At 48.1% G+C, this 485817-nt stretch overlaps 4 protein-coding genes across 7 annotated transcripts; 2 read left to right on the forward strand and 2 right to left on the reverse strand.

Annotated features, from left to right (window-relative positions):
* Positions 1–66440: 66440 nt before the first annotated feature.
* On the reverse strand, positions 66441–96157 carry CYP26B1 (cytochrome P450 family 26 subfamily B member 1). Of its 3 annotated transcripts, XM_034064680.1 has the most exons (8): positions 96076–96157; positions 90501–90688; positions 89098–89208; positions 86806–87030; positions 73488–73763; positions 72284–72439; positions 71068–71349; positions 66441–70169 (listed from the first exon to the last, which is right to left on the reverse strand). In XM_034064680.1, exons 3-8 carry the CDS (start codon positions 89140–89142, stop codon positions 69777–69779), a joined length of 1377 nt encoding a protein of 458 aa, XP_033920571.1. In that variant the 5' UTR covers positions 89143–89208; positions 90501–90688; positions 96076–96157; the 3' UTR covers positions 66441–69776. The 3 variants fall into 3 exon arrangements, with proteins under 3 accessions (XP_033920571.1, XP_033920572.1, XP_033920570.1); XM_034064681.1 differs by lacking the exon at positions 96076–96157 and having other exon boundaries at positions 90501–90694; XM_034064679.1 differs by lacking the exons at positions 90501–90688; positions 96076–96157 and having other exon boundaries at positions 89098–89743.
* Positions 96158–118658: 22501 nt separating this feature from the next.
* Positions 118659–410434, reverse strand: EXOC6B (exocyst complex component 6B). Of its 2 annotated transcripts, none has more exons than XM_034064717.1 (22): positions 410234–410434; positions 365899–366064; positions 360845–360892; positions 358801–358891; positions 358661–358706; positions 355508–355712; positions 286162–286263; positions 279330–279398; positions 251015–251098; positions 250804–250850; positions 249467–249587; positions 246135–246206; positions 245632–245729; positions 244532–244637; positions 243301–243410; positions 237045–237156; positions 233484–233618; positions 232258–232437; positions 208872–209013; positions 196449–196522; positions 129065–129177; positions 118659–124224 (listed from the first exon to the last, which is right to left on the reverse strand). In XM_034064717.1, exons 1-22 carry the CDS (start codon positions 410344–410346, stop codon positions 124098–124100), a joined length of 2361 nt encoding a protein of 786 aa, XP_033920608.1. In that variant the 5' UTR covers positions 410347–410434; the 3' UTR covers positions 118659–124097. The 2 variants fall into 2 exon arrangements, with proteins under 2 accessions (XP_033920608.1, XP_033920607.1); XM_034064716.1 differs by having other exon boundaries at positions 286087–286263.
* Positions 410435–423626: 13192 nt separating this feature from the next.
* SPR (sepiapterin reductase) lies at positions 423627–425321 on the forward strand. The gene is made up of 3 exons (XM_034064777.1): positions 423627–423975; positions 424562–424852; positions 424993–425321. Exons 1-3 carry the CDS (start codon positions 423627–423629, stop codon positions 425181–425183), a joined length of 831 nt encoding a protein of 276 aa, XP_033920668.1. The 3' UTR covers positions 425184–425321.
* A 15561-nt stretch (positions 425322–440882) lies between these two features.
* EMX1 (empty spiracles homeobox 1) lies at positions 440883–450085 on the forward strand. The gene is made up of 3 exons (XM_034064936.1): positions 440883–441249; positions 442722–442906; positions 449713–450085. Exons 1-3 carry the CDS (start codon positions 440883–440885, stop codon positions 449878–449880), a joined length of 720 nt encoding a protein of 239 aa, XP_033920827.1. The 3' UTR covers positions 449881–450085.
* The last annotated feature ends 35732 nt before the right edge of the window (positions 450086–485817 follow it).

Below are 485817 nucleotides of genomic sequence, written 5' to 3' on the forward strand. Positions count from 1 at the left end.
TGAGGATGTTCAGGGGACTGGAGCATCTCCCATATGAAGACAGGCTGAGAAAGTTGGGGCTGTTCAGCCTGGAGAAGAGAAGCTGCATGGAGACCTCAGAGCAGCTTCCAGTGTCTGAAGGGGGCTACAAGGATGCTGGAGAGGGACTGTTCATTAGGGACTGTAGGGATAGGACAAGGGGTAACGGGTTGAAACTGAAACAGGGAAAGTTCAGGTTAGATCTAAGGCAGAAGCTGTTCCCTGGGAGGGTGCTGAGGTGCTGGCACAGGGTGCCCAGAGAAGCTGTGGCTGCCCCATCCCTGGCAGTGCTCAAGGCCAGGTTGGACACAGGGGCTTGGAGCAGCTGCTCCAGTGGAAGGGGTCTCTGCCCATGGCAGGGGTTGGAGCTGGATTGTCTTAAATTCATTTCCAATACAAACCATTCCCTTATTCTATGATTCTAAATACTAGGACAGAGCAATTCAAGTCTTCCAGACTTGTAGGGAGGGAACTGAAGTCTGACAAAAAAAGCCCAAATGTTCTAACTAATGGAGTTCACAAAATGCTGCAGTGATGCCAAATGTGCATCTCCTCCTCTGCCACTGCACACCACAGATAATGGGTGATACTGTTCAGCACAGGATGAGTGTGGTCTCTCAGTCTCTTTTATTAGCAGCCTGCTTCCCAGATCCTAGACAGCTTTCCCTACCAGGTCTTGATTAAACTTTTGGTGAGCATCTCCCTCTCACACGCACCCGCTACCAAACAAAGCCAATTGCTCACAACTTCCAGCAGCGCCGCTGCTTCAGAACATCCCTTGGCCTCATTTCTGGGATGTTTTCCTTTCAGCTGTGTGGTTTGCCAACCACCCCTCCCTCCCTTTGCTAATTGATTTCTCAGGAGCCACAGATGTAGCTTGGCACGTTGGATCCCCTTGGTCTGTCAGCCACAAAATCACCTCCCCTCTCCCTCCCCCCCTTTCCTGAGCCATGCTAGGGGAGGGGAAATGCTTTCCTGCTTATAAAGCTCCTGCCCCAGCTGTACTCCATGTGGGGAAATAAAACACACATGAGATAAGAGATGCAAGAGGCAAGGGCCATGCCCAGAGAGAAGAGGGACAGTTGCCAAAACAGGGAACAGCCCTGCCTGCTCCTCACCCTGCTCCAGCACAAGCAATGTTGACAGCAGAAACTGAGGGTGATCAGGCTCCTACATCCCTCGGCTTCCTTTGGAAATAGCTCTTCTTGCACAAGTCCCTCAAGGGGGGATCTGCTGCACACTGAGACACTAAAGGCAGGTTCAGAAGAGGCACCCAAAGGAAGAGGAAGGAGGCTGATTCATCCAGCTTCTCCACCTGCACATGTTGCTTCAGCTGGGCTGGTTGGGATGTCCACCTCTGCCAGCTGAGCACTATCTCAGGATGCAGTCTTGGACAGCCCCTTGAGGTCCCTGCCAGCTCTAGATATACACTAGGAGCATCCAAACCATTGGCTTAGCAAACCAGTTTGTGCCTGGGCATGGTCTTCTGGTCATTTCTACCACATACATTAGCTTATTCCTTCCTTTTTGTGGGATGAACCCGTGTCTTCTGAGGTGAAACCCAGGCACAGCTGTAAGGGTGTTTTGCTCCTTGTGAACTGTACAGATTAGTCTATCTCAGATTTGGCACTCTCCATCCTCTGCAGCCATCCAGCCCTTGCAAACACCTCACAATATGCTGCCAAAGCAACTCTCCAGTGGGCTGCAACACAGTCCTCATGTATTTCAGGCACTTTGCATTTAAAACAGAGTTTAAACAAGGGAAAAAATGTTAATTATAACAGGGAAACACAAGGGGCCCAGAAGAAGCCTGAGCCAAGTGCTACATGGGGTGCACTTTGCAGCATTGGCAAGGGCTGCTTGGTGGCAAGGCAAAGTTACCAAGGAGCATTCCTGCAAATCTTATCTGTAGCAGCTCCTAGGGGAGGTCCTGGTTCTGGGGAGGAATAAATAACTGTGTGTATATTAGTCAGAGATGGGCAGGTTTCCAATCCTCCGTTTGGGGCACAGCAGCTCCTGCTGCTTCCCACTGTTACAGACACTTCACCTATTCCTTTTCATTGCTCATGTTCGCTGAACCATCCTTCTGCCAGCACAGGAAAGGCATCTTTGAGCCTTTGTTATCTGCATTGCTGAATGAAGCAATAAAAGCAGCCCTCTATTTTAGAGTGGGGGGAGAATATTAATGATTAGTGCTTCTCATCACTTAATTTGTGGCAAGTTTTCTATACAAAACTCATCTGAGGCACTGGAATGGGCTGCCCAGGGAAACTGTGAGTGCTCCATCCCTGGCAGTGTTCAAGGCTGGGTTGAAAAGAGCCCTGTGTGACATGGTTTAGAGTGAAGTGTCCCTGCCCATGGCAGAGCATTGGAACCAGATGATCTTAAGGTCCTTTCCAACTCACACTATTATATGATTCTATCTTGAAATACAAATCTAAATTCCCTTTTCTGAAAGGCTGCATCACTCAGCAAACTTGCTTCAGTGTCAGGATGCTATTCCATCAGTGGACAGGGATGTACCTGCCATTGAGCTACCTGCCAAAACCCACTGTTTCCTGCTGGCATGAAATGAAGCTTTGAGAAAGGTAAGGTGGATCACACAGGCTTCACATCCACTGTGCACATTGGTATCAGATCTCTGTGCCAAGAGCAGTGTGTGAAACCGCATGGACCTTGCCTGGTTTATCCATCACTCTATCAGACTAGGAGCAAACTCTCATGAAGATAGTGACCAACAAAACCAGAAGGGAAGATCTATTGATTAAGCAGAGCCAGGTCCATCCCTATAACTAACAAAATCAGTTTTATATCTCAGAAGCTACATGGGAAAGAAAGATAAAATGAAACTTGTTTCAATGACACAGCATTGCACTGAGTAGGAAAAGCCACAGCTATTTGATTGAGTCTGTTTGGCTGCCTGGTTAACCAGCTGGTAGACACCACAGATAGACACTCTGATCTTTTAACCAGAAAACCCAGCGTCTCCAAACCTTCAGAGCCTCCCACCAGCCATATTAGCTCCAGCTTCTCAGAACAGAGAGAAACCCAGCTCCAAAAAAGACATATGGGCCTTAAATTCCTGCTGATTGCTATGGCACTTTAGTACCTAGAAGCCTTATTGAACCAAGGCCAAAGGCAACAGTTCTTGCTGTGAGAACAGGACCAAGGAAGCTGTGTCTGCTTGGTGCATATGAGTCAGACCAGGTTCATGAAGGAGAAATGGGAAATCATCTCATAAGCCATTTCTGATAGCCAACGCTTTGAGGTGGGAGCCAGAGGCTAGGGTCTGTTCTCAGCTCTGCTGTATGACCTCGAACAAGTCATTTCCCCAAATGAAAGGGGTTGTATTTACATGGAGGCCCAATATGGCCATGCTGGGCTACAAGTCAAAATGTCAATGTTATTTCTGAGTTCAATGCAGAGATCCACCAAAGCACATACTTATCACTGCCTATCTCTGAGTAGAGCAGATCATCACCTGGGGTGACTGGTACAAAACACTGGTTCCATCACAGCCCTCCATCACTAGATGTTCTCTCTCCAAAGCTTGTTGCATGCCTGAGACAATGACACCCTTGAGGGAAGGGTGTCATGGTTACAAAGCACAGGTCCCAGAGCCTGAATTTACCATTTCCATCCTGGCATAGCTCCATAGAGAAAAGGGAAATTCTCCTGCTTTGGGAATGTAGGTCTGGAAAGGATCTCCTGCCACTGGCAAGCAGCACTTTTCCTCCATCATAAATGTAATTGAAACAGGGTCCCAGTTTTCACCCCCATTAGCCATTTAACCAGCAGTAAATTGCCCTAGACCATGAAAGCCTGCCAATGGCCTTGTACTCTCCTGCCTTGGTATGAAACCAAAGCAACTCCATCTCATTCCCAGGTCACTTTGGATTCACGTTAATGTAACACCTTTAAGTCAAGCACACTTACTTACACCAATGTGTCAGTGATGGCAGAAGAGATTCAGAGTAGAGTCCTTTTGAAACTGCTGTGTTAACATGGGCGAGCAAAACCCTGCAGACGCTATAACAGCTTAATATCTATGCTTCTATTGAGGAAAAAGTAGTTGCGAGTGTTGTGCCTGTTATGGTACTGCATACCTGAAACCTGAGTATTTGTAATGGTATGAAAATTACATACAGAATAGGAAAGTTAGAGCTTAATTATTGTGATTCTAAATACCAATGTTCTTTCCTTAATCTTAACTATCAGAGACAAAGGAAAATATCCTTGGTCTGCATGTCTCATCTGCAGAAGAAATTAAGAGTTGTATACCTTTTTTTGTGAAAATATGTGAAATCTTGATGAAAATAGATTAGAGGTTTCATGGCCCACAACTACAGCTCAGAATTAGAGGTCTCAACTGGAGGAATGTTGAAAATAGAAGTCCTGTTATGGTTTTGTTTGTGCCCTAGGACACAGATCCGACACTAGGACTGAATGATCATCTCAGATGAGCATCCAGTCAGAATACATCCCACTGAAGCTCCTCAGGACAAACCTGTTGGTTCTGATGCGAGTGAGACCTTGATTGCCTTCAGTGCAGTCATAGCTCCAACTTCAACAGCACTTCAGAAAAGTCTTTGTTTTTCTGAGTATTTCTACATATCCAAAAATAGTAAGAGCAGTAATGACAGCTAATGGGTCTGGCATTTAATGAGTTCCTAGATCAAGAGCCCTTAAGCTCTCACATCTTCTAGTAGGTCATTAACTGTCAGAAATTATCTAGTCATCCATTTTAGGGCTTTCTTTTGGACTCATTCCTGTGACATTCACACACTTCAAGGGCCTGAGCCTGTTGCCTGCACTTCTCACTGATTTCAGTTGTGCAGAATCAGGTACCAGCACCCTAAAGAAACGTTAGTAAATCACAGTGCTTTCAACACAAGTGATGTCCCTACGAGCCCTGCAGATCCATGTGCTTCCTCAGTAACAATGATGGCTCCAGGATTGTTCTCTGGGGAGAAACAAAACCCTGATGCACCAAAAAGGTGGAGCTGCAGGAACCCCATTTCCCTTTAGAGGTTCCCACCCCAGCACACATGGCTATCTTAAAGGAGAGGAGATGACTGTTCTGCTGAGACAGAGAGGACAGGCTGGCAGCAGCTCATGGCACAGTACCGGACATGTCCTCACTAGGATATGAGGCAAGTTTGTGTTCAGAGCTCCTACTAGGTATGGGCTATCAGGCTTAAACACAGCTATAGACAGTGGAGAGAAGCTGCAAGTTCTATGATAGTCACCAGTACTACATCCTTTTTCTGAGTATCATAGGAACATGGAATAGTTTGGATTGGAAAGGACCTTAAAGCTCATCCAGTTCCAATCCCTGCCACGGACAGGTACACCTCCCACTAGATCAGGATGCTCCAAGTCCCTGTGTCCAACCTGGCCTTGAGCACTGCCAGGGATGGGGCAGCCACAGCTTCTCTGGGCACCCTGTGCCAGCGCCTCAGCACCCTCACAGGATGTTGTTTCTTCCTTATTGCTTCTTCCCTATAGCTAATGTAAATCTCCCCTTTGTCAGTTTAAACCCATCACCCTTTGACCTATCCCTACTTGCTCTTATAAAGACATATAGAAATATCTAAACTGCAAGATTACTTTTTCCTTACTGTCTTTATATGAAATCAGAGTCTGGAGGTTCCAGAGAGAAGACACTGTGAGTCAGTATTTGATTCTTTATTTTGTAACACCTATAGCAATTGCAATACATCCTCAATGCTGCTCCTTACCATCACTCCACAGCACAAGCAAACTGGTGCAACTGCACATCCTTGGCCAGAACCCCAATTGGTAGAAACTAACATAGTTTCCTGGCATTGGCAACACTTCTGATTCAGAGCAGCCAAGGGCCTGACCCAAGAGACAAAGAAAACCCACAAAAGTGGTAGTTTTTTTCCTCAAGAAGAGATGCATGCTTATATTGCCTCTGCCAGTTCATGACTAAGAAATACATCTGTGTCAATACTGAGAATAGACAGTGGTTGCTTTTCCCCCACCCTGTTGTAACTCCAGTGCCTGAATGAATCTATCAGGAAACAGAATACAGGTCCTGTTGCTCACCATGGCACAATCCTCTGCATCCTTTGACTTTGCTTCACCTCAATCACTATTTATCACAGCAGTTGTGTCCCACCAGAGAGCATTAGGTCCTGATAATACACAAAGGCTACATCTGCATTACTAAATCAGACAGTGTTAGGAGCATTTCCAGGCACAGAAACACCACTATGTACACTGTTATGTTCATATGGTGGTCTCTGGCACAGTTTTAGGCCAGGTCAAGTGATGCTTCTGCAAACAACATCTGAACAGAAACCAGCCTGAGCAAGGGACCATCCCCAATATGTAGCTGGGATGCAGCCACCCTGTTACAAAGGATGAGACCAATAGCGCAGACACAGATTTCACCACCAGAAAACAATGCCAGGCATATCTAACTTACTCCTATAAACATAGCTCAAAAAGTTTATTATCTTTGGGAAAGGAAGAGAAAGCAAAGCGTATTTCAGCATTCAAAGGATGTAGTGGGGGAAAAAAGAATACCTGAGTATTTTGAGCATCTAAAAAAGTTCCTTAAAAAATAAAGATACCATAGAAAACTCAATTTTCCAATGCGAGTGTTAATCCTATGGTATTCCCAACATCTTTGACAAATTTTACTGTAACACTTCAGTTGGCTAAACCGGTTTTCAGGCAATGACACCCACAAACACCCCTTATTTCCACAGGGACAAGAAGAGACATCCAAGCCAGGAAGTTCTCAGAAGGCAAAGCCAGCCGGCTCCAAGCCCAGAGGATCCAGGAATGCTCAGCTGACCGCTTGCTTGCCCCTTTTTCCCTGCAAGATATCCCAATCCGTCAGGATGGAGATTCCCCATCTCACCCGCAGTCTGTCCTGGGACTTAACTGTCCTCCCAGTTCAAAAGCTCTTCCTCCAGTTCACCTCAGGCATCCTTTGCCACATTCTTTGTCATCATCAGTTGTCCAGCCACCACAGGCATAGCGGTTGTTGACTGATTTCCTGCTCTTTACAGTAACTTGTATACATGCAGTTTGTTATCTGCTGTTAATCCCAAGCTTTCCCAAGGCTGTTGCCTTCCAAGACATCATCTCCTTTCGTAAGCTCTTTCAAAGTGTAAACTTGCCCTTGGCTGCCTTAACACAATCAAGAGAAGATGTTTCTACCAAGTCATCACAATCACCTCGTATAACTGTCCTATCCATACTTGACCTCTCTGCTAGGATTGCACCATCTGAAAGACTTTACCAGGAACTTTGTATTTTCCTCTAGATAATCATAGGATCACGGACAGACCCCAGTGGACTGAAGAATGTTTGTCTGATTAATGGGTTATGCAGCCTCCACATGAATAACACCCACGAAGGAAACACGCATTTCCACACCACCTCTTACACAGAATCCTCTCCCCACTTCTCACATGTATTGGCCAAGCTTCTTTGAATTAGGTCTGAACTTTCATAATGCTTCTTGTTAGGGTCAGGTCATACATTTCAGCTCAACTTTTGGCTAAAAGCAGCTGATTCAAGTTTATTGAAATAGTTTGTCAGATTCAAATCATTTAAGAACATTGCTGTGATTATATTTGTTTAGTCTCCCATTTAACAAAAAATATGAAAAATACTATATTTCTTAAACAAAACAGTTTAGCTCAAACAGAAATAGTTCTAATGATGTTTTTTAGCTAAAAATGTATTGAATAATAGATTTTTTTAACATTACAGACCTTAAATGACTTGCCAAAATACCCTGTATCATTCACGTTTGTGATGTTTGGTTGAACCACAACTTTTCTCTTCCATTTGCTAACTTCTCCAGCATGAACTTCTCCAATTCAGATTTGCTTTTGTGCTAACAGGACATCATCCCCACACTGACACTAAGGAAAGAACAAGCACCAGCAAAGCAGAAATGTCAGCAAAAACAGGTATTTCCCACAAGATTTGCAAAACACATCTCAGCAGTAAGGGCCAGAGCAATAACAGCATTTGTTCTGATTTACCCCTTGGGTAGGACTCATCTCCTCTAACCTCAGTGTAGCTGTGGTGTCACAACTGCTCTGATCTTAATTAGGTGCTCTTCAGCAGTTATTGGAGCCTGGGAAGTGTTGTGTCATGTCCTGAAGATGCACATACTGGTTTTCACAGGCAGCAGCACTGGTTTAACCCCACTGCCTACCTCTCCTGCTCCCTGTATGCACTGCTCAGCACACAGCAGCACCAAAGACTCAAGTGATAAAGGCAGGGCCCCAGACTCCATGGTTTGAATCTTAACACTATCTAAGCATTTAATCCCTCTCTGGGTTTGTTGCAGGCCCTGGTGTAGGTATTTGATATATACAGTCTCTCATCACTGATACCATTATCTGAGACACTTCTTACAGGATGTGGTCCATAAGATGGAGAGGAAAAACTGTTGCATATCTCCATTGGAAGATACTGTCCCAACTGGTCTTCAGCCCCTTCGTTTCTGTTCATTTACACCTCAAAAGCATCAGTCTTTTAATCCTTCTCAGTCCCAACAGTACTGGGCAAGAACAATGCTGATCCTACAGAATTTGAAGCCATCCCCAGTGGCTCCATCTTTCACATGAGCTAGGAAGATGCCTGATTTCTTTCAACCCTGCCATTCAAACTTGGAGTGGGAGAGCAGCATAAACATGCTCTTAGATTTCATCTGCAGCCTGTCACAGTTTGCTACCTGCAGCAACCCATGAGGTAAATGACCTTTCTAGCTTTAAACGAGATGGGTCTGATGAGCCCCTCACCATTCTGCTTCCCATCCCACCTTTAATCTCATGCGCCGTCTGGCCAGAAACATGATGTTCATGTCATGATAAGGGCAGAAAAGGCTCTGAGAAAGTCTTTACAAATCTGCTTGAAGTTTCAGGATTGCCTTGAGCAGGCAGTGATCCTAAACACACAGCAGTGGGTGGGGGGATTTCCAAAGCTGCAACCATGTCACTGACAGTGCAGTGGCTGGTACCGGAAAGCATCAGTGCCCATCACTATTATAACAAATTACTACAAATGCCCATATTTTAGGGGAAGAGATGAAATCATGCAAATGAACCATGTTCCCTGGCTAAACTTTACTTGCAAGCTCAGCTACAGGCAGGTGTCTTTGAAATGGATATGAGGTGAAGTCCCTAAGTGCTTCAGAGGCTGGTTCGCCTCTTCATTCACCCCATTTCACAACAACAAACAATGAGAGGGCTTTGTTCATTTAAACACAGAAGAAAGGCAAAAAGAAGTTATCTCTTGTAGCCTTTGTCTTCAGGACATTGTGTTTATAGACTCTGTTTGCTCTTTGTAGGCATTAAAAAGTCAAAATGTTGCTCTTATTTCATTACCATTAATTTGCTTTATGCTCAGAGATTATAGCCCATCTCGCAAACGCAGATGTACTTTGAGATCAAGGCACAGGTGCTAGAAACAAAAGGTATATCTGATATTGTGCAACATAAAAAAATGAAGAAATAAGAAAATAAGTTTTTCTGGAAATTTCCTGTGTTCCATCCTTTGGAAAAACACAGAAATACATTGTAGGACAAAACATGTATCTTGGATAGATCCATCTTTCACAGCCAAACCCATCCTGCCTCCCAGGGCTCAGCTGCAAGCATGAATCCAGGCTACATAAGGTTGATGTGGTTGTAAATCAAGAAGAAGCAGGTGGATATTTTGGTGAAGGGCATCAAACTTGGCCTCTTCAATCCCCTGGAGTCCACTTTGCTCCATAAGACCAATAGCTCCATGGGTTACTCTATTAGACTTCAACTTGCTTTTAAAAACCCTATGCCTATTTGTTTTCTCTCCTTAGTTAGAAAAGGGATTTTGGGGAAAGGAGGTCTTCTAAAGTCTTCTAATGGAAGATGTCCCTGCCTCTGGCAGAGGGCTGGAATTGGATGAGCTTTAAGGTCTTTTCCAACGCAAACCATTCTAGGATTCTATGATTCTAATTAGAGGTGCTTTGTATTTGGTTAAAGACTGAAGCTGTTGTCAAGATGCAAAACTTATACTCCCAAGAGTCTTTAAAAGAGATATCTTTCTCCTTTCCAATAGTGCCACTCCATATAGAGTAAATAAACAAGAAATAAACTTCCCAGCTCATACACCCACTAGCACAGGTGACTGATTAGTCTGGGGAAGAGAATTCAGCCTTATCCCAACCAACTAACGCCACTGGCATGATTTCAGGAGGAACCATTGTAAGCCCTTGTTAAACCCTGTGCTTCATCCACTGCTAAATTAATACTCTGTGACTATTTCAGGCACCACTTAGGAGGCCAGGCTTGAAGGGTTCGGCTTGTGGTTCATCTTGGGGGAGCAGGAAGAGGAGAGAAAAGAATGACAAATTCAAAATGAAATCAAACAAGAAGAACAAAAATAAAAGGACTCAACAGCCAACCCTTCACAATGGCCTGCTGGGAGCTCGTTCCTTTTACTCCTGATTTACAAGTTACATATGGCGGGTTGTTTACATTCTGTTACTGGTTTATGTTCTTCCAGAAAGGAGAAATTCCTCCAGTGGATTTTGATTGCTTTCCTGTATGCCTCTCTCCCCCAGCACCCCCACCCTCAAGTATCTGGTTTCGCTTAATATGCCCAGAGGTTTCCGGAACAAAAGAGGTTGTTGGATTTATATTTCTTTTTTTATGGCTAAACAAAAAAATTGACTATTTTTCCAGGAAGATTCAGGCTAATTCACAATATGTGATTGTGAATCCATGCTTTCGGGCTCTGTTAGGGCAGCCATGTCTTCATGTGTCACACTAATGTACCACATGCAGCAGCCAGAGGCATCCCAGTGGAAATCATTTTACCCATGTCTTCGGTTACGTTTGCATTGTGGATTCCCCAGGTTGAAGTAGCACTTCGTGTCTTACAGTCCAGCTCTACACACTCAAAATCTCCATAGACAAGCAAAAAGAGCATTACTGTTCACACAGTGAGGAAAAAGGGGAGAGGCTTCTTGATTTTCCAAAGAATCCGAAGCAGAGTTAAAGCTGCCTCAAGAATCACTGAATCTCACGTTATGTTCATGTTACAGCAGGGATTATTGATGAGAAAACTGCCTATCCAAACAGTTTGCTCCTTAAATTCTTGTAAACAGAACATTTGTTTGTTGAAGCGAAATCCATTTTGTGTGAATTCCAGTGGGATTTGCGTCCTGGGCTGGATTAGTGAGACTGAAGCAGCAGGTCCAAGGACATAACCCTTCCCTTTCATCTGACACTCATGAGACCATGAGTGGAGAACCATGTCCAGGGTAAGAAAGACATAGACATCATGGAGAGAAGCCAGTGGAAACCCCAGAATGGTTGGAGTTCAGGAGCACTTGCTCTGTGAGAAGAGGCTGTGGGAACCAGCTCTGGTTCTGGGATACCTTAGTGCAGCCTTCCAATACTTAAACAAGACTTAGAAGAAAGATGGAGCAAGACTTTTTACCAGAGCCTGTTGTGATAGGACAGGGGGTAATGGTTTTAAGCTTAAATAGGGTAGATTTAGAGAGTGGATATAAGGAAGAAATTCTTTACTCTGTGATTCTATGGACAGCTTTAAGAAAGGAAGGGACAGGCAAGACCTTACCGCTCCTAACAGCTACCTTATCATAGGATACATAAAGCAGACTCTTCTTGGAGGTTCACAGTGACAGGACAAAAGGCTATGGGCACATGTTAAAACATTGGAAGCCCTGATTACATTTAATGACTTCTTTCATTTTACCATGATAGGTCAAATGTTGGAATACTTTCATAGAAGTGGGGCCAACTCCACCTTTGAAAGTGCTCAAGACTCAATTGGAAAAGCCCCTGAGCAACCTGATCTATTAGGCCTGGTTTGGGCAAGGGTTTGGGCTAGATGACCTCCAGATGTGCTTTCCAACCTGAACTGTTCTATGAGTCTATGAATCCTAATTTCTAATGTCTTTAATGACCAGGCCAAGTGCCAGTTTGGCATTCCTTTGCAGGCTGAAAAGAGAAGTTAACTTGTGGCTGAGGAGCTGGCTGTGCACATCAAGCAACCTCCTTTCAAGCCCTACTGTTTTCCAGTCTGACTGGGAAACAGAACAAAGAAACAGAGCAGATATCATGGTATTCAAAGCTGAACTTCTCTATACACTGTCACTTGACTCAGCTCTAACAGCCCCTTTCTTCATCACCCAGCAGTGCAAACATCCACTTCTTGAAAGAAGGTTATAGACCTTCTTCAGTCTTGTTCAACAGGACTGGTCTGGAAGCTGAACACTGTTCTAAGCAGAGATTGCCATGGCCAATAAAATCAGTACATTTAGAGCTAAGCCTAATTATCTGAGGGTGATTTTTCACACCCCAGACAGAGCATAAAGCCACTCACTGCCAGCTTTGCCCACCTTTTCAAAGAAGGAACTCAAAACTGAGGTACTGTTGGGAAACCAAAAACATAGACAAACTTTAGGAAACACCAGTAGCCATTTCTTTTGTTCAATGAGAACTGGGTTTGGCTGCCTTAGCTCTGGAAAAAGACAAGGATCTTCACATATTGCCCCAAAGACAGTAATAAAAAGCTAAAAGAAATATCAAAGGAACAATGTTGCAGTGTGTGTGTTTAAATGTACATACTTAATCATACAAAAGAAGGCTGGTTTAAATAAATTGTCCTGTTTGTAAATTTAATGGAACAAACTTTTTGACGACCACATTTGTGATGTACAATTCCAGAATACTAAAAAGAGAAAACCCAACTCGAGTCCACCAAGGGACTCTTTCCCCCTGTACCCTGTCTCTGACCCTACTCAAGAGCTAAGGAATTAGGGAGGAAAACCTTTAAAAACAGGGTCAGTCTTGAGGGAATATTCTCTAGAATACTTTCCCAGTATCTTATAAGATAATCCTGAGGATGTCTTTAAGTTACCTGGTCCAACCCCTGCTCAAAGCATGTCTAATTAAATCAGGTCACTCAGGACTTGCATGTTTGACTCCAAGGATGGAAGCATCCTTTGTGAACGTGCCTGCCTTGCATTTGTCCAGCTGATTTATGAACCCAAGTAAACTTAAAGCATCTACAGCATCCCAACAAAAGGCATTCCCCAGTCTAACTACAGGCAGCACAAGGAACTATCTCCTTTTCCTTATTGCTATTAGCTGCAGTAAATTAAAACCAAAACCAAATGGTACATCAGGTAGGAAGAGAGATGAAGCTGACCATATTGCCACTGTGTTTGCTAGTGATGCCATTGCTGTAGTCACTCAGTTTTGACAGAGCATGAGAGATGAGTGACAGGAGTTACTGGGCTGCTGGACCTTCAAACAAAAAGAAATTGAGTGAGCCTGCTAACCACCAAGAAGTATAACACATCTTTATAAAATCATCCGTTTTCCATATATTGTAAACTAGAAGTACAAAATACGTTTCCTTTCCAGCACGTCAGGAAAACACTGACAGATTATGTTGTTAAGATTAAAGTACAAGAGCAACAGCAACTTATAACCTATGGCATTCATTTGCCCAGGTCATTGACAGCAGAACTAGATATTTACATGCAGGATCCATATCATGCATTATAAAGGAAGTCCAACAAAGGATGTTGAAATTCTGCAGTCCTGAGACATTTGCCTTTGAACAGATTTAAGAAGCATCCAGTGAGTTTCTGAACAATGCCTTACCCTCTAAGTAGGAAGCCCACAGTAGGGACCCTGCTTTGTTATGAGACCTCATATTCATGGTGGGCTTGAGGCTCAGAGAACACAACAGGAGTGTGACATAAGTCTGTGAGACCAGATATTTCGGCATACCCAAGATCTTAAAGAGCACTGGAATGCAGGGCAGGTAAGGCTGTACAGAAGCCCCAGCTATGTGGAAACACAGAGGATGGCTAACAAAGGGATAAGAAACCATTGAAACTAAGGGGAAGATGGGCTCCTTTGAGGAGAGGGGTGGCCCAGGAATTTAGTATTCATTTTAATAAGAAACAACATAGATGGAGTTGCATCTACTTTGCTTGTCTGGTTTTTATTTACCCTTCCTCCCCTCTTTGGAAAAGCATCACAGAGCAAAACAGCCCAGAAGGGAAACCAGCCTGATAAATAGACCATCAAGAGAAATAATTAGTCCAGATAGGAAAATTAAATAGGGGGAGCCACTAATCAGCTGCTCCCTCTGCAAGGAGGAGGCTGGGAAAGTAATTTAAAAAGCCTTTTGGAGGAGACTTTGAGGCAGAGCGTAAAGTAAAAATACAGATGGCCAGAAATTAGAGCAAGTCTGTGTGCACAGGAACAGGTGGAATTGGTTAGAGACAGAGCTCCCTCCCACCCTGCTTACCCCCTCCCATCCTTCTCATGACTTTACCTTCTGCTTGGCAGTGCTGTGAGCTGGGAACTAAAAAATCTCTCCCTCCAAGCTGGTGGAGCTGGCTCCAGCTGGGAGACTGCAGTGCTAGCAGCCCTGCTGCATTCCCAAAGGATGCGCACAAACCCCAGCACCAGAAGACTGTCTTAAATACAACTCCTTCAGTGTTACCCCTCACAAGTAGAGGGGTAAATCAGCACCCATAGAGACCCCACCAGTATGAATTGGAGGGAAGTTTTACCTGGGCAAAATGATGCTAATTAAAACCATCAGACAACCCCCTGCTTATAAGCCTCCCAGAAGATGAAGCTTTGTTGGGATCAGATTGAGTCAGCCCACCACCAAGGCAGGAGGGAATAGACCACAGCTCTGTGTTGCCCACATCAGACTCCTTTTTGCTCCAGGACCTCACCAGTTCCTCTCATTCCTGCTGTGAGAAGCTATGGGTTCTCTAGTTGAGATCATCCTGTTGACCATCATCATGGTCACCTGCAAAGGTCAATGTCCTACCAAGAAGGGCTACAGGACAACAGGTCCATAATGGTGCTACAAACCCAGAGGCTGTGTGAGTGTCAGAAACAGTGGAATCCTGAAGGGAAATTGGGATAGACAAGGCTTTGGAACCAAATAAAATTCTTCACCCCAAGGAAGTTTGGATCTTCAGCTTCCATTCAATTTGGGAAACTCTAGCTGACTGAAGCCCAGGGCTAAGCAAACTCATGTCTCCCAGAATGGAATCCATTACCAAGCTGGAATGCCTCTAATTATCCTAACACTAATAACGTTAGCTACTAAAATAGCTCAGAAAAGGATAAGTTACAAACATGGGTTTCAGCCTGTGGGTTTTGAATGCACGGAGGTTGCCAGGAGGGGTTGAGAGCAGGGACACAACCTACTTTCTTTCATTTCACTTCCATCTAGCAAACTCACCCACCGTTCTCAGATCCAGTCACATAAAGAACAGATGTTTTAGTTGCTATGTGGGCACCCAAAGAAGCAGCCTGGCTTTCAGAAGGAAAGAGCTGAAAAGATTTTTCTCTCTTTTAGATAGTGAGGAGAAAGTTGTTTACCCTGAGTAGGAACGATCAGGTTTCCTTCCTTTTCTATATGCGAAATCATGTACCTTATGACTATGAAAGCTTAAAAAGGAGCCTTTTCTTAAAAAAAAAGAAGAAAAAAACACACCAGAAACCAGACTTCTGTCTACCTCATATAGCAAAGGGGAAGTTCATACCAGGTTACATCTGTCAGTGCTCAACAACCAGGAATTTGTACCATGCCTCTACCCCTCGCTAAGCAATGCATTATGGAAGATGACCTGGCGAAATGCCTCGCCCCAAGGAGAAAATAGGAGCCTGAAGAAAACCAGTGCCATATTTTATAGAGGATTTTCTTTGGCTAACATTATAGTTTTTCCATAGAAAATTAAATTCCCACCCAAAATAGAGTTTATTCTCCAACTAAATCCTCTCTGATTTATGGATTGGGATGATGGTTGGGATATTTTTTTGCTCCTAATATCGGAGGCAAGAGTAACTGCCTCCAAATGTAGGTTTCAAAGGGAAGGTCACAATTTTCTTTTCATCCTGCTTTGGCAGATTTTAAGAATCTTTAGGGTTTAAGAAAATTAAGTTTTTTGGAACTGTTTATGTTCATTAGGGTGTCACTGGCAGATTTCAGACTCATTTGAAAACTAAGCCACAAGGGACTGGAGGGGGTATGAACAACATTATGCAGAGGATGCTTTACATTGAGAGACAGGGACCTAATAAAAGGCAGTGAGTAGGTGACCAAATTCAAGAGAAGAGACACATCAAAATAAAGAATTTCGATCAAAGAATTTGTCCCTTTTTTAGGCAGGACTATTTCTGAAGAAAATAAACTAGATCACTTCTGTCATGAGACTGGTAGTTCTTCATGCAACTATCACAGGGAGAGATAAAGAAGAAACACACACACACATGTGATGGGTTTCAGTAACATGGAGTTCACAGCTAAAAATTCAAGCCCTTACTAGAAGTTAGGGGAAATTACCTTCCTAAAGACATGCCAACGACCTTCAACTCCTAATACAGTCTAAAGGGATTTGGAGTCCAGCTGTTCATACACACTCAGAACACCCAAATTGCAGATGATTAGTATGACTCAGTTTGTTACCTTCCCTAAATTTGTCCCCACTGGAAATAAATGCCCATTGTCCGAACATGAGGGGGTAGAGGGAACACAGTCATCCTGTTACAAAGCCTAAGGACAGTTACATGTTTTGTCACAGGTTTACCTGCCTGTCAGCATTGCTTCTGGGGAGCAGATCCTTCCTCGAGCATTGCAACAACAGGCACTGTGAGAAAGTCCTGTTGCAAGTACACAGAAGGAAAGGAAGAGGGTCCCTAGCCACTGTTTGGACTAAAATGTACTAATAAGAGATGCTGGAGCTGTGGATGGGTCAAGTCTTTCAGGTGCAATTGCAAAGCAGGTTTTGCCCATGAGTGTCCTTAGAGAGGTTGGAGCTATGCACCGTCTCCTACAGACTCCACATGTCCCAAATGGTGCAAGATGCAGAACAGTGGTAGCTAATGCTTTTTGAAAGCCATTATTCCCCCAATCCAAATGCTCCCACTGAACAACAGTTTTATCCTGACACTACATTTTTATTTCATGCATTTTGTTCTGTGAGACTAAAAAGGGAAAAAAGGGCAGTTTGGTCACCTCTTCCTCATCTCATTTTAACTTTGGAAATAAAAGAAACTACACAGAGAGGGAAACAGAGGAATAAAAACCGAAAGGTGAAAAAGACAGTAAAAGAAACCCAAAATTCTTCAAAATTAAACAGATCATTCAAAGCTCTCCACGGATCTCCTTTTAATGGGGCCAATTCCTTCTGAAGCCTGTGGAATAATTACCCTGAAGCTTGACAGAATTAGCTTCACCTCAAGCAAGTTAAGGAGTGATGAGCCATGGCCAAGTTTGAATAAATGGATGTAAATTGAGATCCCCTGGCCCCCTTCCAAGCTGGCCAGACACAAGGAAGCTCTGGTCTTGAAGTCACATACCTCATGTATCTACACTCAGAGCAGATCGTGACTCTGTCTGAGTTCATCGTGTGCTTGCTGACAAAGCTTCATCACTATTCCTTACAGAACTATATCCCTGTAACAGCAAGGTGCTTACGGCAACAGGTTAAGGTGGTGTGAACACATCACTAACAGGCTTCAAACTGCTTGTCTGACCTCTTTAACAAACAAAATTGCTTCTCACTTTCCTTGGAATTCCTTTTCTATGGGACTCCACATAAAAGGAAAAAGCTCCAGGCTTGCATGGTCTGGAATCAGAAGGCACTTACATGCAGAGGAGGAGGGAAGGCAGCCCCAGTTCTCTCCCTTCCCTGTCCCACTTGAAACGTTTTCTCTCCTTCCGCCCTGAAGCCCTGCCAGGATGACTCCGGATCCTACAGATGGCAGAGCACACATGGTGAGTCAGCTCCCAAACCTTCCTCAGGTTGGATTTGAGACCAGCAAAATGCCTCCACCTCAACACAGGGTTTTAAGGACCAGATACAAGATGGGTACATGAAGGAGATGGGCAGCGGGTACCATCTAAGGACTAGCTACTGCTTCCAGACCACTTTCAACTGCACGCCCAGTTGAATTGGGGTTTGCAATGCTAGATCAAATAGCAGGCAATTGCATTTCTATCAGGCTTGCAGCCCCACTCAGGGTCACCAGCCCCAACTGCATTGTGTTTTGGAAGTGACCTAAGGAAGGTGCTGCTCAAAGGGAAGGGATGATCACAGGGTGAAGGGAGTTTATTCTGGGATGGGGCTGATAGTCTTTAAAAGAAACGTGGCTTGGCATGTTTGGAGATGGTGTTTTGCCAAAGGAGGGTCCAGTGCCAAGCACAGAGGGGCTGTGAACCATCCAGAGAACATTCTGCTCCAGCCTCCAAAATACCACCTCTTTCCAAAGCGACCATGAGGTACTTTCCAAGGCAAACAGACAAATGTCGCCACATGGAAGTTAAAGTTATCAAAACCCGAAGACACCTCACTGATGAACAAAACACAACCCAGAAAATGGGATTTAAAGATCAGATACACCCCATCCCCATCATGCACACCCCATGAACACGGATATGCCCTGAGTTTTAAGAATGACTCTTAACTAGAACAGGCCAGAATAGCTGAGGTGTGTGACTTCATCCATAAAAACCATGGCCCAGACGTATGTAACAAACCCAGAAGTCATCTGGAGGCCAAACAAAGAGCGGATGAATTAAGACAAGGCCAAATGATCAGAAAAAGGAAATAAAGGTTTATAATCTGTCTAACCTGCCTCGAAAGCACAGGTCTTTCCTACATCAACATTCCTTAGCAGTTAGTAAGAGATAATAACATGATTATTCTGGGGTTTCTAGAGACAGCCCAGGCAAAAGTGAAGGAAATTCATTCTGCCACAGAAGAAAACCACAATAGAGGGCTCTGCATTTAAAGGTTGTCTGCTCTGGACATTTCAGCTATTCATTGAGCAAGTATTAGTAGCTGAAGTATTCAGGCTGGCAAGGGATTGGGTTCAAATGTGACCGAGAAGAATGATTAAACCAAGCATTTCCACAGCTTTCCCGGGATAGACTGTGTCTGCACAGGCGGAGGAGCTGGGCAGACACCCCTCACTTGGGTTTGACCCATGGACAACACCAGGCAGCGGATTCTGCAGGGACTGACGCAGCACAGGAGATTTTTGGATGAATATTTAATTCACTGAAAAAAAACTTGGGTTTTGGGCCTACCAAAACTATTTGCAAACTCAGTGAATAGTTTCCACCAAAAGCCTGAAAACAGTTCAAGGAAGCAGCGTTTTGTTTAGCCTTTTCTTTTACTTCTGTTTTTCTTCCCCCTCCAGAAATGCCTCTGCTTGAAACTGTAACTTTGAGGCCAGATTACTTGACTTTAAGCAGACTAAGCTTGAACAGAGATGCTTCCATTTTACCCTGAACATTGTCAGCACTAGGATTCATGGGCCAACTCAAAGGAACGAGTGATTTGCAGAGCTCTAGTAGGAACAGCTGGAGTGAACCTACTGGTTCCTTATAGGGAAAAGCTGGATCCAGTGCCAATAGACCCAGTTCAGGAAAAAACACAGTGTGACCTGAAGAAAGTAAAAGAAAGAACTTCTCAACTAAGGAAATGTTTGGTATGGGCTACTCAGAAACCATACTGGAAAACCTGGGACCAGGAAGAAAAGCCTGTGGTACATATAGCTGGGAAGCAACATGAAGGAGCCCAGCTTGGCACTCCCCGGACCACTGGGAAGTAGATAACCCAAGAAACAGAAATCCACTGAAAGCAAAGGAGCCAACTGAGCTGATTCTCAAGGAACTGAAGCAGCAGGAATTGGCTCACAACAGTCCTTCAGGTTCCTTGAAGACCATTGGACCATTGCTTAGTAGCACTATCAAGCAAGAAGATGATGAGATCCCAAGGAGATGTCTCTGTGCATCAGCAGGTGCAACATCTCTCACATATGTAGGCATGTTGGTGATGAGTGAAGGGTATTCCCACACAACCCTAAGCTTCCAAATAAGTGCCAAGTCTCCCCAAGCTTCTAGAGCAAGCCTATCCTTTGACCTTCATTTCTCTATCAACCATAGGGAATCTAGTCTCCCAAATTCGGTATCTAAATTAAAGGCTTCAGTGAAGACTGTGGGATAACCCCATATTCACTTATCTTTACTAGTTTCCAGCAACAGGTAAAGCATAAAGTAGTAAGATACACACAGATATGCAAAGATCCCATCCCAAAACACCTCTCCAGATTCCAGTTATCTGCTGCTCAGGTATTTCCTAAGCCAGAGGTGCTGTCCTTATATCTGGCAGCACTTGATGGAGTTTTATTGCTTTTGCTTATATGGCTCCACGCTGGAGGGAAAGGGAGGAGAAAATCCAGCAGGTTAGGAGCCAGGAATTGTGTCCTCAGACGATGGTGTTCCCGCACACAGCGTATCTTTGCACCGATGGGGGCTTGTTGAAGGCAACTTGATCTCATTTTGGATGTTCAGGAATTTTGGCCATCACCACACAGACATTCTGGACACATGCAACTCCCACCCGTTCACACTAACCCCTATTCATTCTCCTGCCCGATCTTGGAGGGCAGTAACAGACCCTCAACCCATAAATCAGGTCATGGTGTGTTTGTCCCTGTGCCATGAAGAATTCTCTGAGAATCCTGCAGCTGAAGGCAGGAAATTCACAGCTGAGACCCGTTCCAGGGCTGGAGCCTGGGCAACTGGCAAGCAACTGCAGCGAGAGATTCTGGAGTTATTGAGCTGAGATTTATGCTGCTGGAATTCATCACTAAATATTTCACTCTCAGCAAGAGGTGGGAAAGAGGGAAAAGATCGCCTTGCGTGAGACAGCTTATTTATGCAGGGCTGTCTCTCATCTAGCTTTGGAGGCACCATGAGGCAGAGAGCTGTAGTTCGCAGAGCCTTTTGGGAGGCAGAGGATGGCTCTGCAGCTCCATCCAAGCCTATCTCCTGGAATCCAACCTCTTCTCTGTTGATTCTCCTATAGAAGCAATCTTAACTATTTGCTTTTGCTGCTATCAGGCTTGGAACAGCCTGGTCTAGTGGAAAGTGTCACTACCCATGGCAGGGGGTTGGAACTGGATGAGTTTTAAGGTCCCTTCCAACCCGGCCAGTCTGTGATTCTATGATCAAAGGCTGCACTGGCTGCTCATCAGTTAGTGTCCTAAATACACCTCTTCTGGGGTCTCCCATGCTAAATAACCAACAGCGAGGGAGGAAAGGACCATAATAAGGTGAAAATTGGTCTTGGCCTGTTTGCACTGTGATGGGGCACTTCAAATCTTACCATATTCAGAATGGCAGGGAACTCTGCTGACAGCCAGTGAAAGAACCACAACAGTTGCTTGTGTGCTTTGTAAGCATTCAAGGTGAAAGGGGTTGCTTTATGGAGCTGAGAGAGATGCCACTGCACCATATTGCTATGCCATGAATTACAGAGATAGGTTTTGAAGAGTTTAGTCAAGCCCTGGGGGTGAAAGAAAGGCTTGGGGTTGCTCTTAGGTATGCAGGACAAAGCATGTCTTCATAGGGTGTTAAAGCTCAGCACCTGGACTGCTAGGCTGTCTGGTCTGGGAGGTCTTATTAAGAGGGTTCTGGAGGGGTCTTTGATCATATCCATCCCAGTCAGACATGAGGCCTCTCTACATAAACCCATACCATGCAGACGAAGCAATTTTGAATTACAAGTATTGCCAATTCACATGTTTGCCCCAACCATATCTGGCTCATGGTGAGGCAGATACATATTAATTCAGATACCAATGTCTGGTATATGAATTAATTCATCTCTAATTTGGTGTTTACCTTGAACACACATGGCTGGAAAGCAGTGTCAGAGAAGGCCATAGCAAATGCATGCCCTGAGCAGTTCCCTGGGTGAGCACAGCATATGCAGCTACCCATTGCTGCTGGTGCCAATCCTGAAGAGCTCATGGACCAGGTAAGGGAAAACCTTCAAGCAAGAGGCAGAATTTATTTGTGGTGGGAAAGGTTTAGGTTGGTGACAAAGGGACAGTTTGTCCTGGTGCTGTGCAAACTGTGGGCACCCAATTCCCACACTATTCCCAGTGCGTTTGCAGGAACTGCAGAAGCCTGCACCACTGCAGCCTAAATCCAATGAGGAGAATGAGTCAGAAACCTGGCAGCTCACTTGAGTGACTTTTGCAAAAGCAGGTTTCATTCTGTGATCCTTTCTTCCTTATCCTCCTCCCCCCATTCCCCACCTTTTATGAGTAACCATATCTAAATACCTAAATCTGGCTACTCTTGCACAGCATTTGATTTGGAAGGAGATTGCTCAGATGAGGCAATACTTGAACTTTGAACTTTTCACATCTTTACAGACCTTTCCTTCTGGAATACTAAATATGAACACAAGAAACAGCCTCAGTACATCTCTTGTGCAGAGAGAAGAGCAGGATCTGTTTCTCAGTACCTCAAGGTAACGGCGACATAAAGGACAACAGGAAACCCATTTTATCTACCGAAAGTGTCTTGGGTTGTGCAACTTGTTTACGATGGCAAATCTTGGCAGCCAGCACGAGGAGCCCGGGATGGGATTCCAGTTCAGCCCGAACTGCCTCTCAACAAGTCCCAACAGAAATGAGCACCATTCAGATTTTGCCATGCCAAATTCATACTCCAACTTGGCTGCAGCAGCAGGCATGTGGGGGACGTTCTCACCCCTGCCTATCCCATAGCATTACTCCCAGAAGATCTGACCAGATGAGATTCCCCATCTGAATCATTGAGATATGCTTTGATGGTGAGTTGGTAAGTACAAGGTTCAGAAAGCCTTTCCCCTGCAAGACCCACTGATAGGTGACCAAGGTCAAGCTCTCATCCAAGTCTAGCAAGATGAGCACTGGTAAAGAAGACAAGCAATAGTTGCCCATAAGTCAACTGGTTAGAGAATAGGTGTGTATGGGTCTAGTTCCCCATATCCCTTAGAAATGGATCTATTTGATTTGACCATTAATAGAATCATAGAATCAACTTGGTTGGAAAAGACCTCTAAGATTATCAAATCCAGCTGTTACCCCTGGACTGCCAAGGCCACCACTAACTCATGTCCCCAAGCATGACCTCTACATGTCTTTTAAACACCTCCATGGATGGCAACTCCAGCACTGCCCTGGGCAGCCTGTTCCAAGGCCTGACCACCCTTTGGGGAACGAATTGTTCTTCATCTCCATCTAAACCTCCCCTGGTGCAGCTTGAAGCCATTTCCTCTTGCCTTATCAGAAGAGACTGACTCCCACCTCACTACAACCTACTGACTCCTCCTTCTGTTACTGTGCTAGTGACAGAAAAGTGGGATCTGCCTTCCAGTGTGCTGAATTTTTCCACAAGCAGTTTATTATTTAGGAAGATCATTCAAAACTGTTAGGCCAGATACATATTTGGGGGAAAAACTAACAAAATTAGAAGCTTCCATATTGCCTATAGCCTAATTTGTTAGGATGTGGGGAAAAACACTTTTCTCCCACAAACAGAATAGTTCCTTACTTATAACGCCATGGAAGTGGAAACAGCTACTCTTTATTGTTTATCTATGTGGCAGCTGGGGTGGAGAGTCCGCATTGCATTTGCTCAGGGAATCTGAAATGGAACTTTCAAGCTTTGTTTCAGATTGGAACCATGTAGATCACAAGTTTGGGTGAACTTAAACAAGTTTTCCCTTTTATTTCCTGGCCCAGTCAAACTAAAGAATTTCAGCTGTCTACCAGTTGCCAAGTAGGTATCTCCCCACACATTTTGGGTCCAATCACAGCAATAATAGCTTCCTTGAAGAATACAAAGCAAAGCTGTGATCCATGAGCTCCAAGCAAAAACCCCTAAATAGTGGAAAAGAGCAGATTCCAAGTGTGAAAGTGAAGTTTTTTACTCTCAAAGTACATGAATTGAGGATACTGGATGCTGATAAAATCCTCAGGTCATATTGCTGCCATTAATTCATAGAACCATAGAACAGAGGGGATCTCAGCCTAGCTCACTATTTTGGTTTCATTGACAAAGTTCACACATTTCTCCAGGAAAGTACTCTGCAACACAGAAGCACACAATAGGGTTGGAAAGGGCCTTAAGATCATCCAGTTCCAACCCCATTGCTCAGGAAAAGACTCTCCCAGCATCACCAATGGACTTCTTAGCATCTAAACAGCCAGGAAACAAAGAGCAGAGAGGCCAAGTGGACAATTGCTTTGCCCAAGGTTGGAATGAAGGTCAACACCAGATCAGTGCTCCGCAGCATCCCATGAGTGCTCTGCTGTCTCCACAGTAAAGACCAGATTGACAGATGATAACAAGTGAGGTTATTACAGAAGTATTTGCAGAACAAAAAAGTTAGCCCTTTATATGACGCCTAAAATCCACCTGTGAAGTAGATGACTTCATGTAGACATAATACCCCAACTCTTGAAAAGGAAATATGCCAGGAATGTGAAGGGATGCGTTTGGTTTCACTGAAACCCTCTCAAAGATCTCCAGTTTTTCCCAAATGAAGGAAAAAAAAGGGAATAAAGTTGACAGGAAGAAGTTTTCACAAACATGAAGTCATTTCACTTTCTGGTTCATCAGCAGAGAAGTGGCTAAAAGGAATGTGAAGCATTTACTAGCAGGGCAGGAATCATTCAAAACCGGAGTGAGCCCATTAATTACAGGAGTAAATACAATTAACACAGCCTCGAAAGAGTTTACATAAGCTTCTTTGAAAAAATACCCCCTTCTACCAAGCAAGAGTGTCTAATTTAGAAGTGAAATTAGGAAGCTGGCTAGAGATAAAACAACCAAGGAGACGCTTGCAAAATGCAGTTCCTTAGTTGTGCTAGAAAAGATAAATGCGATGAAGCCACCAAGGCCGTTAGCACAATTACCAAACCACGGAGTACTTGGGAGATGCGGCAAGGTAATAGAAGATGAAAGAAAAAAGCCAAGGTGGGGGGAAAGGCAGTATTTTCCCTAAGATAAAGGTGCAGAAAGGTAAAAGGAAACACAAAAGGCGCTGAACTGGTAACTCCTGATGAAAAACACTGTCCATGCCTACTTTGGGGTTGTCCACATCTGAGTTTGAAGTGGCCCCCCTCATCTAATACAGCTCTGAAGTTTTACTTTAATCAGCTAAAATGCTTAAGGTCAAAAACCAACCTTAAACACACCTGCCTTCCATTTCCTACAGGAGAAATTGAGATTCCTTCACCTGGGAGCTACATCCCAGTAGTTTGCACTGCACAGACAGCGTCAGGAAATGATGGAAACGTAGGTGGTGCTGACACTCCACATTTTTAGCATGATTTTGGGAGTCTGGAAAGGGTAAAGAGAAGCTTTGGTCAGGCTGTGAAGTGTCTTTTCAGGGGATTCACAGCATCTTCATTAAAACCTCCAAGTGCCTCCAGAGAAAACAGTGGCCACTAAAAATCACACCTCCCTCTAGCAGAGGAAGGTTGAGCTGCTTGAAGTTATGGCCAGGATTGGGACGTGATAAAACAGAGTCAGAATGAGGAGAAACACTCCTTAGTCTGGGTAATCCCTACCCAGAGGAAGAGTCCACAGCCCTGCACATGTCTCATTAGGTGACAACAGCCGGACAGGAGGGTGGAGGCTCCAGCTCAGAGCGTGCCGTTACAGGAGCACAGGTTGAGACCAGCCTGTGCTTGTGGGTATCCTTGTCCACAGAAGGGTGCAGCTGATGTTTCTGCCAGTGGAAGGACAGGGCAGAATAACAGCAAACCCTGCCTCTGGTCTTGCTTGAGGACACACAGTGCTTTTGATGCCTAGGAAAGCACTGAAGAGCAACCCAGTGCTGCTCAACTTTATGGAGCTGGTGTGCCTTCTGCAAAGCTACTTGCTTTCTGCATCAGATGTCCAAGCCTTTTGCTCCTTCCTATTGCAGAAATAACAGCCTAATAAGGCCCCACACAGCTAAGCAACCTGATCTATTTGAAGATGTCCCTGTCTAGTTGAAGATGTCTCATTGCGAGGCGGTTGGACTAGATGACCTTCGAAGGTCCCTTCCAACTCAAACTATTCTATAATTCTAAGTCCATTTGATGCTGGACTTAGGCCATGTGGACTCACCCAAAATGGGTTAAGCTTTTAGCCAGATTTTGCTAACCTCAGGTAAAGCATCTCAGGGATTCAGCAGAGATTGTAAAGCACAAAGCCAGGTTAACATGGCCAGGCCACATCCAGACTCAGCACTGCACACCCCATACTCGTAACTCAAAGCTCACAGAAGAGAAGAGGCAGTTCAGATCTGCCTACACCAGCAGGATAGACATGCCCTTTGGCTATCAGTTTTGTAGGTGTGGGGCTGCACCCTCCAAAAGGAACCTCTGCACTCAGTTTGCCTACAACCATGACAAGAGGCAAAAATATCCGGCTCTTCTAAAGGATGAAAGGCAGGCGCTCGAAGGATTAAGTCACCAGCTTCTTCCCTTCCTTTCAGAGCTGGTGAACCATGCAGCAATGCATGTCAGCTGTGTTGGTTTTGAGTCGGGAGCCAGAACAATGCAGCCTGTCTTTCCTGGTGTGCACCTCCAGGGAGGATTCCCACACGCTCTCCTCCGAACAGGGCGATGTAGGTGGCAAACAAAAGAGAAAAGCTCTTCAACTTTTGACCCTCCTGGAGTTTACAAATTGAGAAGAGTTCATGTCATTGTGAATGAGACGAGAAGCAGCTCACAGAGCCCTTTGGTCCACATTGCACGTGCCTCTGCACTTTGTCACCTCCTGAAAGGGTTTGTCCTGTTCCCACCATGGAGCAGGAGAATGGGGCCAATGGTTTGCCTATGGATGTGCCTTTCTGCAGCAGGAGCAAATACAATATAGCCCTGAGGTTCAAAGAACAGCCACATCTGTGATTGATAGATGCTAGTCCTGGACCCACAGGAGATGACAACAGCTTTAATAAACCTAGAGAGATGTATTCCTTATGTCTTCTCCAAGTGACCTCAGACACCTTTCACACCTAGTACTGGGACGGCCTGAATGAATTCATGCTCAGAGCATCTACTGGAAGTAGGAAGGAACACCAGACCTCTTGTTTTTGTAAGTGGGGAAAACTAAACACAAGGACAGAGAAGAACTGAACATAACTATCTCAGAGTCCCAGTGCAACACCTTTGCTACAAGGCAATGCCTGTCCTGTTAACAAGAACCAAAACTAAAGGAAAACAACCCAGAAACACTTCCACATACAGTCAAAACTCTACTCTGCAGCACATTGTAGGTTTTCACTGCATTGGAGTTGTCTTGGGTTTATTTAAAGCAGTTTTTCCATCACATGCTTTGCTGGGTTTGGTCAGATACATGTAAAGACAACAACAAGGATGACAACTAGAGCTCATGTAACTGGTACAAACTGCATCCCCTTCCTTCCTCAAATAGAGCATCTTCCAAACTTACAGTAGCTACATAGCACCCCCATGAATTCCTGGCAAGTTCATTACAAAGCATAAAATGCTCTGGAAAGACCAAGTCCATGTTTTCATACATGGAGAAAAGTCAGCCAGCCTTCTCAGGATGATAGGACTGCCAGTACTTGCCAGCTGGTGTAGGCTGGGTAGAGATAAATATATATAAATAGGTAGATATATATGGCATCGACTTAGACAACAACAGCAAGCGAGCCAGCATTCACATCCTGGTGCAAACACTGATACCATCCTTTCCCAGAGTCAGTTGGGTCTAAAGGCGGATAGTCACACTCACCCAAAGGCAGGATGCAGATCCACATGGCACTGAGCTTGAACTACAGGTTATAGGCTGGCACGCAGCTGGCTAAGGGTAGGAACATGCATCTTGCATCTGACTGCATTTTAGTGAGCTGCAGAGGAAAATTAGGGCTTCCTAATTCTCAGCCTAAGAAACAAGGCTGAGAATCAAGAGCCCTCTGCTCTGCTGATGCACCATCCTGCCACCACAAGCATTTCCCAGGCTTACTTTGCAGGACCTTTTGTACCTTCACCTGCTGCCATCACACTTCCTTACAAGCAAGCACAAGCCAGGAGGGAAAGTATAAAATATAAACCTTCATTAAAGATTTTGTAAGAAGTCAATGAGGCCAAAATAACAGAGGATGTAATAGAGCCATAAATATCTCCCACAGCCATAAACACTTCTACCTGCTGCAGCCGGGCATTTATAAGTGCTTCAGGCATTCAGCGTCATGTTCACACTTATTCCAGCATTTACCATCCAAGAAGCCAGAGGTAGGAAGATGTGGTGCCATGCACAGACTCAGACAGCAGCCTGGTTTTATTATACTGGCTTGGATACCTTTCCTGGACTGCTTTTTTCTGTGGATTAGGGCTTCTGCTTCACCCAAGTTCTGGCTGAGCTCAGGGCCCATTATATTCATATAATAAAGCATCTCAAAAGAGACTTTCTCTAAGCAGATAAAGGGGAGAAAAACATCTTTGCTGAACTTCAGGCTTACAAGGAAACAAAACAGGATTTCTTCTATCCAAGACTGATATTACAAAAGCCACTTTTTCAGTAGGTCTTCTCTTGAATGTCCCAACAGTGCCAAAAGTCCCCTAGAAAGTGGAGAACACTTCTCAGGTGCCTAAAGACAAGTGGATTCTTGGGAACACCAATCCACTGCATCATCTCCCACATTAACCTGGGAAAGTTAAAAGTCTTTGGCTATCCCAAGGAAATTCCTTTTTCTGTCTTTAAAGCACCAGTTGTAGTAGGATAAATCCTTATGGCCAGCCAGCTTTTTGACACAAATCTTTAGGCACCCATCCTAATTCCTAGGCCTGGGGTTTCCAGGTACTGAACAATGTAATTGCCTGCACATCCCACCACTTCCAAGAGGCACAGGACAAAAACTGAAGTGTTTTGGCAGTAGATAGATGGGTTGACAAGAATCTAGGTGGCTAAGGGATCCCCAAACTAGAGTATTCATGGCCATTAGACTCAGGTGTGTTTTTTCCATTACCCAAAATACATCCTCCCCTCAACCCTCAGCACATCTACAGGCATTCATCTACTTCTTCAGAACCCTCCTCAGATATTCCACAACCTTCCCCATCTCACACCATCACATTTCCAGCTTTCCCAAGCCTCACTGGAGATCTCCAGCTAGCTTAATTCTGTGTTTCACACTGTCAAGTGTCTACAGCAACAATTACACATTGTGTAATTGTTGTATGCATAGTGTGTATTGTAGTGTACACTTAATACCCCAGTCATGGCAAGAGGTGAAGAAGTCACTTATGTTTGATTGATGAAGCCTCTCTTCAGTATTGACAGAGGTCCACAACAGACACAGAAACAAGCCTAAACTTTTCCTAATGGATTCTGGAGGCTGTTTTACTTTGCTGTAGAGCTACAGCTTGTCCTGAAATCATAACCCACCTTGAGGATCAAGGATGGATCAGCAGCGGGATATCAGCCAAGTGCCATGGAGTCACCTCACTACAGATGCTTTTGCTGAAGCTGTGCATGTTGTTATGGGAAACCAAAGGTGATTGCTACTTGCTCCTTAGCAAAAGCTGTCTTTGGAGCAGGGTTATAGACAAGAGGTCATGATTCACCTCCAGAGGGACCTCAAGATAAGTGACATTTGCAAGGCTAAATCATGACCTTGTGAACAATGGGTGAATCAGAGAGCTGAACTTTACATCACTCATCCAGATTAATGTGGCCTTGGAGATCCCAGGCCAAACATTAGTTAGTTCCTCCCCTAGATGATTCAGAACTAAGATTAACCAGAGAGAAAGCATGAAGCCAAGCAGAATTATTTACAAAGCTTAGTTAAGCAGGAAATGTTTTCCTTGTCCATGACTTGAAGATCACATTATCCCACTATTATATGTCCTTTAGAAGCTTTTCATAAGTATGGGGACAGGAAGGAAGATGGACAAATAAGTCAGTTATTAGGGAGCTCACATGAGATATGAGAGCAATTGTAACCTCCTGCACTACATGAATCACACATGGAAGATGAAGCTTAATGACTAGTATGCCAAATGCTGGCTAATCTGACCATAACAGCCAGCTTCATCCTGGACCAAATACCTCCCTCCAGGTGGTACTAATTCACCAGCAGGATGCCCACAAAGAAGTCCTTCTTTCAACAAATCAATATTTTCCAAGAAAACACTCAAAAAGGTCATCAGGACTATTTCAAGTTTCTTATACAAGAAACAAAAGGGACCAGGTCCAGATCCCAAAGCCACCGAGAACCCAAGTTTTCCAGGGCTCATATTTGTAGCTTACACCATAACAAAGCAAATAGTGCAATTTATGGCAAGCATTTCAACTTTCTCAAGAGAAAAGGCAAGAACAAGTTACTCATCTTCCTAATACTTCACACTGTGGGGTAAAAAACAAGCACAAAACCTCAACTCCTACCTTCAGCTGCTGCCATCACAACATCTCTGCCTCCCATCTCCCAGGCTCAGAAAGCCTTACACAGCTGCTATCTTCTTAAATTTCTTGTAAAGAAAGCTGATTATTTGCCACATAAAGTAATTAATTGTACCTGAGCTCTTCCCAGCTCCCAGCTAAAGCTGATGAGCAATTCTCACCTCTTCTGGTTTTGACCTATACCTTCTAGGAAGGGAGATCTGAAAGCAGAAAGCTCAGCAAAAGCCAGCTAGGACCTGCCCATCCAGTTCTACACCACCCAATGCAGAGGAATTTGCCTTGTAGAATTCAGGCTTGCAAGGAGCAGAAGTAAAGGTTGTTATTGCCTTGGTAACTGCTTGCACTGGAAGAGGGTGGGCCAAGGTTCATGGGGCTGGGCCACAGCCAACAGGCAATCACAGCTTGAGATAACTTGATGGCACTGCCTAAGGTGCATAATCTGTCTTTCTCTCCTCTAACAACCATCTTCTGTTTAAGGATCCACTTGTTGGGCCACTCTTTTCCTTCTGTGCATCCAGGCTCTTTAAAATGACAGTTTCCCTGTGCAGAACAGCTGAACTGACTACACTCAAGCTAAATTGAGGGCTCAGAAATGCCTTGAGCTCCAAGTTGCTCTGGCCAGGTTGCTGTTATGACCCCAGTGAGATGATTAACCACATCTCTGCAATGTAAAGAGGCACAGGTAACTTCTGTTGCATCCTCCTTTGCTTAGAATCAGAACAATTCACAGCAACAATAACCAATGATACCAAATAGTGCTGCAGGTTGGCCAGAAGGAAAGGTGCCACTGACTTCAATTGCAGTCTCTATAAAACACTTTCTCTATATAAAATGCCCAGAGCTTCCTGGATAGCAGCATCCATAACATAGAATCATTGAATCATAGAATAGTTAGGGTTGGAAAGGACCTTAAGATCATCCAGTTCCAACCCCCCTGCCATGGGCAGGGACACCTCACACTAAACCATATAATGTTCGCAAATAAAGGAGATGGATTGAATGATCTATCTGATGTCAGCTCCAGCCTTGACCTTTCTTTTAGCTATACTGGTCTCTGCTATCAGCACTACAAGTATCATCCAGATGTCCTGTGAGGAACCAGGTCTCATAATATATAGAGAAAGAGAGAGATCATCCAAAGCACACAGAACCACAACACCCTGATACTCCCATAGTATTCACTTCAGACCATGGCCCTTTTTAGGCATCACCTAAGTCTCTGCTCTGAAATGAAAAGGAATGGGGACAGAAAAACCTTAAGAGTCACTGACCCTTGGCTCATGGTGAGTTGAATCCACACTCACAGAGGATCAAGCAAGCCCATGCAAGCCTTGCAGAACCTTGCAGGAGCGCAGCATTTTTCTGCTCTGGATTTATGCAGCTCATGTAAGAATCAGTGCCAAAACCCATTACTGCCTGCTTTCTTGCTGCCTTCGATTCCGTAGCCTAATCTCCACTTTAGCCTACACTGAACCACAGAAGAACAAACAGTGGCCACCCTCCTCCCTCCCCGGGAGCACTAGCTTCTATTTATGGGTCCCCTGGGGAGAAAACAGTCGTGGCCATTGTATTTGTTTAAGGGTTTTCTGTAATTTCCTTGGGTTTGACTGCAGCCTCTGAGGTTAACCACAGCCAGCTATTGTGGCTGTGTCTTCATCATTCCCTATTGTTCCGCGCTAGGTGGCTCTGCCTTGTTTTCTTGGAAGGTCGGGAGATTGTTTGTCATTTCTGGCTTGGTGCTCAATGGGGAGAGGGTGATGGAAGGGAGGAAAGAGGAAAAGCGGCTCCTTCTTTTTTAGGACTGTGGGTTTCTGAGAAAGAAAGTGTCACTGACCAACAAAGGTCAGCCCGAGGCTGCTGAGATGGTATTTGTAACAGCAGGAGGCTCTAACCAGCTCTCTGCTTTGATAGGATTCCCTTGAGGAGTTTTGAGATAATGCCAAGAATCTCCCACTTCTGGCTCCTTCCACTGGGGTGTTCTGAATGTCTTTTCTCCCGAGGAAAGGAGAGGGACATCCCATATAAAGCCTTTCCCCTGCTGTGGCAGGATCAGCCACTTTTGCACTGCATCCTGACCTTTTGCTACTGTAATGCTGAACTTCCACGCCGCTGCCAAGAGGCAATCCTTTTTCTGGCTTCCAGTTTTGCTCCCTTATGGGAGGACAGAGTCATTCTCCAGCCACATAGAGACAAATTCTTCCCAGCTCGTCTCTGTCAGTGCCTAAGACTGGAAACTTACCTCATCGTCACGGGTGCATCCTGGAGCCAAGGGCTTGGGCTCTGATTCATGCCTAGAGGGAAAGGAAGGAGCAGGAGAGGACGGCTCCATTGACTTCACCAAGTTATACCAAGGAGTCAACAAGGGGAGCAGTGTAATCTGGTGCATAGGACACTGAACCCTTGGAATAAGGGAACTTGGCTTCTAGCTCTAATATGGCAACCTGCTTTTTGATTCAGGCAATGACACTGTCTCATAGAGCTTTTCTTCTCCTCATCCATTCTTTTTCCAGTGATGTCTGCCCCAACTTACAAGTCAAAACATTGGATTGAGTTAGTCATCTATCTAACTCAGGGACTGGAGGGAAAAAGACACCTCAGTGCAAAGCTGTTGTCTAACATGGCTTAGAGGAGGTGATGCAGATGTCCTCCTCGTGCTCTTCCCCACCCTTCTGCTCTTTCTTAAGAGCAAATAGGGACAGGCCAAGGGGAATGGCTTGAACCTGCCCAAGAGAGGGGAGACTGAGCTGAGCTCTTAGGCAGAAGCTGTTCCCTGGGAGGGTGCTGAGGCGCTGGCACAGGGTGCCCAGAGAAGCTGTGGCTGCCCCATCCCTGGCAGTGCTCAAGGCCAGGTTGGACACAGGGGCTTGGAGCAGCTGCTCCAGTGGAAGGGGTCCCTGCCTGTGGCAGGGGTTGGAGCTGGAGGAGCTTTAAGGTCCCTTCCACCCATTCTGTGATTCTAAGTGGGTCCCTCCTGTCAGGCAGGTCAGTGTCCTGGGTCCTCTTTGGGCAGAAGCTACAACTTTCATCAGAAGTCTTGGGATCAGAGCTCTCTATTAGGGGTTTCTACTTGTTATGTGGTATCTGGGCATCCTCCTTCGGCTGAGCCAGAAATTATGACACCCACCTCTGACACCCTCAATAACCTGACAGGGACCAAGGGGCTCATCTTTAAATGCTGAAAATTCCCACACATCTCACCCTTTAGTGGGAGGGTAGGAGTACTTAACATCCTACAGCTGACATATCATACCCTGTATGATCACCCTTCAGTAAAGCAGGTTTATTTTCATCTCCTTCCCTTCAGTGGGGCATTTTAGGGATGTAAAAGACAACAGTTAATGGAGAATCAGCATCTGAAGCATGGAGAGTCTTCCACAAAGGGATGAGGGGAAATCAGCAACATTTAGGCCAAGAAAAGAATAAAAGTAATCCCAGCTATGGATAAGGCCTAAAACACATCAGTCACCCCCAGCAGATAATATACATCATCAAACACAGGTCCTGGATCTGCTTTGAACCCCCCAGAATGGAAATATAGTTAGAAAGTAATTTTAATGATTTTAATTTATCCAAATGCCTTCATCCATCTTCTTTCTCTTTCCCCCAAAACACAAGATTTCCTGAGGATCTCACCATGTACTTAGCTGATAGAACAAGGGGCTAGTATTCCCCAAAGCTGCCCAGCTCTGCAGCAACAGGGTAGAAACCCAGGTACCTTCATCTGTTGTGAAGTTTTGCCTGAACACATGGATGTCAGCCCTGGCATTTGCAGGCCAGGGCTAGTTCCATTCATAGGAGCATCAACAGGGCAGTGCAATGAGCATCAGAGGAGAGTGTGTTAAGAAAAGCCTGAGACCTCAGCTAGTAAAAAAGGAGCATTTTGACAAGCCAGAATCCACCCAGCAGGATGAGCAGAAACCCCAAAGAACAGCCAAAAGTGAAGGTTGTCCCTCCCATAGGACACCACTGGCCAAATCTCATTTTAAGAGGCTTTTCTATTTTCCTCTTCAGCCCATTGCTGATGTGTTCCACTCCTGGGAAGAGATTTATGCCAATTAGTCAAGCCACTGCACCACGATACTATATAAAAATGGATATTAAAGCAAATGCAATGAGTCACCCATCCCAATCTTTAACAGCCGTCAGCCCGGCTGTGTAACAAGCTGTTGACATACCACTGGGAAATGAATGTTAGCAAGAACAGCCACTCGTCTCTGCCTCAAGCACCCTTGACCTTGCTTTGAGATCTCAGAAGTGGCCTGTGAGACATATGAAGCCAATTACCTTTGCCTAAAATTGCCCTTCAAGGGCCTCATTCCACCTTAGCCCCCCCTGCCCCAGCTTCTGCTGAGCTTCCGAGTGTCATTCAAAACTGGGGTGCAACCGAAGCCTGTTTGAGACAATCTGTGTAAGACATCACCCAGCAGCAGCAATGCAGCTTATTGATTGCTGTTGTTAGTTATTAACCCTTAGGTTGCTCTTTGGGGAGCCAGCAAAGCTGGTTGGGAGGATATAACATGGAAGGGGACTTTGGCTGAGCACCATATCAGCCAGCATGGGACATAGTGGGTAGAGATGGCACTAGGGTAAAACAAACCTCATGGATTGCTCCTGCAAGAAGATGAATGGAAGAAAGGAGGGGAGAGAGGAGATAGAGCTTGGGAGAACCACTAAATGTCACTACTGCAGGGAAGAAGAGGAAAGGAAACAGAGGAGAGCACCTCTTGGTTCAACCCAGCAGCCACCCTAACTTCACCACAGAGTGGGAAAAAAGGAATGCCCTATTTCATTGGCTTCCCCTAAAAAGCATTTCCTCTCCCTGCTCCCAGAACAGCCCTGTCTGTACCAGCTTTCTCCTCCAGAAACCAGCACTGGGCATTTCAAGTGCTGCCTCAAGCCAGACTATCATTATGTTTGGGCAAGGAACCAGAGCTTGAGCACCCTCAGCCAGGCTGTGGAGGAAGCTGGCTGGATATCAAGAGTTTTGTCCAACGAGGTCAATGCAATGCTTTACTTCAGCATGCTGCATTGGGCCTTCAGAAGAGCAGGGTGTCTGAAGCTTCATGTGCAGCTCAGCACAGTGGCTGTGTCTCTGTCAGAGAGGGCTGAGCAGAAGCATCAGGACCTGAGCATCAGCAATGGACCTGAAGGTGCAGGTCCATTAGCAGGAAGGAAGTTCCATCAGTATGAGGAAGCCTCCAGCTTTTCGTCAGCTATTCTGAGGTCTGTACATTCATAGAATCCCAGATTGTTTTGGGTTGGAAGGGACCTTAAATCCCATCCAGCTCCAACCCCTGCCACGGGCAGGGACCCCTTCCACTGGAGCAGCTGCTCCAAGCCCCTGTGTCCAACCTGGCCTTGAGCACTGCCAGGGATGGGGCAGCCACAGCTTCTCTGGGCACCCTGTGCCAGCGCCTCAGCACCCTCCCAGGGAACAGCTTCTGCCTAAGAGCTCAGCTCAGTCTCCCCTCTCTTGGGCAGGTTCAAGCCATTCCCCTTGGCCTGTCCCTCCAGGCCCTTGTCTAAAGCCCCTCTCCAGCTTTCCTGTAGGCTCCCCTTTAGGAAGGCTGCTACAATCCCACTACTCCCTTCCTCACATCTTTGCTATTATTTGCAATTTCATGAGGAGAACAGATTTAGCTCTGAGCTGTCCAGGAACATCCAAGATCTTTCTATGGTTTGCCCCTGGGCAATCCCCCTGTCCCCCAACACATGAAGAGAGCAATTTCCAGTTGTACCAGGTCTGGCATTGGAGCTCAGAGGCCAGGCAGGGATCAAACCCAGCTCCAAATCCCTCAGCTCTCTCTATGTGCCAAACCTCTGCCATGGCCAAGCAAGGGACATCTGCTTGTCACCCATGAGCAACAAGTGGCATCAGCAGGACATCATTAACCCCAAGTGTCCTGCGTGCTGCTACCCACAGCAATGTTCCTGTCACCCTCTGAGCTAGGGTATTGCAGGCACCACTTCTGTCCTAAGGAAGAGAAAAGAGAGCAAGAAAGAAAGATGGAAAGGAAGAAAGGCACAAAGCTCTCTAGTGTGAACTGACAGTGACCTGTCAGAAATATGTTGCCTTCAAACTTTCCCATAGAGCACTGAAAATTTGTTCCTTATTAAAGAGGGGGGTTGGCGTATCCAGTTCAAAGGAGAAGCTGGAGCAGAGAAGAATTCTGTGGCTACTACTGTGGTGTATTTCTTTCCATTTGCCTTCCCCCTGCTCTCCCCCCTTCCCCGCTCCCTTCCTTTCCAACCCAATTCCTGCTCGGTCTCCCTGAATCTCACAATTCCTATCCAGTGCAAAAAAACAAAGGGAAAATCTGGGGAGGAGGGAGGGAAATCTCCAATTTGTGGGAACTGTTGGTGTTTCAGTGGGAGTGCAGGGAAGGTTTTGGACTTTCCCATGCTTTTAGCTTGAAACACTATTTTTACAGTGCCATTTAACATAGGAGAGAAGGGGGTGAGAGAATAAAGCTGTGTAAAGCAGGGAGCAAACTTTACATGTCAGTGGCTCACATGTTTCAGGAGTGTAGCTGTTGTTAGGTACTGTTTAAACCCTACTTACATCTCAGAGTATCCACAGTAGCCTGGACACAAACCCAGGACACAAACCTCTGACCCTTAGAAGGCTTTGGCACTGCTTATGTTTACTTGTGCCATTTGCCCCAACAAGGTGTAAAGCATAGTGGAAGTATGAAGAACCATTGACATCACCCTGCAATTTACCATAGCAAGTGTCTTGAGCACGGGTTATCTGAGGTGGGCATTGGGGCATCTGGAGCCCTGGAAATTTCCTGGAGTGTTCAGAAAGCACCTGGTATGTAACAAGACTTGCCATAAATGCTAAGAGGAATGGGGACATTAATAGTCCTACTATGAAGCATGTAGGATTTTGGCACCCGTAGAGTGTATCACATTCTCATGCAGAACCCAAAGACAAACACAGACTAGTTAGGCTTTGAAGGGACCCTGAAGATCATTTAGTTCCAATCCCCTGCTATGGGCAGGGACACCTTCCACTAGGCCAGGATGCTCAACACGTTGCTTAAATCCTACTCTAGGAGAACAGGATGAGCAGGGCTCCCCTGCACAACTGAAGCAGAGTCCCTCTACAAATCCATGCTCAGGGTTAGACCAAATGTCCAGGTAACCACATACCTTCTCTGCAAGTGGCCAACAGCACATGTGTCTGTGCAAGAAAGAGGCTAAGTTTCTTTGCATGAACTAAAGAAAAAATCACCCATTTTTTACTCATTAGCACTCCTTGCTGTGTCAAAATTAGCAAGGGGTCCCACAGGAGCTCAAATACTGCTCTGCTTCAGTGGATGGGAGGTGAACAGCACAGGCTTGGATACAGCACATGAATATGTGCTCACCCATCTGGATGAGCACCAAGGTGTTCTTTTGGCAGCGTCATGTGCCACAGGGATCTAATGTGATCTCACTGCCTTCTGCTTGTCAGCTATGTATTCAGTAGCAAGGGGATGTCGAGTTGTGCTGGTTTTGACTGGGATAGAGTTCATTTCCATCACAGTAGCTGGTATGGGTCTGTATTTTGGGTTGGTAGTGAAAACAGTGTTGATAGCACCGGGATGTTTTCATTACTGCTAAGCAGTAATGGTTAGGGTTAGGGTGCAGTGCTTATACAGATATAAGGACTTATATATATATAAGCAGTGCTTATACAGAGCCAAGACCTTTTCTGCTCTGCACCCCACCAGAGAAGAGGCTGAGGGTGCACAAGGAGTTCACAGGAGACAGCCATGACCCAAGGGAGATTCAGGACCATATAGCATGCTGGTCAGTATATAAGCTAGAGGACAAAAAGAAGAAGGGATTGACAGTGAAAGAGATGGGGTCACTGTTACTCATGATAGAGCCTTGATGTCCTGGAGATGGCTGAACATCTGCCTGAGATGGGAAGTGCTGAATACATTCCTTGATTTGCTTTCCTTGTGTGCACAGCTTTTGCTTTACCTGTTAAACTGTCTTTATCCCAACCCATGAGTTCTCTCACTTCTACCTTTCCCATTCTCTCCTCCATCGCACTGGAGGTGTGTGAGCAAGTGGCTGCGTGGGGCTCAGTTTCTGGCTGGGGTTAAACCACAACACAGGTTTTTCCCACTGTCATTTAGCTAATTTTCATCCAAGCTTCCCTTCCTTAATCCCGCACACTCAGCATTTCACAAGGACCACGTTTGCACTAACTGGTCTTTACCCAGGAGCAACTCCTTGGAGGCATGAGAGGATCAAAATAGAGATGGGATGTGCCACACAAGGCATAAGATATGCACAAAGAAGAAATGCCTTGCTGAGTCAGGGCCTACAAAATAAAATGGGAAAAAAGGCAAAAAAGCAAGCTGATGTTTTTAGTAAAGTGTTTGCTTTCCTATTTTTAAAAGAGGCTGTTGTTTTCCTATTTTTAAAATAGGCTGGAGGAGCAAAATTAGAGGTTGTGTTCTAAATCTGAAGAGGAATTTTCTGATGGGTTGACCTACAGTAGTCTGCAGTTTGGGTACAAAGTGCTTCAAGCTACAGTAAGCTCACCATGATTTAAAGCCATTCACTACTCAGTATTTGTATGAAAATAAGCACAAGATTGATGCAGAAAAACACAGTTTAGCCATTAAGCTACATCAGGATGGTCAATGCTTCAAGCCTCTGTCTACTCACAGTGGTGTGCGGGAAGGATGATTGTGTGTTAAAGGATGATTGTGTGCTATTCCAAGCAATTTGGCTTCAGGCACAGCCTTGTGTCCGGCCAAGATCTGAAGCATTCTGCAACTTGTGGCATTATAGAAGTGCTTCAGCTGGGACTGAGCTCCTGAGAAAACCTGACCCAGCAGAGTAAGCCAAGAATACTTTATTCTCCAGCCTAACAGTTCTGTTCCTTATCATTAAAATGAGAAAAAATACACTCTTCCTCCTCCTGACCTGTCTAATTTTGATGGCACAGACATTTTTCCTCCCAATGTCATTAAATCTTCCATCATCTGGAGCACTCTCTTGTCTATGACGGCAGACGATGCTCTACTGCAAATAACAGACGCTGACACTACAATGAATTTTAATCATGGCAGAGCATCTTGGCTGTGAATAAGCAGTGTGGGGCATAGTTTTATGCCACAGGCAAAGGCAATAGCTTCATCACCACAACATCTCATAACCTGATGGCACCTTGGGCTCTAATTAAGACTGAGACATTACTGCTGTCTTGGGAGGAATCCAGAGCTTCAAACGAGCCCTGACCCCTGTTTCAGTGAGAACTGGTTAAATCACCACTTTTCTTTCCATTGGAGAGAGCATGAAGAGTGTGAGGGGCTCTAGGAAGGAGCAAGTCAGGCTCTTCAATCATAATCACCCATAACCCCTTGATATTTAATTTGCCCTACATGGAGACAAAAGATTTGCAGTAACCCAGGACCATTTACATGTGCTACCAGCCTGTTCTTCCTAAGCTATTTCTTCCTACTTCTTAAAGAGAGATTGGAGAATGGGTTTTTTTCTGGTCTGCATTATCAAGCACATATAAATACCAAAATAAACCCAAGGTGAGCATCAGCCTTGGCTTAGGACAGATGGCAAACAGAAAGCAACTTCCTTTTCTTGATTCTTAGAATAAAGGGCCTAAGGGAAATGGAAGAGGTACTCTGGGCTTTTTCTCTGGCATGACATGACTTTGGCATGGATAGGCTGTGGCACTTGATAGGAAGGTCTTTTGGTGCATTTATCTCTGTTTCCTTAGTCCAACCCTTTCTCCTTGTGTCCTTCCAACACCAACACAGTAGATTACAATGAAATGAATGAAAATAATGCAGCAGGACATCACTCCTTGGCTGTTCCCAGTGTCTGGACTCAATGGAATATTTGAATGGATTTGGCAGCTTTCTCCAGCCAGGTCTCAGGGGTAGCACCAAAACCCTGTTTCCATCCCATGACAAAGATGTTGCTGTAGGGATTTTCTCATAAACAAGGTTCTCTATGTCAACCTCCTCCTTGGGCTGAGGACACTGGGGACTTGATTTGCTCCTGGGTACCTCCGCAGTACTGGAATGCTTCAAGCTGGAGAGAAGTCAAAGTGGGACAACATGGATGATTAAGTGGCTGGAAGGATTGACTTATGAGGAAAAAACTGAAGGAGCTAAATATGTATAGTTTGGCTGGAGGACAGCAAAGGAGGACAGCTGTCTGCTGACTAGTGACAGGCATAAATGTCGGGGAGGGGGAGGAATTGTTTAGGTTAGCCCAACAGGGGAATAACCAGGAATCAGGAGATGGGATTAAGAAATGGAAAATGAATTCTGAATATCAGGGGAAACATTCTTAACAGTGAGATCTAACCTACTGGATTGTGGAACATCCTCCCCAGGGGCTGTGGTGGAAGCCCTGCTCTTAAAGACATTTAAAAATGGACTAAAACACAGTCTGTTGGGGATAATCCTTTGACTAGAGACAGACTAGATCTAGGCAGGGCGTTCCCTGAAAGAAGTACATCATGTTATGCCAAGCACGAGTGTGCCATGGGAAGGTGCTCAGCACAAAACAGCCTTTTTGACCAAATCCAAGAAAATCCAGGCATAGACTAAGCATTAAGTTTAGCTCTTCATGGCTGGGAGTAGCTCCACTGTGGGGGTCTCCAAGAAGGGTTGCTCACATTCTTCCTTTTCACCCAGACACCTGAAAATGGGGGAATAGCATAGAATCCCAGCCTGGTTTGGGTTGGAAGGGACCTTAAAGCTCCTCCAGCTCCAACCCCTGCCGCAGGCAGGGACCCCTTCCACTGGAGCAGCTGCTCCAAGCCCCTATGTCCAACCTGGCCTTGAGCACTGCCAGGGATGGGGCAGCCACAACTTCTCTGGGCACCCTGTGCCAGCGCCTCAGCACCCTCCCAGGGAACAGCTTATTCCTAATCTATAATCTAAATGTGTCCTCTTCCAGTTTAGTCAAGAATAAATCAAGATATAAGGGCGAGGAACTTGCCCAGAGAACAGTGTCAGGAGTTTATGCTAACAGAAATTTCATGTGCTCTGCTCAGTTTGGACACAAACCTCTTCCAGATTCCTGACAAACTGTGGAAATAGAACCACAGATCTTTATTATCACCGAGGCTGTTAAACCTGTGATACACAGTGGATTATCACACTTGTTGGACTGGCCTGAGCTTCAAACTGGCCATAAAAGTTATTTATGACCTAAAAATGAGTGCCAAGGGCCTGCTACATCTCTGATGTCATAAAAGCAAAACAAAACCAGCCAAAGAAGCCAACATCAAAACTCCAAAAATAACGCAAACCAAAACAGAACCCCCCGCCAAAAAGAAGAGAACTCCATTGAGAAGGAGCTGGATCAAAAGTGAAACATGCCAACATGATGCTTAACAACAGCAACAACCATAATCTTTCCTTACTAACTTGGAATAAGGTAAGCTTAAGCAGTCCAGAACATGGAGGACAGCACAGAGACAGGGAAACATAGTGTTAATGCAGACTGATGCACTCAGAATGGAGTATGGAGTACCTTGATAAGGTAATAAGTAGCATCCAAGACGTCAATAGCCATGTTACAGCAGTACAGTGCCCGAGTTCATAAATCTTACCATTTGCACTACCTGATCTAAGCCCAAGCACAGTTCAGTCCATTTTTACTTGAGGATCTTTGTATGATCCCTCCTGGTGAGGGTAATCCACATTGGCGCTCATGGCTGTTTTCTTTCTGCCAGCAAAGGGAGGAAAAGGTTGAGAGCACACGAGGTGAGGAGCAGTGGTTTCATAGAGCCATCTGAGGACATTCAGACATGTTCTTCATCTGCATAAAAATGAATATGAAATAGTGGGGATAATTAAGGTAGAAGTACTGGCACCAAGAATGCAGCGCGATGCTTTTGTTGCCTCTTGGCAGCAGACACTTAGCCTCATTGGTTTCAGTAGTAGCACTGGCTTTTGACATATACAGACAGTGAATTTTGTTCCTGCAATAATCTAGGTTGGAAGGGACCTCTCCAGAGGCCTCTGGTCCATCCTCTTGCTCAAAGCAGCATCAGATACAAGACTAGACCAGGTTGCTCAGGGCTTTATCCAGTCTGATCCTGAAAACCTCCAAGGATGAACAAACCCCATTGTGTTATCCTCTCCCTATGGAGCCAGTGCTCCAGCCCCCAGCCATCCTGATGGCCTTCAGTGAACTCAGTCCAGTTTATTATTACCTTTCCTTTACTGGGAGGGCCCTGAAAATGGGCATATTCTCTAGGTAAAGTCTAACAAATGCTGAGTACAGGAGGATTTTAGGGATTAGATTCAGAAACATTCCCAAACACCATCTTCCTGCAATGTATCCACCCAAAACAATGAAGAATAATGATAACAAGCATGGAGAGAAGGACTTTTCACTCACCAGAGGACTGTATTATCTCATACACTCTTCTATTTTACATACACAGGTGTATCTGTGAGTGTACCTTACAGCCATGTAGACTCCCAGCAAGAAGAACAAACATCTATCTTTGTTCTTCCTGTTTTGCACAGGATAGCATCTGCCCTGCATTGGATTCCTTCACCTGACCATTTCTGATCATCTTTTGGGGGTTTTCAAACAAGAAGCATGTTCACAAAGAATCATAGAATAGATACAGTTGGAAAGGACCTTAAGATCATTTAGTTCCAACCCCCCCTGCCATGGGCAGGGACACCTCACACTAAACCATGGCACCCAAGGCTCTGTCCAACCTGGCCTTGAACACCACCAGGGATGGAGCATTCACAACTTCGTTGGACAACCCATTCCAGTGCCTCAGCACCCTCACAGTAAAGAACTTCCTCCTTATATCCAATCTAAACTTCCCCTGTTTAAGTTTTAACCCATTGCCCCTTGTCCTATCACTACAGGCCCTAATGAAGAGCCCATCCCCAGTATCCTTATAAGCCCCCTTCAGATACTGGAAGCTGCTATGAGGTCTCCACGCAGCTTCTCTTCTCCAGGTTGAACAGCCCCAACTTTCTCAGCCTGTCTCCATACAGGAGCTGCTCCAGCCCCTGAGCATCCTCGTGGCCTCCTCTGGACTTGTTCCAACAGTTCCATGTCCTTTTTATGTTGAGGACACCAGAACTGCACACAATGCTCCAGGTGAGGTCTCACAAGAGCAGAGCAGAGGGGCAGGATCACCTCCTTTGACCTGCTGGTCACACTCCTTTGGATGCAGCCCAGGATACGGTTGGTTTCTGGGCTGTGAGCACACACTGCAGCTGGCTCATGTTCATTTTCTCATTGACCAACACCCCCAAGTCCTTCTCCTTGGGCTGCTCTGAATCTCTTCTCTGCCCAACCTGTAGCTGTGCCTGAGATTGCTCTGATCCAGGTGTAGAACCTTGCACTTGTCATGGTTAAACTTCATGAGGTTGGCATCAGCCCACCTCACAAGTGTGTCAAGGTCCCTCTGGATGGCATTCCTTCCCTCCAGTGTATCAACAGAACCACACAGCTTGGTGTCATCGGCAAACTTGCTGAGGGTGCACTCAATCCCATTGTCCATGTCAGCGACAAAGATGTTGAACAAGACTGGTCCCAGCACCGATCCCTGAGGGACACCACTCGTTACTGGTCTCCAGTCGGACATTGAACCATTTACCACAACTCTTTGTGTGCAGCCATCCATCCAGTTCTTTACCCACCCAGTGGTCCACCTATCAAATTGATGTCTCCCCAATTTAGAGACAAGGATGTCATGTGGGACAGTGTCAAAGGCTTTGCACAAGTCCAGGTAGATGATGTCAACTGCTCTACTCCTGTCCATCAGTTCTGTAGCCCCATCATAGGAGGATCATCACACCTATGAGGGCACACACCAAAGCAGCAAAATCAGGATCAGAATCCAAACAACTTCCAGTAGCTACAAAAATACAGAACTAAGAGAGATCTTTCCACATCTTATCCTTTCTTCTTCACAGTTTTAGTTCTACAAAAACTTGTTTGCTTAACATATCTAACCTCACCCTTGCAAACCCTCTCCTGTCCAGCCCACATCATGCTCCCAATGAAGATGACAACATGTTGCCTGTTCTTCTGCAGTGGACTCAAGGAGCAGGTTCTTCTCTTCCTTTCCACACTACCCTTTCACATACAGTCTCACAGCAAATCTCTCTGCAGTCTTATCTCCCCTAGACAAAACAACCCCAACTCTTTCAGTTCTTCCTTAAAGGTCATGTTTTCTGGACCTTTGGTCTTTCTTGCTGCTGTCCCCTGGACCTTATCCAGTTGGCCTTCATCTGTCATGAAATGCCTTGTACTGGACACATGGGCTCCAGCTGAAGTCTTTTGGGATGCCTGAGATCAGAGATCTCAGTTCAGCCCATTAGAGAGGAAGACTTATGTTACTAAGTCTGGGTATGGTTCCGAATCCTCACTTCCTACTTAGGATGATTCTGCTGGTCCCACAAGGGACAGTGTCTGGGATGTAAACATCTGAAATGCTAAAACACTTGATAACCAGTCCTAGACTATGAAGAAAGATGGCATAGAAACTCTTTATAGGTCCTCAAAGCACAGAACATTTAGTGACATTCCAGCTCCATGTTGTGGTGCAGGACTTGTTGGACGGGGTGTGGGAAGAAGAGAATACTGATGTATATTCAAATCTCCCTCTCTTATTCACAAGTGTCTTAGAATGAGTCCCTTTTGCTGCCTATCACTGCAGCTGCAGGAGCTGATCCGCATGCTAGATGGGGAAAGAAGTCGAAATAAAATCAATACAACTAAAAAGATGTTTCCACTTCCCTAAATCAATAGCAGGAATTGTTCTCCTTAGAAGAGAAACTGACTCTTAAAAAGGAACCCGTCTATTAAAGGCAACAAAATAGCACCAATGGTTAGCCACATTACAGCAAACTGTCCTCCACAGAATCAATGAAATGCAGAAATGAACAAAGAGCTTAAAGGATGAAACATGAGATATCTGTAATCCTTTCAGCTTCACTCATTTAAAGTGCTTAGCAGGAGAAGAATTACCCTCACATGCAGACACACACATTTTTCCCTTGGCAGGGCATTGCCACTTCTTCTTAGTCGTATTTATTATTAGAGCAAAGTAAACAATTTCCTGCAAACAACAATTTGATTTATTTTGCTTTTCTTTCTCCATTTACAAATTAGCAGGTCATGAGATGCCCTCATTTGTTTTATTTGTAATTAATAGCTTCTAAATCCTTGGCTGGTTTCAGCACTTGGTTGCTGCAGCTGTTGTGCTTCCAGCACTGTTCTGGTCTCCTTGGAGTGATGCACACTGACAATGGAGGAACCCAGGGATAACCAAGGAATTCTAGATGCATATGTTTTCACTGACAACCCACACACTTACAATTCCTTGTGAATGTAAATGCTGAAGTAACTGGTACACCATGTGAAACCACTGTCACCCCACACCAGCAGGTCCTGGCAGCTCACGCTGTAATCCTGGTCCTCAATGGGGCAAAAAATGTACTATCAAGGGTGATATGGATCTCACTAAGAGCTGGCTTAAGGATGCTGCAAAGATAATACTGCTTCTTTTCTGTCTGGGGGGAAATAAACCTTGCTACTTCCTTCCCCTCCCCTTTGGCCACCTTTTGTTCGTATCTTCTGCTCCTATTTCTAGGGACTCATTGGGTGCATGAAGCAATAGGTTCCTCTTTATCCCAACAGGGGCGTTCAAAGAGTGCTATGACCCTACAAAACAGTGCATAGACGCCTGGCATGAGCTGCTAATGAGCCATCCTATTTACCCAAACATAAAATCATAGAATAGATACAGTTGGAAAGGACCTTAAGATCATTTAGTTCCAACCCCCTGCCATGGGCAGGGACACCTCACACTAAACAATGGCACCCAAGGCTTCATCCAAACTGGCCTTAAACACTGCCAGGGATGGAGCATGAACCTCCCTGGGCAACCCATTCCAGTGCCTCACCACCCTCACAGTAAAGAATTTCTTCCTTATACCCAATCTAAACCTCTGCTGTTTCAGTTTGAACCCATCACCCCTTGTCCTGTCACTGCAGTCCCTAATGAACAGTCCCTCACCAGCATCCCTGTAGCCCCCTTCAGACACTGGAAGCTGCTCTGAGGTCTCCACGCAGCTTCTCTTCTCCAGGCTGAACAGCCCCAACTTTCTCAGCCTGTCTCCATACAGGAGCTGCTCCAGCCCCTGAGCATCCTCGTGGCCTCCTCTGGACTTGTTCCAACAGTTCCATGTCCTTTTTATGTTGAGGGCATCAGAACTGCACACAATACTCTAATTCCTGCACACCTCCAATGAGACCTCAGTGCCCAGAGACCACATCTAGTCCATCTTTAAGAGCCTGCAGGAGGTCAATGTTTCCTGGCCCAGCTTTGCTGACAAAAAAGCCCTCCAACCATCAGTGGCTCTTCTATGCTGGTACAACTCACAGGAGTGCTTACACCAGCTCTGATCATCCAGCCCAGTCTGGCCATGCCTTCTTCCCCCAAGGCAGGGTCAAGGCATGCCACGTGCACTTCCATCCATACCCCATGTAACTTTCTCTCACATTTACAACTTGTTTCCAACACATTTGCTGGGGGAAAACACAAGACTTTCATTTACAACTGGGATGATGCACAGACCTCAAGGCTGTTGGCAAATGGGAGCAGTTTAGCAAATGCTGCACCATAAACATCTTCGCCAAAGCCTAACCATCTTTCTGGATAAAGAGAAGGGGCAGGGAGGGGATCTGGGATTTGTGTCTTGAGGATTCATCCTATGAGTTACCTAAAACTCCCTAGACTATGAGTCATGAGAGTCCTGAAGGGGGAAAGTGCATTTCCCAACATCTGGAGAAAGGCATGGTAAAGCTGTGCCAGTATTTTAACAGCAGAAGTGATTTCACTCAGGTAGCTATACACAGGCTAGCTCAAAATTAATCCTTGCTCCCTTTCTCCAGTCAATGGAGACAGGCAGGCACTTCCAAACAGCAATCATCCTGCTGTAAGACAGATGTCTAACATAGATTAGATGATTCAGCTGCTGGAGGGCTGATCTCCCTCTGTTGACTGCAGAACGAACCTTGGCAGGTAGTTTGGATCAGACAGCAAAGTGCTATTTGGTTAAAATTAGGCCAGGTGACACCACTCCACCTTACAAAATAATTACATTTACAACGAGTGTCAGTCAACATTTTTCATGGGAAATTAGCCTGATCTCATTTTCTGACAAAATTATGAGTTTTGCTCATCAAAGAGTCTCTCACACAGGCAACACAAACTTTCATGTGGTGCATGACTTCACATTGCACAACCTTCTGCTTGAAAAGCTTTTGCTACACTATAGAAATAAAGCATACATTCAATAGATGGGGACTGGTTAGCTTGTAGAAGCTGGGAGGTGTTATTCAGTGAGAAAGCAGCAGATGGTTGTCAGGACATACTGCCTTGCCCAGAGGTAGTCAACATTGTCATCAGCTTGCATGAAAGCCTATTACTTGCAGCTGATGTAAGCTGTTTAGGTTACAGAGGCTGGCCAAGTGGTAAGCAATGAAGGCAGGGCACTCGGCTCCTTCAAGACTATCAAGCTTCTGGAATGCTTCAGCTCAAATATATATTTTAGGTAGCAAAATGCAATGGTACATGTAGATGACAAGGAGCACCCACCATACCCATAGAGCAAAGAACTGTGACCTGAAGGACAGAGACTTTTTGAAACAAACTTGGATGTTAGAATGGGCAAGAAAGTCAATTTGATTTCCCTAAAAGGTGATGGTGAATAGAAAAAGGAAGAGTTTCTATGTCTGCAGAAACCTCAGACAAGACAGATGCTGAAGTACTGTGTGTACATTTTGCAACACATACTGTAGAAGGGATGCTTAAAATCTGAATGGAGCCAAGGAAAAAGCCACCAGAATTATCTGAGAGCAAGAGAAAATGATGAGGTGGAAAACCTTGAGAGCTCAATTTAATTAAAAAGGATTAAGGTATTAAGAGTGAGATTCATCGCACTTACATTTAGGAGTTCAAAAGGATGGAAATAGCCCAGGCTGGATGGACCTTTGGCTTTAAGAATCAATGGAGAGTGAATGGCATTTCCAAAAAGCAGGTCATTTTCATAGGAGATTAATTCCTTTGCGGAAGACCCAGTTCTCTGAGGGGATCAGGGACCATTTCTGACCTTAACACCATAGAATTTATGACAGAACACAGCAGTTTCAAGACTATCCTAGCAAATCCAAATCCTTTGTAACAAACAATTATCCCAGTTCAACCTACCCTGTCTGCCTTCTCCAGCTGGAGGAGCACCAGACATCCCACAAGAGCCCCTGAGAAGTTCAGTCACCAGCACTTTGCAATACAGATTGCAGAAAAGGATGTGCCTGCATGGAGAAAAGGGGACATAGATAGATAAACATGTATATATATTAAATTAAGAAGCCCACATCTATCTTGTACCATCCTTACAGTATCTTTGACCCTTATCCATCTGATTGCCCTCCCAGCCATCAGTGAGAAGTTCTCCTTCCTCATCCCAAGATGCTGCTGTTGCACTAGCTCAACCACTCACCCACAATCTTGCTCACCATGGGGTCAATGAGCAGTGGCAGCCCAAAGATCACTGGTTTCCAGTCCCCACGCAGATGTCTACTGGATCTTCTTTGAAGGGAGCTCAGCCCAGCATCTTGGTTTCATTGACAAATATAGCACATTTCACCAGTAAAGTCCTCTGCAACATCTTCCAGCAGACCTTTTACTTGTATCTCATAGACAAGACTTCATCTTCTAGAGCAGATCTCGGCATTGGCATCACTTCTTACAACAGAGTCTTTAATGGAGAAAAAGGCATTGTGTAAACCTACTTAATACATGATTAAATGGTCTTCCTCATAAAAACCTTTCCCAAGTGCCATGGGCTCCCACAAACGTGACTTCTCATAACTTACAGTGACTCCCCAAGAGAAATAAGGACTTCTGAGTAGGCAATCTGTGTCAGCAAAACTCCCCATCACAGTGCAGACCATTCTCACCACTGGAGGAATAAGGGACTATTTTCTTTTCCATCCTCCATCCTACAGGCACTTCTGCATTACCTACACTGACCAGGAAGACCCTTCTCCCAGAAAGCTCCAAATTAATCCAACTTTGGGAAAAGCTGTCAGATAATGAAAGGCTCTGGTCTGCCTTGGCAAGGCTGGCTTTTAAACAGTGATCTCCAATAATGCAGACCACATGGTCCATCTCCAAGTCCAAACCACCACGCTTCAGAGTATCGTGGTTGACCTGAGAGAGAACCCAGCAAAATAAATAGAGTGCTGTGAAAGCTTTGCCATGGGAACACTTTATAGCAAGCACGTATGCACACGTACCCTTGTTGGAACAAGGGACCCACATTTTAGGAGAAACTGGAGCTGAACTGATATCTTGGCTTCCTTTTTCTTCATTATTTTCTGCCAAGCTGAGACAACCCAGTGCTTTTCAGACTGGAGCAAAAAGGGGAGGGAGAACAGGAGGTACTCTTACCCACCATGTGGTATCAATAGGTTGGTGGTAAAAAGCCTCTTGCTGCCAAGGAACACCAGAAATAACAGTGTCAAACGTGTCTTTGTGAGCAATTACGGTAAATATAAATACACACACACTTACTAAAGATGAGAAACATTAAAATATATATATATATATTGGCCTCCTGCTTCTCATCCACTCTTCCCTAGGCCAGGATTAGAAACAGATTGAAGTAGCCTGAGAAAAAACATTCATGTGTCCTAATTCTCTCATTAAACAGTAGGTGGTTCATCTTGCCATGTGTTTGATATCACAGGGTTTGCTTCTCCCCATCTCTTTTGATGTGTCATCACTCCCCACCCCATTGCAAGAGGGTTTCCCAGTGAACTTCACGCCTGCATGGTCCTTTCCCCCCCATTTAGCCTTGCTAGAATATCACAGGGCCTCCTTATGTGAAGTTTGCTATGTGCACACACACAACTGCAGGAAAAGACCTGTGTCAGGTCCTGCTCATAAAATATGTGCAGATTATGGGACCACTTAAATGAGGTGAGGCAGCTCCATCTGAAAAGGCAGGAAAACTTGCCCAGCCTGTTGCAGAAAGGGGTGTTGGGAATCAAAACCATTTTGCTCATCTATACGAGGTAACACCAGGACTTTATTAGTATAACTTGGAATTAGGGATAATTTTTAATGGAGGAAAGAGCTGAAAACAGACTTTCTCCACTACCTTTTCCCCAAGAATGTGGTTAGTCAAAGAAATCTATTTCTGCTCTCAGGTTTTCACCAAGATTCAATGAAAACTCTGGAGTGCAAAAGGAGAATGAAGGAGCATCAGCACAAGTTTAACAATTACAAACCATGACAACAAACACGAAACACCACGTTGTTAATACTCATTTTCTTGCACATCTCTGTCCATGCTTTCAAGAAAACCAAACAGATTATTTCTGGTGCACAGAGAGAAAATGGCCTAATTCCTGCATGTAAAACCTTGTTCTTCTGACCAGCTCAAACCCCACTATTTTACAGGCATCTCACAGAGTTTTACATAGCACATAGAGTGCCCTGTGCTAACTTCACCCCTCCCAGTGGCATATCCCACTGTAAAGACTTCCATGTGTGCATTCAGAGGAGCAAAGTCATGTCTTGTGGGGAGCAGTATGAGGGAAACCAGTAGCCTCTAAGCACCCAGTGCTCCTCCTCTTCCTCCTGCTCTGGTGGGCAGGAATCTTCAGGGGCCATGCCTCTGCTCCCTACAAAGCACCAACTGGGCTGGCACAGGCAGGAAAATCACATACATCAAGGAATCATACAGATAATGTCTCCCCTGGACCTAGACCATGGTCAAGTCTCTGATTTAAGGCCATCGATAGCTGTCTGCTTTGCTCTCAGATAGCTCAGAGATGCCTGGGGCAGAAACCAACCTTCTCACCCTTGTTGGTTACCACACTTGTGACCACTGAGCCAGTGAGATTTGTCCAGATCACATACAGAGGGGCAAGCAGCAAATAGAGAGAGAGCTTTGCACCCTACATGCCCTCAATGAAATCCAAAAGCCATGCCAGCCTCCCTCCACCAAAACACATCCTTCTGCAAACATGAAACATGGCAGTCAAAACCCACTAGCTGTTTAGGAAAGTCTCTTCTGCTTTCAAGTCCCTCTCCCAGGCTAACCACAATGGAACGCTTAGGAGGAGCTGGGTATTTCCAGAAGGGGATTAGCCCACTGATGAGGCTATCCTCTTCCCAGCCATTCCTTGATTACGTGTTTGCCCCAATGTCCTGCCCTCCCATCACATTCCTTGACGACACTGGCTAGCCCTGCAAGCTCTGCAGATCTAACCTGGCACACGAAGGGAAGCAGAATCCCCATGGAGCTCATTTAAGAATGACAGAGACCATTCCTTGTGATACAGTTTGGGAAATTAAGCTTAAATGAATGGCTCCTCTTCTAGTCCTGGCCAAGACTGTGGTTTTCCAGTGAGCAGGGAGGAGGAGACACATACCTTCAGAATTGTCTCTGTGGATGGGAATTCATCATGGTTTATTTTCTCAAGGCTCATGGCTTGTCACAAATCCCTTAAAAGTCAGGAGGCCTGGGGGGGGGGGGAAGAAAAGAGGATGATTTGGTGTTATTTTTGTTCAGAAAGGAACAGTTAGTAAGTAATTCCAATCCCATTAAGTGAGTGGTTATAAAGCCATAGCCCCTTGGGCTACTTCACTTGATGAGGTTTGGAAGAAGCAGGGGTAGTAAAGGGTGTCCCCTGGCCCAGGTATCCCCCCAAGCCCACCATTCTGACTCCTGCACACCTAGCACATGCAGCCTGAAGCATCTGGGAAAACCTGGGTGAATCTGCTCCTTCTTTAGCCTGAGTGAACCCTTTTCTTTGCCTTAGACACTGGGCAAGCTGCTGCAGCATCCCAAGCCTTTCATATTGACTCTTGCATGCAATAGAGGCACCAAAGACAGGAATCCCCCATTGCAGTAGCATTTTGCTCTCATTCTCACTGTGCTGGCCTCACTGTCCAAACAGCAAAGCAGAGGAAACTCAGAGCTCTGAGCTATCATATGGGACCTCCAGCTCCAAGCAAGCAATGAAAGGTTGCAATACTCCTGCATAAGGGGAAGGAAAGATGCTATGAGAAGAATTAAAGCTCTACTTCCCAGGAGGACGAATGCAATAAGCAGTGTAAGGTATCCCCTTGCCTCCCTCCATCTGTCTTGGAGCAAGGTGTTAGTCCAACCTGCTTGGCCAGTGAAAGGGGAATGTCACATCCAGAGGTTGCAACACACTCCAGGAGTATGTTAAAGCTGAGGGGTGGAAAGAGTCTGATCTGGCTTTAACCATTCACCTTGCAGCCACTAGCCACAGTGTCAAATCTCACATAACTTCCTTATGTCAAGCATCAGGGACACTTACTATGAGAAAGGGCTTTCTTATGTGAGAATGCTTACAATTGACTGATCCAAGCTCCGGCTGCTCCGTTAGCTGGTGTCCTATGATGTGCAATATACCACCTATGATGTGTAATACACCACTTCATGTAATACTGCTCAGCACTATGGTTCCTGAGAGAATAGCTTCCATAACCACACTAATAAATTGTGACTCAACTGAAGACCATCTCCCCCTGGGTGTATGCTGTATCTTATTGAGCTCGGTAAAGCAGCATCCATTGACCCTGTAGACCCTGAAACAGCCTTATAGAGGCTTAGCATAGCAGCTCTCAGACATCAGCAAGCAGGGGCTGGGACATCTTTCTTCTGATCCACAGCACTATCTGTCTACTGGCAAGTGCTCAGCAGCTGGAGCTGGTGACTCTCCAAATAGCCACTTGCATAAATGCTTCTTCATGGCCAACATGGGATGATTTTGAACCTCAGAGGTCCTCCTGCTGTAAATCAAGGGTGTGAAAAATTTAAGTTATGGCACAGGGATGCAGTATATACAGACAGAAAAGAAGACACCTATTTGACCATTAAGCTAGCAAAAGGAGTCTAGCTTAAGATGTCTGCTGGGATTTGGGGGGCTTTGGAGAGAGCAGAAATAGGGGAAAGGGAATACAGGAAAAATGAGGAAAAAAAGGAAAAAAGGGGGGGGGGAAAGAAAGCACAAGCCAAAATTTCAGCCTCAGAACTGTTTTTTTTCTTTACATTTCATGTATGAGAGTAAATAGGAGAGTCTTCTCACATCTTTACAGGCTTTCCATACCATCAGACCCCCTCCATACTGAGTAAAGAAGCAGATTTAAACTGAAGGACTGTGAGACAACAAAGGGGAAAACAGGGTGCATTACCACAACCATAGGAACATAAAGAACTACGTATATTCAGTCTGACCTCCTATAAAAGCTAAACAAGAAAATCTCACCCAGATATTCCTGTTTCAACCATAAACTGCAGATTTGCAACATATGCCCAACAGGGTCTCCCAAACCTGTTTTAAGGACCTGAAGCACCTATGGACCCATCATGACCTCAGGCTTATCACCTCGACAATCCACCAGACAATAGGTCCCCATGCGAAGACAGGACTCATAGAAGCTCTAATGGATGTATCAGCAGGAAAGCTGGATGAGAGGGAGAGGTCCTGGCCCCTCTTTTCCTTTCCTTTTTATTGTTTCTTTCAAAGCTGTGGCTCTCAGCCTGAGGCAAAGCCCTCTGAACTCAACAGGAGTCTTTCCACGGTCAACGGTAGGTCCATTCATCCCACCTCCCATCGCCTACCATCCAGAGCTCACTCTAATTCTCGGTGCCAGCACTTCCCATCGCGCTGGGAAATGCTCCTTGCAGCCCCACTTAGCTCCTGAAGGTTGATTCCCGTTTTTAACAGGCCAAAACCGCAGGGATGCCAACTAATTGCTTCGTGAATGACCCCAGTGTTAGGGGCTCCGCCGCCATGGCTGGGAGGCCCTTCCACACGTTTGTGGTGCCTCGCACTTCCTGACATCTGGTTCCAATTGGCGCTCCCTTTAGCTGCTGCCAGAGCTCAAATGACCTCTTACCTGTGCTAAGGTACCAGTAAGCCATGGGGCAGGATTCTCACCACATCTGATCCCTCCTTTGCTGCTCACGCCAAGCCCATACTTCATCCCCAATCCTCTGTTTCAGATCCAGCTGCCAAGAGATAAGTTCTTGTGCTGTCTCTCCTTTCTGCAGCCTTTATCCTATCTTTTATAGGTGGAGGTTTTATTCATTTTGGGGGGTCATTATTTTACTCCCCATCTCACTATGGTGCTCAGTGTCACAGGACCTTCATTAGTAAGAGCAGGGCTCTATAATACCCTTCACACAAACACAGCCATTCACAGCACCAGTCTCGGGCATCAGCCTGAATACTGCAAAGCCTTAATTGTAACTACAAGACAATACAGGGAACGAGGGACTTTAAACATGAACATCAACTGAAAAGAGGCACTTGCAGACCTGAGAAGAGGGGAGGTGCAGGCTTCCTCAGCAACCAGCTTGGAGCCTCAAATAAAGCCTCATGTGCCCAAATATAGTCCACCCCTTGCCCTAAACCAAGGGAAGCACACACACACACACAAGACAGGGAGCCAAACCACATCTCCTAACCCTCTGCCCATAAGGATGCCTGCTGCCCTGCTTATTTGTCACCTTGACACAATGTGAAACAGAGCCCAACTCCTTCCCTCATCCCATTAACTCAATTTAAACCATGGTCTAAAACCCAGATACTCTCTGTTGTTCTTGGCCTGTGGAAGAACAGCAAACCAATTCACCATCCTGCTTCTCCTTATTGTAACCCATCTGCTCCTCCTGTTTAGCCTCTTTGCCATGAAGCCAAGGCAGGCTGCAATCCTGCCACCTCCCACATTGCCAGTGTAAACTACTACAGAGCAGGCTCCACATCCTGCTGAGCAGAGCTTTGGTACTCAGCCACAAAAAAGCACCATCCATATGAATGTCTGGTGCATGCAAGCTGGACCCCAGGTACGGAAAGGTGGAAGATCCCCAACTTACAAGGTGGGACCTTCTCATCCTGCTGGAGACCAAAAGTGCTTTCAGCTCCCAGGTACTGTGCAAGGTTATGTTCCCATTACAAAGGGCTGTGGGGTCTGGTGGTCAGAGTAAGGTACCATCGATCAAGGCTCCCAAGCATTGTTTGCAACCACAAATTAACTCACTATCGTGTTACTCAGCTGCTGTATGGTTTCACAACACTCAGTGTCAGGCTGAATACAGGCCTTGGGAAACATGGATGGAGCGGAGCTTGCTCCTGGAAAGCCCAGCAGTGATTCTGCCTTGCCCTTTAACTTGGCTTTTCTATGAACAGCAAAGTGCCTTTCCCACCTCATTCACACCTCTGCCATCAATTGTCTGGGTAAGCTTGGCAAAACCACATAGCCTAACTCAGTTTTTCCATCTGGATACTTGGGATAATTGCAAAGCCCCTTTTTCCTAACAAGGTGCTTCAAAGTTCCCAGGTAAAAGGCACAAGACCACATGATTTTTGTGTTTTGAGATTAATTAGATGCCAAATCTAAATCCTGCCCAGAAACTGAAAAATGAAGTGTTGCAGAACTGGGCTGGTTTCAAGTTCTTCCTCCTTTTCTTATGTTTTGATTTCCTCAGTGCATGCAGAACCCGGTCTGCCCAAGGAGTTTAGTTTGGGGCTCCTCTGGATCCCATCAGATCACAGCTTCTGGAGCTCACACTAGTAAGTATCTGGAGCTACAGGTCCAGGCTCCCGACACGTTGCTGTTCCAGGTCAGAGACAGGCTTACAGATATCCTCATCCCAGCCTGGGTTGGGATCGCATTGAAGGGTAGGTATTCTGGACCAGCCCAATTTCCAGCTCTGGATCCTGGTGCAGAAGAGACTGTGAAGAAGGGTAGGGGTGGATCATGCAGGCCTGCAGCATAGGAGCAGGAGGCAGCTCCTGCAAAGATGCTGCATCCTTGATTTACCCAGCAGAGGAAGAGCAGAGGGGAAGGAAAGAGAAAGCTTCAGGTCCAGCCATAGAATGGATATCCAGTCTGTGCACTGCAAATGCAGCTTCCAAAAGCAACCCTCTGAACTGCCTGCAACTACAGAAAGAAAACATTGACAATTACAGTGACAACTGTGTTTCTCCATGAGCTCTCCCCATTGGAGGGCATCTTTGTACCTGGGTTGATATACCCAAGTACCAGCATCCTTCCACAGTCACCCACTATAGCCCAGCACTCAGAGCATCTGCCAAGCACCCTTATGTGACTGCTGGCTTACAAGACTCCTGGGGCTGACTTCCATTTCTTCATCCTATGTGCTCCTTCAGCAGTGGCTACAGCCAAAGCCATTGGTGAGGCCCCTGGCCAGTCTTTTGGGTACCACAACCAGCTCCAGCCACCATTGGAGCTCAGCTGCATTTGCAACACAACATGGTTGTTTTGGGATCCTAGGACATGGGAAAAGCCAGGCCAAGGCTGTTTCTCTACAGCTGCAGGATGGGCTGAGCTGCTCGGTGGAGCCATGGATGAGGGGCTGTTGCCTGCAGAGGGCAGCAAGGGAGCACAGCCAAGTGCTGTAAGTCCAACATCCAGTGACAGCCTGATGTCCAGCATCAGCATCCAGCTCCAATAGCTTGTAGATAGGTGTAATCAGGATTAGGGTGCACATACCCTATGTCCCATTCAGCAACCCCCCAAAGATCTATGCACGCTCAACAGACACATGAATGTACCATGCAGCGTGAGCTCAATCATTCTCAGCTTTAGGTGCTCCTTAATACGTGCACATGTGTGTTCTCAATAGCACCCTCAGATACTAACACACACCCTCAGCCACATGTGCAATCATACTGGGAGGCCCCTGGTCCCTTGCACTCGGGTTTGCACCCACACCAAAAAGCAGCACATAAAAGCATCACAAAAATGCCACCCCTCCATCACATCACTACCTAGGGAAAGCCTCACCCCAAAACACTAGGCATGGCAGGGACAAAAGTGCCTTTATACCCATCAAACCCAGCATGGGTACATGCAAGGTGTGCCAGGACACAGCTCCCACAGAGCCCAGCACAGCTACACTAATGCCCACACCAAAGCACCGAGCAGATCCATGTGCAAATGTACAAACAGCAAAGGGAAGCTCATGCAAGCACAAGCTGCACTGGTGGAGCATGAAGCAAGCTCATAGGTCTCAGCAGCAGCATCATGGTCTGTCCTCTCTCACCCATCTGGGCTACAGAGAGGTGAAGTGGCTACATCTTGAGCCAGAATCAGGCTCCTCTCCCTGCACACCCCCATTGCCACATCACCCCAAAGCTCCAGTCACTGTGACACAAGTCCAGGACAAGTGTGCCCAAAGTGAATGTTAACAATGGAATGCCCTTTTGGTCACTGCCTCAGGGTATATCAGCACATGATGCCTGCTGCTGGGTGCAGTTCTCCCCTCCAGACCCCAGGTAGTTGCTGCTCAACCCTTGCCAAACAGCTTTTAAGGAAGAAAAGGGAAGAGACAGCCCATTATGGGAGGCTGACACACTGAGCACAGCACTGCAACCTCTGTCTCAAGGGGGAAGAAAAGGCAGGGAGGGATTGCCCAGAGAAGTGGAGAATGCACCATCCCTGGAGACATTCAAGGCCAGGCTGGATGTGGTTCTGAGCAAGCGGATGTAGTTGAAGATGTTCCTGTTCATTGCAGGGGTTTGGGCTAAATAAGCCTTGAAGGTCCCTTCTAACCCAAACTGTTCTATGATTAACCCTGGCAGAGAACCCAGTTTAAGGGCCTACAAGGACAGCAGTGCTCCCTGCCAGCCCCAGCCCCTCTGCCTGGGACTTCAGCTCCTATAAACTCCTAAAGCAAGGCTGTAAGGCAGAAGGGGGTGGTTTTGGCACAGCCTTCCCTGAGCCTAAAGCCCTGCAGCAGGATGGCTGTGCAATGAGGAAGCAGGTACACAGGGATAGGAGAAGCTGCAGAGGGCAAGGTCCCTTCACAGTGGGGATGGAGGAGAGAGGAGGATGTAGACTGGGTAAAGGGACTGAAGGTAAAGCCTTCAATTCAATTCTGAATCATAGAATATCAGGCTGGATGAGACCCTAAGGATCATCTGGTCCAACCTTTCCAGTCAAAGCATGACCTAGGCAAGACAACCCAACACCCTGTCCAGCCAAACCTTTAATGTCTTCCCTGGTCCTTAGCAAATCCCAACCTAAGGGGTGCCCCAGGGACACCAACCCATTGCAATCATCTCCCTTTCAACCTGGCCACAGGACCAGTGAGGAATCACCAGCATCTCCTGCATCCAAGACAACCACAGGCAGGGAAAGTACCTAGGAAGGAGCTATGTGGGGTATCAGCTTGTCAGGGCTTGTGTGCTCAGCTGTGAGCAGATAAACCCCATACACTTGACCAAAGCCCCAGGTAGGGAATCAGGTGGTGGGAGAGGAGGAGAGAGCCTCAACAGGGCTGCTGTGCTGCACAAGAGCACGAACACTGAGCTAACAAACAGCTTCCCAAGGATGCCAGCAGCTCCCAAGCATCTCTGTAGCACTGCAGCATGGTGAGGTTTGGTTCCCAGCATTGCACATGGGTGAGCAGCCCCACACCTATCCAGGTCTGCTGTGAAAGGTTTCCATGCACAGCTTCTTGACTAGGTAACATGCAAGTGCTGCTCTAGGGAGACCTTCAGGCATCCTGCTTCTGACAGCAAAATGGGTGCTGGGACATGTGGATGGAGAAGGAACAGCTCTGGGAGCTGTGCTGCTTACCCATGGTTGACTTCTCCAGTGCAGCTCCCTCCTGGGTGCTGGAGCATCCCTGAAAGTCACTGCACAAAACTTCAGGGGGTACAAAGAGGGTTTGGCAACCTCTGCATGGCATGTTCCCTAATGCCTCATGCTCATCCCTGTATGTCCAGTGGGACTGGGCTGCCCACAGGAGCAGCAGGTCATGCAGATGCCCTGAGCTTGGGGTCACATCCACCATCACCCACAGCAGCACATGCTGGTTTGCCAACTGCACCTCAGTTTCCCCTCTGCAAAATGCTGCTGGCTCCAGTGCTGAGAAGCTCATGCAAGTTTGGGCAATCTCTATGGATCAGGGTCACTTGTGGAGCATCAGGTGGACAGAGATGGGACCAAACATCGACCTAAAAGCAGCAACCCACAGCAGCTCTTGGTCCACAAGAAGAAAACCAGTTATTAAAGACCTGCCCAGGAAGTGAACACCATCCCTTTGATCCACAAAGCATAGCAATACTCCTGTGCCTGTGACCATGCCATTTAAGACAGGAGCATCATTTACACACCAAAAGGAACAAGCTCAAAGCCACACAACCACAGTTCAGTTTGGGGTTTCCCAACCTCTGCAGCCAGGACTTTGTGGCCACACTAATACCTTATTTTAACATGCCCTTGAGAGGTTTGTTTTCCTAAAAAACAAACAACTTGGGGAATGTTGGGTCACCATAATATTCCCCAGGTTCATGGGCAGGACTCGGGGCCATTGCTTGGCTCATGGACTTGTTCTGAGCTGTGAGAGGCAGGGCACAATTAGGAGACCCACACCAAAAGGGCACGAGATGCATTGCCAGATGGGTTCATAGCCATGGGATGCTCTAGCAGCTGAGCTCATACAAGTAACAGGTCTTTTTACCCAGCTCCCACATCTCCTGTCACAACGCAGGGACATTGAGCACATCTCCCCAAAACAGCCACTCACCAAAGACTTGAGGTCCAAATGGGTCAAGTTACCTGGTGATGGGTCCCACCACAGAGCTGTGAAAGAAAGGGGGAAATGGAGTGTGATGTAGGAATGCAGATATTTGAGCTCTTCTTGGTGATTTCTCCACCAAGATGGACAGGGAAAACCCATGCAGTTTGTGTCCCATAGTTTAGAAGGATCATGCAGTGGTGAATGATTGTCAGGAAAACACATAGAGAAATGATTCAGAGGCTGAAGCAGCAAGAAGCTTCATCAGCTCAATAATTCTCTTAGCTTATCAAGACTGAGAGCTGGTTTGATTCCATCACATAAGCCTCTTCACAAGGAGCAAACTTTGGGTCCTAGAGGACTCTTTAGCCCAGTGGTGAAAGGCAGAGCAAGAACTAATAGCTGAGAGCCAGACAAATTACAAGTGGAAATAAACAGTGAGGGTGACTAACCAGACGAAGCGCTGAGGGAAGCGGTGGATTCCTGATTTCTTCAAGATGGGATGTGCTCCTGCAAGGCGTGCTTGTGCTGAGTTCACATGGCAGGGCACAGCACACAGGTAAAAGGATGCCATTTAAGGACTATGTGCAGGAGATGAGGCAGGATGATCTAATGTCCCTTCTTGGTCATCAGTGTGATGGATCTAGAAGTCTGTGAGAGCTGGCAGAGACGCATTTCCCCAGTGTGCCCCTGTACATGTAATGCTTGCTCGATTTAATAAAGCCTCGTATTAAAACCATATCACTGATTTTCTGTGGCAGCAGTTCTTTCAAGAGCAGACATTGCCCAAATGGTAACAAAACCCTTCTTCATAACCCAATCACCCCGTAAAACCCAGTTTATCTCTCCAGTGAAACTGGCCCAGGGGACACACTTAGGATTCCAAATGACTTCTTCCTCTTCCCACAAGGGGAAATGAAACAGGATACAGAGCAAAGCAAAAACAAGTTAAAGGGGAAACCCCTCACTACTGGACATTTGCAGTTTAGCCAAAACACAGATCTCTGCTATTTGAGGTGAATCAGTGGGTGTTTCAGGAGCTGGCACCACTGAGGATGAAGCTGACAGCTTCATGAACACCAGGAGAGAGCAGATAACCTATGAAAGTCTACAGGCTGACAGCACTGGGCTGGCCTGGAGAGGAGAAGGCTCCTTAAGGGGAGACCTTAGAGCAGCTCCAGTGCTTAAGGAGGCTGCAGGAAAGCTGGAGAGGGGCTTTGGACAAGGGATGATGTTAAGGTTCTTTCCAACCCAAACCACTCTGGAATTCTATGATTCTATGAACTTGGGTAGGGAGGAAGACTCATAGGATTCACTGATCAATTACTCCTTGGGGCCTCCTAGCTGCCTTATCAGCAGCAGCAGATAACAAGACACTTGCTGAAACTCTGCTGAGTGACTCAAAGTCCAGCATTTCAAGTCCTGTAAACCTTAATGAATTGATCTCAAGGGGCTTTTCCTATAAACTGACCTTACTCCGCTCTAACAGCAGGATGGTTCTGTGGTCTCCCTGGGTCCATTTTTTGCAGCTTTCTATGGACAAACGCTAGTTAATTTTCTAATAGTATCCAACACATTCATTTATCCAGTCCAGATTTGTCCATGAGGCCCCTTCACTGCCTCGTTGAGTGTATCCACCCAGTGATTAATATCCAGCAGAGGAAATGTTCTGCTTTATTAATAGCTGCAATAATGTCTGCCTTAATGAGACTCCTGCAAAAGCAATTGTAGTACTTGCAGGCTTCTGTATTTAAGTCGACTTCTGCAGATGAAGTTGGTGACTCAGAGCAGCCAGAGACTGAGCTTTGGGATGGTTGCTTCTAGGATGGGAAATGCTACTGTGATGTCCAGCTCCATGGTGTGATGGATGCTTTACAAGCCACACCACAGAGAGAAAGATTTACTGTCAGAGCTCCAGAATAGGACAATCAAGCTGATGTAGAGCATCTGAGAGAGCTGGGCTGGTTCAGCTTGAAGAGAAGGCTCCTGAATGGGAGACCCCAGAGCAGCTCCAGTGCCTAAAGGGGCTGCAGGAAAGCTGGAGAGGGGCTTGGGACAAGGGCCTGTAGGGACAGGCCAAGGGGGATGGCTTGAACCTGCCCAAGAGAGGGGAGACTGAGCTGAGCTCTTAGGCAGATCATAAATCCTGGTGCTCCAGCAGGCCAGGACCTCCCTCACCAGCCCATACACATAACCTGAAGTTTAGCCAGAAACAAAGGTTCAGTCTACACCTACCTCATTTCTTTCAATCTCTCCCTTAATGTATGTTACTGGCCATGGTCAGAAGGAGGGACATGATGCAGTGGGGCACAACAGCTGCTCTTACATTTGACAAGCACTCGAAGCTCACATCTGTGGGGTTTTGGGGTTGCTCAATGCAATATACCACCATCACACCTTCACTATCTACCACCATCACACACAAGCATGTCCAAAAATCAACCTTTGCCTACTGAGCAAAGTGAAACTTGGTAATCATAATTAGACAAATATTGTTAAAGGAAAAGCTTTATGTGAATGTAGACTAAACAGAGCTGATATGCCAGATAAAACTGTGTTCATTACACTGAAAGAAGAACTGTTCATGCCATAACAAATGGTCAAACATGATACTTCAGAACAAATATACATATATACTCCATCTATATTTATAAAGTTAAAATAAAAAGCATATAAAAGTCTGACCCAGCTTCCAACAGTCAAAAGAAAGACAACCATTGACTTTACTGAGTGCTGGAGGAGAACATGAAGTAATAGCATGAACTGGAGGACACAGGTAAGGTCATCTGGCTGCTGGTCTTGGACCATTAAAAAGAAATTATCTGAGTGTGAGCGAATTGGTTGTTGAAGCTGCTGCATGAAATACTTCAACATTTGGGTTTGGAATCCTTAGCATTATTATGATATTCAAGGTTGTGTTCAACGTTACCTTAATTTCCTATCACCTAATGATGACTTTGGGAAGCTGTCTGAGAAAAGCCAACCCTGAGAGACCTTCCCCAAGGTCTCCATCATGGAACTCTCACCCTGAGTGCTGCAGGTTGCCCTTTCTGATCCTCACCATCCCTGGGAAGCAAAAGCCAATGTGGAAGGACCACCTCTTGATTCTGATAAAGTCATAATCAAGGCAATAGCATCAGTAGGAACACGTGTGAAGTCTTGCAGGGATGCATTAGTTAAAGCCACTCTTCAGCCCCCAGTTTTTGGGTCTCTATGCTGCAGACTACTTGTGTACAAGAAAACACACACAGGTCCACAGGAGGCTTAAGGCACAGCCTCAAAGCTTCTTGATCCTCTCTTTGGCACATTTATTCATGCAAACTTTCATCATTTGTATTTTACCACATCAAAATCACACATCAGCAGTTAAATCAATCATTGGAAGATGCTGTAAATTAGGATTTGGGCATAATCACCTGTTGTAAAAGAAACTCCAGCTGAGAAAAACTGGAAATCTCTGGTGCAAGTGAGGAGAGAGACCTTCAGAAAGGAATATTTTCCATAAAGCTCTTTGTCTTTTTGCCTCTTTACATCCTTCTTGCTGTCACAATTGATCATTTTTAAATGCATAAATTGGACATTTATAAAATATAAAGGCTATCCAGGCACTATAATCTATTACCATAATATTTGGGAAGATGCAATAGGATTTATTTTGTCGGTTTTTAGCTTTTTTCTATCAAGAGACCAAGAGGGGGACTGAATCCACACAGAATACAAGCTTCACTATTCCACTGCAAGAGCCCAAAACTGCTGTGTGAAGCCTCCAGCACAGGAGGAACACAGTAGAAGCCATGAGCAACCCCCAAACTTCTGCTGTAGCTGCATCCCCCAGCAGGCATGATGATCACTGTAGTTCCCCTTCAACTAAAATACACTATTCTATTCATGAAACAGCAGATGACACTTATGGTGTTTAAATGCCAGCTAAGACCAGAGCTGGGTTCCTAAAATTATCTGAGGGGAAATGATGCCAAGAAGCCACCCTTACCAACTGGAATTCCATCACTTTCACCCATCTCTTTCTTTTTTTAACAGTTCCTGTAAATGTTCCTCTTCATTAGGAACTGTAGTAATAGGACAAGGGGGAAATGGGTTCTAACTTAAACGGGAGATTTAGGTTGGAGATAAGGCAGAAGCTCTTTACTGTGAGGGTGCTGAGGCGCTGGCACAGGGTGCCCAGAGAAGCTGTGGCTGCCCCATCCCTGGCAGTGCTCAAGGCCAGGTTGGACACAGGGGCTTGGAGCAGCTGCTCCAGTGGAAGGGGTCCCTGCCTGTGGCAGGGGTTGGAACTGGATGACCCTTAAAGTCCCTTCAAACCTAAACCACTCCATGATCCTATGATTACTTTAGTGACAATTCAACATTTTGCACTCTTCCTTCTAGCTCACCACTGCTTCACCATCCCCTTAGAACAGCCTGAACCTTGAGCTTTGCGGATTAAAGCCAGCCCAAGGGGACATCAACCCACTCCAGCAGCCCATTTCATTCTGCAAGAGTCACTTGGCTGTGCTCAAATGGGGTAAAAAGAAGAAGAAAAGGGAAAAGCAAAGCCCACGTACATACACATACACCTTTTCTATGCGCTTGCACGCAACCTTTAAAAGGAAACTTTCCAAGAGTTCAGCTGAAGTTAAAACAAAGTGAGTAACGTGAGACTTGGTGCTGGAGCCGAATGGAAAGTACACGGAGTCCGACTGACCCGTCCAGCGGCTCCCGCGAGACCACCCCGAATACGGCTCCCTGCTTCTGTTGGAGCCACATCGCCTCCCACCAGGGGTGGTGCGGCTCTTGCTAAAGAGCCATAAACTGAAAAGGAATAAATTAATGGAAGCAAAGGGAGGGGAGAAAAAAGAAAGAAATCCCAAAGAGAAAAGGCCAAAAGGAAATGACCTCCCCAGCTATTAAATAGGTGACAGATGGGTATTATAAAGGCATCACGGGTTGGAAGGGAAAGGAAGGGCGAGGAGGTGACACATCAGCTCAAGGAGAGGCCGGGAAGGGGACAGGACCATGGGTGAGTGCAACCACACAGTAGTTTCTTGGTGACAGCCAGGATAGACACGGCAGGATTGCTGTTGGCAGGACACATCCAGAGCAGCAACTAGGAAAAGAGAGTGACCACAAAGCACTAAAGGGAGGGAAAGGAGCCTCACAGCCTCTGGTTACACCAAAGGGACACAGGCTTGGTTTGCACGGTCATATTTTCCAACCAACTGCAAAAAGCTACATTAATTCCTCCAGCTTTCACTTGCCTTTGAATGTGATCATAGGAAGAGGATCACAAAACAGCAACATCCTGTTCTCCACACTCCCACCACAGCCAAGGGGCTATCAGAGCTCTCCTTTATAAGGCAAAGAGCAAGGAGACTGAAGTTGATTACTTCAGTAATTACCTAATTACTCTAAGCACTCCCAGCCCACCCCATCTCCACCCTGGGATGGGTGCAGCTGAAACTCCCACCAGCAGCTTGTCCTGTCACATCTCATGCAGAGCACTTCATCCCACCACCCACTGCCAGGAATTCCTAAGACCTTCTGGGTTTAAAAAGCTCAAAGCTCATGGAAAACTCTGGGACTGAGGTTTGCTGAGGAGGTCAGGACTGGAGCATCAATGTCTCAATAGCACAAATGGGAGATGATGGGAGGACTGGGGACACCTCTCTGCTCCCACCAGACCTGCAGCACTGGTGTTGTCCACAGGGTCATTCCCACCTGAGCTACCCTGGGGAAGTGTGTCCTGCCTTGGCTGCTCCATCACCTGCATCCTGCCCATTGTGCAGCCTTTCAATGCTATCAGTAGTTTGGTGTCTGTTCTTCAAGCCATGGTGGTCTTCCATGCTGCATCTATATGGTGTAAGGTCTAAAAGAGCCTGCAGGGCACACATGCAATGGGAGATAAGCACCTTTCCCTTTCTTCCTGCTTGTTCTGACTCTTGATGGGGAAAGGTAAAAGGTTTGGGAGGAAACTGGGTATTCTGGAGCTCACCAGATCCTCAAAGTGGGATGAACATCAAGAGAAGGGGCACCTTGGTCTGCTTGCTCAGGACCACATCCAGCCAGAGTCCAGTATCTCCAGGGATGGAGACTCCACATCATCTCTGGGCAACTTTGTTCAATCTTTGGCTATCCTCCCTATAAAAAAAGACTTCTTCTTATATCTAGGTGGAATATCCTATATTTCAATCTGTGCCAGCCAGTAAGGCCTCACCCTGGCCATGGAGACCAATAGGTCTCCATGAGTGTAGAAACCTCATGGGATGTATGTATACATCTATACATGGGATGTATAGAAACTACATGGGATGTAGAAACCCCATATGAGTGTAGAAACCCCACGGGATGCCCAGGATGTCATGCTGAGACCCCAAACCAAGAGGCCACAAGCCCTTTGAGAGGAGATGCAGATGGATATGAAACAAAAAAGGTTGGAGATTCAACTCATTTTATTATGGAAGTCTATAAAATAGCCACATGGATTATTTTATTTATTTTTTTTAAGATCACAAAATACACAACATCCATTTTAATATGCGACACAGAATATTATATACATATTAAAAACCACATGACTGAAACACATGTTCACACGGCACCAATCTCATAACGAAAAACCCCACAAGTGCTTTTTTCTTCTTTTTTAATATTAAAAAACAACTGTGATAAAACATATTAATATTTTTTCCAGACACTGTTTACAATAAAGAGGAAAAAAACAAATCATATTTTACTAAAGAACAAATATTTAACAGCAAAACTTTATACTAAATATCTATTTTGAATTATAACAAAAATAGTACTTAGAATAGTTTATAAAGACAGACCAAAAAAAAAAACCCAAAATTTTGTGTATAAAATAATATTATAGCAAATTGGACTGTGCTAAGAAAAAAAAATCAAACAATTCTGAGATTCAAAGTGCTTCATTCTGCAAACCCACTGCAGCAACTTTTTTAGTCAAGTTATATTAGTTAGGAACGGGAAAAAAACAACAAAAGCATGACTTACTTATGCCTAGATTAAATACACACACAAACATTATATATACACATGATGTAAGCATATATATATAATGGATGTATGCATCTGACATTACCGCTCTCCAATCAACCACTCACTCAAAAGCATGTTTGGTTTTCACTTTGTTTTTCACATTGGAAGTTAAAATCATTCCAGTGAAACCCTTCACTGATTTCCCACAAGCACACATGGGACTGAGCTATTACGGAGAACTCTGCCAAAGAGATTTTGCTCACCACAAGGCAGCACAAAGCCACCCATGAGCTTTAACCAGACCTTTTATCCTTGTCATCCATTCCCTTCTCCTGCATCCTTTCCCCTGAGCACAGTTTTATCACCCCTCTGACAGGTCTCAGATGGAAATGGGGCTCCCAGAGAGCAGCCGGTGGTGGGTCACTGATGGGTTTTCACCCTCCAGACCATCCACCTTCTGCCCTTGTCCCCATGTCCTACAAGTGCTTGTCATCCACAAAGACCATGGGCAACCTCATTTGCCACTTTCCCTTCCCAAATGTCTGCCCCTGGGAGACTTACCCCTTCCCACAGTATCCAGGTTTATGCTCTCCTTTGCTTCTCTGCCTTTTGGGATTTTGATTGTGATTAAGCTCCTTTTATCCTCAGGAAAGCTTTCTCTCCATCAGGGACAAGGAAAACACCTGAAATCTCAACAGTGCCTGAGCTAGTGGTGTTTCACTCCACATTTCCAGGCTGGCAAAGTAACTAAGCCTCTGCTTCAGGGACACCGTGCACAGGGAAAGAGGCTCCTGAGACCCTGCTATAGGGTTTGGCACGTTGTTTATCAACCAGAAGGCAAGGTCTGGGTCTGAATGGCATCTTCTAATAGACTGGGAGTTTAATTTCAGGCTAAATCAACCTGAAAATCAAGCTGTGCACCCTGGTGTGATTAGAGACTATCCACTGGGATGCTCCTGGAGGGTCTGTGGCAGCTTGGCTAACAGCAATCCAACCTCAAGTGCTTCCCCTGGCTAAAACACTGCCTCCCTCCTCCTTGCCCCCACCAGACGATGGGCTGGCAAAGGCAGCTATCACCATCACTCACTTCACACTTCCTTTGACCTTCCAAAGAGGCACCCATTCATCAAAAGCACAACCTGCAAAGCAGCCTGGTAAGCCACATCTGCCCCTTCGCCCTTTCTTATTTCAACCCCTTTGACTTATCTGGACACCTTTAAAGCTGAAAGCCAAGCTGCCCACCTGAGCACAAGATCTTTTCCTATCACAGCTACGAGAGGTCTCAACCATGGTCCTTGTGTTGGTCTTTCCACCACGGAGGGCAGCAGATGGGAGAGGAGTGGGGCAGGATGGGCAGGGATGCTCCAGGTCAGAGAGGATCTCCCAACCTGATGCTTGGCTCTGGTCTGGACCAAACGCCTACTGGGGTGCTTGGGGAGCTTTTGTTCTGCACCCACCTGCAAGGCCATGTCTGTTTTCAACACAAGCCACCCATCTCACACTCAACCCATAAGCCTCTTGCATGCATAATGTAAAGATAATTAAAGAAACCCACCCAGCAAACCCAATGCAAGATACCTTGGTGACCGCTTGCTTGTGCTGAAGAAGCTTTGGGCAAGGTCCATGTCCTGGATTAGTGGTGGAATGGGGCCAACAGCTTGCAAGGAGCCCACTGTTCGCTCTCCTTCCTGCTGAGCTCTTCCCATCGCCAAACAAAACCCAAACACAAGACAAGCAATGCAGATGTTGGCTTATTTATAGAGATCACCTTTAATGCAAATGCCTCCTGTGGAAGAGGACACACTGAAATGAGCAGCTCCGAGTGGGGTGGCTTTGCTCAGTGCCGTGGTGCTTGCAGAGCCACTGTGGGTCGGCAGGGCCATGCAATTTGGTGCCTGCACCTTGAAGGAGAGCAAAGGCACCACAAAATGCCCCCAAAACGGATGCCTTTGCATGGGAAAGGGGCTGGTGAGGGGCTGTGGTGGGGGAATGGGTGCACACAGGCCGTGTAGCAGCAGCAGGAAACTCAACGAGAACAAAGAAGGACACCCCTTTCCTTACCCAGTGCCCCAAATGCAGATATGCCCTTGTCCAAGGCTTCAGAGGGATGGCTCCCCAGCCATTCAGGCCCAGACAAGACACCACCACAGGGTTTTTAGGTCCCATAGCAGAGGCAAAACGGCAGCTCCACCTTCCCTGCTTGCCCTGGACAGGGGATGGGCATGGGCATCACTTGTCTCCCCCTCACCAAGGAAAGCCTCCAATGCCCCGAAACAAAAAACACAGCCAAACAAATGGGAGAACCCAACAAAGCCACAAATAAAAAACCCCAAAACACTGTTATCACCACCTAATTTAACACTGTTAAAAGGAAAAGATCAGAGGCCACTCAAGAGCCACCCAGGCACACCAGACCTCTGATTGTGGGCTGATTTCCAAAGCCTTTCCTGCAGCCGGGCCTTTGCAGTGCTCCTCCTGGCAGCAGAGTGTTTTATAGATATTTATATATATATATTTATAACATTTAGATACTGTGTATGGTCAGACATCCCAGCTCGCCTCGGGTATTGCGACTCTTTACTCCTTTCCAACCAAAGGAGATGCGCGGCGACACCTTCTCTGCTCCACGTGGGAAGAGCAAAACGGTTTTGGCAGCTTCACCGGTGGAGAAAGCAGTCCCGACCTGGAGGCTCTGCGAAGTGAGCATCGTGGAGAAGCTCCTCATCCCTCTCTCCTCCCCTCCTGTTCGTCCCCTTGTCCCCATCCCAACCCTCCGTCCCCCGCTGCCCGTCCCTCGTGCCACCAGCGTGGGATTTACACCGTTGCCCCCAGCATGGCATCTGTCCCCGTCAGGATCTCATTCTGGTTGGAATCCAGTCCGAAGAATTTGACCTTGAGTCCATCAACCGGGTGGACCACGGGCACCAGGGTGATTTTGGGGAAAGTCCTGGTGGCGAGCTCAAAGCGGCTGGTGCTGGCCAACTCAATGGCCAATGCCTTGAGGAAGAGCTTGGCCAGGTGCTTGCCCAGACAGGTCCGTACGCCTCCTCCGAAGGGGAGGTAGTGGAACCTGCCGTCCTTGTCTTCACTTCGACCCTGACCAAAGCGGTCAGGGTCGAAGACATCCACGTCCTTGAAGACGGGGGCAGTGTCGTGGGTGTCCCGGATGCTGTACATCACGCTCCAGCCTTTGGGGATTTGGAAACCCTGCAGAGAAGAGGGAAGGGGTGGAGAGAAAACCAGAGTCAGCTCTCCTGTAAAGAGAGAGGGAGCAGGATGACAAGATAAAACCATTTTGCTTTGTCTGCTTTTTCCCTTTTTCTTTAGGTTTATTACTCAAGCATGATGCAGACTTAAAAACAGAAAGCGCAGAGCAAAGAGCTGGGAGATGGGAATCCTGAGTTTATTCCTATCTCTATCCCAGTGACCCTTCGGATGATCTATTGTTATTTATTTGCTTTGTGGTCACTGGTAGGAGCTGCCTATCAGGAGCCCTGTGGTGCTTGACTGCCACTGAGCAGAGAGGGAAGCAGCTCTCCATAGCATCCCATGGCTTTGCTCACACCCTGCCTCCTGTCAGCCCAACGCCCAACGCACATGTCAGGGCCTGGGTGATGAGAAATGGGGCGGATTTATCATCCCCTGAGCATTTTAAAAGGTTTCCGACTCAAATCATTACATTATTAGGATTTACAGCAACAAGCCAGGTCTCAAGACTTTGTTTTGCTAGTAGGAAATTCCAGCCATCGTGGTGAGTAATCTGCCTGTCATCCAGCAGCCTGGAGATGCCCTTTGCAGTAAACCTTTCCCTTGCCACACCCCAGCTCGGATTTTGGCGTCAAACACTGTCACGAGTTGCTCTTTGAAGCATCACGCCTGTCTCCTCTTTGACAGTTCAAGCGCATCCCTTCCCTGCCATGGGCCTGATCCCATCATTCTACTCTGAATCCACACCAATTCCACCTCCCATCACCAGGACCTCATTCATCCTCCCTGAGGTCTCATCTAAGCCAGGCTCAAGCAAGATTTGCAATAACATGCAACAACAAGGCTGTTTTGGGGAGCTCATGATGTAGCTGCACCCTGCAGACATGGCAATACTCACATCCAGCTCGAAGGTTTGCAGCACCGTCCGGTACCCCCCAGAGATGGGGGTGAAGAGGCGAAGCACCTCTTTGATGACACAGTCCAGGTATTGGAGGCTGTTGATGTTGTCAAGCCGGAGGGAGCCCTCGCAGATGCAGCCGTTGTGGAGGATGCCTTTGCTGCGTAACTCCTCACGCAGCTTCTCCAGGACACGGGGGTGTTTGAGGAGCTGCATGATCAGAGAGGTGCTGGCGCTGGCAGTGGTGGCATAGGCAGCAAAGATGAGCTCCAAGGTACCATCCTGAAAGATAAGAGCAAAGCCAGGATAAGACATGGGATAGGCAGATAGACAGACCAACGGCTATGGCACATCAAGGAACAGGCACACAGGCTCCCATAGGGCAGTTCTTTTCCCAGCAGCTCTCCAGCCTGGTCAAGTCTAACTGCAAAGTATCTCCATGTCCAAGCACAGGTCTTGGACACACACCATGGACAGCTTTCTCCAGAACTTTGATGGATGCTGAGGACCAGACAGGCAGGAAAGAAAACCCTGGGACTGGCACATGAAGGACAAGTTGTGCCATAACCCTGATGCAGATTACAACTTGCCAAGAGCTCACATGCCCTGCAAAGGAAACATCAGAAAACTGGATGGGTCAAGGGATGAAGCTAGTCAAGCCTGAAAGCTCCAGAAAACTTGCATGGTCTTTTGGTGTTATCTGGAAATGCTTTTCTGGTAAGGGCTAAGTGTGATCTGCAGATAAAAATGCCCCATAGGAAAGCAACTGGCTTGTAGGCACCATAATCCACCAGACCAGGATCTATCTGCAGCTGCAACAACACATTATGGTCCCCCAGCTCTTCCTGATCATCTCAAGTTGGCCCCAAAAAGTCCTCCTTACAGAAGCTCATGCTTTCCTCTTCAGGGTAAGGGGTTGAAACTTAAACAGCAGAGGTTTAGACTGGATATAAGGAAGAAATTCTTTCCTGTTAGGGTGGTGAGGCACTGGAATAGGTTGCCCAGGGAGGTTGTGAATGCTCCATCCCTGGCAGTGTTCAAGACCAAGTTGGATGAAGCCTTGGGTGATGTGGTTTAGTGTGAGGTGTCCCTGCCCACGGTAGGGGGATTGGAACTAGATGATCTTGAGGTCCTTTCCAATCCTAACTATCCTATGACTCTATGATCCCCAGCCCTGAGGAAAGCAAGCAAATGTGTCCATAAGGAAGCTCTTTACCTTCAGCTCCTGCATGGTTAGCTCCTTGCCGTGCTCTTTGCCACTCTCTATCAGGATGTCCAGTGCATCAGCATAGTCCTTGCCCTGCGTGTTCTGCAGCTTCTCCTGGATGGCTTTCTCCAGCCCTTTCTGCAGTGTCTCACGTGCCCGGATGCCCTGTGGAGCAGGAAGCCATCAGACCACACAGGACACAACGTTAGCACCAGCATCTGCAGCCCAGCATCCCCAGGAGCTAGAGACGTGCTCAGGACAACATATCCAAGTAATACAACTGCAATTGCAGATGCTCAAAGAGAAGTATAACGATGCTGAAGTTGTTCCCCTGGGCAGGAGGAGTAAACTCAAAGTAGGTGAAATTACAGGCAGGAGTAATCAGCACCTATGTGCAAATGATAGGTCTGATGTGGGAGCCCCAGTACTGCATCAGTTCACAGGCCTCCGGCTCACCCTGGGATGTATGGCAGTGCCTGGGAAAGTTGTCTCTCAAAGGAAAGTCAATTCATCCAAAAGGATCCTCTTCCCAGGAGCATAATGGGCTTCCCAAACAATTTTATCACCTGGACTCAGTAAAGCAATTCCTATCTGAGTGCAGCTGCATGGGGTTAACCTGCTGCTGCAGATGCTTTGGGCTGGCAAATGGGCTCATTCCAGTGGTCAAATAACAGGGACAAAATTTGCAGTGATAATTGCAAGAAATAGATTTTAAACCCCAGATTTCTGTTACCAAAATTCTCCATGAAATATATATATATATATATTTTGTCAGTGTCTTTTGTTACATTTTCATTCTGCATCGTTCATGAAAAAACTGGAATAGTTCTTGGAATCTAAAGGTCCACTGACCTATTTTGCCCTGGGGACAGGAGGGAATTAACAGGAGAAAGGTCCCACAAACAAATAAGTGCAGCAAGTGCAAGCCAGCTGCAAGTGAGGAGAAATTGCTCATTAAACCTGGGCAAGTCCTGACTGCCTTCTCCCTTGCATTGAACTGCCATCCCTAGCACTATGAAAGCCTATGAATGGATCTTCCTCTGCACTCTATCCAAATTGAACTTTATAGCCCAAAATGGGACTTGCTTCTAGAGGTCAGAGGGTGAGAAGACATCCCACCAGGAGCCTATGGAGTTGGAGATTCTATAGCAACACCCCATTAATCTCAGGTGGGTGTTATTGGAGAGCGGAGGACTTGACCCAAATCTCTTACCCTCCTGTAGCCGCTGAAGGGCAAATCCACAGGCAAGGAGAAGACATTCTCCACAAACTGCTGATAGACCTCGAAGAGGCGGTTGAGTTCCTCATCGGGAATGCGGAATCCCAGCAGGACACGGATGGCCATGCGGAAGGTGAGCTTCTGAGCCTCGTGGTAGACATTGATGGACTCAGGGTTGCTGCTCCAGGCTCGAAGAGTGTCTTTGATCACCAGCTGGATCTTGGGGAGATAGCTTTCCAGTGCCTCATGGCTGAAGATTTTGGAGAAAACCTGCAAAAGAGAGCAAGAAGAGGTCTCTATGCAGTCCCAGCACCCTGTTCTTTGCCTTATGCCCACCAAAACAAATGCCACAGATCTCCTATGTGGATCAGGTGTCATCATCCAGAATCACCAACTCCAAAAACAGCTGCCAAAAAGGTTGATGGAGAAATATCAGCTGATCCCCACTACAGCCATCACAAATCATAGAATCAGGTTGTTCAGAACCACATCCACCCTGGCCTTGAATGTCTCCAAGGACGGTGCATCTGCCACAAATGATGGGTAATAATACAGTGATAAGAAGAGATGGGAGGAAACACTTCACCCTGCACACAGAGGGATGGACAGAACCTGCTTTCCCACAGCTCCAGGTCTCAAGGCTCCCAGTCACATTCACCCCATGACATGGGTACTACTAATACATCTTTTCTATGGGGATTCTCTACTGGCTAACGTGGTTGTGCACTCAGGCAAACACACACAAGCATTTCTCTCAAAGGGAAGCGGTGGTGGCTTCTCCCACCTACCAACCGCCTTTAGTTACTATGTGTAAAAATGAAGTAAAGCAAGTATTTTGAGGCATTTAGGATCCCTGTGCAATCTAGCTGAGCACAGACAAGGGTTCAAGTGAGGAAGAGAAGCACACACGTATGCAGAGGCTGAGCTCGCACCAGGCTCATTTGCTTGGGAAACCAGGGAAAAAACCCTGATGTCAGCAGATACTATTAATTTAAGCTCTGCGAGTAAACACTGTGCAGGAGTGGACCTCCCCAGGTCCCCAATGCTAACGGCTCCTTACTCCAATTTGGGCCAGGGCCCACGTTGCATGAGGAGCTCAGCAATGCCAGGAATGTCCCTTCAGCCCTCCCTGGTGCAGCCCACAGCACACGCTTTCATTCGGCATCCCCGGCCGCATCCCTCCCAGACTGCACCGGAGGAAAAAGTGCTGTTTGTTTATACTTTATTAACCTACACACACATACAGACACACAGACACATGAGGAGCCGCATGCAGCACGCACGCACGCACCGCCACATGCCAGGCCTCCGGGCAAATCAAATCAAAACAGGCTCCCAAGGAGGGAGCTGCAAGACGGTGTAGCCTCCACCGGTGGCCAGTTCCCCAAGGGGGGTTAATGCATGGTGGGGGGGCTGCAATGTTATCAAAAGAGGAGAGAAATCAAAGCCACCCCCTCTTTCCATGAGCGCCGGGCTCACTGGAGCTGTAAATGTGAGAATTTCCTCCGCAGTCAGCACTCAAAGGGAAAGGTAATATTTTCCTGGCTGCGACCCCTCATTGCTAATGCACATCGTTCACTGGGAGTTTGTTTGGTGAAATAACACCTCTGTCCCCTCGCAGCCCCTGGGCAGGAGGCTCGACAAGAGCCGCTTCATAATGCGCTGGGCTGAGCCCTGAGTAAAACTCATCACACAATACACGGTGGGGCCAAGCTCGGAGGCTCCCGATGGGAATCCCAGCGTGCAAACGGCATGGGAAAGAAAATGCAGCCGGACCAACAGACAGATCTGCCTGCAGACAGACAGCAATCCCCGGATGGCAATGCAGAGCAGAGGCATGAATGAAGGGAAGGGAGGAATGAATGAAGGAGTGAATGAATGAACAGCGGGGCGGCGAGATCATGGCCAGGGCATGAGACGGTGCGGCTGCTGCTTCCTGCCGCCTCCCTGCACTCCACAAGCTATTTTTAAGCCTGGAAAGGGCAGCGATGCTTGGGCAGAGCTGCCTGTGTGAGGGGGTGAGAAAGGAGCCACTTGGCAAAGAGAAGCTGGAGGTGGTAAAGCTGAGTTCCTCAGCTGCCTGGGGAAGGTAGGGAGCTGGGAAAAGGATGGCTTGTGGGGGACAGGAGCAGGACACCAGGTGCTGATGCAGTGGTAGCTGGAGAAGCCATAAAGTATTGGACAGGACCTGCTGAGTGGGGCCAGTGAAGGGACACCAGTGTTTCCCATCCAGGTGGGATAAGTAAAGAAACCCCCAGTGAACCACCCTGCCTCCTACAAACACTTCCCGTGACTCAGTTTCCCAGTCAAAAGCAGAGCCAATGAGGGAATAGCTTCTGCCTAAAGAACACTGTGGCTGCAGCCCTCCTTGGAGACACTGTCCCAATGGAGATGGCCTCCAGCAGAAACCCTGTCCTCCCCAGCTCTGCCCAAGTGTCTCCCACAGGCCAAGTGCTCAGGAATCCCCTGCATCCTGCAGAAACTACAGCAGCCCAACAAAAGCCTCTGGTCCCACAGTGCAAAACCTCAGCAGTGTGCAGAGAATGAGCCAGGGCCCAGACCTGCACCCTGCAGACCAAGTCAGACTGAAGAGAAGAATCCCTGTCACAGGGAATGATGTGCAACGATGTGTGCAGAAGAGGACCCTCAGGAAGAGAAGACTGAGGCCCTATGGATGTAAAGGCAGCACCTGCCCAGCCTGAGAAAGGGTGAGCATTGAGCACTGGGATGTTGGGGGGGGGGGGGCGGATTTTGGGGAGGTTTGCCCTTTTTTGAGCTGTCCTTTTCCCTCTCAGGCTCCTCCAGCCCCAGCCGGATGCCCCCCACGTCTGCTGGAGCCTGCAGCTCCTGACCATGCGGCCACCCGACATTGCACGTCCCGGCCGCACTGCCCCGTCCCGTCCGCTCGCCGCCGCTGCGCTCCACGCCGCCTAATCCCAGATGTCAGCAGATCCTTCCCCAGCCAGACACAAGTCTGGATCCCCTTCCAGTCACCTCCAGTTCAACCCTGCATCTTTCCAGTTGATTAAAAAGGAGGAAAACGCAGCCAACTTTCCCCGACAAACCTCATCCCGTCTCTAGCCTAAAATTCCTGCGCCCTCTAGTGAAGCCGAGACGAACGTTTCGGCCGCTCGACGGAGCAAGGCAAGGCAGAGCCAACGAGCATCGCTGCATAAGTTACTCCAGAGCTTCCAAGAGACAAAATCAACCGTAAGAGAATGCTCGGCTTTGCTAAGACCGAGCTGCCATAGCCCAGCAACAGTGGGGGTCCAGCCAGATGTCCTCGGTGACAAGGCCAATGAAGTGGCTGGGAATCTGGGGATGCTGGAAGGAATCCCCATCTTTTCCACATTTTGATGTGTCCCATAAGAGCCAAGTCTTGGGGTTTGCTCTGTCCAAGGACATCCATTTACACCCGTACACACACACTCACCCCGCACCCAGCGGGACACCACCACCCAGGGAGCCTGGCTGGAAACCCCTGAGCCCACCGTGCAGTGGAAACAGGATATTTAAAGGTTTATGGTTTTCCTAAGGCAGAAAATTCCTTCTCAGTGTCTCAGGTCCAGGATCTCCTGGAGAGATCCAGCTCTATGTGACAGCGAACTGCCACCCAGTACTGGCTGGAGAGTACTGCAGCCCAATCCTTACACTACACCAAAGAGGAGAGTACATTCAGGTGATGAGGCCTGAGCTTCAACCCAGTGTTTTCATGCATAGCAAAGGCTTTAGTTAGTGACTGGGGTGGTTAGGAGCTAGCAGGAACAATGCTTCTCACTATGTTACCCCTCCTCGGTTCTGGGCAAGCCTCTAAAAGCATCAGCTTCAGCCCCTGCCTTTTGCCATCCATGATCTGCAGGCCTCCTGCTCCCAACCATCACACCAGCATGGTGAAGAAGGAACAGAGCTTTTCTTTCCTCCCTTCCGTAAGGAAAACTTATGCTTTGGGATCAGACACCTGCATCTCATCCAGCCCATGTCAGCCAGAGCTGCTAGCCCTACCAAATGAAGGCACGATGAGTTTGGAGATGTTTTCACCAACCAGTTTGGCACCCACCAGCGGTTTGCCCATCCAAAGCAGCATCCAAAGTAGAAATAGTACCTGGAGACTGTTTCTTCCTCCATTTCAAAAGACCAGGCAGTGTTTGTCCCAACCCTGTCCTGTCGTCACGTTATAATGGATGTCTGCCTCTCTCTGCCATCAGACACAGGGCTGCCAGACATGGAGCCCACTGCCACGCTCCAGCAGGCTTGTAAACTGTGATGTTTTTGGAATGGGATGAGAAGGCTCATGGGCAAGACTCTGTCTTGGTACTGGAAGTGTGAGCAAAGGGAAAACACAGCAAACCCAGTTGTGAACATTATACGAGGCGCCATAGAGGAGAGGACCTCCACAAAACCCCACTGCTGCCCTCACATCCCACTGTCTGTTTATAAAGGGCTTTGCTTTTCACAGGCACACAGCAAAGAGCTGATGCCTTTTTTCCCCATGCTGTAATCGGAAAATGGAGCACATGGACCACTCCATGGTCTCCTGCCATGCTCCATCACAATCCAGGCCCATTGAGAGGGAAAAGAGTTCCAGCTCCCAACCACACAAAATGAACAACTCTGTGTTTGCCCATCTAGCACTGCCTGCAGGTGAGGAGTGTGAAGATGAAGGCAGCAATCTCTCTCAAGCAGAAGTGCAAGAGCCCCATGAACATGCGACCAAAGGGAATCTGGATCCAGTAGCTGGAGTCCCCAAACTCAATCCAGCTGAAGGAAAGGAATGGAGTGCCTTTGCAAAAGGCAGTAACACTGAAATGGGAATGATCTGCCAAAAAATGTGCTGGAAAATGTGAAATTTCAGCATCCTCAGGCCATGTTATGGTGATCAAACACAATCCAGGGTTGCTCATATGCAAAAGTTTTGGGGTTATTTTACATCTAGGGTTTTGAGAAACTAAAATTTCATATTTCCACTTGAATTCAGAACAAAAACGAGCCCAAGCACCATATTTCCCTATAGCATGAATATTTCCATATCCAAGCATCTCTCCTGTAAACCCTCCACGTGGCATTTGAGATGTCACTTTTCAGCTGAAACCCTCTAACAAACAGGCTGTCAGGTTAGAATAATGATGCACAGGCTGGAGGGGCAGTGCAAGGAACAAGGAAAACACCCTATATCTGTCTCAGCATCCCCATGTGCATAACTGCCTTGAGTCTCAAAAACCAACGTCATCAGCAGCAAAAGGCAAGCAGTTCCATTTCAGCAATTTGGGCTTCTTAGCCCATTTTACAGGGATCATAGAATCCCAGGCTGGTTTGGGTTGGAAGGGACCTTAAAGCTCATCCAGTTCCAGCCCTCTGCCATGGGCAGGGACACCTTCCACTAGAGCAGGTTGCTCCAAGTCTGTTCAAATACCTAAACACAGTTCTTCAGCATCTCTGTGTCTATACCCCCCTTTGAAGCACTGCTCCAAGTGTTCACTTTCCATTTATTTATAAGGAACCAGTACACCTGAGGAGAGTAAAATCGACCTTACATGTTGTCACCACTCTTCAAGGAGGAAATCAAACACAGGGATAAAGAAGGTATCACATCAGTGAATAGCATGGCAAAGAAACAGGAGCTGTGTCCAGCCAGAAGGGGTTAGAAAGGTGGGATCAGCTGGGTAAGAAGAGGTCCAACAGGACACATGCCTGCTGCCTGTGGCTGGCCTCTTTGGCCAGAGCCATGGAGAAGGAGCATGCCACAAACCTACCAGGCATACAGCCACATGGTCAGAGCTGTCATTCGTCAGCATCACAGGGCCAGGTCCAGCTGGGATGGGCTATCCCATTTGGTTTGGACCACATACTAAATCCTATGTCTGTGGTATGGAGAGAAGAGCTTACACAGAGCTAAAAAGGAAGGAAGCAGCTTGCCCCAGCAGCAGGGATAGTGCCCTATCCACCACTGTGGAACCAATGGAGGAGAACTATTAGGAGAAAAGGTCCCTTTTTGCTGTGTTGTTTCCCCCCCATCTTCCTGAAGCACAAAGAGCAGACAAAAAGGAAGGGATCCCATGTGTTTAACCCAGAGCATGGACACTACTAGAGACAAAACCAGACATGACAAAGAAACCTGAAGCGCTCTTCCATGGGAACACTTAGTCCCAGGTTCCGCCATGTGTTCCACAAGCTGCGAGAGGAGGAGGGCACAAAGGTGGCCGTGCTCAGAGAGGATGAGAGGGAAACAACCACGTCATAGTGCAGCCCACTCGATCCCTAAAGTGAAATAAATACACATAGCTGAGCATGTATGGTGTGCTGGAAAACAATGCGGAAAGATGCTCAAAAAGCATTTGCTCCAGCACCTCTGTTGCTGAAATCCTGAGTAAGGTGCTGAGAGAGCTCCATGCATCGTATGGGGATGAACACACATCTGAGGGTGCAGAGGTGTCCCTGCTTTTCAACACTTGAGCTCCTGCAGACTAGCAATGAGGTGTCTTCTGAGCTTTAAACTAAGCCCAGGAAGGAGATGCCAAGGGCTGAGATGACCCAAGGCCACTCCACAGAATTTAAGGAGAGGAAGCTGAAGAGCAAGCTGGCTGACAGGGAGATATATTTAGTGGTAGAAGTGACAACTGAGAAGGAATGGAGAGCATCATTAATCCAAAACAAAGCACTCAGTTCCCAGAGGGATGAGAGGGATATTACAAACCACAGCTTAGCAGGTTATTTGAGCTGCTTGGAAGGATGGAGTATGATGCAGTGGAAAACTAAAGCTACACAAAGACAGTGTAGGATGGATCTTGGGACCAAAAGGCTCTTCCATATCTCTGGGATTAGCTCCTGGCTTCCCCCATTCCTACTCAGAAGCGGAGCCTGGAGCCATGCAGAGCTCCAGTTCTACCCAGTACAAAGCATTGCAGCCCAAGGAGGGGTTTATAGAATCACAGAATGGTTTGGGATGGAAGGGACCTTAAATCCCACCCAGCTCCAACCCCTGCCATGGGTAGGGACCCCTTCCACTGGAGCAGCTGCTCCAAGCCCTTGTGTCCAACCTGGCCTTGAGCACTGCCAGGGATGGGGCAGCCACAGCTTCTCTGGGCACCCTGTGCCAGCGCCTCAGCACCCTCCCAGGGAACAGCTTCTACCTTATATCTAACCTAAATCTCCCCTGTTTAATCTTGAACCCATCACCCTTTGTCCTATTACTCCCTGATGAAGAGTCCCTCTCTGTGAAGAGTCCCTTTCATCAGTTCTGTACCTTATGGGACACCCAACAACTTCCATCCCATATTACATGGGAAGGTAGAAAACCCTATGTTACAGAGGTTCAGCTCACAGGCTGTCCATCATACAGTTCCTGGGCTGTAACCACGCTCCCACACAACCCAGCTTCCCAAACCAGGGTCTGACCTTGCAGGGCATTTTGGGGTGGAAGGTGCTATGAAAAGTGCATAAAATCTGTGCTTTGCGTGGCTTTTTCTTTTAATCCATTGGAATTACCCTGGATTTACACCAGTGTGGACGACAGCGCTCCTTGGTCTAAAGTCAATGAGCCAACCTAGCTGACAAATTCCTCCCCAAGACTGCGAGCAGGAACCCTTCTCCATCAATGAAAGCTTTTTCTCCTGCTCCACTGGCTTTTGCCCATGGATTAAAGCTCACAGGGGCAGCAGCCTGACACGGACACACTGGGAAGTGCCTGGAGCCAGGCCAGCTCTGATGGCAGCTGGAATCCAGCCCGCTTGAGGCAACTGATATGATTTGGGGAGGTGGATGGAAGGGAATGGTTTCTTTTCCACCATGGGATTTACACAGAGGAGGGTGGTTGGGTTGTGTTTAAATGCAAAAAAAGAACAAGCAGAAAAGGAAAGAAAAAGCCACTAAAAGCCCTTTTAACAACTTGATTTGGGGTTTTTTGTAGCCTGAAAGGTACATTCCCACCTCCTCCCATCCCTCCCTCCTCCTCCCACCCCTCTCCCCCATCCCTGTCCTTCCCTCCCTTCCTCCCCCCCCCAGTCCAGCCCACAGCAGCTGGTTTATATTTGGCTGTAAATTTATGGCCCCTTTTGTGTTCTTAATCCTCTTGCAAACTATATTAAAGCCTCAGACCTTTCTACTTGGTGCTAATAAGCTCAACACTTGTATGCCTCCGAGGCAGAACATTAATTGTGGTGTGTTAATGAATGATGTAGTTTTGGACAGTGAGACAAAACAGGCCGTTTCTCTGCACCACTGTCTGCTTCCTCCTCGAGTCTCCGGGTCTAGGATGTCTACCCAGCCCACGGACTGCTTTTACTTTATTCCTTCTTTTCCTTTTTTAAGCCAGCTGTGCCTATTTTGGGATTACTATGCTGGAACAGAGCACGAGCCCGGCTAGTCCAGCAGTCTGCTGCCAAGGCTGGATGCTTCCGAGGAAAGTCTGAGTCCCACCTTCCCCATGCACCGTAGCGTGTATCCTGCACAGGGAAACTCCTTCCTGGCCCCAGGCACTGCTCAGTCTCAACCTAAAACCTAAGGGCTGTGTATCCTGGCCGTTTCCAATTCCCATTTCCTTCTCCACTGAGATGCTGGGGTCCCTCACAGGACTGCCTCCCTCTCTGCTTGCTATAGTTCAGCTTCCCGCTGGCCTCACATCCCATAAAAGCAGAGCACATGCTATCACCATGCCTAAGAGCAGAATTCCTTTCCCTTCATTATAGGTCATATTGACACTTCCAGAAGACACATGTGGTTAATCTGGAGCAAATGCACTGATTTCGCTGGGGTTTCATAGGTAGAAATGGGAGCTCACAGGTAGAAATGGGAACTGAAGTTGTCTATAAGGACAGATCTAAGATGAGGTGTAAAAAGGATTGAGGGAACAGCCAGGCTGGGACAGGGTATGGCAGAGGTGGCACCAAATCCAGAGCAGGAGCATCAGAGCATGGAGCAAGAAGCCAGGCACCATCCTCAGTCACCCCTTCCCAATGGGATACCACAGGAGAGCAGGCACCCCCTTTCCCTGAGACATGTCATATCTGACCCCAAGAGAATGATGTGCACCCTACATATGATGGAGAGAGATAGGAATCTGCCAGCAAACAGAGCAAAGACCTGTCCATGCTCAGCTGGATGTGAGAGCAACCTGGCTGCTCCTGCCAGTAACCTGCAAGGTGATTCTGAGACCAAAATGCCACTGTGAGGAGCAAGCTGCAGCACGGGTGGCCCAGATCCTTCCCTGCCATCAACATAAACTCCATAACCCAAGAGCTGTAACAGCCTCTCAGTAGATATTTATCTCAGGAGGGCGGTTGAGGAGTTTTGGGTTCCTTTTGTTTACTCCTTGTAAACTGTTCTTATCGACCAGCTTCATCTCAGGCCAAGGACAGAGCCGATGCTGATGACATCTGCAATAAAGCGATGTCCTGACGCAGGCAAGCCCTGCTCTCACCCTCCATCCTGCCCCACAAGCGGTCACATCCCTGCATAAAACTGACTTTAGGTACTGTCTAATAATTGGAGAGTTCATTTACCAAAAGGGGGAAGTTTTCTCCAATTTATATTACCTTTGATAGCTTCCTGCAGGGGAGCTTTAATAAATAGGGGATGGGGAAACAGAGCTACCATGGCTTGTTAATATGGCTTTGTTCCTCCTGAGCATCCCAGAGTCCTTTAACCTACAAGCTTAAAGCTTCTGGTAGGCCAGGGATGGAGAAGAGGATATTCATCCACTTGATGGAATGGGATATTGAATCCATACAAGATCCTGAAGAAAAGCTGAGATAGGGAAACAGCAAACCCAAGCGCTCCAGGGACTGATTTGTCTAACCTGTCTCTGATCCCATCACTATCACGGGCAGTGTCCTATAGCAGATGCAGTGGTGATAGCTACAATTCACTGGTCTTGAACTTACACTTGAAGTGCTAAAACTCTTTGGAAAGCTTTACAACACATGGCCAGTAAAAGAGCTGATTTCAATGGCAAGCTACCAGAAACATTGCGCAAGAACATGTTAGTTCAAAAGCTCTTTGACAAAGCTTATCTTCATATCTCAGTGGCAATCTGTCCCATCAAGAGGGGACCACGGGTTCATTGCCTAGGAATGATGTAAAACTATTTGCCTGTGCTGTTGCAAATGCAACTCCACTGGCTTTAGGGAAGATCAGGAGTTGCTGCAGGTGATGACCAAGGACCTGTTGTGGAATAAGAGCTATAGATGACCCCAATGGTTGGAGTTGCAGCAGAGGGTGAGCCCATGAGGTTTCACACTCCACCTTTCCTTGTGCTGGTTACCATCCTATGCCACAAGCAGCTTCACGAGACATTATACCTTATGTACAATTTATGGCAAGGACAGAGAAGGAGAAACCACTTTCTCAAGCAAGCAAAGGTTTAAGCTCAGAGATGAAGTAGAAAACAGACTTTGAGAGGTGCTCCAGAAAGCCCCACAATGCTTGAAACTGAATTATCAACAACCTAAAAGGTTTCCCAGGAAATATTCCTGTTCTTCTACATGGGACTGTCTGAAAGTTCATTTATTATTTCTATTACATCCTCACTATAAAAGTGGGTGAATTCTATGAAAAACGTTGCCTTCTGCCAACAAATCCTTTGCCCAGTTCCCCAGCAGGTCAAGAGGAAGTGCAGACCTGGTGTCCAAGAGGAAAAACTCCCTAGAAGGAGCAAGCTTCAATCTTAAACCTTGTGCTTCCTCCTTGGAGCTTTCCGGCAGGGTGGAGGAACCTAAAAGTCAACATCATTTAACACAACAAAAGCTCAGGTCTAATGAACTCCAAAGACACCGGCTGGTAGAAGGGACCTAGCCTGGGAAAAGCTTTAATCTGATCATTGTAATCTCAGCAAGAACAGAATGATCTATTTGCTTCCCATTAGAAGCAGGTTCTCCTTATCTCTGCATGTGCAACTCAGTGCAAGGCAAGGGGTGGTTTGCACAGACAGAATCATAGAATCATTCAGGTTGGAAAAGGTGTTTAAGATCATTGAGTCCAACTGTAACACTGCCAAGTCCATCACTAAGGATGCTAAGGCTTAATACACTTAGGCATGATCCTAATACACTTAATACACTAAGGCATGACCCTAAGTGCCATCTTAGTGTACTTTGAAGAAGAAAACAGGATAAGAACAAAATAGTCTCAAAAAAATCTGTATATTTGAGTAAAAAAAGCTATATTTTTATTAAAAAGGTACCAAAAAAAGCATTCATAGGAAGATCTTCCCCAAGTTCCTTAACTGCTTCTTAAACAAGGGCTCCCAGGCTCAGGGAGCACCCAAAGGTGTGTGATGCACAAGATGCTCAACTCCATGAAAACAGGGATTAAGAGATCAGGTGAAGGAATTGGATAACTTTCTGCCTTCAAATGGAAGGGAATCAGCTGCACCCAACCTCACACCAATGAAAGAGAAAGCTTAAAAGATAATGAGCTACTTTTGCATCCTGCACAGCTTATCCAGGGAAAGAGCTTGCTCACAGGTAAACTGGCTCAAGGCAGTGGGAAGGTGTGTGAACAGGAGCAAGGCTCATCCTGGCATGGTGTTTTGACTGAGTACCTGTTCTCAGGAGGCTTTTAGCCATCCCTTAGGCAGGAATTAGAATCCTTGCCAGCTTAGGATGATGTATGATGCCAAAAATTGGGAAGGTAAAAAGGTTTTGAGGTGGAGAATGGAAATCCAGACCAGCCTTTGGAGTTAGAAAAATGCAAAAACACTGGGATTCACAGGTTAGGGTGGGACATATATTTCCCACTTGGAAAAAACCCTAAAGTGGGAACTATAAATATCAAGGAAAAGAAGCTCTTCCCTTTCTGCACTGCTGGTGTTGCTCCTTTGCTAGTGCTGGCACTCCCCATCTGAGCTGTGGTACAAATTACAAGTCCATCAGGATACCACAGAGGTCAGGCCTCCCTTTTCCATGACCCCATTCCCATCACCCACGCTCTCCTCGCCTCCCCCGGTGCCTGTTCCTGAGGTCGGAATTCCGTGGTTTTATTAAGGCGATGGCAACCAAAGGCCTTCAGCTGCCTGCTTTGCAGTAGCAAAATATTATCTGCCTGTGCAGAAGATAAAAGGAGAAGCAAAGGAGCTTTGAGGCTTCAAATCACTGCTTGCTGCTGCTTAACCCTCACTTACTAGGGAGTAAATAGGAGCCCAAGCTGCTGCCTTCCTCCCACTGCAAGAAAGCAGATTGTTCCCTGTTTCCCTACCCCACTCCTGCCTCAGATTATGCTCCATGATGGGGGAAACCCCATGAGCTACTGGCCTCTTTGATAACAAAGTTGGGAAAAATATCTCATTTCTTAAGGATAACACACATTTCCCAAGCAAATGGCAGTGTAATTGCAAAGACAGGGAGCACCTTTTGGTGCTGGGTGCCATGCTCTGTGTCAGCTATGCCATTTCCACCCCACAGTAATGGGGGGAAACATTGTCTTTACCCCACATCCACTGCCTGACCCCACACAGCTTGGGAAGAGCCTGTCCCGTGGAGGATGGGATGGGAAAGCCATTGTCAATGCTACCACACCAGCCTGGTCACCTCTGTCACTACTGTTGCTGATGGGGTGACATGAGGATGGACCCCCACATCTGCTTGGGCTCAATAACCCCCTGGGGGCTTCTCTGGGGGCTGTAAGGAGAGTCTGACCCCAGGACCACCGAGTGACAAGGCAAAGGCTCAGGAGGATCTCAGATCCCCACAACCAGCTCAGTCCCATCACCAGCCCCCCAGTATCCCTAAAATCCAATACAATGCTCAGCACCATGAGACTCTCCTCACAACAAGCACAGACCCCTCAGGGTCTCCCTGCAACACCCCCATCGGCGGAGCCTGGAAATGGGGGGGGGGGGGGGTGTCGAACTTTGTTACCTCTCCCTTCATCCCAGTCCCTCCGCCCCCGCCCCTTACCGGTTTCATCGCCCTTTTAAGAGACCTGCGGGACCGCACTCGCTTCTCAGCCCCCAAAACGCGTGTAACCGGCTGCAGGGGGCATCATGGAGGGGTTAATGGGGGCGGGAGGGGAAGGGCAGCACCTCCATCCTCAGCTCCACTCTGCGGTACTTCCCCATGTGTGACTCCCCCACTCTATCATCGCCCTTTTAAATTCCTCAAAGGCATCGAGCGCGGACACAGAAGGGGGGGGGGGGGGGGGGGGGGAACGGACCCACGCGGGACCTCTCACGCACGTGGAGGGGGGTCTGGGGTGGGAAAAGGGGAGGATGGGATGGAGAGGATAAAGGGAAAGGGTTCCCCCACTTCAAGCGCGACCCCGTGTCCTGTGTGTGTCCCCCATCCCCATCCCTCGTTCGCAGTCACTCGTGGGCGCCCCTCACCTTCCTCTTGTGGCGGTGGATGTCGCCGATGGAGTTGGCCACGGTGTTGGGCCCCAGCAGCATGCGGGTGCTGCGCGGCCACTCGGTGCTCACCAGGTGGTGCTCCCCCATCAAGATCTTCCGCACGTTTTCCGCTCCCGTCACCCGCACCAGCGGCCGCCCCAGTAAGTGCGTCTTGAACACGTTCCCGTACTTCTCCCGACGGGAAGATTGGAAGCAGGAGCCCTGCGGGGATGGGAGAGGGAAGAAACACGCGTGGACGGGGTGTTACAGCACGGAAAACACGCGTGGGGATCCCCACGGGTAGAGCTTGGAGGGGTGATGGTGGGGGGGTTATAGGGATCCCCACTGAGAAGCTATGGGGATAATGGGGGAGTTGTGGGGATCCCTTCGGGTGAAGCTTGGAGAGGTGATGGAGGGGTTAGGGGGATCCCTATGGGTGAGGCTTAGGGATCGCAGATGGAGGTTTGGGGGTATCCCCGCTGAGGAAACGGTGGGGGGGACGAGATAACCCGGACATCCCACCCGCAGACCGCCCGGCTCCTTCCGACGGGGCGCCCAACGCTGCCCGCGCCTCCCGGAGCGGGTCGGTGCCCTCCGTCACCTTCCTCCTCCTCCCTTTTACTTCTACCTTCACCTCCCTTGGCACTTTTAAACCTTCCCCCCCCCCCCTTTTTCCCCTTCTTTTTAACCTTCCCCTCCCCTTTTTCCCCCTTTTCCCCCCCTTTTCCTTGCCCCCCCCCCCCCCTTATTTTCCCTTTTATTCCAATTCTCCCAGCCTGAATTTACTCGAAAGGCTGCAATTTGCCTAAGTAAATCTCCAGATTTAAAGAGCCTTTAATAACTTTCCCACATGCTCCGGGAGGTTTTTATCGGCGAGGAGGTGGATGGAGCCGCAGGGTTAAGGAAGGCGGAGGGGGGGGGGGGGGGTCCCCCAAATCCCTCCCCCTCTATCCCAAGCTGGGAGAATAGCTGCGAGCGCTGGAGCCCCGGTGCCGGGCGGGGAACGCGTGTGTTTATTTTGCAACAAAAGCGCGGTTGTGAATTTTAGATGTTCAGGTGACCCCGTTTCTTGATCTGCGTAAATATAATTAAAGTCCTTTTTGTGGCATTAATAAAGAGTTATTTGTACACCATTTCCAGGGCAGCACAAAGAGGACCTTTATGCGGGCGAAGTTTCGAATGGAGTCCAATTTATACAAAAAAATTCTGTATTTTTAGCGCTGGATTCTGTTTGGACGGAGCGTGTGGAAAAGCGAGAACCCTTTTCTGGTCCCCCTGTAAAAATCTGATAAATTTCTTTAAAAAATAAAGCCCTATTGAAAGCGGGTTGTTAACCCCTTCAGCGCCACTGGTAGCGAAAAGGGCGGTGGGGAGAGGGGCCGACGCTCCGGGCATCCCCGTTGGATGGGGGACCGGAGGACCGGGACACCGCAGCCCTCGCAGCCGAGCTGCCCTTCGCGGCCTCGGGTTCCACCCGTCCCCTTCGGCGGTGCCGTCAATGAAACGCGACCTTTGCCGACGGGAGCATCCTCGCCAGGCTCCTGTTTGCTTTGCTCTTTATTTTTATCCTGCCCTGGGAGGAGGAGGTGGGAAACCCTCGGGGGTTCCCTGCCGGGATGCTGCGAGCCCCCGGGGTGCCCCCAGCCCTGCCCTCAAGCCCTCCCTAACCCGGGGCACCCCTCACCGCCTCGTTTCTTGTTATTCCTTTCTATTTTTGACTCTTTTTCCCTTGGCAATCGCCCTCTCAGCGCGATCCGAGGGGGATCCCGCTCCGCTCGCCACTGTTCAGCATTTAGCGAGGTTAATCCCGGGTTAATCTACCGATTACCTCCCCGGGCTTCCCCCAGCACCGGACCCGAGCCGGGCGGGTGCGAACCCGAAGGGAGAAGCCCCGGGGATGGGGACGGGACGCGGGGACCCCCGGGGGTCCCTCCTACCCCCGGCGTTATTAGGATTCATTACTTTCTGCAAGGATTTAAGCTGGGAAGGGAGGGGGAAAGGAGGTTTTGGGCAGCACGGGGGAGACCCCTCCGCTTCCCTCGCTGCTCCCCGGCTTCTCCCCAACCCCAGTGGGGAGCGCAGCGCGGCGGCCGCTCCGGGACAGGCTCCTCCGGGGTGTCCCCCCACAATGACCCCCCCAACCCCTGCTACCTCCCCGGCTCGCCGCATGATGCAATCGAGAGGGGAAGAAGGAAAAAAGCCTTCTAAAATAAAACCTAAAGCCGGTCCCAGCCCACCTTCCAAGGGGAAAGGGGAGAAAGGGAAGGCAGGGAAGGGAATCGTCCTTACCTGCAGGAGCCAGTGGAAGGTTTCTCCGATTAAAGGGAATCCCATGGAGCCTTTAGGGATTGGTAGCTTGCAGGTTTTGTCGCGGGTGGCAGCCCAGCGGAGCTGCCACAGCTGTTGGGACACGGCCAGCAGCAAAGTCAGCGACACCAGGCACGCCGCGAGGGTAGCCAGTGCCGAGACGAGATCAAAACTTGCAAAAAGCATATTTGGAAGAAGGAGGAGGAGGAGGGTGGGGAGAGAAACAGCCCCTTGACAGGCACCGCACTCGCACCCACACACCCGCACGCACGGGAACAGGGAGATCGCGGAGCGCACGGTGAGGGCTGCCTGGGGGGTCCCGGGCCGGGGGGGGGGGCCTGCTGCCCCCCTCGCCGCTGGCAGGGCAGGAAACAGCAGGGGAAAGGGGGGAGAAAAGGGGGGGAAATAGACGGGGTGGTGGCAAAAAGTAGTTTCTCCTCGGTCCCTCTCTGAAAAGTTTGTTCTTGGCTGGGATAAACTTGATGGAGTGACACAGGCGCAAAAAGCACACCCCACAATAAGGAATGGGGAAGGGGGAGGGTAAAGGGAAAGGGGGAAAGGGGAAGCAAAGGGGGAAGAAAAAGGAAAATAGAGGAGGAAAGGGGGAAAAGAGGGAAAAGGAAAAAGGGGGAAAGGAAAAGAAAGGAAAAAAGGAAAAGGGAAGAAGAAAAAGGGGAAAGGAAAAAGAAAAGGGGAAAAGGAAAGGGGAAAACAAAAAGAAAAAGGGGGAAGGAGAAAAGAGGAGGTAAGAAAAGGTAGAAAGTAAAAAGGAAAGAAGAAAAAGGAAAAAGGGGAAAAGAAAAAGAAAAAAGAAAAAAGGATAAAAAAGAAAGGGAAGGGGGAAGAGATGAGAAAAAGAGACCCCGAAGAAGGGGTGAGGGCAACAAATAGAAATAAAAAAACCCTGAAGACAAAAAAATAAGAAAAAGGGGGAAAAAAAGACCCCCAAAAAATCCAAGCGCAGATGCTCTGGCTCCTGCTCTCTTCCAAGGCAAAGCCACACACACCAGAAGGGGGGAAAAATGAGGAAAAAAAGAACAAAAATCTCAAAGAAAATAAGCGAGGTTTGGAAAAATAGCTTAAAAACCGATAAAACAATTCAGCCACGACCTGGAGAGCTGCAAGAACTGAGTAGCTGTACACATGTATCTACACACAGGGAGCGAGACAGGCCGGTGGGGGTCCCTGTCTGCACACACGGGAGCGCAGGGCTCCGCACGCCGCGGTGTCAGCCCCAGACTTTCCCCGGCCGTGCGGGAGGCGGGCGGCGGGCATGGCCCCTCGCACTGAGGAGCGGCGGAGAAAGTCCCCGGGTGTTTATATAGAGGCGGGGAAGCCGGGGCTGGGCTGGCCGCCAGCTCGGCTGCTCCCCCCCGCACACCCACCGCACGCCGAGGGCTCCGGGGGAGGCGGGTCGAGCCGAGCCGAGCTGAGCCGGGCTTAGCGGAGCCGAACCGAGCCGAGCCTAGCAGAGGGGAAGCCCTGGCTCGCAGCCCGCAGCCCGGTCACGCCGTGCTCCGAGGCTTCATCCTCCTCCTCCTCCTTCTCCACCTCCGCCGTCCGCACCTTCGGCCTGCGGAGAGACAAGCGCGGCTTAGCGCCGGCGATCACCCCCTTTTCCTTCTCCAATATCTCCCCCTTCCCAAACTAACCCACTCGCTCTCCAAATCAATCCCCCTGTCCCAAATCAAGCCTCCCTTTCCCAAATCAACCCCACTTCTCCAGTATCTCCCCCTTCCCAAACTGGGGAGGAATTCCTTCCAGTTCCCTCTCCAAATCAATCCCCCTGCCCCAAATCAAACCTCCCATCCCAAATCAACCCCACTTCTCCAAATCAACCTCCCATTCCTCAATCAAACCCCTTCCCAAATCAACCTCCCCCTTCCCCAAATCAGTCCCATACCCAAATCACCCTCCCCCCAACCTCCCAATATTTAACCCTTAACAATGAGAAGTGACCCTCCCATCAATCCCCCCTCCTCCCCCCCAATGACTCCCACTCCTCTTTGGTGATCCCCACTCTTGCTATGGACCCCCAATATTTAACCCTTAATGATTCCCCCCACCGCGACAATCCCCAATATTTAACTCTTCATATCCCCCCCTTGTGATGCTTCCTCCAATATTTAACTCTTCATTATTTCTCCCTTGAGACGATCCCCCCAATATTTAACATTCAATGAACCCCCCTTTGCTATGATCCTTACATTTAACCCTTAATGACTCTCCCTTACAATAACCCCCCCAGCATTTAACCCCAAATTACTTCCTCCCTTGCAATGATTCCCGCACCCAAGATCTACCCCAAATTGATTTCCCCCTTACAATGACCCCCCTCCAGTATTTAACCCTTGGCGATTCCCCTTTTATTCCCAAAAATGACCCTCAGTGTGCCACCCCCTTCAATGACCACATTTATCCCCTTTCAGTGATCTATCCCCCACAATAATTCCCCCCAGGCAATTACTTACCCTCACACCCCCCCCAATTTGCCTGAGACAATGACTCCCCCCAATAATTTACTCTTCCTATTGATCCCCCCTTCATTACTTGCTCCTTACAACACTTCACCCTCCCCATGATGACTCTGACTCCTTTACCCCATTTCCCTCCTTGCTACCCTCCCATTACTTCCTTCCTTGCAGTGATTTACCCTTCTACAATGATTTGCCCCTTGCAATGAACCCTCCCCAATTATTTGCCTACTTGCATTGATCCCTAGCGCAATTACTTGCTCCCGGTGATCATTGACCATTGCAGTGATGCACTTTCTGCCCCCACATTATTATAGGGGGTGATAGATGCCACACACACCCTATTATTTGGGGGATTGGGCTGATTGGCCTGCCTCCTCTCTCCTTTCCTCACCAGTGTTCTCCAGCACAGGGGAGATCCAGGCTGGGGGACCCCCAGGGGTGCATTTCCAGCCTGTCCCCCCCCACCCCCTTCTATGGAGGCAGATGCAGGTATCCGGCTGCCTGCTCACAGGCAGCTTTGCAAAGCATTTGCTTCAGATTACAGGAAAAACAAAAGTTCATTGAGTTCCCCCCTTCTCCTTCGCTTCCCCCCCCCCCAACCCCAACCAGCCCCACTCTCCCCCCCAGCCGCCCCAATTGGCTTGAGTGTGCGGAGCACTGAGATGGACTGACCCCCCCCCCCCCATTGCCCCATACTGCAGCTCCCGAGGAGTCAAGGGGTTCCCCCTCCTTCCCCTTTACTTCGGGGTGACCCCGGGGAGAGCATGGCCTGGATCCCTTCTCCCGCATGTCCCGGTGCGGGGCTGGACCCAGGGTGCGGGATTCCCCCCGCAGCATCCCCCAGTCACCTCCTCGGGTGCCCCAGGACGGAACCACCCCCTCCCCCCCCCCGTCCATCATCTCTTTCCTGTGCATCCCCATGGAGTCCTGCTCCCAGTCTATCCCAGTGCAGGGACCCCCCTCACACACACTGCATCCCTGCGTATCCCAGTGAGGGGTGTTTCCACCATCATCACCCCACCGGTGCATCCCAGTGGAGGGAAATCCCCCCTGCCCTATACCCCCGCTCACTGCCGTGCCTCCCGGGGGACCCCCCCATCATACACCCTTATGTTGGGACCCCCCAGGCGCCTGATGCTCCCTCCGGTGCAGGGAGCTCCCCCATTCCCAGTGCATCCCGGTGCTGGACCCCCCTCCATCCCCCGGAGCGCACCGGCAGCCCCCCCCCGCAGCCGCCGCCGCTGCTCACTCTTTGCCCTGGCGCCCCACCTGGTGGCGGCAGGCGGAACTGCAGGCGCCGGAGCGCAGGTGACCGCGGAGCTCCGCACTGCACCGCGCTAACCCTCACCGATCCGCACCGATCCCAACCCGCACATTCCTGCAGGATGCACCCCCCCCCCCCCCCAAAACGCCTCCCTGAAATATCTACCCAAAACACCTTCCCAAAGCGTCTTCTTCAGGATCCTTCCCAAAATGCTTTCCTGAAGCCCCTTCCCAAAGCACCTTCCAAAAACACCTTTCTTGAAGACCCTTCCCAAAACACCTTCCCAAAGCATGTTCCTGAGGGCCCTTCCCAAACAACTTTGCAAATATCTTGAAGCTCCTTCCTAAAACACTTTCTCAAAACACCTTCCCAAAGCACATCCCTAAAGCACTGCTCACAGTGCTTCCCAAAAGCACCTTCCCAAAGAGCCTTTCACCATTACTAAGCAGCTTCCCAAAATACCTTTCCAAATCTCCTCCTGCCACACTCCATAGTGTCTCCCCAGCAGTCGCCCTCCCTGTGTCACCCTAGACCAGCATAGAGCAGGGGGAACACATCCATCACACATCTGTGATAACCAGCACAGTGCTGGGCTCAGTGTCACACCTGGCCTGAGGGTCATGGAAAGACATTCAGGAGAAGCACACAGGGTCATGGGATGGTTTGTGTTGGAAGGGAGCTTAAATCCCATCCAATTCCAACCCCTGCCACGGGCAGGGACCCCTTCCACTGGAGCAGCTGCTCCAAGCCCCTGTGTCCAACCTGGCCTTGAGCACTGCCAGGGATGGGGCAGCCACAGCTTCTCTGGGCACCCTGTGCCAGCACCTCAGCACCCTCCCAGGGAACAGCTTCTGCCTAAGAGCTCAGCTCAGTCTCCCCTCTCTTGGGCAGGTTCAAGCCATTCCCCTTGGCCTGTCCCTACAGGCCCTTGTCCCAAGCCCCTCTCCAGCTTTCCTGCAGCCCCTTTAGGCACTGGAGCTGCTCTGGGCTCTCCCCTTCAGGATCCTTCTCTTGTCCAGGCTGCCCCAGCCCAGCTCTCTTTACATCCATCCCCAGCAGCTTCCCACAGCAGTGCCAGCCACCAAAACCACCCTGGGAACCCCCAGACCATGGGGATAGCCATGGACAAGCCCAATGGAAAGGGAGGCCTTGTCCACCTCACTCTCCTCCTCCCTTTCTCTAGGGAGAAAACATTCCTGAGATGCTCTCAGCCCCTCCAAAGCAGTGCCACATGTGAACAGGGCTCATGGCCTGAAATGTCTCCTGCTGCTTTCCAAGTGTGTGAAAATGCCCCTTTGAGGGACTGGAGACAGGCAGAAATCAGCCACCAGCACATTAATTCCATGAGAATCTCCTCCTTTTGCCACTGGCAGAAATTCAAGGATAAGCTTAAAAAATAAGAAAAAGCCTAAAAAATACTTGTTTTTTTAAGGGATTTCTCTCTTTTCAGGCTTTTGCCCACTGAAGATAAACTCATGAGAATCCAGAGGAAGAATTGTTTTTCCAGGGTCCAGCTACTCCCAACTTTTAGTGACCTTGGATAATTCTATCAATATCCACAAATAAAGCCAAAAGCTGTGACACTGCAAACAGGGTGGAGAAGGCAACAAGGGAGCAATAATTCATGAGGAGGAGAAGGGTGATAGCACCAGCAAGCAACAGGTTTGATAAAACAAATCCTAAGGAGCATTCCAGTGATGGATGCAGGAACTCATCGGCCCAGGATGCGGCTGAGTGCAAAAGCAGCAGCGGGTTTTGGGGCTCAATGCTACCGGCTGCCACATCCCACTTGCCCCATAAGGACCAATGTTTTGGCACAATCAGGGTCAGGAACTTTCCTGCTTCTTCCCATGGCAGGAAGCAGGAAAACTCAGTGCAAGGAGGGAATCTGCTGCAGGAGAAGCTTCCTCCAGCCTCTCACTGATGCTGCTCTATGAGTACCAAATATCCTTCTTTCCTAGATTTAATGGATTTGGCATCCCAAAAGTGGGCTATGCTCTCCCTGCAGCTAATAGAAAACTCCAGCTTCTGAAATTCCCTTTTCCTTCCTGGGAAATGCTTGCTCACATCCCATCCCTTTCTTAACTGTCCATATCACAGTCAAAACCCACCCAGCAGGGAACTGGGAGGAACTGGAAATACACCAGTGCAATTATCACCATTCAGAGACTGGTTTTAGCACTCTGCCCTCACAGCACGCACAGTGAGTGGCATTATTGCTATTTGAATTCACAAATTTGATTGAAAAATATCAAAATCATCCAAATAACATTAATTATTGAGTTGGGATTCCCTGTTAATGCGCTGCTCTGAATATCCCTATTGAGCAGGGACTCCCTGATGCGAATATTCCCACTTCTTTTAGGTCAGAAAGTGGGTTTCAATAGAAAAGTTAGCAGGTTTTAGTAGGAAGTGCTATATTTCTAGTGGGCATTAATATTCTTTCCCTTCATATCACTTTTATAGCTGATTTGATGACTTTGCTGTGATGGAGCACAATATCCCATCTAACCACTCAACTACCCGTACAGGAGGGATGCACAGGGAATGCTGTGCCACTTCCACGGACACCCACAACATATAGAAGCTTTACATATCCAAGCAATCCCATCTCCTGCTCCTTTGTCATTTAACCACAAACCTTTCCAGGCTATTAATGGGCACGGGGTGTGGAAAGGCAGCCCACACAAACCTGATATTTAACGTTTCCAATGAGTTTGCAATGTCATTTTTCCAACCAGATCTGCAATAGAATTTTTGCAACCAAATTTCCAGTTTCAATTTTTGCTTCTGGATCATTTTCCCTATTTCCCCCCCTTTTTTCCCCCCTTCCCCCTTTATTTTCCCCTCCAGGAGCAGCAGCTTGCCCTGCTTGGAGCAGAGTTCCACCACTTCCCCACCTGGGAACAGGCCCCCAGTTCTGGTTTAAAGCTTTGTTTTGGGTTCAAGCTTTTACATTTACTTTCAAACCCGGCTCCTTTAAAGCCCTGCAATGAAATTCTGCAGTTGTCATCACTGGTTTTTTCACCCCGCAGATGAAAGAAAACAACAACAACCCCCTTGGGCAGAAGCGGTTCCATAAAACCCAAAGGGAGCGAGGGAAAGGGAACGGATATTCCATGAGCGATTGGGTGCAGCTCCCTGGCACTCGACCACCAGCTCAGCCACCAGAAGGGGGGGAGGAAATAAGGCTTAAATCCATGTTACATTGCCACTTACCAAACTTGATGTCCCAGTTGACTTGAGCCACCCCGATGCCGTAGATCCCGGGAAGCGCTCCCCACTCCAGGGAAACCCCGAGTGTTTTATAGGGATGGTCCCCGCCCACAGGGTGCTGCTGCTTCAACATGAGGATTCATCAGCATCAGGGGACGAGGACAATGTAAAGCTTCCTCCATGCTGCCCCAAAACCGCTCGCAGCGCTGGCCGGGCCCCCTCCATCCTGCTCCTTCCTCTTCTCCATCATCCTGCTGCTGCTGCTGCCAAAAAGCCTGATTTTGTCATTTAAAAAGCTCAAATAGGCTCTCAAATACTGTGGCCCCCACTTGCACCCCTTGTAGGAGCAGCTCAAGGGGTTCTTCTTATTTTCCTTTTCCTTTAATTTATGTTTCTCCTTCTCGGTCTCTTTTCCTCTTTCTCTTTCCCCATTTTCTTCATTTTCTTTTCTTCTTTCTTCTTTTTTTTCTTATTTAGTCATTTATTTTTCTTCTTTTATTTTCTTCCTACATTTTTCTTTCCTTTTTTCTTCTATTTTCTCCCTGCTTTTTTCCTTCCTTTTATTCTTCATTTTTTCTTCTATTTTCTTCCAACTTTTCCTTTTTTTCCTACTTTTTTTCTTCCTACTTTTTTCCTTTCCTTTTTTTTCTTCTTTTTTTTCCTTTCTATTTTCTTCCTACTCTTTTCTCTCCTTTTTTCTTTTCCGTCTTTTTCTTTTCTTTCTGAAAAGCCTCCGAAACCAGAATGTTTCTGCAAAGAGTTTATCAAATTACATTTGGGGACAAAGAGCTAAAGTGCATTTTCTTGAAGGCTTTGACAATTGGGGGAGCCATCAAGGAAATGAAAAGAATGACAGAAAACCAAAGGCTTTTGTCAGATGGAGAAACGCCATCGAGCAAAGCAAGGCTTGGGGGGCCTCTATTTGTGTTTTGGTTGGGTTTCCTTTCCACTTTCCTTTCCCAGGTGTTAAAGTTGGAGTGCGGGGAGGGTAGGGAAAGGCAAGGAAAAGCCATTTGGTTTGTAGGGGATTCAGATGGGGGGGTTCTCACTTGGTTTTTAACAAGATGCCAGTGTTTAGAAGAAAAATGGAGCCCCTTTAGAAACGTGAAGCTGCTGAGATAATGACTGCGATCTCCCGAAGACTGGATGGGAACAGGTGAGACTTTTTTCTTCCTTTCTTGTTCCCATCTGTGCTTTGTTCAATAGGAGACCGAAGAGAGACAGAAACGAGATCATTTTGATATTCCCCTTTCTATGCATCTGCCTTCTCCCAAGGAAAAGAGACGCGGCTTGGTCCCACTCCAGGCGTTATTAGAGGATGGCTACGGAGAGATACACAAAATAAACAGAAGATCACTCAAATCCTTTATTTTTACATCTTTTAAAGCTTTTAAAGCAAGAAGCAGCTTTTTGTCTAACTCTGATAGGGGCTTCCCTTGGGAAGATGCTCCAGCATCACCCATACAGTCCCGGTTATTGCACCCGTTTGGGGTTATCCCACCCACAGCTTTATCCCCATCCACATTGAATTTTCTTCTCCCAGGTGCCACCCCACATGGAAACAGCATTTTGTAGTCACTTTCAGCCCCTTTTACCTCCCCAAAATCCATCCCATCCCAGCATCCCTTCTGCAAAGCCAAAACCCAGTGACCAAATGCTTTGATGCCCTTTAGGGCTTCCCAAATCCTGGGCAGACATTCCCATAGGAGCCTGCTTGGGGGCTGCACACAATGTTTGGAGCTTCTGTTGCCTTTTTTTATGCTCCATTAGGAACACTTTGCATGTTTTTTCCCCCTGCTTCTGAAAATAGGAAGATTTAAGCTCATTTCTGGGTTAGATGAGCAGGGATGCAACTCATTTGCTCTCCAATCTAGCAATATTCTCTCGATATTATGAATTATCTCAGGTACCCAAAGTCTTTCCTTTATGTCTCCTGGGTTGAAATTTCTTTCCAAGAAGAGATTCTTTTCCTGTCTATTATTAAAATTACTTCCTTGCTTTTCTATTTTCTCTCCCTTTATTTAGTATCTCTGCAAAACATTGCCCTAAAAAATCCCATTTAAATGCCTTTCTGCAAACCCAACCCGCCAGCCCTGGCTGGTATTTATCCTCCTTTTCTTTTCCCTAACAAACTTCCTTCTTTTTATTCTGCTACCAGCAAAACCATCTTCCCAAATCTCAGCCCTGTTGGAAAACCATCTGGCTTTTCCCCTGCCTGGGTCTTCTGTGAGCAGCAGCTAATTACTCAAAAGGGTGGGCTACGAAGGGTTTTTGCATCATTGCAAGAATACAGCCCCTATTATTCTACATGCCATGCAGCCTTTTAGAGAATTAAAAAGGCATAACGAGAAACATCTTACCCTGCTCTGAAGGAAAATAAACTACGGTGAAGTTTCTCCGTTCATCTCAAAAGAGAATGCCAGGGTAATCCGAGACAGGGACCGGCTGGGAGGGAGGAAGGGAGGGAAGGAAGGAGGGAGTGAGGGGTACATGTGTGCACGTATATGTTTTCAAGAGATGAGATTTTGAAGATGCTGCTGAAACACTGTTTAGAGCTTGGAGATTTTAATACAAAACACTGCTGATGAGGCAACTTCAAGGACATACTGAGTGGGGATAATTCAGTTTGATCGGGAAACTCAGTCTAAGACCAGGTTTTCCTCGCTATGTACATGAAGGGGGGTGGGATTTACACCATTATCCTGGGCTTATACCCTTCTCTCCATGCTAAAGCCTCCCACCAGCTCCCTTTTCCCTCCCTGCTCCTCATTCGTCTCCCAAACTCATCCAAAATCCATTGAAAAAGAGTTTAAAATATTCATGGGAAGAAGGGAACAGAGACCATCAGCTTTTACACAGCAGCTCATGATTTTAAGGGCTGGAGCCGACGCGCACATTAACCTACCCACGGCGATGCCCTCCTGCCTGCTCTACTTATTCAATCCCGCTGGGAAAAACAGGGAAGAAGGAGGGGAGAGAAAGAAAAGAAAGAAAACAAAACAAGACCCAAATGAAAACCACATCGAGCCTCAAACGGGAGGAAGTTCAGCGCGGGATTCATTGTCTGCCCGAGCGCCAGAATGAAGGGCTCGGCTTGTGCTGGGCACACAGTGCCCTCCAGAGACACATCGTGTTCTCCCTGAGGAGATGCTTTCCTAAAGGACTCATAGAAAAGCCCTTTTCCCTTCCATATCGCTTTAAAATGTCTTTTCTTATGGCTCAAACAGCTGAGGGTAGCAGCCAGCTCCAGAGCAGGGCAGTTGGTATATTTAGGGTGGATGTACCTGGTGTTTGGGGCACTCAGTGTTCAGGGCACCAGCATTAGGGCACACTAAGTGAGGGACCCCCCTGCTAACCCTGCATCTCCCAGCCTGCAGCACCTGCATCCCTTCAGCTCAAGGAGCCTTAAAGAGAGGGAAGATGCTCTAGGATGGAGCCACCCCTTTGCTTCAGAGCTTAGGGGTGAAGCATTCAAGGGGCTGCTGGTGGCACAGAGGGGGACCCTCACATAGAAGCTCCACTCAGGGTTCCTTGGTTTGCAACCTGCTCTAAAGCTGGTGCACATGGGTGCAAGATTGCGCCCCTGCGACAAGGGAGCTCACCCAGCCCTGGGGACAAGGGGTGGCAATGGAAAGCAGGGGAGGGGAGGGTTAACACCAGGCTGGCATCCCAGTTAGGGACAATTGATATTTAGTATTTTTCAATAGTAATAATAATAAGCCATAAACCAGCTCTTTTTCCCTCATCAGAATTAATTGATTTTCATTTTACCATTTTTTCTAGCAAAGCAAAAGAAGGGACAACTTTCTCTGTCTAGAAAATGAAAGGGAAGTTTGTGAAAGAGGAAAGATACTGAGGAAGAGGAGGAAGAAACCAGCCTTTTTCAGAACTAGTGTTTCTAGCTTTGGGAAGTTTGGGTTGGGAAGTCTGGGGAAGTTTCCCATTTCTCTTAAGGACGTGTGGAACAAAGCTGAAAGCAACACGGCTTATTTTCTATCAAAAATGATTCATCCTGTTTCCAACAGCACCAATCTGCTTCCAAGACCTTATGATTAAGAGAAAACAGAATAAATTAGTATTTCACTCATGGATAAGGTGGGGTGATGCTGGCTCTGAATATTTGCCATCAAATGAAACACTCACTGATGGTTTCTCTAGACCACCAATAGGATCACTGAGTTACAAGGAGATTTTCCCATTCCACTTGCAGAATTCAGTTTTCCTTTAAGGAAAACTACCTTAAAACCCCAAACTCAATCCATGCTCCCAGTTAATAAACAGGGAAAGAAATTCATGCCCAGTTTGATCTACATTCAGGTTTTTTAAGGTGGCAAAACCCATCTTAATACATAAAATAATAGCCTGGATTTATGATGGGAACAGAAATCAGCAGCTTCAGCAATAGCGAGATGCTTCATGGGGTACCCTATTGGGCTAGCTGGGGATCCTAGTACATTGCCCCCCTTCTGCATCCTCTGCTCCTGTTTGCGAGCAGATCCATCCATGAGTGTTAAATATCCAGGGTGATGAGGCCCCAGAAGAAAAGAACCACTTTGCAAAGGGGTTTTTCTGAGCCCTGGATGGAACCATATCAGATCTCCAGAGCTGGCAAGCAGCGTGGGGAGGAAGTTGTTAACACTGTGGTATGAGAAGGTTCCTGCTCATCCTTTCAACCTCCGCCGTGCCCCTCACCATTCAAACCGGCCACGTGAACAGTTACGGTGAAGAGCACAAAACCTTTGCACAAAACACCCCAGTAGCTAAAAGCTCATTTGCATCCATTAAGAGGCCTGAGCCAAGTTCAGAGCTATTAGCACGGACCTGCTCCCCCTCCTCCCCGTCCCCCTTACCTGCCCCATGAAAGGTCCCTCTCTCCGGCTGAAGCTCAAGGGATCGTGCTGGGCTTGACACCTATCAAGTGACAGAGAGAATAATTCACTCTGAAACAGGATGCATCCCCAGGGCCAGGTGCTGAGGCTTCCAAAGAGGCTGCTCTGCACCAATCTGGGAGGCTTTGCTCCTCCGGGAGGGGTACGGATGTGTCCAAGTGCTTGCAGCTCGGCCCATGGAGTCAGGGAAGAGGGTGGCCATTCCTAGGATGAGAAGGGGAATGATCAGGGATTTTATTCCCCTCCTTGCCTTCTGATGGGGTTTAAACCTAGGAGAGCTGGGGTATCAGTGTTAGCATAAATACAGCATGCAAAGAGCAGGTTTATTTGCATCTGTGAGCATCCCCTGTCTCCTCTGAAGGTCTCAGGAGTGCTGAGATGCTCTATAGGACACTTTCCCAGAGAGATTTCCCCAGGAGGAGCTCACCTCTTTCTCCAAAGGGATACCTCAATAGCATCCCAACAAGTCCTCTTTAGCTCTTGGTAAACTCCTCACCCAAGATTACCTACAACATGAAATCAGTGCCCTAAAGCTTCCTACACTTGGAGCTTCTACATTGGAGGCTTCTAATGGGAGGATGAGGAAGATCCTAATGAGGGATCATGGGCAGCAACTCTACATGCAGCTCATGGGGAGCATGTCTGTGAGTGCCATTGCTACTGTGGATGTGGCACAAAAGGATGTGGCATAACTGGCCACAAACACCTTGTGTCTGCATCACCAACTCTCAATGTGTGTGCACCAGAGGATGGTCCCATGGACACAAGGATGAGGGATGGCGATTGCCACCGGTGGTCCCCACTCAGGCTCAGCACCACACGATGCTCACAATGCACAATGTAACAGCCCAGAGATGGGTTGTTCCTTCCAGGGATAGATCCCAATGCTCAAAACTGCTGTAAAATCTCCAGGACACTGGGACATCCTTCTCCGTCTCTCATTGTCTACCTCTCACACTAGACGGTTCTCATTAAGCCCCGCAATTGATCTCCTGTCTTTAAAGGAAACAAGAAAGAAGGAACAAACTAAAAGGGATCCTCCTTCCTTCAGCCCAGGGGAACAAATCTGGCTTTAATTTCATTTCCTTTTGTCATTCCAGTCAGGGATTTCACTTTAACGACGCTGCCTTCCCCATTCCTCTTCTTCTGCTCTTCGGGAAACAGGAAAATACCCCCTTGTGCTTTCTATGTTTCCTCCCTTTGTTCTTCATGCCGCTTCTCTGATCTATGAAAGGACTTTTCTTTCCCTATATCTTTCTTGTTGGGACCCCCAAAAAGTGGTTGTCCCCACCCCTGAGTTCAGAAGAACCACTCTGTGGCTTGCTCTGATGTCTCTGCCTGGCACTAAATAGCTCCTCTCCCATGGGTAGGTGCTGGAGGACCACACTTTAGGAGCTATCCTTTGGGAAGGGGCTTCTAATTCATGCTACTGAATCGCTTTGATTTCCAGCAATGGGAGAAAATCCACTCCAGCATCCGCTATAATTCATACCCAAACAGTAGGAGGAGGCTGACAGACTGATCCATTGGGATTAACTTCTCCAAGAGATTAAATCCTGCACAGCAGTGCTGTGGAAGACCCAGGAGAAGGGGTAAAAGTCATGTCCTACCCCTTACTTGTGGGGAAACCCTCAGTAGCACAAATCACAGTGGTGCACACAGAGGACCCTGTGCTGGTTCGAGGGAGCGTGATGATGAACCAGGATATGAAAAGCAGGATTTAGGGGTTAAGGAGAGAAAAGGCATGGAGCATAATGGTCTTTTAATCAGAAAATGAGACCAAACTAATGGCTTCTTAAGCAGAAAACGAGACCAAAATATGTTTTTTTCATTTGGCATATGCATCAAGAAGTTATTAAAAGGGACTGGTTAAATATCTCATTAATGAAGATGAATGATGCCTCAGATTTGTTTTTAAACAGTTCAAAGCAGGTTTTCTTTCCTGACCTCCCAAAGTGTGTGTGTGGAAGGGGATCTCAATGGCTTAAATCATTCCTTTTTTCCCTCTTTTTAAAGCAGCTTAAACTGATTTCAATGCTGGAGCTGCTGCTGCACACCCTGGGAGGGAGAGATCAGGCTGGGACATGAGAACATCAGTTTGCCGAGTGCACAAACACATCAGGGATCCCGGGGGCTGCTGTGCAAATCTCACACATGAGATGTTTCTAGCTGGGACTGAACAAGCTTCCTCCTGTTAGAAAGCACATAAGAGAGCCTGGGAAGAAGCAGTTCCAGGGAATGAGGCACCTCATCCCCCTAAAAACCACAGCTGAACCTTCCCCATATGGCAACCTCTGAAGGATGTGGGTTGTCCCACCTTTATATTCACCATCACCATCCTCTGGTCACCATCACTATGTTCATCATCCCATGGTCCAAGTGTCCCAGCCTGGAACACCAAGGGGACCAGGTCAGATGAGGTGTCTGCCTGAGCTCTCATTCACCCATCAAACCCCAAGGCTGCTCCATGAATCCCCAAAAACCCAAATACAAAGTATCCCAGTGCCTGGAGAAGTCAGAGATGGGAGGCAGAGGAGGGCAGGGGAGGAGCATGTTTTTAGATTGGTTTTTGATACACAGCCTAAACTAAGGCCCAGAGGAGCTTCTTTTAAGAATGATTGCATTAAAATAGCCCTCTCCATTACACAGACACTAATAGAGGCTCAGTGCATTATTTCTATCAAAGTGCAATTTGCATTTACAAAGGGGTCCTGGGAAGTGATGGATGGGGAAGGAATGGAGAAAGGCTTGTAAAGCCGAGCGTGCTCATCTTGGACTAACTTTCAAGCACAAGGCGGCTTTTCTTACACCTTCCCCTCCAAAGAAACTCGTGACGTCTGCTTAAATGAACATTCAGGCTCTCGCCTTTCACCCCACAGCCCATCAATAAAAGCTGGAGGAGCGGAGGAGAGGGGATATTCATTTATCTTCATTAGGACTCTGGCCAGCTCCTCTGATCACCACGTCGGCGTCGCCGGGAAGAGAAAAAGCTACTGTTCCTTTCCCTGGCTTCCCTGCCCGCACATGCACGTCCCACCACCAGGCTTGGAAGCATCTCAGGGTGGCGGGATCCCAGTCAGCATCTGCCTTCAGCCAAAGGAAAAATGGGATGTGGGGGTATTCCCCTTTTCTCTTTCTTTCAGGAGAAGAGTGGGCAGCAAGGGGAGAGTGAAGGAAAAGGCAAATGAATGTCATGAGATACCCATCAGTGGAAGCAGATGAAAGAGGACAGGAACCCTATTAGGCAGAAGATGAAATGGGTGGTGTCTGGCTTGAATATCTTAAAGGGGTGCTACCTGGCCTGAAAGCTCAGCCCCCATCACCAGTCTCCACTTTACCTACTTGCATTAGGCACTTAGAAGCCTGCTTGTGCTTTGGGAGAGGTACTTCACCCTCCCTGCCCTGCTCAAGGTTGCCTACCATGGATATGAAGAAAGATCCCCTCCTTCAAAGCCCTCTATGAACCCTTCTGGGATGAGGAGGAACAGAGCCACCTCCTGCTGTGCTCAGAGATGTCACACAGTCATTGCTGGGATATCACACAGTTGTCACTGGATGCTCTCCTACCTCTTCCCATGAAGGATGCTCCTGGGAGCCAAGTACTACCAGTCAAGTACTTACTTGATGAACAGAGACCTTGGTCCTAAGTCATTCACCAGGCACAAGCCCCAGCGAGAGGTGACACAGTGTGGAAGAAAGGATGATTCTTTCCCTTTCAGCCCTAGTGTGACCAAATGAGAACCAGCTCCTGCTCTGGCCACCATGAGAAGCACCACAGTCCCCTCTGCTTCACCATCCCCACTCATATCCCAGCCTTGTTCACCACTAGCAAAAACACCCTGGAAACAAAGCCCAAGAACAGTGCTTGTGACTGCTGGCACTAAAGATGATGGATTGAAGAGCAGTGCTGCTCGCACAGCATTTTACAGGCTTCCCCAACAGCAGCTTTTCTGCTTCACAGACAGTTATTGCCTCTATTTTCTCTCTGTTTTATGGGATTAACAACCATATCACCTCTGCCCTTCCTAACCTACTGTTCTGCCTGACAACCACCTCTCTTGCCTAATTGCCCAACTGACATCATTAAGTCACAGTCATCCTCGGCCAGGACCTGGCTGGAAGTGTGCTCTATTCTGGACCCACAGGAAGGTTCACATGCTTGAAAACAAGTCCAACTCCACTCAGAGAAGATGCTTGCAGAATATACTGGTGCTTCCTAAGGCCCATCATGGGGCTCCAGAAATGGGAAAGGGCAAATGAACTCCTTTCACTTACAGCTCATCTGCCCTTGTAACTGGAGCTGGTTTGAGCATCTCACTGTTTCATGAAGTGCTGCAGAAATGATGTATACAAAGATATTCAGCTGCTTCCATGTTAGCCATCACTCAATGCATAGAATCACAGAATCATCTGTGTTGGAAAACAAGATCAAGTCCAACCATAAAGCCAGCACTGCCAGGGTCACAATTAAACCATGTCACTGAGAGCCACATCTACATGGTTTTTGAACACTTCCAATGATGGTGACTTCAGCACTGCCCTGGGCAGCCTCTTCCAATGCTTGACAACCCTTTCAGGGAAGGAATTGCTCCATCTAAACCTGCCCTGGTGCAGCTTGAGGCCGGTTCCTCTTGTCCCATCCCTTGTTCCTTGGGAGCAGAGCCCAGCCCCTCCTGGCTCCATCCTCCTCTCAGGCACTTGGAGGGAGCCATCAGGTCCCCCCTGAGCCTTCTCTTCTCCATCTGAACCCCCCAGGTCCCTCAGCCATTCCCCATCACACTGTGCTCCAAGCCCCAAGCATCTGAAAGCTTATTCTTGTTTGCTGCCTTCCCTCCCACCCCAGCACAGAGCAGCTCTATCAAACCACAGCAGCATTACTTTCTTCCTTTTCTTTTCCTGTTTGCCAATGGAGGAGCATGTTTGAACAAAGGCAGACAACGCGTAAAGAGCTGGGAGCAGCTATCTCCGACCAAGACTGACCTTCATCCCCATGGTCATGCTCCTGCTGGCAGCCCCAGCAACCTCCCCAGGCATGGTGCAGCTCTGTGCCAGCGTGGCTGCACCATGCTCAGAAATCCAGTGTGCTCTGTGGTACCCTGCATGTGCTACACAACATCTGGGATGGTTTTCTGCATCCCATGCTCAGGTCCTGCTGCCTTATGGGTGAGTATAGTCATGGGCATTGCAGCAGATAAGAGCAAACTCCTTATTCTGCTTTCTGGGATATTTCCTAGTATATGTTACCATATACTATATTAGATATACCATATTACCATATACCATATACCATATTAACATATATCATATTACATATATTAGGCTCATACCAACCTACTCTTGGTCAGGTGATAGCTCCCCATTGCTTTGATTACACAAACTATATTGTTAAGGCAAGTCTCAGTTGTCCACAGAGAGGTACAAAGTGGTGTTTGAGGTGTTCATGGTATCCAGGTTGTCTATATGGAGCCGATGATAAGAGTTGCATCCTCCTTGAACAATAGCTGGAGGGCTCCCCAGCTCTAAAACTGGTACTGGCCTCATATCTGCAGCTGAATTGCATCTCTACATTTAGGTGTGGGAGTCTGGAAGCTGAATCTTGCCCAGTGTTCAGCTGGAACCCACTTACTGGGGACAGGCAAAGCCCTCATTTATGTTACTGGGATAAGGCTGGAAGGATCCCAAGGGCAATTTCATTGAGGAGCCCCAGACTTCATAAGCAGTGCAGTAAACTGCTTCATTACTAATTCTGTCAAAGAAAAACGCACGTTGTGAGGATTCAAGGTAAGAGGGGATGAGGATGCTGCTGTGTCTGCAGCAGCCCAACTGCTTTAAGAATGCCTGTTCCCAGCTGATTTAGGCACAAGATTATTGACATGATCTGGGTTTGAACAAACAGGAAAGAAACCCTTAAAGCAGTGTTTAAAACCACTCTGTTACCAGGTTGTTCTGATGAACCAGCTTACATCCTTACTATTGACAAGGCAGAAGCTCCCAACACCTCTCAGCCCCAAAGCTGGGAAGACCTGAGCTGCCTTCTCCAGTGCTGAGCACAGTTCAAATCCCTCCAGATGCATTTTCCTGTCATAGCATTCGGCCCATTGCTGACTCCAAATCCATGCAGAGGTTCCCATGCAGCATCCACTCCAGCACAAACCACTCCCAACCTCCACAGACAGAGACACTGCACCGCTACAGCCCCCAACACAAATCCCTGTCCTCACCATAGAGGAATGTTCCTCCTTAACTTCAACCTCTCTGGATGTAATTTAAGCCAATTACCTCCTGTCCTATTCCTGGTGAACAAGGAGAACAGTTCATTCCTTTCCTCTTTCCAGAAGCCTGTTACATATTTGTAGACTATTATATAGATTTCCTAAACTAAACAACTTGCAATCCTTTTGATCTTCCTTCCTTCCTTCCTTGGCCATGATTTCCAGTCCTCCAGTCTCTTTTGCAGCCCAACACCAGACTGTCTCCAACCAGTCTGTGTCCTTCCAGCACTGCAGCCCATAGATTTGAGCTCAGAGGTCACAACAGCACCAAGCTGGAGAGGGAGGATGGATGCTTGGGCCATGCCCAGCAGAACCAATCTCACATGTTCCCTTTCCCATCACTTTTGATGAGGCAAACGGATTCTCTGTGAGCATCAGTTCTTCCCAGCTCTACCTGGGCATAGCATTACCCAGATGCAGATGCACTCAGCTTCCCTTGGGTGCAGCTTTCCCAATGGGGTGGGGAAAGCAGCCTTAAAAAAGATACAGAAGGAAGCCAAGCAACTAAGGTGTGTCTCAAAGCCCAAGACATATTTTAGTCATCAGCTTATCTATATGGGAACAGAATCAGGGTGACTGCAGGGTTAAGGATGTCCCACATCACATTCACCTGCTTTCTAGTATATCTTGGAGGGGGAAATCATGAAAGATTGTCCACTAGATGAATAGGAAAACAAACATATGTACAATAAACCAAAAACAGGGAAAAAAGCCAAAATCCAGGAAGAATTCAGTCCCCTCTGCAGCAAGGAACTTCCTCGGCGACATTCCAGCATGCAAATCCCTCCTGCCCATCCCACCTCCCCGGCAGACAGGCAGATCCAAAGTGCCTTGTAAGCATGAGGGTTTTATGGGGAACAGCATGGGAAGAGGAGGAGCAGACAGCTCGGGCAGCCTTGGATGGCAAAGGAGATTTATCCCATGCCAGTTGATACACGCACTGCTGGGTCCCAGGTTTTGGTGGGTGGGAAGCATGGGAAGAGCCAACTGTGCCCCACCAGTTGATGGAAAGATGAGGGCTTCTTGCCTTTGCTGTCAGGAATTAGGCCTTTCCCAGTGACAATATCAGCTGCTGCAGACATGACCCTTCATCAGCAAAAATAAGCATCTTGGATAAAGAAAAATAATTAAAAGTGATGCTGCTGTAAATTAATATGAATGGCTGCAATTAGAATTAATTACTATCACTGAGGTATTCATGGCTGCATGGTTGGTAACTGTCCAAGCTGTAAAGACTGGAGCTGTAGGTTTGAGCCTCGTTGCTCATGTCTGAGCTGCAGGAGCACTGAGGTTACATCTGCACCAACACAACGGACGTGTTTGGGATCATCCTCCAACTCTGAGGCCATCTGGCCAAGGACAAGTCTTTGCCCATTGAACTGACCTCCCCAGCCTGCCAGAACAGGGTGGCCACATCCAACCTGCCTATTGGGAAGGGTCTAGGGCCAGGCACACTCCTGAGCCATGCCTGGGAATTACTTGGGTGAGTGCTAATAATTTAACAGGGAGGATAATTGGTGTCTGAACCCGGGAACTGTTTAATTTGCTGGGATAGACACAGCCTCAGGGCTTTCCATGCAGCCCTACCCCAGGAAAGCATCCCAGAGGCTTGAAAGCACTCGAGCAGGTGTGAAATGTGTTAGGCCAAAGGGATTGGTCTTAAGGTGAAGTTTGTGGTGGGGAAATCTTGCCCTGGTAACCCCAAAAGGCCAGTCCTGACGTATACTGTGCTCAGTGTCCAACACCAGGCTGGGTTTTCACCCTCATGCACTCCTTCCAGCACCCTGGGGCCAAACCCCAGAGAGATGCTATCCACCCCTGCATGCCACCACACGTGCACAGGAGCCTGCAGACAGAGCTCACAAACCAATCCTGAAGTCAGGAAATGCTGGAGTCAGGCAGGAAAGCTGTTACTTCATCCCTCCTGGGGTCTGGATGTGTAGGATCATCCCAGGATGGGGATTGTCTGCCTGTGTAGGCACCACAGTGGAGCTTATGTCCAGAACATGACCTTGAAGGGTACATGTAGCCCAGTGTGCCCTTGGGGATGAGCTGGCTTTGCATCCCTTCTGCCATGTTGACAGCAGAGTTGTCTTCTCCCAAGCAGTGATGGAGAAGGGGGAGTTTTGATTGAAACAGAAACTAATGCAGGGTAGTTGACCTGCTGGGTCCACTGGTGAGATGAAACAGCTCAGGAGGGTGGGAAGTCAAACTAACACAGAGCTGGATCCATTGCTTCCTGGGAAGCTAGTGGTTCCTGTGGAGAGCAAAGGGCATCCTGACCAACACTGCTCATATCACTTCTGGACATCAGAGGCTTGCTCTGAGCTGCATCACAGCTCCAGGGACTTCTGACCTGTCCCTTAGCAATAAAATACATGTTGTAGGTGTGCCTCACCTCTGTCTGAACTCATCCCTTAACCTGGTAAGGCTCTCATCCTTCTGACAGTACATGCTAGCTGCATGTAGCCCAGCTGTGCTATGCACTCTTACCTGTAAATCCCTGTTGAGATACCTCCTTCCACCACCCATTTGAGATTACATTCCCAGCTACTTTAGCCATGAAGGGATCTGAACCCTTACACCAGGTATGAAGTGGCTTTAATCTTCTCTCTAGCCCCATGATGGGCATATTTTACAACAAGTCTCCAAATCAATTCCACCAAGGAAGTTAATTCCCCAGCCAAGTTTTGCACCTCTCAAGAAATTGCCTTTCTATAGTGAGGAAAGAAGACTCCTTGGAGCAGGATATCTCTCAGTGGGACACAGCAGACTGTGATAGGGGAAGGAGTATGGGGTTCAGTATCATAGACACACAGTGAATGGTTAGCTTAGAGCCTCAGGCTGTTGCCCCATAGAATCATAGAATAGTTAGGGTTGGAAAGGACCTTAAGATCATCCAGTTCCAACCCCCTGCCATGGGCAGGGACACCTCACACTAAACCATGGCACCCAAGGCTTCATCCAACCTGGCCGTACTCTGTTCCACCTCCTGTCAATAGTCTGATGCAAACCCACCTTTTTCCAACCACAGTGACTGCAGGTTACCTTATATCCCATCCTTCAAGCAGATAGATATAGGTGGACATATCCCATTCTGCACCTAGGAAGAGGCACACATAAGAGCTGAAGACATTTCACAGCACAAGCTGTGATGCTAAGGCCAGAAGCAGGTTCTTACCAGATGAACTATAGATTTCTACCTCCAGCAGCCACATCCCAACACAAGTCAGCCCAGATGCACATTGCCAGAAGCTGCTGCAGGCTTTTCACATAGTTTTCTGTCCTTTCATGAGCCCTGGAGCTGAGGGCAGGAAAGGACCCAGTGGAGATAAAGGGGCAATCATATTAGATACGACTGAAAGCCCAAGGAGAATCAGAGTCTTCCTCTTTATAGCCCATTGTTAAGTGCCTAGTAACCACCAACAGCAAATGCAGACAATAACTATCAGGTTCCCAGTGATCTCTCCCTTATAAAGCAAATCTCATTGCCTCAAAAAGCCCAAAGCTGTGCTGCAATGAACAGGAGAAGCTGCAGGTGAGGTGGGGGATGCGGAGGGAGGAGCCAATTGCCCATCCCTCAGGTGGGCAATATCAAGGACATTCACCTGGAGGACACTTTTCTCCCTTCTATGGATCTACCCTAATCTGAATCATGATGCTGTGAAGTGGAAGAGCATAAGGCAGGGAAATCAGGAAGACCTGTCCAAACATGACAGCTTAGAAGCTGCTGCCCATCCTTCTGGGATAGAGTCATAGAATCACAGAACAGTTAGGGTTGGAAAGGACATTATGATCATCCGGTTCCAACCCCCCTGCCATAGGCAGGGACACCTCACACTAAACCATGGCACCCAAGGCTTCATCCAGCCTGGTCTTGAACACTGCCAGGGATGGAGCATTCACAACCTCCCTGGGCAACCCATTCCAGTGCCTCAGCACCCTCACAGTAAAGAATTTCTTCCTTATGTTCAATCTAAACCTCCCCTGTTTAAGTTTCAACCCGTTACCCCTTGTCCTATCACTACAGTCCCTAATGAATAGTCCCTCTCCAGCATCCCTGTAACCCCCTTCAGACACTGGAAGCTGCTCTGAGGTCTCCATGCAGCCTTCTCTTCTCCAGGCTGAACAGCCCCAACTTTCTCAGCCTGTCTCCATACAGGAGCTGCTCCAGCCCCTGAGCATCCTCGTGGCCTCCTCTGGACTTGTTCCAACAGTCCCATGTCCTTTTTATGTTGAGGACACCAGAACTGCACACAATGCTCCAGGTGAGGTCTCACAAGAGCAGAGCAGAGGGGCAGGATCACCTCCTTTGACCTGCTGGTCACGCTCCTTTTGATGCAGCCCAGGATACAGTTGGTTTCTGGGCTGTAAGCACACACTGAAGCCGGCTCATGTTCAGTTTCTCATTGACCAACACCCCCCAGTCCTTCTCCTTGGGCTGCTCTGAATCTCTTCTCTGCCCAACCTGTAGCTGTGCCTGGGATTGCTCTGACCCAGGTGTAGGACCTTGCACTTGGCATGGTTAAACTTCATGAGGTTGGCATCAGCCACCTCACAAGTGTGTCAAGGTCCCTCTGGATGGCATTCCTTCCCTCCAGTGTATCAACAGAACCACACAGCTTGGTGTCATCAGCAAACTTGCTGAGGGCACACTCAATTCCTTTGTCCATGTCAGCGACAAAGATGTTGAACAAGACCGGTCCCAACACTGATCCCTGAGGACACCACTCGTTACTGGTCTCCAGCCGGACATTGAGCCATTGGATAGATAAGAACAGGAACATACTTTGAGACCCAGTCATCCACCAGGCTCTGTCCTGGAAAACCTGTGGCTTTGGGTTGTGAAGAGGCTGGTGGGGCAGAGTGAAAGCTCAGTGCCAAAGACCAGGAGACAAGAAGAGCCAAGTGCTGCCTTCAGCTGGCGCATTTGCACCTCATGGTGGAGAACATGATCAGAGATGCAAATGATAACGGTGGGATGGGGCTGTAGAGCATCGCCTATACTCTGCACAGCCCTGGGGCCATCACTGCTTCAGCTTTAAAAGGGGAGAGTAGTGAAAAAGATGCAAGTTCAGGTTCTTTCCGGGTCTACACATGATCTGTTCCCTACTGTCAGTGGCTGTCTGGCCCTGCTGGGATGGTTTTGTTACTAGGACTGTGGACGGAAGAGAAACAGGATCATAGAATCACAGAGTGGTTTGGGCTGGAAAGGACCTTAAGCTCCTCCAGCTCCAACCCCTGCCATGGGCAGGGACCCCTTCCACTGGAGCAGCTGCTCCAAGCCCCTGTGTCCAACCTGGCCTTGAGCACTGCCAGGGATGGGGCAGCCACAGCTTCTCTGGGCACCCTGTGCCAGCGCCTCAGCACCCTCCAAGTAAGGAACTTCTTCCTTATGTCCAACCTGAACTTCCCCTGTTTCAGTTTGAACCCATCACCCCTTGTGCTATCACTACATTCCCTGATGAACAGTCCATCTCCATCATCCTTGTAGCCCCCTTCCGATACTGCAAACAGCTCTGAGGTCTCCATGCATCTTCTCCATGCTGAACAGCCCCGATGCCCTCATCCTTCTTTAGACGGGTGCTCCTTGCACTGGCTCAACAAGTGCCTGGGGCCACCAAGGGAGACGGAAGCAGGTCCTGCCACTTCACTGCGGAGCGTGTGTCTCTGCCCCCCCTCAAAGAGCAAGCAGACATCTGCAGTGGGCCGGCTAATGAATACAAACGACTGCCCCGTGCCCCGCCGGGGGGTCTTTAACACTTCACACGTCTTGCTGACGTTGAGTAATCATCTCCCCAAGCCTGCTCAGGCAGCCCCTGCATCCCACGGCGAGTGGTGCGGAGATGAATGACTGCCAAGGAGACACAGCATCACAGCCATTTGTCATCCACTGCGTTGCTTAACCTTTCGTGAGCAAATCAGATTTCCCTGCCAGCAGCCCGGGCTCAGTACCTGCATTAAGTATTGCTGGGTCAGGGAGGGGCAGCTGTGATTTATGCCTTCTCCCTGCTAATCGGATTCTGGGGCAGGCAGATATTGATGGGCGCCTGCCTTTGATCCATGGCTCTCGTGAGCCTTCATTCAATTACTGCCCCACAGAATGCAATTAGCAGGGATGTGAAGCCACGTGGGCCTCATAATCATGGCACGGAGTGAAGATGAAGGGGCTGTCACCAGAAGGAATGCCAACCCGGTCCCACCTGGGGATCAGATGCACTGAGGTGTGTTGAGACAAAACACTGAGGAAGCATCAAGGAGGAAAGTCCTCTTTACCCCAAGCAGTCCTATCTTGCTTCTTCCCCATCAAATAGCATCACCACAATGCTCCTACAACCCTACCTGACATCTGGCTTGACCATTACGCATTAGAACAGGCTTCCCAGGAAAGTGGTAGAGTCACTATCCCTGGAAGTGCTCACAAACCATGTAGATGAGGCCCTCAGTGCCATGGGTTAGTGGTGGCCTTGGGAATGCTTGGACTTGGTGATCTTAAAGGTCTTTTCCAGCCTATCTGATTCCATGATTCTATGGTTGTGACTGCTCTGCTGCTGTGTTACTCCGTGCATGACCCAGCTTCATATCCCAAATCCTATTGCTCCACCTCCCATGTCTTCCTGCTCGCATTTCTTCCCTTGTATGTAATGCTCTGTGCTCACTCTTCTTGGATTCCATCCAGTCTTCTTGCCAGGGGAGGTGCAATCCCTTCCCTAGATGCTTCATCTCCCTCACCCTCCCTTATCGTGGGTCGTGCTATCTCTGGGCTATCTGTTCCTCTCCCTTCTCATATTTGTTTATCTGCTCTAACATCCTCCTTCACCTGTGCTTCCTGGGCATGTGATGACAGATGTCTCTATCAGCTTTCTTCCTCCACTTTTGCTTTAAACTCTTCAGTCCTACAAACCTTGGTGGTCCTTCTGGTCCACTCTCCATCTGCCTGCTTGTTCCCTGCTCTCAGGGGTGGGAAGAAGTTCCTTGAGGATGGCCATAACCTTCATCCATCTCACACAATCTTCTCTATCCTACCAGATCTGGTTTTGACCATGGCAGAAGAAACCCTCCACACTGCAACCACATCACCATTGATGAGACCATGGTGATGTCGGCTGGGAAGAACTGAACAGCATGATGAGCAGAGTGAAGGCAGGAGGGTGAGAGCTGTTAGAGCAATGTGCAGGGTCATGCATCAAGCAAAGAGGCATTCACCTTAAAATGGCCAGCAAGAAGACCTGAATGAGATGGTCATGAGTTACAACAAAGCAATTCTGTCTTAGCACTTTTCAGTATCTAGTGAGACTTTTCCATTTGAGACAGTGAAGCATTAATGTATGCTTCATGTATGTATGTATGTATGTGTTAGTCTTGGTAACCACTTGTCCCCCACCCATCGACAGAAGGGCTTAGATGGAACCATGGATGGAAGATGGGAACACGGATGGGAAATGGCAACTAGAAAACAGATGGGGACAGGGAGTCTTTAGACTCCTAAGCAGGGAAAACCCCAGCTGATTTCTCTCTACACGTGTCAAAAGAGGCAACACCAAGGAGGGTGAAAGAGCTAATAAAGTTGAACAAGAGCTGATGCAAAAGCAAGTGCAAACTGGTCTCAAACACTGGTGGGATATGGGACATGGGACAGAGGCTTTTAGGAATCTGAGAAGTGGGATGTTGGAATGGCTTCCAAATAGGCATCCAGGAACAAATTCCTCACGCATTCAAAGAGGGGATTTAATCCTGACTGATACCAGTTTAACACCATAGGACCTCATGGAATCAACCCAATGCCTCCAAGAAGCAGACTCCAGGCAGAGGCTTCAAGATCTGATGTGAGCCCACATTGGGCCGTCTTCCCCTTCTTGTCTGCAGGGACCTACATCTGACCTAAGTCAACCTTTGGAGCCAGTGGAGAAGGGAATGTCTGGGCCATCATTATCTGGTGCTCAACCCATTGTGGGTTTGGTTGGGAAGGTTTTGGCTCTCCTGCAGTCTCCTGCCTGCAGCCACCACCCAGACTCAGGGTTCAGCCATCACCCAACCAGGTTTTCTTTCTTCTTGCATTTGCTGTAGCTGTTTCCCAAGGAGCTGAATCCCAAACCCACAAGCAACCACAAGCAGGGAGGGTTTTTTTCCTCCTTATTTTCTTCGTGGCAGGCCAGACAAATGCTTTCCAACAGATATTCCTGAGCATTTATTTCCTCCTGTCTCTGTCCCTTCTTGCCTTCACCTTGATTTACCTCTTAACCTCCTTCCTTGATGAGATTGGCTGAGGTTGCAGGAAAGTGAAGTTGTCAGATAAGCCTGTCTCCAGCCCATGGGATTTTCCTCCTTAAGGAAGTCAGCTACAGCAGCCCCAGGAATGGAGCTTCCATAGGACACAATAAGGGCTTGGGACCGGAAGATGCCAGCATCAAGCTGTGGGTTTGCTGTCTTGTCATACATGCATAGCATGGTCATCAGTCTGCATGGTCAGCACCCTCAGTACTGATCTGCCTGGTGTCACCCTACAAAGGAGTCACAGAGTGAGAACTGAGTGGTAGGGAACTGATGGAGCAGTCTTAGTAGTGACAATGTCAACCAGGATGAGCATAAGCCCACAGTGTCCTTACAAGCACATCAAACCATGCTCTGGGAACTGTGTTCAGCTTGGACAGTAAGGAGATCATCACTGGGAGAGTGGTGCAGCCCTGGGACAGGCCATGGAGAGGTGTGGGATGTCCATACTTGGGGGTTTTGTAAGACTCAGTCACATGAAGCCATAGACACCTTGATGGGAATGGTCCCATTATGAGCAGGAGACTGGCCTAGAGACCTCCAGAGGTCCTGTCCCAGAGGAGAGGGCTGGAGCATCATTAGGTCCAAGCATGTTAAGGACCTGCAGACCCCACAGCTCAATACTGATGGCAACAACGCAACCAGACTTGCCATTGTCCTCCATCCCATCTGTGCAGGGAACACAAGGCAACAAACCACCTCAGAGAGGTGTTTGATGCAGAAACAGCACCCCATAGAAGACACAGAAATGGCAAACTATTTGAAAGATGAGAAAACAAGACATGGACAACCAAGAGGAGCAACCCAAGAGCTCAGGGCAAGGTCCCTGCATCTACCCAGGGACACAGCATCAGGCCAGGGCGTGAGCAGAGATGTGGGGCTGCATCTCACCCCTTTGGCTGTGCTGTCCCAGCTTGTCCTCTTCAGAGATGCCCTGGGGAGGGTTGGCACAGAGACAGCCGAGGGGTTCTGAGGTGCCACTCTGCTGTGGTGAGGTTTGGCCCTGCTTTGTGCACTGATGTACGTGCAGGCAGAGCCCTGCTACACTATAGCACTTGGTTTAGTGTGTATCACTGCTGAGCACTGCAGTATCCCATAAGGATGCTGCATATAAAGACATGGAGCTGTTGGAGTGAGACCAGAGGAGGCCATGGAGCTGCTGCGAGGGCTGGAGCAGCTCTGCTCTGGAGCCAGGCTGAGAGAGCTGGGCTGGGGCAGCCTGGACAAGAGAAGGCTCCTCAAGGGGAGACCCCAGAGCAGCTCCAGTGCCTAAAGGGGCTGCAGGAAAGCTGGAGAGGGGCTTGGGACAAGGGCCTGGAGGGACAGGCCAAGGGGAATGGCTTGAACCTGCCCAAGAGAGGGGAGACTGAGATGAGCTCTTAGGCAGAAGCTGTTCCCTGGGAGGGTGCTGAGGCGCTGGCACAGGGTGCCCAGAGAAGCTGTGGCTGCCCCATCCCTGGCAGTGCTCAAGGCCAGGTTGGAAACAGGGGCTTGGAGCAGCTGCTCCAGTGGAAGGGGTCCCTGCCCATGGCAGGGGTTGGAGCTGGAGGAGCTTTAAGGTCCCTTCCAACCCAAACCAGGCTGGGATTCTATGATCTCACACCCATGCCCCATAACATACCTGTGCCTGCAGCTCACTGATCCACTGTCTGGATGGTCTGAGGAGATCTCTGCCCATCATCTCCCAGCAGAGCCCTGTGGTGCTGGATCACATCTCAGCCTCATGGATGCTGCAGAACATCTCTGGCTCTCCTGTCCAGGGATGCACATACCTGCCTGCTCTTAGGACAGCTTGGCACTCAAAAACACACCAGAACAAAGGAAAAGGCCTGATGTTAAAGTTCTTAATCCAAGCCCTTTGCCCAGAGCTGCCCTGTGCACTTTTGGAGTCCCACCAGGACCTGCTGTCAGAGGAGATGGCACTTTGCCTTCTGCTCATGATTGCCATTATCACATAGTGCCAAGACTATTCTGAGGTGGATAGATTACACTGGGGAGGTTCCCATCTTCCTTTTATCCTCTTCTGCCCTGTGTGCACATGCAAAGACCCCTGGCAGAGGTTTAGTTAGAAACAAACACCAGGGAGCACTTTTCCTCCCCACTGCACTGAATTAACAAGCAGGATACCCTGACCCTGAATGTGATGCAAACCAAGAGGGATAAATAGCTTAAGAAAGGGTTTTAGAGGAATTCATGGAATACAATCCATCCAGGACCCTTTTATGCAGCTGCTGCTTCCCAAGCCCAGGAACATTCCCTAAATCCTTCACTCCTACACATGGAATCACATCGTCTCCCTGAGCCTTTCCACCAAACCTCCCCATCACCCCTAGCAAGGGGGCAGGACACCCAAGTTCTCCCCCATCCTGGTGTGCTCAGCATTGCCCAGCCCCATGGAGGAGCCCCAGTGCTGTGCCTGTGCTTAGGATAAGATACCCTAGTGAGCCAGTTTTGAATTAGCATGTGTCATATTGATTTTGTATCATTTTAATATCCCAATGAACATGCCATGTGGTACCAAGTTATATACTATACCAAGATGTATGCATCTTACCGAAACCAAAGCCTACTGCACGTTCAGTGCCAGGGCTGGGAGGTACTTGGGGAATCCAATATCCTAATGCAGTTTAGGGCCAGAAAACAAATCAACATGCTAACAGAACCATCGGGTTGCAAAGGATGATAAACACCATGAAAGAGAACAAGGAATGGGAGCAGGGAGAAAGATTTCCCATAGAAAGCTAATGCAGCCCCCTCTTTGCCTTGATTTACTCCTAGTATCTCTGTGCTGCCCTCCAAGGCCTTAATTTCTACTTGGGATTACTCTCCCCATCTACAAACCTCAATGTAATCAATGAGAGCAAGGCAGCTGCTTCTTCAACTCCAGCCTTGGGTTTAACCATGCCTGTTGATGGCAGAAACCAAGTAACATAGTCACCAAACTAGGCAAAACTTGGCTTTAGACCACCAAGACCATGGGGTAGGAGCCAGCACTCATCAAGGGGTCATCTCCCTATGGGACAAGGTGTAAATCTGGGTGTTCCAGCAGCAAACCTTTGCTGGTTGTGCCACAAAGGTGTTGAATTTTGTCTTTTATGGGGTTTAGGATGTTTCTGTGGCACGGTGAAGGCAAAGGCAGCGATGCACACATTTAAACAGTTATATGCTGTATTGTTTAATAGAAGTTACAATAGGATAAATGTACAGTCAAAATCAACATGCTAATTTCTAACGCAATTTAACCTGTAAACCATGCAGTCCGTGTTTTCATCAGTCCATCTCTTTTCTTTCTTCTTTTATTCAGTAGCTCTGCTAGTGAGTTTTAAGGAAAAAAAACAAAGTTCCCTTTAAAGTTAAACCTAATTTACTAAACTTTCCCCTTATTGTGCAACGACTTGTGCAAAAAAAGCTGTTTTCACCACATTAGTTTACAAAATCACGTCCTTTTCCCCCCAGAAAGAAAATGAATGAGAAAAGGCAACACAAGCAGCCAGTGGAGTGGGAGGGATGGGGATGGGGATGTTGTCGTGTCAAACTGAAACCAGAGGGATACGCTGAGGCAGAATGCAACTGGGTGCAAACTGGGTTGAAGGAGCCCAACCCTGAGCTGCCTGTTGGGGTTTTGGGGTGATGCTCCCCAACTGGAGGAGCCGCAGGGGGGATGGATGCTTGCTCTGGTTAAAGCTCCCTCAGGAACAGAGGGGCTTGAGACCAGAGCAAGAGCTTAGGACTGAAGTTAACCAACCATTACCCAGGTCAGCGCTGAGCTCCCCCTTCTCCATCCGCTGTTTTCAGGGTGAATCCCACCCAGAGCTCTGTATTTGGGTTGCTCCCCTCCAACACACTCAGTTGACAGCAGAGATGGGCCCATCTTGAAGTCATTTGCAATGAGATTTGTGAGCCATGTTCCCATCGAGCTTCCCATCAGCATGATCAACACGACTTGTGCTGGTGGGGAAACACATGGGGTCTGTGGGCACCATGGAGCCATAGGAAACAGGGCACAGAGACCCCAACAGCCCCACAGCATCCAGCTGGGGCAGGGGTTTGATGCTTCAAACCACTTGATGGGCCAAAGAAGCACCAAACCCAACCCAGAATGAAAGGGAAAAGCCAAACGGAGGTGTGGTGGAGAGGTAGGAAGCAACCAAGGGCAAAGATTTCTCTGCCTGGGGTTTGAACACTGGTTTGAAGGGATGCTGGAGGGACACCCACCACAAACCTCCCTCACCTGCCCCTTCCCATCATCCCTACTTTGGGACTGGGTAATTCATTTTACCCTAAAACCAGCTTCAATGCAGGAGGTGCCAACAGCAGCTGATGCCATCGGAGTGGCCATGGCTCCATCTCTGCCTCCCAGCATCCTCCAACCAGTTTGGGGCCAGCAAACACCAACGTCTTCTGCCCAAACATCCCTTTCTCATAGCAGCACAAAAGCAGCCAATTTTGAAGGAAAGAAAAACCAAACCAGCCCCTTGAATAAAGCATCAGCCAGTTTCTCCCTCCCGATCCCCATCAGAGCCTGGAGCTGCAGTTGGACATAGAACAAAGTGCAAAATTGCCAAGAGCATCTGACTTGAACTCCAGCCCTAGGAATAAAAATGACATGAAATGAATAAAATAAAGCCCAGACAATATCTCCTCCTCTCTCTCTTATACATTGGTACTTAACAGAGGCCATTCCCCTAGTGGACAGGTCTGGTTTGGGCTGCACGTTAGCACTTTAGAGACCTTCTATAACACTATTCCCCACCCCTGAAGACTTATAAAGAAGATAAGATGTGCAGATACTCCTCAGGAAGCCAAAACTGGCCTTTTTGTGTTATTTCCTTCTTTTTTCCCCATTGGTGCTGAGTTATGTTTGCTGGGTCGGGGAAAAGGTGGGGGAGAAACTGATCTTTTCTACAGCCACTGCACACAAAAGCCCTACAGAAGGTTCAAAGTACATCCAGGAGGTGTTAATAGCAGCATTATTGGGTTTGGGGGCTGGAAATCTTCAATCATAGCAGCGGGTTCTGCCTCTGTTTCTTACCCCCCTTGTAAATTTATAGCAACAACCTTCCCCTCCTAAGCAATACCATCCGTATCGGAGGATACCAATCATTAGTAAGAGATTTAGAGGGGATTTGAAACGTCTTCCAGGGCTTTTGAAGCAATCTGTTTAAAAGATTAATTGTATTTTGAAGGGATGGGACTGCATCTCTCAGAACAAAAAGTTAATTAGGACCAGAGCACCAAAATGCCATTTTTCATCCCAGGCTGTGACTTGCGGTTAGGCGCTTGACCTCCCGAAATCAGAAACTCACTGCATCTCTCCCTTGGCCGAGCTTGACTTTCCCAGCAGCAAGTCCTGAGCGCCAGAAGCCAGTTTGTAGGATCCCAATCCCGGCCTCTCCAAGCAGAGCTGACAGGAAATCCATCCCCGTCAGGCACGGCAATGCTGGGTCGCTCCTCTTTCAACTGGAGCTTGGTGGAGATGGGACACGGAGCGCAGATGTGGGATGGGGAAGGCTGGGTGATGTCTGCACCATCAGATAAAAGGTCTTGGCCCAAGACTTGGCTGCTTTGGGGTTTTTATGCTTTGGGGTTTTGTGCACTACCTAATACCATTACCTATTGCATTACCTTGTGCAATGCAATTTAGGGGTCAACCTTTGGGGGGAAAGAATGGAGTTTCAAGGCAGTGGCAGCACAAAGCCCCTTTGCCCTGTTTCAGGGACCAGAGGTGATGCTTGTCCTCCTCACTTCATCCCACACCTAATACAGAGGAGAGAAAAACCATCCAGGCTGCAAAGCCCCTGCCTCCACTGTCAGCAAAGGCAGCAGCTGACAAAAGTGATTAAAACCTGTGTTTGACAGTCTATCCTCCCACTAATAACACCTGGGAATGCCAGAGTGCCTTATCTGTCATGCTGATGCTCAGTGATGCCAGCATCCATAGCAGCTTAATTCTGAAGGATATTAAAGTGCTTGTTACTGTTTAATGGCCCTTAACTGAAGTGCCCTGTGAGTTGAAGCTTCCACTGGTACTGTCACCATTGGGTAGCTGGGATTTTGGTTTGGTCTCCATCCTCTGGGTAGGAGCTCAGGGCTGGTGCTTGAACCAGCCGATTCCATCTGCTTTTGCACCTCCTTCACACTCTTGTCCCCATGTCTCTCCCATGGTGGCACTGTGGGATGGGGAGGGAGAACAGAAGTGTCCCATGGTCCTGCAGCTTGTGGGACAAGCCTTGGTTGTAGGGCTGAGAGCTCTCCTATTACTGCCATGACCATAAGAACCTGTCTGCTTCCTTCCCCCAGCAATTTGGCAAGGAAGAGCTTCCTCTTCCATTGGAGTCTAAAAAGCCAGGCAATATTTCCTTCTTGGTTGTGTGGGATTTGGGATGCCAAGCTTGAGCTGGGATGCTCTGGGACTCATAGGTCAAGCCCACAGTCTGGTTCATGCTCTGATCCAGCACTTTGGAGTACAGGAAAGAGGTTGCCAGCAGAGAATGGACTGGGTTCATTCCACTTGTCCCCCTGAAAGCCTTTGCTGGGTCATATGTAGATGTGTCTATGAAGATGATTCCATTTCTGGCCACACTAACACCAACTTTCAGCTGCTTCTTTTTTCCTCCATCCTTCTTACACGTACTTGAAAGAGGTGTTAAGAAGAAAGTAAAGTCTGATCACCTCCTAAAAACAAGGAACCGTAAGGCCAGGTTTGGTTCTTCCCTCTTACTAATGAAAATAATCCCTTGTTCCTCATGGCTGGAGACTGCTGGGACAGGACAACAGCTCTGGAAGGTCATTGCTGACAACATTCCCATTTACTTCCAGGGTTAAGTAACATGTACCCTTATCAAAAAGAAAACAACAAAAAGGTATTGCTGAGGAACAAGGAGGGAAGATAAAGCACCATCCCCTTTGTGCATCCAGAACTGGAGTGTTGGACTTGCTCCCCATATAAGAAACACACAGCAAAAGGTGCATGTGGTCAGCAAGGGACTGAATGCACCAAGAAGCGCTGCTGCCCTCTCCAAATGCCATATAGGGATGTTTGGACAAGTTCTGCTCCTCCATAGCTTCAGGACTATGTGCTGAGGGAGGGGAAGGAGAAGGAACCTTGTTCCACAGGTCAGCAAAGCAAAACCAGAAGGGTTTGAGGGCTGAGCACCCACTGCCTTCAAACAAGGGCAGGAAACAGGCACAGCTCACACCTCACTGAAGCAGCACTTGCAGGGCTGTGACATCCACCAGGATGATTTAGTTCCCTTTAACATCATTTGGGAGGTGGGAAAAGCGGCTCAGGATAAGCTTTCACCTGCAGTAATTAGAGTCAAAAGGGTAATGAGAAGATAAGGGCTAAAGTCCCCTCTCTCTGTAACCTGAACCCTGGGATTAAAGTCCTGTTGGTAATGATACCATCCTCCTCAAAGGCTGTCTTGATTTGAGTGGAGGACGTTTGGGCACCTTCAGAACAGAGAGGGATTTTGTCCATAGGCACTTCTGAGCTGGGGAGAAGTGAGTGATGCTGCTCCATGGGGTATCTCCTACTGCATCTCTGCTTTGGGGACCTCCAAGAGGTTCCTGCTTGGTGTCCTGGCTACTGGTGAGTTTCCAGGACTGCTCCTTGCATGGCCACAAACCAGAGTGCTTGTGGGAAGCAGAGGGACTTCACCCCATTGCACTGTGTCAGGAGGAGAGGGAAGAAAGGACAGCAGCATGAAAAAGAGGTGCAAAGAGAGGAAAAAATCCCTGAATGGAGTGCCCTGGACATGGGGAGAGCCCCATTGGCCTTTGCACTGTCCCTGCTGAGCATCACTCCTTTCCTGCAACCCAAATGTGCTGGATGCGAGCAGCACCAGACCAGTGCTGCAGGACACCCTGCCAGATTACCTTCTGGATCTCCCTTTCCAAATCTAACGAAGGAGGCAGATCTCAAAGCCTTTCTGCATTCAATGCAGGTCCAAAAGACACTGGCAAGTCCTAGAGGTGGAGCTCAGGGGGTGGCTACACTGATTACATAGAGGGATGCAGCTCCAGCATAAGGTAGAAACCAGACCTTGGAGGACAAAAAGAGAGGAGAAAAGTTGGGAAATCAGTTTGCCTCTTTCCCTAAACCCAATACACAAGCTGGCAAGACACACTAATGGGTGACCCTCTTTCTAAACGTGCTCCTTTTACCGGAGCCCATGAGGAGAACCTGAAACCACAGCTCCTCCCTATATTTCTTGTTTTCGTTTGTTCTGCGACTGAATAAGTTAACAAAAGGAAGTCAGAATGGTTCTTTCAATTTGGCTTCTATAAAAAAGAACAAAAGGAAAACAGTCTGGGTGCGAACTTGTCTCTCAGGCTTCAGGATGTGCCATCACTTTATAAACCCCTGAAAATAGGAGTTTATAACAGGAGACTCCTGACACCACCTCCACGAGCAGTGCTGCCTGTCTGCCCCGGGATTGTTTAACAAGGACCATTTTGTAGGGTGGGTTTCATGGATACTATACAGGTGAATAAAAAAATACATATATTCTCTTTGAACAAGAATCCCAAGTCCAGGCATGTGGAAGGCTGCGGTGCAGGGACCGGCGTGGGCAGGAGGTCCCCAGGTCACTCATGAGTGATGGCTGTTGATGAGGCTGCGGAGCTGCTTGGCCACGGTGTCGATCAGCTTCTGCTTGTCCCTCTCGTTCTTCCGAAACTGGGCAAAAACGTTGTTTTTTCTGCTTGTGTCCTTCATCCTGTGCAGAGCACAAACAGGTTATGGCACAGGAAGAGCTGCTCAACATCGCACCCAAGCCCCATGATGGAATCCCATGTGCAGTGCCGACAGAGCACTGATAGACAGAGGAGGTGACTGCATCTACAGGCTCTACCCCAACTTTTCTCATGTATTCGGATAAACGCAGGCATACCAAGCCATGTGCAGGCTTTGTATTTATGCTTTAAACCCCATAAAACCCTATCAAAGTCACCATTGGGTCTAACTCTAATGCTAAAATTCATGAAACCCTAAAGCCTCTTGTCCTCCCCTTCCAAACAATCTTTCACAGAATCATGGAATCAACCAGGCTGGAAAAGACCTTTGAGGTCAAGTCCAACCATTAACCCAGCACTGCCAAGGCCAGCACTAACCCATGTCCCTAAGGGCTGCATCTACAGGTCCCTTAAACACCTGCAGGGCTGGTGCCTGCAGCCCTGCCCTGGGCAGCCTGTTCCAATGCCTGAGCACCCTCTGGGGCAGGAATTGTTCCTCAGCTCCATCTAAACCTGCCCTGGTGCAGCTTGAGGCCAGTTCCTCTTGTCCCATCCCTTGTTCCTTGGGAGCAGAGCCCAGCCCCTCCTGGCTCCATCCTCCTGCAGGCACTTGGAGGGAGCCATCAGGTCCCCCCTGAGCCTTCTCCATCTGAACCCCCCAGGTCCCTCAGCCGTTCCCCATCTCTCTTGTGCTCCAGGCCCTACACCAGCTCCATTGCCCTTCTGTGGCCCTGCTCCAGCCCCTCAAGGTCTCTCCTGTATCTCTGGTTGCTAGATCCCAATGTCACCTTCTGAAGTGGTACAAGATAACACTAAAATATTATGGGAAATTAAAAAAATAGCATTGGATCCACAGCATTAAGGCTTCTTATTTGACATGATGCATTGCATGCGGCCAGGAGATGCAGCTTTTGGGGCAGCTGTAAAGGTTTGGAGTAGTGAACTGGTAATATTATGCAGTGTTACAGAATATGATTTATTTTAAAGGAAGGGGTCCAGCACAGGTTTCCTCAATTTAAAAATCCTGAGATTTGTATTTTTTAGATTACATTTCATAGAATCATAGAACCCCAGCCTGGTTTGGGTTGGAAGAGACCTTAAAGCTCCTCCAGCTCCAACCCCTGCCATGGGCAGGGACCCCTTCCACTGGAGCAGCTGCTCCAAGCCCCTGTGTCCAACCTGGCCTTGAGCACTGCCAGGGATGGGGCATTTAATACATGAATCAGTGCCCTGCTCTCCACAAGGCCTCCAAAAACCCAGAGAGAAGAAGAGCAGGTGGTAGGATGGGACCTGAAATGAAGCTGGTGCAGCTCCATCTCCCTCTGCCATGCAAAGCTGGGGTTCACGCATGCTTGTGTTCACAGATGCATATCTGGGGGGGGGCAGGTCTCAGTGCACACTCCAAGCATGAGCTTTATGCAGACAGGGCATATGCTGGGAAGGGAAATCACCCCACAATGGTCAATCCTTCAATAGCTGAAGGTATCAGGCTTCTAATATCCAACCTGCTGGTTCCCAGCCAGCACTGCTCTTGTATAATACCCTAATTTGTAAATGACTTTCTTGGTAAATCAGACCTGGCAGAAGCTGATGGCTTTGGACAAGTCATGTCAGCCTAAGTTTTCAGCTTTGGGGATCTAAATGAAGCATTAAAGTGACTGGGACACGGCGCTGATAGCGATGGGAAGTTGGCACTTCATCAAACCAGGGTTTTTTCAGTTAACGGAGCAAAAGCAAACCTCTTGAAATGTATTTAACCAACTTAAACAAAAAAACAAATTAAGGTTTTTCATGCTTCAATCTTCATAAAAAAAGGGCCAAAGGGAATCTGAAATGTTCCCAAAAACATCCAGCTTGGAACTGGAAACAAGGATAACAACTTTATCCGAAAGGCTAATTTGCTGAAGTTGTAAGTGCCCAAAGACACAGGATTACAACCAAGCTGCCTTCCCAACAGTAACAAGATAGCTTGGAGCACTTTTATTCACCAAAGTAAGCATTATTTTCTTAATTTCTCTACTTTTTAAAGCAAAACAGGTTTCCAGCTGCTCCTCTGCAAGAACCAGGGAGTGATGCTCCAATGGAAAGCAGCATCTTTGAGTCTCATAGGATACAGGGGATCCAGTATCCTCAATTCTGGACATAACCATCCTCCTGTGGGACACCTTGTGCTGTACAGCTCCAATGGGTCTCAAATAACTTTACCAGGAGAGCTGGGAGCTCTGTTTCTACTTCACAGGCTACATGGGGACATCGGAGGTGCTGTGAGTAAACTTGTACCTTCAGAGACCTCCATCCAGCTCTGTACCCATTGCTCTCCATCCCTGCCTGCTGCAGTTACCCCCAGGTAATGCATGGGGAATTCACAGCAGAGCATCCTCTGCCATAAGAGCCCTTTCTCTTATCCTGGCCATCCTTGGAGCCATCTCTGAGCCCATGGGATCTGTCCAGATCCATGACATGTTTTTGAAGTAACATGTGTTGTATGTAAGAAAACCTTTTTTGGATTATTAGAAAGGAGTTGCATGGATAAAACTGCTGGATCAGGATGAAAAAGCATTTTGTTTGGAGCACTGATCTCATAACAAACTCGCATAGGTGGGTCTGTTAAAGTGGGGATGAGTGTCTGGGAGGGACAGGAGCTGCTGGTATCTCAGACAATGCATTAAGGTAGAGGCACTAAGCTATTAAGTATTAGCAATGGATTGTGTTGCCTACAGGACACACAGTCCTGCAGAACCTGGGTTGTGCTATGCCAGGGACCTGGCAGCATTGGGAGCTGCTGCATCCCTGTGGAAAGCTGAGACTGCAGATCTGCTTGAGGAGACCACACCAGTTCTGCTCCTGCCATCACAGCCCTGCAGATGACACTGAGCCAATGCAATGTGGGTGGTGTTAAAGGTTTTCAGAAACACCAGCCTATTTCTTTTCCAGCATTTAGCTACAGGAACCACCTGGTCCCTAACCAAGTGGTGCATCCAGACACCAAGACTATCAGGTTTGTAAGAGGATGGCAATGCTTTCGAGCAGCTCTTTGGAGAATTGAGACTTTAATTCCTTTAAGTGTGTCCCTGAAATGCCCTGGAACAACCAAGCCTGGGTTTGTAGCATGGTCTGTATGCGTTAGAGCAAGGATTAAGAGGAAGGGAAAAAGAGAGCTCAGTGCTGTTCCCACCCCTGTCAACGAACACCACCTTCAATAAAGCCAAGCTTTGTTTAAATTAATCTATAAGGGAAAAAAAGCAATGGAGTAAAAGCTCCTCTTTTAGCTCTAATTAGTGCATTTGAGACGATAAAGTTACCGGTGAGAACTGTTTCAAAGACAGCTTGCATTTAGATCATTTAGTGCTCCATTTAAATCAAACAATAAAGCCACTGCAAGGTGAGGGTAAAAGCCCAAGCAAGCAGCATACTTACACTCGTGATATCCTATGGGAGATGTGTGATTAGGAAAAGAGATAATGATGAAAACAGGTTACAGACTGAACCAGTGGATCAGCATTTCACATCGCCTTGTGGGCAAAGCTTGGCTGCTATGGAGAGGGATGGGAGGGCTCAGGAGTGGATGTGCCTGAAGCTATGGCTGGGTCAGTGCACAGTGTCTGGGGTGCTGGAGCTGGTGGATGATGCACAGAAGACTCCCCAAAGGGCCTGAAGCCCAAGCAGGGAGAGGGCAGAGCATGCAGGTGATGATGCTGTGCCGGTGATGCCACACCATGAGGATGCAGGAGATGCAAGGGCTAACCTGGTGGGTAACTCTGGGAAGCAAATGGGATACCTTCAAATGAGATCCCTTCCGGGGAGAAGGCTGGCAAGCCAGGCTGGGGTTTGTGGCTTTATAACACCAATGCATGGGTGCTGCATGCTGGAATAATACCTGGGAAAAATGGCCAGGAGCATGGAGCTGCCCTCCTGCTGCTCTAGTGGCATCCCAGAAACTGCCACAGATCCCAGCTCACTGCCTGTTTCCCATTCCCTGACTTTTCTAACACCTTCATGTTCTCTGTTTTTCGATAGCTCCTTATGTTACCATTTTATTGATAGCTCCGAGTATATCTCAAGCTTTTGCATTATGGATGTTGAGTTGTGAATATGTTGTGAATAACACAGGATATTACACAACACATAAATACATATATAAAAACAACGGTATGATGTACAAATCCGCTTTACACACAGCAACTACTGAAGTTCAGTTCCTGTGTACCACAGTGATAATATCTAGGTGTCATAAGTTGCTGTGAAATGACTTATTCTCCTCTGCAAGAGAGGAGGTGGCTCAGTTATGTGCATCATAACTACTACAGATGCACCTCCAAAGCCTGGAAGCATTCTGAGGGCAGCTGGTGCTCCCAATGAGAGCCTGGAAGCCTACCAAAGAATGGTTTATCTGGGGCACCTCTTACCAGGTGACTGATGGAACCTCTCTCCCACCTGCTTGAGGGGTTATAAGTGAAGTAAATCATAAAGTCATGGAATAGTTTGGGATGGAAGGGACCTTAAAGCTCCTCCAGCTCCAACCCCTGCCACAGGCAGGGACCCCTTCCACTGGAGCAGCTGCTCCAAGCCCCTGTGTCCAACCTGGCCTTGAGCACTGCCAGGGATGGGGCAGCCACAGCTTCTCTGGGCACCCTGTGCCAGCGCCTCAGCACCCTCACAGGGAACAGCTTCTGCCTAAGAGCTCAGCTCAGTCTCCCCTCCTGTATACCCAGAGGTGAAATCTTTGCTCTCTGCAGTACCATGATGGAATGCACTGCTAATATCCACACTCACTCAAAGCAAGATGGGGCTAAGATTATCCCAGTTATCCAGACCCGCACTCACTTTTCCAGCAGGACAAGGGCTGTTGTTGGGTTCACACGAAGATACTTGCATGTGGGTTGCCCGTAGTCAGCCAAATACGTCGACCAGTCCCACTGGATGAACAGATCTAAGAGCTGGAGCAGAAAGAACACACAGATGGACGAGTTATAAAGCTGGTCAAAGAGCGGATGGTTGATCTGAAAACTGACCCTGGACAGGATGAATTAACCACAACAAATGGGTTTTAGTCTTTATTAATTCATTTAATAGTATTCTGCTAATATCTATCAACACATTCATGTTTAATCATTAATTTCTATTTAATGTTAATTTATGTATGGCTGTATTAATTTAGCTATAGTGCACTCCTGCTACTTTACCTCTATTTTTGGGGTGAACTATCAGTACAGAGTATAGGAGGACCAACATACCCCAAGGAGATGGGTGGCAAAGACATCCTGGTGCTCTCAGCTACAGCAGGATGGCAATTTTGGGGTTAAAGTCACTGCACATTTCTTCTGGCCCCAAATGGCCTCCAGCACCATTTGAACCATGCCACAAGGATTTCACATCAGCCTTGGTCCACTTTAACAGCTTTCAAGTGCTTTGTAAGCACCTCTAACAATGATGAGAGCTCCCTAGGGAGGTTTGGGACCCATTCAGGAGCTCAGCGGTTTATTGGGTGAACACAGCTACCAGAGACCAGGAATCCTGGGTGGTTTCCAGACGTTTGTAAGAGAAACCACCAGCCCCTGGCAGTAGGGGAAGGATTAATTCAGCCTCCATCACAGCCCTTGCTCCACATCTAAGGTCTTTCACTTCCACAAAGGACACTCTGAGTGCCCCATCACTCTAAGCTGATCCAGCTGAGGGATGAACAAGCTACAACCCACATTTCCTATACACCCTCCTCCACCCCACCTTTTGCATCTTTGTTTCCCTTAAGACCCAAACAGGAGCTCTCATGATGTAGTTGAAGATGTCCCTGCTTACTGCAGGGAGTTGCACTAAATGAGGTTTGAAGGTCCCTTCCAGCTGATTCTATGTCTTTCCCACATGAGGACCTCCTTACCCCTAAGAGGACTTGCCTCTCCATCACCCCTGAGAGCACAATTGAAGATGCATGGGATGCAGCCTTCCTCTCCATCATCTAAAACAGGTTAATTAAGAGCGGCTGCATTCCCCCCCTGCTCCAACCTTCTGCCTTGGAGAGCTGCTGTGACCACTCTATTGCAGGACAGGCTGCCAAGCATGTGGACATCTTCATCGCTCCCAGCACCCACCACTGAAGCCTGGAGAAGGACCATCCCGCAGCCAAGCGGGGCCCATAGAGGGCTCATTGTACCCGCGTCTCCATGGTTTTCCTGGAAGCTCCAGCACTGTTTAACAACACATCCTGCCCCGCCAAGAAGGGGATTTAGCTCCTCCAAGACCTCAAGGTACAAAACAAAAGTGTGCAACAAGATTCTTTTTGACTATGTAGGTCAGGGCAAAGAAAAGAAGCTGTCAGGAACAATCCCATGGGCTGGCAGGGGGGACGGATTAGCCGGGACCTAAGAGGGCTTTTCCAGCCTGCTTTGTGTGGCGGGTCCATTGTGTTAACTACAAACCCGAGCTGAACATCATTGGCAGGAGGTTTTTCCAATGGGCACCTTCAAGAGACAACCTTAAATATGATTTCACAGGCTCTTTTCAGACAGCACAGCGGGGCCCAAACTCTTCTATTGGGCTTTGCCGGCTGCTGGGGCAAGTTGCATGGTTGAACAGGCTAAAGCAGATCCCCCCCAACGCACCAAAGTCCTTTTGCTGGTGGCCCTGGAGGGATGAACGTGCCTCTAGCAACCCATAAACAAAGCAGCACGAGTTACTGCACAGAAAGTGCATGGCCAGGCCATGGAGGGGCCAGGTAGCCATTCATAGGGAGTAGAAATAAAGCCCCAGGAATAAGAGACAAAAGAAGAACCAAATGAAAAGGGGAAGATTAGAAGTGGGTTAGGAGGAGATGGAATTAAAAGCATTGGGAGGTGGCATCAAGGAGGGTGAGGGGGACAGCACTGGCTTGGGGAAGGCTCAGCAGATGGATAAGGAAAGGGCCTAGAGAAACATCCCATGAATGTCATTCAGAGAGAGCATGGCTAATGCAGCATGGGGAGATGTTTAGGAAGAATGAACTTGGATGCACAGCTCAGCCCTTGCTCTCCAGCTTGGGAGCCTGAGCCAATGCTTGCCATTCCCACCAGGGCAAGGTGAAAAGTGAATGGTCCTTAGGCCAACAGCCATCCCCATCCCACAGCTTTCCTACAGCTGAGCTCCAATTCAGTTCAGCTTAGCCAGGTTGAAGCAAAGCAGCTCTTCTGCACATGGGAATGTACAAGGCCAGGCTGCACAGGGCTCAGAGCAGCTGCTCCAGTGGAAGGGGTCCCTGCCCGTGGCAGGGGTTGGAGCTGGAGGAGCTTTAAGGTCCATTCCAATACAAACCAGTCTGGGATTCTATGATTTTACTCTCATCCATCAAACTCCAGCTGCATTCCCGGCTGCAAGAGTGCAATAACCACATCTGAGAGAAACCCCAGTGATATGGGGGTGTTGGGCAAGAGCCAGATGAACAGGAGCAGCTTGTGCCCAGGCAGCCAGGAAGCCCCCAGCATCCTGGTCTGTACCAGCACCAGTGTGGCAGAAGGGCCAGGGCAGGGATTGTGCCCCTGTGCTGGGCACTGGTGAGGCTGCACCTTGAATCCTGTGTTCAGTTCTGGGTTCTTCACTGCAAGAGAGACCTTGAGGGGCTGGAGTGGGACCAGAGCAGGGCACTGGAGCTGGTGCAGGGCCTGGAGCACAAGAGAGATGGGGAATGGCTGAGGGAGCTGGGGGGTTCAGATGGAGAAGAGAAGGCTCAGGGGGGACCTGATGGCTCCCTCCAAGTGCCTGAGAGGAGGATGGAGCCAGGAGGGGCTGGGCTCTGCTCCCAAGGAACAAGGGATGGGACAAGAGGAACCGGCCTCAAGCTGCACCAGGGCAGGTTTAGATGGAGCTGAGGAACAATTCCTGCCCCACAGGGTGCTCAGGCATTGGAACAGGCTGCCCAGGGCAGGGCTGCAGGCACCGGCCCTGGAGGTGCTCACACAGCATGGAGGTGAGGCCTCAGTGCCATGGGTTAGTGCTGGCCTTGGCAGGGCTGGATCAACAGCTGGGCTCAATGACCTCAAAGGTCTTTTAAAACCTAAATGATCCTGCAATTCTAAATAAGCCCCATCCTAAATGTGCTCCCAACCTGGGCTGGACCTTCCCCAGGCACTGGGAGACGCAGACTCCCCCCGGCCAGCTCATGACAGTGATGGATAGCCTGTGTACTTTACAACTGCTTGCTCACATCCATCTTGCTGGCGAGGCAGGTCTGAGGATAGCCGGGGCCAGCACCTTTGCCCCTGGCTGCCGTGTGGCACAGGGCATCGCCGGCGCTCCCAGGGCTCTGCCGCAGGCCATGTACCATAGGAGAAGAGGTCTTGCAAGGAGGAAGCCTGATGGCTCAGAGCAAGCTGTCTCGAAGCGATTTATCTGTCACATAAATGTGGTTTTATTGGTTTTACTGTTTAAACTTTTCACCTCTGCTGCTAAATGTGAATGACTGAGAGGGGGGGGAATAGAGAGAGGAAAAACCCGCCTGTGCCGTGGCGCTGGGCTGCAGTGGGTCTGCCAGGGGAGTTTCCAAATAAAATATGCAAATACCATTAATTCCTCAAACTGGAGTCTCCTTTTCAAGGCTATAAATCAAACTCGACAGCATATACACTGGGGGGAGAGGAAAAGAAGAGGGAGAGGAAAAAAAGAGGAGGTTTTAGTGTGATGATGGGAAAGTGGAATAAGCTCGGAAAGCTGCAGACGTGCTGTGTGTGCTGCGCAGGGCTGCGAACCTGCAGCTTCCCAGGGTATGGGCAGCATCTTGCTGCAGGAGCGGGGAGAGGCTCTCTGGAGTTCTTAGAAACCAACAGTGATTTACATCAGAACTCATTCATTAATCATAGGATCCCAGCCTGGTTTGGGATGGAAGGGAGCTTAAAGCTCCTCCAGCTCCAACCCCTGCCATGGGCAGGGACCCCTTCCACTGGAGCAGCTGCTCCAAGCCCCTGTGTCCAACCTGGCCTTGAGCACTGCCAGGGATGGGGCAGCCACAGCTTCTCTGGGCACCCTGTGCCAGCGCCTCAGCACCCTCCCAGGGAACAGCTTCTGCCTAAGAGCTCAGCTCAGTCTCCCCTCTCTTGGGCAGGTTCAAGCCATTCCCCTTGGCCTGGCCCTACAGGCCCTTGTCCCAAGCCCCTCTCCAGGTTTCTTGTATCCCCTTTAGGCACTGGAAGCTGCTCTAATGTCTCCTGGAGCCTTTCCTTCTCCAGGCTGAAACCCCTGCACTCTTGGCCTGTCTCCAGAGCAGAGGTTCACATATGTATTAATAAAAATGAAAAAGTGGAGAAGGGTTTGAATATGCTACAGGAAGATACCAAAACCCCCAAGTTTTTATACATATATATGAACTTTAACTCAAGAAAGAATTAAACTGGGAACCAGTTCCCAGTCCTGTTTCAGGCTCCTCTTGGCAGGGGCTGAAAAACACCTTTTCCCCATTCTCCCCAGTTCTATCTCGAAAACCTCCTCGCCCCCTTCTAACATCATCATCTCCAACTCCTCAAATCTCATGTTTTCACACCCCTCACATCAAGTATAGGGAAATGATGGTGCAACCTCATTACACGCTGGTGGAAAAGGCAACAGGGACATCGCAATGACTTCCCAAGCTTTTCCTTCAGACGCAAAGCGAACCAGGACACTATGTTTTGTCTGACATGAGACAACAGCACTGGATCTGGACAAAGTTCTTTCAGCCAAGCCAGAAATAATGTAATGTGAACCCAAAGTGCTTCTAAACACAGTTAGCGAGCTCTGCCAGCACCCTGGAACAAGATCAAGGAAAGCACCAGTATTTCCATGCTTGTACCAGCATCGCAGCAGGCTCTGCACAAACCCAGGAGCTGACCTATGGTGCCTACAGATGGCAGGAAAGGGAGACTCATGTTTCATAGGATGAAAATAAACCCAAGCAAAACCCCCTTGTTCTATCTCATACGATGCTGCAGGGATAACTCTAGATGTGGGATCCTTCCAGCCCCAAGGACCTCTCCTCCACTCCTCAAGCCTGAGACACGAAGGGCAAATGCTATTGCAGAAGAGGTGAAAATTCCTGATATCCCTGACTTCATGCAATACCTGCCTCTCCTATTTTTACCTTTTCCCTCTTCTGAACTGATGCAGCACCACTCTGACCATCCATAAACAGGGAATTGCATCCAAACACTTTCGACATGCAAGAAACCACCACTAGAGATGCACCAAATGCTCTGGACTCATGGACAGTTCTACTGGAATAGTGTGATCATCCACTGTTAGCAGAGGGAAGAGCTTCCTGAGATAGAACCTCCATCACACGTGACATGATGTTGCATCCACTGAAGCAGGAAGCAAAACTCATCCACATTAAAACCAAAGTTCAACTGTTCACAACTGGAGCTGCTCCAAGACATGAAGGCAGCCTACAGTGCAACTATAGATGGTAGAGGAGAAACAACCCCATCATGAAGACCCTCACTCTCCTTCAAGGCCTAGTCTCTTCCTGGAGAAGAGGAGGGAGATGGGAGACCCCCATCACAGGATTCCAATACTTAAAGAGTAGCTACATGGAGGATGGAGGCTTTCTCTTTGCAAGGAGCCACATGGGGAAGAGAAGGAGGAATGTCTCCAAGTTGCCACAGCAGAGGTTTCATCTCAAGAAAGGAATTTCTTACAGTGAGTACAATCACCCACTGGAACAACTTCCTTGGGGATGTGGTGGAGTCTCCAGTGCTGGAGGTTTGCAAGACACAATGGAACAGGGTGGTAGATCATCTCCTCTAGGCTTTCCTTACCACAACAGATTGAACCAAATGACCTTTCAATCCCTTCTAACCTGGGCTGTTCTATGGTTCCATTATTCTATCCCAGAACCAAACATCCCTTCCCCTTTTACCCACCATGATATTTACTCACAATGACAAGAGAGAGCATCAAAATGGTTTGAAAAGGACTTTCCTCTGCCAACACTGTCATAGCATCACCAGATCCACCAGCAACTAAATGGTGTGAGGGCTGGTGGGAAACATCCTATAAAGAAGTAAATCTTCCCTCTGATAAAAGCCTAAATCAGGGAATTCTTGTGTCTCTGCAGCTGTTAATTACCCTTGTAGTTCTTTTTCCTCTAAGCACATGTACAGCAGGAGACAGACACTTCTCTGCCAAGAGCAGTTGACTCTCCATGGTGCTCAGGGACCACGTTGGGGCTGGCCAGAACTGGGCTATGAGGTGTTACTGCCTGGCAAGCCTTCTGCAAAGCACCACCTGCTATTAAGGAACCCCAAAACAAACAGCATCAGCATGAGCATACACACAAACACTGATGGATGAAAAGGGCAAGACAACTCAAGACCATTAGCTGGCAAACCTTGCGACCTGTTCCAACAAATTCAAAGGCAATTATCCCCAATTTCTCACATCCAACCAAGCTAAGGGAATTAGAGGTAACTTGCTGTGACTTAAAGTAGGAGACAGCCAGGCGTCTGGAGGAGCCTGGCCTGGGTCTAGATGGTGCCAACAGTGGGTGCATGAGATCTTCCTTGGTTTGGGGGGAGGTTCAGATCAATGTGGAAGGGACAGCAATGCCACATGGTTGTGATCAAGCTTTCACAATGAGCTTTATGTCCCCTGGATGCCAGTGTTAACTACAAGTTGGGTTTGGTGGTTTCCCAGCTGGAGGCAGCGCTCCTGCCCTGAAAGCTGCTGAGAGACATGTTCATGAGCAACTGCTCCTGCTTTATGGGCACAGAAGGAGGGACTATTTTCAGATCCAAGCTGAACCCACCTCTAAAGCCTCCATTACCCTCCTTATCTTCATAAACTCTAAGTCTGATGCTCCTCTTCCCCAGTCTTTGTTGCAAGCAGCAGGAAGAACAATCAGCCCTTGACCTTCTACAAGCCAGTTGTGCTTCAGCTTGCAAGAGATCACACTGTTAGCTTACAAACATACTGAAGCCTTTAAAAAGGTCATTTCATTGATTCAACTCCACAGCTCCTTTGATAAAGGTGACAAGAGGATCAGAGGAAGGCAGCACTTGGAGTCTTCCATCATCCCACCTAAACCCATCTGTACAAAGGGACAAGATGCTTCTAGTGGGACCAGAAAACACCCAGGTAAGACCTGGTCCTGCTCCATAAAAGCGCAAGAGACAACTGAATTCAAACCAGCGCCAGTTCCCAGTTTGCCCATGCCTAAGCTTGCCCACAGCACATCCCCATCCCTGGTTGAGCAGCCCCTACTACCAGCCAATGGGTAATTGTTACAGAGCACAAAAGCCTGAAGAGTTTCCAGCATCAGCAGCCACAGACAAGTACATTCAGAATAATTTATTTTGGTGAGGTTTCAATTATGCCTTGTGGGAAATTAATACTGAAAGAGAAAGAAATACTCTAACCCATGAAGAGATGTGGGTTTGGACAATAGCATTACTAAGAAGAAAAGGCACCAGGAATCGGAACATCATGTTTGTTCATTTACTTGTGAAAGACAGAGAGGTTAAATTGTGGCCTAAGTGAAAGCAGGAGTAGATTTGTCACTGATTTCACTGAAAACTAAGATTTGCTCTAGGTATTGAGTGTACTTTGCATGAGGGGTTGGGTAACACCCGCAGTAACCTGATGTTGCACAAGCAATGGATCAACACACATAGGGCGCAGGGAAGGTTCATCTTGTTTTAGCTGCTTACCAGACCTGTCTGCAAGACAGGGATGGACATCTAGGAGTTACTGCAGATCCCAGAATGCTATCCAGCCTGCTTGGACCTCTCTGTAAGGCACAACAACCCAAAGCTCAAGTCTCCTGGGCAGATGTTCATAGAATCATAGAATAGTTAGGATTGGAAAGGACCTCAAGATCATCTAGTTCCAAATCCCCTGCCATGGGCAGGGACACCTCACACTAAACCATATCACCCAAGGCTTCATCCAACCTGGTCTTGAACACTGCCAGGGAGGTTATCCTTCCTCCAGAACACTTCAGACTGAAGGGAGGAGAACTGATTCCAACTTCCTGATCTGACATTTAAACTGGATTGATTTTGTGAGTTAAGGCAGAAACTTTATCTTCCCTTCTTTATGTTTTCTGTTTACTTATATCTGCAAAAGTGAAACAGTGAAACAGTTCTTGGAGAAAGCACGAGAAGAATCTGGAAACATTTATGGCAGATAGGACAGTATGTAACGGAGAAAGGCTTGAGAGCAGCAAAGCCCTAATTTGCCCAGTTTGGATTATTTTCAGATTTGTATTATTGCCTGTTTATAGGTTTTTGTATTTCTTACATCAGATTTCCAGGGGAAGGTCTCCAGAAAGCTTTTTGCCTGTGCTATGTGCTCAGGAAGTTCTTCTGGTTTCCCATCTGCAACCATTCATCGTTTATGATGAGGAAAACCTCTGGCTTTTCACCTGCTTTGAAGTTATGCTGTAATTACATGGGTTGACTTTTCTACTGTCTCAGAAGATATTTATTCCAAAGGTCTCATTAAAACCTTAACAAACAGCTTTACCTGAGAAAATGCTGTTTCTGATTGTAGCTCATTTCCGCACTTACAGCAAAAAACCTCCCTTTCGGGTAAAATAGGGCTTTGAGGAATCCACCTTCTCCTCCCAGCCTGTGACACAAAACCACATGAAGGAGCCCCAAAAGGTTGTTGAGCTTCAAGAGAAGTGATGCAAAGCAGCTCAAGAGCAAGGGTGGAGACGCTGAGGATTAGCACAGTGTGTTACGGCGACAGGGTCTTGAGCAAGCTTCTCCAGTGGAAGGTGTCCTTGCCCATGGCAGGGGATTGGAACTGGATGAGCTTTCAGGTCCTTTCCAACCCAAACCATTCTATGTTTCTATGATTCGATGACAGTCTTGAAGATGGCTGGAAAGTCCCTACCCACTTTGTTCACACTCCTGCTGACTTTGATGGTGCAGGATTGTGGCTTTAGTCATTCACTGGAGGTTTGCCCACAGGGAAGGCTACACTGAATTCTAGGGAAATCCCAAGTTTCTCCAACCATCACAAAACACTATGCAGTGCTGCTTGGAATAAAAAAACCCAGTAAGGCATGAAAATGATTTGGTCCAAACCCACTGGGATTTCAATGTTTGTGAACAAAATCAGTTGGTTCTAGTGATAACCACCCAGATGGGGGATTTTATGAATGGCCAAAAGAACAAAAGGCAACTCTGCCCTGCTGGATTTAGCAGAATAGAAAAGTTAGGGTTGGAAAGGACCTTAAGATCATCTAGTAGCCAATTTGCACTCATGAAAATGATTATTTAGACTCATCAAATTCTCCACGCAGGTTCACAAGTTTGCATGGTGCTTTTCCAGAGAAGACGACCGTATTTCTACCCTCCAGATCCTACAATAAGACAAAGAGACAATACTGGGCAGCAGCCAAATGAAATGAAAGAGCCTCGGAAGAGCCTTCTCCAGGGACCGCTATTGAATAACACTTTGCGTTTCCATTTAACCATCACAAAGAGGGATTCATTCCCCAAGCAAAGATGTCTCCTTTAGAAGCATCCCCTTGGTAGCCTCTCCGGCTCAGATCTTTGGTGGTCACAGCCAGACGGTGCACCCTTTGCTCAGCTTAGTAAGGATGGAGCCTGGCTAAATGCTTGGGATCAGTATCTGAGGTCACCTGGGCTGAATTTGGACTGCAAAGCTTGAGAAATACTCAGCTTCTAGGTAATTAGAAGCATTTTTGAACCTATTATGGGGAGGAAAAGGTGGATTTGCTGATGGGAAAAAACCCTCTGCTCTGTGGTGGGGAGATGATGGCATTGTGCATTCAGGTACCCTTTGTATACAGAAATACCTTCTCTGGTGCTGCGGTGTGAGTGCACACAGCCTAGTGCATTTACCTGCTTTACCCTGCTTGACCCTCACTCCAAAATCAGGAGCTCTGAAGAAAATGTTAAGAAATAACATGGAAAATCCCAGTATTTCAATGGCAGATCAGGATACTTTAGTACAAGAGGTGAAGAGTTAAGAAGAGCACAGAAAAGAAACACAAAACCCCCTCAACACAGGAAAGTGGGCTGAGAGAGGAGAAAAGCATCAGTGCTCTGAATAAACCTATAGACAAACCACTCCATCATCGATCCTATAGTATCAAGAGTGGAAAAATTACTTTAGATGCCTCTGTTCTAGTAGAAAATGTTCCCAATTAATTGGTGGAGCATAGGTTTGCAGACAGAAAGCTTTGGGACAGGAGGGGTTAATGCTCCCCCTCTGCAAATTCAGGTGCCTGCAGTGATCAGGGTCTGCCCAGAAGACAACTGAGCCCCATTTCAGCTAAATACAGCCCCACTTGGTGCCACCAGCATCCAGGACGTGATGCCCAGACACCCCAATGAGGGGCACTGTGTTTTCCTCATTGGGGGGTCCCACTAGTACAGATAAGTGAACCAGCAAAGCCTATTTGAGCTCAGCTCTCAGGGTCCCCTCCTTGCCACAGTGCAAGAGAGCCACGCAAGTGGAATTAAACTGCTCCCACTGTCCCTACCCGTGCTGGCATCACCTTCCCTGGGTACCAATCTGCAGCACGGGGCCAGCACACCACAATTACTCTTCCTGTTCCTCCGCTGATGCCAAGTCCTCTGCAAAGTTGCATTTTTCCCTTTGTTTACCCATTAAAAAAGAGGTTTACACACACACACACAGAAAAGAGGAAGAGAAAAAAGAGGTGACCTCCTGCTAACCCCAACTGGTCTACGAGAAGCTGCGGCTGCCTTCACCTCCGAGTGAACTTTCAGATTATCTCAGACAAGATTCACCTTGCGTTGAACTTGTACCCTGCGCGGCAGCACACAGTCACGTAACCTTGATTAAACATTACAGCGTGGCGCGGCTATAAATTTAATGAGCATTATCGGAGTGCTTCCTCCCGTCCTCCTTGGGCAGGGGGAGCGATGGGAGCGTTGGGAGACGCTGGGAACCAGCCTGGAGTGCACCGGCACAGGCAGGAGATGGAGAAGCAGCTTTAGGAGGGAATCATAGAATAGTTAGGGTTGGAAAGGACCTTAAGATCATCCAGTTCCAACCCCCTGCCATGGGCAGGGACACCTCACACTAAACCATGGCACCCAAGGCTTCATCCTGCCTGGCCTTGAACACTGCCAGGGATGGAGCATTCACAACCTCCCTGGGCAACCCATTCCAGTGCCTCAGCACCCTCACAGGAAAGAATTTCTTCCTTATATCCAGTCTAAACCTCTGCTGTTTAAGTTTCAACCCATTACCCCTTGTCCTATCATTACAGTCCCTAATGAACAGTCCCTCTCCAGCATCCCTGTAGCCCCCTTCAGACACTGGAAGCTGCTCTGAGGTCTCCACACAGCTTCTCTTCTCCAGGCTGAACAGCCCCAACTTTCTCAGCCTGTCTAGGAGGCAGGCAGTGTTGTTCTCTGTGTCAGAGCATGCAATGAGTTGTGTATGGGCTCTGGGGCAGCTCCCTACAAGTGCCTGAGAGGAGGATGGAGTGAGGAGGTGGAGGTCTCTTCCCCCAAGGAACAAGGGATGGGACAAGAGGAAATGGCCTCAAGCTGCACCAGGGCAGGTTTAGATGGAGCTGAGGAACAATTCCTGCCCCAGAGGGTGCTCAGGCATTGGAACAGGCTGCCGGCACCAGCCCTGCAAGTGTTCACACACCATGGAGATGAGGCCTCAGTGCCATGGGTTAGTGGTGGCCTTGCAGTGCTGGAGAACACTTGGACAAGCTCAAAGGTCCTTTCCAACATGGTTTATAACTCTATGATTCCCACAGAAGCAACCAGCTCTGCGTGCCCACTGTGAGCAGGGATAACCCATGGATGGTTTATATGTCTTTGTGCTCCAAAAACCCCAAGAAAAAGCAAAAAGAAAAGAGCAACAAGGTGCGGTATCGGGTCTGGTGGTTCCCTTCACCCGGCAGGAAACCTTTGTCAGGCCATGGCCTCCTAAACTCTGGCTGCCCTCTTCCCGCAGCGCGCCGCAGCCCGTCGCCGCGCTCCCATTCATTTCCAAGACGCAGGCGTGACGGGAGGCAGAGGCAGCCGCCTCTTCATCTCCCAGCTGACACAGAGGGAAAGGGAGAGCTCAGCATCCGCTGGCAGAGGTCACTCGGCCGGTCGAGAGGAGACCGTCTGGGCGGCGAAATAGAGACGCTCAAGTTCAAGTGCTTGAAATACCTTCTTTTCTTCACGAGAAAAAACAAACCCAAACCCATTCGAAACTAAACTAATATATCCCCTGCTTTTCATGATAACTTCCTCCTCACCCTCGGTGGTTTTGTTTAGCAGAGCTATTGTTCTCGGCGAGCCTTGCCCTGGGGTCCAATTTGACTGTGTTCTCATTTTTCCCCCTATGTAACTGATGCTTATTTCTTTAAGCTCTACTGTAAACAGAAAACACACTGCAGTGCCCTTGCCTGGCTTTGCAGGAGGCAGGCTCAGACCTGGAACTATTTCTTTGGGGTGGGTTCTTTTTTCTATAGGAAACAAAAAAAGTCAGGCTTGCTTGCTTTCAAGGACTCAAACACCTGCGGGATGCGGGAGGGCTGCTGTGGTACCTGCGGGTGGTCCAAGCTCACAGCAAGGACCATGGGGCTCCAGTGCTGGCTCTGCTGCTGCTTTGTTGGATGAATGGCCTTTTTCTGCTTACGAAGCTCAAAACATGCCACTTTCCTAATTATACAGCTATTTAATATCCATTAGGAGCAGGAGATGAAGAGGTAAGCAGCATCATTTGGAGGTGGCATGAAGTTCTTCAACTCAAGATGAACAAGAAAGCCACCAGGCTCCCTCGATGGGGTGGCACACAGGGAACAAATAGAAAAGATAAAACCCTTGCACAGGTAAACCCATCTTGGGTGGCTCAGGGAACACAAGAGATGGGGATGTGGGAAGGGTGGGCAATGGGAGCACCAAGATGTGGTTTCATGCTTCCCATCATTTACTTGTCATGGATTTAGTCCTAACCCAGAGAAACATCCTCGAGCCAGCAGACAGCAAAGGGGGAGCTTAGGTGATGCAAGACCAGCCGCCTCCTGGCTCCATCCTCCTCTCAGGCACTTGTAGGGAGCCATCAGGTCCCCCCTGAGCCTTCTCTTCTCCATCTGAACCCCCCATCTCTCTTGTGCTCCAGGCCCTGCACCAGCTGCGGTGCTTCTCTGCCCCACTCCAGCACCTCAATGTCTCTCTTGGAGTGAGGACCCCAGAACTGAGAAGTCTTGCTCCAGCATAGCTCACAGGAGCCTGCCCAGAGAAGATGGATCCAGCATCACTGCTGAAGACGGTGGTGACACTGGGGTCTCTGCCCAAGGCAGAAGATGGAAGGGGCAGGGATGACGAGATGGAGGAGATGACCTTGGACATTGCCAGCTCCCACTGAGAAGGTTTGCTCAGCTTTGCAAACACACAACTTCCATTGATATCCCCCCAGAAAGCACAGTCATTCCCTGTATCTAGTAGCATCACCTGCAAAACTAATTTAGTCCATCAAATAACCCAGCAATTTGGGTGGCTGATTAGAACTATTTTTATGAGGTCATGAGATTTATATTTCCAGAATCTCAAATAGTGTTTGGAAAACAGCAAGAGCCATTTAGAGTATTCTACAGAGAGGTGGACGCACAAGCAAGTGGATATTTAAACCAGCTGTGAAGACAAGACTGGTAGGAAACACTTGGTTAAAAGCAAACATTGCAATGAAATAACTTTGCAGGAGGTTAGAAATCAGTGAATTTTGTAATTCCCAGCTTCAGAAAAATAAAGAAAATTGTATTTCTGTGGCTTCTAATCTATTACTATGGAAAATATAAAGATTAAAGTCCATTATTTCACATTATATTTTCCACCACACAGTAAAAAAGCCCCTTTCTTGGTTGAGTGGACACCACCAAACCTCCCTTTGGAATGGCTCATCACCCCTCTTAGCATCTAAGGCATATTTTACACAGCAAGGCCATGAAATCACTGCACTCCAGTTGATGATAATAGGTGAGCTGATGCTTTTTGAGGGTTTGCATACTCTGGACCCCAGACTTTTTATGTCCCAGGACATAAATCACAGAATCCCAGACCTGTTTGTGTTGGAGCGGACCTTAAAGCTCCTCCAGTTCCAACCCCTGCTATGGTCAGGGACCCCTTCCAAGCCCCTTGAATACCACCAGGGATGGAGTATTCAGACCTTCCTTGGGTAACCTCTTCCAGAGCCTCACCAGAACACCATGATTTGAATCTATTCAATATTTGCTGGGTGCAAACCATTTTGGGAATCTAATGTATAGGGGGAACAACATTGTGGTGCAGGAAGCATTCAACACTTGCTTTAGGCATCCTGAATATACCCAGGGTGACCAAACTCCAGCTTTCAATAAATTAAACCTCCAAAACCTTGCAAGGCATGCTTTCCTGTAACTAAATATGTTGGGATGAAAAGGCTGAGCATCAGGAGAGATCCCAGCTGAAGCAGCATTTCATCCTGCTATTACATCCGCCGGGCTCGTGCTGCAGCCTTGGGCACAGGGAGACCCAGCAGGATTTATGGCTATTTGTTGTAGATAAAAACCCCTACAACCTTCAGAGGAATCTGAAAACAAAAGCAAAGGCTTTTCCTTACGTGGTGTCACACTAACCTCTGGATGGCCTTGCACTTATTGTCACAGCCTTGGAAAGGTATAAACAAAGGCAGATTTCGGATGCCAAGAGCCGGGTTAGGAGGCAAAGGCGAGGCTGAGAAATCCCCTTAGCATCGACATAGGGGGTAAATCCTGGGAAGAGATGTTTTATGATGTGCATGCAGAGTTATCACCCTGTTATAGAGCAATTTGTGGGGAAAAAAGGCAATAGATGACGGCAAAGTCCCGGTGGAGTAGGGAATTTGACACCCATCGCTGGGGCAGTGATGAGGACACAGCATGAGGGTTTGTGAAGGGAGAGAAAACAACAGGAAACCCCTTTTGGGGTTAAATATGCTCTTTAAGCACACTGGTTGGGCTTCAAAGGGAGGCTCTGGGGTGTCTCAGTTGCTGAGATGGGATCCTGAAAGGTGCTGTCCTATTCAAGGAGAGGTTGAACAGTGTGATGCCCAGAGCTGATGCTCCCCCAGTCCTGCAGTGTGATCAACAGCATCCCAAAGGCAGCTCTTTTTTTCCCAAACTATAGGGAATTTTAAAGGTGTCAGGAGAAAACTGCTCTAAGGAGATGGAGTAAATATGGGGAGAACAAACCTCCACCCCAAATCAAACCAAACAAAGAGGAGTGGGGATGGGAGGGGAATGAAAGAGAGGGAGTTACAAGGAAAAAAGCAAAAGAGAAAACAAGAAAAATAGAAAGGTAAATAAAAAATAATAAAAGCTAAAAACAAAAAAGGAAAAGGAAAAAGAGAGGAGGAAAAAGGAAAAAAAAAAAGGAAAAAGAAAAATGGAAAAAAAGAAAAAAAACTAAGAAAAAACAAAAAGGAAAAAGTAAAAATAGAAAATAGATAAAGAGAAACAAGGAAAAAAGGGGAAAAGAGAAGACAGAAATTAAAAGTAATAGCAATAAAAAAGAGACAGATACATTTCATGTAGAAGTGATTTCAGAGGAGGGGGTTTTGCCAGAGCAGATAAAACCTCATATACAGAACCCGCAACATAGAATCACAGACTGGGGTGGGTTGGTAAGGACCTTAAAGCTCATCTAGTTGCACCTCTCTTCCATGGGAATGTGCTCAGGGAACTGCCATCCACACTCCATCACCAGACTTCCGGTTCCAAGTCTGACAGAGCCATTAACTCAGCATGCCCACAGGTGATGAAACTCCTCCAAACCAGTAAGACCCTCAAGAATGGTCCAGTTTACACGACACCGGCGCACTCAAGCATAAACTAAACATGTCTCAGCTCTCAGTCCAGCCATAGCAGCCTTGCTTTTAAGCCCAGCATCCCTTTTCCTGGGCAATTCCAGCCCAAAGTGAAGGCGCTGGCACAATACAATACAAGGATGTCTTATTTCAGGGTTTACCTGTAGGTACCCATATTTCCTTCACCATTTTGCTGCCTCATTCTCCTCTTTGCAGGAATAGGCAGCCAGGCCAAGCCATCCGCTCACCCCTTCCTGTGCTCAACACTGTTTGAGGAAGGATAAACCAACACGGATTTGTCTCTATTTACACCCAACTGTTTGCTTTCTTCTTTCTCCTTAATTTTACTATTGTTTGATAGGAACATAAAGCAGAAGCCCAGCAGATTGATGCCAGAGGCTCCCAACCAAAGGGCTTCTTGCAAACTTCCCTTTGGTTGCCGTAATGTTGTGGGGTTATGAACTCCTTAAACAAACAGCTGAGGTCATTGTTAGCTAAGAAATAAAAAGGGAAGAAATTATTTAAAGAAATAAAAAAGCACAATAAATGTTACATCCAGAATGGATCTGGGGTGGTGCACGGCAAAAGGTACAGCAAAACCATCAAAGAATCATGAATATTGCACACACTTTCCATCTAGCAGCCTAAGCCACTCTCTCATGCTATTAAGATGACAAAACTTGGGCTTAAAAGCCTCAGAAATGGACTTTAAACTCTCAGCATTCTGAGGGTCACTGCCCAGAGAAGAACTTGTGGTGGCAATAAGGCCATCCCTGCCAATCTCTTGACATGGTATCACAAGATAAGAGCAGTCCCAGCTCCTTCAGCATCCAGGAAGCAGCACTGGAAGGGCAGAAGATGGTTTTTGAGATACTTTGTCCTCCAGTCAAGTTTGCACAGAAAAACCATTAGCAAAGCAGCACTGGTGCAATAGTCGTTTATCACAATCATGTATCTCATAATCACTTATATCAGGCATTCAAAACACTTTTCATCCCCCAAAACCAACACTAAACCACTCTGCTTCTTACTCAACAGGAGAAACCTTGCAAGAGCCATATGTCATCTTTAGGAGAGGTTCAAGCCACCGAGCAGAGGGTGACGGCATTGAGACAGCTCATTTCCTAAGCAAATACCATCACAAGGTTTCCCACTGGCAGGCACAGACATCTGCAAGTGAAGACTCATTTTGTGGGTGAACAGGATATGTTAATAGTTCCCAAGAACTGCAAAGCTTTGGGTCCAGAAGGAAAGAAATTCTGCCACTGGGTACTAATGAAGAGAAGGTCTGGAAGCAATGAAAGTAACTGGGTTTGTGTGCTGTTCTCAGGGGCTGAAGCTGGTGTCCTCAGCATCTTCTACCCAGCTCCTTTAGGAGATGCTTATTTCCAGCAGAAACATCCACATCCACCTGCAACCACACCAGCTGCACCCATGGCAGAAGGCACCACACAGTTAAAGCACTGAGTGGCAATAGGAAAACGGATGTAGGAAAGGAAAGGAAAGGACAGTGTTATTATGGGAGGGAAATAAATCACTAACAAGGTGTTCATCAAAGCCAGAGGATTCCTGAGTGACCCTATCAAAGGCAATGAGCATCAATACATTCAAACAAAAGGGATATAAGCACACTGCAACAGCGAAAGGCAGAGAGGCCTCTTAACCCGAAAATGTACAGTCAGAAAGCAGAGTCTGCCTGGCTGTCTCTACACCCAACCTCTTCCCATCTCTTGATCCATATGGGATAGAATTACTCGTACATCCCCGGAGGCAATCACATGCAGGGTTTCATTTCCAATTGCCAGCGATACTACAGTTTCCACTCACCAGGATTGCTCTCACCCTTTGGTGAACTTCGGAGTTTTGGAGACCCAGCCCGGAGTCTGCAGTTGCTGTCTCCCCAGAGGTTTGCTGTAAATCATACATGAAGAGCAGGATTCCATCCCTAACACTTCACCCTCACCTACAGCAGATCCAGCAGAGACAACCGAGAGGTACAACCCCAGGAGAAGAGCGTTTCGCTGGTCAGCGCTTCTTGAACCCCTCAAACCTTCATGCAAAGTCAAAACCCTGCAATGAAATCCCTGTTTATATGCTGCTGCTCATCTCTTTGCTGCTAACAAGCCTCTCTCCGAGCCTCATTTTTCATTCTTGCCTTAATGCTTTCCCCCACACTCCTTCCTCTTGCTTCGTGATTTTCCTCTCTGAACCACCAGCTGTGTCTGATATTCTTTGCTCTTTAAAAAGGGCTTCATTTCTGAAGGGCCCCCGAGACAGAAGCATGAATAAGTCAAGCAGTGAACCCAAAAAGAAAGGAAAAATTAAAAATGAATAAAAGCCAAGCGAGCCCATGGCATGTGCTGAGCTTTCCTTGTGCTCAAATAGGAATTTTTCATGACATCTCATCACTTATTTAGTCTATGGGTCCTTGACCTTCTGCATATCGATGTACTCCATTGATAGATGAGGAACACCTCTGCACACCTACACCCTCACCCAGGCCCAGGGGAGACAGTAAAGCCACTAGGAAACCCCATTCTGCTTTGAAAGCAAGCATGATAAAGAGTGGGTCGTACAACTGATGTACAGGACCACTGAGTTCAGTAAAAATCAAATGGATAAAACCCCAGTCTTGTAAATTGAGACAATTTAGACAGAAACAGGACATGGCCTAGAGCAACCTGCTCTAGTGGAAGGTGTCCCTGCCTATGGCAGGGGGTTGGAACTGGAGGAGCTTTAAGGTCCCTTCCAACCTAAACCACTCTATAATTGCAGAGATGGAAATCATATGGGTTATTAATCACCTGCCTGCTCAATGGCTTGATCTAATGCCTAAAGCAGAAGTGAACAGACAATGTGATGGGCAGGAGGGAAACCAGCGCTGCTTTTAGGAGCCCAGAGAACCCCAAGCTTTTGATATTCTCCTCCTCCTGCACCACAGATGTGTGTAAGATTAAGTATCATGGTGAGTGTCCAACCTGCCCCAGGAGGGAGCCTCCAGAAGGGCTCCAGCACCAGTTGTCCTCCTCACCTGAAATGACCTCATGGTCATGGCTGCTCCATGCAGGGCAGTGCAGCTTTCTCACCCTGTAGGGCCATAGGAAACAACTAAAAGGGAAGGGTAAAAAAACCCAGATTCCTGCAGACTTTGAGGAGGTGTCTGTGCCCCCACCCTGCAAAACTCTTTGGTGGTGAAGACCCTGAACAGAAGTGGCATAAATGGATCTGCAAAGAGCATAAAGAAGCCATGGGAAATACTGTGGCACAGTCGCTGTCATACACAGGGATGATGCTCTTGTGGGTGAGCTAAGCCCTAAAACGCTCCAGGAGATAAAAATGAGCAAATAAAGCCCAGACTTTGCTTCAGAGATGCTGAAAACCAGCAGCTCCTTTAACAAATACAATTTAATTAGACCAGGTGGGAATTAAGTATCAAGTCATTTACAGAGTCAGCCAGGGGCTCAGAGATAAGACCATGGCCTAACTCCTAACAAGTGTTTCAGTGAGCAGCACATTAAGCAAGCGTGGCTTTACATAAATTCATGGGGGTGATTGATCGACTTTGATACAAGGATGGGCCAACCCTGCTTGAACCTTATCCCATCTATAAAACCCCCTTCTCATTGGATTCTCTGGGTGTAACAAAGCATGAGCTCTCAGCGCAGTCCCTCTCTAGGGAGAGCACTTGCTGGACTTCCCTCTTATCCTATTTCCATTAAACTTGCAGTAATTTAATAACCCTCCATGTTTTATGTAATTTTGTGAACTCTTTTGATGAGTTCAGAAACTGTTGGGAGGAGCAGAGGGGGAAATACATGGGAAAAACTCACAGGCAGTGATTGTCTGGGTCTTCATTTCCTTTGTAAAGCATTAGACTAGATATAGGATTATATGAGATGATACTGTATCATATTACAGAGTCATAGAAACCCAGAGTGGTTTGCGTTGGGAGGGACCTTAAAGCTCCTCCAGCTCCAACCCCTGCCACGGGCAGGGACCCCTTCCACTGGAGCAGCTGCTCCAAGCCCCTGTGTCCAACCTGGCCTTGAGCACTGCCAGGGATGGGGCAGCCACAGCTTCTCTGGGCACCCTGTGCCAGCGCCTCAGCACCCTCCCAGGGAACAGCTTCTGCCTCAGAGCTCAGCTCAGTCTCCCCTCTCTGGGGCAGGTTCAAGCCATTCCCCTTGGCCTGTCCCTCCAGGCCCTTGTCCCAAGCCCCTCTCCAGCTTTCCTGCAGCCCCTTTAGGCACTGGAGCTGCTCTGGGCTCTCCCCTTGAGGAGCCTTCTCTTGTCCAGGCTGCCCCAGCCCAGCTCTCTCAGCCTGGCTCCAGAGCTGAGGTATGTATGTCCCAGGCAATCCTACACATAATTCAGCATCCTCCTGGCCAAGAGGCACCACAAAATAGAAACAAGAAAGGGTTCAGGATGGGGAGACAGTGTAAGAAGCTACAACTGTGGGAGCAAGCGAGAAATGAAGGGCACAGAAGCATTTTCAGCTCAGGATTTCAAGAAAGAAGGAGATGAGGGAAGATTATAGAGTGTGTGCTGGGAGAACGGGTGCACACATGTAATGGGAGAGGAACCACATGCAGTTCCCTGGGGGCTTAAGGAAGCAGCAAATATTTTATTAAGAGAACTGAGAAGGATGCTGCCACAGCCACAGTCATGGATTTCAGCTACTGAAGGGATTCAATGAGACAGATTTATTGTGATAATTAATATTAATTAAGATCTAGGATCAGAAATGGGATGAATTGCCTATTTTTTGGGTAATAATTTACTTGGAAGCAGCAGCAAAGAAAGAAAACCGAAGCAAAAATCCCAAATCCATCTCAAATCTATGCACAAAAGTCATTTAACGGAGCAAGCCTGAAGTTCTGAGTATAATTTAAAGGCAATAAGGATCTGACCCATCCTTTGTGGTTTCTGGAGTTTGAAGGGAGTTTGTCTTCCCCAGCCTGCCTCCATGTGAGCATCCCGGTGGAGGCTGGGGAAAGGGGAGGGCTCACGTCTCTCATTACTCTTCCCCCCCAAGGCCTCACTGTAGAGTTTACAATTTAATTTTCTGCATTTGTAATCTGTAGCCCTTGTGTATATAATGTCTAATGAAAAAGGCCTTTTTTAAATTAACATGGTATTTGGGAGGAAAAAAACACCCAACCCATATGTTTCTATTTCATTATCGAACTACATTTATAAAGAGAAAAAGTACTCGAGCTGAGGGTGATCGGATTTACTTGCCAGGGACACAGGATAGTCAGAAAACATAGATATCCTTACATAGATGTCTGCACAACATCAAAATGCCTTTGGGTACAACTTTGTTCTTGCTCATGTTAATAAACCCCCTCCATGACTCAGAGCTTGGGGCATCAGCTGCTTGTGCACCCACCATGCCCTTCTCAACCTCTCCCTCTCATCCCCCAAGTGCTGACCCCAAGATTCACTCTCCTGCTGCCAACGCATGAAATGTGGATCTGTTGGATAAACCACTCTGCTTTTCACTTTCACCTTTCCAACTTCTTCCTTTACGGATGGGTTCCTCAAGCAAAAGAGGCTTATATTCATTCTTCATTCAATTTAATACTTATGAGAGTCAATCCTTAAGCCCTCCTTAATCTCCCTAAAACACAAACTGGTTAGTAGCGACTTCACAGCTGTCAATATAGACTACAACACTCGATTTCAACTGGAAGGGACCTAAAATGATCATCCAGACCAACTGCCTGACCACTTCAGAGCTCATCAAATGCTACCTTAATACCAACATGTTTGGGGCATCAATCACCTCTCTAGGAAGGCTGCCCCCATGTTTGGCCACCATCTCGATATAGAAATGCTTCCTAATGTCTGGTCTAAAGGTCCCCTGCTGCAGCTTTAAACCATTTTCATGAAGAACATGGAGAACCACAGATTATCTGGGGCTGGAGGTACCTCTGAAGACCACTTGGCTCCTGCTCAAGGCATGGGAGATGGAGTGACTTGCTCAGAATATTATGATGGCAAAGCACTGGAATAGGCTGCCCAGAGAAGCTGTGTCTGCCCCATCCCTGCCAGTGCTCAAGGCCAGGTTGGACACAGGGGCTTGGAGCAGCTGCTCTAGTGGAAGGGGTCCCTCCCCGTGGCAGGGGTTAGAACTGGATGAGCTTTAAGGTCCCTTCCAATCCAAACCATCATGGGAGTCTATGATCATCAGTTGGGTTTTAGGTATCTCCAGAGATGGAGTCTCTATAACTCCTTGGGACAATCACCTTCCCTTCACCACCCCAGCTAAGGAAGACAAGACCATACAAGAAAAATGCTCAAGTCCTATTAGACATTAGAAAATCCAAACAAGTGTGAGCTGCCGAAACCAGACTTCCTAATGATGCCATTCCCAGGACAGCAGTGTTTCCCCTGCTTCAGATATTTAAGTTGGAGATACTTGGCAGATCAATTGCATATCTTCAAGTGGGCATCAAACCAAACTCTTCTCCAAGAAGGCTCCCACTGCCTTTTTCAAACCACTTCTCTCCCTACTATTTCTCAGGGATACCCACTTTTATATCTTATTCTCCTTCCTTTTGCTACCATTATGTCCTCCGGCTCCAAGCTTTTCCTCATCCTTATTGCTTAATTTTCTTAATCCCAGCACCTCAGAGGGAGGAAACCGCCCTGTTTTCCTTATTAATCAGAAATCTCTGGCACTGACCACAAGAAAAGCCTCCAAGAACACTGAACGTTTTGGTTCAATGCATTTCGTCACAATAGAGCTACCAGCATGCAGAGTTGATTTAGTTTTGCAATTTTCTGTGGAAATACCTTCCAAGCACTAGTCCTGGCCTCCAGAAATCCACTGCCACATTCAGAGACACGTCAGGAAAGTCCCAGAAAAGCAGTTGTGTTTTAGTAGTTACTGAATTCCTCAAAAGCACCGGTTAACCCATTGTACTGAGTGTGCAGTGTTTGAAGCTGGGGATGGGGGCAGGAAATGCTATTTCCATTTGAATCTTGAACATATATCATTAAATATCATCATGCAGGAAGTCCATGATCAGCAACACAAGCCCATCATGTGTGTCCGGAAAGCACCTACCATGATCTCAGCTAGTGTCCCAAGCTGGGAACAAGTTGCTCCTCCAAGCATCCTCCTCTGCACTAACAGCTCACTTGTGATTTATGGTGTTTATTATTGCAAGGCTAATCCATGTATGAGCTATCACACCTACATTTCCTTAGGGGAACCTACACAGGGACAAATCCAGTTCTTCTGGTGTCCCCTTTGAACACAGGGCTGCTTCCCCAGAAAAGAGCATTAAGTATATCAAATAATGTGGCTTCTGTATTCCCAGAGTGTCTATCCTAACAGTTAATGCAATTTAAGCACCCCAACTTTAACCATCATCCCTCCATCACATCCTCTAGGACTGTCATTATATTCCATCTTTTCTCTCAGCTGATTCATAACTTCAACGCTGGAGGAAACAGGTACAACTGGGTGCAACTGGGCTAAGCAATAACAAATGCAAAGGCAAATTCCTGATAGAAGAGGGCAAAAACCCGAAGGTGGAGATGGAGGAGGGCAAATCTTTAGCTACCAACACTGCACCGTGATCAAGAGAACAGCCACAACCATAAGGTCATAAACCACATCATAAAACACAAAGTTTATCTACAGGCAGATACATCCACCCATTTTCACCCATCTGAAATTAAGGAGCTTAATAAAGGAGGTGAGATAAAAAATCAGCATCAATGTGAAGATGGACAACTGTGGCTGAGAGATGCTCCTGGATACCGATTCAACGCATTGCCCAAGGTGTAGGGCCCAAATCCATCCTTAATCTTCCCAAAACAAATAATAATAATCTAATTTAACCTTACTATTCTCAAGCATATCAAGGTGAACACCTTGGAGACATGGTCCCCTGGCACACACTGACGCAGACTCCACTGTAACAGTTGCAGGGTCTGAGCTCTGAGTTTCCTTGATTTTTATCAGGGTTCACTCAGACTAACATTATTTCACCATTGCCTTTGGTACTTCATCCTGTTTCAACAGCGGATCTGACCCCGTTGCAGCGTGAACTGTAAAGTGAGTGTTCCTCCGAGGTTACAGCCGCGGGAGGGTGGCTGGCAGGGCCGTAAGTAATCCATTTTTCTGCTGCAGGGCTCATGTAATTCTATTCAATGCAATTTATTAATTGTTCTCCCAGCATCTTGGAAATGCTGTGTATCACTTTCAATGGGAGTTATGCAGAGGGCACAAGGGACAGCATCCCAATAGGGAAGAAACCTCATACTCACGGCGTCTCTGTTGCCTGCATGGAGACCCTAAACATGAAAGGTATTTTTACCCAGCACAAAGCACACTAAGATGATGCTAAGATACAGTTATCATTTTCAATGTTCTCACCCAAATCCTTCAAGCTTTGGATTCTTTAAGAAAGAAAGAGACAGAAAAACCACCACACCTGGGAGGAAAGCACATTTTGCCTTATCACCGAAGCCTCCTTTTCCCTCCCATGTTCCTTTCTGAACTCCCCTTTGGAAGACTTAGGCAGTGTTTTAAATTCAGCCACATCAGCTTTGATCTACTGTGGCAGCAAATTGCTATTTATTAAAAGAAAAATACAAAAACCAACTTTGCCAGGATTCAAGCTTCCATCCCTTTCAGTTTAAGAGTCTTTAACTTCATTACCTTGTTCTCACTTGGTTGGACAAAACAAAAAGCAGTTCTGAATGGGTTTTTCTCTCCTAATTTTTTCTTTCTACGGGTTCTCAGCTTGTTCATCCTCTCACCACCAAGGAAAGTATCACCATTCTTTCTGGTTTTGCAGGGCCTCACCCACTAATCCCTGCCTATGACACTCTCTCCTTCTGTTCCGCATTACAACTCAAAGCTGCCTCTCTGCATCGACAACTTGTTTGCGGTGATTCCACATGCCGTTAAGTAAACGGAATAGATAACTCGGTTAGAGAGGAGATTAAGACATGGCTTTTGCTCTCAAAGAAATAACCTTCAGGTCCCAGAAGCCTGCAAGAAGAGCAGAGATGGAAAAGAAAAGCAGTGACCTCCCCTCCACACTTCTGGTGATGCTGCTTTGGGTGATGCCCTAGTCCCAGGACATAAAACATAATCTCAGCCTGCTTTGTGTTGGAAGCGACTGCAAAGCCATCCAGCTCCAGCCCCTGCCATGGGCAGGGACCCCTTCCACTGGAGCAGCTGCTCCAAGCCCCTGTGTCCAACCTGGCCTTGAGCACTGCCAGGGATGGGGCAGCCACAGCTTCTCTGGGCACCCTGTGCCAGCGCCTCAGCACCCTCCCAGGGAACAGCTTCTGCCTAAGAGCTCAGCTCAGTCTCCCCTCTCTTGGGCAGGTTCAAGCCATTCCCCTTGGCCTGTCCCTCCAGGCCCTTGTCCCAAGCCCCTCTCCAGCTTTCCTGCAGTCCCTTTAGGCACTGGAGCTGCTCTGGGGTCTCCCCTTCAGGAGCCTTCTCTTGTCCAGGCTGCCCCAGCCCAGCTCTTTACCCCACATTTAAACCCTGCATTTAATCCACAGGCTGTTGGAGAAGAAGGTTCAAACCTCATGAGCCTGTGGCTCAGCTCCTGCTGAATTTCCACTTGTGCTAAAGGCACCCTGCTGTGCCCTGGGATGTTTCACTGCAGCTCTAGTCAACGGTTCCCTTCCCATCTCGACTCCCTCTGCCTCCTTCCTTTTCTGCAGTCTAAGCAAGCATTTCAAAACACACCATGATGTTGTTTATGAAAACTAATCTTGCTTTTAATGGCCTCTTTTGCCAAGCAGTTTTTGCTATGATTTCATACCCAATATTTTGGTCCATACAGATGTCTTAAATTTTCTCCTGAGTTTATTTATTGATCATATGACATTGATAGGATGTTCCGGAGATAACTACAGACCAAAAGCAATTAACCCAGCATTGAACTTCAGTTCCAAAAAGCAGCAGCAAATAATCATGTGTGTGACTGGATGCAAGAGTTTTGCAGTCATTCATGATATTGTTTTACCCAGTTGTCAATAATAAATCAAGATTGCTCCTCAGCAGGTCGAGTCCTTCAGGTTGGTAAGCTTCAAAGAGCTTCCCCAATGGACATGCCACCATATGACACCACTGCGTCTATCTGAGCACATTGCTTACAATGGGAGCCAACAGCAGGGCTGAACCCAGGTCACTGCATCTAGGTAACAGCTTCATGACACGTTTCCACTCAAGCAGGAAGGTCAAGGAGAAATTAAAGTATAACCAGCCCCATAGAATCCCAGCCTGGTTTGGGTTGGAAGGGTCTTTAAAGCTCATGCAGTTCCAACCCCTGCCATGGGCAGGGACACCTTCCACTGGAGCAGCTGCTCCAAGCCCCATCCAACCTGGCCTTGAACACTGCCATGGATGGGGCAGCCACAACTTCCTTTGGCAACCCGCTCTAGTACCTCACCACTCTCACAGCAAAGAATTTCTTCCTTATATCTAACCTAAATCTCCCCTGTTTAAGTTTGAGAAGCTCCATGTGCTGGTGGAGCTGGTGCTGGAGAGCTTGCAGGGCACCTATGCTGCAAACCAGCTTCATGACTCAAGTTCACGTGATGTGGTCCAGATCACCTGGGGGTTCAAACACTGCTGATCCCCTCAATCCCCCCCAGATCACTATCTGAATTAACTCTCTATCCACCTCCTATCAGGAACACATCCAGGATGCCTGAAGGTCGCTCAGCCTTTCCCCGGCATCGCTGGATCTTCACATATTCCCTTTTTTCTTTCTCTTTCCAAAGCCTCTGAAATATAAATGACTTTCCCAGAAGAAATGGAAACTTGATCATTAAAATGAGATAACTGACAAACTTGCAGCCGGGGCTGGGGCCTGCTAAACCCAAAGCCAAGATCAATCTTGTGAGGAGGCAAAACTGTCATTTAATCGATAGCCATGTGCAACCTATTATTCTGCTGCTTGACATAAGCTCTCGCACGGTGCGTTAACACGGCTGAACACGGAGACCTTGCCCAGCACAGGCTTGGCTGCTACTGGGAATACTTAAGATGATACCATCTGCTAGACCTTTAAAGCCAGGGTGACATTTTAGATGACCGATGGAAGTGTTTAATTTAGGACACTTTCTGGTACAATATTAGCAATAGGAGATCCCATAGATAAGTTACACTCACCAGCATCCTTCTGGGAGATTTCTTCCCCCTTCTCCTTTTGCTATCCAACAGGACAAAGGGGCCTTTATGGCGTTTTTAGCAAGTCTGTTTATTTAGTACATATTGTGGCTGATCCACTGTTGAAATATCATCCATTTCCCTCCCCTGAGAGATACTCAAAGGAGCAGCAAGTAATCAACTTTAAACAAAAAGGCCATCTAAATATACAAAAAAGGAGGAGAACAATAGCAGCATTAATTATAAACCAGGCAGGAGGGTTTCCAAGGGGAATTCATATGCAGGGAATTTGTTTCTGCACAATTTACTTCTCTCTCTGGGGGCTCAGAAGAGTGGCAGCAGCTCGGAGAGGCTCGAGTGGAGCAGGAAGATGAGGATGGTGAGATGGGGGAAGAGAGAAGCATCAAACAAACTGGAACCAACACAGGCCAAAACCAGCAGGGGAGCCAAAGCTGTGTGATTTTGAACCTGGAAAAGAGAAGGATGTGCCCTCTCCTGCTTGGCTGTTGCATGCAATAAATAGCAGGGATATGTCCCACAGCTCTGTACAAAAGGGGGACTGGCTAAAATCTTCTTTATCTCTTTAATAGGACCCCAAAATCTTCCCAGCATGCAGGGAATGGGATGTTCTTAGACATCCTGCAATCCATTTGGCCTCTATGTCGCTGTTAATCCAGCAACCTTGGAGAGAATTCCCTGGGATTACAGAGCAGCTGAAGTGAGGGGCAGCCAGCACTGCATCATGCACATATCTCTTTGCTTAAAAGGTCCCCAGAGAAGCCAGGGAAATGTTTGGGTTTTAATTCAGCCCAAGAGGAGCAAGTTCAAGGCAGGATTTATGCTTCAACAAGGTGCCAGTTTTGGAAGTGTTGGCCAAGCAGCATCAGTCTCTACAGCAAATACAGGGTGTGAATACAGGGAAATCCTTGTCTGGAAGAGATTGGACTTTGCTCTTCTTTAACTCAGCAAAGTAAGGAGAAAAGCACATTTTGAGATGCTGGAGAGGAAGAGGGAGGTTGCACAGGTACCCAGCCAGGCCCACATACAGCCTGCAGGAAGAACCTGTCTCATGACTGTAATGACCCACAAATTAAAAGTGAGTTGTCAGCACTGAGCAAAAGGCCTGGAAGACCTTTGGGCATCATTCCTGCATGGCATGATGCCCTCATGGGCATCATTCCTGCAGCTTCCTCAGCTGATGGCACACATCCCATTTGGAGACAGTGATGTGAAAGAGATGGGGATGCATTGACAAGCAGTCAGGGACAGCACCAGGGACACAGAGATGCAGAAAGACCCCAGCTATAGAGATGAAGAGGATAAATAGATGCACCCCAAGGAGGACCAGGGAGTGACATGCTTAAATTAAAACCAATTGATGATCAACAGCAGTAAAGCTTTGGGAACTGCAAGAAGCAGCAAGTCTTTCAATACATAAAGGGGGCCAAGAAGAAGCCTGGAGAGGAGCTTTGGACAAGGGTCTGTAGGGACACAACAAGGGGAATGGCTTTAACCTGCCAGAGGGGAGGCTGAGATGAGCTCTTAGGCAGAAGCTCTTCCCTGGGAGGGTGCTGAGGTGCTGGCACAGGGTGCCCAGAGAAGCTGTGGCTGCCCCACAGTCTCTTTCCATACAAAACAAGGTCTTCATAAGCTACCTGATGTAGTGCAAAAGGAACTTGAAGGAAAACTCAGGTATTCTTCTCTAGCAGCAATCCCAAATGGAGTGAGGCAGATGGAGATGCTGGGTTACAACAAGGCTGTGGAAACTTCTTTACATCTAGCCATGCAAACCTAACAGAAAAGCAATAAACATTTGCACCATGTGTCCACAGGCATATAAAGATATGGAGATTTGGGTCCCAACTCCTGCTAAGGAAACCCTACAAGATGAGCCTGAGAAAGGGACAGATGCAGGAGCACAGAGAAGGCACATCCTTAGTTCACAATAAGGATTCCCACTATCATCTATCCAGCCAGCAATAGGGGGTGGCTTCATGAGCTTTTGCTGGCCAGGTGTCCACAGGGAAACCTGAATGGAGAGTTATGGGAAATCACCATGTACCTGAGCATCCCAACAGTGATCTCAACACTTGCCTGCTTCACCAATAAGCACAACCACAGCACTCAAAAATATAGGGAAAATTCCTATGTAAGAATCAGTTCCCAGGGAGATTTCACTCCAAATCTCAGCACTCTCCTATGGCACAGATAAGGAGTTGAAATACAGCATGGAAGCACTTTTCCATCCACGGATTTTTAATGACAAACCGCAGAATCCCAGGATCCTCAGCAGTTTATCATTACAGCCCCCAACTGAAGTTTACAGGGCTTGGATCAAATCACTTAAGCCGTGCTTTAGTTTTATGGAATATTTTACAATATATAAAAAGTGGTGACTTTTCAGCACGGAGCTTTTATGACTTTATTTTACATGAATAGATCTTCCCATTCTCATTGGCTCTATGGACATAACGCACTCGTGTGACACTGCACAAACCACAGCTTGATGTGATGTGTCATGGAAATGCAAACTAGATGGTTTTTAAAGGGTTACCAACTATCTGCTTCAGGCCACAAACCATCCTCCTAAAGCAGGTGATGAGGGAGATCTTTCTTCCCTGCACCTTCCTGGTAGTCACATCAAAGGGTGTCAGGAACGTTCTGAGACAGCAAACATCTGAGATCACACATTAGGACATTAAACATTAGGAAGTCCTTCTCTATGAGGGTGCTGAGGTGCTGGTATAGGGTGCCCAGAGAAGCTGTGGCTGCCTGTTGTGGTTTAAGCCCAGCTGTAAATCAGAACCACACAGCCACTTGCTCACTCCCTCCCCTTCCTCCCCCCCGGCTCCTGGAGGGATGGGAAGGAGAATCGAGAGAATGTGACTCCCATGTGTTGAGAGTACAGTCCAGTAACTAAGGTATAACACAAACCACTGCTGCTACCACCAGTAATGATAAGGGAAATAACAAGGGAAGAGAATACAACCGCTCGCCACTCACCGACCGATACCCAGCCCGACCGAGCAGTGATCTAGCCCTTCTGGGTAACTGCGCCTAGTTTATATACCAGGCATGATGTGCTGTGGTATGGAATACCTCTTTGGCTAGTTTGGGTCAGGTGTCCTGTCTCTGCTTCCTCCTGGCTTCCCCTCCTCCCTGGCAAAGCATGAGACTCACAAAGTCCTTGGTCAGAGTAAACATGACTTAGCAACAACTAAAACCATCAGTGTTATCAGTGCTGTTCCCAGGCTGAAAGTCAAAACCACAGCTCTGCACCAGCTACTAAGGAGGAGAGAAATGACTGCTGCTGCTGAACCCAGGACACTGCTCCATCCCTAGTAGTGTTCCAGGACAGGCTGGACAGGGCTTGGAGCAGCTGCTGCAGTGGAAGGTGTCCCTGCCCATGGCAGGGGTTGGAACTGGGGGAGCTTTGAGGCACCTTCCAACAGAAACCAGTCTGGGATTCTATGAGTTCACCTTTGCACTGGGGGGAGCCCTGCTACCTAATGGGCAGTGCTACTAGCTCACAGCACCTCACTCACTCCCTGCCCTGGCATCCAGACCACAGGTTCTCCCCATGCTGGCACAGAAGAGGCAATACTATCAGGGATAATAAGATAGCCCCACATCTCTACCACCAAAATGAGCCAGGCCAATACAGCCAGACCTTGGAGGGTCTCACCTGCGTGCACTTAATTTTAGTCTTATTTTCACTTCCCTAAAGATGTTTTTTTTCCCCTTTTCTTTGAGCCCATCACAGCTTCATTCCCAACACAGGCTCCTTTCAACTCCAAATGACCTCACCTGCTTAATTTGTTATTTTTTTCCTCCCTTTTGTCTATAAGGACTAAATTTCTGTCAACAACACTGAAAGGCCACATAGAGTTCATGGTAACAATTCACATTTCTTAGCAAGTTGCCCAGAACTAAACCTTAACCTTAAACACGACTGCACAGTAGCTTTAAGAAAGCAAGAAATATAAATCCTAGCATAGAAAAAAACCAGTGTATTAATGCCTGTTAGACTGATTTCTGCAAGCCATGGCCATAACTCAGCGAGCCTGGAGCACCTCATCTGTCGGATATTGATGTGGTGCTTTAATTGCAAGAACAAAAACAACTTTCCAAGCCTAACATATGCTGCATTTTGAAAGTCTGACAATGGTGGCTCTCAGCACCATAAATTACACTTGTCCTCTTTGCAGAGCCAAAGCAACACGTGGAGCTGAAGTTTCTTTCTGGCAGCTTGCTTGCAAGGCAGGGTTACACTGGCTGCAGGCAGCGCTGTATGAGATACCACCTTCAGCTGCAGGTCCAGGTTCAGCTTTGAGTGGAATACAGGGATTTATAGGAAAGAATATAGGGATTGGGTTTGATGTGCTGCTTTGGGTACCACTGTCAAAAGGATGCCAAGCATCTCCTAAGCTTGGTGATTCAAGGAGTTCAAGGTGGTGCTCCTGAATCACAGCATCAATGACCAAATCTGCAGGAGCTGCAATGGGATTAGCCCCTTCACAAGTAAATCCCAGCTGGATGGAGTCGTGGCAAGGCTGCAATTAAGTTTGCCATCCTGCTGTCCATATTCAAGCCTTTCAGGGAGGATTTTAGGCTTTAGTGATGCCAGTAAGGAGAGGATACATTGATTTTAGGAAGCATAGTAAAGCCAACAGCTTGGCAATCCTGATCCTGTTACCTGTAACCATAAATCACAAACCCTACTTAAATAGGGAATTATTAATCAGGAACTGCACAATGGCATCCAGGTATGTTCAGGCTCAAAGCTCCTTTTCAAGAAGGGTAATAAATGGACAACAGACCAGGACTTGTGTCACCTCCGACAGCCTGGCGTGACGGGCTCCACAATATCCATGCACCCCCTTCCAAGAGATGTCTTGTGACAAGCCATAGTGAATGGTGAGCAACACCAGGGTTTGCATGCTCACAGCAGGCTTGAACCTGGAGCTGCTGAAGGACATTGCTACATTATGCTGATCTCTTCCTTTTTCTCCCCCTTTTTTCCCTTCCCTCCCCCCCCCCATTTTATCTTTCATCCCTTTCCCCCTTTTTCCTTTTTTACCTTTATGTTCTTTTTTCTCCCCACTTTTTTTTTACTGCCAGATTATGGATTTCATCTTTTCCCCCCATTTTTCCTTTTATTCCTTTTTTTCTTCTTTCCCCCCTTTCCTTGTTTTGTTGGGTTTTTTTCCCTGTTGTCTTTTTCTTCTTTTCCCTTTTCTTTTTTCACTGCCACATTTGCTTATTTTTTCCTTTCCTCTCCCTTTTTGTTTTTCCCCTTTTTTTCCTTCTCTCCCTTTTTCTTTTTCCTTCTAATAATTACTTTTAACTCCTTTTTTTCCCTTTTCCTATTTTTTCTTCTTTTTCATTCATTCCCTTTCCTTTTCCTCCCCATTTTTTCTCCCCCCCCCATCTTTTTTACACTCCTTCCCCTCTTTTTTCTCTCTTTTTTTTCCCAGGGAAGAGAAATGTAACAGCACAAGATGATCCCTATAGATGAGGATATTAACAGCGAGCAGGAGTTTGGTCAACGAACGATGCCCACATGATGCCAAGTGCATCACTGTGGCTTAAAGACCTTTGCAGCTCATTAGCACTAATAGGTCTGAGCTGCTCTTACTCTCTATGTTCCCCTTTGCCATCAGCTTTCTCAGCTTCAATGGATCAACAACCTGCAGCAGGAGTTCAAGGCTCTGGGACACCTGGCAGTTGTTTTGGTGGCTTGTTGTCTGCAGAGTATTGGGTTTGGGGGAGAAGAATATGTATTATGTTTAGGTAACGCAGTGGGTTATTAATACCATAACATACGGGAGGTGAGTGCACGTGAAGCCAAACTTTTCTACAGTCTAAACAGCTGAAACGCTCCAACATTATAAATCATCCCAAAATGGAACAAAAACAATACATATCCATACAAAAAATATAAAAATCACCTGTACTCAATTACACCATCAACTCCATCATGGATCTGCAGAGCAGGAGCACGCCAAATTAACCCTTACAGAGCCGGTCACATCAGCCACCACCATGCCTCACGTTAGCCATGTACATTTACCACCAGCATCATCATCTATTTTGCAGGTTTCATTTGTCTTCTGCATTTTCAAGGCACTAGAAAGTAATGGAAAAGTGGTAAACACTATCCTTTAGTGGAAACAGCAGGAATTTCAATGCGGACTCAAAGCTCCGCCATAAGCTACAAATCTAAATGGGCGGTGGATGATAAATGCTCCGATCAATCTCCAAGCCAGTACCTCGCAGCAGTGAACCCGCTGTCATCCATCCTTCCTAAAATGAAACACATCATAAGGTCGGGTTTTCCACCAGGTTTTCTGGCATTTCACGTCCTCGCTCCCTAAGCCAGGAGGTCTCAACCTCTTCTTCATCTGCTGAGCTTTATCCAATTCAGCACAGAGAGATGTAGGCTCCTGAATAATGAAGTTTACTGGCAAGAGGCTTGTCTGTCTGAGTTACCTCTCCTGGACCCCTCAGAAGTCATCCAGAGACTCAAACCCATCACTTTCACCTACAAAATCTCTGGGACAAGCCTTCAAGCAAACCAGACTCCATGACCCAGAGTCTTGGAGTCCCAAAGCTTATTGGGAGCATCGCTGGGTACTGAGACAGTGGTGTTCAAACAAAACATTTGATGGCACTTTAAAGTGGGGCAATTTTGAGGTTTGCAAGGTGTTCTTGCATTTTTCAGGTGATGGGGATGTGGGTGAAGATCTCTGTGTGAAGTGCTGTTCAAGATCATAGAACCACAGAATCAACAAGGTTGGAAAAGACCTTTAAGGTCATCAAGTCCAACTGTTAGCCCAGCACCGCTAAGGCCACCACTAACCCATGTCACTAAGAGCCTCATCTACATGGTTACTGAACACTTCCAGGGATGTGGTGGCTCCACTGCTTCCATGAACAGCCTGTTCCAATGCCTGACCACCCTTTTGGTGAAGAAATTCTTCCTAATATCCATGCAAACCTCCTCTGGCACAACTTGACACCATTTCCTCTTGTCCTGTCACTTGTTCCTTGGGAGAGACCAGCTACCTCCTTCTGAGATGCACCACTCAAAAGCACAACTGCACAGAGACAAGGTTGCCTTAGCTGGTTTTCTGAATTGGTGGCTAAGAAAGTCACACTATTATCCTTTCAACCACCCACAGAAATCACCAGAAATCACCATAATGTTATAACCAGCTCCTGCCTTGGGTTTCCCCTATTACCTACAGCTGAAAAGGAATAAAACCAACCCATTTTTATTCTACAGCTTCTTTGCACCCATTGATACCAGAACGCTTTGCCAACATTGAGCCACTGGCTCCAGACATCCCAATGAGGTCCTAGGGATTATTGTTGTGACTGGGAGCACTTTGCCTTGCAGTGAGGGATGGGGACCCTGAGCAGAAGCTGCACTCTACAATGCCTGGACCCCTCCAGGTCCCCTTTCTCCTCACTGGACATAGAATCATAGAATAGTTAGGGTTGGAAAGGGCCTTAAGATCATCCAGTTCCAACACCCCTGCCATGGGCAGGGACACCTCACACTGAACCATGGCACCCAAGGCTTAATCCAACCTCACCTTGAACACTGCCAGGGATGGAGCATTCACAACCTCCCTGGGCAACCCATTCCAGTACATCCCTCATCCCCTGTTCTTGCAAAGGTGACAGTGCCACAGGTGGCACAGCTCTAATTGACATCATGTGTGCATGGGGTGAGCTCCATTCAGGAGGACACATGGCACAAAACCTATGTGGAAAAATGAAATACAACTGCATTCTCCTTCCCCGTGCAGGAGCAGGGCCTGTGCAGCAGCATAACCCAGTGTACGTACGTTGTTAGACACAGTTTAAATATAGCATCTCACTATGAAAACATGAATAATTGCGGTGCTTAAAACGTCTGGCTAATCTTTAGCAGAACTGCAATCAATCACCGGTGTCAGACTGGGAAGCGTTTCTCAGTTTCATACACAAAACCCTCCTTCAAATGCAAACTATATCCACTTTCAGTATTTGGACTGAGTTTCCCATCTGATATTAATGGAAGCACTCTCGGCATGAAGAGGCACTGGTCGGAATTGATTTTCTGATATATATTTTGTTTTAAATAATACATCCAGTTGGGAATGACAGTCATAGGAAAAAAAAAGCCTTCCATTCCCTGAAGAGATGAAGGGGAATTTGGATGGGTTTGTAGCCTTATTAAAGAAAACACAAGGAACACGTTCAGCTGATCTCGCTCTTTGCTCACCCATTTGCAAGACCATGAAGTGCAGTGAGAGAAAAGCAGCAAGGAAAAGCCAAGCCTATGGCTAACCCCAAAACCCTGGAGGACTTTGTGCCCATCATCCTTATTGCCTCTCCTCTGGAAGCTCAGCAGTGCCTCACCCTTGGATGGTGACATATATACTGAAAAATACCGTATTATTGGCAAAATTGACTTCTTTTTAACTATTAGCTCATTTAAGGTCAGCTGCACTGTTTAATGACACACTCTTGTCCCAGTCCTTGCTAAGCCAAAGCTTTGCCTATCCCTCAACAGACAGTAACACATCCCTAGCTTTCCTAGCAGAGTATTTCTCATATTCTTCCCAATTTCCTAGAGAGCAGTTGCATTTTCTGCTGCAGCACAGGGCACATGGCTGGCTCATGTGCTTCTCCTTGGGTGGAAGTCGGTAATAACAACATAATCCCAGCTTAACTAATCTAAACTCTGGCCAACCATGGCTTCATCCAACTATGCACTGAGCACAATAACTCACATCTTCCATAAGAGCTCTCTTTACTCAACCAGAAGATGCATGAGCAATACCAGGAGAACCAAATCAAGTCTCATTCTCACTAAGACCTTGCTGGAGACCAGCTTTTAGACCATTTAAAGGTCTGCCTATTAAGTGGGTAGATTTAAGATCAACAGTTCATGCAGTGCTACAGTCAGGATTATTCTCCCTACTTTATTATGGCAAAGACAGAAGGGTCCTGTCACCATTTACCATATTAAATAAGAAAACCTCAGAGCTGGCAGCAGCAGAAGCACTGATTATTCTGGTCGCTGGCATCACACCACTGTGGAGCCCAGATGAATCTCTGCCTGATAAAGCTCATTGAGTGCTCTCAAGCTGTCAAAAACCTCTAGGTTGGTTTGAGGTATGAAGGAACCTGATCTGATCAGATCCTAAAGCAATTCAGAGCGGATGTGAGCAAGCACAACCCACTTTGTTATGCATCTCTTGCTACTTCTTTCTCTATATCTTTTATGATTTTTTAATTTATTGGGGTTTTTTTGTGGGCAGACTCCAAAAGGCAAAGCAGTGCGATGACGGCCAAGGCACGTGCCAAAGAGCTGACATCTCCAAACAAGCAAGCAGTGCTCATCAAGATTAAATAGTGCTAAAACGGAATCTGCAGCCACAGCTCAGGTGATGGCATCTGGAGCCCGCATGAGGCCCTTTAGGATACGGAAAGTCTTGATAAGATCTGGTGAGTCATACCTGTTCCTATTATCAGTCACAATCTGAGCACAAGGGTGGATGTAAGGTTGTGTGGGGTTGTTCTACACTGGAACACACAGTTTGTTTAGAGGTGTGAAAAAATACACCAAATCCCTGCTGAGACTGCAGGCAGTATGACAACCCCCGGGTGATCCTGCTTGCTACAAGAGCATCCCTGCCTGCAGTCGCTCCATGCTTCAATAAAGGATTTGCTCCTCTAAGTGTGATGTTTGACAAACAAGAGTTATTTTCTTCTCTCTCCCAGTGCAGCAATCTGGCTCTTATCATCTCGGCACCACTGTGCATCTTCATGCTGAGGTCAGAGTCATGGAATCATAGAACCAATGAGCTTGGAAAAGCCCTTTCAGCTCATCCAGTCCAACCATTTCCAGCACTGCCAAGGCCAGCACTAACCCATGGCACTGAGGCCTCGTCTCCACGCTGTGTGAGCACCTCCAGGGCCGGTGCCTGCAGCCCTGCCCTGGGCAGCCTGTTCCAATGCCTGAGCACCCTGTGGGGCAGGAATTGTTCCTCAGCTCCATCTAAACCTGCCCTGGTGCAGCTTGAGGCCGGTTCCTCTTGTCCCATCCCTTGTTCCTTGGGAGCAGAGCCCAGCCCCTCCTGGCTCCATCCTCCTCTCAGGCACTTGGAGGGAGCCATCAGGTCCCCCCTGAGCCTTCTCTTCTCTATCTGAACCCCCCAGCTCCCTTAGCCCTTCTCCATCTCCCTTGTGCTCCAGGCCCTGCACCAGCTCCATTGCCCTTCTCTGGCCCTCCTCCAGCCCCTCAAGGTCTCTCTTGTAGTGAGGGACCCAGAACTTAACACAGGATTCGAGGTGCAGCCTCACCACTGCCCTTGGTCCTGCTGCCACACTGGTGCTGATACAGACCAGGATGCTGTTGTCCTTCTTGGCTGCCTGAAGCATATAGAAACTCCTGTCTCAAGGTGCTCATCACCACTTCCAGCCCATGGCTCACCCTGAGCCCATAACCCTGCTTTGTGCACAAGCAGTAACCCAGAGTCATGTTGACTTAGGTAATCTCAGGAAATATAGGGAAATAAAAGAAACCTTCCCAAGGTTTTTGGTTGCTTGTTGGGCAGAGCTGCTCACAGGCTCAGGGCTACTGGGGCAGATGGGGGTGTGTTTTTGGAGGTACTCTCCCAACTTGGAGGGTTATTTTCCAACCCAATCTCTCTATGCTCTCACATCATGCTTTGTCTTATCCTCATTAGCAACCTACAGAAATAATTGCACTGCCAGGAATCATGCTAATTCTCCCTTTGTCCATTTCAGGACATGTTACCCAATACGGACACCGCAGAACCAGTGAGACTGGGAAGAAATGCATAATTTTGCCCATTTCAGGACATGCTATCCAATACAGACACCACGGAACCATTGAGACTGAGAAGAAATGCATCATTTTGCTCATTTCAGGACATGCTATCCAATACAGACACCGCGGAACCAGTGAGACTGGGAAGAAATGCATAATTTTGCCCATTTCAGGACATGCTACCCAATATGGACACCGCGGAACCAGTGAGACTGGGAAGAAATGCATCATTTTGCTCCTTTCAGGACATGCTACCCAATACGGACACCACGGTACCAGTGAGACTGGGAAGAAATGCATCATTTTGCTCATTGCAGGACATGCTATCCAATACAAACACCGCGGTACCAGTGAGACTGGGAAGAAATGAATCATTTTGCCCATTTCAGGACACGCTACCCAATATGAACACCATGGTACCAGTGGGACTGGGAAGAAATGCATCACTCATAGCCTTTGTTTGCAGATTACCATATGCTACCTTGGGATATCACCTTCTCCTTCAGTCTGATTTAAGCAATTTTAGTGACACTTTCTCTGCTGAATGCATAGAAGAGGTTCACAGTGCTGTAAGGAGAAGCCCACCATGCAGAAATAACCCTTGGATGCTCCAGGAATTACCACCACAAAGGCTTTCCTGAACCGATGTTTGATATTCCCAAATGCACACCTACAAGCCAAGCTTAAACACCCAGCTTAAACACGGGACGCAGCCGCCCCGCAGAGGTGGGGATTCATTCTTCACCTCCGCCAAGATATGCTGGCGTCTGGTTTTGGCTTCTCCTCTCCTCCAGGCAGGTGTGAGCCCAGCCTTCCCTTGGAGACACCCCACTGTGCTGGGAGGACTGGGGGCCGCTCCGTTTCCTTGCTCATCAGATAAGTCCTTGCGGGAATTTTGGCAGTGAAGTACCGAAGACGAGCTTGGCTCTGCTCCTAACAGTTGGAAGTACCTTCAAGGCAGGATTTGCTTCGATAAGGGATCTCTGGCTTCCTCTCTTCCTTCGCCTCAACGTGTCCATAGGATTTCTGATCCTGTTCAACTCTTGATCCAGAAGGACAGCACCAAAGGTGTGCTGTTGGTGTCACCTTTGACTTCACATCCTTGTGTGGCTGCTAACCCTTGCAGGTCCAGGTTTTGTCAATACATTACACTAAACACACAAGGAGCTTCACAAACTTCTCATGTATTGATTCAGCCCCGTAAGACCTACAACAACAACAAAAAAACAGCTGCTTCTCTGAAGGAGATGACCCCTTCCAACACAGAGGAAAACAGTTGTGGCTTTATACCCTTTATGTGATCAGGATAAAACTCACTCTGTCTAGTCTAGCTTTTAGGAGGACACTGTTACGCATTACTATGGTTTCTCATCATCCTCCAAGGTGGATAGAGTAAGGAGGTTTAAATGATATTCCCAAGGTAAAGGCAGCAAAGCAAGTCAGCGGTTCAGTCAAAAGTCATGGAAAAAGCCCTATCTGCATTCATAAGAAACTGAGTGGCCAAAACACTGAGAAACCATAAATCCCACCATTCAGACCTGATACCAAAATGTCTTATACGTAGACTTGGAGGCCACATATCCCATCATTCAGAGATCTGGTATCAAAATGCCTTGTCAATGGACAGTCCATATGGACACATTCCCAGACACAACTCTACAGCAGGTACTTGGACATTCTCACTTGAAACATAGGACAAAGTGTCAAAAAGTGGATTTATTTATATAGAAATATTTACCACCTGAACATTCTGATTCGGGGCTGTCAGGAGATTTGGGATGCCTCTGAAAGACAAATTCTTTCTGGAGTCCAGACTTACTTAACCAAAAGACTACTAAAAGCTGCTAACATATGGTAGAAGCATTTATGTTCATGCGAGAAAGGACACTGGGCTATTAATCACTAATTCCTGTACCATCGATTACTGGGGTTGCAATGATAAAGACCAAAATAAAGCAAAACCTGCCAGTCAAAACACTAAAGAACTTCAATTCCTCCTGTCTCTTGTCCTCCACAATGATCCTGAGCTACTCCAAGCTGGCAACACGAGTTCCTCCAGGTTGTAATTCAGCATCTTGCTGCACACCAAGAGCTAATTGCTTTGGAAAAATATTATTTATTAGCAAGCCTCCAAGCCATCCATTCTTTGCCAATATCCAAACCTGGAGCAGATTCTGCAGGAAAAGACCTGGAATTTTCTCTTTTGTGGGGGAAGCCAACTTGGCCATATGAAAACTCATTATTTGTGACATTAAGATTGATGGGTCACAGGAAATCAGCTTTGTTGGGACATTTTCTCCAGCAGCTACTCTACAGTAACTCTCTCTAGAGAGACTTTGCTGGGTACATGATGTACATCTGTAGAAGAACAAGCTCTGGAAACTCATGAAGAGGTAGTTATTGGGACCTAAGGAGGTCATACTCCCATTTAGCATCCACTGTGGAAGCAACATAGGGCACCCCAAACTTCTAGAGCCAAGGTTCCCTGTGTTGTTGCTCTGAGCTGCCTACTAGAGAAGACAACAAGCTTGAGGTCAGACTTGAAGAAATCTTTGCACATAGTAAAAATGTGGAAATTAAGGCAGGACGGTAGCAAATACACTGTAAATTCCAGTTCTGGTTTGCCCCCCACTCATCGCCCTGCAGAAACAGCCCCTTTCATTGGCATGAAAATAATCTGCCCAATTGTCAGGATCAGCAGGCATCTCGCTGGTGCAGAGCTGCTCACTCCGAATCAGTACAAAGCCAGCAACAAAAAAAACCCCTTTGGACAGTAAGAGGCATTTGGAAAACTACATTTCTGGGTAAGTTTCCACCCCGTAAACACAGCAGGAGCTTGATCACGGCTCTGAATTCTTTTGTTTTCTGTTATAACTTAGTTCTTGTTTGTGTGCCAGTTTACATAAGGGAGGGAGCACAGCTCCATCGTTACGTGCAACGAAGGATGGGGATGTGTAGGTGCAATCAAGGAGCTCCTTTGCTCCACTGTAGACCCCACCTCCTCTCCCTGAGCACTACCTGGGCAAGTGGTCCAGGGAGCAAAGGGTTTTGCTCAATGTCTCCTCCAGTACCCGCAGAGCACGCTGTCATCTTCCCGTAATGGTGCTAAAAGTATCTTTTGTTATTCACTGAGCCCCGAGTCAAACAGAGGTTACGATAAATTAAAGACATGAGCATTTCAAATTGTGCTGAAACGAGAACTTCCAGCCCTGCCTTCTCCAAACGTGTTTTGGTCACTCCGGATGGATAAAACGGCGCCTGTTCCTCGGAGCAGTGGGGCCAGGGCTCAGTACACATGTGAAGGGATGGGGATCCCCACCGGCGCCAAGCAGAAGCTGTCAGAAAGGCGACCAGATGTCTGCTCCACCACGGCCACCCTTCCAAGGGAGGATCCATGGTGTGGATGGCAGCCAGGTGGAGGAACAAAAGGGCGCCTGCTTGGTTTTTCCTCCCGTTATTCAATACCGGGGCTTAGCGGTCACACCACATTTGCCTCCTCTCCGCTGATGGATGCTCGGTGCCCGTCCCAGCTCCAACACACGCAACAGGGTCTCACCTTCCTCGGTCTGCATGGCTGCACGCTATCGCCTCTTGATTCCTGCAAGGCATCCCAGGCCAAAATATAATGTTCCTTAAATTTGCCGGATGAGAGCACGTTAACAGGCTGATCTTTCGAAACTTTCCCATTCTTCTCATAATTTATTGATGAAAGGATTCCTCACTGGTTAGGCAATATCCCTCCGGATGAAAGCCTGGCTAGGTTTCTCTTCTTTCTACCACCCTCAGTAACATACACCTCCTCTCTAAGGGCCCCCTGATGAAAAATTCACTACTCACTGGGCTGCGCTGCCAGTTGTGCTGCTGATGGATTGTGTTACTTTTTACCTGTTCAGATTAATCAGGTTACAGCTCCAGCCTGCCAACAAAGCATGGCCTCACACCTCAACTCCAGGGCTTAAATCTGCGTCCAACATCCCAGTCGGGCAAAGCTGCAGATGTAACGCACAAGTTTAAAAGCAAGCCTGGGACTCAGTAGTGGCTTTACGCATCATTTTGGGTGTAGAGAAACCTTCATTTGCACCATATTTAGCGTGTAAAATGATAGAAATGGAAGGGTCCTTAAAGCCCCTCCAGCTCCAACCCCTGCCACGGGCACGGACCCCTTCCACTGGAGCAGCTGCTCCAAACCCCTGTGTCCAACCTGGCCTTGAGCACTGCCAGGGATGGGGCAGCCACAGCTTCTCTGGGCACCCTGTGCCAGCGCCTCAGCACCCTCCCAGGGAACAGCTTCTGCCTAAGAGCTCAGCTCAGTCTCCCCTCTCTTGGGCAGGTTCAAGCCATTCCCCTTGGCCTGTCTCTACAGGCCCTTGTAATACCCATTGATACTTGCAAACTGTAGTTACAGAGAGCAGTGTGCCAACACGGACCAAGATCTGGGTGGCAGCAATTGAGACTGAAGAGCTCTACATCCCTACAACAGCATCTCCATGTGATCTCCTAGACTGTAAAACCAGCACAATGCTTCCCCTCCCTCTTAGGCAGGGATGTCTGGAAGTTTAATTTGTGCTTTTAATGATCTGAGACACTTCTGAATGAAAGCTGGGATAAAAATACTAATTGCTTCACATATTCAGTACCCTAACAGGCAAAATTTATCACTGGGAACAGCTCTTATATTGCCAGAGGAAAAGGCTCGTATATCTTCTCAGTTCTTAAACCCAGCTTAGTGGTCCTTAGGATTTTACGGCACAGGAGTGTATTCTCACTCTGAACTTGTTTGATGGAGCATTCCCACCACCAGCTCAGGGTATGACCAACCAAGCAGCTCTGGTCTTGACTGAATGGAACAAACCCACCCCAGAAAGATGTTTTAAACCATTTGGAACACATTTCTCTTTAGACAGAAAAAGAAGGAACCAACCTTCTGTTTTGCCACGGCCACACACAACATAGGATTATGGATCATGCTTCTGCCATCATAGGGCACTCCTTATTTGCGAAGGCTAATTAAAAACAGGGATGTCATAGACTCATAGAATTGTTCGGGTTGGAAGAGACCTTAAAGATTATCCAATTCAACTCCCTGCTACGGATGAAATGACCAACCTGCCGTAAATTCCAGCCTTTGCTTCATCCACCCAAACCAGAACTGTTGCTCAACTCCTTCTTTTTGGCTTAACCTTAACCAGACAACCAAATACTAGTTAAATGAGGTAAGGTTTCAGCTGTGGGAAACACAGGTAAGTTCTCCAGCCAAATTCCTTAGCGGTGCAGTTCCACCACCGTAATTGTACTGTCACTCATCACAAATGTCATGGAGATTATTCAACAATTAAAACTGACTTCTGAGAATTGCAGCCCTAAGACAAACCCAAGTCACATGAAAAGGCATCCATTTTTAACTCGTTGCATATCCAACAATATTCTGAGCCCAAGAGGGCAGCATCTCAGGCAACAGCTTCTATTTCCAGACACAGCTTGAACTGCAATATATGATGATGATGATAATAATAATGACAGTAAGAAGCAATGAAGACACTTCATGTTTTGGATTTTCAATGTCAGAAGCGTAACTCCTATGAAAGAAAACAATGAGCTGCTTAAGCAATGTTCTTAAGCAATTACTGCAAGTTTGGAGCGCCATTGAAACTCACAGTTCTTTGCTCACACAAGAAAAAAAGCCTGTTCCTTAATATTTTTATGTTTATAAAGAAATTAAAATCTACTGGTTGGCATCAACTGTCCTCATGATGGTATTTTACTATCATTGTACTACAGAGTTCTCTATTGCCTTTCTAGTATGAACTAGAAACCAACTTACGAGCTCAACTGAAGCCTCAAGTCCCATATTAGGTCGAAAACGCCCATGCGACAGCTGTGGAAAAGTCAAGGACACAAATTGCCCAATATCATCAACATCAGCTGGCAAAGCCAAACCTAGAGCCTCCCAAATCCCAAAAGTATCTATGGAAATTCCCTTCCTTCCAATTACCCCTGGAACAAACTCTTAGAAACAAGGTTAAAGAAGGTTCCTCCAACATCTCTTCTGCTCTTTGGATCTCCTGCGTGTTCTAGGGTGGCTGTGGGTCTCCTGGCTCTTCATTCACTGTGGGAATGAAGCCAGGGTGTTGTTTGTTTTCTGTAAATTACATCTTTACTTAATTCTTCCTGAAATGCCCAGAAGTAATTTATTAACAATGACCAGGAATCCCTGCAGAAGGCGATATTCTCAGAAAAGCAAAGCGTTCCAGCAATGAAAGGAATGCGCGCGGCCCGACTGGTGAAGAACTAATGACTTCAAATAAAGGCCATAACATCTGGCTTAGTTTAGCCTAAAGCTATAACCAAACCACAGTCTCCTCAACTCTGCTGGCACCACGCTCATGAAAAATCACACAACTATGAGATGACAGTTCGGAGTCGAAGCGGCAGCAAGTAAATATCATTTGATTAGGTGTCAAGTAAAACCGTCTTTGCTGAAACAAAATTGATGATACATAGCTTTGATCCCCTGGGAATGTCGCTCGATCGTATATAACTGGATGGCTTTAGTGAAGGTGTATGCATGTAACCCCCTTCGAGACATGGTCAAGCTAAGAGGTGTTGGCAGAGCACCACTGAGACCTCAAATGGTGGTGAAGACTAAGCTTTCTTCACTGCCACGCAACACAGCAAATTCACATTCTCTGCTTCTACTACACTTCTTTCCTTAAGCTTTTTCCCCCAGTAAATACATGGGAAAGACATGCACAAAGCAGCCCCCGTAGCTCACATTGGTATCCATGCCTTTGAAAACACATTCATGATTCAGGTTGTAACTGTGGGTAAACAAGGGCATCAAGGCCACCAAAAGCATAAGAATATCAAAAGCCTACTTTTAGTCATTTACTTCTAAGGCAAAAGCTTGTAAGTTTAAAAGCTGAAGTACGCAAGCTGTGTTTTATCATGTTACCTGACTTTGTTAAGATGCTATTGAAGCAAATTTAAGCTTCAGGATCATTTCTACCAGAAGAAAACTGCTCTCAATGTAATCTCTTTCCAGAGCCACTGTTTGCACCTTCACAGGGTGAAAAGTGATGGGAAAACATAATTTAATATGGTCTTGACAAATTTTATTATGCCAATATAACAACTGTAAAACTGACCAAAACATGTTGTTAAAGGCTGCAGCCGACGGGAGGATGAATGTGTGCATTATATAAATTCAGCAGGCACAGTAAAGCTCTTCACTGCTAGAGCCACAGGAGAGCAAAACCAGAGTAAAGCAGGAGGACATGGGGTGGGATACGTTATCTTCAAAACAAATACTCCAACCCATCAACCATTTTTCATGTGCTTTCAACATCTAATTTCCAAGGCTGTTCATTCCTCTGGAAGGCAGCCCGGTCAGGCTGCCCTTTACTTTTACAAACAGCACGCTACTGTGAGTTTGCTCATTCTATTTTAAAGCCACGAGGGTGGCCAGCAGCGAGTGTGGAGACTCAACATCTTGTTGTTAAGTGAGCCGTGAGAGGTGGAGGAAGGATGCTGGGAGCATCGTCGACCTCCCAGACCCAGCTTTTCTCCTTATGCTGATGGCTGGTCAGTGCTCAGCAACTCCATCTCCCCATGCAGCTTGTACTGCTCCAGGGACTTGAATCCCGGGGATGAGATCATAGAATCATAGAACAGTTTGGGTTGGAAAGTACCTTAAGATCATCCAATACCAACCCCTGCCATGGGCAGGGACACCTTCCACACTAGAGCAGGTTGCTCCAAGCCCTGTCCAGCCTGGCCTTCAACACTGCCAGGGATGGGGCATTCTTCCTTGGGCAGCCTATTGAGATGCTGTGGCAGATCCAGAGATCAGGGCTCTGAGCTCCACATCTGCCTTTCTACAGGCAGCAGTTGCTCCTAAGGCACAAACATGCTCAAGAAACTAAACGCCATCACACACATGGTGATTTCCAGCCTCATTGATGGAAGACAGATTTAAGCCCCTGTGCAAGAGCCAGGTTGCTGTATCCAAATACTTCCCCACTCCCTAAAAAAAGCTGATTTCATCAAGAGATCCAATTGCAACCCTATCACTTACCAAAAAAATAAATAAAATCTCCTCTTAGCATAATCTACTTTAAAAACAAAATCTCATTTGTAGGTTATTAGAGCTGCTACAGTCTGTACCATCCATGCACAGAGCTCCCATGAATTTTGAGAAGAGGGAGCTGGAGTTGGTTGTACTTAAGTATCTTGACACGTTTCTGCAGCGCTGGATGCAGCCGGCTCATTAGTTGCAGCGCTACCCACAAACCGTTTCAATAACTTGAAACACAAAATGCTGCTTGAAAAGACAGTGGAAAAATATATGACTAAAAATCCAACTACAGGCAATGGCATTGACAAGATCCGTGCTGAGTTTCAGAGTCGATCACTCAGCTCATTGTCAGCTCCTGCCTCCAGCCACTGTCTGCGTGTTTTCCATTTAGACTGGGCTGACAGAACCAATAATCGTGTCTTTGCTACTCTTTGCAAACCACCTATCACACTTTGGGGACAAGCCTGACTGCTAGTTGTTGACCATAAACAGCTACAATGACCCTCTTTCATCCTCATGTTTAAAGTGTGTTTTAAAAGAGGAGCTCCAGTCTCATAGGAGTTTGAAAGAAGACAGTTTCCCTGCAAGAAAGTTAAAAACCCCTCTTCTTTTTGCATTATTATTTGGCTTCTTCTCAATATCCACATATACCAAAGCTTTTCATGGAGGAGAGGAGGAAACTGAAGCACGAGGACTCTGGCCAGAGTGGGGTACAGAGCTCCAGCCCTGGTGCACTGCTCCCCACCAGTCCCCATCATCTCCATCCCGGACCCAAGAAACCTGAATTCTATTAGTGGCTTTGGCAAAGCCTTTGGGGCAGGGCTCTGCTCATGTGAATGACTCCTGTGAGTCAAACAGCGGGACTTTCCTGCTCCGTGATTCAGTTTCCATCCCAGCGGGGCTGCCGGGGCTGAGTTCAGCGTTTCGGGAAGCTCCGAGGAAGAGGAGCGATGGGATGCTGGGAGATGGGCAACCTCTGCTTAAAAGAAGTAATTATCAGAAGCACTGATCATTTACTTTGCAGGTTTGGGAACTCTAAACCAGGTGGAGGTTCCCTTTGAAACACAGCAATGCCCCATCTCTGGCAGTGTTCAAGGCCAGGTTGGACACGGGGGCTTGCAGCAGCTGCTCCAGTGGAAGGGGTCCCTACCCACTGCATGGGTTGGGACTGGATGAGCTTTAAGTTCCCTTCCAACCCCAACCAGTCTGCGATCCTATGAATGCTCAGGCATGAAGGAAAAGGTTGCTCAGTTGCAGGGCTGCAAAGTTCTCCCAGAGCTTTTTAAATCAAAGCCAATATAAACCTTCAAGATGACCCAGAGAGTGAAGGGCAGATAAATCCCTTTCTTCTGTGGCATCTGGGCGGGTGGTTTCCTCCCAAAAAGTAATTATGTTTTTTCAACTTTCCACTAGTTTCATTTAAAAATAAATAAATAAAAGTATTTATATTTTCAGGACTACTGGTCCCAAAATAAAAGCTGTGGGTTATGAGGTTGAATTTTGGTACCTACCAACCTAAAAGGCAGCTACGGAGGAAAAAGAACCAGAGCCTTCTTAAAGTGACCATCAAGAGGACAAGAAGCACAGGTTGCAACCAGAGACTTCACAGTGGCAAACAAGATAAAAACCAAACACTTTTGTGGGAAAAGAGGTTGGAAAGGATACAAATAGGTTAGAAATTCTATGAACAAGGTCCTGAGCAACCTGTCTGGCTTTGGCATGAATCCTGCTCTGGGTACTAGGCTGGATCAGAGGCACCCAAGGGTCTTTTCTAGCCATTATTCTGCACTATACAGTCATGTTCTGGAATATCCTTTTTCCAAAGGGTTATTTTAGATAGGTCATTGAATGTTTGAATCTGCTTCCTTACCTGTGTTCAGGAAACAGCAAGGATTACAGACGGGGGGGAATGAGATGGGTATGAGAAGGACCGAGTAAAGAAAGGAGATCTTAGTGAAGAAGAACATATCAAAAAAGACAAAACAAGAGCTAATTCATATATAGAGATATATGCCTGCAGGCAGAAAGGCACCAGAATCTGCCTAGAATGGGGAGAATATACCAGTACTCCCAGCTGGCATAGCAACTTTCGCCATAGTGTAGCTAAACATAGTTGTGAGAAGCCACCAAGAATATAATTACTCTGTAAGGGCCAAATCCTTCCCAACACGTCAGCAAACTTTCCATTGGCTTAATGTGAAAAATATCCAACTTGGTTGCCTATTCAAGCTCTCCATCTTTAAGCAAAGACTCAAAGCCTACCATCAATGGTGCTATCATCACATCCAGGCTCCCCCAGGGCACTGAAAATGAGAAAACCTTCGGAAATCCGTTTCTAAAGATATTTCTGTAGAATCCTGCATTTTCCATCTGTTCTACAGAAAACAGCTATAAGGGAACACACTGCTCCTGCCTGGGGCTGCAATGCCCTTGCCGGTGTCTCACGTACCTTCCACTACTGGAGGAGGTCTTAGATTCAGATTAAAATAGAATTCAAGTGCTTCTTTAAAGGAAAACCACACCAAATGAAGTAAACTCTGCAAACAGATACCATAGAAGAATAAAAATGAGGTTTCCAAACCTTGGCTTTGTATCTGAACAGTTTTCTCTTGCAGAAGAGTGTGCAAACGCTTTGTATGCGTCCATCAAATGGGCCTTAGTGGGACTTCAGCAACCCCAAAGCTTTAACTCAAGATTGGATTTCTGCATTAACTCATTGCACTGCTTTGTTCAGAGCTGGAACTTGAATATCCCATCACTCTGAGCCCCTGTCCTCCAGATGGGATGGGTGGGAATCCCCACACCCCACAGGAGCAGGAGAAATCAAAGTTTCCCTTTGCTCTTCACACAACTTCAGGTATCAAGAAACAAAACCCATGCAGGAATCTCTTTCCCCTTCCTTGTCCATATCTCGCGTGGGGATAACGTCTGCAACTTGTATATAGACTAAGCTACTGCAGGGAAAGCAATAAATGACATTATTCCCACACATTTTACAATGGTTGGACTTGCTGCACAGCTCCCAAATGCACAGAAAGGTATTCCCTGATTGAAATCTCATGTTCCAAATAAAACACAGCTTGTACAGTAAATTGGGAAGTTGGTACAACATCAGTATGATACCCATTTAGAAATAAAGCCAATCAATGTAGTGTCAGTCAATACTCCGAGTCACACAAGTACATCTCAGTTCTGCAGAGCATGAGGTTTCCCTTCAAACTAACTGTCAGATGCTCAAATGCAGTCAAGTGTTAAAGCAAAGCATCAGAGCAGAGACACAGGCCTCCAAATGGACAGGTTGAGGAAGAGAAATGAGACAATCAAATCATCCCTAAAATTAAATCAAAACATCCCTAGTTCACATTGCTACCTCTGCAATCACTGTGGCAATAGTGATCTCCTATGGAGGTAGAGAAGGTGGTCTTTGAACACAGCAGAAGAGAAGAAATTCATTAAGACAATGCAAGTACCAAACAGAAACAAAAAGCTGCCATTATCCAGAGTTGGATTTGTTTAAAAAGGGCTTAACAACAATGCAGGAAGATGAAGACAGAGCCTCAACTGCCCTAAAACCAATGTCCTGCATGTACCTGCTTGAGAAGCTGTACCCACCATCAGCGATGAAATGCTCAGCTTCCAATAGGGAATGAAAAGGTGTAAAAATAAGGAGCAGAACCTGCATGCTGGGCAGAATAAGGATGCTGGAGGAAGCAAACCAGCTATTTTGTAGGAGGCCAGGGATGGCTAACAGCTCAGGCTCACAAATGCTTCATGCAAACATCTCCATGAAGGAGGTCCATGCAGGAAGGCTGAATGCAGGTTTTCATGGAGCAGACCTGCCTTGCAGATGCACCAAATCAGGAGTTTGCTCCTACAAGTCATCCTGCTGGAGAACAACCCATGTAAAACTCAAACTCAGCACTGAAAACACCAAACACCATTCTCTCGTCTGAACTTAATCCAAGCAGAGATGGGTCCACCAGGATGGTACCTCCCAAGCATGGTCCTGGGACATCCAAGGGTGGTTTTAGAGAAGCCAGATGCTACCCATCAAAGCACTGGTGCTGCTGTTGACTATGCCTTAACCTACTGGGGACAACTCCAAATCTCACTGCGGAGGTAAGTAAATGATCTGCCCTGACCCCACAATGGGGTGCAATGGCAAATGACTCAGGCTATTATAGCATTGCACAGACCATGCTTCCTCCAGCTCTTCAGTTTCTCTTCTGTCTATATGCTGATTTTCTAGGCTATTTTTTCCTCCAGCCTTGTCTAATGAACTGCTGAATCGGTTTGACACCTCCAAGCCATGACAGATGGCTCCACACGTTGCTGTTAATGTGCTGGAAACCACCGATGGATGCTGCCTGAACCCAGCACGCAGCGATGGGAGAGCTTTACTGGAGTGGTGTACATTTCAATGGGTTTGTGCCTTTTTCCACTATTTATATCATAAGTGTGATCAGATGAGAGAAAGAATAAGAAGAAATATTATTTCCACAGCCCATTACATCACCTTTTCCTCTTGGAAAACTTTGTAACTTCATATATATATTTATGGATACAGCCCCACACATGCTGGACTATCTCTTTATGAGAGCAGAATATTCTCATCATGTGTATTAAGGGATAATCTATAGGAAAAATATGCTACTAGAGAGAAATCTGCGTTGGAGGCTTCCTCTGCCTTCTGTTAAGAGCCCTTTGGGGAAAGCTGCAAGTGGCTGAAAGGCAGAGGAAAATTAAATGCCCTAAATTATACCATTTGCAATTAAGTCTGCGAGCAATGCTACTCTTCAAGGTAATGAGGATCTGGGAAATGAGGTGATGCCCATGGAAAAGTTCACCAGTTTAAGGGGATAAAATAGAAGCAGCATTTTCCCACAAAGTGGGAAATCACACGTGCACGTTTATTTCATCAACCTGCTTTCACAAGCATAGAGAGTAACGTGCCCAAGAGGGTATACAGCAAGTGTGGACCCCGGTCATTTCAAATACTAATGCCTACCTCCATCAAAGCAGAAGAGAGAATTGGGTGAACTCAAGCTGACCTTGAAGAAATCCCTTAACCTAAAAATATAAAAGACAAACTGTTTCCACTGCGAGCTGCTATATAAAACCACCCTCAATAAAAGCGCCGGGCTCCTTTCAAACTAACCTCAAACACGAAGCAAATTCCAGGCTGCTATTTTCCTCTGGCATCCTGTAATGTACATCTCAGGGACAGAACTGGCTGTTCAAATTAGCTCCTACTCCTGCAGAAGAGATTGTTTTCAAACACTTTGGAAAAGCAGTTCTGCATAGGGTATGCATTCCAGGGAGGATTCCCTCCCCTCTCCAGACACTAAAGAGGAGCAGATTTTAAGAGGAGCAGAGCAGTAACAGACTTTGTACACTTGGGTTTCAAACTGCCACCAAAAAAAGAAGAAAAGATGCATTATGCATTTTTGTTCTATTTTTGCTTTAAAGTGTACTCACAGCTTAATACCACATTGAATCAGTTAGGTTGGAAAGGACCTTTAAGTTCAGGGAGTCCAATCGTAGATGCCTCTAACCCTGAACTGGATCTTCCAGAGGCCGATAACAGGTTTAGATGAGAACAAGCCAAGCCATTTGTAGACAGATTCGACTTTCATGCGTGGCTTTGTGCTGTGAGTCAGCGTGTGAGGACTATTTCTGGGTACAGGGCACACCCGACAAGACGATCTTGATCTCCTCAGGTTCGCTTAATCTTTGAAACAAAAGATTCCTATCTGCCATTGCTGTCATTCCTGATTACCACATCATTTCCCCATCAGCCCTCATGTCAGCAACCAAATTAAGGTATTACACTCTGGAACGTTTAACGTGATTAGATCGGAGGAGTATTTACCCTTCCACTTGGGCAGATGCGAGTGTTGTGAACAGGAGGATGGGGAGACGCCAAGTGAATCTCTGCATGGTACACACCTATTGCTCCTTCTCTGTCTGTCTCTTTGACACCATTTAATACAAAAGACAGACTTTTTTTGTTGTTGCTGTTTAAATGATATTCAGCAGATCAGGGCGCTCCAGCCCACGCTTCAAAACATACCCATACTTTAAATAAAACTCAAAGACACATGCATCCACCCAGGACAACCTGAATTTCCAATACCAGGAACTCCCAGCTCCACCCAGCCCAGCACCCAACCCGGGAGACAGAACCAGACACTTCATGGGAAGCTATACAAAAGATCACAGACATTAAACAATCTGCTCACAAGAGGTCTCATCCCAAAAGACACGAAACTCCCAACCACGCACCAGAAACAAAAGCTCTGCAGCCTCTATGTCTGATCAAACCAAGCCACAGCCCAAACGTTGACTGGCCAACCATCACAGCTGAGTGATGCATCAAAAATGACAAGAATAGAGTCACACAGATAAATTATCCTATTTAATGAACTCAGGATTTGCTCAAGCAATATTAAGGCTCTCGGTGACTCACAGAATCCAACCGTCGCCATCCCAGTAGATTACCCAGTAAGCACAAGTTGGGTCAACAAAGCTGGGCCAGCTAAAGTCTAGTACTAACAGTTCTTCTTTGGTTGTATGTCAGAGATAGTCCACAGCTCTTAACGTTGTGGATATATTCCTACAGCTGGATTTTCAAACTTCAATCAGAGTACCTCCAACATCTCCTAAAAACCTTATTCCCCATGACCGAGCTGTTTCTCAACCAACGTGAGAGAATATCAGGGAACAAACACCAGGATTTCCCCATCACTCCTCTGTCAGACCTTTCCAAATTCACACCATGTGACGTTTTTCACAGGGATCTCCCCTTCAAATTCCAGCATTTCTGGAACTCACTTGGCTCCAAAGCATGCAAATTCTTAAAGCAAGTTAAAAGTTCACCCTGGCCATCTGCAAACAGAAATGCACTGGAGAAGGAAGAAGGTGGATGCTGCTTCTCTCTGGGGGGATCATTGAGGGACTTGAGGCCTGGAACAGGAAGACATAAAACTCTACCCATTTTCTCAAGCGTGCTCAAGAGCAACAGCTACACAACCCCATTTAACCACAGCTCTCCTAGCACAAAGAGGATTCCCAGGTGATCCAGCACCCTCAATCGCATCAAGCAACTGGCATAAGCTCAACAACGAAGAGTTAAGAATACACTTGGTGCTTCACGTTCTGCAGCAAGACCTTCCAGCCATGGCTAGTATTTCACTCCTTTCTCTGCAGCAATCTAAAAGGATGATGCAGCTCCCTGAAGCCGACTTTAATGGATCCATTCAAGCAACAGCCTCGCTCCGCAATTATCATGCCTATCCGGTCCAACTAATGTGCTTGTTTACACTATCTGGTGAACTCCAGATCAAGTGTCATTTCATCACCGGGATTCTTTTGCCTAAGCCAAGACCAACAGACCATGGTGGTAATTTAAACGCTGAAAGCATGCACAGTATCGACCCGTGAGACTCGACGCCAGCTAGCTGTTACAGGAAAATACATCCCCCAAGGACCTGCCTCTAGCAGATAGAGCAGGAGAGTTTAGATGAATGGAGAAGAAGCCAGCTGGAGAGGTTCATATGCATGAGCACATGACCTGAATAAATCCTGTATTTCATGTGGTTTGTTAGATTTATTAGAAAGAGCAAGAGATTATCCAAGAGAACCATGTGAAAACACACTGAGCTGGTGATGGGTCCTTGCAGCAGAAACCTGTCTGGTATCTCAAAACAGCCCCACTGATGCAGAAACGGTGCCCAAGAATGCGTTAAAGCATCCAGTAATAACAGGCACTACATGAACAGATTACAGTTAAATATAATAAACACTGTCTGGAGTCATGAGCTTTCCCCCCACCTCTCTTCCTTTACTTCTGGGGTTGACCTGCCTGTAAGCACAATAAGATGTAGCCCGTGGTGGAAACCACCCCACTGTGGGAGGCAGACAGACTTTTCCACTCTTCAGTGCAGAAGAGAAAGAGGGTTTGACAAAAGGGGCATCAGCCATCATCTCTGTGAGCACTGGAAGGGGATCCTGCAACAGGCTTTGTAGGTATGTGGTCCGAAAGATGCTTGCATCTTGCCATTAACGATTCAAAGAGAGTGGGAGGTGGAGGACAAAACTTCATGGTTCTTCCATTGCTTAACCTTAACTAAGCCAAGTGAGGCGCACACTTTTTGCTTGGACCTGTCACAAGCCATTGGGATGCCACAACCATTTCCAGAGGAAAGCTCTTCTCAGCTGGAACCTCAATACCCCTTGGAGATACATCAATCCCTCTTACTGGAGAAAGGGTTGAGCCTACAAAACGGAGTTCAGCCACTTGATCTCACCTTATCTCAGGTGAAGCAACAAGTGATGCACTGTGAACTGATGAGGCACTGGAATGGGTTGCCCAAGGAAGTTGTGAATGCTCCATCCCTGGCAGTGTTCAAGGCCAGGTTGGATGAAGCCTTGGGTGCCATGGTTTAGTGTGAGGTGTCCCTGCCCATGGCAGGGGGGTTGGAACTGGATGATCTTAAGGTCCTTTCCAACCCTACCTATTCTATGATTCTATGAACTGTCACAGAGCACAATCAACACATGCTCCTGCAAAGCAGAAACTCCTTGGTAGGCCACTTCCTTTGCCATACACACAAACATGCTGTTCCTCTCACTCTTGTTTTCTCTCCTCTGTGTTGCCTGGACAGTCCCGAAAGCTCAGGAGGTCCTCCTAGTCCAAAAGGAGCCTGTCCTCACTTTGTGCACTCCTCACACCTGCCTCAGGTCCAGATGCAAAATCTGTGTATATGTTTGACCCGTTTCACCTTCAGCCACATCCTCCAACAAACCTCACAGCAGAAAACTGTCATTCTTCTGTGCTGGTGGTCAGACCACCTCAATCTTTATTAATTAAGGACCATTAGCCTAATTGCTCCCTTCCTCCCCTCTATGTATCGTAGCACACAAAGCCCTCTTAGCACTCTGCTGATCTCACATACCAACGCGGAGGTCACACGCTGGTTTGGATACATATAAAATAAGCAATAATAAGGGTACTTCCTCTAATACTTAGTCAAAATTACACACCAGATTTCTAATGCTTGTTAAATCTGTGATGCTTTGGTGAAGTTTGTTGTGTTTCTAGGATTAAGTGTTCGTTTTAGTAATGGGCAGGAATGTAAAGTCAACCTAAAGCTAGAAAGTCAACTGAGGATATTTCTGGTTTATTCACTTTTAACACTGAGAGTGAAGAACCATAGAAGCATTTAGGTTGGAAAACACCCTTAAGATCATCAAATCCAACTGTTAACCCAACACTGCCAAGGTCACCACTAAACTATATCCCTAAGTGTTACATCTACACATCTTTTAAACCCGTTCAGGGATGGTGCCTGCAGCCCTGTCCTGGGCAGCCTGTTCCAATGCCTGAGCACCCTGTGGGGCAGGAATTGTTCCTCAGCTCCATCTAAACCTGCCCTGGTGCAGCTTGAGGCCATTTCCTCTCATCCTGCAGAAGAACTGCCTTTTGGAGACCATGTTCCAGCTCCTGGCTCCCTGGAACTGCACAGGTGCATTTAAGGATAGAAACTGAAACTGCATTAGCACATACACCTGGAACACAACCAGCCATGGGCTAGAACAAAACCCACCTCATCTTCTATTACTTCTACTAGAGGCAGAGCTCTTACCTCAAAGCTCAGTTTTGTCACTACAGTACATGTTGACAGCCATCTAATAAACCAGCGATCAGTCACACAGAGCAGCTCAGTTCCTAAAAAGAGGTATTTAGTGCCATTTTAGGCTCCTAAAGGCATTGATCAGCTGCTACTCCAGCAACACACAAGTCTTGAATACCCATGTCCTATCCCACCTATCTCTTGTGTACATGTAGGATACCTCTGAGTTTATACGACAGCAGAAGCCATCCTCATTTGGACATCTCTACCACATCCCTCCTATTCCAGAGGAAAACTGCACTTTAACATTGAAGCACTGATTTAGAAAAAGAGCACAGAACTTCCCACTATCACCAGATCAATCTGCATCTTCTCCAGATAGAAAAGAACCTGTTTATCCATCTAACAGCAACAACTCCTGTGTTGTGTTTAAAATAAACACCCATGCCCTGGAATCAGAGGAACCTACAGGAATGTAAATTAAAGTTTTTATCATGGGAAGGGGGGGACGACTAATGGAAAAGTTGAAATAAATCACACTGGAAATGTTCCTTGCTATATAGTGCCACCTTGCTGTCAATTCATCAATAAAAATGACAACGGTGAAGGACCGAAGCTTTGTGCAAGATGTGCAGAACCTTAACCTCAATTGAGCTTCATGAAGGAATCACTGGCTGAAACATAACATAGAAGTCATCTTAAAACATGATCCTGACATCCAGGCTTTCAACTTATTTGGAGGACACATCTCTGTTGGCTTCTCCTAAAGCTCCAGTCCTGCTGCTGTTCCTGCACCTGCTCCTCACCTTGAAGCATGAAGAGGTCAAGTTCCCTCTCCTCTGCCTTCTTTCCTTCACAGAGCTCATACACATCAGTCACCTGCCTTTCCTCACAAACCTTATCTCATTTATTAACCTCCTAATCCACGTGTATGACACTACATAAATACTAATCAATATGTGAACTCTTAAAATCAAATGGAAAAAATCAATGGGACGGTCTGATAACAGACTGCTCTGGGATCAGCTGTTTAAGAGACAACTAACGGTTCATTCCTGAAGGATACAGGGCACCTAAGCTTCTTAAACAATCACCTTGCAATTCAAGTCACCTTGATGGATAAAAGTGCCAGTGGTCCTGTCCTGCAGATTTGCCCCAGATGTTCATCATGACACTAGTGGATTTGTGCCTTATGTCAGAAAGCTGACTGCTTGAGTGGCAAAACATAGAATCCTGGAATGGTTTGGGTTGAAGGGACCTTAAAGCTCCTCCAGCTCCAACTCCTGCCACAGGCAGGGACCCCTTCCACTGGAGCAGCTGCTCCAAGCCCTTGTGTCCAACCTGGCCTTGAGCACTGCCAGGGATGGGGCAGCCACAGCTTCTCTGGGCACCCTGTGCCAGCGCCTCAGCACCCTCCCAGGGAACAGCTTCTGCCTAAGAGCTCAGCTCAGTCTCCCCTCTCTTGGGCAGGTTCAAGCCATTCCCCTTGGCCTGTCCCTACAGGCCCTTGTCCCAAGCCCCTCTCCAGCTTTCCTGCAGCCCCTTTAGGCACTGGAGCTGCTCTGGGCTCTCCCCTTGAGGAGCCTTCTCTTGTCCAGGCTGCCCCAGCCCAGCTCTCTCAGCCTGGCTCCAGAGCAGAGCTGCTCCAGCCCTCACAGCAGCTCCATGGCCTCCTCTGGCCTCTCTCCAGCAGCTCCACGTTCCTCTTGTGCTGCTGCCCCAGAGCTGGAGCAGGATTGGGGGAGGAAGGGTCTTACCAGAATGGAGTAGAGAGAGAACAGGCTTTCCGAGAGCCAACGTTTCCTTGCTCTGAAATGACAATCCAGCAATCCATCTGCACTCGAGATATCCCAAGGAGAAGAATTACCCGGATGCATCAGGATACTGTTTCCCTATGGCTTCAAAGACAAGACTGCTCTGCTAAACTGACTTTACCACCCACCAAGGTCCAGCTGATGCATTCCAGGGAGATCCAGCAGCTGAGCCAAGCGACTCTTCCCTTTCACAGCAGCAACAGGAGCTCTCGGGGGAAACCAAAAACCCCACACTGCACAAGGTGAAGGTAGGATGTCATGAGAGGCAGCTCCATAAAGGCTTCTTTATGGACGGCTCTTCCTCACTAGCTCAAGAGTGACAGCTCTCAGCCATGCACAGATCACAGGAGCGGATTTGGTTTCACAGGGGGGGATGTTGAGGTGAAGGGCAACCACCTCTGGCCCTCTCTATTCCACATCAATCCTGCCTCAATCAGCAGGTTAAAGGTGAAAATGGGCCTTATAGCTCCAGTGGTGTCTGTTTTCCCGGTTGGATGGCTGTTTCACAGCCTCCTGCAATTACAGGGCACAGTGGGGAGGAGATCTCCCACCAGCATGGGCCAGTTCCTGCTGTTCATACCCCATGGCAGATGCCTGAAGTAACAGCAACCTGCTCCAGGGTGGATGGACCAGGAGCAGCCACAGCTGAGAGTGCTCAGGAAGAGGCAGGGTCAACAACTGAGTCTTAGAGGGACAGAACCCAAAGGAAGCGTGTTCCCATTCCAGTGTAAGGTCTCCTTTTGCTGAGGTTCTCCATGGAGTCCCATCTGAGTGGCTGCACTGCTTGTTTTACCATAAAATATACATGAAAACGAGATGAAGGAATAATGAGTGATTGCATAATGTTATACTGAATCACCCTCAGCCCTGGAAAGAAGAATGCAATGTCTGTGTTAACTTCAGCAGATGGACACAGTGACATGGGGTGTAGAGGACCAAACCCCAGACCTGGTGCTGGCCACAGCAGGAAAAGCCCAATCATTCCCAAGCAAACCCCAAGGGTCAGCCTAAAGCATAGGTTAAGGTGAGAACCAGTACCTCTCACCCTATCATCTTCCGATTTGAACATCTATACAACCTCAGTGCACTGTTTATGTGCCACCTCAAGGAACAAAAAACCCAGGCACAAGGTAGAGAAATCTGTTTCTCCCTTTCCAGTTCCTCATTTCCTCCCTTTATTTCTTTTGTCGAGCCCCAAAAACATCTCCCAGTGACAGAGGATTTGATTGTTTGTTTGGATTTATTGTTCCAGCCCATAAAGTGTCGACAGACTCCACAATTCCCATTGCCATGCCCTAACGGAAGAAACCCAGGCAGTGCGCTCTGCGTAAGAGAAGTGCTAACAGAATATGTTTGCACTCTTGATGTTTTTGTTGTTTGAAGGCTCTAGGGAGCATCCAGGCACTTCTAATTCCTCACTACGCCAATACATCCTTCCTGGATCAAGACTGATGGACTCTGAGTGGCTGAACGGATTAGGGATCAATGTGATTTTACTATAATTGAACTACAAAAGGCTATGTTTAAAGTAACACTTAGACTAGATTAAACCCACCAAAGCAGGAAAAATCAGAGTTAAGGCTCTGAATCTGCTTTGAGCTCATGCCTTTGTGTCTTGCCCTCTCCCTGTCCCCTTTCTGCAGAGCACAGCAAGCAGCAGCTTGGATTTTCAGCACCAACTTTGAAGCATCCTGCCTTTGTGAGTCAGAGCTAACACTGATTTAAAAGTAAATAAACTGCTTCATGTGCCCTTATAAAATACTGTTGGGTTTTGGGCACTAAAAGAGAAACCAACCCAAAAACGCACCCTGAGCCTAACAAGCAAGAAACACAGTGGTTTGGCCAAGGCTCTGGAATGTCCTTCCTGGTGCTCTGGGTTAGCCGCAGCCGAGGGGATTCCTGCCCAACAGTCCATGTCTGAGCATATCTTCATGGGCATCTGCAGAGAGAAGCATCAGAGAGGAGCAAAAATGCTTCTCTCTGTCATCCAAGATAGGTCTGTGACTTGGGCATCTTTCCTGATGAGGACTCTGGACAGGTTGAGCATCACAAGAAGCACAGGATGCGGCCGGATTTCAGCCTGACTGTAGGATGCTCCAACACGACTCCCAAACCATCTTCTTGCTACTTCTTAGATGTGACATAACTGCTCTGAGACAGCTTTTAATCAAAGTCCAAATGGTTTCCAGGGAACAGAAAGCACCTTGCTCTGATGTTACCAACAGGGGGTAAAATGGATGGTGTTAACATCGAGGCAGAAGGATTAAGTGATATTAAGAGCACGAAATAAGGGAAACATTGGGTGGGAGATAGCTGGATGAAGACAACAAAATACCTTTACTAATGGACATCAAAGGGGTATTTGAAGCACAAGGTGTGACATGGAAATAGGTCCCACATCCTCAAGTGATTTCCAGATGTTGAAAACCTTGGCCACACCTTGTTCAGAGATGAAACAGGTACCATGTCCTCACCACAGCAGGTTTCTAACCTGAACTGAAGGGTATGGCCAGCTCCACCTTCCCAAGAACAGATGACTGTGAGGTTGTGACACTGTGAGGTCCTGGTACAGGGTACCCAGAGAAGCTGTGACTGCCCCATCCCTGGCAGTGCTCAAGGCCAGGTTGGACACAGGGGCTTGAAGCAACCTGCTCTAGCGGAAGGTGTCCTTACCCATGGCAAGGAGTTGGAATGAGATGAGTTTTAAGGTCCCTTCCAACCCAAACCATTCTACAACTCATACAAGTACAGAACATTCACAAGGTTTTAAATGGGTCCTAATAAATCTGTAACGTGACACAAACTGTTACTTCCCACCAAGTCATTACAGCAAACATTTTCAAAGGTAATTTCATTCCAAACATGGACTTAGAAAACAAATCCAGGCTCTTGAGAGGGAAAACTAATGGACAAGTCTTTGTTGACAACATTTTTGTGCTACCCCATGCAGATAACTTTTGAGAGGAAGCTCAGCATGATGCTGGAGCGGCCTCAACACCACTGAGGTCCACCATAAATTAACACCAGACTTTAAAATTGGCTTCCCCAGGCAATCTGGAGTTTAGAAAAACAAGCATCATTTGGGTCTATGGAAGCAGAGAGGTGTGACAGAGGATGAAGGTGATAGTATCTCCACTTCTGGGAAGCTGATGTGGCTGTGGCTTCTGGATGACTAAAAAAGCATCTATCACATTCACGGGTGTTAGGAAACAAAATACCATTTAATTGGCTGCAATGTGTAATTTGGCCTGCCTTTTATGGTCTCCATCATCTGTTTAGACTCTTCAGGTTTGCACAAGACCCAGCAAAATGGGCAGTTATTAGTTGGCCTGTAGGCACTACCATAATGAACATGATTAATAATGGTAAGCTGCATTATCCAAAAGATACTGATCAGTGGAAGGAAGGAACTCGGAGAGGAGCAACAAAAAGTAATTAACAGCCTGGAGATACAATCTTAACAGCAAAACCCTGTATTTAAGGATAATGATAAAACTAGCTCGAACCCATCATTGCTGGGAAATTAAGAATTAAGGCTGCAGCTGGAACATGTGTCTTCACACCTCTTGTTTCCTTAGTGCACAGGAAGATGGCAGTGGCAATGAAAGATTAATAGAATTCAACATTTCACTTGACACCACTTGGGAGGCAGCTGCAGGCAGGGCAGGCAGGACTGCTCTCCAGAGCCAGCAAAGGGCTTCAGATCACTGAGTTGGAGAGGAGAATGTGGCAGAGGCCACGTAGCAATGGTTAAATAATTAAAGCAAGCCCTATTAAGCAAGGACAGAGACCAAGGTAAACGCAGAAGTAAAGGGATGCAGTTAGAAGGAGAGAAGAGGATGTAAGTTGAGATGTTAAAAGTAACTGTAAAAGCCCCCTTGCAAAGGGCATTAGACACTAACTGACAGGAGGATGGAGCCAGGAGGGGCTGGGCTCTGCTCCCAAGGAACAAGGGATGGGACAAGAGGAACCGGCCTCAAGCTGCACCAGGGCAGGTTTAGATGGAGCTGAGGAACAATTCCTGCCCCACAGGGTGCTCAGGCATTGGAACAGGCTGCCCAGGGCAGGGCTGCAGGCACCGGCCCTGCAAGTGTTCACACAGCGTGGAGACGAGGCCTCAGTGCCATGGGTTAGTGCTGGCCTTGGCAGTGCTGGGATCGATTCCAGTTGATTCTATAATACTATTATGCTAAAGATGACCAGAAACCAAAATGTACAAGACTGCTGCTCAAAAAAACTATTCTATAGGTCCCCTATGCTGCATCCTTTGGCCAAAGCAGAGTAACGGGCACTTGGGAGAACCAGCCAAGCAGTGGGGACAAAGATGGGCAAGGTAGTGGGCCAGAGGATGGCAATCTACAGACATAGTGGAGATGGAAAATAGCAACTGGCAAGGAAGTAGATGAGCTGAAACCCGTGAGTCACCTCTTCATCTCTGCCTTACTGCATCCAATGATTAATGCGGCACCTACTCTGTCTGCAACTTCTCTCACAACAGAAACCTGTGCTTCAAAGACACAAGCAAATACATGCGAAGAGGAGACATCTCACTGAGATAGTGAACTTAATTGACTGTCCCTCTAATATGATTTTCAACTTCTGTTGCATCCACCAGCAAAACAAGCAGGGAAAAATAAGCCAAACCAGTTTCACATCTAACGAGCATCTCTCCATGCCACTGCACACTCATGGCCTTGGCATTCCCTCTCTCAGCAGGCTCAAGACGGGCTCCGAGGCTCACCCAATGTCTTGTTTTCACACTATCTCATTAGACTTTGCAGGTCAGTGAAATCACATTTAACTGCAAATATAAAAACAAGTTAGAAAAACAACCCAGGGTTTCCTGCCTCGTGGGAACATACCTGGATCCTGTCTCGAAACTCCTAGAGGGATTGTCTTCACCCTCCTACCATCAAGCTGCCTCAGGTAACAGAGCAGAGGGGTGGCCAGAGCTTTCCAGTGTCACATCAAGGCATAGACCCATGAGTCCTTGGCTCTTCAGCCCACTTCCGCAAGGATTCCCCTTTGCCACCATGACTGGGGCTGGGAATGGAAGCACTGGACGACATGGTAGCAATAGGAGTCAGGGCTACACCTCTCACCTTGAATAAGTCCAAGACGCCAAGTGCCTTTAAAGCAGCCAACAATCAAATCAGATGGAGATTCAATAACCTTATTTATCATCTGATGTTATGATAAGAAGCTAAGTTGGATATTCACAACCCCCAGCATTACTGTATCCATCAACATGACCTCATAGATGCTGCTCTCTGAGCAGGTGGTTCCTTAAAACCAAGCACAGAACCAAGCAATCCAGATTTCCCCATGCATCTCTCTTGAGGCTGAATCTAAAGGATGAGTTCACACTGCAGCTTCTTTATCTTGGCTCACAGTTGCAGAAAAACACGTAGGGCTGTTACACCTTTGAAGCCCACCAACCAAACATGGCCAGAAGGTTCAGAAGTCATTGAGGGAAATTAAGATGGACACAAAGATAGAACAACGGCGCATTTCATATGGCTAAAAGTTCCTGCCTAACTTTGTATTTCATCTTCTAAATGAGTAAAAAACACCCTCCAGTAACGATGCAAACAATGCAGAAGAGATAGGATTCTTCCCATATGAAGGGAAGAACAGGGCAGGGATTTAAGGGAACTGCGTTCCTGAGGGGAGCACTATTTTATTAAGCATCTCTATCAGAGGTAATAGGGGAAAACTAATGCATCAGAGGGAGACCTTCTCATTAAGCAGCTGGCCAGCGTCCAACACAAACCCACAATAACCACAACTGGGTTTTGAACACAGTAAAAAGATGCACAAAATATTTGCTATTGGACAAGCAGTAGGCAGAAGAGCTGTTCCACCACTAATGATAGCACTTGCCTGTCTTAACCTCACTGATGGGGTTTGAAGAGCTGATGCTCAAATTCATAACCACTGTCAAGTCACGACCATAACGTAAAACAGAATGATGGGGCAGAAGAGTGGAACCTCCTGCTCCCATTCCTTGCACATCCACATGTCTCCAACAAGACCCTTCTGCCTTTCCCTACATCTCCCTCAACTTAGCACTTGCAGAGGAAATTCAACCCAAAGGATTTATACCCCACTGGACAGACAGAGAGGCCTAAAGTGAGGAGCTCAAATCCATCGAGTGCCTTCCCTTGCTAGAGCCCAGAGTGGAATTCTTGGAGTGCTGGAGACAGATTTTCCTTGGCGGGTGGCCATGAGTGTCGATCTGGCTTTGAGGAGAGATCAGTGTGGCTGTGGAGTGCAGCAGCTACACAGACAAACATAAAACCTTCCTCTTCAGCTCACTTTCGTATAATAAACCCATGAAAATGAAAAGCTAAAACATTTCCAGCTGGCCAGAAGCTGCTGAGAGAACAGGGAACTTATTGCATGCGCAACCTTGGGGCTGATTTGAAATCTCCTGGAGATCTTCAGTGGTATTTGGATGTTCAACAGTGTTTGGACAGAAGTGCCTAAGTCACATTGGGAAGAAAGATGCAGAAGACTGTATTATTTAGGCACCTTTCATATTTTAGAGAGGTTATTTATGGAACTAAATCTATTTCAGATTTGTAACATAGAGCACAGTGTGTGTAACAGCAAAGTTGAAACTTTAAGGGGAAAAAATAACTTGCTTCCTTGTAAAACCTTAGATATTTGAGTATTGCTTTCAGACCCTTGTTATAAAAGGGCTCTTACAAAAGGATTTGAGATGCGACTTGGCTGACTTTTATCACTTCATTAAAGGTATTTATGGATTTAGAATTGTCCCAGGATGAGAAGAAAACTCCTCTTTTTAAATTACTGTCTGCTCAGAATAGTAATTTTGATTCTCTGGGCTTGAATCATGAGCATGTAGTGATAGGACAAGGGGGGAATGGCTTGAACCTGCCCAAGAGAGGGGAGACTGAGCTGAGCTCTTAGGCAGAAGCTGTTCCCTGGGAGGGTGCTGAGGCACTGGCACAGGGTGCTCAGAGAAGCTGTGGCTGCCCCATCCCTGGCAGTGCTCAAGGCCAGGTTGGACACAGGGGCTTGGAGCAGCTGCTCCAGTGGAAGGGGTCTCTGCCCGTGGCAGGGGTTGGAGCTGGATGGGATTTAAGCTCCCTTCCAACTCAAACCACTCTAGGATTCTATAGCTCTTTTCCTCTTTACCACACAGTGATGGAATTGCTCCAGTTTCCCTGAGCACAAGGTGAAAATCAGGCTTCCGATACAGAGAGGGATTTTACACTTTAATCTGCTGCACTGAACAAGGAGGAACTCCGACGCTCCTGACAACATTTTTATAGGGCTTATTTCCTAGTACAAGGATCTGTATCCAGGGCACAAACCTATCTACAGTTTTCTACCATTTCCTATTTTATTGTACTAAGAACTAATTTTGGTCATGCCCTTAATTATCCCACATCACTTTGAAAATTGTCTCCCATCTGCAATTGCTCTGTAACAGCTTGCACTGAAATACACTGGGAAGGGAGAGGGAAATCTCTTTCATCTCCTTACTTGGTGCATTTCTTGTGCAGTCGTTTTCTTCCCTACATAACCAAGCTGTGCAATGCCACACTAGCTGACAGAGCAGCTCCAAGGTAAGTATAAACCTACCTGAAATATAAACCTGAAATTACTTTTAACATTTTGAGAATGTCTGGATTTCACGTTGGAAACACCCCTTCATCATCTATGCTCATATTCCCTCCCAAGGAGAAAGAAAACAACCAGGAAGACAAACACTTAAAGGTGGCATCTTTTTCCCTACTCTCAGCTTTAAGTCAATATTGTGTTAACATTTAGCAGCTTAAAAGAGGAAGGACGCAATGTCCAGAAAGAGCAAACTAAAAACAAGTTGAAGAACTAAATTAAAGGCCTTCATCCATTCACCCTTCCAGCCATCCCTTGCTCCCAGGCCTTGCAGCTGGAGCTGCCGTCCTACAAGAAGCATCACAGTAGTGGAAGCAGTGGAACAGCTTCACACATATGGAGTTTGGTGACATATGTCATGGGATTAGGTTATCAACAGGATCAAGTGAGCTGGGAACTATCTCATCTTTGCACATTACTGTAAGCTCAGTAAGTCAGTGATAGGTGGGTTCTTCTTTACACAAAGCAATGAGGTGTTGTCAATTATTTGTACAATACTTGGCATCAACAAGCATTCCTGTTATCCAGAAGATCTAAGACTGTGTTCCCTCACCTGAAACTCAATAGGGCAGAGCATCCTCCCTTTCTCCTTGCAGTATTATTTTTAAGTGCAAGGAAAAAGCTGGGAAAGAAGAAAATGCCATGGATAAGACCATCTGAAGAAGAGGAAGAACTGAAGAGGGCTACCGTTAAGCTTTCTCCTCACCCAAGCTGAATTCATCTGGCTGCATCTTGCACTTACAAACCATACAAACATTTCACTGCTAATGCACTGGCTCAGAGCAGCTGAACCTCCCTGAGTATTTTTAAGGCATTTCATTCTTCAAACAGCCACAGCTTTCCTCTTCAAAATCCCTGCATTCATGGTTTTGTGCTTGGAAAAGGACCAAAGCCTCCACATTTCCTTACACCCAGAAGGTTGCAAGCGCGTTGCGTACTGCGGTCAATAAAGTGCCAAGAAGCTAATGAAGATAAAAGTGTCAACACAGAGCAGTGCTAACACACACCTTTCCCATGAAGCTATTTTGACCATTTTGCAAACAAATTTGGCAGTTCCTGGCAAGCCCAAGTCCTAAAAGCAAACATGTGGCATCTCGATGCTATTAAACTTATTGCTGCTCTGCAGAAGTGTCATGGGATGACTGATTGCTCCCTGCACATCAATTGGATTCAGAGAAGTTCTCAAACCCTTACGGGTTAAAAGCGGCTCCAGCATGAATCAGAGTCCCAGTGGTAAGGAGATCATCGATACAAGAGATTATGCAGATGGAAGAAATACCCTCAGCACCCGAAAGTTTTCAGAATGCAAACTACGTCAACCCTGAAAACAAGAGGCACTGCATCATGATGGCAGGAGGGACAAAGCCAGGGGGGTTTAACAGACAAAAAAAGATTGTTTTAATAGGAGAGAAGCATCAGTCATTGAGTCTTACTTCATTCAGACTTTCTATCCAACCCATCCATCTTCAGTGCCAAGAGATGACAGGACCACCTCACTTCCCCCCCCCCAGCCTAGCGTATCAATAATGCCCATTTCTACCCCAAACAAATGACTTTCACTAGAATGGCCCTTTTCCCTAAATTGGCTTGCCAAGCCCCACAAATGCCTCAGTACCTGCTATGGTCAACTTGGCTCTAACGGGGCCCCCTCAAGAGGTGGGCACCGATGGGTGAAGCCTTCCCCAATCATCTTCCCCAACAGCCACTTTGTCATTCATGGCTGGGGACCATCTGCGGAAGAGGGGACCGGGGAAGGGGGGGATGTTGCTGAGCCAAAGACGGACACCAACGGATGCACACACAGGCATAGCCTCCCCACACAAGCCCAAATGCAAATTCCTTCGCCCTCGCAAAACGCCTCTGTGGGCATTATCTGTGAACAAAAGTCCTCCAGGCGGGCGGTCTCTGCATCACTGCTCTCTCTGTCAGCACCACCTGCTTGGTGTCAGCTGCGAGAGTCGCCCAGTTATCTTTTAGCTGCGTCGGCAGAAGCCAACGGGAGCACAATGGATCCCATCGGCCAGGGTCAGTCTTTCTCACCCCCGTACCACCAGCCCTTTTCACCTCCATCATCTCCAGGAGAGCTCAATAAGGAGGTGGCTTCGAGCGTAGGGAGGAGGAGGAGGGGGGAAATATAGGTCTCTGGCGTAAATCACTGACGCCGTTTCCCCTCCTCTCCTTTTCCTTAAGACCTGATGGTCTTCAGTCACACATCTTAAAAGAAAAACAAAAAACAAAAACACAAAGACTTACTTGTCTCAAGTCGATGAAGGCCAACTGCAGCGTGTCCCCTTGGAACCCAGGCACTGGGCCGGATCTGGCAAACTCTGTGGGAAAGAAAAGAGGATAAAAAGCGCCTTTAACTAACCATGGACAGGGAGATTGGCAGACGGATGACAGGGAAGACAAGAGAGGCTGGGGGAGAGGAGGACCGCGCTTCTAAGGAGTCATGTCTCCCTCCCTTCAGCGTCTTTGTTCGCCCTTCAAAATTCGTGTCATCAAAACACCATTAATTCCACCGTCCTGACAGCAAGGAAACTGTACTAATTCGACCTGAAATTTATTCCCATGAGCCGTACTGGGCTTCAGAGTATTTGTTTTGTCAACGGACAAACAACTCGCCGAGAAGAAAAAGGGGGGATGGGGGTGGAAAAGTTTTTCCTCTCCACACAATAAAATCTTCAGCTGTGAAACTCTTTTCAGTTCCGAAAGCTATTTATATTTTAGGGCGCTGAAGGAATCTTCTAATTTCACGCCTGTCACCAGGCCCCATAAGCATTCATCAAAAAAATATGCCCAGCCCTGTCATTAATTACTCGGCAGCCGATCTGTGCATTATCTGCTGGGGTGTGCTTCTTGCCCGAGCACGGTCACCCCAAACAGGGAGAATCGCGGCCATTCGGCTGCGTATTTATTTCTGTTGGATGAAGACATCTGACAACTGAATACCATTGGTTTCCAAAGCCAAGAGAATATTTCCAAGGCCACATTTCCCTCCTTCCAGGGTAATCTGGCCAAAGGTTCATAGTTAAGACGTTTGTTTTTCTTCTAAGCCATTATTTAAACCAAGTCTAAAACCACTGACGGGGACTTAGAATCATAGAATGGTTTGGGTTGGAAGGGAGCTTAAAGCTCCTCCAGTTCCAACCCGCTGCCATGGGCAGGGACACTTTCCACTAGGGCAGCTTGCTCCAAGCCCTATCCAACGTGGCCTTGAACACTGCCAGGGATGGGGCAGCCACAGCTATTCCAGTGCCTCACCAGCTTCACACTAAGGAACTTCTTCAAACTAAAGAATGAATCTTGCATGAATCCACATTAGAGAACCTCAGCTCTTCAAGCCATTTAACAGCTTTTACTTGGTAGCACTCCTGAAGCCAATGACTGCACTTATTCAAGTGTGGCTTTTGAAGATGCTCCTGAGGTTGTTTTGCCCAATGTTGCCTGATTTTCACCCTCTTTAGTTACAGAAGTAGTGGCTTTATCTCTGCTCTCCATGCAACCGAAGGGACCTAATTTGTGAAGCCACAATTCAACATCATGAAACATTCAACACATTCAACATCGTATTCTCAAAAGGGAGTTTCTGCCTTCTGAGTTTTATTGCTCCTGCAGACACTGAAGATGGTGCACACTGAAACAAAATATTGTCTTGAGATTCAACCATGTTTAAGGGCAAAAAAAGAAGGAAAGAGGGAAAAAATACACCAATGTACAGTTTTCTAACATAATATAGTCCATTATTGCCAAACTGTTTTCTTTTTTACCATATAGAAACCCTTAAACCAGCTCTTGCAGCTCCACAAAGCTGAGGACTAAGCAGTAAGAAAGGCAGATTTTGCCTTCTGCCTCCATGACTACACGGAGGTACTAAAGGATCTGTCCTGTCCTTAAATGCTAAGCGGAGTCACATCACACTAGCTGGTCTTCTCCTTCAATGCATCTCTTTCCAAAAGTTATCTCATTTTCAAGCAGATGCCACAAACCAAGGAAAACACATCACTTTAATCCTATTCTAAAAGACCTCCTAGAGCAGCCCCAGTCATAGGAGCAGCCCCTATGGCTCTTAACAAGAACAGGCTAATGAATTGGATATAGGAATTCCGCCCAGTTCCTCCACTGCCTTATTTGTGGAAACCAAAGAAGGGTTATTTATCAGGTTTCTTGTTCCACCTTCCATTAAAATCTCGGGATGGAGAACATCCTTCAATACAGACACCGGTACCTCCAGGGGCACAGCAGCCAGTTTCCAGACATCCATGGCTTTGCCTTTTAATATTTCCAGGTGCCAGGAGAGCTCTAAGATTGAAACCATCGCTCATCTTTGCAGTGATCAGTCAAGTGATAACTGCTGCAGGACAATAGCAAATAGGGCTGTAAAATCATTACTTTTAGCCAATGTTACTAATAGAAACAAGTAATAAGAAACAAGAAAGTATGTAGGTGACTCTTCACATTTAGAGTTTAGATTTAGATTAGAAATGCTTTAGATTTGGAAAAGCATGAATCAAACCCAGAAGAAACCATCCACGGTTGTGCTTATAGACTCTGCCTCTTCTGCACAGGGAGTGGACAAAGGCAGGAGCTGCTCAGCTTCCAGCCACTTCCACTGCCCAATGCTGCAATATTCGGGCTGCAAACAGTCCAAAGTGAGGTTATAATTAACCCTCAAAAACTGCTTTAATTAATTCTAGCTGTAAAGGCATTTTAATGTAGGGTTGCTATAAAATTTGACTGCAGCTTGCCTGAGCCAGCACACGCGCAAGGGAGGTCTAACATGAGCTTTCTGACTCTGATCTGCAAAGGGATAAATCATCTTTACACATTTGCTCTACACCCCGCTGTCTCATCTGGAAAAATGATCCCAAAAGCCACATCAATCCTAAAACACCCCCAGCTTTGGAAAGCACGTACCTGAGAAGCTAAAAACATCTAGATGTGAGAAACAGTGCTTGAGCATCCTCTCAAGAGATGAAACTGCCCTGGGCAGCTCTGTGTCTCAGACATCCCTGGGTTGAGGTACCCAATGAACTAAGCTCTAATGATGGGGTCATGTCATGTTACTGATTATATCTGGAGAAACACTGGAAAACACAAACCCTGAAAAGACTGCAATGAAAGAAAACTTCTATTTTAGAGTAAGGGCTTCGCAGCTGCTAGGAACCAATTTAGAAGCACACATGGAGCTGTGGAATTTAAGGTCTTCCCAAAAGCATGAATTTCACATCCTCGGGAGAAAATGCCTGTGATTGGGCTTCCAATGTTTTCACAACCCTCATGAATTTATCACCACTGTCATCTGCTCGTGAACGACCCAAGACAGACTTCATCCCAAGACAGGGTTGCTCGTTAGCAGCTCACCTTTAGCTGTCTCTTAGTGAGGAACCATGTGGGAGGAAGGCTGGGAGAGTTATGGAGTGATGCTGCCCTTTAACACGGCACATTACAACAACGGTAGCGCCTTGAACCAACATTTGCTTGAACAGTAATTCCCATCAAAAGAAAGGATTGGAACCTCTACTGCATTAACAGTGCACTTGACATCCAAGAAGTGAAATGACGCATGAGATCATATTATTTGTATTACGGAAGAAATGAAATGAGATCAAGAACACGGCTCAGAAGAAAGCTGCTCCAGCACTTGGCTGTTAGGAGCCTGAGGAGGAATGAATGCAATGCTTCACCCCATGGTTGTTATAAAAATAGCCGTACCTTCTGTAATTGCAGGTCACAGTTTACATACCAATGCCACAAACTTCTTTGGAAGGAAGAATGAACAGAGTCTCACAGAGGAAAAAAGAAACAAAGAAGAGAACAGAGCTTTAGAGGAAAGACACAGGCAGTTCTTCTTGGTTTTAATCTCTTCAACCAGATTTCAGGATCATTTTCTTGGAACGACCAAGCACAGTGTTGGCCTCAGTACTGTCGGATTCGTTTATTGTACTGTCTCCACTACCAAGGCAAGCAGCAAACATAGCAAGCCACCTACAGTACAGCCCCTTGAGCAGAAAATCACAAGAGAATAGAGCAGATCAGTATGCGCCTGTTTGTACAAAGCATTTAGCCAGGCTAAAGGTTTGAGAGACTTGTGTTCAGGCCAAAAAAGTAATGTCTTTGCAAGGTCTACAGGCTTGGGCCACCCAGGGCAGGTCACAAGGGGACTCTAACCTCTCTTCCAAAACATTTCACCAATGAAAGAATCAAGGAACAGGAACCGTTAAGCCCTTTACAATGAGCAAAGAAGAAAGAGTTCAAACGCACACCAGAAAAGAGACATCCACTGTAAATTAATTACACAGAACAGGGGAATCTCTTTTTGTACCAGGCTAAGCACATGGGGACGGAGTCTTACCCATATTGTGAGCTTCAAATGAACCCAGCTGGTGACTTCATGCCTCAAAAACATCATTCTGAGGGTAAGATTTTCTCTGAACCACAGAGTTCATGACTGCAGACCTGAGGGATCGAGGTTACAGCAGCTCCTGCTGAAGGCAACCCGGGCAACCTGCTTGTGGCTGCATCACCATGAACATGGTTTTGCATTTGGGGAAACACCATCTCATTCTTCCTCAAGCAAGAACATAGGTCTCAAAGCCATCTTCCTTAGACAAGACCTTGGAAAACTTATCTTAGATAAGCCAAGTGACAGGACCTCTTGCACCTTGCCCAGAGGATACTCAAGCTGAATAACAAATCTCTGCACGGATGCTGGAGAAGCTCACAAGGGGGAAAAAAGGGAGAAATAATAAATAGAAATTGAAGCAGAAGGAACAGAGAGAAGATCCCAATTTCCATATTGAGCTTATGTGTCACCCACACCATTCCCACACAGCTCTGCTTTGAAGATGTTCCCTATTACAGGCCAAATGATCAAAGCTCATTCCCATCTGGGGAATGCCAGAGAGCTGTGGGGAGAGGGAGGAATTCCCCAAAATACACTGAACAGGGTCAGATTAAATAAAAATGTCTACTCCACTCCATCATTTGTTCCTCTGATGGAACAACACTGAGCCTGGAGTCCTGTTACTGAATCTAAATGAGTGGTGCCAGGGGAAGGTGATGGTCTGCTGACAGGGCTGAAGAGCATTCACAGCCCCAGAGAGGGGCCATCCTCAATGATGGACCATTAGATGATGGATCATTAGATGTTCTCAAGCAGAAGAAAAGGAAGCCCTTAAGAAACTGCATGAGATGTGCAGCAAGAAATTTGGTCCCTGCAAATCTGCAGGACAGGTTTACAGAACCAAGTTACACATGCATACAGGTTCCCAAACCATAACCCAAGCAGTACAGTGTGTGTATCTTAGTAGATACAAAGTGAGAACTTCGCTCCACTAAAATACTAATACTAGGAAAAGTGGAACGTGCACATCTCACTATTAGCTTATTCAAGCTGCAAAGGTTGACAAACATCAACAGCATGTGCCCTTGATGGTGGGGAAGGGAAACTGGGTGCAGAGCTGAGGAAGTGTACTCTTAAAAGTGCTTAAACAGAATTTGGTGTGGACAGAGGTATCTTTTATTACAGTTACAAAGGACTGTAAAGATGGGTAAATAGATATCAGTGGGTATCTTGGTAACAAAGGAAAACATAGGAAGGTGTTGGAGGTGGAGGATATTCGTAATATTGTGGCAGAAAGCAGAAGTTGAAGACAAGAGGATAGGAGAGGCTGAGATGATACCATAGGATTAGCAACAGGTTTACAAAGGAGACAGAAGAGAATGAAAACAGAGAGAGAAATACAGAGGCTAAAATGCTGAAGGAGACAAGGTGATAGATGAAGCGAGAACACAGGGCAAGAGATCAGGTGATGGTTAGAGATAGCAGAGGCAAGCAGGAGGTCTAAGTTCAAGGACAAAGCAAAAAGGCTGGAGGGAAGCTCATTTGTCTCTGACATCACACAAACCCCAGGATTTGCTCAAGTCTGACTTGCAAAGACTGCTTAAGGAGAGAGCCTTGTCCAAATGCTTCCCACCAGCATCCATACACAAAGGGCATGGTTTTGGTAGCTCATGGATAGGGAGTCATACACTTCTCCATGCATATTTACACACACTAAGTGACCAGGCATTGCTTTCTTTGCCACTGCAAGCACTTTGCAAGCTCTGTGAAAGGTCAGCTGAGGTAAATGAATGCAGCACTAAATAAATTAACACTAAGCCCAGGGGAACAAATTCAGGGAGAAATGAGGGTGGAATAAATCTAAGCATAGGAACGTGGCACAGCCATGGACCAGAGGCTCCCACTTCTATGCCCTCTGTCACTTGGTGAAGCAATAATTTACCCTTCCCATTTCAGAAAGCATGTACAGCAGTGCATGGAAGACAGCTCTGCTGTTAATACACATCACCCCACTGCACCTGAACAGCAGGGAAACACAAAGTTATGTTTCCTAATGAAATGGGGAACAGCCCCCAGTGAGGGCTGACTTTGGGCAGGTGAAGAGGTGGAAAGAAGCAATGCTCTCCTTTCATCCTCTGAGGGATAGTGCAGGTGACAGCCATCATGAGCAACAAGCACTAGGCAATGAGGGGTCTGACAGCTCCCAGGGATGCGCGGAACCACGTGTTTGTACAGGCATCATAGCAGCCTTCCAGTATCTGAAGGGGCCTACAGGGATGCTGGAGAGGGACTCTTCATTAGGGACTGTAGTGATAAAACAAGGGGTAATGGGTTGAAACTTAAAACAGCAGAGGTTTAGACTGGATATAAGGAAGAAATTCTTTCCTGTGAGGGTGCTGAGGCACTGGAATGGGTTGCCCAGGGAGGTTGTGAATGCTCCATCCCTGGCAGTGTTCAAGACCAGGTTGGATGAAGCCTTAGGTAATATGGTTTAGTGTGAGGTGTCCCTGCCCATGGCAGGGGGTTGGAACTGGATGATCTTAAGGTCCTTTCCAACCCTAACTATTCTATGATTCTATGATTTGCTTGCTTCATGGTGTAAAGGTGCTCTTTCAAGCCATCCACACAGGCAGCTCACACAAACTGTGCTGAACCTTACACATGGAACAGTCCAGGACCCTAATGACACTTCAGTTAACAGGCAGCAGCTTTCTAAGGTGCCAAAATCCATGATCTGCTTCAGCCATGGACCTCTGCACTAAACACACCCTCATACTCTTGAAGCTCCGCACCCTTATGGCAGAACTGCTGGTTTTCTTGCTGCTCAGCCCCAATCCAGGTTCTGATGTGCCAGGATGCAGCACCAATGCATGACCCCAAGCCAGCCCTAAGGAGGAAACGTGAGGCAAGGAGCTGTATTTGCTCCTGACACACACAGTAAAGCATCATCCTCATCATGCTTGTGCTCAAACCCTTCACTGGAGCTTTGTTGCCCTTCTCTGGACACACTCCAGCAATTCAATATCTGCCTTGGAGTGAGGGACTCAAAACTGATCATGGGATTGGAGGTGCACCAAGGGATCAGCATCAGTGGTGTGGACTTTTCTCTCCTGATGTGATCTGCTCAACCCTTTCCCTCTGTTCACTGCAACATCCCCTTTTCTCCTCCAAAACACAAGCTTTTGCTAATGCATTGTGGCAGGATGGATACCAGCAAGCCCACAATGCAACACCCTAAAAACAGGGAGTTTGTCCTCAAAACCTCTCTGCTCACCTCTAGTGTCACGCATGCTAATTCCCAGTGGGATGCAGGTTGGAAGAGCATCAAGCAACCATTCACAGGGTGTGAAGCCCAGCCTGTCCTTAAGGGAAAAGACTCCTCCAATGTGGAGGGCAAACCCCAATATCCTACACAAAACTGGATTTCCACATGGGAAGTCCTCAGAACCAGATAACACGGCCAAGAGAGAGGTGGGAAACAGCTGTGCCAGGACCTGCATCAGCACATTCTGGCATGCTTGTGTGTTGGGATGGAGGATCCCTCAAACAGGGCAGACATCTGGGTCTCCTCCTGCCTGCCTCCAGGAGCGGTCTGACTGAAAACGGGGAGTTGAATGCAATTTGAAATAGCATTTTTATGGTGCTTTTAATTTCTCATAAAGCATCAGTTAAAAGACTTTGGAGATTAGGGAGCTGCTTATTTTATGATCTAAGGATTGTAAAAACAATCTGCCTCAACCACTGCTGGAACCGGTTACAGAGATGGGAAACACTTTGGTAGGAGCAGGAGCAACCCCCTTTTCTTGTTGCTTTTTCAGCCGTAATCTCCAAATCTGGGTTGTTACACTCGATTCCCACTACCTCTGAGGTACAGGAGACATGGAAAAAATGATGTATAAACCAGCACCAGGAGGTCCCCAAAATGAGCAGAGCAGGGAACTGGGTTACGAGGCACGTAGCAATTACAAAAAGCACGTTGCATGTACTGTTAAATCTTGGGTTACAGATGGATTCTGGAAGACACAAACTCATTTCATAAAGCAAATGCCTGGGCTGAAAAAGCATCACCTCCTCTATTTACAGGTTCACAGCAATAGTTGTGTTAGGGTCTTTTTTTCCCTCTCTAGAGCTGTTTTTCCCTCTTTTCAAGCTGGTTTGCTGGGATGGAGCCAGAATTCCCTCCTAAATTGAGACATAATTAGACGTGTCCCACTGTGTCTTGCTGGGCAGTTCGTTTAACCTCGATGCCTTATTTCACTTCAGGTTTAAAAAGGAGGTAAGAGAATCTCTCTTGACTGCATAAAAAGGAGCTATGTGGAGCCAAGCAATAAGAAGGAGAGTTACAACTAATACCTGGCCAACAACAGGCCATTGAAAAATGACTTTTGCCCTTCCCTGGATGCCAGCCGTGCCATCCACACACACACACAGAGCTGTAGAGCTGCAAGAAAAGACTTTCAGACCTCTGATATGCATCTTGGGAAAGAGGTTTTTGCTAGGACAAAACAAGAGGCTATCCACCTCCATGGACAGGACCAGTGCCTTGCATCTCCTCAAGCCCCTTGGTCTTACCACTGGGATAATGCCAAAGGAAAACAGCTCCCTTTTTTCCCCAGGTTTCTCTCATCTTAGGCAACCTAATAGGAGCTTTGTGACTTTGCAGCTCTACTCTTCTTTGCCTCTTTCACACCAAAAATAGTGCTGATGTATGTGGGACTGTTCATACGACCAAAAGATTTGTCTCACAATGTTTATTTGATCTACTATTTCTTCCCAGTTCACAGTATCGTAGAATCCCGGCCTGGTTTGTGTTGGAAGGGACCTTAAATCCCATCCAGCTCCAACCCCTGCCACGGGCAGGGACCCCTTCCACTGGAGCAGCTGCTCCAAGCCCCTGTGTCCAACCTGGCCTTGAGCACTGCCAGGGATGGGGCAGCCACAGCTTCTCTGGGCACCCTGTGCCAGCGCCTCAGCACCCTCACAGGGAACAGCTTCTGCCTAAGAGCTCAGCTCAGTCTCCCCTCTCTTGGGCAGGTTCAAGCCATTCCCCTTGTTCTGTCCCTACAGGCCCTTGCCCAAAGCTCTGGATTTCTTGTCAGCGCATTTAGGTACTGAAGACTGTTACAGGGTCTCCCCTAAGACTTCTCCAGGCTGAACAAGTCTGAGCTCTCCAAAAGCTTTCTTTTTGCAGGTTGTGACATTCATAAACTGCACTCACTGCTTTGTAAATGCAAAACAAGCATGTTTCTAATGGGGGGATTTCTAGTGCAGGTAAAGGGTCCCATCACAACCCCTTCTCCTGACCACCACCCAGGCTTGCAAATCCTAACCTGATGCAAAGGTTCCTGCAGCCATTCCCTTTAATGTTAATATATTTAGAGTAAATATTAATAAATGAAGCAGTATTTTACAAACCCACAAGTCTGAAGAATTTATAGGTGTCCTGTTATAAGTCTAAGCCAGCATCTTTCTCACCGCTACAATTGTTACCTATTGTGTATAGAAACCCATATTCTTATAATGTGTATTACATCTACCTTAATACAGAGCAAATTATCTGCATCACCCTCAAACCATGCTTAATGTACAACTAAGTCCTTTCATTAATTTGCCTCACCACTCTCTTAACCAGCTTATACCTTTGGCATTCACAAGAGACTAAAAGAAAAGCCTAATAAACTCCAAGACTGAAACTCTGAAGCCCTGTTCCCACATCACAGACATCACTGGAAGTGCTTGAAACAGCTATAAAACCCTATTTTAACACGATAAGTAGATGATAAAGCTGCTAAACTAGGGAAGGCTCTGGTGTCTAGGGAGAGAAAAAGGGCTGGAGGCAAAGACTTAAAGTTCAATATTCAACTGGTACAGTAAGGATGCTGAGATGCATACCTAGGCCTTCAGATGAAGGATAAAAAAAACCCAAATACACACAAAAAACCAAGCAAAAACCTTAAAAATGGGAGTATTTTGTGAATACATCAGTTCACTCTTGGGACTGGCTTTTCCTAAAATGCAAGTCTTAATGCACTGCTTCTGTAATATAGAACTACAATTATTCCTAGTGTCAGCAAAGCCACCAGAGAAACCCACAGGGATGAGGGAACGTGGTTTTGTTGCCAAAAAGGGAGGAAAAAGACTTTGTCTGGGTTTACTGATCTAGGGCCTGACAGTGATGGATAGGAAGGTTACAGCACCGGCATCCGTCTCCATTCCCTGCCTGTGATGGCACCTTGGGAAGGGGCTGCGGGGGGAGCAGGTCGCCTGCCCAGTGCTCAGGTTGGCGTCACCTGCTCTTGAATGTCTGAGTGCTCCTGGTTTTGTCTCACAAAGCACTTGGAATTTAAGGAATCATGCTTTTAAACCTGATATTAAATGCCATCCGTTTTACTTATCCATCAAGGGCTTTTAGGGAAGAGACGCTGCTTAGTGACCCACGTTATGGATGGGGCAGAAAACTGCAGGGTTGCAAATGTATTGGCAGCCAAAAGAAAAAGAAGGAAACTATTATTAATGACAAATGCTTCCCATTATCCTCAGTAACATTGTCTGTCCCTCTGGACACTGACTGGGAACACAACTGCTACTGCTACATGATAGGACACAAATTAGACAGCAAGAATTTAGGGATGCAGGTGTCGCTGACAGAAAACTAAGGCACTGCTTGTGTTGTAACATATAGTATAGCTGCAACTTCTGGATGTGATGTGTTGAGGAGCAAGATGCTCTAGTGGAAGGTGTCGCTGCCCATGGCAGAGGGCTGGAACTGGATGAGCTTTAAGGTCCCTTCCAACATAAACCAGCTTGGGATTCTATTATTAAACAGGGATCCTTCTCCCAGGTTATTCAGCTGAGCGCTGGAAATTGGCAAAAGCCATGAAAATGGTGCAGGGTTGAATCACAGAATGGTTTGGGTTGGAAAGGACCTTAAGATTATCCGGTTCCAACCCCTGCCATGGGCAGGGACACCTTCCATGAGACCAGGTTATCAGAGATAGGAAAAGCAAACTCACTGCTATTCAGACAGGATATAGCCCAAGCTCCAGCTCAACTGAGAGAGCCAAAAAGGCAGATATTGGGGAAAAAAAACCCAACTTCCTCCAAAATAATTTATCAAGGATTTAATGAAATCTTTATCAACTCTATTAAGTTCTGTGTTTTCCACAGGTATGGTCGCTATTCCATCCTAACATTAATGCCAACAAATCCATCCTACTTGTAAGGTTCCTGTGCAGAATTGTGGTCATCTTGCTTTAGCTTAATTATTAAACAAGTTTTGTCAGGTTTGTGCCATACTTTTTAGCCTTTTTATTGAGGAGGATAAAAAGCAACCTGAGGGAAATCTTAGGATTCCAGAGCTAATTCAGGTGTAAGTTAAATGAGCAGAAAAGAGCAGGGCCGAGAGCAAAGCTGTGGTGCTGGCACCACAATGCTCCATGCACACCTCTGAAAGGATGCAGTCATTTTACCACCAGACATCTCCATAACAGTAACTTTGCAATAGGAGTTTGCTTTGAGAATGAATTTCTCCATCCCTGGCAGTGTTCAAGGCCAGGTTGGACAGAGCCTTGGGTGCCATGGTTTAGTGTGAGGTGTCCCTGCCCATGGCAGGGGGGGTTGGAACTGGATGATCTTAAGGTCCTTTCCAACCCTGACTATTCTATGATTCTATAAGAATTCCCTGCAGCAGATAGAGAAGACAAACAGCTGAGGTCAGGAGAGGACCAGAACTTCTAAAGAACAGAAGCACAATTACTGCTTTCAGAAACAGGCATAAGCAAATGTGATTTCTGTTAGTCCTCTGCATGTTTCACCCACTCCTAGTTTTATAATGCTCCATCTCAAAAAGCAGGGATGGTCTGGAAATGTTCTTCTGGCCTCAAGCTGTGCCAGGGGAGGTTTAGGTTATTAGGAAATAACTCTTCAACATAAGGGTGTTCAGGCACTGGAACAGGCTGCCCAGGGCAGTGCTGGTGTCACCATCCCTGCAGGAGCTCAAAACAAAGGCCCTCAGTGCCATGGGTTAGTGGTGGCCTTGGCAGTGCTGGGATAAAGGTTGGATTCAATGATCTGAAAGGTATTTTCCAACCTGGTTGATTCTATGATTCTGTTCTATGAAAGCATGAAGGCTGCATTACAGAGAGAAAGGAAGAGTAAAGCTTTCATCTCTTAGAACTGACGGGGCTATTCTGTCCCGAAGATATCACCAAGCATCACTGTGCAAAGTACCAGTGACCCTTGCAGAGGTTCACCAGCCCCAAATACTTGTCATCACCAAGAGCCCCACATGAGCAAAGTGAAATAAGGGAAAGGAGATGATTTGGGTGTCTTACGTTCACACTCCTCCACGTCCAGGTTGAACTGCTGCAGGGCGCCCAGTGTCAGCTGCCGTACTTCAGCCTCCAGCAGTAGCTGCATCAGTGAGGTGGAGAGGTGCTTGCATGCCGACATGCATGCCGTCTGTGCCACCTTGCCCTGTGGAGCAAAGAGACACTTGTCGTAAAGCCATCAATCACAATGGGCAAGAGGAACTTCTCCAGAGCAGGATACAGCAGTCCAACATCTTTAACATGCCCCATCTGCTATGGAGCCTTTACTCTTGCAATCAGTGCTCTTAAAGGGAATCATCTTCCATTGCTACTAGTAGGATTAGACCTTGTGTCTAGAGTGCCAATGAGTAGTTCAAATACAGGAGAACCCTGGCGTTTAGAGCGCTAGGCATCTCTCATTATCACATCCTAACATAAGCAAGACAACACACCATGGTTTTATCCAACATCCTGCATAGATTGCCTGAAGTAACCTTGTTGACAGGTCAAAATAGTGCTGATGGCAATTCAAAACTCCCATCTACAACTGAACCAACGTCCACATATATTCCATACAGGAATTTCCCTTTCCAACAGCAGAGGCTCATAGTTCAAGGTTTAGCCTTGGCTACGAGGGAGGAGAGAGCTGAGGCCACACCGCTTTGATAACAGTGTCACCAGCATGTGGATACTGCTCAGCCCTTCCAGCATTGTGTGGCACCTTCCAGATGCTAACAGGGACTAAGGAGAAGGAAGCATCACAGTAAGGAGGTGACTGAAGAACTCATTTGTATTGACATGGACAGGACTGCTCCCCAGGTCTGCGTAATGGGGAATAACCTCAAGAACCTGGATGCATCCCACGCCTGCCTCTATCACAGGGAATGTGGTTTGCAGCCTTGAGAAGGACTTGGTTGGGTGAGGAGCAGCTCCCCATGACCCAGCTTCAGTGAGAGATTGAGCCCAGAACCCCCCCGTGTGCTGGGCTGCACCCCCAGAGCGTGAGCAGCAGCTCAGGGAGGGGATCCTGCCCCTCTGCTGTGCTCTGGGGAGACCCCCCCTGCAGCCCTGCTCCAGCTCTGGGGCAGCAGCACAAGAGGGACGTGGAGCTGCTGGAGAGAGGCCAGAGGAGGCCATGGAGCTGCTGCGAGGGCTGGAGCAGCTCTGCTCTGGAGCCAGGCTGAGAGAGCTGGGCTGGGGCAGCCTGGACAAGAGAAGGCTCCTCAAGGGCAGACCTCAGAGCCTTCTCCCAGGCTACCCCTAGTAGGAAGCAATGAAACAGGGGATTGACAGGGAGGAAGCCACAGCTGAGGCTGCCACACAGGCAGAAACTACTTAAATCCCCCAAAATGGAAGTATGTGAAGTGATGAGTTTCAGATATGAAGGAATTTCAGAACAGTGTCAGTTAATAATTTCTGACACATTTTCTCTGAGCCATGATGGGTATCTTTCATTTTTGGTGAACAACTGAAATCTCAAGCTATAAACCATGTGGAGAGTTCGCAGCAAGTGGATTTACCCCAGGTAAGCCTTCAATTTCCCTATTGAGAAACTACTGCAAGGCAAGAAGAGTAATCAGGACAGATGCCTTAATTTGAACGCTTGAATTTCTGAGCTGTGAACTCTGAAACAGTTGATCTTCAATTTAAGCTCCTGGCGTTGACACAACTGAACTGTCAGGGAGGAAGCACAGGATGCTCCTGAGGACTTAGGATGTTGGAAGAAGAGGTATACTGAGAAACGGAATGGTGGTGGGGGTAGAGATGGGCTGTGGAACAGGAGAAAAGGAGATGGGTCCTCAGAAAGCTCTATCTCCTGTGAAAGGCCATAAGCAAGCGCAAGTACCTATACCCTGACCTGGTTAAACATCAGCACCACAAGAGAGGGAAGCCGATGGAGAACTGAGGTCCTCCATAAAGACCTACAGATCCTTGAGACGCCACGAGGGGACAGAAGAGGAAAAGACCCTTCCAAGAGGTGCTCAGTGGCCCATTCTATGATGGCCAGAGGATGATGCTCTGCCCTGTAGAAATCCGGTCCTCCAGAGGATCAGGCTCAGGAGCAAGCAGGGAGCACACTGTGTTTGGTAAAGCACTTCAGAAAACCCAAAGGACCACCAAAGCCATTAAGCAAACTCAGACCATCCCTCACAGCACTTACAAAGGAGGTTTTTTCCATTCTCACTGAATTAGTTTAGCATCATGGCAGCAAGGCTCAGAGGTTGGAAGAGCCAACTCCCAGTGAAGTAACCCCAAGCATCACTGTGAATGCTCCATCCCTGGCAGTGCTGAGGCCAGGTTGGATGAAGCTTTGGGTGCCATGGTTTAGTGTGAGGTGTCCCTGCCCATGGCAGAGGGTTGGAACTGGATGATCTTAAGGTCCTTTCCAACCCTAACTATTCTATGATTCTATGATTCAGGGGCACTGAACACATGGGGACATTCATTTTTCAGCCTAAACACCTTTCTTCCTTATTTCCAACCACTCGTTTCTCTAATCTTGCTGTGTGCCATCCAGAATGGTTGGCAGGTAAGGTTAGAGTAGGTAAAATTTGGCAGGTAAGATTGGCACAGGTCTGCAACATGTATTAAAGCCATAAACATGGGGAAATCCTTTGGCACGAGAGCACAGACTCACACAAACCTACCAGCTGATGCTGCATGGAATGATTGCATATATATCCTTCATTTCTGGATAATGGTGCTACCTGAAAACAGCTTCTGCAGGAGATTATGTGTTCAGATGCACACAAAAGGCTTTAACACGCTCTCTTGAAAACAAGGAGTGGCTTGGGAGATCTCACTTCACAAACTCCATTTAGACTGGGATTACAGCGAGGGGTTACGCAGTGCTCCAAGCTGAGCATCACAAGTTTCATTACTGCAACAAGGACAGATAAGCCAAGCATAGAAACACAGAACATTTTGGGTTGGATGGGACCTTCAAAGCTCATCCAGTCCAACCCCTGCAGTGAGCAAGGACATCTTCAACTAGATCAGGTTGCCTAGAACCACATCCAGCCTAAACGTGAAGACGTCCAGGGATGGTGCATCCACCGCTACCCTGGGCAATGTGTGCCAGTGGTTTATCCCCCCATTGTAAATGTTTGATGTATGTGCTGGAAAGAGTTTTTGTGTTGGATCTTCAGGCCACATTCATCTTCAGCAGGAGGGGAAAGAAAGCATTTCTTATTTAAAACAAAAAGAGCAGAGCCATGCATTTTGGGGCAGGGTACTTCATCTCCGCTGCTCACAGCCGCTCCCAGGCTCCAGGAGCATTCATTACTCACCTCCAAACAAACATCTTTGCTAAAATTAAGATGAAAGATGGCAACCATAAACTTTAGCAGAGCCACGGGGTTATTTTTGCTTTTCATCATTTACTTGTGCACCTTCTGACACATTTGGTTATTTAAAACACTGCTCGTGCCAATTCCTCATCCCCAACCGCAGTGGGAAGCACGTTGCCACCTGACTGTGATTTTTCTTCATTACTTCCAACAGACACCTGAGATTTTGCTAAAACCGAGTAGTTTTCAGAGAATCCCAGACTGGTTTGGGTTGGGAAAAGAGCTATAGAATCATGGAACGTGTTGTGTTGGAAGGGACCTTAAAGCTCCTCCAGCTCCAACCCCTGCCATGGGCAGGGACCCCTTCCACTGGAGCAGCTGCTCCAAGCCCCTGTGTCCAACCTGGCCTTGAGCACTGCCAGGGATGGGGCAGCCACAGCTTCTCTGGGCACCCTGTGCCAGCGCCTCAGCACCCTCCCAGGGAACAGCTTCTGCCTAAGAGCTCAGCTCAGTCTCCCCTCTCTTGGGCAGGTTCAAGCCATTCCCCTTGGCCTGGCCCTACAGGCCTTTGTTCCAAGCCCCTGTCCTGCTTTCCTGCAGCCCCTTTAGGCACTGGAGCTGCTCTGGGGTCTCCCCAGAGCACAGCAGAGGGGCAGGATCCCCTCCCTGAGCTGCTGCTCACGCTCTGGGGTTGTTAACGTATTTGCTATTTTCAAAGCAAAGACCCAGATGGAAGCAGAGAATGAGAAACTCTGCAGCCATGCCCTGGAACCCTCACCCATGCTGAGCATCAGGGAGAGAGCTCCTTCCATCTTGGAAGAGCATGAGAACATCCCAAGAAGTAACTTAATCATCAGGGCTTGAGAGCAGAACAGCTCTGGTGAGTCTTCACCATGAAAGCAGTTTGTAAGTGGTACTTTAGAACATCTTTTGCAGGTATTTTGTACTACAGCTCATTGCAGAGATTGTAAAGGGGATCCAACCAGGAGCAGCTTCTGGCTCAGCCTTCCCCTCTCCTTCCTTTTCACATAGGATTTGGCCATAAGCAAGACTTCTTTCAGATGCCAATGGGAACCACATCTTTGAAAACCCTGAAGCTGAATCTTTTCAAGCTGGATGAGAAACTGACTTCTAATTTCCATTATTCTTAAGGTCTAAACACCTAAAACCCATTCTGCTTTAAAAAAGACTTAGTCTTTCGACATAGATTTAAGAACATACAAATGCCTGACTGTTTGGATCCAATATTACTGGATGAAAGACAAAAGTATATTCAGGTATTTTTCCCCACTTTTTAAGCATTAATCCATTTCTCCCTTATATTTACTATTAGAGGGCTTGGAGATGCCACAGGACTTTAAGTCATTGTGCTAAATGTCTGGCTGGAGGAAAGAAGGTACCACCAGGGATGACCAGCATCTCACTCCCTGGGCACCAAGATTTAAAACCCTTCCAGAGTGTACGCTTTTCACTCTCATAAATAAGATTGAACATAGCCTTATAAATAAGCCCAAACCTAGCCTTATAAATAAGACTGACCTAAACCTTTCCTGCCTCACCCTTACAACTCAGCACAACAGATACCCACTTAGAGCAGCTCCTTATAAGACCAGCAACAGCTTCCAAATATCAATTTCACACTATTTCCCTACAAATACAGTGCAAAATCTGCTTGATAAGGAGCTGCTGCTGACAAGAAAAACCAGCACCAAGACACTGATATATCACCACTAACAAGCTGCTGCTGCAAGTGAAGAAGGTTGTTTGTATTCACACTTGGGATGGTTTGGGCTGCGCGCTGGCAGGTATCAAGTACATCCCCAGACCTCAACATGCCCATCTTGGTTCTGTGGCACTTATTGACGACTGTGGTTCAGTTCTTAGTGTTATTTATTCTCTCCGTGGTTCATTTCTCAGCTTTCCTGCAGTGCTGGGATGCAGAGCCCCAGCTCAGCACACTGACACGCGGAGCAGAGCTCATGATGGATGTGTTTTCCACCAGCTTCACCCCCCTCCTGCAATCATTAACTGCACCACCCACAGCAGCAGTGTCGGGACATGTGCCTTGACATGGAGACAGAGCAGGACGCCTCCGAGATGTCAACCCTTGAATGGGCTGCTCCTAGACAACCCCGAGGTTCAGAGGAGCCGCTGTGCTCAGCTGGGACAGCTCAGACCTCATGCTATTACCCTGATGGTTTTTGAGAGCACAGAGTGGAACCAGTGGCACTCCCATAGCTTCTCCCATTGCCAGCACACTGGGAAATCACAGTTACATCCTGATTCCACCCTCTGTGGCTCCAAACCCGCTCTGTCCCTGCCTGGACTTCAGAGGTGCTTTACCTGCCTGAACACTGTGGTCCCTCCAGCTCAGACACACTGCTACCTAAAATGCAAGTTGAGATTTGGAGAGGAAGGCAATGGAACAGGAATGAAACCATGACCTGAGCTGTCTGCAAGAAGGGAGAAAACAACCACTTGAAAATCACCAACAGCTCATTTACTAACTTGATAGAAAACTGAAGAGCTTAAGAACTCACAAAGTGATTCCAGTGACACCTCTCCAGCATCAGTCAGTTATTTAAGACCTTTGCAAACCTCATTAAAAATAAACTGGATTTGCATCAGGGAGAACAAGGATCATGGGTAGAAGGTCACAGAACTCAGTGGCCAAGACACTCAAGCATCTGCCCAGCCAATGTCACCAGGCTCCAGCTTGGTCCAATTTCAGTAAAGTAAAGCCATTCTAAATACATTATCAGAGCAAAGCCACAGTGTTTTGTTTTGAGGCTCAAATCAGTTCATAACCGTATTTCTGGCAATGAATCCCTCTGTCCATGGCCTTTGATGCAACCATTTGAAACAAACATGGCCAAGCAGGTTGAGGGAGGGGATTCTCCCCATCTGTTGCACTCTGGGGAGACCCCCACCAGGAGTACCATGTTTAGGTCTGGTGGCCCCACACAAAAGAAGGCTTGGAGCAACCTGCGCTAGTGGAAGGTGGGGTTGGACCTGTTGGAACTGAAGTTTTAAGGTCCCTTCCAACCCAAACCATTCTATGATTCCCTTGTCAGTTGGAGTTTGCAGTTGAGGGTTCCATGACACCTACTAAGGCAACTGCCTTCCCTGTTCCATCAAGGCTTCCTCCGGACACACAAGTGGGACATCTAGAGAGGTTCACTGTGGCCATGCCAACTGATCTATAAGGCTCTCCCAAAGGCACAACTAAGGGGCACCTACCAGAGCGCATCACCATGGACCCCACCAAGTCAATCACACTTCAGGAGCTCAGCTACAAAGCATCTCTCTTCATTAGTATTTCATCCTTGGGTAGCAGATGGAAGCCTCTGGTTTCCCAAAGGAGGAGCAGCCACCATGGGGAAGGTCAGCACAGAGGCTCCGGAGCCGGCACTGCTCACGGTAGCACATTTTGGTTGAACATAGCAAATATGTTAACAATTAGGGAAAGGAAACGCTGAAAAGCTGCCTTGTTAATTAAGGAACTTGCTATCAAAGGACTCATTAAAAGCTACTGCAACGGAATGGTTGTTAAAATAAATACCCATTAATCTTCACATGCAATCAGGAATACGCTGCCACTGGCAGTGGGAGAGGGGGCTCCTCAGCACACTGCCAAAGCCATGGTGATGGCATGAACCAGCAATAGCCACCAACTGGGGGGGCCCAAAGAGACGCTGGTCCAAGGGGCACCATCCCACAACCCTGCAGAAGCACTTCTGGCTTTGCGCTTGGTCAAAATGAGGTGCGATGTGGTCACTGAAATGCAAACAAAAGTCCTGTTGTAGCACTGAGAACGCTTCCACCAGCTCACCAAAGAGTTAATGTGACACTTCCATGGAAAACAAGGCCTGACAGGTTTCAAATGGTCTCAGTTTCCAGTTATTTTTGTGCTACCGACAGGATTTCTTCTTAATCTGCAAGAAGCCCTAGGATTGATGTGATTGAATGTATTTAGACATGCAAATCCATGGACTTCAGACAACAGAAAAGTGAGCCAAAAAATCACAATTCCTCAATATTAAATGAGCACTTTTCTACAAACACCACAAGTTGTCCCAATAATCTCAACACTGAATTTGCTCCAATTCAATAATGCAATACTAATTCCAGCATCCATGCTTTCTGTGCAGGCATGGATGAAGATTTCAGACCCTACAGATCCCATGACTTAAATCTCCCACCCTGGACACTTCTGAACTGTCCTTGCTGCCTGCAGCACCTGAGCTCCAAAGCTCACTAAAACATGGGGAACACCACAAAACCACCCCTGATGAGTTCCCTGGTTCTTCCATGCCATCCGGATTTGCCAGGTTCTTAACACCATCCTGATGCATTTTTTATTGCCTTTTCTTAGGAACCATTGCTCTGCAATCACTGAAGATGGCAAAAACCCCAAAACCATTAACTCAGATACATTAACACTTCCCAAATAGTCAAAACAAGTGTACAATGAGTACTTCGCTAGATTTAAGAGGTTTACTTGAAAAACAAATAAATCACTCATTAATTGCCCAGAAATCAAGTTTTAATCTTGACAAAGTGGTTTCTGTGACTGTTTTGGGGTTTTTTTGCTGTTGTTTTGGATTTGAGATCTTTTCCTTAAGAAACCTTTGGATCTGCACTCAGTATCTTAGAAATTAAAGTGACTTCATCCAGAACAAAGTGTTCCAGGAACAACAAGTGAGCAAAAGAGGTCAAGAAGACCTGAGCTGACCAAGCCTACAGCTGGTGCATCAATGCCACTCCATGGAGGGTGTCCTCCGAAGATGCCCCCTCTGAAGGTAGGAGATCAGCTGGCATCAATGACCAACTTGGCCATACCAGCCTCTATGGGTTCATCTCTGATGGGGTGGACAAGCAATTGAACAGGGAGTGTGGTCCAAAACCAAAGCTTGTACCTAGACACCCACAGGATGGGATCACATGGACCCAAGGGGAGGGACAAGGGCAGGGCAGCCTCCTAAACTGATGTCCCTGTTTTAGTGGCATTGGAGCACTGAGGAGTTTGATGGAGAGGCAGAGAAAACACTTGCCCTGGTGTTTAAGAGAGAGAAGATGGTCTGGAGGACTGCACCTAAACCAAGACCAGATTGAGGCACAAGAAGGGAAGCATCCACATGGAGTTAAAACACAACAGCACAAGTGTCAAATCACTGGGAACACCACAGATTAGCACAATAACAAGTTTTATGCTTAATATAGAAGAAGAATCAACACAATGTCTTTATCAAGGGTATGATGACACTCATTAAGTGTTATACTGCGAGACAACACCACACATCCCAGGAAATCAAATCCCCTCCTAAAAACATTAGCCTCAGAATAGGTATCAAGAGAGCAACTCTTAATTATTATTCCCATTTACTTGGCTTTGCAGTACCCTTATTAAGAAGAAATCACTTTTTCCTCCCAAAATCATTAGTGTTATGGAACAGAATGAGAGCAGACCAGCTTCTGGTTTCCAGCAGGGAACATGATATGGGCTGAGCGCTGTTACTCTGCATCAGAAGTGGCCCACGCGAGTCATGAGGGGTGACTGATGTGCAAACATTAATGATCACTTATTGATTACAGCCACTGTCAAGCTCCACATTTGATCTCTGGCTCCAGGAAGTCATCCCAGGAGCTAAACACTGAAGCCAGTGTGTTGACTTATGGATTGGAAAAAGGTTTCTGGCACCAAGCTCCAAGTTGACATTCAGGTGGTTTTGGAATTTGCCAAGGAAAAGAAGGAGAAACCTTCCAGTCAACAAGAGAAGGTCAGTGATGAGCAATGCTTGTGCTCCATGGCTCCTGACCACAGAGCAATGCCTGTTGGAGAAAGGGATGCTCTCAGCCCTGGACCCTCATCAGGTCTTCATATTACTTGGTAGTTAAAGGTTAAAGGCTTCCCAATGCCCACAAAAGGAGAGGCAATGACTACACACACATTACTGTGAGGAAAGCATTTCAGACTCAGTGCATGGCTGGGACCTACTGGAATGATGGCATTGCCTTCGTGTCAACAGCCTCCCTTCCAACAGCTCCAGTGAACTGAAGAGCCATCCATGGTTAACCAGGAATAAGAAGGGCCTCTTTTTTCTCAGGATCTGCCATGCCAGAAGTGACCAAATGAATGACAACTTCTGGCTTAGGAGAAGGAGTGATGCTCTGTGCAGGATGAGCTGCTGGCCTTGCTCCCCATTCTGTAACTGATTACTAAGGCTGGGAGCAGGGCAAGATGTAGTCATCTATGGAAGAAGCCTCAGTGCCATTATCAAATCACCGTATCTAAACAGATTATCACCTCTGAGATACTCTCATAGCCTTATCTGAGTAAAAGTGGGATTTTGGACTTCTGATGACCACCCCTCTATCACCTCTCTACAATTACCTGACAGGAGGATGGAGCCAGGAGGGGCTGGGCTCTGCTCCCAAGGAACAAGGAATGGGACAAGAGGAAACAGCCTCAAGCTGCACCAGGGCAGGTTTAGATGGAGCTGAGGAACAATTCCTGCCCCACAGGGTGCTCAGGCATTGGAACAGGCTGCCCAGGGCAGGGCTGCAAGTGCTCACACACTGTGGAGATGAGGCCTCAGTGCCATGGGTTAGTGGTGGCCTTGGCAGTGATGGGGAATGCTTGGACTGGATGAGCTTAAAGGGCTTTTCCAACCTGGTTGATTCTATCACACAACAGCTTGAAGAGACAGCCTTCCACCACTGAAATACCACCACAGCAACCCTACAAAGAGCAATACCTTAAAGCAGTGCCAACTAACACAACTTGAGTGCAGTCTGTTGTGCAAAGACCCACTCACCTGGAAGGCTGGTGGCATCTGAAGCGCTAAAAGAGCAGTTGCTCCAACCATCCTCTGCCTGAAGAAGCAGGACTGGTTTCAAGCTCACACGAAAGCTGAGCACAAGCCCATGTCTAAGTGGCTGCCTTCCAGAGGTATTTAACCAAACCGACGGGGTGTCATTTTCTGAAGTAAACATTTACCACTTCTATTCTATTTTGAGCATTAAAGGGAAAACAGGCTGTCACAGATACGGCAGCAAGACAAACACATGGCAAAGCTGAACTCCCACCAGAAGCTCCCACCAGTCAAATGAAAGAGAAAAGGGGAGATGGGGGGGAAGCAAATACAGCAATTACCCTCACCACACAAAAATAAACCAGGCAGTTACAGCAGCCACTGCAGCCTGATACAAAACCTCTCACATTCCACTGAAACAGGGAAAACCGAAACAGTTTGGCTGCATTGAAGATGCCCAAGGTCAGCAGCTGGAGGCTATTTTGGCTGCAGCTGGTGGGAGACTCGAGGCTGTCAGCAGCAGGAATCACACTGGGGCTGACGGGCACAACCAGCTCCAACAGACAGAGCTGAAAGTGCCTGGCTTTGCTTCAAATAATCTTATTTGGTTGAAGGTTTTTCAGTCTTTAACCAAATAACACTTAATTTGTGCAATAACCAGCTCCATGGCAACGTTTTCTCCTATGCAGGCATCACAGAATGGTTTGGGTTGGAAGGGACCTTAAATCCCATCCAGCTCCAACCCCTGCCACGGGCAGGGACCCCTTCCACTGGAGCAGCTGCTCCAAGCCCCTGTGTCCAACCTGGCCTTGAGCACTGCCAGGGATGGGGCAGCCACAGCTTCTCTGGGCACCCTGTGCCAGCGCCTCAGCACCCTCCCAGGGAAGAGCTTCTGCCTTATCTCCAACTTGAACTTCCCCTGCTTCAGTCTGAACCCATCACCCCTTCTCCTATTGCTGCAGTCCCTGATGCCCCTCTCCAGCATCCCTGTATCCCCCTTCAGACACTGGAAGCTGCTCTGAGGTCTCCACGCAGCCTTCTATTCTCCAGGCTGAACAGCCCCAACTTTCTCAGCCTGTCTCCATACAGGAGCTGCTCCAGCCCCTGAGCATCCTCGTGGCCTCCTCTGGACTTGCTCCCATATTTCAAGAGGAGCTTCAAGAGGTCCTAGCACTGTGATTTGCACCTACTCACCTACAAGCAGGAGCCAATACACCCAACAGAAAAAGCACAACTGAAAGGTTTGTAACCACATGTAACCACAGACATAAGAGGATCTAGGGTGAGAGCATGCACAGGAACACAAGATTTTCCCCTCACTTTGCCTGTGCTGTCAGAACCAACAAACAACTTAATCTATTCCTTAAGTAGGGAAACAAATACATAGAAGGAAGGGCAGGAGGTGGAGAAGGGAAGTACCACAGGATGCAGATCCACTGATCTACTATGGAGGCACAGAACCAGGCAGAGAGAAGCTCAGGAGTTTGCAGCAAAGCTGGGAAGCTGCTGTTTGAGGGGCTTTTTTACATATGCACATATGCAAATCCCCCCAGGAAACACAGATTCCAAGATCTGTGCCTTTTTTCCTTGCAAACCATCCAAATGCATGGCAGGATATTTCTAATTAACCACTTATTATATGTCTATAGCACGGAATGAGTTGTGTGCAGAGCCTGATTCACCCACCATGAGCAGCTGGAGCATCCAGCTGCCGGCTGGTCTCGGAGATGCTCCAGAGATAGGACCTGCACATTGGACATGGGTGGGAAACCACTCCTGCCAGTGCAGGTGTGGTATACAACAGCTTCATGCTTTGGGAAACACTGGGAAAGACATGCTTTATCCTTGATTTAACTGTAGACACCCATTAATCATGTAACACATCTTATCTCAACTTCCCCATCAGGATGGAGGTTTAGCATCAAACTCCCGTTCCGTATCTGCTGCTTTCTGCTTTCCATCCATTTCCATGATTCTGTGATTCTACACATGATGCTCTTTTTAAGGAATATACAATAAAAAAGCCCCATTTACCCACTCTCCAAATACTCAGCACTGCAAATTCCTGCGCCGGCTTCTTGCGGCATCAGGAGACAGGGAGGTGCTGGGGCCAGAAGGGAAACAGCTGCCAGAACCCACGCAGAACCCAAAATACATGGACAGAGCACGTCACGACAGCTCAAACCGCTTCTCCTTCCCCCAGAAGGTATCTCCACAACGTGGCTCAACATCCTTGGCTCAGCAACAGGACTTGCACCATGGACTGAACTGTACAGACATTGGGTTTCCAGCTTGCCACGGTGGCAGTTTGGCAGCCTCCCCCCAGCACTAAATCTTCATTTCAGTGCATTTCAGAGCAAACACGAGCAGCAGAGTGAGAAAGGACGGTGCTGGAGATGCACTGAAACCCCAAGGAGGAGATGGTGACCCATGGACCCAATGGGTGGGCTTGGACCTGGCTTGATCAAAGCCCTGCCTTGATCACAGAATCATCATCAGGGTTAGAAGGAACCTCTGGAGATCCAGTCCCACCCAGAGCAGGTTACACAGGAACATGCCCAAGCTGGTTTTGAATGTCTCCAAAGAGGAAGACTCCACAACCTCCCTGGGTAGCTTGTTCCAGTGTGCTGCCACTCTCAATGTAAAGAAGTTGTTCCTCATGATGAAGTGGAATTTCTTGTGTTTTAGTTTATGGCCATTGCTCCTCATCCTGTTGCTGAGCACCACTGAAAAGAGACTGGCACCATCCTCCTGGCACCTGCATTGAGGAGATCCCCTCTAACCTGCTCTTGTCTGAACTAATTAGGTCCAGCTCCTGCAATCTGTCCTCATAAGAAAGATGCTCCAAGACCCCTGATCATCATTGATGCTCCTCAATCTTCTCATCCTCCCATGCTTACTACTTGGGTCTCCACACAGACAGAATAACAGAATCACAGAATGGTTTGGGTTGGAAAGGACCTTGAAGCTCCTCCAGCTCCAACCCCTGCTACAGGCAGGGACCCCTTCCACTGGAGCAGCTGCTCCAAGCCCCTGTGTCCAACCTGGCCTTGAGCACTGCCACGGATGGGGCATTCACAACTTTCTTAGGCAATCTGTTCCAGTGCCTCACCACTCTCACAGTAAAGAGTTTCTTCCTTCTATCTAATTTCATTCTAAGACCAATCAGCTCTGAAGAGGACACCAAGACGCTGCAACAAGAGGTGTCAAGGAAAAAACACAGTGCTCCAAAGTGGAGCATCTCAGCCCACAAAGGAATTACATCCATAAATAACCCTCTCTAACAAGTCTTTGTGTACACAAGAAGCATAAAGTAGCCCCAGTTTTCCTCAGTCCTATTTGTACCAACATGGGGGTGAGGCTCTCTCCTGATCCCTGTGCCCATGGGCTGAGCCTCTCCAAGTTACTTGACACAAACCAGAGTCATAGCCCGACCATGATGGGAGCATGTGGCTCCACAACTGGAATGAACGAGAAGAAAAAAGTATATAAATGACATACTTCATCCTCCTCTTTTGTGGCTTTTATTTTCTTTTGTATTCGCTTTGGGAATAACATTCTTTCCATTGGGAAGAGCCTGATTTTTCCATTAAATACAAAGCAGCTGCCATTTTGGAAACAAAAAGTTGATTAAATACAGATCTTTTATATATTCTTCCGTAACATATGAAGTCCTAGAGCCATGCTTCTTTCTGCTGATTTATCAGGGAAGAGCATCTGCCAACTATGGCAGTAGGAAGACTTAAAGAAACTTAATGGAATTGCTTCATCTTTGCTATATAGTTTCATCATTCTAATTGGATGTTATAAATAAAAGGGGAAAGATCTCAAGGCTTGGAGCACAGCATGCAGCACTCCGACACATTGACACCAAGGGTTTCTCAACCCTTTGCACACACAGGGATGCTCCAGATTCCCTATTTACGCAGATTCCTGCTCGCTGGGATGCTGAAGGAAGGGGTCGGCACGTTGCTGTGACGTACGGCCGCCAGTTGGAAACGCAACTAATGCATGACTTAAGGCCCAGATGTTGAACAGACTGGGAAAAGGATGAGTTCAAAACAAAAGAAGGACTAAAAACCAAAACCCACCCACTCCATTTCCACTCCATGAGCCACCAACGCCCAATTGAGGAGATACACTTATTTTCCAAGCAGAGCTGATTACGGAGTGACCAACACAAGCTATGTATGAAACTGCAGCTTGTTTTATATTCTCCCCAAAATTAAACCCTACATTGAATACCTGCTTTCAATATCTACGTTTTATAGTTTAAAAACAGCAGAAAAAGATGGATGGGCAATGTGGTGGAATTACAGTTACCTTGGGTTTTAATTAACCCATGGGGTCTCCTTGTGTATTGCCCTTCAAGAAACACAATGATGAAAGATCATGACCATCATGAAATCCCTGAGGATCTGCACTTCTAAATGCTTTTTGTGCTCTCTCTTGCTATTATATCCAACCTAGGCTAAAAGACCCAGGGAGAACATATCTCTCTGCAGAGGCACCCCCATGATGGCCATGCAACACCATGTCCTCAATTAGAGCCACTTCAACCACACCAACAACATTGAACAGTGCTCACACAGCCCTCAGCTCTTCTCCATGCAACCTCAATTCAAGTGACCACTGCACAGGGACCCCAAAGGACATTGCACATAAAGGGTGGGCTCCTCTAGGGCAGGTGGGTCTCCTCCCATGCATAGGAAGATAGCTGGAGGCTTCGGATGCAGATGTGTTCATCAATGTTCCTTTACATGTTCACAGCTTAAGAAGAACCTTACAAGGTTTCAGGTTGCCAGTGGATAAAAGAACAGGAAAGCATAAAACTGCAGCCTATTGTTTTACTTAAATTAGCTAAAGGGGATAAAAAACCCTCAAACCAACTCATCTTTCAACTTCTGTTAGGGTTTTTGGAAGGTAGAGGCTGCTGCTCTGGTGCAGGAAGCAGGCACGTTTGGATTCCTTACACAGAGGATGGATTTTTGGCTGCCAAATTCCCTGTACTACACATCTGTATGTACACGCATGCAAAAGTGAGCACAAAATAGCTTTATAAATCTTGAGTTTGTAACATAAAAATCAAAGCCAAACATGCTAAGGTGAGTACACAAAGGGCAGCACTACATAGGGAAGCAACTATACCCTGGTTTAAAGGATTTATGGGACTGGGCATTTTAGTTTCAATTAATTTTCCAAGTGCTGAAAGCAGACAAGAAACCATGTAATTACAAGATAACTTGGCTTACCCACATTCAAGTTAACTAGGGCCCCTGGGTTAATCAGAGGTCAACCTTCACCCCAGCCAACAAAGCCAAATCCACTGCATTTGAATGCTTTGCTCCTTGTTTTAAAGCAACCATTAGCTGTTGGTTCAACCCCTTCATTTTGGTAAGTATCTGGGATGGAGACACTTGAGAAGACCCAGGAAAAGGATGCCCAACCAACAGACCACAGCAAGGGACCACACAGCCACCAGCCCATCTTCCCTCCACCCAAACACCCTCATGTTAAGAGCATTTTGCCCAAGCTTCAGGACAATCTGGTCCATGCAACCACCCTCAAGAGACTCAGATCATCTCTGGAGAGCAAAGAAGCTCCCTGAGGACCATACAGGGAGGATTTCGGATGCTTCCCATGCCCTGTCCATGTCTGCATCCCGGCCAACTCGCCTTGATTTTATGTGTATCTACACCAAGAAACTACCAGGATCAGCCACAACTACTGCCCACCAGGCAGTTTCAATTCTGTTACAATTACTCCTTTGTCTTGCTATTTTGTGCTATCAGATTTGTATTCGTCACTCTCTTTTAGACAGATTAGTGATTTATTTCCACCAATTCACACCAACTGCCTAGAGAACAGAAAATTAGAAGGGTTAAAAGGAAAACCAGAATCTGTTGCAGTTAAGAACAAAAGCAACTAAGAGCAGGCAAGCAAAGTCCCACCATATAAAGGGATTACTCCATCCCTGACCCTTTCCAGGGGACCTCCAGGTATTATTTTTCATTGATTTACCTTAATGAAACTAATGCACCCCTCTCCATAGGAAGCTGACTCCATAGCTGTCTAGGCACTGGATTCAATTAAAGGAATAAATACATCTGGCTTCTAACTGGTTGGAAAGCCAGAGGCAATACCACTTCTTGCATCTGTCTCTCTTAGGGTACACCCTAAGGACACCACGTAGGATGCTCGACATTCAACACCGCTCCTGGAAGCCCATGGAAGCAGGGGGATGCCCAAAGCATCCCAGCCTGCTTCCCAACAGCGCAGGCAGCTCCCGCAGCCCTGCCAGCAACCGAGCCACTGCTTTGATGGAAGCTGGCCTCAAATTGCTTTAACAAGGCTCTTTCTTTCCAGAAGCTGGCGTTGATTTGAGACCTCGATGTTGACTTAGAAACCCCCAGGTGCCCAGAGCCTGCAAATAGTCAAGGCTTAGCTATGCTCAGTTTCCAGGAAAAGGGGTACAAGCATCCAACCGTGGCATGAAATATCAATACTACCATGGCAGCTCAGCATTAAAATGGAGAGCAGGGGTTAAAGGTGGAAAAGCAGAAGCTGGGGTAGAGGCGACACCTCCGCATCTCACAACCGCATCGAGCAGGGCTGCACCAACATAAAACAAGGCACACTTTGCTCACACGTGCCTTGGCTTACAGACATGGGAATAGAGGAAACAAGGTAGCTCGAGAGCACTTTGTTTGCAGTCTATCTGTGGAAATGCTGCTGCTTCTTCTGCCGCACATGGAACAAGCAGGAATGACAACAATTAGAGGGGTTCGTTGAACCAGAAGGCAGGTCTGAGAGGTCTCCATCACTTTGTGCTATCTGCCCTAATCCAAATAAGGAGACAGGAAACATTCAAGCACCTACCCTGTTTTCTGGATAAAACACTATTCTACCCCTCTAGCTGGAGGGAACTGAGCAGTCCAAGACCCAGGTCGGAGCACTTAGACCAGGAGGATCATGAAGCTGAAATCCCTATAGGGGATTTGTCTAACAGAATACAGGGAGTGAGGGGGGATTTTAGAAAGAGCTGTCCTCTTTCAAGCAGAGGTTGAAGATCCCATCAAGCTTTCCCTAATAACATGCATTTCCCCTAATTCCCCACACATTTAAAGATGCATGGGAGATAAAAAGAGGCAGTTAAATGCCACGTGCTCTAAAAGCAGCAATTTAGCAATGCTACTGCAACAGCATGCTTGTGGGTGACCCCTCTGGAAGGGAACCCTTTTCCCAGCTCTCTTATTTATCCTATTGATTTAAACATCTACTCAGCCTTTTCCTTTCCTCCCTTCCAAGACTAAGGACCTTTTCTGGTTCAACTCACCCTCCTCACATTTGAGGTGCGAGCAGAGCAGACCAAACGCGTGCGACACGCAGTCTTGTACTCACCGACATTGTAGAGTGGACATCTACATCCCCCTACAGAGGACAACACAGGGAGTTTAAAGTCAAATGCAGAAGAGAGCAAAGCAATAGCAAGAAAGGCAGAGAGTCACATCGGTCATCATCTGGAGTTGCCTACAACCAACCCATCAATGCTTTAACCAAGGACCAGCTGCTTGACACTTGGCAGAGCATTAGTAAAGCACAATATGGGCTCTTTGAACCCAGTTGACAGAGGATGAGGAGGAAATGAAAGTACCACAAGACAAGTTTTATTGCCACTAAATACGTTCTGCAAGTCAACATCCACATCGCTCAGCTTTCCCACCTGTAAGATGCAGATGATGGATGTCAAACCCTAGGGAGTGACAGCAGGAACCAGCTCAAGGCAAAGTTCCTCAGCTCTTCTGAGTGCATGGGCACACGATCTAAGCACACACAGGATCTGTGCAAATGTAAAGACAGTGTCTTTGGTGCTTATACAATGTCTTCATGATGGTTATTTTCCACTTGGGTTCCTCTCAACACAGTCAAGGTTGTGATTGTTGCGAAGTTCACAACATTTTACTTCCATTCACAATGACTTTGAAAATATTAAGAGAGGGATTTGGCTTTTTAAGTAAAAAAATAGGCAATTGTTCCCTTTAAATGAAAACTAAAACCCTTTGAAAGCTCTTTTGACCAAAGCAAGAGCTGCCGGGGCTCAAGTCTTCATCTGCAACAGGGAGGAGATGCCAATGCGGTGAATAAGGCAAAACCATTGCAGGCAGAGCAGCCACAGCATTCGCGTGGCTGCAGCTGAAATCTCTGCCTGCCATCTGGCACAAATAAGCACAAAAGGAAAGGGAAAAAAGCCCCAGAACAACTCCCAAAACCCCCATTGCAGAGAGTTCACACTGAAGTGCCCAAAGACGGCAGAGGTTAGGGTTTGTTCGATCGCTGAAAGATTGCTTCCCTTTCCCGGGTCAGCATCACCTCTTGACCTGCCCCGATTACCTTCCAAAGGAGGTTATCAAGATACAAGACTAACAGAGGATTAAAGGAAACCTAAAATAAAAACAAAACACCCCCCTTTTCCCCCAACCCTGCTCCCCTCCCCCAAGAAAACATCCTTGCTTTGTTAACCTGACAGTTCACTGTAGGTGTTGACACAACCCTCCATCTCCGAGAAGCTTAATGTCAACAAATCAGTGTGTTTGGAGTAGCCCTGTCAATGCGATTTACATTAACTTGTCTAACAAGAAATAAAAACAACAAGCAGCCATCAAAGACAAAAGGCTTTTTCAGTCATTCTTTTAAATGTATTACGCTGGAAATGTTCATTTTTGGAGGCCCTTTACTTGCTGAAAAGCAGAAACCACCTTTTTTTTCTCTTTTTCTTTTCCTAAAATACTTTTTTTCCTCCCTAAAGTATTTTTTCCTTTAAAAAATAAAAAGTGTTTTCTTTTAAAGGAGGCCCGAGCATCCCATATTAATCAGATCAGCAGCAGCAGTAACCAACTCTCCCTGGTTAACGCAGGAAGAGGGCAGCCTTGAAGCCAAATGTTCATTATACTTTGATTCCCACCAGTGTTTTATTTCTTTGGAGACATGTGGGGCACTTTGTGGAGCATTTTCAACTTGTGGCTCTAAACCACCATGAAAATCCCATGCAGCAGTGGTATGCACCAAAACCCCATTAACTTCACCATGAACTGCTCCTTGCCCCCCACCGGCACACGCCGTACCCACCAGCATGCCCTTCACAGATGGGGGCTCAACATCCCAAGGCAAAAAGCAACTTGATTCCAGGGATTCCTAATAGAGTGGTTTCCACAAGCTCCCACAATGCCTACTCTGATGCTCTAAAGGAAAAAATAGGGATTGCAATTCCTGCTTAAACACTACAGAAAGTGGAGACTATGGCACTTCATCAACCAGGATTAGCTTTGTTCCGGGTTATTCCTCCTGCTTGAGCAGGTGGGTTGGACCAGATGACCCAGTTGCTCACACAAGTGGTAGATTCCCTATCCTTGGAAGTGCGCAATGCCTGTTGGGACAGGGCTTGGAGCAACCTGCTCTACTGGAAGGTGTCCCTGCTCATGCCAGCGTAGATTGGACTAGCTGACCTTTAAATGTCCCTTCCAACCCAAACCACACTAGGATCCTATGGCCTCCAAAGGTCCCTTCCAAATTTCAACCATTCTGGGATTCCCCCCAGTAAATACAGGAAAAAATCCACCTCCTGTACCCAAAAAGGGAAACACAAAACCTAATGCCCAAATCATGGCTCAGAGTCACCTTTCAGCTCGCTCAGCATCTCTGCTCCTCTTCACCCCCTCTCCAAAACACTGACTTGGGTCAACCGGACCTCTCAAGGCCATTTGAGCTGCCTTGCAGCAAGCTGGAGCCTTGACCCCAGAAAGGCTTCCTGCATACAAGGAGCCCCATCCGAGACAATGGGATTACTCACACCCATCATGTGAAGGAGCCGCCTGCATTTTTGCAGGCTCAGGACTTTCAGCTCCATTCTATTACAGGACAGCACTTTTTGTCGGTGTAATTTTAGCACAGCAACAGCAGACAAGCCCAGGCCAAGCTTCTTTGATCACCAGGTGAAGGTTTTCTCTTGGTGTAATTGCTGCTGTGACAAAAGGCAGGTGAGAAGCTTGGCTCCTGCCACTTAGTCATCACCTGAGCCTGCCACTCTTCCTCTAAAATACAAGTTCTAACACTAGGAGAACACTTTTCACTCTTAAAACTGTGCAAATTCAACACATAGATACCCAATTATCACCTCTGGGAGACAGGGGAATTCCCAAGCCAGCAAAGGACATGAGAACAGAAATGTATATGGTGTTGCACTGAGTCCACCTCCAGTAATGAGAAGATGCTCCAAGGATGCCCCATCCAACGATGGTGCACAGTTACTTGCTTTCCTTCGTGAGCTACTGGCAGTCTGGAAAACCTACATTTTATAGCTGGACCAGGCTGCAAACTCATTTCAAACAGGGCAGCATCTTCTTTTGGATCATAAGGATAAGAGCTAATGATTTGGGCCAGATTTGGACCAGCAGTATAGGAATAGCACTTGCCACCAGCAATCCAGCAACATCCTCTTATAGATATCATCATTTCTGGAGATAGTTCCTTTCCCTCATGAACCCCTTTCACTCTTTCCTTTCACCAATAAAGCTCATCCAGCAGTTTTAGTGCTTTCACAAACATCTCCATCATTTTCCTGCATTGCTCTAGACTGGTGTGGGCTTCTCCACACCTGATCTCCTACCTCATTTAGCAAAGTGCAGACAGTTTAATCTGTTTCTATCAAGCCACTGGAAAAAGGCCCTTGAACCCTATAAGAACAAACCAGCAGAGACACCAAAGGAGCTGAGCACCTTTTAGATGCAGCCTGATTCTGACTCACTCTCCCACACCATTGCCTGCAAGGGTACACAGGGACCCATCAGCAATGTTTAGTGACAGCATCTTCAGAGCACTCCTTAAAGGAGGAAACTCAAATACATATAAAACCCCAGACCTACATCTCCTACAAACCATTGCACCAGATCTACAGCTTCACAAACCACACTGCAGCACCTGATTGACTTGCCTCCCCTGTCTCCCGAGGCTATCAGGAGGATCAGTGCCCTGCAATGCTTTGAAGATAAGGTGCTACACCACAAATACAAACAGCCTTCCCCTGGGCTGGGTCCTTCCTAATCCAGTTCTGGGAGTAAAAAGGCTGCTTCAATCTGTCTTGGTTCTTTTCAGCCCAATCAGTTGTCCTCCCAGCCTCCAAAACAGTTCTGACTCAGAAAGGAAACATTAATACTTAAGGGAGATAAATCGCTCCAGGTCCATCTCATAAATCACTGTGGGCATCTCACCCCATCCTCATCTCTCCTGCTAGCCATGTTTCATGCTCCGGTGCAGAGACCAATCTCCAAGCCAAATCCCATTACTTCCTTGAATGAGTAGTCCTAGCATGATTTGTAGACTTGGTCTACATCTAATTGTAGAATGGACATCTAATTGTAGAATGGAGCTACAGCTCCTTTTTTAAGGAGAAATCCAGCAGTTGAGGAATCCATCCATCCCCAAGTACATCCTGATCCAGATGGCACCAGCCACACTGCTCAGGGCTGCCAACAGAGGGGATGTTTTAGCAATAAACCTGTCCTCTACAAGTAGATGGATGAAAGCCCTTCCAACCTCTCTGCACAGGAGCTACACTTTATGTAGCAGCTTGTTCTAGTGATAACAGAGCCAAATAAGCACCTTCTCCTCACCAACTCTGGCAATAGAGCACCAAGAAAACTCCTTCATTTCTCTCTTGGTGGCTTCTCCATCCATAGCAAATAAAACCTATTTCCATATTGCTACCAAATCTTGCTGATAGAGACAGCCATATGAGACATGTAGTGATAGGACATGGAGAGACAGGACCAGGGTGAATGGCTTGAACCTGCCCAAGAGAGGGGAGACTGAGCTGAGCTCTTAGGCAGAAGCTGTTCCCTGGGAGGGTGCTGAGGCGCTGGCACAGGGTGCCCAGAGAAGCTGTGGCTGCCCCATCCCTGGAAGTGCTCAAGGCCAGGTTGGACACAGGGGCTTGGAGCAGCTGCTCCAGTGGAAGGGGTCCCTGCCTGTGACAGGGGTTTGAACTGGATGGGATTTAACCTCCCTTCCAACCCAAACCATGATAAAGACATGAGCTATAGAGGGCTGCACAGCTTTGGGGCTGTAACACATCCTAATACTGCTCTGAAGGGGTGGAACATCCTTCCAGTAGAGCAATCGCAGTGGTATAAACAAGCAGAATGCAGTGAAGAAACCCACCATTGTGTATTATTAGTCTTTTTTCCTGTTTATATCCAAGCTCATGAGAGATGCCCAGTGTGTGCTGGTGCACTATAGCCCTGGGCACCCAGTAACACCAAATAAATAACAGTCAAGGAAGGAAGAAAGAGCTGAAATGGCTTTTAGGACAAATATAGTGCTCAGTGGATTTGCTGTTACAAAATACCTGACAACTGAAGATACTCTGTAAGTATATATCCAGACAGCTCCCAACAAATCCTATTTAAAAGGGGGAAAAAAAGCTCTTTGAGCAAAAAATGAAACTCCCTGATGGTTATATTTTTCCTATTCAATGGGACACTACTCAGCCAACTGCAATAAAGCAACATAAAATACATTTTTGATCGCAATAACAGCATAAACACAGGCCTATTTTAGACAGCAGAGAAAAGAAAGAAACATATGCTGCCTTCCAAAGAGCAACATTTTGATGTAAGGCATCCAGTGACTTGACAAACATTTGGAAGTGTATCTGCAGTTCAATAGACACCCATACACTGGCATGTCTTGAAAAAGATCTTGAACATCCATCAATCTGAGTTAACGTACCTAAAATATAGGTGGCTGGTGAATTATGGTCTTCCTTCTACATGGTGGACCGTGGTATTTGCCTCTTTCATGTGTAAGTAGACTTGAAAATACCTGGGGAGACTCTCACTGAAGACCAGCTTCTGGTAACGCATGGGTTATACAGAATCATATGATGGTTTGTGATGGAAGGGACCTTAAATCCCATCCAGCTCCAATCCCTGCCACGGGCAGGGACCCCTTCCACTGGAGCAGCTGCTCCAAGCCCCTGTGTCCAACCTGGCCTTGAGCACTGCCAGGGATGGGGCAGCCACAGCTTCTCTGGGCACCCTGTGCCAGCACCTCAGCACCCTCCCAGGGAAGAGCTTCTGCCTAAGAGCTCAGCTCAGTCTCCCCTCTTATAACTTGTTATTTCCTAACACTTGACAGTCCAAGGCCCCATTTCCATCCCACTCCACTAAGCTGGAGCAACCACTGGTTTCAACAGCACCATCAGATGTTCCTCAGGTGTAAAATGAAAGCCAACTGGTGGAGGTGACTTACCGGGAGGTGGGTGAACACCGCAAACGTGCTGCGTAGAAAGCCAATGAGGTCTACAAGGTAGTCACTGGCCTTGCTGCCCGGCTCCATGGCCATCCAATCGTAGTCTGCCAGCTGCAAGAACTGGTCTATCTTCTGGTTCAGGTTGGTGTAAATCTCCTCCTCAGCAGCATGGCGGGCGTCCTGGGAAACAAGACAACATTCCATGGAATGGAGTCTCCATAACAACAAGCCTACACAGGTAACAGGACACTGGACCAGTCTCTAAATGCAGCACAACACAGAGCACCTGTAGGTAACTACATGTCCACTACAGCCTCAGGTTAGCTGAGACTGGTGGGACATGGTTAGCAGGTTAGTAGGAGGCAAGATCAAGTTGGTCTGCCACTGATCCGACCTGAGGACCAGGAGGACGCATCTAGTGCAGGATGAAAGAGGAAAAAGGGCTGAGACCCACCACATTCTGTGTAGGTTTGCAGTACAGAAGGGCCTGCCTGATTAAGAATAGGAAAATTCACCCTTAGGCCAAATAGTTAGATGATGCCAAAAGGGAAAGTGAATGGACTTCCCTGGAGACATGGTGCCTTAGTCACCTGCTGAGTTATCCTAAGGGCAAACCCCACCTAACTTGTTCCCTATTGTTACCTAAATCCTCAGCACTGCTCCCGTCTCCTGCTCTCCACAAGGCACAACGTGAACACCCCACAGCTGACCCAGTCATAGAATCATAGAACACAATCACAGTGTGGTTTGGGTTGGAAAGGACCTTAAATCCCATCCAGCTCCAACCCCTGCCACGGTCAGGGACCCCTTCCACTGGAGCAGCTGCTCCAAGCCCCTGTGTCCAACCTGGCCTTGAGCACTGCCAGGGATAGGGCAGCCACAGCTTCTCTGGGCACCCTGTGCCAGCGCCTCAGCACCCTCACAGGGAACAGCTTCTGCCTTATATACTACCTAAATCTTCCCTATTTATCTTTAAACCCATCACCCCTTGTCCTACCACTACAGCCCCTGATGAAGAGTCCCTCCTCTGGTATCCCTGTTACGCTCCAAAGACCAAACCCCAAACCTAATCTGATGGCACCAGCTCCCCAGGATATGACAAAACTACCTCTCAGCTCAGCTTAGCTCCCTACATCCACACATCCCCACATGTGCTTTGAAAGCAGATACTCTCCAACCAAACATCAACAGCATCTCCCCAGGGTGGATCTATGAAGCTTTCTCACCTTGAAGGTTGTGGTCCCATAGAGTTTCGTAGTGTGGACAGTTTCTGGAAGTACATTAGTGATATTGGTTATGAATTCCTCTAGGAACTTGCAGGATTTCTCCAAATGGGTCGTATTTATGATAATCTGTACAAGCTGCAAAGGCAAAAGAGATGTTCAGTCATTGTGCTCCTGAAGCCAGGGACGTGCCAGCTTAAATGGATGTCAATATCTAAGAACTTCTGGCATGAAAAGCTGCTGCTGTACAAATACATTAAGCTTTTCTACATGCTCAAAAGCTTTCCTCCTTTAAGAACATCAGAAGCTTAAATAAAAGATAATTTGGGGGAATAGCATTTCCCATGACAGACACTAATACCACAAAAGGTTATTTATTATCATGACTTTCCTACATTCAGCTGTCAATCAGTGCTCACTTCAGCACACGTCAAATACAAGAGGCTTGCCCAAAAATGCCACATCAAATCACAAGTGTTCCAGCTGCTGCTGAACCCCAAGTAACCCCTATCTTGAGTGACATCAAACAAGATCATAGCGAGGCATTTGACAAAGAAACAACAAGGTTTTACTTCTGAGGGTGAGCATCAGGTCTCACCCTGGTGTGTTCTCGGTTGTCATACCCATACCCACCATTAGTTGCCATTTCCTTAATGCTGTCATCTCATCTGCCTTTGCATGGTGCCATTTCAGGACATTAAAGGTAATGACTACAGAGTAAAAACCTCTGCTGAAGTCAGTCAACATTTACAGTCAGATGTCATCAGACATTTACAACCCAGAGCAAACCAATCCAGGCTTCCACCTGAGGATCACTGACTTGGAAGCACCATTAATTCCTTAAGCAGATACCTTTTTCTCAAGCAGGCTCCTGTGACTGTTTTCCAGGTGCAACATCAGCTCTAACAAAGCCTCTCTAAATAACATCTAGCTCAGATATCCCGGCCAAAACAGTTCTCTTACAGACACTGAAAGCATTATAATGCTCCAGACTGCTATAATGCGATTGCTCCCATAGCAATAGGTATGGTGTGGCAGGATGCAGTCACCTCTCTACAGAAATGACTTTGAAACACTCACAAATGTTCTGAATAAGATGGATTAATCACCAATTTGAGTGCTGCAGGCACAGAAATACTGAAGCAATGCCTCACAGATTACAGCACCCAACTCTTGCTCGTGCCGGATGGCATGAGAAAGGGCAATGGTCACAGTTTAGGAGGTTCAGCTTGGATATTAGGAAGGAAAAGAGTCATTACGAAGGGAGTGCAGAACTGGAAGAGGGTGTCCTTAGAAGCTGTGGGACCTCTGAATCAGAATTGAAAGCTAGGTAGGAAAAGCCACAGTTGACATGATTCAATGACCCCACTTCCATACCAAGCTAGATACCTCTAGAGGTCCCTCCCAGCTAACATTTCTTTGAGTTCAATCAGATTTTGTTATTAATAAATGAAATTATGATCTATTTGAACTCCTCTTGGTTTGTACTTGGCTCATGAAATGCATTACACAGATAGCTGAGAGGGCTTCTCATTTCTGAATTCCTAGGATTAGTTTTTGCCTTCAAACAAGTGTTTCCCGGTGTCAGATAGCTCTGACATCCTGATCATGGAATATTCTCCTATAAAGCTAATTAAATACTGGATATTTCCAGCTGTGTGAAATGTCTCCTAAATCTCTTCACTGATCATCACAATTCAGTTGTCCAGATCACTATCAAGTCTGAAGGCTCTGACTGCTTTGATTCTCTTCCACCACTTGCTATGAGCTTTCCTGCTCCCTCTCTGGCTCCTTGAACTTCTGATCTTGTCTTGAATTCAGATGGTAAGACCTCCACAATGGGATATTCAAGTGACTAAAATAGGAGCATCTCTTCCCTCTTTTTTGTTGAGAGATGTCAGGGTTATTCAAAACACCAGGGTCACTTGGAGCAGACTTGGTAATAAACTTCAACCTCCACGCCTAAGAGTTAGCCCACAAAACACAGCAATGAAAACTAACTCAAACAGGACAACAGACCAGGAAGGTTAGTCCATAGCCTTGTATTACCCTGTCCACTGCTTGGAAAATCACATTGGAAAACCCAGATATGGATGGTGTTACTTCGTACAGAAACTAAATCTGGGAAGTGCCAGTTATACTTAAATATACTTAAATATACTAAATATACTTAAATATACTTAAATATCTTCTACAACCGCTTCTGACACCAGGACTATGCTCATACACTCTGGGATTCTTCAATGTGCCCTTTAATTCCTGTGCTCCACAGAGTCACACCAACGTCATAAGAGGAAAAGATGTGAGCAGCTCAGAAGAACACCACCATGTGCTTCCATATGGACAAACAGGTCAATGGTTACACGAAGAAGAAGCAGGAGGGGATGAAGATGCTCAAAGTAGTTTTTCATCAACCAAATTAGAATAACAATGGTGGTAGAGGCAACCCCAGGAGAGAGCTGGTGGTACCTTGCTAAGCGGTAAGGAATAAGAGGATGAAAACATGACATCCAGAGATGATCACCAGCCATATTAAACCTTTACTTGAAAGCTGGGTCATGCTCCATAGGCTTTCCTAGCAAAAATCCTCTTCAGCTCTAAAGCACCTGAAGAAGCCACTCTCAGCCCAAAGAAAGGCATCACCTTCACTCACCATGGAAGATGCCAAGGAACATCTACACCATCTAAACTGGGCAGAAGCTGCAAGGGGACTGTGGCACTGGGTTTGCCCTTCCTACATTCAATCACACTGCAACAGCAGTTAAAAGGATCATTTGGGGGATGGACAGTGCAGGGATAATGTTGCATTCCTCTGTGGATGGAGCCTTGGGAGGAGCAGGAGGAAGAGGAATTTGCCCCCAGGGAGCAGAGAGATTCCAGACAGTGAGATAAAGGGCTGGGGAAGCATCATGTGTAAATACATACCACTGTAAATGCACTCAACTCTCCCAAACTCACCTCCACAGGGTATTTAGAGTGTCCAGAGAGCAGGACACATTTCTACATCACAGTCCATTAAACAACTGCAGCTGTATTAACATCTACTTGTTTAATAATGGCACACAGAGGTCCCACTAAGGTATCAAACCACCCGGGTACCACACACATTCCCAAAGAGCCATGATTTACATGCATTAGACTTCACAGAAACCTGACTTTGCACACAAAAAGGTATCAGCTGTGAAAAGAAAATACCAATATAGAGTTTGCACTGCAGCTATGTGCTGAAACTGCCTCCAAACATCACCTATAGATGGGGTCCTGTTACAGCTCCCACTTGGCTCTTCTTTGGCACTCCTTGATGTCCTCTGACTTTAATTCACGTGTATAATGATCCATTCATTTAAAAGAGGGGTAATGCCAACAGCAATAGCACAAAATCTTCTTTCCCACAATAGAAAGTGTTCTTGCTTCACACAGCAACGCTGTGTGGTTGCATTGGTGCTTCCCAACCAAATACTTCAGAACAAGGTTCCACACCAGCATCTCTAAAGCTGCTGTGAGGAGTTCTGAGCACCAAACCCCCTTTCTGACACCCTGGATCAGCTCAAAGCCGTGTCCTACCTCCGTCAGCCCAACGTTTTTCCTCTTGATGACGTTCTGTAAACAGTTGCTCAGTGTTCGGGTCAGCAGCAGGTTTGTGGATTTTCTGATCATGTCATCGACTTCCGTGGAGCTGGAAAGTGGAATTCAAAGCGGTTTGCACCATACTAATATATACCAAAACACCAACAGTTCAGGTCTTTTTTTGTATGTGTCCATAAGGAAGAGGGGCTAAAATGAGCTAAGTCTACATCCCTCAGCCCCTTACAGAGGCTGGTCCAGCACAGCTTGCCTGGAGAGTCAGCGTTAACCCACACAGCCAAGCCAGGACCCAGCACACAATGCTGGAGTTCTGCACATTCAGCACACAAGGGGAAAGGGATGAAAGATGTGCAATAGGGGGAAAAAGGAAATTAACCCCCCCAAAATACCCACCCCCAACAATACCTTCTCACAGCATTTTAAGTAAAAGAAGGCTCCTGAAGGGGAGAGCCCAGAGCAGCTCCAGTGCCTAAAGGGGCTGCAGGAAAGCTGGAGAGGGGCTTGGGACAAGGGCCTGTAGGGACAGGCCAAGGGGAATGGCTTGAACCTGCCCAAGAGAGGGGAGACTGAGCTGAGCTCTGAGGCAGAAGCTGTTCCCTGGGAGGGTGCTGAGGCGCTGGCACAGGGTGCCCAGAGAAGCTGTGGCTGCCCCATCCCTGGCAGTGCTCAAGGCCAGGTTGGACACAGGGGCTTGGAGCAGCTGCTCCAGTGGAAGGGGTCCCTGCCCGTGGCAGGGGTTGGAGCTGGAGGAGCTTTAAGCTCCCTTCCAACCCAAACCAGTCTGGGGTTCGATGATAGATCACACTGGAAGCTCTAACAACTCTTTGCCAGATGGTTGCAACTACAGCACTGCTGAAGTTTATGGGTTTGGCTTTCTGCTGCTCCTCCACGTGCGCACCAGCAAGGTGCAACCTCTCCTTACTGAAAGAGGCTTTGGGAACCCACCCCAACACAGGCTCCTTTGATCTGTCATTGGCCCTGCATTAGCCCTGACACCACGGGGCTTTATCTCCAGCAGCGCAGTGACAGGCAGCTGAGGGCAAGGAAAATTCCCAACTGGAAGGCTGAGCAGTGTTATTAACTTTAAGGCTCGGGGTAAATCAATCCCATGACCTTTTACTCCTTGTCCTGTTTTACCTGACAAATGGCCCAAATTACAAAGCAGGGATTGACATGAGAAACAAAAGCAAAACTTGCAGCTTCCCCCCCCCTTACCAGTGTGAAGGGTAGAGGGTGCTGGTATTGGAATGCCTGTTGGATGCAGGGATGGGTTCTGCCAGCCTTGGTCCAGCTCAACCCTCCCATATCTCTGTGCCTATTTAAACCTGGAGTAGATGCACTGCACCAAACCCTGGACCTCTGTAAAAGAAGACTAAACCTTCTCCAATGCAATCACTGTGGCCATAGCAACCTTCTGGACATCCTCATCCTCCCCACACGCTGCCCATCCTTCATTCAACTCAACTTCTGAAGTTCTTCAGGACCTTCCTTGTTCTGCTGCATGAGAATTGCACTCAAATCCCTAAAACTCCCAGGAGAAGCAGCAAATATTGCTCCCCACTCCCATCTCTGAGCAAAGTGATGCCTGTATTTCTTCCAGACCAAGAAATCCATGTCTTGCTGCAGCTTTCCCAAGGAAAACCCCAACTCCCCATGCACACAGCAGCTCATCACACTGCTCCCCAACAGGTTCTTCTAATACTTCCTTCTCCCTGAGGTTTACAAGTCTGCTTCTGGGAGGTACAAGCCTGTCAAGGGTTGACCACCACCTCCTTCCCAGCTGAATGCATGTGGAGCAGGACCCACCAGGTTAGCAGGACCCAGCTCCTGATAACTCAAATTCAATCTCCTCAACCAAAGTCTTAGTGTGGATCTCTTCCAGATCATCATTCCTGATCCCTTCGAGTTTATTCCCCTCCTGCTTAGCAGGGAAGCACATCCTATGGCAGCAAGAATCCAGGCTAGCCCACTTCATGTCCTAGATGGCTCCTTCTCGCAGGGTTTTGATGTGTGGTCCAAGGTGATGTGTTTGGGTTTCTTAAAGTATAGAACACGAACCAAAATGGGAGGGAAGAAGAAACCAGCCAATGAATTTTCCTGCTCTTTATACTATAGGTAGGGCTCTCAAATAAGGTTTTACTTAAAGAAAACACCAAAAGAAACATATTGTGTATGCACCATCCTGCCCTCCATCACCCCCCAGGAAGAACCAGATCATCCCCAGTCCCATCCACCAGACAATAGCATGGTTAAATATAGCAAGTCCCATAAAATCTAACCCTGTGATGATCCACAGATGGTAAAAAAGACACCCAAGGAGATTCAAAGCAAAGGGGTGATACAGGAGATGATGCTGCCAGAGTGGCATGGGAATCAGGGAATGGGGCTGAGGAGCAAAAAGGGCTGGATCCACACTCAAAGGGAGTCAAGGAATAGCTGTATAGGCAGGAAATTACACACAAAGTTGCAGCTTTGTACAAGCACTATATCCCTTTTGGGATTATCCCTGGGAAATCCTGCAATGCAATCCATAGGGAGTAACACAGCCTGTCCCGAAGGAAGGTGGAGATGCAGAATGGCCAAGACTGGAAGCAGAGCTGGTAGCTGGAGCTTCCAGCATCGATTGAAACCAAGAAAACAGAGATGAAAACCATGGGACTGTGGCCATGACATCAGTTTTCCCACTGAACCAATGCAGCAGTCACATAGGTAGTGCTGGAAGAGCTTGCTCTTTGTAATGCAAACATCAACCTGTCATCAGGGCATCAACATTAAACAAGGCAGTTACTGTCTGGCTGTGTGTATGCTCCAAGACAGTCACACTCTTGGCAGGAGCAGGATGCTGCCTCTGCCCAGTGCTGATGGCTGCTTTTACTTCTCCAAAGCACTTCAAACTGAGCTTTCAGAGAAGTTCTCTATGAACCAGTGAGTTAGGGTGGCCACAGGAGCAATGGGTGTTAGCCCTTGCCTTGCCCAGCACCCTCACAGCTGAAATCATGAACCAAGGAGCTTGAAGATCCTGGAGAAGAGAAGGCTTCATGGAGAACTCAGAGCAGCCTTCTGGTATCTGAAGGGGGCTATAGGGATGGTGGGGAAGGACTCTTCATTAGGGACTGTAGTGACAGGACAAGGGAAAACTGGTTCAAACTTATATAGGGGAGGTTTAGATTGGATATAAGGAAGAAGTTCTTTACTGTGAGGGTGGTGAGGCACTGGAATGGGTTGCCCAGGGAGGTTGTGAATGCTCCATCCCTGGCAGTGTTCAAGGCCAGGTTGGATGAAGCCTTGGGTGCCATGGTTTAGTGTGAAGTGTCCCTGCCCATGGCAGGGGGGTTGGAACTGGATGATCTTCAGGTTCTTTCCAACCCTGACTATTCTATGATTCTAAGGAGTACAGGACCCAGGGCCCAGACCACCAGGGCCACTTAGCAAAGGGTGATGGTACCAGTGATGTGTATGATGCTGACCCTTGATTGTGAGTTGAGCCTTGGTTCAAGAGCCAGGTCAGATCTCCGTTCTCAATACACGTCAAGAAGAAAACAAAACCCACAGATATTGTCCATGTGGGCTGCTCACTGTGTATGTCCAATGCCAGTTTGACCCATCAGCTTCAAACTGGTAGAAGCTGGTAGTGGTGTGGTTGGTATTGAGCCTACGCACATAGTCTATAACCACAGTGCACTATTAACACCAAAGCAGTACCACGAACTATCAAAGAAACTACATATATCTCCTCTCTCCCACAGCTGACTTCCCAATCAATACTTCCAAACCAGTAACTCCTTGATGTAGCTATTCAAGCCCATTAATTTTTAATGCCATTTTATTTTTAGTAACTTTATGCACTTAAATTACATTCATCACTTTAAAACACGTACCCCAAGTTCTTCCAGGATTGGTGCTTTCTTTGCACAAACCTCCAAAACCAACCAACCAAAGGGCTGGTATATTCAAGCTGACATCTCATCCTTCCCCCCCACTGTTTTCCAAAGATATTCCCTATCTTTCAAATGGGAAACGTCACTGGTGTGGAAGTTTGGAAGTCTGTCAGTGAGTGGATACTTTTAAAAGGCATCTCCTCAGTGAACTTAAATCCATGGTTCTTAACACAGGCAAAAGTGATGAAAATATAAAGGTTTTCTTTCTCCTACTCAAATAAATAGAGCTGAAAAATGTGCATCCCTTATAAATGCACACCAAGCTCCCAATTCTCCTTGAGAAGCAAAGTAACTGTCACAAGCAGATCACCACAAAGGAGAACGTTCCCCTCCAACAAATACAAGGAGCTGGTTTTAAACAAGTAATTATAAAAAGAGAATAAAACACAAGCTGCATTTTCTGCCATAGGCTCTGCAGGAAAAGACTGCGGAGTATTTAAAGGAACTGTCTGGGTTAATGACAGCTGATGTCCCGTATCCCATAGCAGTAGTCATGACCTTCAGGCCCTCCATGACTGACAGGCTGACCCCAATCACTCCAGGGTGCAAGGTAAATGACAACCAAAGGAGCAAAAGAAAGAGAAGAGAAAGAAAACTTGCTGCCGGCTTTGTAGCCAAGCTTCCTAATAAAAACTAATTCAAGCTGTCAGGGTGAAATGAAGAAAGTGTCAACAGGGGTTTGCAGAGAAATACTCCAAATGTTTGCCTAGGAAAGCCAAGAGCTGGGCTCCCTTCCCCCAGCCCAAGGCTGCTCCTCAACAAGGGCTGGAAAATCCAATGTGGAAAGGAATTTTAATGACATATCCAAGGGGACCCCTGAGGAGGGACCCAAGGGGACACTTTTCTTCCCTTCCCTGACAAACCCAATCATCTGCGTAATGGTGAAGAGCACAAAGCTCACGAGGGAAGTGCCAGTGGAGGGGTTGGGTGAAACCAGCATCCGTGTGAAATAGGACCGTGCTGTCGGCTTTAAGAAACCGAGATGTTTAATGGTGACCCCCAGGTTAAGAGCCTTGGGAGCCACCAAAGAGAACAACCTGCCATGGGTGAGAGGCTGAGATGAAACGGGGGGTGAGAAACCTCCTGTGCTTCCACATCAACCAATGAGCGACAGCAGGAGATGGACAGAAAATGCCTCTCCAAATTACTACCCCTTGCACAAAGGGAGAGAATTCAAACCCTAAAGAGCCCTAAGGAGGCATGGAAACATCTGGCCAGGCCCCAGAACACTGCCCTGGCTTCACAATACACTGGGGCAATGGCCAGTGCCAGGCCATGGCGAGGGCATGAAGCTGGGAAGGGAGATGTGCCAGGCGTAGTCCAACCTCTCACTAGCACAGTGCTGTGAATAGAGGGGAAGAAGGATCCCTCCTGCCAGTGAAAATAATGTTATTCATTTATATTCCTTTATGTATTTATATACCTTTATACATACTTTTACATACACCTTTATATATATACATATACATACACCTTTACCTATTTATTTGTATTTATGTACCTCTACCAAGTTGCAGACATCACTGGCTGCAAAAAGAAAGCACCAACTCGCAGTTCCTGGCACATAGAGTTGTTTTCCAATCTCACACACAAACACACAGGCAAAACCAACATCACTGCAACCCAGGATGGAGAAAGGAGGGTAAAAACAAGGAATATTTTGTAAGCTTTAAGGAAAAGAAATAAATAATCAGGTTATTTGCATAGAAACTCCCACGGGAAACAAGAAGAACAAACCCCCTAAAGCAGAGTGAATGAAAACCTCAAGGGCTCTCCTGGCCATGGGCTTCTTAAGGGACATCCAGGGGGTTGCAGATGCTAGACCAGGCACTGACCCAATGACAAGGGGACATCACCAGTGTTCTTAAGACAACCAGATGCATCTATTTAGTACAACTCAATCAGGAACATCTTGCAGGGAACAAGTCCCCTCACTTTTGTAAAGCTACAGTGTGGTCCTGGGCTATCTTTCCCTACAAGAGGCAGCTCTTTTTGCAGTCTTGGCCATCCCTTTGTACATGAAGGATGCCAGCACTGCGAGGAGACCACAGCCCCTCCAGCCTGGACAAGGTATCCAAAGCAGCATGAGGGGTTGAAGGAAAGAATTCCTATTTTAAACCTTTTGAGATCACACAATCCCAGACTGGTTTGGGTTGGAAAGGACCTTCAAGCTCATCCAGTTCCAACCCTTCCGCTAAACCAGGTTGCTCCTTTCAACCTGGCCTTGAACACTGCCAGGGATGCTTCAGTGCAGACAAAACCCCTGTGTTCCAACCCCTACCACCCTCATCTCCTACCTCAGATGAAGGTCTTCCGAAAACTTCAGGCAGGCGTAGATGAATTCCTTAATCTGATTGTAAACTTTAGGCACAAACTCAGAAAAGGGGAACTTCTTTGGAAACGGTTGCTGTAAAATACAGGAGAGAATTCAAGTGGAGGAGCAGACACTGAACAGGAGTGACGAGTGCTTTCCAGCAACATCTTCCAAGCAGCCAAATCAATTCTAGTGTTTAGCTAAGCCCAGCAATGAAACAACAAGCCAGCATTTATTGTATATTATATAAACACTTCAGCCAAGGGAAAGACCAGATAATCACTTACAAATGGCACATGGGTGCAGAAGGGATTTGGAGTCTGAAACAGGGCTGGAAGGAAACTTGCAGCCCAACAGGACCTCATTCCCTCTCCTAACTCCTTAACTCATATGAAAAACCCCCATTGGAGAACAACTTAACTTCAATCTCCCACCGTGCACACGGTGTTTCCCTTGGTCACCTCCCACAGTTGCTGCCCAAGGTGAGCACTTGCTTACAACCCCAAAAGCCAAGAGGAAACAGATGTCCTACACAAAGCTTTCTCCAAGCAGCTTTTACTCACAGGGCTGGGAGGTGCAAGGCGTAATAGGAAGAAGCTGGAGCCCCTCATACAGCTTTGGGGGAAGGACACAGACCTCCTGGAATCTAAATACTTGACTTGGATCAAAAAGCCTCCCAGTCCTAATTAAGCTCACCAGGCTTGGAGCTCGCTGGCTGCCAGATGTGGAGCAGAAGGCCAAGCAGGCTTTTAAGGGACATTGGCTAGGTCAGATTTGGCGAGATTAAGGTTTTTCAAGCATACATTTCTATAAGAGCCAAGATATACCATTTTGTTGGCTTTTTTTAATATAAGATTAAAGCAAATAAAGGTCAAGAACAGCTCCTAAACTGGGAATACTAATGGAAGCAGATACTTCTAGTGTGTTGTCCACTGCAGCTGTAATAGCACACTGAGTTGAAAACAAAACCAACGAGGTATCACTATAAGCACTTCCCTCACCCACACCAGAAATACATCATACAGAAAGTGTATTTGCTCTTTTCCCTTGTTTTAGGGGTTTTTTTGTTGTTTATTTGGTTTGGGGCTTGAGGTTTTGGGTTTGGTTGGGGATTTTTGGATGCTTTCATTTGCAGTTCCCAATGACATAACAAGGGTGCGGGGTTTCCCTGCATCAGTGGCGTCACCGTAACACATTCCCTGTTTCAAGGTTACCTTTTCAAGCTCTGCATCCTGGAATGGGAACTGTCCAACTATTTTCTTATAAACGTCTTCATTCGTCACTGGGATGGGGCTGTAGTTATCTGAATCAAGTATGTTTCTAAGGAAAGAAAAGCACAGTTACAAAGGCAGCTCTGCGATGACAGACCAGCCACAGCTCTACACATGTACTGCTCAGTTGGGAAGCTCTGAAGAAGGAGGTGTCAGTGGAAGATGCAATCCCCTGGGTCTAAACTTCTCCCCATCTCTGTTGAAATGGTCTTTGCTGCAGCCAAACTCATTGATAGCTCCTAGTTTGCTGTCTTCAGGCTGTGTAAAGCCATAACCAGAGCTCAGTGGTGATCTTACTCCAGACTGGAGCTTCAGCAGCAGCCCCTGATAAAACCCAGGTGAGCTGCGGTCCTGCCTGAATCAAGAAAGGTGGATGCTGAGCTACCAGGCCTTTAACAGTCCTCTAGCACCTCTTCCCCATGCTCCATACTCTGAGATGCCTTAATCCTCCCAGGAGTTCCTAGAGGACCATCACAGGATGAGCTGGTGGCTGCACAGCACAGCATGGGATCCTGGATAATAAATACATCATATCCTACCACTGAGCAACTGCTCAGCTCATGGACATACCCACACCAGCAGCACAGGGATGTGCCACCGTGTGTCTCAGGACACACACAGCTCAGTGCTGCAGTGAGGGGCACAGAAATGCTGCTGCAACAACAGCTTTTTGCATCCTTCCATCTACTGATGGTCCTTATCCCACTGGGATGTAAAACCTCTGGTCTACACCAAGTTATTGCACAGATCTCACCACACACAGGACCCTTACAGCTGTCTTTAAATTGTCTCTCCCTGGTCCAAGGAGAGCCCAGGTTGAAGCTTACTGTTCCCCAAAACTTGAGCATGAGCTTGCTACTAATCAAATCATATCAAATGGTTTGGGTTGGAAGGGACCTTAAAGCTCCCCCAGTTCCAACCCCCTGCCACAGTCAGGGACCCCTTCCACTAGAGCAGCTTGCTCATCTCTCCCTTTATTTATGAGTCAAAACTGCTCTGTAAGTTACATCTTCCTGTTAAATCTTCCTTAAAGAGCTCCTTACCTGAACACTCCTGACCATTTCTTCAGCAGGGTTTCACTATACTGGTCTTGGATCTCCAGCAGCATGTCAAAGAGCTGGTTCACTGGGAAGCCGTATCCCTACAGTGGGTCATGGAAGAGAGCAACTTCAGGTAAGCAAAAGTCATAAGCAGGCAGCTGAATATTCATTTCTCTGTTCAACATAGAGTAAATTCTCCCCTACCACCACCACAGAGATGAATGGTGCTGCAGAAGGGATTTAGGCAGTGATTTACCAAGGTGGGAGGACCAAAGTTTATGGGTCTGTGTGTGGGCAAGAGGCACAAGGACTTGGCAAGGTGGTCAAGGCTTGGTCCTTGCCTATGGGATAGCCACCTGATGTGCAGGGAGAACCAGGCTGCCCATCAGGCACTACAGTGCCAAGAAAGAAGCCAGGCCACCACAGCAAGCCCTCATCAGGCACTGAACCCCTCTGATGACAGCATCTATGATCAGCACAACGTTGAGCAAGATCAAGCCACGTACCTGCAGTGTATCTGCAAAGAGGACGATGAGGTTCTTCAAGTCTAACACCAGGCTTGGGTCCGAGCAGTAGGACTGCAAAGAAGGGGAGAAATGACAACATGGTTTGAACTGCAGGAAGAATACTGCCCTCAGCCCTCCTGTATTATCACTGGGGTGATAATAAATCCAGAGGCCACACAGTCTTATGATCAGCAGCTTTTATCCTCTAGCCCATGCCCTAAGGCTGCACAGGGCAAGGGAAGGCATGCTGATAAGGGTATCTCTCCTCATAACACACTGCTCTTGAGGCTCTCCATGATGAATAAGGATTTGGGTTGCTCTAGAGATACCTGAAGTGTCTCTAAGATTACCCAGGAGCTGCTGGGGAAGCGAGAGGAGATGAAGCAAATCAGCACGTTGTCATGCCAAGACGACAGCAGCGCCTCTCATTTACTATTTAGTGTGTTGTGTCTGATGGTAATGAAGCATCGCAGCAAGGCATCCCCAAGCCCCATGCAAAGGCTTCAATGCTAAGTGGTTCAGGCTGAGAAAAACCACTCTGTCTGCCTGTATTTCAGAGGTATTAATGCTCAGAGCTACAACACCAGTATTTATTGCGGGTCAGGACACTCCTCAAAGCCCTAAAGATATAACCCAGTGTAGCAATAGCACTCATCATCCTCCCAAAGCCACCCCATGTTACCCACAGGCTTCGTGGGCTCTCTGGACATAGCAGACATCCTCTCTATGCTGAAATATGTAAGGATTCAGACAGAGTCTAACCAAATATAGAATCAGTGATCATAAGCTGGAAAGAGAAACAGATTTAAAGCTCACTGGAAACTCGAGGAGGAATGACTCCATTAATCAACGTGAACGACTGGAAGAGACACATTTTCCACTTCACTGTCCAAAAAAGAAAGTCAGAAAGAAAGATAACACCCTAAAGCTATCAGAAGTGATAAAAGATGTCCCGGTCTGCAGCAAGGAAGAAAAGCCAGGGATATGTTTGGCTGAATGGGAAGAACTGAAGCAGGGTGACCAATGTGAAAGCCCTCCCTCAAGTCCCAATGACACTGCTCTAAACAGGAGCAGCGCTTAAAGTGATGACCGTGATACTTCAACATTCCCTGCCCATGACAGGGGGTTGGAACTGGATGATCTTTAAGGTCCCTTCCAACCCAAAGCATTCTATGATTTCATGATGACTGAAAAACCCCTCTCCTGGCAGCTATTTCATGCATTAGGTTTGGCATCACTTAAAACAACATGTCATGGCAACAAAGCTGGGAAGACTGAAAACCACCCTGTTTGGAGCTGGCTTGTTCTCGTGACTCTCACCTAGCAGAAAACCCCATTTAAAAAGAAAATAAACACAGGTTTAGAGGGGTGTACATCATTGTGTTTATCCCCTTTTGTAACAGAGAAGCTTCAGTGGAAAGAGGCAGCTTTCCAGTCAGCACAACTGCTGTGTTGGATGGAGCCCGAGCACACTGGGAAGCCTCCATGCTCCCTCATCCCAACAATATGGTCCAACACCTGGATAATCCGTATCTGCAGGGAAAGCCAAGCAGCTCTCAGGCAACACTGCCAGTGGGTGACCAAGATAAAGTCATGGGCACCTAAATGCAAAACTCAGTGGGGTTTGGAGCAAGCAGCATTTTGTGTCTCCACACAGAGGGACACTCTCCCTGGCTACATAGAGGTCAAGGGAGGGGATTCTCCCCCTCTACAGTGCTCTGGGGAGAGCCCCCCCCCGCAATCCTGGTCCAGCTCTGCCCAAGGGGAGACTGAGCTGAGCTCTTAGGCAGAAGCTGTTCCCTGGGAGGGTGCTGAGGCGCTGGCACAGGGTGCCCAGAGAAGCTGTGGCTGCCCCATCCCTGGCAGTGCTCAAGGCCAGGTTGGACACAGGGGCTTGGAGCAGCTGCTCCAGTGGAAGGGGTCCCTGCTCATGGCAGGGGTTGGGACTGGGTCAGCTTTAAGCTCCCTTCCAACACAAACCAGCCTATGATTTTATGACATCTTTATCACTTGGGTACCATCACGCACATGCTGCACCACAGCAGGCACAGATCCGCACTGACACAACCCTGCAGCATCCTCTTGCTATCAGATGGCACTGCCATCCCTGAGCAGCAGTGGGATCTCAGGGATGTATTACTTTGTTTTTCCTGGACAACATGGCCCAGCAATTTGAAAGTGCACTTGTGCACAGTCATTAATGCTTTTGCTTTTCTGGTCAAATGGGATTTTTTCATCCCATTAACCAACAGGGTTTTCAGGTAATTCCAGTGCTCCCAGCTGAACCAGTACAACCTCACCTCAGTTCATACAAAATGGGGTAAAAAACTGTGTATTTGTTGCAACTGCCTTTGGATGATTTGCTCAAGCAGAGAAATACCAAAGTGACCAGCAATCTTCCCAACTTCCTTCAGTATTAAAACATACAAAATCTATTCATTGTCTTTTACACACAAATGATTTGATCGCAGCCCATTCACTGCCATGAACTTTAAGGGTTGTACTTCAGTGCACCAAATAGACACTTTTTCTCCCCAGTTTTCCAGCACAATCCGACTCCCTCTGCTGGTGCTTCCCAAAAGTGATCAGCCAAATAACAGGGAAATAAAGCAAACCACTGCCTATTTTCCTTCCAGTCACCCAAAATACTGAGGATTTGGTGCAGAGAAATGCACAGCATCGAGAGGCAAAGAAAGCCAGAAAAGGCTTAAGGGGAAAGGTCCCCATGACCCAACTTCAGTGAGCGCTTGAGCCCAGAACCCCCCCGTGTGCTGGGCTGCACCCCCAGAGCTTGAGCAGCAGCTCAGGAATGGGATCCTGCCCCTCTGCTGTGCTCTGGGGAGACCTGAGAGCTGCTCCAGTGCCTAAAGGGGCTGCAGGAAAGCTGGAGAGGGGCTTGGGACAAGGGCCTGGAGGGACAGGCCAAGGGGAATGGCTTGAACCTGCCCAAGAGAGGGGAGACTGAGCTGAGCTCTTAGGCAGAAGCTGTTCCCTGGGAGGGTGCTGAGGCGCTGGCACAGGGTGCCCAGAGAAGCTGTGGCTGCCCCATCCCTGGCAGTGCTCAAGGCCAGGTTGGACACAGGGGCTTGGAGCAGCTGCTCCAGTGGAAGGGGTCCCTGCCCGTGGCAGGGGTTGGAGCTGGAGGAGCTTTAAGGTCCCTTCCATCCCAAACCAGGCTGGGATTCCATGGAACAGCAGCACTCTTCACACTGTTATTTTAAACAGGATCTTTGCAAAAGAGGCAAAACAAAGAATCCCACTGTAAAAGCAGTATTTCCAGCATGTCAACTCATACTCAAGCAACAGCTGAGCAACCCGAGGCTTTTACTTACTGAATGTGTTCTTAGTGCTGCAATAGTTTTTGATAACGCCATCTCCCACAGCTCATCAATATAGGCTCTATTTACCAAGCCCTGCGTTGTATGCAAGATGTGATCTTCAACTACAAAAAACCTAACAGAGAGGAGAAAATGGCACTGTTATCAGAAGTCCCAGGTTCTGAGACACCCAAAGAGAGCATCAAACACTGGAGGCGAGGGATATACAGCGTTTGCACATCCACAAATCCCCAGAGCAAGCTCAGATTTGCAGTAAGTGTATTAAATATGGTTAATGCTAAACACTTTATCCACCTATTTTTAACATCACAACATTTTATGATGTTTCACTGTATTATAAAAGTGACCTAAACCACAGTTGCTGCTTGTAATGCTGCTGTGTGTATACAAAGGCAGAATCTCCCCTTTCTAAGTTCCCCACCCCATTACTTCAACAAGAACCACTGACTAAACTGCTGCAGTCAGCAGCAAGCACATTACAAATGGTTAACTGCAGGGAAGAATGCTCTATCCACAGGGAAAACTACTTTAAGTGTAGGGAAAATACCCTCTCACACCAGGATACCCCACATGCTCACAACTGTTCCAAGGCAATCGGTTCACTCCAATCTCCAGTTATCAAACAGCCTGGCCAAAAAGAAACTGGATTTTCCAGGGAGTGAGCATTGGGCATTTTAAACAGCAATGGATAAGATCTCTAAGCTGGGTTTTGGTGGGGAAATTCAGCCCAGAAGCATGGAGCTGGGTGAGGAGGTGAGGAGCACACATTGCACTTGCGATGGGTGTAATCAGATGTTGAAATTATCACTGTTAGCTGAAGACATTTCAACATCATCCCCTATCTCTGCTAGATTAATGGGCTTAGGTTGCCTCCCCTGACAGCTCAGCTGCTTTTGGAAGCCACTGGTCAAATCTGAGCACAATAAGATGCTCACAGGAGCAGAGGTTTGCAAATCACCTTCCTTTACCAGGAAAATAATCAAAGAATAATTATCCAATATGAAAGAATAATTAATGCAGAGGCCCATTCACCCCATTAGTGGGGCAAGTAGATGCACATAGTCCATAGAGGTTATTTAGCCTCAAATCCCCAGCAATGACCTCGCTGGTACAAGAGCTGGCAGGTTCCTCCACGCTCCCACTAGTGACACAGCAAAGTTGATGGGTGCTATAAAATACACTCTAAAAGCCCAAACTACCTTTCCCCCCTGGTTTTAGCTCTGTTTAAAGGCCTGAAGGACATCAACATTCCCTCCTCTCTTTCGTTTTGGGCTCCTCAGCAACACAGCACACACATATTTAGCAAGGACATGTATAAAAAGAACACCTACCCTACAATTTGATTAAAATACTTCCTGTAGCCGTCTAACGTTTCGTGCTGCAACAAAGAAGAGAGCAAAGATTAAACCAAAGGTGGCCACGAGCAACTGGAAATGAATTAGAGACCATCCCATCAGCAACAGCACACGCAGAGATCACTAACGCTCCGCTCTGCTACCCGGTACAGCAAGTATGGGCACTGGGAGCAGGAGAGCATCGTACCATGTTCGAAGGAGGCTGCAGGACCAATCTGGCTTGTTTTCTTCTCTGTTTCCTGTAGTAGTTCTCAAAGGTTTCTCGAGCACCCTGGAAAACAGGAACAATTCATTGAAGTTATAACAGTTTGCATTAACTAAAAACTTGGGATGTGCTGGATTTACTGTGGACTTGCAACATCTTGCGTTTCAGATGCAGATCTCATACTCCTCCAACATATCTGTGCAACACTGCAAAATGCCACCCAAATATAGAAGATAAAGAGTTTTACTGAAAACACTAACCCAAAATACAGCTGTTCAGGTGTAACAGTATCCGATGAACTGTTCTCTACCCATTTTCCAGCATCACTGTGCAGATGGGGTGCATAGAGATGTGCAACCAGCTTCTCTGCTGGACCGTGACACAGACAAACATCAGTTATTTAACCCCAGGGCACTGAAACAACCAATTTCTAGTGTGAGCAAAAAGCAGCAGGGCACAAACAGTGCCAGAAATTCTTCCACTGATTCACGGGTGCAGAATGATGCAAAGCCACAAACATCAGGGAATTTCAGCAAAATGTGTTTGTATGGGTTAGAGAATCATGGAATCATGGAAAGCTTTGGTATGGGTTGGAAGGGACCTTAAATCACATCCAGCTCCAACCCCTGCCACAGGCAGGGACCCCTTCCACTGGAGCAGCTGCTCCAAGCCCCTGTGTCCAACCTGGCCTTGAGCACTGCCAGGGATGGGGCAGCCACAGCTTCTCTGGGCACCCTGTGCCAGCGCCTCAGCACCCTCACAGGGAACAGCTTCTGCCTCAGAGCTCAGCTCAGTCTCCCCTCTCTTGGGCAGGTTCAAGCCATTCCCCTTGGCCTGTCCCTACATCCCTTGTCCCAAGCCCCTCTCCAGCTTTCCTGCAGCCCCTTTAGGCACTGGAGCTGCTCTGGGCTCTCCCCTTCAGGAGCCTTCTCTTGTCCAGGCTGCCCCAGCCCAGCTCTCTCAGCCTGGCTCCAGAGCAGAGCTGCTCCAGCCCTCGCAGCAGCTCCATGGCCTCCTCTGGCCTCTCTCCAGCAGCTCCACGTCCCTCTTGTGCTGCTGCCCCAGAGCTGGAGCAGGGCTGCAGGGGGGTCTCCCCAGAGCACAGCATCCTTAACCTTAAAGCAATTTATGAGCCCAGTCCATATAGTTAGGAAGAATAAGACAGATTCCTGAGCTTCTTCCCTCCATGGACATCACCACTCATGTTGGGCACTGCAGCAGGGACCTGAGCTGCTCCTGCAGGAGCTCCATCTGTAGGTGGTTGTTTTACCAAGCCAGGCTACATCTGAGCATCACCACCCAGGCAGCAAACCCATGAGGATCCTCAAATGCCATCGACGTGCTGCAGCTTTCAGATGTCCGCCTACCGCCCCGGTCCCCTAGGCTATGGAAAACCTTGTCGTTTCATCCCTGCCTATTCCTCCCTCCTCCACACCCGTGTTGGTTTATGTCTGAAACTGGATTACAAGCACTTCAGAGAAGGGACAAGGTCTTGCTTTGAACTGTTCCGAGACAATAAAACAAAAGATCTCATTCTGAAGGCAGAAAACAAACAACAGGCAACAACAAATATCACCTGAGCAAGGCACCAACCTTCCCTGCTACAAAAAGTAAGGGAATATAAAGGAAAACCTGGTGCTAATTTAAAGATCTAGCAGCTACTTTGGCATTACACAACCAGGAGCCTTCAGATGCCCTCAGCTGATGCTTATGAAACGTCTGCAATGAACCCTTGAGGAGCTGTGGCCTGACTTGCTCCTTGACTTCTACAAGACAGCTCAAGGCTTAAGTGAAATCTCAGCCTTGCTGATGTTCCCAGCAGCATTCTCACCAGTGCTGCCCTTCCCAATGGAGCTGTAATGCATCAAAATACCTCTTGCCACCATGTGCATGCATTGCAAGGATTTGGCAGATTTATGCTGTGGATTTCGTCTCTGAATTCCACCTTTTATTGTAACCGACTATGAGGATGCATTGGGTGAATGGGCACATCCATCCAACCGTCCATGGTCCAAATCCCCTTGGCAAGGGACAAATCTGAATGGGTGTAAATCCAAGCCTTTCCTGCAATCAAGGTATTGAACCTACAAATAATCTGACACTTGAAGAAAGCTTTTCAGAAGCACAAACTATTTGGGAACCAGCATTTCCATGTCAGATGTCTTCCTAATGCTCCCAAAACCTGTTTCCATGGCCCATGAGCCAGAAATGAAGGTCAGACATTGGTAGGTATGAAATGAAGGTAGACATGGGTCTACAGGTCAGACCCAGAACAGGGAGGATTAGTACAGTTTTTATCAAGCTAAGGACTTAGCCCCCTTCAGAAGACATAAATCAGGATGTTCTGAGCTCCTCTTCCAGCCCTGGGAGCTGGTGCTTCTCAGGATGCTATCACCCACTTCCTCTCCATTTTGGGGATGCCACAGGACAACCACGACCAAACAACTTGTCCCATTCCCACCTTGTCCCTGATGTGACCACACTTCAGATATATACTAAATCCTGCTGTGCCTCACCTCTTAAAACCTATACAAGTGGCACAAAAACCTCCTCATCACCTCCATCCTGACCATGAGAGCAACTCACCTCTGTGAGCATCACTGAGATCTGAAGGTGAAGATACCCATTAACCTCACACAGCTCCTTCGTTCTCCATGGAGAGCAAACCACAAACCAGGTTTCTATCCCTATTTCACTGATGCCTTTGAGGAAGATGAAGCATCTGAGCCAACTTCATCATGTTCTCTGAAAATCAAACTATTTTGGCTGACACTTTCAGAGGCAAAATATGTTTTCCATGGACACAAGAAGCAGGAGTGGTCTGAGCTGCACTGGATTCACTATAAACCCTCCTCTCCACCTTGGAGGGAAGCCCCTTGAGCCTCACAGTGTGCTTAGTAGGTTTTGGATACCAGGTCCTCCTTGTTGCAGCCGAACAAATGGCTTCAACTGTAGTAGAAGAGAAGGAACAGGAATGACCTTGGAAACAACTCCCAAAAAGCACAGACCATATTCACATTTTAACAGTTTCCCTAAAATTTATGGCCTAGAGACCTGACAATTTGACCAAAATCATCTCCTTCCCAACACGCTGTTCCCTGTATTTTCTTTCTCAAGCCTTTTTTGCCTCCTCCAGGAATTAGGGACTCTAAGCTACTCCAATGAAGAACAATGAAAATCTCCCTTGGCACTATCCATGCTTTTCTGGTGCACAACTTCACCCTTTTCTCTCAAGTGCTTTTCTCCACCACCTCCCTAGATCTTTTCATCACTCGTCTATTATATTATCCCCAAAACAGGAAGTCTTTCTTCCTCTTGGTGGCAGTTTTGGCTTAGACCACACTGCTCATCACATTTGACCCTATCTAAGACTATTTAACGTATCAGATCTTCAGATAATGTTACTCCTCTGTACTCCATTTTTTCCCCTGGGTAAAAAAAATCCCAAAAGCAGAAAACAAATAGAAATCAACCAAAAAAGTACCCAGAACAGACCAAAAGACCCATTGTTTTAGAGACTACTCATTTGAAACACCATGCAGTATTTATACTTCAGTCCTGTTCCTCTTTCCCAGCCCTACACCTGGTGGTTCTTCACATTCAACCAACCCCATCCTTACCTCCAGTTATCAAACACAGGATTTTGGGACCTAAATGCTGTCCATGAGGTATTAGAAGTGGCTTTAAGAGCATCACTGAGCCAACCAGGCTGCCCAGGCTCAGCCTCCTGTATCAGCCACCAAAGCACAGCAAGGTGTGAATCTCCATGTCCCCTTGGTGAGAAACAAGTCCAACTTTTTTCTTTCCTTTCTCCCAAAAGCAGCTATTTTAGCCTAAAAAAATGCCTTGCACCTGCAAGGGGTTTTATTTCATCAAAACCCATGATGTTGATGCACATCTCAAGAAGCACATGGCATGTCTGAGAACAAGAACCACTTGAGAAAGACTACTGAGCAGCAATTCCCAGCCACAAGCTCTCATGGACTTCCAAACCCACCACTGACCTTGCAGAAGCAAGATGCTGCTAATACATCTCATTGCAGAGGCAGCATCCTTGCTCCTTCTGGGTTTCTTGTGGGCTCCATCCATAAGACATGTGGAACTGAAGCAGTGATGGTGGGGAGAGGAGAAGGAGGTCCCTTTCCTAGGGAGGTTTTAGCCAATTCTCAATCCCTTTAAGGAGCAGGAAGAACCCAAGGCCACGTTCCCAAACAAGACATTTATTGCAGTCATTGTCCAGTAAAACCCTCAATAATGCCTCATCCTTTTTAAATTACTGGGCAGAACTTCCCTTCTCCAATGAGCTTCAGGAGCTCACAGACTTGGCAATGGGAGGCAGACCATTAAGCTCACGGATGAACACCACAGAAGGGAAAACAGAATGCAAGAATGCAGAAACAGCAGCTGAAAATACCCCATTAAATTTTCCTAATTCAGGAGCAGCAGAGAGCAAATCTATGTGTGAATTACATCGGGGCAAACTGACTGTAAGCTTTATCCTAATGCTGTCCTCAAAAATCCCAGTAAAATAGGAACTCTGGATGCAGAACATGGAGATGACAATAGTTTGGACTACTAAATTCCTGCTTACCTGGCAGCAGAAATACACCCTGGGTACTTCATGCAATGGTGATGTACCAGCTGCACACAACTGGGCAGGTAGCATGTGCCATCAGTAACCCATCACTGCCATGGGGACACTATTGGCTGAGCCATCTCAAACACTTTGTACTTGCAACATCATTAGTCTATTTACTTGATTTTTAGACAATCCCAGACTGGTTTGGCCTGTCCCTACAGGCCCTTGTCCCAAGCCCCTCTCCAGCTTTCCTATAGCCCCTTTAAGCACTGGGAGCTGCTGTACGGTCTTCCTGGAGCCTTTTCTTCCCCAGGCTGAACCAGCGAAGCTCTCTCAACCCGTCTCCATCTGTCTTCTTGTACCCAAGAGTCAGATCAGTATTCAACTACCTATGAAAGTTTGCCTTCAAATGGTTCTTCCTCCTCATGGAGAATTAACTATGGAATTCTCAAAATCCAAAACATTGTACCTAAGTGGATGTTTGATCAGCTCCGTGGGTACCTGGTTGGTACCTGGAACATCTGCTCCTGGTTGGCTTCAGAGGGTTTTGGGCATGATGTACATGGAGGCCCATAACAAGTGGAGAATGATAGCAGGGGTTCTGGGACCTGCCTCACTTAATGTGCTTGTCAGTGATCTGGAAGATGGGAGGGATGTGGGTTCATCCACCTTGCAAATGAGCCCAAACTTGGGGAAAAGTCAAAACACTTGAAGGCAAAGCCACCGACTGGAGGGGTCTTGGCAGGCTCCACGAATGGGACAACATGACCATAACGAAACTCAGTAAGGGCAGATACCAAATGTCACATATGAAAAGGAAGAACCCCTGAACCCCTCGCAATGACACAAGACCAAGGACCACTGCTTTGGGAGCACCTCTGTGGATAAAGACTGTAAGTTTTGGTAGACAACAAGCTGAATGTGAACCAGCAGCGCATCCTTGCAGGAAAAAGCACCCAAAAACATCTGGAGAACTAACCCTAATACCTAAGACAAGGTCACTGAGAAGATGGAGCCAGGCTGACTTCACAATGATGCACAGCAAGAGAAGATGGGTACAAATGAAACAGAGACATTTTCACTGGTTGTAATGAAAAGCTTATTCACAGCAAGAACAGTCAGGCAGTGGAAGGAGTGCCCCAAAGATGTTTTATAGTCTCCATCCATGGAGGCTTTCAAGCCCAGGCTGGATAAAGCCCTGAGAAACCTGGTCTGGTCTCAAAGCTGACTTGCTCCAAGCAGAAGGTTGGACTAGAGACCTCCTGAGATGACCCTATCCTGTGAGGAGCACAATCTACAAACAGCCTACACAGAGATTTGAAGCCTCCAGGTATTTTACACATGCTCATTTCCCAGCCTGGGCTCCAAATGTTCTGATCCTCAGCCATTTCCCATGTCAGGTTCTATGAGCAGGAAGGGCCAGAGGTCCCATTTCAGGGGGGTTTAGTCCCAGTTTAGCCAATCTCAGCCTCATTTCAACAAGAAGCAGCCTATACCTTTCCCCCCAGGTCACTGAGCAGCAGTGCTGTGATGTGTCACCCCTCACCTGGCTCAAATGGCCCCTACAGATAGTGTTTCATTTTGATTTGCCTGCAAGTGCCAAACAACACTTGGCATCGCATCAATACCAAAGAGACGCTCGCTCAAACCTGGATCCCACTCCTACTCCCCTCTGTAACCCCAGAGCTTATGGGGCATACCCAAAACCAGACCCACACTTACAACCCCTGCCCTGACAGCTCGACAGCTTAGAGCAGCAGTTTGGATGGGACCTACCTTGTGAAAGCAGCACGGGAGTTCTAAAGTCCTATAGATAACCACTTTTTGACCCCAAAATTACCTAAAAGAGGCAGTCTGTTCTATGGAGAGATGATTGTCCAGGGCTTAAAGGAACCAACAGGAGCTTAGAAAGAGGTTGCAAGAAAAGGAGCTTAGAAAGCAAGTTTAACATGCCCTGATGATGTCTCAAGATAAGAGGACACCATAGCCACTAATGAAACACAAAGAAGCCCAACTCTTAAGCAGATGCTTAACTTGTAGAATGCAAATAACACCACGGAGGTACAGGGTGCAGGTGCTCAGCACGGAGCCTGGAAGTGCTTTGCTGAATCAGGATCAAAAAGGAGGCTCTTGCTCAGCCCCTGGAACCTCGTGTTGACTGTAAACACCATCCTGATACCAAACACAGGCAGATAAAGCCAGACAGAAAACTGCGTGGGGGGAAGAGAGAGCAGCAGCATGGTAAGCTCTGCTTTGGAGATGAGCCTCTCCCTCTAAGGTCTGCAGAGCTGTGCATGCTCCCAAGCAGCCACATTCATCTCAGTGTGTCCTTTATGGCTGATAGAGAACAGGTAAGCAGAGAACATAGCAGTGCCTTGTTCTGGCCAGGAATGTCTTCACCATCCCTGTGTCTGCCTCCATCCCTGGCAGTGATCAAGGCCAGGTTGGACACAGGGGCTTGGAGCAGCTGCTCCAGTGGAAGGGGTCCCTGCCTGTGGGAGAGGATTGAAGGTCCCTTCTAACCCAAACCATTCTGTGATTCACCATCCCAGTTGGACTGATTTTTGTGCTGCCAGTATCTCACTACACTGTGCATCCCACAAATAAAAGGTCCATGGGCACACACATGGACCCATCTCCTTCCTATCAGCTCAGCCCAGCTCAGGAAGGATTTGATCTCTGCACCATCCAGCCCTGACTCTAACCTGTACCAGAGGAAAGACCATAACCCATTTCTTCAAGTTGTTAAATCCCAAGTTTCAAAGTGAATTCTGTGGTTTAGGTGCTTAAGTGCTTGCATCCAACAACAGTGCACTGATAGGAACTGCCTTAGTGGACTTGTATTCAATAGCATAGAACAAAATTAACTGAGACCTAGGAAAGTGGAAGAAGGCCAAGGAGAATGACCAAAAGCCATCCCAAAGGAAATGAGTGCTCCATAGATCATGTAGTACCAAGTTCATAACCTAATCAGTTGAAAGAAACTAACCAAGAGCTATCAAGAGCCACAAGAACAGAAAGCCAACCTAGAAGGGTTCTTAGGAGCTGTAGTGCTCCTATTCCTCTCTCCAAACATTGGTCTGATACATTAATTTAAAGCAAAGTTTGAAAGCATCAAAACTTTATAAAGCAAAAGCAACCAGAAAGCAAATTATGAAGCCTGGGTCCAACAGATAACAGATGGAGATGCCTGCTCCATCCCCTAGTCTGATGTGGTAGCAGCATCGCTACCTAGGCCACCTCCATCAGCAGAGATGAAGAAGATGGATGGGAAATCCCAGACTGGTTTGTGTTGAAAGGGACCTTAAAGCTCACCCAGTTACCCAGTACCAACCCCTGCCACGGGCAGGGACCCCTTCCACTGGAGCAGCTGCTCCAAGCCCCTGTGTCCAACCTGGCCTTGAGCACTGCCAGGGATGGGGCAGCCACAGCTTCTCTGGGCACCCTGTGCCAGCACCTCAGCATCCTCACAGTAAAATACCCTCCAGGTAGGGCACTGGGAGCCCAGGTGAACACGGAACACATGAGCATCAATGCACCAGAGCTGATGAAGGTACCAAGGTGAAGATGCACAAGGCTTTCCTTTAGCCCTAACGCACAAGAGTTGCTGTTTGTCCTAGGGAAAACCTGGGGTCCTGCAGCATGCAGCAGGTCCTGGCACAGCTTCTCACTGCTTCCCATCGCCTTGGCCAGGAAATAGTTAACTATAGAGGAAAATAGGTAAGATTTCCTCCTTTTGCCCCCCTTCCTCCAAGGTAGATGCCCAACACCTCCTCTCTCAAAGGAGCCGGGCTCCTTCCTCCCAGCAAATAAGGCCATTACCCCCCATTCCCACTGCCGGAGCCAGCGGCGCAGCATTGTTCCCCAGCCCTGTCTATAGGAAGCAATATCTATTTTCCATTTAGACAAGGGTAAAGCCTTTAATTTCAGCCTCCTGGCTGCAGCTGGAGTTCCCTTTTAACTGCTTGGCCACAGGAGTGAAGACAGTTTTATATGGAAGAAAATGCTGAAAAGGCCACTTTAATATGCTTGCATGTGAAAAGGGGAGAGCTTTTCATACCGCACGGTAATGAGGGTCAGCGGGATATTACACTTCACCATATGGCTAATTTGCACAGCAGGTCAAATGCTCTATTTGCTTTTTTAAAGACAGCCTGATAGATTAAGCTGCACTAAAACAAAACACACCAAAAAGAAGGACTAAGGAAGCATGAGGAGGAGATGCCCTCTAATGTTGGAGCCTGGCAGCACATCCAAGGGGTTAGGAAAATAAGGATACCTGAAGATGAGCGGGGTTGGGATGACGAGAATCCCACTCCTCCAGCACCATCCCATCCTCATGATGGGTATCTGCACTAAGGACCATCCCTGGTTAACACAGAGCTCTGGTGATGACAGCAATGACCACCACAACCCATGTTTGTCTTGGCGTGTCCTCAATGTCATGGCCCAGGCATGACCCACGGAGGCACTTCCCGTCCCCATACACTTCCCACCAGATCCGGTGGGTAAAGATTAGGGAGCTGCATGGCCAGGGTGTTTGGAGAGGGTAAATACACTGATTAACGAGCCTGGCTTTTGTAATCTCCTCCCTGCCACAGCACAGTGTTAATTTATTAAATACCTTCACAAAGGGCCTTTATTAGTGGCCTTTCCTTGGCTGGCTCCTTTCACAGCATTACGAGCTACATCTAATAAAGCTTTAATTGACTATTGCTTTTCCCAGCCTCTGACCTGGGATGACAAACAGCAGGGCCACGCTAGCAAAAGGAGGAGTTTCCATCCCAAGAAGAATGGCAGCTTGCAGAGACAGAGCTGAATCCAATGGGAGAGAAGTCTGGAGATGAGCATCATCTCACTCTGTCTAAACCAGAAGCCAGCTTCTTGCACAGAGAGGTGGTGGATGCATCATCCCTGGAGACATTCAGGGCCAGGCTGGAAGTGGTTCTGGACAACCTGATCTAGCTCACAATGTCCCTGCTCACTACAGGGAAGTTGGACTAGATGAGGTCCTTTCCAACCCAAGCTATGACTCTTCCCACATCGACCCCTTTTATAGATGCTCCAGTTCTCCCAACAGGAGGAAATGACACTTTGGTAAGAAATATGAAATTATCATGGCTCGTGTAATGTGGAAAGGAACAAACCACTCAAACTCATCTCACTTTAAGACCTCAGAATTCAGAGACAAAGAACCAGATCCTGGTGCTCACCAGTCCATGCCCCCACAGCTAACTGGTGCCTTAGAGGAAAGAAAAACCCCATCATTTTCCCCTTCCTCTCCAAGGAATCAAGATGAAAGCAACAGCAGGAAGGTGGGGACCAGTAGCAGAAAACCAAGTAATTCTTTGCTTTGGCCACAATCAGAGTTCCCATCTTCCTGCAGCCAAAAGGCATGAATGACAAGGCAGAAAACCACCATTGGTAATGTGATGAAAACTCAAAGAACTGAAGACTTGAAGGACACAAAGAAAGCCCAGAGCAATTAAAACTGCCACACAGAATTGCCTCTTTAGCTTGGTGAAACAGTTGGGTAGGTCTCATAGAATCAAAGAATCATTGAATAGTTTGGGTTGGAAAGGACCTTAAGATCATCCAGTTCCAACCCCCTGCCATGGGCAGGGACACCTCACACTAAACCATGGCACCCAAGGCTCTGTCCAACCTGGCCTTGAACACTGCCAGGGATGGAGCATTCACAACCTCCCTGGGCAACCCATTCCAGTGCCTCAGCACCCTCACAGTAAAGAATTTCTTCCTTAGATCCAATCTAAACTCATCTCCACATCTCCTCAGTATCACAGATGAGCCATTTCTGGTGCTAGCTCTCCTCCTGGTATCTGTTGGTCCAGAGGCTCAGATGTTTCATCTCAAGCTCAGAGACTGGACTAAAGAATTATATTGAAAATAAATAAATATTTCTAGATCTCGTAGCTGCAGAAAACAAACCAGCACAAAATGAGAATAAAGTGTCCTTCAATTGTTCACTCCAGAAAATAAATACTGACTCTGATGCCATGAGTTACTTCACCTCATTCATGTTCAACAAGTTGGACACAGGGGCTTGGAGCAGCTGCTCCAGTGGAAGGGGTCCCTGCCCGTGGCAAGGGGCTGGAACTGGAGGAGCTTTAAGGTCCCTTCGAATCCAAACCAGTCTGGGATTCTACACTGGTATAACTGGAAGAAACCAGACATCCCCATGTATAAGAAAGCAATAGAAAATAAAAGATCAGACAATTTAATGTGTCTCAAACCCTTAGCAAGACAGAAGATGTTGGGGTCTCCAATCCGGTCTTACAAGAGGTATCAGGAGTCACCCTATGTCCTGCCTGCACGGGGTCAGGAGGGTGCTGAAGATCACTAAGTAAAACCTGAATTTAACCTCAGGAATAACCAGTTTCTATTACCCATATGTGCCAATGCCAAGCAGGCAGTGCCTGGGCACAGCGCCCTGAGTCCAACACCAGCCAGCACCAGACCTAACGGGACTGAGGAATAACACAAGAACAGGGTGAATACATAATCCAGTTCCCTAGCATCGTTTCTCAGCCTCCAGCAGCTCAAGAGCACTGGGATGCCCGGAGCCACAAGCCAGGTCTTATTATTTAATACTCCCTATGGATTTTTCCCCCATAAATTTGGCCACCAGCTTCCTGTGCCCGTGTAAACTACCAATATCTGCAGGACCTGGTGTCAAGGTTTCAGAGAAAACAGAGGTTAGAGACCAGAAGACACTGTAAGTCTAAAAACCAGGGCAATGCAGTCCCCTGTGTGCTGGGCTGCACCCCCAGAGTGTGAGCAGCAGCTCAGGGAGGGGATCCTGCCCCTCTGCTGTGCTCTGGGGAGACCTGAGAGCAGCTCCAGTGCCTAAAGGGGCTGCAGGAAAGCTGGAGAGGGGCTTGGGACAAGGGCCTGTAGGGACAGGCCAAGGGGAATAGCTTGAACCTGCCCAAGAGAGGGGAGACTGAGCTGAGCTCTGAGGCAGAAGCTGTTCCCTGTGAGGGTGCTGAGGCGCTGGCACAGGGTGCCCAGAGAAGCTGTGGCTGCCCCATCCCTGGCAGTGCTCAAGGCCAGGTTGGACACAGGGGCTTGGAGCAGCTGCTCCAGTGGAAGGGGTCCCTGCCTGTGGCAGGGGTTGGAGCTGGAGGATCTTTAAGGTCCCTTTAAATTCAAACCATTCTGATTTTATGATGGATTATATGATGATGAAAAGAGTGTTTATAATTCTATATTCTCCCTTAGAAGAATCCAGCTTGCACGACAAAGTTGGAAGAATTGACTTGCGCTGTGTGCCTCAGAGGAGCTAAAAGACACCAAAAAACTGCAACCAAGCCCCAAACCCAGGGGCTGCCATGGCAGCACAGGCCATCAGCACACCCAAAGCCTCCCCCACATTGTGGCTAACCACAGAGAACTGGGGCTTGGGTTCTCTTATCTTCAAAGCCTGGATGGAGCACACAGAAAACATCTAAAAACTGCAGGACAAAAAGGCATCAACAGCTCGGCTCTATCTGTGCCATGGATCTCCCTCTCCCACCAATAAAGTTTATTTCTGCAGCCAGCAGAGCCTTTGCAGAGCTCTGTCAGGCTGCAAAATGCAGTTCTGGAAGGAATTACACCCACCCAAAGCCTCATCCCTTCCCAAGCACAAGAAGAAGAGATGATCGGATGAAGAACTGATGCTCCACGCTCAAACCCTGCATTGAGTCTATTGAAGAAGACAGAGGGAACATCCATCTACACACAGAACACATAGATGCTTTCATCCAAGTAACTTTTATAGCCATATCACAAGCTTGGTTTCAAGCACATTCATGTTGAGATCTTGCCTTCACAACCCATTTCACCTTTCTTACAGCATCACAGGCTTCAGGGGGCTTTGCAAGGAGAGAAGGGTCAGAAATCTGCTCTTCCATGTTTATTTCCCTGTTAAGAATTTAACCTCTGCAAAAGTTAAGGACAACCTTCCAGGAATAAGGGCATTTCTCCCTTGTATGTTCATCACTGGAAGCAGAGTAGACAGCAGCCAGAGAAGAGGATGAGGAGGCAAAGACATGCCCTTCTTCCCAGGCTTGATCAAAGTTACCAACTAGAAACTTGAGGTTTCAAACACAGAAATAGCTTCCATGACCCTCTGGTTTCTTGAGACAAAGCAGATTGTTGGGCAAGAACTAGGATAGAAGCCCTGTGAGGAAATGCAAAACTCTCTGGCACTCCCAAGTACTGCTGATAGGTGCTCGTCACCTTTATGAGTGCAAGGAACATGTGGCAACAGGAGGAGTCTGCTGCTGAGAGTTCACCCAGATCCAATGTCCCTTACTTACCATTGACTACATTCATTCTAGCCTTACACTGTTGTCCCTGCTCACTGGACTAGATGAGCTTTCAAGGTTCCTCCCAACCCCAATGATTCTCTGAATCTAATTGTGCTCTTATTTATCATTTGTCATTATTTATTGTTAATATTGTGCTCTTCTTTATCCTTACATTTATCATTATTCATGATTGTGCTCTTATTATCATTAATCATCATTTGCTCAATCACTCAGGCTGAGCTCCTACATGGTGCAAAGGCATCTCCGCTGCAAGTAAAACATCTGCAAGAGGATATAAAGCTGCATGAACTAAATACAGGAATTGTAGTGAAACGCAGGGATTTTCAGGGTGATGCAAGTTCTCCTAACGTGGCAGACAAGCAGCCACAGTAAATCTTCCGAGCAATCCAAGAAGCGAATTCCACTTCAATCACACTTTAATAGGTTTAAATGTTAACCAGAAATGTGTTTTCTTTTCCATTTAGTATCAGTTGAAATATTTAGTGCATTTGCTACTGCTCAGTCATCGGTTTAGTGCTGCTGGGTTCATTTAACAAGAGAAAAGGAGTGTGAGGTTTTCAGTTTCTGCTACCCAAGTATCATTTGTTTTGCTGTTCTGTTTAGCCAGCATTAGGTACTGCAGCTTTTCCTCGACCTAGACCAAGCAAAAGACTTCTGCCCCAGTCCAACATATGATTTAACATCACATCATCCTCGATGAAGAGACATGGTTTGCTTGTATAAGCACTGAACACACGGCCAGCCTTTTAAACCACTGGTTTTGTATTCAGCAAACCGAGTATCGATATTAAAGCAAGATACGTTCATCGAGAAGGAGCATAAAGACAGACTCAAATACTTCAAAACACTTCCCTTGAGGCCCTTTCCTGATCCTATGATTCTTACTTTCTAATAAGCAGTAAGAAGGAGGACTCCAAATGTGGAGCTGCTGTGCCTGACAAATGAAGTGAAGCCCAGAGCACGCGGAGCTGTAAAAGGCGAGAAGGACATTAAACTTCTCCGAGATGACAGCTCGAGCTTTCACAGCTCCTCGGAGTTAATGCTGCTCCAAAAGGAGGAGAAAGGAACACGCACAGATTCAGATCTGTTGGAAAGCCTAATCTCCTCCCGTGATTAATAGTCAGAAGTTTATCTGAGTGGTAGCAGCGCAACAGAAGACCCGATGCACGTTCAGACCCCAAAGACCAGTGACACCGATAAAAGTCAAACACAAACTGGTTTTCCATAGCTTTAATAGCTTTGATTTTGTTTGCAGATGACAAAATACATCAAGTAACAGTGTATGTTTCTAAAAGTTATGGCAATGACCAGAACCATACACAAATGGAGCCCTTCAGTCTTCCCAGTGACTAATGGAATATTTCCTCTAACTGCTCTGAGGACAGATACAAGAGTCCTTCTACCATGAAAAGGCTTTTCTCTATCAACCCCACTTCTGCCTTTAGACTTCCCAGCCATCTGCACATACATCCTGAGCCTCTGATCCACCTGCTCACACACCAATCAACCCCATCTACCTCCAAGTATCCCCATGGACTCAAGCTGGTTTATGTTAGGTCATAAACCAACTTGAGGCAACAGCAATGAGTGTCTGGGGTTTTGTAGTAAGATTGAATCTTTTAGGTGGTGCAATGTGCCACAAGGCACAGAAATGAAAGCTCCCAAGTTGTCTGAGGCTACCCAGAATTAGTCCCTTGCATCCCAGAAGCCAACAGATTCCTAACCAAAGGGATACTGATTTCAGAACAAAGATCCTAAAAAGGATTAAATGTTCCTTGGGCACTTCACAATGCTCATAAAACCAGAGTCTCCACATTAGAAACTTCAAAATACACTAGAAATATAAGATGTTTTGACATTCCAGATTGACAGCCACCCTGCAGAGCAATTCCACCAGACACCATCACTCCACTGCAATGCAGAAGAGCACAAGACCCAACAAGCATAAGAGCAGGGCTCACCCTTTCGATGGGTCACTCACATATGGACACATACATTTCTCTTGGCTTCAACTTGCCCTGTTTCTGAAACCTAACAGGTTCCTTACCCCACAGATACAATTCTTAAGTGATTATTTTCTAGATGAAATCACAGAATATATAATAATTCAAAGTGATACTTGACTAAGATACACTAATACTAAGGAGCTCCTCTCAAACAGCAGCATCCCCCAAATCATAGACCAGTTTGGGTTGGAAGGGACCTTCCAACCCTGCTGCTATGAGCAGGGACATCTTCAACTCCATCAGGTTGCTCAGGACCACATCCAGCCTGGTCTTGAATGTCTTCAGGGATGGTGCATCTACCACCTCTCTGGGCACATCAACTGCCAAATAAGCCTTTACTCTGCCGTGCAGAATACAACATGTACATAGGAAACACCCTTTCAAGCATCTCTGAGAGCCTGAAGTGAACTCATTTTAGGATCTAGAGTGGAAACTTCACACATTTTACACTAAGCCCTCCCTTCTGTGCAATCCATCCTCGCACTGAAGCCAAGCCCTTGGGTTTGGAGCACCCATCCCCACACTATCTGACAGGCTCCAAGCTGGAGGAAGGCAATCTCCAAGCCCCGCACCGGGGTAACGCTCTGAAGAAATCACTGCACGCTCAAACAATGGGATATTTGTCAAAGTACAGCTTGATCACCAGCAATCATCTGTTTTTCATAACTACATTTGACCTAAACTGAATTGACTGAACAAGTACCCTGTGTTTCTCATTCTGGAATAGGCAGCGGCGCAGCTCCCTCTCCAACCTCTCCCCCCTTCTCCTTTTTAAGCCATACTTCTGAAAGCGATGATGTAGACAGATATTTCCCATTATGAACAGCAGCAGCTAAACATTTTCAGGTTGCATTTTTGGCCATCTCCTCCCGTTCCAGGTGACCTGCAAGGTTAAGCACTCGGGGACGTGCCTTTCTCCTCCTCTTGCATTCACATCCACCCTCTCTGCAAAGGGAAGCACAACGCTTCCCAGGGTAACAACAAGCAGGGATGGCTTCTAACCACGTGCTGCTTTCATAATGTATTTAAAGGTCATTAAAACTTTATAATGAATGAGCTGCAAGGGAAAAAATACATTCAGGACAAGCCCACAGAGTCTTCCATGCAAGGCCACTGTGCATGAAACCTCTGGGAGGCAACTGCTCATAAGAAGAAAGCTCACTCTCCATTGAGGAAGGAAGGAAGTGGTGGAAATTGGTCACAAGCTTTGCAAGGAAGGATGCATCCCCAACAGCTAATCAGCCTTGTCATGGCTCCCATCAATTCAGGGGGAAAAATCCTTCAATTTAAGAAGAGTGCAGAATGAGTCCTTGAGGAAGATGAAGGATGTGTCCAATGGGAGGCAAAGGAGGAAAGGAATGAGGAAGGTGGAAAGAAAGGAGGCAAAATGTACCTAAAGAATACAATGGGCGACAAATCTCACCCACTTTTTACAGCCTGCTTAAAACTGTGTGTTTGAAGCTGTAACTCTCCTAGCAGAGAGCTAATGATCACTCACAGACAGGGGTTTGCATTAACTGGAGACAAACAGAGGGAGGAAAGTCCTTAAATTGGGGTATTCCCATAAGGAGATGGTGCTGCACCGCTTGATGATTTGAGTTCAGAGCTCTTCATTCTCCCCCTCCCTGAATCTGTTCTCTCCTTCCCTGCAGAAAGCATCCATCCCGTGCACCACAGTCAAACAGGAGAATGCAGATTGCTCTTAAAACTCTGCTATAAAAGGTTTGGGTTGGAAAATTACGTTTGTGTATTTGGTTTTTAAGGTTTTTCCAAGACAGAATGTGGGGAATGACTAGGGAACACAGAGAAATAAATCCAGGATACACTAATGAACAGACCTCCTGTTCCAAGTGCCACCAAGGAGCAGCACATCCAGTATTAGCTACACTCTCCATGCTGAAATCATGTCCTAACAGCCCATTTCACTGTTTTTCTGCCCTCTTTTAAGGCAATGATCCATACACACTGAATTCAAACAAGCACACGGGATGCTGCACAGCCTACTCCCAACCAGAAGGGGACCAGCATGACCGCTGGTTTGACCAGCTCTCAACTCCGCCCACCTAAACCAACATGTATTAATAAATACGAGTTAATAGAAGATGGTTAAGTCAAGAAGCCAAAGTAAGCAGGCAGTGAAATAGCTTTGACACAGAGACATAAGCTCCAGCATTCAGCTCATTCGAATCATAGAATGGTTTGGGTTGGAAGGGACCTTAAAGATCATCCAGTTCCAACAGAACAAGAGTTCTCCTTCCTCCTACCCATCACCCATGGGGCTCTGTTGGGTGAAACCTGCCTTTGATTCCCCTAATCTCTCAAAATGAAGATGACAACACTGGAAGGAGCAACAACCCCTGAGGGTTGTGCTGCCATTCAGAGGGACCTTGGCCAGCTGGAGAATGGCCCAGCAAGAACCTTATGAAGGTCAAGTCCTGCCCCTGGGGAGGAATAGCTCCAAGAACCAGTGCATGATGGAAGTGACCAGCTGGGAAGCAGCCTGGCAGGAAAGGACCTGGGGTTCTGCTGGACACCAAGCTGACCATGAGCATTGTGCCATTGTAGCAAAGGAGGCCAATAGACTCCTGGGATGTGATCTGCCTACAAGGATGGTGGAGAGCAACTATTCATCAGGGGCTGTAGTGACAGAGCAAAGGGTGATGGGTTCAAACTGAAACAGGAGAGATTTAAGTTGGATATAAGGAAGTAATTCTTACTGGGAGGGTGCTGAGGCGCTGGCACAGGGTGCCCAGAGAAGCTGTGGCTGCCCCATCCCTGACAGTGCTCAAGGCAAGGTTGGACACAGGGGCTTGGAGCAGCTGCTCCAGTGGAAGGGGTCCCTGCCCGTGGCAGGGGTTGGAGCTGGAGGAGCTTTAAGGTCCCTTCCAACACAAACCAGGCTGGGATTCTATACCCAAGCTATTACTACAACAAAGAGTTTGCTATATAGCATGCATGTCCTGTAGCTGATATTTCACACAATTACAAGAAGGAACAAGAACAACTTTTTAGACTGTGCTATTCCTATCAAGTTTTTTATCCTGAAGGATTCCAAGGACAACACCCACGGCTGAAGCAAGCCAAGTTGGAGGTTCTAAAGCCAGGAGAGAAGATTGAAAGGCAAGAGGCAAGTCCCTGCTCTCACAGCAGCTCTTGTGTCTTCCTCAGTGTCTGTGAGTAGGTGATTAAGTCTCCACGAAGTGGAGAAACGAGAAGATATCTATTCTATGATTCTATGATCAGTGACTAAGATATCAAAGTACAAGCTTTAAATTATAGAAGAGATGAGGCACCTTTCAGAAGCCAAACCTCTCGTTTTAGGGGATTCAGGACTCAGAAGCCAAGCCTCACATTCCAAGGGACTCAGGTGAGCAGAGGCAAGGAAAACCCCCCTGAGGACAACAGTCACCTTAAGACTATGTCACCCATATCCCTGCTTTTGTACACAGCAATTACAACCCCCTGAACCGAAGCTTTTCCATCACCCTTCCTAAAACACAACCTTCTGCTGCCTGTTGATCTCGGAGCTGAAGCCACTTCTTTTGCATTGAGCTCCTCATCTTCCCACCGTCAGCCCACGGCTCCCACGCCGCACTCCTGGAATGCGAAGGCAGCGTTTGTTCATTGTACAACAACTGCCTTGTTTCCACGTCTTCCTGAACAAAGGACTGAAACAGGGGGTTATCTGCGTCACAAGCAATGTCCTGAACATTGCTCACCCTTTCCTGCGCAACTATTTGTAAACAGGTTGGGAATTCATGTCCAGGCAGCTCAAGACCCTTCATAAAAAACGGGGGTTTTATTGAAAACAGGATGGCAATCATTTCCCAGATCCAGTGCATATAGACCTTTAAGATGAGAAACAACATCCAGAGCAGGAAAACAGCAACAGCAGCTGTGCACCAAGCCATTTTCCAACAGGCATAAAACATGGGGGTTATTATTTTACAGCCCACTCCTCTCTCCCCCCCAACCACACTCTCCTCTTTAAATAAAAAGCAAATAAAAGATGGAGTTTCTGGTCAGCACATGATAATCCCCTCGGGGTTAATTTATGCACAGAATACAGAGCTTGACTAACAGGCAGAGCTCAACAGAGCTCATGCACAAGGATCTTCCTAAATGCCTCTGTTTTAGCAGTCTTAGAGAGTCCACATCTTATTTTGAGATCCAATCTGAAGTGACTCAAACACTCAACAGCACAAGGTGAGACAGGGACAGAATATGCTCACGCCTTTGCATCCAGGAGTATCCTAATACTTTTGATTTCCAGTGATTTCCACACATAGAGCCTGGAGGCAATGGCACTAAAGGGAGACTTTTCAAAGGCAAGACTCTTGACTTCTAAGAGGGGTCCCTTGGACGCTGCTCTCACTCCAATTTGGGGGATAGTCAAGGAAAATGGAATAAATTCACTGAATTTGGGTCTTTCACACATCACTATGAACCAGCACTGAGAGTGCCATTTATTTATTTCTAGGAGCAGAAATAAGCCCTACATCACAGAACCACAGAATGGTTTGTGTTGGAAGGGACCTTAAAGCTCATCCAATCCCGTGCCACAGGCAGGGACACCTTCTACTAGAGCAGCTTGCTCCAAGCCCTATTCGATCTGTTATAACCTAAATACTAAATATCAGCATCAGCTCAATGATCCAGTGATGCAACTGCTATAAAAAAGGCTTTAAAAGTGTTATGCAAAAGAGTTACTGGTGTACGACCCATTGAAGCCAAGGAGTGACCAGCAAAGTAAATGAGAGCTGCAGCATGCAATACATGAGGAAAGGTGAGGAAGAAGAGTGAGGAAGCACATCTAATACAGGGTTACAGTGTAGATGGAGCCAGGGTCCCCTTGGAGATGCACAGCAAAGGAGAGGAAAGAGACAAAATGCAAAAAGGTGTATTCAAATGCATTTAAACAGGGGGAAATAATAGAATAATACAGGATCAGGGACTCAGAAAGGCTGCTCAGTCTCCATCCTTGGGGATCCTCAAAACTCAGCTGAATATGGCTCCGAGATCCTCAATATAACTTCAATTTCAGGCCCGAGTGGAGGTTGGACCAAAGTCCTCCATGAGTTTCTTCCAGTCGAAGTTATTATGATGCGAAAAGAGTGGGAATGTCAGAGATTTCCCTTTCTGTTAACCTCAGTTTTATGTTACAAAACTCAATGATCTTCAGGGAAATCCTTTGCAAACCAGTGCAATCCTGCCTCTATCACTTGTTATTTTTGAGATATCACCACTTCTGCACAACCAACACAAAGTTCTCCGGGGTAGCTGAGGCATTTTCCAAGCATTCCTGGGCCCTTCCTGAGCCCCAGTGCCTGGAAACAGCAAATCTTAGGAAGAGCCTTCCCACACTTAAACAATACAGTGGTGGGGGTGTTTAGGGTCCTGTATTCTGCACCATGCACGGTGAACATCTAGTAACAAAATCAGCCCTCACCTTGAAAGCAAAGCCCCTGTAGTAGTTAAAATACCATTAAAAGACAGTATAAGAAGGCAAATGTTGCAGTAAAGGCTGAAAAGATGATCTGAGGAACTACAGTGCACCCAACCTCACCTCAGTCCCCAGGGAAGTGATGAGCTGAATCCGCCTGGGACACATTTCCAGTGGAGAAGGGGACTGGGACAACCAGTACATACTTAACAAGGAGAAGTTATGGTAATGATCCAATTGCTTGAGAGCATGACAGGATTTGTGGATGAAGGGAAGCTTTTGCCATGCTTTTCCATAAGATTCCTGTATCTAAATTCAGGTGTCAGTCTGGATGAGTGACCAGCCAGATGGTGAAGTACTAGTAGGGTGATCAGATTGAAAGGGTCTGGATTAATCAGTTGTACACTACCTGGTGACCAATGGGGAACCATAACAGGGTCTGTTCTGGGACCTGTCCTGCTTAACATCTTTATCAGTGACTTAGAAGAGGCAACAGAGCATCTTCTGAAGTGCTCTGCAGTTGACACTAAACTAGGGGGAAAAGCCAATGCACTCAAGAGCAGGACCACCATCCAGGGGGATGCTGGAGGAACAGGCTGAGGGGAACCTGATGAAAACACATAAGGAGAAATGCCAAGTCCTGCACCTGGGAAGGAAGAACCTCTTGCAACAACACAGACTGGGGACTGACTGTCTGGGGAGCAGCTCTATGGATAAGGACCAAGAGCCTTGGCAGACAGCAAGCTGAACACGGGCCAGCCGCCTGCCCTGGCAGCAGAGGCAGCCAACAGCCTCCTGGGCTGTATGAACAGGAGCAAAGCCAGTAGATGGAGGGAAGTGATTTTCCCCTTCTACACAGCAGTCCTGAAGACTGTATCCACACCCTGCATCCAGTTTTGGGCCTCCCAAATACAGGAAAGGCACCGATAAACCAGAGCAAGTTCAATGGAGGCCACCAAGATGGTTGGGCCTCACAGCTGGAGGTTGATGGAGTCCGGAGGAGTGCCTGCTTCAGGGGGACCTAACAGTTACCTTCAGCACATAAAAGGAAGGCATGGAGCAGAACAAGCTGTCCTGAGAGGCTTTGCAGTCTTAGTACTTGAAGGTTTTCAGGACCAGACTGGATAAAGGTTGAGCAGCCTGGTTTGATGTGAGGGCTGCCCCAACTTTCGGCACGAGGTTGGACCAGAGACCTCCAAAGGTCACATCCATCCTGAATGATCTGATGAAACACTGACAGATGCAGCATAGCATGGTCAGGATTAACAGAGTTAACCATGGAGAGTGGGATGGGATTGTGCACAGGGAGTTGGAAGAATGAAGACACTGCATGGGAAAAACATAGAATCATAGAATAGTTAGGGTTGGAAAGGACCTTAAGATCATCCAGTTCCAACCCCCCCATTCACCTTTTATTTATTCCAGGTGTTTGACCAGAAGAAACTATTAGGAAAATCATTAGGAAAAACATTGCACAGAATCACAGAATCCCAAGGGTTGGAAGGGATCTTTAAAGATCATCTAGTCCAACCCCCCTGCATTAGGCAGAAGCTCTTCCCTGGGAGGCTGCTGAGGTGCTGGCACAGGGTGCCCAGAGAAGCTGTGGCTGCCCCATCCCTGGCAGTGCTCAAGGCCAGGTTGGACACAGGGGCTTGGAGCAGCTGCTCCAGTGGAAGGGGTCCCTGCCCATGGCAGAGGCTGGGACTGGATGAGCTTTAAGGTCCCTTCAACCCAAACCATTCTGTGCTTCCCTCATTCCATGAAGTCAGCATTCAGTGTGAAGTATCAGTACGCTTTCAGTGGGTAAGGGACCAGGCAGAGCTCCGCAAAGCCCTGGGAAAGCAGGGCTGCTGTTCCTAACCTCAGGTGACAAGAAGTCTGCATCCGGGCTATTGTAATAAACCTCCCTTTATTTTCCCCCCCTCCTCCCTAACATGTCTGTTTTCCAAGCTGAATATTTTAAGAATCAAGGCTGCCTGTGATCATATCTAGCCAGCTTAGAATGAACACTGATTTCTTTGCTGCTTCTTTGATCAAAGCCAAGTGGTTTTCTCATGGGTAATAAGGTCACAGGGTTAAAAGAGCAATATGACAATTACAAAAGTTAAATCTATTGCCACTACAGACAGACACACTACCCAGGGTCCATTAGCACGTAGTACAGAATGGTTATCACAGGTCACTGACACCAGTTCACTCTAATGGCTTTTCCTGTGTCCTTATCAATCCAGTGCACAAAGTGTCTCACCCTCAGCCTTTCCCTATGATCTCAGTGCTGTGTTTATAGCTATCTAACTCCACCAGGCACCAGTGGGTCAGCCAAGTCAGCAGACAGTGAGATATGCCAGGACACAACGATGGGACAATCTGCAAAGTGTCTGAGATGAACAAGGAGTTACCAGAGGCTTCGAGAAGGGAATTTTTTCCACTGCTTTCCCCCCCCCCCACACCCCTAAAGAAAAGGGTTTTAACGTTCCCAAGGACACCGAGGGAAAACGTTACAATCCCCATCTCCAAAATAGAAGTAAACCACAGACTTTCCATGGTAGGGTTTGTGTTGCAGTATCAAATAAAAGAAACAAGCAGCGTTACAAAGAGAGAAAAAAGAGACGTTTTCATATGAAAGCAAGGGTTGGGTAGCTCTTATTATTTGAATTGTGGTTCCTATAAGAGGCTTTCTCATCCCTTAAAAGAAGAACTTCAATTGTTTTGCCCCAGTTACCAAAGAACAAATATTTTGGTGGGGATGCTGGAGCGTCCCCCCTGGAGAGGTGGGGATGGGGCAGGAACAACCGGCTGCATCACCACCACCATGGGCAAGCAGAGGAGCAAGCAGCCTTGCCAATGCCACAAAGGGAGGATGAATGCAGGCAGAAAAAGGAGGATGAATGCAGCAGCACAATCACTAGTACACTTCTAAGAGGAATACATAAAAGAAAACATGATTTAAGTTGAGGGTTGGGAGGAGATTCATGATCCGCCGCCGGATTTGCGGCATCTCCCACTTCAAATGAAATCTGCTCGGCGTTGGGGATACAAAGTGGTGTTTCCCTTCCTCAGCCCCACAGTTCACCTTGAGTCCCTGAGCTGATGAATCCCCCTACACCAGAACGTAGCCATTTCAATGATAAGCAAAAACAAACCCTTGTTTCTCCTCCCAGACCAGTGCTGACTCCACACAGCTAAGAGATATAGAATCATAGAATGGTGCAGGTTGGAAGGGAGCTTAAAGCTCATCCAGTTCCAATCCCTGCCAAGGGCAGGGACCACTTCCCACTAGAGCAGCTGCTCCAAGCCCCTGTGTCCAACCTGGCCTTGATAAAACATTATATCCTTCACCAAAACGTACCAAGTGGATCCAGTCTATACAAAACACTTGCACTTTAATACAGCAATTTGAAGACATTTCATTGATTATTTTAAGTAAAGTGGGGGTTGTTTTGCTGTATTTTTTTACCCTTCCTAATGTATTCTGTGCATCAAAGCAGCGTTTGGGTCACAGAGGCTGGGGTAGAAGCACTGCAGCAGATAAAACCGTCAATGGCGAGATAGGACAAATTTATAGTAAATACCTGTCAACTGCTATTTATCTAAATTATCCAGCCCTGGGATTCTCCAGAAATACTTCAGCAGCTCAGAGGCAGCCACAGTTTGAAGCCTGTATTTACACCAGAAGCTGTTCTCTTGTTCTCTTCTTTTTTTGGACACTTGTTCTTTACCCTAGAATGACCCCTTTGTAGCTCGGATCAAAGAGCTGGGAGTGTCAATACCAGTGTCTTCATGAACATGTGAAGAACCTCAAAGTAATTGGTAAGCAATTAGCATAAAGCTAAAGAAACCCACCTAGCAAAGGCAAACCCTAACAGGCAACAGCACTGGCTGGAGCAGGAGCTTCAAGTGACTTAAATCACCATCAGCTGCCTTGGAGACAACTTCTTGGGAGCACCCTGTGTGCAAACCACTGCCTTTTTTTGGCCTATTTATTTACTTTAAATTCCTTTCTCCTCTTGGTTCACTCTTTGCTTTCTGCCTTGCTCCAGCTTACGGGAAACATGAAACAAAAAACGGCTTTTCATTTTATGTTATGTAAAGCAAAGCAATTCCATGTCTTGGCCTTGAAATACAAGGCACCCAACAGCTGTTCAGATGCTCCAGCAGATAAACCAGCTGGCCCAAACCTCACCTTTCCTAATGTATTTTGGAGATCGATCAAAGCAACTTGAGCATTACACAGACTTGGGTCAAAGACAACATAAAAGATAAAAACGTCAATGGCAGAATCACTTCACTGAAATATTCTTGTTTCTTCTTTATATAATAATAATATTACCATTTTCAACAAACTGCTCTATTAAAGAGAAGATAATACCTGATACCAAGAGCCTAACCACGCTGCAGGTGAACGTCCTTAAATAGCACACTGCTGGTGAAGAGAAACTAAGCCAGGTCTAGGCTACGATCAGCTAAAACTAGACAGACTTTGGCCAACTAACCAAGGATACAGGCCCCAATACTCATGTGTCCTGGCTCTCCCTGCCTTAACTCTTCTATATGATGCTCCTGTCACCTGAAGAACCACCATAATCCATGATTCCAGGTAGTCTATAATTTTCCTAGGAAACGGACAGCACACAACTGTCTAATATTACAGGAATTCCCACCAAGATACTAATGCTGTTCAGTGGTTACCAATTTGCATCAATTAGAAACCAACCCTGTCATCTGAAAGCTGTTTTTCACACAATTCAGAGTGTGAGGTATCCCTGCCTATGGCAGGGGGGTTGGAACTGGATGATCTTGAGGTCCATTCTAATCCTAACTATTCTATGATTCTATGATTCTATGATCTGGTGCACACAGGCAGGGTAAGGACTTGGTCTAGGCATCACTTAGGGGGAAAAAACCCTATCACGAGAGCAAAGAGCAAGAGAGCACAGAAGGGTTATCTGTGCACACAACTCCAAGCATAACACACAAACACACTCTCGTGCTGTTTTGTTTGATAGCTGCACAGAGCCAAAGCCTCCCCTACGCCCATTTCTTCCTCAAGACACCGTCAGCCGAAGCCGTTTCTCACACTAAAAGGAATTGTGGATGAATAGTCCCATAAAGCATCCCACCACAGCCTGTCCTCCCCGGAGCCGCCACCACGCCAAGGTCCAACTCTCTATTAACCCCCGCTCGACCTTCCTTCACTTTCTTTCCCCCTCCTCTGCCCTTCCTGACAAAGTTCAGCGTTTCCTGGAGAAGTCTCCTTGCCTGTTTGATATTGTACTTCGCCTTGGTTGCTGAAGGAAGGATTTACAGGTGCCTGGCCCCCTCTGTAAGACCATGACCGAAGGCTGACCTCCCGTTACAATATGTGAACTTCTGCCCTGCTGATAAGGCTGGCAGATATGAGTAGGGTTTTTCAAATAATCCTTTGGGAATTTATAAGCAGCGCAGCCATAAAACTGAGGTGACTGGAAGGTCGATTTCACTAAAAATAATAAATATCTCAATGTTTATTCAACGTGGGCCTTTTTAACTGCAGGCCAAGCGTGTAGATAACGCTATTGTAAATGACAAATATTAGGAGTTTTGGGTAACTATTACATTATGATCCTTCCGTCTGACACTGATGTGGCCGTTTCCTTCGACGCTTGCTGGATCTCTGACATTGTTCAACTCAAGTTGGGCCTAGAAAGCCAGGGCAGGATTCAATCACAGGTCAGCAAAAGGGCAATTTTCTTTTCAGGAGCCTTTACAACGGATGGTTACCTTTCTCCCTTGTTCTTTTCTCACCAAAGCACCTTCTTTAGAGCTCTGCTGTCTATTTGAACTCATTACAAGGGCTTTGGGCTGAAATAGAGGAGTAAGGGGACAAGGACTGAATGATCTCAGCTCAGGATGGGGACAGGATGCTAACCCACTGGCATGAAACCCCTGCACCAGGTTTAGCCTGACCATCACCAAGCCCACTGCACTATTCTCACCTCTAGCAGAAGACAATCCCAATCCACATCCATCACAGAATGCTGGCCATTATATCTGTCTAGTAGCAGTAGCATTTCCCTAATACCAAGTGCTATTTGAGATTAAAAAGTAAAGCAACCAGACAATAACAAAGTCCCTGTGAAGAAATGAGACCATTTCAAACAGGCAGAACTGTGATATCCACCAGCAAAAGCTCTTCATCCTTTTCATAACAGCTTTATGCATAAATACACAATTAAACCAACGCCGCTGCATTAAACAAATGCACATAAGCCACACAAACAGGATTCCTAATCCTGTTTTTGTTATCCATCTTCTTCACTGAAGTGTCTCCAAATAAAGTGACACTTGGAAATCCAGAATGCATTTCAGACCAGTTGTAATCTTCAATTAGCAACTCCCTGAACCGGGCTCCCAGAGCTGGGCTTGAGGAGGAGGGTTTTATCCAACATAAACACAGTAACACATTTTGGGTAGGTTAACTTTGTCATTCCAATAAAATACCATGGCAGTGTAGCCAAATTGCCTAATTATTAACAGATGAGGGCACAAAAAGGAAAGATTTTACATCAATGTTTTTCATGACAATTCTTTCCCTTTTGCAAATCCATTTGTGTGTATTGCTGGAGAAACTGGCTTTAGAAGTGCATTGAAAACAATTCCCTCTCAAGCCTGGCTCCGCTGTGGAAAGGGAGGAAAGCTGTGAACAGAGTGCTCCTTTCATCTGCTGCCTGCGCTTCAGATTGCTCAACTGCAGGAGAAGAGCCCTGCGAAAGCTTCTTCCCTCAAAGGATGTTAAAGAATGGGTGCAAACATCCCAGCTTCTTTGGGTCTGCAGATGCAAGGCTCGTATGGTGTCTGGAGGCATCACAGAAATTAGAAGTTGAAGGGTAGGATGCAAAGGGCATCTTACCTGCCCTTGTTATAAGTAAGAAAAGCAATGTCTTACATACCCATAATCTAGGAGAAACAGATCATCGAGCAGCCTATCCACAGCAATGGGAGCTCACTTGGAAAGCTCTTGGGACCATGACACTGCTCAAAGTAACACTTTTTAGCCAATAACCAAACACCAACACAGAACAGCTTCACTTTAGCCATGTTTTTCAGTGCACACAAAGCCTATGGGGGAAACTGGGAGTTACACAGAAAACTGTGGGTTTGGTGGGACGGAGGCAAAACTGCTCCTGACACTGTCTGAAGAGAGAAGTTCTGCTGAGCACAGCAAATAAGACATTAACACCAATCACCTCCCTGCAACTCCTCCATTTGCACTGAATAATGAAGCTACTGTGTCCGACAAAGAATGCTTGCAGCAAAACTGTATGACCAAGAAACGTATATTCCCCAAATTAAGAAGGACATGAAGCTGTTGGAGTAAGTTCAGAGGAGGCCATGGAGATGCTGCAAGGGCTGGAGCAGCTCTGCTCCAGGGGGAATGGCTTGAACCTGCCCAAGAGAGGGGAGACTGAGCTGAGCTCTTAGGCAGAAGCTGTTCCCTGGGAGGGTGCTGAGGCGCTGGCACAGGGTGCCCAGAGAAGCTGTGGCTGCCCCATCCCTGGCAGTGTTCAAGGCCAGGTTGGACACAGGGGCTTGGAGCAGCTGCTCCAGTGGAAGGGGTCCCTGCCTGTGGCAGGGGTTGGAACTGGAGGAGCTTTAAGGTTCCTTCCATCTCAAACCATTCCATGATTCTGTAACATTACAACCCAGCAGTTGGAGAAAATATCCCTTTGTTTCTCTGTGCCCTGCATGAAGGAACTGTGTGCGTTCTACCCAAATCCATCCATCACTGGCGTACTTCCTACTTCAGCTAATGCACCTCCTAACTAGGTGAACAGTGATAAATGCTTTGCAAACACCTCCTCGCAGTAGGATTGATGAAATGGGCAGCACCCCATCATCATCTTTAAACCACAGCTCAGTGTCAGCCCTAGACTCACGGGCAGCAGTTACTTACCAGGACAGAGTATATGTGCAGACATCGGTACACAGGTGAGAAGTCCACCAGGTCCTGGGCTCCAGGTACCTAAAAGAGAGCAGGAAATCAGTGTGAAACACGCAGAAAGCATCTAGAGAAGTGCAACTCTAACATATCACCTACAGATAAGTGCAACTTTAATGCATGTTCAATGGGATGTAAAGATTTCAGGTACGTAACAAGTAGATTCATTATTTATATCTATCTATATTTGACTATATTTAATTTTCTTGTAGATTCTCCAAGTAGGAAAATCTCAGTTAATGCTGCTCCTAGGAAACCCCACTGCAGCATTCAGCCCTCTGTTAGCCAGCTCAGCAGAGATTTAATCTTGACCATAGGTTTAAACACAAACGCCAGCATCCTGGCACAAACTGTTCTGATACTTATGAACCAAAGGGGAAAAACAGGAAAACGCCAAACTCTTCTTCTCTAGATTTCTACTTTGATATCTTTGAAAGCCCCATTTCTATTTCTCATTCTGTTCTGACAAAGCAGGCGCCACACAGACTCCACCACCTTTCAACAACACAGGGAGCCTTGCACAGGGAGAAGGAAGCGTGTTTCTGAAGGGTGGGATGGAGGGAGGGAGGAAGAGCAGAAAGATCAGAGAAGCAATTTGCATACAAGAAGCTTGTGTCCTTTGGATATATTCAAGCCAACACAGTATTAAGCTTGTTGGCCAAGGCATAAAGCTAAGGCAGCTATCCTTCTCCCCCAAAATCTAAAGTGGAGGGGAGTGTTCTGTTGACATGTGGTGGAAAAAAGGGGAGAAAGATGAAAGGGACCAATGGACAGGCCGAGGAAACATGTTTATTTTATACATTTTTAATTATGCTTAAGAGGCATTTCTGCTAAGAAGGAGGTAGGATGAAGGAGAGAGAAGTTTCTAGTTTGATGCAAGCCTCAACCAACACTGCCCAAAGTGCCTGGGGCAAGTGGTCCTCATCTAAAACAATGGCTTCAAGCAGGGGAGTATAGGAGTTATGGGCTGGAAAGGGAAAACAGAGGGTTTTGTTGAATAGCCTCTTGTATAATGTAGAACCAGAGTTGTTAAAGAACCTTCTTCATGCAAAGAAACCCAGTCCTCAGTACTACAGAGGTTCTCAGTTAGAGGTGAAATGATGAAGGAAGCCACGGAGACAGACAGAGCACCCCGTCCCACACCAGCAATGCTCTGCGGCCCCCAACCTGGTGGTGCAGGGAAGGGAATCTGCTCTGGGATCTAGGAAGCAGCCAGCTCATTGGGAACAAGGCAGCAAAGAATGTTCTCTGGGCGCAGCTTATCTATCTCACTGAGCTTCCTTCCATCCCTCACAACAAGCTCTCAATCACTGATAGATGGGGATGCCCATCTCTTGGAGCTCCATGCACTGAGAGCTGTGGTAGATGGCAAGGCTGGCTCACCAGGAAGGAGGAAGGTTTCCAAGTGAGGGACAGGGCTGGCATTGCCTGGTGCCCCTCTTCACACTGAACCTACTGCTCACGAACAGAAGGGTTACACAGCTGGACGTGGATCTGGGCAACCTGATCTAACTGAAGATGTCCTTGCTCATTGCAAAAGAGCTGGATAAGATGAGCTTTGAAACTCCCTTCCAATCCAAACTATCCTATGAGTCTACGAACCGAGAGCAAGCATCTGGGAAACACTCACCACCCTCACTAACATCTCTTGCTTTACCATTTATAAGACTATATTTGACACTTGCAAACACTAGGCAGCAGTTTTATTGGGTTAATGCCAATTTTATCATGCCTTCCTGGCCATTTATTTTCCATTTGCAGTCTCTAAGGCCTTCTAATGCTCCCTAAATAGCTCCCAAATCCAGATATCAGCTAGTTCATGATTCTGCCTTGCTGTATTCCTCTAGCATTAAGTACAATCTCTCTCCAGTGGGTAAAACAGTAAAACCCTTCTGGCTCAGGAATTCCTGATTGCAAAACTGCTGGAGATCATAAAGCAGACAGAGAAGCATCAGTGCTCACTCGACCCGGGCATCCTCCAGCAACCACCTTCAGCGTGGGGAAGCTGGACTGGATGGACCTGAATCCACCCTATGGTTTTCAAAGGGAGGAGAGATCTGTCATCCCTTCAGAGCATCATCAAAGCAGACAATGTTTTCCTATGAATTTGAATTCCGGATCAAACGCTTTTGCTCCTCTTGGATTTGGGGCACTGGCTGAACAGGGCCCATAGAGAAATATTCCTGATAAAGATTTGTGAATCGGGATATTGCCAAAACCAGACTTTCCTCCCCCAGAGAAATTCTTTCAAAGCAGACTGCAACATTTTCAGGCTCTGATCTTCTGTGAAAACTTTTAAGCCCACACACACACTCACAAAGAAACAGGCTGGACCATTCTGCACTTCACATCTCCGAGACATTAACAGCTTTACAATTGCCAATCTCAGTAGAACACTATCAGACGTGGAGCGCTGGGCCGTAAGAAAGCTTTTGCAAACAGGAAGACATACACAGCCAAAACTTGTGCTAGGATTTGATGCAGGGTATAAACCTACAATATATTCTAAGGAAAAGAACAGACCATCTATTCCACATAAAGCCACAGCCCTACAACAGGACAAATCATAGATTCATAGAATGTTTTGGGTTGGAAAGGACCTTAAAGCTCACAAAGTACCATGGGTAGGGACCCCTTCCACTGGAGCAGCTGCTCCAAGCCCCTGTGTCCAACCTGGCCTTGAGCACTGCCAGGGATGGGGCAGCCACAGCTTCTCTGGGCACCCTGTGCCAGCGCCTCAGCACCCTCCCAGGGAACAGCTTCTGCCTAAGAGCTCAGCTCAGTCTCCCCTCTCTTGGGCAGGTTCAAGCCATTCCCCTTGGCCTGGCCCTCCAGGCCCTTGTCCCAAGCCCCTCTCCAGCTTTCCTGCAGCCCCTTTAGGCACTGGAGCTGCTCTGGGGTCTCCCCTTGAGGAGCCTTCTCTTCTCCGGGCTCAACAAGCCAAACCTGGTCTAGTGGAAGGTGCCCCTACCCACAGTGGTTGGAACTGGATGAGCTTTAAGGTCTCTTCCAACCCAAACTATCTGGTTCAGCAAATCACATCTTGGATACTTCTCATGCTGAACAGAGGTATTAAACAAACTGTGCTGTGAATTTGGTATGTCTTGTCTCATCATCCTTTGACCACCCCAGTGTACCCAATGGCTTAATCTAAGGGGGAATAAAATGGATGTATTGGTGATGAGGATGCTCAGGAGACTGTAACACTGGGAGTGGCCAGATGGTCCTGTAGACTCACTGATCTCACTCTGGCTCACATTACAGACAACAGGCAGACAGCATTGTCTGGAAACGGAGAGGTTTTTCTCGGGGTCCAAGATGCTTCTTTCGTAACAGTGGTGGGAAACAAGCAAAAGGTGGAAGCTGAGAGCATCTAACAGAGCCACTGAGCAGGGAAAGCCAGGAGAGCTCTCTGGGGGCCTGATCCAGCTCCCAGGACTTTACACTCACTTGGAGAAGCACAACTTACTGTTACAGCCAGGTCAACCTGCAGGAATGCCAGAAGCATGATGAATTATGGCTACACCTCACACCTGCTGATGTCCTTCCTCAGTGCCAAACTCCTTCTCCAAATAGGAAACCGTCTGGAAGTCCTTGGTTTGCTCTTCAAAGCCGGTTCAATAGGCATTATTCTGTAATGCAGTGTCCTTCCTTAGAACTCTCCCACTCTCACAGAGAAGCACCAGGGAGTCCAATTCAGCCCAACCACTTCACAGCCACCTGACCAGCCTTTTGGGGGGACAAGCAGAAACGAGGCACAATGCAGGCAAGTTTGTCCTGCTGTATTCCACTAGATCCAAAAGAAAAGTCACTGGAAATGAGAAGAAGCTGGATGAGCTTTGTAGTTTGCTGGATGCTTTTTACTACAAAGGGAACAGCTGGCACAAATTGGAGCTACTCGCTGTGAAATGCAAATTCTCCTTCTGCAGCTTGACATTCATAAAAACTGAGTTTGAGCCTTCTCCAGGCCCACTTACAGCTGTGCCCACTCCCTCACTCTGATTACAATGGGAGCTTCCACCTCATTGAAGCATCTGTACTTAAGTCTGGACCATAATGTCTCCAAACTGGAGAATGCTAATGGAGCGGAGAACCACATCTCATATTTGTCCCCTTGAATGCAGCTGGCAGAGCTCTCTCTTGTGCTACTCCAAGGGAATGAGCTACATGCAACACTATGAGCAAAGAACAGTATGTTCTTTCTTCCCTTTCAAAGCTTATCCCATAAATTTTGCTGCAGTGATGAAGGGATTGCTCCATGCGGTGGGGAAGCACAGGATCTCCACAACAGTTCATCCGGCCTAGGTAGGGGACTCCATAACACAGAGCCTGCTGAAGGGCACCAGATATTTCCTAGAGGAAAATAATATGTATTTACTCTGTTTTTCTCAGCCTGTGCACCAGGATCAGGAGCTTTCCTACCTAAACTTAATCAGAAATACCTAGGAGCATCCCGTTTTCAGTTCCGAGCAGGATTCAGTGCAAGGCACCTTTCCTTCTTCCTTTTCCATATTCGCATCTTCACTGATTGTAGGTTTCTGGTTGGCTTTATTGGCTATGACTAAAAGCTACCACTATAATCTTAAAATGCTTCATAATCATTTCTTTACTTGTCTACAGACTTTATTCTACAGTGGGACACCTCTTCCATCTATTTAGATTAGATCTTAGGCAGAAGCTCTTCCCTATGAGGGTGCTGAGGCACTGACACAGGGTGCCCAGAGAAGCTGTGGCTGCCCCATCCCTGGCAGTGCTCAAGGCCAGGTTGGACACAGGGGCTTGGAGCAGCTGCTCCAGTGGAAGGAACCACACACAATACTCCAAGTGGGGTCTCAAGAGAGCAGAGGGGTAGAATCACCTATTTCGATCTGCTGGTCACACTCCTTTCAGTGCAGCCCAGGCTTTTTAGGAACCCAAACCTTGTTTGGGAACCCAAACCCTGTTCGGGAACCCAAACCCTGTTCTTCCCTTTTCCTGTCTAAGCCAATAGCAGAAGAAGCAGCAGAGGAACAGGCAAGGAGGCTCCACAGAGACAGGCCAGGCAGCCGGGGGCTCCTGCGGTGCTGCCCCCACTAAGCTCTGTTTCATCACCACGGACAGCAGCCATCACCTCAACCCCACCACATCCTCTGCCACACACCTGATCCCTCTGGAAGAGTTCATCCATTTACTACCAGCCTGGCTTTAAACACACCACCAGGTGGGATTTCATCTGCATCCAGATGAGTTACATCACTGGGATGGACACAACTCCCAGCTGTGCTATTCTGAATGTCTTCAAATTCTTCCCTACTTAGTATTTCCTTCAACTTTTCCTTACACCTTTCAAATCTAATTGAAACTCCATTCTAATTCCTAATTCTACTGAAAACTTTGACTACCCAACAAGTGTGGCTACATTTCACACCACCACCCAGTTTTGCAAGAACCCACTCCACACCAAGGGAGAGATTTTGGAAGCAAGAAGGAACAAGAAGTACTTAAGAACCACATGTTTAGTTTTTAACAAGAAAATATCAAAATTAATCTATTCAAATCAATGTCTTTTTACAAAAATCGTGCTCTTTCCACTCATTTTCCTTTATAACTTGTCTCTACTTCCATTCTGATGCAGGAATAAATAGCCCACACAGATGCTTTCAGTGCAGTGCATGGGCTTTGGGATTGCACCCTGCAGCTTGGTCCTGGTGAAGGAATCAGTGATCTCCTCAAGCTGCTGTGGAAGCACAAGAGAGATGAAGAGGAGACAACTGAATGGCAGGAGAGAAGGCAGGATATGAGCACAGAGCCACCTGAGCTACCTGCACTATTTTAAATGTCAGAAACTTATTTTTCATTCACTTGCCTGGCTGGTTATGGGCTGTCAAGTTCAGGGCAACAAATATCACCTAACTCAGTTACCAGCTGTAGCTAAAAATACCATTCTCTTGACATGCAAGGTGAGGCCAGAGGAGGCCATGGAGCTGCTGCGAGGGCTGGAGCAGATCCCATAGGAGCCAGGCTGAGAGAGCTGGGCTGGGGCAGCCTGGACAAGAGAAGGCTCCTGAAGGGGAGACCCCAGAGCAGCTCCAGTGCCTAAAGGGGCTGCAGGAAAGCTGGAGAGGGGCTTGGGACAAGGGATGTAGGGACAGGCCAAGGGGAATGGCTTGAACCTGCCCAAGAGAGGGGAGACTGAGCTGAGCTCTGAGGCAGAAGCTGTTCCCTGGGAGGGTGCTGAGGCGCTGGCACAGGGTGCCCAGAGAAGCTGTGGCTGCCCCATCCCTGGCAGTGCTCAAGGCCAGGTTGGACACAGGGGCTTGGAGCAGCTGCTCCAGTGGAAGGGGTCCCTGCCCGTGGCAGGGGTTGGAGCTGGATGGGATTTAAGGTCCCTTCAACTCAAATCAGGTTGGGATTCCATGAATTCATCTTTTTCTAAATGAAGGATGGATACCAACCTGCTGCCCAAGTAAGCAACTCCTCTGCTGGGTGACAGAAGACATGGGCTGTTCAGTTCTTATCCAACACTTGATCCCTCTGCTGAGCTTGCTAACAAGAACAGGGACAATGGGATATAATAATCCAATACTGTATCACACCACATGTTCTACAGCCTGTTCTGCATCTTCATGACATGCTTAATAGCAACAGGAAAGATGAGATGCAAACACTGTTTGAGATGCTACCGTTCACCCCCAAACTGCCCAGTCTCCTGGATTTGATGTTATACAGTTACCTCTTCATCCTCATCCTCATCTTCAACATCCAGGATACCCGAATCTTGCTCAGACATGGGGCTAGTGTTTTTTACCTCCAGTTCTGAGCTTGCGCAGGCTTCTTTCTTGGACTTCTTCCCCCCACTTATCCTGGGATGCTGTGATACAATATTGTCCAGGTTTCTTTGCTGCTGTGCCTAGGAAAAAAGGAGCAGATTTCACCTTTTACAATGGCATCCCCTTATTTTATACCTTTTTTCAGCTCAAAAATGCAGTCACGAAATAGAACAAATGAGACAAAATAAAACACACACTAAATGCAGCTTCGAAAGGTTATGTTTTCCCTAACCCAGGTACTCCAAAGAAACAGAAGATTCATTTCAAAACCATTCCAGGGATTATGCAACAATACAAACAATATTCTGACTCTTCACAAATCAAAATGCCAAACCCATCATACTGCCATATTGATCTATTTACAGCACAGATGCAGAAATATTAGCCCATAGGCCATGTGGTGACTGTCACAGGCTAAATTAAAGGACGTACTTAACCGTTGGATTTGTTCCTCTTTTCAACCCATGTCAGCACAAAACATTCCACATCTGGACCCCAGAGGTTCCTGAAAGCATTTTTGTGGTACCCCAGGAGAGTTTAATTGGACATTGCTGATGTACAGAATGAGCTGTAAAAGGTATGGAACACAAATTCACTCGCCAGGAGCAGCGCTGGGATTCAGGGAGGGAAACCCATGGAATCAGTGGAGCTCCCTCCAATCACTGTTGATATCTGCTCCTGGGGCTTGGAAGTTCATTCATCAGAGGTCAAGGCACATGCTCTGCTGCAGAAACTCGCTTGGCTTCATCACTGTTACTGACCACAGTATTTGATAGTAGAAGTGGTCTCACCCCACTTGTTCATGAGGGTTGACCAAGATAACACCCAACTGATGGGGAAGGGCAAGGAAGGAGGATGACACATAGAGACATGTAGCCACAAGGCCTGATCGTAGCCAAAACAAGGGGAAAAAGGCCAAGCCAAAGGCTGTGCTGGGTCTGCACATGTGGGCTCATGCTCTGGTGTAACTATAAACTAAACATGCTGTGAACCTGCAATTTATATGGATGTATACACGCGGGTTTATAGGATTCCTCACGTATTTTTCCATATATGTTTTTATATATAAGAAGAAAGGTGTTTGGAAATCATCCAGATGTCTTTCTGAAAGTGTTGTTTTACAGGGTAGTTTCTTCTAAAGAAAAGAATGTGGTTTTTATATAGATATATTAGTTATTAATACAAACTCAATTCCTACAGCCCAAGTCAAACCTGCACTGGGTATTTTATTCCACCCCTGCAACAGGAGACAAACAAGGTGGCAAAAAGGACCATTCCCTGCCCCTTGCTAACATGACAGCCTGGCTTTAGAAGGGAAAAGGAACATTGGAAATGTATTGTAGGTATGGTTGTCAGTGAAACCAACCATGCCACGAAAACAATGGAGAATTAAAACGAGTGGAACCTACTAAAAATAAGTCATATTAATGATTATTCTTGTTACCTGAACTGCAGAAAATAGAAAGATTTGTATCTGGAGTGCAAACCTTCAAAACTATTTCCTTTCCAACACTTTAAAGCATTAATATCACACAAGTTATGAGCAAGTTATATTTTGACAGGGTCTTTCAGCTCAGCTCCCTTCTGAATCCCTCCTTGGGAAGAAAGACCCCATCAGAGACAGATCACTTGTGTAGTTGCTAGATGTGAAGAACATTCAAAGCCAAGCACAGCACAGATACCCCAACCAGGTAAAATCCTACCCTTGCGTTAAGCAAAGTGCTCTTCACACCATGAACACTCAATCAGCCTCATCTTAGTTAATGAACATGGCAATTAGTAATAAGATTAAATGCGTATTAGCTCAGATTGGACGTGGGTGCACCAGAACTGGAGCTAAACCCCACATAGGGCAGCCCTGTGCTATGCCATAGCACAATCTTGACCTCTAGTGGTTGGAAAGCAGTAGTATCCTTGATGGTTACAAGTGCTCCTACAAGAGAAGGAACAGCCAAACAAGGGGACTACCAACCAAGCTGGTTTAAAAGACCTCTTAAGGGATGAGTCTCAACAAGAGGGATTTCTGCAACAAAGCCACAGGAAAAGGGCTGTGTGAACACTGCTGAGGATAACAATGTCAATACTTGAAGGAATAGGGGGGTGGGAAAGTGGGATTTTTTGCATTAGACATCTCGAGCTTCAGAAGCACAACTCTATAGAAAGACATTGCAACATCATAGAAAGAGAATTAGGACTTCAAAAAGGGGGGTGAGCCTTTGGTCCTTCTGAAGCACACACAACAAAGGGGTCCGAGGCTCGATTCTACTCTCAGATACACCCATTTATGACATAAGTTACTCAACTGAAGCGTAATGAAGCTGTAACACTGAATCCACTGCAAATTACACCAAAAAGCAAGGCCAGTGTCCTCATTAAAACCTCTCAAATTTATGTAATCTTTTTTCTTCCAGAAAGGGAAGAAATCAAAGAATGGGAAAATGCAAACTTTTGGATCAAACACTGTGCTTGACACGGAACATTAAACAGGGTGTAGCAAGACCATAGCAAGAAAAGTGGTCATGGGAGAGGGAAAATCTGGCCTAACAAGCTGAAGGATGCTGCCGCCAGCTCTGAACTTCACTGCTGAAGCCTCAAGCATGTGATATTCAGCATTTTAGGCTGAACACAGAACTGGTCTCCCCAGAGGACCTGGTGGACATGTTGTGAGAAGACACATTACATTGGTCCCCCATCCCTTTACAAACAAGTATTAATGTCTTCCTTCAGCTCCAGCTGCGCTCATAAGATAAGCACAGTAGTAGGTGATATGTATTGACCAGATGTCAATACTGATAAAATCCCAAACAAATATTGATAAGACCTGATAAAACTTGGTATTGAGAAAACCCAAAAGTCAAGAAAATCTGTCCTTCTAGAAAAAGCCATTGCTCTACGCCACGGAGCTCAACATCCAAATTCCAATACTACATCTTCATAGAGTCACAGACTGGTTTGGGTTGGAAGGGACACTAAGGCTCCTCCAGCTCCAACCCAGGGACCCCTTCCATTGGAGCAGCTGCTCCAAGCCCCTGTGTCCAACCTGGCCTTGAGCACTGCCAGGGATGGGGCAGCCACAGCTTCTCTGGGCACCCTGTGCCAGCGCCTCAGCACCCTCCCAGGGAACAGCTTCTGCCTAAGAACTCAGCTCAGTCTCCCTTCTGGCTTAAACCCATTTTTCATACTTTTAATGCAAATACACTAAAGTTTATCAAGGGAAGAATCTTGACCTGAACTAAAAGTCTGGGATCCTACTGGGAAAAAGAAAAAAGGGAAAAAAGGATGTCCAAAAACTCCCAATAATTCCCAAAATAATTCCCAAAGATCCACCAACAGCAGCCACAGAGATGCTCCCAATGGCACAAGTGCTTTCCAGCCCATCAAGCACAATTTTTACCTTAGGAATTTGGGAAGGGCCAGGGGGAGCAGTTCTAAACTAGAAGGGCTTTTCCAGGGATTTCTACCTTAAAGACCAACAAACAGCCTCAGATTAACCCAGTGGATGCTCATTCCCTTCCAGCAGGCTGGTGCACATCACAGCACGTAACCCCCACCTCATTGCACGATGGGCACAGCCCATCTGGGAGCTCAAGAAGTCGGAGCCGAGCCCATAACTTAGGTGTCACGCTGGAACGACACGACGTACACGCCAGAAGGAATAGTAATTGCTTTTCCATTAAGAGGAGGGCATTCCCCCTACCCCCACTCTTGGCAGGAAACAATCTGGACTGAAGTGACCTATAAGTGAGAAATATCAAATTTTCTTTCAATTCAGCAGGTTTGGGTGAAGTCACTGAGGTTTCAGTTTCACCTGGAGAGAAAGAGAGAGCTGGGGAGAGGCCCAGAGGAAGCAACTAAGGAGAAACTTGGGCTTAACCGCCAAGGAACTCCCCTCTCCTTACCCCCACATCATTACCCTCACCTTCCCAAGCTGGGGGTGCAGCAGCACAACCCTGCAATCGAGTTGACGTCGCCCATAAAGGATGAAAAACGACCTGCAGAGCAGGCACATTTGGATTTTAATGTTCTGTTTCACATCAAGGCATCTGTAGGGAGCCCAATGAAGAGGCACACTTTAGAAACCACATCAAAGCCCAGGCGACACTCCGGCGTGCCCTCTGAAAACGGAGGGACCTGGGGCTACAGGGGAGGCAAAAGGGCCTCAAGGGACAAAAACCAAATAAGACTAAAGAAAAATCCCCTTACCTTTTGGTGTGGTTTACATGAAAGCAAGTGCATTTTTGTCTTATTCTGTAAAATTGCCTCTATTATACAAGGCTATCAATCTCTTGGCTCTCTGCTTAATGCACTGAGAAAAAAACAGAAGGTAAGAAACCAAACGTCTGGTTGTAGCTAACGTTACATTTAGCAATAACACACAAAGCATTTGGTTCATGGGGCTGAAACTCCCAGCACAGCTACTTTCTTCATCCACGTGAGCATCCTGGCAGCCTCGTGGCTGTACAGGAACACCCCACACTGCTCTGACACGGCAGAAATCCCAGTTCCCTTGACAGCAATGCTGTTTCCAGGCTGGTTGATCTTAGCAGCAAAGGCAGCTTTCCATGTTCAAGTTCAGGTTCAGGTCAGTGACCTATATTTGCTGCTTTAACTGGGCTGAGGTTGGCCATCAGGCAGCCTAGGAGACCATCTCCACTATGGACAGGTTAGTGGGCTTTGTTATCTGAATGCAAGCAGAAGAATTGCTCCTGTTTGCTGTTGTTCCTTGAGAAACAGAGAATCAAAGGAACACGGGGAAAAAAAAAACACTTCTACATCCATTACAAGGTTTCTCTTCCAAGCCATCTGCTCCTTTTACATGACAAGTACACCACGCTACCAAGCACTCAACTTTGCAGGATGTGGCTTTGGGGATTTTCCCTTCAAGCCTGCCCTAAAAGAGTCCTAAATGCAAGTCCTCGATACAAAGACTCTTTAAGGGGAGACCTTAGAGCAGCTCCAGTGCCTAAAGGGGCTGCAGGAAAGCTGGAGAGGGGCTTGGGACAAGGGCCTGTAGGGACAGGCCAAGGGGAATGGCTTGAACCTGCCCAAGAGAGGGGAGACTGAGCTGAGCTCTTAGGCAGAAGCTGTTCCCTGGGAGGGTGCTGAGGCGCTGGCACAGGGTGCCCAGAGAAGCTGTGGCTGCCCCATCCCTGGCAGTGCTCAAGGCCAGGTTGGACACAGGGGCTTGGAGCAGCTGCTCCAGTGGAAGGGGTCCCTGCCCATGGCAGGGGTTGGGGCTGGAGGAGCTTTAAGGTCCCTCTCAACACAAACCAGGCTGAGATTCTATGAGTCTTGAGATGGCTGCTTCAAGCTTTGGAGCAGCAAATCCACCTTTACCAACCATCGAAATTCAACCAGGCCAACCCAAGTGACCAAGCACCCAGACCCAAAGTTCTGCATGAGAAATGCACTGGGTTAAAACACCAGCAACAAGCAGTAGTTGAATATCTGTCAAAGCCAAAGCATCCCGAATGCTTGTGATGAAGCAAACATGGCCCCAAACCTCCAACCCCAACCTGCATAGCTAAGCTGTGGGATGACACAGAGCAACAGAGCAGGTCGTGGACTCCTCCAGGCTCTGCGTACAGAGGCCATGCCCACCATAAGGGAAAGTTGTTATACCACCTACACGGGGAACAAGCTCCTTTAAAACTCAAATAGCTTTTTATTGGGTTTTTATAACTTCACCTTGGTTTCTGCCTTGGTTTGCCAACGCGTGAGCGTGCCTCACCTCCCGTCACCTCCACCCACCAATGACCTGATACTATTCACTTATATTAGAGGAATCTAATTAGCTCTTTCCTGATGAGACACTAGATAAGGCACAGGCAAAAGAAGAGAGGGGTTATGATTTAAAGGGAATGAAGCAGTGCTGTGGTTTGCTTCAGTGGTTTTGATTAGTTACTGCACATTTGCTGCTGCGATTGTTTTATAGGCCCTTCTAATGGGCTGAGACGCACAACTTTAACATACCGTTTCCCAATATCCCGAGGAATGGGATACATATTCCTGCAGCATTAGGACAAGGAAAAGCAGACTGGCTACAGGGGGAGGAAAAAGAGAGTTAATAACAAATGACAGTGGGGCTGGCTCCCTTCCAAAGACCCATTCCAATGTTATAAAATCCCCCTCCGATCAGATAAAAGCAGGGATTATTATTGCAAGGTGCAAACTCAACACACTGACACAGCTCCTGGTTTGAGTTTTAGCAAGGGCGCCCGTCACTTGTCAAGATGATAAGGGTTTCTGCCTCTCTGCTCGCTCGGTGTTAACTGGTTATCAGAGAGAACAATTTGTCGGAGGCTCTGGCTGACAAAGTTCACCATCAGCAGGGGAAACGAGGCCCAAAATGTGATTTTGTTTAACTCCTGGTCATTAGAAAAAGTGAAGTTGAGAAATGCAGCATTCAACAAGTGTGTTCCCCCCAACACCCTGCACACACTTTGCTTTCACCTCCCACTTCTCCCCTAAAAATGCCTCTTCCAACCTCAGCCCACACGGTGCTAAAATCCAGCTCCTGACACTGATATTCCCAAGTATTCATTTGGCTCCAATGGAAATTTCTGGCATCGAGTGTGCAATGGGGAACACGTAATTCTCCCTTTGTTTTTGCTTTCACTCAGTGATTTATCCTCATCTCCACGCTCCTGCTCCTTTTCCCTACCCACAGGTCAGCATTATTTATATCCTCAGAGTTCATTGTCAAGAGTAACTTGGTTCATTCAGCATTTCATACAAAACCTATTGAAACCTCAGCTGTTCTTTGGGGAAGCTCCTGCAGTACAGTACGTAGAGAAAGGAACGAGCAAGACCCTCCTTTCTTAGGAGCTGTAAAAGGAAGTTTATCACCTTAGCATTGATAAAAAGACTTGGGCAACCAAGTCCTCCAGGTCAGCTGCACAATAAAAGACCAAAAAGCCATTTTTTAAGGAGTCCTTTATGGAGCAAAGTGTTGATTTGGAGACCAAGATATCTGCAGGCAGGCATCAAAAGTAGCTCAGTTATGCGATTACAAAGTTTATTTATCACATTTACACGGAGTAGAGAAGCCGAAAATTAGATAAGAGGACTAAAAGCAGGAGGAGGACGGCTGTTGGACGAGGTATTGCAAACACATTAAAGACCACACAGCCCTGACAACTCCACAGCTCGGGTCTTTGTTTAATCAGTCCCAAGCACTTTGTGAGCTGGGCTGAGATAAATCAGTTACTCTTGCTCACTGGGGAGCAACTGGATGCATATTCTTTGATTACCTTTTACCAACAATTTACAATTCCTATTTAAATACTGAGTGCCTTTGTAGGAACTCCCCTGCTATATCTAATACTATAAACCACACTCTGATATCACAGGGGGGTTTAACACTGCATTTTCATACAGCATCAAGAGGCATCTATCTTGGTGATGGGACTTAATTATGACTCTTGCCTAAGTGCCAAGGTTGGAGGGAGCTTGGAGCAAGCTGAAGGTGTCCCTGCCTGAGGCAGGGGTTGGAGCTGGATGAGCTTTAAGGTCCCTTCCAACCCAAACCAGTCTGTGATTCTCTAATTCTGTGACTCAAAGCATAAGTGAGAACTCCCACACTTTGGTTTAACCTCTCATTGGCCTCACTGCACCTGAACCAAACCCTGCAGAGTAAGAGAGAGAGCAGCAAGGCAATCACAACCAAAACCAGTCACACATGAGAGGGCCCAACTCTCACTCTCCCCATCCCAGAATGACTCAGGTGCACAGGACCGTGCAGGACCAAGCCTCAGCTTTAAGCACTCAGGCACCAGGGAATAGTAATTACTTTCTGAGTGGGTTTGTTTCAACACGCTCTCTGACAATCAGGGCATGACAGAGGTAACGGCGTTGTTTCAGTCACTGAAACTAGTAAAATCCAGACAAAAGGCTTGTTTTCCCAGGGACCAATGTCAGAAGAAACAAGAATGCAGATGGAAAAGGTAGGGAAGAAGTAAAGGGACAGGCTTTGACTTAAGGATATGCTATGCCCTGCTTGGTGCTTCCATTAAAGATGACCACAGCAAGCACTGAGGCTTGCAGCAAGCAACCAGCGTAGCACCAAGGCAATGGTCTCCTCCATCTGAAAGCATTCAAAGATGTCTCCAGCCCCCAGTGCCATCACCTCCAACATGGGAACATTCCAAGCTCAATAATCAAAGCCTGGAGGCAGCTCCAGCAGCAAGTGACAGCACGCCAACCCTCACCTCTCCTTGGGCAACCCTCCAGTAGTTGTCGTACACCTCCGACCTTGCCCAAGGAAGTTGCAACTATCTCACCTATGGCAATTTAGGGTAAAAAGTCATGGATTAGACCTCACAAAAGGTTGAAGGTGTGTTTTACTGTGAAGCTTTTCACCGTTTGATCCACGGATAATTCTGGAAACACAATTAGAGCGTGCTTACAACTGCTGCTTCAGTTTGGAGATACCATAGCCCCACATCCAACAATGCTACGGGGCCCTCACACGCTCTTGTAAACCACAGTAAGGCAAATGATTCCAGTATTTCCCAGTGGTTGAACTCTCGTTTTTCCTTTACACTGTCATAGAGCCAACAAGGTTGGGAAAGACCTTTAAGATCACCAAGTCCAACCATCATGAACAACCCCTAAGGGGTGCAGGACATGTCAAGCTCCTTGTATACCAAGGAACACGCTGCCTAATAACCCCATTTTATGTGCCAAGTATTACACCAGTGGAAGGGTTGCTCACATAGCCAGAAGACACCAAACAAGGATTACTGCTCCTCAGTGCTTGGGTCTCTGCTCCACACTTACTACCTTGCTGCATTGAACCTCAAAAAGTTACTCATTGAAAAGTGTTAACCCTCATGGCTCAGCCTCAGATTAAACCCTTATATTCCATTCTCTGTGGGAGTTCCCAAACTGCTGTTTCACACACCCTCTCTCTGGGCCTTGTCAAGCATTTTGGAGATAAGTTTCCTTTCAAGATTCTGCTTTTGTTTCCATTTATCGGGTCTGGTTTGGGCCTTTTTCAAGATCCTGAGAAACCAGCAACACTCAAAGCACCTCTCTGAGATGGTCCTGATTACCCTGGACCACACCGACACTCATCTGAATGCAAGGAGAAAGCCCTGAATGGTGAGTCTTGGAGAAAACATATTTCTTGGCTTTTCCACAAGGCAGCTTGTAATTCATTTGACTCAGATCTGAGGAGATCTGCAGAGCAGATAACCTCAGGAGCTGCAGTCAGACACTATCCTTGACCGTACTTGCAATAACCTCAGCTAAATGGTTCCACAGCTGGTCCTCAACTGCATCAAAGCAGTGGGCAGCCTTCCACCAATTCAAGCAAGGGCATGGATCTTCTCTTCCAACCTTCTTCCATGATACAGAATCTGTATTAAGACACTCTTGGCAATAGCTCAAAGTAATGTTATCCAACACACCAGCACCAAAGACTCATCTGTTCCAAGATGCACCCAAAGGCATCCCTCCCTCATGCTGCTGGTGATGCACCCCAGGACACAGCTTTCTAGGGTACTTCTCCTCAGGGCTGCCCAACTCAGTCTCCCCCAGCCTGTGTCTGTGGTCGGAATTGCCCTGACCTATTCACAGGACCACACACTTGGCCTTGTTGAACTCCATGAGCTTCACATGGTTCCACTTCTCCAGCCTGTCCAGGTCCCTCTGGATGCCATCCCTTCCTTCCATCATGTCAACTATACCACACAGCTTGGTGTCATTGGCAAATTGCTGAGGGTGCTCAATCCCACTGTCCCTGTCAACAATAGAGATGCTAAACAGCACCAGTCCCAACACCAGTCCATAAGGAACACCACTCATCACTGGTGTCTACTTGGACCTCAAGCCATTGATCCCAGCTCTTTACATGCAACCATCCAGCCAATTCCTTGTCTGCTGAGTGGTCCGCCCATCAAATCCATGTCTCTCCCCTTCAGGAAAAGGGATCTCATGCAGAACAGTGTCAAATGCTTTACACAAGTGCAGCTTGACAATGTCAGTTGCTCCTCCCTTACCCACCAATGCTGTGTAACAGGGGCAAGGATCACAGCAGTTAAAGACTGACTCCTAACATACACAGCAACCCCTTCTATCTAGTTGACATCACTTGGGGAACACAGACAGCAATACCTCCACCTTCAGAAGATTAAAAATGAATTAAAAAGATAAAGAGAGAACTCCTTCGTGAAACAAAGGATATTTCATCCTGTTTAGGAATAACCCCTCTGGTTTTCTTGACGAGAAGCCCGTAAAGCGGATGCCAAAAGGGCTGAGCCACAAAGACCAGCTTTTCCTGTTAAGAACCTTTGCAAGAATCATCATTTTCTCCATGATCCATGAGCTTTAGGGTAGCAGCAGAAGAAAGCAGAACATTACTTTGTTATTTCTGGTTTTAATTAATGGCAGAATTAACTCGGCACTGCTTCTCCAAGCATGGTGACTATAAGGGGTGTTTAATCTCCATATGAAAAGCTTCCCTGAAAGTGACTTTACAGAAAAGCTTGAATTTCATTTGGCTTCCTTCTTCTCACACAGATTCCTCTGGAATACTCTATTGATAAACAGGCTTCTTCTAAGCAGTTGTTCCCCAAGGATAAGCCTGCTGGCCATGAGGCTTGAGGATTTAGAGACGAGATTACAGCAGAGAAGAATGAAATGACACATTCATCACACAGTATTACCCTCCAAAACCCACACTCCAAACTCAAATGATTTTTGGTGGTCTTTTTAACATACAAATTAATTCAGTCCACATATTGCATAATATCAGAGTATGTTCCCATGATTTTTCTCTCCGCATCGATAAATAACGTTTCGCTTGCATCACATCTTTTGGGATTGAAACTAGAGTGCAAATACAAAGATAAATCAAAACTGGATCTCATCTTGCTTCTGTAAACTGCCATGGCATTTATCCTTTCAAGCACCACAACTTATTGCAGAATTAAAATTACACACTTAAGAGGAAAAAAAATCATATTCGGGTTCTCCAAACTTTTATAATGCACAACCAGAAAACTCGGGCAAGTCCCTAAACCCATTTACTGGACACGATCTGCCCTCTAAAGGCTAATGGGGAAACTGCAGAGAACTCCACAGCCAGAAATAAAGTCCTGAAGGTGTGATACATCCTTTTATCTTCCTTTTCTTTACCTCCCTGCCCTCTTCCCTACAATGTACCTATTCTTCAACCGCTCAAGGGGCTCCCAGGCTCAACTTGACCAACGTCTACATGGCCTCAATCTACACAATGACAATCCTGGCCTCATTAAACCCAAAGAAAGCTCTACTATTACCTTAATAGAGCCAGGATCTCACTCCTATAGGTACAGTTTTCTGCAGTGCCCACAGAGGGATGAGTATGAGACATAAATAAGATTTCATCAGACAGGAGGCTGAATTCCATCTATTTTACAGTTCAATGAAATTAGCAAGTCATTGGCTAAACAGCATCAATGTTGCTGCATGACCCAATCACTTTGCTAATGATACACATCGTGTTTGGCCCAACCATTCAACAGAACCCTGTATATTAAGTCTTTGACCTCAATACATGTTTCCATCTTAACCAAGAAGTCACCCGGAGCTGAAAGGCACAAAGAAGGCTGTTAGAGCTTTCTACTTCTTGCTTCACAAAAGACAACATATGCAGCCACACCAATGCCCAGAGCCATCAGCTCTTCCAGACTCACTGGCCTCAATAACATCCCTTGGTTTTTGGCTATCTGAAGCCTGCCCCTCTTGGTCAAAACATGCTCATCTCCAACACGCCAACTAAAAAGCAAGAGATGATAAAGCTCAGCCCTGCCGTTCGCTAAATACAAACATGCATCTTTTGTTCCCATCATGGCTTATTTCATGAACTTTACTTATAAATTCAGAAAGCATGATGTGACAGAAAGTATTTAAGCAATTAAATGCATATCTCACAAATGTTTTAATACTGCATGGTGTCTTTATACTGCTCTTACTATCAGTACATGGAGCAAAAGAGGAGCTGTGGTAGGACTGTGGCTGCCCAGAAGTGACCACCTGGAACTTCAATACATAAATTTACCATAACAAAATAGCTTGGAAACCTGTGTTCCCACCCCAATGGTTATTTGCAAGGGCCTGTAGGGACAGGCCAAGGGGAATGGCTTGAACCTGCCCAAGAGAGGGGAGACTGAGCTGAGCTCTTAGGCAGAAGCTGTTCCCTGGGAGGGTGCTGAGGCGCTGGCACAGGGTGCCCAGAGAAGCTGTGGCTGCCCCATCCCTGGCAGTGCTCAAGGCCAGGTTGGACACAGGGGCTTGGAGCAGCTGCTCCAGTGGAAGGGGTCCCTGTCCATGGCAGGGGTTGGAGCTGGAGGAGCTTTAAGGTCCCTTCCAAACCCAATCACTCTCTGATTCTCAGGATTACAACACAGTGACTTTTCTAAGGCCAGGAGTGGGGTTTCGGATCTAGGCACCTTCAGAGATGCATGTTTCATAGTTTTCCAGTAGTTTTCCCCCTGAAATCCCTATGCAAGGAACCTAAACAGAAGATGGGGTGACAATATACTAAATTGACATCAACAGCATTCACAAGTGTTAGGTACTTTCCAAGCAGGTTGCTTTCATTAGGGTACCTTAGCAAGGGTTAGAATAATTATAGAATCATAGAATAGTTTGGGTTGGAAAGGACCTTAAGATCATCCAGTTCCAACCCCTCTGCCATGGGCAGGAACACCTCACACTAAACCATGGCACCCAAGGCTTCATCCAACCTGGCCTTGAACACTGCCAGGGATGGAGCATTCACATCCTCCCTGGGCAACCCATTCCAGTGCCTCAGCACCCTCACAGTAAAGAATTTCTTCCTTATATCCAATCTAAACTTCTCCTGTTTAAGTTTGAACCCCTTACCCCTTGTCCTATCATTACAGTCCCTCCCCAGCATCCCTGTAGCCCCCTTCAGACACTGGAAGCTGCTCTGAGGTCTCCACGCAGCCTTCTCTTCTCCAGGCTGAACAGCCCCAACTTTCTCAGCCTGTCTCCATACAGGAGCTGCTCCAGCCCCTGAGCATCCTCGTGGCCTCCTCTGGACTTGTTCCAACAGTTCCATGTCCTTTTCATGTTGAGGACACCAGAACTGCACACAATGCTCCAGGTGAGGTCTCACCAGAGCAGAGCAGAGGGGCAGGATCACCTCCTTTGACCTGCTGGTCACACTCCTTTTGATGCAGCCCAGGATTGAAATTTCTGACCAAAGTACCTGTCAAAGATGTGATGTGTGACATGAGCCCATCCTGCAGACACTGCACTGGAAAAGGACCTTCTGTTGAATTTCAGCTGAATTCACTGAAGTCATGGTCAGGGTTTATAAATCAGCAGCTCTCTTTGGTGACAAACGTCCTTCAGAGCCACATGTGGTACACAAGAGGAGCCCAACCTGAAGGCACTTTTTCAATGCTCTAATTCTGCTTCTCCCCCTTCAAATACAGCTTTAAAGACTATTCAAGAAGAAAAAGTAGACGCCCAGTTTCCAGAGCATCATTTCTTACCCTCATCAAGGCCTTTCTGTTGATTTAAAGACTGCCATTTCAGGCCATTTCACCACAGCCACACTCCCAACAGCATGGAAGCAATAGCAAGAAAAATGAGGGAGGGCAGCACACATTTGAATTATCTGCATGAGGACACAACCATCTCTGCCCAAACAAGCTTTAATCCCATAAGCTTCCACAAAGCTCTTTTGCACTTCAATCCCTCTTTGACCATTACAGAACTCGTCTGTTTAATTTCATCGCACTTCACAACCTGCTTGCAAGAAAGAATGAAGGCAAAGGATGCCTAATGTAACATCAACAGCCAGGAAGAACTCATTTAGAACAGCATTCAGGTGGAGGCTTCATCCACACACCAAAGGGTCTATCCCTCAGTAGGAACATGCCAGCATTGCTTTAGGGATGCTATAAAGAAATCCTTCCTCAAGAAACACTAACAAATAGAAATCGAAGTGACAGAAATCCCATTGGCAGTAACAGGATGTGCAGGACTGAAGTGATGAGTTTATCCAGGGTGATTTAGCAGAGGAAGAGCCAATAGTGCTACCTGCCCATTGTCCCTACCCATGGCAGGGGGGCTGGAACTGGATGACCCTAAGGTCCTTCCCAACCCTAACTAGTCTATGATTCTACCTACCAGTCCACCAGCCCTTCTCCTGGCCACCAGGTCAGGCATCCTCCTTCCCACACAGCCAGGCCCTGCTTGCCCACATTTAAAACTCACAGACTTCAACGTTCCCATCCCATTTGTCAAAGACCAAAATAAACAGCAGCTTGTACCAAGAAAAAGGGCAATTAGAAAGGGAGCATTCCTCCAACTTCGCATTAGTAAAAGTTTTATAACCCTCCAACATGTGGCACACCAGCATAAAACCTGGCAGAGGGAAACATGCCCTTGTCTACCTTCCATACAGCGTTGGCAAAGATGGGCTGGTTCCTATTAGTAGCTTTTTTCCATGTTACATTTACTAGTTAATTTTATAGAAACAAATAAAGGAACCTGCATATTATAAATCTATTAAGGATAAAAAACATGACTCTGAAGTACAAAAACACCAGAAAAATCTCACACCTCCCCTCCAGCCCTTTCCAAGTTTGATTTATATACCTTTTAAAAGAATAAAGCACCTCTCAACTGAGCTGGGAGGTCTTCCATGAGACCCCAGCATTGGCACATGTGTGGCATCACTGGTCATAGCTCAGTAACATGCAGCTGAATTGACCCATCCCTGTTTTGCAGGTAACTGCTAGGGATAAATAGGGATAAAAATATGTATTTTTAGAGGGGTTTTGTCTAGCTCCAGTATGAGGTTGGTAAAAGAAGCTGAAGAACACAGTTCAATAGGGTTTCAACTGCTGTGCCTCCATCTGGAGTTAATAGGGTTTGCACCTGCTTTTCACAAGGTGGGAAGGTGACCCCCCAGAGTGCTCAAGCGAGGCACTGGTACTGCCTCAAACCACCCTTAAGAGTAGGGAGATAACTCCATGAGGGACAAGGTTAGGAAATAAAACATAACTTTGTATCATGAGGAACACATTACATTAAGAAAAAAGACATTAGCAGTCAACACAACCAACCAGTATTGTTTTCTTCTAGTGTCAGTGAAGTTTCACACCAATGTAAACCCAACTGAGGTTGCTGACCAGCAACAGTGATAGGGAAGAGTCCAACAAGTGCTCAAGGCCAGGCTGGACACAGGGGCTTGGAGCAGCTGCTCCAGTGGAAGGGGTCCCTGCCTGTGGCAGGGGTTGGAGCTGGATGGGATTTAGGGACCCTTCCAACCCAAACCAGTGTGAGGTTCTAGGACAACAGGCATAGGAGCAGCCAGTGAAGCAGGTTCGGATGTGCTTCAGCTCATGGCTCATTTGGACATTGCTCTCCTTTGAAGACTTCATGGCAGTCACCTGAGGAGTGCTCCTCACCTTAGGACCAATGTAGTCCACACACAGGACTGGCTGGGATGGTAGAGGATGACAACATGTCCATTGGGATATGTATAGGTACGTCTTCAACAGCAACAGCGGTCCCTGGACCACGAGTTTTTGATGTGGCTTTAAGTAACATCTAAACCTACAACTGATTTCCAGCTCAATAGATTTGCCTTTTCTTCACAGATCCAGGATTTACATGTATTTTTCACAACACAGGATGGACAAACGGATTCGTGTGCAACATCTGAGCTACAACCACATCTTCCAGAAGCAGGAACCAACCATTAAGCCGCTGATTAGAGCTTTGCACAAAGGCAAGCAAAGAACCTGAGCTGGACTGAATTTCTAAGTCATGTTTAATCTTCTGAATGTCATTTCTTACTGAAAGAAAAGAGAACACTTTTCTGTGCTCCTGGGTATTCTTACAGAGCTATTTGTTCCCTTGAAACAGAGCAGCCTGTCACATCCATCACCAAACCACAAAACGGGGATTATTTTAGGCAATCTGGGGACAGTTGAGCAAGAAAAATGATGGGAGACAGAACTGCAGGCATCCCCCCAGACAAGAAACCCAAAAAGAAACCTCTCTGTCCTGTTCCTCACCCACATCCAGTAATGTCAGAGATGGGCACATTGCCCAGAGCTTCCAGGGATGGATGCAAGGAGTACTCACACCTAAAAAGAACCTTTATTTTCCCCCTAGCACAGGGACTGGAAGAACAGCCCCAAGGATTTGCTGCTGTAAGTAATCAGGAAATCTTCAGGGACCTGGAACCTCCTCATCCTTCAAATAAATTCCAAAGTGCCTTTTCTTCCCTTTCCAAATGAAGTGGCAAAGAGAGATCCTCCCATCTCCCAAACTCTTACTAGTGTTGTACTTAAAACGCTTTGGAGATACTTCAATAGAAATGACTGAAGAAATATTAAACACAGTTTCATCCTAAAGCCTTGCAGGTCATTTAAGGGCCAGATCCACAATTGAATTCAAATCACATTCTCTGTTTGCCAAAGAACCTCTCATTTAAGCTGATGTGAACAACCTAGTCTAGTGGAAGGTGTCCCTGCAAACGGCAACGGGTTGGAACTGGAGGAGCTTTAAGGTCCCTTCCAATTCAAACCAGTCTGGGATTCTACGGTCTGGGTACTTCAGAGGTACACTGGAAACCTCAATAGCTTTGCTAGTCTTGCACTACGGAGCTGACACGTACCTCCTTCCCTACATGTTTAAACCACTTTGTGAGCTAAATCATAGCTTATCCACACAGCAGAACATAGGGAAAAGTAAAGTAAAAACTGGTCATCTTCTGTCATGCATTTCTATGAACCACTGAGCTCTGATCTAACACAGCTTGATTTTCAGCTCCCGAAGCAGGCTTACAATGATGAACTAATGAAAATAAGTAGGTCTGAGCACAGTTGCAATGTGCAAAACAGCCAAAATATGCTACTAATTTCTTGCTTAGTATAAGCACTCTCCAAAGATTCGCGTTGACTTTGTAGAACTACTGCAATGAGTTATAAATGATTAAGTGAAAGACTCCGACTCCGTCCAAGTCATTGAAGGACACAGACACCGACTTCAGTTGCTGCTTGGCTAATTGAAGGACTGCTCAACCCAAAGTTAACTTAGCGTGCAGCTAGTAAAATGTCTGATCCTTTTCCTTTTTCCAGGGATGTTTTCAAGAACACATTATTAAAGTCTGCAATATGCTACAGAAACATGCCCACAAAGATGGGTAATTTGTCTGCCGATCCTTTCTTCCTTAAGTTGAAACATACACCTTAGGTAGCCTTTCAAGTAGGCTTATTAAAGGAAGCATGTTCAGCGTGGAAAAGAGAAGGCTCCTGAAGGGGGGACCCCAGAGCAGCTCCAGTGCCTAAAGGGGCTGCATAAAAGCTGGAGAGGGGCTTGGGACAAGGGCCTAATGGCCAGATGGATTAATAAGACTGATGAAGGTAACACAACACACAAAACCATGTTACACAGCATCAGCCCACCTAACCCTGGTCCCAGCTGCTGATCCACATTGCTGCATAGCCTCACGTTATGCTGTTAGAGGACTGAAAACACAACTGGAGCTGAAGATTGAATTACCAGACTGGATGTTACCTAGTGCAAACTTGTCCACATCCTTCAGCCATTCAGAAGTGTTGTGTCTTGGCTGTGTGATGATCAACTATGCAAAGATGCTACTGAAGGATCTCAAGGGGGTAAAAACCATCATCAAATATAAAAGGGGATTAAACTTCTACAACAAACTGGATGACACAAGGATCTGTGGCAGGACACTGTCTCCTCGCCGATCCCAACGGACATGGAAGGCTGATGCTAAGCCTTCTTCCAAGCAGCCATTGGGACTTGCTGGACATTGGACAAGATTTCTGCCCCTTGATCACAGCTCCTGCACTGCCCAGCCTGGAGTCAGCAATCACCTCCTGCCAGCCAAGAGCTGGAGTAAAACAAGGCTTTGAAAATAACCTTTGGGAGATGCTGCAATGCAACAGGCGAAAGGGAAGTTGGCTGCTCTCCTAACTGGGGAGGAAAGTTCTCTTCCAGTGTGCTAAATGTGAAACAGAAGGTAAAAACAAGAGCCCTCGTGCTTATGAGGTGCTACTGTGGGAAGTTATCAATAAAGTCTCCTCCAGGGTAACAGCAACAGCCCAATTTAAAGCACGTTTCACTGACCAGGGCTACTGCGTGGGCTAAGACAGAGAATACTGAGCTACTGCAAGAGAGATGCTGTGAACAACTGCAAAGTTGAAGCGGTGCTAAGTGAGCCCACACATCACACATCAACAGGCTGGTCTAGAAGACTGCAGAGCAAGCCAGGAACAGTAGCTGTAGTTCAGGAAGACAGAGACCACCAGTGGGAGCAATGAGTTCTACAAGAGAAGAAAAGACAAGAGTCTTCTTCAGGAGGGATGGACAAGCTTGTTCATCCTGGAGAAGGCTCTGGGGAGACCCCAGAGCAGCTCCAGTGCCTAAAGGGGCTGCAGGAAAGCTGGAGAGGGGCTTGGGACAAGGGATGTAGGGACAGAACAAGGGGAATGGCTTGAACCTGCCCAAGAGAGGGGAGACTGAGCTGAGCTCTTAGGCAGAAGCTCTTCCCTGGGAGGGTGCTGAGGCGCTGGCACAGGGTGCCCAGAGAAGCTGTGGCTGCCCCATCCCTGGCAGTGCTCAAGGCCAGGTTGGATACAGGGGCTTGGAGCAGCTGCTCCAGTGGAAGGGGTCCCTGCTTGTGGCAGGGGTTGGAGCTGGAGGAGCTTTAAGGTCCTTTCCAACACAAACCATTCCATAGTTCTATAAGCCCGAGCTGAGGAAGCAATGCAAGGTCTGGGAAAACAAGGAAATGTTTTCCTGAGAGCTGAGAATTCAGAAGACCTAAGCAATGCTGAGTAAAGAAGTAGCTCAGCAGGCAGGTGAAAGCCAGAAGGAACACGATGGGGACTCATCCACAAGCCGTATGCAACAGCAGTCTCATTGAGGAGGAATGGCCAAACACCATCCATTCATCCCAGGACTTCAGGAGTCCCCACACAAAGTTGGTCAACTTAATGTCCATGTAGGTCCCGGAACATCATGCTCTGGAGAGGATGGGTTTGTGAATACTTAGGTGTTGTGGTACATTGGGAAACGTACTTATTTATGAGGATACAGAGGACAACATGGCCTTCCCCTCTTCACAGGGAAATGTCAGGACTGATATTTGCCTAACTGTGGTCAAACAGAAATACAAGTTTCATGGGATATTAGGACTCTACAGGGCAGCATCCTCTGTTGAACACAAACCACGAGACACTTTGGTAAACAACTGCTGTGGGCCTGGATTAAGAACAGATCTTGAAGGAAGAGAAGGAACATGGGGTGGGGGAATTATATCTGGTCTATGACTTAAAGCCATTCCCATGCCCCAAGCCAAGCCTTCATGGGATGACCAATGAAGCAATCCCCCCACAATTTGCTTCTGCCATAAAGAAAGCTTGTTTTCCCTCAGTGCTGAAGCCACCATATCTGGAACCAATAAGCTTTCTCAATAGCAACACAAAACTCTTTTCATCCCACCTTCCCTCCAGAAAAGGTGGCAACTGCTATTCAAAATGGCCAATCTACCAACTAAAGGATCCTAGTATCCACATCTTAAGACCAACTCTCCAGCTCCACCACAAAGCCATAGAAAACAAGTGACTATGGATGCAAACCCCAGATACAGACAAGTTGTGGCTCATGAACAAGCTTTGTCAGTCTTCTGGAAAGAGTTACTAAAGATAAAACAATCTTTCCATCTTCTGATTTAAAAGGGACTTCTGGGCTATGTCTGTCTCAAAAGCCAGCATAAATCTGCATTTATCCCTGCAGGCACTTAGTACCAAAGGGTTCCCATCAGGCTTCAACAATGCTACTGCCCTTTCTCATGGGGCAATGATGAATTCTAGCTCTCTTGATGGACGCTTCTCCTCTACAGATGTCAACAGCACAAATGTGAAGTGGACACTGATCATCATGGTGTCCTTCCAAAACTGTTCAGTCTCCTCAGCAAAACACGATTCAGAACTCAGCAACGAGTCATGAAGACGTGTTGAAAGAGATCCCAATCTCAACATAAAAGCCCATCTCAGGTTCCTCCCAAGGCCTTTCAGCAAAATAGATCTCAAGACTGTAAAGGCTTTAGAAGAAAACAATAAAGCAAAAGGGAAAGAAGGCAGTTCAGAGTTTAAGAACTCACCAAACTAATGCTCACAGAGACTTCAGAAAACCATTCATCTTTTGAATGGACCCACCAAGAAAGGCATTTTAGTGGCTCTGACACAACAGCCATCCTAGTGGGAGGTCTAGTGAAAACTCTCAGTGCCCAGGCCTTAGAAAGCCAGGAGGAAGATAATGCTGCTGAGCAGGATCACCCAAGAAAAGCAATTGTCTTTTTAACAGAGAGGACAAGGGCAAAATTCCTTCCACTCATTTACAGGCACAGGCAGCTTGGCCTGTCTAAAGCAATGGGTACAGGTGGCACCTCAATGCTGAAGATCCTCCAGCTAAGCTCAGGAGGTCGGAAGACTCCAGGAAGACCACAAACTCCTATAGATGTACTGGCTACAACTAAGATTGGGTGTTAGGAAGCATAGGAAGTTATCCATAGTGTGTTTGAACCAACCCAAGAAATCTCCTACCATAAAGGGGGTCCTCAGCAGAAACCCAAAACTGATTATGCTTGACCCTCATCTATTCACAGAGTAGTCTTTGTTGATAATTACAACAAATATTAACTATTTAATAATAATTTAATGGTTTATAGACAAATACTAAGTTAAGCAAGGAGACCTAAATGCAAGTTGATACATATTGTATCCACCTGAGGACTCAGACCATACCATACATGTCCCTCAAGAAACATGAGAACACGTTAACACCATCCTTATCTGCACACATTGCACCAGCTGCACGTCCCAGAGGCCCATGAAAAACAGGCATTTTAGATCACTCTCAAACAAGTCCCACAGCACAAATAACCCTGGAAGAGATGAAAAGCAAAGTCATTGTGTGGATTTATCCCATCAGCGCTCATGGCTTGGATCGGTCACTAGAAGCATAACAGGCTTCAAGCAACACAGAAGCTACTCCAACAAATTCTCTTTCCCCTCTTTCCTTTGGAGGCAAAAGAGCAATTTTCTATGGTGAAGATGTCAATGAAACTCCAATACTGGGCACCAGCTCCACACATTCCTTGGGCTTGGGCACACTCCACTTTGCCTTGCCAAAACCCAGAAGCACAGCAACTCCTTGCTTGGTTGCACAGGATGATTTGAACCATGCGAAACACGCGTGTGACAGCAGCTTTATGCACCCAGAAGCACAACTGTCATTTGCCAACAGCTTTGAGATGGGTTTTGGTGTGCATAGATGAGAATAATGAACAAATCCACAAGCTCAGCTGCTCTCTTTGACAGATCCCCATTGACAAGACTTCCTATTCAACCTCTACATCCCATGCCTTTGGCAAAAGGGGACATCGAACCATGCATCCTGCCTGCCCCAGCAGCTAGATTGACTGAAACAGGGCTCATGGCTCCTACCCTGAGCTGATCAGACTCAGCAGTGACTGGTGGAGAAGCTTAAAGCAGAACAAAAATGAGTAAAACCCCAAATTCCCTCTTCTCACCCCATTTTTCTTTGCAGCAGGGAGAGGTTTCGCATCCCCACTGCTTTCTCACAGCACTAGGTTCCTTCTGTAAAGTAGTATTTTCATCAGACACTTGGCATTTTACAGAAGCAGGGCCAGAATATCTTCCAACATCCTTCAACTCCAGCATGCAACAAGTTTTAACCCTAAATAGTTTACAAAGCCATCTTTACTTGTTTTGTATAAAACACAGAATGGCTTAGGTTGGAAGGGCCCTTAAGATCAACCAATTCCACCCCTTGCCATGGGCAGGGACAATGCAACAACTTTTGATGCACAACTTGGGTTTGTTGCTCTGTAGCTGTGGGTTGTTGAGTTTAGTTTTGATATCAGCAAATAAATCTTATACCAGGTCCAAAAAAAGCAATGAAACTCTGAATAAGGTCTAAAAATGACAATACCAAAGGCTGCTATGGGGTGGAAACCCTGCCCCAGTGCCCAGGAACCAGCATTTCTGTGCTCACTGCTATATTACAGTGTTTTCAGCATCTCTCTCTATATGCACAGCTCTCAACTGATATAAACCAAATGTATAAACAGGCTGGAAGGGTCTTTGAAAGGAGTTGGTAATGAAATAAGAAGTTCTCACCATCAGACGCTGCTACAGAAGTAGTCTTACACTCGCATGTACAGTAGGTTTTAATTACGTTACAGTAAAGAGCTCTATACATGGACATTTCTAATGACTTCCTTGGTCACTTCTTTAACTTAAAAGCCAAGAAATGTTTAAGAAAAGTCACTTTTTTCAAAGAATCATTAAAAATAGAAACAGGATCCCAGCAAACATTTGGGAAACCATCGGAGCCGACTGTTTATTGGGACTCCAGCTGATTTTAATGAAAAAAGATAGTTATGATTCTTTAAAAACCAGCACTTTTATGTTGTGCATAAGGAAAAGCCCCTACAATGCAACCTCCAGGGCACTTTTTAAAGTGAAAAAAACCCAAATCTCAACTGGTTACTGGGTCCTCTGGCCAAAAGCCCTCCTCGAAAACCCAAAGATGTGGGTTGCAAAGCATTTCAAGTATCCACAACAAGTGAAACTGGATGTAGAAAAGTATGTTCTCAACATTTACTTCTGTTTATGGTGAAACTGGAACCAGATGACCCCTACCAACACATTGTGTGAACGGGTAATTAACCAGCTGCAGATGGAGCCCGACTGCTGATCATTTACATTCACGATGCTGATCACTTCCATCCAACTCAAGGAAAAGGTCAACTGGGGGGTAATCTGGGACAGTCCCTCCCATCCGAGCTTCCAAATGCATCCCTGACACTGCAGGGTTGATCCAGCCAAGAGTTCATAGAATCCCAGACTCATTTGGGTTGGAAGGGACCTTAAGGCTCCTCCAGCTCCAACCCCTGCCATGGGCAGGGACCCCTTCCACTTGCTCCAAGCCCCTGTGTCCAACCTGAAGAGCCTCTTTATATCTAATCTAACCATATGTGTAGGGCACATCCGTGGAGGGATGCTGGCCTGGTGCAGGACATCTCACTAGGGCTGTGCTGGTGGAAGAGAGGTTCAGGTTCTTCTCTCATAGGTGGCTGTTATATGTAGGTTCTCCTATATGGTTTCCCTGCCCCACCTCCACCCTTACAGCCCTCTCCAGCTCACTCCACCACAACTGTTACCCAGTTTGGGGCCATGTGGATGTGAAGGTTACAGGAAAGATCTCCAAGTGACCCTAACTGGACTTGGATCAGCCTACAGTTACGTTGCCTTGATCTTCCACTGTACCTTAAGCTGTCCTCCACTTTTCCAGTTCATTCATATGGAATTTCCAACTTCCCACTACAGGCTCCACAAGCTTTGCAGAGCACACACGAGGCAATATTGTCTTAGTCTCAATAGAATCATAGAATGGTTCAGGTTGGAAAGGACCTTAAGATTATCTGGTTCTAACCCCCCTGCCATGGGCAGGGACACCTCACACTAAACCATGGCACCCAAGGCTCTGTCCAAGCTGGCCTTGAACACTGCCAGGGATGGAGCATTCACAACCTCCCTGGGCAACCCATTCCAGTGCCTCAGCACCCTCACAGTAAAGAACTTCTTCCTTAGATCCAATCTAAACTTCCCCTGTTTAAGTTTTAGGTCTTCTCCTGTCTCACCCAGAAACTCATGCTGAAGTGGAACACAACACATCCAAAGCCAGCATGAAGGCAGCATTTAGCTTTCTAAATCACTCTCAAGCTAACAGGGCACTAACCTTTGGGATGTAACACAGCACAAGGTAAGTCCAGCAGGAGTTGAGGTTGTTCCGACGTCAGAAAGGTCTGGAGATGATGCCCCTTCACTACAGAAGCACTATCTGCTAAACAATAAGCCCCTAAATCTGTATTCCCTGTGTTAGTGCCCATTTGGAAAGAGTTTTTAACCAGTCTCCATGTTTTATCCCACATTTGGGGATTGAGGGAAGTCAATATGACTTGATCACAACTATACACGCACACAAAAAACAACTGAATTAGGACTGAAACAGCACAACCAGCAGTACACCCATGTATACATACCTACATATAGACACATACACTTTTAAAAGGGCCAAGTTTCATCAAGCTGCAAACAATTATGAGCCAAATCAGTTGGGAAAAAGAACGTAATCAGAAAAATATGAAGACTAATTGAAAATTGGTTAAGAACATTTTAACTAGATGCTCCCAAAGCCACAATCCCACAACTGAAAAGGGAGCCACGCTAGTTAAAAGGCAACCTGGCTCAGATGGAAGGTAAGGAGGCAATAAAGAAGAAAAGAAAGGGGGAACATGACAAATGGAATCAAGAGAATAGCTCCAGCTGACAAACAAAAACCCGGTGTTAGGATGTGTAGAGGGATGATACGGGAAGGAAGAGGGCAGATGAAGAAATCAAGGGCTGGTTGAGTTTATCAGTGCTTTCTTTAAAAGCACATTATAGATGGGTTGTTCCTTTAGCAAAAGGAAGGGGCATTTTTTTCCTGTGCAAATGCAGAAATGGAAAACAAATTGTTCAATAGTATCTTATTCTGCACTGCTATGGGACAGCATCCCACAGACATGTAAAGCACTTATCCTCTTGCACTTCGACACAATGAAGCAGCAGGCAGAACAACAAACCATGTTTAGTTCAGGAGATAGTACAATTTAGATGTACATGCATAGGTGATGACTTCTAATACACTGAATTTAGTTCTGGTGTCCAGATTCAAGAAGATGGATGGAAAAACTGCTCTGGTTTCATACCCCAGCAGATGACCACACTGGAAAATGTGGAGTGCTCAAGGCCAGGTTGGACACAGGGGCTTGGAGCAGCTGCTCCAGTGGAAGGGGTCCCTGGTTTGGAGCTAGAGGAGCTTTAAGGTCCCTTCCAACAAAACCATTCTATGATTCTAACATGATTTCTTCAAGGTTAGTGAACTGTAAGTACTCAGGCAGGGAACTCGAGTTTGCAGTTTAGTGCCACAAAATCAATCCGAGTACTTCATAGAAAGCCAAAGGTAGACTAGAAATTAGGTTCATGTTGTTATCAGAGGGGGGTTAAGTGAAGAGATTGATCAAGTGCAAAGTACCTTCATATTTGGAGAGAGCAGAAGACTGAAGAATATCTTGGCAATTATTTTCCACTGATTGTATCTGCAATCCTTTAGGAAATGAAGGGAACAGACATTAAAAAAGGAGGAAAGAACAACAAAGCAGAGGAGAGAGAGACCAGGCAGGCAAGAACATCCATGAAGAGTGCAATAAAACAGCACAGAAACCTGCCAATGACAATAAACTGAGGTGTCTGCACCACTGAAGCCAACAAACTTCAAGGGAATTTTAAGGGAAATTAAATCCACAACTGAGGGATGGTCACAGGGACACATCCAGGGAAGACTGAGAGAGCTGGAGGGGATAGAAAGGTGAAGTATCTGCCTGGGATCCAAGACAACAGTGAAAGCCGAAGGAGCTGCCACCATGAGAGATGGGAGCAGAGCACAACCCAAGTGTCCAGGATAGAACTTCTTCCTTGTATCTAATCTGAACTTCCCCTGTTCCAGTTTGAATCCATCACCCCTTGTCCTATCACTCCATCCCCAGATGAAGAGTCCCTCTCCAGCATCCCTATAGCCCCGTTCAGACACTGGAAGCTGCTCTGAGGTCTTCTCCAGGCTGAACAGCCCCAACTTTCTCAGCCTGTCTCCATACAGGAGCTGCTCCAGCCCCTGAGCATCCTCGTGGCCTCCTCTGGACTTGCTCCAACAGCTCCAGGTCCTTCTCATGTTAAGGACACCAGAACTGCACACAGTGCTGCAAGGGGGTCTCATGAGAGCAGAGCAAAGGGGCAGAATCACCTCATTGGAGGTCATGCTCCTTTTGATGCACAATAACAGTGAAAACTCATAGAGGGGCACCAAGGCCAAGTCTCACCCTTAATGGCACCACCTAAGACCAAGCAACAGCAATAATGTGACAAGAATAAATATATGCCAAAGACAACCAAAGGAATACTTTGCTAGTAAACCAAACGTGGTATGTAGAGCTCTGCCCTTTCCCCCCAAGGTCACTTCTCCTCCATGAGTCACAACTTGATCCACTTTCCCGTAACACAGTGAATGTAACAATCCAAGAATTCCCAAGTTTCATCAAAATCCATAAACACATTTTATTCTACCCAGAAGAACATTGAACTTGGCGGGACAGAGTACCACAGTGGTGGCCCCAAGTCAAGAACAATCCTCTTCTGAAGAGTCAAAACACCTCCCAGGAATTAAATGCAGTAGGTCTGGAAAATGGGCATCTACTCTAAATACACCCGTTCTCCTTTGTCATAAACAAAATAGCCATAAAAAGCTTGTAATTATTCCATGTTTACATTAACAGCATGTTAAAAACACGTCATCCCTATGAGGTGAGTGAAGTTATCCGGGTCAGACGAACTGGCAAACTGAGGAACATGTGGATTACTAACTTGCCCAAGGCCACACAACGAGAGTTATCAGAGTCACAATCAGAACACCAAACCCTTTGGCTGCTGGAGCTGTGCTCAGCTTTAAACTCTGCTTTTGCTTCTTTAATTTGGTCTTTGCCACAAGAAGAAAAACATGAAGCAGGAATCTATTATTCCTATAGTCATAAAGCTTTAAGAGATCACAGCAGTCAGGTAGGCTGATATCATGAAGAGCTGCAGACAAGGAGTCGGCCACTAATTAATACCTACTATAAGGTCAGTAGTTGTGGTTGACCTGGAACACGAAGCTTTTAGGACAAACAAGTTGTTCTGATTGGAAAGGTTTGCCAGGGATGATGCAATGTCCACCACAAACCCCAATGGATTGTTCCAGTAGCTCACTACCTCCATGCCTCTGCCTAGCTTTGACCTTTGCCATTGCATCTTTATGCTCCATCCTTGGCAGTGTTAAAGACCAGGTTGGATGGGGCTTGGATCAATGTGCTCTAGTGGAAGGTGTCCCTGCCTGTGACAGGGGGCTGGGATCAGCTTTAAGGTCCCTTCCAACCTAATCAGACTGGGATTCTATCTTAGCACACCTTTGGCTGCTCATGTTAAAACAGTAGCTCCTATCAGTGTTTCCTAACGAACATCCAGAGAAGCAGAGGTTGCAATCCTCTTCTTTCATAAATCAAAGATACTACATGTCTCAAGCCTTGCATGCAAATCCTAGTTCCTATCCCTAACCCTGATGAAGATTCAAACTGTCACATCTTTGTACAACAAAACCATTAATAACTTCAGCAATATTAGGACAACCTCTGTATAAAACCATAAAACTCAAAGGTGAATACGGCATTGCACAAAGTGATGCTCTGCAGGTCAAGTAACATTAACACTTGTCATGAGGATGTTCAGTAAAGCTCATACATTTCTTGCTTGCAATTGTTGCCTGAACTGTGCTATTCTGTGTCCTGGAAGATGCAGCATCTGCAGAGGGCAGGTCAAAAGATTAAACATCTTATTCTATGATTCCATGATAGAAGATAACACTCCAAGCAGAAGTGTTCTCCTCTGCTTTAATTTGACAGAGGAAGAAAATAGGTCCCTCTGTTCCCATACAGGTTCTGACCATAAGAAGGCTCATTCCATTAGGATATCCTGAGGTCTGTTGGAATTGATTGCACAAAGGTCTTTTTTTGCCTCCATCCTACCCAGATACCCTGCCTATCCAGAGGTGTTTCCAAAAGGACTCCAAAAGCATTTCTCTTGGTATCTTCCACCCCGTCCTTAGTGTATCTGTAAAACCAGCCCACTGTGTCCTTTAGCAACTCCTATCAACTTATCTGCCATGTTCCTCACAGCTGCTGGGAGGACAATCCTGGCTGTAAAGAGATTGACTGATGAAAAGCAGTAAGAAACAAGACATTTAAGAGCCATGCGTGACCAGAAGGGCTTAAAATCCATCCCACATTCCTCTGCACGAGGATGAGTTTTCTGGTTCTTCATTGCAATAAAATCTTAAGCCATCACAGTAAACCATTTAGTTAGGGGAATATGAGCTGAATGTGAACCAAGCAATCCTATACCGTTATAGAGAAGAGGCAGCAGTAACAAACAATGCCAAAACTAAACCCAAACCCAACACAAGGAAGCACATGTAAAGATCTTAGTCAGCCTCAGGACATTCCAGATCAACGGGACTATGGGAACTGGACAAGTCTGCATCTATCACTAAAGAAATGAATAACCATAAAGTATAACTGCATCTAATCAATAATCTTTGGATTTTCTTTCTTTCCCTATCTCCAGTTCAGGAGGCATCACCAAACCCCACACCTCTGCTTCAAGTTAAGCCTGGGTGATTCTTCCCAGTCATGTGTCAAGAAGAGAGTTCACACATCACCAACCACATTCACATTCCCACATACCTGCATGATACATAGATCCCACCAAAACCAGGCTAAGGCAAAGCCTCCAACTCCATTCCACTACTAATCCCACCGCATGATCTTCAGGAGCTATCACACTGTATCCAGTGACCTGGCCTGAGGTTCACATTCACTCAGCACTTCTGATAAACAACACTTTCCAATTGGTTTTTCTCAAGGTTTCCAACCAAAATGTAACTTTCCACATGTTCAGAGGAATTGACTCTTCTTTGTATCCTGGATGGTCTTCAAAGCTATTATTCAATTCACTTTCTACATTCTATTACTCCTCCTATTAAGATGGCAGGGAGATTAATTTTCTACCACCAGTTTTAGTAAGAAGTGGCAGCAAACATAGAGGTTATCACCTAAAATTAATAAATAGATAAAAATGAGGAAAAAATAAGAAGAAAACCTGTTAGCTAAAATCAGGAATTCCTACCTCCGTCTAACACTGGTTGTGAGAGTAGAACAGATGTCTAGAAATCAAGTAGACCGTAACTTCTAATCACAACAGTGCAGGAATGCATTTCAAATGAAGCTTTTTGGAGTGTTGGGAATGTTGGGGTTTGGGTTGGGGTTTTTTAAGGGTGGCTTAAGAGAGAGACAAGATGACCACATGCTAAGAGGGTCTAAAAGGAGCCTACAAAATTCCAACTAAAACGAAGTCGCAAGACACAAGCATCACCTTCCAGACCAGACTTTTGATGTGTAATATTAGTGACATACAACTAATAAATCAAGAACATCACCCCTTAAAGTAACTCAGATATTCATCAGAAACAGACCCCACAGGCAGATCAGGGGTTTAACTCTTGGTGCTCTTCCAAGATACTGAACATGCCAAGAATCAGTGACTTGTTCCAATACCTCAACCAGCGCCTTGAAAAGCATCGCCACATCATCTCTGCTTGCTGGTGGGGTTCACACACACACAGGACCCCAATTCCATCAGCTACAGGACAACACAATTGTATTTCCAAAGCCTGAGAGAGGAGGCACCACCAACGAGGCAGTAAGAGGAAGCTGAAGGCATCCTCACACCTGAAAGGTGCTGAAAGAAGCAGAGCAGATGTGCTGGGACATCAAGTCTAGGTCATGCTTTGCCTAGAAAGGTTGGACCAGACGATCCTTGAGGTTCCTCACAACCTGGTGCTCTATGATTCTATGAGACGTTTCTAAACTTGCAAAAGCCCCACACAACTGAACATCACGTTTTTGGTCAAGCATGTTGCAGTTGTCCCATGGAAGCACCGAGCGTGTCCTATGTCCTGTGCTAAACAAAACACGTTTACTTAGAATCATAGAATCATAGAATAGTTAGGGTTGGAAAGGACCTTAAGAACATCCAGTTCCAACCCCCCTGCCTTGGGCAGGGACACCTAACACTAAACCATGGCACCCAAGGCTTCATCCAACCTGGCCTTGAACACTGCCAGGGATGGAGCATTCACAACCTCCCTGGGCAACCCATTCCAGTGCCTCACCACCCTCACAGGAAAGAATTTCTTCCTTATATCCAATCTAAACCTCTGCTGTTTAAGTTTCAACCCGTTACCCCTTGTCCTATCACTACAGTCCCTAATGAACAGTCCCTCCCCAGCATCCCTGTAGCCCCCTTCAGATACTGGAAGGCTGCTATACCATGGTTCACTAGAAAGAAAAATCCCAGCAGACTGGAGGTCCCCAAAGGCCCCTGAGCCATGTCCACCTGAGGCAGCTCCCACACACCAACCCCTTCAGCACACACCAGCACCGCATGGGAAAGCACTTACTCTGCAGATGCTCTCCTTGGGCCACAGTGAGGAATGAGGTCTCCTTCCGAGATCTGCACCACAACCAGCCAAGGAGGGAGAGCAGTTTTGCTGAAGGCCACATAAGAGTTTCCTGTTATTTATCCTCATTCCCTGCTCTACACCAGCATCAGTAGCTGCAACCCCAGAGCCAATACATAAAACCTCTAGTAAGAGCATGAAGTCCGTATTAAGCATGGACACTGTGGTGGGAGCTTCCCTCTCTGCAAGGGCTTCTTTCATCTCTACAACAAACCTTCCCTGGACACCTGCACCACTTGGTCCAAGGGATGAAACAAAGGGTTGCCATGGAAACAAAGCAGGTTCTTCATTGTGACCCACAGCCAAAGGGTTCCACCGGGGCCATCTGACCACCATGGGTCTTCAGGATGCTCAAGAACGAGGGAATGTGTTTTCAGGATTTCAGAGGGATGCCTCCGATGCCTGGGAATCCTAAGACAGCATTTCTATAGATGTTATTGGAATCTAGGTGACCTCTGAAGGTCCCTTCCAGCCCAAACTGTTCCATGTTTTATACTAGACATAGAAAAAGCTTCTGAACCTGATGGGAGGAACCTTCCCTTCCATAGTTGTGAAGTTTAGCATTTCCTCAGGCTGCTTCTTGCACCACAAGTTCTGCCAGGCAGAGAGCAAACGTTTAGATGGTAATTTAGGAAGACACAAATTAAACTAATAAGCCTCTTCAGTGATGATAATAAGACTAATAAGGTCTTCAGTGGCCTAGAGACAGGTTCTTAGGTTTCTGGGTTACATAAAACACCTCCTCTCTGTACTTGGAGGTTGCCCAGAGAAGCTGTGGCTGCCCCATCCCTGGCAGTGTTCAAGGCCAGGTTGGACACAGGGGCTTGGAGCAGCTGCTCCAGTGGAAGGGGTCCCTGCCCATGGCAGGGGTTGGAGCTGGAGGAACTTTAAGGTCCCTTCAACCCAAACCAGGCTGGGATTCTATGACAAGACCTCATTCACCATCAGCAACTCATTACTTCTGGTTTTGGACCACGCAGAGCCTTGGCACATCAGCCCCACCTATCAAAACCCAGCACAGATCACTGCTGTCAACATCCATCAGCCTGGTTAGCTGGTGCACAGGGGGAGGTGACCAAAACCAGCAGCAACACTGGAAGACAGCAATGAGGTTACCAGCACAGCATGTTCTACCAAACCATGAGTGCCTACATTAAGCTCTGGAAAGCTTCCTGCCTGGTTTAGCTTCCCATTTGTTGCCACACAGAGCCCAGAGCACATATATTTCTATTTGCATCTTGATATTTGGCAACAGCAAGACATATTTCCTAGCAAGAATGAAAAAAGAAGCCTTCCATTCACAATGAAACATCTACTGGACATCCCTGTGGGCCTAATTCCCAGACCAAACCTCCAAATGGGAAAAACATACTGATTACCTGCCAGTAACCTCAAGAGTGGCAAGCCAAGCCCTTAATAGCAGGCTGTGTTACCATCTGGCTACCACACAGTAACTGGGAACATGTTATTGTTCTGAGTTGGGCTTAGTTGTCAAGATAATTGCTTCACTATTCATTAAATGTTCCTCTCTGCAGCTGCTCAGAAAGCTCACGTGGATAATGCACTGATTGCACAGTCTATGCTTCTCTTGACTCAGTGGGCACAGCAGGACCACTGTACCCAAGTCCATCTAAATGAAGCATTGATGGTTTAGAGTCTAAAAAGCTGGATGTCTGGGTCAGAAATCTGAAGGTCCATTCTCAACGAGGCTTTTCACACCCCAGAAATACTAAAACATTGAAGGGGAGAAAAACCCCTACCATGTGCTCAAACCAAGTGTTTCCTGGGTCAGGGAAATGCCAAGCACAAACAGGCTGGGGGAGACGGGATGGAGCAGCCCTGCGGAGACCATAGAGCAGCTCCAGTGCCTAAAGGGGCTGCAGGAAAGCTGGAGAGGGGCTTGGGACAAGGGCCTGTAGGGACAGGCCAAGGGGAATGGCTTGAACCTGCCCAAGAGAGGGGAGACTGAGCTGAGCTCTTAGGCAGAAGCTGTTCCCTGTGAGGGTGCTGAGGCGCTGGCACAGGGTGCCCAGAGAAGCTGTGGCTGCCCCATCCCTGGCAGTGCTCAAGGCCAGGTTGGACACAGGGGCTTGGAGCAGCTGCTCCAGTGGAAGCTCCCCCTGGCCCAACCTCACACATAGATCTCTATTTCTTTAGCCATCCCTTATTTTTCTGACGTTCACCTGCTGCCAATCCTACTTACAGCCCTCTGAACCATCACATGGTTTAACATCAACTGTCAAGGTAACAGCAGATCAAAGGGACCAAGAGTCCAGAAAGACTTGCTGACAGCTCGGAAATCCTGCTGCTGGTCACCCACTTGGAGTGAGGGGCATCACTCCTCAGAAAGCCACTCGGAACTGAAAAGCCTGACAACTTATAACCCAGAGTGGATCACCACACTTACATACCCACTTCTACCCACCTGGTGCAGCTACAACATACGCTATTACTTGCTTCTTCAGCTCTCACCAAATCACAAGCCTTGACCCATGTCCCAAGCCTGCTTCAAACAAGTGCAGGACACCTAAAATGACATTTCTTTCCAGTCCTGCAGCTCTGTTTCCACACTGTCCTTCATGGAGAACATAAGGAGTATGTAATGACCTGCCATCCGGAAAGCTCAGGCCAAAATCCACGTTCCCCATGGCTGCATCTCAACCTCTTCTTCTGCGTTCAATGCATGACACAGTCTGGAAGAAACTAAAGAACCCAAAATTGCCCAGAGCTTCTCAGGAGGAGAGGGAAGGGATTGTCCTGACATGGATTACGTTGCTATGCTGTTCATTACCATCGAGCCAGTCTGCTATTGAGATTACAGGCTGCCACACTGCTGTTGTAACCTCTGAAGTCTCTCCAAAGCCTTCTTTCCCTGTTGCTAACTTAGCGCTCTTGGTCGAGTCCCAGCTGTGGCAATTTGGGCTGTGTTTTGATCAAAGCCCTCCTCGTGTTCCGTGCAGATTTCAACACTTGTGGTCACTGGGATCACTCGCCAAGCTCCATCCATGGCCTTTCAACACCCGTTGCTCCCTGCTTCTTTCAAGGGGTGATTAGGCACGGCTCTCAAGCAAAGCTGGTATTTCAGAAGCTGTTTGAAGGCCTGGGACAGGGTTTTACATAATAAGCATGGGTTTGTTTAATTAAGCTCTGCAAAATGTTTCAATTCTAGATCAAACCATTCAATGTTTTATCCCCCTTCTCTGAGATGCACTCTATCTTGGAGGGAACGATAGGAAAATTAGAGGAGGAAAAGAGCTCACAGAGAACCACTGTAGAAGGACACACTTCAACCCCCCCAAAGATCCCCATGTCTCAACACACAGGGGCTCCTCAGCACAGCACAGCTCCCATCTCTGAGAACATAACCCCTGTTAATGAAGGCAGAGCATCATCACCTCCTACTGCCAGCAGCCTGAAGGCCATATGAAACCCATACATCACGGATGGAGAATGAACTAACACAGCTCCCTTTGAGTCATAGTTCGTCTGCTTCTTCCAAGCACAGTGTTCCTACCAGAAACACAGAAGAAAAGCAGTAACAACCTAATGCACCACATTAGTAAAGTCTCTTAATGAAAGAAACTAAACCTCTGAGGGTCACTTGTGACCTACACAAGAAGTTCTTGGCTCTGGGCACAGTTGAAGGTGTCCCTACTCATTGCAGGGGGCTTAGACTAGATGACCTTTGAAGATCCCTTCCAACCCAAATTAGTCTTTGATTCTACAAACAACTTCTACAACCCTCAGGTGCCTTATCTGAAGAAATAAAATGAGCTCTTTCACTGGGTTTTCACTGGGTTCAACACAGCATCTTCCCTTAAATGCCGAAATCCAAAGCAAGATACTCCAGGGTGAACATTTTCCCCTTGGCATTGAGATATAGATAAGGCTTCTGCTAAGAAAAAGGTATCAATGATAACTGGGACAAGTTTATATCAATTTGTGCACCCACAATGAACATCTGAACACCCAGGTCTATGCCAGATGGCATCAGAGAGATGGGTTCCTTGCTCTGTGCCTGTCAGCGCTCCCAAGAACAGGTTCGGAGGGTGTTTTAACAAAGGAAAGACCATTTTCCAAATGCACCCTTGAAGTTGATCATACAACTGCTGACAGAAGGATCTGTTGTCTTTAAAAGACATAATAATAACCCAGAAAAGCTTCTAATCATAAAGCCATCCCTGCACTGACATGGCAATCATCAAGGAGACCTCCCCAAACACGGGATGCAAACCAATCCCTCCTGCAAGAGTTCAGTTTGGGTGAAACCAAGAAGCATGAAGCTGTAATGCCTGAGAGGTGATAATAACACTGGTGGGTAGGGAAGCATTTCACAAACCTCCTTGAGCATGCTAATGGGGAGCTGCAGGGTCGATCCTTTGGCTGGACACGTAGCTGCACTCTAGGAAGGGATCCAAGATGTTCCACACTTCTTCCAGATGTCAGCAAGAAGATCAAATGGCCAACGAGGCCAACTCCTTCCCCTGGCCCCAGGGAGAGGTTATTCCTTCTGCAACATCAGGTTTGAATTCATCCCACCCCAAGTGTGGTCCAAAGACATTCAGTCTATGGCAAGACCACAGCTGATGTATTCTAGGACCGAAGCTGCAACAGGCAAATTCCAGCTAAATAAGGGCTAGAGCTTCATTCACTGCAGAAGAGTTTCCCTTTGGACATCCTGGCCCATCCTTGTGTACAAATACCAAACACTTTGTCACAAGCAGGACAAGAGTTACCCAAAATGAACACCACCAAATACGATGTTCTCTCCCCATGGCATCTTCTGTGGTTCAAGATAAGCCCTGAATGATTCTGCTGCTCTTCTGAGCTGGCATTTGTCAGTGAGGGCACTCAGAATACATTGCTATACACTGCAAACCGAATTTGCCTGGGTTTTCTTTTGATGGGCTGGAAAATCAAGGACTGACAAAATGTCAACCTCTACCAATGGACACAAGGATGAAATGCACTGAGGATAACAGGGATTTCCTACAGAGGTCTCAAACTAGCACAGAGAAACATTCCTCAAGGTCCAAAATCAACAACCCCAGTTGGCTCCACTACTACTGGGACTATTCCCACCCTTCCATGAGCAGCTTACCGGTTTTTAACATCCTTTGAACAACAAAACCAGGTAGCATCAGTCCTTCCCATAGACCCAGAGCTGAACTTCTGAAGCACCACACACATGTGAGTGCACGGTACTGCAGCAACCATTCCAAACCCCTGCTCAGAGTCTTGAACAGATAAATTACTCAGCAGCATTCCTTGAAGATGCACAAGGAGCACCCACGAGATCAAACAGAAGCTACTGAAGATGAGAAAATAAAGCTGCAATCCATATGCATGCAGAAAGAGCCATCTATAAATAGCCAAGTAGGAAGTTAAGTCTCCTTTAGGAACGTAATTTATCCAAAGTTGGGTTTGTTCCCAACTTCAGAAGTGAGAAACAGGAGAAGGAATAAAACTTTATTGCAATCTGATGTAGGAGTTGGACGGCATCGCTGCGTTCCCAGAAGCTGCTTCACATGACAGCTCCAGAGCCCTGCAGGAAGCACAGGCTGCAGAGCAGGGAAGCACCTTCCCCAATGCACACAAATGAAACACGTTCACAGTGCTCATTGACTTCATTGCACCTAAGTCTGTTTGCAACCCCAATAAAACCCAACAAGCTGAGGGTGGCAAAGACAGAGAGGCAGCAGAGTGAAGCTCCTGCCCCCTGCATGGTTGTGTCCCCCCACTTTGGGCCATGTCTTTAACCTACCGCAACCTCCAGGCTTTTTTAGTCCTTTAGGTTGTAACCGGGAGCTTTGTGGATAAACTCAGGCTGTACAAATCTCTCCTTAAAGTCTTTAGGAAGAAAGCCCAGCTGCCCAAGCTGCCCAGCACTGCATGAGAAAGATCACAGGATCCCAAACTGGTTTGTGTTGGAAGGGACCTTAAATCCCATCCAGCTCCAACCCCTGCCACGGGCAGGGACCCCTTCCACTGGAGCAGCTGCTCCAAGCCCCTGTGTCCAGCCTGGCCTTGAGCACTGCCAGGGATGGGGCAGCCACAGCTTCTCTGGGCACCCTGTGCCAAAACAAACGTTTAACAATAGAACCACAACAAGTGACCCATGGCAGATACTTCCATTAACTAAAACAGAGTCTAAGGACTTAAAAGGATTTCAGTTCCATGTGGATTGAGCAGGGAATTCAGTTGTACCCTCACAGGGCAGAACTCCTGCCTTCTATCTAACCTCAACTTCCAATGCTTCAGTTTGAACCCATCACCCCTTGTCCTATCATTGCAGTCCCTAATGAAGAGTCCTTCTCCAGCATCCTTGTAGCCCCCTCCAGACACTGGAAGCTGCTCTGAGGTCTCCACACAGCTTCTCATCTCCAGTCTAAACAGCCCCAATGTTCTCAACCTGTGAGGTGCTCCAGCCCCCTTATAATCTTCACAGCCTCCTCTGGGCTTGCTCCAACAGCTCCATGTCCTTCTTATGTTATTATCATAACCAGGGGCAACAGAGACTGGGGGAACAGTGAGCAAAGCCCTGGCATTTGGTGTTGGTATCATGAACTCTGGATCTCAGCTTGCACATTTCCATTGACAAAGATTAAGAGACAGCTATAGGGGTTTTTAAAACAGCTGCAGAAACCCAAGCCCTCAACAGTGCCTTGGAAAAGGCTCTTTGCTGGTCTGTGTGTGGCACCATAAATACATAAAGATGCTCCTTTCAGTGCAGCCTGGAGAGATGCATTCTCCCAGTGCACACAGCCCTGGGAACTGCCTGTGTGCATGTGCTTTGGGCTTCATCCTGTGTGCCCCACTTGATCCAGAGTGATGGGGAACAGCCCTGACTTTATCTATTTCCCCTGCAGAAGATTTTCCTCCATCACCTCAAGTCAAAGGCAGAGGCAACACCAAGCCCTGACACTGCTCCAAAATCCAAACCCACTGCTGAAGAGCACTGTGCACCATATGGGGCCATCCCTGGGGATGATCCAGCGTGCTGCTTGATAGAATCCCCCCCAGTGAGCCCATTGGAATAGCAGGAGCAGGACCGGTGACCCCGGATCTCATTATGGTCCCTGTCAGCAGCCAGACCCCCCGCTCCCATTCCCCTGCTGCTGAACCAGACGGGAATCAATGGGTTTGAACTTCCCCTCCAGACACATCTCTGTCAGCCACCAGCGAGGAAACCCGGAGGGAATTCCAGGCAGCAGGAGACTCATCCACTGCCAGCATCCCAAGGATCTGCCTCTGCCCCCCATGCTGCCAGCAGGCTCCTGCAAGCAGACCTAGGGAGCTCGGCACAATGAAAACCATCAATCCCAGTCCCTAAACACGTCCCAAATCCCCAACCTTCTCTTCCCCCTTCCCCTGAAGGTTCTCAGCTCTGCACTAGTCCAACTTGCAAGCAGAGCACCTCCAGGCTCTCGCTGCTCCCAACTTGGTGGCCACCATTGATGCTCCGCATCTTCTGACAGCCCGAATTAGAGCCCCGAAGTCTCCTACACAGGGTTCCTATAAACACATCCCTATTACAGAGAAGTTGTCTCTCTTTAAGTGGCTAAAACCCACTTGTGAAACTGGGATACTTCCACCTTGGGCAAGGAGCATGGAGCAAGAGCCCCATAGCACACCCTGAACCACTAAATCCCCGCTGCCCGCCTGGGGACAGCCACTATGGGAGATGGAAGAAAGCTGCTTTAATTTTCCTTTCTTATTTCAAACAATGATTTAAAGCTGCGAGAGACCTTGTTTTGAAACTCACACTGTGTGCACTCTATATATTATGCTCAGACTGACACGAGGAATTATAAGGATCCAAGTGCCAGCAGGCTCCACCAATGCTGCTCAGTTGCGATTTCGCTGCTCTGGGTTTTCTCAGGCTGCAGACAATGCAATACAACCTCTATAAACCAATATTCTTCCATATTTTAAGCACAGTGGAAATATTTCTTCTGCTCTTGAATGTTCTCTAAAACTAAATTTCAACCTAATGCCAAATTTCAGCTATTTTCCAGCAATTTGGGATGTTGGAACTGGGAATCAGCAATGCGCTTTGGAGTGAACTCGGCTCTTTAAGCATGTGCTTAATTTCCCCTAAAGGTGACTTAAGCATGGAGAAGCCATTCCTAAATGGTCAAGTTTGCTGTATCGAGGCATTAAAAAGAATATAAAGTCTTGAAATGGAGTTTAATTGAGACTTACGGTTTCTCTTCTAACTGAACATGAAATATTAACATGGATGCAACGGTATTTTTCTTGGTCACTGGCATGTTTTTCCAATCCTCTGCATGTTATTGCGCTCCATTTTATAGAGAAGCATTATTTGTTCAGCTGAATTATTCCCAGTTTATCCCGTATGATTCAGACATTCATTTGAGGTTTGGACAATGGCGATTCCTTGTCAGAAAAGAGGGGATTTAGAGATATTTATTCTCTAAAAGCGAATTCTGCAAAGGTTGGATTGACCCGAGATGAACATTCAATTACTTTTAATCTCTTCCCTTGCATTAGAGCTTTCTAACATCTGCAGGCCAATGGTGTCACTTCCCATAGGTTTAGATTAAGCTCTTCCCTGGGAGGGTGCTGAGGCGCTGGCACAGGGTGCCCAGAGAAGCTGTGGCTGCCCCATCCCTGGCAGTGCTCAAGGCCAGGTTGGACACAGGGGCTTGGAGCAGCTGCTCCAGTGGAAGGGGTCCCTGCCCGTGGCAGGGGTTGGAGCTGGAGGAGCTTTAAGATCCCTTCCAACACAAACCAGGCTGGGATTCAATGAGGCATCAGCAAACAATAAACCCTTGAAGAGAATCATTAGGACAAAAGCAGCCTTCTCCAAGATCACCACCACAGCTTAAAGGCCACACCATTGCCCACTGTGAGGAACGCTGGAAAGGTTGGACTTGTTATAAGAGCCTCCTGGTGACAGTGAAATCCTAAGTTCAGGCACAAGTTCTGCCTTCAGATTTGCAAGGTGAATATAATTAATTTCACTGGGAGCCTAAGAATTAGGCTCAGAATTTGGCTTAGGCACACGGATGTACATTACACATCATGAAGAGGAGAAGACTCACAAACATCTTCTTTCTCCAACACATCTCAGAAAGCATTCTGCATTACAATAGCCTTACCATCATTCCATAAGACCAGCAATTACTGCAATTACTCCTGCCCAGTTATTCCTGTTTGCAGTTCCATAGTCATATGTCATTTTTTCCTTTCCCCTATCATGTTTAAGCTCCCAAAACAGGAAAAAGCAAACAACTTCTATATAGAGTACAAGCCCCTATAGAATGTCCCTAGACACACACAGCTGCCCTGGGCAGCCTGTTCCAATGCCTGAGCACCCTCTGGGGCAGGAATTGTTCCTCAGCTCCATCTAAACCTGCCCTGGTGCAGCTTGAGGCCGATTCCTCTTGTCCCATCCCTTGTTCCTTGGGAGCAGAGCCCAGCCCCTCCTGGCTCCATCCTCCTCTCAGGCACTTGTATGGAGCCATCAGGTCCCCCCTGAGCCTTCTCTTCTCCATCTGAACCCCCCAGGTCCCTCAGCCGTTCCCATCTCTTGTGCTCCAGGCCCTGCACCAGCTCCATTCCCTTCTGTGGCCCCACTCCAGCCTCTCAAGGTCTCTCCTGTAGTGAGAGGCCCAGAGCTGAGCACAGGATCTGAGGTGCAGCCTCCCCAGTGCCCAGCACAGGGGCACAATCCCTGCCCTGGCCCTGCTGCTGCACTGGTGCTGGTACAGACCAGGATGTCCTGCTCATCCATCCTGTCCTCCACTGCTCCACTTGTACAGCTCCAGGGATGGAGCCAATAATGTGCAGCAGGACACTTGCAACAGCTGCAATACCCATGGAGAAGATCATAGAATCATAGAATCACAGAATAATTAGTGTTGGAAAGGACCTTAAGATCATCCAGTTCCACCCCCCTGCCATGGGCAGGGACACCTCACACTAAACCATGGCACCCAAGGCTTCATCCAACCTGGCCTTGAACACTGCCAGGGATGGAGCATTCACAACCTCCCTGGGCAACCCATTCCAGTGCCTCAGCACCCTCACAGGAAAGAATTTCTTCCTCATATCCAGTCTAAACTTCCCCTGTTTCAGTGTGAACCTGTTACCCCTTGTCCTATCACTACAGTCCCTAATGAACAGTCCCTCTCCAGCATCCTTATACCCCCCCTTCAGACACTGGAAGCTGCTCTGAGGTCTCCACGCAGCTTCTCTTCTCCAGGCTGAACAGCCCCAACTTTCTCAGCCTGTCTCCATACAGGAGCTGCTCCAGCCCCTGAGCATCCTCGTGGCCTCCTCTGGACTTGCTCCAACAGTTCCATGAGGGATCACACAGGAAGGGCAATACAAGGTTACATGAGGACAGGAACCACCAAAGCAGTCATGCAAAGCACTCGGGACCATTGAAGGCAAACCCTCCACGTACCTCCTGACAGCTTATCACTGCCAGCTTGCCCATCACCATAAAGAGCAACCTCTCCTCAGCTCTCTTCAAAACAGCACTTGCATTTCCCCACTGGTAGGACACATGAGTTTAACATGTCCTGAGGTTCATTTGCTCACTGTGCTCTGGTCTGGGACTAGCTAGGTTAACAGCAGCAACCCAATGGAGAACGTCAGCAATCACGTCTTTCTAGAGGGGGGCAAGGCCTCAAAAAGACTTCTTCCCTGACATGTGTCTGGGTTTACACTGTTGGCTTTGGCTCTTCAAAGGGAAGAAATTAAATGAACAGCTTCTTTTTTTATCCTTTTGGGATACTAAAAAGGGTAAACGCTGAGCAATGAGGCTGCAGGAGCACGCAAGGGCCTTTGCTCTGGCCACACATGTTTTAGTCAAAGCTGGTTTAACATTCCCAAGTCCCTCCAATATAATCCCCTGCAGCTGTCATCACCCACACACCACGTTCCCAATAAATGCTCAAGCCACAAGTCTCCCTCAGCAAGGCCATGGATATTGCAGGTTAGGAACCAAAGAGCAATTGGATATTCCTCCTGTGGCACCAAGCCAGGTTGCCAAGTCTCATCCTCAACATGGTCTTCATGGTCTCACCACCTTCAGTGGCTCTCTGCTCAGATAAGCCCAGTTTCAAGCCCACAGCCCAAACTCTACAGGAGTTCTGCAGCTCCAGAGCTGGAAACACGCTCAGAGACTGTGGTCCTACTGCAGGCATAGTTAATGATGCTAAGAATCCACTTTCCTCTACCAGAGGGTACCACCACCACCAGGGTGCGAGCATCCTGCATCTGCTCCAGTGCAAAGTCTGGTCGTGAAAGGGAAGAATGGAAAACACTGCAGAGATTTCTGCATTAAGGACCATGGACTTGTCTGCAGGAAATACTAACAGCTGCCTGGTCCTGCTCCAAGGAGGTTCTAATGCAGATGCCAAGAAATCCACTTCTTGCTGCAAAACTACAGTAAGAATGTTTAAAGGTGTAAGACACAAGAAGAAAGTGGTGCAAAGAGAGGGGAAATACAAGGAAGAGAAGAAGATGGTCACAATTCCCAGGAGAGCAGGAGATAAAGTTGCTTTCCAAGCTGGAGGTAAAAGGTCTGAGCTACTACAAGTCATCACACACAGCAGGGCGCAAGACACAAGGTACAGCCCCAAACCTTTCTTGGCCTGCTTTTCCAAGGCAAACATAACACCAGCGTTGATGTTTCCCATTTATAACACAAGATACCTTTGTTGGGAGCCAAGAGAGATACAGACAGTGGGGTTTGGCAACAGCTCCCTAAAAACATAGGGCAGCCTTCCCACTCTTATTTTACTTCGCCCCGCCGTGGTTTCTTCTGTTCTGGCCTCCTTTCTGCAGTCATTTCTTGACCTTTCCCTTCCTAAATACAAGCTCATTCCCCTGTCTGCCACCTCTCCTTGGCAAACCTTGCTGGGAACACAGGAGCCCAGAATGACTGAAGAATTAAACTCTATGTATTCATAGGTATAAGTGAACACTGGACGTCGGTTTGTGCTCTGTGTGCAGGCTGCTGCACCAGGTCTTTCTCTGCACTGATTTTAATAGACATCCAAACAGGAAAACATTTCCAGTTATGCAATGGGAGCAATGATTAAAACCAGAAACGGGCATCAGCTCCTAAACAAGGATCTGGAGCAGCCAAGGGGTGTCCATGTTGCTAACCCAGCTCAGCATCACCCCCTCTGCCCTCTCCATCCACTTCCCACCATGTGTTGCCTGTCTGAACCTCAATCCAGCTGCCCAGGAGAGCGGCTGTCCTGCTCCTGCAGGGCAGCAGCTGCTTCCTGATGGAAGCATCTTCAAAGGTGCTCTTCAAACAGGCACCTTCCACCACCTCCAGCCCTGCTCAACCAGCACAGACCACAATAACCCAGACAACAGCTTCTTTCCCAGGCTCTAGGAATGTTTTCTGGTTTATAACCTCGTAAGTTGGGAGCAGAAGCAGCACAAGTGGTGAATTCTCGTCTCTATTCTCACATCACCTAAGTCAAACCATAAACCAGTGCTCTCATCTCATGAATACCAGGGAAGTCTCTCTCTGTAACTTGTTCTCAAGTCAAGTTCTGCACTACTGATGGGACACCAGCCAGCTCCCCCCCTCAACAACAGTTTATAGCAGCTCAACTCTGCCTCCCAATTGGGAACTTAAAGGCTTAAAGATGCTTGCTTTATTTAAGAGGCAGCTGCAATAGGCAAACATTAACAAACAAATAAAGAAGAGAAATAAACAGTGATCAGTGAAGCAACACGATAGCAAAGTCAAAGGATTGGCTTTGCAGCTTCCTCCCATGGGGACTGGAACAAGGGAGAAGTAAAGGGTCAGACAACTTAGTGGGATGATGAGATGTTGTCAAGCCACGGACAGGGATAAACAGGGTGTAAATCAACAACAGGCAGGAGGGTTTCAGCATCTCACATCACCGTGTCTCAAAACACCAATCAACATGGGACTCCCAACCTTCTGGACCCAGTGTGAGCAGGGTTTGGAGGTGGAGTCTCCTCCTCCCTACACACACTGTCTTCACAAAGCAGCAACAGCCTATGTGAGGATTGTGGTAGGATCCCAAGTCTACATGAATGCAGTACCAAGCTGCTGCGAACCCTGTCTCAACAGCCTTTGGTCCCCTATACAAGGTCCTATGCAGTCCAGCCCTGTCCACCATGTACCACACAGTCTCACCACACTCCTTGTCCAGCAACAGATGGATAAACTGATAGTAACACTCTCCTGCAAGCCATAGATCATAAGAGCATTGATAACCTACTCCAATCCACCTGTATAAAGTAGGGTCAGCAAAGAGCAGATCCCCAATGGAGACCCATGGGCCACAACTCTGTTCTGACACACTCCCGAGGAGGACAGTGGCAGCCCTAGATCCAGAGGAAGGAGAAGGGATATTGCCTCTATATGCCCAAGCCTCCCTCTGCCAGCAGCTGTAGTAGAGGCTGTGCCAATAGCATTGCTTGGCAGTGAGAGGACTGAGACCCTAGAGGATGGGTACCCTCTTGTCCCATGGATTAACAACACTGGGCCTGGGTAGTTGAAGAACTGAAGTGACTGAGGCACCCTACCAAGACCAGTCCTAGTGCAGGATGGGCACAGATGTTAACACAGCAGGAGTTCAAATAACTCCTCCACTCCCATAACTCAAGGACAGTTCTTCATTAAGCCAGGAGGCTTCAGAGTCTTTACAAATAGAATCACAGAGTGGTTTAGGTTGGAAAGGACCTTAAAGCTCATCCACTTCCAGCCACTGGAGCAGCTGCTCCAAGTCCCTGTGTCCAACCTGGCCTTGAACACTGCCAGGGATGGGGCAGCCACAGCTGCTCTGGGCATCCTGGGCCAAAACACGTTTAACAGTAGAACCATAAGGGACCCATTGCAGAGATTTCCATCAAATCGAACCAAGTCTAAGAACTTAAAGGGATTTCAGATCCATGGGGATGACTTGGGAATTCAGCTGCACACAGACAATTTAGGAGATGGGCGAACATCAGGGCTTAAAACCCTCCCAGCATCCACAAGGTTTATCCTATACCTAACTTTTAGAAGGAGGTTTACAGTTCTCTTGAAGCCACAGTCAGGTATTGACCAGGAATTGTATGAGTGATAGATACGATTTTACAAGCAGCACACCCCTCATGCCCTTATTTCTTACATAAGAAATACAACTTACATCCCTGTACAAGCAGCAGCTGGGGGTATTTTCACCCTCATTATCCCACAATGGAACAGACATCATCACAACGAGCAGGGCTTCAACCCTCTTACGCACTTCAGCATCCAAAACACAACACCACAACCCCTGTTCACAGCTGCTCTTGCCCTTGAACCTCCACTAAGCCTTGCCCAGGCTGCTGACCCCTTCTCCTGCAGGTTGTTCACCTCCTTGGTGACCACACACGCACTGTTAATGCCTTACGAGGTCCACCACAACACAGAGCATCACCACAAATTACACACTTAAAACCCTCCACAAGAATTTAGCACAGAATCAACAACAAATGATGAGACAATACAATTATTCTTGGGGGCTGGAAGATTAAGGTTTAGGGGGGTTGAATTAAGAAGAAAAGCAGGGTGCAAAAGCTACCCGGGTCATTGTGTTGTATAAGCAATGGGTTGAGAGATTGTGTTCTCCCAAGAATCAAATGGATTCCTTCTGGTCTATCTGAAGCCCTTGTAAACAAGCTCATTATGTTAGATCTTAAGAGAAGTAAACAAATAGTTGGCATCCGACACTGCTGCTTTCTTGCACAACTCAAAACAAACCCATGCCACTTGGAAGTCACACTGCCCATCAGAGATGCACACAGCAGCAAGGACACGGGGGGTTCCTCCTGCTCCAAGCAACAGGGGATTCCAGTGTTGGTTCAGACAAGCCACAGGGATGCTCGGATGAGGCAGGGGTCCAAATACAGACAATGTTGTTGGATGCCATCACAGCAAAGAGCAAGCAGGCACCAAGATGTGTAACCATGCTCCTCCGTACAGTGCTGGAGCCCTGTCGTGTGCTGCTCTCCATCCTCTCCATCATGGCCACTCTGCCCCCACCAAGAGGAAGGGGCAGAGGAGCCACCTAATCCCAGTGAAGCTCCAGCAACTCTGGGGAGAGCAGGTAAGGGGACACCAGGCCTAACCAGGCAGCCCCATGGCTGACAGAAGCAAGGCAGAGGAGGAGATACCAGTGATGCTCCACCTGATGCTCACAGTGATGTGCCTGCCACCATGAAGTCCTTTGGCACAGGTCACATTCCCCATGGAGATCAAGGCAGTTCAGGGAGAGGAAACTCCACAATAATGAGCTCTTGGTCAAATACCCCAATATTCAGTAGTGATTTGGGTGAGACTGGAATAAACCCAGTGTGCAACTGAGGAGCAAAGCACACCCCAAGAGAGGGCAGTGGCACACACAGGACGCACACCTAACCCTTCCTCCTCTGTTCAGGTTGGGTTGTCCTCGTTTTAGTGTATTTTATACCAGTCTCGAGGATGGTAACAAATAAACCTGGGAAAACACACACACTCTAAAGCAAAGCAACATCACAGGAACAGTCAAATGGGGCTGGAGCTGCCACTTTGCTGCTTCAGACAGTTTTAGTGTCCTACTAACCCCAGAAAACACTCGATTCAGTCCACTCTGAGCAGGGTAAAGAGGAACCTTCCAGGAAGGGTGGCAGCACCCATTCTATAATACCAAAGGATGGAGACACATCCCCTTCCCTCCACCAAGCTGATGAGACTCCATCCCCACCTGCCAACCCACCAGCATGGGGCCATGGGTGGAAGAAGGCAACCCATCCCAACCCATTCCTGGGGCCATATGCCATTGATGGCTGATGTGCACCAGAGGAGATATGCCTTCATATTGAAAACAAAGGTGCAAAAACCTTTACCTATTTCAATAAGTTATTGTTGAAATCCAACTGAGCCTTTCAAGAGAGACCTCTAACACAAGTAATCCTGCCACCCTCTAAGAGAGCATAATTACCCACACTTGAGAACTCAATAGCACCAAGGGCAGCAATCCAACACCAGGAGCTCTCTGCCAAGTCCTAACACTTGGACAACCTCTCTTTCCACCAGCTCAAAGACCTGGTCAAACCTCTGCCTGGGGTTATGGGATCTCACTGCTCTCCACGCTATCTTGGGCAAGGATCTGCCACAGAGCAAGTGCATTCCCATTCTGCAGGCTCCAGCCCTCTGCTGACAGCGTTACCAACACAAACCACAGCACCTTGAGGAATTAGCACATGGTGTGTAGTAAACACAACAAGGAATTCACCTTTAGACTGGTCTCCTGCAATGTGAACATCTGGAGGAGGTCACCTACTGCTGCCACAGCTGGACAGATGCAAAACGCTGCTGCTATAAAGCCACTTCTTGCCAATAAACTGGTCCACAACACACTCACTCCCTTTCCTCAGGGATTACTCCATGAAAAGACCTCCAAATACATTATCATTGGTTGTTCCCTACTGATATCCTCATAGATAACACAGACTTTTATTCCTTTGCATTGCATCATGAGCAGGAAGTGGGGTTAACTTCACCCATCCCAGAAAAGGATGGGGTTTACAATGGCTGAGTTGGGAAGGGGATGCATGGGGCACCAGGGACCTATTCTGGATAACACAGCAGCATCCTCTCATTTCCTACAGTGCCCATTATTCCCTACATCTCATGTTAAGGAGGCAGCAATCACTGCTCACCAGTCCTGTTTCCCCATCAAATTCACACTATGGCAAAAGCCTCAGACACAGAATGAGAAACAAAACCCCATTATTTATTATCATCTCCTTTTGGGCACAGATTTCATCCCTAGCCCTGGAATGCTGGCACTGCACGTTCACAGCCACCATCCCAAAGCATGGCCAAGCGGGCTGGAAGCCAGCAAGGGAACACCAAGGGGAAACCAAGGAAAGGATGGGAGAGGAAACAGCACAGGCTGGTGCAGAACTGAGCCTGCAAACAACCTGATGGCAGCACAAAAGAACCAAAACCAGCTGTTTCCACAGGTTTATCCCATTCCCATCCCCACATGGAGAGCTCCTCATCTCCAACAGTCTCTGCTCTTCCAGTGATTCCTCAGCTCGAGATTCCCAACATCCTACCCGTGAGAAAGGGAGAGAGGGAAATCTGTTCCCAACTGCATCTCATTTGAGTCCCCCGCAAGGTTCTTTATCTTGTTATTCTAATGCAAACAGACTCCTGTGATTCCTTTTTCTTCACATCCCAAACTTCACCATCGCAGTAACCACAATCCTGGCAGGCTCTCCCCTGCCTGGAAAGGGAACAAACTTTCAAATCACTTATAAATAACCATTTCAAGAACATCAGCTTTTCTTCTTTCATCCCACAAAAGGCAGATATTTTGCTCCGGACCGCAAGCTGTCAACTTCCCAGCAAACCCAAAATCCCACTTAACTCTCTATTGTAAACAGTGGAGTACTGCGCTACCACATCAAGAAATACAATTCTTGAAGGAATTATTTGTGTGTTTGATTCACATTTGTTCTGCATATGCCACTGAGCCCAAGGTATTCATAATGTTAAACTCCTAAAAGCCTCTGCTTTCAAAAGCACCGCGCAGAAGGCAGAAGAAGGAACGTTCCCGGCGCTGTTCCTTGAACCAGAATGAAATCCCAAATAGAGGATATCATTTACTCCCCCCACTCCACCCCTGGACTGAAGGATAAGGCAATTAAATGGCTTAAAGCTGCCTCTGAATGGGGTTGTAGGGTGCTGCCAGCCCCCAGCCAGATCGTGCTATCAAGATGCTGCCTGGGTGGCTGGAGGATACGGGTCTCCAGCCTGGAGCCAACCCCCATGACTTTACTGCTGCTGCCTGAGATGAAGTCCCCACTTGCTTCCCCTAAAAAGCTTTGTTCTGGGGGAGGAAAGCACCAGGACTGTGCCTCCTGTGGCACAAGGCATTACATTGGTGTGCTGCAGAGTGGACCACAGATTGACAGCAAGTAATGCAATACCTCATGTTGCCTTAGGGCTATGAAAGGCTTCAGAATCAGAGCATCCCAGCCTAGTTTGTGTTGGAAGGGAGCTTAAATCCCATCCATTTCCAACCCCTGCCACGGGCAGGGACCCCTTCCACTGGAGCAGCTGCTCCAAGCCCCTGTGTCCAACCTGGCCTTGAGCACTGCCAGGGATGGGGCAGCCACAGCTTCTCTGGGCACCCTGTGCCAGCGCCTCAGCACTCTCCCAGGGAACAGCTTCTGCCTAAGAGCTCAGCTCAGTCTCCCCTCTCTTGGGCAGGTTCAAGCCATTCCCCTTGGCCTGGCCCTACAGGCCCTTGTCCCAAGCCCCTCTCCAGCTTTCCTGCAGCCCCTTTAGGCACTGAGCTGCTCTGGGGTCTCCCCTTCAGGAGCCTTCTCTTGTCCAGGCTGACGCAGCCCAGCTCATGCTGGTGGGGATGAAGCCCATGACATAGGTGGTTTCTGGGCTGTGAAGACACCTCTATTTCCAGAATACCAAGCTAAAACAGATTACCAAGAGAAATAAATCTGGAAAATTCAAACAATTTTGGTTGCAGACAGCCAAGAGAGATTCAAATTAGCTTTGCATAGATGAGCAGGAGGCATCTCTGCAGGTTCCTGCAGGTGCGTTTTCCACCAGCACCTAGAGATGCTCTCCACAATCACAAACACATCCAGCACAAGCCCTGACCCTGCAGAAACACCATCCCCAGCGCAGGACTTTCCTTTCCTCCATGAGGAAGTCAGGAGGACGAGTAGATGAGGATGAACACGTTGGAAATGAGAACCCCATCAGCAAACGCTGGTATCTGCAGTCCCACAGCAGGAGGGGATTTGGGATTTGACCATTTCAACTTTCCACCCTGGGCGTCTGTCTCGTTGCAGGAACAAAGAATTCCTGGGAAGGTTTCGGAAACAGAAGGATTATGTAGCCACCCACACACAGCCCAAATTAACTGGTCATGGAAATTCAAGATAATAAATGCCATCATTTTGCCTTTAACTTCACCATTTTTCTTCTATTTTTTTCCTTTTCCAAAAGTGAATGTTTCTAATTTAAGGCAAGAGAGAAAAAGGGAGAAAAAAAACAGGAATTAAAAACCCCTTTCATTAGTTTGTTTTTCCATGGATCAGAACTCCCCCAATATAAGGAATTAACACGCTAATACAAGCACGCCTGCTCATGGCCCTGGAATGGATTTACCCAGGCACTACAAAAGGCTGCCCCTTACCAAACAGTAACCTCAATTTGAGACTTATTGTATAAAAATGATCCTATAAAGCTTTTTTTCCTTCTTCATCATCTAAAGGGGAAAGCAGTGGAGCCTCCAGGCTCTTCAGAAAACTGGGAATGATGAATTACAGCACTGGAGAGCACAGGGAGAGACACGAGATGTGTAAAGGGATATTAAACCACCTACTTCAGACATCACCCATCAGTCTCCAATGAAATTAGTCGATATGAAACCACAATAAATGAGGAATTTGAGGACTATCAGAGCCAGGCATTTTAGCCTCATGGATTTTGGCGTCTAAGCAGGATGAGCCCCAGCCACCACTGAAGCATCACTACAGAGGTTTCTGCCTACAGGTTCTCCAGCATCTAATACACAAGCTCAATCTAATAACTTATAACACAAACGTCTTCTGCAGCCTTCTGCTTCAGTTACAGCACTTCCAAAGGCTCTCCTTGGGCACCCATCACCATTAAACCTTGGTAATTGAGCCTTCGAAGAACCTAAATGTGGCCAAATCACACACAACAGTCACACAAGTGACTCCAGGCACAAAAGCCTTTTTACTGCAGAAGTCCTATTCCAGAAGCCTGCTTCCCAAGCAGATGCACTCCTGCCTTTCACACTTTCTTACTCATGTAGACAGCAAGTGTTTAACAGCAAGACCTCCCCTCCCCTTGGCACTCCATGCTGCCCCTGCAGTCAACAGCTTGGAACAAGCAGGATGAGAAGATGTGTTATTGTCATCTAACTCACACCAGCCTCTGCAGCTTATCTTAATGGGAAGCTTATGACCAGTGGAAGCTGCAATTAAGAGACCTCTGGACCTGACCTGGCTGCTGTTTTGCCATACCCAAAATGACTGCCAGGGATGGGGCAGCCACAGCTTCTCTGGGCACCCTGTGCCAGCGCCTCAGCACCCTCCCAGGGAACAGCTTCTGCCTAAGAGCTCAGCTCAGTCTCCCCTCTCTTGGGCAGGTTCAAGCCATTCCCCTTGGCCTGTCCCTACAGGCCCTTGTCCCAAGCCCCTCTCTAGCTTTCCTGCAGCCCCTTTAGGCACTGGAGCTGCTCTGGGCGCTCCCCTTCAGGAGCCTTCTCTTGTCCAGGCTGCCCCAGCCCAGCTCTCTCAGCCTGGCTCCAGAGCAGAGCTGCTCCAGCCCTCGCAGCAGCTCCATGGCCTCCTCTGGCCTCTCTCCAGCAGCTCCACGTCCCTCTTGTGCTGCTGCCCCAGAGCTGGATGCAGGACTCTGCCCACTCCAGATGCAGATGTCAGGAAAACATCAACCCCCCATCCCCTGCATCCATCCCACAGCACAATTCCAATTTGTCCATCACATTTGGTCCAATTCCTTTTGTCTGGGAAAGTAATTTTTCAGCTGCAGCGCTCAGCCCTTTGTCCCTCAGTGTAGCAGAAACCATCCTTCATGCCCTGCTCCAGCACACAATAGGCTTTGTCTCGCTAAACAGAAGAACATGGGCTTCTCTTTCAATTGTTTCCAGCTGTTTGATCAAGGTTTTATGGGATCAGAAGTCAAGAGCAATCAGCATCTGGCTACCTGCACCAAACTGCCTCTGAGAGCCTGAAGAATTGGGTATGATCAGCACATCTCATATCACTCCAAAGATAAACCCTCCCCATATGCTTTCAAAGAAGCTCTCACACTGGATCCTCATTCATACTCTGCATTGACTTTAAGTCCTAAAGCAGCATGCCCTCATCTGTGGTGGGAACACTATTTATTTGCTTTACTGAAGACATGGGTTTGGGGGCAAAACTCATCTGTCAAATTGTTCATTTTCAGCACAGGAACAAGGTCAAAGCACCTCCGGTGAGAACAACCCCAAACCCCATCACTGACACCAAGACCATGAGCTCAGATGGGATCCTTCTGCTCTAGTCCCTGCCTATGGCAGGGGGCTGGAAGTAGATGATCTTAAGGTCCTTTCCAACCCTAACTATTCTATGATTCTATGATTGCTGTATTTCTGTATTGAAGCCAGGTGGAATTTCTCACTGAGAGGCTTTCAGGCTGGTGGCTTTCAGGCTGCATAGACAGGGATTGTTATCAGGGCTTTAGGATTGATGGAAATCCCAAACTTCTTCACTAGAGGCATTAATAACTGAGGTGACCCCTTGGTGGGAAGAGCAACCCGGAGCCACAACATGCCCTTATGCTCCCACTAAAGGCAAATGAGCCCAAAAGCAATTCCTTCACTTCAAAGGGACTTCCGCTAGGATGCAGTCCAATGTCAAGATGGGAAATGAGCTGTGTAATTCCTCACCTCTCCCATCCCAATTCTCCCACCTGGATCTTCCCATCCCCTGCCCACCTACTCAATGGTGGCACACACACTGACAAATACAGACAAAGCTACCCAGAAAGATGAAGCATCACCAGGGCAGCTATCAAAACTCCCCTCCCAAAGCTGCTATTACAACATTTGGTCCTTTCCAATCCTAACTATTCTATGATTCTATGATTTCACCAGTTCAGCCTCAGTCCCAGCCATACCCCTGCACGTTGCCTTTCCCATAACGCTGCTATCCCATAAAGCAGCTCTCTGTGATGCTTAATCCCATTCCCCCAAACACAGCCTCCAGAGCACAACTCATCTACAGCCCATTCTGCATCTCTAAGGTCTGAAGCCTCTGACGCTGCTGACCCTGACCCCTTCGCACACACTACACTTACCTTCAGATGCAGAAGCACAACCACATCTGCCACCATTTCCATCCATCTCTCCCTATAAGCAGCAAAAACCATCTTCAAATGCCACAGCCCTTTGCATCCAAGCCAGAGAGATTTGTGGAATATGGAAGACATTAAAGCACTCACTTTCCCTCGGCAAAGAAAGAACACAGACCTATAAACAACGCCTTGAAGGCATTTCAGCAGCTTAATCTACGCAGGGTATTTTCTTTATTATTATTTTTTAACTCAATCACAAACCATTGGGTCCAGGAAGCTGTAAATGACAAGAATTTGGCTTAAAAGGGAGAAAAGCAAATAAAAACTGGGGGGGGGAGAAATGAAACCCACCCAAGGCTCCCAAAGCCTTGTTTGTTTGTGATAAAGGCTCAGCTGTACACAAGCTGTCCCACCCATGCACACACTATTGACATTTCATTCCAGTGGCACCATGCAGACCGCCAAGCAAGGGGGTCTGTCAACATCTCCATCAGCAACAACTGCTCCCAGGGCTTTATAAGGCAGAAAAGCTCACTTTCCCCAGCCTGCTGGGTATTCAGTACGTAAAGGCTTTGATTAAATCATTAGTATTTAAAAGCCACGTCACACAAAGGGGTTTATTACTGGTGTGGGAAGAGGACGTGGCTCCATCCCTGCCAGTGTTCAAGGCCAGGTTGGACACAGGGGCTTGGAGCAGCTGCTCCAGTGGAAGGGGTCCCTGCCCATGGCAGGGGTTGGAGCTGGAGGAGCTTTAAGGTCCCTTCCAGCACAAACCATGCTGGGATTCTGAGACCCAAATTCTGTAGTTCCAATGAAAAGCATCCCAATAATAAGCTATTTAGCATATATGAAACCAACTGGGGAGTTGTAGCTTAGATATTAAAGCCCCATAAGCACAATGTGCCAGGAGCTACCATGCATCTTAAAAGACAAACTTGAAACAGCCACAACAGCAAACAAGTCATGCTCTTGTTTAGAGAATCATAGAATAGTTTGGGTTGGAAGGGGCCATAAAGCTCATCCAGTTCCAACTCCCCATTTGCATGTCCCACAAAGGACAGCATAGAATTATACCTCAAAGAGACTCTAAGATCAGGGCAGATCTTTGCAGACCAGTGCAAAGTGCATACATAGGGATGGAACCAGAACAGTGCAGAACATCATTATCTGGGCTTCATGCAATGAAGACAACACTTAGGAGGTTACCTCCAGCATTGACTCCAGCCCTTGGCCATAGTCCCACAGCAAGTCTCAGAATTAAGACCAAATGCCTCAGGACACCTGGTCGTGGTCTCACATTTTAGAGGTTTCTATAAAACAGGAGAGCAAGAACCAGACCTGGGCCACATGCACACACGATAAATCCCATCACCCCTCTGCAGGAGACCCATTTTTACTGTTTGTGCTCCAAGCAGATCCAAGTCTCACTGGATCAGATGAGTTTGCAGTCCAGGACAATATCATGCAAGGATCTCCCCATCTGAGGCTCAGCACACAAAGCTCATGGGATGGCCAAGTGTGACATCCAGGGCCATGAAGAAGCTGATGCCCAGTTTGCCATCATGAGTGCTTCACCCTTGAACAGATGAAGGTCATGGTACTTCCTATTAATTTCATCCCAGCAGCATGAAGCAGGGCATCAATCCTGCATGGAGCACCACAAAGAGCCTTCTACAACTACATTCATACACTCCATGGAATGCTGGGTTCAGCTCAGTCTCCCCAGTTTAGGTATCATAGTTGAAGCTTCATTGCAATAAAGGGACTGCAGCATCATGCGGTTTGGTTTTGGCTTGTTCCAAGCTACAAGAGGTCTAAAACTAAACCAGTTGAAGGGTTAAAGGCTGCACCAGTCCTCTAAATCTGAGTCCCTGAAGCTCAGGGAATGGCTTCTTGCCCCTAACGCCCTGTAGATGCCTCCCTGGGAATATCAGAACACGCACTGATTGCCATGTGTGTGCACACGTACCCCCCACGCCAGCTCGTGCACCATTAGATCTGCAGTAGCTGCAACTCCAACCTATCAAAGCTGCAGCTGCAACAACAGCAGAGAACTGTAAAGACACTTCAATAACATCTGAAGCATTCAAGTTTAAAAAGCCACATTTACAGGGCCAACATCCCTATTTAAAATATAAAAGCGTGCACAGGTGGCTTATAAAGCTGGACTCGAACAGCCACGCTTGCAAAAGGGATTTAAAAGAGCTAGCAAAGCTCGTAGCCTTTTAATTGCATGTCAAATATTGGGCTCTAAAGAACCAAACCAGATTTCATGCAGCCTGTGCCAAGTGCTCCTAGATGTTACATGTGCACGACCGTCGGAGACTAAGGGGTTAAGCCAACCTCTGAGGCCAGAGACAGCTTGAAGGCAATGCCACCAACCCTGAAGTAAAGCAGAGAACGTTTCTGCCAGCTTTGTTGCAAATAAAAGGTTATTAAAACCATGCACGTTCATTGCTAACAGAAACGGCACCAGAAGAAGACATTTAGAAAGCATTTGAACTTGTAAATACATCAAATTAATATACAACAAATTTCTTTGATCCAGGGGGACATGAATTCCTTTTCCCTACAAATCTGCTCATTAATATTTCAATGATCCACTGATGTCACTCCCCCTTGCCAGCATTTTATAAGGAAAATACTTCAAGTAACAAAAAGCATCCATGGCTTTTACTCTGCCAAAGGACTTCTGGTGAGTTCACAGGAGAGGTTGGTGGGGAGCAGCAGCAGGAGGAGGATGCTCCCCAGAGCTCCCACATAAGGCTCTCAGGTGGTCACACATTTACTAGTAGCTGTTAAATACTCCCCAACCGACAGATGCTCAATGTTTCATTGACAGAGATATGAGAAAATGGAAACACAACTCACTTAGAGCATCATGAAGATATGGATCTGGCTCTCGGATCATGATGCTCATCACAAAGTAACCCAGGTAACGTCACCAAGTCAACCCAAGGTCCACCACCAGTTTTCCTGAAGCTGCTCCCATGCAATAACCTGTCCACAGCACCAGTCCCTGACCTTGCAAACGGGTCATGGGTGACTTCTGCCAACCCAAACACACAGAGCAGGGACCTGGAGATGATCCATAAGATTCCTGCATGCCCATATACAACCATGCTGAAGCCAGGAAGGGCAGGGAGGAGACACGACGCACGTGCCCAGCATGCAGGGCAAGGAAAGTCCTTGTGGGCAGCAAATCACAACCTAAGCTGGACCAAAACTCATGAATTTTGTTGTTATTTTCCTTCTTTATGCAACATCTGCTACGCTGGAAGATGGAAGGGGACTGCTGAGGACAAGGTACCATCAAATTCAGTTACCACTGGGGTACCACAGAGAGTTCTCAGCTGGAGTCAACCACAAAACAGCCCTCGCTGACAGAAGAGAGATACAGCCAGGAGGTTGGGCAGACCACAGCAGGTTCAGAGACAGGCCTCAGCTCTCTCCAGCCACAGACACCACAGAATCAAATTCACTAAAAGAAAGAGATGGAAAATGCAGAGAGAAACCTCAATACAGTGACCTGAGAGCAGCCTTCAATATGTAAAGAGGACCAACAAGAACGCTGCCCCATCCCTGGCAGTGCTCAAGGCCAGGATGGACACAGGGGCTTGGAGCAGCTGCTCCAGTGGAAGGGGTCCCTGCCTGTGGCAGGGGTTGGAGCTGGAGGAGCTTTAAGGTCCCTTCCAACACAAACCAGGCTGGGATTCTATGATGATTCCATGGATTTCACATAACCCTTTTCCACACTGTCACACTCCCACTAATAGCAAAACCATCACATTTTCACTAGTGAAAAAGACAAGACAGCAACAACTTTTGCAAGTTTAAATGAAACACAGCCAGAAAGAAGTAAGAGGCTGCAATGAGGCCAAACAGCTAAAAAGGACAGCAAAAAGCTGATCAGAATTCTGTTGGAATGAAGGCAAAACTACTGAGAACAAGAAGAAACCAGAAGACGTGAACACTCACAGCCACATCACCCGATGGAAAGGATTGTACTGGCTGGCAATGGGAAAGCTGACAAGAGGGGCTACAAGTTACCTGAGGAAGAAATATGGTTCCACTTAATGTGCCACATCAGGTGGTGCTCACACACCTCATCTTACACAGCTCCCGTGTTAACAACTGCTTTTCACTATAGATTCCCTCCCCTTATGTCATCTGGGCCTTCTTGGTAGTGTTCTTCTAAAGGATGAGGACACGCTTACTCCAAGTCATGACAAATAAGATGTCCCAAAGCTGCAATCCCCAGGAATACCCAAGGACCAGGCACTGGAAACACTAATACCCAGCAAACACTTGGTGTTTGCTCTTACTGGAAAGTGTTTCTATCATTGACTGGAAACACTGATGCCCAAAGCCAAAGGGAAACAGCTTCAAAAAAGCCATTGGAAGCTTCTAACTTCAAAACCCTGGAGCAGAAGACACGCCAAGGGGAAAGCTCTGTTTATTTTTAACGGGCAAACAAAGGGGAAAGCTGGCACGGGGTGTACGTAAATCAGTGCACAAGTGGAAAAGCAGCTGGAAACAAACCAGTTTTACCTGCACACAACAGCACGTGAGGCTGATGGGAGCCAAATCCCTCTCAGATTATAGGGAAACATTGTAAGCAATGACATCTATATGCACATCTTTGTTCTAAGGCTTTGCATACAGCAGCAGATGCTGATCTAAACCTATTGACACAAGAACCAGCTCCTGGATACGACATTTAACAGCTTTTCCTCTTTATGTTCCCAGTATCTTCTCCACTGCATCCCAAAAACTGCTTCTTAAAACCATTCCCAAATTTTGCCTGAAGCACAGGAAGGTTCCTCAGCCTCTACCATTTCTGGTAAATACAGGGCTGCACACTTGCAGCTTGAGGAGCCAGAGGAAATTCAGGATGCACACCAAGCTTATCTTACAAAGGTACCAGGCTGCTCCCATCCATCCATCCATCCATCCATCCATCCATCCATCCATCCATCCCCATTTCCGAGTGGGTTTGAATTTGCTAATTCCTGAGTTTTGCAAGCCTGGGACAGCAGGAGCTACCCAGGTTGTGCTGGGCCTGCAAAGAGGATGTGTGTGACAGCAGGAACACATCAAGACCTATGTTTTCCTTCTGATTCTCCTACTAAAGTACAGGAGAGCTGGATCCAAGTGAACACTGCATAACGGTGTCATCTCAAAACCAACCTTTTGTGCGTCTCAGAGGAAGATCCTGGAGCCATCACTACTGAGATACAGTTGGTATTTTAGCTGTGCATCAGTGATACAGCAAACCACATCCTCACTGAAGATATGAAACCAGAGAGGAACCGTGGTAGTGCTGGAGCAAACTCCATCGCCCAGTGCTGCTGCATCCCAGGGTCTGACGGTACCTGCCTTCATTTATTCCCTCACTCTTTTCCATCTGCTCCTTGGAAACACAAAGTTGAAGGACACAGCTGAAGGGGGGGAGAAGCAGTATTACTTCCATATGGGTTTGAGAATATAAAGCCTCAATGAAAATACCATATGGGCACAGCGCTCACACAGGCCCTATAAGCACCATATAGGGAGAACACCCCAAGAAGGCTTCCCCCCTTTCAGGGCCTGATTCTGCTGAGACAACTACTCGAGCCCTCTACTGCAGCAAGACATTTCTTTGCATGTCCTTTGGCAGATGCAATGGCAGGGCCCTGCCAATTCACCCCGAAGCCCTCCGTTTTAATCAGTATCACATCAAGTTTAACACATGCTTTGAAATGTGCACCAGATTCAAAGCTTCGCCTCAAGGGGGTCCTGCTGAATAACACATACCATCCCGGCCGCTGCTCCTCCAGCAATTATCTTTCAACTCTGGCTGAACCATTGGAACTGTCAACGCCAGCACACTGCCAACCAGAGGAAAGGTTGTGGGGTCGGAGCTGAAAACAAGACTCCTCAAGGCTGGAGCGCCAGGAGAAGGGGATGGGGTGTTTGTTTATACTGCTGTCTGCTTACAAGGAGAACTCCCAGGGCGCTTGTTTTATGGCTTAGAGGAACTACAAACAGTGTTAAGAGGGGTGGAAAAGAGAAAGAAGGTTAAAGACGCAAAGGAGCATCAGCATCCGCCAGGGACCCCTGGAAGGTGGAGAGGGCTGAAGTTGTTTGCACCTCGTAACCAGCAGCATCCTTCCAGCCCCGTCAGAGCCAGGAGCTCCTTATCTCCAATCCCACACATCACTGGCTTCCCTCACTGCCCCCCAAGCCTCCTCATATCAGTGCTGCTGCCCACCAAGTGATGGATGAAACTGAGACATAAAACATCAAGTCGAGAGGGACCTCGAGGATCATCTGGTCCAAGTCAGAGCATCACCTAGACCAGATGTCCCAGCAACCCTGTGCAGCCCAATCTTAACAGTGTCCAACACTGGGGAATCCACCACTTCCCTGGGGAGATTATTCCAATGATTGCTCCTGTGTCCAGTTGGAATCTCCCCAGCAGTAACTTGTGCCCATCACCCCTTGTCTTTCCCATGGGATCTGTTGTAGAAAGGGAGTCTCCATCTGCTTTGTAGCCACCCTTTAAATACTGGACCATGGTGACAAGGTCTCCCTGAGCCTTCTCTTCTCCAGGCTGAACAGTCCCAGCTCTCTCAGCCTTTCCTAACACGCTGCCCAGTCCTTGACCATCTTTGATGCCCTTCTCTGGACACCCTTCAGATCCCCAAATCTCTTCTGTATAACAGGGACCAAAGACACACACCTATCTCACCCAGCTACCACCAGCAAAGTGCTAAGGAGATAGCAATGATTAGGAAATACAAGAACTGTTAGCACAGCTTAGATTTCAACAGAACTGGAACATAAGGATGCAGCAGTCTCAACTCTCCATGGCAGCCATCTCCAAACATCTCCTATCAGGGTCAATGCAACTAAGGAAAACACAGCCCAGCACATGAAGGGTCCTGAGGTCAAGTGCATGTTGCCAGGTCATAGGGAGCTCCTCCTCACCCACCAAGACTTCCATCCTGCGGGGCTATAGCACCCAACCCATTACAGACTGCACCTTCTCTTGCTGCAGAGGGTTTTCCTCTCTTACCCAAGAGGGATTTTGGCTTCTCCCAGAAATGAAGCCCTTGGCAGACTTCAGCAGTGCCAGTACCAGACTCTCTGGCTGCAGTGATGAACCATGCTCAGATTGCAGTACACAGACTCCTAAAGTCAAACAAACCCATCGCTGTGTCTGAGACATCCCTGCCCTGTCCCCCAGAGGAACCTGCCCAGCTCTAAAAGGAGACAGAGAAACAAAGCCGAGCTGTCCTGGAGTAACTTAAGTGCACTCCTACCCACAAATGAAAGCTGTTCTAAATTTGCTATATATGCGAATTAGAAGAATATGTCGAGAGGCTTAAATAACCTGAGCCTGTCAGCAGAACTCTGTGTTTAAACTAGAAAGGATTGGAAGTCTTGGGTTGCTGAAGGATTTCACTCAGGGATTCCTGCATACACCCGTTTGCAATTTGTACAGGAGTGTCATGCAAAGGGCAGGCAGCACGGCCCAGCTCAGTGCTCCTCTCCCCCCAACTGAGCCATTGTAGCTCCATCGGAAGAAAGCACAGCCCAACTCACACCAACCCAGTTTCATCTCTTTAGCAACCCCGAGCCCACAGCTCCCTGGTGACCCCAGTGTTTCCTATGAGCCATTCCCTTCCCTGTTGCTTGTGAATAGGTCACAGGCCATCAGTTGAGAAGCAATGGCTGGTATTTCATACAATGGTTTGGGTTGGAAGGGACCTTAAATCCCATCCAGCTCCAACCCCTGCCACAGGCAGGGACCCCTTCCACTGGAGCAGCTGCTCCAAGCCCCTGTGTCCAACCTGGCCTTGAGCACTGCCAGGGATGGGGCAGCCACAGCTTCTCTGGCACCCTGTGCCAGCGCCTCAGCACCCTCCCAGGGAACAGCTTCTGCCTTATATCTATATATAGATATAGATATAGTAGGTGTAATTGCATTGATGACATGAAAACCTGATTGGTAAGAGCTCTTGCTTGCATCCCTTTCCCATCTATACAAGCTACTGTGTACTGCTGCTGTGTTTCACTGCTTCATCATCTGTGGAGTGATGAAGCAGTGATTGTAATACAGCTAACTGTAATGCACTTGTGAGCATCCTCTAAGGATTAATACACCAGTGAAGAACAGCTGGGGTTCTGCATCACTTAATCATAATAGCTGTTGGTTTTCCAACACAATGTGGATTTTTCTCACTTAGAGTTTCCTCATCCTGTAGCCTCTTATTCTATTTATTGTGATTCCAAGTAAGTTTGTTCCAGCCATTCTGATCTCATTGCAGCATTCTTCCACCACATGTATTTCTGACTGGCTGATGCACAACATGGGTGAACACTGCGTATCACCATCATAGAATGGTTTGGATTGGAAGGGACCCTAAAGCTCATGCAGCTCCAACCCCTGCCATGGGCAGGGACCCCTTCCACTGGAGCAGCTGCTCCAAGCCCCTGTGTCCAACCTGGCCTTGAGCAAAGCACTGGTGCCATTCTCACAGCAGCAATAATGATTTGTCACATCCACACACTGCTTTTTCACACCTTCAGGTGAAGACACATGAAGACTTTTACATGACTGGGTTACCCCAGGAGCACCCAGGCTCTCAAAACCACCTCAGCTTCTCCTTCCATTCATACACAGCCAGGCGCAGAGCAAGAGCATCCACATAGAGAGCTCAAACCACCCCATGTGCAGCACAAGAATCCGCTCCCGAAACCACTCCAGGAATTGTTAAAAGGAAAAACAAGGAAAAATCCGTTAATTTGGAAGGTTTATTAGCAGCTACATTACAACAGGCCCGAGACATCCTAATGAAAACCGAGGAATTTATCATCCCAGGCACTAGCATCCTGATGGGAGCAATTCCCAGCACTTCTTGAGCAAACCTTATTTCCAGCACCTCTCCTGCCACAACCATCCTGTCCAGACCCCCATCCTCCTCCACATCCTTTCCCACATGGGATACGCCAAAGCCAGCACGCATCCCGGGTTATTAGTCTGAGGTCTATCCACATTGTCTCACCTCCAAAGCTGCCATGGCCGCAGGAGACCGGAGCACTGGGCAGCACCTTCCTTGAAGCAGCTAAACACAGTCCCCATAATTAAAACCACTACAAGCAAGAGCAGTGAAAATGAGAGGTTGAACAGCACCTCTTTTCCCAGCTCCAAGAAGTAAAGCAGCTATTAGTGATGGCTTAAAACAAGGAGCAAAGGGTGCTCATGCCTCAACCGGGCACTGCCCAGCTTTGTAGCATCTTGAGGATTATCCAGCCTATCATAATTAGAAGACAAAGGATTTCTTTCAAGCAGCATCTCTGCATTTCAAGGGTTTCTAAGGCAACCACACAGAAAGTCCAGGATGTGACTGCCCTGTAGTTAAACTTCTGATTCTTATGTTGCAGCCACGTCCACAGAACATGCTGGATCCGCTACTGGGGATACCACAGTCCCTGTGGCCATTAGTCATCCATATGCTGAAATAAAAAGGGCCTGTGATTTAGCAGTTTCATTTTTGAGGTCATAAAAAGAATTCAGAGGAATACCCAGTTCTTAATAAAGTTCCTATGGGGTATAAATTTTCAACGTAGACTTAAAGGCACAGAATTCCTCTTGAATAAACAGAGAAACCTTCCCCCAAAAAGCCAGGAAACGTTAGACTAAAAAGCTTCTATGATAATAAGCACATTTGCACTCAAATTATGCGATGTGGGAAGAAGGGAGTTAAAGCACAAGGAAGTACAAAGACCTCAAACAACGTGCACTGGGGAACAGAAACACGCTTACATCTGCACATACCCCATCACCACCTCCCCAGCGTGGCCCAGATGCGCTGCTGGCCTCCAGTCCACCTACAGACGTCCTCAGTGATGCCTCCATCTGCTTATCCCATCAAGTGGCTGCCCCGTCCACCCTGACCCAAGATGCTAAACCCAGACTTGTCCGGCTGCCACGACCGCTCCATTCCCACGCCCGCTGGGAAGCTGAGGGATCACATTTAACCTCAAGCTCCTGGCTTGACAATTCACTTCAGAAGCCACTACAACAAATGTTTCCTGTTCTCAAGATCATTCACATCACTTCCTCCTTCTTCTTGCCCTGGCTTTTATCTGTCCTGCAAGCTCCAGAGCATCCTACAGCCATAAGAGACCTCAGTGGGTACCACTTTGGTTCCTACAGGTAAGTTCCAGCCTGAACATGCAAAGCTGAGGACAAGATGGTGAGGAACCCATGTACAAAACCACCACACTGGCTTTGGCTAAACAGCACTGGGATATCTCACATCTCATCTTCAAAACCTATCACAATGGCCACTGAGTCAAGAGTGGGTGGACTGAGTTAATATATGCAGACAATTTACCAGGATTTGCCTCAAAAATGAACTTAGAATGTAGATATTGGGAAATACTAGAAATTAGGGAAAAATTCTTCCCTGTGAGGGTGCTGAGGCGCTGGCACAGGGTGCCCAGAGAAGCTGTGGCTGCCCCATCCCTGGCAGTGCTCAAGGCCAGGTTGGACACAGGGGCTTGGAGCAGCTGCTCCAGTGGAAGGGGTCCCTGCCTGTGGCAGGGGTTGGAGCTGGATGGGATTTAAGGTCCCTTCCAACCCAAACCAGGCTGGGATGCTATGAGAAAGCTTCCAAATGAAACAGCAAGTGTCAAGTGATTCATCCAGTCACCATCGAGATGATGCTCAACACTCTGTTAAGGAAACAGTTTTCAAGGCCAGGTCTTAATGAAAAAGTAGTGAGTTATTAAAGATTTGTCTGGAATTTTAAGTCTTTTTACCAGCTTTCTCAAGTCTGCTTTCAAAGAGGTTAAGCAAAGGATGCTGAGGGTAAGTGACCAGCTGAGGTCACTGCTATTTATCCATCTCTTTCATTTTTAATGGTTGGACTTGATGTTAAAGGTCTTTTTCAACCTTGTTGAGTCGATGATTCATAGAAGGGAAGAGGATAGATGCAAACACGTTATAAGCTTCTGACAATAAACATTTTTATCAAGGCACTTGAAGGCATTTCAGAGCTCCCACAGGTCCAGCAGTGACACCTCCCTTCAATAACCAGAGAACATTCATCATTCCTCCACTGGACCACAGCATCCCTCTTCACTCAGCCTGGTTTCCTGCAAGCTGAGACCATAGCTGGCCATCAGACTTCCAACCTAAACAGCCCCAGAAAGACTTATTTCCTTCCATAAGACTTTAATATAACAAGTAGACAAGCAGCAGTATCAAAGATTAAGAAGGTCTCGTTACTGGATTTTACTAGAGAATAAGTTTCTGCTTTACAAACCTGCCCAGGAGGGGAAAACACCATCCCCTTATCCCCATCTGTTGTGCAAACAGCCACTGCATACCCAGCCACCAGATTGACCTTCCCAAGAGGCTCTCCTGCCTGCATCTGAGCCTATAAAATTCCCTTGCTTTTAATAAACAGCACAATTTTTACTGTTTGTGCTTGTTAAAGAAGCCCTCTGGAATAAGAGACACCACTTAAAGCAGCAGGAAGCTCAGATCCAAGGGTGCTTTGCAAGTCCTGGGGCATGCTGATAAAAGCCGGCCCCCACGGAGCAAGCGGATGCAGGGATCTTCCAAACACTCCATGTGAGCCCAGACTTGGCTCGGGCAGATCCAGCCCACGTGGCAAAGGAAACAGAGCCTTACACAGGGCTCACTTGACCTCTATTGAGTCTCAAGGGCTGCTGGAGCACTGACACCCAGCAGAAGGCCATTCCCTGCACGGTACATCCAGAGAAAGGCAGTAAAATCTAATATGCTCTAAAATATCCATACAAAGCCAAAACAATTTCCATATGCGCTGCAGAAGATTACATAAAGCTGGAAAACGGCAGGGATAGGGATAATTGAGAACACTGCCCAAAGTGCAGTTTAAACCACATCCACTGGGCCATCAAAGGACCACTGGGCAGGATTTGGAGGCTGAGAGAACATCCCCTTGTCCACTGCTATGCAGGGAACTGCTTGCTCTTGTGGGCTGGGGTGGCTGCGTTTAAAGGGAAGCACAAGGAGGGGACAGGGTTTCCCAATAGGGCTGCAATCACCACATGCCACATCTCTACCTATCCCCATGGTTCCCAATGTGCCAAGCCTGGCACAGCATCCTCATGTTTTCACAGCTCCCTTAGAGCCACCTGCACCAGGTGAGTGTGAGGAGCAGGTGCCACAGCAGGCTCAGCCTCAGAGGGATTTGATCCTTTCCCAATGCAGGGCACAGGAACCAGCCTCACCCCGTGCTTTTGGATGGGCATCACCACTAAATCCATACTGCATGGCCAAGGTGGGTTTGCCATGATGTGCAACATCTGCAGGTCAAGCTCTCTGCTCCTTTCCACATGCCTCATTGCTTCATTCCCACCCCTTCGCCCACCTCAACTTTGCTAACTCCCTAACACATCCCACATTCCTCATGTGCTTCTGGAGCATATATCATTGGCCTGAAGCTGTGGCATTAAGCACCTGCTGTCCTCCCAAGCCAGGAACCACAAACACTGACTATCCATTGCCCACATCATCCCATTACTACCATCATCTTTATAGAGACATCTTGAAAGAGGTCAACGGGATGAACACCATGGAGATGGGCAGAGGCACAAAGCCAGCACTGCTGGGCAGAACACTTGCAAACACCATCCTAGGATCCAAAAACCAAGGGAAGGGTTTGAAACTGTGGATTGGAGCAAGCCAAGGAAACAGGTTCCATGTGCTGGCAAGGTGAGAGCACCCAGTTCTTAACATGGCCATTGTGCAGAGAAGCAGACAGGGCAGCTTGCATGTGAGCCAGCTTTTATAGAGATGGAATCATAACATCCCAGACTGGTTTGTGTTGGAAGGGACCTTAAAGCACATCCAGTTCCAACCCCTGTCACGGGCAGGGACCCCTTCCACTGGAGCAGCTTGCTCCAAACCCCATCCAACCTGGCCTTGGGCACTGCCAGGGATGGGGCATTTCAATTTAGCCTAAAAAAAGCCTACACAATGGCATCTTTATTACAACACCAATGTATTCAAAATGACTTTAAAAAGCAACTAATGGACACTCAGGACTCATCAACACGTAGCTATAATTCTCTATAATCCCAGTAAAAATGCACACAGAGATTTGGTTACAGTTTTAAGACCAAACCAGTAGCACGGAGAAAACTCCACAAAGAAACTTGCATCCTCCAACCAATCATCATGAATCCAGGGAATTCCAGGTCAGAATTACATTTAAATCCAGACATACTTACAATATTGGAGCCCAGAGCTGGGTGCTCAACAGCCTTAGCATGGCCTGTATCCATGCCACATGCATCCCAGTGGTCCCATGGAATGTCTATTAGCAGCCATCATCTCCAGCCCAAGTAACTGGGGGAGAAATACATCTCCTCCTCTACTTCTCATCCACAAGACCTTTTCTTTCTGATCCTGAGCTACCAAAACCTTCTATAGTGAAGAATACAGCAGTAGCTGCACATATCCACGTGCTATTCAGGCATCCTTGCCCAAGCTGTTTGCAGGCATCAGAGGCCACACTAAACAAGGAGAGGCCACATGTGGGATGCGACACTCCATACATGAATGGTTCTCACTCAGCTCTGACCTGCAGAGACAGAACTGAAGCAAGAGAACCCCTTCAAACCCTAGATCTGAATTTCAAAGATGCAGTTGTCTATGGAGCTGCTGCTAACTCATGCCCTGAAGCGCTTCATCTTCTCCAGCTGATGGTCAGAACTGCACTCCTACCAAACTCAGATGGGCATTTCCCTGCTCATTGCAGGGGAGTCAGAACTAGATGTCCTTCGAGGGTCCCTTCCATCACAAACCATTCTATGATTCTATTGTGCACATCATCATGCAACATTTTGCCTTGTTCTGTCAGTGTACTCATATAACCAAACTGATTTTCTGCTGCTGTGGGAACTTACTCTTATACAAACCTTCCATTATGCTCCTCAGAAATGGCACAGACACCAATATGTGTCAGTGAGAAGAGTAAACATCCCCATGTAAAAAAGGCAGAGCTGAAACATCAACCCATTCAAACTCGTCCTGGATCACCATTGATTAAACATCAGCTATGACAGCACATCCAAGTGATGCTAAAATAACCCCAAAAGCTGGTCTGCTTCCATCTCTGCAAAAGGCATGCTGAGTATTTTGGCCATCCTGACAAACTTGATCCGATAATGGCTTTTGGATGGGTTATTCTTGGACCCCTGTGGAGCAGCATTAACTGCGCTTACCCTGGATGCTTCTTAGGCACCATCCTAAGTGACCTCCTCCACATGCCACACGTATTTCAGCCGTTAAGCTAGATAATAAAACCACATACCGGATATCAGCAAGTGTTAATAAGATGGAATTCCTTCCTGGCAAGGCCAGAAGCGAGCTCCTTAAAAAGAAACCCCACCAAAACCAAAACACACACACACAGGTTCACAGGGCCAAAGTCCAAAAGGAGTTCAAACGCACAGAGCTACTTTTATCTGTGCTATTAAGACCAATATTTGGAATGCAGCAAATTCCCCCAGACCCATAGGTAATGAAAGTCAGATTGACAAGGAAAGGAGTCAATGGGAGCTCATCATTCCTACTAGGAGGCTGTAAGGTCTCTTTGTGCTGTGAGATCTCTCAGGTCCGGCTGACCCTGGGACCATCTCACTTGACTTCATCCCACCGCAGGCATCCAGTCCCAGAGAGGGGCCGGCGAGCTCCCTGCATCCTTGACTCCTGGCCAGGAACACAACCACAGCTCCGAGCGCTCCAAGACAGATCCTTCTGATTATCACAAAATGAAATTCTCAGCTCTTGTCATCATCGGCCTCAGATTTGTAATGTTACAAAAACACGGTTTCCTTTCCCCATTGTATCAGCCCCTCTGCCATTCCCGCTGCTGAAATCAAACAATTTGGGAAGAATTTATATGATGCTAATTTAAACCGAATGTATTCAGCTGCCAATCGCAGTTCCCTGACTCTCCCAGGCCTCCTGCCAGCTCTGCTCTGTTCCAGAGCAACTATCAATCACAGCCAACAGACTGAGGAGGAAAAGACCCAGCCACGCAAGACACGAGACCGGGAATACTGGCAATGGGAAAACTGCCCCTTGCTTTCGGTGCGGTGACATGGAGGGACCCCATGCAACGGGAGGTTCCAAAAGCTTCAGCTCCTCAGTGTACAGCAGCTCGGGATGCTTTGTGCAGGAATAAAGCTACAACATTGCTCAAATCCCAGCAGTGCTTCCAAATCAGCTTGTGCAACTGATGGCAAGTTGACCTTCCTCCCCAGGTTGTATGGGAACAGCACATCCACACTGCTGGAAAGTTATCGAGTCCAAAGGCAGAGATAAGTCTGTCCCCACAAAGGGTGAAGGAAACCCCTTCTAGACCCTGCACCTTGCAGCAGGAAATTCACAGGATCATAGGATTGTAGAATGGGTTGGGAGGGAGCTTAAATCCCATCCAGCTCCAACCCCTGCCACGGGCAGGGACCCCTTCCACTGGAGCAGCTGCTCCAAGCCCCTGTGTCCAACCTGGCCTTGAGCACTGCCAGGGATGGGGCAGCCACAGCTTCTCTGGGCACCCTGTGCCAGCACCTCAGCACCCTCCCAGGGAAGAGCTTCTGCCTAATGCCTAATCCCAGCAAAGACATTGAGAGGTTTAATCCCAGCGTCATGATGACAAGACTGGAAACTGTAAGAGGAGGACACCACATCTACATCCTCTTATATCTAATTGGTAAATATCCTTAAGTGGGTATAAAGAAGTTATTTATTTAGTAATGTACTTGCTGCCATTAACTGGGCAACAAAAGGCAAAGGAACCTCCTGCTCCCTTCCAGCCACACAGCCACAAGAACCAAGGAAGAACCTTAAGAAGGCTGGGCTGCCAATAATGAACAAAATAGAGTGGGGTTTGTGAACAGGTGCCCTTGTAGAAGCTATTGTATTGGGTAAACTCAGCACAGTAAAACCTGTAGCCATCACAGACATTGCCATCATGGATGTCTGGCTCTACAATAGGATGCACAGGTCACAACGTGGTTTCTGCAGACGAACAAAACACTGTACTGAACTCCCAGATGCAGAATGGCATCTCCCCACAGCTCCCTTGCACACTGCAAGGCTTGGTTTGCCTTAAAATACAACAAAGAAGCTGAGTAAAGACAGTAACACATGGGATATACTGGAAATTAAATCAATTAATAGCAATCCTCAAGCCAGACCATCCTACAGGGAGGCTAGTGTTTAAAAGACAGAGAACTGAACTTGCCTCTACCTCTAACCACAAACCCAACAGCACAAGCTCATCACCTTGTGAGAAATCACATCAAGAGTCCTTCCCATAAATCAACAAGTCCAATCCATCCATCACTATCAGAGGAGGCAGTTTACTGCTCATGACAGGTAACATTTCACTACCAGTGGATCTGAATTTCAAAGTAGCAATGTTCTGTTTAAGAGCCTGTGTGAGCAATCTCCTGGCTGTGACAAGGAAAACTCTCTTGAAATTCAAATCTCCAATATTAAAGAGTAGGAAAGGGCAATTCTGGTTTAATACATGCACGGGGATGCTCAGTTCCAGCAGGGTCACCTTTTACAGACATCAACTGCTAGGCAAAACACAAGCAAGCCATAAGGAAAGCTACCCAGTATTTGCAAACCAGGTTAAGATGCAAAAGGAAGTTGGTATCAGTGCATGAACTCCTGTTGCTTTACCCAGAACCTGGGAAACCAACACTGGTGTCTCCAGGTGCTCCAGCTTCCACCAGATGCAGTAGCACAAATGCCCCTGTCCTGGTGAGCAGCACAGCCTGATTGTGCATCCCAGGCTCTGGAGTACCAGCATCCAGCAGCAAGATACAGATGGGAAAAGGCAACAGAAATGGTCCATCACTTTTCAACAGTATATAAATCAGGAGATAAAACCTCCAGTAGTAACCACGGAATGAAGAATCGTGGCTTCACCTATAACAAAATCACTTCATGATTTAAAACTAAGTTTAGTGTATTGGGATTGGAAAAGAACTGAGTTTAATACAACCTCCCCTCCCCAGAACCTCTCCATCACATGTGAACACACAAGTCCTACCTGCTTCATGGCAGTCTCTCCAATCTTGTCCGAGTGCTTACGGATACTCTCCAGGAAATCCTTGAGGTCTGACATGGAAACTTCCTTGATCTCTTCCCGCAGCTTTGGGATATTATCCACCATGATCTTGCAGAAGCGGTAGTGGCTCACTTGGGGCAGGTAGGTGTGCTCGAGGTGCTCCAGGGTCTTCAGTGCAGGGTAGTGCCTGGGGAGAGCAAGCAAGGCAGATGTGGAAGGAAGAACAGCTATTTCCATCCTGTTTCCCCTCCAAAACAACATTAGTCATTTGATGTATCCAAGAATCTCAGCTCTCCTCAAAGAACATAGACCTTAGATCAAGGGAACTAACCATAAAAGCACCATCTTCCTCTGGAAACAGGCAGAAGAATACAAACGCACAGCAGCTCCTTATCAGAGCTCTGATGGGCAAATGAGGATCAGCTGTGTCACAAGCAACCAGCATCACCTGAGCCCAGCAGCAGCTTTCACTCACAGCAATGCCATTTGGGGCTCCATATTACAGTGCAGGAAAAGCTGCTAACCATGTGCAGTATGGTCAGGTTATGTGAGGAAGAGGATCATGGAGGAGCAGATGAAGGAACACAAGAAGGAGCACAGAGGAACAATGGCTCAGAGCAAGCTGCTCCAGTGGAAGGGGTCCCTGCCTGTGACAGGGGTTGGAGCTGGAGGAGCTTTAAGGTCCCTTCCAAATAAGGACCCATCCCTGATGCCATGATGCCTATTACCAACCACCCAGAAGAGCCATGTTTGTGCCAGCTCTGTACCCCAAGGACACTGCACCCATGAAACTGGATGGCTCTTGGGGTTTTCTCCCTGGAAATACCTAGGCTCTGCTTGGGTGGCACAGTTCTACTCGAGCTACACCCTATTACACACAGGATGAAGCATTCTCCTTTCTTACTGCTTGGACACTGTGTGGATAGAAGAAGTGAGCTGGGGTAAAAAAGCCTGATCCCAGCAGAGCCCTGCAGAACCAAGAGGGTTTTCCCTCATCACTTTCCAACAAGCCATATGTGCCTCAGCTGGTGGAGAAAAGCTCTTTCTGCCCCTTCCTTAGAGTCTGGATAATGAGGGACAAAGCAGCTCTCTCCATCTCTTCTCTCTGCTGGATGCAGAGTCACTCCTCTGGGGTCAGACCACGCTTCCTTCCCCAGCTCCATCTCCAGCTCATGGCCACAGATTCTGCACTGGCTTTATAAACACCCTGCAGCAAACAGCACATAACTCATTTTGTCTGCCTTGGGAAGCTGAGTGTCTTCACCCCAAATCCAAACCCTATTACTCCTCTGAGACTGTGTACCCAAACCCCAAGACTCGGGCTTATAACCAGCCTCTTGCTGCTCATCATGAGTTGATATGTAAGTGATACCGGGTGCAGCTACAGAAGTGCTTAATGATACTGTGCTGTGTTTGGTGAATGAAGCCATCAACTACAGACAAAGAAGGAAGAAAAAAGAAGCCAAGGATTCAGATTCTCCTTAAATGTGGCTTTCAGCTTCTATTTGTTTCAAACTGAACCAATCCAAAGAGAGGGGAAGGCAAAAAAAGATGCAATTGTTAGAAGCAGACCCTGGAAACACTTCCCAGAGCGAGGGAATGGAGCAGCATGTGGATTCCCTTCAGAAGTTCACAGCGCTGTGATCAGCTCCAGCTCCCCACCCCACATCTGTCAACAGATAAGCCCCTCGCTGTTCCTCTCAACAGAGTAAAAACACTTGGACAAACCACACGCTGCCCTAGTCGGTGCTGAGCCATCCCGAGTGAGCTCCCTGGGACTCCTCCAGCCAGCCCAACCTTCTGGAGTTAATGCTCATCTGGACCCAAGGCTGCTGGGTCCAAGGAGCAGGGAGATGAGCAGAGCAGGAGGGGGAAGTGTACAAATACGCCCATCCAATTAGTTATCGCCTTGTTGGAAACATCTGGTTTCTTCTGTCTTGTTCCCATGATGGATGGCAGAACCCATCAGGCATCAGATCCCATCGCTCTCCCCGCGTGCCATTCCCCCAGAGCCTGCTGGGTTTCCAGCCCAGCTCCTGCCAGCAGCTGCTCTTTGCCCAGTTTGCCACCCCCCAGGGCTACACTGAGCCTCCCAAGTCCCACAGTGCTTAAATAAACCAGCCCCTGGGATCCCAGCCGTGCAAATATCCCAAACCACGGTTGAATCCTTCAGCATCACAACAGATGCGGGGTGGGAATCATAGAGTCACAGAGTGGTTTGGGTGGGATGGGACCTTAAAGCTCCTCCAGCTCCAACCCCTGCCACGGGCAGGGACCCCTTCCACTGGAGCAGCTGCTCCAAGCCCCTGTGTCCAACCTGGCCTTGAGCACTGCCAGGGATGGGGCAGCCACAGCTTCTCTGGGCACCCTGTGCCAGCGCCTCAGCACCCTCCCAGGGAACAGCTTCTGCCTAAGAGCTCAGCTCAGTCTCCCCTCTCTTGGGCAGGTTCAAGCCATTCCCCTTGGCCTGTCCCTCCAGGCCCTTGTCTCAAGCCCCTCTCCAGCTTTCCTGCAGCCCCTTTAGGCACTGGAGCTGCTCTGGGCTCTCCCCTTCAGGAGCCTTCTCTTGTCCAGGCTGCCCCAGCCCAGCTCTCTCAGCCTGTCAAAGACCAAGATTTCCAGAGGCACAAAGTCCTTGCAGTTCAAGCACTCTCCTGAACAGTTATTTCTACCACAAAACACACTATAGATCTTCTCACCAACTTCTCCCACCCTGCACCACATTTCCAAGTGGCTGGCTTCCATTCACTCAGATTGTATCAGGTTTTGGATTATGACATTATAGAATGAAACTCAATTTACACCTAAATGCCACGTCAGACACTGACTGAACACATCACAACATCCAGCTTCAACAAAAAAGCGAAGAGCCACCTTCATTTAAAAGCCTAAATTGAAGATGAGAGCCCTGCTGCAATCGTGGTCCTAGGCTACAACACAGGAGGCTGAGCAGGAGCGTGAGGATTCCACCCAGAAATCAAACACATTAACTGGAAAAGGCTGATTTTGAAGTCCCATATTTTGAGACTATAATATTCTTTATAGGTATCTATATGCTATACAGACATAGGATATCTTGAATCTATCCAGCTTTCCAGCTCTTCCACCACAGACACCGCTCCACACAGAACTTACCTTTTCGATTTCATTTGCTCTCGCAGTTTGCTGTACATCTCCAGGACTGGAAAGAGAAGGAGAAAACACACACGTGTTGAGATACAAGCACTGGCATGGGAATTACTGGACAAAATCAAGAGCAATCTGAGGTTCCTCACCAGGAAGACACAGCGTGAGCTTATCGACCGTCGCTGAGATATTCCGCTGCTGTAACCGGCATTGCTTCAGCTCTTCCATTGCCACGATCAACTTTGGGAAGGGAAAAAGGACAAGTTTCACTTAGAGCAGTGCACAGATGGAGTAGAGAGGATATAAACTGCACTTGTCCTGATCATCCACCATAGGTTGCCAAAAAAACCCCACTGTGATAACCAGGAGCTCAGCGAGGCTGCAGAGCGCTGCTGGAATAGGAGCAGAGGCAGCTTTGGGTTGGCTCCACAAGTACCAGCAGCATTCCCTTCATTTCAAGTAAGCAAGAAGCAAAACCAGAGGCAACAAAACACCAGCCTTGTAGCACATCCTCTGGATTCCAAAAACTGCTTCCCCTTCCTATTTTATTCATCTCTTCCCTACTCCCTCTCCAAGCTTCTCTTTTCTAGCTCTTCCCATAGACAGGATGTGGCAACACGTTCCCAATGGGCTTTTGACCATCCCAAATTAACAAGGATTCTTTAAATGCTCAGCCTCCAACAGAAAAACCTGTGCATGAGGGCAAGGACAAACAAGGAGCAGCCACTGCATACAACAGAAAACACTCTGCTTTCTTCTCTTCAAAGGGACAGGTCATGGATTTGTCCTCCAGAACATCCATTTATCCCCCAAGTACCAGGCTGAGACTGAAACTCCTTTTGAAACCCCAGGCTCTTGTACTCCAGGAGGTGAATCCTCCATTCAAGGAGGTAAGTTTATTTGCTTCAGGATTGAAGCTGCATCACCTCCTCCCCAAAGGGCATTATTGTCTTTAATCTTCATTAGAATAATTGCTCTGACACACAGCAGCATAGGGATTCTCTTTGTTTTTCAAATCAAGGCAGCTGCCTGCTATGGACCAGGAGCAAAACCAAGTCAGGGCATCTGGGAAAGCAGCTAAGGAATGGAACTGAAAAGCTGCAAGAAGAATTTTGTATAGTAAATGATGCAATTATCAGGAGGAATGAAAAAGAGAGGAGAGGGATCATCCCTGGGAGCCCTCACACATCTCTGACTTAGGCACTTGGAAAACTTGAAGCATCACTACCTTCAGCACGCTCAGCTCTAAAGTGCCCCCAGTCTATGTTCTCTTACGATGAAGGGGTAGAAGAACATATGCAGATAAAGACACACAGCATCCACAAGATGCTCAATCATTTCCTTTCCCCATGCCTCGATGCCTCTATTCATGCAGTTTAAAAGGCAACCTGACTTTAATTGCTGCTGTATTGCTTTGGGAAGCAGGAGCCAGGCTCTCCAGCTCATATACATAGAATCATAGAATGGTTTGGGTAGGAAGGGACTTTCTTCTGAAGAGCTCAGCTCAGTCTCCCCTCTCTTGGGCAGGTTCAAGCCATTCCCCTTGGCCTGGCCCTACAGGCCCTTGTCCCAAGCCCCTCTCCAGCTTTCCTGCAGCCCCTTTAGGCACTGGAGCTGCTCTGGGGTCTCTCCTTCAGGAGCCTTCTCTTGTCCAGGCTGCCCCAGCCCAGCTCTCTCAGCCTGGCTCCAGAGCAGAGCTGCTCCAGCCCTCGCAGCAGCTCCATGGCCTCCTCTGGCCTCTCTCCAGCAGCTCCATGTCCCTCTGGTGCTGCTGCCTCAAAGCTGGATGCAGGACTGCGGGGTGGGAAGAATCCCCTCGACTTGCTGGCCACACTTCTTTGGATGCAGTATTGCTATGAGCAATCCCAACGACAACCCCCAGGGCTGCAGGATCAAGCCCACAATATAGGATTATTGTTGCTTTACACTCCCCCTGCTTCCCAGGCTGTGCCTTCACTAGCTTGCAACCCAGAAGCAGTGAAAGGGAAAAATCACTTCCCAGCACCCTGACACAACTCATCCTTCAGGCAGCAAAGCAAAATACAGGACAGAGAATCAATGCATGCTTTAATACCAGTGCCACCTACGTTATCAGTTAGTGCTGAGCACTTACTGACACTGTAATTTCCCCCTAACAAGCCCAGCCAAATAACAGGAAAGCAAAAACCAGATGGAATGAATGACTGAACTTACTTCTTTTCCTTCATTCTGCAGCTTCCTGTTGGTGTCTGTCACTTGATTCTGTGGGAATATCGGGGAAAAAAGACAGAGCACATCTACATGAAAATCAGGACAATGTTCTTCACAAACACACTGTACATAAACAGCATCACTTTTCACACAGCCTTCTTCTGTATGGCATAAAAGTGTTCTTTAGACGATTTAACAGTCATGGCCATTCTGGCACACAAGGATGCCAGCAGTCACACAGCAAATAACATGGATTTTCTCCCCTGCTACTAGAGAAAGCTAAAAGGCAACAGAGGTTCATAGTGTTACACAGGAGCCTCCAAATGTTGTGGTCTTAATGGATCCAATCCTGTAGCAGATGCTCATGTGGGTTCTCATGGAATCCCAAACTGGTTTGGAAGGGACCTAAAGCTCATTCAGTTCCAACCCCTGCCACAGGCAGGGACCCCTTCCACTGGAGCAGCTGCTCCAAGCCCCTGGCCTTGAACACTGCCAGGGATGGGGCATCACCTTAAAAGCTATTGTACCTGAGTGATAAAGGAGTTGTATTTCCCCCTCCTCAACACCAAATAAGTGACAATTGGGTTTTAACTCCCTATTATCACAGCAAGAAAAGAATTCTTCAACATGGGCTTCATCTATAAAGTTCATATATTTTCTTTCAGATCTTCAGATACATTTCCCACCAGATGCCTCCTCCTGGCTGCTATAAAAAGGTTATTTTTATACAGCTGACATAAAAATGAATGTATATTCTTTACTGAACCATCTCCTTGTATTATCCTACAAAGCTGTGGCTCACAGTTCAATAACCTCCCAGTTTGCAAAGCTGGAGGCTCCATGGACTGGCAAGATCCCAGCAGTTCACCCCTTTGTGGCTCCAGACATCAGTTTGACTCAAGACACAGGAACAAAGGTCACTTTAGACTCATCAGGATACAGAAGAAGCAACTTACACATCATTTATACAACAAATAGAAAGATGACTTTGGGTTTTCTGCTGAACACTCATTCATGTCCAGACAGGAGGTTTGTGAACAGAGATAGCATCTTCTACAGCCCAGCTGGGACAGCCAGAGAAAATTACACCAACTTCCAAGTAAACATGCCCAGATTAAGGTCCTCAGCAAGAGCAGCCAATTGTGAAGGTAAATACCAGCAGAGTTCAGGTGCCTCCATCAGTCCAAGACGAACATGCCATGAAACTCCTTTCTTTCCATAGAATACTAATTTCCACAGCTACTCAAGTTGTAAATAGTCATTTCCAGGCTTGTCTCTCTAAGATCACAGAATCATAGAATAGTTAGGGTTGGAAAGGACCTTAAGATCATCCAGTTCCAACCCCCCTGCCATGGGCAGGGACACTTCACACTAAACCATGGCACCCAAGGCTCTGTCCAACCTGGCCTTGAACACTGCCAGGGATGGAGCATTCACAACCTCCCTGGGCAACCCATTCCAGTGCCTCAGCACCCTCACAGTAAAGAATTTCTTCCTTATATCCAATCTAAACCTCTGCTGTTCAAGTCTGAACCCCCAACACAATGTGGACTGTACATGGAGCAGAGCAACAGTTGAGCAACACAGGACAAGCTTCAGGGTGGACTGAGATGAAAACAGCTCTCTCTTTCCTTTGGAGAACCACCACAAAGCAAGCAGCTGATACACAAATACAGCACAAATACAGGGTGAAGGAGATGGCATGGAGTAGCCCTGAGGAGAAGGACCTGCAGGTGTTGGGTGAGGAGAAGCTCCCTATGACCCAGCTTCAGTGAGCGCCTGAGCCCAGAGAAGCTGTGGCTTCCCCATCCCTGGCAGTGCTCAAGGCCAGGATGGACACAGGGGCTTGGAGCAGCTGCTCCAGTGGAAGGGGTCCCTGCCCATGGCAGGGGTTGGAGCTGGATGGGATTTAAGCTCCCTTACAACCCAAATCAGTCTGGGATTAAACTGACTGAGGATCCAACTTGTTCCCTCCTGACTACTGAAAGAAACTGGGCAACACTGATTTCCCACACTGCTCCAAACTGCAGCATCAGGTCTCACACTGAAATGTTTGTGTAGCTCCAATAAGCAGAGCCATGCGGCCTCTCTGGCTTCCTTTGGTTTTAACACTGACCATGCTGCTTTTTAAGCTTACCATGCTGCAAAGAAGGGGAGTCATCCCATCAACAGCATCTGCATCACATTGCTCCCTCTTCAGCAGTAGCTTCAGCTTTCCTGGCTGATTGCCCTGTGCAAAAACTGCTCATTTCCTTTATGATGTATTGAGCTTTTACAAGCAGGAGCCCAGCATCTCTTCCAAAGATTATTTTATTTGCTTCTATCCTGAAAATCCCACCAGGAAAAAGGAATCCGTGTAGGCTAATTTAAAACTGCTCCTAAAATAATGCCAGGGCTGTAGTAGTCTTCTATTAAAATTACATCTCAATCCCAGTTAAAGCAAGGAGTAAGGATACATTCTGCCCTTGCACACTAGGAGTTTTCAGGGGGCAGGGAGCTGTGTTTTGTTTTGGTCTTAAGGTCTACATGTATATATTGTAATAAAATAGATGATTATTTATATAGACTCTCTGTAGACACATTGAAGCTTTTCAGACAAGGAGGGTTTATAATCTAAGACAGACGCACAGCAAGGGGGGACAGACAACAGGTGAGCACATGTGAGGAATGAGACACTGGGATCACACAGGGGCTTAAAGGATGCTCAAGTCGTTAGTTCATTCATCTGCCTATGGAACATGTGGTATGGAGCAGGGCTTGGGATGGGTGAGGGGTTAAGCATCACTCTGCTACCATTTAGTGTCGGAGTGATGAGAGAGAAGCAAAGGGAGCTGGAGAGGAATCCTGGGAATGGACCTGAAGGACACCACCATGACCCTGCTGCTGACTCCATCCCTCTGTCCAAAACCCATCTACTGATGCCATACACAAAACACATCTACTGCTGATTCTGCTAAGTGTGGGATGTTTGCCTCACTGGCTGTATTATAGTGAGGATGAAGAGCACAGCAGCTCCTTCCTAAATCCTTTACACACGTGATGGAGCACATCTAAAGCCACCCAACAAGAATTTAGGCTGTAGATTCCCTTAGTCATGTACTTTGAATTTAATGACAGCTCCTACACTTACTGCAGTGTCAATATCATTAAGGTTATCAATGACATAATAAGGTTATAAATGTTCCTAGGATGTTGCTGAGGTAATGGACTGTAGATGTTCAATACCTTAAGGAGGCCTATCAAAAATCTGGAGAGGGACTTACTACAGGAGTGTGTAGGTGTAGAACAAGGGGGAATGAGTTTAATCTGAGAGAAGGTAGATTTAGATTAGTTATAAGGAAGATATGGCACAGGGTGCCCAGAAAAGCTGTGGCTGCCCCATCCCTGGCAGTGCTCAAGGCCAGGTTGGACAGAGGGGCTTGGAGCAGCTGCTCCAGTGGAAAGGGTCCCTGCCCATGGCAGGGGTTGGAGCTGGATGGGATTTAAGCTCCCTTCCAACACAAACCAAGCTGGGATTCTATGAAATATCACCCAAAGTAAGGAGGTGCCTCTTTGAGAGTGTATCCAGCATACTTTCTATTCATTTATTTTCCATCCACAGCCACGTTATCAATCAGTGACCCAGCATCTCTTGAAAACAACACACTGCTGTGTAGGGCAGAAATCCACTGCAAGGAGCTCCTCTGCTGCTCAAGAGCAGCAAGTTCCCAATTCAATGTTTCCCCTTCACAGGGCACAAAAGCAGGACAGAAAGTTTAACAACACAGCTCTGAGTAGATTTTAATCACAGAATCAGAGTCACAGAACCCCAGGTTGGAAGGGACCTCAGGGATCACCCGGTCCAACCCTTCCAGGCACAGCATGACCCAGACTGGATGGTCCAGCACCATGTGCAGCCCAGTCTTAACAGTGTCCAACATTGGGGAATCCACCACTTCCCTGCAGAGATTATTCCAGCTGCTTGTTCTCAGGGTGAAACCTTTTCCTCTTGTGCCCAGTGGGAATCTCCCCAGCAGTAACTTGTGCCCATCACCCCTTGTCTTACCCATGGGACTCCTCATCAAAAGGGAGTCTCCGTGTTCTTTGTAGCCACCCTTTAAATACAGGAATATGGTGACAAGGTCTCCCTGAGCCTTCTTTTCTCAAGGTTTTAGTTCACTTGGAGCCACCTGAAATCCATCATTCCTGCAGCTGTGTTACCTATGAATGGCAGCAGACAACACACCCAGCTCATATTTACCAGGTACACTCTTAAAACAATGAACACCAAGATTTCTACAGCCTGATGTCACACAAAACACTCCGAAGCTACAAGCACAGGACTGAAGATACACACTGGAGATGCAACAGGGAGGGCATTTATGTTGCTGCTGCTTGCACATAAGTTCAAAGACCAGCGCTACTGCGACAAAGACCCAGATCAAACAGAGAATGAATAGCTGGAACAAAACACACTCTCACCACTGGACGCAGGGATGATTCCCTGAGGAAACCCTTACAAAGAAGGCCTGGGATTGGGGAAATATGTTTCTGTGTATATTTTCCCCATGTGCTGTTTTATAGATCGCATAGTAATGGAAATCAAGAGAGATCCTGAGGGTACAGAGATGGACTTCACAGTGCGCCACCGACAAAATAGCTGTTGGGAGAATGGGAAACAGCAACAGGCCTTTGCAAAGAAACAATGTGGAATTCTTGGCTAGGAACAATGGCTTAAAAATAAATAAATAAAGGCTTTTTGATGGTATTTTCAATGGCCTCATCCTACAGTCGACCGCTGGATGAATCCTTGCCATGGAAAATGCCACTGTCATAACATGGGTGCTTCTGGTGTCAGAATAGCCCCCCAGGAAGGTGTTTCTGTGAGCATGCGGTTGGTTGTGGGATGGAGAGCTGTGTGTGGAAAGCCAAAAGCCTGCTTGGAAACACCACAGATGGCTTTAAGTGAATAAATAAATGTATGAAAAGCAGCAGTGAGCACACTGAGGTTGGAGTTTCTTTGCCTGAAAACAAGCCCTCTGCTCCAGCAGGACCACATCTGGATGGCTTTCTCTTACCTTCAGTTTCTGAGCCTCTCCTCTAACCTTCAGCAGCTCTGTGATGGAGTCCACAAAGCCCTGGTAATGGAAGTTGCACATCTTCTCAATCTCACGATCATGGTTCCTGATTCGTGCCTCCAGTTTCTCCATAAAGCGACCGTGTTCTTCTCCATCATAGACAGACCTAAAGAGAAGATGACAATGATGGGTCAATATTGCAGTATTTGTTAGTCATTACTTACACAGTGAGCTTCATAAACCTCCTGTGATAAAGGGATAGTTCTGCTGTTTATTCCCATACACAAAGCACCAAACTCAAGTTTGAGTACCTTCCTATTCCAGCCCTTCTTTCTTTTTCCCCCTGCCAAACACAAGCTTCATGTCCCATCAGAGACCACAACACGGCCAACACAGCACCAAAGGATCCAAAACAGTGTCTTTGAGCTCTGTCTTTGAGCTCAGCCACCTCTGATCACTATCTGCTACCATAAGTTACAATGCTGAGAGCTCCTCCTGGATGTTCTTCAGCCTTCAAGAGTAAAAGCTATAATGGAAAAGTATCACGTCTACAGCTGGCAAAACCCATTCCCCTTCCATTCCCAATGTTGACAGCACTGTTAGCCCTCTGGCTGCAAAACCAACACAGCCACAGCAAAGTCTGTTGAAGGAGAAGCAGCAAAAGGGTTGTTGGGGTCACTGCCTCCTGAACACAGCGCCCAAAACACATAAGGACAGAGGAAAGGTCAACAGTTCTCTTGAGTGAGACATGTGGAAGGCAGCAATTCCTGCAGCTGAAATAGCACCCGGCTGATGGAGAAGAGAAGGCTCCTCAAGGGGAGACCCCAGAGCAGCTCCAGTGCCTAAAGGGGCTGCAGGAAAGCTGGAGAGGGGCTTGGGACAAGGGCCTGTAGGGACAGGCCAAGGGGAATGGCTTGAACCTGCCCAAGAGAGGGGAGACTGAGCTGAGCTCTTAGGCAGAAGCTGTTCCCTGGGAGGGTGCTGAGGCGCTGGCGCAGGGTGCCCAGAGCAGCTGTGGCTGCCCCATCCCTGGCAGTGTCCAACCCAAACCACTAAGGTTCTGTGATCCATTAAACCTTCCTGCCTGCAGTAAGGGATGTGACCCTTTGGAGCAATCTGTGCTCCCAGGTCACTTCGGAGGATCCCACCTCTGCAGTTCACAAAGGTCTCTTAGTAATAAAAATACCCTTACAGGACTAAAAGCTGGAGGAAAACCACTTGATTATCATCCTTCAATGTCTGCCCTAGCAACTTCAGTTAGTTTCAGTAAAACCTCTCAACAGCAAAACAAAACCACCCAAACTTTATAAACCTGCTTAAAACTCAATGTAAAATAAAAGCCCCCAAGATTAGAAGCCTGCAAAGGTGACCCTGTTCCCTTCTTTACTCCAAGACAGAAGTTGGTTGGTGCTAAAGAGAGACAGAACCTCCTGAAATCACACGGGTACCAGGGGTTGTTCCTTCCAGCTCAGCAGAGGTCCGCTGGTGGTAGAGGGAAGCTGGAGGCAGAGTGCCATCTAGTGCTCTTCGCGTTTACAGAAGCATCCATCAAGGCTGAAAACACCCAACTGAGTCACAAGTCCGGGCAAAGTGTCCTCTGGAGGTGGCCAAACTGAGCCATAAGGGTCTGGTGACTGAAAACCTTCTATTGTATGTTCATTTAACCACATTGGAGTGTAAAACAAGAGCTGGTGAAAGGAAGCGACGAACCCCAGCATCTCAAGGGTCAGCCCTAAGCTTGGATTTGAACAAACTCTGTACCATGGAATCCCAGCCTGGTTTGTGTTGGAAGCGACCTTAAAGCTCATCCAGCTGCCAGCTCAACACTGCCAGGGATGGGGCAGCCACAGCTTCTCTGGGCACCCTGTACCTCAGCATCCTCATCTTCCTCTTTGAGCTCTCCTGTTCATCCACAACCTTCCCACAGCAGAATCAGCATCCTTCACTTCTGTCCTCCCTATAAAACACATGCAAGTGAGCAATAGCCCAGTCCATCCTAGACCAAACTGCAATACACTCCAAAGCTGAAGGATAGCAACTCCAAATTAAGGGGATGTCAAGTTCTTACTCTGCATTGAACACCATCATAAGTGGATTACAGTAAGTGTGCAGGGACTCAGGTTGATTGAAAGAACGAATCTCACCCCTGCAATCACATCAAGACACACTCAAGTCCCAAACTCCACCATCATCATCTTCAGTCCCCTGGCTCTGGTAGATGTCCAACTTCCTGAGCTGCTGCTTCAGCTGCCCAAGCTACAGCACCACTCTTGCAAAGCATCCCTGTGATGCCATACCCTTGATGTAAGTGTGCTGTTACCTACCTAGTCACTGCCAGCTTTCTCAAGCCCAGCTCTGGTTCCCACCTCACACACTCAACTGAACACCTTTTATTACATCCTTCACATTACCCCATCTGGGACATTGCACTTCCCACTTCTTCCCTACCAAACCTTCAGGATTGCCACTGCCCTGCTCTGGATCTCCAGGTCTCTTCAGCTGCTCCCCTCCACCTCGTTTCTTCTGCACATACACTCTGCTCTTAGTAACATCTCTCCTATTTCAGATGCTGATTACAGCCCAACCTGCATCTTCATTGATCTTGACTTGATAAGAAGACACTGCAAGATGATGCAAAAGCATTTCTAGAAAGAAATGGATCTTAAACATAGATTAATACCCATTAACAGTCATGACACCACACAATGAACACATAAAGGAAGGAAAACAAAAATCACAATTACAAGTGGCTTGGCTTATTCATGCTCTTGGTTGTAAATAACAAAGGGCTGGGACAATGCTATAGAAAATGATCCTTGAAGCAGCTTCTCTTATGCTTTTGCTATAAAACATTACTTGCCAGATAGCTTTACTAATAGCCTCCCCCACAAAAAGCCTTCTGATTGAAACAGACTGAAGATGAGTGGTGTGTGCTGCATGTACTTATCATATAGCTCTGTAGGCTGTAACTCTGGGCTTGAAGACTTTGCTCAGTGCCACCCCAGTCTGGTTTACACTTCTGAAGTACACTCGCTAAGCAAAACCATTGAGGGTGCCTTGAAAAGGGTCTTGGATTGCATTGTCTGGTTCCACAGTTTCTGCAGGCCTCAAAAATCCACTTTGGATTTGATTCCAAAAGGTCAACTGGAAAAACCTTCCCAGGAAAGCCAGAGCAGGCAAATGCACCAGGAGTTCCCATCTGCACCTTGTGTCGCTGCAAAGTGTAGTCCCCAAAACAGGGGCAACCAAAGCTGGTCCATGTCAAGCAGCCAAACCATTAACAAAGAGGATGCTGCAGATGTGGATGTGTGCCACAGCTGGATGCTCTGGTGCCTTTTCCATTTCCCAAGCAGCAGCCCATGCAGAAGCACATCACGATGGAGAACCATTCACGCCTTCATCCCCTCCCAGCACTGCAAAGCCTCACTGTGCTGTACTCAACCACACTGCACTGGATACTACAATGCATTCATTCTCCATCACTTCAACATCCATAAGAGCAAAAAACCGGGGGAAAAGCAGAGGTCAAAAACTCTTTAGGGGTTTCATGTGGCTGTTCTCAGATTGGCAGGTCCGATACCAGATACTATCTACTGCATCTATACACCATATCCACATAGTGCTGCAACAAGTCCAGAGGAAGCCATGGAGCTGCTGTAAGGGCTGGAGCAGCTCTGCTCTGGAGCCAGGCTGAGAGAGCTGGGCTGGGGCAGCCTGGACAAGAGAAGGCTCCTCAAGGGGAGAGCCCAGAGCAGCTCCAGTGCCTAAAGGGGCTGCAGGAAAGCTGGAGAGGGGCTTGGGACAAGGGCCTGGAGGGACAGGCCAAGGGGAATGGCTTGAACCTGCCCAAGAGAGGGGAGACTGAGCTGAGCTCTGAGGCAGAAGCTGTTCCCTGTGAGGGTGCTGAGGCGCTGGCACAGGGTGCCCAGAGAAGCTGTGGCTGCCCCATCCCTGGTAGTGCTCAAGGCCAGGTTGGACACAGGGGCTTGGAGCAGCTGCTCCAGTGGAAGGGGTCCCTGCCCGTGGCAGGGGTTGGAGCTGGATGAGCTTTAAGCTCCCTTCCAACCCAAACCAGGCCAGGATCCTATAACAGTGATGCTGAAAACACATCAGAGGAGCTTAAACACCCTGCACACATGTGAATTAATGCTAGCAAATCCTTAGGAGCTCTTTCTGCGTGTGCTCCCCATGTCTCATCCTCAGGCGGTGAACACGAGCCCCCCAGGGACGGCCAAGCCCCCAGTGTGAGCCCCCAGCACCAGTTCCCTGCAGGATGGGCACTCAGACTCTGACACCTAAAGAACCCCAGCACAAAGCTCAGAGGAGGGGATGCTCTGGGGGTGAAATGAAAGGGATCTGGAACAATGCGGGAGGAGCTCTGGGGACACTGGAACAGAGGGGATGTGCTTCTGGTTTCACTTAATAAGTGGAACAAATTCCTGACTCTGTTATGGACTTTTATTTCCCTTTTTGTCTCCCCCCCCCCCCCATTAAACCTCTGTAGTGGTTTTAATCCCTCAGAAACATTTTCTTCTCATTAAGCTACATAAAAGCATTAGCAGTTGGTTTAATCTTCTTCTGACTTTTGTAATCAACAAATTAACTCCTGAGTAATGCAAGCAAAAGTACATGGACTCATTCAGGAGTGTGCAAGAGCTCCATAGAGAAAAGGTCAAAGCAAGTGGGTGAGATGGGTACCTGCTCAGCATCCAGCTGCCAAAGAGCTTCAAGCCTTGGCTTCACCAGGGCCACTTGCATACATGGGGCTTTAGCAAGCTGGGCTCCAAAGACACCCATTTCCTGGCTGTGTTACACCTGAAGTTAACTCACTGGAAGAGCAAGTGTAGAGCATGCTCTTTGTTTTCTTTATGTGAAATAAAGGCAAATTCATTCAGTTTTGTCCCATCTCCCATAAATATCTATAGCACAAATATGGAGGGAAAAAAAGCTACTTTTTCTTTTTTTTCATTTTGGACAAGTATAAAACATTGAATCATGATTATTTTTCATTAGTTTAGTTCAGAAAGCATTCCCATGGGTGCTTTTTACACAGTCCCAGCCTGGTTTGGGTTAGAAGGGACCTTAAAGCTCCTCCAGCTCCAACCCCTGCCCCACATCTCTTGCACAGAAGTTTCACACACCATCATCCTCTCAGGTTACAACAGAAATCATTGCAGTCACTGTAAGATTCAGCAAAACCATCAGCAATATGCCATTACCACAAGGTTCTGGAGTAGCAAACAAAGCCCCTTCTGCAGAGCATCACTGTACTTCGCTATCTGGATGATCTTTGTGGCACAGCTGAGAACACCTTGACTTCAGCCATGTCCTGGTGTGACCCTGGGGGTATTCTCATCACAAGGAGCAACGCAGCACACAGCATTCCTGTAAACCACATGCATACACTGCTCCAAAGCCATCCTACGAATCCATGTTACTTGTCAGTGACTGAAGGAGCCTTTCAACAGGGCTTCCCCATGCAGTTGTCCTGGGCCTGGTTTTCCTCAGTGGCTTTATTAGGGAATTAGAAGCTAGAATGCAAGCAGTGCTTTGGAAATGGGCTGGTGACACCAAAGAGGAGCCACAAGCAGCAGCCAAAGACCTTGAGGAACTGGAAGTGCTTCCAGAAGCCAAGCAGGAGGAAGGGCAGTAAAGGCAAGTGCATGGCTGGGGTCCAAGCTAAGGTCACAACCAGCAGCAGAAGTGCAATGGGAGCAGAGGGGAGGCAGGAAAACACAGAATCCACATCAGCCACAGCACCTGATTCATTGGGCTATGAAGAGGTGAAGGAATTTGGGGTCTGATATGAAGAGAAAGGGCTGCTGAAGATGCAGGGAACAAGGAGCCATGGAAGCTGCTCTGCTATGAGCCTACAGCAGCACAAGGAAGAGGAGGAAAAGAACGCTTGCCAAAGAAGAAGGAAGGCACCATCCCAAAGCAGCCACAAATCAAACTGCTGATAACTGAGAATCGGTTTTATGCACTTCACAGAATTAAGATTTTAGCCATCACATCTATAAAAGCAGATGAGATTATCACGGGACAATTTTAATGTCTATCCTTGCTGTGTTATTGTCCCATAAAAGTGCTTTTTCCTAGGGAAAAAAGTTCACTTTGTCGTCTTAAAGCATTGTTTAAACAAGCTGATTGCTTTTTTGGTGCATTCTTGGCTTTCAGTCCTGGACCCTCCTTTCTGTGTGAAGCAATACTGTCCTAACATCCAACACAGGCGCAACGAATACTGAAGACATGCATGAGATTAGAAGCGCTGCATTAGGAAACCACACAGAGCACATTAAAATTGACACTGCTGTGATTGATAACTTCCACATGGAAAGCGAGTGGACCCACAGCTTGGTTGGAAAACAGGGACAGCATCAGCAACCAGCACTGCCCATGGGCTTAGTGTTGCCTGTGTATGGTCTTGAAGAGCAAAGCAGCAGCTCCACTGCCTCCATCGCTCCAGCCCAGAACCCCCCCCTGTGCTGGGCTGCACCCCCAGAGCGTGAGCAGCAGCTCAGGGAGGGGATCCTGCTCCTCTGCTGTGCTCTGGGGAGACCCCCCCTGCAGCCCTGCTCCAGCTCTGGGGCAGCAGCACAAGAGGGACCTGGAGCTGCTGGAGAGAGGCCAGAGGAGGCCATGGAGCTGCTGCGAGGGCTGGAGCAGCTCTGCTCTGGAGCCAGGCTGAGAGAGCTGGGCTGGGGCAGCCTGGACAAGAGAAGGCTCCTGAAGGGGAGACCCCAGAGCAGCTCCAGTGCCTAAAGGGGCTGCAGGAAAGCTGGAGAGGGGCTTGGGACAAGGGCCTGTAGGGACAGGCCAAGGGGAATGGCTTGAACCTGCCCAGGAGAGAGGAGTCTGAGCTGAGCTCTTAGGCACAAGCTGTTCCCTGGGAGGGTGCTGAGGCGCTGGCACAGGGTGCCCAGAGAAGCTGTGGCTGCCCCATCCCTGGCAGTGCTCAAGGCCAGGTTGGACACAGGGGCTTGGAGCAGCTGCTCCAGTGGAAGGGGTCCCTGCCTGTGGCAGGGGTTGGGATCAGATGAGCTTTAAGGTCCTTTCCATCCCAAACCACTCTGTAATTCCATGCTCACCTCCAGGCAGTTCAGTGCCCAGAAACCAGCACTTGGCACAGACATCCCTGCCTGGCAGCACACGATGCTCCCCAGCTTCCAGCTCCTTTCCTCTTGCAGAAGCCTACGGCTCAGTACAGAGGTCAACTCGAGGTCTCCCCACAGGCACAAGTTGAATGAGATGGCACAAAGCAGCTCCCTGCTGCCAGTTCATTGTGTGGAGAGGTTCCTGACTTGCAGCAGCAGACAGATGTGTGCTCTGCACACAGCGCTGCCATTGGAACACAGCCTTCTGCCTCCTCCTCCTCCACTGAACATAAGCCCTCTCCAGCACCCCAGAGAGAGGAAAAGTCCTTTTAAACCTTCTTATAACTCAAATCAGTTGAATCAAACCTGATTAGGAGCAATCACACGAGTGCCTCCAGAAGGAAACCTGATGCAACAGGGACTTGGCAGGGACAAGCATCTCGCTGACCCAGTTTCTCCCATCAGCACAGCCCACACTAGAGACAGCTCGTTCTCATTTACAGCCTAAGAACTGCTTTCTACACTCACATGCAAGTCTCAGATTAGGCTTTAGTTGGCTAAATATAGATGCCTGGCACCCTTAGAGATACCTGCCTAGGGCAGGTTAACCTGGCAAAGGACCTACAATGAGCCTTTTAGAGATGCAGCTGGAGGCCACACAAGACCAAGCATCACACGCAGCACAAGGTACCTCTGTTCATGCGCTTCAGTCGCTTTCTGTGTGGGTTAGTTGAAGAATGAGAAGCCCTTTTGTTCAGTTTGAGGACTCAGGTCATGAACCCACAATCACACATGCCAAAGGGCAGAGAGGTTCTGTAGGAGATGCTCAGAAATCCATTTGACTTGAAAGGGCTTCTCCAAAAGATAGAACTGAGAGTGAAGAATCCACTTACTGAATTTTATTGCATCTACTCTTGTAGTTCTCCATTATTCCATGGAGATATTCCACCACATCCCCAGGATCCACGCAGTCAAAACCAGACATGACAGTGATGCACAGGGAAAGCGACAATGAATTTTCAGTTCAGCTTCACTAAAGCTTCCCCATAAAGGTATGTTACAGATCATGGTTTAGTCGAGGAGAGAAGGAGCTTAAGGCAAAACAACAGCTCAGGACCAGCTCTAAGGACAGAATCCAGATGTTGAAGCTCAGAGCTTATCTGTTAGGTCTTGGAAGCTCAATATATGGCATGTGTCTACTATAAAGCCCACAAATAGCTGATCTGGACCCACTCAAGACCAAAAGACCTCCATAAAAGAGAGACACTAAACCTGCCTTAAGCCTCTTGTCCCAGCTCATCCACAGTTGAGGTTTGGGGGTCTAATGCTGAGCTTCAGATGAGTAAATCCCTCTTTGCCAGCAAACCTCAACCTCAGCCCCAAACTGCTGCTCACCACTGAACTGCAGTGCTGGAAGTGAAAGCACATCCCCTTCTAACTACAGATGCCTGCTCTACAAATGCATCTGGAGGACCAGACACAGCAACATCCTCAGGGAGAAAAGCTGGATGACAAGGCAAGAGTATTTGGGATGGATGACTACCAGGAGGCCCAGGCTCACATTCCCATGCAAATACTTGTGCCTATTGAAGAGAGGGAAATACAGTAATGGGCTTAAATTGCCCAGGAGAATGAGGTTAAACATCAGACAAGGTTTTCCAAGTGTAAGAGTGGCAGAAATCCAAATGGGATCTCCAAGGCATGTTATGGGACCTCTTTAAACTGATCATTTCCAAGAGTAAGTTAGAAACCATCAAGCAGAACCAGTTTAGATCCATTTGCTGCTGGAGAAACCAAGCACCTCCTCAGCCAGGGAGAGGATTGAGTAGCCCTAAGAACCCCTGCAGCCCCGTTTTCTATGGGTCCAACCAGATGAAGCTCTTTGGAAAGCACCAACTGAGCCCTGCAGCTGAATGAAACAGTGTCTCTGACCCCATATCCTAAATCCTCCCAGGTTTTTACAAGGATTTCCAAGAACCCAACTCAGCTTTCACTGATGGCCATGGACAAATCCCCATTTCCTCCATCTGCACAAGGTCAGCTCTTGGGTTGTAAAACACTCTGAAGCCTTCTTAAGCGTATACTTATGACAACAAAGCACGTTTAGGCTATACATTACTGGATAAATAGAGCCACCATAAAGCCACAGCAATCTCCGGGGTGGAATACAGCTACTCTGTGCCAGACGAGATCCTGGAGGAAAGGAATAATGACCCTAATTGCAAATATAATGGAACAACTCGGTTAGAATGTCCCTATTAAGGAAGGAATTGCAGATGATAAAAGACATGAAGAACTAAAAGCTTGAACAAATTAGCCTCCAGAAGAGCCAGGAAACGTAAGGAGCAACCCAAAGCCAACACACACGGATGCCCCCAACCGAGGCAAGCTATGGAGCGAACTGGCCACGAGCAGAGCTTTCAACTGCCCTCCTCTTTCTGGGAGCACAATGGAAACAATTCCCCCCAGAACAAAAGCCATGCGTCAGCAGGCCCTCCTCTCTCAGAGCTCTTTCAAGTTGGAAGGACACTTGATTCACACCATGTGTAGGGTAGGAATGCTCGCTACAACCGAGCAAGAGAGATCCCGGCCCATCCAAGCTGGTTAGCATTAAGAGGGAGATGAATCATCTTTACAAGGCCTGTAAACAAGGCTGCTCCAAACACGGATCAAGCCTAATGATACACCCTCGTCACATTGACTTTGCAGGACGGGTCTGAGCGTTGCCACCATATGTACTATTGTTAGGCAAAGTGTCAAAACAAGGGGGCAGACACCAACCCACAAGAATGGGAGGATGTGGATGTAAAGCCACCACAAATGTTCTAATCTCCCTTCTGCTGCGCCTGCAATGGTGTTCCAGCACGTCTAATCCTTTACAACAGGCACAGGACACACAGAGCAATGGAGGAGATATAAATAAAGCAGCTGATGTACAATGAGAGACAGAAAGCTCCAACTGAGTCATCAGCTCTGCCTTGGGTTGATCTGCACCGTGACCTTTACTGAAGCATTCATTTTTAAAGGGGGAAAGCAAAGGATCTGAAACCAGGATTATGGGGGTTACCTGTGGTTGAAAATGCAAATGTGAAGAAAATACCAACACCAAGGCACTGTATATAAAAGGCCCCATCAAAAATACAAATAGAAAAGAGACCAGACAAGAAAAAGTGCTGTGGATGGGTCAGGACACTGAGAGATTGCCCCACTTAAGCTTATTCCAAAGGAAATTGAGAGGCAATTTAACTACTAGACCATAGGATCCCAGCCTGGTTTGGGTTGGAAGGGACTTTTAAGCTCATCCAGTTCCACAGGCAGGGACCCCTTCCACTGGAGCAGCTGCTCCAAGCCCCTGTGTCCAACCTGGCCTTGAGCACTGCCAGGGATGGGGCAGCCACAGCTTCTCTGGGCACCCTGTGCCAGCGCCTCAGCACCCTCCCAGGGAACAGCTTCTGCCTAAGAGCTCAGCTCAGTCTCCCCTCTCTTGGGCAGGTTCAAGCCATTCCCCTTGGCCTGGCCCTACAGGCCCATGGCAGATGCCCTTCATCTTGAGCCTCATCAACCTACAGGTTCCTCTCCGGTGGTTGATGGATCTCATTGTTTCAGGAGGTGGAGGCATCGACAACCTCATCTTATAAATGGCATCTTTATATGTCCACGTAAATTCTCCACTGTCAAGGCACAAACTTAATCTTTTTGCTCATCTATAGTCTCTTCAGACCTACCAGGCCATCTGCCTTCACACATGCCTTTGAGACTCCCATCTCCCTGCCCAACATATCACAATGGGAACTAAACCCAAGCATCCTCAGAGAGGGAACCCAGAGGCATCATGACCAGTTTTAGCTTAGGCACCTCTTTGGGTACCTAAAGCAATGGGACATGATCTCCAATACTCTAATACCTTGCAACAAGGTCAGTAAAAGAGGGACCACCTAAGTGGGGCAATGGGATGGCAACAGAACCTATGCTGGCACCTCCACCTCCTGCAATGGTAGGGAGATAACCTCAAAACCTGCCACACATTTGAGGCTGTCACAAGCATGAGGCTTCCTCCAGCTTTTTCATACACACACTTATGGTTCCTGGATCTAGGCAGGTCATCCCTCCTCCAGCTTGGGAGGAAGGAGCCAATATCACTGCCTTTAAACACTTGGAAGCAACAGCAACAAGGAGCAATGAGATGTGGTCGTGCTTATTCTGGCATGCAGTTCACTTCTTCATGCCTCAGCTATAACAGATGAGTACAACAAAACATCGGAAGACATTCAGACACTGGGAAGTGATTCTTCATCATGCCATTGATAAGCATTTCCCTAGCAGAAAGCTTGAGACTGAATCATGCCTTCACCCTCTGTACTTCGTACACTCATTTGACCTGCGTTACAGAAAGGCTTTGCAATTCCAGCACAAAGGAAGAGCTACATGGTAACAGAATCCCAAAGTACTTGCTAAAAGCATGGTATAATTCACATAAAGAACAGGAAAGAATGGAAAGAAACCAACCCAGCTTCCTAAGTGCTGCACAGACACCATCCTATAACGTGCTTTTTCCTGGAACCACACATCCTGTTGATGCGCTATATGGCTCTATGGAGGGGGGGCAGTTTTCCAACCTCCCCATGTACCCTATCCAAAGGCTTCCAGGAGGATCACTTCAAGTGACCACCACGAGCAGTGGGAGGAGGATTTGTCAGCAGTCCTTTTGCCATGTGGATTTTCACGGGCTCGCTGCCTTCCACAAGGAAGATCCAACCTTCCTTAAGGAGGGATCCTGCAGGCACTGCTCCAGCTCCTCCAGCTTGTCTGCTCCCAGACTGATAAATGATTCAGACACAGCCAGTCCTGAGCCTGCAGGAGATGGGATGGAGAGCTGCTCTCCTGACACACTTCCCTTGGGATTGACCCAGGATATGGGATGTTTCTATAGAGGAGGAGACTGCTTAGCCCCTAACAGAGACCTGCAAGTCAAGTGGCACCCAAACTGCAGAGACACCCTCTGGAAAGGCCACAGGGAAGGGGCAGAACAGCCATGCAGGAGCATGCTCCAAGTTCTCTTAGGGGCTCCTATTTACCATAAAGCAGCACAAGGAAAGTAAACCCCATGCAGGATGTGCTGACGAGAGCTTCATGCACCAGACACTAAACAGAAGCACAGCACCCAGCCAAGAACTGGAGGGAGGAGACCTCTGCCAACACCAGAACTGACCTTCTCAAAGCTGAGCAGCAGCAGAGATGATCCATAGGTGCCCAAAGGCTCTCCCTGTTACAGGGGAATACAGACTAAAAAGAGGAGACATAAAGGACCATTCTGCTCCTGAACCTGTGCCACCCCTAAAAGGGTTTTAGGCAATGCAGTTTAAGAGTCACAACAGCTTTGCATTATAGAGACAAATCCAAGACAATGGAAAACCAGAGGGAGACTGGAACACGCAAGGAAATTCGGGAGCAACACTGATGTTGGGGCTGAGCTTGGCTTAAAACAAGCACTCCTCAGAAGAGCACACACTCCTAAGAGGTAGCACTGTGCAAAGGTATGGCCATACCACTACAGTCTGCTAAAGTCCTTACCAAGCCAGCGTTCAACCAGGAAGATCCAGAAACCAGATGTGAATGACAGGGAAGATAAAACAGGGATTAAAAGAGAAGGTGAAGTCACATGTGCCAAGGATAGGGGTGATTTAACCACTACAAGTGGTTAAATCCCTGGCAGGGTTCAAGGCCAGGTTGGATACAGGGGCTTGGAGCAAGCTGCTCTAATGGAACATATCCCTGCCTGGGATAGGGGTTGGAGCTGGATTATCTGCTCATAGGATGCTCACAGGATGACTGCTATGTCCAAGCTTTCTCACCAGCCCCTCCACAAATGACAGCTCAGTGCCTTGTGGCTTACAGAGGGGCTCTGGAAGAAGGACCCAGGCAGAGCAATGCAACCGAGAGGCACCGAAGGACGCAGCGCTGAATACAGCGAGCCACGACCCGGGGCTCCCGCAGCCTTCGGGCCGGCAGAGCTTTAAGAGGCACCGCCACCCTGTGCTGCGATGCCTGAACTGCATCGAGGTTAAGCTTACCCCGAAGCACAGCGACTGTTAAATGTGTAATCCCGCTTTACCAAGCACGAACGCAGCTGAAGCAAGGCCAGCTTCGGGATGTGGAAGGCCTCAAGTTGAACTCGGCACGCAGGGATGCTGGAGCCAAGTGTTTCACACACTGATGCGTGATCCCGGATCCAAGTGCAGTGGGATTCGGAAGAGCGGAAGCCAGACACAGCATCAGCACAAGGAAGTTTGTTCAGGAGTGAAACCTAAGGAGCAGAGTTACCAAAAGCAATCTGGAAACAGCCTCCTGGTTGAATGAACTCAGCTCATCCTTTGACTTGGCATCGCTGTGATGAAGATGAGGATGGAGCTTTGGAGCTTTGGTTCCTGCTTGCAAAGGGGCATGCAAAGTATTCCTGGCAGTATAACATTACCAAGGGTATCCCAAAGCATTTCTTCTTATTTTGGGATCTGCAGAAGAGTCCTTGAATCAGGTATACTTAAAAATGATAACTTAAAGCAACCCTCAAATGCTTCTCCTATCAGAAGCTGCCAGGATACCTTACAGACACCACCCTGCCTCAGTTTCCCTTTGCAGAGAAGCATCATGTGTATTTGACGGCTTGGTAGGCACAGAGGAATTAAGTGGCTAAGGCCACACAACAAACTTTGGTTGTGCCAGAAATCAGAGCACTTCCAGGCAGCAGGCATTTCCCCAGAAGCAAGGAGAAGTCAAAGGGAGCTTTAACTTCACCATGAAGATGAGCAGTTCTGTGCTGACCCACCTCAGCAGCACAGACATTCAGAGATGAGGTATTCCAGCCTCCAAAACAAGACAGGAAGCATGTCAGCGCTGAGCATAAATAACGGGAGCGTGATGGACAAAGAACTGGAGCAGCACAAGCTGCTGCATCCATCCACCACAGCACATACTGCACAACTCAGTGAGAGGGGACAGCAAACACAGATAGCACACCCCTGACTGCTTCGGCCAGTCAGTATCCTGCACCTGCCATAGAAGCTCTTCTCTCTGTAATCACACAATCCCAGACTGGTTTGGGTTGGAAGGGACCTTAAACCCCATCCAGCTCCAACCCCTGCCACGGGCAGGGACCCCTTCCACTGGAGCAGCTGCTCCAAGCCCCTGTGTCCAACCTGGCCTTGAGCACTGCCAGGGATGGGGCAGCCACAGCTTCTCTGGGCACCCTGTGCCAGCGCCTCAGCACCCTCCCAGGGAACAGCTTCTGCCTAAGAGCTCAGCTCAGTCTCCCCTCTCTTGGGCAGGTTCAAGCCATTCCCCTTGGCCTGTCCCTACAGGCCCTTGTCCCAAGCCCCTCTCCAGCTTTCCTGCAGCCCCTTTAGGCACTGGAGCTGCTCTGGGCTCTCCCCTTGAGGAGCCTTCTCTTGTCCAGGCTGCCCCAGCCCAGCTCTCTCAGCCTGGCTCCAGAGCAGAGCTGCTCCAGCCCTCGCACCAGCTCCATGGCCTCCTCTGGCCTCTCTCCAGCAGCTCCATGTCCCTCTCGTGTTGAGGGCTCCAGAACTCATCATCTCCATTATCCCTCCTTCCACTTCCACCCCCCCCAAACTGAAGAGCCTCCCAGCAGCAATGGAAGCAGCTGCAGAACACGGGAAAGCCCAACATAGCACATGGACAAGTTGTCCTGGTGCCTACTTCCTAAAGGCAGTGCTTTTGTACCAAGCACAGGCTGTTCCTGCAGATTCAGTGACTGAAAGCTGCCGACTGTGCAGGTGAATGTGCAAGTTCCCTTGTGCTGGAAAAGTGATGAGGGGGTGACCATAGACACCTGCACAGCTCCAAGAACAACTATGCCCAAGGTGCTCAAAGGGATTCATCCATTCCTCTTCTCCCATATGAAGGAGGTATTTGCCAACTATTGTCTTCAATGATGGGAAATTCCCTCATGTGCTCTCCCAACTGTGGTTATTGCTCAGGAGCTCAGTGCCTTCATCCACTACAAACTGTCACCAGCTGATGGCAACTGTCACTGCAGAGCTGAGTCACGTTCACACCATCCTCTCCTCCTCCTCCTCCTCTCCCACAAGTCAGGCCAATGTTTCCCCATTTGAAACAGCTGCACTCATTACAATTCATTCTGGTGAACTTCAGATTGGGCTTTTTCTTAACAGGCAAAGAACCAGCCCAAAACAGGCTGGAACTGGAGGAACTTTAAGGTCCTTTCCAACCCAAACCAGGCTGGGATGCTATGCTTATGTTCAAAGACAATGTATAGCTTTAACCAAGAGTTTTGGGTAGAAAACTCAAGCAGGATTTCTGCTTTACAGCACATGGGTTAAAGATCCAATTCCTCATTACCTTACTTCCCACAGTGACAGCATGAAAGCATAGGGGAAAACAGAGAAACGACTCCATCTTCATGTGCAAACATCTAAACAAGACAGTAACTTGGTTTTGCAGTGATAGTACTGTTCATCCTGTGCTTTCAAACATACCAGTGACCTGACAGCATCGATCATTGCTCAATCACTGCAAGTAAAGAGAGGTGATTTTATCATGAGGAGCAGAGCAAGCTGCAGCAGCAGCAATGCTGCAGAGCTGCCACAGAAGGGAGCTCTCAGTCGCACACAGAAATGAGCTGCACCTCTGGCTTCAAGGGAAGTAACATTTGCTCTGATTTGGTTTCTAAAATCACCATGAGAAGTGAAGTATGTGCTTGTCTGGGCTTCACATTGAGCTAAGCACAAGTTTCAGCTTCAACATACCTTCATTCGCAAGGAACGAAGTCGCTTCCAAGCACAGCAAGCCCTGAGTGGTACTTGATCCCTGTACAAAGAGGTTCTAAGCCTGTTTTTCCCCTCCTATGTTCACCACTTCTGGAGGAGGTAAGAGGATCTCCTTAGGACAACCCTAAAAGCACAGGTTTAGCATACCAGCAGGAGAGTCTGCCGATGGGAATCTCTTAAATGCCATCTACCCATTGGGCAAGCACATTTTTGTACCATAAATGGAAATAAGGACCAAAAAGGGTTGTTACCACCAGGATGTCATTCACTCAGAGGTGAGCAAAGGGACCACAACACTTGCTTGTTCAGGCTGGATTGCTCCTGCTGTCTCAGCTCTGCACCCACAAGCTAAGAACTAGGACACAAGACATTCTCCAATACCCAAACAGGGTCCCCCCAAGACAGGCTGTTAATGAAGAATACAACCACTGCTCATCATAGGAACTGCCTGTAACACAGTAGATCTCCACACTGCTTTATGAAGATCTCCTACTTCACTGGGAGCAGCTCTGTGGGTCCTGGGGGACACAAGCTCCATAGGAGTAATCAGGGTGCAGCTGTAGCAATGAAAAACAACAGGATGCTGGGGAACATCACCGAGGGCATCACCACAGGGATAAAGATGTCATTGTTCCACTCTGCTCAGTGCTGGTCAGGCCACACCTGCAATACTGGGTTCAGTTTTGGGCCCCACTGGACAAAGAGCTGTGGATGGGCTGGAGAGGGTCCAGAGAAGGGCCACAAAGATGATCCAAGGACTGGGAACTGTGTGAGGAAAGGCTGAGAGAGCTGGGACTGTTCAGCCTGGAGAGAAGGCTCAGGGAGACCTTGTCACCATGTTCCAGTATTTAAAGGGTGGCTACAAAGAACACAGAGACTCCCTTTTGATGAGGAGCCCTATGGAAAAGACAAGGGGTGATGGGCACAAGTTACCACTGGGGAGATTCCCACTGCACACAAGAGGAAAATGCTTCCCCATGAGAACAAGCAGCCACTGGAATAATCTCCGCAGGGAAATGGTGACTCCCCAGCATTGGACACTGTTAAGATTGGGCTGCACAGGTGCTGGGGCATCCAGTCTGGGTCATGATGTGCCTGGAAAAGTTGGAGCAGATGATCCTTGAGGTCCCTTCCAACCTGGGATTCCAGAATCCCTGATTCAGCAGCTTGGCAAGGCAGAGCAGAGCTGGATTCCTGCATCAGGCAGACACCAGAGGACTGGTGAAGGCTTCCCAGGGCCCAGGGGACTGAGCACCATTAACTACTACACTACAGAGCAATACAAAGGCCCTGACCCAACCTCACTGCTGCCTTCTATAAGGCATCCTATAACCCAGTGCTTGTGAACTTTACTGCATCCAGCCTTTCTTTAATCTATTTAAAGTCAGTTATCCCAGTTTTTGCCCTAATTAAACTTGCCTTCCCCCTCCTCCTTTTGTCTTTTTAATGTCATTGGAAAGCCTTAATATTTTCCTTTGGGAGGTCACTATTAAAGGATTTGGCCAGATCGAGGTTACTCTGGTAAACCAAGGGTCGCTCACAGGATAGCACATTATATGGCATGCGAGGGGCAGAAGGGAGTTCAAGAGGATGGGCATCAGCAGATCCCAGGCTGGATGAATCATCTTGGGATGTAGCACACAACTTGTAGAGCATCAAGTACCCACAAAACAGAGAACTGCTTTGTAAAAGATATATGTATCTATATAAGAAATAGCAGCTCCCAGTGCCTAAAGGGGCTGCAGGAAAGCTGGAGAGGGGCTTGGGACAAGGGCCTGGAGGGACAGGCCAAGGGGAATGGCTTGAACCTGCCCAAGAGAGGGGAGACTAAGCTGAGCTCTTAGGCAGAAGCTGTTCCCTGGGAGGGTGCTGAGGCGCTGGCACAGGGTGCCCAGAGAAGCTGTGGCTGCCCCATCCCTGGCAGTGCTCAAGGCCAGGTTGGACACAGGGGCTTGGAGCAGCTGCTCCAGTGGAAGGGGTCCCTGCCCATGGAACTGGATGAGCTTTAAAGTCCCTTCCAATACAAACCACTCTGGGATTCCATGACAAATCCTATTTAGCCATTGATGAAGTCTTTACTAATCATCCTCCTCAGCCAATGTGACAGGCATAAACAGCCAAAAGGACTGTGCCTCTCCCAAGTCCTTGGATGTCCAAGCCAGCACACCCACAACCGCTGTCAGGGATGGAGGCACAAAGCACATGGGTTTATAACAGAGGGAATACTTGTAGGCAAGGTGAACATCAAACCTGACCCAATGCAGGATCACACCAATGTGCAGTTCAAGCAGTGAGCAGATTATGGCTAATCAGGTTACTTTGAAACAACCAGATGAGGTCAAGTGCTGACATTCACTGCTTTAAACCTCTCTCTGCATAGGAGAAAGGGAAGCCAGACTGCCAGGGAGGGCCACAGAGTAGTCACTGGCCTTTCCACCACCTTTTTGGGGACACAAAGAAACCCACTTGCCAGCCAAAATGTTCACTATACACATAAATCCTTATCACTGGGATTGGACAACTGAACAGATGCATGATCCTCCTCATCCCACAGCTGCAGAGCATCCCTTTGGTATAGGCTCTGTGCTGAACAGCCCTTTGCTTATAATCCACAGATAGCAAACACTGACTCAAATGGAACAGCTCTGGCTTGGGAAGATCCAAATCCTTTGAGTATTTGAAGCAGGAGAGCATGTATGTGAGTAACAAGGCACAGGATAGAGATATACTTTCCTGAAGGACATGCTGCTGGTCCCTCTGGGTGACTTCTGGACCATCTCTGTACTCTTACCTGGATCTGTGTTATAGATACATAGTATCTGGGGAGGCTGAAGCCTTATACATCAAGTACCTGCTTCCAGGTGGTTCTCTCTTCCCTTTCGAAGCTTCTCATTTTAGATCTATGAAAACAGCTCAGCCATTCCCACAGTTCAGGCTCCAGAAAAGACTTTTCAGAGTATTAACTATTGCTAACCCTATCCTGGAAAGCCACCATCCTCAGGCTTCAGCATACAAAGTGTGGTGCTCACATCTCTTTGTTTTCAAGCAATACCCAGCGATCAGCCAGGCTGGAGGTCTGCACTGCAGCAGGTGATGTACCGGTGCATGGGGACCAAACCCAACCCAGGCCTGACCCGAGCATCAGCATCACACTGCCGCTTGCAAAACACCTTCCATGCTACCAGGTTTTACCCCAGCCATCAATGAAATACCATCAAGGCCTGACATGCACAAGTCCTCACTTCTTAGGTTGTAACCTGCAGCGACAGAACATCTGTGCATCCGTTTCAGCTCACTAGAGCAATAAGAAATAGAGGAAGGATGAAGCAGAAAGCCTTACTAAAGCACATATTTGGCTAGGAACCCTCCCAACAACCAAAACCTCTGCTTTACAACAAGCCCATAGATTCAAATGAGGAAACTGGCATGACAAAAGATCACTTTTTTTCTTCATTAAAGGCAGCAAACCCAAATTCACCTCGTGGGAAGTCTGCCCTGCAAATCCTGACTTCATCCCTCCCCTGCCCACAGCACAATACATGGGGCAGGTTTTGGCAACAGAAGAGAAAGAGCAATAAACGGGTTCTCCTGCTTCCAGCAGTGCTTTTATACATCAGAGGAATCTCATGGAGTGGAAAGAGCAAGAGGTGCAGAATCTGGGATGTCCTTTATGCAATACAATATACTTGTCATGTCCTCCATCCTCAGCACTGCTGTGAAAGAAAGGCCACGTTCAGTCTGTGCTATCGAGGTCCATCTACTCACTGCTCTTACTCACTGCTCACAAACCAGCTTCTTCAAAGCTGAACGTAAGAACTGAATGTTCAGAGGCTGCTTAAGAGCAATTGATGCGAGCCATGTACATACAAGTGCTTGACTAACACAGTGTATGAGATTAATCAGAAGGCCAGGAATGAAAAGGGAAGAGAAAGAAACTATTACATCCTCCATAGCATCTCTCTTCTACATTCCTGATACTTCACGTCCTACCCTTCCCACACAAGGCATATCCCAAGTAATCTCATTGTGCCCTTGAGTAAAGTCTTCTTTCCCAATTGCAGCCTCAGCTCACCCTGTGAATCCCTTCAAGCCACAATGCTGCATCTTGCCACAGGATGGCACCAGAGAAAATCCTATCTTTTCACATGACCAGATACATAATCAGCGAGGGCAAGGTCTAAATCCTAAAGAAAAAGGCTCATATTACGACCAAGGCTCTGTATAAGAACACAACAAAACAACTGTCTCCTAGACTGTAATATTCCTGCATCCAAACAGGGCAGCAAAAGAGATCACAGTGCTTGTAGCACAAGCTATGAGCTCAGCCTTTTTCATGGTCTGTATAGGTTAGGTCGTACCAAAACTAAACCAGCAACTCTACTCCTATAAGGAAACACACGATAAATCCATCGACATCACCCAGTGACAAGACATCACACTACAGATGAGCATGAGTTATTCACCATGGGAGCCCAGAGTGATGGCAAAGCTTGAAGAAGACTGGTTTGAACATCCACACTATTAGACCCCAGGTAATGCTGCTCTGTTACCTCAGAAGACCCTTCTTATGAGTGCAAGCACACAGTTGGTACCCACCACCCTCATAAGATGCACTTGGCCTTGTAGCACAATCCACAAGAGAAGCTGTGGCTGCCCCATCCCTGGCAGTGCTCAAGGCCAGGTTGGACACAGGGGCTTGGAGCAGCTGCTCCAGTGGAAGGGGTCCCTGCCCGTGACAGGGGTTGGAGCTGGATGGGATTTAAGGTCCCTTCCATCACAAACCAGGCTGGGATTCTATGAAGAAAACTGAGTTGTTCTGGGGAAAGCAGTAACAAATGGTGATGTGGCCCCCATAGGTTCTTGTCATGGACATGTTTTGCTGAGAGCTGGGGGTGAAATTTGTGTCTAAGGGGGATGCACAAGAAAAGCAGTAACTGGTTCAGGTCCCCACAGCAAGCAATGGGAGGATAACCCAGGCTGGCTGTAATGGGGCAAAGCTCAGTTCTAGTTCTCAGTGAGGGGAAGACTTCTCCTCCTTCATGGACTGTGGTCCTTATGCAGCATCCCAGGGCTGCTGGATGAAGCTTTGGGTAATCCAGGATCTTGGCATTTGTGCTTGACTCTTGATTAACTCAGGGTAACTTTAAGTGGATTGGGGATTTACCTTGTCACCCCTTGGATCAGTGGAGGGCAGCTGCGGCTGGCAGTGCCTCAGCACCCTCACAGGGAAGAGCTTGTGCCTCAAATCTCATCTTGGTCTCCCATCTGCAGGTTAAAGCCATTATGAAGAACGAATACCCTGAACTGGCTACAAAATGGGGGAAATAAAAGATATTATTACAAAAAAAAACAGGTTTTACCTCATTAAAACCAGAGCATGTTTCAGAAAACACCTGCAGAATGTTCCTAACCTGTGCCAAGTACCCCAAAACCAAGCATCTACTGCTTGGTCAGAAGGACCTACTAAGCAGCAGTAGCTCAAACGCATGCAAGAAGATTCTACCTCTCGTTCCCCTCTGCTGTTACTGCACTAGACAGCATTCAACATGAGAGCTGCATGAGACTGTAATTAGAAGGCCATGCTGGAAGTCAAAACCAAGCAGACAAAATGAGCTTGTTCTCAACACTGGACCAGGACCACCACATTCACCTCCAGAGCCCTGCATCAGGCAGGGAAATCAAACTGTCTTGTCCAAGCCAAAACAAAAGCCATGAGGACAAATGAGCTTCACTGCACTGGAGACTGCTCTGTAGAGTGATGCTCAACAACTGTGCTAAGGCTTTGCTTCAGCAGCGTGTGCTCATGGAGGGATCAGGAACACCGCTGGTGTTTACTGCTCAGAGCAAGTTAGAAATAAGGAATTACAAAACCTCATGAAAATGCTGCACACTGACATTTCTTATAAAAAAACATGACACACTGAAAACAGCATCAGAGGATCCCAGCCTGGTTTGTGCTGGAAGGGACCTTAAAGCTCCTCCAGCTCCAACCCCTGCCACAGGCAGGGACCCCTTCCACTGGAGCAGCTGCTCCAAGCCCCTGTGTCCAACCTGGCCTTGAGCACTGCCAGGGATGGGGCAGCCACAGCTTCTCTGGGCACCCTGTGCCAGCACCTCAGCACCCTCCCAGGGAACAGCTTCTGCCTAAGAGCTCAGCTCAGTCTCTCCTCTCTTGGGCAGGTTCAAGCCATTCCCCTTGGCCTGTCCCTACAGGCCCTTGTCCCAAGCCCCTCTCCAGCTTTCCTGCAGCCCCTTTAGGCACTGGAGCTGCTCTCAGGTCTCCCCAGAGCACAGCAGAGGGGCAGGATCCCCTCCCTGAGCTGCTGCTCACACTCTGGGGGTGCAGCCCAGCACACAGGGGGGTTCTGGGCTCAAGCGCTCACTGAAGCTGGGTCATGGGGAGCTGCTCCTCACCCAACACCCCCAAGTGCTGCTCCTCAGGGCTGCTGTCAATCCCTTATCCCCCAGTCTGTTCTGATACCAGGGGTTGCCCTGACCCACGTGCAGGACCTTATGTTTGGCCTTGACGAACTTCATGAGGTTATCAATGCTGTTATTGTTTTATCATCACTTATCCACCCAAGTCTCTCAACACATTCCTTCTACCACAACTACCCCAGGCACGACAGCTTGTGGTGAACCACAAGGTCTCCAAGAGACAAAGTCATCCCAAAACCATCCATTCCTATGAAGTGATGCTACTTGGAGGCACCACACTTTGCCTGCCTGTTTGTGGACACAGGATAGAGGAAACTGGAAATAGTGATTTAAGATAAACTGCCCTCCCAGTGACCTAAGAAGTGCCATCTGTTTGGCTTAAAGAGAATACTAAAGGAGTCGGTGTATGAAGTAACTCGATCTGTTACCATTACTTACTATTTAATCACTAATATTACTTAACGGGAGTGCTTTCAGCAGCAGGACTTGGTCCACCCAGAAATCAGATCCAGGCAAATTCCCATTTGGAACAAGGCAGGATGTTGCAAGCAATAAGAATAATCCATTGGTAATAAAGAATCGAGAAAGACAAACTTCCCATCACAGCATCTCTTACAAAGAGGCCTCATCTCAACTGGAAGCTGTGCTCGGGCTCAAGCAAAGGTCAGAGCCTTGGCTGAGGAGTTTATGAGCTGTATTGTGCAAAGGGCAGAGTAGATAAATCAATTCACCCTTAAAACAAGACTAATAGTGTCTGTGAAAGCCATGCTGCTCAGATCATTCTGCTGGGAGGCTGAAAGGCACAACACACTGGTCCCCTCCTGCCTTGAATGGCACTACCAAACCAGTGCAAGCCCTCGGTCAGGAGAGCATCAAGTCCATGGTGCTGCTGAATCGAGCAGCACCACGAGCTACACAGCAGCGTGTCCAGAGCCCCATAAGCTTCCCTCTTCCCCAGGGATAAGTTTCACCATGGATTTGGAAAGCCTGGTGCATAAAGAACAGCCTGGAGGAAATTCACCTTTGCTGACCACAAAGGAGAGACCCCGAGGCAAACCAGTACATCAGGGAGACAGAAGAGCCCAAGACATCATTAATGGCTTTAAGCTGAAAGAGAAGGGATTTAGAGGAACTCTCAGGCAGTGCTTCCCTGTGAGGCTGCTGGTGAGATTCTGACTGGACCAAAAGTAGGAATCTATTTCAGGGCTGCTCCTGTGACGCTTCCAAATGCAAGTCTCATTTAGGAGCCTTTATTGAAGCAGAGATTCATTCTTCCACCTTCACCTCTGCAGTCAGCACTTTAACCTCATCCCTCCGGGTCCCAGGCAGCTCCTAGGCTCAGTGCTCCCTAATCAGGGGCCTGCAACCACTCGCACCTCACAGAGCATCACACCAAGCAGCACAGATGTAGAAGCATCCCTTGTCCATCGCTGCTCTGAGCCTGCACAGACCCAAGATTCCAGATCTCAAACCCACCAAGCTATCCCAAACTGCAAGCAGCTCCTCATTCTCAAGTTCACTTTAAAGAGCCCCAAATGATGGAGACACCTCCCCGGGGTTCCTAGAGAGTTTCCAGCCTTCAGTTGTGTGTGCTACTCAAAACACAGCTATGGCTAAGGCAGAACAAAGCAGCTCTCTGCAGTTCTTTAGCACAGGAAGCAAAGGATGCTGTGTCCAACTGATAGTGCAAAAGGAATTTTAAAAAGGCAACATGTAATGTCTCAGGCCTGGAGCCAATTTGTTTCAAAGGACCTCGGTGTCCCCAATGGGAAAATTAAGCAGGAAGAAGAAGAAACCACACGTAGAAAACAAAGAACTGCAGGCACGGAGCTGAGCACACGTCAGGGTGCTTTGCCCCCAGCAAGGAGCTGTACCCAATGGTCCACATGCAATGCTGGGCTCTTAAATCTCTTCTTCAGCCCCAGGGTTGGGGAGCTGCTTGTTATCACCGAGGCCAGGCGTTTCCAGGCCACAAGGGGCTATCGTGGCCATCGATCTCCTGCATAAACACACGGAGAGGGCTGGCAATTCCCAAAGCCAGAACAATCACTGTGAAGTTACTACATCCACAAACACTCGGTCCAGCTTCAATGGGTGCTCACAGCATGGTTCCTCAGTGGGATTTACATCAGTTTGTAACACTACTATGGTTTTAGCCAGGGAAAGCAGAAGGTGAGGGGTGCTGGAGTAGAAGAGGTGACATCCTCTCCATGCAGTTCATGGAGCTGCTCAGGTCACAGCATCCCAGCCTGGTTTGGGTTGGAAGGGAGATTAAACCCCATCCAGCTCCAACCCCTGCCACGGGCAGGGACCCCTTCCACTGGAGCAGCTGCTCCAAGCCCCTGTGTCCAACCTGGCCTTGAGCACTGCCAGGGATGGGGCAGCCACAGCTTCTCTGGGCACCCTGTGCCAGCGCCTCAGCACCCTCACAGGGAACAGCTTCTGCCTAAGAGCTCAGCTCAGTCTCCCCTCTCTTGGGCAGGTTCAAGCCATTCCCCTTGGCCTGTCCCTACAGGCCCTTGTCCCAAGCCCCTCTCCAGCTTTCCTGCAGCCCCTTTAGGCACTGGAGCTGCTCTGGGCTCTCCCCTTCAGGAGCCTTCTCTTGTCCAGGCTGCCCCAGCCCAGCTCTCTCAGCCTGGCTCCAGAGCAGAGCTGCTCCAGCCCTCGCAGCAGCTCCATGGCCTCCTCTGGCCTCTCTCCAGCAGCTCCACGTCCCTCTTGTGCTGCTGCCCCAGAGCTGGAGCAGGGCTGCAGGGGGGGCCTCCCCAGAGCACAGCAGAGGGGCAGGATCCCCTCCCTGAGCTGCTGCTCACGCTCTGGGGGTGCAGCCCCGCACTCTGGACAAGTGATTTCCCTTGTGATTACCCAGCAGTACCCCCATGGAAGGGCAGTTCATCACCTGCACATCACCCTACAAAGGCAATGGATTAACCCAGGGTGCTCTCCCCAGGAAGCTCAGCTTCAAACCCACTTCACCTCCAAGCCTACACAGGGCAAAGGAAGCAGCCGACAGCAGCCAGCACTGAGCGAGCTCCGTGAACCACGTCCTGGGGAAGAGATTGCACAAGGACAAGGCTTAAAGCAAAGATTAAAGAGCCAACCCCTATCTCTCGTATATTTACACCTCTGGCTTGTCAAAATACGGGGGCAGTTGAGATGTCTTCCTTCAGAGGAAAAAATAAAGTCCTGACTTTTCCTGTTTGGGAAGTGGGCAAGGGGAAAAACACCAGAGCGTGCTGGTTCCAGCTGAACCACACCAAAACCACCCAGCCACAGAGCACAGGATGTGTAAAAATAGGGCTCCTGATTAGATCAGGACAATCGGCTATTTCTGAGTCCCACCTTTTCGGCTTGGACAGGGACTTGCTCCCCTCACCCATCACATGCACGTGGGAAAGGCAGCGAAAGGGGCACCTTGCAGCGTTAAGGTCTAGGAATTTAAGGTATGCTTTAGTTTAGATCTAAGATCTACAGATTTAAGGCATGAAACATGGTTAGTTAAGGTCAAAGATCTATGAATTTAAGGCTTTAAACATGGTTTAGTTAAGGTCTAAGAGCTATGAATTTAGGGCATAAAACATGGTTTGCTTAAGATCCAAGATCTATGAATTTAAGGCATGTTTCAAAGCCTTAAATCATGGCTTAGCTGAGTTTAATGCTAGTCAAGGACAGACTAAGACAGCTCCTGCCTTTACAGAAGACTTTGGGTTTGGAATAAAGCCCTGGTGAGGCACATCAAAAGAAAACTATCCACTGTGATCCTAAATAAGGAAGGATAGACTCCAGCTACACTGATGCTCCCCATGCCACGGGGTGGGTGTGCAGCCCCAGCATGGCTCATAGAGAGATGCTATAGCAGATATACATGAGGCACCAGCACCAAAACTCAGGAGCTCCTTACTTTGTCCATCTCCAAACCTCACTCAGGTCCCAAATCACCCCTCAGCTTTCCCAACCCCTCTTCTCCATCCCAGCTGGGATGGGGATGGGGGGGGGGGGGGTGGAATAAAGGCCAAAGAACACCCAGCTCCACATATAACCTCTCCTCACGCATCCCAAGCACACAAGTGCACACACCACAGGTCAGCAGAGCAGTCGCATGGAGCCGGCTGCTCACACGCACGTGTTCCTCCACCCATCCTTTGGGAATGGTTATTTTGAGCTCATTCCGACAGCCAAGCTCCCAACTGAGGCATTATCTTCACATGGATCCAGCTGCTCTAAAAATACCCCCCCATGAAGGAGACTTAGGGATAAGCACACCAAGAGCTCATAAGGCAGTGAAGGGAAAACCAGGCTTCAGCCTCACAACAGGCACGGGGGGACCACAGAGCAACAGGCAGGCTACTGACTTCCCATGGGAAAGGGATACCTCAGGAGGCAAGAGAAGGGTCAGACCCCACAGCATCTGTAGACAAAGGCCAGAACATAGGCACGTACATAGGGTACACATGTGTGTAGGCTTATATGGAACAGCTGGAAAGCACATAACAAGGAGTGGGTGTAAAACTTGGGGTCCAATAGACAAGTGACAGGACAACAAGTTATGGATTAACCCAATGGATCAGTACTGCAGGGTCTTTAGAGTCATACAAGTGTTTAGGTGGGAAAAAGCCTTTGAGAGCATCCAGTCCAACCTTTACCCCAGCACTGCCAAGGCCACCACTAACCCATGTCCTTAAGGGCTGCATCTACAGGTCCCTTAAACACCTCCAGTGCCGGTGCCTGCAGCCCTGCCCTGGGCAGCCTGTTCCAATGCTGAGCACCCTGTGGGGCAGGAATTGTTCCTCAGCTCCATCTAAACCTGCCCTGGTGCAGCTTGAGGCCGGTTCCTCTTGTCCCATCCCTTGTTCCTTGGGAGCAGAGCCCAGCCCCTCCTGGCTCCATCCTCCTGTCAGCACTTGTAGGAAGCCATCAGGTCCCCCCTGAGCCTTCTCTTCTCCATCTGAACCCCCAGGTCCCTCAGCCGTTCCCCATCTCTTGTGCTCCAGGCCCTGCACCAGCTCCATTCCCTGCTCTGGACTGACATTGTCCAAGAAATGGAATTCAAGAAGTATTCACATGAAGAGCTTGCAGCAGAGATTTAACAATCTGATTGTATCAAACCCAACCTGGAGGCTGATGGCACAGGGAAGCCGTGAGTCACGATGCCAGAAGCAAAAAGTTCCCCTGGTGTCCAAATCCTCTTGACGGAAGAGGAAACAGCTCACCAGGAAGAGGGAAATGCCTGGAATGCCTCATTATTGTAAAGATGCAAATACATGATTTACAATGCTGGAAAGTACAAAAAAGTCCCAGAATGGAGATGCAAGAGTCTGTATGAGTGAAGGGTCCAAAGATGGACATGGAGCTGTTGGAGAGAGGCCAGAGGAGGCCATGGAGCTGCTGCGAGGGCTGGAGCAGCTCTGCTCTGGAGCCAGGCTGAGAGAGCTGGGCTGGGGCAGCCTGGACAAGAGAAGGCTCCTGAAGGGGAGACCCCAGAGCAGCTCCAGTGTCTAAAGGGGCTGCAGGAAAGCTGGGGCTTGGGACAAGGGCCTGGAGGGACAGGCCAAGGGGAATGGCTTGAACCTGCCCAAGAGAGGGGAGACTGAGCTGAGCTCTTAGGCAGAAGCTGCTCCCTGGGAGGGTGCTGAGGCGCTGGCACAGGGTGCCCAGAGAAGCTGTGGCTGCCCCATCCCTGGCAGTGCTCAAGGCCAGGTTGGACACAGGGGCTTGGATCAGCTGCTCCAGTGGAAGGGGTCCCTGCCCGTGGCAGGGGTTGGAGCTGGAGGAGCTTTAAGGTCCCTTCCAACACAAACCAGGCTGGGATCCTCTGTGATTCTACGACCTCACACCAGCATCCCTGTGACATCTCCCCTGCAGAACCTCTTTATCCTTTCTTTTTCCCCTTGCTCAATTTCAATGACACATCCTGAAAGCAACAAATAACAGAGCAATAATAACCAGCCCTGCCAGAAGGAACACAGACCAGTGTGCCAGCACCAGCAGCACACCTACTGCATTCCCTGCTGCCAAATGGTGGGCAAGCAGACCACAAACCTTACATTTCAAACATCATCTTTGAGAGAAACCAGTCCAAAATGCAATTACCCTGAACACAGCCCATTTAACTCTGTATCTGTGCCAGCATCACATCCCTGGTGTTTTCATGGCATTTTTCAGCTTCTGCATGGGAATTCATCTGTTTGGATCATCCCTCCCTACCCAGGAGCTGGCTTCTCCCAAAACTCCTGGCTGATCAGGCCTGGAAACAAACAAATTGCTCCTTTATTATACCTTCTCTGAGCAAACACAGGGAAAATCCCTAAAGCTTTAACACTGCCAATGTGCTCCTGCTGGAAAACAGGAACACGCAGTGCGCTACACACCATCAGCTGAAGGATGCAAAACATCCCATCCACGCAGGCACACTGCAAGTAGTGGCCAAGGAGAAAAGGAACACTGAAGAAAACATCAGTTTTAGTGGCAAAAGTCATCCCTGGGCAGCAGCTCAACAGAAAACAGGCAAGAAGCGGTGCTCTGTTATGAACCAGCTCCTATTTCTGCTGCATAAGTGCTGTCAAGGGGTTTATTGGGTTTCCAGTCTCCAATGCACAGATGGTCAGGTCACAAAACCCCCTTGCTGGCTATGCTAACTGCCAGTGGTTTCAGCAGGGAATGATGGAAACTGTGTTATCAGCACCCCTGGGACAGCAGCACAGCCATAGAATCCCAGCCTGGTTTGGGTTGGAAGGGACCTTAAAGCTCCTCCAGCTCCAACCCCTGCCACGGGCAGGGACCCCTTCCACTGGAGCAGCTGCTCCAAGCCCCTGTGTCCAACCTGGCCTTGAGCACTGCCAGGGATGGGGCAGCCACAACAGCCCCTGCCTGGCTGTGTTTCTCTTTCCCAAGCAGATTGCAGGGATGCCAAGGTCAAACCTTCAAAAATTCACAGAGAGGGTTGAAGACAAATACCTCCATATGGCACAAGTGAAGAAATGCTTTCAGATACCTCATAGTCCTGGGCCTCTGCCTGGATTAAACTAGTTCTCCAAAGGAACAGATCAGAAAATAGGGATATTCACACTGCTGGCAGAGGTAAGAGCACTGCATCTGTCAGTTCATTCAGAGAGCTGCAGCTGCCATCCCTGTGGAAGGGGATAGTCCCCCAGAAGACCATATCACAGGCTTCAGACACGGAAAACGACCTATTAAATCACTCTATGTGTCACACAGATTATGCAGGAGGACACAAACACCCTGGGTTTTGAACTGGCCTTTGCAGGACTGCTCCTTCCATCCTTGTAACTCAACCTACTGCCAGTCTAAGGCACAGAAAGCAGCGTTCCCCTCTCCTCCCTGGAAATTCAGGCGAGGATATCCCACTCCAACCTGAAACTCCCTCAGAGCCTTTCAGCAAAGCACATTTGTTTGACTTTATGCATGCATACTTGAGCAAAGGCACATAAAACAAGCAAGGCTGGGGGCTATTCAGTCTGAGCAGCAGCTTCAGCTTGCTGCGGCAGCTTGGCTGCTTTAGAAGGCAGAGAAATCCCCTGCCAGGCCGTCTCGGTGTGCTCACCACAACCTCCTTCACTGAGACCAAGCTGGGATGGAGAGCTCGAAGGAAGCATCTTCTCAGGCCAGACTTGCAAGCATCATTGGACAATTAACAGCACATTTTAGGGCTAGAAGCATCACAACATGCAGTGAGTGTATGAGACGTTCAGGCAATCTCAGTCTCAATCTCTAGAGGTGGTTTCCTTTCCCTGCAGCTCTCCTATCCCTTCCCATCTTCCAATATTGACTTATCTTCTTCCCCCAGGTCCTCTCCCCCACTCCTCTCTGCCAATGGAGAGCAAGCTGAAGATCAGAGTGTGCCAAGCTCTGCAGCACAGAGGCTGCAAGCAGAGCAGCAGGTACACCCCTCATCCTTAAACCCACTGTGTATTACAAGCTACAGAGGATGCAAACACAAAAGCCATCGGCTCTCTACAAGAAATCACCCCTGGCAGCACCTTTCAAGTGCTCTGTTCCCATCAGGGCTCTGTTTTGGATTGTATTCTCCTCTTGACAAGGAGCTTTAGTTGTGTATATGCTGCCAGACACTCAAAGGCAAGTTACTCATCAAATAAGCATCCCTGGGGTCGCGCCGGGTTGAATCCCAACTCGTGCTTCCTGCTTTTATTTCCAGCTTCCATTTGTTTTTCTGTCCTTGCCACTACTTCCAGCCTCTGCTTCACAGTTTTAGCCATGTGTGTAATTAAATATGGGTTTATTATTACACCTTAAAGACTGAGGGCTTTTAGTACAGCCAGGGAGAAGCTGTGGCTGCCCCATCCCTGGCAGTGTTCAAGGCCAGGTTGGACACAGGGACTTGGAGCAGCTGCTCCAGTGGAAGGGGTCCCTGCCTGTGGCAGGGGTTGGAGCTGGAGGAGCTTTAAGGTCCCTTCCAATGCAAATCACTCTGGGATTCCATAACAAGCACTTAAGCACCCATGTCCCTCATATTTTGCCCTTGTAACTCAATTGTCATTTATTATCATTACTTGTAGTTTCCAATGGAAATGAAAGCACTGCCTAACCAGCCCAATCAGAATTAGTTAACCTCAGACTAACTGAGCATCCCACACGTTATACTTCTGTAGCAGAACCAAATCTGAGCATCAGCACTAAAAATGCACAAAAAAAAACCCCTGGGTTTATGCTTTTAACCTGCATGACCAAAACCTTGTCGTGGATGAGCTGCAGAGAGCCAGCCAAGAAACCCAACCTAAAGACATGAGCCTGAAGTACAAACACAGATCAACTCCACGTCCCAGCTGCAGGCATTTCATAGAACCCCAGCCTGGTTTGGGTTGGAAGGGAGATTAAATCCCATCCAGCTCCAACCCCTGCCATGGGCAGGGACCCCTTCCACTGGAGCAGCTGCTCCAAGCCCCTGTGTCCAACCTGGCCTTGAGCACTGCCAGGGATGGGGCAGCCACAGCTTCTCTGGGCACCCTGTGCCAGCGCCTCAGCACCCTCCCAGGGAACAGCTTCTGTCTTGTATCTAACCTTATATCTTATAACCTTACACCTTATTTCACAGTGCTTTGGATCTAGTTGCTAGAAAGCCACAGTCTGACCTCACCTGTACATCCAACAGGGTTTAAGGAAACAACACACTTCATTTCAAGGTTATTTTGCACAGAACTGGAGAGGAATGAAAGGAGCCTGTGCTTCCCAAGAGGGAATACTTTGTTATTACCTTCAGACTTCCACATATTTAGTTTAAAAGATAAGAAGATAAGGCAAGCAGACAAAGTGCACACAACTAAATAGCCAGCAGGGCCATAAACTGATAATAAGACTTGGTGGGGTTTTTCCTATTACAACTATTTGTGGCAAAAGAGTTAACTCCCTTGAAGACACACAATAGTACTGGAGGCTTTAGCAAAACCACCAACACCCCAGACATGTTTCACTGCAATCAGTGGATGTGTCATCCCTCCAGTTCCCTTCCAGCACCTATTCTGGAACTCCTTCCCAAATAAAGCACAGTTCAGTTTATCTGGCAACATACCAACAGAAGATGCTCCTTTTTAGTTGCTCCTTCCGAATCAAGCAGCAAACAGGACACATATAGGAACATACAGAGAGAAGTTGTTGATTTAATACATGGTGGGTTTGCTTGCAGGGACCTGCTCTAGTGGAAAGTGTCCCTGCCCATAGCAGAGGGATGGAACTGGAGGAGCTTTAAGGCCCCTTCCAAACCAAACCAGCCTGTGAACAGAAATGGCCCCATCTATTTGGGGCAAGAAAATACACATTTCACAGCCAGGCTGCAGCATTTCCAGCTTGCAGGGCAAAAGGAAAACAAACATCCTACCAGGACCACAATGTTCCATGTTGTGCTACCAGTTCAGAGGAGGAATCACAAAGGTGATCATCGCTGTGTGGATTTAGCCTCTGATGCTTTCCTTCATAGAATCCCAGCCTGGTTTGCGTTGGAAGGGATCCTAAAGCTCCTCCAGCTCCAACCCCTGCCACGGACAGGGACCCCTTCCACTGGAGCAGCTGCTCCAAGCCCCTCTGTCCAACCTGGCCTTGAGCACTGCCAGGGATGGGGCAGCCACAGCTTCTCTGGGCACCCTGTGCCAGCGCCTCAGCACCCTCCCAGGGAACAGCTTCTGCCTAAGAGCTCAGCTCAGTCTCCCCTCTCTTGGGCAGGTTCAAGCCATTCCCCTTGGCCTGTCCCTACAGGCCCTTGTCCCAAGCCCCTCTCCAGCTTTCCTGCAGGTGCCCTTCCAGAAACTTGTTTTACTTCTGAGCTCTTCATTACTCAGCAGACGGGAAAACACATTCTTTGCACTCAGCTTTTCCCTTTCTGTTCCTCTTGGATGGCCCACAGAGGGGAAACAAAAAACCACCAAACTTGGCTTCCCAGTGAGCCTTTTATGGAAGACCTGGCAAAGCTCTTAATGTCACTGACAGATTTTAGGGAGGAGATTTTGTTTGCTCACTCTTGTGAGCCTGAGCCTCCAAGCAAGCCCATAGTTAAGCCTCAGACAGAGCCACCCATCCTGCTCTGCTGTGTCAGCATCCTCAGCCCCAGCACCCAGAGAAGGCTCTGCACAGGGGGAGAGCAGCGAGCTCGCAGTTTGGGAGATGTTTGAAGCTTGATTTGCCACAGAAAGGGAGGTAAAGAATTACTTCAGTGCTGAGATGGAAAACTGATTCTCCTCTGGGACGCACATGAATCATGAGTGGGCTGGTGCAGGGAAGCGGTGCAGAGCTTACTGCAGCTCTGCCAGCATCCTCGCCTTCCTGGCATCCAGAACAGAGCACAGCAGCAACCATGGGGACACCGAAGGGAGCTCTGGTCCCCTGCACACCAACTTGCTCCTGTGGAAGGGGTCCCTGCCCATGGCAGGGGATTGGAACTGGATGAGGTTTAAGGTCCCTTCCAACCCAAACCACTCTGATGGTTCTATGGCATTTCTGGGTTCTCATGAACACAAGAAGCACTTCCTTTCACCGGGACAGCGGCTGATGAGTCTGAGACTCTCAATCTCATCACACAGCCATTGAGCTAAATCCTCATCTATTAATACACCCAAGGGCACATCCTCAGGCTTCTTCCTCCCCCAGCCAGGGCATGCAAGGACACGTGTGCTCACAGCACTATCTATTGTGTAGGACACGTCACCACATCCAGAGTGAGTGGAATCGGCTCTGACAGCCCTGCCCTGACACCAGGAATGGGGCAGACAGGGCAGGCTGCCCTTAGAGCCTCTCCCCTTAGCTCATGTGCTCAGTGACACCAACACGGTCACAACCCACTGGATGCTCAGGCTAGAAGCAAGATGTTACACATCGCCAGGTAACAGGCTGCTAGACAAGAGCCTAAAATGCCACAGAGATCTAGGGAAGAAAACATTCACCTTTGCAGACTTGGAGCTTCCAATAACTGTTGCCTGAAGTTTAATATCCCAAAGACATCAGCACACCCCAAAAAGCAGGACTGGGACTAGCTTCATCCTCAGTTTTCCTACGAGCTATGGCTGGGATGCAGCAGGATTTGTTGCTGATGCTCGGCCCCAGCTAATGCTGCTCAGCTCCTTCATATCTAAGTGAAAGAGCACAATCAGTGTGTGTGTGTCTTGGCCAAGCAAACCATCAGCCCCTAAGGCAAAAGCAGCATGAGAGAGAACTATCCATACACTGATTTTCAAACCCAGAACGGATGTGGAAGCGAAGAGAGGAATTCCAGCAGATAGGCACGCTGCGCATCCATGCTTGTACAGGACAGAGGGCATCTGGAAAACAGGCTGGGTATTACCAAGAACCAATTTTTTACCATGACCCAAAACTGCATCTAGAGATTCCATCGGAGGATGTGACTTCCTAAGGTGTGGCCACAGGAAACCACGAAGCCTTGACTCCTATTTTCAGCTATTTCATGAAACTACAGCACTTAACCTGTGGTGCTGGAGGCGAACAAGGACAGCATCCTGCACAACAGCTAACCCAGCCCACAGCCTGCTGCCCGCACAAGGGCTGATGAAGGAGAGCAGACAAAGCCAGGCTGAAGGAACTGCACTGGTGGCAGCACGCTCTCAACAGGAACCAGTCCTGCGGCTCCTCAATCCCAGTGAGCGTGGGACAAACTCACCCAGAAGCTTGGGAATGCCGTAAGTGTCACATACACAAGGTGGTTGATCTGCAGAAGTGGAATAAGAGGAGTTCCAGCAGGAATATAGGGATACTGAGCTACCAAAGCTACCATCCGAGTTTATGATGGGTAGAGAACCATAGAAGTGTGGAATGGTTTGGGTTGGAAGGAACTTAAAGCTCCTCCAGCTCCAACCCCTGCCACGAGCAGGGACCCCTTCCACTGGAGCAGCTGCTCCAAGCCCCTGTGTCCAACCTGGCCTTGAGCACTGCCAGGGATGGGGCAGCCACAGCTTCTCTGGGCACCCTGTGCCAGCGCCTCAGCACCCTCCCAGGGAACAGCTTCTGCCTAAGAGCTCAGCTCAGTCTCCCCTCTCTTGGGCAGGTTCAAGCCATTCCCCTTGGCCTGTCCCTCCAGGCCCTTGTCCCAAGCCCCTCTCCAGCTTTCCTGCAGCCCCTTTAGGCACTGGAGCTGCTCTCAGGTCTCCCCTTCAGGACACTAAAGCTGTGTCACATACGACCGTCAGGCCAGAGGTCAGCAATAACCTATCCCTAATACTGAAGTGGAAGATGGAAAAGATGATCCCACTTTCTTTAGTGGCTTCTGCAGCACATGAAGAATCCTGCAAGCCACAGGGCACTGACCGTGACAGGGCAAAGCAGAAGTCTTTCTTATGAAAGAGTCAGCTAGCATGTAAAAACACAACACAGCAAAGGAGACAACAGCTTCCTTGGGTGGCATTCACACTTCTGATTCACCAGCATGCTTTGAAGGAGTCAGACTTGGTAGCAAGGGGGCTCTGGTCAGCCTAAGACACTCAAATGTTAACAGCATCATTAAAATTCAAAGGCAGAAACAGATGGGTGATGTTTCCCTAGGCCAGCGTGTTTCAGTGCTTGCAGAAGGGGCTTAACATCACGATGACATTTTGCAGAGGACACCGAACGATTCACTTGGCTTAACTCCAAAGCAAAAAGGCTGCAAAGGATCTCACAACACCGAGTATCAGGTGACAAAATGACAACCGAAGCCCAGTGTCAGCAGTGCGAAGGACGCTCCAAGGGGAGAAACAAGGGACAAGCCCTTTATAATACACTAAGGGCTCCAGATTAACTACCATCACCGAGGAAGAGACATCAGCAGCATTGTGGCTATAGTGTCAGAAGTGTTGGCTCAGACCCCAGAGGCTGCAAGAAAAGGAAGAGAAAGCAGAGCAGAGAACATCACTGCTGCTTCACCCACCTCAAGATGTGAATCTGCATCTCAATCACGATGCGCAGCTCTGATCTTCCCAGCATCATCACAGAAAGGTGATAGTTGCATGAGAAAAGGTACCAAGAAAAGCAACAGGGATAATAAGCAATTCAAAAGAGCTTTGCCAGGAGAAAGGAATGAATTGATTAAGAACCTTCAGTTTGGAAGGCAAGAAAGAACAGGACTTAACTATTTCTTGTAATCCTTCGTGACAGCCCAGACCTTCTCCTAACAAAGAAAACCAATTTGAAACCCTAAGGGAATACACAAGGCACAATTGAACAGCAGAACTCATCACTGTAAAATGTGAGAGCACAGCAAAATGCTGACAGGACAGTTGTGGAGACAAGATCCAGGGGAAGCTCTTGAATAGAGCTCTATAAACCATGCTGAAAGTCTCCAAAGTGCTTCCAGTCTCTATTTGCTCTGTATCTCAATTGCTAAGCACCCACTCCTCGCTACTGTCCGAGATGGGACAAGAAGAAGAGAAGCTTTTGATGTGACCAGTACAAAGGCTTCCATGATTTCCTCAGCTATTAGGTAGAAAGCACTTCCTCGCATCTATCCTGAATCCCTGCTGCTGCAATTGTGGTCCACATCCCAGCCTGCACAGAGCCATGAAAGATGAGCTTTTCTTCATCTTCTCAACAGCCTATTCTTCACATGAAGATGAATTGTGTGCCCATCTTGTCTTCTCTGAGTTAAGCAATGCCAGTCCTTTTAGGCCCTTCTCAAAGGTTGCATTTGCTCTCCTTTGGGAAGAGTCAAGCAGTGTTATTGCACTTCCACAGCCATGACTAAACAACCATTTTTTCTTCCTTTTTAGAACAAGGACAAAAAAAACCCTTTTAAACCAATAAAAGCAGAATCAGAAAGAGCAGGACAGAAAGGACTGCCTGGGTAGACCTCAATGCCACAGGACTCTATCTACAAAGGGGTCATCAACCAAAGTCCCAAGCTGCTACTCTTCTGCACCCCATCACAGACAGGGCAGAGAAGAGCTCTAAAGATGAGCTCAGCTGCAGCTCGACATGAAATACTGCTCACTCATCCAGAATGACCACTCCATAAGGCATCAGGACTGAGGAACTAAGCAGCTTTGCCCTAAAATCTCCCATTTTTGCTCACTACCTCAATGCTACCACAGACAAGGATAAGCAGGAATATAAATTCAGGGAGCTACTGAGAGCCCAGACACGAGACCACATCCCACAGAACAGGAAGAGGCATTCGATCATCTGTCCTTTCACAGTGATTCATTCAATTCCAGAAAGGAATGTGCTTCTGTGAGGAAGACCAAGCACATCCGAGGTATAAATAATTGAGCAGCACAGTCTTGCAAGCTGCTCCCTTCAGGTGCAGGCTGAGATAAGAAGGGTTATAGCAACAATAAGGACTCACCATCTCAAAGCTGTGTGCAGGGCTAAGGTGCTGCAGACAAGACAGCATCCATGAAGCTCATTCAGTAAATCCTGCCTCCAGGCAGAGATCCCTGATGCTCCACACATGAAACCAGACCAGTCCATCTCCTGACACACCACTAACACCAACACCCCATCATTTCCCAGCAGCTGCTGATACTTCTTCCTCCCCAGCACAAAACCTGGAGCTGAGCAGCATCAGCCTGACCAGAAGGGAATGTTAATCCAATTCAAGCAGCGCTGCAATGAACTGCCTTTTAAAAGCCACTTAATTATGTACATATGACCAGAGACCCAGGCTCATCTTCAGGAGATTCCCCCTCTGGGTGGCAGGAGAATGGGCTGAAAGATGCTTCAAAGGATCCTGCGAGGCTTTTATGAGCAGACAATTCACAGTTGTTACAAGCAGCTTCCTGAGCAAGCCCTGTGGCCAACAGTTAGCATCTAGACACTCTGTGCTGTTTCTTCACTGTGTTGCTTTGCTGGCAATTGGCATTTCACCCTAATTGCTGTCTGTAAAGCAAGAGATGGGGCTTGTAGAGATGGGACTGGTGGAGCCCAGGTGATGCATGGCATGGCTGAAGGGTGAGAAGTCAGAACAGCTCAGGGTGGTTTCAGCTCTGTTACATGAGGTTCTCACCATACCCAGCCTCAGGACATCTGCAGATACCACGTGTGATTTTCAGATGCTCTTCAATTCTTATTGCACCGAAGACCATGGGGAGGCACTTCTTCACCAGCCCAGCATGTACAACAGAAGGTTCACTTCATCCCAAAGCCGATTCAGGGTCTCCTTCCCCTCTCCTCACCCAAGGCAGGCTCAGCTGGAGGACAAACCACAGCAATCCCAGCCCTCTCCACCAGTAAAGGCAGTCCCCAGGGTGATCAGGACACTGTGCCTTCTTCATTCCTCCACTCCAAAACACAGCTAGGGAATATGTGCAGCCAGATGCCTGTCATTACTCCTCGCTTCACATCTGTAACACAGACCATTATCCTCATCTCACCCACTGGAACAGAGATTAGGACCGGCTTGGACAAGCTTTCTTCTTCACACCCAACCCAGATGGCTCAAACTGCTGCTCCTCACTGGGTCATGGTTTCCATGCTCAGCTGACCCACCATAAACCAGTTACACTCCCCAGTAAACCCAGTAAAACAGTCTTCTACCAGGTGAAGGAACTGCAGGCAACTCATGGCAGAAGGACACATCCAAGTTCAAGGACATCAGATGTCCAATAGCACAGCTGGCCCCCAGACCCAGTATCCTGCCACCAAATCCCTTGTGCCAGTCTAGACACTGGGAAGCCGCAAAACAGCCCAGGATGGAGCTGGGGTGAGATGATCCAGTGGAAACACATAACTCAAACCAGGTGGGAAAGGGGAGGGTTGTGTTCCAGTACCCACATGAATGCTGTGCCACCCCAACGCTTGGGAAGAGCAAATGGAAGATGGGAAACTGCTTAAGCCAATTCTGGTACAGCAAAACACACCCCATAGCCCTGACCATGAGCAGCAATGTGCATGTCACTGCAGGCAGCCTGGCCAAGCCTGTATCAGCTCTTGGGACTACTGACCAGGAACCACATAGCAGGTTAGTACCTGCTTGGACAAACTCATTGAGCCTTTATAAACCCAGCAAGATCCAACCTTAACTTCTGCCACCACAACGCCTCGTTCCCATCCCCACACAGCCTCTCCTCTGGGATGGAAACAGTAATTGTGCCACCACACAGCAAAACACATTGAAACAGAGCTGTATTAGAGCAAAACATTCTCTAGCTGGCTTATTTTTCCATCCAGATCTGGTTTCCAGCCAGGAGGGCTTGTACCAATGCCACAGCTTTCAGCCTAGGAGACACTGGGGAGCTCAGAGGGGCTAAAGAAGAGCCCCAACACTTGCTGGACCCCATCCATAAATCTAGATGTCTCAAATGTGTAAAAGCAAAGCCTGTTTTGCCTTGTTCAGCACCAGAAACCTGCAGGACACAGGAACAGTTTTAGCTCAGCTCCATTTGAAGCTATAGAGGAAAATAAACCAGACAACATCCCCTTCCAGGTCATCAGTACCAGCTCAGGAGTCAGGACCTCAGGACCTCAGACAGCCAAGCTGCTGCTATTTGCACTGCCCTGCTTCAGCCTGGCCTTGAGGTAGCACCCAATGATATCAGCAAGCTGGGCTGCAGCAACAGCACCGCTGGCTCCCACACATCCAAACTCAGGTCTCTCAATGTCATCCCCATCAGCCAACATCATCCCTTCAGCCAGAGCCTAAAGGTACCAAGAAGGACCTAAGGGGATGTCCCTATGGGAGATGAGCTTAGTTATAGCCATTAATCCCAAATGAGAACAGTGTTTGGCAAGCATTTAAGCCAGAAGACCAAGAATCCTTAGAAACATAACTAAAGGCAATTGAGGACCTCTGGTTCCACTGTCTAGGATGAACCAGGGCACAGGGGACATTATGGGCATAGGGTGAACACGACACTGCCAGTAAAGGGTTCCGGGTCAGTCAGAGCAACACTAATCCCAGACACAGTCATGGAAGAGTTGATAAAGGATTTAGGGAACAGAGCTTAATTACAAGTCCTGCTTTAATCTCAGTCAAGAGCTGCTTAGCAGAAACACTACCCCATTAAATGTGCTTAAATTTCATTCTTGGGTCAAACAACATTGTAATCCCTCTGAACACACATCATTAGAAGATATTAAACTCCTATTAAATATATAATTGCATATAAAAGCACCGGGTGATTAATTGCTGAGATATCACATTTCTAAAGGGGCACAGGTAATTCCCAGCATAACTGGTTGGGACTAAGGAACAATCCAGAAAGCAGATATATATACATATATCAAAGAAAGAGAAGGAAAAACAAAAGCCTGCTGATACAATGTGCAGATGACACAAAAGCTGGCAAGACAACAACCATGAACTCAGGCAGCCCCAGAGAACAATCCCTTGGAAACCCTGATGCTTCCCAGCAACTCGCAGCACAGGAGAACCAGGCACAAAGGTACAGATGCAGCAATGAGAAGCACGATGCAGTGCTCCCGAGGAAACAACTCTGCATTAAGCAGTCATTCCCATTAAAACACAGAGGGAATGAGAGCTTCTCCAATCTCAGCGTGCAGCAGGAGACTACTCCAGTATCAGCGTAATTGTATCTGCTTCTGAAGGGGTGAGGAGACACAGGAATACTGTAACTACATCTGTGCGGCCAGACTGATGGAGTTACAGTTTTCAGCTCATCAAATGCTGCTTCAAAACCCTCCAGTGACTTCAAAAGGCTGCAAATGCAGCTCGAGAGCAGGAAGAGGGTTTTCAAGAGCGACAGGCTTGCAGAGCTCGAGCTGTAAAACCAAAGCAGGATTACTAAGAAGTGACCTGAAAATAGAAGCTGGTATTTTAACAGTGAGAAGACACCCGGTGTTAAAGGATGCTGCATGGGAAAGGACAGGAAAACATCCCCAACCAAAACCAAGAACTGCTGCTAAATGAATAGCAACTCAGGTTAACCCCACAGATTCATCCTTAGATGCCAGGCTGAGCACAGGGAGAAGTGGCTGTAGTTATACAGCCCACATTTATGGGGTTTCACACAAGATAACCTTGCTGCTTCTCCTTTATTCTGTGCCACTTTGAGTCAATCATTGGTAATCCAGAGTAGAGCACAAAACGTGGGATATTCTATACAAAGAGCTATGGAAGAAGTTAAAGGGAGAAAAGCGACCCACAGAAGAAAGTAAACGAGCCTCAGCCAGGCAATGAAGCAATCTCCACATATCCAAAGTGATTTATATTCATGTATTTCAATGCTCAGCAAATGCTGGGTGAGGGATCACCCTTATCTCCAAGGGCAACTTTGATTAGAGACCGCAGAGGATGAACACATCTTCTGTGGTTTCCAACCCCTCCATCCTCACTTACAGTGGCCACCGTTAGAATATCACCAGCTTCCCATCACTAAAGAGGAGTTGAAGTGGGCACAAAGTTCCTCAAACAGCAACAAACTGGATCAGTCAATTGGATACAATAAAAACCAGAGCACTCCGGTGTCGCAGCTCAGCCAAGAGGTGGTTTTGAGCAAGAAGGAGGTTTTCTATTCCCTTAGGATGTTATCTGATCCTGCAGAATTAAGTGATTCTTAGAAACCTAGATACAGAAAGGAGAGCCAAAAATACCCTGCAAAACCAAGCAGCGTAACACAAGAGGAAAAAGAGGAATTGGAACAGCAGAAGGAAGTGGAATTCGGAGCAATGGATATAATTAGGAGAGGCTGAATAGCAGGAAAGACATCCTGAAGTGGATTATTCTGATTCCAGGAGCATCGCAGACTCAAGGGGATCCCCACAAAGACTCACTTAACTTGTTCAGTGTCCTTCAAACACAACATGCCCTGGTAGGTATAACAGAGAAAATGAGAGATTGAGCTGGCATCAGAGCCACAAGCATGGCAGGACATGAGATCAGCACAGCTCATCACACAGATAGAGGCTGTTGCAACACTTCCGCACGCACCCTCATCTCCTATTTTAATTTAGGATGAAATTCCTTCCCATGAGGAGGACCCAGGCTTCGTCCCACATGTGCCCAGCACCCAGGACAATGGAGTCCCAGCCACTGACACCCAGAATCACAGCAAGAACAGAGCAGACAAACAGGGACTTGAAGAAGGCATCTTGGCCTTCCCTGCCCCAGGGCAAGAATTACTACACTTGCTATTTGTCTCAAACACTCTCCCTGATGGGTGGAACACAAACCCACCCAGACAGATGAATGACTTGGACCTTAAATATAACATCTTAACCCCTCCATCACCCTCTGATAATAGCAACTCATAGAAACCCAGACTGGTTCAGGTTGGAAGGGACCTTAAAACTCATCCAGCTCCAACCCATGCCACAGGCAGGGACACCTTCCACTGGAGCAGCTGCTCCAAGCCCCTGTGTCCAACCTGGCCTTGAGCACTGCCAGGGATGGGAGCAGCCACAGCTTCTCTGGGCTAAGTCAGCCTTGAGCACTGCACCAGGACACCACAGAGCTGGAACATCTCACTCTGCCAAGTCAGGAACTGATGAAAGTGTGATTCTGTGAACAAACCCAGGCCCACAGCCCTGCCTGTTTAGGAACCACACTTTGGGATTGCTGCTCCTCAAAGGGAAGCCAGCCCCTGACTCCTGCAGACACACTGCTTCCATGATGCCCATAACAAGTGAGTCACCCTTTGATGAAGCTTCCTTCATCCTCTTTTTCCAGCACATCGTGTTTACCCTGAGCTGGGCTCATTTCGACTCTGAAAGTGCTTGGAGCAGGTATTGCTTACGCTTGTATCAATAACAGCACTCCTGATGAAGCACCATTCACTGACAGCCAAGCACAGCCCCTTCTCGGTCTCAAACTGTTATTAATGTGGGTCTGCAGACAGACATTAAGCCAAGCTCCTCATTTAACCTTAATACTAAGGAACAAGATCAACTGCATTTGGTTCTGTGAAATGGAAAAACCACCACCCACACTCTCCATCCTGACAGTTCCCAGACACTGAAACCAGTTGTTTCAGTTTCAATAAATCCCATTCTCATTCCATTTACCTTGAAAGCTTTCACAGGAGAACTCCAGAAAGAAAACTGCAAGAAGTCAAAAAAACCCTAAAGAAATGGGCAACCCAAGAGCAAGATAACCCCAATGCTCTGTTGTTGCACAGACGAAAAGCTTTCCCCTTCACTGCAGTATCAGTGCAAGTCAAACAGCTTAAACCCACTGCTTCCCAAAGACATGTGAGTCATTTCACACCATGACTTTGTAAAACTTGCCTATTGAAAAGAAGCCAAAGGGCTGCAGTGGATGGGGTGGGAAAGGAGCTCTCCAGGGCTGTTTATAGGGAAACAATCCCACCTGGTCCTGAGATTTCCCGTTGAGCAGCTCCTAGGCTGATGCAGAGCAGCTGAGAGAGGAAGGCGAAAGCAACAGCCCTGCCAAAGGACCGAGTGATGAAGCTTAGCACCAGGTTTTAAGCTTGCAATAATGCAAGCGTTTAGATTCTGAAGCCAAGTACCACAACTCCACCTTTCCCCACTCACAGCCCAATATATTTAGCTACAATGAGCTGTAAATATCCTCAACCCATTTCTATCAGCAGCCTTCCAGAGGATAACACACACACACTCAGAGTAATGCACACTGGTTTTGATATAAAGCTCTTTGGAGAACTTCTGCTTTACTTTACAGAGGAGGAAGGAGGGATGAGGTGTCTGTTTGCCAAAGTCATTATGTAGCATCACTGTACAGGCAGGAGCCAACAGTACAGTCTGGCTGGCAGGACCACGGCTTAGACCACAGTATCAGAACCCCAGAATGGTTTGGGTTGGAAGGGACCTCAAAGCTCACCCAGTTCCAACCCCTGCCACAGACAAGGACACCTTCCACTAGAGCAGCTTGCTCACGAATGAGCAATACTTGCAGATAGCTGTGCATAACTTACTTAAAACATCACATCTGGTAAGAAATGAGGTGACTGCTCATGAGGGCTTCACTTAAGCCGCCCGATTAGCACAGAAGCAGCAGCAAAGCCATCCTGAAGGTGATGCCTTAAGCAAAACCCTAACCAGCATCACAAAGAAGCACCTAAAAGGCTAAGACACCAAACCCAGACACACCGAAAGGAGCCGAAGGGAAAGGGAAGAGGCAGCGCTCCAGGGCAGCAGCTCCATCCCTGTGCGCTCTGGGGCCGGAGCTCGGCACTTAACACGGCAGAAGCAGCCGGTTCTCCCAGCTGAAAGATACAAGAACCACTGGGAAATAGATGCCGAACAGGAGAACAAAGGCTCCATTAAGCAAACAGAGGCATTAACTCCTATCAGCGTCAGGATGATAACTGTCCCCACACCCGCAGCCTCACCATTAACCACGGCACTGAGGACACCGACGAGAAGCCGAAGGGCAGGGGATGGGCTGCGGGGATACCGCGGCCAGGTTCGGCTCTGGGGGCTGCCGAACACCCCCCTTCCCTCCGGCCCCAGCACCGAGGGGCACCGAGAACCGGCCCCGCTGCAACCCAGGCCAAGGGCGGCCGGGAGCGGGGCAGGGGCTGCGGGTCCCCACCAGAGCCATTAAAACACCATTAAAACAGCCATTAAAACGTGTGCCTATGAAGGAGCCGCAGGAGAGCGCTGCCCGACCCCCCTCACCTCAGCGTGGGGCCGATGCAGGCCGTGTCCGTGCTCTCGATCTCCCGCAGGATCCGCTCGTGCTCCGCCGCCGTCTCCAGGCTCTCCAGCTCCGCCATCTTCCCCCGCTCCATAGGGATGGGGATGGGGCCGCACACACCTGCACTGCCCTGGTCCGCCCCGGGCACCGGCAGCGGCGGCTCCAGCGCCGGGGCCGCCCGCACTGCTCGGCCCCGCTCCGCTCCGTGAGGGGCGGCCCCACCGCGCACGGCACGACGGGAAATGTAGTGCGGGAGGGGGGAGCTGCGGACTGCGCCTGCGCGGACGGAGCCGGGCACCGAGGGGCGGTGGCAGCCGCAGGGGTGGGATGGGGAAGGGGCAGGGACCCATAGGTACAGACCCTGCCCACGGCACCCAGCGTGGGGAGACACAGCCCCATGGCACCCAGTGTGGGAGGACACAGCCCCATGGCACCCAGCGTGGGGAGACACAGCCCCATGGCACCCAGTGTGGGAGGACACAGCCCCATGGCACCCAGCGTGGGGAGACACAGCCCCATGGTACCCAGCGTGGGGAGACCCTACCCATGGCACCCAGCGTGGGGAAACACAGCCCCATGGCACCCAGCGTAGGGAAACACAGCCCCATGGCACCCAGCGTGGGGAAACACAGCCCCATGGCACCCAGCGTGGGGAAACACAGCCCCATGGCACCCAGCGTGGGGAAACACAGCCCCATGGCACCCAGCGTGGGGAGACACAGCCTCATGGCACCCAGCGTGGGGAGACACAGCCCCACGGCACCCAGCGTGGGGAAACACAGCCCCATGGCACCCAGCGTAGGGAAACACAGCCCCATGGCACCCAGCGTGGGGAAACACAGCCCCATGGCACCCAGCGTGGAAGGACACAGCCCCATGGCACCCAGCGTGGGGAGGCACAGCCCTATAGCACCCAGCGTGGGGAGACACAGCCCCATGGCACCCAGCGTGGGGAGACACAGCCCCACGGCACCCAGCGTGGGGAGACACAGCCCCACGGTACCCAACGTGGGGAGACACAGCCCCACGGTACCCAACGTGGGGAGACACAGCCCCACGGTACCCAACGTGGGGAGACACAGCCCCACGGTACCCAGCGTGGGGAGACACAGCCCCATGGCACCCAGCGTGGGGAGACACAGCCCCACGGCACCCAGCGTGGGGAGACACAGCCCCATGGCACCCAGCGTGGGGAAACAGCCCCATGGCACACAGCGTGGGGAGACACAGCCCCACGGCACCCAGCGTGGGGAGACACAGCCCCATGGCACCCAGCGTGGGGAGACACAGCCCCATGGCACCCAACGTGGGGAGACACAGCCCCATGGCACCCAGCGTGGGGAGGCACAGCCCCATAGCACCCAGCGTGGGGAGGCACAGCCCCATGGCACCCAGCGTGGGGAGACTCAGCCCCATAGCACCCAGCGTGGGGAGGCACAGCCCCATGGCACACAGCGTGGGGAGACACAGCCCCATGGCACCCAGCGTGGGCAAACACAGCCCCATGGCAGGGACCCCTGTGTCCTCCTCCCGTGGAAGGACACAGCCCCACGGCCGTGGCACCAGGGACACGGTGGCAGCAGCATCACCTCTGAGCGGACACAGCCCCATTGCCTCTGCGGGGCACAGCCCTGTGGCAGGATCCGCATGTGTCCCGTAAAGGGACAGAGCGCCATTGCCATGACATCCACCGTGGGGAGATGCAGCCGTCGTGCAGCAGCATCCCTCCTGCGGGGGCACAGCCCCATGGCCGGATCCTGTGTCCTCCCCTACGAAGGGGCACAGCCCCATGGCCATGAAACCAACCACAGCCTCCAAGGCAGTGACACCCACCAGAAGGGGGGATAGCCCCTTGCCCGTGACACCTCCCTCTGGGGTACAGCCCTATGGCAGCATCCCTGTGTCCCCTTTGAGGAGATGCAGCCCCAGGGCAAGGGCCTCATGTGCCCCATGAAAGGACACAGCCCCATGGCAGCAGCACCCCCCTTGAAGGATCACAGCCCTGAGCAGAGGCATTCCCTTATCTTGTAAGGATGAGCCTCAGCTCCCCCTGTCCCTCAGCTCCATAAAGGATGTCACCCCCATCCTGAAAAGGGGGTCCCAAAGAAAGCTCCCACTGACACCAAACCCCTTCCAGCTTGACCCTAAAATGTCCCACCAGCTCCTGAGCTCCAATGTCCCATCCAAAGGCTGCACAACCGAGGATGCATCCTCATCCAAGGACACACCTTGGAAAACACCTTGGATGTCAAGGTCTCCTCAAGGTCTAACACTGCAGCTCCCTGCTTTGGAAGCAGCTCTTTGTTACTGTGATGACTGTGTTGGGGGAGCGATGCTGCAAGCATCCCATTCCCAGCCACACGTTATCAGGTGCAGCCGAGCACAGGAATTCCATGCTCTGCCAGAGGCACAGTGGGATGAAAAGCAGGACCAAGGGCAGGCAATGCAGAACACTGAGGGCTCCTGCGTTTGCCTTTGTTGTTTTATCTTCAGAGATAGGAATAAGCTATGCTTATTGTATGAGTGCCTCTGGCTTCTCTTGCTGCTGCTTGCTGAACACTGCTGGTCTGAATACCCTGTGTCATCACTGAATTAAATGGGAAGAAATGAACTTCCCAAATGGACCATGACTGGAACAACACCAGGAGAGCCTGGTGGGAGCTTCATTAGTCCCCATGTAGTTCACCAGCTCTTGCACATCAGCCTACGGTTGCCAAGCACCAGATGGATGTCACTTGGGATGTATTGATACAGCAGTCACCATGGAGATGTGGTAGAAGCCTTCGGAGGTCCGAGAAGCAAAGGGACACATCAGTGGTGGAAGGAAAGGGGATGATGGAGCCGATGCTGCCTTTCCTCTGATGGGGCCGGAGCTGTATCAGGCACTGTGCATTTTGTGCCTGCCTTTGCCAGCTGCTGCAAGGAGTGGTTTAAACATGGTTTGTACCTCAGACCATTGAGATGAGCCACCTGTGGCTATGGGGAATATAGAATGTACTGTTTGGTGTGTGTTACATACCCAGCTCTGGTGTAAAATCCATAGGCACCACCATTTACCACTGTTAGCAGCTAAGAAGATGATGGTTTTGCTCAAGTTAGAGTTTGTGCTATTGGGGACTGAGCCGATATTCCTCAAGTAGTAACTACTGTGTGGTTTTCACTGAGCTTTAAAAACAGGGTTAAACAACAGTGTTCAAAGAGTGAGTGGCTGGGACCAATCCATAATGGTTTTAATGACAGAATGAATCAGATCATAGAAGGGTTTGGGTTGGAAAGGACATTAAAGATCACCCAGTTCCAACCATAAATCTCTTTTTACCCTTGTCTGGTGGAGTTAAAAGTCTGTTATCAAGTCTTTGGTGTTCACATCTGGTCCTGAGGCTTGGGATCATCCAACCTCTTCTTTAACCAGATGAACACATTGAGCTCTTGCAGCCTTTTACTCAGACACATTTTCCAGTCATTTCCTCATTGATGCTTTTTCGGGCGAGCAAAAATCACCATATTTCATGATTCTCCTTAATCTGTGGGTGCCAGAAGTGGACGGAGCAGTGGCTCTTGTAACAAGCACAAAGAGAGCATGATCCATCTGCTCCTCCTCAATGCTGTGTCAGTGCCATTGTGGGTACCATTGGCTGTTGGCCACAGGGTCATGCTGAGGCTGATGTTCAGCCAATTACTCACCATCACCTTCAACTCCTTTCAGGTCACTGCCACCTGGGATAACACTTTCCATGCTGTAAGCAAAGGCACATCCTTTGTCCCTGGACACATGGCATTTGCTCACCATCCCATGAAGATTCATTGCTTGCATCTGGCTTACAGAGCAGCCTGGGACATGCCCTTATTATTTGCTGCCCCATAAACTTGGTCCCATTTGCAAGCCTGTCCTCAAGGAGTTTATTTATTCATACCAGTCACTGACATAAACATGCTGGATTTCTATTGTTGTCATTTATTAATCATATCATCGTGCAGAGCCAACACAAATGTGTCAAACACGTCTGTTACCAGCTCATAATCTCATTGCAAAATCATATTGAGTTTGCCTGACAGAGTCTATTTCCCTGAAAACCATGCTGGCAACAATAACTCTGATGTTCCCTTCATGTCCTACTAATGAAGTTCTGTATAGTTATTTGTATGGGACTGATAACAGCCTGATGGAGCTTTAAACACTCTCCCTTTCCATTACTGAGCTCTCCTTGGTGTTTTCCAGTCCTCCAGAACTTCCCTTCAGTTCCAAAACTTCCTCAAGAGATCAATGTAACAGGTCAGAAACCTTGAGCAGCCTTTACACAGCCTCTTACACAGGTTACCTGGGGCTGCTGGTCCAAAAGTCATTGTCACTGTCTACAAATCACTACGGCACCCAGAATCTTCCCAAATTGAGGTCTGGTTGTAATTCTGCCATTTCACTGGAGCGATACCATCAGAATTCCATAGAATCATAGAATCCCAGAGTGGTTTGGGTTGGAAGGGACCTTAAATCCCATCCAGTTCCATGGCCACGGGCAGGGACCCCTTCCACTGGAGCAGCTGCTCCAAGCCCCTGTGTCCAACCTGGCCTTGAGCACTGCCAGGGATGGGGCAGCCACAGCTTCTCTGGGCACCCTGTGCCAGCGCCTCAGCACCCTCCCAGGGAACAGCTTCTGCCTCAGAGCTCAGCTCAGTCTCCCCTCTCTTGGGCAGGTTCAAGCCATTCCCCTTGGCCTGTCCCTCCAGGCCCTTGTCCCAAGCCCCTCTCCAGCTTTCCTGCAGCCCCTTTAGGCACTGGAGCTGCTCTGGGCTCTCCCCTTCAGGAGCCTTCTCTCCTCTTCTGAACAAGCCTGCAGAAGAGAGTTTCTTTTCTCCTTAAAAAGCTCTTTCTTATTGTGCTTCCTCATGTTCTGCTCTTACTTTACTGCACTCTTTCTGCTTCTTCTTCCCTTCCAGTCACCCCCAGGCTCCTCTGACCGCACCTATGCTCAAGTAACAGGAGGCAGGAGCGATGCCAGCGCTGCTCTCACATCTGGGCTCTGCAGTGTCATTCAGAAAACATCTCACAGTGAAACAAGGGGATTGTCAAACAGATCCAGGGATTAAGCATGGAAAGATAGGAAGAAGCGAGGCCAGATGCTGTTGACCTGGAGGAGCGACCGCCTGCAGGGATATGGGGGAATCTCAATCAACCTCCCTTTTGGGGTATGGACTGGAGCCCCTATAGTTGCTTCCACCCTATCCTTCAGCTCCAACCTCCAGCTGCTCCCCACTTCTGCCTTCACCAAACTCCTTAAGCCATAACCCAGCTCTCAGCCTCAGCATTTACTTTCTCCTGCCCAGCAGCTTAAAGCTGGACAAGGAAAGGAACTTGGTATTACTAAAGCAACAGGAACGCCCTGGCTGCTGACTAAGCACACAAAGCACTCACTTCTGTTTGCTCTGGGTGTGCAGCAGCCTGGTTTCTGTCTTAAAGGCTGACCTTTAGCACCTTCCACTTCAACCCTAAGGGAACAAACAACCCTCCATTGCCCAGCGAGGTGCCTACATTTCATTTATCCCTCCTCCCTCAGCCACTTCCCACATTATTCCATGTGGTGCCAACTCAAAGCACCCCCTGTAAGCCTATGAAACACAATCTTACCCCTTCCAGGGAGGGGGAAAGCTCAGGAATTCGCTGCCCTTTTCCAGGATAAAGGGCAGGATTGGAGCTGGGATGGAGACGAGGGAAGTGAGGAGCTGTGGGGAGCCGGGCTGGCTGCTCCTGGCCATATCGAAGTGGAAGAGCTGCTGTCAGCAGTTGCTGCTCCTGAGAGGGGTCACAGCTCCCTCTGCACTGAGTGCTGCTATCCCACACACTGATGCCACCCACAGCACCCCAACAGCCGGCCTGGCTCACCAGAGACCCCATAGAGCAGCTCCACCGTGGTCATGATGCTCTTATGGGGGTTCCCTCACCTAGATCTGGCTCTGTGTGGCTTATTGCCCCTGGGTGCACTCAGCTGCACGTATCAATAACCACAAAGTGATCCCGTCTTCCCCAACACAGATACATGGATAAATCCATGTTTTCCAGCCCTAGACTCTGTGCTTAAAGTCTGATGTTACCACACGGTTCCCCGAATCCCTGCTTTGGATAGACCTTGATGCTTCTACTCACGACTCTGTTTTCTCATGTGTTTTATTATACCTTCTTTGTCTGAATACAGAGAATTAGTAGCTTGGACAGTGAAACAAGTGGATTTCATCCCTCTTCCAACCTTTGTGGAGCATTTTCAGAGCCTAGTTTCTGGTTTAACCAAATACAGGGCCGGGGATCTCTGGTGGTATTTCTGGTGTGAAACTCTAGGCAAGCTCTACTGGGATATCCAAAGTCATACCAAAACATACGTGTCATGGTGTAGCTTCAGCTAGACAATGTGAAGACCAAAGTGATGGATCCCCATCCGCTCCTTAGCTCTGGACTGATCAGCTGAACCTGGCAGAGAAGGAAAGGGCTGGTTTCCCTCTCTTTATTTAGAAGCAGAAGGGCAAACACATTCACCCTTAAGCTGGATGGTGCATGCTGTATTCCTATTCCATGTACATCAGGAAGTGCTTAGCACCATTGCAAGCACAAAGTTCTCTCTGCCACAGCTCGGTGCTGCCTGGCTCCCGGTGACAGCAAGCAGAAGGGATCATCATTTATGAACAGGAATGAAGACCCTATCTCTAACCCCCAACAAGGGCAATTTCCTCTCTGGATGTTCCCCTTATCATCGCAGGTAGCAGCAGGAGTGAGGTTCCCACTGTGCTGCTCAGCCCATCATCATTATCCTTGCTGCCATGAACCCCAGCCGGATACCAACCCCACTGTATGGAGCAAGACATCTGCAGGCATCTGAAGCATCTTGTCCTCAGGAGGCCATGCAATTAGCACTGAACGTGATGGATCCCACAGCTGGAGTGGCCTTGGGGCTGCTAAAAGAGCACAGCTCAGGAGGGAAACCACAGCCATCCCTTCCAGCAGGCTGTGGGTAGTCATAGCAATGACAGCTCCAGCCAAGGCCACCTTGTGTGACTTCGAGCCCTGCCCTTCTTGGGTGGTACCAGCAAGCAGAAATACCCAGGGCTCTTCCTGAAAGCTATTGTTAATAGTCCATGCAGAGGGAATTTAGCACTTCCTCTCTAAGACGTGTGAGCCCTGGCAGCGTTAGGGCAGCTGCTGCTCTGAAGTACCAGCTCCATGGCATTCCAACCATCCCTGCAGTGTGTGGGGGGAGTTTTCCCCTCTGGAAGCCCTCCTGCTTTGTGGGAGTCCTGTTATACCCATCAGAAGCTGCTGAGAGTATTGCAAAACACACATGCACCAGAAAACAGTGCCACCAAGATCCATGCCAGGGCAACAACATGGCCTGGGTGACTTCTCCATATAAACCCAGTAAGTACCACCTCAAATGATGGATAATTGGGGCACTTCTGGGAATACAGCAGTTGATGTTTACCATCAGCACCACCAAGAGAACTGTTCCTGCCCTGGCACTGCTTTGCAGTGATGGTTCCTGGAGCCAGACCCTGTGCTGTCCTCCTGGATCCTTGGGCTGAGGGTTTGACCTCAGATCCCTCTGGAGTTCAAATGCCTCTAACACCTTGTTCTGGTTCTTTCAACTACATCCTGAGCTGCAAGGGAAGCCCTAATCCCCTGGTGCAGGTGAAGAGCTGCCTGCAGCAGGGTGCCTGCACCTTGGTGTCCACACTGAGACCCTGGCTGAGCAGCTCTTTCTGCCCCAGGAGGGTCTGTGCCAGCCTGATCATCCTCCCTCCCCTGCTGCTCACCCAGGGATGAGGTGATGCTCATATTCCTCAATGAAGAATCCTTCCTGGACCAGCTCCAGCAGCCACATGTGGCTTCCTCCTGCATTCCCCCAATGCCACTCAGGCAAAGCCTTTGCGGACATCCCCTCCTGCAGCCCTGCTCCAGCTCTGGGGCAGCAGCACAAGAGGGACGTGGAGCTGCTGGAGAGAGGCCAGAGGAGGCCATGGAGCTGCTGCGAGGGCTGGAGCAGCTCTGCTCTGGAGCCAGGCTGAGAGAGCTGGGCTGGGGCAGCCTGGACAAGAGAAGGCTCCTCAAGGGGAGAGCCCAGAGCAGCTCCAGTGCCTAAAGGGGCTGCAGGAAAGCTGGAGAGGGGCTTGGGACAAGGGCCTGTAGGGACAGGCCAAGGGGAATGGCTTGAACCTGCCCAAGAGAGGGGAGACTGAGCTGAGCTCTGAGGCAGAAGCTGTTCCCTGGGAGGGTGCTGAGGCGCTGGCACAGGGTGCCCAGAGAAGCTGTGGCTGCCCCATCCCTGGCAGTGCTCAAGGCCAGGTTGGACACAGGGGCTTGGAGCAGCTGCTCCAGTGGAAGGGGTCCCTGCCTGTGGCAGGGGTTGGAGCTGGAGGAGCTTTAATGTCCCCTCCAACCCAAACCAGGCTGGGATTCTATGAGCTAGGGAAGGTGTCCCTGCAGCACAGTCACATCTATACAAGAGGTCGCCTTCCAAGCCTTTCCCAGCTCTGTCACCTTCCCAGCCCACATTACATCACTTCTGAAAACTCAGTGATGCTCTTTCTGCAATGTGCAGCCCTTCCCCTTCCTTCTCCCATGCATTAGATGCTTGTATATTTTATCTCCTGATGTACTATTCAACTCCCCTAACAGCAACTGTCTGTGCTTTAAATCATATCCTCTTGAGAGAGCTCCAGGGCAGTCCAACCAAAATCACTGGCTCCTAGTGATTACATTAAATTGCATCCTGCTCCATGCCCTGTTCCAATACAGCCTCCTCCCCTCAGCTAGCAGTTGCCACTTCTCCAGTCTTTCTTCCATAGGGAGAATTTCTCTATGTGAACTATCCATGCAGTCCTATGGATTCCTGATGCTAAGTCCCCTACCCTTATGGCAAACCATCTCCTTTTCTCCCTGAGGTGCTCTAGCAGCATCACTTCCAAGGTGCTTGGAGGGAGGATAACAAAGGTGCTGATACCTTTCTGTCTCTGAAGACATAGAGCCTAAGACTGCAGCAGGCCTTGGAATTGCTGAGCCATGCTTAGGATTGAGTGTTCTCCAAGAGAAGTGAAATAACCACTCTCAAGCATGATTGTATGGAGCTGAAATGCAGTGGAAAAAGCAAGGGGCTGTCATGGGAGATGGAGAGCATCTGGTGAAAGAACAGTTTAACCTCCATAACTACATAGGAAGAGCTCTGAATATCCCCCTGAGCATCACCAAGCTGCTTACAGAGGGTCTCCACCACGCACTGTGTCCATCAGACAACAGGAATTCATCTTGGATGATACAGTCTTAGCAATAACATTAATAACAATCCCAGACAATACAGATTGGGCAGAAAGTGATGTTCAACATAGCCTCACCATGACTGGCTTTAAAAGCAACCCAGGGGATGAAAGCAGCTGATCTAAGGGGGATATTGCACAGCTCTCCTGGGTTATGGAAGCATCTTTCCCTGTTACATCAACCAGTCTTTATAGTATGAAAGTGCATTAGCTTGGTTTATCTATATGTATTAGCTCACATTACACACTCTGGTGTGGTAGTGGAGTTCTACTGGAGACTTTGGCATCGTTCATGCTGACATAAAACAAACTGAAGGACATCTTGGCCCTGGAAATAAGGACTTTGCTTCTTGGAAGCTTAGAGCTGACCATGAGGGCTAAAGGATACCCAGGACAATGAGGTAACGCAGCATCCCAGCCCCTCTGACCCGGCTTTGAAACCCTCCCAGCATCATCTGGTGTCGTAGATGAGTAACTGCAGCAAGGCTGGCTCCATGGACGTCTGGATCACTGGAAAAGCAGGAAAACCACTGCAAAACGGGAGTGATTTTGTATTTACTGTGCTGAATAACCAAGGTGTGCATGTGTATTAGTGGTCAGCCAAATCACGTTGTACCTGAGTGCTTGAAGGGTGTAAAAACACCTTGTAAAACCCCATCAGGGTGCTGCAATTTGGCTGGGGACACCTCATATCCCTGTATGAATAAATATTTACTCTTGTAGCTTGTGTCCCAGCCTCTCTTCTTGGTCAATTGGGGGTGGTTGTGTCTTACAGCACCCATTGGGTGGGATTTGCCCTGGCAGGATGGAGGATGCTGATGTCCTTATGCTCCCTTTGCCCCCCTCCACATCTGCCCCTGCTGCAGCTCAACCTGGCTTTACAAAATGGAGTAGATTTACACCAAATGCAAGTTCCTCATCAGTGACAGGGATGGGAATTTGCTGCAAAGCTAAGCAAATATGTGGGTGCAGTGACAACAGAAGTGATGTTACCGGTGCTGATGAAGCAAAGGAAGAAGTCACAGATAACAAGTCTTCTGGCCCAAGGTTGAGGTAGACTCCCACACTGAAAGAACCCAGCATCTGACATTGGTAAATGATGTGTCTGATCTAGAACAGCAACTACAGCACCAAGACATCCCTAAGGAGCAGGTGGTGAGAGAGAAAGTAATGAATTAGAATCACAGAATCCCAGACTGATATAGGTTGGAGGGAGCTTAAAGCTCCTCCAGCTCCAACCTATCATGGGCAGGGACCCCTTCCACTGGAGCAGCTGCTCCAAGCCCCTATGTCCAACCTGGCCTTGAGCACTGCCAGGGATGGGGCTGGAGCAGCTCTGCTCTGGAGCCAGGCTGAGAGAGCTGGGCTGGGGCAGCCTGGACAAGAGAAGGCTCCTCAAGGGGAGACCTGAGAGCAGCTCCAGTGCCTAAAGGGGCTGCAGGAAAGCTGGAGAGGGGCTTGGGACAAGGGCCTGTAGGGACAGGCCAAGGGGAATGGCTTGAACCTGCCCAAGAGAGGGGAGACTGAGCTGAGCTCTTAGGCAGAAGCTGTTCCCTGTGAGGGTGCTGAGGCGCTGGCAGAGGGTGCCCAGAGAAGCTGTGGCTGCCCCATCCCTGGCAGTGCTCAAGGCCAGGTTGGACACAGGGGCTTGGAGCAGCTGCTCCAGTGGAAGGGGTCCCTGCCCGTGGCAGGGGTTGGAGCTGGATGGGATTTAAGCTCTCTTCCAACCCAAACCAGGCTGGGATCCTATGCACCCATTGGTGCAGCCAGGTAACAGGTCAGATGGAATAAACGGTTTATGGGAAGGAAAGGCCTGCAAAACATTGGCCTTTTCCCACCAGCCCAGCTCTGTGTTGAGCTCAACTACATGGGACAGGATGCAGTGCCAGGCTGGGAACTGGGGCAAAACTGTGATGGATGCCGGAAAGTGGAGCTGCCAAAATGGGAAAGGGGGAACTGGCAGTCATTAAAGCAAGTTCTGCCATCAAGAAGCTACTTGTGAAGAAAATACGCATTTGCTGCCTTATTTTTTTGCTGATGATCTTCATTTTACTGAACGTGTAAGATTTGCTTTAGCAAAACAAATATCACTCTTGGGTTGCTGCCATAGCATGAATTTTTAATGCTTTATTAGAGCGCTGGAGGGTTTCAGCCCAGCATACAGCTGCTTAATGGAGTGAGACTCCACTTGGTTACCTCTTACGCACCACAGGCACCATCTGTCCTGGGGATTTAACAGCTGGGAAACCAAGCCCAGCTGGAAGCTAATTCCACACAAACCAGGTATCCCTTGGAAAAACCCTCTTTGTAAGCTGTGTTTTGAAGCACAAAGATATTCGTAACTTAAAAAGGCTTTTAGGAGTCTTTGGGATCAGATGGAGCATTCACTACCTGATAAACACCCGGTGCTCAGTGTCAGAACTACTGATTGAAGAGGGAAAAGCTGCACAAAGGCTTTCTCCAAGGGGAAAGATGCAGTGGTTTCAGGCAGCAAACTGCCAGGGCTGGGGAGGAGCAAACATGGGATTCCATAGAGTCTTAGAATCATGGAATCCCAGGTTGGAAGGAACGTCAAGATCATCTGGGCCAACCTTCCCAGGCACAGCATGACCCAGACTGGATGCCCCAGCACCCTGTGCAGCCCAGTCTTAACAGTGTCCAATGTTGGGGAGCCACCACTTCCCTGCGGAGATTATTCCAGTGGCTGCTTGTTCTCATTGGGAAACATTTTCCTCTTGTGTCCAGTCGGAATCTCCCCAGCAGTAACTTGTGCCCATCACCCCTTGTCTTTCCCATAGGGCTCCTTGTCCAAAGGGAGTCTCTGTGTTCTTTGTAGCCACCCTTTAAATACTGGACCATGGTGACAAGGTCTCCTTGAGCCTTCTTCTCTCCAGGCTGAACAGTCTCAGCTCTCTCAGCCTTTCCTCACACATTTCCCAGTCCTTGGATCACCTTTGTGGCCCTTCTCTGGACCCTCTCCAGCCCATCCACAACTCTTTGTCCAGTGGGGACCAAAACTGAACCCAGTATTGCAGGTGTGGCCTGACCAGTGCTGAGCAGAGTGGGACAATGACATCTTCATCCCTGCTGGTGATGCCCTTGGTGATGTTCCCCAGCATCCTGTTGGCTTTCATTGCTACAGCTGCACCCTGATCACTCCTATGGAGCTTGTGTCCCCCAGGACCCGCAGGTCCCTTTCCACAGAGGTGCTCCCAGCCAGGCAGATCCCAGCCTGTGCTGCACTCCAGGAGTGTGCCTATCCAGGGGCAAAACCTGACACTTATAAGTGGAAGGGGAAAAAATGTAGGAACCCTATATATAATATGTTATATTTATTATATTATATTATGTTATATTATATATATGTTATATTATGTTATCACAGCATTGTTTGTGTTGGAAAGGACCTTAAATCCCATCCAGCTCCAACCCCTGCCAGGGGCAGGGACCCCTTCCACTGGAGCAGCTGCTCCAAGCCCCTGTGTCCAACCTGGCCTTGAGCACTGCCAGGGATGGGGCAGCCACATTTTTAGTGAAAATAATGATGAAAGAAAATAAATATTGGAGAAAAAACCAAATGCAGCCACGCATTGACCAGGGAGGGTCCTGTGCTCCCTGGTGCCCCGGTCCGGATCCCAATCCTGATCCCTATCCCGATCTCAATCCCGATCCCCATCCTGATCCCGATCCCTGTCCCGATCCCAATCCTGATCCCTATCCCTATCACGATCCCTATCCCGATCCCGATCCCAATCCCCGTCCTTATCCTGATGCCTATCCCGATCCCGATCCCTATCCCGATCCCTATCCTGACCCCTATCCCGATCCCAATCCGGATCCCTATCCCGATCCCGATCCGCTGCAGCCCCTCGGGCTACCCACTGACCAGGGAGCCACTCTGGCCACGCCCACCCATCGTTACTACGTCATCCAACCGAGGCCACAGCTCTGACCAATCGGAGCCAGCAGCGGTGCAGCCGCCGCCGGAGCGGCCAATCACAAAGCAGCGGGTGAAGACAGGGCATGAATGGGGCGGGTCACGTGGTGAGGCGTTTGGCCACACCTCCTCCGTTCGGGGCAGGGATGGAGCCGGGACCGGGATCGGGATCGGGATCGGGACCGGGATCGGATCCCAGGCGCTGGGGCCCGGTCTGCTGCGTCCTGACCGGCGCATCCCGAGGCTTCGGCCGCAGCCTGGCTCGGCTGCTGGCTCCGCGGCTGGGCTCGGGCTCGGTGCTGCTGCTGCTGGCCCGTTCGGCCGCTCCGCTGGCCGCGCTGGAGGCCGAGCTGCGGGGCAGCTCCCCGGGGCTGCGGGTGCGCTGCGTGGCCGCCGACCTGGGCTGCGAGCAGGGCTTAAGGCAGGCGGAGGCTGCGATGCGGGAGGTGCTGCCCTCGGTGCCCACCGGCCGCCTGCTCCTCATCCACAACGCTGGTAATAACGGGAACCTCAGTCCCTTTTAGCTCCCTTCCGGGGTTACGGGGCGGGCGGGCCCTTGGTGCTACAGCGGGGGTTGATCGGTGCTTTGGGTGGCAGTAAATAGGCGAGAAAGGGGAGGAGCAGGAGGGGTTTCGTCCTGCCTGGGTCCTGTTATTGTATTAGGTTAATGAACTGGGGGAACAGAGAGGGATGGTTTGATGCCAGGACCACAGTGATTTGCTGCTTGTAGAATCATAGAATGGCTTGGGTTGGAAATGACCTTAAGATCATCCAGTTCCAACCCCCTGCCATGGGCAGGGACACCTCATACTAAACCATGGCACCCAAGGCTTCATCCAACCTGGCCTTGAACACTGCCAGGGATGGAGCATTCACAACCTCCCTGGGCAACCCATTCCAGTGCCTCAGCACCCTCACAGTAAAGAGCTTCTGCCTTATATCTAATCTGAACTTCCCTGTTAAAGTTTAAACCCATCACCCTTTGTCCTATTGCTCTAGGCCCTGATGAAGAGTCTCTCCTCAGCATCCTTGTAGGCCCCTTTCATATATTGGAAGGCTTAACTCCTGTGTCCTTTCCTAGGCTCCCTGGGAGACATCTCCAAATCCTTCCTGGATCTCACTGACCCGGATGAGATCAACAACTACTTTGCCTTCAACGTCACCTCGCCGCTTTTCCTCACCTCCCATGCCCTGCAAGCCTTTGGGAAGAGACCTGGCTCCAACAGGACCGTGGTGAACATCTCCTCACTCTGTGCCCTGAAGCCCTTCAAGAGCTGGGCCCTGTACTGCAGTGGGAAGGCTTCCCGGGACATGATGTTCCAAGTGCTGGCACTGGAGGAGCCGGATATCCGTGTGCTCAACTATGCCCCAGGTGAGGAGGGTGCTCAGTCATTAATTTTCTCCTGGCTTTGTGGATAAGATTCCTGCAGCCAAGGAAAAATAAGGGGAAAAAATGAGCCCCAGGTTTTGCTTTCTCCTCATGGGATGTGGTTTTGGTTGCTCTTTGCCCAGGTCCCCTGGACACAGACATGCAGCTCTTGGCCCGGACTGAGACTGGAGACCCTGAGATGCGGCAGCATTTCCAAAGCCTGCAGGAGAGTGGGCAGCTGATAGACTGCACCGTGTCAGCCCAGAAGCTGGTGACTCTCCTGGAGGAGGACACCTTCCCCTCTGGTGCCCATGTGGATTTCTATGACATCTGAGCTCCTCTCACTTCTGCCACTGCCTTCCTGCTTTGCTCTCTGCTGAGCCTTATGTTTGGTCATAGAATCACAGTGTTTTGTCCCTGCATCCCTTGTCCCAAGCCCCTCTCCAGCTTTCCTGCAGCCCCTTTAGGCACTGGAGCTGCTCTGGGGTCCCCCCTTCAGGAGCCTTCTCTTGTCCAGGCTGCCCCAGCCCAGCTCTCTCAGCCTGGCTCCAGAGCAGAGCTGCTCCAGCCCTTGCAGCATCCCCATGGCCACCATCACTTCGGTGACCATGTTTGAGTTTGGATGCTCTGCAGCTTTCAAGAGAACACCTCTTGGTGCCTTAAACTACCCTAAGTACCCCAATGGGGATGAGGAGCAGTCCCTGCTTTGCTGTAGCTGTGGAGCCCTCCTGGGTACCCACCTGCAGGAGGAGTTTCTCAGCTGCTGGGAATGGGAGAGCAGAGGTACCTTTTCCAAGGGTTAAAGCTCTCCTGCACAGGAGTGTGTGGGAGCCAAGGAGGTTCCAAGCCACAAGAGACCAGGTCAGAAAGCCACCAACAAGGTCTCAAAGAAGCCAACAGTAGGGTTAGAGCTGAGTGTCTCCATGTCTGTCCCCATTACCCCATAGGAGCTGTGTGCTCAGCACCTGAGCAAGTCACCAAAGGGCAAAAGAGCCATTCCCAAAGCCCTGATTCTTCATTCCCTGTCTCACCAGTGCCTTGTCCAGACCCTCCTGCACTTCTGGGGTGGTCTCTGTGTGAGTTCTGTGCATTAAGATGTGGAGCAGAGCCTGTCCCTGTGGGCTGTTGTGCATAAAGGCAATTGATGACCAGGAGAGGGAGCTGCCTGTGGATGAGGTGTGAATCTGGGGGCCTGGTGGGGTCACCAGCTTCCCTAGGCCTGTGCCCAAGCATAGCACAGGTTAGAGTACACCTGAGGCACAGCCCTGAGCTCGTCCCATGCTCCTGTATGCAGGTTGGGGATCCAAGCCTGGATCTGGGCCTTTAGCCCCTCCTGGGTTCTTTTGATTGTTTGTGGGGTTTTACCATCATTTTCCATGGGGTTTCAGGAGTCACTTGGAGGTTTGCCCCTCCAAAGCAGCTGATGTGCAGTGTGTGCTGATGCAGGAGAGCTGCACTGAAGCCCAATGGCATCCCCTGCATCCCTCTATACTTAATGCCAACAACCTTCCCCAGGGCAGTGCCTCATCCCTGTGTTTCTCATTTCACCCATCTGGATCTGGAGTCATTAAAAGTTTCGTGTCTGCTTTGGGTCTTGTGTATCATTAAAAGTGGGGTTTGGACGGATGGGAGGGGAGATCTGGGGTTAAGCACTGACAAGGCCCCAGTGTGCCCTCTTGGAGTCCTGTTCCTCCATCTCTGAGCTCTTTCATTAGTTCTGTGTTAACTTAATCCTGTCAAGCTCAACAAACACTTCTCCCCAGCTTGTCTGCTTGGTTTCATCTTCCCTCTACGCTTGTGAAACTCATTATTAGCAAAGCCCCCTCTGCTGCTCCCTACACTGACAATGGTGTTGTTCTTCTGCAGTCTGATGCTTGGTGGTGGTGTTTCTTATGGTCTGTGTAACCTGGGTGGACCTGCTGCTCTTAAAATCCCCCATCTCCATCCTGAATCCCTATGGGCTTGTCCCATTCCATTTTGGGAATCTGGCTTTCAACAAGCACATACCCTCAGGGCTCAGAGCTGGGGTCCATGTCCTGCCCTTATATGACAATGAGGTTGGGCTGGAGGTAGGTAACAGCCTCTGAAAGGCCCAAGGAGCCCTGTATTGCAGGGGGAGGTGGAGGATACAGGGCATGGGGACCATTTGGTGCCAGCTGGGTGAGGGATGCAGGTGGGTTCTTCAGGGTAAGGTACATGGATACCAAGCTACAAGGGAGACTTGGACTGTGCATGCTTGCTTGAGGTCTGAGCACCCTCCAGTGGCTGGGGATGTATAAGAAACAATGATACTCATGTCAGGCTGCACAGAACCTCAATGAAATCCATTAGTGACATACTGGTTTGGTTCATAGAATGGTTTGGGTTGGAAGGGACCTGAAAGCTCCTCCAGCTCCAACCCCTGCCATGGCAGGGACCCCAAGCCCCTGTGTCCAACCTGGCCTTGAGCACTGCCAGGGATGGGGCAGCCACAGCTTCTCTGGGCACCCTGTGCCAGCGCCTCAGCACCCTCCCAGGGAACAGCTTCTGCCTAAGAGCTCAGCTCAGTCTCCCCTCTCTTGGGCAGGTTCAAGCCATCCCCCTTGGCCTGTCCCTCCAGACCCTTGTCCGAAGCCCCTCTCCAGCTTTCCTGCAGCCCCTTTAGGCACTGGAGCTGCTCTGGGCTCTCCCCTTCAGGAGCCTTCTCTTGTCCAGGCTGCCCCAGCCCAGCTCTCTCAGCCTGGCTCCAGAGCAGAGCTGCTCCAGCCCTCGCAGCAGCTCCATGGCCTCCTCTGGCCTCTCTCCAACATCTCCACGTCTGTCTCATGTTTGGAACTGGGTCACTTTTCACTCCCTTTTCTGCCTCCCCTGGTACCCAGGGGATGCTCGCATCCCTGGCAACCAGCATCCCTTAGGTACCAGCACCCCGTACTCAGATTGCTGGCCCAGTTCCCATGCCCCGTGGGTCCGGCCAAGATCTGTTCACCCATGGGTGCTGTGAGTTGCTATGGGGAAAACGAGACGAAATCTTTCCCTTCCCTTTCCTAGCACTTTGTATGACCAGCTGAGGGCGTGCCGAGACCGGATAACGGGTCCTGAGGATGGGAGCATCGGTGAGGATGGAGCCGCTCGGTGACGATGGAGCCGGGCACAAGCTGGGGCTCCCCTCCTTTGCATCCTCATCATAGGTCCCTGCGCCCACTCACTTGGTTTCAGTTGGATCTCCACGCCCTGGAGCCGTTGGGACGGTACCAGAGGCTCAGCAAAGGGAAATGGGTGTATTTCAAACCCAAGGTTTGAGCTTTCCCAATTACAGAGTCAGGAGTGGATCCGATAGGAATAACACACCCGGCCCTATGGGGAGCCCCAGTATTTGGGCAGTGCTGTCCCATGGGCTAAGGAGGAGCTCTGTGGCTGAAAGGGATCACCCTGAAAGGATCAGTCACCTCCTCCGTCCCACATAGGACCCACGTTATCCCTGATGGGGGTAAAGTTGGGCTTCTGAAGCCCAAAATCCTGCCTGCCATGGGGTGTCCTCCAAGTGGGGCTGCCCCTCATCTGCTTCCTGCAGCAAGGAGCTGCATAGTCCATTTCATCCCTTTTCCTCCCTATTTCCTTTTTCCTTCCCATCCCATCCCTGGAGCAAAGCGCTGGGACATGTGGCAACACCAGGAAGGACTCTCCAGCCCCACTCTGCCAGTGTGGGGCTGCAAGGGCTCTATGGGACATCCCATCCCTCTATGACCCCCTTTTTACTCTGAACTCATATATTTACAAGCAAATCCATTTACTGCAGTTTTCTGTAGGGGATGGATGCTGGAGAGGTCAGGTGTCTCCTGGTAAACAGGGAGACAAAGCTGGAGGTGCCTATAAACCATCTCCCTGCTTGATGTCCCTATAAACCACCACAGAAAACCCCTGTCGTGGCCTCAGAAGCCGTTTGGGACAGGAATGGAAGTGCCAATGCGATGGCTCAGGGGTGACACAGCCCAAGCGCCAGCACCGCATCCCCATCGGACCCCCTCTAACCCATTCCTCATTCCTGGGGAAACACTGTGCCCTTTGTGCCATGGGGAACGGAGTTATGAAAGGAGCCAAAGCCAGCGCCGGGGTCTTGTTTCCATGAGTGTGAGCAGGTCCTTGTCACTGCGGTGGGAATGAGCCTGCTAAATCCTCCCCAAAGCCTGCCAAATTAAAACCATCGTGCACCCCACGACCTCCCAAATCTCAGCCTCTGCCCTCTCTGCCCCCGGCTCAGCAGGGCAAGCGCCTGTAGCCGGTTCCTCTGCCCCTTGTGAAAGGCTTCTCGGCAGAGGGGAGATGATGACCTTTATTTTGCCATCCAGAGGCCAGAAATGCTGAGCATGGCGCTTTTGGCCAGGACATCGAGTGCCCAGTGAGCTCCTTGCTCGCAAACAAGCTGCTGCCTCTGGCCATGGGGACAAAGGTGACAGAGCTGCTCCCATCCTGTGTGCAGAACCCCTCGAGGTGCCCATGGAGACACCCAGAGACATGCACAGAGAATCCTAGAATCCCAGCCTGGTTTGGGTTCAAAGGGACCTTAAAGCTCCTCCAGCTCCAACCCCTGCCACGGGCAGGGACCCCTTCCACTGGAGCAGCTGCTCCAAGCCCCTGTGTCCAACCTGGCCTTGAGCACTGCCAGGGATGGGGCAGCCACAGCTTCTCTGGGCACCCTGTGCCAGCGCCTCAGCACCCTCCCAGGGAAGAGCTTCTGCCTAAGAGCTCAGCTCAGTCTCCCCTCTCTTGGGCAGGTTCAAGCCATTCCCCTTGGCCTGGCCCTACAGGCCCTTGTCCCAAGCCCCTCTCCAGCTTTCCTGCAGCCCCTTTAGGCACTGGAGCTGCTCTGGGCTCTCCCCTTGAGGAGCCTTCTCTTGTCCAGGCTGCCCCAGCCCAGCTCTCTCAGCCTGGCTCCAGAGCAGACCTGCTCCAGCCCTCGCAGCAGCTCCATGGCCTCCTCTGGCCTCTCTCCAGCAGCTCCACATCCCTCTTGTGCTGCTGCCCCAGAGCTGGAGCAGGGCTGCAGGGGGGGTCTCCCCAGAGCACAGCAGAGGGGCAGGATCCCCTCCCTGAGCTGCTGCTCACGCTCTGGGGGTGCAGCCCAGCACACAGGGGGGTTCTGGGCTCAAGCGCTCACTGAAGCTGGGTCATGGGGAGCTGCTCCTCACCCAGCACCCTTAAGTGCTGCTCCTCAGGCTGCTCTGAATCCCTTCTGTGCCCAACCTGTAGCTGTGCCTGGGACTGCAGCTGTACCCGGCCCTGCTACACCTCTCCTAGGCTCACAACCAGGCACCCCGGAGCCTCCTGCTTCTCTGTGTGACAAGCCAGGAGCTTTGCAGCTGCTTCTCAGTGCCCTGGCTGGGATGTGGTGGATGTCCATGGAGCCTGAATGGGGAAGAACAGCAAACACCTTTCTGCAGAGCTGGCATGGCTCTTCTCCCCATCACTGGACCTCACGCATCCTCCTGCCTGCAGCTCTGCATTCCTCACTCTTAGCCCACTGACCTACTCTTACTCATCTCCTCTCTACATTGTCCTTTGGGTTTGGTGGCTTTAAGACTATGAAAGGAGAAGGAACAGCTCCAGGCTGGCCTGGAACAGTCATTTAATGAGTAATGAGGGACCCTGCAAGGAACGATGACAGATTAACCCAGTTTAGAGCCAAAGAGCAGAGGGTTTGCTGGTAAACTGTCCTGTTCCTGCGAGCTTCAAATGCCTTTAATGAGTTATTATTTAGGCTGCTATGGAGGTTAATGGGGGAACATTGCAGAAATGATCTGGGATTAATTAAACCATCCTTATCCAGCAAGGACAGAGCTGGAATCACTGGGATGGGCTGGATCTCCAGCTTCAACATTGCTTCCAGTGCTGCCCTGTACCCACTGAATTCAGCAGTGATTGAACTGGACCCTGCAGAGTGACGGCCACCTCCATTCCAATGGGAAAGAACACCCACAAAGAGGAGGTTTTCCCTGTTTTTCTATGCCCCAGCCCAAAGCCAGGCTTTGCCATCCTTGCTGCTGGCCCATGTGGGATGCAGCCGGGGGCATCTCAAACCACCTTCCCCATCTATCAAGTGGTGAACTGGAGGCAGGTTGTGCCTGAGCTGCTTCCATGTCTACCTTCGGATTTGGGTCCCAACAATGGTGTTCCCTGTTCCCTTTCCTTCATCCTGCTCTGACCAGCGCATCCATCTTCCTCTTCCACAGCCCCCCTGTGCCATGGATGCAGCTCATCTCCCTCCATCCAGCCTTGAAACCCTCCCATACTGAGTGCTCAGCCCTTCCCAAGCACTGAATAATCCCCGTCGATCCCCATCCTTCCCATTAAGATGCTGGGAGGCTGGTTTAGACCAGGATCAAGCCACACTGCGCCCATCACACCCCATCCCATAGGAAACCCAGACACTATCTCCCTCCATAGGGATGTCACAGGCGAAGCTGCCGCCGAGGCACCGCGGCGAGGCCGGGATCCGCATTCACATTCCTGCTGCGAGCACACTTGTCAGCCGAGCTGTCAGCCGCTCCCGTAATAGGGCCACAGCGGTCACCCGTGTTGGGAGTAAACACAGCGGAATCTGGGAAAACAAGAGCAGAGCCGGGTGCTCCCAGCAAGGCTGCAAAGCATCAGCACGCTCCTGAGAGGGGGGATGCTCATCCTGCTCTCTGCATCCCTGCCTTGAACCCCAAAGGGAAGGATGCTCGGAGGCTGTGGTGCTCCCTGGCATCGCAAGGATACAGGGATGCAGTTGGGTGCTCCTGGAATGGAGCACAGGGGATCCGGGGTGGTGAAATAGGTTGGTTGGTGGTGTCAGAGATGGTGCATGGGATAGTTTATCCTTGGGAGCATTCAAGGTCAGGTTGGACACAGGGGCTTGGAGCAAGATGCTCCAGTGAAAGGGGTCCCTGCCTATGGCAAGGGTTGGAGCTGGATGAGCTTTCAGGTCCTTTCCAACCCAAACCATCCTGTGATTCTATAGTGTGGGACAGTCCTGGTCTGCAGCTTCATGGGACACAAGGTGGTGGAGCTGCAGGTTGGTGATGCCTGATTGAAAACACACCCCACACCCCCCCCAACATCTTGGGCTGGAGGAAAAACCCCTTTTTCCTTTTATTTTGAATTAAAAATAGGTGTAATTTTACACTTCCACAGGTGCCAGAGCTGCCCTGAGCCTGGGGAGCCTGTTTGGAGACAGGGTCCAGCCTCCTCATCACCCTCCAACCAGCATCCCTTCAGGTACCCTCCATCCCCAGGCAGTGCTGGAGGTACCATCCCAGCCGGGTGGGATGGATCCAGGATCCACATTGGCTCCTCATGTGCAGCACAGGGAGGGTCAGGGGGTGTTTGATGAGGGCCGCAGTGAGGAGGAGGAGGAGCAGCCCTGGGAATAATTAGCACTGGCTTATTCATGTTGTGCTATTCCTAAACCCTCCCCACAACAAAGAGGCGGCCGGCCTGAAAAGCCTTGGATTTAGGACAAAGAAGGGAGCGGGGCAGCCGAGGGCGAGCTGCAGCTCCGGGGCAGAGCGGGATGCAGATCCCATTGGATACTCGGCCAGGCAGGGATGCCCATTGCCCAGTGCCAAGAGCTCCATATTCAGGTGAACATCATGGAATGGTTTGGGCTGGAAGGGACCTTGAAGCTCATCCAGTTCCACCCCACTGCCACAAGCAGGGACACCTTCCACTAGAGCAGCTTGCTCCATCCAGCTTCAATGCTTCTTTCCTCTCTTCCAACAGCAGTTTCCCACTTCCTGGTGTGTTTTCCTCACATCCAACCCCCCTAAAAAGCTGAAAGGACCACATCATATCTCCTGCAATGGGGAGGGGAGCGGGCAGCATTATCCTCATCCAAACCAAACCCCAAATGTTGGGGGTCACTCCGCTTTGAAATCCCCGGCGGCCTTTCTTCCCATGAAACCATCTTCCCATCACAAGTTTTTCCCCTCCTCCCCCTTTTTCTTCTCTTTTTTCCCCCTTTTTTTCCCCCTTAATTTAATAATAAAGCATCTCAGATCTGCGAGCTGCAGCTCATCTCACACCTAAGCGCGAGTGCGTTTTGCACAAGCCTTTCAGCTGTTTTCTCAATCTCTCCTCTGTCTCATTCTCAATTCAGGCAGTTGCTATAGGTATGTTTTAATCCCCAGCATGGTAGATTTTAATTAGTCTTTGTACAGATGGCCAATTAACATTCATTACTTTTGCCTTGAGCGATTAATTATGAGTTTGGATAGAATGGGAGACGGAGACAGGAAAGATGGGCAGGTGAATAAAAAAAGGGGGTTTTAATCAGAGTTTGGGATTTTTTCCTCCCCCCCTCCCCTTCTTATTTATATATATACACACACACATGCAGAAAGAGGTGGGAAAAGCAGCAACACGGGGCAAGTTGGGCTCTCAATGAGCTGCTTCCAGTCTTGGGATGGGCTCCAATGGGGTCTCCATCCAGTGATGCTGCAGGGCTTGGGGACTGCGGTCCAGCTGAGCCGCATAGCAGGGATGGGGAAACTGAGGCAGAATGAAGCACAAATGAATCGCTGGTGTGGAAATCAGCCTGTCTGGGACTGGATTTGGGTGCTGGGGCACCATGGGGATGGCTGATGGAGCAGTGACACCACCACCTCCCCTGGGTGAACCCTCAGTGCAGGATGGGGCCCATCCTTCTCCCCCCTTGACACGTCGCTAATGCTTCCTAATTGATTTTTCACTGTGGCGGAGGGAGACGGTGACATCCAACAACAGAGCCCTCATGTCGCGGCTTTATCCCGCATGAAAGGGGCCGGCACCCTCCCCCCTGGAGCCCACATACTTCTCCCTATCCCGGGTAGCCATGGTGAGACGCTGCCCAGATCCTTCCCCGCTGGATGCTGGCGATGCTCCGCGCCGCCCGTGCCAGCCCGCTCCCGGCAGCTATTTCAGGCACGCAGGCAATACGGCAGGGAATCAAAATAGCAAGAGCCCCCCAGGGCTCGTTCCTGCCCCAGTTCCTTTGGCACAGGGGCTGCACCCACGTTTATTGCCATCCCGGCACGTGTGAACCGTCAGCGGGTTCTGGATCTGGTGCTTCGGGGTTATTTTGGGGCTGGGTGAGGGGTGTGTGTGGTGTGAAGATGGTGGGGAGATGGGGAAGGGACTCATCCTGCTCGCTGCTGGGCAGCCTCAATGGCATAGAGAATAGGATGAGCAGAAGGATGCTGAGCGGCAGAATCCATCCCGCAGGATTTGGAGGGCTCCTTCAGGGCTGGGTTGGGCTTTTGCATCCCTTCTGTTGAAATGTGGGGAGTTCTTTTATAGCCTGTTTTACATCCTGGCCCCAGAACTCTTGGGATTGGCACTTCCCTGAAGCACAACTTCCCTTAAATCAACTGCTCAGGCTGGGGCGGAATGGTCCAGATCCATCCCGGCATGGCAGAGATGTGTCATGTAACCATGGCATTGCTGTTGGATGGGACACCTGCATCCCAGTGTGGTCCATGGGTGGATGTGCCACCTGCATCCCAGCATGATCCATGGGTGGATGTGACACCTGCACCGTCCATGGGTGGATGTGCCACCTGCATCCCAGCATGGTCCGTGGGTGGATGTGCCACCTGCATCCCAGCGTGGACCATAAATAGATGTGCCATCTGCATCCCAGTGTGGTCCATGGGTGGATGTGCCACCTGCATCCCAGCATGGACCATGGGTGGATGTGCCACCTGCATCCCAGCATGGACCATGGGTGGATGTGCCACCGGCATCCCAGTGTGGTCCATGGGTGGATGTGACACCTGCATCCCAGCATGGTCCATGGGTGGATGTGCCATCGGCATCCCAGCGTGGACCATGAATAGATATGCCACGTGCATCCCAGTGGGGTCCCTGGATGGTGCCTATCCCAAACAGCACAGGAGACCAATCCCATCAGGATTCACTCCAATGATGTTTGAGCCCTGGCTCAACTCATCCCACTTGTAGGCTGATGAGGCTGCACAGAGCTCCAAGGAACAAGTGGATGCCTTGAAGCATCAAAATGATGCTGGACACCCATGCCAAGGGACCTGCCCTGCTGCCAGCACCTCCATCTTCATCCTCATGACCTGGATATGGTCTCTGTGACCTGCAGGGATGAGCATAGCCTCAGCCCCCCATCCCCACCAGCAACCCCCATTAATCCAGGCTTTTCTTAGCAGATGAAATGGTGCAGGAGCCAACAGCCCCACTGCCTCAAAGGGCAGCTGAAGGCCCTGGTGCCAGCTGCAGGCTTCCTCTCGGGTGAGGAAGAGGAGGCCGGGAGGCTCCGTACAGCACATCCCCACCTGCAGAGCGGTGGCAGGGTATGGCCCTCTCTAAGTATACGCCATTGAAATGTGCACATTTCCTAAAAGCAATATGGAACAGCTAAATATACTGCTCACAAATCTGTTTACACTAATAATGGCTGGGAGCGTGCCATCCATATGACTGCAAGGAACCATTGATTCAACATAAATTAACTGAAAATTACTTGCAAGAGGGAGAAACTCAGGGATTTTAGATGGAATTCTTTTTTCTTCCCCTTGTTTTCTGGGCTCTTTTCCCCATTTTGGGGATGGGGGAACCGTGGAGACATTGGCACCTCCTCTACCGACAGCCGGGGCTGCGTTTGGCAGCGGCTCTGCTCCTTCCTCGCCTTCCCTTTTCCCTATCCCCTCTCCTTATCCACAGCGATAGGGACAGGGATACCAAACAAGCTGGGATCTTCCATCCCAGCACTGAGGTCTTGAGCTGAGCGAGCTGAATGAACACAATATTTACCCAATTCCCAAGAAACAGCAATGGAGACGGAAGGGTCCAAGTCATTATTTTGGCGTGGGGAGATTGTTGGGTTGTTTAAATGGGATTACTAAGAAGGGGGGGAATAAGAGAAGGAAAGATCCCACCGGAATTGGCAGCTCCTCACGTATTAGTCTTGATGCTGCAGACTTGGCTCCCGCTCACCTCCGCAACATAATGTTAAATGGCATCAAGACAGTATATCAGTCATTTACATATGTTGCTTATAGACGCCAAACTTATTAACACAATAAAACTGCTGCTAAAGAAGCTTTCCTGCCTATTTTTCTCCGGGAGGATGTCAGTGTTGGAAGCACCTAAGCTGCTTCGTATGGAAACCCCCGGGGTTGCCTTTCATATGGCACCCAGGAAAACAAACACATGACTAAGGCAGGGGCCTCCTCCGACCACTTCCAAAGGGAAGCAGGAGGAGGATTCATCCATTTGGAATGCTGTGCATAGGAGGAGACCATCAGCACCCCAAGAGCACCAGCAGCACCCCAATACACATCACCTCCGAGTCAGGCATTGGATGGGATACGATGCTTCCACCCCAGACTGGCTTTAAACCCCCCTCTTTGGGGTATCCCCATCTCCCTGCCCTACTGGGAGCACTGGAAGGGGGATCCTGGCTGAGTCATGTATTTATTTTCCTGGGTGCCATATGAAAAGCAACCCCGGATGTTTCCATACGAGGCGGTTTAGGTGCTTCCAACACTGATGCTCTCCATGCAGGAAAAGAGGCAGGAAAGCTTCTTTAGCAGCAGTTTTATTGTGTTAATAAGTTTGGCGTCTATAAGCAACATATGTAAGTGGCTCATACACTGTCTCGATGCCATTTAATGGTATGTTGTGGGGGTGAGGGGGAGCCAAGTCTGCTGATCTCCCCTAATACAATGCTGGGTGATCCCCACAGGGCTTAGGGGGGACTCTTAACAGCATTCGAGTGGGGATGGCATCTCTCCCCATGGTTCCTTTGCCCCTAAACACTGTCATCTTGCAGGGGATCTGGATTTCCTCTCTGCTGGAGCAAAGCCAGTGTGAGCCCGGGGGGGTCTGATGTGGGGTCACACTCTGGTGCCATCCAAGGGAGCACCCAAACCCTTCCTGGGGCTGCAAGTGTAACCCCCTGTGTTGAAATACCCCGAGCTCCCCTAGAAGGATGGTTTTGCTGCAGCAATGACCCTGCTGTGCATGGAAAAGCATTCCTAAGGTGACATCTGATAGCACTGGGGAGAGGTACGTGGTGGGACATCAGCTGGAAGACCAGTCCTCACCCCCAAAAGCAGTGGGGAAACTGGCTCAACCCAAACACCACCACTGAGCTCTACTGAGGGCTCCCAGTGGTGTAAACCCTGAAAGCACTCACAGGAATCACAGTGCTAAAGCACAGAGCTCCTGGCCATGGGACCCATCGAGCCATGTATGTCCTGCTGATCCCTGTGGCATCAGTCATGTCACAAGCAGGAGATGCAGATGCTGCCCAAACTCACCGTGTTTCAGTGCTGCTGCCCTCAATGGGTCCTGCTGTGGGTGAACCAGTTCAGTGCCCCACTCACCTGCAGGCAAACAGGGGACATGGGGTCCCCATAGTCAGGGACAAAGTATGGGGAATGGTCCCTAAGTGCCCAACCTCTGCCCAGCACTGCCAACTGATGACACACAGCTGCAACCACAGAAACCACAGCTGTGTCCACATGGAATGACCTGCAGGACATCCCACCTCTGAGTATGCTGGGAGCCCACCAGGACCCACCACAGCAGAGCCCACATCTGTGCAGGGCCCCCATGGAAAAGCCAGTGTGACCACTGAGTAGGTGGGTGAGGACCAGCAGCATCTTTCCCTGCTGGACTGATGTTTTCCAGCCCATAGCAATGGGATCTGGGTGGCTTCCTATTGCCTGGGTCAGTGGTGGGGTCCTTTCTCAGTATCAGCCTGACTCCATAGACTGTGGCTCTCTCCCATCCATTCATGTCAATGCACGTATCTGCCAGCATCCCCACTGTTCCCATCCGTCTATTCATCCATCCATCCATTCACTATCAATGGATCAATTGACAAAAACACCTTAAAAAGGGTGTCTGAGGAAGGTGGGATGAATAACCTGCTGAAGCCCACAGGACGTGTAGGGACAGCTTATCCCAATCCAGAACATCCCTGAACCAAGCGAAATAATAAAGAACAAAAGCCAGTGAAGCAGGAAAGGGGGAGCAGCCCAGGGCAGGCAGGCTCCAGACCCAAAATACAGCCCCCTTCCTCCCTTCCTCACTTCGGGACCACACTTGGAGGCTGATGAGAAGAAACCCAAGCAGGGGAAGGAGCTGTGCCCATGGGAAGAGCAGGTGGGAGAGGTTAGGAGGAAATGATCCCATACTTTGAAGTCTGGTCAACTTTTAACATCCCAGTGAGCTGCGCCCATGGCCACGCTCCGAGGCCCAGGGCCTGATTTTCCACATTCTGCCCTTTGATGCTGGAAGCTGATGGGTTACAGATTAACGAGAGGGAGGATGGACAGCACCTGCCGGTGGTGTGCAGGATCCAGCCCCGTCAGAGCCTGCCTGCTCCTGCTGCAGGTACAGGAGGGATTGGAGTCCAGGCAGGGATTTGAGCCCAGGCACTGATTTGAGCCCAGGCATTGATTTAAGCCCAGGCAGGTATCCGAGTCCAGGCAGCAATCTGAGCTCAGGCAGTGACTTGAGGCCACGCAGTGAGTTGAGCTCAGACACTGATTTGAGCCCAACCAGGATGCTGACGGATGGGGCTGGACCCACAGTCCATCTGCCCATCCCCACACATCCCCACACTCACCCTCTACCCCCATCCCCAAAGCCAGTTTTTGGTGCCTGTCCTGTCCCCGTCTCCCTCTCCTTCATCCCTCTTTCGTTTTCTCCTTGGAACACCCTCACTGCTGTATGTTAACAGGCAGCAGATCTCCCTTTTCCCCCCAGCAGCACCCCCTGATCCCAGTGCAGCACCTCTGGGCCCAGTGCTGCCTGCCCAATGCCGCTGCTGGCTGTGTCCCTCCACTGCTCCAGCAGGCTCAGCTGCTCTTTCGTTGTAAAGGAAAATGCCTTTCTCCTCCACCCGGAGCTCCTCCTGGCCAGCAATCCATAGGGAAGGAAGGCAGCTCCCGGATCACCTCCTCCGGAGCTAAAGTTTTCCTCTTCATAATCCTGGGGCCGAAGCAAGACACCCACTTGGGGGCCCGTGTTTTATTCCAACGGGGGATAAAGATCCTGCCTAAATGATGCTGAAGGCCTGGGGGGAGAGAAACGCAGAGATAAATTCGGGTTTCTCGGCCGGTTTTCAGTGTAGCTCCCTTCAGAGCATCCATGGAGCTCGCCTGGACATGGAGCCAGGGCTGAAATCCCCCGGGATGAATAGGAAAAGATGGAAACCCAGCGTATAGGTTTATAGGTTTCCCTATAGAGGGGTTTATCCCTCCATCCAAAGCGGCTTCCCCAGCAATAAGGCTCCTAAGGAGACGCTGAGCAGCCGGTCCCCGGCCGCCTCTTTCATTATCCCCCCGCAGGAGATGCTGAAATCCAACGGGATCGGCACGGAACGACCCGCGGGCCCTGCGCAGCGCTCCGCGGGCTGCGGGAGGGGAAACAGACCGGGAATGGACTGGGATTAAATTGTATTACATTGATTTCAATTGAATCACACCAATGGTCCGGAGCAGGGCGCAGCTCCCGTGTCCGAGCCGAGTGCTCTCCCCGCATTCCGCTTCCCTTCTCTTTCCTTCCTTTCCCTATCTTCCCTTTCCCCTTCTCCTTCCTTATCCCCATCCTTCCGCGGCTGAGCTCCGCTTTGCGCTGCCCTCTCCAGAAGCCGCTTGACCCAATCTCGCTTCTTTATTTCCATTTTTTCATAGAAAAATAGATTTAAAATTTAGATTTCTATATTTCCTCCTTTTGAGCTATCAAATAAACGCGTTTTGCCGAGGCGCTAGCTCCTCTTTTAGGCTTTAATGTCTGCGGGTTTCATGCAATTTTCCTCTCGTCCCCCCTTCCAGCTCCTTCCCCGCATCCTCCTGCGGGAGCGGCTCCGCGGAAAGGCCGCGCAAAGTCCGCGCAAAGCCCGCGGGCCGCGCAGCAGCGCTCCCCTCTCCGCGGGAGGGGAAGGATCCGCGCAGGGTATTTCAATCCAGCCAAGTGGAAAATCGACTTTCCCCCCGCTTTGGGCAGAGCCAAACTGCGGAGCGAACTCGGGACGGGCCCGCGCAGGGCTGCGCGCCCCGCGGAAAACACCCCCAAACGGGGGTTATTGGGGGGGGGGTTAAACCAATTCCATTCATTATTCCCAGGATCCGACCCATAGGAACAGAGGGATTTTGTCCGGGGGGAAGGTCCTGCCTTTGGGGAGGGGTTGGTGTTACGCGGAGGGGAGCGGAGTTTGAGCGGGGGGAGTGCAGTGTCGTGTCTGTGTGTGTCTGTGTGTCTCGGCCGGCAGCTCCGGAGCCGCGGGGTTACAAACGGGCGCTCCGGGTGTGGGGTTAGTTTATTAGGTTTAGGTTAAAAGGTAGGTTTATTAGGTTTAAAAAGCGAAAAAACGGGCAAAAAAAAGGGAAAATTAAAAAAGAAAAATATGGTTTAAAAAAAAAGATTTTTTTTCCAATTTATTGCAATTTTACATATTTATTATTTCTCCAAGAAGCAGGAAGGAGCCGCCCCGCAACCGCAGCCCCTCTCCACAACTTCGAGGCACGGCTGCGGGAGCGGCTCCAGTCCAGTTTTTCGGGCGCTCTCTGCCTCCTCCTGCCCTCCCCTGCCTGTCCTGCCTCTCCCTTTCCTCCCCTGCCTGTCCTGCCCTCCCCTACGTCCTCTTGCCTGCCCCTGCCTCCTCCTGCCTGTCCTACCCTTCCCTACCTCCTCCTGCCCTCCCCTACCTCCTGCTGCCTCCCCCTGCCCTCCCTGTCCTGCCCTCCCCTTCCCTCCCCTCCCCTTCCCTTCCTCCCCCTCCATCCCCATCCCCGGTGCCGGCCCCGGTCCGGGCAGGTGAGGCCGCCCCCTCCTCCGGGCCCCGCCAGGTACCGGCTGTATTTGTACCGCCTGCCCGGGGCTTGCGGGTGCGTGGGAACCCGCGGGGCGGGTGCGGGTGTGCAGGGCCGGGGGGAGGTTTCTTGCACACACACACACACACACACACGCACACACCCGAAGGAACAGCCCCGCTCCGGCCCCCCCCTCCCTTCCCCATCCCACACCCCCCCCCTCCCGCCCCATCCCGGCTCACACCATGTTCCAGCCGTCCGCGAAGCGCTGCTTCACCATCGAGTCCCTGGTGGGCAAGGACACCCCGCTCGGCCCCGGGGACCCCCCGCGCCCCGCAGCCCTCGCCTACCCCGGCCCCACCGCTGCCGACGCCGCCGCTTTCACCCCCGGCTTCCCGGGGGCCGCCGCCGCCGCCGGTCGGGCCCTGTACGGTAGCGCCGAGCTCGTCTTCCCCGAGGCCGTGGGGCACCCGGCGCTCCCCGTCGGGCCCCATCAGCTCGGGGGCTCGGCGCTGCCTCCGCCTCACTCCTTCTTCGGGCCGCAGCACCGCGACCCGCTCAACTTCTACCCCTGGGTGCTGCGGAACCGCTTCTTCGGGCACCGCTTCCAAGGTGAGCGGCGGGGGCACCGCAGCCGGGCCCGTTAACGGGGGGACGATGGAGAACCGGGGGCAGAACCTGTTGCTGCGGCGGCCGTGCGAGGCTGCGGCTGTTCGCACACCGCTGCCGGTGCCTTTGCCCTCCCGGTGCTCGGTGCCTTCGCTTGCCGGTGCCGGTGCTCTCGCATTCCCGGTGCCCGGAGCGAGGTCCCGGTCAGGCCCTGCGGGGTTCCCGAGGACGGGACCGGCGCTGCCGGCTCCTGCGGGGCCGGGAGTTGGGGCTTCTCCCGCTTGGGAACGGAGGGATGGATCGCGGCGGCTCCGGGATTCTCGGCGGGATTTCGTTGGATTTTAACGCGTTGCTCGCGGCTCCTTCTTCTTCTTTCCTTCTTTCTTCTTTCTTTCTTCCGACTCCTCCATCTCCTTCCTCTTTCTTCTCTTTCTCTGCTTTTCTGCCTCTCCGTTTCTTATATTCTTTTATTTTCCTTTCTCAGACTGTATTTTGTTCCGTTTTCCTTCCCTTCCCTTTCCTCCCGTCCCCGCTGCTGCGACGCCCGAGGGTCCCGGTTGTCCCGGAGGAGCCCAGATCACGGTTATCTGCTCGGCACCAACCCCTCGCATCGCTCCGGGCTCCGGCGGCTCCACCGGGGATCACGGCCGCTGCCTCAGAGCCCGGGGGCACCGGCCCGACACGATCCCGATCCCGGCCTGGCTCCCGGCGCTGCCTCCCTGGTGCTGAGCCCCGCTGCCGGCCTCTGGGGTTTCCTTCCCTTCGTTCATTTCTCTTTCCTTTCGTTCATTTCTCTTTTCCTTTTCGGGTTATTTTTTTAATCTATTTTATTTCGTTCATTTCTCCTTCTTCTTCCGTCTATGTCCCTATTTTATTTATTTCTCCCTTTCCCTTCATGACTTCTTTCTTTTCTTTCTAACTCTTTCCTTCCCTCTTTAGCTCTTCGTTTCTTTCTCTCTGTTTTCTTTCCATCTCTCTTTCTCTCTCTGCTTCTCTCTCCTTCGCTTCCTTTTCTTTCTTCCTTTCCCACTTTCCTTCTCTCTTTCTTCCCTTCTCCCTTTCACTCCTTGTTTTCATCCTTGTCTTTCTGCATTATTTTTCTTTCTTCTTTTTCTTTTTCTTTCTTTCTCACTTCTCCCTTTCTGACTTTTTTTTCCCCTGCCACTTTCGTAGTCCATCTTTCTCCTCTTTATTTATCTTCTTTTTCTATCTGCTTTTTTCTCAGCCCTTCTCTCTTTCCTTCCTTCTCCTTTCCCCTTCTCCTCCCGTTGTCCCATGTCCAGCCCCACCACGGGACCCAGAACAGCGTGGCCAAGGCACCGCCGTGCTCAACGGGACCAAGCTGCACTCCTGGGGACCAGGGGACTCCTGATACCCCCGTGTCTGCCCTTCCTGTATGCCCCGGTCCCATGGAGGGTGCTCTGGGTGTGCTGGGGGTTCCAGTGCAGGACCCTGATTCCTCTCACTATCCACAGGGAGCGAAGTGTCCCAGGAGAGCCTGCTCCTGCACGGCCCCTTCGCCCGGAAGCCCAAGCGCATCCGAACAGCCTTCTCTCCATCGCAGCTCCTGCGGCTGGAACGGGCCTTCGAGAAGAACCACTACGTGGTGGGTGCCGAACGCAAGCAGCTGGCCAGCAGCCTCAGCCTCTCCGAGACCCAGGTACCCCCAAACCCAGGTACCCTCAGACCCAGTAACCCCAGACCCAGTAACCCCAGACTCAGCCACCCCCAGACCCAGGTACCCCAAACCTATTTACTCCCAGACTCAGGGATCCCTAAACGCAGTGACCCCAGATCCAGATACTTCCAGACCCATGGACCCCAGGTAGCCACCAACCCACAGCCACCAGCCCCACTGTCCATCCATCCGTCCATCCATCCATCCATCCAGCTGCCAGCGGGAGCAGCTCAGCATTAGGCAGTGGATACAGCACTAAACACGCTCAGGGCTCTGGCTGCACTCTACACAATTCCACCTGTTTTTACCCAGGAAACAGTGCCTGATCCGTGCTGATTTGGGTGATTTTAGCTTTGTGGCGCAGAGTCCCTTCGGTTGTTGCCGTCGTTCCCGGCAGGGCTGGAGGCTGGGAATGCCGGGCTCGTGTCACACCGCTCTCCGGAGCGGTTTTCCAGGGCTATTCCTTGCTTGCTTGGGGTGTTTTCCTTGAGGGGAAGCTCTGGTTTTCAAACCCGAGTTTAAAAAGGAGCCTCACCGGGATCCACTTCCCTGTGGAGCTGCAAAAATGCGCCTTGGTTCGGAGCTTAAACACTGCGGAAGTCAGGAAGGGTGAAGGGAATAATATTTCCTTTATCTCTGCTTTTACAAAAGCCATTCCACAGGGATTTAGATTGGATGAGACACGGGAAAATTATAGGGATAAAAGGAAATAAGGATCACACGGTGCTGGGGGAGAACGGGGGAGCCGGGGCTGAGCATCTCTGTGTGTGTCCGAGCACGGTGTCCTGGTGAGCGGCTATTCCCAAATGTTCCGGGTGGAAGTTCGCCTTCCCGTAGTATTTTGTATCTGAGTCTATGGAGAAAGTTTGCTCTAAATTCCCATTAGGAAGTTGGGCCTATTCCCGAATTAAATTCATTTCTATCCTTTATTTTAATTGGGAAAGCAAACCGGAGCTGTGGGTGTTCCTGGTACCCGCCTGCCTCATCCTCACCCGGCTCTGCCAAGCAAAACCTCCCAAGTTCCCGGCAGGAAAATGTCACTATGGGAATGAGCAGGGATGGATGCAGGGAACGTGTCCTGAGCCCACAGGACCCTCCCAAAGCTGGTTGTATCCTCATAGATATAAGCAGTAAAACCAGAGCATCCCGACCCCGGCCCCGCTGCTCGCAGGGTGCATCCATAGGGACCCTCCAGCTCCGGTCCTTTCCCTTCTGTCACCTCTCCGGGCTGAAAACGCTGTGAAAAGCAGGACAAAAAGAGCCCGAACAACAAAACCCAGAGGTCAGAGAACAAACAGAGACTTGTCTGGGCGGAAAGGGCAGCGGTGGGATGCCCGGAGGGGAGCTCAGCTCGGCTCTGCCCCGAGCCGCAGCGCAATAATGCACTTTCTTAGGGGAAAAGCGGAGGCATCCGTCCCTAAATCCACATGGAAATCTAGGAACGGGAAGAGGCATTATAGATATAGATGGAATGGATGTTTTTCTGCGCTGCAGGGGTTTTTGTAGGATGCTGTTTCCATTGCAGGCGCCGGGCGCAGGGCAGGGAGCGAGTGGGGTCGTTCGTCCTTCCTTTCCCCATCGCTCCAGGCAGAGAAGGAGCTGGGAAAGGGCTGGGATTGGCAGCAGTGGTTTGCAGGGGGGTCCTTGGGCTGCCAGGGAAGAGATTTTCCCCTTTGGCTTTAGGAAAATAGTATTTTTTATTAATATTTTAATTATTTGGAGAGAAATAACCCCAATGTGCAAAGGGATGGGATACAGGGTGGGCATCAAAGCACAGGAGAGTGAGAGAGGCAGCCTGGCTGGTGGCTGTCCCAAAAGCAGGATTATTATTATTATTATTATTATTACCATCATTATTGCCATTATTAACATTATTATTATTATTATTATTACTATTATTATTATTATTATACTTTGAGCTACCTGGTCTAGTGACAGATGTCCCTTCCCAGGATCTTAAGGACATTTCCATCCCAAACCATTCCATAATTCTATTATTCTATTCTATGCTTATTAATTATTATTATTATTACAATAAATCCAGTGAGGAATTCTACACACACACAAACCTCCCATTAAAACCCAGCCCTCTGACCCCCTGACACACATCGCCTGTATGACTGATGACACAGCCGTGCTTTCACCCTATACAGATGCTCAGCCCCACATCCCAACCCACGGGTGGGTGCCTTGGATTGTTTTTCAGTGGATTTAGCAGCTTCCATAAGGAGCTATGGGTGATGGCTCGGCCTGGTCCTATTTCCCAACTGCTTTTCCCACTGGAAAAGGGAGCTTTGCCCATTCCAGGTCCCCCAGCCAGGGAGCAACACCTGGAGCAGCCCAGGGGGCAGGTGAAAAGGGTACAGGTACCTGCCCAGCATCAGGAAATGCCTTGGGATATAGGGTGGGGAAGGGTGGAAGTGTTTAACCCCTTCCCATCCCTCCTCCTACCAAGGAGCTGCATTAGTCTGGGTTGAGACAGGCCCATGGAATGACAGAAATAAAGGGGGGGAACGATGGCAGCTCATGGTCCCAAAGCAAACACAGAAAGTGGGATGAGGCTGCAGCATGTGTAGGGGCAGGAATTTGGGGTGACCTGTGCAGGAGCAGCCATCCGAGGAGATGTGTGTGATGGGATGGCAATGTGGGATGTGGAATGTGTGAGCTGGATGGTGTAAGGAGGTTCAGGGATGCACTGGGGCCAGTGCGATGGGAATGGGATGCATGTGCCGGGTAGTGGGGAACAGGGAGCATGTGCGGGTACCAGGCTGGACATCACGAGTGGTTGTGCCCATCGCTGATGGCATCAGGTCATTTCACCTCCCCATAGGAGCACACTGGGCTGGGAAATGACTTCCCTGAGTTAATTTTGCATGGCACAGCCCACATCTCCCAGCAGAACCTCTCCATCCCTGGCAGCACACGATGCAAACCCTGCTCCGGGTCTCAAATCTGCCTTCCCAAAGCTAAGGCCTCTCCTTGGATCCTGCCAGTGGGAGATTTGGGGTTATTATAGAGGCACCGTGGACCCCAATATTCCCTCTGTGTGTGCAGAGATGGAGGCACAGCAATAGCAGTAATAATTAACCAAGTGAATACCTGGGAATCACAGAGGAGAAAGATGCACATCCCAGATACAGGCAGAGAGCACCCGCATGGCAAAGCCTGGGGTTGGCATCGATCCCCCACTAAGAACCATCCCCAAAACCAAGCCCTTAAAAGTTGTGGGGTGCCTTTAGAACAGTCCCAGCTGGGGCTGCATGTGTTGAGGGGGGTTCAGTGTTGATGCTTGAGGAGCTGCACTGCCCTTGGAGTGATGGTACATCCGGGTGACAGCACAGCTCAAGCGGTGTCACCGTGTCTGGATGCAGGTGATGGTGAGGCTGATGCCTTCCGGTCACCCTCCAGGCTCATACCCATACTCTCAGCCTTTGGCAGGGTTTGGCACATCATCCAGGGTATGGGTGCATGAAGCCACCACAGTTTTGATGCCCCAGCTTGGGGATGGCAATGGCACTTTTAGCCAGAGCCGATTCTCTGCGTGCTGTTGGTGTCCCTGACGCAGAGCGTCATTTCCCAGTGGATTGAAGGGTGGATTCAGGGGTGGAAGCACAGCTCATGTGCAGCAAAGCCATGGTGGGAGTCGTGTATAGAGGCAGGACTGGGATGCAGGAGCCATCCTGAAGCAGGAACATGGGGATGCGGTGAGCCTGGAGGCAGGACCCCAGGAGCATCCCACTGCCTGGATGCACAAACACCCGGCATGACAATGGTTAATGCAGCAAGGGTTTGGGAAGGGATAAACCCCCAGGAATGGGGGTTTAAACCAATTACTCTTGGAGTCAGGATGAGGCATCGTAGGGGGCAGCTTATCCCTATGTTGCCCACTGTGAGGTTCTCACACTTCTCTCATTGAGGCTTCTGGCCTGTTGGAGAGAGGGATACAGCATCGAAAGGGTCAGGGAGCCCATCCAGCCTGGAAACATCCCCATTCCCGCAGCTGGGAATCACAGGAGAGCCTCATCCCGCAGGATACAGCCGTACCAGGCTGGCTTCTCCAAGCTGAACTGCTTCCCCCCACCCCTGCTTGCCACAGAGCCTCACTCAAGCATCTTAATTGCTTTATGCCTTAGTTTCCCGTTCTATAATTTAGGGATAAGGCAACTTCCCTGCTCCCAGAGGGCTCCGAGCTTTAATTAAAGTTTACAAAGTGCTTTGCAGTTGCTGAATGAAAGGCATCAGCTCAGCATTGTTCCACAAATGCCCCAAAGCAAGGAAAGCAAATGGTTGGAGTCCAGGTTATAACATCCACCGGGGCCATAAAGCCGCTGTTTCCATAGGCTGGGCACGCCTGGAAGCGCAGGGCTCTTCGGCTCGGTGCCGGTGGGATGCGGTTTGATGCCGGTGGGATACCGGCCTCAGCCTCGCTGCCCACAGCTCCAGAGCTGGAGGGAAGCTTTGCCTGAGGGTGATGCTGGAGGAGAAGGGGAAAGAGGTGATGTTCCCGAGGGATGAGGGGGCTGCGGAGCTGCTGGAGGGGCTGCGGGCACCACAGCCCCTGCCAGTGGTTAAATGCTGCAGCCTGGGCTGGCAGCGGTGGCCGAGCAGCGGCACCTAGTGTCTTGTATCCCATCCCGTGTCCTGCATCCCATCCCGTGTCCTGCATCCCATCCCGTGTCCTGCATCCCATCCCGTGTCCTGCATCCCATCCCATGTCCTGCATCCCATCCCGTGTCCTGTATCCCATCCCGTGTCCTGCATCCCATCCTGTGTCCTGAATCCCATCCCGTGTCCTGCATCCCATCCCGTATCCTGCATCCCATGTCCTGCATCCCATCCCGTGTCTTGCATTCCACCCCGTGTCCTGCATCCCACCCCGTGTCCTGCATCACATCCCGTGTCCTGCATCCCATCCTGTGTCTTGCATTCCACCCCGTGTCCTGCATCCCACCCCGTGTCCTGCATCACATCCCGTGTCCTGCATCCCATCCTGTGTCTTGCATTCCACCCCGTGTCCTGCATCCCACCCCGTGTCCTGCATCACATCCCGTGTCCTGCATCCCATCCTGTGTCCTACATCCCATGTTCTGCATCCCGTGTCCTGCATCCAGTGTCTTGCATCCCATTCCATGTCCTGCATCCCATGTCCTGCGTTCTGTGTCCTGCATCTCATCCAGTGTTCTGCAGCCCATCCTGTGTCCTTCGTCCCATTCCATGTCCTGCATCCCATGTCCTACATCCCGTGTGTGTCCTGCATCCCATGTCCTGCATTCCGTGTCTTGCACACCATGTCCTGCATCCTGTGTTCTGCAGCCCATGTCCAGCATTCAGTGTCCTGCACCTCATGTCCCACATCCTGTGTCTTGTATCCCATGTCCCACATTCCCTGTCCCACACCTTGTGTCCTGCATCCCGTGTCCTGCATCTTGTGTCCAACACTCCATCTCCTGCACCTTGTGTCCTGCATCCCATGTCCTGCATCCAGTATCCCACATCCAGTGTCCTGCACCTCATGTCCTGCAGGACCAGGGAGCTGGGTAGCATCCTGCACCACTACTGCAGCATCCTGCCTGTGGCAACCTGCATTGTCTGCAGCATCCTGCATCCCTGGCTATAGTATCCTGCACCACTGCATATAGCATCCCTCATTCCCTGTTGCAGCAACTAGGGCTGCTGCCTGCAGCATCCTCCATCCCATCTGCGGCATCGCTGCCTGCACCATACTGCATACCTTGCTATAGTATCCTGCACCACTGCATGCAGCATCACTTATTCCTGGCTGCACCATCCCACACTGCTACCCATGGTATCCCGCATCCCTCACTGCAGCATCCCACATCCCATCTGCAGCATCCTGCATCCCTGGCAGTAGTATCCCACATCCGCAGGCGCAGCATCCCTCAATCCTGGCTGCAGTATCCCACACTGCTACCTCTGGTATCCCGCTGCAGCATCTCACAGCCTGGCCACAGCATCCCGCATCCCTGGCTGCAACATCCTGCATTTCCAGCCACATGGGTGCCCTCAGCATCTCACACCACCCACTACGTGGGTTCTTTCAGCATCCCAAACTCATCACCATGTCCATGCTGACATGTCCAGCCCCCGCTGTGGGCCTTACTTCCACCAGAGATCCCACTGGAGTGGGATGCTGGGGCCTTGGGTAGGGAAAGAGGGTATTATCTCCAAGGATGGAGACCCCAGGGACAGTGTCCAGCCACCATCATGGTGGAAAAGGTTTCCTGAAACCCAAATGTAGTGAATGAATTGCCTCTAATTGTAATCATAATTCATTATCCATAATTAGATCCCTGGCTAATGTGGGGCACAGCTCCCGGCCATTGGCATGGGGATGGCTTTGTGTGCCCCATGGCCTCACTGGAGCCATAGCCACTCAACACCGGTGACCAAGAGCAATGGGGATGGGTTTAGCAGCTCCCACTGTGCTTGTGCTGATTGGGGTGCAGCCCAGACACCAGGGTGATGGGCACAGGGTTGTAAGAAGGGTTCTGTTTACCTGCTGACCCCAGTACTGAGGTGTGATTGAACAACCTTCACTTGGGCTTCCCCAAGGTTGGGATGTGGCAGCATCCTGCATCCTGCAACCCAACACGTTCATCCCCTTCATCCCACCCTGCCATGGGCAGAGGGGAAACTGAGGCAAGGCAGGGTTGCCATGGAGCGCTACTGGAGGGACAGGAGCTTCACTGTGCTGGTCCTCGAGGAGATGAGGGTTTGCTGCCTGGTCACCAAGCCCCCCACAAGCACCCATCTCTCCTTGTCCCCAGGTGAAAGTGTGGTTCCAGAACAGGCGGACGAAATACAAACGGCAGAAGCTGGAGGAGGAAGGACCGGACTCGGACCAGAAGAAGAAGGGTTCCCACCACATCAACCGATGGCGCCTCGCCACCAAGCAGTCCAGCGGAGAAGACATCGACGTCACCTCCAACGACTAAGGCAGGGACAGGCTCCTGGTGCAGCCACCATGGAGAGGAACCCGGGGCAGGACGGGGGCACACGGGTGGCATCCCCAAACGGACTGTAGGGACGTGGTGCTCCCAAGCCACCCGATGCCTTTCCTTGGGGACCCCCCCTCCCACCGCCGGAGCATCCCTTGGAGGTGCTTTCGGGAAGCTCCCATCGCCGAGCCGAGGAGGAAGAGGAGGCTGCAGGGACCGCGGCCCCGGGATGCGGCCGCGCATCCTCCTCCGTGCTGGAAGGCGTCCGTCAGCCATGAGATCAAATCCAAACGTCCTATCGAGATGCTCAATGTGAACCCGTTTCAGTTTCCTTTTTCACTTTGATTTCCTTCCCCCCCCCCTTTGTTTTTCTGTTTTTTGGGTTTTTTATTTGATTTGACACAGTTTTGGTTTAATTTATTCTTTTCTTTCGGTGCCTGTGTGCGTGCGTTCCCTGTCGTAGGTAGTCAGCAGCTGTAGTGTGTGTTACTGCGTGGTAATAAAGAGCAACGTGCTGGAAACGTGTCTGGTTGCCTTGGTGGATGGAGGTGGGGGACAAGTCCCCCCTCTCTCATCATTGAATGCCATGGGGGTGCTGGTGTCCTTGTTGGAGGGACACAACCGGGTACCACTGTGTCATAGAATTAGACTCACAGCATCCTTTGGGTTGGAAGGAACCTCAAAGCTGCTCCAGTTCCAATCCCGTGCCATAGGCAGGGACACCTTCCACTAGAGCAGCTTGCTCCAGCCTGGCCTTGTGTCCCACAGGAGCCATGGAGGCCCCATGGTGGTGGGTGCTGGAGGGATGAAGGGGGTGGCAGGACAGTGGATGGCTGCAGGTATGAGAGGTATGCGGCAGTGCAATCCCCTGCAATGGGGATTGGATGTCGGGAGAGGTTCCACACAGTGCTGCTTCCTGGGAATATCCCATCCCAGGCAGGGATACCCCCAGGGGGTGGAAGGGACCCCCTCAGTTCTGGGCACCCCAGGACCCCAGCAATGAAGCACTTGTGAGGGATGAAGGTTGGGTGTCCTTCCATGTGTTACTGGGGTTTGAGGGAAAGGACACTTATAATCATTATATATATGATTATATCCATATAATGGTTATATATTTATTATATATATGCATATTATAGATTTTATTACATATAATATAATATATAAAATATATATAATGATTATTTGTGGGTTTATGTATATATGTGCTATAGAATCAAATATATATATATAGAATCATATAGAGAGAATCATATATATATGTGTTATAGAGTCTATGTATTATTGAACATATATATATGTGTTACAGAATCAAAGATTCATAGAATGGTTTGGTTTGGAAAGGACCTTCAAATGCCACCTAATTCCAGCACCCTGCAATGAACAGGGACATCTGCAACTATACATATATAATATAAATAATATATACATATAAATATAATAATTATATAGGATATACTATGTATACACACTTCTATATGCATGCACACAATAGATACATTTATATATGTGTATATAATGTGTGTATATATTATATTTTATAATGTACTTATACTATATATAATATAGTATATATAACGAATTTTATAAAGTTATAATGCATTTTCTAATGTAGGTTAGAGTTTATAATATAGAATTATATATTGTTATATGGAAATATGTATAAGTTCATATTGTAGGATATATTTACATCTTATAGATTTTATGATATATCCTATGTGAATTGTATATTATATATATTACATATACACATTATATATATGTATATATTCACATCATATATTTTATTATATATAATAGACTAGAATTATATATAATATTATATAGTACACATATACACTCACACAAATCTGTAGTCATTGCTGCTGTTGGGAAAGCCCCCCCAGCCTTGTGCTCCAAGGAAAACCCCATCCCCATCAGCTTCCCCCCTGTCAAAGCAGCCCATAAACCCCTCATCATTTCATGATCCCTTCTCATCCCGACATTCCCGACAATGGGACACCACCACTGAGTCTTTAAACGCTTTTATTCCAGACGGATCCGAGTGTTACACAAAGTGTCGCGGTCAGGACAGTTAAAAAGAGCCAGTGGGTGCCCGGGGGGGGGCAGAGGTGCCTACACCCATGCAGGTCCCATAGAGGGACCACTGGAAGACGTGCCGGAGCTGGTGGGCGACCCCCTCCACCGCATCCCAATGGATTTGCCGTTATCGCGGTTCTAAGGTGCGTTCGGATCAGGGTCTGCATGAGGAGGGGCAGCTGAGGATGCTGGGTGCAAAATAAGCCATAAAAAGGGGGGGAAAAAGCCAAAAGTGGATGTTTTCTAAAGTGACCCAGGGTGATGCTTGGGGCTGGGGGTATCTACCACCAGCAGGACCACTTCAAGCCTCCATCACCTGCACACCCAACACCAGGAATGCTCTCAAAGCCAGGCCAGCTTCCCAATGAGCTCATCCATGCCCTAAGAGCCTTGGCTCAAAGGCTATCAGGATCTCACCACGACACTCCAGATTCCCCCCTCTTCTGAAGGACACCCCTGCTCTAGATCTCCATCACAGCCCTTCAAGAGGAGCCAATTGAAGCGGAGGGGACACCAACATCACTTGGCTACATGGCATTGGTATAACCTTGAGATCTACCAGCATCGCTTGTCCCAAGGTGGAAGAGTCATCCCAATGGATAGAACCATGCCCATCCCATCAGGACCTGGCCACAGGCAGAGATGTGGAGCAGAGAGATGAGCAACAAGCAGAAACGGAAGGAGCTGAGCTGTGCCCAAGCTGAAAGGTGGGTTGAGGATATGGGTGACACAGCCCTGGGGTTGTCCCCTGGCCAGCTCAGGGAGCAGCCAACAGAACCATCCTCCAGAAGGGCCTCAAAACTTCTCGCTGGCACCTTTAGCTGCAACCTGGTCCTCATTATTCCTTAATTAACATATCCAAGAAATCAATTAACGGCGACATTTCTAATTAGATACTATGGGAGATGATCGTCTCATTATTATTATCTGCCGAGGTGAACAACTTGATGTGTGTGGTGGGGTGTTCGCTCCCCATTCCTTCCACTTCCCCAATTATAGGGAATCAGAGATGCAAATGGTTGGGTTGTTCTCGCAAACCGAAGGCTCCTCTTTGTACATTAGGCAAGTCGAAGAGATTAATTAGCTATTAGTGGATGTGCATCATGTTATCATTAGCTGTTGTGTGTAGTCTTTTCTGGCACAATTTGCTGTCCTAATAAACAGCATTAATGTGCTGCCGCTTCCCCAGCTCCATGCATTTCGTTCCCAATGCTGTAGGAAGATAGGAACGTGGTATTTTGGGGTTGGCTGGAGGTCCTACCATGGATGGCAGCAAGCGTGTTGAGATGGTGGTGGGACTGTTGCATGAGGGAGCCCAACCTTGAGCTGCGTTGGGAGTGAAACAGTCTCTTAAGATCCATAAGGGTCAGGTTTGTGCTTTTGTGATGCTTTTAAAGATGCATCTCAAACATCCCCTGTGGTAGGATGGTGGTGGCTCAAAAGCTGAATGTCATCAGTGTCCCAGCATAGGGACACCATAGCCTTGTGTTCCTCAAGAGTCTGGGGCCATAGGGACATCAAAGCATACTCCTCAAATATATCCTGCTTGCAACCAAGGCAGGGGACAGCAAGGAAAAGGGCAGTAAAGATAGGTCTGCGCCATCCTGGTTGTCCAGAGGAAGGGGACACACATGGGTTTGGGAGATGTTCTTGGTCTCCACCCCATGGGTATCACTAATACAAGCACTACCTCACTACACAAGACCTGCAGATGCTTTCAGAAGAGGTTAGGCAAGGGAACTGGACCCATGAGGTGGTGGCTTTCCCTTCCCAGCTCCAAGCAAGACCCTTTTCCTAGTGTTTTGGGCAGGAAACAGGCATTTGGAGGTGCATTTAGACAACATCTGAGAGCAAATGTTGTCCCCAGGCTCCCAGAGGCCAGGATGGGTTGCCTGTTCCAGCTCCCAGAGACAGACACTGGAGCGTGCTTGGCTCAGGACCTGGGATGCTATTCCTTTCTCAGCGCAAATCACCAAGTTGACTGAGACCCATTTCCATGACATGTGAACAGAAACAAGTTTGATGGCAGGAGATAAATCCAGACTCATTTATCCCATTTGATTGTCACTTGTTCGCCTGCACAGCTGCTTTTGAGCCAAGCCTGGCTCCTCTGACATCCCTCAAGCTGGTCCTCACCCCCTGCAGCAGGATCAGGCCCTTGGGATACACAGCAAGAAGCCTTCAGTCTGTTCTCCCCCAAAACAACACAGTCCTCACTGAGCATCACTCAATTAACATGATGAGCATCCCCTGCTAATTAACAACCTGTGTGGGTGATGTGCGTGCAGGGAACGCATCCATACGCGCTTCCCATCATGGAGAACATTAGGAATTGGCTCTTCCTTGCGGCACAACTTGCTCAATCCATGCTTTTCCTTGGGTGTCTCCTAAAGAAATCCAGCAAGCAAAGCACTGATTCGTTCCCCTCACTGCAAATCCCCTTCTCCATCTGCGGGCCCGGCAGGTAGCCGGAGCTCATGCTCTGAAATCCTTGATCCATGATACAATGCAAAACCAAATCCCTGTCTCCCTCCTTGCTCCTCCTCTCCAAAACCTCATGGCAAAGCACAGTTTCCATCACTTCCCCCCTAAAAACCCAGCCTGGGATGAACAAGCTTTGCAGCAGAATGGTTCAGGCAGTGACAAAACACACCGGAGAAGGGGGAATGATCCACCCAGACAGACACTGGAGCCAGGAGGCTTCTCCCTGTCAACACAAGAGGCTGTTTCTCTCTCAGAAGTGCATTTCCATTCAGGAGGAGGAAGAAGAAGGCAAATTGTGCCTCTGTGCAATGCAATGCAGCTTGGCTCCCAACCTGTGCGGGCTCAGGGAACCAGAAGCTGAAGTTTTGGGTTCCAAGTAGCATTTTCCCTATGGCATGCACATGTGGATGTGTGTGCAATGGGGTTCCTGCACCCCCAGCATCCGACAGCAGTCCTTACCTCCTCCCACACCCTGCAGCAAGGCAAAGAGCCCTTTTGCAGGCACTCAGCTCATCCCAGCTACATCTCCAAAGCCTTGCTGCTGCCCATCCCATTGGCAGGCTGCTGTTTAGGGATTGACAGCATCCCTGCTGCCCTTCCTGGGGTTGGAGGCTTTTCCTCCTCTTTGTCACTGCTTCCAGGGTAAAATACAGGCCTTGATACTGCACTGTGCTGCCTGTAGGACAGATGCCCATGGAAATGTCCCTAGGACAGATGCTATCTCCCTGCAGCATCTCCAAATCCCAACCGGAGCAGATGGAGTGTCCTCGCTTCCTCCGGAGCATACATTCATCTCATCTAGTGCATTAGAACTCTAATGGGTCAAATCCAGCTGTTCCTTACCCTTGTGTAAATCCAGAATAGCCCCTGAGTGTAACTGGGCCCATTCTATGTTTCCACCAGGGTCAGGGAGTGGGAGCTGGCCCATCAGCAGCAGCAGCTATGGAGAGTCCAGAGCTGGCCTCTCCTCCCCTGCATTCTGGTGTGTAAATCCTCAAAAATGGGGTTGTTTTGTGCAATTATTTCTGATCCACACCAGGGCAGGGTCAGAATCAGTCTCCCCGAGCCAGCCCCACCATTGGTGGCTCCAGTTCCTATGTGGATGGCTCAGGCCTCCTGATTCCAAGCATTGCAATAAATCCTTCTAATACATTCCATGTCAGTGGTGATTTGGTTTCCCTTTCTCCCCCCACCCTCCCAAACCCTCAATAAATTGGCATTTGAAGGATGCCAGCCTGTGCGTTTGGTCGTGCCCATCATTCCCATGACTCCATCCCTGCAATGGTCCTAGAGGCAGATCTCACTATCCATATGGTCTTCTGCTGGTGATCATGTCCAAAATCTGCATTAACTCCTCTGGTCCTCAGGGAGTCACTCAGGGTTTACTCTTGGGTGCAAGATACCAGAAAGCCAAATTATGGGAGAAGAAAGGAGAGGAAGAGGAAGAGGAAGAGGAAGAGGAAGAGGAGAAGAAAAAGGAAGAGAAAGGAAGAGAAGAGAAGAGAAGAGAAGAGAAGAGAAGAGAAGAGAAGAGAAGAGAAGAGAAGAGAAGAGAAGAGAAGAGAAAGAAGAGAGAAGAGAAGAGAAGAGAAGAGAAGAGAAGAGAAGAGAAGCACATTCTGTCCTCAGACAACCAGCTTAGCCAAGTGTGGCTCAGCCAATTAGCTTAGAATAAAACCCTTACTTTATAGGATCTACGTTAGGTGGGACCAACCCCATCCTTCAAACCTGTGCAAAGGAAAAGAGCAGATTGGTCATATTTCTGGCTATAAGATCCTTTCCTACTCAATGTATGGGCACATTGGCTTTCCAGTATCTTGAAGCCTAAGCAGAAGCCATTGTGGACATGCCCAGCTTTAGGCTACTGTGACACCAAGCCTTGGGAGCGCAATAGAAGTCAGGATGGCACCAGGACCACCTGCAGAAGATGGAGAGATGGAAGGTGCACAAGCTGTGACCTTTGCTGTGCTGAGCGTTGCACATTGAACCATGGAAGATTGCTTTTGCTCATGATCACAGGGGCAGGATCGGCATGGAATCAATACAGGACCCTTATCGAACACCTGATCAAGAGCTTCACATTCATGCACCCATTGATCTTTATGGAGTTATTTCTGTGCAGCATTAGTGTGGAGAACACAAAAGTTGCTGGGTGAAGTTAGCAGTAGTCATGTAGTTAGGTATAACCACGTAAACCCGCTGTTAAACATCCCTCCATGCAGTGCTAGTAAGTTCTGAGATTCTTCTTCAGCTACTTCTCTAAAGTGTTTGAATGTGAAGTTTTGTTGTTGCTGCTCCTGTTGCTAATGTGAAACTTCTAATGTTAACCTTTTAGACTGGTGTGAGGTGTCAGTTCTCTGCAAGTGTTAATTTACTCCCAGTTGGCCGGGAGCAGTAAGACGTTACTATCGCTGAGCTCTAGGATTTGTTTTAGCTTGTTGTTGCTTTCTTTTCCCCAGTCGGGATCTCAAGTTTCCCCCTTTCCCTCCCCATATCTTCTGGGCTGAGATGGTCTGCTTCCACTTACAATCCTTTATTGTAGACTACAGTCTTACTGGTGGTGGCCATTGCGATTTCTGGCTCCAGATGAGATGTCTCAATCTGTGAAACCAAAGAGGAGACAAGATCAGAATCATTATGCTGTAGCAGGAGCTCAATGGATCAATAAATTAATGTGGAGAGGTATGATATGCAAATAATGCCATGTGGATCATGCCTTTTCCGTGTCATTTTAATGTGCTTTACTCTGCTCAAGTCTCAACACAAAACTGTTTGGAGTGACTTATATTACATGAAATGATGCCCGCTCACTGCCTTGCTATAATATCCCATGAATTATAGAGTGTCTCTGCAAATCAAACATATCCCACCCATCATTTTCCAGGAGACATCTCTTCCTTTTCTGCAGCACAGTGCTAGAAGGATCCCAGTCCCCGAAGCTATTTGCATCCATAGGGACCAGCCAAGGGCTGTGTGGTGACACAAGGGGACAGTGCTCTCTCATGAAGCTCCTGGCCCAGTGCTCTACATCCTCCAACACAGAGGGATCAATGCTAAAATCTACCCACCTCTTCCTCTGTCTCCAGAAGATCTCCAGCCTTTTCCTATATTTCCCCTTTCACCAGCTTCACAAGAAGCTCTGAATCCCCCCAAACCTGTGAGTGATCCAGGATGCTCCCATTTCCCACAGCAAGCAAAGATCCCACTCCCAAGCGGGACGGGGCACCTTGCAAGACCAGCCTTTGAGGAATCCTATAGGTTGACTTGCTGCTGTCGCTGACACAATGCTAGGAACCCACGTTAAAATCGAGATGCTTTTGAAAATGTTTAACCTAGTTAGACAAATTAGCAAAAATTTGTGCAAAACAATTTAGGTATTTAAAATATTCAATGTTTTTAAAAACTGGAAAAACTGTTCTTAGCTTTCAGCTGCAAAAACCCAACAAAATATAACATCAAAGCAATCTTAACATGAGGTGCAACATAACCCTTCAGCAAAGCTGTTAAACAGCTACTGGAGCATCATGGGAAATAGCACTTCATTTATTCAAATGCACATATGTCAGGTTTTTGCACCATATGTCATTCCAAGCTATTTACAGTAATAATTAAATCTTAATCAACGTTTAACCTCTGTAAAATGTTTGAAGGGATCTAATCACCCTTCAGACTGCACTAATGAAGGAGAAATATATAAACATAAAAAGAAAATGATGCATAGATAGCACACCAGAAAGAACAGTAATTGCAAAATTGTATTTCTTTTAAATATAATCAGCAAATTATGTAAAGTAAGCCAACGAGTATTTTAAGTGAAGACATCTTGGGTGTCAGAGGTGTGATCAGCTAATTTTGTACTGCTATCCATAACAGATGTAGCATATTTTCTTTTCGTGCCATTATTAGCAACTTCACCATTGCTTTCTGTGCTGAAACACAAAGTGAAGCATTGTGCCGGGGAGAGCACCCAGCGAAGGTGCAGGAGAGGCTCTTCTCACCGACAGGATCCATTTTGAGGGAGGATGAAGTCGGATCTGCCTGGCTCTGACGCAGCTTTTCTTCCTATTGTTGTCTTCTTTTTCTCCCCGGGATGGAAAGGAAAGCTCTGAGGTGTTGGGGCTGGGGTGGTTTCACTATTGGCATGGGAATATCCAGGTGGGAAGTGCTTTAAAATGACCTGGAATTGGGTTGTTTGACCCTGAGCATCCATGGTGGGGTTGGGAGGGCTTGGGGATGTGGGGCAGCTTGGAGAGGGCAAATCCCACCTTACTACTGGGAAGCCTCCATAGGAAGCTAATGGAGAGCCACCACAGCCCCAACGGGAGCTGGAGAGGTGGGAGCTGCAGAGGAAAAGGAGGAAAGTCACATCTGCCACGGTGGACCCCACATTAGTGGTCTGAAAGCAAGATCCATGGGGAAACAGTGAGGACTTGGACGTGCTGAGTCTGGAAGAGAGGCGTTAAGGGAGATGTGGTATTTGTGTGTGCAAGAGGATAGAGCATGGAAGAAAGGAGAACTGTTTCGTTCACGGGCTCTTGGGACACCATTCAAAAAGCATCGAGTAGGATCCAAGCTGAACAGCAGGAAGAGTATCCTAGTGGGAAGGAGCAAAGTATTGCAACCAAATGCTTGGGGAAGGTGTGGTGTCTCTGTGGTGGGAAGTTTGCAGCACAGATTAGATGAAAGCCATCAAGAATAGTTTAAGCAGAATTGAGCTCGTCTTGATGGAAGGAGACAGATGAGATAACTGCTGCTAAGTCCTTCCAGCTTCCTCCCATGGGTCCAGGAGGAAAACAGCCTCCTTTCCATGCATGGCAGCGCTCTTCATTCACAGCAATGCTGCACACAAGGCTCTTGGATGGGATGGGTTCAGGAGGGACAGGATTGAGGTGTCTGAGCAGAAGGTCGAGGGAATGAAAGCCTAATGCAAGATGGACACACGGTCAGGGACTCTGGAGGTCTTGAAAGAAGATACAACTGGTCATAGACATTGGTCTGGAGCTGCATGCCCCTGAACTCACCTAAGCCCCTTTCTGAAGCCCGGGATGATGTGAAACGTTATTTGCTGGGATGTGACTGGTTTCACTGGAGCAACACCTGAAGATGTGTTCTGGTTAACTTGAATAAAACAGACATTAAAACCTGCTTTGAGCCTCAGCTACAGGACTCCAAGGGATGCAATTGCCCCAAGGACAGAAGAACAAGTAACTTACCCCTCCCATTGGGAAATTGAATGCACAAAAGCAAGGAGAAGCATTAGGGTGCCGGGCTGCAGATATTAAGACAACTTTAAGACACAACCTTACTGTGCACCATTTCAGCCTCTGAATCCCTCAGGGCTTCTTGTTGGAAGGGGTAATTCCACCTATTTTGGTGCAAACTTCTGGCTCTCCAGGTGCTATTCTGGCTCTCCAACATCCTGGACCTGCTTGGCCACTGGACATGGCACTGTGAAGCACATCTGGAGTTTCTTGTCCAGTTTCTTGTGTCTCAGCTTTAAAGAAGACCCCACAGTAGGGTCCTTCCTGGTTATGGCCATACTGGAACCCCTCTAACAGGGAATGCTTTCCAGGGAGGGTGCTCTGAGGAACAGGTTCTACCCTGCTGGGATAGAATCCCACATGGGATGACTTTGTCCTTTCAAACTGAGCACCCACCATGGGACTGGGTTTGAATTGTGTCCATCCTCTTCCTCCTGGTAAGGCAGATCTACCTGCACTGGGGCAAAGGAAGATCTCACTCCTTGCTCTGGAATGACAGCACTGAAGTGCTTACTGGAAAAGTGCCTTCAGCAATGAATCCAGAGAAGTCCAGGAGGGACACAAGCTCACAACAGCACTGAGGACACCAGGGTGTAAAAGTGCCACTCCAAAGAGTGCTACAAGGGGCTTGTTTGGGGCAGAACCACAGGCTTTCAGGCAGCACTGACCACTCTGTATCCTGACATAACTGCACGTATGGATGTCAGGATATAATGAGGCAGAGGGAGAAGAGGGAATTACTTCATCCCTCTGTGAGGCTACCAGGAGCTTTGCTATAGATGCAGGGAGATCCTCACTGGGGACAAGACCAAGGTGCACCTCCAAACTCCTCCAGCCCATCACAACACCTGAGAGCCAACACAGGCTGAGGATGCTCCTCTTCCCTTTAGCACCCAGCCAAGTGCATGAAGCAAGAAACGGTGTCCCCTGACCTTACTGAAGTGACTGTTTATAAACCAGCATCCCCCAGGTGATGCAGGCAGGGCAACAGTGCTGGCTTCTGAGTGGCATTCCTGACCCAGTGAAATCCATCCCTCCTGAGGAACAAAGCCACAGCAGAGGGAATCGCCTCTCGCCATGCCCACTGTATGCCAGCTCTCTTCCCCCCATCCCTGCCTTGCAGTGGGAGCCTCTCTCCTCTCATCAGCACAGACAAGGCTAATTGGGGTGATAAAGAACTGGCTCCGAGTGCTGGCGTGGGCTGGAGGAACAAATGGTGCGGTGGTCACAGCTGGTGCTGCGGAGATGGAGAGGGAGAGGGTGTGAGGCAGGCTCCCGGCTCCCAAAGTTCCGTCAGCCCGTGTTGGATGCGGGGTGACGAGGTGGGGGGTTGTGTGTGTGTGTTTTGCATTCGCTGCTGACACGGGTGTAGCGTACAGGCGCGTCCGGTGAAGCAGAAGCAGGCAGAAAGCAGATGCTTTTTGTTTGGGGTTGATACTCATTTCTATCCCAGCTCGGGAAAAGGTGTAGAAAGGAATGTGCTCCGAAGAGTGCAGGGAGAGAGATAGGTCTAGGCACGCTGCCAGGGATCCTGTAATGATATGGAAGGCAGCTAGGGGAGACAGGAGCAGATGGATTTGGCATACAGCTCATCACTCAGCCAAAAAAAGGGAGAGGGGGGGGAGAAGAAGGGAGAAAGCAGCCAATTTTGGGAGGGGGAGGGTCATGAGGACTGACGGATGCTGTAGTGGGAGGTGGGGGAAGGGAGGACCAGGCTGGTCACCGCATCTTCTGCTGCTGCCTTGGCAGTGCCAGCAAGGGGGATGTGATGGTGGCCCCGGTTCAGAGCTCAGGAGGGTTATCCCGGCCCTTCCAGCAGCCCTCTGGCATCTCCTCCTGGGCCATCAGACAGCAGGGCAATGGCTGAGGGCAGTGCCAAGCTAATGGAGCACTGGTGAAGCTCAGTGAGGTGTAACAAGGACTGTGGTTAATAAATGGCACCATAGAATCATGGAATCATTTAGGTTGGAAAAGACCTTCAAGACAATCAAGTCCAACCATTAACCCAGAAGTGACAAGTCCAACACTAAACCACATCCTTAAGTACCACATCTTTTAAACACCTGCAGGGCCGGTGCCTGCAGCCCTGCCCTGGGCAGCCTGTTCCAATGCCTGAGCACCCTCTGGGGCAGGAATTGTTCCTCAGCTCCATCTAAACCTGCCCTGGTGCAGCTTGAGGCCGGTTCCTCTTGTCCCATCCCTTGTTCCTTGGGAGCAGAGCCCAGCCCCTCCTGGCTCCATCCTCCTGCAGGCACTTGGAGGGAGCCATCAGGTCCCCCCTGAGCCTTCTCTTCTCCATCTGAACCCCCCAGGTCCCTCAGCCGTTCCCCATCTCTCTTGTGCTCCAGGCCCTGCACCAGCTCCATTCCCTTCTCTGGTCCCACTCCATCCCCTCAAGGTCTCTCCTGTAGTGAAGAACCCAGAGATGAGCACAGGATTCAAGGTGCAGCCTCCCCAGTGCCCAGCACAGGGGCACAATCCCTGCCCTGGCCCTGCTGCCGCACTGGTGCTGGTACAGACCAGGATGCTGGGGGCTTCTTGGCTGCCTGGGCACAAGCTGCTCATGTTCAACTCCATCAATCAGCACCTCCAGCTCCTTTTCCATAAGCAGTTTCCAGTCACCCTTCCCCAAACCTGGAATGTTGCAGGGGGTTGATGTGGCCCAAATGCAGGACCCAGCACTTTGCCTTGTTGAAGCTCACACCATTGGCCTTGGCCCATCAATCCAGCCTGTCCAGATCCCTCTGTAGACCCTTCCTATCCTCAAAGCAGTTCAATACTCCTGCCCATCTTGGTGTCATCTGCACACTCACTGAGGGCGCACTCAATCCCTTCATCCAAGTCATTGATAAGGATATTAAACAGAACTGGCCCCAGTACTAAGCCCCAGGAACACCAGTTGAGCCTGGCCACCAACTGGAGTTGACTCCATTCACCATCCCTCTTTGGGCTCAGCCGTCTAGTCTTCTACTCAGTGAAGAGTACACCCATCCAAGCCAGGAGCAACCAGTTTGTCCCAGAGAATGCTATGGGATACGGTGTCAAAGGCTTTACAGAAGCCCAGTAAACAGCATGCACAGCCTTCCCCTCAGCCACTAAATGGGTCACCTTGTCACAGAAGGAGACTGGGTTAGTTAAGCAGGACCTGCCTTTCATAAACCCATGTTGACTGAGCTCGATCACCTTCATGTTCTGTATACATGCTGCATGTATTCAAGCTGATCTCCACAAAGTCTGGCTGACAGGCCTGTGCTTCCCTGCATCCTCCTTCCAGCCCTTCTTGTCACATTTACTAACTTCCAGTCAACTGGACATCCCAGTTAGAGAGGACATGAAGGACCAGCAGCTGCTGCTTCCATGGTGGTGAACACTGCACACACAGATGGAGATGGGCACATCCAGCACCATGAACAGGTTCTGCTCTGTCCTCAGTGTCCTCACTGAAGAAACACCATGTTTTTCCTTGGATAGCTGAGCTCCTCAACCATGCCATGGTCACCAAGCACTGCTGCTTGTAACTTGGTGCAACCATGGCATGAGAGCAGCTCTGTAAAGTCCTATGGAGGCTTCCTTTTGCCTTCAACCTGTAGTCACCCAACCCAACTCTGCCCAGAAGCAGAACTTCATTAAATCTGGTTTAAGATACTTTCTTGGGGTCAAACCCCACCTTGATTGGGTTTTCAATGATCTTGGTCCCATGGTAAGGCTGCCTAAGTTGTTCTTTCAGATATCTCAGACCTTCTCTTCTTTCAATTGACAGTAGCTAAACCCATGTTGATGGGGCTGAAATAATGCATTGAACCTCTGCTTCATTTCATAGGGTTTTCCAAAACTGGGAAATACAAACTGAGTGAGCTAAAGATCCCAGATGTCAGAATTTAAAGTGCTCCCCATGGATCCACTCACTAAGGGATGAGATGAGGAAATGGTGCTGGCTAAGGATTGTCTCTTGGAAATGCTATGGACCTATGGTCAACTGAAGGTGAGAGAATACAGGAAATGCCCCATCTCACCCCAAACCAAACCACAGGAGATGTTCTTCACAGATACCCAGCCTCTGGTTAAAGAGTCCAAGCAAGAGTGGAGCCACAAGACCTCCCAGTATCCACTTCAAAGGGCATCAGCCACCTCCATGGATCACATCAGCCTAAGCTTGGACTTATAGCTTTGCACTCATCGATCTGCTGCATCAGGAGCTTGCTCCTGCCAGAAGGTTTCTTCCCATGAAAGGGTTCAAAGATCCTTAACCTTCCTTTGTTACAGTTCATAGAATCACAGCATCAACCAGGTTGGAAAAGCCCTTTAAGATCATTGAGTCCAACCATTCCCCATTACTGCCAAGGCCACCACTAACCCATGGCACCGAGGGCCTCATCTACACAGTGTGTGAACACTTCCAGGGATTCCATCACTTCCCTGGGAAGCCTATTCCCATACAGACAAAACTCCTGCTTCTTCTCTACGAGGCAGGTTATTGTTTGAGCTATTGGTGTTAAAGCTCTTTTCTGACCACTTCCCAGTTTTCCTACGTAGTTAAAACTACTTACCCCCAAACTGGACACACTGGTTGAGAGATGCTCTCATGCCTAACGTACATGGTAACAAATAACCTCATATATACCTGATACTCAGTTTGCTGGCCAAATCACAAAGGTGGGGGGAAATGATTTTGAGATAAACTTCAATTTTATTAGGTTTCCCTTCAAGTTAATAATAAAAGTTGAGCTTTAGAGTTGACCTGTCCACTTCTCCTCACTTTTTGTTTCCCTCAAGCCTTATAGACCCCCTCTGTTAAATGAATGTTCTGTTTGCATAAGAAAAAACATCATATCTAGTCAAAATGTATTCTCAAAAGCATGGAAACGAGTTATTGAACTCCATTTCCATCCCTGATGCTGGGGAGGGTGTTAGCAAAACATAACCAGAACCTAAGAAGCCACTCACAGCCCAGCAGCCGGGTGTCCCTGCACCCATCACAGGTAGCTCCATGTCCAAATCTGGCCCTATCTGGGATGCAAGAGCCCCATGGCTTGGTGGGAGCTCACTGATGGTTTCCATACATCAACCTTCCCAAAGAAGTGCCAACTTTGGGGTCAGCTCAAGAAGTGAGGGATGGATCCCCCTGGAATGCAGGGATCAAAGAGCTGTGCACCTGCTGGTGGCCTTCTCACCATCCTGCTTTGATCACCTCCTTTTGTCTGGCACACCAAGATATGCAGCTGCACCAGGGACTGACATTCCCTAAGAGTCTGGGATTCCCCCCAGCAACACACTGCAAGGAGCAGAGCAGATGGGCTTTTCCAGCCAGGGCTGTGCTGAGGAAGCTGGTGAGCAGAGCCTGTGCATGCTGCAAGAAGAGGACCATGAAGGTTGTGCATCCACACGGCACATGTACACAGCCTGGAGTCTGAATGCCACGGATGCTGCAACCAGCAGCACCCACCTGCAGCTGCAGGAAACAAGAGGGTCTGATGGTGGCACCACACATACCCTGCTATGACATCTGTAAGATATAAAGTATGTCAGTGACACTGTTAGTGCCACAAGCTATTCTCACTCTATCACATCTGCTGACACCTCTGCACCGTCCCCTGAACACGTCACTGCTGTTAGCAAAGCACGACAGGCAAAGTGTCAGCAGCACCTTGGGTGCCATCAGGCTTCTGTATAGAGACGAGTACAGATTCCTCATGCTCAACAGATGTTTGGATGGAGATGTGCAGTTGCACATCTGATAGCTACAGGGCTTAAGATGTTACTGCCCTCACCTTAAATGGGAACAACGGGTTCTGCCCTGAAGCAGAGCAGAAGTTTGTGGGATTTATGGGTTAGTTATTGGAGAGTCATTTCCACCACTTCACTGGCAAACTTGGCAGTGCTAAATTAACAGTTGGAGCTGATCATAGGATCATAGAATCATAGGATCCCAGAATGCTTTGGGTTGGAAAGGACCTTAAATCCCATCCAGCTCCAACCTCTGCCACGGGCAGGGACCCCTTCCACTGGAGCAGCTGCTCCAAGCCCCTGTGTCCAACCTGGCCTTGAGCACTGCCAGGGATGGGGCAGCCACAGCTTCTCTGGGCACCCTGTGCCAGCGCCTCAGCACCCTCACAGGGAAGAACCCATCCAGCATTAAACACTACTGTCCAACCAGGCTGGAGCAGAGCACAACTGCCCCATGGCAATGAGCAACCCTTGCCCAGCAGCACATTCATTTCCAGAGCCCTGGAAGTGACTGATGACAACAGTCAGTGTCAGGAGGTGGGATAACAATATATAACAGCAAGGCTGCAAGTAGCTGCTCAGCATGTCCCTGCCTGTCCTGCAGCAGAGCAGCTCAACAGCCTCGTTTCGCTCCTGTGCTCTGTCCCCCATATCCATTCACTGCCTCAAACCAGTCCATCAGTGAGATACCAGCTGTAACCTTCCAGTTCCGCATGGGAACCCATCATCGCTGATGCCTCAGGATGACACCAATGATGAAAAGACATGGTGAGATGAATGAAAGCCACTCCTAGGAGCTGGGTTTGGTTAGCACCGGGCTCACGCAGCTCTCAGACCCTCTCAAGTATTCCAGCTTTATGAACACATTGAAAGGTCAAACCCCAACACGACACCATCTCCAAGTCATTACAGAATTGAAGAGGGATGCCCACAGCACCAGAAACCTCAAGCATTAACAAAACCACCAGCATTAAAACAAATAAAGGCCTTGAAACCATAAGGTTTCAAACAGCAAGATCCAGATAAAGTTCTTTCTGTCTGCCACATAAGAGAGGCATTTCCATTTCTCTCCAGCAATCCAGGAAGTCCAAGCGCTTTCCTTCCTTTCCCACAGTCACTGCTATCAAGGAGGTGCCAGCCTGTGTCCCCAGTGAGGTGGCACCTTGGTCTGCAATGCTTCACAAGGGACCAAGGGGTAAGACACAAGCAACACAAACTTATGATCCATACAGAGGAATGGAGCAGCTCAGGAATGAGACTTAAGGTAAGGACCCTTCTTCAGGAGAGGACTTGTCCCAAAACTGTGCAGGGCATTCAGCCTATAGCATGACCTCAGAGAAGCATCATAGAATCATAGAATAGTTTGGGTTGGAAAGGACCTTAAGCTCATCCAGTTCCAACCCCCCTGCCATGGGCAGGGACACCTCACACTAAACCATGGCACCCAAGGCTTCATCCAACCTGGCCTTGAACACTGCCAGGGATGGAGCATTCACAACCTCCCTGGGCAACCCATTCCAGTGCCTCAACACACCCACAGTAAAGAACTTCCTCCTTATATCCAATTAAACTTCTCCTGTTTCAGTTTGAACCCATTACCCCTTGTCCTATCACTAAGTCCCTAATGAACAGTCCCTCCCCAGCATCCCTGTATCCCCCTTCAGACACTGGAAGTTGCTCTGAGGTCTCCACGCAGCTTCTCTTCTCCAGGCTGAACAGCCCCAACTTTCTCAGCCTGTCTCCATACAGGAGCTGCTCCAGCCCCTGAGCATCCTCGTGGCCTCCTCTGGACTTGTTCCAAGAGTTCCATGTCCTTTTTATGTTGAGGACACCAGAACTGCACACAATGTTCCAGGTGAGGTCTCACAAGAGCAGAGGGGCAGGATCTAACCTCCTTTGCCCTGCTGGTCACGCTCCTTTTGATGCAGCCCAGGATACAGTTGGTTTCTGGGCTGTAAGCACACACTGAAAGAAGCCTCACAGGACGTGGTGCAGACATCCTTTGGGGAACATTAAAGCCAATGGATGGGTGGGAGTCATCAGCCCACTTAAAATATGACCTTGAGAACCCCCAAACTTGCACAGTTTAGTTGGGGTCACTGTACCTTGCTGGGATGAAAAGCATTTACAGAGACTTGGAGTTGTCTCTGCTGCTTTTGAGTGCGAACATTATGAATGTGGCAAGTTTCCCTCTTGATGAAAATGAGCCATTAGATCCATTCTGGTAAGAAACCCTCAAGCAGTTCTGTCAAGGAAGAGAGCATTTGTTGCTGTTTGGTGAGAACATCAAACATCCTGCTCTTAGGAATGAGAGGATGATGGGTTTGCATTGGTATTGCAGGATTTAGGGGTGTCCTTGTTGCTCTAAAGAAGCTAAGGAAGTTCCTCAGGATCCCAGTCTCCATCACATTTCCCTCTGTGAAGGCCCAACAGCCTCACTAGAAAGAGGCTGCTCGATCTAAATGATTTAAAAAGCAATTACAGATGATTATATATATACTTGTGCTTGGGATATGTGATTAATAAGGCATTCTCTACAGTAACAAGCATCCTTATGGCAGGCAAGTCTGGACAACCGGCCACCTTCCTTTGCTTGTATCCTGGACACCTCACTTGAAGCAGTCTGAGGTACCACTGCTTAAGCTGAGCTTAAAGAACCCTCTCCAAATACACAGGAAAGGACACATCCGACCCTGTGCAGCGAGAGATAGGCAAAGCCAGGTGACAGTCATGAAAGATCTGGGGATGAACCCAACTGCACCAAATAAAGAGGCTGTTGGTGACCAGGGCTGAAAGAGGATTCAGTCTTTAGGGTGGGTTGGCAGAAAGAGAGAAAAGGTCCTGAATAGAATAAAGAATAAACCAGCAAACCCAATGACCCAGGGGGGGACTGCACAGGGCAGGAGGAGACAGGGATGCCCCTCTCCTCGAGCAGGGAAGGAATCCTTGGGGGAAGTGCTTTGGGATGAGCCGCTCTGTTTACAGTAGGTGCTGCTGAAAGGTGTCCTGAAGAAAGACAGCAATTAACAGGCCTGGAAAAAAATGGCTTCTTTCCACAAAGTGCCTTTTAAGTAATGTTTTTCGGGCCACTTTAAGGGTTAATGTTTAGCTGTTTATCCGGACTTGTCGGATGTCAGCTCTTTCTTTTGACTCCTAATGGCTTATAGCCATCAGGAGGTGAAGCCTCCTCAAAAGAGATGGTGTCAGGAATGTTTTTCTATGCCCACCAGCACCCACACACCTGCAGGAGCCTGTGCTTGCAGGATGGATAGTTTACATACTTGAACCTGTATCCCAGGGACAGAGATATAAACATGAAACCAGATCCTGTCTGACACCGCGCTGAAGCCCCTGGGCAGCACAAAGGGTTCCTTTCTCCCACACCCACCACGAATGACCAGACCACAAAGAGCAGTTTGGTACTAGCAAGAACAAGCTCTGTTGGGCCAGGTTAGGATTTAGGGCCAGATCCTGTCAGGTTTTCAGCACCTTGGGCTCTCTGGTGAGCGCTGGTTGTGAAACAAAAGGACCACTCTCAGGAGCTGACTTCAAACAGCAGCTGGGTCACAAATCAAAGCCTCTGGGACAGGGAAGGTGAGAACAAAGAGCCAGGCTCCAAATCAATCAGAGCACTGCTCACTCGTGACCTGCCCCAGACGAGATGTCATTGAGCCTAATAATTACACCGTGAGGTGCAAACAGGCTGAGCCGTTGTAAACCTACACCCCTTCCAATGTTGCCTAAGGGCTTGTGAAGAGGGATGGTGGAGCTGGTGCTCCTGAAGACCTGATCCTTCCTCTTCCTCTTGGAAAGGAGGATGTTTGTTCACAGAAGTGACTGAGACCCCCCAACCCCAGCCCACTGTGGAGCAGGTCGGCATGGGAAACACTTCAATTTTGGGAAATACATGGGTAAAAAACCATGGGAAACATCCAGAAATCGTGGAATGATAGACTGGTTTGGGTGGGAAGGGACCTGAAAGCTCGTCCAGCTCCAGCCCCCTGCCATGAGCAGGGACACCTTCCACTAGAGCAGCTTGCTCCAGTCGGAAGAACCTGGCTCCTTGGAAAACAAGGATCTGCAAACCCTGCCCTGGCAATCAGGGCAGGTAAAGGAAAACCTGGGAATGGAGGGCTAAGCCAGAACACATCATCTCTTCTGATCCATGCTCTAGGAGAGTGCTGGTGAGAGCAGTGAAGGAAGGGAGACATCAGGGAAGCGAATGGTGAAAGCACTCCTGTCTGAAGCCATGGGAGATGGAAACCTCTCCCAAAATGGGCTGTTTACCCCAGAGACAGGTTCAAGTTCATGGCTCGTCCCTTAGCAAGCAGCCTCAGACAACTTGGCCCATTCAGCGGATTGCATGGTCACCACCTTGAGATGTACACGTGAGGACTCCTATTGTGCTGCATGAGTAAGGTCCTATTGCTCTGCATGAGCTACTGAGACAGCAGAGTCGAGCACTGGACACTGGTCCCACTGTGCTCTGAGCTGCTCTGGTGGCTTCATGAAGATCCATGGCCAAGGCTGTGATTTGATCTGGAGCAGGGAAGGAGCTGGTGACAAACACTTCGATCTCCAGACTTCAGGTCCATGCCCAGGATGTCAGCAAGAGGAGGCTCCATCAGACGTATGGCAGGACAGATGTAACCTTCACCCTTCGCTTTGTGTCCAACAATCTCAGACACTTGGAGCAAAGGCTAAAGAGATCTTTGCCTTTCCACTGATCAGTTGAGGCATGGTTCTGTCAAGGTGCAGGATGATACTGGGTTTGGGTTGGAAAGGACCTTAAGATCACCCAGTTCCAACTCCATGCCATGGGCAGGGACACTGCACACTAGACCCTGTTGCCCAGGACTCTGTCTAGCTTGACTTTGAACACTGCCAGGGATGGGGCATTTATCATGCATTGACTCTCCTGTAATGCAAGACTACATTGGTCCTCTGATGTCAAAACTCAGCTCAGATAAGACCTCTAAATCATAAACCAAGTTAACACAGAGAGGTCCCAGACCAAAATTATCACACCACAACTCCCTGAGTAGAGGCAGAGCTATTGCTGTGTGTAACAACATGGGCCAGAATCCAGTCTTGGGCTTAGGGACAACTGGTATGGCACAACCTGCATCCATATGGCCAAACTCTTCCCCGAGAGAGGGAGGCTTTATTCATTGGAAGCAGTCCCTGAGTCCCACCAGCATCAGCTGGGAAGCCAAAACTGATCCAGAGAGGATGCAGACAATCAACCAGGCTGAACACCATGGACCAGTGACCAGCTTGTACTCACACCCTGTTGGGTTTAGAAGTATAGATGTGGTTTATGGTTTCCTTAGGTTATTATTCCTTATAAACCATGGATTAGCAATTTACATTTGATTTTTATGCAACCACATCCAGCCTGTGTGTAGTCATGGCAGTATCATTCTGTTCTCCAAATATCACCTCCTCTCCCATCACTTTACTCTTCCAGGTGCAGGACTATACTCTGAAAGGAGCCACTCATTTGTCCTCCAGCCTCTGACAGGAATGAATCCATCCTTAGCAAAGAACACCAGACACAAACCTTGCTAAGCACCATCCTTCATCTGAAGGCCAGAACAGGGCTCAACACACTTCCAAATACCCCACGTCTTCTCTCCAGCCCCACAGCAGCATCCAACCACTCAGTACCATGTAAATCCCACAGGTTTCTGCTCAAGTAGAAAGTTTCATGGACATTAAAGAACCATAGAATCACAGAGTAGTTTGGGTTGGAAAGGACCTTAAAGCTCATCCAGTTCCAATCCCCTGCCATGGGCAAGGACAGCTTCCAGTGGACCAGGTTCCTCCAAGCCCCATCCAACCTGGCCTAAAGAAGCTCCCAGGCATCACCTCTCCCTTTGAAGTTGATGTGGAAAATAAAGATAGTCTTGCTTATGTCAAGTTACAATCAGTTACTTTGCTAGCAGAGAAACTAGAGCAGTACACAGGAGAGGAACCTCAGATGAACCTCTAAATGCTTCGCAAGTCAACGACGGAGCATTGCCTGTGTGTCAGTGTGAAACCAAACCTTCAGGGCACAGCTTGAATCTACTGTAGTCGTTGGGAGACACATACCCCCAAGCCTCCAGCCTCCTGCAGTCCTTAAGTATCTTGTGCTGCTCCTTCCAAGACCAACCTCCATCCCAAGGGCAGGCTTTGACCAGTGTGTTCATCTCACCAGAGCCTCAAGAACCCATTGCTCAGAAGCAAATACCACCGAACTTCTCACTTCCCAACCATTTTCCCCCATGGCAGCTGGCAAATCCTTTCCTTTGCTTCTCATCCAAGTTGGACAAAATCACTGCAGAGAATCCCTCCTGCTCCCCCCCCCCCCTTGTGCAATGCAATCCCAAGGGAGAAATGGTTTCATGGGGACCCCCTGCTGTCTTGCATCTGATTTCCCTCCTAAGTATGGTATAGGGAAGCGTCTCGAGGGCTATGGCTGTGACCTCCATACAGCTCTTTTGTCAAGTGCCATTTCATTAAAAAATCAGCCTTTTAACTGTGGACACATTTCAACCTCACCAAATCTGCTAATTATTGACAGTTGGTGAAGAGGAGATTTCACTTGTTCCTCCTGTTAAACTGCATCTAATTAGTAATTACTGGTTCACTGTCATCTTTACTGCAATAATCCCACTGCACATTGGCTCATTAACCTTTTGCTTTTCTAAAGCAGCCTGCCAACAAGATGAAGGCTAAAACAGATTGGAAAACAATAGCTCAGCCTTGGATTTTAGGCTGTTTATTCCCCTTGTCCTGGAGATCCAAGAGGAAGATTATTTGGAAGAAAAGGCTTTCAGCTGAAATCAGCCTCATTCCGGAAGATGGTTTGGTTTGCCCTAACCAGCAACCAAAGCCCTTTAAACTCAACCCATAGGGAGGGCATGTGGATTGCAGCAAGTGGAAGGGTTTCTCTGCCATCAGCTCTTGCTTTCAGCTCCATTTCTCACCTGGGTTTATCCCTCTTTATCAGCACAACCAGCACACCGGGCATGAGATGAGGCAAGTTTCAATGGCTTTGGGGCATCCTGGACGTCCAAGAGCATCCTTTTGGATGCTGAAGAAATGAATGATGTGGATGAGCAGAGACCAAAGGGTGGAAAAAGGAGTGGAGCAACCCCATGGTTCTTTCTTCTGCAGCTACACTGAATTTCATTTGCACAAGTCCCATTTTCAGTTTGGAACTGTCACAGCTGTTTCTATTGGCAGTGCATAGCTGAGTAGGAGTTGTCAGTGGGGATGCTGTAGGATAGGCGGTTAGAAAAGAGATTCCCCGGGGGGCATGGGAGGCAGTTGGAGGTTGTGGGCTAAATGCATTAACTAGATGTTTCTCCTAAACTTAACAGCAGTGAATGACTTAATGCATATTGATGCATTTAGGTACTGGAGTTAACACTGTATTGGGCTTAAAAGCGTGTTTCTCAGCATCTTAAGCGTGTTTAGTTGCAAGGACCCATCTCTTTATGGCTGACACTAGGGCTTTATTCTCATAAGTTGATCTTGAAAACCATAACATCTAGAAAGAAGCTGTAATTCTGTTGCACTGTTGTAGATATCCAAATGGATGCATGGAATCCCAGACTGGTTTGGGTTGGAAGGGACCTTAAATCCCATCCAGCTCCAACCCATGCAGTGGGTAGGGACCCCTTCCACTGGAGCAGCTGCTCCAAGCCCCTGTGTCCAACCTGGCCTTGAGCACTGCCAGGGATGGGGCAGTCACAGCTTCTCTGGGCACCCTGTGCAAGCGCCTCAGCACCCTCCCAGGGAACAGCTTCTGCCTAAGACTGAACCTAAATCTCCTCTGTTTAAGTCTGAACCCATTACTCCTTGTCCTATCACTATAGTCCTTGATGAAGAGAATGTACAGATTCCATCTGTACAACATCAAGGTCTTAGCTATGCCAAATACCAACCCAAGGGAAGATCTGGATGCATTCACCTTCCCAGTACATGAAGGTTGTCCAGCTCCACAGTTTTCATTTACCTGTTATTGGTGTTTCTCCACAGAACCAGAGCCAAATCCTGGTTTCTCTTACATTACTTTAAACCAGGTATAAGTGTGAAGCAGCTACAGCTGATGTGATAAGGTGGCTGCATTTATCTAACACACAGGGCTTCAGTTCTGCTTGAAAACTAATTGTAAGTTTAAGCCCCTTTAGAAGAGTGGATCAAAGGCGGCCAGTCAAGCTCCCATGCTAAAACAAGTGCTTAATAACACATCAGCTCTCTGTGTTTGCTCTCTGACTAAAGAAAAAGGACTGTGAATGTGTGATTAAGGGCAGAATTTGGCTCATTTACAATTCCTGAAAGGGCTGCTGCTCAGACCATAATCATATTTTTGGAACAGAACACGCCTATTACATCTTGTTGTTAATAATTTACTCCCTGGGTAGGGCTCATTATAACAGCATCATCTCAGACGTGTCATGTTCAGAGCTGCTTCACATACTGTGGTTATGAGAGAAAGCAGATACACACATGCATGCAGAGATACACATGCATGTGCATTGGGAGATCAATGTTGGAACACTCCATGTCATAGAGTCACAGAATCATAGAGTGGTTTGGGTTGGAAGGGAGCTTAAATCCCATCCAGTTCCAACCCCTGCCATGGGCAGGGACCCTTTCCACTGGAGCAGCTGCTCCAAGCCCCTGTGTCCAACCTGGCCTTGCAAACATATAGCAAGTAATGAATGCATAGCTCCCTGGAAGTCTGCTCACACCAGGCTGCTCTGGAGTCCTTGGCATCGACAGATGTGAGGTCCAGCTGTGCACGTGGAGCTGCCTCCAGCTGAGCAGAGCTCAGATCCCAGTAGGTAATGAGCTCCATCACCAGCTGGAATGGTTTCACTTCATTGACACGAGGCGTGGGCAGGGAGCATCATTCTGTTTGATCTACTAATCAGCGCTGATTCATGTTTACACTGCAGATAACATTTCATCTGCTGGAGAAGGTCATTGTCGAGTGATGCTGGGTGGTTTCAGTAGTGCCTGATGCCTGCAGTTTGAATATCCTTCTGAAGGAAGGCAGACCTTCGTTTTCCTTGTGGGCTAGAATTCATTCAGCTCTTCGCATCGACACAATTCTTCACGCTATGGTATCACATACTAGACATTTTAAACTATGTGGCACCCATCAAGCTAAAACATAAAGGCCAAAAGACCTTGTGAGCTTCAGTTTTAGACAAACTAAGGCAACAAAATGCTGTTCTTCTAGAGCCCAAAGTGTTGAATTCTGAATAATCCAGACTCTGCTACCACAACTATAATTCCCATTGACTTCCTTAGCACACACTTCCTATTTCAGAGGAGTGATGCCTACAGAAAACATTGGAAGTGGACAAAATGCTGAATTCTAAAACAGAATTGCAGGGTGAGTTTCCTGTCTATGTTGAACGAATGGTTTGGTTTGGCTCAACACATCAGTAAGAGGGGAGAAAATACACAGTGATGGCTGCTTAAGGCTCGAGATGACACCAAGTCTGGGACAGTGGTAAGGAATTAAGAGCCCAGGTCACTGAGACCTCTGGACCACATGGTGCTCTGTGGAGCACAAGTCAATGAGCATCATACACAGAATTCCCTCTGGGCACAAAGAGTGCGTGTGCCAATGGAATGGGGCACCATTTGGGGGGGAATGGTGGCAATGGCCCCTCTGGGGTAAATGAGGTTGGCTGCACCTCCTATGGTCTTGCTTCCCTGATTGATTTCCCAGGAAAAGCCTTCTGCTGAATGAAGCTCCTTTCCCTGAAAATAGGAGCATAATAATTGGAGCATTCCCTGGAATAAGAGCATTCTACAAGCAATGCTCTATGCCCAAGTCTCCTTCCAGCAGGAACTTTGGACATAATCCAGGCACCTTGAATGGATGTGAGACCTCCAAATACTCCTCAGTCTTTCATAACCAAAACCTCTGAGCAGAACTTGGGCTCACAGCAGAAAACTGATGGACAGGGAGCTAAGGTTGAGCTCACGCCAAAATGACTAACATGCTTCTGTGGATGTATGAATTCAAGCAGGCAAATCACATTGCTCCCGCAACTGGTACTTGTGCAACTTCTTACTGGAATACTGTGTCTGGTTCTTATGGAAGGGCTCCAAAAAGGATGTTGACTAATTAGAAAAAGTTTAAGGAAGAGCCATATGAATCATTAAAGCTTCAGAAAACACGTCTTTTAGCAAGAGACTCCAAGATTGAGACATATTACGTCTCTTGAAGAGAAGACGAAGGGACAGTTTTATCTCAGCCTGGAAATAGCTAAGAAGGACAACAGAAAATCTGTAACAGGTTTTTCAGTCTAGCAGACAAGTGTACAACAAGATTCCCTGGCTAGGAGTCATGGATATACCCGTGAAATGATTTCTCCAGTGGAGGCTGGCATACCAGTTACTGATCAGCTCTTCTAGGTGACACAGACACAACTCCAGTAAGGTCCCTTGCTCTGTTTGATGGGGGTTTATCACTTTATAATAGGGACCCTCCCTGTAAAGGTACAAACACACAGTCTGCAAATCTGTCAGCTCCAAACAGTCGAAATGAATGACTTACAAACAAACACCCCTTAGCAATGCATTGAGCTGACTTGGGTGGATTTCATTTCTGTTGCCTCTGTTCACCCCCAGCCTGCATCTTCCCAGAGCCAGGCTAGAAGAGGGAAAGGCAGAAACCCTAAAAGAAGCTCTGGAAAGCACATCCACATCAAATGTACATCCCAGGCTCTTTGCTTAATGGACAAAGACTTGTTTTCACTAAGTTAACACCTAGGAAATGCCACTGTGATGGGATAGGGTGAACAGAAACATGCTCTCTCCCACGCAGCTTAGCTCTGACTGAGCTCATGTCCCCAGACAAGACAGGATGAACCCAGCTGGAGTCTCAGAGTCACCCACCAGAAAAACCAACATCCCTTCACTTGTGATTGGATCAGAGCTGACCTGGGCATCACTAAAGCAGGACAGGATACCCACTGTGCTAGCTGAGACACTGGCGATCAAGCAGGCAGGACATGGTCTTCATACCTTTAAACCCTCCACCTTATTGCAACCTGCTTGTGCTTCGATCCCTCATGTTTTGATTTGTCCTCCATGTGGGAGAGGCCTGGAGCAGATCACCCTTGTGGTAGAACAGTGGATGCAATGGAAGGGAGAAGGATCAGAGAATCACCCATGACCATCCCTTGCCTTACAGCAAAGGTGTATTTGCTGGGTGGAACAAACTCTGTTCTGTTCCTCCTCTGTTTTCCTGGAAGGTACATCCCACCACATGGTCCAAACACTGGTTAGAGGCATAGAAAAGCTGTGTGATATTAATCCACATAATGTGCTAACAGGAGGGACTAACATAACCATCACTTGCCAAGTGACTCTGTGCTTGTTCAAGTGAAGAAGACAGCAACCGACTTCATCCAAACATGGAGGAGTCCCAATAGGAACGAGACTGTTATCCAAGAAGGCAAACACACAGTGACATTGCTGAGCCCCCCTGTGATATCCCACTGCAGTGACCAGACACGTACTGACCTCAGACATCTGTGGGAAGAGACTGATGGCCAAGGGCAGGGCCAGGCCAAAGGCCGCGAGGCACACAAGGCTTTGGACCGGGAGAATCATCCGGGGCCGGGACCTCAGCAGTGATGTTCTGCAAAGGAAAGGCTTCATTAGACCATCCCATAGACCAGATGAGTGCATGCCTTCATCAATGGACATTGGGGTCACCCAGGCCCCCGGTCTCCCTCTCTGTAACTGGTCCAGGTTCCTTCTCAGTAGGTCATCAATGAATTCACCCACAAGAGATCCTGAGTCCTGCATAGGGAGCTTTTAAATCAGCTGGGGTTCCACAGCCCACGCCACCCTATGTTAAATCAGGATCATTTCACACATGCTTCCCCCATTTCAAACCATCTCTACCTCGAGTAAACGGCACACAAGGTGATCTTGCCACATGCAGGTGTCACCTGCATTAAGGCTTTAGAGACTACATTGAGTAAGCAGAAGGAAATTAAGCTCTGGATTGATAACATGGACTCTGTGGCCCCACCAGCAGCAGTACTGAACAGGCACACACTCTGTTAATGGGGTAATAAAGTAGGAAACTTGACAATACCTTAATTTGTTAAAAATCAAAGCTCTGTGGAGTCAGTGATAAGGATGTTTTAACACTCGCTGTCCCCAGGAGATATTTATGTGTTGCTAAGAGCAAACACTTTCAGATACCTGCAAAGTCAGGTTCTGATAATGACCCATTAGTGATCCTTCTGATGCCATTAACACCAAATGACAGGGACAACATTTAGCTGACTTAGGTGGCATGTTCAGTGTATTCCAGGATAAAAAACCTCACACAGTTAAGGAGAAACATGTAATGGGCTTGTTCTGAAGCTGTTTACACCAAAAGGACCCTGTCAGCCAACTTTCCTCTACCAAACTGAAGCAACGGGGAATATAAATCAACAACTTGATAGTTGTTGTTTTGTTTGAATATTCAGTGTGTTAGTGATGTACAGTCAGCAGATTTGGTGCTGGGTCATCAGCAATGGCCTTAGTCCCAGTGTGCATCCCTCCTCTGTCCATCCTGACTTGGGTGTGCTGGGTGCCGAGCCCAACACTGACCCAGCTTCAGTGAGCGCTTGAGCCCAGAACCCCCCCATGTGCTGGGCTGCACCCCCAGAGCGTGAGCAGCAGCTCAGGGAGGGGATCCTGCCCCTCTGCTGTGCTCTGGGGAGACCCCCCCTGCAGCCCTGCTCCAGCTCTGGGGCAGCAGCACAAGAGGGACGTGGAGCTGCTGGAGAGAGGCCAGAGGAGGCCATGGAGCTGCTGCGAGGGCTGGAGCAGCTCTGCTCTGGAGCCAGGCTGAGAGAGCTGGGCTGGGGCAGCCTGGACAAGAGAAGGCTCCTCAAGGGGAGACCCCAGAGCAGCTCCAGTGCCTAAAGGGGCTGCAGGAAAGCTGGAGAGGGGCTTGGGACAAGGGCCTGGAGGGACAGGCCAAGGGGAATGGCTTGAACCTGCCCAAGAGAGGGGAGACTGAGCTGAGCTCTTAGGCAGAAGCTGTTCCCTGGGAGGGTGCTGAGGTGCTGACACAGGGTGCCCAGAGAAGCTGTGGCTGCCCCATCCCTGGCAGTGCTCAAGGCCAGGTTGGACACAGGGGCTTGGAGCAGCTGCTCCAGTGGAAGGGGTCCCTGCCCGGGGCAGGGGTTGGAACTGGATGGGACTTAAGGTCCCTTCCAACCCAAACCAGCCTGGAATTCTGGAATTCCAATCTTAAGGATGCTGATACCTCACAGTATCCTGCCATCAAACACGGGCCAAGATCTGCTAGTTTCCACTGGGATGATAACACAGGAGCTCTCTTTTGGCCAAGGAAAGTACAATCAGATTACACCAACGGCTGAACATCACTGTGGTTACCATCACCAAGGATGCAAAACCGCATTCCTAATGCAGCATGTACCTTTCACAAGGTGCCTGCCAAAGCCAAGCCGAGGAGCCCTCCCCACACCAGGCCATGCCACCAGCCTGCTTTGGCACACGTGGTGCTGCAGGCACCTCTCCCCACATCACCTCAGCCCCTTTCTACTCCACGTTTACTGCAGGCTACAAACACGCACCTGATGGATCCTAACGGAGCAGCTGATGTGTGGGAACTTGTTACCCTGCTGCACGGTGTCTGTGTGTCTGAACATTCAGACTCTTCACCCTTCGCTAGCAATGCTTGCTGAAAGCTGTCTTCATCTTGAGAAGCTTTGGGGGAAGTGGGGAAGGGAAACAAGATCCAGAGCCTTAACTCCTCCAATACCCCAGCTCCTCATTAATAAGCTCTCAAGACGGAGTTGATCCTATCCATTTGTGCTGTGAAAGCCAAGCTTCTGTTCTCCAGTGTTTAGCTGCTTTGCATAGAGCATGATCTAACCCAAAAGCCTCCTGCAGAAGTCCACAAGGATTCTGTCAGGAAAGCAGGTTACCTTGCTCCGTGCTCTTTAACAAACACAGCATTCTGGAATTGCCATCAATAAGCTGTGATAACCAGTCCCTGGGATGCTGAGGGGTAACTCTTGGAACTCATTTATTCCCCTGCTTAAGCTGTTGTGATCCATGAGAGCCCTCGCTGAGCAAATCCTATGACCAGCATCCACCCCTGGAGCACAGTTTAGATCCAACCCATCACGGCTTGTACCACCCCTGACATCTTAATTTGGAAGCTGCACCCTCTTTAATTACCGCCCTGTTGGGGACCTTGCAATCACCCAAGTAAAACCTCAACCAATTTAAACTGATCCCAGGTTCAGCCCCCAGGTGTGATTTCCAGGAGCGCTTCAGACTTAGGCCAGTTCAAACAACAATGGCCAAGCTCTTAATTAAGAAGAGTTATGGCTCGATTTAAAGAGGAGAGGGGATTAATTAACACATGTGGTGTAATGTCTTAATTGGGCTTCAGAGCCTGCATGTTGTGTGGTTCAGAATGAATGGTTCATAATTAGCCAAAAGGTCCAGTTTGCTTCTGGCCTTCGCTCTCCCTGTGCAGAAGAACATGAGGTTAAATATTGGATGCTGCCTTTTGTTAGCTGTCAACTGCAATCAAAACCCAATCAAGCCCCCGTTGGAAGTGAATGATGAGATGTTTCCAAAGGGTTTAATTGCAGTTATATGGGAGATTAAAGATAAATAACATTAATATCCATTTGTTGAATAATGGATTAGTTTACAACGCTGTCCTGGGTGCTCTGACAAAGGGATGGGTCAGGGAGATGGAGAGCTGGACCTTTAGATTCCCCTTTGACAGCCCAACTTTGCTGTTGGCATCTTTAAAGCAGACAGCTTTATTCACAAGAGCAAATATCACCTTACCCTACCAGGAATTCTGCAGTACTTGAAGCTACTTCCATATGAGAACACAGACCCATATGAACCACCTTATGAGCTCATGCACTGTCACCATGAACACGGGTCAGGACGGCCAGGCCCTAGAGAATGAAACCTTGGTGCTCAGGTTAGAGAACACAAGACTGAAAAGTTGGCACCAAGGGAAGGTCTCATAATGGGAATCTGCAGGAAGACAGTAATACAGATGTTTCATTCTTGCCAGTTTTAGAAGCCAAATTTCTGGCACCAGTGGTCTGCTTACTGTAAGTGATCTTAGTGGTCTCCTCATGTAAGTGATCTGTGTTTATGTAGCAACCTTTGGATGGCAAAGAACATGCATTTTTGCAATACTTCACCTAATCCCAGCCTGGTTTGTGTTGAAGGGAGCTTAAATCCCATCCAGATCCAACCCCTGCCACGGGCAGGGACCCCTTCCACTGGAGCAGCTGCTCCAAGCCCCTGTGTCCAACCTGGCCTTGAGCACTGCCAGGGATGGGGCAGCCACAGCTTCTCTGGGCACCCTGTGCCAGCGCCTCAGCACCCTCCCAGGGAACAGCTTCTGCCTAAGAGCTCAGCTCAGTCTCCCCTCTCTTGGGCAGGTTCAAGCCATTCCCCTTGGCCTGTCCCTACAGGCCCTTGTCCCAAGCCCCTCTCCAGCTTTCCTGCAGCCCCTTTAGGCACTGGAGCTGCTCTGGGGTCTCCCCTTCAGGAGCCTTCTCTTGTCCAGGCTGCCCCAGCCCAGCTCTCTCAGCCTGCTTCAGCTTCCCCCTTCCTCTCTCTTTTTAACTCTTTTTCCTAAAGGTTTGTTTCTTTACCCCTTCAAAAGCCCCTTTATGGCCATTCCTTCTGCAATTTACCCTCACAAAATGTGCCTAATAGACATTAAAAAGGCAGCAACACACTGGGAAGCCTGTGGCTCACTAACCCTATGGAGCACTTCCTGTTATGGGATACACCTAAACCAGCTAGACCTTCGGGATAACATTTCCATATGCATGAGTGTGCATGAACGTAGGTATATCCACACAACACATACTTGTACAGACAGTACATCTGCTCCGCGGAGACAGTGTGTTGTAGAGCTTGTAAATACACCTTCATTCAACTTTCATCACATTGTTCATTAGTGGCTTCAATTTTGCATAATTTGGCAGCTGCCTCTGGCGTTTTTCAAGAGGTGCTGTAATTTATTCCATATGGAAGTCAGTTGCCACACTCAAAAGGAGTTATCGGGTTCAGTGAACCAGAGCTGTATTTGTCTAGAAGGAGGTGTCAGATGCTAAACTCAATCTGACAGGAGTTAACCAAAGTCTCCCAGCTGACAGATTCTGTGGGGTTTCTGTAGTGTTTGCTATAAACAGGTTCAAAGCTAATACATACATTGCAAGACGATGCTGGCGGGGTAAGGAAAAGTGATGGAGATGAAGCTTGGGGTGTCCCGAAGCATCCCGAGCAACTCAGCGCCTTCAAAACCCCTCTCTGATGTGCAAACAAACTTTGGGGTTGTCCTACCCCACAGCCCACTTCTTCAGAGAGCCCCTCAGGCCCCTCTGCTCTCTGCAGAGGGTCTTTTTGAGCTGTTCCCACTTATTTTGGGTCAGTTTGGGAATCCGGAGCTCTTCCAACAACCAGTAGCTCTCTTTGCTGCCCCATCCAGCTTGTCCACACCAAGGAGCATCTCCTGCTCTTTGCCATAGCCCCAGTGCCCCCTCCAGAGGACACAGCAGATGCGAAGTGAATGTGGTTGGGGGGATTTCAGTGCTTGATTGACACCATTAAAGGAGCAGTTTCAATGTTTACTCTGGAAACAGCCACAGCAGTTTAAGGTGTCGCTGCTGGCAGCTGCTTGAGTTTAAACAAACCTCAGCGAGGCTTTAGCCGGACGGAGCCACTTTGCGCTTCCCAGCGGGAAAAGCATCTGTAGGAAATGCTCTGGAGAAGGGAAATAGCCCCAGGAAAAGGCTCTGAACACGAGGTCCAGGAGGGCCTCTTCCCTCGTGCCCCTTTCTGCAGTGAAACCATGGTTTAAGCTGAAGGAAACAGCCTTCCAGCACCACAGAGCCATGGGCTCAGCACTGGTTTATCCCTTTTTCATGGTTAGATTGACTTAGCCAAGCCAGAGCAGCTCTGTAATGTTGGTCCAGCCTGGGAGCATCCCAGTTTTATGAGTTTTACAGGAAAACAGCCCTGACAACTGCTGCATGAGGATGCTGACATGCTGGGGCAGCTGTGCCACAAGATCAGGATGATAGGGAGATGAAGAAAGAGTAGAAACACTCATCTTCTCTGGACACAACTATTCTGCTCCCCTCTTCTCTCTTGCCCACTGTCAATAGTTTCAGCTTTATCTGTCCTCCATAGCACCACATGGTCAGCTCTAGGGCCTCCTCTTGTCTAGCCTGATATACATGAGCTGTGGGAGCCCATCATCAGACCTGCTGTGCTTCAGACCCCCTGAGCTTGCTTGTACTGTGAGGCAGAGCAGAAACTTTAGGATGAGGAGATAAGAAGAGCTTATGTTCTTCAATCTCCACTGCCATTAGCTCAAAGTGTCCACAGCAGATACTGTCCATCCCTACTTGTCCATCACTACTTGTCCATCACTTATGCAGACCACATGAGTCAAGTACCACTGGATATGGGCTCTCCCACCCTCATTGCTCAGCCAACAGGGGAACCTGAAATTGCACTTACACACAGACCTGGATGGTTGACACATAGACGGGCTCAACGATGCAAGGAGTTGGAAGCTGCACAAAGACTGCTGGAGAAATCTTGGATGGTGGCTGGGGGAAACCAGCCCCATACCCCAGATTTCATCACAACCACCAGACAAAAGGATTCACAGAAGCATCCAAATGAAGGGAAATGTCTGAGGGACAAGAAGTCCAACTTAGAGTCATAGAATGGTTTGGGTTGGAAGGGATCTTCAAAGCTCACCTAGTCCAACCCCCCTGTAATGAGTAGGGACACCTTCAACTAGACAAGGTGGCTCAGATCTTCACGCAGTGGACGCAGCCACCCCCATATCCCTGTGACATGGAAGAAACTAATGAAGTTTCCATTGTCTGCTCCAAAGTCAGCTACATCCCATAGAGGCATCGTCTTCGCCTCGTAGACGATGCAAAACCAATATTTCTCCATATTAAAGTTGCCAACAGTGATATTATTTATAAAACCTCAATGAGAATACATCTGCACAAAATAACTGACACCGTGTTCCCTGCATGGCATATGCAGGCTCAAAATAAACATGGATTCTATATGTTAGCGGCTTCAACAGAGCGTCCAAGCAGCAGGAAATGCATGAAACATGGGGAAAGAATGGAGCTCAGCAGTGGGAGGTAACATTGAATTCCTTGGAGAGCAGAGAAGGCGGCCCTGGGAGTTAAAATACACAGCAGGCAAAGAGACGAGGGAAGCCAAGAGAGCTGAAAAAAAATGGCACAAGAGACGAGAGAGGCAGCTGGGGGAGTTAAAACATGCAGATGGAGAGATGGCTGAGAGAGAGGAAAGACCTGGATCCAAGTGGAAAGACGGCGACCAGGAACTGGCCACTTAAAATAAACTTTTCCCATAGGGAAGGAGTTATCCATGGATGGGAAAACCGCTGCTGGGAGCAGGGAGGGTGCTCCTGGTGTGCTGTAATTCCCAGCTGAGTGCAGCGCTGGCATCCACAGCAACCCCGGCCTCAGCGCAAGGCAGGAGAATCGCTCTCCTCCTTCCCCATATCCCCAAGTGGGAATGACTTAGGAGAGGATCCAGATTGCCACTTCTGATTCCAGATCTCCAAATAATAAGCCGTCACTCTCGTCTTTCTCATTATAGACACTGTAAGGATGTCTATAAATAAGTTGATAATGCATTCCTTGCTATGACTCCCATGAAAAACACCCTGGGCTAACTCGAATTCTACTGAACTAAAGTTAAACTTTTCACCAAATGCTCCAAGTTTCTCTCCCCAGATGAGGTTTCACCCCTGCCCATGCCCTCTAGTAACCACTTTAAAAGATATGGGAGTTGAGACCCGGACTGAGAATCCCTCAGCTATGGAAAGGGATGCTTTTTGCGTCAGATGGATGCTTTCATGTCCTACAGCAGTACCACCAGCTTCAGCTGCATGGCCAAACTACACCCCACTCCCTATCGCTGCTGTTTCTCACTCACAGGCTTCCAGGAATCCAAAGGGAGACCTGAGAGCAGCTCCAGTGCCTAAAGGGGCTGCAGGAAAGCTGGAGAGGGGCTTGGGACAAGGGCCTGTAGGGACAGGCCAAGGGGAATGGCTTGAACCTGCCCAGGAGAGGGGAGACTGAGCTGAGCTCTTAGGCAGAAGCTGTTCCCTGGGAGGGTGCTGAGGCACTGGCACAGGGTGCCCAGAGAAGCTGTGGCTGCCCCATCCCTGGCAGTGCTCAAGGCCAGGTTGGAATCTACCCCTGCTCCTTGTGTGTCAACAGCAGCCATCTCCAGACAGCAGAAGGTGTTACCAAGACTGTGCCCTGCTGCAAGGAACACCACAGTCCCTTTGGAAAAGAAAGGGAAAACAGTGTATTGTGGCTCCAAAGAGCTGAAAACACTTACTTTACAGCTCCCAAACCAGAGTTTGATGCCCTGTTTCTCCCCACATCCAGGCCATGGGAGGAACTGACACTTAGGTGCTGGATAGATACCACCCTATATCTATATATTTAAACGCAGATGCTAAAAATCAGTGCCCAACTTCACAGAAGTAGCTCCAACCCTTCCCTTCAGGAGAGAAAATTGCCCAGGGGTGTTTCTACAAGGATAAACAAGGCTAAAAAAGTTATGGGTCAATCCCTAACCCTACTAATTGCTATTTACTTTGTCAGTGGGGTGCTTTAGAGCAGCCATTACCAACAGCTTTGTTTAGAGAGTGCTTCCAGCTTGGCTGTCAGGACAATGGTAGCAAGTCCTTTAGCATCCCCATCTTTCAATGCACTAATCAGTCTCAGAGGCTGGCAGAGGTGATCCCCACCCCATGGATCATTCATGCTGAGTGAGCTGCTGATGGGTGTCCTAAAAGAGCCACAGGCACCCAAGACATCCAAAGAGGCTCAGAGCATCTCCGGGCAAAGGAAATAGAAGAGGTGCTGGAAAGGAAGGTGGGAGACTGGCCAATGGACAGGGCAGTTTGGGGGGGTTTCCTATTAAGAATGCTGATAGGAGATAACTGGATATGAAATAATAACCCTGCCTTTTCCTGTCCACTCTCCTAGTACTGAGCAACCTGCTCTAGCATAAGATACCCCTGCCCATGGCATGGGGTTGGAACTGCATGATCAACCTTAAGGTCTCTTCCAGCCCAAACCATGTTGTTATATATGATTCTATGCTTTATTCTTCTAAAGAAGTCCAGGCCACAGGAGTTCAAATAGGGCCTAAGCAAGTCCAACAGTGGCCAAGGTGGTCTGGATATGCATGGTCAGCAAGTCCCTACACTCCCTATGTGGCTGAACACGAGCCAAGACCTTTAGTGTGACCCCATGTG

Source organism: Melopsittacus undulatus, chromosome 7 (genome assembly GCF_012275295.1).
Source record: "Melopsittacus undulatus isolate bMelUnd1 chromosome 7, bMelUnd1.mat.Z, whole genome shotgun sequence".
In the NCBI taxonomy this organism is placed as follows: Eukaryota; Metazoa; Chordata; class Aves; order Psittaciformes; family Psittaculidae; genus Melopsittacus; species Melopsittacus undulatus.

Excerpts from the sequence above, each read along its gene's own strand:
- CYP26B1 (XM_034064679.1), bottom strand. The coding sequence starts at position 89,301 with ATGCTTTTTGCAAGTTTTGATCTCGTCTCGGCACTGGCTACCCTCGCG. Across the intron at positions 73,764-86,805 it reads TCCACCGCCACAAGAGGAAG|GTTTTCTCCAAAATCTTCAG; the intron begins GTGAGGGGCGCC and ends TCTCTTTTGCAG. Across the intron at positions 72,440-73,487 it reads CCTTCAGCGGCTACAGGAGG|GGCATCCGGGCACGTGAGAC; the intron begins GTAAGAGATTTG and ends CCTGCTCCACAG.
- EMX1 (XM_034064936.1), top strand. The coding sequence starts at position 440,883 with ATGTTCCAGCCGTCCGCGAAGCGCTGCTTCACCATCGAGTCCCTGGTG. Across the intron at positions 441,250-442,721 it reads CTTCGGGCACCGCTTCCAAG|GGAGCGAAGTGTCCCAGGAG; the intron begins GTGAGCGGCGGG and ends CACTATCCACAG. Across the intron at positions 442,907-449,712 it reads TCAGCCTCTCCGAGACCCAG|GTGAAAGTGTGGTTCCAGAA; the intron begins GTACCCCCAAAC and ends CCTTGTCCCCAG.
- SPR (XM_034064777.1), top strand. The coding sequence starts at position 423,627 with ATGGAGCCGGGACCGGGATCGGGATCGGGATCGGGACCGGGATCGGAT. Across the intron at positions 423,976-424,561 it reads GCTCCTCATCCACAACGCTG|GCTCCCTGGGAGACATCTCC; the intron begins GTAATAACGGGA and ends GTCCTTTCCTAG. Across the intron at positions 424,853-424,992 it reads TGTGCTCAACTATGCCCCAG|GTCCCCTGGACACAGACATG; the intron begins GTGAGGAGGGTG and ends CTCTTTGCCCAG.
- EXOC6B (XM_034064716.1), bottom strand. The coding sequence starts at position 410,346 with ATGGAGCGGGGGAAGATGGCGGAGCTGGAGAGCCTGGAGACGGCGGCG. Across the intron at positions 250,851-251,014 it reads TGCAGCCTCCTTCGAACATG|CACGAAACGTTAGACGGCTA; the intron begins GTACGATGCTCT and ends TCTTTGTTGCAG. Across the intron at positions 196,523-208,871 it reads GGACGTGGAGGAGTGTGAAC|AGTTTGCCAGATCCGGCCCA; the intron begins GTAAGACACCCA and ends TCTTTCCCACAG.